Genomic DNA, 534,234 nt, shown 5'->3' on the forward strand with positions numbered 1-534,234 from the left:
ATGCTTTGGGTTTTAATTACCATCTTACTAAGTAGATTATATTCATTTACCTATTTTATTCATTTTATTTCTTTCTTGACTTCATCAAGATTGATAGAAATTTTTTTATTATCTCATATCCTTCGTATCTTCATATACTTGCATGGACATTATATACTGTTTTATAGGTATTTCAGTAGTTACTCTAGTGATCACAATATGCACCCTTGATTTATCTAACTCTAATATTACCCATTTCCTAGCCAATGCAAAATTCTTAGAACACTGTAACATCTTCCTAACTTATAAGCCATTGCTACTGTGTATTTTATTTTATTATTTACTTATGGCTGTGCTGGGTCTCTGCTGTGGCACATGGACTTCCTCAGGTTGCGGTGACCAGAGTTACTCTCTAGTTGCGACGTTCACGGTTCTCTCTCCAGTGGCTTCTCTTACTGTGGAACATGGGCTCAAGAGCATAGGCTCAGTAGTTGTGGTGAATGGGCTTAGGTGACATGCAGCATGTGGGATATTAGTCCCTCTGAGCTGGCAGGCAGACTCTCAACAAATGGACCACCAGTCCCTGTTATTGTTTATTTTAAATATGTATGTGTGTGTATATAATTTTAATTAATCATAGTAGGGGTAATTTTCCTTCTATCTGAAGAATACTCTTTCATATTTCTTTTAGTATGAATATTACATTCTCTCAATTTTTCTGAAAATGTCTCTATTTTGCCTCCATTGTTAAAAGATATTTTTCACCGGCATAGTACTTTGGTTGGAAGATTGATTTTTATATTTTCAGCACTTTAAAACTATTGTTCTTTAGTGTCTAGCATCCAGTGTTTCTGTTTTGTCTAGCTTCCTTTGATTTAATCTTTGATTTTATTGTTGTCACCATTAATACAAGATATCTAGGTATGTTTTTCTTTATAGCTATCCTATTTATGTTTTGTAGGGCTTCTTGATTTTGTGGTTTGATGTCTCATAAATTTTGAAATATCTGTCATTGTTTCTTCAAATATCACTCCCCATTCTCTGGTTCTATTTAGGCTATAATTTATTATAAATGAAGCCTTCACACAGTTTGATGTATAGCTCTTAATCTTAATCTTTTCATCCTTTGCTTCCCCTTGCTTCATTCAATATTTTCTTCTGAGGTACCTTCCAGTTTACTATTTCTCTTACTGTCTGAGCTACCAGGGAAGCCCAAAAATACTGGAGGGGGTAGCCTATCTCTTCCCCAGGGGAACTTTCTGGCCCAGGAATCAAACCAGGGTCTCCTGCATTGCAGGCAGATTCTTTACCAGCTGAGCTACCAGGGAAGCATTTCTTTCTCTCTTTAATTGTCCAGATTCCTTCCATGTAGGTCTTAATTTTATTTGTTGAATTTTTCAGTTTTGGAATTTCAATTTGGTTCCTTCTTGATCTCTGCATTTGATAATTATCTTTGTATCAGTAACACAGGACTAAGCCTAGTACACAACAAGTGCCAATGAATATATGTTACATGACTGTCTGAACGATGCTTGACACAAAAATGTTAAATCCTTTCCTGCTTTTATAAAAGTTGTTTTTTTATCCTAATGGCTTGTTTAATCACCATAATCTCCCCAGCCTTAAGCACATTCCCTGCTACATAAAAGATGGCATTCAGTGAAGTTGGGAATCACTGAGGAAATGTCCATGTTCCCTTTGGGTTTCCTAGATAGCTCAATTTATGAAGATGTTAGTAATTAAGTTAAGGAGGATTTGTGGAGTGGGGTTTGTTTGCTTGTTTGTTTTGGCCTTTTTCTTTCCTTTTGTTACAAAGTCTCAATAAGAAATTACAGGGGTCCTCTGTAGGCATTCCCAGACTTGAAGCTGTAATTATAGTTTTCGAAGGAAAACTCTCACACCAAAAAACTGAACTGATGAAAGCTGCAACTAGAAAATATTTCTCAAATAAGAAAGTTACTTTCTCAAGATGAGGGGTTGATTAACGCCACTAACGCTCATGGGGCTATGCAGTCGTTAGTATATAGAGGTGGAGAGTGGAAGAGGACAGCCTTCAACCCTGATCTGCTTGCTCCAGGTTCATGGAAGGAAACAGCATAACTTAATGCATTTATGTGGTTCTACCTAACTCAGCCTTTAATCACCAAGTGCCTTGTGCCTTTGCTGAACTATCGCCTGCGAGTGTGCTTGTCTCCCAGGCTGGATGGTAAGCTGGTGTGTGCAGAGGTGCAAGGACTGACATGGCTTTTGCATCCCTTGCTAATAACTAGCACAGCACTGCCATCTATCAATGTGTCCCTCCCTCTATGTCCATCTATCCATCCAGTTCATCCATCAGTTGCTTTAACCTGCCACTCTATTTAATCATTTCAATGACATCTACTATTTGCTAAGCATTGAAGACGGAATATTGAAAAAGATTTGGGAAGCTCTTAGTAGAGCATTTTAAGTTCCTCTTCACTTTCTGCCATAAGGGTGGTGTCATCTGCATATCTGAGGTTCTTGATATTTTTCCCGGCAATCTTGATTCCAGCTTGTGTTTCTTCCAGTCCAGCATTTCTCAAGATGTACTCTGCATAGAAGTTAAATAAGCAGGGTGACAATATACAGCCTTGATGTACTCCTTTTCCTATTTGGAACCAGTCTATTGTTCCTTGTCCAGTTCTAACTGCTGCTTCCTGACCTGCATACACATTTCTCAACAGGCAGGTCAGATGGTCTGGTATTCCCATCTCTTTCAGAATTTTCCACAGTTTATTGTGATCCACACAGTCAAAGGCTTTGGCATAGTCAATAAAGCAGAAATAGATGTTTTTCTGGAACTCTCTTGCTTTTTCCATGATCCAGCGGATGTTGGCAATTTGATCTCTGGTTCCTCTGCCTTTCCTAAAACCAGCTTGAACATCAGGAAGTTCACAGTTCATGTATTGCTGAAGTCTGGCTTGGAGAATTTTGAGCATTACTTTGCTAGCATGTGAGATGAGTGCAATTGTGCGGTAGTTTGAGCATTCTTTGGCATTGCCTTTCTTTGGGATTGGAATGAAAACTGACTTTTCCAGTCCTGTGGCCACTGCTGAGTTTTCCAAACTTGCTGGCATATTGAGTGCAGCACTTTCATAGCATCATCATTCAGGATTTGAAATAGCTCAACTGGAAGTCCATCACCTCCACTAGCTTTGTTCATAGTGATGCTTTCTCAGGCCCACTTGACTTCACATTCCAGGATGTCTGGCTCTAGGTGAGTGATCACACCATCATGATTATCTGGGTCATGAAGATCTTTTTTTGTACAGTTCTTCTATGTATTCTTGCCACTTCTTCTTAATATCTTCTGCTCTATTAGGTCCATACCATTTCTGTCCTTTATCAAGCCCATCTTTGCATGAAATGTTCCCTTGGTATCTCTAATTTTCTTGAAGAGATCTCTAGTCTTTCCCATTCTGTTGTTTTCCTCTATTTCTTTGCATTGATCGCTGAAGAAGGCTTTCTTATCTCTTCTTGCTATTCTCTGGAACTCTGCATTCAGATGCTTATATCTTTCCTTTTCTCCTTTGCTTTTCACCTCTCTTTTCACAGCTATTTGTAAGGCCTCCCCAGACAGCCATTTTGCTTTTTTGCATTTCTTTTCCATGGGGATGGTCTTGATCCCTGTCTCCTGTACAATGTCACGAACCTCCGTCCATCGTTCATCAGGCACTGTATCTATCAGATCTAGGCCTTTATATCTATTTCTCACTTCCACTGTATAATCATAAGGGATTTGATCGAGGTCATACCTGAATGGTCTAGCAGTTTTCCCTACTTTCTTCAATTTAATTCTGAATTTGGCAATAAGGCGTTCATGATCTGAGCCACAGTCAGCTCCTGGTCTTGTTTGTGTTGACTGTATAGAGCTTCTCCATCTTTGGCTGCAAAGAATATAATCAGTCTGATTTTGGTGTTGACCATCTGGTGATGTCCCTGTATAGAGTCTTCTCTTGTGTTGTTGGAAGAGGGTGTTTGCTATGACCAGTGCATTTTCTTGGCAAAACTCTATTAGTCTTTGCCCTGCTTCATTCTGTATTCCAAGGCCAAATTTGCCTGTTACTCCAGGTGTTTCTTGACTTCCTACTTTTGCATTCCAGTCCCCTATAATGAAAAGGCATCTTTTTGGGGTGTTAGTTCTAAAAGGTCTTGTAGGTCTTCATAAAACCATTCAACTTCAGCTTCTTCAGCGTTACTGGAATGCTGGAACCAAGCTGGAATCAAGATTGCCAGGAGAAATATCAATAACCTCAGATATGCAGATGACACCACCCTTATGGCAGAAAGTGAAGAGGAACTAAAAAGCCTCTTGATGAAAGGGAAAGAGGAGAGTAAAAAAGTTGGCTTAAAGCTCAGCATTCAGAAAATGAAGATCATGGCATCGGGTCCCATCACTTCATAGCAAATAGATGGGGAAACAGTAGAAACAGTGTCAGACTTTATTTTTCTGGGCTCCAAAATCACAGCAGATGGTGACTGCAGCCATGAAATTAAAAGACGCTTACTCCTTCGAAGAAAAGTTATGACCAACCTATATAGCATATTCAAAAGCAGAGACATTACTTTGCTGACTAAGGTCTGTCTAGTCAAGGCTATGGTTTTTCCTGTGGTCATGTATGGATGTGAGAGTTGGACTGTGAAGAAGGCTGAGTGCCGAAGAATTGATGCTTTTGAACTGTGGTGTTCAAAAGACCCTTGAGAGTCCCTTGGACTGCAAGGAGATCCAGCCAGTCCATTCTGAAGGAGATCAACCCTGGGATTTCTTTGGAAGGAGTGATGCTAAAGCTGAAACTCCAGTACTTTGGCCACCTCATGTGAAGAGTTGACTCATTGGAAAAGACTCTGATGCTGGGAGGGATTGAGGGCAGGAGGAGAAGGGGACGACAGAGGATGAGATGGCTGGATGGCATCACCGACTCGATGGACGTGAGTCTGAGTGAACTCCGGGAGTTGGTGATGGACAGGGAGGCCTGGTGTGCTGTGATTCATGGGGTCGCAAAGAGTCAGCCACGACTGAGCGACTGAACTGAACTGAACTAGTAAAGCATTTTATTTTGTGTGTGTGCTCAGTCATGTCTGACTCTTTGTGACTCCATGGATATAGACCGCCAGGCTCCTCTGCCCATGGGGTTCTCCAGGCAAGAATACTGGAGTGGGTTGCCATTTCCTGCTCCAAGGAATCTTCCCAACCCAGGAATTAAACCCAGTTTCTTGAGTCTCCTGCATTGGCAAGTAGATTCTTTACCCTCTGAGCCATCTGGGAATCCCTTAGTAGGGCCCAGCAGGTTCCAAATTTTCTTGTGTACAGGAAAAAATATGTATGTTTGAACAGGCAGCTTCAATACATGTATTTTTATTTCTATTATATATAAGTTATGAATAAGTTAGCTTTACTTCTTATTAGGGCTTCCCTGGTGGCTCAGAGGGTAAAGTGTCTACCTGCAACGTGGGAGACCTGGGTTCAATCCCTTGGTTGGGAAGATCCCCTGGAAAAGGGAATGGCAACCCACTCCAGTATTCTTGTCTGGAGAACCCCACAGACACAGGAGCCTTGTAGGCTACAGTCCATGGGGTCACAGTTTCACTTTCACTTCTTATTAATGATACAAAGATTTCAATCTCATCAAAATAGTGAATAATAATAATAATAATTCATTTTTAGTTAGAGGAATGTGATTGAACATACTTTCTTGCTTTTAAAATGCTGCTTCCGTTTTGTAGCGTGGCACATATTGGTTTTAAGTTCAAAGATTTCAACCCTTACAACTAAGCAAGATACCTCCTGAAGACTCATTAGTCCAATTAAAGGACTGCAGTGTTTTCTATGCTGACTATTATGAGATTCATTTTCAATTCTGCCTCCAATTTTGCAAAGATTTTTGAGCTAGTAAAATCTGACTAGTAAAATTTCATCTTTCTTGATCAACCAGAGGTTCCTGCAGCAAACTAACTAGAAGATATTCTATTAATATCATTATTTCATATTGAGGGCAAAAATTGATTCAAAAGTCCATGAGGCTCAGCAATAAGGAATCCACCTGCAAAGCAGGAGACCCGGGTTAGATCCCTGGGTTGGGAAGATCCTTTTCTGGAGAAGGAAATGGCAACCCACTTTATTATTCTTGCCTCAGAAATCCTGTGGATAGAGGAGCCTGGCAGGCTACAGTCCATGGGGTTGCAAAGAGTCATACACAACTTAGTGACTAAATCAACACCACCACCAAACCTCTTTATATTTAAGATTATTAAACAGATTATAAAATATTGTTTCTAAGCTTAAATACATAGATAAGGGGTTTTTAAAAATAAGTATCACACTTTATACACAGTGACCAAAAAAATCAAGTACTGATGGCATTGTCTCTAAATACCATTTTCAAAATATTTCCCTGAAAGCATGAGTTCTTTTGAAAACGGGAAAAAAGCATGAGTTCTTTTGAAAAATTATTTTCTCAATCATTGTTAAATCTTCCTCCTTTTTATTTAACAAAGTTTTATTTTTCAAAATGTACAGCTGGTAGGACCTGTTCATGCATCTCCACCCTGTGTGTCTGGTGTAAATTACTTAAGCTCCATGCTTTGAAACTAGTTTAATAAATCCTTTACTAAGGAGTTCCTGAAGGGCTGCCCTAGCCAGGGAACCACGGATCTCCAGTCTCTCAGAGACAATAGCTGGAGTTATAAGCTTATAGCTGGGAACCTCTTTACAGAGTTTGTAATACATTGCTTTGTCAAACAAGACTAGATTATTGAGCTTGTCCCGAACTCTGCCTTTGGACCACTTCTTCATTTTGGCCTCGCCCCCAGATTTGCTTACTGGATCTTTGTCTTCCTTGGCCAACTTTCCAGCATCTTTCTTCTTGTCATCCTTGGGCGGCATAGCAAAGCTGGGATAGGATCTGCAACTAATGCCACCTCACTAAAATGCTGGACAAAAATGCAAATTTCCCCCTTTTAATCAAAGGGTAGACTGAACAGCTTTTGGTTTTTGTTTTTTAATATTGGGTGCGCAGTATGCTGCTGACAGACATGTTATCCCAGGAACATCAGTAAACACAGAACACTTGCTTTTCATAAAGGAAAAACACAAGGCTCTTCTTTGATTTGACTGTTCATGATTTGCCATCAGATGACTGGTGAACCACCATGTCACTGTCACACTATGCAACATTGGAGAGATTCTCATTCTAGTTTAATATAATCTATAGACCCACTTAAGGAGATCAAACCAGTCAATCCTAAAGGAAATCAATCCTGAATATTCATTGGAAGGACTGATGCTGAAGCTGAAGCTCCAATACTTTGGCCACCAGATGCAAAGAGCCTACTCATTGGAAAAGACCCTGATGTGGGGGAATTTTTAAGGCAGAAGGAAAAGAGGGTGACACAGGATGAGATGGCTGGATGGCATCACCGATTCAATGCACATGAACTTCAGCAAACTCCAGGAGATGGTGAGGGACAAACGGGCCTAGCGTGCTGCAGTTCACAGGGTCACAAAGAGTTAGACACAACTCAGTGACTACACAACAATAGAGTTATTTACCTGGGCACATATTCATAGCAAAAGGTCCCAGGATGCTAAAAGTGAAAAAGCACCAATCTGTTTTGGCAACTCCCATTCTCCAGATATAAACATATAAATAGAAGTTCTCATTTCTCCTTTGGTCTCCGACAGGTTACTGTGTACATTGCCTGAGGACATACTTTCTACTTGGGGAAACCTTAGTCTAGTGGGTAAAGCAACTCAGGATCAATACCCATGGAGACAGTGATGACAACGCATGAGACAAAAGGCCAATGTTGTTTCCAGAGTTCTCAGCCAACCTCATGGGGAAATCTGGGGTCAGGAAAGACCATGAGAGCTACCCCAAGTGGAGGCCATAGAGCCAGACCTCTCGCTCCTACTTTACGACACTTGCAACGACCAGTCACTGGGAATGAGTTGCCCCACCCCAGGGAGGGGGAATGGGTTTGAGCAGCTCTCTTCAGCTGAGGGTGATGCCTGGGAAGGAACCCAGCTGTGAGCCATCAGCAGACATCAGCACCTGCTGGAGGAATGAATGCATTGGTCCCAAAGGGAGATGAGGCAACACCCCAGAGCATCCACCATATACACTCAACCTCCAATTCAAGTTGCAGTGTGAACACTAGCAGGTATTTCTATACTTAGGTGAAAGGAAGAATTCCATAAATGCAGCCCTTTAAGAAAGTAAATAGGTTAAGTTGGTGGGACTCTTTTCTCCCCGAGGTATCAAAGAATACGACATTAATACTTGATGGTGACTTCCCTGGTGGCTCAGTGGGTAAAAATCTGCCTAACAACGTAAAAGACACCATTTTGATCCTTCATCCAGGAAAATTCCACATGACGCAGAGCAACCAAGCCCATATACCACAACTACTGAGCCCGAGCTCTAGAGTCCACAGGCCACAACTACTAAGCCTGCGTGCTACAGCTACTGAAGCCTGCACACCCAAAGCCAGTGCTCCACTTCAAGAGAAGCCCCCATAATGAGAAGCCTGCACACTGCAAAAAAGAGCAGCCCCCGCTCACTGCAACTAGAGAAAGACCCAGCACAGCCAAAAATAAATAAATTATTTTTTAAAAAATCCTTGATGGGAGATTTCTCCTGGGCAGCTTACACAGACTGACAAGCATGCTCATTATCTTGACACTCAGGCTTTCCAGAGTCCCTGTTATCCTCTTTGTCAATTAACTACTGGAATAAAATTTATCCTGGATTAAAAAAATATTGCAGTGTAAACATACAGATACTCACAAGAGAGGTATGTGATAGTTGGATCTGCTTCCTATAACCAAAACCCCAAAATATGTTGAATCAGGAAAGGGTATCGCCACTTTGATTCTGAGAATCTTTGAGCTGGAAGGCATCTCGGAGGTTCTGGAACCCACCCTCCTCATTTTTACAAATGAGGAAACTGAAGTCAATTCACTCGTGTAGTCAACTTACTTTCCCAGGGTCACAGACACGTTCTGTGGCTCTGGAAGCGCTAGATTCAGAAGTTTGCTCTTTTGACTCATAATTCATCGTATGACTCCAGCCCTGCATTTATTTGGCAGGCATCTGTGGCTGGCAGGATATTATGCAAAAGTCATATAATCTATATTTATGATGTCTTAAATAATTCTGAAAAAGTACTCTCAAGAGTCTCTTAGTTGTCAAGATTTTCGCATATACATTTCCCATTAGCATAATTGATTAAACTATAAATGTCTCTATAAAATTACACATACTGTTTTGTTTTCCAAGTGTATTTAAGCCCCTGACAACAGAAAGATCAGAAATTTATGCAACTCAACATTTGTTCACTTCCAAGGAAGATAACTAGTTCTAATAAAAGCTTCATCTGGGTAATCAATTTATGTTCATTAGTACATCATAATCTCCTAGCTATAGCTTCTGAACATTATCTCATTTAATCTTCCCAGAAAGTGTGACATGTCAGTTCAGTTGCTCAGTCATGTCCGACTCTTTCCAACCTGGACTGCAGCATGCCAGGCCTCCCTGTCTATCACCAACTCCTGGAGCCTACTCAAACTCATGTCCATCACCTCAGTGATGCCATCCAACCATTTCATCAGCTGTCGTCCCCTTCTCCTCCCACCTTCAATCTTTCCCAGCATCAGAGTCTTTTCACATGATTCAGTTCTTCGCATCAGTTGGACAAAGTATTGGAGTTTCAGCTTCAGCATCAGTCCTTCTAATGAACTCTCAGGAGTGATCTCTTTTAGGATGGACTGATCTCCTTTAGGAGAGTCCAAGGGACTCTCAAGAGTCTTCTCCAACACCACAGTTCTAAAGCATCAATTCTTTGGCGCTCAGCTTTCTTTATAGTCCAACTCTCACATCCATACATGACTACTGGAAAACCATAGCTTTGACCAGACAGACCTTTGTTGGCAAAGTAATGTCTCTGCTTTTTAATATGCTGTCTAGGTTGGTCATAGCTTTTCTTCCAAGGAGCAAGCATCTTTTAACTTCATGGCTACAATCACCATCTGCAGTGATTTTGGAGCCCCCCAAAATAAAATCTCTCACGGTTTCCATTGTTTCCCCATCTATTTCCCATGAAGTGATGGGACTGGATGCCATGATTTTAGTTTTCTGAATGTTGAGTTTTAAGACAGCTTTTTTACTCTCCTCTATCACTTTCATCAAGAGGCTCTTTAGTTCTTTGCTTTCTGCCACAAGGGTGGTGTCATCTGCATATCTGAGGTTATTGATATTTCTCCTGGCAATCTTGATTCAAGCTTGTGCTTCATCCAGCCCAACATTTCTCATGATGTATTCTGCATAGAAGTTAAATAAGCAGGGTGACAATATACAGCCTTGACATACTCCTTTCCTGATTTGGAACCAGTCTGTTGTTCCATGTCCAATTCTAACTGTTGCTTCTTGACCTGCACACAGATTTCTCAGGAGGCAGGTCAGGTGGTCTGGTATTCCCATCTCTTTCAGAATTTTCCACAGTTTGTTGACAGTTTGTCATGGTTTGTCACAGTTTGTTGACAGTGTGACATGAGCAGGGAGCAAATGATTAGCTCCAATTCAAAGATGAAATGACATATCAAGTAAAGGGAAATGGCTCACTGAAAGATACACAACCAGTAAATTGTGGAGTCAAAGAAAAATTCAGGTTTGTTGTTGTTCAGTTGCTCAGTCGTGTCCAACTCTTTGCCACCCCATGGACGGCAGCATGCCCCACTTCCCTGTCCTTCACTATCTCCCAGAGTTTGCTTAAACTCATGCCCGTTGAATCAGTGATGCCATCCAACCATCTCACCCTCTGTGGCCCCCTTCTCCTCCTGCCTTCAATCTTTCCTGGCATCAGGGTCTTTTCCAATGAGCCAGCTCTTTATCAATCTCATAACCCAGTATGGTAAATATGCCCTAAGGTGACAATCCCCTCCCCCTTGAGTTCTTGTACAATCTTCTCCCCTATGACTTGCTTAAAACATGGCAAAGAGGATGAGATGTGATGACCTTTTATTTATTTTTGGCTGCACTGGGTCTTCCCTGTGGCACACGGGCTCTTCATTGCTGTGTGGGCTTTCTCTAGTTGTGGCAAGCAGGGGCTACTCTCAAGTGGCGATGCACAGGCTTCTCATCAGAACACAGGCTCTAGAGTGTGGGCTCAGTAAATGTGACCCATGGGATTAGTTGCTCTGAGGCATGTGTGATCTTAGTTCCTGGACCAGGGATCAAACCCATGTCACCCTGCATTTGCAGGCAGATTCTTAACCACTGGACCACCAGGGAAGTCCCATAACTATCTTTATTTAAATTTTACTTTATTGAAATACAGTTGATCTACCACATTGTGTTAATTTCTGCTGTGAGCATTCACTTGTGAGCCAGCTCCTTATTCAGAAGTCCTTCATGTACGTCATCTCCTGGCTGGAGGCCTGGGTTGGTATTGAGTCCAGTGTGGTCTTGGCAGCTCACACTTGGGATGAAAAGGAATTGGACTAGACATGTGTCTTGGACAAAGACAGTAATACATCCTCCAAGGGTTGGAGCCATCACAAGCTGTCCCCTGATGGTGTCATCTGGTTTGCAGGCCCACAGTCCTTTGAATTGTAGCCCTCATAATCATCCTGACAATTAGAAGGGCCCCAGGCTGCTTGAGGCCTGTTTCATTGTTGCAGTTGATTTCACCTACTAATAGAGATGTGGAACAGAGCAAGCTGCTGAGATTCTTGTTGTGACCTTCTTTATAAATGTTAGTATCATTTCTTCTTCTTTTTTTGGCTGCACCACAGAGCGTATGAGATCTTAGTCCCCCAGTGTTTGAACCCATATCCTTAGCTGTGAGAGCACAGACTCCTAGCTACTAGATCACAAGGGAATCTCCATAAATGTTAATATATCATTTCTTCCATAACTTCAGCAGGAGAGCAATCAGTTAGCCCACATTCTTGGGGGGATCACTCTGTGTGTGTGTGTGTGTGTTAGTAGCTCATCTGTGTCCGACTTCATGACCCCATGGATTGTAGCCCACTAGGCTCCTCTGTCCCTGGAATTTTCCAGGCAAGAATGATAGAGTGGGTTGCCATTTCCTTCTCCCGAGGATCACCCTGACCCACAGACTGAACCCGTGTCTCCTGCATTGAGGGCAGATTCTTTACCATCTGAGTCACCATTACCTAATTCTTTTACTACAAAAGTATGAGGCTCCACCATAGTAGATAAACTCCCCAATGTAAAAATGTCTTTCTTCCTACAGACTAAGATTTTTTTTAATCAGTGATTGTTTTGATCTGAATATTTGTGTACCCCCCCAAATCCATTAGCTGAATGCCTAATGCCCAACGTGACAGGGCAGGCCAGTGTATTAGGAGGCAGACCTTTGGGAGGTGATTAGGTCATGAGGGCAGGGCCCTGATGGCTGGGATTAGTGCTTTTATCAAAGAGAAGCCAGAGGACTCCCTCACCCCTTCCACCATGTAAAGATGTAAGAAGTCTACAACCCTCACCCAACAATGCTGGAACTCTGATCTTGGACTTCCAACCACTAGAACTGTAAGAAATAAATGTCTGTTGTTTAAAAGTGACTCAGAGGGGCTGCCCTGGCTGTCCAGTGGTTGAGACTTCACCTTCCAATGCAGGGGTTGTGGATTCAATCCCATTTGGTGAGCTCAGATCCCACGTGCCTTGTGGCCAAAAACCAAAATGTAGAACAGAAGCAATACTGTAACAAATTCAACAGACTTTAGAAATGGTCCACATCAAAAAAATCTTTTTTAAAAAGTGACCCAGATATTTTGTTATGGCTGCCCAAATGATAGCCTAAGAAATGTAATTTCTAAAACTTTGAGATTGAATGGAATTTTTCATTCTTTCGTATTCTTAGGAATATAACCCTTAGAAGATACTTGATATTACACCCAATTGAGTTTTTGATGTTTTATGTGGATTCATCAAACTTGTACCCTCAATGCACAGAGTCCTTCTTATATATATCTTGTGCCCAAAAAAAAAAAAAATGCTGTCAAATCCATGATTTCCACACCCAGATACATCATAAACTGCCCAAAGAAAAGTCTTGAAAAATGACGGCCAGAGAAAAATGACACGGTAGTTATATGTCTATTTTCCTCTTCTCAGGCTCTTTAAAATATGTATGATAGTTGAAAGCAAAAATGATAAAATTGTCTGGCAGGATTTTCAGAATATGTACTTGAAATACATACAACAACTACAAAATAAAGTCGTTGTTGTTGTTCAGTCATAAGGGTAAAAGACAATGTTCTAGTTTGGCTCTGCCCAGGCCCCCAAATCCACCCTTTTCGGACACTCTAAGCTTCAAAAGTCTCACCACACCTCCAAGAAGTCATTAGCCACTGGCCTCAGCATGAAAGACACTGGTGCCCTTCATCAGAAGGCAGGGGCAGAAACCAGATTGCCAACAGACTTACTGCTCCCAACATCCAAACCCCTGAGCTTCTGTACCCTAGCTCACACCCCAGTTCTTAACTGGGAAGAAAAACACCCCTAAAGGCTAGCCTTTGGAAGGGAGAGAGGGCAGACTCAGTTCAAGAAGCATGTTGTAGATGGAGCAGCCCCTAAAAGTCTCAGGCCAGAGCCAAAATGCCATCAGCTCAGCTGAGCCGCCTGGCAGTTCTAATGCTTGTCATCAACGTTTGTCTGCAAGGTCTCAATAGAACTTCACAGACATGGTGTTTTCCAAGCACAAAGTTTTCTTTTAAACACTCTCACTCCATCTCTTGCAATCCCAAATGCTGTCCTGGGCTGTCTTTGCATCTCTTTGAGCTTCCAGAAGAAAAGATCCCCAAGCTCCTGCATAAAGGCTTCTGCAGAGCACCATGCTGCGCTTTGCCCAAAAGAAGCGAGCTGCCCCAAGAATGTTCCTAACCTTTAAAGGACTCCTTTTCAACGCTCTGCCTCTCCTAGATGGCACAGCAGTAAAGAATCCGCCTGCCAATGCAGGAGACTCAGGAGACGCGGCTTTGATCATGGGTCGTGAAGATCACCTGAAGTAGGAAGTCAACCCTTTCCAGTATTCTTGCTGGGATAACCCCATGAACAGAGGAGCCTGGTGGGCTACAGTCTGTGGAGTTGCGAAGAGCTGGACACAGCTGAGCAACTGAGCAGACATGCACAGTTTCAATGTTCTCCCAGGCTGAGTCCAACCAGAACTGTCCACTTAAATGTCTCCCACCAGAAAACCCGAGAAAGAACCTTCCCAGCAACAGCTCCCGCTTCCCTGCATCCTCAGAAAGCAGCTTCCTGCCAACCCCTCCCAGAGTCATCACAATAAAACCACAAACATTCCTTCATCATAATACTAATATTAATACAGCTTCCATCTGTCAAGCATCTCATTGCCAATCAAGACAGTTTTTACTATCCTCGTGGTAATGCAAATAATGGCTAACATTTAGAAAATACTTATTTTGTGCCAGGTCCTACACTAAGTCCTTTTCATGCATTATTTCATTCTCTCCTCACATTAAGCCTGTGAGCAGAAAATATTATTCCCATTTCCCAGAATTTGAGACTCAAAGAGGATCATCATTACAGTCAGGATGGAGAGTAGCCTGCACTGGAAACTATTTCTGTCTCACTCCAAAGATCAACATTCTTCTCGGGATACAAATTTAAAAGAGAAATAATATGTTGTAAAAATTTCTTAAGTATTTTAAAAAAAATTGGGGGGGAGCCATGCCATGCAGCATGTGGGGTCTTAGCTCCCCAACCAGGGACCAATCCCATGCCCCTTGCATTGGAAGCATGGAGTCCTAACCACTGCTGACTGCCAGGGAAGTCTTGTAATGTTTAACATTAGTAAATAACATTATAACATTGTCACCGGGATCTCTCTGTAAAGTCGGGTCATAAGGAGGACCAACCACAGTGAGGAAATTCTATCTTCTAGTAATATGAATATCCTAGTCAAGTTATATCATCTGCAGTCATTACAATACTGTGTTGGACACAGTTTTCATTTTCCACTCCTGTATTAAGCAAGCATCTATTGTCTCAGGTATTAGCAACTAGCACAGTGAGTAAAACAAGTTCCACACCCTTGCAATCTAGTGGCAGAAACAAACAAAGGGATAATAACTTAAGGCAGAGGATGATAATTAATGAGATAAAGGATGTATACACCTGAGACAGCCCTGGAGGGTGTGGGAGAGAGGACTTCCTAGAATGAGCAATGCCTAGGTCAAGATCTAAGATTTGCTGAAAAGCCCGACATATGTCAAGAAGAACATTCTCAGCAAAGAGGAAAGCACATGGGACGGCCCAGCAGCAAGAGAGCATGTGGTACTTTCGAGAAACAGAGAGGAGTTCGTAGAGCACAGGGTGAGAAATGAGAGGGAACAGGGACCAGCTTGTGGAGGGCTTTATTAAGGATTCTGGCCTCCATCCTGTGAGCAGTGGGGAGCCATCAAAGGCATTTGGTATGACCTTTCAACTCTGCCCCTTACCAGCTCTGTGGCTGTGGTCATGTCAGGGGTCACAGTGGGGCTAGGTCTTTGCAGGGGCAGAGCCAAGATGGAGATGTATCATTTTGTCAGGATGTTTGGCTCCAGGATGCGGCGAGCAAGGCAAGGTCGCCCAGGACCTGGTAGATGGGGCAAGAACAAAATAACGGACAGACCCAAACAGCAGATCTTGAGCACGTCACACAAGCCTGCAAGTCTGGGCAGAGGAGACTGTTGGCACAGGAGTCTGAGAACCCCAGGGGCACAGAAAGACAGAGAGATAAGAGGCTCGACACAAGGAAGTGAAAGTGTTTAGTCATTCAGTGGCGTCCGACTCTTTGCGAGCCCACGGACTATAGCCCACCAGGCTCCTCTGTCCATGGGATTTCTTGGGCAAGAATACTGGAGCAGGTTGTCAGTTCCTCCTCCAGGGGATCTTCCCAACCCAGGGGTCAAACCCAGGTCTCCTGTATTGCTGGCAGATTCTTTACCATCTGAGCCACCAGGAAGCCCAGAGCTAAGGAGGAACCTGTGAAAACAGGAAGGAAGGCAGAACAGCATTAGAGGACGACCTGTTACAAGGTTTGAGGAACTAAATATGGACAGCATGGGGAAAGGTGGTTAATCCAAAAACGGCTCCAAGGCACAAGAACTTTCTGCAGTCAAGCCACCAACACCTCTCTCTTGCGTTCTGTATTTTTATAACACCTTTATTGAGACACGATTCACATACCATACAATTCACCCACTTAAGAGTATACAACTCCGTGATGTTTAGTATATTCACAGAGCTGCACAACAACCACTACAGTAAACGGAAGAATGTTTTTTCAGCTCCCCAAAAGAAAGGCCATACCTCAAGCCCCCATCTCACCCAGTCCCAGGCAACTACTAATCTACCCTCCGTATCTCTGGATGGCTCGCCTGTTGTGGACATCTCATATAAACGGAATCACAGCATGCGGTCACGTGTGACTGGCCTCTTTCACTCAGCATGTTTTCAAGGTTCACCCACTTCGTAGCACGGACCAGTAAGCCATTTCTTTTTACTGATGAATAATATTCCCACGTGCCAACTCAGGAGATGAAAACAGGTTCTATCCCTGGATGGGGTAGAGTCCTTGGACAAGGAAATGGCAACCCACTCCAGTATTCTTGCCTGGAAAATCCCATGGGCAGAGGATCCTGGTGGGCTACAGTCCATGGGGTGGCAAAGAGTCAGACACACAGAGCAAGTGAGCACACACATGCACATGGATGTACACATTCATGGATACATCATGTTTTGTCAGGCAGCCTAAGCTTTCCAAGAAAACAAAAGCAACTGAAGAGCAACCAAGTATTCCAGATATCTCTGAGGATGTCTCTAGGGCTTTCAGACAGCCGCAGACAATCACGACACAGACCCTGGGTGGTGGCTCTGGTGGCGGGCACTGGGCTCCTCAAGACTGAGATGATCCAGCCCCAAACATGCCTGGTCACCACGTACCCAGGGAAGCTGCCACCCATGCATCCTTTGTCCTCTTCCATCCTCAGCTTGGGCCCTCAGAGGTGACCGCATTCACTCTCCAGTTTGAGGGACTGGCACGCAACCCAAAAGGGATGGCAGGCAGGCCAGCCTCTGAGCTGCTCCCCAGAATACAGAAGAACCAAATTCCCTCCTCCCGACCTCAGGTCCGTTCCGTGTTCCTGCTGGTAGCAAAAGGGCAAACCAGGGGGGGCCTGGGTGTATAAGACAGATACAGTCAGGCAAAGGCTAATAATGGGAAAAGGGGAGGCTCATAGCAGAGGTGGGGGCGGGCAGGCGGGCAGGGAGCGTGAAGTGGGAGGAACCAGAAGGCTTTTCTCCTGATCTAACCTGGATTTCTGGAAAGCAGATTTTAATATCTCGTTGGATTCAAATCCAGATTGCATGACTTCACCTGACCAAGTCTGGGTTTCCTTATGCGTAATGTGAGGACAAGGGCTCCTCCCTTGCTGGGAGGACTAAATTAGATATTGTGGATAGGGTGCTTGACAGAGCAGCAGGCACGTAGTAACCTACCAAAGCACAGTAGCTATTATTGGTTATTGTTGCATGTTCTTTGCGACCGTGTGCCAGCAGAGATAATTACAATGATATTCCATATTGGAGTAGTATTTTATAATTTCCATCCCAGGTCATACACATTTTCTCCCTAAGTTCTGAGCCCTCTGAGGGAGATTTTATTGCTATTACTGTTTCCACTTTATTAAAGAAAAAACTGAGAGGAGAGAGAGGAGAGACAGGCAGGGATGAGAAAAGGGATGGGACGAAATGGCTAACTGGTTGTTACCTCCTCAGGGATGGGCCAGGGAGAGTGAACAACATCCTCAAAGAATTCAGGCTGTGTGTGCCAACGTCTGTCTGATCCCAGGAAAAACAAGCCAGAAAAACATACCCAGAGAGGGTAGGCTATGAAAAAGGAATAACAGACACTGGAATCAGAAGCTCTAGACTCACATACCAGTTTTGCTTCTTTTTCTTCAGACCTCAGTTTTCTCATCTGCAAAATGGGAGGAACATTCAAACAGATGATAGTTTTCTGATGATCAAATGGGACACTAGAGGTGAAAGGACCTTCTAACCACAGAACAGTATCTATTTTTATTATTATTGAAAGCTTCTCTCCAGCTTCTATTCCCATCTTGCAAACACCCAGATCACGGATTTCTCTGTTCTTATGATTTCCACAGCATTCCATACTTCTGCCAAATAGCTGAACACATTGCACTGTTATTATCTATTTACATAACAGCTTCAATCCCCAGGTCAGGAAGATCTCATAGAGAAGGAAATGGCAACCCACTCCAGTATTCTTGCCTGGAGAATCCCATGACAGAGGAGACTGGTGGGTTACAGTCCTCAGGGTTGCAAAGAGTCAGACATGACTGAGCACTAACACTTTCACTTTGGGGGTCCTTAATTTCTTAATGCAAACTCTGAATCGCCAGCGGGATAATACTCCACGGTTTCCAAAATTATCTGACCATGAAAACCTTTCCATGGGGCATGACACAGGACTAGAGTTCATCCAAGAGTTTTGAAGATGCACAGAACTGGGCTGGAGGCCTCACCCCACCCTAGCTAGGAGACTAGGGCAAGCTCCTTTCATCTGCAAGAAATGGGGGAAACAAGAAGAATTCTCAGCGGCATGGAGCAGGTTACATAAGACCACACCAGGCGCCTTTTTCATTTTTCCCTTTCTCCTCTCTCTGATCACCCTCTCTTTCCTTCCCTCCTTTCCTCCAACACTCCCATCTTCTCCCTTGCTGCAGCCAGCTTCCAAAATGAACCCCAGTTAGGACTCTGCGGAAAGAACAAATGAGCAGGCCAACCCACCTGAAAGCAATTAGCTTTGCGGAACTCTGTGGCCTTTTCTTTCCTCCTAAAACTGGTTCTGTCTGGGCCCAGCACCTGGGTGACAAGTTGGGTTTGATTTTAAGAAGCCAAAAGAAAAGGAAAAAAAAGAAAAAAGAAAGAAATGGAAAGCAACTAGCTTGAAAAAAATGATAAGCTCTTATTCTGATCTTAAGAAGGTAGGCGACGTGGCAGGGAGCAGGCAGGAGCACCCACCCCTCCCTGATGCTGTTTCCCTCTCTGGGGCAAAAAGCTTCTCCTTCTTGGTTGAGCTTAGACTCAGCTGGAGGGATCTGGGTCATACTGAGCAGGCGGCTCGGATTAGTTGGAAAACACCCAACCAATTTGAAATGAATTTAAAGTGAGTCAGACCCAGAGGAGCCCATGCATTCTGAGAGGTGGTGGCATAGCTGGAAAACGGAGGGTGGACATGAGTCCACTGTGATTTCTGATCATTTTATGGTCCCGCCTGCAGGCTCAGGCTCCAAGGCCAGGGATTTCCCACGTGGGGATGAGAAATCACTGGTCGGTCCCTTGACAGCAGGACAAACGGAAAATGAACAGATTCACCCAAGGGGTCAGGCAGAGCAGTTTTCGTAATGAAGGACAATTCCATCAGCTCTCCCACAAGCTATTCCTCACAATGGTAATTATAAGTATAATAATGGATATTAATGCTAATAGCAAGTAATAATGGTAATAATAAATAATAATGGTAAAAACAAGGGCAATCATCTGTTGATGCCTTCTGTATGTCAGACACTGTTCTGAGAACTACTGTGTATTGATATATATTTATTATATTGTCCCATTTTAATCCACATAACAACCATGCAAAAAAAAATTCATTTACTTAACAAGTATTTCACCTATCAAATGCACTCTATGTACCACAAACTGTGCTATAAGTGCTGGTAATATAATAATGAATTTATAACCGTGGAGGAGTTTCTGCCCCATTCTACAGATAAGGAAACTGAGGCTTAGAGAGGTAAAGTAAGTATGCTCCCATAAACAGCGGCAGTTACTGAGGGCACAGCACAGATCCTCACCCCAAACCTTAAGGCCGCATACTGAAAAGTGGAAACGTTCAACAGCAAACAGACAGCACTGCAAATATGAGCCTTTACTGGAAGTTCTCTTCTTTTGGCAAGAAATTAAATGTCTTTTCTATCTTCAGGACATGTTCTCTTGTTAAACAAACAACGATGTGTCTTGCTACTTCATGAGTAAGCTGGTCTGCAAGTTTTCTGAGCCGGAGTTTTATAGAGCAGATGCAAGCAGTCCACCTCAGCACCGAGGGGAAGCCCAGCAGATGTGGGAAGAAAAGACAAGAGAGGCACAAATGCATTAAGTAAGTATCCTCTTTGATCAGAATCACGTCTAGGATTTCATCCATCCAGAATCACAAAGTGTTAGAACCAGAAGGGGAACCATACACCCCTAAAGTGCACCATATGGGTGCCTTGCCTGCATTCACCGCTTCTTTTATTAAGAAATCTCGAGACTTTCCTGGGGGTCCAGTGGCTAAGACTCTGTGCTCCTGATGCAGGGGGCATGGGTTCAGTCCCTGGTCAGAGAACTAGATCCCACATGCTGCAACTAAAGATCACATATGCCACAACTAAGACCTGACACAGCCAAATAAATAAATAATTTTTTTTCATTTTATAGAAATCTCTGCTTTCAAATGGATGGCCACTCCTCCCTCTCACAGCCCCTTTACTACAGAAAAGCTGCTGCTGTGCCAGCTCCGATCAGGCATTCCATTCCCTGGCCCCAGGTACCAGTGCAGAGATGGGATGTTGTCGATGGACCAGTGCTGTTCGATGAGGGGCAGGCAGAGATTCCTTGAGCTTCTGGGAAAAAAGCATCTTCACTCTTCAGCGACAACATCTGCCCTCTGCTTTGAAGCTGAAGCTATGCAGAAGGTAAAGCAGATAGCCTGGAAGAAACTGAGTCTCAGGCCCATCCCTGAGCCACTGAGTCACACCAACGGGAAGTTTACACTGACTATGGACTTTCCAATAAATCTGCCCACTCTGTTATGAGTTAATTCTAGGTAAGTGGGGTTAATGCTACAGAGGAACCGTAGCCAATAGGAAGCCAAACTTGTCCTCTCACAGGTAGAGAAACTAAAGCCCAGAAAGGTCCAATGATATGCTCAAGGTCACACTTCCGGGGGAAAGAAGGGGTCAGACTCTTTCTGGAAATCTCCAGAAGAAAGGCTAAGAAGATTCCAGTTTGGAATTCCTAGTTTGAAAATGGACTTCAACCCTTGATTTTCTACAGGGAATGAAGTTCCCCAATAGAAGCTACTAAGTTACTAAAGTGTCAGTCGCTCAGTCGTGTTGTACTCTTTGTGACCCCATGGACTATAGCCAGCCAAGCTCCTCTGTCCATGGGATTTCCCCAGCAAGAACATTGGAATGGGTTGCCATGTCCCTCTCCAAGGGATCTTCCAACTGAAGGTATCCAGTAACAAAACAGAGTGCCAGTGAGGAGGCTGGGCTCCCTGTCAGGAAGTATTCAAGCAGAAAGACACAAAGACTCAGAGGGAGACTGCAGAGGGAGATTGCGTCTCCTGGATGGTGGATGTAAACACCCCCAACTGCACAGCTGGAAGGGACCCAAGAAGCCACCGTGTTAGGGCCTAAGAGTCTTTCATTCTGGAGACTTTTAAGAATGAGGATCAGAACCCTCAAACTGGTCCAGAGCTCTGCCTACCATGTCACCCTCATGCCCCTAAGGAAGCCTGGTGTAGGGGTGTCAAGGTAATGGGAGGCAGCCTGGTGTCACGGCTAAGAGGACTGGCATGGGAAAAGGGATGGAACCTTAAACACACGAAAAGATGCTCAATCTCATGCATAAGAAGAAAAATGCATATTGAAATGCAGTTAGATACCACTTTAAAAAAATCTATCAGATAAGGAAAACCCTCAAGTTGACAAGCTGTTCAGTTGATGAGGCTGAGTAGAAAGAGACACTCTGAACCTTGCTGGTGGAGTGTCTTACTGGTATAAGCACTATGGAAGATGGTTCAAGAGCATCTGTCAAAATTACAAACCCATATAGCCTCTAACTTAGCAATCCCACTTCATCCTACAGATGTACTGGCATGTGTATAAAATGAGCTATATACAAATATAATCAATGTATTGGAGTAACAAAAGATACAACAATTCTAAATATCCACAATAGAGAACTGGGAAAATACCATGAATCATCAATATGATGGAATACTAGGCAACCATGATGGGGAAAAATGAGGACACTCTATGATTTACTCTGGAGAGAACTTATGTTGTTAAGGTGAGAAATTCCTGGAAAAAGGAAAAATGCATAATAGGATGTAACATACATTAGCTTTCAGTCTTAAAAAACAAGGGTACAAAAAAACTTATCTACAAAACAAAAAAAGTTTCTACAGATTTAGAAAATGAACTTATGTTTACCAAGGATAAGGGCAAGGGGAGGGGTGCATGGGGAGATTGGGACTGATATATACACACTACTGTACATAAAATGGGCTTCCCAGGTGGCTCAGTGGTAAAAAATCCACCTGCCAATGCAGGAGCCACAGGTGCGATCCCTGGGTCTGGAATATTCCCTGGACAAGGAAATGGCAACCCACTCCAGTATTCATGCCTGGGAAATCCCATGGACAGAGGAGCCTGGCACGGCTACAGTGCATAGGGTCAAAAAGAGTCAGACATGACTGAGCGACTGAAACAACAACAATATATAAAGTAGAAAAATAATAAGGACCTAAGATATAGCACAGGGAAATCTACTCAATACTCTGTAATGGCCTATATGAGAAAAGAATCTAAAAAAGAGTGGATATGTGGATAAGCATAATTGAGTTACACTGCTATACAGAAGAAATTAATACAACATTATAAATCAACTATACTTCAATAAAAATTTTAATAAATATATTAATTAAACATATTAGCTTTTAGTAAAAGGGAATAAAATATTATATATTCATATTTCTTATATTTGCATAAACTTTAAAAGGAAACCAATAAAAGTGATGATGGCTGTTTGGAGATGGGCCTGCTGGGTGGCTGAGGGATGGGGTGGGTGGGCACAGAACTTTACACTATTTACTCTTTCATATTCTTTGAAAATATATTCATAAAGGAAAATCTGTAGTGCTTGAAGCCTGAAGGACCTAGATTTAACTCTAACTACACAGACTGTTACATGTAAGGTTCAGTTCAGTTCAATTTAGTCGCGCAGTCGTGTCCAACTCTTTGCGACCCCATGAATTGCAGCACACCAGGCCTCCCTGTCCATCACCAACTTAAGGAGTTTCCCAAACTCATGTCCATCGAGTTGGTGATGCCATTCAGCCATCTCATACTCTGTCATCCCCTTCTCCTCCTCCTGCCCCCAATCCCTCTCAGCATCACAGTCTTTTCCAATGAGTCAAATCTTCGCATGAGGTGACCAAAGTTTTGGAGTTTCACCTTCAGCATCAGTCTTTCCAATGAACACCCAGGACTGATCTCCTTCAGGATGGACTGGTTGGATCTCCTTGCAGTCCAAGGGACTCTCAAGAGTCTTCTCCAACACCACAGTTCAAAGCATCCATTCTTCGGTGCTCAGCTTTCTTCACAGTCCAACTCTCACATCCATACAAGACCACAGGAAAAACCATAGCCTTGACTAGATGGACCTTCATTGGCAAAGTAATATCTCTGCTTTTTAACATGCTATCTAGGTTGGTCATAACTTTCCTTTCAAGGAGTAAGTGTCTTTTAATTTCATGGCTGCAATCACCATCCGCAGTGATTTTGGAGCCCAAAAAAATAAAGTCTGACACTGTTTCTACTGTTTACCCATCTTTTTCCCAGGAAGTGATGGGACTGGATGCCATCATCTTCGTTTTCTGAATGTTGAGCTTTAAGCCAACTTTTTCACTCTCCTCTTTCACTTTCATCAAGAGGCTTTTTAGTTCCTCTTCACTTTCTGCCATAAGGGTGGTGTCATCTGCATATCTGAGGTTCTTGATATTTCTCCCAGCAATCTTGATTTCAGCTTGTGTTTCTTCCAGTCCAGCGTTTCTCATGATGTACTCTGCATAGAAGTTAAATAAGCAGGGTGACAATATACAGACTTGATGTACTCCTTTTCCTAATTGGAACCAGTCTGTTGGTCCATGTCCAGTTCTAACTGTTGTTTCCTGACCTGCACATAGGTTTCTCAAGAGGTAGGTTAGGTGGTCTGGTATTCCCATCTCTTTCAGAATCTTCCACAGTTTATTGTGACCCACACAGTCAAAGGCTTTGGCATAGTCAATAAAGCAGAAATAGATGTTTTTCTGGCACTCTCTTGCTTTTTCCATGATCCAGTGGATGTTGGCAATTTGATCTCTGGTTCCTCTGCCTTTTCTAAAACCAGCTTGAACATCTGGAAGTTCACGGTTCACATATTGCTGAAGCCTGGCTTGGAGAATTTTGAGCATTACTTTACTAGCGTGTGAGATGAGTGCAATTGTGTGGTAGTTTGAGCATTCTTTGGCATTGCCTTTCTTTGGGATTAAGGGGCTTCCCTGGTGGCTCAGAGGGTAAAGCATCTGCCTACACTGCAGGAGACCTGGGTTTGATCCCTGGGTCAGGAAGATCCCCTGGAGAAGGAAATGTCAACCCACTCCAGTACTCTTGCCTGGAAAATCCCATAGACAGAGAAGCCTGGTTGACTACAGTCCATGGGATTGCAAAGAGTCACACACGACTGAGTGACTTCACTTCACTTTTCTTTGAGACTGGAATGAAAACTGACCTTTTCCAGTCCCATGGCCACTGCTGAGTTTTCCAAATTTGCTGGCATACTGAGTGCAGCACTCTCACAGCATCATCTTTCAGGATTTGAAATAGCTCAACTGGAATTCCCTCACCTCCAGCTTTGTTCATAGTGATGCTTTCTAAGGCCCACTTGACTTCACATTCCAGGATGTCTGGCTCTAGGTGAGTGATCACACCATCGTGATTATCTGGGTCATGAAGATCTTTTTTGTACAGTTCTTCTCTGTATTCTTGCCACCTCTTCTTAATATCTTCTGCTCTGTTAGGTCCATACAATTTCTGTCCTTTATCAAGCCCATCTTTGCATGAAATATTCCCTTAGTATCTCTAATTTTCTTGAAGAGATCTCTAGTCTTTCCCATTCTGTTGTTTTCCTCTATTTCTTTGCATTGATCGCTGAAGAAGTCTTTCTTATCTCTCCTTGCTATTCTTTGGAACTCTGCATTCAGATGCTTATATCTTTCCTTTTCTCCTTTGCTTTTCACTTCCCTTCTTTTCACAGCTATCTGTAAGTCCTCCTCAGACAGCCATTTTGCTTTTTTGCATTTCTTTTCCATGGGGATGGTCTTGATCCCTGTCTCCTGTGCAATGTTACGAACCTCCGTCCATCATTCATCAGGCACTCTGTCTGTCAGATCTAGTCCCTTAAATCTATTTCTCACTTCCACTGTATAATCATAAGGAATTTGATTTAGGTCATACCTGAATGATCTAGTGGTTTTCCCTACTTTCTTCAATTTAAGTCTGAATTTGGCAATAAGGAGTTCATGATCTGAGCCACAGTCAACTCCTGGTCTTGTTTTTGTTGACTGTATAGAGCTTCTCCATCTTTGGCTGCAAAGAATATAATCAATCTGATTTTGGTGTTGACCATCTGATGATGTCCATGTGTAGAGTCTTCTCTTGTGTTGTTGGAAGAGGGTGTTTGCTATGACCAGTGTGTTCTCTTGGCAAAACTCTATTAGCCTTTGCCCTGCTTCACTCCGCATTCCAAGGCCAAATTTGCCTGTTACTCCAGGTGTTTCTTGACGTCCTACTTTTGCATTCCACTGCCCTATAATGAAAAGGACATCTTTTGGGGGTGTTAGTCCTAAAATGTCTTGTAGGTCTTCATAGAACCATTCAACTTCAGCTTCTTCAGCGTTACTGGTTGGGGCATAGGCTTGGATAACTGTGATATTGAATGGTTTGCCTTGGGAACAAACAGAGATCATTCTGTCATTTTTGAGATTGCATCCAAGTACTGCATTTTGGACTCTTTTGTTGACCATGATGGCTACTCCATTTCTTCTAAGGGATTCCTGCCCACAGTAGTAGATATAATGGTCATCTGAGTTAAATTCACCCATTCCAGTCCATTTTAGTTTGCTGATTCCTAGAATGTTGATGTTCACTCTTGCCATCTCATGTTTGATCACTTCCAATTTGCCTTGATTCATGGACCTACCATTCCAGGTTCCTATGCAATATTGCTCTTTACAGCATCAGACCTTGCTTCTATCACCAGTCACATCCACAGCTGGGTATTGTTTTTGCTTTGGCTCCATCCCTTCATTCTTTCTGGAGTTATTTCTCCACTGATCTCCAGTAGCATATTGGGCACCTACCAGCCTGGGGAGTTCCTCTTTCAGTATCCTATCGTTTTGCCTTTTCATACTGTTCATGGGGTTCTCAAGGCAAGAATCCTGAAGTGGGCTGCCATTACCTTCTCCAGTGGACCACATTCTGTCAGACCTCTCCGCCCATGACCCGTCCATCTTGGGTGGCCCTACACGGCATGGCTTAGTTTCATTGAGTTAGACAAGGCTGTCGTCCATGTGATCAGATTGGCTAGTTTTCTGTGATTATGGTTTCTGCCCTCCGATGCCCTCTTGCAACACCCATCGTCTTACTCGGGTTTCTCTTACCTAGGATGTGGGGCGTGTAAGGTAAGTAATGCTTATTTCATATATTTTCCTTAAATTATGAATAAAAGTTTTCATCTTAAAAGGTCACAGATAAACCATATCAGGTTCACCCAGATTTTTTTTTTAATGTGGTGGCAAAAACAGAGGTGAATCTTGGCTTGACTTATTCCTCTAAATGTCAGTTTTCTCAAAGGAACATAATGAGACCATTTGGAAGATGTTGTGAAAGTTAAGTGAGGTAATGCTGGAAGCACTTAGCACAGGACCTGGTGCATATAAATGGTTAATAAATGCAGATTTTAATACTCCTAAAATAGACAACTTTTAAACAAAACCATAGAGGAAAGCATTTTGAGACTAAATAATAATGCCATTGTATCTGCCTCCATCTGTCAGTTATACCCAATAGCACAAGCAAACCACACAGGAAAAAGGAACAGCTTACTAAGGTAAGAAACACCAAAACATTGATGAGATTCTCCTCCTTGCACGAGTAGATCAGGAAGGATGGACTAACAAAGACCCAGCACAACCAAAAAATAAAAAAATAAATAAAACTATATATATATAAGACATGATTTTTGCCTGCTCATCACTTCTTTGGGAAACTACTTCCCCCAGCCTTCAGTCCTTGGATCCAGGGAGACATCTGATCTACCCCTGTCTAATCAGACAATTTTAATTCCCTGGCCAAAGGGATTATTCAGGATGGGTATCAGACCCAAACATGGACAAGGAGAGGCAATTCTGGGAGTCAGGCCCAAGTTACCAGAAAGTCAACAATATATTCCCAATGAGTTTATCTCACTGGAAACTATAAGTTTGGAATGGCTAGTAGCCATCACCACTACTTCATGGGCAAGGCTGTGCTGGATGGTTCCATGAGGGCTCTGCTGTAGCCCAAAGCATTGGTCCCCAGAGCTTCTCTGATGCCCATAAACACCAACAGGAACCTTCTCATCAAAATCGCATGACAGCTCAGAAACTGCCAAGGAGGTAACACTCCCAGGCGCAGCCTCAACCTGGGGGCTGAAGCCAGGGATAAACATCAATACTTCTGGGGTAAATTCTCAGCAGACAAATGTGAGAGGCTTTCTGATGATGAGCCAGAGTTGCCTACAGCAGTGACTTCAACAGCATGCCTGTATTAGTCAGGGTTCCCTAGAGAAACAGAACCAACAGAATATATACAAAGGGAGGTTTCACTTAAGAAACTGGCTCCTGCAGTTGTAGGGGCTGGCAAGTCCAAAATCTAAAGAGCAAGCCAGCAGGCTAGAGATTGAGATAAGAGCTGATGTTGCAGTCTTGAGTCTGAAATTCACAGACTGAAACCCAGCCAGGGGTTCTGTGTTGCATTCTGGAGGTAGAGTTGCTCCTGCTTTGGAAAACTTCAGTCTTTATTCTTAAGACCTTAAGACCTTATTTTTAAAGTCTTCAACTGATTGCATGAGGCCCACACACACAATGGAGGGTAATCTGCTTTACTGATTTAAATGTTAATCACACCTAAAGAATACTTTTACAGCAATATCTAGACTGGTGTTTGAACAAGCAATTGGGCATGACAGCCTAGCCAAGTTTATTAGTAAAACTAACCATAACAATGCTCTTAAATCAGCTTTTCTTCCTTCATTCTCCACATCCCTTACTTCTACTCTGTGAAACCACTTCCCAAATACACATGTGGCCTTCTGGCAGGTTCTGCTTTCAGGGGAGCCCAGCATTCACCGTGTAGAACATAAGTGGTCATTTCCCCCATCTCCAACTCCTCATAGATCTCACTATTTTAATCATTTCACACCTCTTTCCAATGGCTTTCAAAAGCACTTTGGTTATATACATGTAGCATAACTATTTGTAATATACAATACAAATTAGTATTAAATGAGTGCTATAGTCAAAATACTATGACTGTTTCGAGAAGAGGAAGGTCAGAAAAGGTTTTAATAAGGAGAGAAATTTCCATCTGGGACTTATAAGATGTGGACAGTTCAGACAGGTAGAGAAGAGAAGGCAGGTGCTTCCAGGAGGAGGGGGTCCACATAGCTGACATTTAGTGAACACCTACTACATACCAACCATTCTTCTAAACACTGTATGTGGATTAACTCATTTAATACAACAACTTTGTGAAATATGTATATTATATATACTTTACAGACAAGGAAACAGACATAGAGAAGTTTAAGGAACTTGGCCAAGCTTCCATAGAGCTGGGATTAAAACTCAACAGTGCAACACCAGGTCCCAGGTAAGCACTCCACTCCACCCCTCTCCCTAAGCTAGGGTGTGTCTCTTTTGAGCTGCTGAGATCAGAAGCCAGGGTTTAGATTGGCTGCTTAGGTTTTGGTTTTGGTGTTTTTTTTTTTTTTGGGGGGGCGGGGCGGGGGTGGTGGGCAGTGCTATACATGCAACATCTGGGATCTTAGTTCCCCAACCAGGGAGTGAAACCTCACACACTTCAGTGGAAGCACACAGTCTCAACCTCTGGACTGCCAAGGAAGTCCCTTCTTTCCTTCATAAGGCTGAATGATATTCTGTTGTATGCAAATATTACAGCTTATTTATCCTTCATCAGCCAATGGACATTTGAGTTGCTTCCACCTTTTGACTATTGTGAATAACCCTGCAGTGAATATGGTTGTGCCAATATCTCTTCAAGTTCAGTTCAGTTCAGTCGCTCAGTTATGTCTGACTCTTTGCAACCCCATGAATTGCAGCACGCCAGGCCTCCCTGTCCATCAACAACTTCCGGAGTTCACTCAGACTCGTGTGCATCGAGTCAGTGATGCCATCCAGCCATCTCATCCTCTGTCGTCCCCTTCTCCTCCTGCCCCCAATCCCTCCCAGCATCAGAGTCTTTTCCAATGAGTCAACTCTTTGCATGAGGTGGCCAAAGTACTGGAGTTTCAGCCTCAGCCTCAGTCCTTCCAATGAATACCCAAGACTAATCTCCTTTAGAATGGACTGGTTGGATCTCCTTGCAGTTCAAGGAACTCACAAGAGTCTTCTCCAACACCACAGTTCAAAAGCATCAATTCTTCAGTGCTCAGCTTTCTTCACAGTCCAACTCTCACATCCATACATGACCACAAGAAAAACCATAGCCCTAACTAAATGGACCTTTGTTGGCAAAGTAATATCTCTGCTTTTTAATATGCTGTCTAGGTTGGTCATAACTTTCCTTTCAAGGAGTAAGCATCTTTTAATTTCATGGCTGCAGTCACTATCTACAGTAATTTTGGAGCCCAAAAAAATAAAGTCTGACACTGTTTCTACTGTTTCCCCATCTATTTCCCATGAAGTGATGGGACCAGATGCCATGATCTTCGCTTTCTGAATGTTGAGCTTTAAGCCAACTTTTTCACTCTCCTCTTTCACTTTCATCAAGAGGCTTTTTAGTTCCTCTTCACTTTCTGCCATAAGGGTGGTGTCATCTGCATATCTGAGGTTCTTGATATTTCTCCCAGCAATCTTGATTCCAGCCTGTACTTCCTGCAGTCCACCGTTTCTCATGATGTACTCTGCATAGAAGTTAAATAAGCAGGGTGACAATATACAGCCTTGACGTACTCCTTTTCCTATTTGGAACCAGTCTGTTGTTCCATGTCCAGTTCTAACTGTTGCTTCCTGACCTGCACATAGGTTTCTCAAGAGGCAGGTTAGGTGGTCTGGTATTCCCATCTCTTTCAGAATTTTCCACAGTTTATTGTGACCCACACAGTCAAAGCTTTTGGCATAGTCAAGAAAGCAGAAATAGATGTTTTTCTGGAACTCTCTTGCTTTTTCCATGATCTAGCGGATGTTGGCAATTTGATCTCTGGTTCCTCTGCCTTTTCTAAAACCAGCTTGAACATCTGGAAGTTCACGGTTCACATATTGCTGAAGCCTGGCTTGGAGAATTTTGAGCATCACTTTACTAGCATGTGAGATGAGTGCAATTGTACGGTAGTTTGAGCATTCTTTGGCATTGCCTTTCTTTGGGTCTCTTCAAGACCCTCTTTCAACTCTGTGGATGTATGCCCAGGTGTGGAATTGCTGGATCATATGGTAACTCTATTTTTAATTCTTTGAGGAACTGTCACACTCTTTGCCATAGTAGCTGCAATATTCTACATTCCCATCAAAAACACACCAGTGTTTCCATTTCTCTACATCCTCAAAGGAGCTTACCTTTCTGAATTTGATGTGAAGTTGGGACATTGAGTGGAACTCTCCAAGAAACAGTCAAAGATACTGACCAGAACTCAGGTGACAGGATAGTATTGCAAACAGATTTGGAATTTATCCAACAAGAAATGGGAGAAGCCATGAAAGATAAATGCATTTGCTGATGACAGAGCAAGAGAATAGGAGGTAAGGACTAAGCCTGGGGGAATAGCCCAGTTGCGTGGCACATTATTTCACAAACGGCAGCTGCTAACTGTTTTTCAAAAGCTCATTCTCTGAGTTAAACATTCCCCTGCAGTCCCTACATTTGCTTAGCAAACCCTTTTGCATATTAAAATAAATACTAACTTCTCTCTGATGGAGTTACCCCAAGTCAAAATTAGAGATGGCAGTGATGGTTAACATCTGGAGAGGTTTTTAGTTTTCACATATGTAATCCTTAACACAACCCTGTAGGGTCAACACCTGTCATTCTACTATAGCCTTATAATGAGGAGGCCAACCAATGAATGGCCCTGAGACAAGAACAAACTCTCCTGACCTTACTGTGCATTCTCACCCAGGGTGGGAGGCTTAAAAGCAAAAATCAAATTTCCAGCATCCAAAACAATGCATTTGCTAGTTGGCAGGCACATTGTACACTTAAAAGTGTATGCACGGGACTTTGCTGGTGGCCCAGGGGTTAAGAATCTGCCTGCCAATGCAGAGGATACAGGTTTCATCCCTGATTCAGGAAGATCCCACATGCCTTGGAGCACCTAAGCCCCTGCACCACAACCACTGAGCCCTTGCTCCAGAGCCCATGCTCTGCAACAGGAGAAGCCATCACAATGAGATGCCCTTGCACCTCAACTGGAAAGTAGCTCCCATTTGCTGTAACTACAGAAAGCCCTCACACAGCAATGAAGACCCAGTGCAACCAAAAATAAATAAATAATACAAAATTTTTAAGTGTATGCACAAAGATCAGAGATTGTCAGGGGTTTGCAGGAGAGATGGGGATGAACAGGCAGAGAATCGGTGGTTTTTAGGGCTGAGTAATTATTCTGTTGGTCAATACAAGTCATTAACATTTGTCAAAACCCACAGAACACACAACACAAAAAGTGGACACTCATGTAAACAATTCATTTTAGCTAGTAAGTAATAACTAACTTACACTTCTAAGTAGTGGAGCCTGGACCCAAACTCAGATTTTCTGATGCTAGAGTCTGTATTCTTTCTATTACTCTACCCCACTTCTCTAGAAGAATAAGGTTTTCTTTGATATTTAAATGTTTTTCTACCTTCTATGGGCTTCCCAGGTGGCGCTAGTGGTAAAAAAGTCACCTGCCAATGCATGACACATAAGAGACACAGGTTCGATCCCTGGGTTGGGAAGATCCTCTGGAGAAGGAAATGGTAACCCACTCCAGTATTCTTGCCTGAAGAATTCCATGGACAGAGGAGCCTGGTGGGATATACAGTTCATGGGGTTGCAAAGAGTCAGACACAACTAAGCATCTAACACTTTCACACTTTCACTAGCTGCTAAAGCTTATAGATCTCTCATCGTTACACAGAAGTTGATTACAATGCACACAGCGTAGGCACCTGCATGCGGGATAACATCTGAGTTTCCTTCATCCATATTCTGTGACTTTTCAGCTCCTCAGGTCATTTTTTCAAGGTGGGGAAGGACCCTCTTCCTAGGGCGAGCCCTACCCAGAATCATCCCAAGAAACACACCCAGAAAATCAAGGCAAGGATGAGGACAGGGATATTAAATCACAAAGGGATACCAGGGCTTTATATCCTTCAAGAGAATGATCTTTTTGTTTGTGGAGGAAAAATAAGATGGCTTTAGTCATTCAATGAACATTTACTAGAGCCTTGGGAAACACAGATGAGTAAGACACAGTTCTTGCCCTCAAAGAGATCAATGTCACAGGGGTGGGGTGAATAAGGGGAGTTAGCATATAATTACATGCAGGGGTAATACTCAAAATATTTTATACCTGGAAGAGCATGGAAGCCAACCAATCAGAATTGATGCTCAACTATTCGGAATACACCCCAACTTATAAATAAGCCACCTGGACATACCCATGTGTATTAGTCAGCTCTGGCTGCCATAACAAAACATCATAGATTGAGTGGCTTAAACAACAGCAATTCAGAGAGAGAACTGGGTAGGAGATACAGATTATGAGAAAATGGAGAACTTAATCGTAAGAACAGGAGCTCTGTAGACAGACTCAGTTCAGTTCAGTTCAGTTCAGTCACTCAGTCATGTCCGACTCTTTGTGACCCCTCTTTGTGGCAGCACGCCAGGCCTCCCTGTCCATCACCAACTCCCGGAGTTCACTCAGACTCACGTCCATCGAGTCAGTGATGCCATCCAGCCATCTCATCCTCAGTCGTCCCCTTCTCCTCCTGCCCCCAATCCCTCCCACCATCAGAGTCTTTTCCAATGAGTCAACTCTTCGCATGAGGTGGCCAAAGTACTGGAGTTTCAGCTTTAGCATCATTCCTTCCAAAGAAATCCCAGGGCTGATCTCCTTCAGAATGGATTGGTTGGATCTCCTTGCAGACAGACTGCCTGACTTTAAATCCCAGCTCCCACCTGCTTCTTATAAAGAGTTTAAGAGGTTTTTTCAGTTGAAGTATATTTGATATACTATTTTATGTAACTTACAGGTGTACAATATAGTGATTGACAATATTTAAAGATTATGCTCATTTACAGTTATAAAATATTGGCTAGATTCCTTCTGTTGTACAATATATCTTTGTAGCTTTTTTTTTTTTCTCTTTCTCTTTTTATTTTTTTAAATTATGAAAGTATGATAACACATTTACGGACTTGGAAAATACAGAGCAAAGTTACATATAGTTCCACTATATATTACAATTATTTTTTAAGTAGATAAATTAATATATTTAGTTGGAGTTTCAATATCAAACTCTCAAAAATTAATAGAATGCATATACAAAAAAGTGAAGGATAGAGTAGACCTGAAAAGCACCATGAACCAATTCAACATAGTTAAGATTTATACAATTTTCACACAACTCTGTAGCTTATTTGATACATCATAGTTTGTACCTCTTACTCGCCTACCTCCATATTGCCCCCTCACTCCTTCCCTTTCCCCACTGGTACCAGTGTATGATACCAGTCCTCTGTATCTGTGAATCTGCTTCTTTTCTGTTATGTTCACAAGTTCATTGTATTTTTCAGATTCCTCATGTGCTATCATACAGCATTTGTCTTTCTATGTCTGATTTACTTCATTTAGCATAATGCCCTCCAAGTCCAATCACGTTGCTGCAAATGACAATATTTCATTTTTATGCCCAAGTAGCACTCCATTTTATATATAGGGTGTGCACATATCTTTTCAAATTATAGTGATTTTCGTTTTTTTCAGATATATACCCAGCAGTGGAATTGCTGGGTCATACGGTAGCTCTACTTTTAGTTTTTTGAGAAACCTCCATACTGTTTTCCACAGTGACTACACTAATTTATATTCCGACCAACAGAGTATTAGCGTTCCCTTTACTCCACACCCTCTCCAGCATTTGTTATTTGTCTTCTTTTTGATGATGGCCATTCTGACAAGTTGAAGAAGGCGATGGCACCCCACTCCAGTACTCTGCCTGGAAAATCTCATGGACGGAGAAGCCTGGTGGGCTGCAGTCCATGGGGTCGCGAAGAGTCGGACACAACTGAGCGACTTCACTTTCACTTTTCACTTTCATGCATTGGAGAAGGAAATGGCAACCCACTCCAGTGTTCTTGCCTGGAGAATCCAGGGGACAGGGGAGCCTGGTGGGCTGCCGTCTATGGGGTCACACAGAGTCGGACACGACTGAAGCGACTTAGCAGCAGCAGCAGCAGCATTCTGACAAGTGTGAGGCAATATCTCATTGTTGTTTTGATTTGCATTTGCTTGATGATTAGTGATGCTGAGCACCTTTACATGTGCCTGTTGGTCATCTGCATGTCTTTGGAAAAGACGTCTGCTCCAGGCTTCTGGCCGTTTTTAAAATCAGGGGGTTTTTTTGACACTGAGTTGTATGTCCTGGCTTCTACTTTCAAGCTATGTGACTCGGAGCAACTGACCTAATCAAGCTGTGCCTCAGTTTCCTCGTATGTAAAAGAGGGTAGTGGAAGTGGAAGTATTAGTCACTCAGTCATGTCTGACTCTTTGCAACCCCATGGACTGTAGCCTAGCAGGCTCCTCTGCCCACTGGGTTTTCCAGACAAGAATACTGGAGTGGGTTGCCATTCCCTTCTCCAGAGGATCTTCCTGACCCAGGGAGAGAACACACATCTCTTGCATCTCCTGCATTGGCAGGTAGATTCTTTACTGTCTTTGCTACGAGGGAAGCCCAAAAGAGGGTAATAATGATACTAAATTCATCGGGAAAAAAACAGGAGGAAAAGACAAAGAGGCAGAAACCACAAAGAAACAGACAAAACCACATTTCATTATTCTGATCTGCAGCAATGATTTCTACTACTACGTCTTCCAGCTCACTTATTCGTTCCTCTATCTCATTTACTCCACTATTGATTTCTCCTAATGCATTTTTCACTTCAATTATTCTACTGTTCATCTCTCTATGTTCATTATTTAAGTCTTCCAATTCTTTGTTAAATATTCCTTGTATCTTCTCCACCTGTGCCTCCATTCTTTTTCCAAGATCTTGTATCATCTTTATCATCATTACTCTGAATTCTTTTTCAGGCAGATTGCCTATCTCCACTTCACTTAGGTGTTCTTCTGGGAGTTTATCTTGTTCCTTCATCTGGAACATATTTCTCTGCTATCTCATGTTGTCTGACTTTCTGTGTTTGCGGTCTCTGTTTGTCAGGCTGCAGGTATGTGGTCCCTCTTGCTTCTAGTGTCTGTCCCCTGGTGGGTGAGGTTGGTCCAGGGGTTTGTGCAGACTTCCTGGTGGGAGAGACTGGTGCCTGCGCACTGGTGGGTGGAGCTGAATCTTACCCCAGTGGTGGGCAGAGCCATGTCATGGGGTATGTTTAGAGGCAGCTATGCACTCAGGACAACTTTAGGCAGCTGTGCTGCTGATGGGTGGGGCTGTGTTCCCACCCTGTTGGCTATCTGGTCTGAGGCATTCCAGCACTGGAGGCTGCAGACTATTGGGTGAGACCAGGTCTGAATGCAAAGATGGCAACCTCTGGAAGAGCTCACACCAAAGAATATTCTCTGGGGCCTCCACCAGCAATGTCCTTGCCCCCACAGTGAGCCACAACTGACCCCCACCTCCCCAGAAGACCCTCCAAGATCTGCAGGTATGTCTGGCCCAGGGTCCTATGGAGTCACTAGGTCCCAGGGCACACAAAACCTTGTGTGTGCCCTCCAAGAGTGGAGTTTCTGTTTCCTCTGTAGCGCCTGCACTCAAGCCCTTCTGGTCTTCAAAATTAAATGCTTTGGGGCTCTTTCTCCCAGTGCCAGACCCTCAGGCTGAAGAGCCTGATGTGGGGCTTAGAACTCTCACTCCTGTGGGAGAACTTCTGCAATAAAATTATTTTCTAGTTTGCGGGTCACCTACCTGGTGGGTATGGGATTTGATTATATCACAAAAGCACCCCTCCTACTGTTTCACTGTGGCTTCTTCTATGTCTTTGGACGTAGAGTATCTTTTTCAGTAGGTTCCAGTCTATTTAGTCGATGGTTGCTCAGAACTCAGTTGTGGTTTTTGGTGTATTCAGGAGAGGAGGTGAGCTCAAGTCCTACTCCACCACTTTGTCTCTAAGGACAAGAAACCACATTTCAAAAGAAGGCAGTGCTCAGAGATATCTGTGCACCCATGTTCATAGCAGCGCCATTCACAATAGCCAAAAAGAGGAAGCAAGCCAAGCACCATCCATCAGTGAACAGAGGGATAAACAAAATGCAATGTATACACACATAGGAATAATGTTCAGTGTTACAAAGGAAGAAAATTCTGACACAGGCTGCTACATAGATGATCCCTGAGGATATTATGCTCAGTGAAATAAGCCAGTCACAAAAAGATGACCATTGCACGATTCCACTTATATGAGGTCGCTAGAGTAGCAGTCAAATTCTAGAGAGAGCAAAAGCAGAATGATGGCTGCCTGCGGTGGTGGAGGAGGAGGAGGAGCTGTTGTTTCACGGGTATAGAGTTTCAGTTCTGCAAGATGAAGAAAGCTCTGGAGACTCGTTATCCAACAGAGAATATATGTGACACTACTGAATTATACACTTGTCAATGGTTAATATGGTATATTTTGTTATGTGTATTTTGCCACAATTAATTTTGCTTTGATTTTAATAATGGATAGTCAACAGTAGTGAACTCTGCTAAGTCAAGAAACCAGGACCAGAAAAGGGGCCCCGGGTCTAATCAAAAGGAAGTCGCTGGTAAGGCTTCAAGAGCAGCAATGGGACTGAGAAACACAAGGGAGGTGGGTTTTGGAGAAAGTAGAGGATGAGGAAGAGAAAGACTGCCAAGAAGCTTACCTGTAAAGGGACCCAAGACATGTGTCTACAGCCACATTTCAATTCAAATTCCTCTTTAAAAACTCTGACTTTAAGGCACACTCACCAAAACCACTCACACAGCATGTTGACCCACAGAGAGTCTGTGCTAACTCCGGTCAGAATTGCACTGAACTAGAGGGCACCCGGCTGGTGTCAGAGAATTGCTGGGGGTGGAAAACCCACACATCTGGTGACAAAAGTTTCGTGAGTGTGAGAGTAATGGAGAAAAACAGAGGTGGTTTTTCCTCTTCATCATGCTTCCTCCCTTGCTGTGAGTAGATGACTTAGTATTTTAAAAAAGTGCTTAAAATAGTACCTGGCACAGAGGAAACACTTTATAAATGTTAGCCATGGTTACTGTGGAGGTCAAGCTCTTAATTATCAGCTGTTGGGCCTCAGTTTTCACTTCCCATCCTGATGATGCAAATTAGTGGCACCCTTTCTTCCTTTGTTCAACCAAACTGAGAAAACAATGGGGTCCAATGGCAATGGACTCTGTAGACATCAGAGGTTATTAATAATAGTAATAATAGTAATAAACATTGATATCCATAAATTAGAAAAATTACCATATGGCAATTAATTAGAAAAAAAAAAAAGTCATATGTATGCCTCAGCATACATGTGCATTGAAACAGAATGATCAAAGATAGGCCCCAAAATGATGACACTGCTTGGTAGGGCTGTGATGGCACAAAGGGTAATACTTGATTTCTTTTTTTCTTTGAGTTTTTTTTTTTTTTTTAAGTTCTCCATAATGAGACTGGATTCATTTCCTAACCATACAGGTTACTTTTTAAAGTGATATCTGGGCAAAGGATCTGTAAAGCCCAAAGGAAACGGGAATGCACCTACGTCCCTTCCCTTCGCTTTCATCTCAGGATGTGCTCCAAAACAAGAAAAGATACCAACTGTTCCCTATTGTCCCAAGGTGAGATCACAGACGGTGACTCAGAACCGGCTTCTGACATCAGGTTGCTCTGCTCCTGAGCAGGAAAGAACAAGAGAGTGGGCAGCAGCCAGCCGGCTCCACAGAGACTCCTCACTCTCTGAAGGAACTGGGTATGCGGGGCAGCAGGGTCGCTGGCAGCTTGTTCTCACTCTAAACCATACAAGGCCAGACTTGCTTAATTAATTGTGTGAATTGCAAAGAGGGAGCTTTAAGCCAACAGGCAGACCCCAAACACTGTAGAATCCAAGTCCAGAAACCCCCAGCTGGCTCCCTCCACCTTCAATAAAAATCAAAAACTCAGCATCAGGGCTTGTTTTGATTCAGCTCCCCATGCAGCCTTGCACTAGACCAAGGAGCAGGAAATGCTGTGCTCTGGTTATTTTAATCAGTGTCTCTTATTTTCCCTACCCAACACCTATGGCTCCTTTTCCTGGTAAAATGTTTCCACTTGAGGAAATGTCCCTACCTCTCCCCACCTTGGTGGACCTGTCAATCAAGGAGATCTTCCTCACCCAGCCCAGGAGGTGGGCAATGAGCCCAAGCCAAGCCAGTGAGAAGCTCATTTCCATGAATAGAGGCGGAGTGGATTCCCGCAACAAGCCTTCTGCGGTTTGCCATTCCCTTCTCCAGGGGTTCTTCCCAACCCAGGGATCGAACCCTGTCTCCTGAATTGCAGGCAGATTCTTTACAGTCTGAGCCAGCAGAGAAGCTCTGTTTCATGGTCCCAACTGTACCCAAATCCCTGGAGCTGAGAGAGTCTGTATCCTTTGAGAGACTGGTTCTGCAGCTTTTCGCCACTTCTGAAAACTCCTCAGTATCCTTGCCACAAAACACTTTTTAAATTAAGGAAGCCAGAGTTCTGTTTCTGTTACTTGCACCCAAAGAACCCAAACTCTGCCATTTAGCATCAAGAAGAAACTAAGATAAAAAACAATGAAAATAATTAGCGGTGATCTGCTTACTATTAACAAATTATTTGCACAACCATCGTCTCTTTGGGACTTACAGGAACCGGCAGCTCAGAGAGGGTTAATGTCTGTCTTCTAGGCCACACAGCTGGCAAGTGACCGAAATGTAGCCTAGCCCGGCTCGTTAGCTTCCTGGACCAGGAGCGCTGCAGCCTGGATGGGAGTCTCTGTTGCATCACCCCTCCCACCCGAGTCAGTCCTTCTCCAGCTTTGAATTTTTCTCTACTTGCATGTTGCTCGTGTGTAGCTAGTTTACAAATTCCTTCCATGGGATGGGAAGAAGCTCTTTCTCCTGTTTTTCCTTTTCAGAGCCAGGCCTCCACAAGGAATCTAAGTGTCCAGGCCCCAGGCACATTTTCCATCCCAGGACCTCTCATGAAAAACGGGGTCAGCAAATGAACAAACCTCAGACCTTGGCAGTATTCATGCCAGAAATATCTATTCTAAGTCCTCAGGGCACAGTGGTGTAGAACGCAGAACAAAAGCTTCCATTCTAGTGAAAAAGATATTCAACAGAGGAAGAAACAATATAATAATTACTATAGCTACAATATACAGTCATATGTATTTATTTATCCAGTTGACCCTCAAACAACATGGGCTTGAACTGCACAAGGCTCTTATACACTGATTTTTTTTTCACTAAATAAAGTTGGCCTTCTGTATCTGCTGATGCCAAATCTACCAATTCGGAGGGCCAATGATGGGACTTCAGACTGTTGTGGATTTCGGTGTCTGCAACTTGTCCTATGAATGAAATCATTCGTTGGGGAACCAATCCTCAGTGATAGCTAAAACCGATGGTAACATAATACCAGGTTGTGATAGATGCTCTGAAGAGATAAAGCAGAATAAAGAACTGGAGGTAGAGTTTTATAATACATGGTAGGTGGGGACATGCATTTTAGTAGAAATTGGAGCAGGGGAATATCTGGGGAAGAGTATAAACCAAGCAAGCACAAAGGTGCAGAAAGGGCTTCTGGTGTGCACAAGGAGCTTCCCAGAGGCCAGTGCTGCCCTGATGGGGGTGGCAGGGATCGAGGGGGTGGGGCGGGGGGAGGCAAGCAGAGGCCAGACATGTATTTGGTCACAAGTATGATCAGGAGCTGTGGGGAGCTGAGAAGACAATAACATCCTCTGATAAGTCATTGTGGCTATGGCAACCACCCAAATGTCCACCACGGCGTGATGGAGAAACAAATGGCATATCCATGCAATGGAACACTGTTTGGCCGTAAACAGGAAAGAAGTACTGATACACACATGACACACACCAAAAAAGACAGTGAGTGATTTCATTCGTAGGAAAGACCTTGAACAGGCAAGTCCATAGAGACAGGAAGCAGGTTAGTGGTTGCCAGGGTCTGAGGGGAGCGGGGAGTGGGAGTGACTGGGGATTCAGGACTTCCTTTTAGGGTGATGAAAACGTTCTGGGACTATAGAGTGAAGATGGTCGCACAACACTGTGAATGGACTAAATACCCCTAAATTAGACACTTTCAAATTAGTATGGGGGGGAGGTGGGTGGGAGGGAGGCTCAAAAGGGAGGGGATATATATATATATTTACACACTTGTGGCTGATTTGTATAGTTGTACAGTAGAAACCAACACAATACTGTAAAGCAATTATTCTCCAATTAAAAATGTTTTTAAAATAAAATTATTAAAATGAAGGCTTTCACATTCTATCCATTTAAATAATTTAAACAATCTAAAAATCATTTAAAGGGACTTCCCTGGTGGTCCAGTAGTGAAGATTTCGTGCTCCCAATGCAGGGGGCCTGGGTTCAATCCCTGGTCAGGGAATGAGATCCCACATGTCATAACTACGAGTCCACATGCCGCAACAAAGACCTGGTGAAGCCAAATAAATGAATATTGTTTAAAAATAAAAATCTCATTCTCACTCATGTATGCAGAGAAGGGATGGGGAAAGAAGGAAACAGAGACCAATAGGAAAGTTCATCCAGCTCGGCCCCAGGCTTCGGCACATTTCTTCGCTTCTCCAAGCCTCAAATCCTCCATCCATGAAAGTGGAAATGCTCACAGACCCCAACTCTTGGGTTTACTGAGAAGACTAAAGGGACCCAGGGTGCAGCCCATGGATCTTTCCTCTTTCTGACTCAGACGCACTCCCTGGAGATCTCACCAAGGCTCGTGGCTTTGAATTCTGTCTCCCAACTTAACTCCAGCCAGATGTCTCATGTATACTCCCACTGGCTGACTCAGTAACTCCATTTGAGTTTCCAACAGGCATCTCCAAACTTACCGCGTCTAAAACAGACTGTTGAGCTCTGCCTCTCCCCTAATGTTCAACCATGCTCCCTATCTCTGTGCATAAAAACTCCATCCTTTGAAGTGGAGGGTAAATATCTAGGAGTCCTGGACTTACCTCTCTCACTCCTATCCAATCAGTAAACGCAGCCGACTCTGCCTTCAAAATACATCCAGAATCCAGCCCCTTCTGGTCCAAGCCACCATCACTTCTAGCCTAGATTACTACAACAGCTTCTGCTGTTGGCCCCTTCAATCCATCCCCAATGTGGAAGCTCTGAGATCCTGTTCAAATACAAGTGACATCAAGTCAATCCTCTGCTCAACCAAAAATGTTCGCACTGAAGACACTTGCATTTGTCCCTTCCACCTGCTCTCCCAGATACCCATGTGACTAACACCCTCACCTCCCCCAGGTCTGCATTCAAAGAGACTTTCTCAGTGAAGTCTCTGCTGGTCACCTATTTAGACACACCCAGTTAAGTGTGCATCTCAGATAAACAAGGAATAACTTCTTAGTAAAAGAATGCCCCCTGCAACATTTGGGACATTTTAGCATAGGGCAGACTTACACTTTACAATGTTCTGTTGCTAGATGAACAGATAAAGAAGATGTGGGAGGGACTTCCCTGGTGGTCCAGTGGTTAAGATTCCACCTTCCAAGGCAGCGGTCATGGGTTCAGTCCCTAGTAGGGGAGCTAAGATCCCATCTACTGCAGAGTATGGCCAAAAAATTAAGTAAACCTTGTTTTTAAAAAAAGACATGGGGTGTGTGTGTGTGTGTGTGTGTGTGTGTGTGTGTGTGTGTAATGGAATATTACTCAGTCATAAAAAAGAATGTTATTTTGCATTTACAACAACATGGATGAGTCTGGAGAGTATTTACACTTAGCGAAGTAAGTCAGATAGAGAAGGACAAATATATATGTTATCACTTACATGTGGAATCTAAAGAAATAAAACTAGTGAGTATAACAAAACAAACAGACTCAGATACAGAGAACAAACTAGTGGCTACCAGTGAGGACACAAGAAGGAGAGAAGCAATATAGGAGTAGGGACTTAAAAAGGTATGAACCACCATGTATAAAATAAATAAGCTACAAGGACGTATTGTAAAGCATGGGGAATATAGCCATTACTTTATAATACTTACTTTAAATGGATTATAATTTATAAAAGTATTGAATATGTTGTACACCTGAAAATAATATAATAGTTTAAATCAACTATACTTCAATTAAAAATAATAATAAAATAATATTATCTGCAATGCTAATCTAATCAGATGTCCTGTATTTTTATTTGCTAAGTCTGACAACCCTAACTAAAGATGATAACCATCACTCCAATACTAGTAAGCACCCTTCCCAGAATTTATTTTTCTCCCTAGCACTTATCCGGAGAAGGCGATGGCACCCCCTCCAGCGTTCTTGCTTGGAGAATCCCAGGGACGGGGGAGCCTGGTGGGCTGCCGTCTATGGGGTCACACAGAGTTGGACACGACTGAAGTGACTTAGCAGCAGTAGCAGTAGCACTTATCACTATATCATGTGTTACTCATTTATTTTGTTTATTGTCTGTCTATATAGTAGCCACATGTGGCCACTGAGCGTTTAAAATGAGGTTAGTACTACTGAGGATCTGAATATTTTATTTCAGTCAATTTCAATTTAGAAATGGAAACTTAATTTAGTTATTGGAAAACTTTGTGTATTTAGAAAAACTTGCATAAGGGAAATACTTTTCAACTATAAATTTTATGAAACCAAAATAGATCATGTATTTCCAATGAAACTTTAGCATTCAAATTGAGATGCACCATAAGTGTAAATTACACATGGAATTTTAAAGATTTACTACAGAAAAAAAGAATGCACAGTATCTCAATAGTAAATATAATTTTTATATTGTTACATATTGAAATTTATTGCTAGTATATTGGATTAAATATAATAGACTATTAGAATCAACTTCACCTGGTTCTCTTTACCTTTATTAATGTGGCCACTAGAAGTGTTTTGATTATGCATGTGGCTCACATTATGTTTTTTTTGGACAGCACTGCCATAGAATGTAAGCTCCTTCATGGCTCGGTTCCCCCGAAAGCAGAGCTAAGACCAGGGTGGCAAGCCTATTTTTTATTCTAGAACGTGATACCAGGAAGCAAAAGCAAGGGGCTGGGGATACTGATAAAGAAAAATAAGTTGATATAAGCATGCATTATAGAGGTGTCTTGGTAGCAAAGACTGCTTCACAGGGACTTCCTGAAAAATTACAAGAAGGCCTCCCAGAACCACCTCCTGAGAGACAGGAAGCTACAGATTTTATCTACCAGCTCCCACCTCACTGTTGAGGGCTGCTCCCAGGGGTGTTAACACTTCTGGCTGCTTTTGTTCATGGGGGCAAAGAAGCTCCCACAGCATTGGGGAAAAAAAACAAAACAGAAACCCCACGGTTGGAGCCATAGGAAAGACACTGGCAGTCTGAGGAGCCCGAACTTGCAAGAGACTGTCCACCACACATACAGCTGAAGTCAGAGGTGGACCAAGGGGATGCGATGGTGCAGTGCTTCATCCCATTCAGCTTTCCATCCCCAAAACCTAGAACAGTGCTTGGAACATAGTAGATGTTCAATAAGTAATTCTGAAGAAGAAAAAAAAAAGAAAATATCTGCACTCAAAAAACACACTCAGTAGCTACTATGGGCTCAGTTTACAAATGTTCAATTAAATAACAGAATCCCTGCCCTCAAATTTCACTGGTTTTCCTGATCAGAAATCGTTCTTCTTAATAAACAGTTGTATCAAGCACCTTCTTTTGCATGTCATGGAGACAAGTCTTTTCTGAACCTCCCGCCACAAGACACAGGACGGCCAACAGGGTTGAGAATGTGGAATATAGGTCTGGCAAACAAGAAACCTGGTCTTCTCCTTCAGTCTATGGTCCTCAGTGGGAACAAGACAGCTTAGGGTGTTTATTCACAGCCTGTAAAACGTGCTCTGGTAAATGTAGTTTTCTCTTTCATCCTATTTCATTGTGCACACAGCAAGGGCTAATAAATGCTTGACCAGCACGTTCCAAGCTCCATGGAAAGGATCCAGGACTGTCCACTGCCACTGCAGCACCCATGAAGGACCAGCCCCTGGGAAAATGCTTCCAGGCAATGGCACCCCACTCCAGTACTCTTGCCTGGAAAATCCCATGGACGGGGGAGCCTGGTAGGCTGCAGTCCATGGGGTCGCGAATAGTCGGACACAACTGAGCGACTTCACTTTCACTTTTCACTTTCATGCATTGGAGAAGGAAATGGCAACCCACTCCAGTGTTCTTGCCTGGAGAATCCCCGGGACAGGGGAGCCTGGTGGGCTGCTGTCTATGGGGTCACAGAGTCGGACACGACTGAAGCGACTTAGCAGCAGCAGCCACGTTCCCTGAAACACCAATGCGACTGCACTTGCTTAGAGGCATAAAAAGAGTAATATGCTACTTGTATCCACAAGGTTTCCTTAATTTATCTCTCTGAGGCAATAGGTGTCCACCCATAATCAAGACCCTTAATTATCCACACCTTACGACAGTTCACAGCATTCATCTCTGCAAGACTGTGGTCTAGCTGTAATTTCAAAAAAGCAATTCCTTTGGCTGCATCGGGAGGCAGAACCTTTCATCTCCTGGACTTCTCAGGCCTCCTGTCTCACATCCGGGGAAACCCAAGGGTAAAGAGTGATTCTGACTTTCCAAACCAGAAGCAGGGGTGTAGGGAGAAGGAAGGAGGAGGGAACACGATTAAAGAAGAAAAACAAAAACCAAGTGTGAAAAGCAAGTTCACAATGGTGACTTGTAAAAGCAAAATTACCTCAGAAAATAAGGCTTGAACGCCTAGAGGCTGTGGCCAAGCCAAAGCAAAACGTCCTCCCAACCCTAGGCTCCTTTTTCACTTCCTAGACACGGAACTGTGGAAAGACTACAGTTCCCAGCAGCCTTTGCGGTTTAAGCGGCTGCCCATGTGACCAACTCAGGCCAATGGTCTGTGAGTAGAAATTATAGCGGCATCTTGCTCTCCTCCCACCCTATCCTGCACCCTTACCTCCCCACCACCCCCCACCCCCCACCTACCCCCACCCCGCATTGGAAAGCGTGGGTTGAGATGGTGGCACGCCTAGGTGGGGCAGCCTGGATCAGAGCATCACTGCAGGATAGCTGCTCTGGAGAGTGGCCAGACATGGTGTGAAACCCAGACTGAGATACTGGGTCAGCAGCATAAGCCTGGCCCATCCTGAACAAGACACAGACTTTCTGTCACTTCCCCACCCATATATAAAGCGTGTCAGAAAATGTTTAAGGAGACTTACTTGACTGAGACATTTTAAAATTACCTAGCCTAGGACATCCCTGGTGCCACAGTGGATAAAATCCGTCTGCCAATGCAGGGGACACAGGTGCAATCGCTGGTGTCCCTGAGCAACAAACCCTGTGGGCCACTGCTACTGAGTCCCTGTGCTGCAGCTACTGAAGCCTGGGGACCCGAGAGCCTGCACACTGCAACTGGAGAGTAGACCCCCCGACCCCATGCCCCCACAACTAGAGAAAGCCAGGTGTGCATCCGGAAGATCCAGCATAGCCAAAATTAAATGATGCAGTGTGTACCTGTCAAAAAAAATCTATTTAAAAAATTATATAGCCCAAAAAATGGGGAAAAGGAGATACTGAACTGGGAGCTGACTTTATTCATTTACATGCTTGAGCTAAAACCTCAGTTTTCTCCTGTTAGATGCGAATAAAAATAACACCTGCTTTAGGGAATTGCCATGAGGTCTTTAAACAATAACTCATTTATACAACATTGTAAATCAACTATACATCAATTAAAAAATGATAATAATAGGACTTCCCTTGGCAGGCCAGTGGTTAAGACTCCACCCTTTCTATGCAGGGAGTGCAGGTTTGATCCTGAGTTCCTTGGTTGAGGAACTCAGATCCCACCTGCTGTGTAATTTGGTCAGGAAAAAAAGAAAAAAATGTAATGATAATAAATTTTTTAATAAAATTTAAAATAGCTTAGCAAACACATGTAATATTTGTTATGGCCAGGCACTGTACTTTATCAATGTTAATATAGTCAATTCTTGAACTGGTTTCTGAGGGTTCTATAACAAATTACCACAACTCGGGTACTTAGGACCTGAGCCTTAAGACAACTTTCTATTCTTAAGCCAATAGAAATTTATTTTTTCACAGTTCTAGAAGCTAAAAGTCTGAAATCAAAGCGTCACAAAGGCCAGGCTACCTCCAAAGACTCTTTAAGGAAGAATGTTGGAATTAATAAATAGGGATCTGGGCTAGGAAGGAGACTTATTTTTCCTTGAATCCCTCTGTGCTATTTGAATTTTTTTTTACAAGGAACACGTATTACTTTACCAAAAAAAAAAAAAAAAAGCAACGCTAGTTTAAAAAATAAACTAATAGTGAAAAGATAGACTATGTTTCAGGGAAAGGGAAGTTCAGGAATTAGTGAGTAGTTGGGTGGGTGTATTTATTTACTTTGCTTTCATTTAATTGAGGGAGAGAAAGCAACCCAGGGTTCCTCGCCCCTGAGTTATTAACGCCTACCCAAAAGGTCATCCCAGCAAAGTCTGTCTGACTGGATGGACATCAAGGACCATTTTCTTCTCTTCTTTTCTCTGTTTCTTTATTGTGTGTTGTTTTTACAGATTTTAGAAATGATACATAATTCAGTTCAGTTCAGTTCAGTCACTCAGTCGTGTCCGACTCTTTGCGACCCCATGAATCACAGCACACCAGGCCTCCCTGTTCATCACCATCTCCCGGAGTTCACTCAGACTCACATCCATCGAGTCCGTGATGCCATCCAGCCATCTCATCCTCTGTCGTCCCCTTCTCCTCCTGCCCGCAATGCCTCCCAGCATCAGAGGTTTTTCCAATGAGTCAACTCTTCACATGAGGTGGCCAAAGTACTAGAGCTTCAGCTTTAGCATCATTCCTTCCAAAGAAATCCCAGGGTTGATCTCCTTCAGAGTGGACTGGTTGGATCTCCTTGCAGTCCAAGGGACTCTCAAGAGTCTTCTCCAACACCACAGTTCAAAAGCATCAATTCTTCGGCGCTCAGCCTTCTTCACAGTCCAACTCTCACATCCATACATGACCACAGGAAAAACCATAGCCTTGACTAGACGGACCTTAGTCAGCAAAGTAATGTCTCTGCTTTTGAATGTGCTGTCTAGGTTGATCATAACTTTTCTTCCAAGGAGTAAGCGTCTTTTAATTTCATGGCTTCAGTCACCATCTGCAGTGATTCCAGAGCCCAAAAAAGTAAAGTCTGACACTGTTTCCACTGTTTCCCCATCTATTTCCCATGAAGTCATGGGACTGGATGCCATGATCTTCGTTTTCTGAATGTTGAGCTTTAGGCCAACTTTTTCACTCTCCTCTTTCACTTTCACCAAGAGGCTTTTTAGCTCCTCTTCACTTTCTGCCATAAGGTGGTATCATCTGCATATCTGAGGTTATTGATAGTTCTCTCGGCAATCTTGATTCCAGCTTGTGTTTTTTCCAGTCCAGCGTTTCTCATGATGTACTCTGCATAGAAGTTAAAGAAGCAGGGTGACAATATACAGCCTTGATGTACTCCTTTTCCTATTTGGAACCAGTCTGTTGTTCCATGTCCAGTTCTAACTGTTGCTTCCTGACCTGCATACAGATTTCTCAAGAGGCAGGCCAGGTGGTCTGGTATTCCCATCTTTTTCAGAATTTTCCACAGTTTATTGTGATCCACACAGTCAAAGGCTTTGGCATAGTCAGTAAAGCAGAAATAGATGTTTTTCTGGAACTCTCCTGCTTTTTCAATGATCCAGCGGATGTTTGCAATTTGATCTCTGGTTCCTCTGCCTTTTCTAAAACCAGCTTGAACATCAGGGAGTTCACGGTTCACGTATTGCTGAAGCCTGGCTTGGAGAATTTTGAGCATTACTTTACTAGCATGTGAGATGAGTGCAATTGTGCGGTAGTTTGAGCATTCTTTGGCATTGCCTTTCTTTGGAATTGGAATGAAAACTGACCTTTTCCAGTCCTGTGGCTACTGCTGAGTTTTCCAAATTTGCTGGCATATTGAGTGCAGCACTTTCACAGCATCATCTTTCAGGATCTGAAACAGCTCAACTGGAATTCCATCACCTCCACTAGCTTTGTTCGTAGTGATGCTTTCTAAGGCCCACTTGACTTTACATTCCAAGATGTCTGGTTCTAGATTAGTGATCACATCATCATGACTATCTGGGTTGTGAAGATCTTTTTTGTACAGTTCTTCCATGTATTCTTACCATCTCTTCTTAATATCTTCTGCTTCTGTTAGGTCCATACCATTTCTGTCCTTTATCAAGCCCATCCTTCCATGAAATGTTCCCTTGGTATCTCTAATTTTCTTGAAGAGATCTCTAGTCTTTCCCAATCTGTTGTTTGCTTCTATTTCTTTGCATTGATCGCTGAAGAAGGCTTTCTTATCTCTTCTTGCTATTCTTCGGAACTCTGCATTTAGATGCCTATATCTTTCCTTTTCTCCTTTGCTTTTTGCCTCTCTTCTCTTCACAGCTATTTGTAAGGCCTCCCCAGACAGCCATTTTTCTTTTTTGCATTTCTTTTCCATGGGGATGGTCTTGATCCCTGTCTCCTGTACAATGTCATGAACCTCATTCCATAGTTCATCAGGCACTCTATCTATCAGATCTAGGCCCTTAAATCTATTCCTCACTTCCACTGTATAATCATAAGGGATTTGATCGAGGTCACACCTGAATGGTCTAGCAGTTTTCCCTACTTTCTTCAATTTAAGTCTGAACTTGGCAATAAGGAGTTCATGATCTGAGCCACAGTCAGCTCCTGGTCTTGTTTTTGTTGACTGTATAGAGCTTCTCCATCTTTGGCTGCAAAGAATAGAATCAATCTGATTTTGGTGTTGACCATCTGGTGATGTCCATGTGTAGAGTCTTCTCTTGTGTTGTTGGAAGAGGGTGTTTGCTATGACCAGTGCATTTTCTTGGCAAAACTCTAATACTCTTTGCCCTGCTTCATTCCACATTCCAAGGCCAAATTTGCTTGTTACTCCAGGTGTTTCTTGACTTCCTACTTTTGCATTCCAGTCCCCTATAATGAAAAGGACATCTTTTTTGGGTGTTAGTTCTAAAAGGTCTTGTAGATTAGAGATTGCTAATTATCTGTCTCCTAATCGTCCCCTCTCCCTACTGTCCAAGTAGCTCGCTGGCCAAAAAAGACCCATGTGCTGTCACTCCTTATCCACCGATGTCAAGTTTTGTCTCCATAAAGTGCTTTTGATGGATCCAAAGCAATGGCAGTGCCCTCTTGAATCATCACTCTCTATAGGGTCGGACACGACTAAGCGACTTCACTTTCACTTTTCACTTTCATGCATTGGAGAAGGAAATGGCAACCCACTCCAGTACTCCTGCCTGGAGAATGCCAGGGATGAGAGAGCCTGGTGGGCTGCCATCTATGGGGTCACACAGAGTCAGACACAACTGAAGTGACCTAGCAGCAGCAGCAGCAGCATAGTTCCTTAGGAGAACCAAGGCCAGTCACTAAGGCAACAGCTGGCCAAGTGTTTCTCCTTTCAACATGACTCCCTGGTTGCGGAGTAGGGTAGATAAAGTGGGAGATTGGGATTGACATATATGCACTACTACTACAGCTCAGTTCAGTTCAGTTGCTCAGTCGTGTCTGACTCTTTGCAACCCCATGAAACGTAGCACGCCAGGCCTCCCTGTCCATCACCAACTCCCAGAGTCCACCAAAACCCATGTCCATTGTGTCGGTAATGCTATCCAACCATCTCATCCTCTGTCATCCCCTTCTTCTCCGGCCCTCAATCTTTCCCAGCATCAGGGTTTTTTCGAATGAGTCAGCTCTCTTCATCAGGTGGCCAAAGCATTGGAGTTTCAGCTTCAACATCAGTCCTTCCAATGGACACCCAGGACTGATCTCCTTTAGGATGAACTGGTTTTATCTCCTTGCAGTCCAAGGGACTCTCAAGAGTCTTCTCCAACACCACAGTTCAAAAGCATCAATTCTTCAGCACTCAGGTTTCTTTATAGTCCGACTCTCACATCCATACATGACTACTGGAAAAACCATAGCCTTGACTAAATGGACTTTTGTTGGCAAAGTAATGTCTCTGTTTTTGAATATGCTGTCTAGGTTGGTCATAACTTTCCTTCCAAGGAGTAAGCATCTTTTAATTTCATGGCTGCAATCACCATCTGCAGTGATTTTGGAGACCAGAAAAATAAAGTCTGACACTGTTTCCACTGTTTCCCCATCTATTTCCCATGAAGTCATGGGACTGGATGCCATGATCTTCGTTTTCTGAATGTTGAGCGTTAAGCCAGCTTTTTCACTCTCCTCTTTCACCTTCATCAAGAGGCTTTTTAGTTCTTCTTCACTTTCTGCCATAAGGGTGGTGTCATCTGCATATCTGAGGTTATTGAGATTTCTCCCGGCAATCTTGATGTCAGCTTGTGCTTCGTCCAGCCCCACGTTTCTCGTGATGTACTCTGCATAGAAGTTAAATAAGCAGGGTGACAATATACAGCCTTGACGTACTCCTTTTCCTATTTGGAACCAGTCTGTTGTTCCATGTCCAGTTCTAACTGTTGTTTCCTGACCTGCATATAGGTTTCTCAAGAGGCAGGTCAGGTGGTCTGGTATTCCCATCTCTTTCAGAATTTTCCACAGTTTGTTGTGATCCACACAGTCAAAGGCTTTGGCATAGTCAATAAAGCAGAAATAGATGTTTTTCTGGAACTCTTGCTTTTTCAATGATCCAGACCCAGGTTCAACTCCTGGGCAGGGAATTAAGATCTCACTTCACTCTATGGCTCACGGCTATGTGAGATCAGGGAGCCGAGTGAGTTGATGTGAGTTGACGTCCCTACAGCCCCAGGAGAGGCAGGGAAGGACTTTACCAGGGCGACAGCAGAGAGTGGAGAGAAGCCCTTTGGATCACCTGCCCAGTGAGCTCTGCCCCTGGAGGCACCTGTGCTTGCCAGGTACCAGAGTGCATCGTCATCTTCCTCCCTTCTTGTCCCCTTCCAGTGCCTCCCTTTCCTCCCCTCCCACACCTCCTCACCCCTTCCCTCGCCACCCTATCCCTGTTTCTTTCTTCTCTCTCTCACTTAGAACTTCACTTGGGGCAGGGAACTGAAAACCCCAGTTCTGGTTTGATCCTCATGTGCTCCATTTCAGAAAGCTGGAGCAGGAGAAAGGGAAAATAGAGGACCTGAAAATTCTCTCCAGTTTCAGTACTTCTAAAATTAAAAAAAAAAAAAAAAAACCCTTTTGGCACCAGGGCAAACCTCATGGGAAAGTTTAGCAGCCCTCATTTCTGTAGCCAAAGAGCTGATAGCTGCTAGGTCTCCATCTTCCAGCATGAGTGAGTGAGTGCTAGTTACTCAGTTGTGTCTGACTCTTTGTGACCCCATGGACTGTAGCCAGCCAGGCTCTTCTGTCCACTGATTTTTCCCAGGCAAGAATATTGGAGTGTGTTGCCATTTTCTTCTCCAGGGGATCTCCAACATTGCAGACAGATTCTTTTACCTTCTGAACTACCAGGGAAGCCCTATCTTCCATCATACCTTCTGGCAATAAAACATAATGGGAAGCTTATAGCAAGTCAGGAATTGGGCAGACACTGGATATAAAGAGCCAAAAATGACACTGGACCCACATGAGCATGCTCATAGCCTGTGCAGAAAAAGCCACGTACAGAAAGAAAGCCAAGACAGTGCAATAAATCTTAGAGCAGAGGTCCATACAAAATCTTGCAGGACCACCCTTATAAAAATTGATTGTGTTCTTACTAAGTTCCAGGAAAAGGGCTAAGTTCTTTATGTAAGTAACTGCATCAAAGCCTCAGATGTTTGCAACTGTGTCCTTGGTACTTAGCACAGCTCTTGGTACACAGAAGTATTCATTCGAGATAAAAACAGCCATGAGACAGGTCTCAGTATTGGCTCCAGAGCACAGATGAGGAGACTGAGGTTCAGAGAACCGGGGCCCTTGGTCCAAGGTCACAGAATAAGTGGCAGAGCTGGGGATCACACCAGGTCTGGCTCAGCCCATGATCTTGACTGCAGTGCCCTAGGGCTGGTCCTAGCAAGGGAAGCAATCAATTGTCTTGGGGCGGGATGCAGTTGAGGAAAGAGATAGGTGGCTCTTGAGCAAGCCCTGGAAAAATGAGCCTGCCAGGTGGACCAGCAGAGCAAGAAAGTCTGGAGGGTGAGGTGGGGGATGGGGAGGCAGCTCGGTGGCTGAACATCAGATACATCTGGACGTGTGGGGGCAGATAAGACTGGAAATGCAGCGGGAGGCCAGATGAAGGGGGAGGGGATGGGTGGAAGGAGGCATTGAGATGTCCATCTTCCCCCTCCGCTTCCCTTCTGTGGCTCTGATCTGGGAGTTTCCTCTGAACCATGCCGGCGGTTCTCACGCCTGTTTTTGATTTCTTTTATAGCTGGGGTTCCAGAGCTTTTTGTGTTCGCTGCAACCTATAATACGCAATTTCCCTCCCAAGCAATTCTTCATCTTTGGCAACCCACCGGAGCATGATTTTGGCACCCCTATGTAACGTTGCAGGGGCTCAGCTGGTGCCAGCCTGGGACACCCCGTGGCTGCCGTACCAGCTGCTTGGCCAAGGTTTGGGGGTCCTGCCAGAGGGGCCAAGTTCATCATCCTCACTCAGTGACGGGTCCTCTACGTTTCCCCCATTTGGGGGAAATGGCTTGTGGTCTCTTCGGTGCAGAGGAGGGAAAGAGCAGCGACAGCCATGTTCTTGTGTCTCTTTTCATCATTCCTGGTGTGGCTTCATCTCCCTCGGGACACATAACACCTTCTACGTCGAGGTCACCAAAACGTCACAAGCTTCTGAATCAAAACTCAGCTGGGATTCAGTCCCAGAGCTCGCAGACTGTCTTACTGTAGGACCTTGTGGAGGGAAGCATTTTAATCCCTCCCGAGTATCAAGTGCCTCATCCGCAAAATGAAAATAGCAGTGATGTGTACCTCAGAGTGACATCACGAGGTGTTAACAATAGCCTGTGTAAAGCACCAGGGATAACCCCTGGGCACATGGCAGCTGCTGTGGACTGAATGTCTGTCCCCTCCAAATTCCTCTGTTGAAGCCTTAACCCCCAATGTGGTATTTGGAGTTGGGGCCTTTGAGAGGGAGGATTAGGGTTAGATGAGGTCATGAGGGTGGGGTCCCCAGGATAGGATCAGTACCCTTGTTAGTCCAGACACCAGAGAGCTTGCCCACTCTCTCACTCTGCCATGCAAGCACACAACAAGAAGGCAGACTTCTGCAAGAGAGGAGGCTCTTCACCAGAAACTGAATCAGCTGGCACCTTGATCTTGGACTTCCCAGCCTCCAGGACTGTGAGAAATAAATTTCTGCTGTTTGCCCACCCGGTCTGTGAAATTCTGTTGCAGCAGCCTGGGCTGCCTAAGACAGCAGTGTAGTGTTAGTCGCTCAGTCTTGTCTGCCTCTGTGACCCTGTGGACCGCAGCCCACCAGGCTCCTTTGTCCCTGGAATTCTCCAGGCAAGAACACTGGAATGGGTTGCCATTTCCTTCTCCAGGGGATCAGGTACTCAATAAATACCAGATCATCTTACACATGTCTTACTGTCTTACACAGGCTATTGTAACACCTTGGGACATCTCTCCAAGGTATACATTACTACCATTTTCATTTTGTAGACGAGCACTTGGTACTAAGAAGAGGTTAAAATGCCGCCCTCCCCAAGGTCTTATAGTAAGTCAGTGTAAATAAGTCAGTCCTTGCAGGCAAGGACCCATCATAAACCTTTTTTGTTTCTCCCATCATGCCAAGCAGAGTGCCTTGTGCAGATTAGATGTTCCATAAATAGCTGAAGAATTAGCGAGTGAGGAGAAAGTGCAGGTGAGTAAATGCGTGAAAAGGTGAGTGAGTGAACGGGAAGCGAAGAAGCAGCACGTGGAATCCCCTGATTGAAGCAGCAGATTCTCTTTCCCCCATGTTTTCTCAGAGCACAAATACGGATCTCCTGGATGCGCTGACTGTTACAAGCCCCTTCTGGCTCTTAGCAGCCTTGCAGGATGGCCTGGCCTCAGCAGTGCCATGGTCCCTTGCCCTGGCATCAACTGCAAGGCTCTGAAACTGCCAGCCTGCAGAGAGGACCCCCACCCCAGGTGTGAGTAGAAGTGTATGTACCCCCAGGCTCTCACTAGAAAACAACTACTTAAAGGAGAGCCCAGAGATTTTAGTTCTTACAAAGGCTCCCAGTTGCCCACCCCACCTCACACCCTGTCATTCAGAACAATGACAACATCAGGTTATTGAAAAGATGCCTTAACTTATAAAAGCCTTTGTTTCCCTGGCCTTAGATAGCACCTCCTTAACCCCCTCTTCCTCACCTCCCCTTCCTTGAGTGTGCACAAAAACACCATTTGGAAGAGCAAGACTCCCAGTCCTGGCATGGAGCCACAAAGTGAAGTAATTGCGCAATTAGAACTTAATTGCTAGATTTAATTTCTTTTTCCCTACCCCCCCCTTTTGCATCTCAATTGTTGAAAATGTACAGTTCCCGCCTGCAAACGTCTGATGAGTTCCCCATGTCTGCCCCAGGAAGGGATGGGTTGGGGGAGGGAGACCCAAAGACCTCTGGGTGGATTTTGAATCTCAAAGAGAATTTGCAAATTTAACCTTCCCCGGTGACTGGAGGCTAAGAAGGAGGGAGAGATTTAACTCGGATATTTGGTAGCAAAAGATTTTTTCTTTGAGGACAGATTTTCAGAGACATTCAGCAAAAGCTGTGCCTGAACTTGGCAGTGTGTGACATACTACTGCATTAACCACCATTCACAGAAACCTATGATGTGCAAAGCAGGTTACATCATCCATCTAAACCCCCTCAACAACCCTACCATCAGAGGGTATCTATGGTTTAAAACGTTAGGAAACGGAGGCTCAGAGAGGTTCAGCAACGTGTCCAAGGTCACACAGCTAGTTAATGCTCAAGATGGAATGTGAAGGCAGGAGCTAGCTTTTCCCTCCCTCCTCTCAACAGAGGGCCTCGCAAAGTGTCCACCATCCAGGGAGTCACTCCAGAAAAGATGGTGATTTGCATGGATCTGGAAAATGAAGATCTCTCTTCCTGCTTACGAGCAGGATGACTCTTACCCACACCCTCCACACCCACTCACTCACAAGGCCACACCACAGGCTTCTCTCATCTACCTAAATGGCACTAGGTCCCGCCTTCCCTCAGCTTCTCAACAGCTGCTGCCGCTAACACTCCTTCTAGGCCCTGGGCATGTAAGACTGGGTTCTAGCACCTTCCCAGGCCATCTTCTGAGAACTGATGGTATGAACAGTTGCAGGAAGGGGGACTCCTTCCAGGGTCTGAGAGTGGACTCTTGTCTAACACTCAGAAATTAATTGTCTGAGGAGACACACATGCTGACAAAGCAAGAGACTTTATTGGGAAGGGGCGCCTGAGAGAAGAGCAGCAGCAGGTTAAGGGAACCCGGGAGAACTGCTGTGCCAGTTGTCCCGGGGTTTATGGTCATGACGTTAATTTCCGGGTTGTCTCTGGCCAATCATTCTGACCCAAGGCCCTTCTGGGACACACATTGTGTGTGTGGCACACACATTGCTCAACCAAGATGGATTCCAGCCAGAAGGATTCTGGGAGGTGGTAGGACATATGGACTGGAGTCTCTTCTCTCCTTTTGACCTTTCCCAAATTCTTCCCCTTGGTGATAGCTTGTTATCTCCACGTTCCTTACCAGGACCTCCTGTTGTAAGATAACTCATCACCAAGTGGTTACTGCGGACCCTGGCCATGGCGGGCGGTTTCAGTCAGCGGTTCTAACAAAGAGGGTGCCCCATTCTTGTCCCAGGTAGAGGTTGCCTTCACCAGGCACTGCAGCCGGACACTGAGGAGGTACCGGAACTTGGCTGCTGAGCAAAGCAGCCCTGGGAAGGGGTGTTTTTGTCTATACACCTGGCCCAGGGTTGCTAAGTTAGAACGCTTTGTCTTGTCCTTTTCATGTTTATGGGGCAATCGTGAATGCTAGAACTTCAGGGGATTCATTAGGTAGAACGCCTGTCTCAGAAATCATGGTGCTATATTCGTCCCCTTCTGCTCTCATCACTGTTTTAAACAGAAAGTTTTGTGCTCTGACCTCATTCTCTCATATCCTTGAACGGATCAGCAAACAAGCAGCAGCTGGAGTCTATACCGGGCATGGGGGTCAGCGCATCCAGCCTGCCTCCTGGTTTTGAACAGCCTCCAGGCTAAGGGATGGCTTTTGCATTTTTCAAAAATGGAAAGAAGGAGAGGGGGAGGAGGAAAAGAAAACGGGATTTGTGACATGTGAAAAACATATGAAATTCAAATTTCAGCGTCAATAAAGTTTTATTGAAACACAGCTTCCCTCACTGATTTGCATATTACACGAGGAATAGTTGTGACGGATTATACAAGCCCTGCTAAGCCTGAAATATTTACCATCTGGCACTGAGCAGCAAGAGTTTGTTAATCCCTGGTCTATAACATGTGATCTCCCCCTTACAGCAACTGTGTACCCCATTCTACCCTTCTTTCATCACCCACTTCTCCAAACCCTCTGACGGTTACCTCCAGGCCAGTCAGCTCCCCCTGCATCGGAAGGTGAAGTCTTAACCACTTCAATGCCAGGGAAGTCCTGGAAATAAGGTCTTTATGCATGTAATCAAGTTTCAGAGGAGTTCATACTAGATTAGGGTGGCCCCTCATACAAGGACTGGGGTCCTTCTAAGAAGAGAGAAATCTGGACTCTGGGATGGAGAAGAATGCCACATGACCGAGGGCGCAGAGGCTGGAGTGATGCGGCCTCTAGCCAAGTAACACTGAGGATCGCCAGCAAACAGCTGAAGCTGGGAGGAGACGAGGAATTCTCCTGTCCAGGGTGCTCGGTGGGAGTGTGATCCTGCTGACACCTTCATTTTCAGACTTTTAGCTTCCAGAGCTAAGAGAATAAGTATTTGTGGTCTTAAACCACCAAGTTGTGGTTATTCACTATGACCACCCCAGGGAGCCAGCACACAGTGCAAGTGAAGTCTTATGGTTAAGCCTCCTGAGCACCCACAGTGGTCACAGGCTCGTTTGTTCTGATAAGGCCACCTCTTTGCTGGCTTCCTCATCACCTGAACCCCCAGACCACACTCTGCCATCTGCATAAGAAGTGTGAGTCACTCAGTCGTGTCCAGCTCTTTGCGACCCCGTGGACTGTAGTCCACCAAACCCCTCTGTCCAGGCAAGAATACTGGAGTGGGTTTCCATTCCTTTCTCCAGGGGATCTTGCCAACCCAGAGGCTGGAACCCAGGTCTCCTGCATTGTAGGCAGATTCTTTACCCACCAGGGAAGCCCCTGCCTCCTGCACACCCAGGTCGTATTTGCCTTCCACTCAGTACTGTATCTGTCACACCAACAGGTAATCCTGCAGCCCAGGACTCACCACGGATGTGTGCAAGCACACACCAGCCACTCTCCTCTGGACACACGCCCTCTGCTCCATGCCATGCCACCATGTTCTAAGAGGAGTCGTCCATTGGAGGGTCTGCTCAAGAAAGTTTTGCCCTGGGGGTCTCATTCACAGACGCCAAAAGAAAGAATTAGGAAAACACCTCCTGATGCAATTCCAGCGCCTAGAAGTACACAGTACACGTGTGCAGTGTGTGAGAGCAAGCCAACTGTTCCTGGAACTCAGCGGGGAGAACCTGGAACAGGCAGGGAGAACCTGATCCCACACACGGCTGCCTGTCAGCACGCATGCGGAAGCGTGCACAAGTAACCCCCTCCAGTGTTGTCTGTACATGTGTGTGACTCCCACCCAAGTCAGCGTGAACCTCAAGGCCTGCAGAGACAGGGGATGTAACAGAGAAGATTGAAAATACACAAGATTTCCAAAGGTGAATCTAATGGAGAATCAGAAACAGTGTAGAACAGAGCAATAGACTCCTGCTTTCTGATCCACTCCCAAAACAAGTGGAACCAGGAAGTGGGTGGAAACCGTGGAGACAGGTTTTAGCTCAATCTGAGGGCAGTGATGGGACATCCAAGGAGGTAACCACACCCAGGATGCCAAAGGCTTCAGGGAGTTCTCACAGTGGAGTTTCAGGATTGAGCAGAGAAACTGGATTCTAGTGAAGTTCTATGATATTAATATGCATATCCCAGATATGTGCTAAGTCGCTCAGTCGTGTCCTACTCTTCTGCGACCCTGTGGGCTGTAGTCCACCAGGCTCCTCTGTCCATGGGATTGATTCTCCAGGCAAGAATACTGGAGTGGGTTGCCACTTCCTCCTCCAATAATCCAAATATACTCAGCCTTATTATATAAGTTATATTAGTTCTTCACTTATGATAATAAATTGTTAAATATTAACAGACATCAGCCACAAGGAGAATTTCTATGTACTAGGAACCAACATACACCTGTTACATATGTCACCTTGTTTAAAATTTTATCATAATCTGTAGAGTATTTTAGCCTCCTTTTATAGATGAGACATTGAAACTTAAAGAGAATATCAATGAGAACTTTTTTGATGTAAGGAACAGGACACCCAATTCAAACTTGAAAGAAAGAGGAAATTATTGGGTTTCATGACTGAAAAGACCAGAGATGAGGGAGAGGGGTTTCAGGCTCTCTGTGATCCAGGAGCTAATAACATGATAACATGTCATGAGGATCCTAGCTCCATTTCTCTCTGCCTTTCCAGGCCCTTCTTTCTGTGTGTTGCCTTTATCTCCAGTTGGCTCTCCTTGGGAGCCAAAATGGCCAAAGAAGTTCTTGATTGTGAATCTTCACTCCTTACTATTTTCTAGAAAACACACACACACACACAGAGTATTTGCCATGAGGCACAACAATGGTCTGTCTGCATCTCATTGGACCAGACTGTGATTAAGGATCCTGAGAAGAGATTTTCCTGGATTATCTGGGTGAGCCCTGCACACTATGACAAGTATTTTCATGAGAGAGCAGCAGAGAGAGATTAGGCTCACCCATAACAGGGGGAGGCAATGTGACCAGGAGGCAGAGACTGGAGTTAAGCAGCCGCAAGCCAAAGAATGCCAGCAACCACTAGAAGCCCAAAGAAGAAACAGATTCTCCCCTCAGTCAGCTCAGCAGCTCAGTCGCATCCGACTCTTCCCAACCCCATGGACTGCAGCATGCCATGCTTCCCTGTCCATCACCAACTCCCAGAGTTTACTCATGTCCATCCAGTCGGTGATGCCATCCAACCATCCCATCCTCTGTCGGCCCCTTCTTCTCTCACCTTCAATCTTTCTCAGCATCAGGGTCTTTTCCAATGAATCAGTTCTTTGCATCAGGTGAACAAAGTATTAGTTTCAGGTTCAGCATCAGTCCTTCCAATGAAGAATCAGGACTGATTTCCTTTAGGATGGACTGCTTGGATCTCCTTGCAGTCCAAGGGACTCTCAAGAGTCTTCTCTAGCATCACAGTTCAAAAGCATCGGTTCTTCAGCGCTCAGCTTTCTTTATAGTCCAACTCTCACATCCATAGATGACTACTGGAAAACCATAGCTTTGACTAGAGGGACCTTTGCCAGCAATTTGGATTCTCCCCTAGAGCCTCCAAAAGAAGTTGGACCCTGCTGAGACCTTGACTTTGGCCCAATAATACTGATTTCAAACTTCTTTGCCTCCAAAATAATGAGAGAATACATTTCTGTTGTTTTAAGCCACCGATATTGTGGTCCTTCGTTACAGCACCCACAGGAAACCAGGCTAGCATCTAATACCCACATACGACTGGGGCTGGGCACCTGGGACATGCTCCTGTCACCATTCAACCTCTATTTTAGCTCGGGGATGTAAAGAGTCTTCATAAAAGTCATGCCTACACTGAGACATATATTTGGAAGTTACTGTGAACCACATAAATATACCCCAGCAAACAAAAATGCATGCCCAGCTCATAGATGCCCAAGTCTTTGTGAGTTTCTCCAGATTCTCCCAGTCACTCCAATATTATCCATCAGGAGGAAAATGCCAGGGAAAGCAATCAGATTGGAAAGAGACAGCAATCTTAGCTAACTACTTTCGAAAGCTTGCTTTTACAGATGTTACAAAAACATACCAAGGGCTTCCCTGGGGTCTCAGTGCTAAAGTATCTGCCTGTCAATGCAAGGAACACCAGTTTGATCCCTGGTCCGGAAAGATTCTACATGCCAAGGGTAACTAAGTGTGTGTGCCACAACCACTGAAGCCCACACGCCCTAGAAACTGTGCTCTGCAGCAAGGAAAGCCACCCCAATGAGAGGCCAGTGCACCGCAACTGTAATAGCCCTGCTCGCCGCAACTAGAGAAACAGGGACCCAGCACAACCTAAATTAAGATTTTTTTAAAAAATACCTAGCAGTGAGGATGTTGATTGGGTCCCTCCCAGAACTCTGCCCGAGGCTGTTGCAAGTGAAGGAATCCTGAAGCTTAGTTCACAGGTCCGGGGGGTCACCTCCACCTGATATAGCTCTTTGTGGGTCCCTCTGGCCATGTGTTGAGATCAGACTACAGAGAAACAAGGGCAGAAACGGGGGACCTTCAAGGAGAGCCTTTAACTAACCCTGGTGAGAGGCTATGCAGTGCGGTGGGGAGTGCTCTGGTCGGGTTCTGGATGTATTCTGAAGGTCCAGCCGACTAGATTTCCTGACGGAGCGGGTGTGGGACGTGAAACCACGGCAAAAGCCAACGAGGACACAGAGTTTTGGTCTGAGCAGCTGGAAGGATGGTGTTGCTATGAACTGAGATGTAGAAGACTTTTTAAAGAACCAATGCCATACACTGTTCTAGCACCTAAACAACACAGAAAAGCCCTCTAAATTCTGCGGGCATTCTTTCCTCTGCTTCTTGTTTCCCCCAGAAACACCTGTTTCGCTTCACTCCACAAGTGATGCTCTCAACCTCCCACACGATTCCTTGGCTTGGTGTCTGTGCTACCTTAAAGAACCCAGTCTTGGCTGCAAAATGTTCCCTTGTCTCCCCGGAGGAACTGCGCAGAGGAACTCGGAGGAGGCTTCCCGCGCGGAGCAGACTATGCTAATCAAGCGGCTCGGTCCCCACCCACAGCCTCGCCCCCCTCCTTCTGTGCCGCTGACAGCTGGCTCCTCCCACAGACTGTGGGGAAAGGGAGCCGAAAGATTGCCTGAAGCCTGAAATGCCAAAATCTGTATTCTCTCTGCACTGAAGATGAGGAGCTGAAATCCTACAGTCACAGCCAAAATCCCATATGAGTACGGTGTGTGTGTGTGTGTGTGTGTGTGTGTGTTTCTGTGTGTCTGTGTGTCTGTGTGTCTGTGTGTGTCTGTGTGTGTCTGTGTGTGTGTGTCTGTGTGTTACGAGGCCAGTGCCGTACCAATTCTAGGGTCTAAATTGTATCCTCCACTGAAAATCACAACATATAATTAACTAATCTGTTTCCCAGACTAGCTGAAAGCATCTGCTTTGTTGAAGCTACTCCTGAGCTAAAGAAAAATCATATCTTGACAATAATAACCACACCCCCTGCTGTTGGTAGGCATCACTGTCACCATTTTACAGATGGGAAAACTGAGTCTTAGGTTGTCTTCTCCAAGTCACCAGCTGGCTCTTTTCAAGCTCTGGTTCTTTGCACTTGGCTGTTTCTTCTGCCTGGAATTGTTCTCCCCAGACTCTTTTGCAGTGAGTCCTCATCCTTCTCATCCTTCACAGCTTGGCACAAATGTCACCTTCTCCAGGAAGCTTCCCTGACCGTCCTGAACAGTGGCTTCCCCATCACCCCCCGAGTCTCTCTATCAGACCACTCTATTTTCTTCTCATAATTGGACACATTTGGCACTGCTGTTTGCTCATTCATCTCCCTGATTAGAGCATGTCTTTTGCTGCCAGGAAATAAAATCTGTAAAAGCAGGGGTCTCCCCTGTCTTGTTCATTCCCACACCCCAGGGTCTAGATGAGAGCTCAGTAAATGAAGCTCTTGACCAGGTCCTCAATTTTATTCTGCTGGTCTCAGCACTTTCCACCTTCCTCTGCATCCCTGTTGACTGTGTTAGCGTGATTCTTATCCACACGGTAGGCCGTGCTGGGAATATTTGTGTGACCCTTTACTGCCATCGAGCGCCAGGTGTTTGAAGAGTCACACGTGAGCAAAATGGTCTCTGTAGGATGGATATGAACCAGAAACTGTGAGTTGCTCAGTCATGTCTGGCTTTGAGACCCCACGGACTGTAGCCCGCCAGGCTCCTCTGTCCAAGGGATTCTCCAGGCAAGAATACTGGAGTGGGTTGCCATTTCCTTCTCCACGGAATCTTCCCAAACCAGGGACTGAACCTGGGTCTCCTGCACTGCAGGCAGATTCTTTACTGTCTGAGCCACCAGGGAAATCCTATGAACCAGATCCCCCAGATAATAAATGAGACTCTCGGACCCAGTGTGTCTGCAAAGAGAAGCCATTATGTGTAAATTAACACTGTCAAATCATTACAAAACAGAAAGAGGAGATATGCAGCGGAGCAAACCATGTTGAATATAAAAAGTCCCACCTATCAACTCAATTCTCATTTTAATTCTTCAACAATAATGATTGTCGTACCCCTGGTATGCGCTACCATTATGTGCTGGGAATATGCGGTGAGTGACGCCAAAAACACATAGAATCAGAAACGAAGCAAGAAGGAAACAAACATGGTTCCGCTGGAGGATGAAAGGAGAGACTGGTGGCCCCAGAGGTGATCAGCGAGGGCTTCCCTGGGAAAGGGACCTGAAGGATGAGTAGAAGTTGGGACCAAAAGTATCCTTTGACTGGAGGGGGTGTGGAAAAGTTACACGGAAAGTACGGCACATGCCAAGCGAGGGGGGTTGCCAGGATGTGAACCATTTTATCTTCCCAGGCAGTGACACCCTCTCTCGCCTCTTGCATGTCCCATCTGTGTGTCTGGAACACCCTGCAAAGGCAGGGAGAGGGTCACGAACAGAACTCAGGCATGAGATTAAACAAACACAGTAAACAGTTGCAAAAACAAGATTCCATCCCATGGAACTTAACGAGGACATCCTTCAAACTGTCACCTTTCTCTGCAATGGTCTGTAAGGACTAATTAGAGGACTGATTAATACTTCGCAGAGGCCAAATATGAGTGACTTAAACAAGACAAGAGCTTGTTTATTTATCCCTTGACAGGAGGTGTTCAGGGAAGGTGATTTTCTCTGCTCCATGATCTGATCCAGGTAGGTCACCTACCAGGTGTAAAGCTCCATTGGATAAAAGCTTTTTCTAAGTCCTGCATTAAGGGGACACAGCTGTTTGGGAACCCTCCATTTCTGCTCACTGATGGATCTCAGGATCTAGCATATGGCAATCATCCTGGCAAACCCCCACACCTGGGATGTGCTGTGTTTTGCACATAATCAAGACTCAATAAATATTATTTAATTGGTTTAAACATATGTGCCTACAAATATATGTGTGTATATATGTTGGAACGTCTTTATGTGGCGATTCCTACCAAAACAGCAGATGGGGAACTGTGTAATTCACGTAAGAATATAAAACAAGGGAAGAGCAATAGAAAGCTACTCCATTGTTAGGGTAATGCTACCTCCAATTAAACTTGGAAATTAATCTGTCCTCATCTCAAGAGGATGTTAGCAGGATTTCCATTTGCAGTCACCATAGAATAGTTCTCACACTCCCCATTCTCTTCCTAGCTCTCCGATCATCTTTTTTTTTTTTTTTTTAGCTCCACTGAGTGGCACGTAGTGTCTTAGTTCCCCGACCAGGGATTGAACACACATTGGAACCGTGGAATCCTAACCACTGGACCACCAGGGAAGTCTCCCAGGAGTGTTTGTAAAGCAAACAGGGCTTAGTTGCTCTGTTGCACGTGGGATCTTCCCGTATTAGGAATCAAACCCGTGTCTCCTGCACTGGCAGATGGATTTTCTTACCATTGAGCCACCAGGGAAGCTCCTAAAATTTACTCTTATTAAGTGTAAAATTTGATGTGTTTTAACAAATGCATTGTTGTGTAATCGAGTCACAATCAAGAAATATGGCATTTCTACCACCCCAGAAAGGCCCCCTGTGTTTCTCTAAATTCAGTCTCTTCCCCCATCATCAGCCCTGCCAACCACTCATTTGCCTTCTGTCATGAGAGTTTTGTTTGTTTCCACATTAAACAGTTTGTGTTTTTATATATAGCTGTAAACATGATGGCATAATTTTTTTTAATCTGTTTTACTCATTACTGTTCTTTCAATGCCTATTTCAGTGTCTGAAAATGTAGTAGTTAATATTAATAAATATTTATTGAAAGAAAAATGTATGAACAAACAATGAATGAATGAAAGAACAAACCAGTTTGAAATGTAAAGTATAGTTCGGGTTTGATCCTTGGGTCAGGAATATCCCGTGGGGGAGGACTTGGCAATCCACCCCAGTATTTTTGTCTGGAGAATCCCATGGACTGAGAGGCTACAGTCTGTGGAGTTGGAAGAGTCAGACACAACAGTGCGACTAAACAACAACAATGATGGGTTATGGTCAAAAGGTTTAGAAGTCTCAGCTGTAGATGATGCCGTAGAGTCAGTACATTTGGGGACTTGCTCCATACCATTTTGGGGCTTCCCTTGTGGCTCAGACTGTAAAGAATCTGCCTATAATGCAGGTGAGTTGGGTTCAATCCCTGCGTCAGGAAGTCCCCCTGAAGAAGGAAATGGCTACCCACTCCAGTATGCTTACCTGGAGAATCCCATGGACAGAGGAGTCTGGCTGGCTACAGTCCATGGGGTCACAAAGAGTGGGACATGACTGAGCAACTAACACTTTCACTTTTCCATACCATTTTAAAGTTGTCACATAGCTTTTAAAGGCTGCAGAGTATTTCACTGTAAGACCACATGGTACTTCTTTAACTGGCCCCTTGTTGATATACACTGCAGTTATCTCCAGTCCTTTCATACTAATAATATCCTTAGACATATGTCACTAAGTGAATGTGTGCATGTCTGTGTAGGATAAGCTCTGGGACATGATTTTGCTAGGTCAGGACTGAGGGCCTTTTTCGTTTAGAGAGAAGTCGCTACACGGTCCCACAAAGAGGTTATCTATATTATACCACCCCTCCCCAACAGCGCTGCAAAAGCAGAGTGCTTGTTCCTCATCCTTAATGTGTGAGCAAACAATCTTCTTTTTTTTTGCCAGATTAATATAACAGGTGTACAGGCTATCTCATAGGAGTTTTAGTTTACATTTTTTTTCAGCAATGAGAGTAAGCCCCTTTCTTGTGTTTAAAGGCCACCGTTACCCATTTCTCTATGAACTTAGAACTTTCTGCACATGTCCTTTGCTTTTCCTTTTGGATTGTTGGTCCTTTCCTTTCTCATCTGTGGGCATTTACATGGGCCTTAAGGAAATGAGCTGTCTGAGTCTCACACGTTGGAAACATTTTTTTCCCCAACCAAATGTGTTGCTTATCTTTTGAGTTCATAGTCATTTTTTGCAAGGCAGAAATTTGTAATTTGATGATATCATCTATGCCAATCCTTTTTCTTATATGGATTCTGGATTTTGTGTCCTGTTTAAAAAGACAAAGTCCTTCCCCATTTGGATATTATTTAAATAAAATCTCCATGTTTTCTTTTAATACTTTTATGGTGAGTTGTTTTCCGTTTAAATCTTTGCTCCATCTGGAATTTATTTGGGTATAGGAATCTAAGAAGGGATCTAAACTTTGTTTTAGATGGCTACCATTTGTCTAAACATGACACCATTTATTGAATAATCTCCTTTTCTCCCACTGATTTAAAATGTCCTCTCAATCATAAACTAAATTTCTATGAATACTTGAATTTATTTCTGTACTTTTCACACTGTTTTATTGGTCTATTCATGTACCGTTACCAAACTGCTTAATTTATTTTAGAATTATAATATTACTATTTTTAAATGTCTTTCAGGACCAGACTACCTTTTATTTTTCAGAATTTGATGATTCTCATCTGTTTCTTTTTCCATATAAACTTTAACATGTTTAATTTGATTAAAAAAAAAACAAAAAACCTTTTTTTCAACTGTTGGACTGAGCGACTTCACTTTCACTTTTCACTTTCATGCATTGGAGAAGGAAATGGCAACCCACTCCAGTGTTCTTGCCTGGAGAATCCTAGGGACAGGGGAGCCTGGTGTGCTGCTGTCTATGGGGTCGCACAGAGTCGGACACGACTGAAGTGACTTAGTAGCTGTAGTATGTTAAATTTAAACGTTGATTTAGAGACAGTTGCCCAGTGTCTATATCCAGCTTCCTCTCTTATTTATTCATGTTTGTATATTTTTCTTAGCAGCATCTTCAAATTTTATTCACTGACATCTTACACGTAACCTAATAACTATTTTCCTGGATATGCAATCTCTTTGTAGCTAAATGGGCTTCTTTCTTCCATTATACTTTTCTGTCTGTTTCTTATTTTGGAAGATACCAACTCTGTTACCCAGACATCTTACCAAATTCTATCACTAGCAGTGTTCTTTAGTAGAATATCCTGGGTGTTGTAAGTATAAAGTCATATCAGCCGCCCCTTTAATGTTTCCTGATCTCTTTCTCCTTTCTGATCATGTCAGCTGTGCCTTGTGACCGCTGTCTGCTAGTGACAGAGATCATGAACTTGTCGTGTTCCTAGCTAATGGGCCTGCTTCTGAGGTTTGGTGGTTAAGCATGTGATACGTGTGTCCCCACTCCCCCGCATCGTCCTGTGTCTGCACCATTGTTTTTACAGCTGGGACTTAGGGAAGGGTGGCCCTAGGGAACAGAGGGGGAGCAGAAGTGATGCAGAAAATGAGCAAAGTAGGTGGAGTCCATGTCTCCAGCCTGGGGACCCACAGAGATGCTTCTGTCTCCTCGCTCTCCTGAGCTCTCAGATCACCCCCCCACCCCGCCCTCCTGAGCTCTCAGATCACCGCCCCCCCACCCCGCTCAAAAGGCCCCCCGGGATCTCATCCCTCATCACGAAAGCTCACTGGAGCTCAGACTTCAGTCTCAGCCCTGGTGCTATCCCCCTGAGCCTCGGTCTTCCTTATCTGCAAGGTAAACTCCTCCCTGCCTGTTCAGCCCACTTCCTACGGTGAGCATGAAATCTCAAGGCAACTGTGAGGAATTTAGGAAGCTGGTGGCCGTCCAGCCACAGAAATCATCCTCATCACAATGACTGCAGCTCTCCAGCCATTGGAACCAGATGGAGCCACATGCATGGAGAGAGACACTGCAGGACAATTTCCTTTCAACTCCATCCAGGGCTTACACAACAGACTCCCAGGACCAGAATGAACCTCCAGGTTCTGTAGTCTTGGCTCTCGGCCCCCAAGCACAGCCCTGCCCTTCTCAGGAAAGGATAATAAATGGCGACGGCATTGCTGACTGGCTCATGGGGGTCTCCGAGGGCGAGACTGCTTTCTCCAGGTCAAGCTGATCGAGAAGAGCCTTTACGGCTCTGAGAGAACACTCGCCATGGCCAATGTCCCTGCCAGTCAGGCGGCTCCCACACCAGAAATGGGTCTCTGCAGGACGAGGTCCCAGCCCAGGCAACCACTTCCAACTTCCACAAACATTGTTCAAAGTGCCCTGAGAAACAACAAATTGGAAAGGGGGAAAAAAGATGTTGGCCACAACTGTGAGAACATGGTTCTTGAGCAAACTGATGAGAAAATCATTAAGATCATCAGTGGATAAATGGACAATTTCCAGAAGAAACAGCTGGGAAACGTATGAGTTGGCTTTTTTTTCTCCCCCTACCTTCTTTTTCCTTACTCATACTTTCTTGGCCTTTCGTAAAGAGCATTGATATTCCTCAGGCAATCACAAAATAATTATTTTATTAATCTGGACAGCCATTTCGAAAAGGGCCTAAGGCTTCTCGCTGGCTGTCACGTTCTTCAACAAAACGGCATCTAATGTGCACTTGAACGTCAGAAGCTGACAGATACTTGGCACATGGATGAGGACCCACCCCGGGCATAGAAAGGGAGGCTGGTCAGTGGACGCCCAGAGGGAGACAGACGACCCAGAACTATGAAGGAAAATGGTAGCAGTTATGTCCCAGGGGTCTACTGTCAGATGCCCTAGGTGGACTTACCAGCTTGTTTACTTAGCAGCTTGGTGACCTTGACTGGCATATTCAGGCCCTCTAAGACTCATCACCTTGTCTGTAAACAGGGAACAGTGGTATGTGCCTTTCAACCTTGTGAAAAGTCACTGAGATGATGTGTGGAAGGGACTTTAGTCCTCATCTATACTACTTAATGTGTGATTTTGGGCAAGTCACATCTCTCCTGGGTCCTGGAGGATCTCTGAAGCATCTTCCAATCCGGACACCCTGAATCCTGTTCCTAGACCATCCCCATTGGTCTGCTCTGGGCTCAGCCGGGTCACAGCCCATTTTCCTGGTCTCTGCCCTCACCTAGATGGGATCCCAGTACTGTGGCATCTGGTGGAGATAAAGTACAGAGCCAAGACTTTGATGGTGGGAAGTTCGGCCCTCCCTTCCCCAAGGAAGCCAACTTCTTGTTTGGGTCTCGCTGCCATTTCCATGGAGACCAGAGCAGCAGGGTATTGAAAAGTCCTTCCTTCAGGAAAAGGTTCCTCCCGTCCCCTGGGAGCCCGCTTTGCAGTGACGCACTTTCCTGCATCCACTAAAACCAAAAGGGTTTCCCATCTCATAGGCCTCTGGGCTATTCTGGGGCAAGGAAACTGGGCCAGGTGGCCCACAGAGGTGACGCCCTGGGGAGCCAGTCCAACCTAAAGCAGATCTGCCTGCACCTGGGAGCTTTCTTGCGAATGGCTATGATCCCTCTGCTCCTGCAGGTACCTGCTTGCTCTTTGGATACAGGAGGAATTTTCCACAATCCCTGCTCTGGGAGCCAAGGCCTCAAGCACCAGAGGACAAAAACCCCACATAACAGGCCTGGAACAGATGTCTCTTTTTTTGGCGGAGCTCAGACTACTAGGCCTACACGCCCACTGGCAGAGGCAGGACTCACACCTGTGGCAGTGTTCCCAAAGCTCCCACCTCAAGCACTGCTCACCTCTTTTAGGAGACCCCCACCCAGGTCAGCACCGTCAGCTGGTTGATGCCCTTCTTGCTTCTCCTGCCTGCACTGCTGGGCCCTCAGGTGCACAGGATCACTGTCTTCCCATCAGTGTAGCAGGGGTATTGGATTCTTGCTTCAAATACCAGTGCTGCCATTTAAAACCTAATGGTGTTAGGCAAGTCATTTACTCATTTGAGCCTCTATTTTCTCATCTGTAAAATGGGAATAATAAGAACTACAACATAGAGTTTTATATACTCAACAAATGCTTCCTAAGGACTTACTCAAAGGCTAAGCATTAGTCCAGGTGCTGGAGGTACAAAAGTGATACAAAAATTACCCAAATTCTTGAGAATTAACGGAGGCAACCTCCATACTGTTTTTCATAATGGGTGGACCAGTTTACATTCTCACCAACAGTGTAAGAGGGTTCCCTTTTCTCCACACCCTCTCCAGTATTTTTTATTTGTAGACTTTTTAATGATGGCTGTTCTGATTGATATGAGATGATACCTCATTATTTTGATTTGCATTTCTCTAATATTTAGTGATGACGAGCATCTTTTCACGTGACTATTTGCCATCTGTATGCCTTCTTTGGGCTTCCCTGGTAGCTCAGATGGTAAAGAATCTGCCTGCAATGCGGGAGACCTGGGTTAGATCCCTGGGTTGGAAAGATCCACTGGAGGAGGGCATGGCAACCCACTCCAGTATTCTTGCCTGGAGAATCCTCATGGACAGAGGAGCCTGGCCGGCTACAGTCCATGGGGTCGCAAAGAGTCGGACGCGACTGAACAACAAAGCACTTGCCTTCTTTGGAGAAATATCTATCTAGATCTTCTGCCCACTTTTCAACTGGGTTGTTTGTTTTGTTATTGAATTCTGGGAGCTGCTTGTACATTTTGGAAATTAGGTGCTTGTCAGTCACATCATTTGCAAATATTTTCTTCCAGTCTATAGGTTGTCTTTTAGTTTTGTCTATGGTTTCCTTTGCTGTGCAAAAGCTTTTAAGTTTGATTACGTCCCATTTGTTTATTTTCGCTTTTACTTCTATTGCCGTAGGAGACTGACCAGAGCAAACATTGGTACAATTTATGTCAGAGGATGTTTTGCCAGTGTTTTCTTCTAGGAGTTTTATGGTGTCTTTTTTTATATTTAAGTCTTTAAGTTTATTTTGAGTTTATTTTTGTGTATGCTGTGAGGCTGTGTTCTAGCTTCATTGATTTACACCTGTCTGTCCAACTTTTCCAGCACCATTTGCTTAAGAGACTGTCTTCCCCATTGTGTGTTTTTGCCCCTTTTGTCAAAGATTAATTGTAAGCATCTGCTGATTTTTAAGCCCGATGGATCTGACAGACTCAGTAGAACACAGCCAATGAGTTTTCACCAGTGTCATGGCACTTGGGAGGCAAAAAAAATTGCAGTGCAGGGCGACCAAGGTAAACAGGGTTCAAGGAGCTAATACTCTGGAGAAACAATAACTGCAGAGAGGTGGCCCCCATATTCCGGACACCTTTTCCTTGAAGACACGTTCCAATTCCAGTTCCCTCCAACCCAGGCCATGTGCCTCTTGCCTCTGATCCTGTTAGATCTGTGTGTGGATCCACTCACTCGGGGTTCCTATCCACAGGGGCACCACACTGGAGTATGGTGGAGTTAGTGCCCCATCGGGTGCAACTTCAGCCAATGCAAGATTAAGCCCCTGGATAAAGTATGGGGAGTGTGGCTCAAGAATGTCACTTCCCTGATAGTCCAGTGGTTTAGAGTCTGCCTTGCAATACATGGGACTCGGGTTGGTTCCTTGGTCAGGAAACTGAAATCCAACATACCCTGGGTAACTAAACCTGGACACCACCACTACTGAGCCCTTCAACTCTGGAGCCCGTGCTCCACATCTGAGAGAGCCCATACGTGGCACAGGGAAGCTCACAGGACTCAGCAAAGACTCCACATGCTGCAGCTAAGACCTCAACACAGCCAAATAAATAATTTCAAAAAGAATAACGTCTCCTGCCATATCAGTAAACAAAGGACGCTGTTTGTTTGTTGATGACTGTTGCAAGTCATCAGGTCATCAGCCACTGCAACCACCCAACTGCGCACCCTGAGGGGACTCAGGATGGAGAAAAAGAGCATTCTGGCCCAAGGTAGCTAAGATGCACATCAAAGGAATGATTTCAATGAGCCCTGACTCTTCCATCTTCCCATACATACAAAGTGCTAAAATCATTACATTGAGATGTCTGGTTTTCTTTAATTAACAGTAATCTTTCGATGTTCTGACCACCTAGTTTTTGTTGCAAAAACTCCTGTCTATCCTGGCTCCTCCCTTGCCTCCAGGTAGTCCCTCAGCTATCTGAGAGGCTGTGTCCCAGGTTCAAGTCTGGATGAAAAATAACTCTCAACTTTTAGGTTGCACATTTTTGTCCTGCAGTACAGCCTGCATGGCTTCTTTGGGGGCGTTGTCCTGAATTAAGCAAATAGTTTTACTTTGCAGTGGCGAGTGCAGTATCACCTTTTGTGTTCTGTCCATAATGCCAGCTGGTTTCTGGTGTATTTCATGAAAAAGTGAGAGTTTTCCTCTATCAACATCAAAATGCGCCTATTCCTTGTAATAATAATAGCAAATATTTACTGACTGCTTAGTCTGTTCTAATGAAAGTTCTTAGTGCTTTGCACATTTTAACCCATGGAATTTGCACAGTAATCCCATAAGGTAGGCACAGGTATAACCCCCATTTACAAATAAAGCTAAGGCACAAAGAAATTTAAGAATTCACCCAAGGGTCTTCCCCATTGGACCATCTTTCACACTCTGGTGATCTAGTGGTTAAGAACCTGCCTTGCAGTGCAGGGGACGTGGGTTCAAGCCTGACACAGGATCTGCAGAATCTAAAGAACTGATTCCTTTACGGTTCTATTTTCAGGACCAAAGGCCGAACTGCAGTCATTCAAGAGTCTGCTTGATCTGGCTCCCAGTGTTTCTCTAAAATGGCCTCTTCACAGCTTCCCAATTGTGACTGGCCCCCTGCCTAGACGGCTTTCCGAGTAGTTCAAATGATAAAAAATCTTCTTACAATGCGGGAGACCAGGGTTCGATCCCTGGGTTGGGAAGATCCACTAGAAAAGGGCATGACAACCCACTCCAGTATTCTTGCCTGGAGAATTCCATGGACAGAGGAGCCTGGTGGGCTACAGTCCATGGGGTTGCAAAGAGCTGGACATGACTAAGCGACTATCACATACACCCTGGCTAGAAAGAGATCCCTCTCATCTTCACAAAACTAACCGGCCCATCCCCTGACTAAGCCCTTCCCCAGTTTCCCATCGCACTTGCAGTAAAACCTAAATTCCTACTGGTAGCCAGCTTGCCTCTCCAACCTCATCTCCGCCCACTCTGCCTTCTCTGCCCTCCAGTCATACCCAACACTCATTCCTGCCTCGGGGTCTTTGCACTTACAGTTTCCTTGGTAGCAACCTCTGTTCCTCCAAATCCTTGCAACCTTGATTCTTTCTGAACCTTCAGGCCTGTCCTGATCACACAATTTAAAGTGGCCCCATCTGCTATAGGCATGATCGAGTGTATCCGTCTGTTTGACTTTCTTTGTAGCACTCGTTTTATTCAAATTTTCCTCATTCACTACTGGTAGGTTGAGTTGTCTTTTTATCTGTCCCCCTTCACACTAGTAGAATGACTACTCAGTAACGAAGCTGTCTGCAGTGAAGAAGATGCAGGTTCAATCCTTGGGTCAGAAAGATCCCCTGGAGAAAGAAATGGCAAGCCACTTCAGTATTCTTGCCAGGAAAAATCCCATGGACAGAGGAGCCTGGCAAGCTACAGTCCACAGAGTCCCAAAGGAGTTGGACATGACTGAGCATGCACGCACACACATACCTATAACACAACCCACCAGGGCAGCCTTATTTCCTTATCCAGCGTTAAGTGTCTCTGGCACCTGGCAGTATTCACATCCCCAGAGCAAGCAGAGCAAATGACCAACACAGAGGCTCCAGTTAGCTGGAACCCTCCAGGAGCCTCTGCTGATTCCCTGAACTGGAAATAATCTTCTTCCTCTGAACAGCAAAGCCACCTTCCCTGCCTCTCTTAAGGTCCTGGGCACCATCTGCCTGTGCCGCCATGACTTACAGTTTCTCCCTCCCCTTCCAGACTTTAGGCTTCTTGATCTGACCCTGTACTTAATTCATCTTGGTGTCCCCTGCTTCCTCCCAGCCCTCAGCAAAGATCCTTGTATATTGCCAGTGCTGCATCAGTTCCCCATCTGCACTCAGTGATGTTGACTGTCATCACCGATACATAAGAATAACTTGGAATTCTGTGTCCCTGCACACCAAGCACCATGCTCGTCACTCTGTCCTAGATTACCATGAGTGTATGAGAATATGAGTTCCAAAGATGAATGTGGCTGGGGAGAGAGAATTGAGGAAACACAGGGCTATGCTGGCAGGTTGTTCTGGTGGTTATTTTCTCCCCTATATTCAGCATAATTGAATGGCTGCAGCCATGTTGTTTTGCAGCAACCCTCTTCAAAGGAGAGTGATTAAGGGCAGAGAAAGTGAAGTCACTCAGTCGTGTCCGACTCTTTGTGACCCCATGGACTGTAGCCTACCAAGTTCCCCCATCCATGGGATTTTCAAGGCAACAGGACTGGAGTGAGAAGGAGAAAACAAAATGCAACTATCTTATTAGGGGAATGGAAAAATGACAGATGTTGTCACGGGGTCTCTGCAAGAAATCTATGCAGAGAGGTGGTTTTTTTCAGAGCTGATGGGAACTTGAGTTTAAGGGGCTTTAAGGGCTGTGACTTTGTTTCCAGGTTTCCATCACCAGCCTCCAGGTTTTCTTAGCTGGTCTGCATTTTGCTGGAGTGTTCCATGATGCTTCCGTAGGAACACAGGATCTCACCTGTTGTTACCTAGTGATGGATGGGTTTGGGAGATGTTTGCGTTTTACCAGATGTTGCAAACAAATCTCCTGCTGGCAGCCACTCTGAAGTGTCCGTTCCCACTCTTCTGACCCTCACAGGCATGCTCCTGCTGGACCTTATTACAGTTCCCCAAACTTTCATCTTGCTTTGCAGCCGTGTGTACGCGTGGCTACTTCCGCCTGGACGTGCCCTCCGCACACCACCACTTCCCTCATTTATCCACGGGGAGACTTCACCAGTAAAGTAAACTCCAACCATCCCAGCTCAGCGAGAACTTTCCTGAGTGATCAATCAGCCCCTCCTTTGTGGTTCCTCTAGATCTTGTTCTTGCCTTCATCACAGCAATTTGTCATATGAAGTTGTCTGTGTCTGTCTGCCTCCTCCTTCAGACTCGGAGTTCCCAAAGGCAGGCTCTGAGCCTCAGTTATCTGAATAGTCCTTGCGCCAAGCTCGGTGCCTGGAACACAGGAGGTGCTCGATAAATGTCAGTAGAACACAGGATATAGCGAGTGTGTGTGCGTGCTCCTTTGCTTAGTCGTGTCTTTGTGACTGCATGGATTGGAGCCCACCAGGCTTCTCTGCCCATGGGATTTCCCAGGCAAGAACACTGGGGCAGGTTGCCATTTCCTCCTCCAGGGGATCTTCCTGACTCAGGGACTGAACCCACGTCTCCTGTATCTCCTGCATTGGCAGGCAGATTCTTTTACCACTCACTGCACCATCTGGGAAGCCCCACAGGATTAGGACTCAGGTTAACTCTCAACTGTCGCCTGAGGGTGCAGAGTCGTTCAGTGCATGGACTCTTTCTCCAGACTGCCTGGGTTCAGATCCTGGATCTTGACTTGCTAGATGTGCGACATTGACCAAGTTACAGGAAGTCCTTTCCTCCTCCGTAAATTAGAGACGGTGACAGAGATAGGTCCCCGCCTCATGGGGAGGAGATGTTAACAGGCCACGTGGTGCTCAGGCAGTTCCTAATCCACGATGCCTGCTGCTGTTACTGATCATAAGTCATTTGCCCAGTCTCAATTGTTTCTGCTTATCTCCTCAGTAACAAACTCACATTTGCTGAGAGGCTCCAAACAGATGGTATGTGTGACATTGCTGGTAAGAAGGAAAATATTATACAAGTACAGCGAATCCCGACGTCCCAGTAAATCACGCCTGTGCTTCTCCCCCTCTTCCTGCTCTGCTGCTCGCCTTTCTTTGTAAACTGATGTGACTAGGTTACTCTCCCCAAGTAAATAAGAGAACATGGAAACATGAGCTTATTTGAGTGAAAAATAAAATGACGATTTCTAAAGTAGACCAAGTACAACAGGAATAATTGTTCACCTAATCCCTTGATATAAGGCTGGAATGATCTGCATTTGGTACCCAGTGGTGCTATTGCTAATACTGTGCTCCATTCTCGTCCCTTTTGAACCATCTCTCCAGACACTCTTTTTATCACAGCAGCAGGGGAGGAGGCACTGGGTGTGTGTTCCTTCAACCTTTGAGTCAATGAACTCCTGCGCAGTTGTGGCCAGATCTGCTCAAGGTTTTTCCTTTACACTGACTCACTTTTAAAATTTAAATAAATGTATTGGAAAAGAGAACTTGATCTCCAAAATGGAAAGTGTTTTCCATAAATAAAAAGTAGCTCCAAAAAGGACTGTAGTGAAAACAAAAAGCATTGTTATCGAATTTCAGCTAAATATCATTGCCCAATCAGAGCTCTTTGCCTAATATTCTCCTTACGCATTATTCAAGAGGAAGATTAGGGAAAATCCTAAAAGCGTTTTAACTACTAACCCTGAACTGAATCTGTCTCCATCTTGTTACAAGAAGGAATGCAAGGGGGTTGGGGGCGGGAATTATATCTTTCTCACTTTGTGTTTTCAGGTCATTTAATTCCATGTAGGTGACCATCTAAAATCAGCCTCTAAAGCACTTTATAGGCATGTTTTATTGATAGAATCCAGGCAGTCCTGCAGGAACAGTGTCCATCTCCTGGGAAACCATTCTCATGGACTAAATGGCAGGAACACTGCCGACAGCACAGTCCAGCCTCAGCACAGGCTGGACCCCAACTTCTGCATTGCTCGGCACTCATCCACATCAGGTCCTGTGGAGTCCTCCCCCACCCCACATCTCTTGAATCCTCTCTCGTCTCCATCAGCGGCACTGTCTTCTTGGTTCAGGTCCCCATCAGCTCCCCCTGGGCCCGTGCAATACCCTCTCTACATCTTTCTTCCTCTCTCTCTGGGTCCATCCACCATGTGCCTGCCTCAGAAGTGTCCTCTGAATGAATGAACCTGTGTCTTTAAAGACCCCAATAATACATCACCATGCTAGGCATGGCTGGCATTTCTCAGAGCCAAGTTGGAATGAGGTTGAGGTCTGAAAGTCCAGAGAAAGGGAGAAACGCACTGATCAGTGAAGTGAATCTGGGAGGTCTGTGGAGCTCTGTAGTCTCTAGGAAAAGTTTGGAATATTCCCTCCTAACCAGAGGAAGCCCGCCTGCCTCCTTGGCCTCCGTGGACTTCATTAATTGAGCAAACCTATACTGAGGATCTTTAATGTGCAGAGCTGTTCTGGGGGCTAGGGAGGTAGCTACAAACAAGCTAGTCAGAACCCAAGGGGTTCCTGCCCCAGTGTCCTTGTGTGTGTTATGTTCTTCCTGGCTTTGAAGTGTATCTGTACCTTCCCCCCACCAGACTGTAAGCTCCTTATTTAAAAAGCGTTTTAAAAAATTACTTTAGGGGCTTCCCTGGTGGCTCAGTGGCAAAGAATCTGCCTGCCGCTGCAGGAGACACGGTTCAGTCCCGGGGTCGGGAAGATCCCACATGCTGCGAAGCAGCTAAGCACATGGGCCACAGCTATTGAGCCTGTGCTCTAGAGCTGGGGGCCGGAATTACTGACCCCATGAGCCCGTGCTCTGCAACAGGAGAAGCCACTGCGATGAGAAGGCCACACACCGCAACCAGAGCATAGCCCCAAACTAGAGCATAGCTTGCCAAACTAGAGAAAAGCCCTCGCAGCAGCAAAGACACAGCATAGCTAAAATTAAAAAAAAAAAAAAATCACTTCATTATTCTTATTGTGATTTTATTTTTTTATTTTTTGGCTGCACTGTGCCACATGCGGGATCTTAGCTCCCCAACCAGGGGTTGAACCTGCGCCCCCTGCATAGAAGCACGAAGTTCTGACCACTGGACCGCCAGGGAAGTCCCCATCGACTGTGAGCTCCTTGGGAGCAGGGACCATGTGGTCGTCAGTCTCTACATGCCCAGTGCTTAGCGCACTGCAGAGATGCCAAGAGATGGCTGAGCTGAATTGCTGAAGTCAGATGCCTCATAATTGCACCTCACCTGTCCCCAGTCAGGGCTTTCTCTGCCAAAGCCAACAGTATCCTTGTCACACATCCAAGGCTTGAACGTATCCCTGGATGGGTTGCAAGCAGAACAATTTGTTTCTTGTTGGGAGATCTTGTCAGCCTTTTTCCATGGAAGCGCAGTTTGAGAAAAAAAAAAAAAAACCTTGGCAGTAAACAAATCCAACAGGAAAGCAACTTGTAGGAAGGTTAAGCAGGAGTGTTAAAAGGATCTCTTTCCAAAATCTCTTACCTCTGTCTCGAAGAATTCAGCGTAACAATGACTGCAGGTCACTACCATCTTCCCCTGCCAACCGTAAAATTAAATCACTTTTGTCAGTGATTGCTGTCCCCCGGGGACCTTGCCGAGGGAAAGCCATTATTTAAAAGTAAGTTCAGCACAGGGCTTGTCTTTAGCTGCCTCCCAAGCATTTTTTCACTACTATCTCATGAGTACTCTGTGCCAAGGCCACAAAGTGGATGCTTTAGTAATCCTCATTTTGCAGCTGCACGATTGAGGCTCAGAGAAGTCAAATAACTTGCCCAAGGTCACACAGCAATCAGTACAGCATACAAAACCAGTGTGCCTAACCATTACACACAGTGCCCACGTTCCACCCTAGCCACCAGCCCTTTCCAGCCGCCATCCCCTTCTTCCTGGTAAGAGGTCAATATGACAACTCTCAGGCTATGGTCTTCAGAGGGAGAGGGGTTCTAACATGCGATAGTGAAACATTTCCCAAGTCCATGAAGATGTAACAGAGCAGATGTAAAGTTTTCCAATCAGACACTTCCCACAAATAATAAGAAAAGGCAGGGATAATAAAAACAGGGGGCATTTATTGAATCAGGCTCTATTTTATTATCATCAGTAATTCAGTGAGGCATTTTACAGATGAGGAAACTGGGACACAGAGAGGTTAAGAAGTCTCTGAAGTGATGAGTGGAGGAGCTGGGACTTCATTAACTGAGCAAACCTATACTGAGGATCTTTAATGTGCAGAGCTGTTCTGGGGGCTAGGGAGGTAGCTACAAACAAGCTAGTCAGAACCTCCTCCATCCATACGTTTTATCTTATCTTCATCCTTTCATTTTATCCCAGTGCCTGGAATGATGATAGCTATGACTTACTACTATTTACTGAGTACCTGCTATGTGCCAGCCTTCAGTCTGCTCAACTATAAAATGGAGCTACTATTGCCTACCTAATGACAGAGAGTAGCAGCATACTGTCTCATTAAATCCTTACACAAAATTGGTAAAATATTAACAATATGACAATGCCCATTTTATAGTAGACCAAAGCAAGGCTGGGTCAAGTCCCTTACCCCTCCCTAGCCCATGAATCCAAATGCTCCCCAATCACAGGGCCCAACTCAAATCACATTTCACCTAAGAGGTCCTTCTTAGAGGACCTAAGAGGTCCCAGCCTGGCCACCTTCGGCTTCTCTGGACTCTGACAATGACAGTTGTCTGAACAATCATGAGATAGGGATCTGAAACTAGAGAAACACAGAAATGTATTAGGCAATTCTTAGAAATGCTGGCACAAGGTCTGGGCCAAAGCTGCGGCTCCTTATTACAGACCTTCTCACCCCCACCAACTGGAAGAGGCTTTAGGGTTTCAGACCTGCCGTTTCCCTAAACTTCTGGGCCTTCATTCTTTGAAAGAATGTGTGTGTGTGTGTGTGTGTGTGTGTGTTTGAGAATAGAGGAACTGGTGATGACAAGATCAATCCTTTATCTGGGCGGGTGTGCAGAGTCTAACTCAGATAGTGCTGTGTGCTGTTGTATAGTTGGTCAGTTGTGTCTGATTCTTTTGTGACCCCATAGTTTGTAGCCCACCAGGCTCCTCTGTCCATGGGATTCTCCAGGCAAGAATACTGGAGTGGGTTGCCATGCCCTCCTGCAGAGGATCTTCCCAACCCAGGGACTGAAGCCTCATCTTTCACGTCTCCTACATTGGCAAACAGGTTCTTTACCACTAGCGCCACCTGGAAAGCCCTCTATCCACTAAGCATGAGCTATATGCCAGGCACAGTGCCATACCCCTTACAATGCACGATCTCATTTAATTCTTTGAACAGCCCTGTGAGACAGATATCACAGATCAGGAGACTGAAACTTCAGAGAGATTAAGTAACTTGTCCAGATCACGTAGGGTCAGAGCCAGGGTGAAGATTCAGATAGGCCCGTGGGATCCAAACTGCCGTGTTCTTGGCCACAAAGATCAACAGTGTCCATCACCCAAGATCCCCAGGGCCACTCAAGCTCGTCTCCATGTTGCTGTGAACCAGGGCGATCTTTCTGGCCCATGTTTTGCTCCCTTCTCTACCCCTTGTCATCACCAGTTCCTCTACTCTCAAACACACACACACACACACACACACACACCCCTGTAAAGGCAGTGAGAGCGAGGTAGCTGGTGGTAAAGAACAGATGATCTACCAGCTAGTAATTAAGAAGCCACAGAGGAAAAGAATTTAAAAAATTAAATAAATGTTTTTAAATAAAGAAGCCACAGGGGGACTTATCTGGCAGTCCACTACAGGGGACACAGCTTCGGTCCCTAAGATCCCACAAGCCATGCCACATGGCCAAAAAACAATAATAATAATAGCACGTTTTTTTTTAATGCAGGAAGATAGATGTGGTCTAATAGCCTCAGCACCCTGAATAGCTCCTTCCCACCCCTGGGACATCTCCGGGTCCCTGTAACCTGTGTGCCCCCAGAGCTCCAGACTCTGGGGGCATCTCCAGCCTCCCACCCCGCCCCCACCCCTCCATTCCGAACTGGCCTGCTCTGCTCTGGTGACGTCTGCATTCTCTCCTCCAGTTTCCACTAGCCTCTGCGCTGACGCATCTTCATCCACACAGCCTGCGTTGGCTGTTGCTTTTGAATGCTGCCTTTCAGGCAGAGATGGATAGAAACAAGAAGGGGCCAGAAGCAGGCAAACCACTTCATGCTCCTTCCACAGATATTCATTCAGCATTTATTTAAAAGAAAGGGGTGGTATGGCAAGAAAGCTTGCTGGTGGCCACCCCAGCCTGTCCTCTGTGATCACAGCAATTTGACAGGCAGGTCCGGCTTTGCAAACCAGAGCACCTCCCCTCCACTGACCCAGGCAGACCTCCTTGGAGGGAAGTTAGCAATCTGAGCAGCTTTTGGGAGCTCATCCCATATAAGCATCTTGTTAAAACATTTCTGGCAACCCTGAGCTGTATTCTTCTTGGGAGGAGTGATGGAATAATTCTTTCCTCCATCATCTTCCATCTCCAGCATTGGCTTTTGCTGTTTTAGTGCCTGGGTTGTGGATCCCTCCTACATCAGATCTCTCAGGTCTGAACTGGCCCCTAAGCTAGCCCTGCTCCCTCTGGGCTGAGGACAGACTTTCAGACTCTCCATCCAGGTGTGGGGATCCTGGGTTTAGCAGAAAGGGAGTTCAAACAGCCTTATTTTCCCAATGTTACCATTTCTATAATGCATCTAATAATCGATGTGACCATTTAATGTTGTAGTACTTCCGATTGTGTACCCAAAAGCTGTCATTAAATTAGAGACAATCAGTGGTGTCTTGGGAACATTCATAGCCTTAATTTGAGACACTGCCCCATAACACACATACCCAAACAGAATCGTTTTGTCTTTACCGTTTTCCTACAGAAATTTATGTCTGCCTCTTTGATAACCCTTGTCAGGGCGTATCATCACTGTTTGTTTGAGTGTCTCACCCATCAGACAGCAAACTCCTTAAGGGCAAAGTCTGTCTAATTCACTTTTACACTCTAATTCCAACACTGTGTCGAGCGCCTAGTAGGCACTAAATTTGATTTGGTTGAATTGGAAGGCAAATGAATTCAGATGACTCCTCCAGGGAAGACATTTCAGTCCTGGTATGTAGAGGGTTCTTTTCTTCACTGATCAGTAGAGGTGGCATGTCTCTCTCCATGTGTGTGCAAGCTCAGCCGCTGAATCGTGTCTGACTCTCTGTGGCCCCATGGACTGTAGCCCGCTAGGCTCCCCTGTCACTGGGACTTCCCAGGCAAGAATACTGCAGTGGGTTGCTGTTTTCTCCTTCGGGGATCTTCCCAAACCAGGGATCAAACACTTATCTCCTTTGTCACCTAAATTGGCAGGTGGATTCTTTACCACTGAGCCATCTGGGAAGCCCAACAAAGGGAAACGAGCCCTGTAATTATGCATGAAAGCGTATCACCCCCATGTTCCCTAATGAATTGGGCCAAGGATGAGATGCTGTAGTTACCATTTTGGAAAGAAAAATAGGTAGATATGACAAAATTCACCTGCCAACCTGTTTGTTTTAATAATCATGATAATCATCAATATGTGTTTGTGTTTCTATGTGTTAGATGCCATCAGCGCCATTTAGTAGGCACTCGATAAATTTTTGTGGACAGAATAAATGAGTAAATGTTCTTCTGCATATGTTACCTCTTTTAAAACACACAGCTCTTGAGGTACATAACAATGAATCCATCTGCTAGGGCTGCCACAACAAACTACCACAGATTTGGTAACACGGAAATTTACTTCTTCGCAATACTGGAGGCTAGAAATCTGAAATCAGGTGTCCACAGGGTGGTTTCATCTGAGGCCACTTTCCTTGGCTTAGAGATGACTATCCTCTGGGTCTTCACATCCTCTGGGTCTTGCCTCTGTGTGTGCTTGTGTGCTAATCTCTTCTCATAAGGGCACCAGTCTGATTGGATTATAGCCATACTTTAAATTAAACACCTCTTCAAAGACCCTGTCTCCAAATACAGTCACATTCTGAGGTTCTGTGGCTTAGGGCTTCAACCTGTGGATGTGGGAGGCACACAGTTCAGCTCATAAAATCATTATTATTCAGATGAAGAAACTGATGCTTACAGAGGCAGGAGGAGAAGGGGATGGCAGAGGATGAGATGGCTGGTTGGTATCACTGACTCAATGGACATGAGTTTGGGTAAACTCTGGGAGTTGGTGATGGACAGGGAGGCCTGGTGTGCTGCGGTTCATGGAGTCACAAAGAGTCGGACACGACTGAGAGACTGAACTGAACTGAACTGAGGCAATGTAGCTTGCCAAAGCTTTGCCAGGATAGAAGAAGCATGTCCGCATTCCAGTGATCAGGACCTCTTCTCCTTCAGCAAGCCAGGGTCTTACAGAGGCCTACAAGACCCTGTACAACCAGGTCTTTTCCCAAATGTCACTTTTTCTCTGAGGCTTTCCCTAACCTTCCTGCTTTAACAATAATGCTTCTCAACATGTCTTATCCTCACTTCCCTGATATAGCTTTCTTCATAGTTGCCACCCAGGATAATAGGTATTTTGCTTTTGGGGGTTGTTTATTGCCTTCTTCTCCCTTTTTTCCATATCCAAAGAGAGCTGAGTTTCAAAGAGCAGCTGCACCCAGAGATTAGTTTATTTGAAAATAGAACACTTTAGTTTAAACACGAAAGTGGCAAATCACTGATCTACGTGAAACATGGTAAGTGTGTGGACTAAACGTGTGAATCGCTCAGTCATGTGTGACTCTTTGCAACCTCCTGGACTGGCGCCCACCAGGATCCTCTGTCCATGGAATTCTCCAGGCAAGAATACTGGAGCGGGTTGCCATTCCCTTTTCCAGGCGGATTCTTTACTGTTTGAGCCACCAGGGAAGCCCGCATGAAACATGATGAGACTGTAAATGAGATGGAAGAAGAGAAAGAGGAAGGGGAGGAGGAGAGAGATAAGGGAGACTGGGGGCTGGGGGGGTGGGGGGAGAGGAACCGCCCACAGGGAGGCAGTCAACCTGTCATTGCAAGTTTCACCTGGGACGGATCTGCCTCCAAGCTCATCCAGGAGCCTGTTGACAGGATTCAATTCCCTGGAGGCTGTTGAGATGAGAGTCCCAACTCCCTGCTGGTCACTGAAGGAAGCTCGCCTCAGTTTCTTGTTCTATGGGCCTCTCCATAACACAGCAGCTGGCTTTACTGGAGCAATCAAAAGAGAGAGAGAGAGAAGTCACAATTGGTAACCTAACCATGGCAGGGACATCCCATGACTTCTGTTCCTCGGAAGCCAGTCACTAAGTCCAGCCCACACTCAGCGTAAGGGGATAAAACAGAGGTGTGAATAACAAGAGGCCAGGTCTTTGAGCTAAATCATCCAATTGTAGCGACAAAGCTTCAGTCCGAGTTTCTGACATTGGAAGCTAGTTGGTCCTAAAGCCAAAGGCTCTTCCCATGTAATTCCAGCAATTCTGTGAGCAGTGCCCACAGTGAACTGTGAATGCAACCACTCAGGAACCTCCCGGTTCAAGGGCCACCATGGGACAGAAGCCCTCTAGGAAACCCAGACCTCAGGGAAGCGTGAGCAGATACAGGAGAACTGGAATCCTGAGTTCATGTCCCAAACGAAGAGGAGGAAGTGTTTGCAAGCATCAGGCTATCAACTAATCACCAATGGTCTGAGGAAGAAACCCCATTGTCAGGGTCTCATTAAATCTTTCATTGAGAAATACCAGGGAGAGAGGCTTTGTTTGCTGTTTGAGTAATTTACTGTATTTCATGTTTAAACTGAAATATCTAATTATAAAATTGTGAATCATCCTGATTCAAATAAAGTTCACCAAAATGATTTCCTTACATAACATTATCTTCCAAATACCTGCTCTCTTCATTTCATTATGTGCTTGATTCTGCCAAAGTCTAAAGATTTAATTGTATTTTTTATGTATAAATTTATTTATTTATTTTAGGCTGTGCTAGGTCTTTTGTTGCTCATGGGCTTCCTCTAGATATGGCTAGCAGGGACTGCTCTCTAGATTTGGTGCATGGGCTTCTCATTGCCGTGGCTCCTCTTGTTGCGGAGCGCAGGCTACAGGGCACGTGGGCTTCAGTAGTTGGGGCACCCAGGCTCAGCAGTGTGCTTCCCGGACTCTAGAGGACAGGCTCAATAGTTGTGGCATACAGGCTTAGTTGCTCCGAGGCATGTGGGATCTTCCCGGATCAGGGATCAAACCAGTGTCTCTTGCATTGGCAGGCAGATTCTTTACCACTGAGCCACCAGAGAAGCCCCCTAATTGTATTTTTAAGTGTCCCATTAAATGAAAACAACAATTGGGCTACAATAACCATCATGAGCTAGTGCGTCTTGACTGGTATTATGTTCTGAAATGTCATGCTTTTTTTAATGGTTGTTTTCCCAAGAGAGTTTATAGCTTTTGCAATTAGGCAGCCTTGTAAAGCATGGTTTTAAATGATTCTCAGATTTCAAACTAACTGAGCATTTCAGAAACCAATTTCCTTTGCTTAAAAAAAAAAAAAATAGTAATGTCTTTCCTGTATCTTGGCTCCTTACAGTTGACAAAATACAATCCTATTTAGCATTTTATTGGTTCCTCTTTTCCAGACCCAAGTTACGTGCTAAGAGAGGACTCAGCTGCCAACAAAGTGAGAGACTCAGGCTAACACGAAGGCAAAAGGCTTTATTGGCAGGAGAGCAGACTGTTCTAGGAGACACAGGCAGGCGAGGGAACCTGGCCAGAGGCAGGGACCAAGGGAGGCTGGGCAGCTGAGAACACAGCCAAGAGCCTGTCACGGCCATCACCTAATTAGAGTAGATCTGCCAGCACTGGCAACCCCGGATACTCCTCGGGCTACTGGCTTTTGTTTTCTTTTTAACTGAAACACAACTTAGAGTTAAATGCACAATTCTTAAAAATTTATTTATGAGGGGGGGATGTGGTGTGCCACATGGCATGTGGGATCTTAGTTCTCCACCCCGGATTGAATGTCTGTGCCCCCTGTAGTGGAAGCACAAAGTCTTAGCCACTGGACCACCAGGGAAGTCCCTAAATGCAAAATTTTTTCAAGTTTTTTTTCCTCATATATACTGTTTAAAAATTGGAGTGCCAGTTGCTTTACAATGCCGTGATAGTTTCTGCTGTACAGCAAAGTGAATCAGCTATACGTATACATGAAAAGAGAAAGTGAAAGTTGCTCAGTCATGTCTGACTCTGTGCAACCCCATGGAGTATACAGACCATGGAATTCTGCAGGCCAGAATACTGGAATGGGGAGCCTTTCCCTTCTCCAGAGGATCTTCCCAACCCAGGGATTGAACCCAGGTATCCCACGTTGCAGGTGGATTCTTTACCAGCTGAGCCACAAGGGAAGCCCAAGAATACTGGAGTGGGTAGCCTATCCCTTCTCCAGCAGATCTTTCCAACCCATGAATCAAACCGGGGTCTCCTGTATTACAGGTGGATTCTTTACCAACTGAGCTATCAGGGAAGCCCATATGCATACATATGTCCCCTCTTTTGTGCATTTCCTTCCCATTAGTTCACTGTAGAGCACTGAGTTCCCTGTGCTATATAGTATGTTCTCATCAGTTACATATTTTATACATAGCAGTGTATATATGTCAATCCCAGCTTCCCAATTCATCTCCCCCTTCCCTTCTTGGTATACATATGTTTGTTCTCTAATCTGTGTCTGTATTTCTGCCTTGCAAATAAGTTCATCTACACTATTTTTCTAGATTCCCCATATGCCCAAATGCACAATCTTTAACATGCATGTCCCTCAAATGTCTACACCCATGTAATCACCATCTTATTAAACACACAGAATGTTTCTAACAACTCAGAAGGCTTCCTCGTGTGCCCTTCCAACCCACCCATCATTCTCTCTAAAAGGAAATCACTTTCATGACTTCTACAATATTGCTGTAGATTAGTTCTGCCTGTTTTAGAACTTCTTATGGGTGGAAACATACAGTATTTACTCCTTTGTGTTTGAGGGTTTTTTTTTTGTTTTTTTTTTGCTTCATCTCTTACTTTATCTCAGATGTCTCCATGTGGTTTCTTGCAGTAATAGTTCTTGGGAGGTTTTTGTTTTTTTGGTTTAGTTTCGTTTGGTTATTGTAAACACTCTGTTGAATGATTTTTCTATGTTGTTTCATCTATTCTGCTTGGCAGGTACATGTGGGTTATTTCTAGTTTGGGGCTATGATGAATGATGCCTATATCTGTCTTTTCATGGACACATGCACTGACTTGTTTTGAGTGTTCTGAATTGTCATGAAGTTGGTATAGATTTCACAATAGTATATATTCATTGATGGATTTTGTGCGTGTTTCAAAGCACATCACCAGATACATGGTCTGCTGGCACTTTTTTTCTTTATTTTTTTAATTGAAGGATAATTGCTTTATAGAATTTCGTTGTTTTCTGCCAAACGCCAACATGAATCAGCCATGGGTATACATATATCCCCTCCCTTTTGAACCTCCCTCCCATCTCCCTCCCCATCCCACCCCTCTAGGTTGATACAGAGCCCCTGTTTGAGTTTCCTGAGCCACAGAGCAAATTCCCATTGGCTATCTATTTTACATATGGTAATGTAAGTTTCCATGTGACTCTTTCCATACATCTCACCTTCTCCTCCCCTCTACCCATATCCATAAATCTATTCTCCATGCCTCTTTCTCCATTGCTGCCCTGTAAATAAGTTCCTTAGTACCATTCTTCTAGATTCCATATATATGTGTTAGAATATGATATTTATCCTTCTCTTTCTGGCTCACTTCACTCTGCATAATAGGTTCTAGGTTCATCCACCTCATCAGAACTCACTCAAATGCATTCCTTTTTATGGCTGAGTAATATTCCATTGTGTATATATACCAAAACTTCCTTATCCATTCATCTGTCAATGGATATTCGGTTGCTTCCATGTTCTAACTATTGTAAATAGTGCTGCATCGAACAATGGGATATATGTGTCTTTTTCAATTTTGGTTTCCTCAGGGTATATGTCTAGGAGTGGGATTGCTGGGTCATATGGTGGTTTTATCCCTAGTTTTTTAAGGAATCCCCATACCATCTTCAATAGTGGAGATATCAATTTACATTCCCACCAACAGGGAAAGAGTGTTCCCTTTTCTCCACACCCTCTCCAGCATTTATTGCTTGTAGACTTTTTGATGATGGCCATCCTAACAGGTGTGAGGTGATATCTCATTGTGGTTTTGATTTGCATTTCTCTAATAATGAGCAATGTTGAGCATCTTTTCATGTGTTTGTTAGCCACCTGCATATCTTCTTTGGAGAAATGTCGTTTAGGTCTTTTTCCCACTTTTTGATTGGGTTGTTTGTTTTTCTGGCATTGAGTTGTATGAACTTCTTGTATATTTTGGAAATTAATCCTTTGTCAGTTGTTTCATTTGCTATTATTTTCTCCCATTCTGAGGGTTGTCTTTTCACCTTGCTTATAGTTTCCTTTGCTGTGCAAAAGCTTTTAAGCTTAATCAGGTCCCACTTGTTTATTTTTGTTTTTATTTCCATTACTCTAGGAGGTGGGTCATAGAGGAGCTTGCTTTGATTTATGTCATCAAGTGTGCTGCCTATGTTTTCCTCTAAGAGTTTTATAGTTTCTGGTCTTACATTTAAGTCGTTAATCCATTCTGAGTTTATCTTTGTGTATGGTGTAGGAAGTGTTCTAATTTCATTCTTTTACATGTAGCTGTCCAGTTTTCCCAGAACCATTTATTGAAGAAGCTGTCCTTACCCCATTGTATATTCTTGCCTCCTTTGTCAAAAATAAGGTAACCACAGGTGCATGGGTTTATTTCCGGGCTTTCTATCTTATTCCATTGGTCTATAGTTCTGTTTTTGTGCCAGTACCATACTGTCTTGATGACTGTAGCTTTGTAGTATAATCTGAGGTCAGAAAAGTTGATTCCTCCAGGTCCATTCTTCTGTCTCAAGACTGCTTTGGGCTATTCTGGGTCTTTTGTGTTTCCATATGAATTGTAAAATTTTTGTTCTAGTTGTGTGAAAAATGTCATTGGTAATTAGATAGGGATTGCATTGAAATTGTAGATTGCATTTGGTAGTACAGTCATTTTCACTATATTGATTCTTTCTACCCAGGAACATGGAACGTCTCTCCATCTGTTTATGTCATCTTTAATTTCTTTCATTAGTGTCTAATAATTTTCTGTGTACAGTTCTTTTGTCTCCTTAAGTAAGTTTATTCCTAGATATTTAATTCTTTTTGTTGCAATGGTGAATGGGATCGACTTGTTAATTTCTCTTTTTGATCTTTCATTGTTAGTATATAGAAACGCAAGTGATTTCTGTGTGTTGACTTTGTATCTTGCGACTTTGTTAAATTCACTGATTAGCTCTAGTAATTTTCTGATACTATCTTTAGGGTTTTCTATGTACAGTATCATGTCATCTACAAACAGTGAGAGCTTTACTTCTTCTTTTCCGATCTGAATCCTTTTATTTCTTTTTCTTCTCTGATTGCTGTAGCTAGGACTTCCAGAACTATATTGAATAATAGTGGGGAAAGTGGACACCCTTGTCTTGTTCCTGATTTTAGGGGGAATGCTTTCAGTTTTTCACCATTGAGAATAATGTTTGCTGTAAGCTTATCATATATTACCTGTACTATATTGAGATTTCTTCTATGCCCATTTTTGGAAGAGTTTTAATCATAAATGGGTGCTGAATTTTGTTAAAGGCTTTTTCTGCATCTATTGAGACAGAGTCAATAGATGAGTCATTATCATATGACTTTTATCTTTCAATTTGTTAGTATGATGTATCACATTGATTTATGTATATTGAAGAATCCTTTCATTCCTGGAATAAACCCGACTTGATCATGGTGTATGAGCTTTTTGATGTGCTGCTGAATTCTGTTTGTAAAATTTTGTTGACGATTTTTGCATGTATGTTCATCCGTGATATTGGCCTTTATGTCATCTTTGAAAAAAAGATAGTTTTCTTTTTTTGTGCTGTCTTTGTCTGGTTTTGATATCAGGGTGATGGTGGCCTCATAGAATGAATTTGGAAGTGTTCCTTCCTCTGTAAATTTTTGAAACACTTTTAGAAGGATAGGCATTAGCTCTTCTTTAAATGTTTGATAGAATTCTCCTGTGAACCCATTTGGTCCTGGGCTTTTGTTTTTTGGGAGATTTTTAATCACAGCTTCAATTTCAGTGCTTGTAATTGGGTTATTCATAATTTCTATTTCTTCCTGGTTCAGTCTTGGAAGATTAAACTTCCATAAGAATCTGTCCATTTCTTCCAGGTTATCCATTTTATTGCCATACAGTTGCTCATAATAGTCTCTTATAATCCTTTGTATTTCTATGTTGTCTGTCGTAACCTTTCCTTTTTCATTTCTAATTTTGTTGATTCGATTCTTCTCTTTTTTTTTCTTGATGAGTCTGGCTAAAGGTTTGTCAATTTTGTTTATCTTCTCAAATAACCAGCTTTTAGTTTTATTAATCTTTACTAATGTTTTCTTCATTTCTTTTTCATTTATTTCTGCTCAGGTCTTTATGATTTCTTTCCTTCTACTAATTTTGGGGGTTTCTTTGTTCTTCTTTTTCCAGTCATTTTAGGTGTAGAGTTAGGTTGTCTAGTCAATTTTTTTTATTGTTTCTTGAGGTAGGATTGTATTGCTATAAACTGCCAAAGCCTTTGACTGTGTGGATCACAATAAACTGTGGAAAATTCTGAAAGAGATGGGAATACCAGACCACCTGACCTGACTCTTGAGAAATCTGTATGCAGGCCAGGAAGCAACAGTTAGATCTGGACATGGAACAACAGACTGATTCCAAATAGGAAAAGGAGTACATCAAGGCTGTATATTGTCACCCTGCTTATTTAACTTCTATGCAGAGTACATCATGAGAAACGCTGGACTGGAAGAAACACAAGCTGGAATCAAGATTGCTGGGAGAAATATCAAGAACCTCAGATATGCAGATGACACCACCCTTATGGCGGAAAGTGAAAAGGAACTAAAAAGCCTCTTGATGAAAGTGAAAGAGGAGAGTGAAAAAGTTGGCTTAAAGCTCAACATTCGGAAAATGAAGATCATGGCACCCAGTCCCATCACTTCATGGGAAATAGATGGGGAAACCGTAGAAACAGTGTCAGAGTTTATTTTGGGGGGCTCCAAAATCACTGCAGATGGTGATTGCAGCCATGAAATTAAAAGATGCATACTCCTTGGAAGAAAGGTTATGAGCAACTTAGATAGTATATTCAAAAGCAGAGACATTACTTTGCCGACTAAATTCATCTAGTCAAGGCTATGGTTTTTCCAGTAGTCATGTATGGATGTGAGAGTTGGACTGTGGAGAAGGCTGAGTGCCGAAGAATTGATGCTTTTGAACTGTGGTGTTGGAGAAGACTCTTGAGGGTCCCTTGGACTGCAAGGAGATGCAACCAGTCCATTCTGAAGGAGATCAGCCCTGGGATTTCTTTGGAAGGGATGATGCTAAAGCTGAAACTCCAGTACTTTGGCCACCTCATGCGAAGAGTTGACTCATTGGAGAAGACTTTGATGCTGGGAGGGATTGGGGGCAGGAGAAGAAGGGGACGACCCAGGATGAGATGGCTGGATGGCATCACAGACTCGATGGACATGAATCTGAGTGAACTCCGGGAGTTGGTGGTGGACAGGGAGGCCTGGCTTGCTGTATTCATGGGGTCGCAAAGAGTTGGACACGACTGAGTGACTGAACTGAACTGAACTCCCTCTTAGAACTGCTTTTACTGCATCCCACAGGTTTTGAGTTGTTGTGTTTTCATTGTCATTTGTTTCAAGAAATTTTTTTATTTCCCTTTCGATTTCTTCAGTAACCTGTTGGTTATTTAGAAATGTGTTGTTTAATCTCCATGTTTTAGTGGTTCTTATGGTTTTTTCCTTGTAATTGATATCTAGTCTCATAGCATTGTGGTAAGACAAGATGCTTGATACGATTTCAATTTTCTTAAATTTACTGAGGTTTGATTTGTGACCCAAGATGTGGTCTATCCTGGAGAATATTCCATGTGCACTTGAGAAAAAGGTTCTTCTGCAATTGGATGGAATGTCCTGAAAATATCAATGAGATCCATCTCATCTAATGTATCATTTAAGACTTGTGTTTCCTTATTAATTTTCTGTTTTGATGATCTGTCCATTGGTGTGAATGGGATGTTAAAGTCTCCTACTATTATTGTGTTACCGTCAATTTCTCCTTTTATGTCTGTTAGTGTTTGTCTTATGTATTGAGGTGCTCCTGTGTTGGGTACATAGATATTTACAATTGTTACATCTTCCTCTTGGATTGATCCCTTGATCATTATGTAGTGTCTTTCCTTACCTCTTGTAATCTTTAAGGTCTATTTTGTCTGATATGAGGATTGCTACTCCAGCTTTCTTTTGCTTCCCATTTGCATGGAATATGTTTTTCCATGCTCTCACTTTCAGTCTGTATGTGTCTTGAGGTCTGAAGTGGGTTTCTTGTAGACAGCATATATATGGGTCTTGTTTTTGTATCCATTCAGCCAGTCTGTGTCTTTTGGTTGGAGTATTTAATCCATTTATATTTAAAGTAATTATTGATATATATGTTCTTATTGCCATTTTCTTAGATGTTTGGGGTTGATTTTATAGATCTTTTTTTTTTTCTCTTGTATTTCTTGACTATATACATCCTTTTAACATAGTTTGGTGGTACTGAATTCTCTTAACTTTGGCTTGTCTGAAAAGCTCTTTATTTCTCCATCAATTTTGAATGAGATCCTTGCCAGGTACAGTAAACTTGGTTGTAGATTTTTCCCTTTCAGTGCTTTAAATATATCCTGCCATTCCCTTCTGGCCTGCAGAGTTTCTGCTGAAAGATCAGCTGCTAAGCATATGGGGTTTCCCTTGTATGTTACTTGTTGCCTCTCCCTTGCTGCTTTTAATATTCTTTCTTTGTGTTTAGTCTTTGTTAGTTTGATTAGTATGTGACTTGTTGTGTTTCTTCTTGGGTTTATCCTGTATGGGACTTTTTGTGCCTCTTGGACTTGATTGACTATTTTCTTTTCCATGTTGGGGGAATTTTCAACTATAATCTCTTCAAAATTTTTCTCATACCCTTTCTATTTCCCTTCTTCTGGGATCCCTATAATTCAAATGTTGGTGTGTTTTATATTGTCCCAGAGGTCTCTGAGACTATCCTCACTTTTTATCATTCTTTTTATTTTATTTTTGCTCTTCAGAAGTTATCTCCACCATTTTATCATCCATCTAACCTATTCATTCTGCTTCAGATATTCTGCTACTAATTCCTTCTGGAGTATTTTTAATTTCAGTAAGTGTGTTGTTTGTCTCTGTATGTTTATTCTTTAATTCTTTTAGGTCTTCGTTAATTGATTCTTTCATTTTCTCCATTTTGTTGTCAAGGTTTTTGATCATCTTTACTATCATTATTCTGAATTCTTTTTCAGGTAGTTTGCCTACTTCCTCTTCATTTACTTGGACTTCTGTGTTTCCAGTTTATTCCTTCATTTGTGTAGTATCTCTCTGCCTTTTCATTACTTTTTAAAACTTATTGTGTTTGAGGTCTCCTTTTCTCAGGCTTCAAGGTTGAATTCTTTCTTCCTTTTGGTTTCTGCCCTCCTAGGGTTGGTCCAGTGGTTTGTGTAAGCTATGTATAGGATGAGATTTGTGCTGAGGTTTGTTTGTTTGTTTGTTTTTCCTCTGATGGGCAAGGCTGAGTGAGGGGGCAATCCTGTCTGCTGATGACTGGGTTTGTACTTTTGTTTTGTTTGCTGTTTAGATGAGGTGTCCCGCACAGGGTGCTACTGGTGGTTGGGTGATGCAGGTCTTGTATTCAAGTGGTTTCCTTTGTGTGAGTCCCCACCATTTGATCCTCCCTAGGGTTAGTTCTCTGGTAGTCTAGGGTCTTTCTGTCAGTGCTCTCCCTCTGAAGGCTCAGGGCTTGATTGCTGGTCAGGAACAAAGATTCCACAAGTGGTCTGTTATGGCATTAAGTAAGATTAAAACAAATATCCAAAAACAAGAAACCACAAGTGAACCCCAGACAAATGGCAGTTACAAAATCAGGCAAATAATAATTAAAATAATGGAATATACACACATACATATACACCCATGAGCAAAGTCAAAACAGTCCAACAAAAATAAAGTACAGTAGATTGACCTGGTGAACAAAAGAAAACAAAAATTATATTTATCAGTTAAGGACAAAACTAACTAAAGCACAAACTGGAAAACAAAACTAAAGCAAGGTGCCACATGGGTAATAAAGCAATGAAAATAAAACTAACAAATATGTTAAGAGGAAAGGAAAGAAAGAAAAAGAAAGAAAGAATAGATATGCAAAGTTAAACAGAGGTAGATGAAGAAGATTTATATACATTAAAGATTAACTGCAAGGGGAAAAGAACAGTGCTAAAAGCAAACAAAGGAATAAATGTAGAAATAATAATAATAGGTTTTAAAAATTAAAATTAAAAAAAGAGAAAAGAAAAAAAGGAAAACGCCACAGAACTGCAAAAGCCCAATGTAAAGGCAGAGGTTTATAACAACAATAAAAAATGTGACTGAGAAAAATTAAAAAAGCTCAAAAGCTTAATTGGATTTCATAGTGCTGATAAAATCAACAGCTACAACAGAGAGGGGTGGAGAGGGAAAAAAAGATCCAAAAGAATCTACAGAACAAGTCAAAACATAAGAATAATAAATGTTTTTCTTGAGTCACTGCTGTCAGAATCCTTTCCCTTGCTGGGAGTTACAGTCCACCTAACTTCCCTAGGATGCCCTCCAACACTGTGCTGATCTCTGGACCTGCTGTGGGGGCAGCTCAGATTCTAATCTGGTCCTACTCCTATGTGTTCCTGCCTCCAATATCCACAGCTATCAAAACTCATGCATTTTCTTTTGTGGGAGCTCTCAATGGCCTTTTATATATTCCACAGACACAGAGTCTGCCTAGTTGATTGTATGGATTTAATCTGCAGTTTGTACAGCTGGTGGGAAGGTTTTGGGTCTTCTTTCTTAGCCATAGTGCCCCTGGGTTTCGATTGTGGCTTTATTTCCCCCTCTGCGTGTGGGTCGTCCACTGGGGTTTGCTCCTGAGGCTGCCCTGGAGGACTTGGGCTTGCCCCTGTGAGGGCCAGGTGTGGAGGCGGTGCAGCTGCTCAGGTCGCAGGGTTTCTGGCAGCACCAGGTACTCAGGGGGTGGTTGGCAGCTAGGGCAGCAGGAAATATAGTGCTCTAGAAGGGTATGGCGACTAGTATTGGCCAATATGCACTAGTATTCTTGCCTGGAGACCGCCCCCTCCCTGACAGAGAAGCCTGGCGGGCCACAGTCTATGGGGCCGCAGAGTCGGACACTACTGAAGTGACCCTGTTGGCATAGACATAAGACTTTTTTGCCTGTGGCAGCTCTGCCCCAGTGAGAGTTGAACGTGAAGGTGGTGCAGCTGCTTGGCTTGTGGGGACCCTGGTAGTGCCAACTGTGCAGAGATGTGGACTGTCTCCACCACAGGAGTTATGGCCCTATCAGAGTCTTCTTTTGAACCTCTTGTAGCTGGAGATCAGAAGGCCTCTTTGGCCAGTCTTTCTCCATAGCTCCTCCTGTTCACACACTTAGAGGGCTCCCTTGCCTGGGGTCCTTCTCTCTCGTTCAGCGTGTCAGGCATATAGGACCAACTCTGGCTGGGGTCCTACTCTGTAGATCAGCGCATCAGGCACTTAAAGGGGCACCCTGGGTGGGGTCCTGCTCTGTAGTTCAGTGCGACAGGCGTTTGATGGGCCAGCCTCTCTATTGTTCAGCTGTGGATGCTGGCAACGTGGGGAGAGACGCTATGCTGATGGCTCCACACCCTAAGGGTGATTCAGCAGTATCGCCTTGCTTCCACGGCTGCCCAGCTTTCCTCCACAAGCATTTCCACCACAGTCTCCTCCCTCACATCCCCTCGATCTGTCTCTCTGCAGTCAACAGCAGTCCTCGCCCTGGGATTGCTCCACGATCCCTAAACTCCAGCTCTTGCACCTTCCCAGGGACCTGTGTCCCCGTCCGGGGTATGTATGGCTGCAGCCAGGTCTGTCTGATTCTCATTCCATGTAGGCTGCCACAGATCAGCTGTTACACTCTCAGCCTTAAGTGTTTCTCCTCTGATTCAGACAATTGCCCCGATGTGGGGATCGGACCCCTGCTTCGTTTTCCCCACCCACCAGGAGCAGGTCCAGTCCTACTAACACTCCATTTCTTCCCCCTGGTTCCTTCCTCCTACCGAGTTTTGCATGGTTCTGTATATTCTTTTCCTCTGGTCAGGCACTCCTGCCCACTCTCAGCTGGTGTTCTGCATGCAGTTCTCTGTCTGAAGGTGTATTCCTGATGTATCCGTGGAGAGAGATGTACTCCACATCCACCTACTCCTCCTCCATCTTGTTTTCTCCTCTGCTGGCACTTTTAAAAAGTAATTTTAAGTTTTTTTTTTTTTTTTTTGGCTGTGCCACACAGTATGCAGGATCTTAGCTCCCTAACCAGGGATCGAACCTGTGCCCCCTGCAGAGGAAGCTCAGGCTGAAGGGCAGAGGCAGGCTTGGAGCCCTGAAAAGTTACCCCTCTCCCTTGTCCTTCCCACTGTGGTTCCAAAGTCACCTTTTCAGAATGCAGGAAAGGCCTTTTGTAAAGGAATTTCCATTGGCATAAAGGAAGACACATATGTTTTGGAACAGGCAGCCCTCTGGCCTGGAGCAAGTAGCTTCACCTCTGAGCTTTTGTTTTCTGAATAATGAAATGTACTTATTATGAGGATACAAATGAGGTCATTAAAGTACCCAGCACAATGCCCAGCCTGTCTTAGGCAAGAGGGGAAATGTTTCTTCTCTTCCATTTCTGGACTCCGGTTTGGTTAACCATCAGTTGGATGAAGCATATGTGGATAATCAGAAGTAAGGTGAGGACTTCTCTGGTGGTCCAGTGGTTAAGACTGTGCTTTCAGTGTAGGGGACACAGGTTCAATCCCTGGTTGGAGAAGATCGTGCGTGCTGCTTGAAGGAAAAAAACAAAAATGAGGTTGGCAGTGCAGGGGAAGAAGAAGCAAGAGAAGCCTTTATCTATTTCCCATTCATGACTGAGACCAGCTGCTGAGGTCTTAGGGAGTCAGGAAATAATAACCCTTTTCTTCTCTCTGGACCATGGAACCAGTAGAGAAATGAGGTACACAGAGAGAGGGAAATCAGAATATCATCTTGATGACTGATAAAACAGATGGCAGATCAGGGCTTTAGACTTCTGACCATAAAGATCTGCTAACACTCTTTGCCCCTTTAGACCTAAGGACAGTCCAGCCCAGGGACATTTTGGGGTGTACAGCAGGCCTGCCAGCCAGGCACATGCTCTATGAAGCTCAACCTGACTACTTTTATTTGAAATGGCAGCATCCCACAGAATGGGAGAAAATATTTGCAAAAAAACATATTTGATAAGGGATTAATTGAGAATATACAAAAATCTCCTAAGACTTGTCACCACCACCAAAAACAACAATAAAAGCCCAATTCAAAAATGGGCAAAGGACTTGAAAACATTCCTCCAAAGAAGTGACACTTTTAAAGAAGATCTATAGACGGCCAAAATCCACATGAAAATATGCTCATCATCTCTAAACATTAGGGAAATACAAATCATAGCCTCAATATCACTTCACACCCATTAGAATAGCTATTATAAACAACAAAACAGAAAACAGTAAGTCATGGTGAAGATATGGATAAATTGGAATCTGGTGCACTGCTGATGGGAATATAAAAAGTTACAGTTGCTGTGGGAAAGAGTATGGTTTAGTCCTCAAAAGATTAAATGTATAATCACCATATGATCCGACAATTCCATTTTGGGTATATATACAAAAGAATTGACAGCAGGGCCTCACCCAGATATTTGTACACCCATGTTCATAGCAGCATGATTCACAAAAACCAAAGAGGAAAACAACCCAAAAGTCCATTGACAGATACAATGGAGTATTATTCAGCTTTAAAAAGTAACGAAATTTTGACACATGTTACAGTATGGATGAACTTTAAAGACATGTTGCTAAGTGAAATAAACCAGTCACAAAGGAACAATTTCTATGTGATTCCACTTACATTAGTAACTAAGAGTAACTTCTAGAGATAGAAAGTAGAATGGTGGTTCTCAGGGGCTGAAGATGGTGAGAAAACGGGGAGTTTCATGGACTTCCCTAGAGGCTCAGACAGTAAAGAATCTACCTGCAATGCAGGTGGATCCCAGGTTCGATTCCAGGGTCAGGAAGATCCCTTGGAGGTGGGGAATGGCTACCCACTCCAGTATTCTTGCCTGGAGAATTCCAAGGACAGAGGAGCCTGGCAGGCCACAGTCAATGGGGTCACAAAGAGTTGGACATGACTGAGCAACTAACACTTTCACTTTTCAGTTTTTAACGGGTATAGAGTTCCAGTTTGTTGGGATGGAAAAGTTCTGGAGATGGATGATGGTGATGGCTGCACAACAACATGAGTATACTTAAATTCCAGTGAACGTACACTTAATAATTTACTAAAATTACGTTTTGTTGTGTATGCACGCATGCCTGCTAAGTTGCTTCAGTCGTGTCCGATTGTGCGACACTGTGGACTACAGCCTGCCAGGCTCCTTTGTCCACTTGTTGTCTATATTTTACACACACACACACAGATGTCAGCCTTGGTTCCACCCCATGCCACTCCTGATCTCCCTTCCTCTGGCTTGTTGGCTTTTTTTTTTTTTTTTTTGCTCCATGGACCTCATTACCTACAATATATTATGTAATTTACTAATTTTCTACATTTATTTTTCCCTTTGTAAGCTTCACAAGGACAGAGACATTTGTCTCTTTTCTTTATTTCTTTGGTTCACTGAGATAGTCTAAGCACCAAGAACAGTGCCTGCATATAGCTGGTTGCTTAGTAAACATTTGTTGAATGAATGAATCTCAATAAGTCCTTGATGAATACGTGAGTCAACCGAAGGCGGGAGGGACAGATGGGACAATGCTGTCAGCTGACTTCCTGGTACCATTTCCCATGCAGAGGTCGTTAGAGGTACCACAGAAGCCCATTCTACATTTGAGTTCAGTTAGGCACGGATGACAGCGATGATTTTTCCAGTCTAAGAAGAAGCCTGGCTCAGAGCCACAGTCAGAGAAAATAGCAAATCCAACAGGAGAGGAACCTTAGCTCGCCATCTCAGAAAAATGTGAGCTTCACCTGCTTCATCTTTTTTTAGTATTTACCCTCAAGGAAAAACTTGTTCAACTTACAGTTTTAAGAAAGAAAGTCTTTGTGTTTTCTAGCAATATCACTACTGGATTTCATCAATCTTTTCCCAGCTGATACCTAGTTGTATCCACTGGGAAACAACAGTAAAGTATTGAGGTGAAGAGAGGGCCATGGATTGAATGACCTATTGGATTTAACACAAAACATACCTTCTGAATCACATTTAAAGAAATATCTTGAAGGTTCTAGATAAATATCATCAAGGTACTTAACTTTGTTGGGAGATTTTTTTGGATGGGGTGAGTATGATTTCCGGAGGTGGGGAGGTCTTGGGGGATCAGGATTTATTCCTAGCCTTAGCATTTTAACACTGTCTCTCTGCTAAAATAACCTTTCCTGTCAGATCTCAGTTTTATCATCTGAACAGAAAGGGGACTAGGGACCCAGGGAAAGTGTGAGACCATCTCTAGGGTTTCAGAGCTATGTTTGCACAGTGATCACACTGTTTTTGCTTAGTGTGTGGGTTGGAGACCAGAATGGCAAAGAATTCTAAAGATGCTTCTATTTGCAGTTTACATCCTGCGTTTGGATTTGGGGTGACTGATGGAAAGCGAGGGTACAGGAGTTCCCTCAAAGGCACTCCTGTGGACACCCCTGCAGAGGGGGGACCTCGGAAAAAGCCATGGGGAAATGAAGGGGGCTCAAGTCTGCAGCACTGGGGCCTCTGGAAGATATCAGTCTGGGTGCCTGTTTTGTGCCAAGTGGGAGGGCTTCAAGGGCAGAAGACAACCTCAGAGAGCTTGGAGGAGATGAAGCTGAGAAGTCTGTTCAGAGCCCACGTGAGACCCCCTTGAGGATCCCCCCAAAATAACTGCATCAGATTCTGAGGAGAAAGAGGTAAGATTTGCTTGGGCAAGTGAAGACAACCAGCCCGTGAAATCTGAGAGCTGACTGTAAATGTAAATGGGGTGAGGGCTAGAGAATTCATTTCCGGGTGCAAATTGATGAACTTTTAAACCAAACAAACAAAATGATATTACAACTGTTGAAATAGCTCAATGGCCACTCCATGTGTAGTGCATGTAGACATTTCAGGCAATCGTTTGATTGCGGTTTGGGCCACGTAGGAAGTGTGTGGTTAAACAGGCTGACTTTGGGTTTATAGCTGAGTTAAAAAACATAATGGATATTTGGATGCATTTCAGGATTCTGCAAATTTGGGTCCACATCCTAGAAATAATAATCCTGTTCTCTTCTGCACTGGTCAGGTGCCACCTGGAGAATTTATATACTTCTAAGAGCCTTATTTTAGAAGGATGTGAATAAACAGCCACTGGGTCAGACGAGAGCAAAGGAGTGGAGGGAAGGATCTAGAAATCTGTTATTTGTAGACTTTCCTAATGGTCCAATGGTTAAGACTCCATGCTTCATGTGCAGGGGGCACTGGGTTTGGTCCCTGGTTGGGGAACTAAGATCCCACATGCCCCAAGGTGCAGCCAAAAAAAAAAATCTGCTATTTGAGAAATTGGGAATATTTGGGGATACTATGTTTGAGTGTTTAAAGAGCTGTTGGATTGTGAAAAGAGTCGGGCTTGTCCTGTATTGTTCCAGAAGGTAGAATCGAATCACAGGAAGAAAAGCTCTAAGGACAGAGACCTTGGCTCTATTTAAGGAAGAACTTTTGATCTGATTCCATCTTCCAAGGAGGCTGGCCTGATTTGGGAGCGGAGTCCTTCAGGTCAATCTGGGGCGGAGTCTGTTAGCTGTGGGAGTCATGGGCAGAGACAGCCACAGGGGCAGAGACACGCCGATTCCGAGTCTGTGAGAGAGAGCAGTACCCAGACCACAGGCAGGAGTGGAGAAGAAAAACGGGAGCAGAGCCAAGCCTCAGGAGCCAGGCGGAGATAGACGGGGAGCTAGAAGGGCTGGCGGAGCCTCAGCTGGCCGTCACCCATCGGTGGCTTTATGGAATATGTGCAGAGCCATTATTTTAAAGACTCCAAGTTATAATAGAGGCCATGAGTTGGTCTCTGGCAAAGTCATCGTGTCAGGAAATGCTCTGATTCCGCAAGCGTTCAACAGATGCCTGGTGACCGTCCATACTTTCATTGGTTCAACTCTTTAAATTTTTAATCATGGTATGAATAAAATATATATGACATACGATTTACCATCTTAAATACGGTGCCATATTAAAGTGTACATTTCAGTGGTACTAAGTATATTCACTTTGTTGTACAATCCCCATCCATCTCACCATCATCCATCTCCAGAACTCTTTCTATCTTGTATACTGGAGACTCTGGGCCCATTAAACTATAATTTCCCATTACCCCCTCTCCCAGTCCCTGGCAACCCCCATTTGACTTTCTGTCTCTATGAACTTGGCTCCTCTAGGTACTTCTGTAAGTGGAATTAGACAGCATTTGTCTTCACATGACCGTCTTATTTCACTTGGAATGTCCAAGGTTCTTCCACATTGTGTGGCATGTACTAGAATTTCCTTTCTCTTTACACCTGAATAATATATGTACAATGGCTTTCCCGGTGACACAGATGGTAAAGAACCTGCCTGCAGTGCAGGAGATCTGGGTTCGATCCCTGTCAGGAAGATCCGCTGGAGAAGGAAATGGCAACCCACTCCAATATTCTTGCCTGGAGAATCCCATCGACAGAGGAGCTTGGCGGGCTACAGTCCATGATGTTGCAAAAAGTCAGACACGACTGAGTGACTAAGCGCACAAGATATACGTACCAACCATGTTTCATTTATTCATTCAGCCGTCAATGTACACTTGGATCAACTGGATTAGATCAGTTGATCCCAAATTAGATCGATTTTGTACCAGGCCCTCTGGTAGGCACTGAAGTTAGCTAATACGATGATGACAACTTTCAGGGACCTCACAGGATCCATGAGAGTGGAGGGAAAGGCTGGGGAGGGGGAAAATTGGCAGATATGTTAACCAATTTTAACGCTTTTTGAATAATAATAGTATGATACATCTGAGGCACAAGGGAAGCCCAAGAATATTGGAGTGGGTAGCCAGTCCCTTCTTCAGCAGATCTTCCTGACCTAGGAATCGAAGCAGGGTCTCCTGCATTGCTGGCAATACAAACCCTATATCAGATATCATAGGAACACCATGAAGGAAGACATTGGTCCCAGGGATTATGGGAAGGGAAGGGAGAAAATGTTTTTTAAAGAAGGCAGTGTCTGAGCTGATGAGATCAATATGGCTAAAGAACATTTGAATCTGGACAACCTTGTAGCCAGCAGCTCTCCTGAAAGGTGGACTGGTTGCATCTAATTCCTTGGGATAGCTTTCAAAAAATAGTGATCCTAGGTTCCAAGCCTCAAAATTCTGATTCAGTGAATCTAGAGTGGAGGGTACAAGTCTCTTTTCAACAGCCCCTCCTGGTGATCTTAATGTACCAATCATGTTGGCAGGCACTGGGGAAACACTAAAAATTCAAGTTTACATTTTAGCTAAAACCCTCTGACCTCACTGTGGAGGGGGCAAGAACAAGAAGTTAAAAAAAAAAAAACCCAAGGCAGAGAAACTAGTTCCAGACCATGAGTACAATATTGCATGGGCTGGAGATGCTGATGATGATCATATATTGGGTATTCATCCTTCCATTCATTCAAATGATTTTTGGTACACAGCTACTTTTGGTTACCTGCACTGGACTCACTTTCCATTTCTAAGATCCTACAGGAGACAGGGATCAAGACCATCCCCATGGAAAAGAAATGCAAAAAAGAAAAATGGCTGTCTGGGGAGGCCTTACAAATAGCTGTGAAAAGAAGAGAAACAAAAAGCAAAGGAGAAAAGGAAAGATATAAGCATCTGAATGCAGAGTTCCAAAGAATAGCAAGAAGAGATAAGAAAGCCTTCTTCAGCGATCAGTGCAAAGAAACAGAGGAAAACAACAGAATGGGAAAGACTAGAGATCTCTTCAAGAAAATTAGAGATACCAAGGGAACATTTCATGCAAAGATGGGCTTGATAAAGGACAGAAATAGTCCGGACCTAACAGAAGCAGAAGATATTAAGAAGAGGTGGCAAGAAAACACAGAAGAACTATACAAAAAAGATCTTCACGACCCAGATAATCATGATGATGTGATCACTAATCTAGAGCCAGACATCTTGGAATGTGAAGTCAAGTGGGCCTTAGAAAGCATCACTACGAACAAAGCTAGTGGAGGTGATGGACTTCCAGTTGAGCTGTTTCAAATCCTGAAAGATGATGCTGTGAATGTGCTGCACTCAATATGCCAGCAAGTTTGGAAAACTCAGCAGTGGCCACAGGACTGGAAAAGGTCAGTTTTCATCCCAGTTCCAAAGAAAGGCAATGCCAAAGAATGCTCAAACTACTGCACAATTGTACTCATCTCACATGCTAGTAAAGTAATGCTCAAAATTCTCCAAGCCAGACTTCAGCAAGACGTGAACTGTGAACTTCCTGATGTTCAAGCTGGTTTTAGAAAAGGCAGAGGAACTAGAGATCAAATTGCCAACATCCTCTGGATCATGGAAAAAGCAAGAGAGTTCCAGAAAAACATCTATTTCTGCTTTATTGACTATGCCAAAGCCTTTGACTGTGTGGATCACAATAAACTGTGGAAAATTCTGAAAGAGATGGGAATACCAGACCACCTAACCTGCCTCTTGAGAAATCTGTATGCAGGTCAGGAAGCAAAAGTTAGAACTGGACATGGAACAACAGACTGGTTCCAAATAGGAAAAGGAGTACATCAAGGCTGTATATTGTCACCCTGCTTATTTAACTTCTATGCAGAGTACATCATGAGAAATGCTGGACTGGAAGAAACACAAGCTGGAATCAAGATTGCCAGGAGAAATATCAGTAACCTCAGATATGCAGATGACACTACCCTTATGGCAGAAAGTGAAGAGGAGCTAAAAAGCCTCTTGATGAAAGGGAAAGAGGAGAGTGAAAAAGTTGGCTTAAAGCTCAACATTCAGAAAACGAAGATCATGGCATCCAGTCCCATGACTTCATGGGAAATAGATGGGGAAACAGTAGAAACAGTGTCAGACTTTATTTTGGGGGGGCTCCAAAATCACTGCAGATGGTGACTGCAGCCATGAAATTAAAAGACGCTTACTCCTTGGAAGAAAAGTTATGACCAACCTAGATAGTATATTCAAAAGCAGAGACATTACTTAGCCGACTAAGGTCTGTCTAGTCAAGGCCATTGTTTTTCCTGTGGTCATGTATGGATGTGAGAGTTGGACTGTGGAGAAGGCTGAGCGCCGAAGAATTGATGCTTTTGAACTGTGGTGTTGGAGAAGACTCTTGAGGGTCCCTTGGACTGCAAGGAGATCCAACCAGTCCATTCTGAAGGAGATCAACCCTGCGATTTCTTTGGAAGGAATGATACTAAAGCTGAAACTCCAGTACTTTGGCCACCTCATGCAAAGAGTTGACTCATTGGAAAAGACTCTGATGCTGGGAGGGATTGGGGGCAGGAGGAGAAGGGGATGACCCAGGATGAGATGGCTGGATGGCATCATGGACTCGATGGACATGAGTCTGAGTGAACTCTGGGAGTTGGTGGTGGACAGGGAGGCCTGGCGTGCTGCGATTCATGGGGTCGCAAAGAGTCGGACACGACTGAGCGACTGAACTGAACTGATATCTTATTAATCATATTTGAAGGTGCTTTGGCCAATAGAATGTGGCAGAAATAAGGTTGTGTGAGTTCTGAACCTAGGGCATAAGAGTTCTTGAAGCTTCTTGCAGAACCCTGCTGCTCTGTCAACAAACCTGGCCTCACCTGCTAGAGAAGGAACAACTATATAAAATAGAGATGAGCCATTCATTGACCTGGAAGTTGACCACAAGGTATGAATGAGTGAACCAAACCGAGATCAGAGGAAAACAACCTACCTGATTCTAGCCATGTTGCCAACCCACAGAATTATTTAGCTCATTATGAGCTAAATGATGGTTTTAAAGCCACTAAGTTTTGGGGGTGTTTTTTAATGCAGCAGAAGCTAACTGATACACTCTCCTGGGCCCTGGGGCCTTTATACATGCTGTTCCCCCTGTTTAGAACACACTTTCCTCTTTCTTGTCTCATTGATTCCTACCCATCACAGCTTGGCAAAATTTACCCTCATCTTGATTAGGTTAAATATCTTCATTTTAAGCTCACATTGTACTTTTTGCCTCTCTGGTAGCACTGCAATTGCTATAATTTTACATATATCTGTTCATAATATTTGATCATGGCCTTTCTTCCCTATTAGACTATAAGCTTCATGAGTCCAGGGACAATGTCTGTTTTATTCATCATTACATTTCAGCACCTAGTATAGTTCCTAGCACATAGTAAGTGCTCACTAAATATTTGTGGAATGAAACAGTGTGCTATTGGCAGGGCAAGGGGGGCGGGGTGGGGTGGGGTGGTTCTTCTTTAAAATAATAACCCTCATAGCAGTCTTCTCCTCCCACTATCCCAAGAATTAAAAACTAGGCAAGTCACTGAATAAGAACGTGTCTTATAATTTTTAAAGGACTGTACAAATGTTAGTTCTTAATTGTTAGTGTTATTATTCTGGGCTGGCAACAGCTGGCTTTGGGGGAATCCTCTAGCTGTCTCATTCCCCTAAAATGGCCCCAGGCAGTTTCCTAGCAGCTACAATTGTGGCTGGAAGAGCAATTTACATGCTGAAAGTCTCGCCTAGAGTTATAACACAGATACATAAATATCTCTGTAGCAGCAACCTAGCAAAGCATCTCCAGGCTGTTTAATTACAGAACTTGGTGGTAATGATACCAATGCTGAGTTCAATTAAGGACTATTTACAAAACCAATGAGGGAGGATTTTTCTGCCTTTTCTGAAACAGTAGGAACTGACTAGAGGGACCTATTATTTTATAACATAAATCTACAGCTCAGATACACAATAAACTCCATAGATTTGGAGTGTGCAAACTCCATGCCCTATTTTGATCTGGAGCTCAAAGAGCACAAATCTAAGCAGAGAGCAGAGCAGTCAGAGCAGAGAACACAAGTCTAATTAATGAATCATTCCAAAGACAGATCCTCTCTGTGCAACTTTTCCAAGTCTTGGTTTCTCTGTACATATGATAGCCTTATACTGCCTGTTTATTTTGAGACTGAGATAATCATTGGAAAGCACCATTAGAATCAGGAGAACAGTGCCAGGCATCCAGTAATCATTCAATATATTTTAACTATTATTGGTTATTATCATCACCGTTAATCATCATTGGAAAAAAACCCTGATGCTGGGAAAGATTCAGGACAGGTAGAGAAGGGGGCAATAGAATATGAAATGGTTGGATGGCATTATCAACTCAATGTACATGAGTTGGAGCAAATTCCAGGAGATAGCGAAGAAGAGGGGATCCTGGGGTGCTGCAGTCCATGGGGTCACAAAGAGTCAGACACATCTGAGTAACTGAACAACAAAAAAATCACAGTTACTGCTATTAACACACGTAGCTGTTTCAACCTGGACAATGTATTCTGCCAGCTTGAGAAGCCTGCTGGGAAACCTTCTCGACTGATTTTACTTACTTAGGAAGTGAGTGGGTTTTCTCACATAGCTGATGAGCAGCAATGTTTCGTAAAGTATTCAAGCAGTCATTCATGAGACATGGGTTGAGCACACACTATGTGTGGCATTGGGAGTGTAGAGGCGAGTGAGAGCACCCCTGCCCTAGGTCTACAGGGGAGCGGTGAGGTTCACTGCAGTTAAGTCTCCTTCCATGTTGATCCCCATATGCTGCGGGCATAGAGAGAAAAGTCAACCCCACCCCAAAAGGTCAAGGAAGGTTTGCTCTGGGCCACCTGGGATTCTCAGGTGGAGGAGAGGGTGAAGCCCATATTGTTGTTGCTTATTCGCTAAGTCGTGTCTGACTCTTTGCAAAACCATGGACTGCCTGCAGCCCACCAGGCTCCTCTGTCCATGGGATCATCCTGGCAAGAACACGAGAGTGGGTTGCCATTTCCTCCTTCAGGGGATCTTTCCAACCCAGGGATCAAACCCAAGTCTCCTGCATTGGCAGCAGGATTCTATACCACTGAACCACTAGGGAAGCCTGAAGCCCTTCTTAACTTCACTCAAAACAGAAGAGGACATTCCTTCCTTCCTTAAGAGATTGTGGCAACGACCTATTCGTCTGAAACTTTTGTCACAAAGCTCCATTATAACTGGAAACGAAGCTTTCAAAATTAATCATCTAAGGACACAAAGCATTTCCCCTGATGTTCAGCATCTCCGGAGGGAGTGCCCTCGGGTGTTCATCTTACCGGACCCTTTCAGGTTCTGCTTTGGCAAAGAGGAGTTTTGTTAGCTGTGTGATGAGGAAGACATCGTCACGTCTCACATTCTTGTGACCTGGAATCAAGGGGAGGCTCCAGGACTGACAAAGACTAGATACAGTACAGGGACCAGGTTTTCAGGAGAAATAGCTCCCTGGGCATCAGGAAACCTGGATTCTATCTCTGATGATGCTAACCGGACATATGCAACTGTGCTCCAGCCATTAACCTTTCTGCGAATTGGTGAGTCCAACTTGAGAAGGTTTAACAGCTCTTCCCATCTTGGGGAGGGGACTTAACTGCTCACCACATGCTTCTGTCTGTTCCTCTGTTCTGCTCTCTGCAAGAGCTCTCCCAGCTGGAAAAACAAAGAAATGAACAAAAATCCTCCCTGGAGTCCCTCTAAGCTTCATGTTAATATTCTGTCTCTCCCCTTCATTACTCTGGAGCTTGAAAAATAATAATTTTTAAGACACTGATATCACAATATTAAAAAAGGAAAAAACACTGAATATTTATCATGTGCAAGAATTTGGTGTGGCTTAATCCATTTAATCTTCCTAATTACTTTATGATATGGGTACTTTTATTATCCCCATTTTATAGCCAGGAAACAGGCTTAACACTTGAAGCGAGTAGCAAAATCACACTACTAGTAGCTGAGCCAGAATTTAAACCCAGGCTACTGACTGCAGTGCAGTTCTTTTAAAAAAAATTTTTTTTTGAATTATTTTAACTGTTTATCTGGGGAGTTTTTTGGTCGAGCTGAGCAGCATGTGGGATGTTAGTTCCCCTACCAGGGATTGAACCCAAGCCCTCTGCATTGGAAGTGCAGAGCCTTAACCACTGGACCTGGGAAGTCCCTGCAATGCAGCTCTTGCACTATATGTTCAGTCGCTTCAGCCGTATCCAACTCTTTGTGACCCTATGGATTGTAGACCGCCAGGCTCCTCTGTCCATGCGGTTCTCCAGGCAATAATACTGGTGTAGGTTGCCGTGTCCTCCTCCAGGGGATCTTCCCGACCCAGGGATTGAACCCATGTCTGTTATGTCTCCTGCACTGGCAGCGGGTTCTTTACTACTAGTGCCACCTGGGAAGCCCCAGTGCAGTTTTTAAGCAGTTGATTCAGCATGTCAATTTCCATTCTTTCCTTACCTCCTCTCTGCACGTCCCCACACCCTAGAATGTTTTCTTCTCACACCAAGGATCTCCAGCTCGCCCCAAAGGGAACCTCTTGTAAGGGATATTTGTTAGATTTTGGTGCATAGTGTCCATTTCCTCTTCCAAAAAGCATTTGTTTCCTGTAGAATGACCTCCTCCCCATTGGCTGAAATCAAGACTCTTGCTTCCTCCTCCCCATTGGCTGAAATCAAGACTCTTGCTTCCTCCTCCCTCAGGAACAGGGGAGTGACACAGGCTGGAATTAGACTTGTAAGCAGCAAGGTCAAGGAGCCTGGAAGACTCTGGCATTCTGTTCAATCCATCTGAACAGGTGCCAACAAATTCAGTGATCAAGATAAAAAATATTTTAATGCAGTCCTCTTTTTTTTTTTGCAATCCTTTTAAAAAGAAAAATTAATGTAAAAATTCCAAGATGAACAACATTTCAAAATGTTGCATAAAGACAAGGTCAATATGGCTGAATTTTTTTTTCCCTTTTGCCTTGGGCTCCAGTGTGGCTGGACATGGCAGAGCTGACCATTCACCATCGTGAGGGCCCCCTGCGTCTTGCCCTCCAGCCTGTTGCACCTGCCTCACACTTGGTTTCCTGACACTGATGGATGCACAGGGTTCATGGAGCCCCGCTTTGGCTCCCGTGGTTTCTGCACTGAGGCCCTTCTCCTCCCCTCTTACCTTTCTGATAAATTCACCTTCCTTCACCTCCTGCTCTATATGTCAGTTTCTTCATCTAGAAAATGGGGATAATAAGTGGTACCTGTGAGCATTGTTGCTGTTCAGTCACTAAGTCGTGTCCAACTCTTTGCAACCCCATGGACTGCAGCACGCCAGGCTTCCCTGTCCTTCACTATCTTCCAGAGTTTGCTCAAACTTATCTCTATTGAATGGATGATGGCATCCAACCATCTCATCCTCTGTCATTCCCTTCTCCTCCTGCCTTCAATCTTTCCCAACATCAGAGTCTTTTCTAGTTGAGTTGGCTCTTCACATCAGGTGGCCAAAGTATTGGAGCTTCAGCTTCAGCAGCAGTCCTTCCGATGAATATTCAGGGTTGAGAGCACTAAATGAGCTTTATATCTGCATAGCACCTGACACATGAGCACTCAATGGGCACATCAACATCACTGTCATCCTCCCCAAATACAGTAATCTGCTGTCATGCCTCTCATCACCCAAAGTTCAGGGCAGTTGCTCAATGCTGGCTGGCTGAAAAACTCACACCTCTTTCCTGTCTACATTTCTGATCACCCAAATGTGAAATACAGATGCCTTATCCTCCAGCTGCTCAGTAGGGGTTTTGGCTTTCCGCTCCCTTCTTCCTTTCAGTCTCTCCAGGCCATTTGATAGCTGACCATGGCTTCAAGGCTGACCTCTTATCTGTGATATGGGGTTGGCCAAAAAGTGTGTGCAGGTATTTCCCTAACATGTTATGGAAAAACCCAAATGAACTTTTGGCCCAACCCAATCCATCTGTGATGTCCATTTCTCCAAGCCCAGATTTCCAAATGCTCAGTAGAGATCTCACCTGTGCCTACACCCCACTGCGAGCATTACTAATAATAGCATGTGACCGTGTAAGCCAAATGCTTTACCTGGATTATTTCCTTTCAACCTCTCAAAAACCTCATTCTACAGAGGAAAAATAAAATAAAATGTTAAACAACAACAATGAAACCAGTGGGGTCTTGAGACCAGGATTTGAACCCAGACAATCTGACTCTGCAGCTGGGAATAGGGGGTTCTGCTAAAAAGATAATCCAAAGTTGCAACTTTTTAAAGAGTGAGTTTTAAGTTAACTGAGGACAAGAGCAGTGGTTCTCAATGAGGGGCAATCTTGCAATGTCTGGAGGCATTTTTGGTCGTCCGAGCTGGAAGGATGCTATGCATTTGGTGGGTGCTGCTAAAGATCCTATAACGCATGAGATGTGCCCACAGCAAAGAACTGTTGGGTCCAATGTATCGATAGCACCAAGGATGAGAAACCCTGCTTTATGACTACAAAGCAAGGCTGAGAGAAGCTCATAAAGAGGGTTAACTTTTTAGGAGCTTCCTCCCCAACACACCAACTGTGCAGAGCCCTCCTCCTCCTCTTCCTTGCTTCCCACCACCTTCAAGCCCACGCCCCTACCCCCCACCTCCCAGCCCAGCAAAGCCAAACTCTTAGCACCACCCACTCAGCCTTCCTGGCACAATGCACAAACAGGAACTCATTATCTTCCTCCTCAAAACCTTCCCTCCCCTGCTCTTTATCACGGTTAAAAATACCACCCTCCTCCTCCTCCTCCCAGGTGAGCATCATTGTCCCCCACCTTGCCGTTCTCACGACTGCCCCCCCCCCCCCCAATCCAACCATCAGTCACCGAGCTGTGTCTCTTCCGGCTCTCCAAAGCTCCTCCTGCGCTCCATCTCCTTCCCATCCTCACTCACCTACTTTGGGCCAAAATAGCTTCTTATGCTATTTCTTTTCCAGTTATGAGACTGAAGTCACTTTTTATTCATCTACACGGGGATGCATTCATTTCACCCAGAGCAGGAATGTCATGTGGAATTACCTGTGTGAGCCCACCCAAGTCCTAGCCTGGGAATCCAGGAGAAGTTCCTGATGGAATCTGAGCAATCCGTTCCCTTCCTTCTGGCCGTCTACTCCAGCGGGCGAGGTGGTCCCTGGGGGCCAGGGCTCATCCCCTCCCACCCGCTCACCCTCAGGACCTGTTCCATGAGGGACCCTGCTGCTCCCCTCCAACCTCTCCCTCCTTGCTGGGACCTTCCCATCAAGCACAGATGCTCACTCACCCACCCCCCTTAAAGAATCCTCCACCCTTGCCTCCCACGAGCTAGACTGCCATGTCTCTGAAAAGAATTGTCTATACTTGCTGTCTCCCACTCAGTCTTCAACCCACTGCAATCTGGCTTCCAATCCCTCTACTCCATTGAGGCAGTTCTGGCAAAAGTTACCAGCCTTCTAACTGTCAAATAAAACAGGCACTTGCTTTCCTCCTGTGGTTGGATCTTCTGTGATATTTGAGAGGGTTGGCCATCGCTTTCTTTTAGAAGCAATTTCTTCCCTTGACCTCAGGTACTCCTTCCATTTCTGTTCCTGGACCACTCCCTTCCCTCCTGGCCTCAGTCTGCTTTGTGGGTATCCCGTCCTCTGCAGCCTACAGTGTCCCTTAGGGTTCAGTCTTGATCCCAGTGCCTTCTCACTCTACATATTCCCCATGGGTGAATTCATCTGCAGCTTGCACCCACAGTTTTAACCACCAGGCGAGAAAGTAGAGGACGGTAGTTAGAGCCTAGACTCCAAAACTCCTCTGTGAACCAAGTGTTTGACTTGAGCCAGCTAGTCAACATTTCTGTGCCTCAGTTTCCTCAACTGTAAAATGGTGCAAAGCTTTCATGTCTTATTGCTTTTCATGACCAAACATGCACAGTTTCCTCAGACCATGCTGAACCTTGTAGAGCTACCAGGTTCAGTCTTTGCTCAGACACAGACAGAAATCTTGAGACAAGGAACTGGGTGCAGCTAGCTCCAATACTTTGGCCACCTGATGCGAAGAGCTGACTCATTGGAAAAGACCCTGGTGTTGGGAAAGATTGAGGGCAGGAGGAGAAGTGGATGGCAGAGGATGAGAGGGCTGGATGGCATCATTGACTTAAGGTACATAAGTTGGAGCAAACTCCGGGAGACAGTAAAGGACTGGTAATCCTGATGTGCAGCAGTCCATGGGGTCAGTGGCAAGAGTTGGACACAACTTAGTGACTGAACAACAAGTTTATTTGGAAGGTGATTGATTCCAGGCAGAACAAATGAGGGAGTGAGAGAGTAAGGCCGGGAAGAGACAAAAGGCACAGTGAACTGATGAAAGTTACGCCTGGGGGCAATGGGACTCAACTCTACTGGGGGGTCCTCTGTTGAAAGCACTTGAGGACTGTCCCTGTTAGGGATAGAAGACTGGGACATTTATCCACTGATAGGTTGGAGGCTGCCCCAGGGCTGTTAGGCACTTCTGGTCTGGGCAAGATTCTGCAGCCTTGGAGAAAAGCCCGGGCAGAGAGGAGGAGACAGGCAACAAAATGCAGCTGCGGGTGAACTCACAGCGGGGTCCAGGGAACTGAGAACTGAGCATCACCAGCTCTGTGCCTTTTGCTCTGGCTCCCAGGCCTGTGTTCCCTTATCTACCTAGATAAGTTCCACCTCTTCTTAGAAAGTTAGTTTCCGAGCACCCACTTCTTGGAAGTGGTTTCTAACCCCCTCCAAAATTCATAACTACCAATGTGATGCTGTTTGGAGGTGGGGCCTTTAGGGGGTGATTAGGTTATGAGAGCAGGTGGGGCTCTCATGAATGGGATTAGTGAATTTATAACAGAAAGACAGACCCCTTGCCCCGGAAGAAGATGGTCATTTGTGAACCAGGACGAGGGGTCTCACCAGACACAGAATCTGTCAGCATCAGACTTCTTAACTTCTAGAACTGTGAGAAATAAAGGTGAGCATATAAGTCACTGAGTTTATGATATTCTGTTATAGAAGCCTGAACTAAGATACCGCTCCCTACTGATTTAGGAAGACTTCCCTGTGACACCCTGAGCATACCTCTATAAGAATAATAATTTCTCTGCTTTCTAAATATAACCTGGAGGGCAAGAACAGCGCATCTTTGCAAATCTATTGCCCAGAAGATTTTTGAGCATTTAACTAGTGACTTTTTTTTCAGTTGGTTGTGCTGCACAGGCTTTTTTCTCTAGTTTCAGTGAGCTGAGCTCACTGAGCTGAGCTCAGTCTCTAGCTGTGGTGTGCGGGCTTCTCATTGCAGTGGCTTCTCTTGTTTCGGGAGCAAGGGCTTTAGGGCATGCGGGCTCAGTAGCTGTGGTGCACCGGTTTAGTTACTCTGAGGCGTGTGGAATCTTCCTAGATCAAACCTGTGTCTCCTGTATCGGCAGGCAGATTCTTTACCACTGAGCCACAGGGAAGCCCTTAACTAGTGATGGCTTTAATTAATTCAAATTCACCCTGCTCAGGGTCCTGGCCAGAGTAAGTGGTCAATAAATGCAGTCCTTTCCTTTCCCTCCAACTCAGTTTGCCTTCTAACTTAGGAGGGGACTCACTGAGCAAGTGTAGAATGTGATATATTCTTTAAATGAATGGAAGTGCTACAGGAGCACAAAGGAGGGTGCAATTAACTAGGACTGTATCAATGAGATTGCAGTTAACTTGTCTGACAGTCTTAATTACTTAGAGTTTTAACTTTCCTGAACCATTAATAGAGGTGTCTGACACTTCTTCCATTACACTGGACTTTCCTATTTGAAAGCCTCCTGGTGGCTCAGAGGGTAAGGAATCTGCCTGCAATGGAGGAGATTCGGGTTAGATCCCTGGGTTGGGAAGGTTCCCTGGAGAAGGGAATGGCTACCCATTCCAATATTCATACCTGGAGAACTCCATGGACTGAGAAGCCTGGTGGGCTACGGTATATGAGGTTGCAAAGAGTTGTACATGACTGAGACTAACGCGCCCTTTTTCAAGGGCTATAAAGCAATGAAACAGGGCATGTGATGTGCAGGAGAGGTAGGGGTGGGAGAGGTGAGTGTCAAAGTCAAGTAGATCCAATGGTTGGGGAAAGCTCCCTTTGAGGACTTGACTTCTGAACTATGAGCTGAGTGCCACGAACAGTCAAGCAGAGATTCTTCCAGGCAGAAGGAAAAGCAGATGCAAAGGGCTGGGGGCAGGACCCTGGACTCCCAGGGCCAAACCAAGAGCTTGTCCCACTGCTTCTGGCCACTGATACAGGATTTGCAGAAAAGAGACAAAATGGGTCTAAAACTGATGTCTGGTCCTTACTTGAGGTTTGAGGAGCTGATACCCAACTTCCAGTCCCTGGCAGACTCATTTCAAGTTTGGTTTTCACTCACGGGTATGTTGATCCCTCTTCAAAGTCAGACTGGGTTTCAAAGGAATTTGAAACACTTACAGCAAAACCACCAAGCTGCATCCTCCAGGTAGAAAAACCCCGAATGTGGCATTTCCGTGGGAAACCACAATGAATCACTCCCACTGGCCCACCTAGTCCAGGCCCGGCTGCATGGAGATTTACTTTGGTTTTCTCAAACTTCCTAATACCTCTTCAGACTTTGTAACAAACCCCCACAGTGTCCTGAGTCTCAGGTTAAGAGCAAAATACCAAATTCTGTAGTGTTTGTGGAGTTTCAGATTTCACCAGAAGGGATTCATAGCTGCTAACCTTTTCCTCTGCAGACAGCAGTTGCTGAAATGCTGCAAAGAAAAAAAAATCAGTAGGTGACAAGGATGGAAATGAAGTTTGGAGGCTTTTTAAGTAGGTATAGATAATGCACAGCACACACTCCATCAATTAAAACCCTCACCTCTCTGATGTCTGTTGTAGTAAAGACAATCATTGTTATCATTTATTCGAGCATTTACAATGTGTCAGTCCTGGTCTAAACGTTTGGTTTCCAAATCAAACCTATGAGGGCAGTATGACCACCTCATTTCACATTTCAGCAATCCGAGGCTCAGTGAAGTAAAGTGACTTACCCAAGGTAACCCAGTTGGAAAAAAGACAAAGCGTGGATTCCAACCCAGGTCAGGGTCCAAAGTTCATACTACGACTGTCCATACTATTTGTATACTATCCTGACCTGGAAAGGTCCTGTCCCCCTGGCACTGGAAGAAACATGAGGAAATTAGCAACGCGGAAGCAGTGAAAGAGGTGGGAGGGTGGCAGTCAGGTAAAGTCATTTATTTTACGAAAAATAGGGGAAACGGCCAGGAGATTTCAAGTTCATTCTCTGTAGGATGGGAGAGAGGCCAAGGTCCTTTCCTGGTGTTGGGGGACTTAGAAAGGCACCAAGGTTTTATGGGGACAAATCCGACCCCTTCTACATCTGAGCATGGAGGAGGCAGGCCACCGCGAGTGTGGGGCCGAAGAGGCAGGAGGCCCGACACTGGCCCAGCTCGCACGCCGGAGTCGTGGGGTCGGAGACCCCGCTGGTCGGCTGCCGGGTGTCCAGCCGCCGTGCTCTCCGCGCGATGTCGGGGAGCCCGCCGGCCCCCCACTCCCCTCCTGCGTGCCGGCGGGCCAAGGGTTAAGCGAGGCGGGAGCCCCCTGCGCGGGGCGGCCCCGGGACCGGGAATGCTTGGTCAGGATTCCGATTTCCTGTCGAAGTGTTTGGATTTCCTGGAGCCCGCGCCCTCCGCCGCCGAGCGGGATCGTCCGAGCCGCGCGCGTCGCTGCGGCCTCCTCCCCTCGGCACATGGTCGCCCGCCCCTTCCTGCGCCGCGCTCGGCTCCCGCGCCTCGCCGCCGTCGCCGCCGCCGCGGGCGGGCTCTCTGCGCTCGGGCAGCCCCCGGCCCGCGCCTCCCGCCCCGCCGGCTGCCCCCGCCGCCGCCGCCGCCTCCTGCTTTCTGCTGCGACAGCCGCGATCGGCCGGCCGAAGAGAGCCGGGGCGCAGGCGTCTGCGCCGCCGCCAGGGAGCCGCTGCCGAACCCGCGATGGAATAATGCCCAGCGGCCCGCCCGGTCCCGGTGAGTTGCGGGGCGCTCGGGCTGGCTCGGCGGGGCCGCGCGGGGGTCTCGTCGGCGCCCCCCTTGCTCGGCTCCCGCGCGGAGAGGCGCCGGCACGGGGGCGGCGGGCGGGTCCCGGCTCTGTTCGCGCTGGGGAGCTGGCCTTGGGCTTCACAGGGCCGGGCTCGGCCGTCTGGGGGGCTGAGGGTCTGCACCCCCGAGGCGCGGGGGTGGGGAGGGTGGGACCGCCCGTGGGGGTTTGGCGCGCCCTCCCGGAGAGGGGTCCGGGCCCCGCCGATCGGGCGCCCTTCCGAAAGACCGCGGCATTGTCTCGGGCGCGGCGGAGGAAAGTTCCCCGCCGTTTCTGGAGCCGGCGGCCCGGCCCCCGGCCCCCGGCCCCCGGCCCCCGGCTGGGACTCGGCGCTGCCAGGCAGGCCCTAGACCACTTGGCTTACAGCGAACGAAACTAAAGAGAAAAATTTAAAAAATCCATTCGGGGCTTGGGGTTTGTTCCCGGGAAGCCAGGAAAGTGGCTTGTGTTTTTCTCCTTGTACCATTTGGAGACCTGCTGCATTTTCTGAGAGCGACGTGAAGTTTCAAAGAAAAAAAAAAAGAAAGAAACTCTCTGGCGTCTGGTATTCTGCGGTTTCATACATCCCGAGTGTTCTTCCCCGGGCATTCCTAAAGCGGTTTCCTTCAATAATTAATTTTTCCACTAGCGCAGGCGGATGGAGGGCTAACTTAAGACCATCCTCAGCGTGACCTCAGCTTTACCCTCACTAATCAGAGAGAGCAGGAACTTTCTCCCACTCTTCCCCGTAGACTCGGTCAGGTTGTCTTGGCACATTGGATCCTGGAATGACAGCCGGGCACGGATTGCTGAGTAATGTTCGGGATTGTAAAACATAGTTCAGTGTTGAGGCCAATTTTGTCTGTCCATCAGAGTGTAGCCCAGGGCTTTCCCGTTTTGCAGTTGGAGAGTCACCTTGTAACAGTTAGATCTTAGGTGCAGATCTTCTGCAAGCGTCAAATCTCAACAGTTTAGGAAGAAACAGGACGTTTGAGAGCAGTTGTTGCTGCCCCTTCTTATTATTCCTGCAGCAGAAGAAGTGACTGGGACTTACGGAAAGTCACATGGCCAGGGCTCAGACTCCCTGACCACTGCTCCTTACACTGTCAATTTCTGGTCTGTGTCAGCCATTAAGTTTGGAAATATGTCTTCTTGGCATTGTAACTTTTATCATTTTTAGTGCCTTCTCTTGTTTTGTCTTATGTTATTGCTTGCTATTTCTGAGATATGCAGTTACCTCAGACTGCTTATTTTGAGATAAGAGTTAGAGATGAAATTCCCTAACCCCTACTATTCAGTCACTAAATGTGTTTGGAGTTTCAGTCACCAAATGGATTTTTTTCTCCCCAGCAAATGGATTTGAAATATAAAATGGGTGGCTTATTCTATGGGGGACTTTTCTCTATTCTGTTCTTTTGTACGAAGTAGAAACTCCCAGGTCCAGAAAAGGGCAGTATCTTAGCACAAAATATACTCTGTGATGTTCTCTAGGCTTGACTTCCAGCCCCCCTGTATCTTGTGAGCTCGGCAGCCCATCTATTTTTCTCCCTATGAGAGCTCCAAAGGGCTGGTTTTTCATTTTTAGTGTGTGATAATGTTGGAGAGAAAGGACTTTTTCGAAAGCTTGCCATTTGGTGAAGGAAATTGAAATTCACTCCCTCCTCCCCACTCCTCACCAGCCACAGTGAGCCAGATTTTGCAACTCAGTCACAGTCTTGCAGGCCCCCACATGAATGTGTACTTTCAAATAGGACCCTCCCTCGCCCTCCCTGAGGATGCACCTCCCTGCGGGCCTCTCCACACTGCACCCAGGTGGCTGAAGTCTAGAGCAGGTGTGTTCACACCCTCCCAGGCCATGTACCTGTCCCTGGCCTGTTAGAAGCCAGGCCCCACAGCAGGAGGTGAGTTTCAGGGTAGAAGTTCTACACCTGTGTTAACAGCCACTCCGCCTTGCTCGCATGACCACCTGAGTTCTGCCTGTCAGATCAGCAGCAACATTAGATTCTCATAGGACCCCAAACCATCTATACTGCGCTTGAATCATTCTGAACTCCGCCCCCCTGCTCTGATCTGTGGAAAGATTATCTTCCATAAAACCAGTCCCTCGTGCCAAAAGGGGTGGGGACCGCAGGTCTAGAGGAAAGGCAGGAGCCTGTGTTACCTGGAACCTCATTGTTACTGTATCTTCCCTCCAAGTTCTCAGTGTCTTGCCTGGATCCCATGTCCCCGTTCTCGTTTTTCCCTCCTGTGTATCTCCTTCCCACTTCTCTCCCAGCCACTCAGTGTGCGTGGGCTGGAGCAAGTCTTTTCTGCGGGCTGTGTGACTGAGGCCCCATGTCAGCGATAGTGACAGTGACACTGGCATTTATTAAGCAACTGCTCTGTGCCCTGGGTCCGCCCCCTCCTAAGAAGTCCCAAGGAGGAGAGGGAGCTGCTGCTTCGGGAACCTTGCCGAGAAAGGACAGCACTTTTCAGATTCATCTGGAACCTGAGTCATTCTTTCATTCATTTCGTGCACATTTGCTAAGTGGCTCCCCTGTGAGAGATGCCAGGAGCTCAGAGATGGATAGGATCCTGTGTTCAAGGCCTTCTATTTCCAGCCTCATCTCTCAGGGTCAGCCTTGCGCTTTCTCTTTTAATTAGTTGATTCAGCAAGGCTGTACTGAGTGCTTCATGCTAAGCACTGGGTGCAGTCCCAACAATACAGTGATGAATAAGATAGACCCAGCCTCACCCTCCTGGGGCTCGCATTCCAGAACAAAGGAGAAAGCAATTTCTAATGAATGGAAGATGCTAGCGCTTGTTATTAAAGAAACACCAGGGATCGAAATGATGACTGAAGTGAAGGGGAATGGGGTGTAGGGACGGCCCTAGTTTTGCCAGGGAAAGGCCTCTCGGAGTCTCAAGAATCGAGAAAAAACTGGCCCGGGTAGAGAGGTTGCTGGAGAGGGGGCATTCCACCCAGGGAGATCAGCGAATGCACGAAGGAGCTTGATGTGATCCCAGAAGTGAGGAAAGTGGGGCGATGAGCAGGACAGAGTGTAAGGGAGCGACGGGGAGGATGCTCGGGGGTGAGGGTGAGATTTCAGAGGGAGGCAGGGGCATCACGCTGGGGACGATCACCTCACCAAGTACGAAGAGGAACTGATGAATGTAGGCTCAGGAGTGGGGTCTGATTGACATTTTAAGGAGATTACTTTTATAAGAGTGAATCACAGGGGGCGAAGAGCAGAAGCGGAGAGATAGGCATATAAATAAAATTGCAGGCAGATTCTTCACCGTCTGAGCCACCAGAGAAGCCCATGTTAGTGTATGCGTGTGTATTTATTATATAATGATAAATAGTGTATTAGTTTCTTCTTGCTGCCATAACAAATTGCCACAAACTTGGCAACACCTTAAACAACACCAGTCTATTCTCCTTTAGTGCTGGAGGTCAGAAGTCTGAAGTGGGTCTGATGTCAAGGTGTGGGCAGAACACTTTTTTTTCTGGAGGCTCTAGAGAATGATCTATTCCCTAGCCTTTTCCAGTTTCTAGAGGCTTCCTGCTTTCCTGGGCTTCTGACCCCTTCCTCCATCTTCAAAGCCAGCAATGCTGGTCCTAGTCCTTCTCACGCTGCCATCTTTGGTTCTTTCTTCTTTTCCACTTTTGAGGACCCTTTTGATGACAGCAGCCATCCTGTATAATCTAGGATGAAAGTGTTAGTTGCTTAGTTGTATCTGACTCTTTGCAACCCCAAGGACTGAAGCCCACCATGCTCCTCTGTCCATAGAATTCTCCAGGCAAGAATACTGGAATGGGTTGCCATTTCCTCCTCCAGGGGATCTTCTCGACCCAGGGATCAAACCCAGGTCTTCTGTATTGCAAGCAGATTCTTTACAACTGAGCCACCTGGGAAGCCCTAGAATAATCTCCCTATTTTAAGGTCAACTGATTAGTGACCTTATTTCCATCTTCAGCCTTAGTTCCCCACTGCCGGGTGACCTGTGTAGCCTAACACATTCACAGTTCCTGGGGATTTGGACATGGACATCTTCTCAGGCTGGTAGGGGAAGATGTTATGGGGGCTGTGGGGCAAGGCCCCTAACCCAGTGAGGGAGGGGAAGCCAGGGACATCTTTCTGGAGGTAGTGGTACCTGGATGGAAGTCAGTCTCTACTTGTATCTTCACTGCCCTTCCAAGTATTTCAGTGTCTCATTGAGATTTATTCATTCCTTCATTCAAAGTCTTGTCGATGCCCGGCTTTATGTGGGGAGTCAGAGTTGAGGGTTCACTTCACTGCACATCCTTCAGGCTGCAGGCCAGATTGTTCACTTGCAACTCAGGACATTCACTTTTTTTTTTTACCCCATTTCATGAATCAGTTAAACTAACCAACCCATGAACACCCTCCCCCAGCCCCCCTACCTGGCATCCACTCCCAAAAAGAAGTGGAGACTGAGGGGAGTCGGTCCTCTCTTTAAAATTGCCTGGGGTTGATCTCCCAGGATGGCGGGAACCCCAACACGTGTGCCTTTTGTGCAGTTAAAACCTCAGTTCCTGAGCTACGGTTACTGTCCCTAGCCTTAGCCATTCCTGTTCCCAAAGCAGGCCATTGACATCAGGAGAGGGCGTGTGGTTTGATCAGGACAAATCTGTCTGAACCGAAAGGGGAAAAGGCATCCCAAGGCCCGGCCTCCTCGTGGCCTGTGGCAGGCGACCCCATCTTCCGAGAGTAAAGGAAACGCACCATGATGGGACGTGTAGCCGCGTCGCTGCGAGGGGCTGATTAAGACCAGATTGCGAACATCTTCCCTGTTATTTGGAAGAAAATGGGCTCTTGTCCCAGCTACTCTCCAGATGGTGTCCGGAGACCTTCAGTGCCAGGGGGCCCCCATCAGCTGTGCCAGCCAGCACCATGGCGAGTGCAGGGAGACCGAGGTCCCTCACTGCCTGCGCTTCCCCTGCCGACCCCCATCCCTTCGAAGTGCCACCAGCTAGCTGGTCTTGTAGTATTTTTGGCGTTTCCCCTTCCTTTACCGGTCTAAGTCAGGAAATGCAAAAAGTGCACAGCGTTAGAAAAACAGAAATGAGCAACGGAGGGATACCAGGTGGAAGTCTGGTTAGGCTTGGAGTAAAGAAGCGTGACCGTCAGCGCGTCCCCCAGATGTCGCGGGGCTTCCCGAGAACCAGGCCCACACCAGGCATCCATGGGCAGGACAAGAAGGAGAGGGTCTGGCCTGTTTGTGGTTTCTGCGGACTGGCTCGTCTTTCCCTCATCAAGACTCATCATGCGTTTTTCCAGCAAGGCATCTGCCTTTATAAAACTCTTGCTTATGGGATGATACTGGGTGCCTGTTTCATTGTAGTTTTGTAATAAAATAATTATCCTTTTGAGTGGGAGGGATATCTAAACGAGAGGGAAACCTAAAAGGGGGGGATATATGTTTATAAGTGTGGCTGATTCATTTTCCTATGCAGTAGAATCTTAACATTTTAATGCAACTACCTGCAATAAAAATTAATTAAAGAAAATAGGCCATTTGTCCCTCTTACAGCTACAGTCTTCTTTTAATTGTTAAAAAATTAAAATACAAATAATATTTCTTTTTGAAATATAGTTGCTTTAAAATGTGTTAATTTCTGACTCAGTTATTATATATATATATATCTTTTCATATTCTTTTCCATTTTGGTTTATCACAGGATATTAAATATAGTTCCCTGTGCTATACAGTAGGACTTTTATTGTTTATCTATTCTATATCTACCAGTTTTCATCTGCTAATTCCAACTGCCTAGTCCGTCAGAAATGCAGAAAGGCACTTCAGTAAAAGACCATCATATAGGCAACTTGCCCTCAAATGGTTCAGAAAATAATTATATGTATTTTCTGAATACATAAAAATTACATGGGAGGAAAAAGAAAGGAAAAAAAGCAAGAGGAGTAAAATATTAACCATCGATGAAGGTGGGTAAAGGGCATGTGTGTTCCTTGTACTATTCGTATTGACATTTCCAAATAGGATTTTTACAGACTGAAGGGGGGAAGTAGAAGAGGGCTCAACATTCCATGGTGATTGTGACCTTGATTCAGGATGGCCCAGAGGAAGCCAGAAGATGCTGGGGTCTGCTACGGACCCCACCTTCCTGGCATCCTCGCAGTTTTCTGTACCGAACCGAAATCATGGAGGAAAAGCATCCCGCACGGGGAGTGCAGAAATGCAAGATCATCACAGCCGTCCTGTATGGAAATGCACTTGCTGGTCTGGTTGCCTCCCCTTCAGACTGAGCATCTGGAGGGGCGCGGGTGGGGGCTCGGGCTTACTCCTCTTGTCCCCTCGTGCTGGGCGCAGGCCAAGGGCAGGCACTGGGCAGGGAGGAGGAATCAAGAGCCTTGGCTTCTACGTCACCACGTTTCTTCAGTTTTCTCGTCACTGAGTTTCTATTTCTGATGACTCTCCATTTTACTTCTGGAAATTCCCTCTGGTTCTCTTTCCAATCCATTGGTTTTGAATCCTTGGGTCTTATTCTTCCATGAGAATTCTTCATTCTTATTTCATATCTTTACTTTAAAATGTACTGATACTCTTTTTCAGACTGCTCTGTTATGTTAATTCTGGAGGAGCCTATTCTCCCATTTCCTGCATCTTCCGATTTGGAGGGCAAGGTGGTTCATACCCCACCTTTCCTGGGTAGCAGAAGAGGATTTACAGAGCTGGTTTTGTGCTTCAGCCAAGGATCTGAGGGTTTCCTAGGTCCTGGAAATGCTGCTGTGCTAACTGCTGAACCGGAGACTTTTAACCCCAGTCCATGCTTTTAACCCCAGTATCTTTGAGCTCTGCGTCCATACTTAGGGCCTCAGAGTTTGCACAGAAGCCTTTTTCTCCCCCATCCAGACCCAGAGGCAGAATGTGCTTTCTTGTCATTTCTCTGCACTGGAGAGAGGAATCGTTTTGGCCCACTTTCAAAGGAGGCTGGGACCTCTGTGGGGTTGTGGCTTTATGGAGGGTTCTCAGCTGTCCTGTCCTGCAGGCACCAAGCAGAGACCAGCCAGCTTAATACTCTGAGTCTTCTTTTGCAAACGAGGAAAAGAAAGAACACTTACAAAAATGTAAAAACTGCCATTTTCAGAAAAGAAAACCAGAATCCTTATCAGACCAGTAGCAAAGATGTGATTCAGAGCAGCAAGCACTTTGAACACTTTCTGCGTGTTCACCCTGCAGAGCAGTGGTTTGGGGAGGCAGGAATGAGCTGGGCCTTAAAATGTCTTGTTCATCTTTGTAACTCCCAGTGCAGAGAAGACAAGTATTTAAGAAGAGAGGGAAAGAGAAAGGAATTGTATGTATCGAAAAAGACAAATGACTGATGTGGGAGACAGATTAATGGAAAGGAGCACTGAATTGAGACTCAGAAGTCCAGAGTTCTAGTCTGGAAATTGACTAGATATTGACTGTGATGTGACTGTTACAAGTAGTCACTTACCTTCTCGGAAGCGCCCTACCTCACCCGAGTCAAAAGGTGGTGATAATTCTGTCCTGACCCTGACTCCTTGCTGGGTTGCGTGAGGTCACAAATGTGGGAGGAGGGAGCCTCAGAGGGTACGAGGGCTTTCTTGTCCTCAAGGTGGAAGGGGCCCCGTGTCCTCCAGCTGCACCTTGTTTTGAAGACTCCCCTCCCCACCCGCCTCCACCTTGTCTCACCACCGGGGGCCCTGGGTTTTCCAGGGAAGAGCTGCAGGCATTTCGGGGTTCTCAAAGCTTGTGCAGACTAAGGGGCTATCCCCTGGCATATGGGCAATAGTTGGGCACTGGGGTGGCCGAATGGCTCCTGTCTCTTTCCCCTGGGAGGTCCCCCCCAGATCCCACAAATGAGGGCAGAGCTGCAGCTGGGAGCCCTTATGGGATGGAATCTGTACATTGTGTTGCCTTCGTGCTGTTTTCTGAGACAGTCCTCTGGATGATGGAAATCAAGATTTCTGTGGGGTCTATCCTTTGGTCAGGTCACTCTCATGCCTGGGTTGATTTGGTAGATGTAAGTAGTAGCATTTGTTATGATACAATGGGAAAACCGCTGGACTCGGGATCAATAACAACAGCTAATATTTACCCCATGGACTGTAGCCCACCAGGCTCCTCTGTCCGTGGGATTTCCCAGGCAAGAATACTGGAGTTGGTTGCTATTTCCTCCTCCAAGGGATCTTCCCAACCCAGGGATCAAACCCGTGTCTTTTATGTCTCCTGCATTGGCAGGCAGGTTCTTTATCACTAGCGCCATCTGGAAAGCCCTATCATACATTAATACACATCAAACATTGCTTTAAGCAGCTTTCTTATGAATTTGTTTAATGCTTGTAACAACCCTGTGAAACAGGTACTCTTTCTCTCCTCATTTTATGTGGGAGGAAACAGACACACAGGGACTAATTTCTCCGAGGTCATACACCTCACAAGTGGCAAGATTTTAAGCGAGGCTGTCTGTGTTCACGGCCCACACTCAACCATTGCCTCTGAAGACTTGAACTTGAATTCCATGCCCTAATTCCTCATGTGGCCTTGGGAGAATCTGCCTTTCACTTTTCTCTTAGCTTTTCTGATCGTCAGTGTCTTCCTCTGTAAATTTTGAAAAAGCTTGCAGGTTTTTTTTAAAAGGTGTTAAACCAAGCCATATATTAATATACAGAAAGTAGTGCCAGGCACGTAATCAGTTCTAAACAAAAGTGAGTGGGTTCCATTTGCAGGATCAACAGGGGAAGGAAAAATGAGTTCTCATTTGCAGGATCAACAAGGGAAGGAATAAAGAGAGGACCAATTCAACTTAGAGAGTCTTCCCTGCACACACTTTTACTGCATATCCCGCTGTGTGCCAGGCACCCAGGAGACAAAGGTGAAAACTCAGGGTCCGTGGGCTAGAGCCTCTTATAGCTGATTAGAAGAGAAAGATGTGGAACTGTTTGCAGTTTTGGACTGATGTCCGTCCTCACCACAGCAAAGCTACACAGACATGGATGGCCGTGAGTGTGCAGGGAAGGGGTTGGGAAGATCCCTTGGAGGAGGAAATAGCAACCAACTCCAGTATTCTTGCCTGGGAAATCCCATGGACAGAGGAGCCTGGTGGGCTACAGTCCATGGGGTAAATATTAGCTGTTGTTATTGATCCCGAGTCCAGCGGTTTTCCCATTGTATCATAACAAATGCTACTGGGGCAGAAAGGGGAACCTTTGGGGAGAACGTGCTCTAAGAATTTATGATCCAGGGTGGGCAGGCTCTTAGTATGTGGAGGCTGTGAGGAAGGAGTCACTTCTGATCACAGTCCTTCTGATAGGAATGTGTGGGGTATTTTTAATCAATCAATTACTTTTTATTTATTTCTTTTTGGCTGAGCTGGGTCTTCATTGCTGTGTTGGCTTTTCTGTAGTGGCGAGCAGGGGCTATTGTCTAGGTGCGGCTCGTGGCCTTCTCTTTGCAGTGGTTCCTCTTGTCGCTGAGCGCAGGCTCTGGGTGTGAGGGTGTCAGTAGTTGCCCCATGTGGGCTCAGTAGGTGGGGCACATGGGCTTAGTTGCTCCACAGCATGTGGGACCTTCCTGGACCAGGGATCGAACCCGTGACTCCTGCATTGGCAGGTGGATTCTTTACCACTGAGCCACGAGGGAAGCCTCTGTGCTGGTTATTTTTTTTTATCATTGAGGCCTGTTGTTCAGTCACACAATCGTGTCTGACTCTTTGCGACCCCATGGACTGCAGCACGCCAGGCCTTTTTGTCCCTAAGGAAAGAGAGGCCTAAGGAAAATATTTGTTCAAATATTTGTTCAAGGAGACAGGCAAAACTCTCAGGTAAAATACCACAGCGTCCGGGGTCTCTATCTGGAACTCAGGCATCCCTGCTATTTCCTACCCCCGACCGTCACAGAAGTCCGGATCCAGAAAAGCAGACTGCAGTGTTTATAGACCTTCCCGTCATAACTCTGAGCCAGTTTCCTCTCCTAGGACAGTTACTTCCTCAGACCTAAAATAGAACCGCTGAAGGGTGGAGGTGCCGGATGTTTGCAGGTTGCACTCAGTTTAATGGTGTACTTCGGGGGCAGGCAGGTAAGAAGTTATAGAAGACATTGTTGACTGTTTATCCTATGTCTTTGCCCTTTTGCTTTGCTGACAGAACACAGATCTTCAGGAGCCCAACCTTCCAGGGACATTGAGAGAGACCAGTCCCAGCCCCAGTGGTGAACCTCTGTGGTCTTGTCCTCCTTGGCAGTGATTGGTTTAGGCATGGGCACGTGACACAGCTCTGGCTGTAAAATATACAGGGAAATTTTCAGGGGGGTGGAGGAAGGTTTTTGCCGTCTTAAGCGGAGGCATTTAGAAACAGCCTCTCTTCTGTGCTTGTCGTTCAGTCGTTGAGTCGTGCCCGACTCTCTGTGATCGCGTGGACTGCAGCACGCCAGGCCTCCCTGTCCTTCACCATCTCCCGGAGTTTATGCCAACTCATGTCCATTGAGTCAGTGATACCATCCAACCATCTCATCCTCTGTCGCCCGCTTTTCCTTCTGCCCTCAATATTTCCCAGCATCAAGGTCTTTTCCAATTTTTGAATCAAGTGGCTGAAGTATTGGAGCTCCAGCTTCAGCATCAGTCCTCCCAGTGAATATTCAGGGTTGATATCCTTTAGGATTGACTGGTTGGATCTCCTTGCAGTCTAAGGGACTCTCAAGAGTCTTCTCTAGCACCACAGTTCAAAAGCATCAATTCTTCGGTACTCAGTCTTATTTATGGTCCAACTCTCACATCCATACATGACCACTGGAAAAACCATGGCTTAGACTACACCATGGGACCTTTGCTATGGGATGTAGTAGGGCTGGCATGTGATACTTGGCACTATGGCAGCCATCTTGGGGCCATGAGGGGGCCTTGCTTAGGGAGAACATGTTTGAGTGTGTTTGAACAGAAAGATGGGAGGAACAAGATGCTGAACACCCTAGTTTTGTTAGCCCCTATACCCAATCTTAACACAAGGGTCTGGCCATGTCACATAACATTTGAGTGATTCTGGGTCCACTATACCGTCCTCTAATAACCCTGTGCTTAGCCCAGCACCCTATTTGAAATCACCACCAATTTGTACATGTTTATACCTTGGCAGTCTTGCTATTTTTTTCACCTACCAAATACACAGCTCTTTAAAGAATGGCTCAAATGTCCCTTCTCTGTGAAGCCTTTCCTGATCCTGCCTGTTGTGAGTCATTATTTTAGTCATTGAGCACCATAAGATTTGTTGCCCCGCCCATTGTCCCTGCCTATCCCCACTCTCCTTCTTTAGTAGGTGCCTACTATGTGCCAGCTGTGATGGTGTACAGTGGCATTGTCCTTCACGACTGGGGGCAGACGTGTGCAGTAAATTGTGAGCCAGCGTGGTTTGTGTGATCCCAGGGGAAATAAGGTATCACTGAGTCCTTACGAAGGGGATGCCTGACCCCACCCTGCACAGAGGGTCAAGAAGACTTGCTCCAGGATGGAATCCTTGAGCTGAGTCTTAAATAATGAATAAAAAATAGCCAGAAAAAGAGGGGTGGGAAGAGAAGGAAGTTCCAGGTGTAGGGAGCCACTTCAGTGAGGGGTGGATGGTGCAAACCGCACGGTTTATGCTGGGAACCGAGTGATTCAGCCTTGGTGAATCCACTGTGTGCGGAGGGATGCACTGAGCCTGCAGGGGACATCAGGAGCCGCATCCAGAAGCTGGGACTTTATCTTGGAAGCTGTTGAGGAGCCATTGAAAGCTTACGGCGGGGCAGTGATGTGACCCTTGGTCTTTGGGGAAGCTGACTCTGGGTACCTTGGACCGAATGGACCGGGCGGGTGAGGCCTAGGACTGGAGGCGGGCAGGCCATTCAGGATGCTCTTGTAGGAGTCTGGCGGCGAGTGGCCCGGGAGAAGGAGACGGGAGGTACTAGGCAGTCGCACCGGCTGGCTTGGGGATGGATTGGGGCAGGGCAGAGGGAGAGCCATTGAGGATGCTGAGCCTTCTGGCTTGTTTACGAGGCCGAGTCACGTTTGCGTCTCTCAAGACCACAGCCTCCCCGGACTCCTGGTCCTTCTGGTCTCTGCATCCCTAGGTGCTCAGTGCTGGGCTTCAGTGGCGCATGCGTGAGAAAGAAGCAAGTCTGGACCTCTCTTCCGCCTTCTCTTCCCCTCCCACAACTTCAGCTCTTCGGTTTTCGTTTATGTGGAAGGGGAAGGGGAGCTGTGATGTGGTTTCTTGGTGTCCTGGCTTCCCTAGATCTGAGCCTCGAGAAGAGGGAAGAGGTTCTTACTGCCCATCGCTCACTCCCTTTCCTTCTTACGCCTCCTCTAAGCCAAATGGATCCTGCAGAAGTCTGTCCCCACATCTCCAGTCCAGCCCTTCTGTGTGTCCCCACAGTTTCTGCCACAGGCCAGGTTTCTGCGGGATCTCCCCTGAGCCATCCAGCCTTTTCCCAACTCTCTGCCCTTCGCTTCATCTGTCCTCCAAGCTGCTGCCAGGGGAGTCTCCTCAAGACTTCACATCGGGGTCACCCCCTGCTTAGTAGGAGATGACCTACTCCTACTAAGTAGGTCACCAGCTCCGGTCCCTGGCTCCGTTGCCTGAGTGGTCAGATGAGGAAGCAGGCAGCCTGGTCTTTTCAGCTGCTCTGACCTAGGGGGTCAGCCCTCGTTCTCACCTTATCTTATCCTCAGGGATGTTGCTGGTTTGGTTCCAGGCCACCACCATAGCTGGTAAAGAATCTGCCTGCAATGCAGGAGACCCCAGTTGGATTTCTGGGTTGTGAATATATCCTGGAAAAGGGATAGGCTACCCATTCCAGTATTCTGGCCTACAGAATTCCATGGACTGTATAGTCCATGGGATCGCAAAGAGTTGGACATGACTGAGTAACTTTCACTCACTACCATAGAGTGAATATTGGTATAAATCGAGTCATGCAATTTGTTTGGTTTCCCAGTGCGAATAAAAGGTATGTTTACACTATAGTCTATTAAGGGTGCAGTGGCATTATGTCTAAAAGAAGCCAATGTAGATACCTTAACTACAAAATACATTATTACTAAAAAGCGCTAACCATCATCTGAGCCTTCAGCAAGTCATAATCTTTTGCCATAGTAACATCAGAGATCACTGATCTCAGTGATACCAGGGTTCTTGGCCTTCGTAATCAATAGAAATTGATAAGAGACCAGACAAGAAATTCAGGCACGGCTTTATTTATTGTTTATTTATTATTCTTTATTTATTCTTGCCTGGAGAATTCCATGAACTATATATAGTCCATGGGGTCGTTAAGAGTCGACTGAGTGACTTTCACTTTCACTGGAGCTAGAACAAGGAATAGTTTCCCCTTCTCACTTGCTCGTGGTGGAGTGAGCTGGTTCCTTATATGTGGTGAGGGTAGGGTAAGTGGAATTGTACAATATATGACCCTTTGTGTCTGGCTTTTTTCCCTTAGCGTAATGTGTCTAAATTTTTCTCTTCAGTTCAGTTCGGTTGCTCAGTCATGTCTGACTCTTTGCGACCCCATGGACTGCAGCATGCCAGGCTTTCCCATCCATCACTGACTCCCAGTGCTTGGGCAAACTCCTGTCCATCGAGTCAGTGATGCCATCCAACCATCTCATTCTCTGTCATCCCTTTCTCCTCCTGCCTTCAGTCTTTGCCAGCATCAGGGTCTTTTCTCATAAGTCACTTCTTCACATCAGGTGGCCAAAGTATTGGAGCTTCACCTTCAGTATCAGTCCTTCCAATGAATATTCAAGACTGATTTCCTTTTAGGATTGACTGGTTTGATCTCCTTGCAGTCCAAGGGACTCTCAAGAGTCTTCTGCTGCTGCTGTTGCTGCTGCTAAGTCGCTTCAGTCGTGTCCGACTCTGCGACCCCATAGATGGCAGCCCACCAGGGTCCCCCGTCCCCGGGATTCTCCAGGCAAGAACACTGGAGTGGGTTGCCATTTCCTTCGCCAATGCATGAAAGTGAAAAGTGAAAGTGAAGTCGCTCAGTCGTGTCCGACTGTTCGCAACCCCATGGACTGCGGCCTACCAGGCTCCTCCATCCATGGGATTTTCCAGGCAAGAGTACTGGAGTGGGTTCTCCAACACCACAATTCAAAAGCATCAATTCTTCAGTGATCAGCTTTCTTTGTGGTCCAACTGTCACATCCATACGTGACTACTGGAAAAACCATAGCTTTGACTATACAGACCTTTGTCAACAAAGTAATGTTTCTGCTTTTTTCCCTTAGCATAATGATTTTGAAGTTCATCCATGGTAAAGCATATTTCAGTCCTTCATTCCTTTTTATGACAGAACAATATTCCAGCGTATGAACAAGCCACATTTTATTTGTCTATTCATTGGTTGATAGACATTTGGGTTATTTCAAATTTACGATTATTGTGAGTAGTGCCTCTGAACATTCACCTGTAAATGTTTGTTTGAAAACCTTTTTTCAACTCTGGGAAATATATCTAGAATGGAATTGATGAGTCATCTGTTAACTCAGTATTTAAATTTATTGAGGACCTGCCAAGCTTTTCCAAAGTGGATGAATCATTTTACATCCCCCTAGCAATATAAGAGGATTCCAGTTCTCCACATCCTTGCCAAGACTTGTTATTTATGGGTTTTGGTATGATAGCCGATCTAGTGGGTATGACATGGTGTGTCACTGTGGTTTTGATTTGCATTTTTCTTTCTTTTTTTTTTTTAAGAAAATGTTTTATTATTTATTTACCTGGCTGCGTTGGGTCTTAGTTACGACACGCAGGATCTTCACTGCTGTGTGTGGGCTCCTCCCTAGTTGTGGCTTGTGGGTGCTCTTGCCCCATGGCATGGCATGTGGGATTCTAGTTCACCGACCAGGGATTGAACTTGTGTCCCCTGCATTGGAAGGCAGACTCTCACCCATTGGACCACCAGAGAAGTCCCTGATTTGCATTTTGTAATGACTGATGCCTTTGAGCATCTTTGCTGTGCTTGTGGGTCATGTGAAGGGATCTTTAGGGAGGTGTGGGCAGGTGCAGGGAAGCTCCAGGAATAGTGTGGTGCCCGGGTCACGTGGCCCTGGGGCTCCTGTGTCATGCCCAGTTCGAGGGGTGGGGAGGGAACAGATTCTGGGACCTGGAGACAGGGAGGGCGTGAGGAGGGTTTCTGACCAGAGCTCAGACTTGGGTCAAAGGTGGCAGCCAGTTCACAGTGGCCCCCAGAGAAGGAGCAGTGGTGGGTCCAGAGAGGGGCAGAAGGGGGAGCGGATGCCTCACTCTCCCTTCCCTCCTGTCTCCTGCTGGGGGCTCCCTGTTGGCCAAAAGCATCCTGCAGCAGAGGGAAGGGGGCCTTGCATTATTAGTCCCTAAAGGCCAATCTGGGGCTTGGGAAAGGGGATGGTGGGGCATGAGGGACGTGTAGCACAGAGCTCGTGTCCGTTCCAGGAGGCCCCGCTCCGTTTTCCTGTAGGTCTTCAGATCCGTCCTTCATCTTGCACTGACTTCTGCTTGAGGCTGGTAATGAGACGGGCTGCCTCCACCTCGCACATCTTTATTATAACATCCAGAAGAAGGGAGGAAACACCGTTCCCAAAACCTCTTCTAGGAGATGCAGAAAGAGCCTCCGACTCCAGGTCTCCTTGATCCAAGTTGGGTCACGTGCCCTTTAGATTAATCACTAGCAAAGTACTGGGAAGGTGTTCTTTTTAAGGTTTTGTAGAGTCCACACTTTGTTTTATTTTTGTTTGAAAGGTGTTATTTTTCTTTAATTAATTTTTATTGCAGCAAAGTCACCTTACAGTGACCAGGAAGGTTTTGAACCAGCAGAGCCCGTTCCTGGGAGCTGCAGGAACACGCACCTCCTGGGAGAAGGGGGATCCTGAATGAAGTCAGGAATGAGGAAGGGTGCTGGGTGGAGCCCCATGGTGCCCTTCCCTGGGGATTCTTTGGAACATCTGATAAGCTGGAGCCCACGATTTTCCCACTCCACCCCATACTGTGCCAGGGGCGAGACGAGAAGCTTGGACCAGGCTTCTGGGAGGGTTTACGCCCTGGCTGCTGAGTCATCTCCAGTCATACCAACCACCTCAGGCTTCAGGGTCTCCCAGGCCCGGTCACCCCTGCTCTGGTCCACATCCTTAATAGTGATTCCAGGGAGTAAGTCCAGACTCAGTTCAACTAGGAGTCCAGGAAATGGATTTTTTTTTTTTTTTTGCAGATTTTAGGACAAAAGACAGAATTCTTAAAATCCACCCACTGGGCTTCCCTGGTGGCTCAGTGGTAGAGAAACCACCTGCCAACGCCAGAGACACGGGTTCCATCCCTGGTCCGGGAACATCCCACCTGCCCTGGAGCAACTAAGCTCAGGTACCACCACTGTTGAGCCTGTGCTCTAGAGCCTGGGAGCTGCAACTGTTGAGCCCACCTGTGGCAGCTGCTGAAGCCCATGCGTGTCCTCGAGCCCACACTCAGCAATAAGAGAGGGCACAGCAGTGAGGAGCCCACACACTGCAATTAGGGAGTTGCTCCCGCTCGTTGCAACTAGCGGAAAAACTCGAGCAGCAGTGAGGACCTATCACAGCCAATAAGTAAATAAAAGTATTAAAGCAAAAAGCCAAACCACCCCCCAACACCTTTTGTATGATTCTGTGTATGTGAAATCGCCAGAATAGGCAAATCTATAGAAACAGAAAGTTACACTGTTCTTTTGCCAGGAGTGGGTGGAGGTGGAATTGGAGGGGAGTAACTGCTGATGGGTATGAGGTTTCTTTTGGGGGCAACAGAAATGTTCTAAAATCGATTAGAGTGGTGGTCCCACAACTCTGTGAGTTATGTTTTAGACCGTGGAAAGTGAAAGTGAAGTTGCTCAGTCATGTCCGACTCTTTGTGACCCCATGGACTGTAGCCTACCTGGCTCCTCTGTCCATGGGATTTTCCAGGCAATAGTACTGGAGTGGATTGCCATTTCCTTCTCCAGGGGATCTTCCCAACCCAGGAATCGAACCCAGGTCTCCCGCATTGTAGACAGACGCTTTACCGTCTGAGCCACCAGGGAAGTCCGACTGTGTCCTTTAAATTGCTATATTGTATGGTATGTGAATTATATCTCATCAAAGCTGTTACAGAAGACAAAAGACACAAAAGCTCGGTCGGCTGCTGTTCTTCTTGTTTTCTTTAAAGCTGAGGTTGATTGCTGTTTTATTCCTTAATAATAAAAATTATTTGTGGCTTATACCATGTGTTTTTTTAAAATTTCATTTATTTATTTGGCTGTGCTGGGTCGTTTTTTTGTTGCCTGGGCTTTTCTCTAGTTGTGGCCAGCGGGGCCTGCTCTCTAGTTTTGGTGTGTGGACTTCTCTTGCTGCAGAGCACGGGCTCTGGAGCACTCGGGCTTCAGTAGTTCCAACAAGTGGGCTCAGTAGTTGCGGCTCCCAGACCGTAGAGCGCAGGCTCAGCAGTTGTGGCGCACGGGCTTGGTTGGCCCACAGCGTGTGGGGTCTTAGTTCCCTGACCAGGGATCGAACCCATGTCCCCTGCATTGGCCCTGCCACTGAGCCACCAGGGAAGCCCCCTGTTTTCTTTATCCTCCCTCTTTCCTTCATTCTCTTTCTCTCTCTCTTCCCTACTTTCCTCCAGATGAGTACCTACGTCCCCTTAGTCTATGTGGGTCCTGTGGACGTGACCTAGCCGTTCACCTGCATGGACCTGTGAGCAACAGCCAGCCCGTGGAGTCTTCCAGCCCCTGGCCACAGGGCCGAGTTCAGGGCTGCATACAGTCAGAGTCAGCCCTGAGACTTATTAGAACCACGGGGAAAGAGATCTGGCCTTCCGCAGGGGTTGCTGAGCTCTGACTGCACATAAACCTGAAGGCCAGTGGCCCCCTGGGGGCAGAGCTGCCTGAAACACCCCCCATCACCCCTCCCGGAAGACAGAACCAGCAGATGGAGACCAGCCTTGCCCTGACCACACGTGAGCCCCTGGATCTAGCCGTGCCTGAAGTTACAGCCATGCCTGGACTTCTCAGTTTGGTCAGCCCAGCATCTCCCGCTTCCCTTTTTTTTTTTTTAAAGCCAGTAAGTGTTGAGTTTTCTGTCTCAGAAAATCAGTCTAGATGTGGCTTCTGCACACGTGGGCCCTCCAGGCTTACACTATTCTGAGGCCTCCTTTCCACAGCAGTCCCGGTGCTGTGTGAGGGAACTGATCCTTCCGCCCATCTCTCGTATCAGAGCAGGCCAGGAGGACCGCTTCCACAGAGGAAACAGGCTGCTGCTGGAACGTCCTGTGGCCTGGCACACAGAGTCCTTTGTGAGGCCCCGGACGGTATCTGGGTCCGCCCTGCGGCCTCTTGTGCCCACACAGGTCAGTCTGCGTGCATTCTTCGGTTGCAGGTCAGTGTGTGTGTGCCTGTGTGTGTGTGAGAGAGTGTGTGTGTGTCTGTGTGTGCGTGTGCGCAGCTGGGCATGGATGTGTCCTGGAGTATGGCCTTCATTCATGGCCTGTGGTTCCTTTTCTTCTCTCTCTCCTTGTTGGTTATAACTTTTAAACCATTGGAGTCACACTCAAGATTTTCGGCATGACAAGGGGGAAGGGTGCCCACGTCCACTCAGCTGCCATGTCACCAGAGTGAGAAACGTCTGATATTCTTTCTGCTCTGTCTCCCTGGTTCCTGGGAAACACAGCTGTTTTGAGACGTGGGCCTTATCCTTCTCATTTTGCTTCTGAGGCTTTGAGGAGCCAATGGACTTTCCATTAGAGGGTTTTATCCCCAAAGCAGGTAGAAGGGGCCAAATCCCCAGCTACTTTGGGCTGCAAACATTCCTGCTTCAGACTCAGGTCCTCATGGTTCTTTGTCATTTAAGGGAAATAGAGTTGGGGAAGGTGAGGAGCCTTGATTCTAAGAGAAGTTGAGTTCATACCAGGCCCCAGAAGATGATGCTTAAGGGTGACCTACGTTTATTGTTGTTTAGTCCCTAAAGTCGTGTCTGACTCTTTTGTGACCCCATGGCCAGTAGCCCCAGCCAGACTCTGCTGTCCATGGGATTTCCCAGGCAAGAATACTGGAGGCAAGAAATGTATTGCTCAGTTGCTAAGTCGTTTCTGACTCTTTGCAACTCCATGGATTGTAGCATGTCAGGCTTCCCTGTCCTTCTCTGTCTCCTGGAGTTTGTTCAAATTCATGTCCACTGAGTCAGTGATACTATCTAACCATCTCATCCTCTGCCACCCCCTTCGCCTTTTGCCTTCAATCTTTCCCAGCATCAGGGTCTTTTCCAATGAGTTGGCTCTTCACATCAGGTGGACAAAGTATTGGAGCTTCAGTTTCAGCATCAGTCCTTCCTATGAATATTCAGGGTTTCCTTTAGGATTGACTAGTTTGATCTTCTTTCAAGAATACTGGAGTGCCATTTCCTTCTCTAGGGGATCTTCCCCGACCCAGGGATCGAACCCACGTCTTCTGCATCGGCAGGCAGATTCTTCAGCAGCCATCAGAGAGGCTGACTTATGTTTGAGACAGAGGCAAAGCAGGAGGCTTGCAGGACCCCATGACACTTTTAGCTGATGTTGACCGGTTGGCAGCTGTACTCTGGTGGGAAATTAAAGTGTGCTTGCAGGTCTTGGTGTGAGGGTGTTTGTTTAGGTGGTCATTCACTCATTCAATGAACATTGACTAAGCCAGACACTGTGCTAGCCACAGGGTCTCCTGGTTTCCCTGAAGTCTTCTTTGGAAGAGTAATGGTAGAGGTGGGACTCTTTGCTCACAGCTCTGTTGTGCCTACCTGGGTGATTTTTCCAGGGCCTTCCAGTCTGGTGGGCATCCTGGATTCAGTGACTCCACTGGTGGGGACCTCAGGGGCGCGGGGAGTGGACTCAAGCCTGCCGTGAGTCACTTGCATCCAAATGCAGCATCCTGCTGTGTCACTTGCCATACCTCGGAGACAAATAGCTATGGAATAGAGAAGACTTACATCCTCAGGAGAAGGAAAGAGTCTTGACTCTGGAGAAACTTCATTTTGAAATGAAGTCTTATAAACATTGGCTGATCCTTCTAGGTTTTGCAGGCAGTAAACTTCCTAAGATGGATTTCCAGAAAGAAGTTTGAGGATTGGGGTTTTCTTGCTCATGAGGTTTCCTCAGAGTAGGGCTGGGAGGTAGTTCCTTCTTGGGCTTCCTGTTCGACTGGAGGTGGTGGAGTGCCAGGGAAAGCTGGTGTCAGTCACATGACTATTTCCCTGTAGTTTAAGGGAACCCCTGGTTTCTCATTTTGACAGCTCATACAGAAGTCTTTCTGATGTTTCTCCTGTTTGTTTTACTCTCATTCTGATCATGCGTTCGGTCAACAGGTGTTCGCTGAGCACCTATGAAGCATATTGTGTTACCCTGTCATGACAGCATTATTGAGTTGACAAATCACCTCTGCCTTCAAGAATGAGATGAAACCAATCAGCCAGGTCCCTCTTTGCAGTCACCCCTGCTCATCCTTCTCTCTGCCAGACTGTCCTTTTTCTCTTGCAATGCCACCTCCTTCCAGGAAGCCTTCCTTGATTGACTCTGCCCCTCTGTTACCATTCAACAAATGCCGCCATATGCCTGCTGCATGTCAGCCCCTGGACAGTGGCTTTGGGGGTCAAGATCAGAGATTTAGAGGAGAGTTTAAGTCATGGTTCCTGTCCCAGAGGAACTTCTCGTATTGAACACAATCATGGGAGCGATGTTAGCCTTTGGATGAGGAGGTTTCCAGGATGTACCTGCAGTATTGTGTTAGGCTTCCCTGCTGTCTCAGTGGTAAAGAATCTGTTTGTCAATACAGGAGACACAAGTTCAATTCCTGATCCGGGAAAATCCCACGTGCCACAGAACGTCTCAGCCCGTGTACCACAACTACTGAGCCTGTGCTCTGGAGCCGGGGGGTGTAGCCCCTGCTCGATGAAGCCAGAGAAAAACCCGTGTAGCAGTGGAGGTGCAGCACAGCCGAAAGTAAAATAAGCCAGTAGATTGTAGGAAAGCACTGTATTGTTGGGGGCTTTCCTTGTGGCTCAGCTGCTAAAGAATCCACCTGCGATGCAGGAGACTTGGGTGCAATCCCTGGGTCGGGAAGATCCCCTGGAGAAGGGAAAGGCTACCCACTCCAGTATTCATGCCTGGAGAATCCCATGGACAGAAGAGCCTGGTAGGCTACAGTCCACGAGGTCGCAAAGAGTCAGACACGACTGAGCGACTTCACTTACACTCACTTACCCACTCCAGTATTCTGGCCTGGATGATTCCATGGACTGTATAGTCCATGGGGTGCAAAGAGTCGGCCACGACTGAGCGACTTTCACTCCTCTTCAACTTCATTGTATTATTGGGACTTCCCTGGGGTCCAGTGGTTAAGACGACGTGCTGTCAATGCAGCGGGTGTGGGTTTGATCCCTGGTCAGGAAACGAAGATGCCACATGCTGTGTGGCACTGCTGAAAGATTTTTTTAAAGGTACTGTGTTACTATGCTGTGTCTATTATTCATTTGGCTTTCCAGTGGTGAAGAATCCACCTGCCAATGCAGGAGGTGCAGGCTTGATCCCTGGGTGAGGAAGATGCCCTGGAGAAGGAAATGACACCCCACTCCAGTATTCTTGCCTGGGAAATCTCATGGACAGAGGAGCCTGGCGGGCTCCAGTCCATGGGGTCGCAAAGAGTTGGACACGACTGAGTGACTGAGCACACACGCATATTTTTCATTCACTAAATACATCGCCCGTTTACTCTTCTACCGTGTATCCAGCTCTAGAAACTGGAACCCTTGTGCACTGTTGGTGGGTTTGTAAGATGGTTCAGTCTCTGTGGAAATCAGTGTGGCAGTTCTTCAGAAATTAAAACTAGAATTACTGTCTGACCCAGCAGATCCACCTCTGGGTGTGTATATATATCCAAAAGAATCGAGGTCTCAAAGAGATGCTTGAACATCCATGTTCACGGCGGCCTTATTCACTCTTATTCAGCCATCAATAGCTGAATGGATAAACAAAATGTCATATGTACATATAATGGAATATTATCCAACCTTAAAAAGGAAGGAAATTCTGATACAGGCTGTAACATGGATGAATCTTGAGGACGTCATGCTAAGTGAAATAAACCAGTCTCAAAAAGACAAATGCTATATGGTTCCACTCATGTGAGCTATCTAAAGTAGTCAGATTCATAGAAATAGAATGTAGAATGGTGGTTGCCCAGGGCTGGAGGGAGGAAGTGTGTGGAGTTATTGATAAATGGTGTAGTTTCATTTTTATAGAATGAGATAGTTCTGGCATCTGCTGTTATAGCAATGTGAATATATTTAACACTTCTGAACTATATACTTGAAGATGGCTAAAGTGGTAAATTCTATGTCATGCGTTTTGTTTTTCTTTAACCACATAAAATAATAATAAAATAAACGTATCCAGTCTTTTTTCCCTTTCTTGTATGTGCAGTCGTGTCAAACTCTTTGTGATCCTATGGACTGTAGCCCTCCAGGCTTCTCTGCCCATTGGATTTCCCAGGCAAGAATACTGGAGTTGATGGCCATTTCCACCTCTAGGAGATCTTCCTGACCCAGGGATCAAACCCGTGTCTCCTGCATTATGCTAGCTGTTGTTATTATTTTTTTCAGGTATTATTTAACCTGTCAAAGCTGTTGTCTCCTCTCAAAGATGGGGCTCATAATCGCAGCTGTGCTTCTCACTGTGGGAAATGGGGTGACGCGTGAGCACAGTCGAAGGTGGCAGAGTGCCTGGTGCCCACGCAAGCCCTGCATGGTGCCCACGCAAGCCCTTCATGGTGCCCACGCAAGCCCTTCATGGTGCCCTATGGGCACTGGGCAGTGGGGCTTCCTGCAGGGGGATGAACACCTTTCCATGCAAAATCCTTTCCATCCCAGTTCCCTTTTCCTTGGGCAGGACGGAGGCCAGGCCTTGGTCGTGGCCCCCCTGCCTGTCGCCTGCAGCAGGATGACCAGCTGCAGGAGCCACGTCTATGGCACTGGCCTTGCTGAGAAGCCACCTAGTTGGGACCCTGGGCTGCTGACGTCCTTTCTACTTGTGGGTTGTCACTGGAGGGGAGTTTTTCCATCACACACCTGCTGTGTGCTAGTGTTCCTCACATCTGAGAGTATTAGTTCTCTGGCACTTGTCCAGTCGCTCAGTCGTGTCTGACTCTTTGTGACCCCGTGGACTGCAGCGTGCCGGGCTTCCGTGTCCTTCAGCATCTCCCAAAGTTTGCTCAAACTCACGTCCATCAAGTCGGAATTGCTATCCAACCATCTCATCCTCTGTTGTCCCCTTCTGTTCCCGCCTTCAGTCTTTCCCAGTGTCCAGCTTTTTCTATTGAGAGCACATTCTTCGGCAGGAGGTCCCAGTGCTGCTTGCCATAAGATGCACTTGGACGTTCATGAACTTGTGGGCACCCTGGCAGTGTGTAGGGCACCATCAGTGTCTGCTGCCATCCGCATTTTCCAGAAGAAGACACAGACTCGCTGAAGTGAAGCTCATGGCCTGGGGTTGCGCAGCAGTTAGCGGGGAGAACCAGTGCTGCAATGGAAGCTTTCCTGCTCCAAAGACTGTCCTCTTTCCAGCGCTTGGGAAATTCCCCCAGCGCAGGGCTGCCTGCCGCTCCTTCTCCTACGCAGCGAGCCCCGGGGGGCAGCCACACAGATGGCTCTGCGCTCAGTGTGCTTGCTGATGGTAAACATGCAATTGTTTGCAGGGACCTGCGTCGTGCTGTTAAAACAGTTGGTAGCACAACAGACCCTAGGCACCCGCAGACTTCACACGCCGCGCTTGCAGTTCTTCCCAGGAGACCCCAGGAAATGTGTAAATTTTGAGGTGGCACAGACTGAGTTGGACCTGCTTCTGCGTTGTGTGAGGAGCAGGCACTGTGGTGAGTGAGGCCCCCCTGCACATAGTTCTGAAGGTCACTCGGTGGTTCTCCTCTCAGCTCCCTGAGCTTGTTTGCCTGGCATTCACGTATGTTAAGATTCACACAGTTCTCAGGATGCAACTTTTTAAGATGCTGAGAAGTTATTATTCACCTGCAGTGCATAGGTTCCTATGGCACCCAGCACTTTTTCTCATTGCCCAGGAGGCAGTTTGGTTAAGGTCTGATTCTCTTAACCACGAGCTCTAAGCAGAGCCTGGGTCTGTTTTGTGTGTGTGTGTGTGTGTGTGCCCTCAGTTGCTCAGTCATGCCCAACTCTTTTGCAACCCCATGGACTTTATAGCCCACTAGGCTCCTCTGTCCATGGACTTTTCCAGGCAAGAATGCTGGAGTGGGTTGCCGTTTCCTCCTGCAGGAGATCGTCCTGACTTAGGGATCATACCCTCATCTCTTTTGTCTCCTGCATTGGTAGGCGGATTCTTTACCACTCTGCCACCTTTGCTGACCATTATACATCCTTGGCACTTAGCTTAACAAACACTTTTCCAGTAATTGAATGGAGGGATTTTCCAACAGGTGACTCTCATTTACAGGAAGCTCTTGCCAATGGGACATGGCATGCAGTAGGTACTTGCTCATTGTTTGTGAGGCAGGTCCTATGTTTTGTTCACACTCAGACTAGGTCACTTGTGAGAGTTTATTCTGTCATCTGTATCCCTGCCCCCCTGCACCCGCTTGACTGCGGTCTTAGGCTACCCAACTTGGCCTCCTGACTGTAGCCTAATGTGCAGTCCACCCAGGAAACATGATCTAAGACACGAACACAGTCATCATTAGTTTATAATCCAGCCAGCCAGTGTACTGAGTAGATTTCCCTGTGCTATACAGTAGGTTCTTAGTTATCTGTTTTATTTATAGTCATGTGTATATGTCAATCCCAATCTCTCCGTTTATTCCTCCCTCCCCTGTTAACCCCTGGTAACCATAAGTTTGTTTTCTATATCTGTGATTCTATTTCTGTTTTGTAGATAAGTTCATTTGTACCCTTTTTTTTTTTCAGATTCCACCATAAGTGATGTCATATGATAGTTGCCTTTCTCTGTCTGACTGACTTTTCTCAATATGAAAATTTCTAGGTCCATCCATGTTGCTGAAAATGGCATTATTTCTTTCTTCTTTATGGCTGAGTAATATTCCATTGTATATATGCACCACATCTTCTTTATCCATTCCTCTGTTGATGGACATGGAAGATTGCTTCCGTGTCCTGGCTATTGTAAATAGTGCTGCTTTGAACATTGGGGTGCATGTATCTTTTTGAACTATGGTTTTCCCCAGATATATGCCCAGGAGTGGGAGTGCTGGTTCAGACAGTAGCTCTAATTTTAGTTTTTTAAGGAACCTCCACAGTGTCCTCCATAGTGACTGTACCAATTTGCATGCCCACCAACAGTGTAGGAGGGTTCCCTTTTCTGGAGAAAGCTGCTTGAAGGAGAAGGCATTTTGAGTGGGGATAGACAAGCTAGGCTTCCAGTAGATAAGAGGAAGATTGGTAGAAATATGTACTCAGGCTATTTCCTTTCCATCCCTGGTTTTCTAACTATGATTGCTACAAAACAGGAAAGAGTCTCATCAGTAAATAGGATAAGTGTTTGCTGAATGTTATGGGAACAAAGGAAACTGTCCAAACTGCAGTCAGCTGCAGGTGACTCCAGTTCACAACGTCCTCCATAAAAGGATATGAATCTCCACATTGGTGAAGTCACTTCTGTTGAATAAAACTCAACACCTATTTGGAGATTGGCAGTAAAGAAGGGCTGAGGTGCCCAGTGATTTATGTCCCTGTTTCTGCCTGGCATGCAGTAATCGCTGTCTGGAATGACAAACTGTAGGACACAAAATAGAATTTCAATGGAAAAAGCAGAAACGTGGGTGGATAAAAATTAAGATGCTTGATGGTAATGAGTTCTGGTTCACTCTGGCAGGTACTTGCTCTAAATCTTCCTTCGCTGGTGGCAGGGGGAAAGGAGAGGTTATGGAGAAGAGCAAGGGTGTTGATAACACACGTTCATTCACTCCTCTGGTGTGTATTTATCGAGCATCTAGTTACGGATGCTGTGTGTTCCCTGCCTGTATCCTTGAGCCCACCCTGGAAGGTCTTGCAGACAGTGCCTGTTTCATGGAACGGCTTCCTGCATCTCTCTCTCAGGCCATTCCCTGGCTGTACTCGGCCAGGGAGGCATGGAGTTTGTGCATAAATATCCCAGCTTCCTTACCCCCCGGGAGGCAATTTTGAGGTGTGTTCCCATCTCTCATGGGGTCCCCAGTGGGCTTGGGCTCCAGGTGCTAAAGTAGTAAGCACCTGACTTCTTGAAAAGTTCCCTAACCTGTGAGTTTCCGATTCTTGTAGGATGGTTGTGTGAATTAAACAAGATGATACTATTACTACCGCCACTACTAGTTACGGTTTGGCTTGGTGCTTGAACTTCAATTATCCCAGTTTTAAAGATGAAGAAACTGAAGTACGAAAGAATAAATAACAGAGGCACTATCTGATTTCTAACCCAGATGCATTTGTTCTAAGGGGCCAACTTTTAGTTATAAACCAAACTGTTAGAGTACAAGGTCTAGCAAGGAAATTGCCATTATTATTATTACTAGCAAGTGCCCAGCGTATATAGTTGGTGCTCCATTTATTTGTGGAGTTAAAAAGAATGTCAATAAAAAAAAGAAAAGAAAAAAAAGTGAGCACCAGTCTTTGAATGGAGTCAGAATTCTGGATCAAAAAATATTTGTGATTAGATGAAAAATAAAAGGGAGGGTGGGGATTCTCCAGCAGGTCAGGGATTAGGACTTCGCACTTTCACTGCCGTGGCCCAAGTTCAGTCCCTGGTTATAGAACTAAGATCTTGCAAGCTGTTCGTTGTGGAAAAAAAAAAAAAAGAATGAATGAATGAATATTAGTTCCTTGAGATTATGAATTTTTTTATTTTTGGCTTTGTCTTCCCTGCCAAAGAGTGGTAGGTCCAAAACAAATATTCCTTGAATGAATGAATATGGATTTTTTTTTAAAAAGTTGCTGGTAGTTCCCTAGTTATTTGACTTACAAAAACCAGTCCCAGAAAGGAAACAGCCTTAAAAATCCTGTGAATATTTCTCTCTAGGTGTTGGGATACTGAAATATTTTATTTTCATGCCTTATTATTTTTCACTGATGGACTTGGATTACTTTATAACTGGAAAGGAATAATCTCTGTTTGAAGAAACAATCAGTCTCAAAGCATAAATGGTTTCAGAGCACTGTACACTGACCTACACGTAGATGCTAACCTAATTCAAGCGAGCTCAGAGTCGAGGAAGCAGGATGTGAACTGACTTTGGTGTCAAAGCAGTTTCACACACCATCTCTCTGGGGGTTCATGCCAGTCTAGTGACGTAGGTCAGGCCAGGATGCATGTGAGTGCTAAGGCGCTTCAGTCGTGTCTGACTCTTTGCGACCCTATGGACTGTAGCCCACCAGGCTCCTCTGTCCAGGGCAATCTGCAGGCAAGAATACTGGAGTAGGTCACTATGCCCTCCTCCAGGGGATCTTCCTGACCCCGGTATCAAACCCATGTCTCCTTCTGCATTGCAGGTGGATTCTTTACTGCTGAACCAGGCTAGGATAGTGACCTCATTTCACAAACAAGGGACCCGGCAGCCAAAGAAGCTCACTGACCAGGACAAGGCTCTGTCTTGGGGCCTAGTTGGCTTGGGGCTCAAGGCATTTGAGTTTAATTCCAGTGACCTTTCACCGTGTCCCTGCAGCCCTTTGTGAAGACCCATTCAAGAAAGCGGGACAAGGACAGAGGTGGATTGGTGGGCCATGTGACATGCTCAGGGACTCATGTGACAGTGGTCTCTGAGCATCTTTGAATTCTTTTAAGGAGAAAAAGTCTGGCTTAGACTTTGTGAGTCAGACAACCACCTGGGTTGGAATCCCAGTTCTGCCACACACTGACCTGGACACACTGTTGCGTATCTCTGAGCCCCTGTGTTTCCATCTATAAAGCTGGCCTGATGTCTGCCCAACAGGATTGTTGTCAGGGTCAAATTGGCACCAAGTAGGTGTGTTTTCTTCAAGAGGCGGCTTGCTGATTGTTATCACACCTGTGCTGTCTGTGTGTGTCTTTTTTTCCAGTCACGTTGATACTCATTGGTGTCCATGAATTAGTGTTCCCATGTGAATCAGTCAGGTTTTGCTGAGTAACAAAAACTGCAGAACTGCAGTGACTTGCTTGACAGCCAATGTTTATTTTCACACTCATGGGTCTGTGGGTCGGTCGTGATTTGGCTGATCTAGGTGGGGCTTGGCTAGCTCGGGCTGGACTTCAGATTGGGTTCCCTGCAGGATCAAGACTGAAAGGCAGCAGTTGAAAGAGACTAGTGGCACCACCTCGCCTCGTGGCACACCACAGAGGGCAAGGGATAGACTTGGGAGCAGTACATTGTCGCTTCCGTCCGAATTCTGTTGTAAATGAGTCATCAGTGGGCCAGTCTAGAATCCAGTGAGAAAGAACGAAAAGAACCACCAACCACCACGGTGGGAAGGACTGCAGAGTCACATGCTGAAGGGCAGGGATGTATAATTGAAATTCAGATTGAGAGTGAAGAATGGGAGAAATGATCCAGCCTAGACACTGCCTTAATTGTTTGCTTGAGTGGAGCAGGGAAAGCAAAGGGAAGGTAAGATGAGAGGTGGGCCGGGAGAGGCCAGTACAGGGTCTTGTTTTCCATGTACATAGAGCATGTTAAGTTGTGGTCAGGAGGTGAATGTTATGGAAAGATCATGCTCTGTGATGCTGGGGGACAGTATATGTTGATGCTATGCCTGTGCCTCGCTGCCTTGATTATTCCCGCTTTGTAGTAGGTTTTATTTAATTCCTTATTTTTGGCTGTCCTAGGTCTTTGTTGCTGCACATGGACTTTTTCTAGTTTCATAGCGGGGTCCACTCTCTGTTTTGGTGCTTGGGCTTCTCATTGCAGTGGATTCTCTTGTTGCAGAATACAGACTCTTGTGAGCTCAGTAGTTGTGGCTCACGGGCTTATTTGCCCTACAACCTGTGAAATCTTCCTGGACCAGGGATCGAACCCATGTCCCCTGCATTGGCAAGGGGATTCTTAACCACTGGGCCACCAGGGAGGCCTGTAGGAGACTTTGAAATTGGGAAATGTGAGTCCTCCAGATGGTTTTGGCTCTCCTGAGTTCATTGCTTTTCCATATCAATTTTAGGATAAGACTGTCAATTCCCCATCTAATTTAAATGCATGACTCAAAGTTCAGGAAGTCAATCACTGTTGGCATCTAAGGTTGAAAAAAGTAGTTTGATCATTTATCCAACAAATATTTATTAATACTGTGCTGGACACCACTGTGTGGTCTGGCGATGCAACCAGAAAATCCAAACATTGTCTTTGTGTACTCACATGACTTATTATCAAAGCAGATGTTAATCAGTTCTCATGTGAATCACGTAGAGTTACAGACTGAGATAAATCCTGTGATCGAATCTAGAGGAGTAGGAAGAGTTTCCCTGAGGAAGTAAGATTTAAAGAAGCACAGGAATTAACTAGGCGGAGTCAGTGAGGAAGCCTTACAGGCAGAGGGAACAGCAGGCACAAAAGACCTGAGGTAGGAGGACTGTGGGAAGTTGCAGGGTTTGAAAGAAGGTTGGGTGGTTGCAGCAGTGAGCCAGCTGCCTGGGTGGACAAGGTGAGGTCAGGGAGGAGGTGGGTAGGAGTCTGAGTATGTTAAATGATATATATATATATATGTTAAAAAAAATTTTTTTAGGGAGCTCTTTTTGCTTTTATTTATTAAAAAAAAATTTTTGGCTGTACCACATGTCATGTGGGATCTTAGTTTCCCAACCAGGGACAGAACCCATGCTCCCTGCCCTGGAAGTGCAGATTCTTAACCACTGGACCTCCAGGGGAGTTCCTGCTGATGGATGTTTATCTGGAAGCACTGAGAAGCCACTGAAGAATGTTAAGCTGTAAATGAAGAGATGACACGATCAGATTTGTATTTTAAATTGTTTTTAATATTGCGTTAAGTTGCTTCAGTCGTGTCCAACTCTTTGCGAGCCTATGGACTGTAGTAGCCCACCAGGCTCCTCTGCCCGTGGGATTCTCCAGGCAAGAATAATGGAGTGGGTTGCCATGCCCTCCTCCAGGGGATCGTCCCTACACAGGGATCAAATCTGCATCTCCGGAGTCTCCTGTATTGGCAAGCAGGTTCTTCACCACTAGCGCCACCTGCTATTAGCCAGTTGTATTCGGATCTGGGATTTTTTTGTTGTTGTTAAAAAACATATTAAACATTTATGAGACTATTGGGTGATATCAAGGAATTATCATCTTTATAGGTGTGGTAAAGGTATTGCTGTTACATTTTTGTAAAAGACATATAGCAACACATGCTGTAATGTTAATGACTGAAATAAGATGTCTGGAGCTTGCTTCTAAATAACAGTGTGGAGAGCGGAGGGGTTAGGGTATGGATGGAGTAGGACTGATTATAAGTCGATGGTGATTGGGGCTGGGCAGTGGGGATCTCTATTGTTGTGTCTGTATAAAATTCTGCACACTAAAACATAAAAAGGAAAAGATTGTCCTGGCTTTAGTGTAGGGGATCAGATTTCAGAGGAGAAATGGTGACGAGGGGAGACCAGTTTGGAGGTAGTGGTGGGTGTAGTCGTCCAGTTTGAGAATGATGGATTCTGGTCCAGGGCTGTGCCGGTGGAGATGGAGAGAGAGAGGGACAGGCTGAGAAATACCTAGGAAGAGACATGTGACTTAGGGCTGGGTTGGATACAGGAGTAATGGAGATGGTGCTTCAAGTGTGTTCTGGGTTTCTGGCCCCAGGTGAAGTTACCACTCTGAACTAGGGATCACTGGAGAAGAATCAAGCAGGTCCTTTGACTTCTCTTGTTTTCACACCCACCACCTCTGTTTCCCCTCCATTCCAAAAATATTGAAGCTGTTCACTTATGTAACACTTTTAATCCCAGACTTCCTGTGCTCTGTGCACTCAGCAATTAATTAAGCTTTGGTATGCATGAATTAATTAAAATCCTGTCTCCGGTTCAGAGGGGCTGTCCTGAAATATAGAGATTCATGTATATATCTGCCTCCTTCTTGGGGTTGATTGCCTTGGCTGGGGAGCTTTTCTGCTTCCCTGTGGGCATACAGCTGTGGCTGTCTGTCTGTCTGTCTGCTGTACCTGTCAGCACAATTTAATTTCATGTTTCGGAGCCCAGGTCTGGAGATGTTAATGACTTGTAAATTGCTCTCCAACGTAGAGCTAGAAATAGAATGCAAGAAGGATTCCAGAGCACTTGCGCACATTTACTGATGGAGATGTCAGCCCCAAAGTGGATTGCTGAAACAGTGGTTTCCCAGCTGTCTTCCTTCCCATTCCTGGATGGCCACTGTGGAGTGGGAATATTCCTAACAGGGGTGCTGGCCTCCAGATGAAATCACATGTTGGTCTGAGACGATGTCTTCTGTCTAAGCCCTGCTGTATGACTCTTGTCACCTTTTTTCTTGCCCCCCCATCCAGGTAATTTTCTGATGTGACGGCTGAGACATGAGATCTTCAGCCTCCAGGCTCTCCAGTTTTTCATCAAGAGATTCGCTATGGAATCGGTGAGTGGTCCAAAGAGCCCAGCCTGGGAAATGTGGAGGGCTGCTTTTGGGAGGTTGAAATGCAGAATTTGACCAGACTCAAGCCCTGAAACCTGGAAGAGACACCACGAGCATGGATGTTAGTGGCGACCAGATCTTCGGCATTTGTAGAACGGCAGGCTTTTTGATGTGTCTCCTGTGGGCCGTGGGAAAGGCGGTGGGGCCCCTGAATGAAGTCAGGAATGATAACAGAACAGCACTGTCAACAGTAATAAGTGCTGGTGTAGCCGAGTGGCTCTTTAAAGATACGATTTCATCCAGTCCACCTGATAATCCTACCAGGAAGGGTTTACCGCATTCACTTCACAGATAGACAGCTTGCCCGACTGGATTTTTCCTTTTTGATTGGAGTATAATTGCTTTACAATATTGTGTTAGTTTCTGTTGTACAACGAAGTGAATCATTTCTGCGTACACGTGTGTCCCCTGCCTCCCGGCACTCCCTCCGGCCCTGCTGGGGCGTCGCGGAGCACTGAGCTGTGCTCTCTGTGCTGTGCAGCAGGCCCCACTGGCTGTACGCGTATCTGCCAGGGCCACTCTCAGTGTGTCCCCCCTCCTCGCCCCGCCTCCGACCCCCCACCCCTCCTGTCCATGCCCACATGTCTCTTCTCTACCCCTGCCTCTCTATTCCTGTCCTGGAAATAAGTCCATTTTTCTAGATTCCACGTATATGTGTTAATATATGATGTTTGTTTTCCTCTTTCTGCTTGACTTTACTCTGTATGACAGACTCTAGGTCCATTGACATCTCAGCAGATGACTCGATTTCGTTCCTTTTTATGGCCGAGTAATATTCCATTGTGCATATATGCCATATCTTGCCTGGTTGGATTTGAAACCAATGTTCCTGATTCCAAGTCTCTTGTCTTTTTCCTCCCACAGTGTTGGCTGTTGTAGAGGTATGATTGGCCCCATTTTGCAGCTGGGACTACTGGGACCTGGCATAGAGCCACATGATAGAATCTTAAGGCATCTAACCTCAGTGGGTGGAGCTTTGTGTTGGTGGATGATAAAAAAAAAATTGGACTGGACAGTCTGTGAAGAACCATGAAGAGTAAGCAGAGAAAACGGAGAGTCCAGGAATCTTTAAGTTGCCAGGGTGAATCAACATGGGGTCCACCTGCTATGATTGGCATATCCCAGAAGTCAGCTTAGTGGTGGAAAGACTATGGGTGCTGGACAGGTGGTTGAATCTTGCTCTGCCTCCATCTTGCTGTGATCTCAGACAAGTCACTGACTTTCTCTGTTCTTTTTTCTTATCTATGAAATCTGGGCAATAATATTTATGTTTCAGGTTTTTGTGAGATTAGGAAAAAAGGTCTACAAGAAAGTGTCTCATGTAATGTAAGGGCATAGAGCATTGTAATTATTCCAGTTTTTAAGATGAAAGTCATATTTAAAGATAGTTAGACAAGAACGCCCTGAGTGTGGAGAAGAAGTTAGAGGCTGGAGGCAGAGAGGCCAACCTAAGAGGCGTTCATGTGACCCAGACGTGAAGTAATGGGAGACTGTTGTTACAGTTGTATCTTCTACTGTTGTTATCTTCTAGGATAAATGAGACTTTGCCTGCTCATTTTCATAGTTTGACTATTACAGAATTATGTTTTATTCTGTTTTGTTTTATAAATCAAGAATCCAACACGAAAGTGACATTAGTTTTGGAGATATCTGTTTAGGTGATATTATTACCAAACCAAACAGTCTGCTCGCCCAACACACAGCAAAGTCAATCTGCTCACACCAGGTTGTGGCGAAGGAAAGTACAGCTTTTATTGCAGAGCACCAAGCAAGGAGAATGGGCTTGAGATCTAAACTCGTGAGGAGAGGGTCACAGGGTGTGTGATCAGTTTGTGCATGGTTCTCTGATTGGCTGCTGGTGAGGTAACAGGGTGGTGTTTGGGGAATCTCATCTATCAACCTTTCGCTTCCAGCCCCAGTCTGGGGTACACATGTAGTGGTCAGCCTGCAGTTAATGTCTTCCACCTGGTGGAGGTTTCAGTATCTGCAAAACAGCTCAAGGATATGGCTCAGGATGTTACCTGTAGCCCTTGAGGAAGAACTTATGGCTAAATTATTACTATTTTGTCTTACTTCACTGCTTTCTTTGTGCATATTCTCATTTTTCTGATTAAATTTGCTCTTTGAATCTTGGGGAAGGCCTTGGAGGCTAAAGCCTTTATAGAAACAAGTGGTAGGGAACATGGTAGGGTGTGTGTGTGTGTTTTGTGTGTGTGTGTCTGTCTTGTCTGTCCCTGGGAACATCCTGCAGAGTCTTCTTCAGTTTCAGTATTAATTATAATTGTTATAAGAGTGCATTATTTAAGATTAGGTTTTGTTATGAATGATGTAAAATCTAAAAGAACATTGGCTTAAATAGAAAACAGAAGTAGTATATTTATCTCTTACCTAAAAGTTCAGTTACAGGGCTGCTACAGCAACCTGTGAAAGACCCACACTTTTCCTCTCTTGTTTTTCTGCCGTGTGGGCCTCCATTCCCCCCAAGGTCACCTCATGGCCCATTCTGACTGCTTCTGTCCCAGCTATAACATCTACCAACAGGAAGAAGGGAAGAAGAAAGGCAGGCCCTCTTTTTTTTTTTTTAATCACAAATAATGCTTTTTAATTATTTAACTTCTTACAGTACTTACATAACAGAAACTGACAAATCCATGTTGTTGTTTAGTCTCTAAGTCATGTCTTGCGACCCCATGGACTGCAGCCTGCCAGACTCCTCTGTCCATGGGATTTCCCAGGTAAGAATACTGAAGTGGGCAGGCAGGCCTCTTCTTTTAAGGATGCTTCTGGGTATCACATCTACTGCTTCTGCTTATATTCTGTTGGCCAGAATTTAGTCCTTCAGCTGTACTTAACTGAAAGGAAGGCTGGGAAATGTGATCTTTCTTCTGCAAGACTACCTGCTTATGAAAATGGAAGATGATGATGAGACCAAAGAAAGAGAACAGATATTGGAGGACAGATCTTTCTTTGCTATGCAAGTATTTATTAAAAAGAAAGTTCTGTTGAGAGGACAGACTCTGTGGCCAGACTGCTGGTATTAAAATCCTGGATTTAGGACACTCTCTGTGACCTTGAGAAAGCTACTTAACTGCTGTGCTTTTATCTGTACTTATCTTCTGTGCCTTTAAGTTCAGTTTCTTTATCTGTAAAATCCTATTTTATCTGTGTTTATAAGGATTGCTTTGAGCATTAGATGAGTTAGGGTACAGCCCCTGGACCAGTATCTAGAACATCCTGTGTGGTATGAGTGTTAGCTGTTCCTGTTGCTGCTGCTTCTACTCGTAACAACACTACCTCTGTTACCACTATTACTGCTTCTGCTGTTGCCATTGCTGCTGCTCCTATTCTTGCAACTCCTGCTCCTCCTATCACATCTGCTGTCACTGGTCCTGTTACTACTACTATTACTACTGTTCAAACCGTGACTGCTGCTGCCAAGTATTGCCCATACGTATATGAAATGTTACGCTCATGGCATGGTAAGTGTTACTCACATGCCCCGTGTGAAGATGAGAGTCAGGGAGGATAGTAACATGTCAGATGCATGCGTCTTGCAGGATAGTGGTTCACCTTTGAGTGGGTTGGTGAAGAGTGAGTGGCCTGTAGGGAGCATAAGGCAGCTTCTGAGATTCTGCGAGTGCTCTGGGTGCTGATTACCTGGATGTCACAATTCTTCGACTGGTACTTTGATGACATAGACCATGTTATGCGTTTGTTGTATATTTCAATCAACATCTCATGGAGCAGATAAGTGATAGACCGTGAGTGAAACAAAACCCAACCTGATTCTAAACCACCACTCTTTTTAATAATAATGTAAAGCCCAACACCATTACTTCTTTTCATTTATTTGCTTGTTTGTTGGCTCTTTCATGTAACATATATAGATTCTTATTACTTAGGGGCCAGGAACTGTGCTCAGCGTAAGCAGCAGTGTAACTCAGCCCTAGGCTCATGGGGCTTTCTGTCTAGAGGAAAAGGGAAGATGAACATTATACAGACTGGAACTTCCCTGGTGGTCCAGTAGCTAAGACTCCATGCTCCCAGTGCAGGGGCCCAGGTTCCATCCCTAGTCCGGAAGCTAGATCCTATGTGCCGCAACTAAGCACTGGTGCAGCCTAAATAAATAAATATTTTTTAAATATCATTCATATGGACAGCTACTGGCTTAGGCTCAGCGTGAGATGCCCTGGGGCCACAGGAAGGTCACAGAAACTAATCCAACCACACAGTCCTGTGTCTGATAAAATAACAGTGATCTCCGTCTCAACTGACTGCTTTGATAGAGTGGAAAGTCCCCATGTCCGTGCTTAAGCTGACCAAGTCAGGGCTACATCAAAACACATAAAGCAGTTCTTTGCCTTTCCTGCTAACCGGCTCTGAGAAGGGGTCAGCCTTTCTTTTCCTTGTTTGTCACTGTGACAGTCGTTGACCTACACCTGGCGTCTCATGGAGCAGACAAGTGCTGGAGCTCTGGAGTTCAGTATACAGAGGGAAAATGCCCAGGAGCAGAGATTCTCTATAGGCTTCCCCAGTGATTCAGTGGTAAAAAAAAATCTGCCTGCAGCGCAGGAGCTGTAGGTTCGATCCCTGGGTCGGAAGAGTCCCCTGGAGGAGGGCATGGCAACCCACTCCAGCATTCTTACCTGGAGAATCCCATGGACAGAGGAGCCTGGTGGGCTACAGCCCACAGGGTCACAAAGATGATTCATTCAGAGATGCCTGAAGCGACTTAGCATGCACACATGCAGAGTCTCTCTATATGTACCAGGACTTGAGTCCAGGGGCCTCTTATATATTATGTATATTCATACAGAATAAAAAATAAATGAAGTGAAACTTCCCCGGTGATCCAGTGACTAAGGCTGTGCACTTCCAATACAGGAAGACTGCTCACTTCCAATACAGGGGGTCTGGGTTCCATCCCTGGTCAGGAAACTACATCCCACTTGGCTCAGCTGAGACCCAGTGTACCCAAATACAGAAATAATTTTAAAAAAATAAATGAAGGAATGAATGAATAAAATCATGCTCCACAACTGAGCAGTTGTCATCCCTGGGAAAGTTCAAGTCCAGAGGAATGAAGAACAAGACGTTCCTTTTTTTCACCCCAAATAGCACCAGGAGGGCGGGAGTAGCAAATCGCAGTGTCACTGAATTCTGAGCCAGCAGTGGGAATCACTTGGCCTTATTTTCAGGATTTTTCTCCATGTGTAGAAATGAACTGACCTAAACGTTAGACCCTTCCAAGCCAAGCCCAGGAGGAACCTCTGCGTCTCTCCCTCCCTCCCCGCCTTTGCCTTTGCAGAGGTCGAGGCAGACGCCCTGTCCTCCTCAGGCCGCGGGCTGTCAGCCCGAATTGAATTTCCCTGAGCCCAGCTGATGTCCCTTTTTGGCCGCAGGGTAGGGGTCAGGCTGAATCCAGCACAGAGACGGGAAATGTGTCCTCGGAGCTGGACGCAGAAGCGCTGACCTCTCAACTCAGAGGTGCATTTCTGACATTGTTGGAAGGGTTGGGAAGCCTTATGATTTCTGGATGTGAAAGAAAAGGAAGCGCGTTTCAGAAAAACAATGTTCAAGTTCATGCAAAAGACAAAGCAATGTGTTTTAGAATAACAATATTCAAGTGTTTAGAAAAAAACATATTCAAGGAGGGGGAGGTGAATTATATTCAAAGGACTGTGAAAGCCCTTTCTGTATAATTGAAGCTGTTTAAAATCCAGCTGCTTATTTCATGACCTTGGCCATTCCTCAGTTAGATGCATGCAGGAAGGAAATTCCTACCTAGACCCAGAGTTGGGAAAGTATGATCTTGGTCTGCTTTCCTTCGCTCCCATCTTTCTCTTCATTTTTTTTTTCCCCTTCGCTCCAAAATTTATTAAGGAGCTGCTGTATTCCACACTCTCTGCCAAGTCCTGGGGAAATAGATGAGTAGGACTCATTGCAGAGCCTTCCTGGGCTTATCATTTATTTATTTAAAGACACTCATTCTTCAAACATTTATTGAGCACCTCATTTGCTCTGATGTGTTCGTAGAGATAAAAGACTTAGTTCCTCCTCCTCCTGAGTTTATACTTTATTAATTTTTTCTCTGGCTCGCCCAACAAACACTTTCTGAGTACCTTCTACTAGCCGGGGACTGTTTCCGTGATTGGGGTTCCAAGATGAACAAAGTATAGCCTTTTTTAAAAAAAGATTTCTTGATGTCGACCATCAAAAAGACTTTAAAAAGTCTTTATTGACTTTGTCATGGTATTGCTTGTTTCGTGCTTTTGGTTTTTTGGCCATGAGGCATGTGGGTTCTTAACTCCCTGACCAGGGATCGAACCCACACCCTCTGCATTGGACGGTCTTTATTTTTAAAAAGTAAGTGTATGTATTTATTTTTATTTGGGGCTGTATGAGAGTTTTTCTCTAGTTGTGGGGGCTACTCTAGTTGCAGTGTGTGGGCTTCTCGCTGTCGTGCCTTCTCTTGGTATGGAGCTCGGGCTCTGGGACATGAGGCTTCAGTAGTTGCCGCGCCCCAGCTCTAGAGCATGGATTCAGTAGTCCCCCTGGGCTTAGTTGCTCAGGTCCCATGCCCTGGCAGGTGGATTCTTTACCACTGAGCCACCAGGGAAGCCCTGGAAGGTGAAAGCTTAACTGCTGGACTGCCAGAGAAGTCCCTAGTTTCTGTCTTGATGGAGTTAACAGACCAGGCAATATTGTGTTCATTGGACTTCCTGGGTAGTCCAGTGGATAAGAATCTGCCTGCCAGTGTAGGGGACACCGGTTCGATCCCTGGTCCGGGAAGGTCCCACATGCCACAGGGCAGATAAGCCTGTGAGCCACAACTACTGAGCCTGCGCGCCCTAGAGCCTGTGCTCCACAGTAAGAAGAGCCACCTCGACGAGAACTGCAACTAGAATGGTCCTGCTCACCATGAGTAGAGAAAGCCCATGTGCAGCAGGGAAGGCCCATGTGCAGCAGGGAAGACCCAGTGCAGCCATAAATAAATGAATACATTTTTAAAAATATTGTATTCATCTCCTAGGGCTGCCATAACAAAAGTACCACAAACTTGATGGCTCAAAAAATAGTGGAAACGTGTTGTCTCACACTTCCAGAGTCCCGAAGTCCAAAACCAAGGGTATTGAAGCCTCTGGGGGAGACTTCTTCTTGCCTCTTTCCAGCGTCTGGGCTTGGCCGGCAGTCTTTGGTGTTCGTTGTCTTGCAGCTGCGTTGCTTCCGTCTCTGCCTGGGTTGTTCCATGTGCCTCTCCCTCTGTGTCTGTCTTCCTCTCTCTTACAAGGACACCAGTCTTATGGGAATAAGAGCCCGCTGTGCTCCAGTATGACTTCATCTTTAATTTATTAATACATCTTAGTTACATCTGCAAAGATCCTGTTTCCAAATAAACCCACTTCCATTGGTTCCCTGGTATGGGACATTAACAAATATCAACCCATAACACACACACACACACACACACACACACACACATAAAACAATGTAGCAGTCACCAACATTTTTGGGACTAGGGACAGGTTTTGTGGGTGACAGTTTTTCCATGTCCCGGGTGCGGGGGTGGGGGATGGTTTGGGGGATGGTTCAAGCACATTACATTTCTTGTACACTTTTATTACTGTTATTACATCAGTTCCACCTGAGAGCATGAGGTTGGGGACCCCTGAATTGTAAAGCAGCTACAAAGGTTCCGAGTGGGTCCTGGGTCAAGGTTAATTGGCCTCTTTTTTCCACTTTCTCTCTGCATCTGAAGGGTCTATGCCTTTAGGGCAGGAACCCTGTGTTGCTCTGAGTAACTGTGTGTGGATTTTGGCCTGGGAGGTGAGACATCTCCTGTGTGGTCGAGTTGATGGACAGGGCTCATTCCTATCACTCTCGTTAGCTGTAGTTTCTCGGGGTGGTCATGGAGCACCTGCGTTGCCTGTGAAGCCCAGCCTGGTGGTAGGAGCTGTGGATTCCTGTCCTGGCTTTGCTTTGGCTGGTCCTGTGAGCCTGGATTCATTTCTTGGCGTTTCTCTGCCTCAGGCATCTCACTGTGCCTCCCTCCCGGGTCTTGTGAGGACCAGGTGGATCAGATCTGTAAAGCGTTCACAAGCCCCTGGCCCGCAGTATGTGTTTGGTGTGAGCCGGTAGGAGTTAGGCCAGACATGTAACACGTCTCTGGAGATGGCCTTGACCCAGCTCATTCAGCACAATTGCCTTAATAAAGACTTTTGTTCAGTGTTTAATGCCATTTACCGTCAGAACATTCTTTCCATAATTTTTCCTAAGGAAAGTTTTGTGAAATATAGCAAATACCTTCAGCACAAAAATATCCACTGCAGTATAGTTTAAAATGTCTGACTCTTTCATGACCCCATGGACTGTAGCCCGCCAGGCTCCTCTGTCCGTGGGATTCCCCCAGCAAGGCTACTGGAGTGGGTTGCCATTTCCTCCTCCAGGGGATCTTTCCAACCCAGAGATTGAACCCGCATCTCCTGCACTGGCAATTGGGTTCTTTACCACTGAGCCGTCAGGGAAGCCATTAAAATGGTAACCAGTGGCAACCAAGACAAAGACCTGCCTTACTGTGAGAAATGAGTTACCAAATTAGGGCAAAATGATTAAAAAAATAATAATAGGGTAAAACAATGAAAACCAGTGATACAGCCATTAAGAAGAAGATAATGGTCACTTGTTAAAGGTTATGAGAATGCTCATGATGTAAATGCCATGTAAATAAAAGAAAATTTTATTTTTGAGGAAGTGGCTGAATTTCCCTGTGCCTCAGTTTCCTCATCCGTAAAATGGAGATAATAACAGTACCTTCTTTAGATATAAGATTGAGAATTAAATGGAATAATAATACATGGGAAACAAACGATTGGCACCTGGCATATATGAGGTGCTGATTGTTATTATTATGGATCACGTGATCTAAATTATGTAGAAAATAGCCACAGAAAAATATTTAGAATAAGTAACAAGTGAAGCACCACAGATTTTCCCTTTTGATGTCTTATGCAAAGGACTTGATTCTATGAGTCACTCAGCAAACACTAAGCCTCTCCCTGAAGCACTGTTAGCCACAGAGCAGGAGGTGTCAATATAGGAGAATGCATCAGAGTCCCTTCTGAGAGCTTTTGGAAAATCACAAGATGTCTGGAGATGCTGATTTAATTGATGTGTGGTAGGTCCCAGGCATCCACAGTCTGGGAAAAAAAAAATTCCACAAGTGATTTAGATTCTCACGGTAGATGTAAGGCACAGTCACTCCACTTAAGTTTGCAAACCAGATGAGAAGATGGGAACAACAGCATAATATAAAATGAATCCTAAAGAGAAGGCAGTGGCAACCCGCTCCAGTACTCTTGCCTGGAAACTCCCATGGACGGAGGAGACTGCTAGGCTGCAGCCCATGGGGTTGCGAAGAGTCGGACATGACTGAGCGACTTCACTTTCACTTTTCACCTTCATGCATTGGAGAAGGCAATGGCAACCCACTCCAGTGTTCTTGCCTGGAGAATCCCAGGGATGGGGGAGCCTGGTGGGCTGCCGTCTATGGGATCGCACAGAGTCAAACATGACTGAATCGACTTAGCAGCAGCAGCAAAGGAAATCAACCAAGAATATTCACTGAAAGGACTGAAGCTGATGCTCCAATACTTTGGCTGCCTGATGTGAAGAGCTGACTTACTGGAAAAGACCCTGATGCTGGGAAAGATTGAGGGCAGGAGGAGAATGGGGTGACAGAGGACGAGATGGCTGGATGGCATCACCAACTCAATGAATGTGAATTTGAGCAAACTCTGGGAGATAGTGAAGGACAGGGGGGCCCAGCGTGCTGTAGTCCATGGGGTTGGAAAGAGTTGGACACGACTTAGTGACTGAACAACAAGTGCTTTGGCTTGGGGCTCCTGAGTCTGGGTCCCGTTCAGAACTCTGTAATATTAAAGATCCCCTTGACTCCACCCCCAGATGTATAAAATCAGACCCTCAAGGAGGTTCTTTTTTTTTTTCTTCTTTTTTTTTTTTGACTGCACCACACATCTTGTGGGATATGGGCTCTTAGTTCCTCGACCAGGGATTGAACCTATGCCCCCTGCTCTGGAAGCGTGGAGTCTTAACCACTGGACTTCCAGGCAAGTCCCCCTCCAGGAGGCTCTGATGATCAGCTAGATGGAGTTTCTGCGGCTCCCTCCTCCTGCCACCAGATGCCTTCTACCCAGTTTGCAACAACATAGATAGAGAACCAGAGTTTTTCCAAAGCCATGAGGCTGATATATTTCCTCTGGTTGGTACCTGTGAATGCTTTTTAAAACATTATTTGTTTATGTATTTTAAAATGTTTTTAATTGTGCTGAAATACACATAAACATAAAACTTAGTGTCTTAAAGATTATTAAGTATATCATTCAGTGGTATTAAGTATTCTTATTGTTGTGCAACGGTCACCACCATCCGTCTCCAGAACTCTTTTCATCTTGCAAAACAGAAACCGTACCCAGTAAACAACAGCTCCCTGCCCCCCGTCCCCACCCACCCACACCGTTTATGTTCTTCCTCCAGCCCCGGGCACCCAGCATTCTACTTTCTGTTTCTGTGACTTTGACTCTATGTATCTCACTGAGGTAAATCCACAGTTTTTGTCGTTTTGTGACTAGCTTCTTTCACTTAGTGTATGTCCTCAAGCTTCATCCATTTTGTACCATGTGTCAGAATTTCCTTCCTTTTAAAGGCTGCATCTATTCCATTGTATTTAATATGTGTATATACCCCATTTTGCTTATCCAGTCGTCCATTGCTGGGTGCTTAGGCGGTTTCTGTCTTTTGACTGTTATGAAGAATGCTGCTGTGGACGTGGCTGCTCAGATGCCTTGAGACCATGCTTGGTGTCTTTTGGTTGAAGAAATTCCACCCAAAGGTGGATTTGCTGGGTCCTGTGGTGATTCTCTGTGTAATTTTTTTTGAGGACCCACCATACCACAGCAACTGTCCCATTTTATTTTCCCATCAAGAGTGCCCAGGGGTGTCTGGTTCTCCACGTCTTTGCCAACACTTATGACTGATTCTCTCCAGTCTCTCAATGGCGCTTTCTTCCTCCAGCCAGCCTCAGAGCGTTCATGAAGACCATCTGTATGCTGACTGCTTCCAAATTATGCCTCCAGCTGAGTCTGTCCTCTCTCTTCCAGACTTGAGTATCCCAGATGCCGAACTCAAGTCTCCATTTGAAGATCTAGCAGGCACCTCAAACCTGGGATGTCCAACGTGGCTTATTCTCCACACACCTCCCGGATGAGAACTTGCTGTGCCCCTGCTTAAAACCCATCTGTGGGGCTTCCCTGGTGGCTCAGTGGTAAGGAATCCATCTGCCAGGGCAGGAGTCATGGGTTTGATCCTTGATCCGCAAAGATCCCAGATACCAAGGGGCAGCTAAGCCCGTGAGCCACAACTGCTGCAGGCCGTGTGCCCTAGAGCCTGTGCTCCTCAGCAAGAGAAGCCCATAGAGGACAGCCCCACTCGCTGCAGCTGGAGAGAAGCCCTGGCAGCAATGAAGACCCAGCATAGCCAAAAATGAATAAATAGATAGAATTATTGTGAAAAAAATGCATCTGTGGCCCCAGTGCCTTCCCCGCCCATTATTTTGAATGGAATTCAGGTTCCTTACCATGGCCTGTAATGACCAGCATGATCCAGCCCCTGCCTAGCCTGCATGTCTCATCTGCCCTCACCCCATCCGCTCAGCAGGCTTCAGCTGCCGACCTCTTTCTGTTCTCACACTCAGCAAGTGCTGTCCAGCCTCAGGCCTCTGACTCATGCTGTCTGTCTGCCTGCAGGACCCCTCTCCCTGCACCTCCAAGCCCTCAGCTTCTGCTCCTCCATGGGGTGACGACTTCTCATCCTGCAGTCTCAGCCCGGATGCTATTTCCTTGGACAGACCTTTCCTCACCACCCTACTCTTCTAGTTACACCTTGTAGCTTTTCTCCCCTGGACTGTGACACTCTGGAACTATTTGTTCACTTGTGCGTGTCTGAGGTCCCCACCGGACCACAAGGCACGATGCTGATGGCTGCTTATCCACAAATGTTACCCCAGTGCCTGGCATAAAGCCTGGTACATAGTAGATGCTCAGTAAATACATATGATTGTTTAAAAACACATTAAAAAAAATTTTTTTTAAGTTTAATTTATTTAAAAGATTGTTGGCCGTTCTGGGTTTTTGTTGCTGCACATCCGTTTTCTCTGGTTGTGGTGAGCAGGGGCTGCTCTTCGTTGCACTGTATAGGCTTCTCATTGCAGTGGTTTCTCTTATTGCGGAGCACAGGCTCTAGAATACGGGCTCAGTAGTCGTGGCTCACAGGCTTAGTTGCCCCTCGGCATGTGGAATCTTCCCAGACCAGGAATCAAACCCGTGACCCCTTGGGTTGGCAAGCGGATTCTCATCTAGTGTACCACCAGGGAAGTGCTGAATATATATGATTGTTGAAATCAAACCACTGGTCCCTGTCGAGCCGATCATGGGAGACTTCCCTGGTGGTCCAGTGGTTGGGACTCCGTGCTCCCAGCGCAGGGCATAGAGGTTCAGTCCTTGCTTGGGGGAACTATTAATAGGATCCCATGTGCCGCATGGTGTGGCCAAAAGAAAAAAAAAAACCAACCCGATCGTGAACATAAAATACCAGTTCTAGGCCTGTTATTTGCGGAGTCCTTTCACAGGCGAGGTGGTACTTGAATGTGTATACAGGTGATTGAACGTTGGATGGGACCTGGGCTTTTCTGATGGATCTCAGTCTCTGTTTTCATGTTTCTCCTTGCTGGGCCCTCCAAAATGTTAGGACTTACAAATGTAATCTTTGGGAAAACAGCAGCCTCAGATACCCAGTCCATATTAAAGTTGATTTGATTTGGGTTTAAAATGGAAACTATGAGCTAATGCATTTTACAGATTTGAGTAGAGAACAATTCTCTCTGTTTAAAGAAAAAAAGAAGTCTGAGATGTAGAACATTTTGTGTGGGTTATCGTAGTGCCAAAAGCTCCTGAAAGGGGTTCTCTGCAAATATTTGGGGTTTGATGCTCATAAACAACTACACAGGTTTTCCTCGGAATCGATAACCACGGCAACAGCAGCATAGCTTCCAAAGTGAAAAATGTGCTTGCCAAGCGACTGTTTCTGGCTGAGCCACGAAAGTAAAGGTTTACAGAGCGACGGCAGACAGGTCATTAACAAGCCTGGCTGCAGGCTACTTGCCCTGCTCTCCCTTGCCGCTGCCTCTTCATCAGCGGAAAGGTAATTGACTGTTAGATTCCTGAGCCACAGACCAGGTTCTCACATTGCAGCTTCCAGAAGCACCTGTCTGACAGCTACCAGTCTATCTGAGATCCAAAGCTTGTCTTTCGAGAAATGCTAGCAAAATCCCTGGCTTGGTGTCCATTGGTTCAACCTGGGTCCCTTGTCCCAATCACTGTGGACAAGGTGTTGGGATATTCGGACCATACAGGCCTATGTCACGTGACCACCTGCAGACCTGGAGAGGGGTCATCACCATGGAAACCGAAGGACAGTGCTGGATGCTGGGAGGCCAGAATGCAAGGGCCACCCCACTAACCAGGTCACTGGAGGTGGGGACAGCCAGTAGCTTAAGCTCAAACCATCTTTCTTAGCAGGTGTTCTAGAGTCTTTGTTCTGCTTTGGCTTTTAACATGAACCTCAGGCACACTCCCAGCAGCCAGCTACATCCCGACTTGCTTCTGGGATGACTCCAGGCCATATTCATCAGCTGTGTCTGTGTGTGTGCACGTGTGTGCTCAGTTGCTCAATAGTGTCCAGCTCTTTGCAAACCTATGGACTGTAACCCACCAGGCCCCTCTGTCCGTGGGAGTCTCCAGGCCAGAATACTGAAGTGAGTTGCCATTTCCTCCTCCAGCAGATCTTTCTGGCTCAGGGATCGGACCCACATCTCTTACGTCTCATACATTGGCAGGTGGGTTCTTTACCACTAGCCTCACTTGGGAAGCCCATAAGGGGCTCAGATTTTAGTCTCAGTGCCTTGGCAAGCCATTGTTGCAATTTGTAGTCCAGCCTGCAGTTGGTGCTTTTTATTTTTGCTTCAAACACTGTGACGTCCAGTAGGGTGGCCACTAGTCACATGTGGGCTACTAAGCACTGGAAATGTGGCTGGTCTGAATTGAGATATCCCGAAGTATGAAATATACCAGTTTTCAAAGACTTTGTAGGAAAAAAAAAAAGGGTACCAACTACATCATTAATAATTTCTATTGTTTACATGTTGCAGTGATATTTTGGATGTATTAGACTAAGTAACATTATTAAAATGAATTTACTTTTAAAATTCAGTAATCTAAAATTTTAAACTTTTTCTTTTTGGTTGTGACATTTGACTTTCAGGATCTTATTTCCCTGACCAGGGATCAAACTTGGGTCCCCTGCAGTAGAAGCACAGAGTCCTAACTACTGGACTGCCAGCAAAGTCCCCTAAAATTTAAAACTACATGCAGTCCTGTTATGTTCCATTATGTCTCTGCTGGTCAGCACTGCTCTAGAAGCGACTTTAGCCTTTGCTTTTACCTGCCTGGGTTATGGCTACCTCTGGCCTTGCGTGCGTCCCCACTTGAGGACTGACCTCCTTTGGTTGGTGGTCTTCTCCCTGGGCAGAGTGTACTGGAGTGGTATTAGTGCACCTGTCTTCTTGGAACATACAGGTTCCCCTTGGCACATACGGGTTCCGAGGGTGCTTTAGGACCCGAGGTTTCTCTGCCAGCCCAGGCTGCGTATGGGTCAGGCCAGCAAAGCTGGGAGTTAACTCCACAGGAGCAATCAAAGTGTTAGTCGCTCAGTCATGTCTGACTCTTTGCGACCCCATGGACGTCACCCGCCAGGCTCCTCTGTCCATGGGATTCTCCAGGCAAGAATACTGGAGTGGGTGGCCATGCCCTTCTCCAGGGGATCTTCCCAAACCAGGGATCGAACCCGGGTCTCCCACGGGAGCAGCCCCCTGCCAAGTAAGGAAAAGAGTTTGGGAATAATTGCCTTAGCCCCCTGGCCGCGGGCGCACCATCTGAGCTATGTTCCAGCCTCTCTCTGGCGTCCCTACTGGAACTGGAGCCCCATTGCCCTCGGCTGGAGGCTGCTCTTCCATGCACCCCTGTTGGCTTCCTTTCCATTTGTGTCCTAGTTCCCTGGGATCGTTGCCTTAAATCCTTGTTTCAGGCTCTGCTTCTGAGGAAACCCAGCCTGAGATGTGGGGTGCCCAGCACACAGGAGCTCAGTGGAAGGAAGAAGGGGACCGTCTGTCTGGCACCCCACTGGGTGCAGCAGTGGGGGCGGGGTGCAGGTGGCAGGGGTACAGGCTTCCTGGCCAGTCTTCTCCAGCCCTTGGACTTCCTTTTTTTTAAAAAAAAAATTTATTTGGCTGCATCGGGTCTTAGTTGCAACACGTGAAATCTTTAGTTGCAACATGTGAACTCTTAGTTGCGCGGGATCTACCAGGGATCGAACCGGGCACCCTGTTTGGAGTCTTAGCCACTGGACCTCCAGGGAAGTCCCTCCAGCCCCTGGACTTCTGAGCCAGAGGGCTAAGAGCGAGGACATAGGGCCAGGCATGGGGCGTGCTATCTGGCTGGTCCTGAGCACCTCCAGCAGCCACACCCAGCGGGACAGTTGAGTCAGCAGGTGAGTCAACTGCTGCCCAGATGAGGGCTGACCTTCTGTGGTCAGTCTGGCTGTGGGATCCGGGTGTGGCTCCCAGCCGAAAGGGCAGCGGGAAGTGTCCAGCACATGCCACGAAGCAGAGTCGATGGGTGTGGTCTTTTTTCCTAGCACAACTTCTGGCTGAAGGCAGCTTTCCAGTTCTCCATCATCCACTGGTGTGTCTAACAATTCAATTCAATTCTGACACTATGTACCTGGAATTAAGCAGAGACCCCACAGGACAGCCCCCACTTCAGATGCCAGTCACAAGTCCCAGAGGCTACTTATTTATCTTATTTTTCTGTTTTTGTCTCTGCTGGGTCTTTACTGCTGTGAGAGCTTTTCTCTAGCTGTGGCGAGTGGCTTTTCCCTACCCTTAGCTGCGGGGCTCAGGCTTCTCACTTCCGTGGCTTCTCCATCCTGGAGCACGGGCTGTAGGCATGTGGCCTTCGGTAGTCACAGCACGTGGACCTAGTCGCTCCACGTGTGTGCTCTTCTCTGACCAGGGGTGGAGCCCGTGTCCCTTGCGCTGGCCGGCGGATTCTTGATTGAGCCACTATACATCCCGAGGTTTCCATGAGCCCTCCTCAAGTTCTGTAATTCCATGAAATGACTCACTGAACTCAGGAAAGCACTTTACTCACTGTTACCAGCTTATTATACAGGCCGTAACTCAGAAAGCGTTGAATGGAAGAGATGCAGAGGGCGAGGTGTGGGGGAGGCAAGGAAGCCAGCACACTGATGTGCCCACCTACCTGCAAGCCCCCAGTCTGGAAATTGTTTCATTGCACAGGCATGACTGATTTAATAATCATTGGCCGTTGGTGACAGAACCCTGTCCCCAGCCCCTGTCCCTTCCGCGGAGGTCTTTCTGGTAACTGTCGCGAAGCCGTTTTGCCCCACCTGTGAGTCGTCTCATTAGTATACGAAGACACACTTAGGGACTTCCCTACTGGCACAGTGGATAAGAATCCACCTGCCAATGCAGGGAACACGGGTTCAATCCCTGGTCCGGGAAGATTCCATGTGCCGCAGAGCAACGAAGCCTGTGCACCACAACTACTGAAGCCCGTGCACCCAAAACCCCCTGCCCTGCAACAAGAGAAGCCACCGCAATGAGATGCCGACTCACTGCAATGAAGAGTGGCCCTCGCTTGCTGCAACTGGAGAAAGCCCACGTGCAGCAATGAAGACCCAGCACAGGCAAAAATAAATAAATGAAGAATTTTAAAAAGAACACTGTTAGCCCTCTGGATATCCCAAGGGCCTTCAGAGCTCTGTGCCAGGAACCAAGGGCAAAGATCAAATATATCTTTCATCCTGCCACAGCGGAGCCAGTGAGATCCCTGGGAAGACCTGTGACTGGCGAGTTGCCTGGAGTGTGTTGCATGTGTATTGGAAGGAGGAGGGAGGTTCCAGATTTTGCCTTACACAACTGCTGCTGTGCATCCATTCTTCAACAAGCACGCAGATCACCTACTGTGTGCTCCTGCCATGCGCAGGTCAGGGCCAATGGTGTTGCCAGATTGAACATTCTCAGCTTCTAACCCATCGGCCCCTGCCAGCTTAGAAACTCTGACTTGCTTTGAGGACAAAAACCGACTCCTTGGCATGACATCCAGAGTCCTCTTCGGTGACCCCCGCCAAACCGCTCTTACTCTGCCCACACGTGTCCTTCACAGTCACTGCACTCAGCTGTTTGCACCACCCCTCATCTGATGTGTCAGGCCTCCACACACTTGTATCTGCTGTTCCGTCTGCCTGCCATCCTACTAGCTAACTGTTTACTTCTCTGCATCACCTCCTCCAGGCAGTCCTTCCAGATTCCCTCCTTACCGTTGATGCCCTATTGTTTCTTGATGTTTCCCATGTCTACTTACCCTGGAACTTCAGCCTTTTAGTGGTTACATATTGGGCACTTACTGTGTTGACGGGACTCTACAGTTAACTCAGAATCTCTGCTGTATCTGTCAGCAGTGGTGAAGAGCGAGACGGTGAGCTCCTACCTCTACTTGTACTGTGTCGTTCGATCTTCACTGCCACCCTATGTAGTTGGTAGGCGCTAGTATTAACCCCGTTTTTCAGAGGTGGATTCTGAGGATGAAACAGGTTTAACAGAGATAGGCAGTGGGGGAACCAGGATGCGCATCAAACCTCAGAGCACTTGCCCCTCCCCAAAGACAGTACTGTCTTCCTGGCGCTGCTGCGTTCCAGTGCAGCCCTCTTTACTCTGCCTCCCTGGGTCCATCGGGGTTCCCAGCAGGAAGCACATGGTGAACCCAGAATAGGATAATTCGAGCAGAGTTTAATAGAATGCTCGTTTGAGAAGTGGGGGTGAGGGGCAGAGAAACCATAAAGGCTGGTGGGGCCTCCAGGCTCCCCTGAAGGTCTGAAGAGGGGAGCGAGGGCTGTCTCTGGACCGCGGAGCCGGAGAGGCCGTGTGCCCACGGTCCCCGCTCCGACAGCAGCAGGAGGGCAGGAACCTGGAGGGTAGGGACACCCGCTTCCCCACGCCTTCTCCTGTTCCAGCGGCCGAACCCAGCTGGAAGCCAGAGGGCCAAGGACCCCGAGGTGTGTTCAGAGCGTATCAGGCCCCAGGGGTCCAGGGCAGGGCAGGGCAGGGTAATGAGTGGGCCTGGAGGGCCTCCCTCACCCCCAGGTTAACTGTAGGCTTCTTGATCCATCAAGAAGGGCTTCCTGGCTGCTCCTTACACCTGGGGCACCTCACGCTGAAGCCAGCAGGCTGCCTTCACTTCACGTGTGTGTGTGTGTGTCTGTCTGATGAATGATCTTTGGCAAAAAAAGGTTCCTTCCGCCATTGTATAGCACTGGAACTCTGCTCAGTGTTATGTGGCAGCCTGGATGGGAGTTTGGGGGAGAATGCATACATGTATATGTATAGCTGAGTCCCTTTGCTATTCTCCTGAAATTATCACAACATTGTTAGTTGACTGTATCCCAAGACAAAATAAAAAGTTCAAAAAAGAAAAAGCATGACTCCTTACACAGTACCTGCTTGTTGATCATGTGTGGACTCAAGATTCTGAGTGTGAGAGTGTGTCTGTGTGTCTGTGTATCTATCTGTGTTATCTCTGAAGTTTGCAGTGAGGAAGAGGATGGTAACAATTCTGAAACATTTGATTTTTTTAAAAGTCTGTTTTAAATTGAAGTATGGTTGATTTACAATATTGTGTTTCAGGTATACAGCAGTGATTTAGTTATATATATGAATTAGATTCTTTTTCATTATGGATTAATACAAGATATTGAATATAGTTCCCTGTGCTGCACAGTAAACCTTTGTTGTTTATTTTGTGGTGTGGTGTGTATCTGTTAATCCCATACTCCTAATCTATCCCTTCCCCACCCGCTTTCCCCTTTGGTAATCAAGAGTTTGTTTTCTATGTCTATGATTCTGTTTTATAAATAAGTTCATTTGTATTGTATTTTAGATTCTACACATAAGTGATAGCATATGACATTTGTTTTTCTCTGATTTACTTCACTTAGTACAATAATTTCTCGGTGCATCTATGTTGCTGTAAGTGGTGGTATTTCATTTACTCTTTTTTATGGCTGACTAATATTCCATTGTGTATATAGCTGTCCATCTATTTATCTGTCTATCTATCTACCTATCCATCACATCTTCTTTGTCCATTTCTCTGTCAATGGACGCTTAGATTACTTCCATGTCTTGGCTATTGTGAATTATGCTGCTGTGAATTGGGGTGCACCTATCTTTTTGAATTAGTTTTCATCTTTTCTAGATATATGTCCAGGAGTGGAATTGCAGGATCATATGGTAGCTCTACTTTTAGTTTTTAAGGACCCTCCATACTGTTTTCCATAGTAGCTGCACCAATTTATCTTCCAACTAACGGTGTAGGAGGGTTCCTTTTTCTCAACACCTTCATTATGTGTAGTTTTTAATGATGGCCATTCTGACTGGTGTGAGGTGATACCTCGTTGTAGTTTTGACTTGTGTTCTGACTTCATTCTTTTCAGTGCTTCTCAGAAGACTTTTCATGTCTCTTGCCCCGTTTGAACTTGGATATGAAGGTAGAAGACAAGACCTTTTTAAAAAATTTAATAAACAAGTAAATGCCACACTGATCTCACACTACAGAGAGACAGGGGTAGGGGGCAGGTTATCTACCCTCTCCAAGGATGTTGGATAAAGTGAAAATTTCTGTCTTCCCCATTTATTTATTTGTTTCTCAGCTTATATCAGCAGGGGTGAAGCTGTAGGCAGCCTATATTAAAAAAAAAAAAGCAAACAAAAGCACTGGCTTTGAAATCACACAGACCTGCTTTTAGAACCTGGGCCAAGTATTCAACTTCTCTGCGCCTCAGTTTCCTTATCTGTGAAATGGGTATAATACGTCACGAGGTTGTGGAAGAACTGAAGGAGATACAATAGGGGCATAGCTCTGAGGGTGGTGGCTAGGCAGTAATGGGCGTTCCCTTCCTTTTCTCTCCACCTTTTGCTGGCAGCACTCCACTTGCCTGCTCTTCCAATTACACCTTTCAGAATCTTCTCCAGTGAAACCAAAGGGAAGAGACCTCATTTCTTTTTTTTTTTTCAATTGCATTGTCTATTTCCTTCTTTCTCTGTTCCTCCTGCTCCCACCCCCAGCTGTAGTCAGAACCTACTGGGGCCGTTCTTTCCAGTTAATCCTCCAGGGCTTCCCTGTGTGTGGTCCTTCCTATAGGGGCCAACAGAATGTTAACCAGGGAAGGTGCAGTACAGCCTGAGGACCACAGAGTCCGAGGGATGAGAGCCCTGAGTCTAGACTCTCGTCAGTAATCAGAAAGCCTCCCTGACATTGGCCCCCGTCTTTTCCACCTGTGGACCCTAAGTGCCCACCAGAGAAGGCCTGTAGCTGAAACCAGTAATTTGGAGCTTATTTAAATTTGCAGCAACCTCAGACGTTGCTGTCTGTAACCCCATTGTAGGGATGAGGAAGTTTGAGTCTTCTGCCCAGTGTCCTACAAGCTTGTATGCAACAGCGTCAGGATTTGATCTCATGTCTTTTGACTCCTAATCTGTATTCACATTGGCTGTGATACTTCCCTTGAGGAACTGGCATTTTCTGCAAAGCCTTTGAGCACCAAATACGTTTTGTTTTATGTTATTTTTGCTGGTCTGATTGAAAACCCTCCTAAAAGACCTGCACCTGGCATGCTGCCTAGACTATAGCATCATGTCTCAAACCTCTTGATTGCAAAGGTTCATCATTTTGAATATCACCTCTTATTGAGGTTGGCGTCGGTTGAGCGGAATGGTGTGCCTTCATTAGCAAGCACATGTATTTAGAATTTCTTTCTGGTGGGGGTGAATGCTGGCAAATATCTACAGTTTTCTTTTTTTTTTTTTGCCTTCTTTGTAGTCCCTTCTCACTATTTCCAGCATAATTGCTCCCTTCAGTTTGCTGAGGGCTTAGGAACCAGCTTACCAAACCTGTAGGAATTGAGTGTAAAGTAAGAGACACAGGGTGAAGTGAGAGCTGTGGAGTGGGGGTAGGGGAATTCCTGTGATTAAAAAGCATGAGTTTTGGTTCATGGACTTTGTGGAAATGAATTTGGCTCTCTGGGGAATCTGTGTACTTTATTTCCTGATGCCTATGTTCTAGAAGAGATGGTGTGTGTGTGTTCACATGCATACATGTACATTCTTATTTTAGTTTATTTTTTGGCCGTACTACTCAGCTTAAAGGATCTTAGTTCCCCTACCAGAGATCAAACCTGAAACCCGGCAGTGGAAGTTCAGAGTCCTAAACCACTGGACCTCCAGGGAATCCCTACATGTATACTCATAGAAAAGGAAAAAGGGTAAAAAAAAAATCCCACCCAATCTGGAGAAAGGGTTGCAATAAATTTTAATCTGAATTCTGTCTCTTCTTACTTGCACACATATACAGACACATAGCCTATGATACAAAGTAACAAAATAAAATCAAAACTTTTTACCCTCATCAAGAGTATGTGGGTTACCAGCTCTAGCTGGTAGGGTGTAAAAAAAATCAGATATATTAAGCTACAGAAAAAAACAGTGTGGAAAAATCTTTCCTTCCTCCAAATGTTTTATCTGCACTTGCGTCATTGTGGTTTGAATTCTTAAGAACCCTAATGAGAAGGAAGGAGAATCAAAGAAAACCCATTCTTGACCCAAAAACACTGTACCAACCTGCTGTTGGGTTATAAATAATACACTGACTGATGCGAAACACATCTGTGTTTTGTAAATAAAATAAACAACAAAACTGCTATTCTTTGTCAACTGTGAAAGACCACTACCATTTGTCTTTCTGGAAGGGAAAATAATTTTAGAATTTTAAATGAATGCTCTGGAAAGACTGGGCAGAACATTGATTTTAAAGCAAAGAAGTCTTTGATCTTTATCATCTTATTTCCTGTTTAGAATCTGTTCTGTCTCTTCTCTCTTAACTAAATTGTGCAAAGGTTGTGTAAATAAATTTGCTTCTTCAGAAATCCAGTCTGTGGAAGCCTGTTGGCTCCCATGTGGCTGTGTTTCTAAAGCAATTCCTAAGATGCGTTTAAGTACTTATAATATGTAATGCCTGTACTTGGTAAATTGAGACTGGTCTCTTCACTGATTCTATAATTCCACAAAATAGGCCTTGGTGCCTGTCTTCAGAATAATTCAGTAGAATCTTTATGCCTCTGAATATAGAGTCTAATATACAGGACAAAATGACTCTGGTAGATTGTTTCAAATTTGACCACCTCTAAGCTTAGCTGTTTTTATACATTCTTAGTTGGTTAAGTATGTTCATAGGTTCAATATATAAGCTCGGATTATATTTCAGCTGCATATGAAGAAAAATACAAATAATATTAGCAGTTAGGGTCCCCTCACCTCTTTCTCCAAGACCAAAGAAGGCTGGAGATAGTCCAAAGACAGATGGTGCTTCCATGATTATCAGGCACCCAACCTGATTTTGTCTCACTGGTTAAACCATCCCTAGCATATTATCTCATGATTCAGAATGGCTGCTGGAGTGTCAATCATCACATCTGCATTCCAGGCAGCAGTATGGAAGAAGAGGGGTAGCAGGGGTCCTCCTCTAGCAGAAGTAACTCCCTTCAAAGCATTTCCTCAAAGGCCTACATAGTACTTCAGCTTACATCTTACTGGTTAGACTTAGGCACACAGCCAACCATACCAGCTATAGCAGAGGCTGAAAGATGAGTCTTTTGGCTGAATATATTTCTCCCCTGAATCAAATGGGGCTCTGTTACTGAAGAAAGGATAGAGGTGGACTGGATAGAGGTGACAAACCAGTAGTCCCTGCCACATCCAGCAAGGTACTGTCTGTATAAAGAACGCAGTGGAAAGAGCTTGAACTTCGAATTCAGACAGACTTGTGTTTGAACCTTAGTTCCTCTACTTACTGGCTGCAGCACCGCTTCTTTGAGCCTCAGTTTCCTACCCATGAAACACGTGGAGAGTAATAGCTACTTTTTAGAGTTGTCATAAGGTTTAAACAAAACCATTGCCTAAATTGCCTTGTACGTGTGTGTGTGTGTGTGTGTGCTCAGTCATGTCCAGCTCTTTCCGACCCCATGAACTGTAGGCTGCCAGGCTCCTCTGTCCATGGAATTTTCCAGGCTAGGATTCTGGAGTGGGTTGCCATTTCCTACTCCAGGGGATCTTCCTGACCCAGGGGTTGAACTCGCATCTCTTGTATCTCCTGCATTGGCAAGTGGATTCTTTACCACCTTTGCCACCTGGGAAGCCCTGTACATAGTAGGTACTGAATGGTTATAGTTGTTATTATTATAAATGAGTAAGTTGTACCTTCTTCCTGCATCAGAATAGTATCTTAAAAATTGCCATAGCATAAAATTTACCCTTTTAAAATGTCCAATTCAGTGGGTTTAGTGTATTCACAAAGTTATATAACCCTCACCGTGATCTAACTCCAAAACATTTTCATCACTCCCCCAGTCTTATATCCGCTGAGTCACTCCTTCTTCTCTTCCCCTAGACCCTGGCAACCATTAGTAAGCTTTCTAGTTCTATGGATTTGCCTTTTCTGAACATTTTGTGTAAATGGAATCATATATTGTGAATATGAATCAATAATTGTGATCCTTTGTGTCTTTCACTTAGCATAATGTATTTTCACATTTAATCCATGTGATAGCATGAGTATCAGTACTTCTTTCCCTTTTTGTGGCTGAGTAATATCCCATTGCATGAATGTACCACAATTTGTTTACCCAGTTATCTGCTGGAAATTTCGGTTGTTTCCACTATTTGACTATTATGACTGATGCCGCTGTGACAGATGTAAGTCTTTGCATGAATGTGCATTTTCATTCCTCTTTGATATATACTGAAGAATGGGATTGGCAGGTCATATAGTGGTGGTGGTCACATTCTGTTTAACCTTTCGAGGAACTGCCAGGTTGTTCCCCAAAGATATTTTACATTCCCACTAACAATGTATGTTGAACTGGGGTCTCCCGCTTTGCAAGCAGATTCTTCACGGTCTGAGCCACCTTTTAATAGCTGACAGTGTATGAGGGTTCCAATTTCTCCACATCCTCTCCAACTCTTGTTACCTTCCAGCTTTTTTTTTTTTTAATAGCCACACCTAGTGGCTGTGAAAGGGTGTCTCGTGGTTTTGATTTGCATTTCCCCAATGACTAGTGATACTGAGCATCTTTTTCATGTGCATATTATCCATTTTTATATCTTTTTCAGAGAAATGTTCATTTGAGTCCTTTGCCCATTTAAAAAATAGTTATCTGTCTTTTCATTGTTGAACTTCTAGAGCTTATATATTTGGGGGAACTTCCCTGGTGTTTCAGTGGTTACAAATCTGTCTTCCAGTGCAGGGGATGCAGGTTTGACCCTGGTAGGGGATCTAAGATGCCACATGGCGTAGGGGAACTAAGCCCATGTGCTGCAAATAAAGAAAGCCCTTGCAACGCAATAAAGGCTCAGTGTAGCCAAAATTTTTTTTAGAGTTTATATATTTTGGATGCTTGACTCTTATCAGATATATGATTTGCAAGTATTTTCTCCCATTCTGTTATGTAAGTCACTAAGTGATAGTCACTTAGTTGTGTCCAGCTGTTTGCGATCCCATGAATGGTAGCCTGCAAGGCTCCTCTGTCCATGGAATTCTCCAGGCAAGAATACTGAAGTGGATAGTCTTTCCTTTCTCCAAGGGATCTTCCCATCTCAGGGATCGAACCTGAGTCTCCTGCATTGCAGGCAGATTCATGTGTATTACCTAATTTGTTCTTTTTAATAATCTTTTGAAGTGGACATCAGTATTCCCTTTGTACAGATGAGGAAGCTGAGGCTCTGAGGCAGTGAAGAGCTTCCCCAGGGTAACACATCTACTAACTGTGAAGGTGGTGCTAGAAACCAGGAAAAGACTAACCAGAGCTCTTTTGGTTTTATTGGTAGAAACCCATCTCAGACAACTTAGGCTGAAAAAAAGAAGTATCAGTTCAGTTCAGTTCAGTTCAGTCGCTCAGTCATGTCCAACTCTTTGTGACCCCATGGACTGCAGCACACCAGGCCTCCCTGTCCATCACCAACTCCCGGAGTTTACTCAAACTCATGTCCATTGGATTGGTGATGCCATCCAACCATCTCATCCTCTGTTATCCCCTTCTCCTCCCGCCTTCAATCTTTCCCAGCATCAGGGTCTTTTCCAATGAGTCAGTTCTTCGCATCAAGTAGCCAAAGTATTGGAGTTTCAGCTTCAGCATCAGTCCTTCCAATGAATATTCCGGACTGATTTCCTTTAGGATGGACTGGTTGGATCTCCTTGCAGTCCAAGGGTCTCTCAAGAGCCTTCTCCAACACCACAGTTCAAAAGCATCAATTCTTCAGGGCTCAGCTTTCTTCCTAGTCCAACTCTCACATACATGACCACTGGAAAAACTGTAGCTGCTCACATACCTGGAAAGTCCAGGACTGGCAGCAGGCATGGGAGCGATTCTGGGGTCCATTGATTCAAGCGATCTCACCAGGTTCTTCCTCCCTCCCCCGCCTCCCTCCCTCCATCTCTTGCCATCTTTGGTTAGCATCATTCTTAGGCACGCTCTCTCATGTATGGCAAAGATGCATGTGTGCTAAGTCGCTTCAGTCATGTCCGACTCTTTGCTCCCCTATGAACTGTAGCTCACCAGGCTCCTCTGTCCATGGGATTCTCCAGGCAAGAATACTGGAGGGGGTTGCCATGCTCTCCTCCAGGGGATCTTCCCGACCCAGGGATCTAACCCGCATCTCTTGTCTCCTGCATTGGCAGGTGGATTCTTTACAACTAGTGCCACCTGGGAAGCCCTGGCAAAGATAGTCACCAGTAACTAAAGGCTTCCTAAGTCCGTTGAGACCTGGAGAAGAGGCACATTGTTCTTGACTCTAGCTTCCATAACAGACCTTCATATGCTCCCTGACTGACCTTGCTCGAGTGTAATCCCTATCAGAATACACATCGATGCTGTGCTCAGAACGCTGGGATATTCTGGACAGCTTGGTCCAGCCCTTTGGTTGGGAATATGGCAACACTGTCTGGAAAATCATGTGGAGTTATGAGGATGTGTAGGGCAGACAAAAATTATAGTCAGTGTTCTTCAAGGTCTGTATAGAACTGCAGAGTTCAAGATGCATGAATTTCTTAGGGTTAAATGAAGGTTAATTCCCAAATCCAAAGAACAGGGAAAAAGTCAGTTTACTCACAAAAGAAAAACAAAAGATAATTGAAAATAATCATCTCCACATCTAATCAACAGTGAATTCTCTGCTGTCCGCTTAAACGTAGCAATTTTATAAATTAGTTTGTATAATACCTCTGAGTCTCTTAAGACCTGAGCAAAGAGACTAATTTTTCAAAAACAATACACAAAATAAAAGACAGGAAACAGAAGCTAGATGTTTGTGTCAGAAGCTTAGCTAGCGATTGTAGAGTTGTTTGTTTGTTTGTTTTTTAAATTAGAGCCCCTAGTGTGATTTGGAATGTTCACATTTGAGAAAGACTTTAACCAAATAGCATATGCTAGGAACAAAACTCTGCAGTGGGTGGGCAATTTTCTTTTTTCAAATAGAGCAATGCCCTACATTTGACAAAATTACAGGAAAATTCTGTGATAATACAGCTCATTGTTATGTGGGTTCAAATACATTGCAGGTGAAATCATATTTTTGAAAAGCAACAACTGAGTACTGTGATAGATTCATATAATGTAGGGTGCTCATAACAGAGGCCCCCAACACAGAAGTAATGACCTCCAGACTGTTCTTGGCTTACAAGTAGATCTTGAGGCAGAGCTGGTGTTTGGGGTTGGTTATAACACTGATATAAGAAGAGAATTCATCAAATTGTAGGATGTTATTGCCCTAGGACCTCAGAGAGCATCCGCCCTGGGTTCCTGGGAAATGAGACGAAAGGAGGTGAGCTGATTTGGCTGAGGAAGGGAGGCTGAACTCCCTGGCAATGCCATGTTCTCTCTCAGTGCTAAAGTTGCAAACAGCTGTCATTTATCAAATGTTTCTTCTTGAGTAGTGTTTCAGATGATAGGCAGCTTTGAACAACCACTTGTAACAGTGGGTCTAACTGGGCTTTGGGCAAATCAGAGATACACGAAAGGACCTTTTTTTGGACTCCACATGCATAGGTCACATAGCTGAAAGACACATTTATTTCCTGTTTGAGTTCTTTGAGCATTTTGGCAGTTGTGCTGCAGACCTGTATCTCTGCCTACATGTGAGCACAGGGGCTATATCTTATGTGTCCTTTTGGCTCCTCAAGAGTCTAGCATAGGACCTGTCTCAAAGACAAATATCATTTACTGTATACCAATACATCTTGCATGGATTATCTCATTTATATCTCACAACAGCCTTAGAAGAGAGAGAGAGATCACCTTTTAAAGGACACCTTCCTTTGAAACCACATTAAGTAGCTGACATTACGTAGGCCTACGGTTAACCATCCCTATTAAGTGGCAGGGCTGGGATTTGAACCCAGGCTATCTGGATCCAGATTACACATTCTTAACCTCTGGAAGGATTATTAGTGCTGCTCAGTAACTGCAAATGGAATTGAACCAATGGGTTCCAACCTAAATACCTCTGCATCTATTGAGGAATGTCCTCAGGGACTCAGGGACAATGGTCTTATCTCTGAAAATGTCCCACAAGGAATGAGTCAGTCCCAGAGAGTAAAGTGGGTTTGGGAGGAGAAACCTCACTTATCCTGGGATTATCCTATAGGGCTGCCCTGGGTTGGGCAAGGGAAAGGTTGTTTACTGAAACAACACTGACTCCCAGTGTTCTGGTCACCGAAACATCTCCTCATCTCTTGTGACTTCTAACCTTTTAAAAAGGGTCGCTTAAGAAAGGAATTAGTAACTCACTCCAGTATTGTTGCCTGGAGAATCCCATGGACAGAGGAGCCTGGTGGGTTACAGTCCATGGGGTCGCAAAGAGTCGGACACGACTGAGTGACTAACATACAAGGAAGGGCACAGGGGTGGGAGGGGCGGACTTAGAAGGTTCTTGATTGCTGTGAAGTTTCTAGCTTAGTTTTTGGAGAGCAAGAAAGAAGAGAAAGAGGCAAGACAGTGATGAAAAGGGGGTGGGTATCACTCCAGTCTTCGACTGTACTCACAGTCTCCTTGCTCAAAATTAGGAGTGTTAGTTAAGTAATCTTATGCCAAATTTTATGTAGTTAGAATTTTAGAAGTTTTAAATGGTAGGCAAATGTCTGCAGGGATTCCTTGACACTGCGACACAAAGACCATTATAATCCATTCTTAAATGGCAGTTTCATATATTTTTTCTTAAAGTAAGTGTAAGTGAAGTCGCTCAGTCATGTCCAACTGTTTGTGACCCCATGGACTGTAGCCTACCAGGCTTTTCTGTCCATGGGATTCTCCAGGCATGAATACTGGAGTGGGTTGCCATTTCCTTCTCCAGGGGGTCCCGACCCAGGGATCACCCAGGTCTCCCGCATTGGAGGCAGACACTTTAACCTCTGAGCCACCAGGGAAGCCTTATTAAGGCAAGGTCTTTTAAGCCCTTCTTTGAAATGAAGGGGGAGGAGTCAGGCAACCCTTGGGAACCAGGATACTTGGGATCTCAGAATTCCCCACAATTCTGCCAGGGGATACTGAGCAAATTCATTGAACCAGTGAAGAATCTGTTTCCTCATCTGAAAAGTGAAAGGGTTGGTAAGCATATTATCCCTGAAATTCTTTCCAACTCTGGTAGCTTTATGATGATGTCAGAAACTCTTTTTTTTGGTATCCACTCTTTTTATTTATTTATTTTAATTGGAGGCTAATTACTTTACAATATTGTAGTGGTTTTTGCCATACACTGACATGAATCAGCCATGGGTGTACATGTGTTCCCCATCTTGAACCCCCCTCCCACCTCCCTCCCCATCCCAATCCCTCAGGGTCATTCCAGTGCACCGGCCCTGAGTGCCCTGTCTCATGCATCGAACCTGGACTGGAGGTCTATTTCACATATGATAATATACATGGAGAAACTCTTAAGAACCAGGATTCCTCATTCCAGTTGCTGCTCTCCCAATTCCTCTCACACCCCTCCCCCATCTTAAATATTCATCCATTCATTCCTCCTTCCATCTGTTCAAGAAGCATCTCTTGAGCACCTGGGTCTCTGAGACTAACAGCAAATGGAAAACCCTCGAGTCTCAAGGACCTCACAGTCTTGTTGGAGAAACAGAAATATTTGGAAAACGGTGCCATGAGAAAGGGTCATTAAAAAAAAAGACATGTTGTCAGCCTTGAGATAGCGCAGAAGTGGGCACGAGTAAGTGTAAGCCACCAAACTGAACTAAGACAAATGCATCAGAAAAAAAGAAAAGAGACCTGAAGGTTTTCTAAATGTTTCTCTTTTTTCAGGTGACGATTTCTTTTTCAGAAACAAACTAAGGTTTAAAATCCCTCACTCCTATAGGTGGCAAGGTTTTAGGAACCCCATATAACACCACCATTTTTCTTCACTGGATGTTGTTTTACTTATATTAGGAAACATGTAGCTCATAAAAAAGAGCTGGCTTAATCCAAAACACGTTTATCAGGGATAAACATTCCCACAGGGAATGTGTACGAGGCAGCACCTTCTGTGGGGAAGAAAAAGCCTGCAGGGTTTGGATTCAGACTGGCTGTGCATAGCGATTCTCTGTTTATTACCTGGAGTCCTGTGCATGTATTGTGAGGAGATTGTGCATGTATCTGAGTTCTCAACAGACAGCATGGCCCCTCACTAGGCCACTGGGGGGGATTTCAGAAGATGGTGCTTATAAAATGCCAAGCCTGGAGCTCTAGGAATCTCTTGTCCCTCTCTTAGATCTTCAGGAACGTTGGTAATACCAAGAAGGATACAATGTACCACCCTCCTTCCCCCAGGGATGGCCAGTCTGGGAGTTCTTCTGTGCAGGAAACTCATTCAGTTCAGTTCAGTCGCTCAGTCGTGTCCGACTCTTTGCGACCCCATGAATCACAGGACACCAGGCCTCCCTGTCCACCACCAACTCCCGGAGTTCACCCAGACTCACGTCCATCGAGTCAGTGATGCCATCCAGCCATCTCATTCTCGGTCGTCCCCTTCTCCTCCTGCCCCCAATCCCTCCCAGTATCAGAGTCTTTTCCAATGAGTCAACTCTTTGCATGAGGTGGCCAAAGTACTGGAGTTTCAGCTTTAGCATCATTCCTTGAAAGGAAATCCTAGGGCTGGTCTCCTTCAGAATGGACTGGTTGGATCTCCTTGCAGTCCAAGGGGCTCTCAAGAGTCTTCTCCAACACCACAGTTCAAAAGCATCAGTTCTTTGGCACTCAGCCTTCTTCACAGTCCAACTCTCACATCCATACATGACTACTGGAAAAACCATAGCCTTGACTAGACAGACCTTAGTTGGCAAAGTAATGTCTCTGCTTTTGAATATGCTATCTAGGTTGGTCATAACTTTTCTTCCAAGGAGTAAGCTTCTTTTAATTTCATGGCTGCAGTTACCATCTGCAGTGATTTTGGAGCCCCCAAAAGCAGGAAACTCATTAGGAAGACGAAATTCTGAGCCACGCCCTGCCACTAGCAGAGCTGTTTGTCACTGGGGAAGTTCTCATCTCTCCACGTGAAGGGAGTACTTAGGTCCTTCCCAATGGTGCCAACAGTCTTCATACAAAATAAGAGAGAGGCTGTATTGTGGAATTCCCTAGTGGCTCAGTGGATAAGAATCTGCCTGCCAATGCAGGGGTCATGGGTTCAACCCCTGGTATGGGAAGATCCCACGTGCCTCAGAGCAACTAAGCCTGTATGCCCCAAGTAGAGAGTAGCCTCTGCAACTAGAAAAAGCCTGTGTGTAGCAACAACGACCCAGCACAGCCAAAAATAAATAAAATTATATATATATGAATAAAATTATATGTGCTGCTGCTGCTAAGTCACTTCAGTCGTGTCCGACTCTGTGCGACCCCATAGACGGCAGCCCACCAGGCTCCCCCGTCCCTGGGATTCTGCCGGCAAGAACACTGGACTGGGTTGCCATTTCCTTCTCCAATGCAGGAAAGTGAAAGTGAAGCCGCTCAGTCGTGTCCTACCCTCAGCGACCCCATGTACTGCAGCCTTCCAGGCTCCTCTGTCCATGGGATTTTTCAGGCAAGAGTACTGGAGTGGGGTGCCATTGCCTTCTCTGAAAATTATATGTATATATAGAGAAATAAAGGGAGGCTTTACTGTAAATATCACTGTGAAGATTAATTCCAACTGCAGTAATGGAGCAATGGGAGTGCTCTCCACTTGGAAATCAACCCTGATTTTCATTGGAAGGACTAATGCTGAAACTGCAATACTTTGGCCACCTGATGTGAAGAGCTGACTCACTGGAAAAGACCCTGATGCTGGGAAAGATTGAGGGCCGGAGGGGAAGGGGACGGGATTGAGGAAGGAGGGGGAAGAGGATGAGATGGCTGGATGGCATCACTGACTCAATGGACATGAGTCTGAGAAAACTCTGGGAGATAGTGAAGGACAGGGAAGCCTGGCGTGCTGAAGTCCATGGGGGTCTCAGAGAGCCTGACACGATTCATCGATTGAACAACAACTCCACTCCAGCCATTACTTCACCTTTGAGTTGGGCTTGTAACAAGTTCCCCTGGAGGGAAAAAGATGACACACAGGCTCTAACAAAAGACCATCCAAGGGCTGTGGACCCATTGTCAGGAGACTAATCACACAGGCTGTGAAATCAGACCAGTCAGTCTCCTCTACTTGCTAAGGTGACCTCTAAGCTCCAGGTTCCTCCCAGGTATAAAATGGGGATAATACCAGTGCCTGCTCTATGTGGTGGCTGTTGAGTATGAAATGAGGGTATGCCTGCAGCAATGCAGAATCATGCAGGGCATATAACAAGCCCAGCATTTACTAATTGATGTTATTATTATTCCTTTATAGAACAGAAATACATTCCTGAGTCCTTTCAGTTGATAAGGAGAACAAACCATGTTCTCCTCCTTACTCACTGGGAACACTCTAGTGGTTTTTACTTGGAGTATTTACATTAAGTTCATTGGAGACTAGAATAGGCTTTTTGTTTGTTTGTTTCTTACTTGAGAGAATATAAATGTACTTGGGAAGCACTCAGACAAGGCACATGAGTGAAGCAGTCTGCTGCTGGGGTCGAATATGGCAACATGAGCCCGACAGTAAAACACGTGGAATCCAGTGTGTCTTTCCCTCTTCCTGCTCCCCCAGCCCCATCCCCCGCCCACCGCTTTCCTTTCTTCTAGCTCTTTGTTAAGATGATAGAAAACAAACACATAAGGTGAAATAAGCAACAAACAATACTTATTTTGATTGACCGATGAGAAGGACATCTAATGGAGTAGTACTCTGTGAATTATTATTGAGAACTTTATTTTTGCAGGCAGTAGAACAAGCCCAGGATTTCATCTCCTTGGCGCTGGGACATTAACTTGCAGTGAGCTCTCATTGTGTTTTGGTTTCCTTTATTGGGTCTTTTTTTTTTTCCCGGCCATGCCCTATGGCATGTGGGATCTTAGTTCCCCCAACCAGGGATCAGATCCAAGTTTGATGCATTGGAAGCACGGAGTCTTAACCACTGGACCGCCAGGGAAGTCCCTTGGTTTCCATTATTGTAATACTCCCACATCAGAACTGTTACCCACGTAACAGTGAATTCAGACACTGCCTATATAACCAGGGCAGTGCCTGGCTCAGAACAAAAGCTCAGAAAGTACTATCGCACACCTCACTAGCCTCGGGTTTCTCTCCAGTAAGTTTAGGATAATCATACCTGGGACTTGCCTGGAAGTCCAGTGGTTAAGACGTAACTCTCCAATGCAGGTTCGATTCCTGGTGGGGGAGGAAAAAGAGGAAAGAGGGGCTATGATCTTATATGCCTCAAGGCCAAAAACCAAAGCATAAAACAAGCAGTATTGTAACAAATTCAATAAAGACTTTAAAAATCATCCATATTAAAAAATCTTTATTAAAAAAAAGATAATCATACCTACCTTATGAAGTTGTCATGAAGTTTAAAGAAGGATGCTACTGCTGCTGCTGCTAAGTCGCTTCAGTTGTGTCCGACTCTGTGCGACCCCATAGACGGCAGCCCACCAGGCTACCCCGTCCCTGGGATTCTCCAGGCAAGAACACTGGAGTGGGTTGCCATTTCCTTCTCCAATGCATGAAAGTGAAAAGTGAAAGTGAAGTCGCTCAGTTGTGTCCAACTCTTAGCAACCCCATGGGCTGCAGCCTACCAGGCTCCTCCATCCATGGGATTTTCCAGGCAAGAGTACTGGAGTGGGGTGCCACTGCCTTCTCCGTTAAAGAAGGATATGTATGTCCAAGATGCTATACTTGGCAAGGTGTCAGGTACATTGTAGGTTTCAGTAAATTTTAGGGGGGAAGGAATATCCGAATTTTTATCTCCAGATCAAGCTTTCAATATTCCCATAATACCTGAGAAGTATCATCTACTTATGATCCCTCAGCCCCTGCTAAGCACCTTATATGCCATAGCTTATGAAATCCTCAGAGCGCTAAGACATAGTTACTAACATTGCCCCCAGTTTGCAGATGGGAAAACGGAGACTCAGAGAAGTGAATTACTTCAGTGAGAACTAATAGCTGCTACATGGTAGAGATGTGAGGCCAAGTCTTTCTCATGAGAATCATGCTATAACTCATGCTCTTATGAAACAAATGCCTATTCTACCCTCTAGAAGTTGCCTTGGTTAGAATATCCTTCTTTACAGGAACAGTGTTCCACGAAAACCAGGCTTTTACGGTCTCAGCTCTCTTCTGATCCCCATTAGTATTCATTCTGTTTGACTCTAGATACTGTTTCTTTACTTCCAAAATCCATCGTTGATGGATCTGACCTCACAAGGGATACTTATAAGAATAAGCAAAGTTTCTAAAGACGATCCCCAAATCTGAAATCCCAGACTTTGGGAATTACTGAGCAGCTTCCCCTTCTCTTTAGTCTTTCCTCTGCCAGGTGACTAATTTAGGGAGAGATCTGAGTCCTGGAATGAAAAGAGATGTATTCATGGTCATAGTTGACATAAAAAGGGAGTTCAAAGGGAATTGACATTGGTTGATTATTCGCTATACATCAACTGCTTTATCCGCAGCTTCTCAATTTATTTCACTTAACAACCTGTAACATGGTCATTTTATTACTATACTAATTTCACAGATGAGACAACAATGCATTATTATAAGTGACAAAGTGGAGATTCAAACCCAGATCCAAGTAACACAAAGCATATTCTCTTCCCACACTATCTATGGCCCTGCCCCATGAAGGCACTGGGAGCCTTTGATGAATGCTGTAATTCCATCCTGTCAGCCTGGGCCACTTTCTAGGCATGTGAATCAGAGCACTGATAGCTCTTCTTGGCTTCTTTTTTCCCCCTTCTGTTTTTTTGGCTGTGCGCAGCATGTGGGTTCTTAGTTCCCTGAACAGGGATCAAACCCGTGTTCCCAGCAGTGGAAGCTCTGTGTCTTAATAACTGCACCAGCAGGAAAGTTCCTGGTTTCTTGTGTCCAGAAAGGACCCCACACTTCCTCTGTACTCTCCCACCCCTGGTACATTGTCAGCTATCTTGCAAATGCACCACCTTGGTTGTTAGGCAGATAGATGAGTGAAGCCTGCCACTGGGAATCTAATTCAGCCAATTCCCTGATGCCTGTGGGGTCACTAGTGCCCTTGCTGACCAGGAGAATAAGCCACCACTATTTTTATTCCTGCTTTTCTAGAGGAAGAAAAGCATTCTGTAAGGACCATTCTTATCTCGTCAGCAGTGCTCAGAGTAACAAACAGGCTTGAGGAGTGCAAGGGCGCAGAACAGCATTGGATGGGGGTGATGTTGATGACGAAAGAGATGATGTACGCTTTAGACAAAACTGGGTGTGTACGAGTAAGTGTGTGTGTTTTTCCTGGCTCCAGAAAGGATGATGTGTATTTCTGAGCGGGCTTCCCTAGTGGCTCAGTGGTAAAGAATCCGCCTGCCAATGCAGAAGACACGAGTTCAATCCCTGGGTTGGGAAGATCCCCTGGAGAAAGAATTGGCAACCCACTCCAGTATTCTTGCCTGGCAAATCCCATGGACAGAGGAGCCTGGTGGGCTACAGTCCATGGGGTTGCAAAAGAGTTGGACACAACTTAGCAACTAAATAACAAATATTTCTGAGCAGTTCTGCACAAAGAAATCAAGTTTAAGTTTTGCCTGCATCAGGCTCTATCCACAGAAGATAGCCAGGAATGGTTTTCAGGGTGTTTTGAGAAAATGAGAGGTGCAGATGGTTTGCACTGGGGCATGGTTTCAAATTTTAAAGGGATTATGGTTCATGAACCCTAGGAATGGTGGATGGAGGTGTGAACCTTTGAAATTCTAATTGCACACCAGTCTAAGGAGGTATATACTTACCTGGGCACAATATCTCATTGTTCACATATTCCTTTCTTGGCTAGGGGAGACAGGGAGGAGGAGCGGATATATAACATAATCTTCAAATGAAACTGAAACAACAATTGGTGGCAGCAGTTTGGACTCTGGTGAATTCCATCAAGAAAGCAATCCCCATTGTTTACCATCGCAGTTAGCTTAGCTTGTTGTAATAATCTTTATTCCTTGCATCTGTAGAGCTGAGGGCAGACACAGACTCAGCTCCTGCTGGGAAGGATCTCTGTGGTCATTTTGACATGCGCATCCCTTTATTTTATCCAAGTGAGGGCACTAAGGCCCAAGCTGACAGCATCAGTTATTAGGAGAGAAAGCTCTGGAATCCAGGCCTCCTGGAATTGAGGCAATTATTCACTGACTCCAGGCTTTTTAATAACAGCTCATATTTATCAAGTGTTTGCTCTAAGCCATACATATGGGATAGAAGGTGCTACCAGCCCAGCAGGGATGACAGGTATTCGATGACAACTTGGAAGAGAGAGAAAAGTGGAAATAATGCAAAATCAGAGTCTCAGTTGATTTCCAGCCTAGAGGATGGCCTTCTTGGAGTGGTTGGAAGGCTAAGTGCTGGGTGTTAGAGTCTCAGCTGCTGCATGGGGATGCATGCATGCATGCATGCATGCTAAGTCGCTTCAGTCGTGTCCGACTCTGTGCGACCCCATAGACGGCAGCCCACCAGACTCCTCTGTCCCTGGGATTCTCCAGGCAAGAATACTGGAGTGGGTTGCCATTTCCTTCTCCAATGCATGAAAGCGAAAAGTGAAAGTGAAGTCGCTCAGTCGTGTCAGACTCTTAGCGACCCCATGGACTGCAGCCCTCCAGGCTCCTCCGTCTGTGGGACTCTCCGGGCAAGAGTACTGGAGTGGGGTGCCGTTGCCTTCTCCAGCTGCATGGGGATAAACATGGGGTTACTTGAGGCTCTTGGAGCTTGATGAGCACAAGCTAGTAGTGGCCATATTTGCTCCCAAGTCACAGAACCTTCTAGATATAGGATGACCCAGTTAGTATATGGGAGAAGAGGTAGGGTTTTTTCTGGTGTCTCATATTCTGTCAGTAACAGCATGTGAACAAGTGACCTCCAGGTACGGGTCTTAAATGCCATCTGGCAGTTTCCCCAAAACCTCAACCTTGGTGTGTCCCAATGCAGACTTTTAATGTAGAAGGAGGAGAAAGTGTGTACCTGTTTGTTTCTTTGTTTTTTAGGATGCCCTCAAAGCTGATGTCTCAACATTTTGCCAGAGCAGAGTCTTTATTCCTGTATGCTGCCTTACCAAGGCCTTCCTCGTGAGCTGCACTGCTTGCCTTCCTGACATTAATGAGCGCTTCCCCAGAGACACAGTGCAGGTTCAGGACAGCCAGCACAGGCAGACAAAACACCTTGAACTTGTACAATGGCTCTCCGGTGCACAGAGCACCTTCTCATCTGTTATCATTTACCAGCCTCATGGGGCTGGCACCCTCTTCTTTCATCTTCGTGGGAGGCAACTGAAGGCCAAGATCCCATAGCTACCAGGATACCTGCAGAGACAGCCAGCCCCTCATTCTCTGTTCTTCTTCTTATTATTTGGCTGCTTCGGATCTTAGTTACAGCACACAGGACCTTTGATCTTTGTTGCCACTGCAACATCTTTCTAGCTGCGTCCCAGGAACTCTTTTGTTTGCGTCATGTGGATCTAGTTCCTTGACCAGGTATGAAACCCAGGTCCCCTGCACTGGAGCAGGGATGTCTTGATCCTCCAGCGAAGTCCCTTCATTCTCTCTTCTGCTCTAGATGTCACTTTTGTCAAGGAGGTTTTCTCTGCTCATTCCTTAAACCATAGCTCCTGCATCACTTGCTTACTCTGTATGTACTTCACTTTATATTACATGTATATTGCTTGTCTGTTTCCCTTACTACTGTTGATGGAAGAGTAGCTGCATTGTCTGTTTACGAATCTCCAGCGGCAGGAGAAGGGCATTAGTAAATAGTTGTCAGCGGTGAGCGAGAAGTTCTCCTTTGACAATCACTCCCGGGTCCAATGTCCCTCCCTGCCAGTGGGCACTCTATTGCGGTTTGGGGAAGGACCAGAGGACAGATAACCGTACAAGATCGCAAAACTCAATCCCAGAGGAGGCCTGGGGGCTAGCCTTCTGCCCAGGTTGGTGAATTTGGGACTTTATGAGCCGGCTCCAGTTGGCTCCAATTATAGGAGCCAATCGTCAGGCGCTTCCTAAGGGCCTAGTTTTGTTTTTTTAAAACCAATTTGATCCGCAATCAATGGTGAGAAGTTAAATGGATTCTTTGGGCTAAGTAGACTGAGCAAAATAGCCATCTGCCAGAGCCGAGGAATGAGCAATCTGTTGGTAATTTTTCCGCTGAAATTTGGCATCTACTTAGCATTGTACACCATTTGCACCTCGGGAAATGCCTTTTACACCCCTTCCCCTCCTCTGTCCTTCGGGTTAAAAACAACAACAAAAACCAGTGTAAATGAAAGATTAGAAAATTGTGGTATAAAAAAAAAAAAAGAAAACCCTTCCTATATCCTATATCTTCACTTAGCACTTTAGCGGCTTCAGCAAACGACACAAAACTAGCCTTCGGGAGGCTCGTGAGCGCCCTGCTAAGAGAGTGAGGAGCCGGAGCCAGAGGGCGGGCAAGCTGCAAGCCGGGCCCGGGAGGCCGCCGCCGCGCTCCCCTCTCGCCGGGCCCGCGGCCCGCGCAGTCGGAGGCGGCTCTCCGGGCCTCGCTTCCTGCTCCCACACGGGGCTAAAAAAGAACGCGCACAACTTTTTATTTTTTTGGTCCCCCTTCTTGCGAAAAGCTCGCGTAACGAGCTCGCCCGAGTAACCGCTCCGGGGGCGGCCCGGGGGACGCGGGCATCCGCCGCCCCGAGAACCGCGCGGCCCGGGCCGCCTGACGGGGGCACTCAGTCGGAGCGCCGCGCGCGGGGCTGGAGGGGTTGGGCCGGGGATGGCGGGGGCGGCGAGTGGGCGGGGGAGGTCCGGGGCGGGGCTGGGGGCCGGCGTGGGCGGGCCGGGTGGCGTGGGCGGGCCCGGTGGCGTGGGCGGGCCGGGCGGCGTGGGCGGGCCCGGTGGCGTGGGCGGGCCCGGTGGCGTGGGCGGGGGCGGGGCGGCGTGGGTGGGGCCGGGCCCCGCGGGGAAGGGGGCGCGGCGGCGCGTGCGCAGAGCACTTCCTTGTTTGTCCCCGTGACCGTCGCGGCAGCGCCGCCCGGCCGCCCGCCCGCGGGAGCGTGTGCTCAGTCAGTCGGTGTCCGCGCTGCCGCCTGTCAGAGCGTGTGAGCAGGCAGCGCCGGCCAGCCGCGACTTGCCCGGCCCCGGGCGCCCCCTTCCCGGTCCCCCGCGAAGCGCCCCGCCGGGTCTCCTCCCCCGTGGCCGGGCATGAGCAGAGGGAGGCGGGTCGCCGAGAGCCCCGAGCCTCGCGCGCCGCTCGGAGTTTGAAGGGCCCCGCGCAGATCGCTGATCGGGGCCGCCGCCGCCTCCTTTCTCGCCCGCCAGAGCTTTCCTCCCGCTGCCGCCGGGATCGCAGCCGCGCCAAGCCGGGCGGCGGGTGGCGGGCTGCGCGCGGGGGTCGTTCATGAGCCGCCGGCCGGCCCGCGGCCCCGGGAGCCTGCGCCGTGACTCACCCCCCGCCCTCGCTTGTGTCTCGCCCCCTCCCCCGGCAGGATGCCGGACCAGATCTCCGTCTCCGAGTTCATCGCCGAGACCACCGAAGACTACAACTCGCCCACCACGTCCAGCTTCACTACGCGGCTGCACAACTGCAGGAACACCGTCACGCTGCTGGAGGAGGTAGGTCGGGGCCGGTGCCCTCCGCGCGCAGCCCTTCGGGGACCCGGGCCCGCCCGCCGGGACGCCTCGCTGCCTCAGCTCGCGGCCGCTGCCTCGCCGTTGGATTGCGTCGATTTCCGAGCCGGGGAGGAAGGGGATGTATGGGGCTTGGGGGAGCCACACCCCCCTGCGGGACCCCCTCCAGCCCACCCGCGGCCAGGTGATGGGCGGGGGACATCGGATGCGCAGCCCCCAGCTCCGTCCCCACCCCCACCCCCCACCCCCCACGCCGCGAGGCTGGAGGTGGGGAGAGGATTGAACAGGCTGTGGACAGCCCTAAGAAGAGGGAAGTCCTCTCCCTGGCTTGAGCCGTTTTAGGCGCTTTCCACATCACCCTGACCCTCTTGTAACCCGCCAAGCAGATGGTGTCAGGCATCTGAGGGCAGAGGGAGGCAAAGCAACGTGGCCAAGGTCACCAGCAAGGGACTGGGAGATGGTCAGTTAGTTAATGCACCTCTCCACGGCCCGGCTTGGCTGGGCAGAATGAGCTGCATCGGCTAGGACTGGTGGAAAAACCCCAGAGGAATGAGAGGGAGCTCTGGCTGGGACTGCCTCCACCCCAGGATTCCTCCTCCTCTCTCGTCCTAAAGCCCTGGGTGGAAAGAGCTATCTCTGCAGACTGGTCCCCACCCGGCTCCCCTGGGCGGCTGGTTTGGTAGAGTCAGGCTGCTGCGCCAGCAGGACCTGCCCGCAGGGCACTCATAAGCTGTGAATGGAGCCCCGAGGCCGATGCTGCCCTAAGGACCTGGCCAGACAGGAAGAAGGGAGGACTGAGATGCAGAAGGAATCGCTCCTCTTATCTAGGTCTCCAGGGAAAGCTTGTTGGTGCCTCCGACAGCGTCAAGAACTTAGCAATTTCCTTTACAATTTTAGGTGCATTAGTGATAGGGCCGAGTGGGTACATAAGGAGGAATCCGCAAGCCTGGGAGCTGGGAAGCCTCTGAACCTCCTCAAAAACGGGATATTTGCCCTGGAACTCTGCCCCATATATAAGTGCCATAAAGTGCCACTCCCTTCTCAACCCCAAAAAAGATAGCACTGGAGGAAGTTAGGAAGGCAGATCGTTTTCCCTGGGTGGATTCTTCTGTGGTTGGTTTATATGAGGTTTAGGGGAGCTCTTTCTGATGTAAGCTCCCCAAGGTTCCTCCTCTGTAATACTAAGAAGCTTGGGCTTCTGTGAGCAGACTACTCTTGATGCAGGCTGTGATGCTTGTTCCTGGGCCAGGTTACACGCAGAACTATGCGTGTACTCAGAAGCACCGGGGTCCTACATTTTAGGAGGGGAGAGGTTTCTGCTAGTGCTGGGTCCTGTTTTGCCAATCTGATGCTGCAAATGAGTCTGAATGTTTTATGCCAGTTGAGGTTGCTTCTGGATTCTCTCTGAAGTTAATGTTGGGTTATTGAACTGAATTTTGAAATTCAGTTGGAGAAGCACCATCTGACTAGGTTTGTTTGAAAGCCAGAGGTAGATGACTTTTTTCTTTGTTGTGGTTTTGTTTCTGTCAACTATCTTGTCTGTTGAACCAGCCTGATGCTTGGTGTCTGGGATTAAGTGGACTTGCCAGGCATTCAACCCTATGACCAGTCTGTCCTTCACTTAATTGTGATGAATTGAAACATGCTGATATGGCAGCACTTTGCATCCTTTTTCTGTACCTACTATACATGCTCCTAAAGGATGTGACATTGGTTAGACTGAGGGGCTATTTTCCTTCTAGATAAGTCCTTCAGGGCCTGCTGATGGAGCTGTCAGTTATTTTAACTTTTCCTTTCTGCGCATTCAGATAATGTTACTGTATTCTGTTTGTGTGGAGTGTGATAAGGGTAAGTGTATAGTTGGTGATGCTGTTTGTAGGTGTATGTGCCCATACTATGTGGCCACACTGGAGGATAGGGTTAGTGTTTTTAAATTATATGCAGCTGCTCTGGATCTTTGTTTGAGGTTACTAAATTTAAAAGCAAAGGCAGCTGATGTATTTTTTTGGTGGGCCATGCTGTTTTGCAAGGTTGAGTAGAAAAACAGACCCAGTCTTATTACCAACCTGGTCACCTATGAACTTGAGAAGGAATTGGAACCAGGCTAGAAGTTCAAAAGTGTCGTGTTAGAGTACGTTGGTAATAAATACTCAGGTTCTCAAAAATACAATAGTGATTCATCAAGAGCAGCACAATCATTTTGTAACTTTTTTCTGACTTTAGTACAGTCCTAGCCAAGAAGTCATTGTCCCCAGTCTCCATCTTTTAACTCCTTTTTAAAAATTTTTTAAATTTTATTTTATTACTATTATTTTTATTTTTTTGGCTGTGAATAGGCTTTCTTACTTGTGGCGAGTGAGGGCTACTCTTTGTTGTGGTCTTCAGGACGGGGTTCTCATTGTGGTGGCTTCTCTTGTTGTGGAGCATGGGCTCGAGAGTGCTCGGGCTTCAGTAGTTGTGGCACTCGGGCTTAGTAGCTCCACGGCATATGGGCTCCTCCTGGACCAGGGATTGAACCTGTGTTCTCTGCGTTGGCAGACGGATTCTTAACCACTGGACCACCAGGGAAGTCCATCTTTTAACTCTCGAACTGAATTCCATGAGGTTGGATTCAGAGTGATTGCCTTTAGCCTTAAAGTGCAATATGCCCTTTAGTTTCTCAATTGATAGATAACTACCACGGTTGAACTTTTAATCCCACCCCCCCAAAGCTTGTATGTATGAAGGAGGTACATTTATAAATATCTTACGTGGATCAACATTCAGTTCTCAAAAATTATGGGGCTTAAGGTTATTACCCTCAAAATATAAGGAAAAGTTTTGGGGCAAACCACAAATTCTTGTTGGCATAGGCTTCACAAGTGAAATAGGTGGAAACTTGAAGACTGCTGTTTGGGTTATCTTGTGGTTATTCTTAGGAAGAGAAATTTTGGGTACTTTTTTGGTGATGTGGAAACTCAAGAATAGGAATTAATTTGGGCAGCTTGGAATTTTTTAAAAAATATTTTTCTAGTTCTAGCAATTGTCTTCCTATTTATTTACGGACTGTTTTGCTCTTTGAATTCCAAAGTAGCATGCCTTAATGTCACGTAAAAAATTGTGTTAGATCTCCTAATTTGGAACCCCAAATTAACCCACACTCTCCCTTTTGGTTTGTCCTCTTGGCAAAGAGTTCTGTGCTTTGCAGATGTTGCTGCTTTTATTTTAACCTATCACTGATGAGCACTTTAGGAACTGGGTCAGACACACGTGGTTAAAAAAAAAAAAGAAAAGAATTTACTTCCAGGCTTCAACTTTGGGGGCAAAGGGTCCCCCATGATTTTGGAAGTCATGGCGGGGCTGGCACAGAATGAGTGGCTGCTTTTGAGAGGCAAGAGTGGATGGGCTGCCAAGGTTTCATGCTGGTGTGTGAGTGTTTTCCAAGCAAAAAGCCAGTGTTTTGCTTATTCAGCAACCAAAGCACACTGACGTGTGCCATTTTACTCGTGACCGTTTGGAAATTATGAGTAAATGAGTAGGAGAAGGCTGAGCTTTCCCAGGAAGGGAGCAAGCACCATCGAGGGAGACAAAAGGAGAGGCTCTTCGTTTAGAGGCTTAGGTTGGTGCATACATAGTGTTGGCTGAAAGGGCGAGTCCAGTATGATATGTGAAGGTCAGCTCAGTTATTGATTCAGTAGTATTGGCCCAGCACTTTTATCTTTGGTGATGATGGAGGAGGCATGCTCTGCCCATTCATTAAGCAGCTAGCTGCTTGGTACCAGGACTTCGAAGACACACAGCATGCCTGAGAACACTCCACCCTTACAGAGGCTTTATGGAGGAGAAACAATTGTTAGCCCCATTTTACAGGGAAGAAAACTGAGGCCTAGTGAGATGAAGTGATTTGTCTCCAAGATCAGATGGCTAGTAAGTGAGTGGTGTTAACGATGAACTCTGCTGCGGCTCAGTTGCTTCAGTCATATCTGAATCTTTTCAACACTATGGACTGCAGCCCACCAGGCTCCTCTGTCCATGGGATTCTGCAGGCAAGAATACTGGAGTGGATTGTCGTGCCCTCCTCCAGGGAATTTTCCCAGTTCAGGGATTGAACCTGCCTCTCCTGCATTGGCAGGCGGGTTCTTCACCACTAGCGCCACCTGAGAAACCCCTAAGTGGAGTTAGGAAGCCCCTAAATAGTTAAGACTTAAAGTAGATGTTCTAAATGTCTACAAAGACAGACTTCAGTGGCTAGTGTTTTGTAGAAGTGTAGGAGGCTTCACTCTTATTGTCTGTTCTCATTTTGGTACCATAAATCAGGTGCGTAAGTTCATAGGTGGTTTGGTTTATCTTCACGTTCAAGTTCCAAGGAGTTCTTCATGTGGTTGCTGTTGTTCAGTTGCTAAGTCATGTCTGACTCTTTGCAACCCCGTGAGCTGTGGCACAGCAGGCTCCCCTGTTCTTCACTGTCGCCTGGAGTTTGCTCAAATTCATGTCTGTTGAGTCAGTAATGCTATCTAACCATCTCATCCTCTGCTGCCCCCTTCTTCTCCTCCCCTCAATCATATCCAGCATCAAGGTCTTTTCCAGTGAGTCAGCTCTTCACGTTAGGTGGCCAGAGTATTGCAGCTTTAGCGTCAACATCAGCCCCTCCAGTGAATGTTCAGGATTGATTTCCTTTAGGACTGACTGGTTTGATCTCCTTGCTGTCCAAGGGACTTGGTAGAGTCTTCTTCAGCACAAAACATCAACTCTTTAGCACTCAGCCTTCTTTTTGGTCCAACTTTCACATCTGTTCATGACTACTGGAATAAAATCATAGCTTTGACTACACAGACCTTCATCAGCAAAGTGATGATATGCTGTTTAGGTTTGTCATAGCTTTCCTTCCAAGGAGCAAGCATCTTTTAATTTCATGGCTACAGTCACTGTCTGCAGTGATTTTGGTGCCCAAGAAAATAACTCTTACTTCCACTTTCCCCCCTTCTATTTGCCATCTAGTAATGGGACTGGATGCCATTATCTTGCTTAGTTTTTATTAATGTTGAGTTTCACATCAGCTTTTTCACTCTCCTCTTTCACCCTCATCAAGAGGCTGTTTAGTTCCTCTTCAGCTTCAGCCATTAGAATGGTATCATCTGCATATCTGAGGTTATCGATACTTCTGGCAATCTTGATTTCAACTTGTGCTTCATCCAACCCGGCATTTCTCATGATGTACTCTGCATAGACGTTAAACCAACAGAGTGATAATATACAGCCTTGATGTACTCCTTTCCCAATTTGGAACCAGTGTGTTGTTTCATGTCTGGTTCTAACTGTTGCTTCTTGACCTGCATACAGGTTTCTCAGGAGGCAGGTAAGATCAGTTGTGATCTTAAAGGAAAAATAAGTCTCAGGAAAGGTTTAGATAAAACCAAGAGTCTCTGTGCATTGCTTAAGTTCAAGAAAATGTGCTTTCTTTGTCCCTGAGCTCTTGAAGACGAAACAACAAAAGGTGAACAAGTCTCCTGAAGCCACCGTCCCATGCAGAATTCTGGGCTCTGTGGCTCCCCACTCAGTGCGGAGGGACGTAGGGTGAGTTTTCTCTGGACTTTACCAGATAAGGCCAGTGAATGAAGAATACATTTGCCTGCAGAAGCAAAGAGAGAAGGCTACTTCCTTTCTGTAACAGAACTCACACTCTTTCTAAAACAGGGCTCAGACCCGTTAGTGAGCTAGTCTAAGCTAATGCTGTTTGCCTTTTTTATGCATAAATAAAGAAACATTTTTACCATCTAATAAAACCCCTGTCTGATAGCATTCTTATTATTCTTTTACATATGAATAAACCTCAGCGCAGGCTTCCCAGGTGGCTCAGCTGTGAAGAATACGCCTGCCAATGCAGGAGACACAAGAGGCATGGGTTAGATCCCTGGGTTGGGAAGATCCCACGGAGAAGGAATTGGGAACCCACACCAGTATGCTTGCCTGGAAAATTCTGTGGACAGAAGGTCCTGGTGGGCTACAGCCCATGGGGTTGCAAAGAGTCGGACACGACTTAGCGGCTAAACCACAAACCACCGCTCAGAGAGGTAAAATGCCTTATCCAGAGTTGCACAGTAGTGAATGCTCTGAATGTAAGATCTCAGGATCTGAAAGCCTTTGTGTTTCACCTGTAGCTCACTCTGTGTTTCCTGCCTGCTGTGGGTTTTCTTTTTTTTTCTGTCTCATAGATATCTACGGATTACTTTTCTTATCTTCACTTGATGTCTAGTGCCAGGGAGGAGACAGTTTTGGGTAGAGAAGAAAAGGGGGAACTCTGTGTCCCTCTTCTTCTGAGACCTCTTGTTGGACGTCTCTCGAAGTCTCTGCCTTTGGTCCTCAGAGATGGCGCTGCCAGCCACCCTGCCTGGGCTGAGCGGAAGTGGACAAGGCCCTGTGGTTTCCAGCTTCACCCTGGCATACTTACGGGACTGTCGCCCAACCTGTCCTTGCCCGTGAGCTGCCCACAGCCCTGGCTGAAGAACCTGCAGCTCTGGGTGGAGTTTCTGCAGGGCCCCATGGCCAGCTGCCTTCTGGCTTCCTGCCCGTCCCAGCCCTGCCTTTGGGGTGGCTGCTGGCAACTCAGGGCATCAGAGCTGACAGGGCCTGGGAGAGAATGGAGGCTGGTGCTCACCAGCTCAGGAACCTGGTCTCTGAGGGGCCCGTGAAAGTCACGATGTAGGTCCAGTAGCCAGTGGCCCAGAAGAATGAGTGGACACCACCTCTCACAGCGTGGTTCAGCATCTTTTTCATGCCAGTCATCTTTGATTTTGGCTGAAATAGGTCAGGTCGGTGGTGTCACACTGATATCTCCTGCTGATCAGATACTTGGATCACCAGTTATAGATTTCTAAAATTGGAAAGCAAAAGGTTCTCTCATTCTCATGATTGGTTTGCTTGCAGAACCTTCGAGTTCTGTATTCCTGTGGGAGAAAGCTCATGAAGGAAAAGGACCCACACACATCTGGTTCAGTCCTGCTGTTTTCAGAGGTGGGGACCGAGGCCTGAAGATGGGAAGGAAATGGGGTGAGGATTTGGGTTCCCGTCTCCAGACTCCCAGTCCAGGCTCTCTGTACTCTGCTCTCCCAGAGGTCTATGGAGACTGTTTATTCACGGGGTGGAGGGGTAGGGGTGGTGAGCCTGGGGCTCGTCCAGTGCCCTTCCCTAGAACGTGCTTAAGGCAGGAGGTGGAGAGTGAGCCTGAGTTAAGGAGCCTCGATCTTGCTGGCCAGTCTGCTGGTAAGTCCTGGTCTCACATCACGTGCCCAGTGAGGCCATGGCGGCCGTCCTTGATGTGGGGCTCAGAAGCTCTCATTAGATGCCTTTGTGGTGTTGGATGTTCAGACGCTACGCAGACCTTTGCATTTGTGTCTGGGCGTCAAAAGAAGCCTCAGAGAGGTGGTTTCCATTTATGTAACCTAGTCATTTGAGGACTGGAGGTAGACCTTGGCCTTGGCCTTTCCTTCGTGTATTATCTAAACATGAGTAAGCGATGGGCTCGATGGGGATCACTTGGCAGCTGAGCCTCGGTCTCCTCGTTTGATGAATAAAAGAAGTATCAAAGGGGAGAATGCACGTGCGACACCCATCCGGTGACTTCACTCCTGGTAAAATGTGCACACCAGGGGCTGCCCTGCCACGTTAGTCAGCCTTCCTCCCGTGGGGCGGGGCTCAAGGAGGTGAGAGGCATTCCTTGGTAGGGAGCTGGGCAGAGTTCTCGCCACTGTGGACCAGCAGGTGACACTTGGGTCAACAGGAGGACAAAGTTCCCTTGCCAGGGTTAATTGCAGCCCTGTGATCTTCTCGTGTGTGTTGGGCGAGTCCCTGAACCTTTTTACATCTTTGTGTGCTGCCTCTTAACCTGTCGGTGTATGCAAAGCGCTCGGAGCCCTGCTGGTGTGGCGAGTACTCTGTGAATGATTGTTCTCACCGCCTCACCATCCTCGCTGTTTAGTATTATTGGGTTGGACCCTTGAACCTGTAGGAGGAGAGGACGAGAGGACGAGACCCCTTTCCGCAGAGGATGGGTGAGGAGGTCAGTGACGGGGCCGGCTGTGTGCCTTAGAGGACCCTGATGGTGGAGGTGCAGACTGCCACTGGGCGGTCACGGTCAGAGCCAGCTTGATCTGAAATAGAGTGCCTGCTCAGTTTTACTAATAGTCCGCCTTTGGCGGCACTGCTCTGAAGTAAGGGGACCGGTGACCAGCGCTGCCTCCTCGGACCCGGGCCAGCCTCCCGGGCTCTGCGGGTGCTGCCTCGCTGTCCGGGCTTCCTTGGGTCGCTGCTGTTTCTTTATTTCCTTCTCCCGACCTTGTCCTGCCACATGCCCTCCATCAGTGCATCAAAGCTGGGGCAGTTGTCCCTTTTGATTTTCACTGGGGCTTTGTAGTAACCAGTCGCTTTCTCTGTTCCATAATAAATGCAGGTATTGGGTTTGGGTCGTTTGTGGGGAGGCGCTAGGGGAACCATTTCTGCCCTGGCCCCAGGAGGACAGAGCGTGGCAGCTCGGTTGTTTGCTTTCCTGATTACAGCTTGAAGCACTGAGACCACAAGGAATTCTATTTTGGTTTGGAGGCAGGCGCCTTCAAAGGAAAGGATCTGTCCTTGAATTTGCATTTCTGTGTGCCTCATAACTTCTTTTCAGCCTCAGTAAGATGCATTTTCATGATCTCTGGGGCAGCGCTTAGGTCAGACCTGGACGCCCTTGACCCTGCCTGGTCTTAACAGAATAACAGCTCACACTGGGCTCTCCCCACCCAGAGCTCATTCTGAGCAGCCCAGGGTCTCCGTGTGCTTAGAGTTCGCTTACATAAGAACTGAATTTTAATGTTAAGGCCATGGTATGATTTTCCCCCAAGAACTGGAATATGTGTGCCTTTGTTAAGACAGCACCCAGTTTAGCCACCCAGAAGCTAGGAAAACAAAGTCAGAGCCACCTGTCCCAGGGAGGTAAAGCCCTAAAGATGATTGCATTGCACGTAGCAACTATTCTAAAAAGCAGAGTTGGCCAAGTCCAGCCAGACCATCTCTTTCCCCGCCAGATGTGATTTGGATGGAGAAAAATACAGGTTCTTCCAAGTTCGTTCTGTTATCAGTAGAGCCTGGGTACCTTGCCTCTGTGTAGCATTGTGCTCAGGGACTCGGGGGAGGACAGCCATGTCCCCCCAGTGTCCCGTATTACTATATCACACCTTTGACAGACCTGGTAAAGTTCTTGGAGACCATCTATTCAGCTCCTGCTTTCCATGGACGAAAAAACGGAGGCCTAGAAAAACCCAGCCATGTTAGGCGTTTTTGTTGGAAGTAACAGGCTCCACCTTCCCCCAACAAAACAGAATACAGCCTGTCCAGACAAAGTGAGCGTTGATTGTAAGGACTCGTAGGGGTATTTTATAGAACACGAGGGTCCAGAATGGTGGGAAATGAAATATTCTCCTGAGCAAATGATAGAGAGGGGACATCCCTGTCTCCAGTGCCCTCACCAGCTAAGTCTCTGTGCCTGGTGGGGACACCTGGGGTTGGGGTGGATCAGATTGGCGCAGCGGGGGTCAGGAGACCACTGCTAGTGCAGTCAGCTTTGTTGGGAGGGTGGGGCTACCTGATGGAGTGCAGGCATGATGGTGGTTCTCAGAGCAGCGTTAGGGACTTGGGAAGCACCTTCTCCATACCGGATCCACAGGGGGATGGGACTGGGATCCCATCTTCTGGTCCCATCACCCTCCATTGGAGCGAGAGCCGGTTGGAGACGTCGGTACCTCGCAGGGTGGTCCTGAGAACCGGTGCGGGAGGTAAGGCAGCCACGTGCCTTGCACCGCGCCCTGGGGATGTTAGTTCTCTGCCCTTGCTTCTGCAAGTCTCGCCCCCCCCATGACCCCTCCGCTCTGTATTCACTTGGGACACTCTGAAGGGCTGTGGTCAGGGCACCGCGCTGCCTGGTTGTAGTTTTCCTGATGTGGTCAAGAAAGACCAACATTCCACACAGGGTGTGGGCAGAGTAGGAACACCCTACCGCCGTTTCAACCCGCAGTGATGACATGGTGCTCAGAAGTCACCTCCCATGGCTACCCAGGACGTTTGGGAGACACTGGGCCGCTGGGGAGTGTCCTGGTCTGACTGCTTCCTTCCAGTGTTGGATAACAAACCACTTAAAGGTCTGACGAGGACCACAGCTTTCCTTCCATCCAGTGGCTTCACTGACCAGTTTACACACCAACTAAAATTCGAGTGTCTTTGCTGTTTTGAAATGTGGGGAGTCTTCCTTTATGTTTCATTAATCACTTTTTTATAAAAAAATAAATGCAACCCATTTCCTTTTCCCTATGATGTTTATTCACATTAATAGCGCTTAACATAAAATTAGATACTCCTTATTTCCAGGAGGTGCAAATCAAAATAAGCGTTCACGGCTGGCCCAGCAGCTGCTGCTGCTTTAATAATAGTAAAATTTTTCATAGCAATGCAAGTGAAGGCTCTGCCTCCCAGTAAATAAATTGATGCCAAGGCAAAGAGTGCTGTCACTGTCTCAAGGCTTGCGTGTTTTGAGTGAAAGAGTTTGAACAAATCCCGAATCTGCCAGCACTACAATTAAGCACCTGCTCTATGCTGGGCTCTATGCTGGGCGCCTTACACACATCATGTCACTTAATCCCTTCAACAGCTCTGTGGGTTGGGTGCTGTTGCCCCAATTTACAGATGATGAGCTTGGCCGAGAAGGGATTCAGGTCAGTCCATCCTCTTCTCCCTCAGACTTATCCTCAAGACAAAATGCTTTATATTGTGAATGGGTTGCTAATGAAATAGAACCATCAGGAAATAGGCTTCAGCTGAAGCGTGTGATATTTAGGTTAGAGTTGAATAATAACTCCCTGGGCTTTCCTGGTGGCTCAATGGTAAAGAATCCGCCTGTCAGTGCAGGAGACACGGGTTGGGTCCCAGGACTGGGAAGATCCCACATGCAACCAAGTGGATGTGCCACAACTATTGAGCCTGTGCTCTAGAGCCTGGGAGCCTCAACTGCTAAAGCCTGTGTGCCCTAGAGCCCGTGCTCCATGACAAGAGAAGCCACCGCGGTGAGAAGCCGGTGCACTACAGCGAAGAGTAGCCCTAGAGCAGCAAGGAAGACCCAGCGCAGCCAGAAATAAGTAAATAAAATTATATGTGTATAAACACGAAGAGCTTCCTGACAAGGTATTACGTATCAACTGCATGGCCCCGGAAGTCACATTTTCATCCTCCAGTTGGCTAATTGAATTATATACTTACTCATGGTCACACATGTATTCCCTTTTAGTAGATTATAAGTACCTTGAGGCCAGGGATGATACCCTTCTACTCCTCCCGCCGCCCTTTCTTTTTTCACCTACTAGGCACTCAGAAATTAGATGAAATTGCATTTGATTTTTAATTGTTGAGGGCTGATCCGGTAAAAGTTTTCCAAGTACTTCTGTTCATCTCTCTGGACTTCAGTTGTATGCCCACCAGCTGCATAGAGCAATTGGGAAAAACCCTCAGTTGCTAAATTTCCTGGAGGTCTTGCCACAGATACATGGCCGAACTGGATGCCATGCTGAATTTTTGTTTCCTGGCCTCTTGGTGTCTGGAACCTGCGGTCTTTCAGTAGGTAAGCAATTTCATGAACATTGGTAACTCTCACTCTTTGAGTCGCAGCTCTGTGCTCAGTACAGAAATAATTGTAGGTGCAATTTCTAAGCCTCACGCCACCCAGCTAATAAAAAATGGAGCCTGGAATCACAGCCAGGTCTGCAGGGCTGCAGAGCCCACACCGTCCCCACCTCCAGCCAGCCTTACTTTGTGGTGATTTAGCTGCGCAGTGCCAGGAAACAGAAGACAGGTTAGTGTTGACTTCCTTAGTGGAAACAAACACAAACAAGACCTGCATCCTCCACTGGAAAAGAAAGCTTTTCCTGACTCTGGGTTTGTTTTCCTTAAGTAGAATGGGGGGGCATTTAAATTCAGGTAATTTACATCCATCTTTGGGGGCAGCCAGTTTGTGGTGTGGCATCGGAGGGATTGCCAAGAGGATTGGTATTTTCAAGAAGAGTTGACCTCTCTGATTTTCCTTTACAAATGGTGAAAGTCGTGATGTGAGGCAGTTGTGCTGTGTGCTTACTGTCCAGCGTTTCTGTGCCCCGTTATGACCGCTCACACCGGGCTTTCACATACATTGTCTCGTTTCATCCACAGTACTTGGTAGGGCAACAAGCCACCATTTCCTCTTTGGCAGTTGAGGAAACGGAGGCTCAAAAAGTTGAAGTGGCTTGTCAGGGGCTGCAGGACTGAAGAGGTAGTGTGCTGAAGCTCGAGGTCAGTTCTGCCTTCTGGTCTCATGTTGTGTCCACTCCCCCTCCCCCCCGTGCCCCCCAAATAGCTCCCAGCTTAAACAGATCGATCAGTGGGATGTTTTGTCAAATGCTTTTTAACGTAAATAATACTCTTTGACTTCAAGCACAGTTTTATTGGACAGTCACATAATACTTTGCATTACTAGATTCCTCCCCATATGTAGTCTCTCTTTCGTAGTCTCTTTTTTCCTTAGTAGCTCAGTCCTTCGAATGGCTTTTTACTTTGGGCATGTTTCTGTTTTAGGGTGTTGGTTTGTGACTTCTACACAAATGCGCAAGTAGGCAGAACAGTAGGAGCCTGCATGTACCTGTCACCCAGATTCAGCAGATCTGCTTTGGCCAGTCTTGTTTTTATCTCTATCTCCTGCCCCCCTGATTTTTTTTTCTAAGCAGTCCCAGATATTCTTTCATTTCTTCCATAAATATTTTAGTATGTGTCTCAAAAAGATATGGACAAACAGCAACAGCTTCAATGAACCACAGTAAATACAAGGATCATATCAAAAAATGAACATTTTCTCAATATAGCGTTAAATGGTGTTCTGATTCCTCCAGCTGTCTGTTTTTGTTTCTGTTAATGATTTGTTCAAATCAGGATTCAAATGCAATCCATATGTTCAATTTGACTGACATATATTTAAAATGTCTTTGTGGGTAGTCCCTCTTTTTTCCCCCTCTAATTTATTTGTGGGAGAAATGAGTTGTTCGTCCCATTGAGTTTCCCATAATCTGGATAGTGTTGCTTGCGTCTATCTTTCTGGTGTCATTTAACATGTACTACAATCTGTTCTTAACATATTTTGTTCCCAGTAGTTTTTGAGAATAAAAGAAATTAAACTCCCCTTGTAGAGAACTATTAGGGAGAGCACAAAAGAATTGAAAAGTCACCCATAACCCCAGAAGTTAGGGAATCGCCTCTCTTGTCCCTTCAGGCTTTTCTTCAGATTCACCTGCATCCTGCTCACCTTCATTTAACACATTGAGAGCCTTTCCCCATATCATCAAGAGGTTTTCAGTAACAGTTTATGAGGTGCATCATTTTATTAATGACCTTTCCCTCCTCCCCTTAAGTTACCCCCCACCCCCACCCCACCCCCACCAAACTGAGGACTTTGTGTTTTTAAATAGTTGGCTCAGCAGTTGCCCAAGAAGACTAGTCAGCCCTCTGAGGCAACTGCTTGGGCTCCAAGGAGATCAAACCAAGTCAGCCCTAAAGGAAATTAACCCTGAATACTCATTGGAAGGACTGATGCTGAAGCTGAAGCTTTGGCCACCTGATGTGAGGAACCGACTCGTTGGAAAAGATTGGGAAAGGTTGAGGGCAGGGGGAGAAGGGGGCAATAGAGGATGAGATTGCTGGATGGCATCACTGACTCAGTGGGCATGAGTTTGAGTAAATTCTGGGAGATAGTAAAGGACGGGGAGCCTGGCGTGCTGCAGTCCCTGGGGTCGCACAGTCAGACACAGCTTAGCAACTGAGCAACAGCGACAGCTGGGCAGAGACAGAGCGGTGCGCGTGGGACTGCACCTGTCTGTCTGCACTGGTGCTCGCAGAGTCCCAGGAGGAGAGCGATGGGGTCCAAGGCCGGTGTGCTCATCAGTTCCTGATATGGTCGTCATGGAGCCAGACCCTCCTTCTGCCCCCCCACCAGAAGGATGGCCCGTGTCGCACAACCCCGGAGCCCCAGGCAGCCTGTGAACGAGCTTGTCTCCTCGCAGAGACAAGCCTTGAGTCAGGCCTTTACTTAAAAGTTTCTGCAGAGGGAAAGGCATGCTGTCGCCCTGCCCTGCGTGCTGATGCTCCAGAAGGGACTGTGAGTCTGAAGAGGAGAAGGAGCAAGCGGGGGTGTTTCCAGGCCGTCTGCAGAGCTGAGTGGGCGGCGAGCTGAGAGCCCGTGTCCTTGGGGTCACAGGAAGTGGCAGCTCTGCCCTGTCAGCCCTCGGTGACTTCTGTGCCTTCTGGAGCCTTCCTGCCCAAGTCCCCGCTTACCCTGGAGATAACGTTTGCGGAGGCTGGTGCCTCGTGCCTTCAGGGATAAGGAAAGCGATTTCGCTATGAAGAGGGCGGACATGTAGAGGATGGACATGGAGTCCGTTGGACTCCTCGCCAGCCCTGGTGGTTCTCCTTCCTGCCTTGTTGCCTGGACGGTCGCACTTTCCCTGTTAGCGTCACAGGCTGTTCTCCAGCTGAGAAACGCCTTAGGATAAGTGAGTATCTTTTGCACACCTAAGTACTGCCACACATGGTTGTACTTCATACATGGTTGCGAATTTGCTAGTTGGATTGTTTCCAACTCACCACTTGGCCAAGAGATAGCTTGCAGGGGGTAGGAGGGGAGGGTGTTTTGGAGAGAGGGACCGCTTCTCAAAGTCACGTGGGGCTCATGGGGCACCTGGGCCTTTGGAATAACCCGAGGGGAAGAAGGTGCCAAAAATAACTTAACTTGTTCTCTCTGAGAGTTGGCACATGGTTTTTTATTTTCAGAAGCTTAGTTGTATTTTAGAGTCCTTGAGTTGTCTCTGGGCTGGGAGCCCCATAACTTTGTCACGTGAATTGTTACATGACGGGTCCATAAGGTTTTCCTGGTTGACCTGGAAACTCAACCAGGACTGTCCCTTGGCTGGTGTGTTCCCAGCGCCAGAGGTTTCAGAGAGGCCCCTTCTTAAGTCTGAGCGTGCCTCTGGACGTTTTGGGACCCCATTTCCCCAGGGAATCTAGGCAGTGGCTTTCTGGGGCATTTTTTTGCAGTGGGATTTCCGCTTAGTGGAGACTACTTCAAGTCAGGGTTGACTCTGGGTACGGTGTTCTGGGTTCCATGCTGGTACTCCGCTGGTGGTGTCTTCAGGGTCCTCAGAGCATCTGGAACCTGAGAGGTAGGAACTTCATTTTACAGATGAGAAGACCGAGCACAGAGAATTGCAGGGCTTGGCCCCGACGTGCAGGCAGAGGGGGAGGCTGGAGTTTGTGTGTTTTGTGGCTGGTGTGGTCCTCACCCATTCGGGTCCCTTCTCTATCCTTCTTGCTTCCCCTGGGGGTCCCAGGACATCCCCCTCCCCACCCTGCACCGTCCCTGTGCTGGCTCAGGACCTGGGTCTTCTGCACTGAGGTCTGCTGGACCAAAGTCCGACTCTTCTGGAAGCCAGTCTTGCTGAGGATCCCTTTCAGTGTTAAAGCCTGACGAGGCAGCTGCCGGCTTTTCCTGGAGCTGTGTGTGCCCCCCGCAGTGCGTGATGCCCTGACCTGGCATCACCAGGAGGCGGCTAGGAGGCAGCTTTAGGTGTTGGGCACGGGGATACCCTCGCACTGTACGGTGTAGCTGCCTTTCTCTTCCTGTGTGTCAGTTCAGTGAACTCTAAGAAAAAAATGCCAAGTTGCCTCAGTTTCTTAAATGGTTTCTCGCTGCCCCCTTTTCTCCTGTTTGTTAGTAAATGATAACACGCGTGCCTGTGTGCTCAGTCACGCAGTCCTGTCTGGCTCTTTGCAACCCCATGGACCATATAGCCCTCCAGGCTCCTCTGTCTTTGAGATTCTCCAGGCAGGAATACTGGAGTGGGTTGCCATGCCCATCCCTCTCCAGAGGATCTTCCTAATCCAAGAATCGAACCTGCGCTGCACTGGTCGGTGGGTTCTTCACCACTAGTATCACCTGGGAAGCCCAGATTATTACATAAATAAATGCTATTCCTGTTTCCCTTTCTGTCTCCCAAGAATCTCCTAAAGCCTGTTCATGAACCCTTGGTGCCTCAACCCTGGTTACCAGGTATATGTCCAGTATTGGGCTGGGCAGTCAGGTTAAACGTGTTGCATGATTTAATCTTCGTATCAACCTCAGAATATGGATTCTCAGCTCACCCATGTTACAGATCGTGGAACCATTGGCTCGGAGAGGTGGCAGGCTCTTAACGTGTATTTTATCATTCAGTTCTTACAACAAATCCATCATGTAGTTAATACTTGGATATTCCAATGAGGAGCCTGAGGCTGGGCAGTGGGCAGTTCCCTGGCTCTGGTTATACCACTAAAGGGAAAGAGCCGCATTCAGACTGAGCTCTGTCTAGCCCCAAGGTCTCTGCCCTTCCCCTCTGTGCGCTGCAGTTCTTACCCAGGATCCCACGACCGCTGCCTGGTTACACCTCCTCTTGGCTCGGACACTGGGCGCTTCCCCACACTTATTCTCTCAAGCGTGAGTAATGGAGACAGGAGCTCAACATTGTGACCCAGAGTCACGCATCCATCTGGGGTGCCCTGCGCCTTCCTGGGCACCCTGTGGGTGGTGTGCGTGCTGTGCTCTGGAGCCTAGGGTTGGGGGCTTAGTGTTGCTTCCTGCAATGATGCGTTGTGTCCCATGACTTACTGACTTAATTTGATCTGTTAGCACCCCCACAAACATGTGGCATCGCTGCACTAAATACTGGTTAAAGCAAAACAAAGCAAAATAAAACACCCACTCCATAACACCCCCATTAAAAAAAAAATATACTAGGAATTTACTAGGTAGCCTCCTGAAGGTGTTTCCACATCCCGTCACCATGACGCAAGCCGCCTTTGGGAGTCACTGTAATCTTATAACAGCCACCATTTATTAAGCTTTTCTTTGGACCTAGTACTGTGCTAAGTTCTTCACAGGTTTCTGATCCTTAAGACAGCTCTGCAAGAGTTTCAGCACTTGATAGGAAAGAAAGAGATGCTAAGAGAAGATCAATAAATTCTCAGGTTACACAGCTGGTTTATGGCAGAACTGCACTTCAGAGGAGGTCTGTTTAGCTTCTCAGTGTCACACCACTTTACAGCTTGTTACAAAAAATAGATGTGGGATGAAAATTTGTAAATTTGTAGTTTAAATATATATGTTATGTAGTGCATGTGTATAATATATATTTTCTACATTGAGAAGGAGAATATGAATACGGCAGATATTATTCATCAGATACTCAACTTCTGCTCGTGCTTTTCCCCTAGAAAGGTTATAGGAAGAAGGGAGCTGGAGGGATTTTCACCGCATCCAGCGTAAATGGTTCCCTGGGGAGAGGTAATTTGTGCTTATTTCTGGAGCAGCAGCGGATGCTCCCTGAGGGCCCAGCCCTGTTTGACTCTCCTAGGATAAATCTCTCTCTCAGTGTGTTTCCTACTTTTCATTCCCTGGGAAGTTCCCCCTTTGCGTTGCAGGCACCCTCATCTCATGACCGCGTGGGACGCTCAGAAAAGAGGGAATTATTTGGGGTCATTCCCTTCTCCATCTGCTCAGCCCAGCCTTTTCTCCTCGTGTTACTGTTTCAAGGACAGGACGTGGTCTTCTTGACTTCCTAACCTCCAAAGCCTGGGAACCAGGAGGATGAACACTAGCTGAAAATGAACAGATGACCACACGCACATGTCTATGCTTTGAGGGGCCTTGAGGCATTTAGGCAAAAGTGACCCTTGCTCTGTGACAGGCAGAGGCAGGGGAGGGTACTGTGTGTAGGATTGACCAGACAGTGGGGAGGAAGTTTTGGACTCATAGGAGGTCAAGGGACATCATGTAATCTTGGCATTTCGGAGGCGGAAGGAGCCTTGGAGATCCCAGAGATCAACGTTTTCCGGGTCACTGAGATCTCTCACCGGCCCTAAATTTGCAGCCACTGCCCACTTCAGGGCCCAGAACCGGACAGATCTCTTTAAATTAGTGCTTTTATTGATTTTAGCAGTTAACCGTTCATCGTGTTGTGTTTTATGTTTGAAGTAATTGATTTTGTTTTTTGTTGGAGCCCTGAGGTGGTTTGGGTAGGAAGGAAAAACAACTCTAAAAATTCTAGAAACTAATCAAATAGCACACTGCCTTCAGGTGAGAGAGAACTGGATCTTAGGCCAGCCCCGCTGGCCACCTCTGCCCTGGCCTCTTTTCCACCCCCTGACTCTTGTTACGTTGCCGATGCCCGCCTGCTCTGTTTGAGAGGACCTGTGCATTTGCTGATTCTTAAAACTTACTCTCTGTCAGGACCTAGACTATCTGTCCCCGTCTGTTCCACAGCACGATCCTTTAACCACCGAGAAGGTTCCCAGCGTCTTATATTTGTGTAGCACTTGACGGTTTACAAAGAATTTCTGTGTCTGTTGTCTTACTTTGAGAGGTACTGATAGGAAAGCAGGCAGATTTTCCACCACCCCTCTTTGCAGCCTTTTAATAGCAGGAACAAGGAAGTTCTGCGCCCTTGTGCACGGCCAGGTTGAATCGGCAGAGACACTGCCGAAGGTTAGCCGGGGTGGCTGCGGACTCTACAGCTGTTTGGGGTAATGTTCTTGGAGGAGAGCCCCTCTTTATCCACCTGACATCCATCTCCAGTTGCTATTGTTGGCTCCTCTTTGGGAACACTTCCCATATGAGGGTGCTTTCACTGTAGCCACTTGTTTTTATTAAGTGCTTGCTGTATTAGATACGACTGACTGCGTCCGTTCATCGAAACCCCACAGCAACCATTAAGGTAGGCACTGTTCATTGCCCCTTCCTAACTGTGCTATTTTGGGAAAGTGACTTGACTTCTCTGTGCCCTGGCACAAACTCCCTGAATCACTGGAGTATTAATGCTGCCCTACTGCATGCGGCTGTCATGTAGTGAGTGAGTGGCTGCGAGTGAAGCGTCATAAACTCCTTGGAGAGACTTATCCCTCAGTGCCTTGCCCCTCTTTTTTCACCCATTAAATGTGCACAGTAGGTTTTGAGAGGGTTGCTATGATGCTGGATGAGATAATGGCTATTAGGCATCTCATGGTCTGCATCGGTACGTAGTAAGTACTAGATGCAAGTGGTAGTTATAAACGCCATTCCTGTGGGGAGTTGTTTCTCACCCTCTTATGTGCAGAGTAGATTACAGGTCAGAGGGTCTTGTTAGCAAGGCTGGCCCCTGGCCACTCTCTGTAGAAGACAGAATGTCTTGGTGCAAGGGAACGATGTCAGGTTGAGGGTAGGAGAAAGTTCAAAGACTGTGATAAAACCAAGGCAAATACAAGAACATAGCTCCTTGAGGAGCCGGAAGATTCCGCCAGCCTTTAGTACTTTTAATTTTCATGAGATGGAAGGAAAGCTCTCCACTGCCACCTACCTGCCCACCCAGCTCTCATTTCCTGAGAGGATTATATTAATATATCTTAGTTCAGGCTGCTAACACTACCCTAAACACGTTGCCTTATCAACAACAGAAGCTTGTTTCTTACAATTATGGAGCCTGGAAGTCTGAGGTCAGGTGTCGTCATGGTCGGCTTCTGGTGAGAACCCTCTTCTCGGTTGTGGACAGCTGTCTTTCTGCTGTGTCCTCGTGGGGGACGGGGTGAGGGGTCTCTTTTGTAAAGGCACTCAACCCATTCATAAAGGCTCCGCCCCCTGATACTGTCTCAATAGAAGGCTAGGCGTTCATCATCTGAAGTTTGAGAGCATGCAAACAGTCAGTGCATTGCAATAACATCTATTTTCTGTTAATTATCATGGACATGTTAGGACTTGACTGTTTGGGAAGGACCAGCACGCTTAATTAGCATTCAGAACTTAGCATTTCTAACAGGGGTCCTCTTGGGAGTGGATTCATTTTTGTTGCCCTTGGAGACCTAACTTCTGAAAAGCCAGGGTGCTGTATAGGTTATCATTGGAGAATCAGAGGCAAGTGGTTAGTGGGACAGATCTGGAGAACCACCGCCCTCCACAGCAGGTTACCTCCTGGGTCGCTGGCCGGCACGTGGAAGAACCTCAGAGGGAGGTGTGTGCCCCGGACTGAGGGGGCCCGCCCTGGGGTCTTTGACATTGGACGTGACTTGTGTGTCCAGTACAGACCACCAAGCCTGCTCCCTTTCCTTTACCCCAGGGACCCTGTGTTTCTGTAAATGCAGTGATTTCAGCTTTTCTGTTTGAGTCACAGCATCCCTTTTGTGATCCATGTAATTTCAACGAGCATATAAAGAATGTGAAAACAAAAGGACAAGGGTGTAGCGGAGTTGGGTCCCTTCTGGCAGCCGCCTTGCAACGGTGGCTTTCAGAATGGAAATAAACAAGGAATTGTGGAGTTAGCACTTGCCTTCAGAAACTCAGCGCCACATCGCTGAGGTGTCGGGCACTGCAGTTTTTCTGGCTATTTTCATCTCAGAACTTCAGAGTCCTTGGGAAGAATTCTGTAACTGGCACCAGCGACTCTTTCAGAGCCTCTTCCCTTTTCCCCCGCCTTCCTCTTGGTGGTTTGCTGTGAGACCGTCTCGATGCTTTTTCCCCTGGCCCAAAGTTCTCCTTCCTCTGACAGGTGTTGGAGGTGTAGACCACGGAGGAGGGCAGCGTTAGGGAAAGGCCTCCATCTGATAAGAAGAGGTGCGTCAGCATCTGTCTCTGCAGCGCGCCCAAGCCCATGCCCAAGGCAGACATCAAGGGCCCAGCACCTTCCATTTTTGTTACTGATTGACACGCCTGTCTGTGTCTAGGCTAGAACTAGACTGAAAATCTCCATAATGACTGTCTTGCTTCTTTAAATTTATACTGAGTGCTCAGTGCCTGTTTGTTTTTTCTTTATTCTGAGTTCTTTCAGATTTTTTAATTGAAGTATAGTTGATTTACAACATTTCTGCTGGACAGCAAAGTGGTTCAGTTATACACGTATATATACACACACACACATCCTTTTTTAAAATACTCTTCCTCATTATGGTTTATCGCAGGCTCTAGAGCGCTTGGGCTTCAGTGGTTGTGGCGCATGGACTCCGTTAATTGCAGCTCCCAAGCTCTAGAACACAGGCTCAGTAGTTGCGGTGCATGGACCCAGCTGCCCCACGGCACGTGGGATCTTCCCAGATCAGGGATCGAACAAACCTGTGTCTCCTGCACTGGCGGGCGGATTCTTTGCCGCTGAACCACCAGGGAAGCCCTGTCATTGTTACTTGATGAGTAAATTCTGGGCCCTGCGCAGTCAGATAGCTTTAGTGTAAGTGGTAGAGCTGGAACTTATTTAGCTCTCTTCTCCTGACTCTGAACTTTGTTTTCCTTCCATTGCCCCTGGACAAGGCAGCCAGAAGGGCGAGCAGACAGCCGTGGCGCCCCCTGACCTCCCAGCGCAAGGAGTCCCTCTTGAGGGGAGGGGCAGCACTCTGACCACTGAACCACTTCCCTGGAGCTGGCCTGGTCAGTTACAGTTTGCAGCCAGTATGTTTAGTTGCTGGTGGCTTCTGTGTGGGTGATTCCCAACCACCCCTCCCCTGCTGCCCCAGAAGAAGATAACTGTTTTTGTTTGTTTTTAAGAGCCAGTGGTTTCTTATTAGAAACATTGTGGACTTTTTCCTGTCCTGGTGCCAAATTGTGGACGTTGATAAACACAAAAGCTGTGTATCTTGTGTCTGCATCAGCTGCTTAAAAATACTAGCATCTTTGGTAACATTTTTCAAGCTCCCCACTGGGCTTTTTTCAAGCCCCTTACAGTAAGAGGGAAGCTCCCCATAATAGCCCATTTATTGCATTATTAATTTCGGTCGAGTGCTATTTAATTATTGATGTTGCACTGAAGGCTGGTTTGGCCAACATAAGTAAGCAGCTTGACTGGGGAGAGATCCTTTTGTCCCCGTGGCTGGACTAGAATCCTCAGTGCCCGGTATCCTGCAGGCTCCGCTGCCAGCCCTGAGAGTCACTTGTCGGCTTGGGTCTTGCTGAAGCCCTCCCTGTTTGCTTATGGGGAGATGGGAGGAGATGCTTGCCTCTACCTGGAGCTGTTTGATGGAGCAATAGTTCCTCTCAAATTGTCCTCATCTTAACATTGTTCCACCTATTCTCCTGGGTCTGATGTCTGCTTCTGGTGCAGAATAAAATTTCGCTTTCTGCCTCTCTACCTCCCTAGCATTGCTAACTCAGGATACACATAGGTTCTTTTTTTGGTTTACTAACTAATTGAAATGAGGACTGTCCGAAAATGGTTGTTTCCCCTTGGTTGGCTTTACCACGCACCTCCCAAAGTCGTAAGAGTTTGCAGCGTTTCTGAATCCTTCTGTTACATCACATGATGAGCGTGGACACCGTTCATCCAGCCTCGCTCTTTGCTGTTTGGTACCGAGGAGGCGGGGGCCACATTCATGGCTCAAGCGGTTAAGAATCCACGTGCAATGCAAGGGCCACAGGAGACGAGGGTTCAGTCCTTGTGTCAGGAAGACCCCCTGGAGGAGGGCATGGCAGCCCACTCCAGTGTTCCTGCCTGGAGAATCCCGCAGACAGAGGAGCCTGGTGGTCTACAGTCGTTGGGGTCGAGAAGAGTCGGACAGGACTAAAGTGACTGAAATACCTTGGAAGCATTCTTTTAGTTTATTGCCTTGTCTTTATACATTTTGCTTTGAATGTGTTTCCTAGATGTAGGCCAGTGTCTCTCAAAGTTTCCTGTGCATGCAGGTTACCTGGGAAGTTTGTTAAAATGCTGACTTTCATTTAGCTGGTGTTGGGAAAGGCCCAGTAATTTGCATTTCTAACAAGCTGTCAAGTGATCCTGCCGTGGCTGGTCCAGAGGCCACACCATGAGTAGCAAGGAGGAAAACCACTGATACACACACACACACATACATGAAGACACATACACGTGCACGTGTGCACACACCTTTGTTTACCTTTGCCTTCTTGTCCATTGCTGTGATTAAGTGTAAGGCAAGACTTTTCCTTGGAGCGACTAATCATTCATCCTTTCAGTAAACATTTATCTTGGGTCACAGCCGTGGAAGACCTGACTGTTTGGAAAGGGCTGTTTTTGAGGCTTCTTTTTGTCGTGTGTACATCCCAGGTGCCCACCCCTGCTGGGCAGTGACTCAGCAGCACTTGGTGGTCTCTGAGGCATGTAGCCTGCCCCCACCCTGGGCCTCCGTTCCCCTATCTCACGTGGAAACCTCGTATCCTGGTAGTCAGACTTCTGAGTCATGCAGGTGCCTGCAGTTGGCTTTTTTTTTTTTTTTTAACATCCTGAAAATGTATTGCAAACCGTGGGACTGACTCAGCGGTGTTATAAAAGAAGTGACGGTTGCCCTAACAGGCTTGCGGATCTCTTGTTGCGGCTCACATGCACTGTGCTCACTCCTGGCTTGCTGGCGGGGCTTTCCCAAGAGCTGCATTTCCCAGATGACCTCTGACGTCTCTCACTGACCAGAGCGCCCCGGGTTTCGCGAGGGGGAGGGGGTGGGCAGCACAGCCTCAGCAGAAGGAAGGGCTCTGCACCCTCTATCTCCACAAGAGGCCAAGTCACGCCCAGAATCTGACTTCCGGCTCTTTCCATCTCTTTCTCCCCTTGGGTGACTCTGTACTCTCCAGACACTGTTGGTTCCTGGCTGTGGGTCACAGTCCCCCCATATCCCAATGTACACGGATAGGGCGGTTCACCCTGCCAGTTCTCAGCAGGAGTGAGTGTGACCATGCAGGGAATGCGTCTGGTGGACGCGGGTTTGGATCCTGGCTGTGTCACTCAGTGTTGTCAGTTTATCAGTATCATACCCCTCTCTGCCTCAGTTGCTTTGGACCTTAGTTTCTTCACCTGTGAAAACAGAACTCATGTTCTGTGAAAGCTGAACGATAGTGAGAAGGAAGTGAGTTAGTCTCTTTCAGTGCCTGGTGGAGGAGGGTCTGCTCCATGATAGGTGTCCAATCAGTGGTCATTCTGGTGATAAAGATGGTCAGGGGCATCAAATGAGAAGGAAGGGAGTATGGGTACTCTCTCAGTACCCAGGCTGAGAGCATTAATAGTTTGGAGGAGATGATGCTCACAGTGGGATAGGAAGTAAGGGCAGGAAGCCTCCGTTAGTTCACTCTGCAGGGAGGAGAGAATAAATCAGCCGTCTTGAGGCTTCTTGTGTCAGTGACAGAGCAGTGCGATCAGAGAATTTTGGGAGTGAGCACGGCCCCAGGAAGGTAGCAGTGAAACGGAGAGAGGCTTAATGTGCTGCCAGGTCTGAGGTGTGACGGTCTGGGGATGTATTTGTATCATCTAAAGGGAAGGTCTGTTTGTGATAAAAGTACTTTGTTAATGAGATGACTTTTCTCAATCCCCCTGCTATTTTATCTTGGTAAATGGTGAGCTGTTGCCATGTGAGAGGATGCCCAATTTTTCACCAAGTCTGAAAGAAGATCTGTGTTGATGTCTTAGTATAAAAAGCACACTGTGATACGGTACAGGGCTGCCCAAAGAGGGAAAAGAACAGGAAGTCGCCACGCACAAAACAGAACAGAGCTTTCATTCATTTTGTGTTTTGTATCCCGCCGCCCCCCCCGCCCCCCCCCCACCGAGGTGTTAAATAAAAGTTTATTTTGGTCACATTCTACAACTGGAAGTAATTTGTAAGCCGTCAGAGTGGTTTTTGAGGAACTGTGGAATAATCTAAAGATAATTGTCTTTGCTTTATGGCATGAACTGTTGGTCGAACTTGGTTCCCCATCTTCTAGTTTAAAAGTGAAAGAGCCCATGTACCTGGTCTCCTGAACTCTAGCTGGTTTTGATGAAGAGCAAGTGGGGCTCTTGGGAGCAGAGGCTTCTAGGAGACGTCAGTAATTACTAGATGAATGAAGGGCTGCAGTTTTGTGATAGCATTTCATCACATGCTTTTCCTTTTCCATTACCTGAGAAGCGTACTTGATACACCAGATATTTGTTACCTGGAAATGCAGGTGTAACTCCTTGTCTGTGGGGCCTCGGTAGCTCCCCGTGGCTTCCGGGACAATGTTCGTTCTCTTTGGCCACCAAGCCTAGAGTCCGGTGCCCCTCTGCCCTCCTCCTGCGTTGCTGAGTTTCCTTGGCTTCTCCCTGAGTCTCTTTCCCTTGGACCAGATATCACCTTTCCCAACTGTTGTTCCCTGATCTTGTCCTTGTCCCCATTTGGCCTGGTGCCTGTGGGGCTTCCTAGGACTGCTGGTAGTGGTGGATGCCTTCTGTGGGACAGTATAATATTGTTGTTGTTCAGTTGCTAAGTCCTGTCTGACTCTTTGTGATCCCATGGACTGTAGCACACCAGGCTCCTCTGTCCTCCACTGTTCTGGAGTTTGCCCAGACTCATCATGTCCGTTGAGTCGATGATGCCCTCCAGCCATCTCATCCTCTGCTGCTCCCTTCCCCTTTTGCTTTCAGTCTTTCCCGGCATCAGGGTCATCTCCAATGAGTCGGCTCTTTGCATCAGGTGGCCAAATTGGAGCTTCAGCATCAGTTCTTCCAGTGAATATTTAAGGTTGATTTCCTTTAGTTTGATTTGACTTTGGTTTGACCTCCTTGCAGTCTAAAGGACTCTCAAGAGTCTTCTCCAGCACCACAATTCGAAACTGTCAATTCTTCCGTGCTCAGTCTTCTTTATGGTCCAGCTTCCACATCCATACATGACTGCTGGAAAAACCATGGCTCTGACTATACAGACCTTTGTCAGCAAAGTGATGTCTCTGTCTTTTTAATGTGCTGTCTGGGTTTGTCATACTTTTCCTTCAAGGAGCCAGCCTCTGTTAAAATACATCTGATAGTCTGTGACAGAGTTTATTTATTTATTATCTTTTTAGGTTTTATTTTGGCTGTGCAGACTCTTCATTCACGTTGGCAGGCTTTCTCTAGCTGTGGTGCACGGGCTTCGTTGCTCTGTGGCACAGGGGAGTCTTGGTTCCCCAACCAGGGATCGAACTCGCATCCCCTGTGTTGGAAGGCAGATTCTTAACCACTGGACCACCAGGAAGTTGCAGTGTGGCTTCATTTTATCAACACAATCAGCAAAAATAGGATTTTTTTTTAAATTTTTGTGACCATTTGACATAAACCATTCTGCTTCAGGATGGGGAATGTCCTGCCATATCTTTATATTGTTAGAGCCATGCCTATTTATTGTAGAAAGAAAGGAGAATGTGAAAGTTGCCTATAATCCCATCACCTGAAGATTATCAAAGTTAGTATTTGGGGTTATAATTCTTTTTAAAATCACCTTTTAAGTGATCCAGTGGGTTTGGATGGGGGAGAGCGTTTAGAAGACATGAGGGGTAGATAGAGAGAGAGTCTATAGTAGATGTATGGTTGTAATTTCCCCATGATGTTTGAGAGCACGATCTGGTTAGAGCGCCTAACAAAAGTTATCATAAAAGGTTGAATGGTTTTATGCTTATAGAATCTTTGCATATGTTTTTATTTCTAGTTCATTCTGTAATGTGAAGACACTTTCACTTTATTTTCCTTTTTTAAAAGATATTTCTTTCTAGCCACTATAAATTTGTTAGATTTTTATTTTTAACAAATGTTTTCTGAAAAAAAATTTTTTTTTCCAATGAAAATTGTGTCTTCACCTTAAGGGCAGCCACTGGCCAGTTGGTGGGCTTCTCCTTCCTGGTGGGGGAGTGAGTAAAGATCACCCTTTGACTTTGAAAGAAGTGATAAGGGAAGTAGAAAGTAAATTGGCATGAGATTAACTAGAGAGGGAAGCTTTTTTTTCTATTCTCAGCTATTTAGGAGAAAGAAAAACTTTTTTTTTTATACGAGAAAGAAAAGTCCTTTTGCATTCTGGAATACTTGCAAAAGCATTGCTATTGGTGTTAAATTCCATTTGGATTTGGAATTATGAAATTTTTAAAGTGTTGAAGTAAAATTAGTTCTCTGTGTTATTTTTTGACAGTGTACAAACAACAGTAACTTGAACTAAGCTACCGTTACATCATCACAGAAACCAGTATAAAAGTAGTTATTTAATTTGAAATGGAATTGAATATTCAAAGGTGTAGACGTGGTGGATGGGTTTATGGGCAAATGCGGTTTCCTTTCTCAGTGAGATATGAGGGAGTGAGAGTGTTTCCATTGGAGCCACTGCCAGTGGTGATGGGTGTGGAGACCTGGGATGGCCCAGGCAGTGTCTTCAGCGAAAGCATCATAAAAGCACAGAGCAGAAGCAAGCAGTTTCACTGGAAACTCCAGTAAATCAGATCATTTGATCAATAGTTGCACAAAAAATTCCAGATAGAGGTCCTGAAATAATATGACCCAATCAAAAATATGATCCCCCAAACCAAACCAAACAAACAATAAATTGGGTTCAACATATTCTTCATGGCTTCATGTTTAATTTTCTATTTGAGTCAGTTTATAGGCTCAGGGAAGCCTGGCATGCTGTGATTCATGGCGTCGCAAAGTCGGACACGACTGAGCAACTGAACTGAACTGAACTGATAGGCTCAAGAAGGGTGGTATATAAAGACAGGCTGGATTCTCACATGATAAAAAATACACTGTTAGATTTATTGGCTAGAATCCTGTACTCTCTCCCACCTCACATGCAGGCATAAATACTCATTTAATATGGGATGGAGACAGAGATCCATCGTAAAGCTTACCCATAGGACAGATACCTTATGGCTGTAAAAATCTCAACTGCTCAAGAAGGCTTCCCATCAGACTGTGTGCGTGCTCAGTCGTGTCCAACTCTTTGCAACCTTGTGGACTGTAGCCCACCAGGCTCCTCTGTCCATGGGATTATCCCAGGAAGAATACTGGAGTGGGTTGTCATTTCCTGCTCCAGTGGATCTTCCTGATCAAACCCTCATTCTGCATTGGCAGGTAGATTCCTTACCACTGAGCCACCTGGGAAGCTGCACTCCCCCGCCCCTCCCGCCAATATCAGACTAAGTTCAGTTTAATTTGCTTCTCCCATTGTTTGAGCACCTGCTGTGTGCCCATTCTGTGTTGGATGCTGAGGGGGGTTGGGTAACAGAATGAATTAGACATATGATTTCTGCCCCAGAGGTGTTCGCAGGCGAATGAGGTCTAGGGAGAGGGTGCAGAGTTACGTGTAACGGACAGTGCTGTGAAGCTGCGTCTCATGGCTCGGGAAGTGCAAGTGGAGCCACAGCTGGTTCCAGCCGGAGAGAGCTTACAGCGTCCCTTCTCACCTGGACCATGAAGGGCAGATGAGTACAGCATTCCAGGCAGAGGACACCCTTTGCACAAAGGCCCAGGGTGGGATGGACTTCGGTGAGGCGGGGAGGCGGCCGGCAGCACACCCATGGTGATGGTGTTGGCTTTATTTCATCCTGTTCCATTTGATTAGATGAAGCCATCAATCTCCTGCTCTGTCTTTCTCCATCTTTTTTGTTTTATGTTTTGTTGGGGGTGTATGTGTGTGTGTGGAAGGGAGTCATTTCCAGCTGGGTCAGGCTGCAGTGAAAATGTCGTGCTTGACAAATTAGGAATTAGATTACAACCATCTCTCATTGCAAGCTGGGACAGTAGCTGCAGCATCAGACACCCCTCACTGTGGGGGCAGGACAGGAGGGAAGTGTGGATTTAGGGCTGCTGGGTGTGTTGACTTAAAAATTATTTGAGAAACTAGGGCTGTGTGGTCCCAGTTGGTTAATAAATATGGCTGCTAGTCCCGCCCTGGGGCTTTTCTCCGGGGAAAACTTGGGATGGCGCTATCAGAGGCTGCCTCAGCAGAGAGGTACACATATCGTAGGTGGGTGGACATTTTTTTATTGAAAGAATTAGTGCATTTATGTGCTTGACTATTTAGTTCCTGTTTCAGAGCCCTTCTTAAAATGTAAAAGATGCTCAATTTTAAACTTTTGGAAACACCTGGAGTTTTGGGTCTGCATTAAATGAGGCAGGAATATGTTTGCACAGTAGGTCCAGACTCAGGCCCCCAGTGTCACGGGGGGCTCTGTGCCAGTTTTGCAGCCACCCGCCCCAGCTACTTTCTACGTCTGTAAGGTGATGGCTTTGGAGCAGCTGGCCTCCGGGGGCGCCTGACACAGGAGCCCCTCAGAAGTGGGAGGAAGGAACCCCAGGTCCTGGATCCTAGCTCTGCTCTGGATAGTGTAGCAGCCGTGTAAGGAGGAAGTGAGTGCTGGGGAGCTCGGTGGTGTCCCCCACAGGGAGACTCCCTGCCACGTCTGCACCGCAGCTGGGGGCCACATCTTGAAAGGAGTGATGGAAGCCAAGTAGGGACAGAGCTGGAAGTCTTTCCAGAATTGACTCGGGGAACGATTGTGGTGTGACCCAGAGAAGGGGCAGCGTGGGCGGGAGTGGGGGCAGTGCCAGCCCAGAGAGCTCTCCTGCCCTCGATCCTGAGCTTGGGTTGAGGAAAGACGTACCACCCTGAATTGAAACTGGGGGCCTCAGAGAGCCCCAGGGGCCTCAAGGGGACGGTTTAAGCAGACGCCGTTTTCCAGCTAGGAGAAATCTGGTCAGGGAACCTAGTGCCCCAAATCCCCAGCTAGTGTAGGCGGCCTCTCCTCTTCCAACTGTTAACAATGTATACTGAGCCGTAACTGATTACTAGTGTTTTTACATCTTTTTGTATTAACTGTACATCTCCCTCTTGAAAATAATTTGCTGTGATATTATCTGGTCAAGGTGCTATGTGCCCATGGCCTATTATAGACAGCAGGTGCTTAGAACCTCTTACTTATTTGGCGGGGGGGGGGGGGGCGGGGGCGGGGGGGGTTCACACCGTGTGGCATGCAGGACCTTAATTTCTTGACCAGGGATTGAACCCACACCTCCTGTACTGGGAGTGAGGAGTCTTAACCACTGAACTGCCAGGGAAGTCCAGGAACCCCTTGGTTTTTTCTTGTCAAAATTATATCTATTTCTTGTCTTTCCTTAGTCTGAAAATTAATGTGGAATTTTCATAACAGGAATAATATCGAGGTTAAGTCACCTGTGCTTTCACTACTCTGAAGACTGTTGGCCACTGTATAATTTGGCACAGAGGTCGAGAGCGTCCAGGCTTCGGTCTGATGGTCCTGGTCTTGGATCTCCTCTGTACCACCGTGTACCGACTGCATGGACTTGGTCAAAGTCTTCTGTGTCCATACTTTGTGACCGTTTCCTCATCTACCACAGAACCAATTTCACCTGCCTGTTGTGACGATAGGTGAGAAATGCATGGAAAATACCTAATCAGTGCGGGTCCATGGTTTGCACACTCATTAAATGTTAGGCAGTTGCAGTAGTGATGGCAGAAGTAGAATTAGTAGATGGCAGTAAGCCTGTGAATGTGTGTGTGTGTTGTTTTTTAAAGTTTTTGCAAAAGTGGAATCTTATTAAATAATCTGCTTTAAAACCTACCTTTTCCCCTTAACATTATATTGAGCATTTCTCTACATTGTTAGTCTCCCCAACCATAATTTTTTTATGACAGCTTCATTGAGATGAAATTCACATACCATAGTGCTTCCATTGAAAATAAACAGTTCAATATTTTTTTTAGCATTTTCAGAGTTGTACAATCAATTTTAGAACATCTGTATCACTGCCTCCCCCACCACCCCTTGTGCCCAGAGTAGGAAATGGCAACCCACTCCATTGCTCTTGCCTGCAAATTCCATGGAGAGAGGAGCCTGGCAGGCTAGAGCCCATGGGGTCATGAAGAGTCAGACATGACTGAACACATCACACCACCCCCAACAAAAGCCCTGGACCCCATTAACAATCACTCCCCATTTTCCTCCAAAGCCCGCTAGTCCCTCAACTAATCTGTTTTCTCTCTTTATGGATTTGCTTATTCTGGACATTTCAGGTATTTAAAGGCCGCACAGTTTTCTGTTATGTGAATGTCCACTGATTGAGCAACCATCCCTCTGCTGGTAGGCATTTAAGTTACTTTCATTATTGTAGGTAACACCCACGGTGGGCTTCTTTGCCATCTCAGTAGAGTCGCCTGGGAGTCATGTAATTAAGGTGATGTCTTCAGCTGTGTGGGCCACACCCCTTCGCTGGGAGATGCCCCTGGAGCCACCGAGGAAGACCCCGGCCTGAGCCATGAGGTCCCTGGTGTTTTTCAGGGGGCAGCAGCCTGCCAGGGGCAGGGTGACGATCGGCTTTCTGAGCAAAGTTGTTAGAAGACAGACCAAGCACAGGGCCATAATCATCACCAACTCTTTCAATAGTGCTACGGTTTCAAGTCCAAGGACAAATCCTGGTGGAAACAGAACACAGGGAGAATTACTCATTACATCTGAGCAGAGAGAGCTATTCAGGGCCGCCTGCCGGGCATCCGTCCACGGTGAATGGTGCTTCCTGTTGGTGGTGCAGAGACCGCTGGGGTCGGAGAGAATCAGCCACAGTGCATCTGATGAGCCTGCATCTAAAAGGCTCTAGTTCAGGTGCCTTGGGAAGGAAAGAGATCTTGAAGAAACAGACCACTCTTCCTCTCTGAATCTCTCCCTCGGGATCGTGTTCCAAGTCCCAGGGCTGGATAACGTGCTGTAGGGAGGTGCATTCAGCTCACGCTCTGCTTTGAAATGTCGGGATTACTATGGGAGAATTGGCTTCTGCGTGTTTGCCGTCTGGCTGTTGTGAGCGCATTCAAGTTTGGAACATTTACATTCGTTGGGTGTTTTCTCTCCCCTCTGCCGGGCCCCCAGGTGAACACCGCTGATGCAATTTGATTAGGGCCAGTAGGCTGGCCCAGCCTCTTTTGGGGGAGACAGAGGTGGTTGCCACAGGAGCTCAGCAGGGTTGCGCTGACCACCATTCAGACATGCCAGTCCATTCGTGCTCTGCATCAGATTTGTGTTAATTTGGGGTGGGAAGTGGCTGCAGGCGTTCCAGCTTCTTTGTGCTTAAACTGAGGACCCTGGTGCAGTTGACTGTTATATAAAATGAAAGAACGGGAGGAGAGAAGCAAGGACCTTGCAGGCCGCTGAGGTCTCAGGTTTTGTAGGCGGGCCCGTAGTCCTCCCATTAGGATGGCAGACCTGTAAAAGCGAGCCCCTTGCGTTTTCCATCATGCATGGGCGTGCCAGGGCTCTGCTCATTCCTCAGTCCCCAGCAGGAAGGGATGGGCCCTGGGAGGTAGGCAGGGAGCCACGGCATCGGTGTCACATGCCACCTCCTCCCTAAGCCTTCTGATATCACAGGGCGCCCCGCCTCATCGACGCGGGGGTGGCAGTGACGGGTACTTGCTACTGAGTCAGAAAGCCCTAGGCTCCTAACCCAGCTTTGCTGAGGCTCCTTACAAAAATTCTGTGCATTTTCTCATTGGTGAATTGGTGTCAGTGATACTACTTAACTTAGAGGGTTGTTGTGAGGTTGGAATGAGAAAATTCCATGTGAGCTGTGTTCATGTAGCACAGTTTTCCACATTTTTAGTGCCCTGTAACAGCCATGGTTACTGTTACTAATTGTCTCAAATTTTTGTTTATTTCAGAAATTTGAATTTTATTATTTATTTTTGGCCATGCCAGCAAATGTGGGATCTTAGTTCCCGGAACAGGACTCGAACCGTTGCCCCCTTAATTGGAAGTGCAGAGTCTTAACTCACTGGACCTCCAGCGTAAGCAGGGGAGTCCCTGTTTCCAGTTGTCTGATTTGGAGTCAGATGTCTCTGAGCCTCAATCGTGTCACCTACAATATGAGAACAGAAATATCGAAGTCAGCAGCAGCTTTGTAAGGAGTGGGTGAGACGGTGTGGAGAAGCATCGGCGTAGCTCCTGGCACTTGTCCCGGCTCTTGGTGTATCAGGATGCGGCAGTCAGTACAGTTACAACAGTTCGATCTGCTTTGTGGTCTGTAGTTGTTTATGAATTGCATCCCCACACCATGAACCTGTAAGCAGAGGCTGTGCTTTCATCTCTGCCCCCCAAATACTCAGCCCAATAGTTAATCAACGAATGGTCATTCAGACAAGGTGTGCTTGAGCTTACAGAGCATATAGACTAAGAACAGGTGCCTCTTACCATGCTCACGTTGCTGTTTAGTTGCTCACATTGCTGTTTGTTTGCTCACGTTGCCGTTTAGTTGCTCAGTCGTGTCCGACTCTTTGCAACCACATGGACGGTATAGCCCTCCAGGCTCCTCTGTCCATGGGATTCCCCAGGCAAGAATACTGGAATGGGTTGCTATTTCCTACTCCAGGGGATCTTCCCGACCCAGGGACCGAACCTGCATCTCTTGTGTCTCCTGCATTGGCAGGCCCTTCTTTACCCCCGAGCCACCCAGTAAGCCACCTGCATCTACGCGAGGGGAGCGTCGTGCCTTTCCTCGCTGTGTGCCCTGTGAAGTTGTCCTCAGCACTAGACACCTGTATTCCCTGAGTCAATGTCTAGATATTTCTGCTTGCCTTCAGATACAGTGAAAGAAAAGAATTCTCTCATGTGTCAAAGTCTCCTCACAGTTAAAAAGAAACCACCAGTTGTGGCCCCCTAGAAAGAGCCGGCTGTAAGCTTGTCTGAGTTTTTGGAAAAGGAAGTGTTGAAAGCCCGCACGTTCATCACTGCGCTGCTGGCCTCCCCCTCCCTCCCCATTCCCGCATGTCAGGGGAATTCTGGTCCCTAAGATGCTGAGAAGGCCCAGGTTAGGAAAAGATGCCATCACCTCTGAAGGGCTTGAGAGCAGGGCCACCAGTGACAGCAGCTGAGGCTCAGGCTTTTGGAGGTTTGAGGTCTCAGCTGTTCACCTATGTTTTCCAAGTTTTCAGTCGCCTTTGCTTGGCTGTTGCAGAACTCAGGGTTACCGAGCCGACTGCCTGGAAGCTGTTCATGCTTCTTGCTTAGATGCCCACGTTCTCCTACCACCAGTCAAGGAAGCAAGTTGCCACTAGCCAGGGGCTTTATGTTTTTTCAAAAGGATATTGAGCAGTTAAGATGTTAGCCATGCGAACATTTGTTCTGTGAGTCTTTGTTCCTCTGGATAAAACTGATGAAGTCATAAGTTCCACTGAAGTTTCATAGCCCTGTTTGGGTATCCATAAAATCTGAGGCCTATGTTTTAACTGGTTTTATGAATTATGCTTCCTAAATTGATGTAGTAGAGTTAAATAGGATGTAATTAACTCTCCTGAACACACCGGAGTCACTGGGTGCACGCACAAGTGCCCCTGGTTATCTGAGGTCCATGCTCCAGCCAGGCGACTCCCCAGTTCACATCTCACCCTGCCTCTGTTTCCTCTTCCTCAGACAGAGGGGTCAGACTTAGATTAATCTTTAAAGACCTTCAGCTTTCTATTTTGTAAGATGATTTTTGTTTTTGATGTGGACTTGTTTTTAAAGTCTTTCTTGAATTTGTTGCAGTGTTGCTTCTGTTTTATGTTGTGATTTTTTGGGGGGATGTGAGGTGTGTGGGAGTCTTAGCTCCCCGGCCCAGGATCGAACTAGCAACCCCAGCGTTGGAAGGTGAAGTCTTAACCACTGGACCACCAGGGAAGTTCTTACTTTAGCTTTTAAAAAATCACTTTTCTGCAGATGAAGCCAGCCCTCCAGTTGGGTATGGCTTCATCCTTTGATCCTTCATCCTGCCTGTTTCTGCGACAGTCCGAGGTCTTGCTGGTCTCTGATGCTTACCTTCCGTTCTGGAAAAAAAAAGCCAGCCTGACGTTCCTGGAAGCACAGAAGTTGACAGACAGCTGGAGGAGAAGTGGGACTGAGTCAAGATCTCTGCAGAACCGGGAGGGCCCTGCCCACATGGGCCCGGTCTTCTGATTAAGAGCTCCCAGCTCTTTACACAAAGCTGGATTCTACTTCTGCAGGGATGGAGCCAGAGCATTTTGTTAGTTTGCATCCAAAAGAGCTGGCTGGCAGGGCAGGAGGGGGATGCCACTGGGGGAATAGGGGTGCAGTCTTATAAGGAAACCACGGGCAGCTCTAGGCAAGAAGGGAGAAGTTCTCCTGCACCCAGTCCCCTGTGTTTCTGGGTTTTTATCCAGGTGAGTCGTTTTCATGCCTGGTACTTTGTTAGGCTGTGGGGTATAAAGGCAAGAGTGTGCCCTTAAGGGCCTCAGAGGCTAGAGGGGAGACACTTACTGCCGTTATCACACATCTGCTGTGCTTTCCCTGTGGATGACCACATAATTCTTCTCCTTTTTTTAAGAATTATATATGTATATATGTGTGTGTGTTAGTCACTCAGTCACGTCTGACTCTTTGTGACCCCATGGACTGTAGCCTGCCAGGCTTCTCTGTCTGTGGAATTCTCCAGGCAAGAATACTGGAGTGGGTGGCCATTCCCTTCTCCCGGGGATCTTCCCCACCCAGGGATCGACCCCGGGTCTCCGGCACTGCAGGCAGGTTCTTGACTATCTGAGTCACCAGGGAAGCTTATCTATATGTGAGGGATCTTAGTTCCCCAAGCAGGACTCAAACCTGCACCCCCTGCAGAGGAAGCGCAGAGCCTTAGCCACTGGCCCACTAGGAAAGCCCCTGTCCACATATTTCTGATACAGAGATCAAGTTCACAGGCAGTGTCTGCAAACGGCTGAGGGCACATGGAGGAGAGAGGAAAGTCCTGGCTGGAGCTGGGGAGTCAGAAAGGGGTCATGGACGGCAGAGGGAACGAGGAGAGGTCAAACATGGGCGTTTTCAATGAGGCAGGAATCTCAGATCTGCTACACATGGCATTGGAATGTGTTCACTTTCTTACCCAGCAGTACAGGGATTGGTAAGTAGGAATCTCTGCCTTGAGAAGGCATATATTTATCTGCAAGAGCAAGGACAAATGAGTACTGCCTTTCTCCATGTCTTGTAGGTTAGTTATAGCCTCTAAAGGCTTATTAGTTGGTTTCTGGAAAGTGGAACAAGAGAAGTATGTTCCTCTTGCTTCTCCTGACCAGTATTTAAAAGCCCCAAGCGTCTCCACCCCTCTTTCTCAACCCACATCCCTGAATGAAGTGTCTAAAGGGTGGTATTCATGCTTCTGTTTGCATCAACCTTGGGTGGCCTGCCCTCCAAGCACATGAGCCAGAAGAACATCTGGTCTTACCAGGCCCTCGTTAGGGGTGGTTGACTCCGGTGCTTCAGGAGACACCGGTTCCTGCATCTCTGTGTGGTACTCGTCTTTAACCACCGGGGCACTCTCTTCTTTGCAGCAAATGCATTGATACTTTCTTTGCGTTGCTCATTCTGCTCTGAGTCTTTCTCATCCAGCTGGACCCCACAAACGCCCACAGTAACACAAAGTCTGGGTGGAACTGGTCCTATGGGTGTGTGCTGTGTCCTCCCTGAAACTTTCTCAGACTCCCTGGCCTGGAAATGATCTTTCCTTACACACTAGTCTTTGTATCGCTCTTCTTGCCCGATGACATCCTGCCCTTCATTAGTTATTTATATGTGTGTCCTCTATCTCTCCTCGCAGGTTGTAAACTCACCTTGGCAAGGACTGTGTGTTCTGTGCATTCTTCATAGTCGCTAATGTAAGGCTTTGACCATAATAAGCACTCAATAAATATTTATTGAACTGAATCCAGATAGCATTATTTATTTTGAGCGGAGTCCTCATCAAGTACAAAAGGAATTGTTTTTAGAAAGGTCAATATTTACTTTCACCTGTCCAGTCCCTTGCCCCCAGATCTATATTAGTTAGTTATTTAAGACAGGTATGTCTTCTATAGCCTGAAGGATGTGGCAGACTCAAGATGAGAATGCAAGATTAAAAGAAGGCAGTTTGGTAGAAGATTCACTAGAAAACTTCTGTGGGAGGCAACAGACTCCTGAGTTCAGCAGATTGTAGTAACTCCATAATCTTTTGTATCTAAGACAAAGAAGGAATCATGGGTAGATACAGCATTTTCTTTTTTTTTTTAACCACAGATGGCACAACCTTCATCTGTAGAAAGACTTCGTGGTCATAAACTTGAGTAGGAATTTTTAATCTCTCAGGTCCTATGCAACTTGTCATTGCACATACCTACCTAGTAAGTCTTCCTTTGTGAGTTGTCTTACTGAATTTTTGTTATTGTTGTTTTTCTGTTTCACTTGCTGCTTCTCTTGTCTTCTCCATGGCTCATTTTTCTGAACAAGAAACTCTAGAGATATGAAGAACCGTGTCAGCAGCGGCGTCCTTAGTGCAATTTATGACTTGGGTCTCCCGGGTGAGGATACTCAGCTGCATGTTTTCAAGCAAGTTTAGTTTGATAAAGAAGTCAGATCCGTTAGATTCAGATGTAGCTGCTGTCTTTTGACCGTCTGCTGTGAACTTGGCACTTGCACAAACGTCATTGCATCTTATCACAGACAATTAAAACAGGAAGGAAAATCTGTGATTATTAAGAACCTTGCATCTCATACTAGGAAATGCCTTCTTGGGGGATTTATGTGATGTCCTGGGAGGAGAGAGGTGAGGTTACAGGACACCCGTGGTATAGCTTCTGGGAGCATCAGCTTTACTCAAAGACCAGGTTGTGGTAGGTAATGCATGAACTCAGGCCATTTAAGTGACCAATGGTCATTTTATATTTAAACCATCATATTTAAATTAGAGGTATATGGAAATATGGAGGAGATGTAGAGAAGAATGCAAAACATACATGAGTCTTGGTGATAAAATAGAGACTTTATTAGGATTATGTACTTAGAGTAAGTGCTTTAGGACATGCCCTGTCTCAGCTCAGGGGGACCTTGTGGAAGAGTTGGAGAGACACACCCCCTCCCCCCCCCACCTACTAGGTTCATCGCTCTTTGTCTTGTAGACACTGGAGTCCCAGAGTTTCCATCCCAGTTGGCTGATGTGGGGCTTGAACTTCCAGTTCATTGATTGCCTTTTCTGTCATGTTGCCTCTTGCAGTTGTCTGTCTCTGTGGCCCCCGAGTCCTCACTCCCTTCCACTCTGAGATTCATACACTTTCACAGGAAAGTGATTGCCCTTTGGAAGATTTGGAGCTTCCCTGGTGGCTCAGCTGGTAAAAAATCTGCCTGCAATGCAGGAGACCTGGGTTCGATCCCTGGGTTGGGAAGATCCCCTGGAGAAGGGAACAGCTCCCTACTCCAGTATTCTGGAGAATTCCGTGGGGTTGCAAAGAGTCAGACAGGACTGAGCGACTTTGACTTTCACTCACTCTCTTAAGACCATACTCTGTCTGGGAGTGCCAGGGATCTTTCTCAACATACTTTTCCTTCCTTCCTTCCTTCTTCTTTTTTTTTTTTAAGGACAGAAATGGTTCTCTGAAAATTAGCAGCAACTGGGGGCTGCTTCTGGCTCCGTGATCCCACATGACAGTGACTTAGACGAGCAAACAGCTCTTTCTGGCTGCAGAGCTTCCTTGGCGGAGCCTAGGCATCCTTCACTAGGGTTCTGGACTCCTGTGCCGTTGCTTCCTCATGCAACCGTGGCCGTTGCCACAGAGGAAATGAAATTGTAAAACCGCTTCGGAAGATTGACAGCCGAGCTGATTGTAGGAGTGACTGCTCTTAAGTCCTAATAAATTGTGTTCATTTTCTTAGAATTTTCATTCAGATACATCGGAAGCCTCAGTTTTTTAATTCCCCTTTTAGGTTTGAGAGTGGCTTGGTGTGTTCCCTTCCCGATTTCCTGGCCTGTGTTGCCCCAGAGAGACCAGGAAACTCGGATGGCCCACCTGTTCTGACCTGCTCATCTGTTCTTTTTTCTATTAACCTTTCTCCCTCTAGTTGGTTTGACTTAGTGTCTTATTTCCACGATGGAGAAAAAAGGTTTCTTTTTTTTTTTTTTTTTTTTTGGTGTTTGGTCCTTATTTGAAGTTTAACAAACATGGGCTGAACCTCAACTCTATCACCAGTTTGTTTTTTTTTTAATTGAAGGTGTATTTAACTTGTGGCCTTATATTGGTCTCAGGTATACAGCGTACTGATTCAAGACTGTGTGCATTGCAGAATGATCACCACAGTAAGGTTTGCTAACATTGTCCCCCTTGGATAATTACCAAAAAAGAAAATTTTTTCCCCCTTGTGATCACGTGTCAGTTTGAAGGCTTTGGGAGACCACTTGCCGTGTCTGTAAGAGGAGATGACAGCCCCCCTTCCCCAGGCTGTTGGGAGGATTAACCTGGATGGATGTCACTTGCAGAGGGAGCGCTGAGCCTTTTTGTCCTGTCAGCGACCCTCAGCTGGGCTCCCGGTGTTGCTGTGAGGATGGAAAGGGCGGCGTGGGAGATGCTTGCCCTGGTGCCCACACACTTCTCCTCGAAGCATCCTAACCCCCCACCCCCACCTCCCGTCACCGCCGATGCTCCTCGTCGGGAAAACACCGCCTGTTCCACGATCCCATGAGGCCCCTCAGCGCTCTCTCTTTACGTCCTGTCAGAGGGTGCTTTCTGCACACGCATTTGCAAACCGTTTCCTGTTCCTGATTTTCAGCCGCTTCTGTGAAAGTAATCGCGCAGCGACTGCTTCTTCACCAGCTCTTCCGGGTTCGCCCCTCCACCCCGCCCCCATCCCACGCTCGTCTCTGCCGCCGTGGCCCGGGTCAGCAGCTTCCGTGGGAGACTGAGGGGCCATGTGTGCAGGATGCTGGGCTAGGGTTTCAGGAGCAGGCGACAGCTCCCTGTCTGGCTCACCGAGTCGCTTTATTTTTATCCATTGATTCAGTGACCGTTTGTTGAACTTGTGCCGTGCTCCTGGCACTCTCAGCTCCAGTGACACTAACAGGCCGGGCCACAGAGCCCCAGGCCTCAGATGCTCACAGTGAGGTTAGCTGGTGTCCAGGTAAAGTGCTGGAAACTGTGGCGGTGTTAGGCTAGGGCTCCAGCGGGTTCTGGAGGAGGCACGGGTGATGGACATTTCCGTTTGGCGGAGGAGACTCTGAAAAGCCTTCGGGTAGGGTGGGGGGTGTTCTGGTTCACAGAATCTGTCCAAGCCCTTCACTCCTTCCTCTGAATTACTCCCTGGTGGAATCCCGGAAACTCAGGAGCAGAAAATCCGAGTTCAGCCCTTTTCCTACAGTAGCTGAAACCCTCAGTTCAGTTCATTCGCTCAGTTGTGTCCGACTCTTGGCTGAAGCCCTGAGGGTCCATTATGGCATTTGGGTTTATCATGGAGATATTTTCCCTTCCCTGGTGGCTCAGATGGTAAAGAATGTGCCTACAAGGCAGGAGACCCAGGTTCGATTCCTGGGTCAGGAAGATCCCCTGGAGAGGGAAATGGCAACCCACTCCAGTATTGTTGCCTGGAGAAGCCCATGAAAAGAGGAGCCTGTTCATGGGGTCGCAAAGAGTTGGACACAATTGAGCGACTAACACTTTCGCTTTCTTTTTCTTTGGAGATATTTTTCCCTCTGCTCGGGTCATCCCCTCTTGCCAGATTCTCGCTGAGAAGTGGGGGTTTATCACGACCGTTTTGCGTATATGGGGGTTGTTGTTCAGTCACTAAGTTGTGTCTGACTCTTTTCGACCCCATAGACTGCAGCACACCAAGCCTCCCTGTCCATCACCATCTCCCAGAGTTTGCTCAAGCTCATGTCCATTGATTCAGGGATGCCATCCAGCTATCTCTTCCTCTCTTGTCCCCTTCTCCTCCTGCCTTCAATCTTTCCCAGCATCAGGGTCTTTTCCAGTGAGTCAGCTCTTCACATCAGGTGGCCAAAGTGTTGGAGCTTCAGCTTCAGCATCAGTCCTTCCAATGAATATTCACAGTTTGTTTCCTTTAAGGTTGACTGGTTTGATCTCCTTGATGTCCACGAGACCCTCAAGAGTCTTCTCAAGCCTGTAATGATGTGGTATGAGTGAAGAATAAAACCGACTCTTATTTGTTACTCTTTTGAAAAAAAATTTTTTTGAGATGTATTTTTTCTTTTTAACACATTTGTGATACTTTCTACAAAGGTTATATTATAGACAAAATGAATGAAGTCTGAAGGTATAGTATAATGTACCACATCATAGTGGGGACAGGAACATTCAGTAGGGCATCCTATACTGATAAAAAGCCTAGGAAACATTGACCTTCACTCTCTGGACCCCTCTTCGTTTTGGAGACCCTGCCCTCAGCTGGTTCATTGTTGCCATTATTTGATCATTGGCTTGTAATAGTAAGGATTTGGTTGAGCTGTATGTAATAGGAAAAAAGCAAAAACAAGAGAGGCTTAAGTATGGTAGTTTCTTTCTCACCTGTAAGGAGTCTGGACGTGAGCCCGTGGTGCCGTCAGGGGTTCCGGGCTCCCTTTCTCTACTCCACCTTCTTCCATCCTTAAGTCCACCTCCTGGCTCGCGATAGATGCTGGTGCTCCAGCTCTCCTTTCTGAGATGAGATGCTAAAGAAGAAAGGAAAAGTTGCCTCTCCACCCCACGGAGTCATTTGTCTTCCAGAACCCACATACCAGTACAGCTTAATGGGCTGCAGCTTGCTGCAAGAAAGACTGGGAACTGGAAGTCTTTTATTTCCAATGGCAAAATACCTGCTGAAAACTGGGTTTCTGGTGCTAAGGCAAAGAGGAGAATGGGAGTCAGCCATGTCTGTCCCACAGCCAGGATTTGGGGTGGAGAGAAGATGAAGCTGAGTGTAGCATCGCAGGGAAGAAGTCAGGGTTGAGCGTCACCCTCGTGGGTCCTGACGTGGCTGAGAGTGACGTTGGGGTGTTGTTACTAAAGTGTTAGTGTCCTGGAGCTCAGGGGAGGGAGATGGTGGGCATGAACCCCCAAAGAGGAGATCATGGGGTGGCGCTGGTGTGACAGTGGCCGCAGGTGGACTTGTGGATGGGAACATGGTCGTAAAAGGACTGGTGTGCCTGAAGAATAGATCTTAAGGAAGGGAAGTGAAAAGGCAGAAGTGCCTTCTCTCCAGCCGTGGAAAAGATGTAGAATTGATGCACTCAGCAAGGAAGAGACCCTGGGGGCGCTTGGAATCAATTGATTAAAGACGGTGGGGAGGTGAGGCGTTAAACCAGATAAGAACGAAAAGGAGGCGAGGGGGGTTTATGTCTTGGGCTTGGGTGGTAGCTGAATTGCCAAGAAAGGGAAGCTGGCAGGTGGACGTTAGGGAGAATGAGAATGGTGGCTAGGCAGAAAGTGAAAGTGAAAGTCGCTCAGCTGTGTCCCGTCTCTTTGCGACCCCATGGACTGTACAGTCCATGGAATTCTCCAGGCCAGAATACTGGAGTGGGTAGCCTTTCCCTTCTCCAGGGGATCTTCCCAACCCAGGGATCGAACCCAGGTCTCCCACTTTGCAGGCGGATTCTTTACCAGCTGAGCCACCAGGGAAGCCTGGATAGGCGAAAGTGTGAGTGAAATCATTTTGGTCTCTGTATCGCGTTTCTGAGGTTTTCAAGTGTCCACATGCAGTAATGGGTGGCCCACTGAAAGTTCCAGTTAGGTAGGCCACCTGCTGGCGGGAGGCACGTCTGTCCCATTGAGTTTGGGAGGTGGAGGTGGGTGTCCTGCTAAGGAAGGTGCTCCGCGGCAGGCTGCCCACGCACAGGGCAACCCATTTTCTTGGCTCGCCTTGACCTTGAGGGCCTTCATCGCCCATAAGAGAGGAAGACGAGCTTCCACTTCATGCTCTGCTCACCTTGTAGGACTTCTTCCTTCCCCTTGTTTGCAGCTCTGTCTTCACTATAGACAGGATTTGTGGGGAGTCCTGCCTTTGAGACTTGGCCCTGCCGTGGCCCGCAATTCTGAGCTCTTGCCTCATGGGACCCAGCTTCACCTTTCTGTTCCCAGGTCTTAGCTCTGATCCCGGATGGAGCCTGAGACTGACTTCACACTATCTCTCTTGCTTATGTGCCAAAGGAGTAGCCGTTCTGTGGAGTGGGCCCATTTTTTGGTTTTGTTTCTTTTTGTCTTTTTTTAAAGGCTAGCATGACCACTGTCTGTCATTAGCATCATTAGGGACTGCGCAGTACTTTCCTGGTGAAAGTCTTACCGCCCCGCTGGTATGTCACGTTAATTCTTTCCATTTCTGTACCACTTTATGGTTTACAAAGTTCCTTAACACAGTTTCTCCTCTGATCCTCATAATAAAGAAAGCTGTGACGGAGCAGACATGACTTGTCAGTTGTTTACCGTCAGAAAACCTAGGCTCTGAGGTCACCCAGTTATGACACTTGTGGAAGACCTGAGGTTGGAAGCCAGGTTGTCCACCTTCCTTTTCAAGCGTTCAGCTTCAGAGGAAGCAAGCGAATGCCAATTCTCAGCCTGAGCAGAGTCTGGTTAGTCGATCTGCTGTGGCTGAAACCGTTGTCTGCACATCCCGACCGCATCTAAACGAGTCTCTCCAACTGGTAAAGTTTGGTATCTTCTGTGGCTCAGCCCCTTCCTTGCACACTGGTGGGGCCAGGTTGATGACCTAGCAGCTCCATCCTGGCTGGGCCGTGCAGGTTTTGGCACGTCCCAGGTTCACAGGTGCCTGTGGGTGGCAGCTCGCTGTCGTGCAGAGAGCTGGCCCAGGCGTTGGGACCGGGTAGGCCTGGATGTGTGTGGTTCCCGGCGTGGGTACCAGCCCTGCATCCTGGGCTCACCACTTCCTATCTCTGAGCCTCGACCTTGCCATTGTACAATTAGGGTCAAAAACATACTGTTCTGAAACGCTTTTGTTACCTGTGCAGAGTTTCTTGCTCTCTCATCTGTGAAATGGCGCCAGCGTAGCATGTAGCCACACCAGGAACTCAGCACCAGGCCTGGCGACGTAGCTGGCGCCCAGCATGCATTCTGCCTTCTTCTCCTTGCTCTTCATCTTTTCAGAGTGTTGTGAGAGCCTCCTAAAAAGTGATGATAACAAAAATGAAAGCTAACTGGCACTGATGAACCTATTTGCAGGGCAGGAATAGAGACAGACGTAAAGAACCAGACTTGTGGACCCAGCGTGGGGAGAAGAGGGTGGGACGAATTGAGAGTAGCTTTGACGTATATACATTATCATATGTCAGATTGATAGCTAATGGGTAGCTGCTGTGTAGCCCAGGGAGCGCCCAGGGTGCTCTGTGACAGCCTCAAGGGGTAGGATGGGGTGAGAGGGAGGTTGTAGAGGGAGGGGACACATTAATACTTACAGCCGAGTCACGTTGTTGTATGGCAGAAGGCAGCACAACATCGTAAAGCGGCTATTCTCCAGTTAAAATTAAAGGCAAGAATATCGCGGCCTGGCTGCCCTGCCCACTCAATAGAGTGGATCTATGGTATGTTGAGTGTGGGGAGTAAACCCACCTTTCTGACCAGGGTGAGAGAGCCTTGCTCACAACTCTTCTCTGAACAGTGGCCTTTTCCACCCAGAGCATTCACTGCGGATGGGGGTGGCTCCACGTGCGAAGGTTCCTGTCCTTCCCTCTGCACATTCCACAGCCGATAGCATCCAGCCACGAGTGTTCGGTCTACTCAGAGTGAGGACATTGTTCAAGATAAAAGTTCATAAGCCTTGAAGATTCTGGGGTTGGTAGTTTCAAGCAGTGAAATTTTTTTTTTTCTTTAGCTGAAACCTCTGGTTTTCTGTGAGGACGTTGATTTTGCCATCTGCCACCTAAGCAGAGTTTCCCATTTTCGAACTGTAGCTCCCCCATTGGGCAGTTTGGCTGTCGATGGAGAATACCACCACTCCGGTGTTCTTGCCTGGAAAATCCTATGGACGGAGGAGCCTGGCAGGTTACAGTTCATGGGGTTGCAAAGAGGCGGACACGACTGAGTGACTAACACTAATAAGAAGCGTAATTCTGCAGTTAACCTACAGCCAGTTTGCTTGAGGCAGGGCTTCCCTCGTGGCTCAGATGGTAAGGAATCCACCTCCAATGCAGGAGACCCAGCTTCGATCCCTGGGTCGGGAAGATCTCCTGGAGAAGGGAACGGCAACCTTCTCCAGTATTCTTGCCTGGAGAATTCCATGGACAAAGGAGCCTGGCAGGCTACAGTTCATGGGGTCGCAAAGAGTCAGACACAACAGAGTGACTGACACTTTTACTTTTCACTGCTTTATAATGGCTTTCTTCTCTGATCAATAATTACAAAGCAAAACAGCAGTTTCCTTTCTAAAAGGATGAGATTTGGAAAGAGGGTTAAGTTTGTATGTGATCTCATTGAGACTGAGGGTCCCAAAGGTGACAATAGGAAGTAGACCTTTACAATTTTTTTACGTTTTTTTTGTTTTGATGAAGGTGGTAGTGGATGGGTGTAGAGGCTATATTTTATTTAGGGACCCACCAGAATTACTTAAACATGCCCTGTAGGCTCTAGGGTATTTTTACTGACCAGTCATCAGCTTGGCACTTAAGTGGTTACTACTCAGTCCTCCTCTTTCCCTTCTTGTCTGGTTTGTTAACTCAATTACTCTGATGTCAGGTCAGACTTGACTGTTCATCAGAATTGCCTAGAAGGCTTGTTGGGACACCTTGTGGGCCTCACCCCCCAGAGTTCGTGCGTCTCAGGAGGTCTGAAGTAGGGCCTGGGAACTTGTATTTCTAACCAGGTGCTACCGAGGCTCCAGGCACCACTCTCTGGAGTCAGCAAAGCAGAACTTACAGGGAGCTTATTTAGCGCTGAAACAGTCGCTTCACGGCTCAGCTGACCGTTTAGAAGGACTGAGTCCCAAAGTCCTGAAACAGCAAACAGCTGAGTGTTTAAAAGAGAGAATGGGGTTAGGGAGACTTACTGATGGCCTGTGACTTTCATTTCCTTTGTAATTTTGACGGAACTCGCATATCTGCACCTATGTCTGTCATTTTTTTTCTTGAACATTTTATGCTGGAAAATGTCAGGAAACCCAGAAAAGGCAGAGGGGTTAATGAGTTCCCTCGTACTCAACATCCAGCTTCAACAAGGGTCAGCTTATGGCCTCTTCACTGCTGCCTTCCCTGCCATGGCCTCCCCCAACCATGGCCCTTTGTTGTGAGCAGTTCAGTACACGCTCTTAAAAAATAATAATAAAAATAATAACCACAATACTATTATCTCGCTTAAAAAAATTAACCGTAGGGAATTGGCTGGTGGTTCGGTGGTTAGGACTCGGCGTTTTTCACTGCCTTGGCCCGGGTTCAGTCCCTGGTTGGGGAACTAAGATCCCACATGACAAGTGGGAAAACAAAGAAACACAGTAGTTCCTCAGTATCAGTAGGGCTTCAGTCAGTGTTTACATTTCCTCGGAGGTCTCAAATGTTGGTTTGTTTAAATCTGCATTCAAATAAGAATCAGACAGTCGTTTTGGCTGGGCTCCCCCACCCACCTTTTTTCCCTTAATGATTAATTTGTTAAAGCAATGGTTCATTTGTCCTGTAGAACTCGCCACATTCTTTGCTGGGGTTTTGCTAATTGCAATCCCTGTGGTGTTTAATGTGTTCCACTGATGTAGCAGGCTAATCAGATTCAATTCTGATTTTTTTTTTCCCCCTTTTTTGGGGGAGTGGAGTGGGATCAGAGTCCTCTGGAGTGATGCTGTCAACTTGCATCAGGAGGCGTGTCACGCCTGCCCTGTTCTTTCTCCCTGTCTCTGTCTCTCATATGTTGAGACCGACCAGCTGGCTCAGGTGTCGTCAGCTTTTTAATCTACTGTGTCTTTTGGTTTAGCAGCTTTCAGGGGAACAGAGCGCAGGCGAGTGAGGCGCCTCCGTGCTGGCTGCTCTCATGCACTGTTCTCACCCCGGGTGTTAGCTTTGCCGCCTGGGCTATTTCGTTTCGTTAACCAAGCCTTTATTCTTTCTTTCGATTCACATTAGTATTCCAGCCTTGTGAGAGCTGCTGTCTTTGAGTGAAATAAACTTTCTTGGAGTTTATTTCAGGTGCATTGGTCCAGAACCGCCGACTATTTATCTCCGTGATATGTGTGTCTAACATAGTGCTTTGGGGAGGCAGTGGAGGGAGCAGAAATTGGGCACCTACAGATTGAGTTACCGGCTAATCACACACACAGCACATGCACAGTTGAGGCAATATTCAGCTGTGTGGCTGTCTAAGACCAAACTCATTTAGTATCTTTATATTTTCTGAAAGAAAGGTGAAAACAGACCTGTTCAAACCAGAAGCAGAAGACGAGGTCATGTTTCCGTGCAGAATTCAAGTTAGACACCGGTGTACGAAGGTCACGTTGTACTCAAGTGCCTGTCCTTGCTTTCACAACATAATAAAGCATTTTCATTTCAGAAAGGAGCTTTAACGATCATCTAATTGAGGGCCTCAGAGAAGGAGGGTCTTCCTCAAGCTCACACGTTGAACTATTGTGCCCTGCTATGCCCCGGCAACTCCAGAGTGACCCCGAAGGTGCCTCCAGTAATGAACACCTGTTTGTTCCTGGCAAGGAAAAGGCCACCCCCTTTTTCACAGGGACCAACAAGGCACTGGTACTTCCTCGGAGCCCCAGAGGCCTAGCAGCAGAGGGCAGCCTCCTTTAGTCATCTGAACTTGATGCTGCCATTGGTGGGATGAGCCGTTTGCAAGCGAGCTCCAGGGTTGTTGGCCTCCCAGAACGTCTAAAGACAGACTAGCTCTCTCTTCTAGCCCCTGAAAGTCCAGGGAGATGCGTCAGGGCGTTTGCAGGATGAGGTGCCGTGTCACTGTGTCCGCTTCTCAAGCAAGACCGAGAAGAGCTAGAAAGACAGAGTGATGTGCTGGACTCAAGAATCTACAGCCTGCACTTACTGCTGTGTTGTCCACTTTGCTGGGCCTTAGTCTCTTCATCTGGAGAAGGCGATGGCACCCCACTCCAGCACTCTTGCCTGGAAAATCCCATGGACGGAGGAACCTGGTGGGCCACAGTCCATGGGATCACGAAGAGTCAGACACAACTGAGCGACTTCACTTTTCACTTTCATGCATTGGAGAAGGAAATGGCAACCCACTCCAGTGTTCTTGCCCGGGAGAGCCTGGTGGGCTGCCGTCTATGGAGTCGGACATGACTGAAGCAACTTAGCAGCAGCAGCAGCACCAGTCTCTTCATCCGTAAAACTGGTGGATCGAACAGATTGTGGTGTAAGCTTTTCTGTTTTGACAAAAGCTCTGTGTAACCCTAGTGGCTCAGACAGTAAAGAATCCACCAACCATGCAGGAGACCCGGGTTCCATCCCTGGGTCAGGAAGATCTCTGGAGAAGGGAGGGAATGGCTACCCACTCCTGTATTCTTGCCTGGAGAATTCCATGGTCAGAGGAGCCTGGTGGTCCACAGTCCATGGAACTGAGCGACTGACACTTTTCACTGTGACCTCTGACACATTAATGTTTCTGAAACAGTTTTCTCATGAGTGTTGAATTGGGGAACTGGACTGGCTGATTCTGAGCTAACTTTCTGAAGCTCTGTTTATTTCATACACACACACACACATACATATACATACACACACCCACATACATGCACACATATATACATACACATTCACACACATACATGCACACACATATACACACATTCACACCCACATACACCTACATACATACACATACATGTACATACACTCATATATTCACAGACATACACACAGACCAAGATATAAGGTAAAAGTGTTTTATATACTGAATGTTTGTACCTCATGCTGCTTCTTAATTCATTCTCCTCCTTTGGCTCCAGACTTCCTTATAACTGATACTCAGTTTAGAGATTAAAAATTAAAACTGCCAACATGGCTGTCAGCTAGAGCATTTGTTTTTATTGTGATTTTCCAGAATGAGTGTGAGCAATAATCTTGCAAACGATGAGGAAGGGATGACACATTTGTTGAGACAGGAGGAGGCCCAGTAAGTGGGTCCTCTGCTACAAAAGTTTTGGGCTAAATTGTTAGTAAAGTGAACGGGGACCGAATAGACCATCTTTACGCTGGGCAAGGCTTGTGTTCGGTGTCCTGGCTTCTCTTGTGACGGAGGCTTCCTGACGCAGCTTGGGCATGGGCGCATCTTGCCAGAAGTGCTGGAGTAGCAGAGCAGAGGAGCGTGGTTCCTCACCAGGCCTGCACCTGCAGCTTCAGCCCCCTCTGCCGTGGGAGAAGGGCCAGGGGTGTCAGAGCAGTGGGCTGCCCTCATGGGCATGGTGACGTCTGGCTGGAAGAAGCATCGCCCCCGGCAGCACGTGTGCCAAAAGCTGTGGCCGCCGGTCTCTCACGGGTGTTCCTTGGTAGCTTGGCAGATGACTGTGGTTTTTCTCTATCCTGTTAGCGAGCCTGTGTTTCCTAGCATACTTGCATGCTCGGTCGTGTCCGACTCTTTACAATCTCATGGACTGTAGCCCACCAGGCTCCTCTGTCTGTGGTATTCTCCCGGCAAGAATACTGGAGTGGGTTGCCAAGCCCTCCTCCAGGGGATCTTCCCGACCCAGGGATCAAATTCGCATCTCTTGCGTCTCCTGCATTGGCAGGCTTTCCTAGCATGTGGCTGTGAATTCCTAGGGAACAAGGTTAGTTAAGGAGGCTGTCTGTGCTGGAGCAACCCCTCACTGTTTGGGGGCACTATCTTCGTGCCTGCCCCTGTGCAAAGCGTTTTGGACTTGTGTTTTTTTATTGAGTAGTGTAGTGTTAGTCGCTAGTTGTGTATGACTCTTTGCAACCTCACGTACCTGCCAGGGTCCTCTTGTCCATGGAATTCTCCCGGCAAGAATACTGGAGTGGGTTGCCATTCCCTTTTCCAGAGGATCTTCCTGACCTAGGGATCAAACCTGGGTCTGCTGTGTTGCAGGCAGTTTCTTTACCGTCTGAGCTACAGGGAAGTCCTGAAGTGAGTAAATAGGTGCCATTTATCCCCATTTTGTAGATGAGGAAACTGAGGCTTAGTGAAGTTAAACAGATGCCCAAGGATCACTGGTGTAAAGTAAGAAATGACAAGTAGTCATTGTATTCCATCCTGAGTCTGTACTACACGCTGGTGGTGTTTTGCTCTCTAAATCTGGTGTTGAGTGGCTCCAGGTAGGTAGCTGGACTTGCAGCATGGTTAAGCGAAACCTTCAGCACCACAGCTGAGAAGAAGCAATCAGAAGAGATGGTCTGATGTGATCACTAGTATCAACCTCACGTGAGCAACTGACAGTCATTTTAGAAAATGTTGGGTTCGTCTGTAAGATACGAGTTGAGGTACAGATCGATACATCAATACCTGCTTCCACTTACTGGTGGCGTTGCTGGGTGCCAGGACTTGGGCCAGGTGTTTTATGGGTGCTGGTCTCTTTGAAACATTAACATGTGAAAAGGACTGGTGAGAGCCCCCTGGTCCTTTTATAAGCCATTTACCTGCCCTTCAGCCCTCTAAGTGTGTATACATTGGACCTCCTGGACCAAAACACTGTTCAGTGTGATCAACCAGGACAAATGTCTCTATGCAGAGGATGTTCTTGAACAGACAGGGGAGCCCCTGGGAATTGGTGCAGGTGGCGGTATTTCTTTTTAAGCTAGAACCCCAGGTGTGTTCCTCTGCCTCCTTTTAACCATGTCATATTCTGTTCGGGTGTGTGAGATGAAGTTTTGTTCTGGTCTGGGTCATGTTCAACCTCCTTTTCAAAGGCGCCATCAAGTCCAAGGTGAGGGGCTGAGCTGCAGGGACCTATAGACACATCCCTTCCAGCTTTAACAGTGGGTGGTGGTCATTTAAAATTTTATGAGGTCAGTAAGCAAAAATGTACTTGCTCATACATATTCCAGGCTGAGTTCAGATCTCCTCTTTCAGAGGGAAGGAGTACACGTAATAAGGTGGCTTATTACGTGTACTAAGGTGGCTCAGTGTGGCTCAGCTGTAAAGAATCCGCCTGCCAGTGCAGGAGACATGGGAGATGTGGGTTCCATCCCTGGCTCGGGAAGATCCCCTGGAGAAGGAAATGCAGCCCACTCCAGTATTCTTGCCCAGGAAATCCCATGGAGAGAGGAGACTGGCGGGCTACAGTCTGTGGAGTCAGAAAGAGTCGGACACAACTGAGCATGCATGCCTTTAGGTTTTTGTTTGTTTGTTTGTTTTTAGTATAATTAACAGCAATTTTTAATTAGTCATATGTAAATTACCATGGTTTCAAAATATTGCCATTGTTAGCTGGAGTAATTGTTTCTTTGAATGTTTCTAAGAGAATTTTAACTGTCTAACATGGTTTATGATTATCTGGCTTAACAACTGTGCTTTTTGTGTTTATTTTTTTTTATTGATGTGTAGTTGACTTACAATGTTGTGTTAATTTGCTTTCTGTAATTATAAGTAACATTATATATATATATAGTTTATTTTGCCCTCCCTTTTAAAATAATGGTGTAACATATGAAAAAAATAAAGCATATTCATTGAAAGAAGACTAGAGAGACATATAAAGCAGATGGATGGTGGAATTGGCCATTGCTGTTCTAGTCTTTTTCTGTATTTTGCAAAATCTCCATCTAAGTGGCTGCTGCTGCTAAGTTGCTTCAGTCGTGTCCGACTCTGTGCTACCCCATAGACAGCAGCCGACTAGGCTCCGCCGTCCCTGGGATTCTCCAGGCAAGAACACTAGAGTGGGTTGCCATTTTCTTCTCCAGTGCATGAAAGTGAGAAGTGAAAGTGAAGTCACTGAGTCGTGTCCAACTCTCAGCAACCCCATGGACTGCAGCCTACCAGGCTCCTCCATCCATGGGATTTTCCAGGCAAGAGTACTGGAGTGGGGTGCCATTGCTATTTCTTGTTAATTTTTAAAAATATGGCCATTGGTAAAACTTGAAAATAGAGCAAAATAAGGGGAACAGAATTTAAACATCCTCCCACCGCCTCCACCACTCAGATCACTCACTGCAGCTGGCATTTCAGCAAATCGCACTTGTCACTTGTCTGAACAGTTAAGAGGCTGCGTTTCCCAGGCTTGCAGTTCTCTCCCCTCGTACAGTTTCTGACAGCCTGCCCTAGACAGTATTTTCACAGAATGACTGTCGTCCCCACAATAGGAGCACCTACTGAGTCTAGCAAAACTGCCTCCTTCACGATGGATTTTAGCAGCAACCTGTTCAAGGAAACAGGATCCCGCTGAGTTTGGTCTCAGCCCCAAACTAGTACGGTGTGTTCCCCAGGAGAGCGTAATCTACGCGCTCTGCTGGCATCATGTGAAGCCTGTTTATTTACAGTTTAAACAGATCATTGCCTTATTTCCTTCAGTAGGCATGGAGCTGCCCTGTTTAACATACCTATTCAAGATATTTTTCAGAGGCTGGTTTTTTTTTTTTTTTTTTTTGAGGATATATGATTTGGTTATGGAATCTATAAATAAAGTGACCCATTTTTAGCTAGATTGCTGGTGTGCTTTTCAGTAGGACTTTGTGGTTTAGCTAATGAAATCTTTCAGAGATGCTCCTCTGAACCCTCTGTCTGGTTGTATCACCGCTTTCATGACTTAATTGGCTTTGTGGTTTAATTCTGTTCGTGACACATCCATCACTGTGAAGTTTACACTGTTCACCCCTGTCTGGCCTAGAATTTGTTTGATGACTCCTGGGGTCAAGGAGAGGTTGAGAGGTGGTTTTATGCTATCAAAAATAAGTGGTTCCTTTGTATGGGCTAATCTGTCTTTTTTAATTAAAACAGTCCTCTTCATTTTAATTAATACATTAAAGCTTCTTCTCCCTTTTGATAATTTAATGTTCTGTAGTACTGTCAGCTGAGCCTGCAATAAGTTCTTTCTTTCATTTGTGGAGAATTAGATTTTATAAGGTCCTTTCATATTTCTTCTATCATTTAATCATTCCCACATTCCCTTCTAGAAAACTCCACGATGGTAGATAACATTGTCCTCATTTTGCAGATGAAGAATCTGAGGCAAAGAACTTAAAAGGTCATTATAGCCAGTGGTGTAGAATTGGGACCCTCCACCGTGGAAACTGGGCAGTTGAGGTTGGTCACATCTTCTGTTTTTGTGGACTTGGCCATGCATCCATGAGGTAGTTTGGCTTCAGATTCACTGGCCTTAAAAGTCTACTTTTGAAGAAACCTAAATCTGTTCTTATGGGGTCTTTCCAAGTGGTGCACTGGTAAAGAATCCACCTGCCATTGTAGGAGACACAGGAGATGCAGGTTCGATCCCTGGGTTGTGCAGATCCCCTGGAGAAGGAAATGGCAACCCACTCCAGTATTCTTGCCTGAAAAATCCCATGGACAGAGGAGTCGGGCAGATTACGGTCCGTAGGGTTGCACAGAGTCAGACACAGCTGAGCAGCTGAGCACAAATCTATTCTTAAAGAGTCAGACACGACTGAGCGACTTCACTTTCTCTTTTTCTTTCGTTTAGCGCCAAAGTCGGTTTGGCTTGAGTTTTCCCACTTTCTCCAAGTCATCGGCGAGGTGTCTGTTATTGCCACAAGCACCCAGTGTCTGTCTTCCTGACCTTGGCTCTGTCCACATAGAGTGGCCCCTTGGGCTCACATGGTGAGAGCGCAGCCCTCAGGCCCTCCTGGCTGAGCCCCGTCCCCCCAGACCTGCCCCTGTCCCCTCATCCGCAGCAGTGGGTACACACACACCTGTGCTTTCCGGGCTGTGTTCATTCCTGCCAGCCCTCTCACCCTGTGCTCCCGATCAGGTCTCCTGACTGTGAGGAGCCAGGCTGAGAGTCAACCCCTCACGCTTCACTGGCCACCCCCATGCCTCTGCTGAACTGGGCTGGGTTGACACTACCCTCTCATTCCTAGCACTCCTGCACTTGTGAATCAGGGTGTATTCTGCTGAAATGATACTTGTCTCTCTCTGTACCTACCACTCTACCCCCTCAAGACTGAACAACTTCAAAGTAAGGACCGTACCCCAAAGAAGCCCTATGTTTATTAAACAGTGGCACTCCTCAACTGGATAATCCCAGAGCTTTAGCACACTGTCAAAAAACAGTGCATGTTGAAAAAACTAAATCTGTTGCTGAAAAGATTCCAAAAAGGACTTCTGAATTATCCATGTTTAGGGTTTTCTTCCTTCCCTGATGCTAATGTTCACAAATAAACTTGACTGTGTAGCTTTGTTTTATTGAAAGATCTTACACTCAGTGGATTTTTGATTAATGTCCTACAGTAATTTTTAAAAGAATATCTTACACTGAAGGGTGGAATTATTTTTGTATGCAGACCCATCCAGCATCATAAATGTACAGCTTGATTTTAGCCTGTTTGATTTACATTTTGTTTATTGAATAGTGCATTTCATGCTTTGGGTTTGCCTATATTCACACTTCTCGTTTTGATCGTAACATGGACTAGGTTATTTTTGAGTTCAGAATGGACTTGAGAATCGATTTTTCATAATCCAGTTGGAGAATACACTCTAATATCTTACATTTTGAATTGGGCAACTGGGAAAATCTTAGCTTGGGAATATATTTTAAGTTTGCAGTAAAATTTTGAAGCTATGACTTACAAAACTTATCCTTAAGATGGGTAGTTTAATACATATATAAAATCCAGGTATTTTATATGTGTATAAAATATTTCTGTAATTATTAATGGAACTTGGGATAGTGTTATATAAATTCAAGACTGTATTGCCAGGAGCAAATTGAGTTACAGATTTAAAATGTGAACATTTCCTAAATTAATTCTGTGTCAGGAAATGGAGACAACTTTTGAGAGAGGAAGCTACTCACTGAAGCTGTGCAAATGTTATTCCTCTCAAGTGTATTTGAATATTGATGTTAAAAAATCCACGTTATGTATTTGGAAAGGCAGCTTACTGTAGTAGGAAGAAGGAGTGAGCGTTTTAGAGCCAGAAACACCAGGTTTCATGTCCATCTTCCTCACTCCTTTGTGCCTTTGGGCTAGTGCAGCCAGTTTGACTCAGTGCAGCCAGTTAATTAACTTTTAGAAAAAGATTAAAAATGAGAGGGAAACATTTAAGCTGTCGAACACTGTACACATGTGTGTGTGTGGATGTGTGCTAAGTCACTTCAGCTGTGTCCAACTCTGCGAACCTAGGGACAGTAGCCCACCAGGCTCCTTTGTCCCTGGGATTCTCTAGACAGGAATACTGGAGTGAGTTGCCATTCCATCCTCCAGGAGATCTTCCTGACCCAGGGATTGAACTCTCATCTCTTACATCTTCTGCCCACTGGTGCCACCTGGGAAGCCCACACATGTGTATATGTATTTCTTTCTCATGGAGAGAAAGTTGGGTACTGGGGGGAAAAAGGAAGTAAGAGAAAAACCAGAGGCAGGTGACAGATAAGACTTTTATGAGTTTGCACAGGACTTCTAGGCCCCTTTGAACCACTGAAGGCAGGAGCTGACATCCCTGGTCTATTTGGCATGGCTTATACCTGAGTCTGCTGGGCCATTGCTGTGGGTTGTACATGCCATTGGTCAGTAGCCCCCATTTGGGGAGTGTCTACTTTTTGTCAAGGGATCAGATAAAATTTGTGACCTTCAATTAGTTAAATACTTTTTCTTGAGAATATTCACTATATTTGTGTAATCAAGGAATATGAAATTAAGCACTTACCAAGTGAGTGTTAGCCGTTCAGTTGTCTCCAACTCTTTGTGGCCCCACGGACTGTAGTCCAGGCCCTCTGTCCATGGGATTTCCCAGGCAAGAATTCTGGAGTGGGTAGCCATTCTCTTCTCCAGAGGCTCTTCCCAGCAAAGGGATTGCACCCCTGTCTCCCTCACTGCAGGCAGATTCTTTACCGTCTGAGCCACCAGGGAAGCAGGCAAGCAGTTACTGCTGTGTGATAGTAATTGTCCTAGGTGCTGGGGACTAGAGCAGTGGAAAAACGAAAGCAAAAGCCCTGTCTTCTCAGAGTGTGTTTCATGGGCAGGCAGACGAAGCAAACAGATGTAAAGATAAGTTCAGCTGGTGATCACAGCCTTAAAGAAAGCAAGTCAGGTGTCTTTGATAGAGAGCAGGTGTGGAAAGGCTTAGTAGGATCACCCAGGGATGCGCTGAGGAAACGACCTTTGAGCTGCAACCGTGGTGTGAGAAGTAGCTAACCTGAAAAGAGCTGGCCGGACCTCAGAGCTCGAGGCCGTGGGAACAGCTCCGGCAGAGGCTCTGGACGAGGGAGGCTGGATGTAGCGAATTCCACGTTTCTCCTGTTCGGCTCAGTGCTCTCTGCCCTGAAAGAATCACATTTTTAATTGGAGGAGAAGAAGTACTGTAGAGGCGAAACACAGAGGTGAAAAACAGAGCTAAGTCCTAATCTGAATGGTCGGTGCCTTGTGAGTGCCAACAGATTTACTTCGGGAGTGTACCCTAAACATAAGGATGAACTAGCTTCCCAGCCGCTTCCCTTCATTCTCACGTCTGCTAATTTAATCTTGTGCCAAGAGCTGGGTTTGCTCCTCCTCATGCCCTGAGGTTACCCCTGGCCGCCATCCCCTGGTCTCACATGCAAAAAGAGATGAAGGACCAGCTCAGCTCAGACCTTTGACCAATTGATCACGTGAATCCTTGGGGATTTTGTGCTAATGACAATGGATATGGTTTTCTCTTTGCTTCAGAATTGATTTTGTGGCTAAAAAAAAAAAAGATTTATCAAAAGCTAAAGGGATTGTCAATGTGGGGAGAGGGCATTTTTAAAAAAAAAAGCCATTAACCAAATGACTGCTCGAAAGGAGTCACTTAGGATTTATAGTGACTTGCATTAGTAGAAGTCAACAAATCTCTGAGTGAATTACTTGCTAAATAATACTTAAAAGCTTAAAGGAAAAAAAGAAAGTTAACACATAGGAAGTGATTGCTGCTTGCTAGACTCCCTGCAGTTTCTATACCTAATTCTGAGTCCTCCCAAAGTCCCCATAAGGTTGGTATTAACATTGCTGTTCTTCAAGGGAGACACCTCAGGCTTAACCAGGCTAACCTTGTTGGAGTTCTCATAGTCAGTCCGTCGATGGCCGAATGGATCTTGGCACCAGGTTTTTCTGACCTCAGAGTCCTGCTTAATCATGACAAGTCACGGCTTCCCCTGGCAGGATTACTGCTGTAGGCATAGGGCCTTGCAGAAAGGTCATCTGGGAAGAAATGATAAATAGATGGAGGAGACCCACGTAACTATGAGGAGCTCAAATAGCCAGTAAAATGCTTTGGAATAGCTACAAAGGGGAGCAACTGGATACAGAGTTCTCGGCACTGACCCCTGTGTTTCCTCTCTTAGGGTGACGTGGGGACCTCTGAAACAGGTCACAGTGAAGTTCGTTTGCACGGTGGAGTCTTGATGTCACTCAAGGCTCACTTGCTAATGGTGACTTAAAGCTAGTGTAATTTGTCTGGCCTTTAGTTTCTCACTTATACAGTGGGGATGGTTAATTAACTGGTTCATTATAAGAATGAGTGACTGACTCCCTTGTGAAGTGCCTACAATGTGGCAGGAGTATCACTGTGGATAGAACAAGGAAAAGCAGGCCAACAGTGTGCTCGATGAGCTTACCTTCTCTCTCTCTTTCTCTTTTTTAATATATTTTAATGAAATACAGTTGATTTGCAACCAGCATACATGTTTAGTTTTGTTTTAGCCCGTACTTTGAGAATCTCAGGCCTATAGCATCCCCAGGAGCCAGATGTGCCGTAAAACTGGCTAAGAGACATCAGTGCCTCTGGTCACTCTGCCAGTGAGTGAGCTGAAGCCGGGATTCTGACCCGCAGCTTCTAACTCAGTCGGAGTCTGACACTGGCACCAGCGTATTAGGTATCTTTGGGATCTTCCTTCTGCATTATGCGTGGATTCTTCTGTTTTTAACCCAAATACTCTTCCTTTGTTTCCTTGGTGACTTAAGTTTCTTGTCGCCTTTTCACTTCAGTTCAGTGGAAGTCTTTTAAGTGCATACTTGGTTTCTCAGTGGCCTGCCCTGGTGGCTCAGATGGTAGAGTATCTGCCTGGGATACAGGAGACCCAGGTTGCATCCCCAGGTCATGAAGATCCCCTGGAGAAGGGAATGGCTACCCACTCCAGTATTCTTGCCTGGAGAATCCCATAGACAGAGGAGCCTGGCGGGCTACAGTGCACGAGGTCACAAAGACTTGGACACTTCACTCAGTGTTGTAGAAGCAACAAAGATGAAGACGCCGTGGCCTCTGGCCTCCAAGAAGTTTCTATGCAGTTGTGTCTGGCCCCTTCTTTCTTCCTGTTTTTCTCCCCTTTGATGTGGTTGCCCCAGAAGATAAAGGCACAGTGATGGTGTCCTCCAGTGACTCAGCGCTTCCTAGTCCCGGGACCCAAGCCCTGTCTTCTCCCGAGAACCATCGCTGAATGAAGAGATGAGGCATCAGACCCCCGCCCCCACCTCCCAGGTGGTGTCTGTCTCCGGGCTTGGCTGCCGTCTCCCAGCTTCTTCCTGTGGCCGCGGGTCTGGTCCCCGTGGCCGCGGGTCTGGTCCCCGTGGCAGATGGCAGCGGATCTGGATAAAGAAGTTGGTTGTTCTTTTCAGTGCCCAGTAGAGGCCTGCCCTCCCGACCTGCTCTTCCTGTTTGCGTGAAGAACAGCTGGCAGTGTTGGTCTTAAAGCCAGCATTTTCATTTGTTTGGGATTGCTGTCTGTTTATTTTTCAGCATTTCTCTTTCATCCGGGGAGATGGCTGTTCATAGTGGTGCATGTCCAGTGTCTGGGGAAAGTGAGCCCTCTCCTGCCCACCCCCAACACACAGAGACACATCCCACCCCACCCCCTCTCTAAACTATACATTTCTAGCATCCCTGGTTGTTTTCCATCATTTAGAGAATTTTCCTCCAAAATTGAGAGAATTTTCTTAAATAAGGTTGGTATAGGGTCTTGGAACTGGTTAACGTGAAAAGGTACACGTGGTTTTTCACATCTTTGGTGCCTGTGTCAGTTTGTGCGTGCAGGCACCTCGTACATCATGTTAGACTGCCACGGCCGGCTTGTTTGTTTACATGCCTTTCTCTCCTTTTAGAATATCAACTCCTGGAGCTTGGAGATTGATCAGTCAGTATTTGAATACTTACTGAGAAGCAGACTCTGGGTTTTGGGTAACCTCTGCCTTCATGAACGTCTTCTTGCAACTCTGACCCAGACATCCTACTTGGTGAATTTTATCCCATATGCAGGCTTTGTTTAGAATGGCAAAAACAGAGACTTGTACATGTCAGCTTTAGTGAAATCTGTCAATGGAATGAGATCCCCAAGGTGGCGCAAGTGGCAAAGAGTCCACTTGCTACTGCAGGAGACACAAGAGACGCAGGTCTGATCCCTGGGTTGGGAAGATCCCCCTGGAGAAGGAAATGGCAACCCACTCCAGTATTCTTGCCTGGAGAATCCCATGGACAGAGGAGCCTGGTGGGCTACAGTCCATGGAGTGACAAAGAGTCAGGCACAACTGTGCGCACACACACACACACAACAACATCAGTGGAATACAGGGAACAACAGTACATATGTATACCTACTGATACGGGAAAATAGTCACCATATGTTAAGTGGAAAATAGCAGGTTATAAAACAACACAGGAAGGAGGGATCTTTTCATTTTATCTAAAAAGAAAACTTTGGAAAGATGCACTAAAAGTTGCATGTTAGTTATCTCTGGATGCTGGAGTTTTAAAGATGATTTTTTCATAATGCACATGCAGTATCGATTTAATCAAATAAAGAAAGAAACAGGGCAAGAAAAAACACTGTAGGCTGCTCCTGTCCTGGAGTTGGGGGGCAAGAGGGGTGACTCATGTCAATTTCAGTGACCACTCAGTATAGCAAATGCTTTTTCCTCCATCCAACAACTCTCTATCGAGTGCCAACTATACTCTGGGCACATTTATAGGAACTCAGACTATAGCAGTGAACACAATAGAAAGAAGTCCTGGGTTTCTTAGAGAATCACTTCTAAAACACAGTTCATCATTCATTTCTATTTAATAATGGAAATGTGTATAAAATGCTACTTAGATAAGAGGGAAGGAGAAGCAAGGTATGTGGCTTAAAGTCACACTGGAATTTCCATGGTTGTGCAGAAAACAGTATTTTGTTTGTGGGTGGAATAAAGGAAGGCGCCATGCTTGGTATACATATTGAAAGACTGGGATTTTCTCCAAGAGCCGGCATTGGTACATGTCACTCCATAGTTATTATAGGAGGTGGAGTAAGGTAGCTTCATTAATTACTTGAGCCACTTACCATTAGGAGGATCTGGGTAAGATGTAAATGGTTCTTTCTTGTCATGTCCTGTGTTTATGCTGGTTCCCTCATCTGGTCCCCTCATCTGAACTAATGGGCTTTTTGGCATCATCTCCTTAGATGCATCACAGGGAATGAATTTCTCCACTTAGAAGCCCCGTTATAGATTTGTCAGACAGGGTTTTGATTTAGTGATAGCACAACGTGCTTTCCAGACATAGGACGGCAAGGAGGGAGGGCCCCTGCCAGCCCCTAAGTGCAGGCAGTCCCCTTCTTAGACGTGAAACATCACTTTCTGAGAGATGCTCTCCTGCTGAAACCTGGACCAGACGGCATAAAGGACTGGACGTTGTCTCCTCGTCCCTGTCGTGGCCAAAGGAGCCGGCCCAGTGGTGGGCTTTGGTTTTAGGAATCCAGTTGTTGAGAAAGGGGATAGTAAAACAGGAAAAGATGTTTTCTTTTTAGGAATTAAGAGACTTTCTGATAGAATAGTTGAGTTTGAATTCCTTCCACTTGATTATCTATTCCAGAAATTGAGAAGTTGCCATGTGAATCTGGGAAATACTAAGAAGGTGGTTCTCATGTAATAGTGCTGGGAACTATTAAACATCCCAGGCCACACCCTGGACCAGTTAAATCCGAACCTCCAGGGGAGGGTGCCAGGCAGCAGGAGTGTAAAGCTCCCAGGTGCTGCTAAGGTGCTGCTAAAGCTGAGCACTTCTGCAGTGTTTTCATGCCAGCTGCTTCCAAAAACTGGGCCAAAAGTAATTATGAAAATTAGGAAATGACGTGAAAATTTTATCCTTTCCTAAAAGGAGAAACATACAATGGGATGAATTTACTTAGATGTCCTAACTTGGCTTGATTTTCAATTCCCACAATTAATTAAAGCCAAAGCCACATCTGTTGTTTGCCTGTTTGCAGGATCTGATCACAGATTTTTCTGGGAATTTGTAGCCCTACTGTATTGGGGAGGGTGTGTGTGTGTGTGTGTGTGTGTGTGTGTGTGTGTGTGAATTTTTTAGAACTTGTAGCCATCATGTATTGATATGTGTGTGTGTGAATTGTTTAGAACTTGTAGCCCTTCCGTATTGACATGTGTTTGTGTGTGTGTGTGTGTGTGTGTGTGTGTGTGTGAATTATCTCTTTATTTGGCCAAGATATTGTATGTGCTTGTCTGTTTTTCATTCTTTGTTTTGGTTACATTGTTTTTCAAGGGACTGCCTGACTCCTCCTTTAATTAACTTCCACCTCCTGCTTATGTGGCCCGTTTCCCAGTCCACCCTGTCTTTTGGTGGTTTTCTGTTCCCCCAGGAAAGATTTGTATGAAAGCTCTTTCTCCTGCTTATTTCTTTGAAGCGCGTCATTTCTGGTCTTGAAATGTGATGTTTCTAAATGTGTTTTTAAAATAGGAGCTTGTTCTCCTCTGAACTCTGTCCTTGCTGCTGCAGTTGTTCCTGCCCATCTTGAACTTCTTCGGCTCAGCTCTGGAAGTTCCCCCAGTTCCAGCTTCTTGATTGCTGTCTCTTTAAATCCCGAGTCATTTTGCATTTTCCCTTCGCTCATGAAGTGCCACATTGAGTCTGCCTTTCTATCTTGTCACAATTCCTGGGGAGTGCCCGCAGTGTCTGTTTAAATAGTACAGTAGCCAAACCCCATCCATCAATTGTTTTCTAGCCATGTCCTGTCTGGATCAGCATCTTTTAAAAAGGAGAGGGAGGGGGGCAGTCATGCCAGACAGAGCTGGCGCACAGCAGAGAGGGCAGTAGACACGTTTGCTCCTGCTGTCTAGTGACTAGCATGGCTGAGTTTACTCGTGACCCACTCTTACATCCTCAGTCCTCCACGCAGACGTGCAGCCCTGAAACAGCATTCTCACTGCCGGCACGTCCAAATGCCGGAAACACAACTGACAGCGTCCCTGGGCTCCGTGGAGTGCAGCCTGGGCACAGCTGACAGAGCACAGCGCGCGGCTTGCCCTTGCAGGGGTCACTGCCGCTACCCTCGCTCACAACCTCACCCAGCCTCTGGGCAGACGTGCAGAGGCACAGACGTCCCCTCTTGGGCTCCCGGCCGGCCCCTACCCCCCTTTCAGCCTCTCCTCTCCATTTAGCCTGCCCTCGTTCTCCACCTTCCACAGCACACCATTACGAGACCCTTCATTTCACCAGCAGATTTCTGTGTATTTGTTTCTAAAGTTTGCACTGTGTGCCAGGCACTCTGCCAGGTGCTGATTGCAAGACAGATGTGGTTTCTGCCCCCTTAACACCGATAGTTTGGTGGGGGTGGGGTGCGAATGAGTAAACAGGAATTCACAGTGAAATGTTGTCAGTGCCGTGATGGGGAGCAGGCAGGTAGTCCGGAGTCCAGGGCAGGACCCACCTGGTCCACAGAGGGTCACCGGAGGTTTTCCAGAGAAGTGATCCCTCAGCTGGGACCTGAAGCGTAGGGGTACAAGGCAGTGGCTTTTGAGAAATCACGCCTGTTACAGCTGGAGCTTGATGGGAGAGAGGGTGGTAATGGGCATGGGAAGACAGTAGAAAGGCTCTAGGTTGGCAGCAGGGCATTGGCGCGCTCGCTCTGCCTTTTAGAGGGACGACTCCTACCAGAGGGTGGGGAGTGGACTGGAGAAGGCAGGCCTAGATGAAGGGCCATCATCACGTCTACTCAGTCACATTCAACTCTTTGTGACGCTTGGGACTCTACTCCTCCAGGCTCCTCTGTCCACGGGACTTTTCCGGCAAGAAATACTGGAATGGGTTGTCATTTCCTCCTCCAAGAGATCTTCCCAACTCGGGTCAAACCCCCATCTCTTGCCTCTCCTGCATTGTAGGAAGATCCTTTACTTCGCACTGAGCCACTGGGGAAAAGAAAATGAAGGGTAATAAGTGTTTATAGACTGCTAGCAATGACCCAGCAAGAGCTGTTGGTGGCCTGACCTGGAACATGAAATGGGATAGACAGGGCCGGAGAGAGAGAGCCCCAAGCAATATTTAATCCATGATTTCCTTCTGGGCACAAAGATGGTGTCTGGCTCCTGAACAGGGGGCTTGTCCTGCCTGCCTGTTATCATGCGATTTCATCAGGGTTCTACATTATGTCGAAAAGATGCTCATAAGCTTCCTACTGATGGAAGCGTCTTCGTGGACGCAGCCATGTTTACAGATTCCCTGCCCTTCTCTTGGTCTCTCGATCCTCGAGCTAAAGCGTCGGGTGACCTGTGCAGTAGACATACTCATCAACTAGGTCTTTGTCACTTATTTAGAATCCCAGAATCCAGGAATGTTAGAGGAGAATGAATCCTTGAAGCCTAGTGCATCCCACCCCCTGGCCCCACGCACATGGTTTACCTGTGAAAATGTGGCACCCAGAGAAGAAAATTGACTTGCTTAAACTCCCAGAGAGAACTGGGACTAACACCCAGGTGTCTTAGCTCCCAGTCAGGTGATTTGGGGTGCTGACAGCTGTCCCCCTAGTTTAACTGCAGGAATGTGCCTCACTGCCAGTGTTCCTCTCACTCACTCTCAGCTGAGTGGACTGCAGTGTGTGACAGGTGGATAAATCAAGGTTGGTCTTGGGTGTCACCTTCTTTTAAGAGCACGGGCTCTTTGTAAAGAACAGTGTGAATGTTATCCTCCAGCCCTGCTTTTCTCTTTCATTTTCACTCCGTGATTTCTTCATTTCTGACTGCAGAACTTAGATCCTGGATTCCCCTTTCTGAAGCCACCTGAAGGGCGGCGGGGGGCGGAGCGGGGCGGGGCAGGCCCCTGGGCTTCTCTTGGGCTTTGTTGTGCTGAGAGGTGGTCCCACTGCATTTCTGTCACAGACAGCCCGGGTTTGGGAGTCAGACTGGCTGGAATCCCGCCTCTGCCACTTGTCTGCTAGGCAGGTTTTTTGGGGGTGAAATAGGGACAGTGATATTTAATTAATTGGGCTTCCCCAATGTAACTGGTGGTAAACAGTCCTCCTGCCAGTGCAGGAGACACCGGAGTCATAGGGTTCAATCCCTGGGTCAGGAAGACCCCCTGGAGGAGGGCATGGCGACCCACTCCAGTACTCTTGCCTGGAGAGTCCCATGAACAGAGGAGCCTGGCAGGCTGCAGTCCATGGGGTCGCAAAGAGTCAGAGACACCGGAGTCATAGGGTTCGATCCCTGGGTCAGGAAGAGCCCTGGAGGAGGGCATGGAGACCCACTCCAGTACTCTTGCCTGGAGAGTCCCATGAATGGAGGAGCCTGGCAGGCTGCAGTCCATGGGGTCGCAGAGTCAGACTGATCATGCGCTAGGATACTTAGCTAATGAGAACACAGACTCGAAAAGACAGTAGATGTGAAGAAAGCCAGCACCGTGCCTGCGACACAGCTGATGCTCAGTAAGTGGTGACTGTGTTGACACTAGATTATCTTCACTGCATTTGCCCAAACTGTAATCCATCCAGCACACGCCTGTTTACCACCAGCTGCCCTCGAGTCATTACCCTGATGGACTCCTGTTTCCACCCTTCCAGAAGGTCGATCTGAGCTCTGTCTTCTCCCTGAGGAGGGTGTCCTTCTCACCCTCCCTGAACCGCGTCACTTAACCTTCAAAGCTATGTGACTGTGGAGACTAAATAAGACCCCTGGCCTGGGAGGGGGCTCCAGCCTTAGTCACAAGGGCCCAAAGCAGAGGAGCAGATAGAGCATACGTGGGAGCTAGTTGTTGCTGCTTTGGAAGCTAGCTCAAATTTTATTTTATTTTTTTTAAGTGTTTGTATGGTCACTCTTGTGCTCAGAAGAGACACGTGACTGATTACAATGAAAGGTTATAAAGGAAGAAGGAGAGGACTGGACTTGGTGATACAGAGCCTTGAATCCTTCCTAGATGCGGGATCTTAGAACGGCAGGTGGAAAATGCAGTGCAGGCTGTGATCAGTCTAGCTTCTGCTCAGCTAGAGTGACAACAAGGACTTGGCAGAAGGAAAAAAGGGGAAAGTGAGGGTGGAAATACCAAGTTTAAATAATGCAGAGGATTCGTGCTAGAATTTCACCCTGGAGGGAGCGTGAGAATGACACAGTGTTGAGCGAGGCGCTCCCAGAGCTGAGGGTGCCTCTCGGGAACAAAGACACCTGGTTTTCAAGCAGAGGAGCATCCAGGTGCAAAACCTGTTTTATCTGGCATCCCTGGGTTGTGAAGATACTTCTAAGGAGAGAGGAGGCCCCCCCTCCTCCAAACGGAACTCCTCTGGGCTGGGGTTGCGGGGTCAGCAGGGGTCCCTGTTGCTCATTCCAGGAGAATCCAGCAGTATCTTTTTTAAAATAATAATAATTATTTATTTATTTTTGGTTGCGCTGGGTCCCGTTGCTGTGCGGGCTTTTCCCTAGTTGCAGGGAGTAGGGGCTCCTCTGCAGTTGCAGTGTTCTGACTTCTCACCACGGTGTCTTCTCGTGTTTCAGAGCCCAAGCTCAGTTGTTCTGGTGCACAGGCTTAGTTGCTCCGCAGCATGTGCTATCTTCCCAGATCAGGAATCGAACTTGAGTCTCCTACACGGGCAGGCAAACTCTTCCCCACTGAGCCCTCCAAGGGAAGCCCCCAGCAGGGCCTTTGGGGAACTAAGAGGAACGGCTTTGGGAGTTGAAGGTAGGACAGGAGGAGGGAAAAAGTCTTTTTTTCTTTTTCTTTTTATTTGATAGGGCCTAGCTCTTAAACTTCGGAGAAGGCAATGACACCCCACTCCAGTACTCTTGCCTGGAAGATCCCATGGACGGAGGAGCCTGGTGGGCTACAGTCTATGGGGTCGCTAAGAGTCAGACACAACTGAGTGACTTCACTTTCACTTTTCACTTCCATGCATTGGAGAAGGAAATGGCAACCCACTCCAGTGTTCTTGCCTGGAGAATCTCAGGGATGGAGGAGCCTGGTGGGCTGCCGTCTATGGGGTCGCACAGAGTCGGACACCACTGAAGCAACTTAGCAGCAACGGCAGTAGCTCTTAAACTTAATATATTTAACTTTGAAATGTAGCACAGCTGGGACTTGGTCCAAAATGTTCCTGAAATCTCCATGACACCTAGTTAAGGGCTGATTTTAAATTTAAAAAAAAAAAAAAATTCTTCTTGGGTCACAGCTTCAGGATATTTCTAGGAACCTTCTGAAACCAGTGGCAGCACAAATGATAGCCCAGCATCAAGCGCACCTGATGTACATCCGCCAGTTTACAGTTTGTTAGGAAAGCCTTTTCTGCTCCCAGGAATCAGTCACAGTAACTGACAGCTGCATCCATTGTGTGCTTGCTTTTTGCCAGATGCTTTGAATACCTTTGTTGGTGGTGGTGGTGGTGGTGTTTAGTTACTCAGTCGTGTCCGGCTCTTTTGTGACCGCATGGACGCCCAGGCTCCTCTGTCCGTGGGATTTCCCAGGCAAGAATGTTAGAATGGGTTGCCATTTCCTGCTACAAGGGATAGAACCTGCATCTCCTGCATTGGCCGGTGGATTCTGAGCCACCTGGGAAGCCCTTTGTAGACTTTAATCTCTCAGTGACTACAGGGCAAATATTGTTATTTTGTTTATTTATTTATTTTAGCTGAGGGAGGTGAGGCTAAGGATTTTTGTGTAGCTTGTCCAGGGTCACAAGTCTAGTATATGCCAGAACATAATCAGACAGAATTCAGTTCTATCTGATTTGGGAACCACTTCTTTTTCCACAGTCCTTCTTGGGTAATAACTGTAGTACAGTATTTGCAGCAACAACAACAAAAGTTACCTTCAGGACTTTAAATCCATTTGGGAGAAAATTTAGGACATTATTAATATTCCCCTCACTGTTATATGCTAGGCCCTGTCCACATGCCTTTAAATTGGATTTGATCATCTTTCTGACTTCCAGATATGTTAACAAAGAAGGCATCTCATCATCTTTTTAATGGCTTCCATTCTCCTCCAAGTTAAACCAGAGAGTCACTTGTAATTTGCCTTGGTAATTGGACTGTGACTTTCAATGGCGGCTGGAGTTGGCATTTTGCTGACTTGAGTCGTGTTCAAGTAATTCTCTGTTCTCATTAGCCAAGTAGGACATGTAACTCTTAACGCTGTTCCCCCTGAAGCAGCAAGAAGGCGGCCCTTATATGGGAGAAGAGAGGTTGGATTTGTGGACGTCCACGGTGCCTTTAAACACATTCAACTCACTTTAAACACGCTGTCTCGTGTCTTCCTTTCAACCTCACAGGAAGCTGCAGTTGCTACCCCCCTGGTGGAGGTGCAGAAAGGGTTAGCGGCACCACCCAGCTGACACATGGTGTGGGCTTGGGATGCAAACCCAGCTCTGTCCAGCTCTTGCATGTTTCTCTCTGTGTGAGGGATGCCCAGGTGGGTCAGGGAGATGACAGAGGCCCCAGGAGGAATGGCGCTGCCTTTCTGGGCTCTAGTTCCAGGTCATAGAACTCTTGCAGTGGGCAGTAGGCCGTTGGGTTTTGGTCGTTGGATGGAAATACTCTCTGTAATTGGGGGCTTCCCAGGTGGTGCTCGTGGTTAAAGAATCTGCCTGCCAACGCAGGATGCAGGAAACTTAAGACACTCCTGTTCGATCTCTGGGTTGGGAAGATCCCCTGGAGGAGGGCGAGGCAACACACTCCAGAGTTCTTGCCTGGAGAATCCGATGGACAGAGGAGCCTGGTGGGCTGCAGTGCCTGGGGTTGCAAAGCGCTGAACCCTGAGCATGCACGCACACTCTAAGACTAGCAAAGACTAGCCGCAGCTTTTCTTTGTGTGGAATGCATCTTGTGTTGTGCTTCTCCTGTTTCCTCACCTGCAGCATGTGGGTGTTCATACGTGCTTCTTGTGGCTACCACGAGGATTGAGATGTGAGATGGTGACGGGCAGCATGATCAGAGGGCACCTGGCACTTCCTCGGGGGTTCCAGTCTCAGGGGTGGGTGGGCGAAGCTGTCTCCTTTGCCCTCCTCAGCCCCTGGGCCACTCAGGCACAGATGTGGTGCGTGTCCACTAAATGCTGGACGTTCCCACTTCACTCACTGCACAGGTGTTCGAGCACCTAGCCCTGTGCCAGGTGAGGGAAGACGTGGGGCATTTATCATCCCTGGGGTGCTTATAGTCTCAGGAGATACATGCTCCTCTACCAAGACAAAAAATCAGAGAAAGTAACCCAGTGGTAAGTGGTGGTCAGGTGGTGACCTTTGAGGTAGCGGAGTACAGAGCTGACTTGGAAAGCCTCCCAGCTCCATGGCTGACTGTGCTGGGGTGGGGGTGGAGTCCTTACCACTATGGGCTCTGCTGTCAGAATTGGACCTCATGCTGCTGCAGAAATCCAACGTCTTGTCACCACTCTGTGACTGGAGGGTGATTTACTGTGTCATGAGGCCGTTTGGTTTCAGGAAGTGATGGTTTACTGGAGCGTAGGAATTGGTACTTGGCCGCCTGACGCCAAGAGCCAGCTCATCGGAAAAGAGCCCGACCCTGGAAAAGATTGAAGGCAACAGGAGAAAGGGAGACACAGGATGAGATGGTTGGGCGGCATCACCGACTCAATGGACATGACTTTGAGTCACTCCAGGAGGTTGTGAAGGACAGGGAAGCCTGGCATGCTACAGCTCATGGTCTTGCAGAGAGTCAGACGCGACCTAGCAACTGAACGACAACAGGAATGGTTGTTCACAGTTGGGAAAGAGCTAGCAATTAAAGAGCTGCTTCAGCTGGGTGACTGAATCCACTCTTAGCCAATGGGGCAGCCACACATTGATTTTTTAAAGCACCTGGGGGCCAGCAGCGTCGTCACCAGGGAGCTTCTTAGAAACACTCAACTCGAGTCTCCACTCTAGACCTCGTGAATTAGAGTTTGGAGTTTAATAAGATCTCCAGGTGTTTGTATGCAGTCTGGGGAGCAAACTTTGGGAAAGATGGAGCAATCCTATAGACCGAAAGCCTAGGAACGAGAGTGTTGTTTGTGGAATGTCAGTCATTGTGCAGGGCTGCCAGTCAGAGCCACCTTTCTCACTTTTTAGTACTTGCCAAGTATTTTAAGCAACAGAATTCCAGACTGAGCTGCATAAATATGGATTACTGATGCAAACAATGGTATCTTAGCATTAAAAACCCATTTATATCCATCCTCTTCTCTGATCACATAGCCTTCTTGTGAGATACTCAATTCTCTGCTTTGTAGATAATAAAACCGAAAGCACAGAGAGGTTATGTGACATACCCAGAGCCACACAGTAAAATCAGTAGCAGTATTTGAACTGTGGTCTTAAAACAACAGGTTCAGACCTTGCTTTTCTTTTGAATCATCTAATGTTTTAATAGTGAGATACAGGAAATCCTCCATCGGGGCCATGGCTTTGTGTAAGTGCACTTGTGCAGAAGGAACGTGGAAAAGTTCTAAGTGGAAAACAGTCTGGGCCAGGGACGGAATTCTGTAGGAATCGACTTCTAGAACGTTTCATGATCCCCTGGCTTAGAGCCGGGAGCAGTAAGACACTTTCCCTCTTCCCTTGGCTTACCATTCACCTCCAGCTCTTCAGTGAAGCCCAGCCCAGGGGAGTCCTGCTCTGTAGAACCTTCCCTCCGGGGAGGGACGGATTGCTGGTTCCTCCATTAGTGTTCTGGGCTTCCCTCACAGCTCAGCTGGTAAAGAATCTGCCTGCAATGCGGGAGACACAGGTTCAATCCCTAGATCGGGAAGATCCCCTGGAGAAGGAAATGGCCACCCACTCCAGTATTCTTGCCTGGAGAATCCCATGAACAGAGGAGCCTGGCGGGCTACAATCCATGGGTTTACACAAATCGGACACGACTTAGCGGCTAAACCACCGCCACCATTCATGTTTCATTCATGCTTCTGTTACAAAAAGGATCACTGCGTCTTAACTACTTGTCTTATTACCCACCTACCCAGATAGTCTATATAAGCTCCTTAGGAACCAAGAGACGTCCCAGTTCACCATTATAGCCCCAGAACCTGGCTTATTTTGGCCCTCCCTGCATCCTTGGTGGCTCAGATGGTAAAGAAGCTATTTGCAATTCTGGAGACCCGGGTTCAACCCTTGGGTCGAGAAGATCCCCTGAAAGAGGGCATGGCTGTCCACTGCAGTATTCTTCCCTGGGAAATCCTGTGAACCGAGAAGCCTGGCAGGCGATAACCCACAGGGTCGCAAAGAGGCGGACACGGCTGAGCAGCTAACACTGTACTTTTCGCATGTTGACTGTACGACGCGTGCATGCATAGTCTAGATGCGGTTTTCGTCCACCCCGCCCCATCCCACCCCCGCTGTCTGCTTTTTAAGAGCATCTGGTGGGTTGGGGGCAGGAAGTGTATGGGTGGGAGATAACACTCAAATTTTTAGTTTGGCTCCTCTTCAGTGGCTTTTGGGAAAGCATTTTAAGGAAGGGAGGGGGATTCACTTGGGCTTGAGGGTGATCTGGTCCATTACAGTGAATAAACAGGCAGGGACTTCAGCTGCACTTACGTGAAATGCTTGCACATTGTCTTCTCAGGGTCCTCTTGTAAGCAGTGGAATGTAACAAGTGATTCTGGGAAGTTCAGGAGTTGCTAGGCTTTTCCATTGTTTGGGGGACTCTGACTATAGGGCCTTGGGATCTCATGTCTGAAAATATAAGTCAGGGTGAATTTTACCTCCTAATAAGTAAAATGGCAGGGAGGAGGCTCTGACTGCTTTTTCAAAGAGTGTATGCAACATACTCATTTGTTCACTCCACTGATTGACAGCATTCATTTATTTATTCCTTCACTGTGTATCTCATTTGTCAGCCTTACCTCCCCTCTCCCCTTTCAGAGAGGGAGAATCAAATCCCACCGACTACGAGGTTCCTCTGTCGGTGGGATTTTCCAGGCAGGAATATTGGAGTGGGTTGCCATTTCTGCCTTCGGGGGACCTTCCCAACCTAGGGATCAAACCCACGTCTCTTGTGTCTCCTGTATTGGCAGGCGAATTCTTTACCACTGAGCCAGGTGGGAAGCTCTGTGTATTTGATTTCCCTCCCCTCATCTCTGTAATCCCTGGGAGCCTGAGGGCACCTGGAAGCTAATCAGCATTTTTGCCCTGTGGGCATTGCCATCTCACATCTTCCATTTTTCTTTCTCGAGGACATCGAGGGGAAGTGGCAGAAGGTGACGTCTGCAGCCCCTTTCTCTTAATGAGGACAGTCGGCTCCTCAGTGGGGACAGGCGCAGGCATGAGGGGCTGATGAACCAGAAACTGTTGGCTGAGGTCTTAGCAAATTATTTTCTCTGGAATTCATCCACTTGGAATATATACGCTAGCAATTGTCTATTTCTGGCTCCAGGATTTGCCTTTGAGTGTCAATCCTGGTTTCATCTCTTGAGTTTTTTTAACAGGAGAATTTGATATTCACATTCTGAGAGCACTCTGTAATGTTACCACTTACATCCCAGTCTGCCTCGTTTTTTTGGCTGGAAGGGTATGTGAATATATCCAAGAACCCGAGGTTCATTTTTAGTTGCAGCAGAAGCAAGCCCCAGGGGAAAAGTCAGGATAACTGGATTCCTGAACTGGTAGCTTGGCAACTCTTCTTTTCTCTTCCTCAGCCTGCCCAGCAGTTCACTGGTTTTAGAAGATAAGTGGCTCCTACTTGTGAAGGTCTTCTGTAGAAGGATGCCTTGAATGTGTCAAGAGCCCTTGTAGTCTTTATTCCCTTTACCCCAGGCCAGATGTCATCAGCCTAGAAGCGCATCACAGCAAAGAATAGTGTATTTGATGTGTGTGTACGCACATGCGCTTTATCATATCCAGCTCTTTAGTGGCCCCATGGACTATAGACTACGAGGTTCCTCTGTCGGTGGGATTTTCCAGGCAGGAATACTGGGGTGGGTTGCCATTTCTGCCTTCGGGGTATCTTCCCAACCTAGGGATCAAACCCACGTCTCTTGTGTCTCCTGTATTGGCAGGCGAATTCTTTACCACTGAGCCACCTGGGAAGCTCTGTGTATTTGATTCCACTAAAATTGTTCATGTCTTCTTGGTACAAGGAAAGGAAGAAGTAACGTCCTGTGTGTTCATATGAAAGTTTGGTGGTTCAAAGCACCTGCAAGGAAGTTGTCCCAAGGCACAGACCAGCAAGAGGTTTGGGATTGAAAAGTCTTGTACACGTTACTGTAGCCTGGGAGAAAGGACCACCATTGGAATGAGGAATGTTTGGAAAGACTTAGGGGGTTCTTTATGAAATCAGGCTCACACCCTGTAGAGGATGAGGCTATACAAAGGCCTCCCCCAGCCCCGACTCAGGCAAACTCCTGTTTCCAGGAAGGCTTCCGCAGCTGTCCCATGAAATCCTACAAAACCTGGGTTGAAAGGGCAACCTGGGATCTCTAGATGAAGGTGGTTAATGCATATCTGTTTGGTCGATGCACAGAGCAGACTTCAGAATGTCAGGGTGCGTAGTGTGTAAAAGCCGGCCGAGCTGATAAGTGTAGGGCTACAGGTGAGACTGCAGCTGCAGGCAGTGTTTCCTGTTAAGCATGGGCAGAGAGGTCAGACCTGTCAGAGGGGCTCTGTGTCCTCTTAAAAACATCCCCTTTTATTAACAGCTGTATAAATGAGGGGTGCTTTTTTATAGCAGCTGTTGCAAAAGAAGGGCACTATTTCTGAGGAGTCAGTTCTGGGGAAACGAGGTAAGGAATGGTACTCTTGCGGTCAGATACTAGAACCAGAAAGATTAGAAATAGATGAAAAGTCCCAGTTTAATCAGAAACAAAGCCACTGATCAAATGTCTCAGTTTCCAGCTTGGTTGAGGAGGTAAGTTTACTATATTTTCATTAATTAGCAGGAGAGCCATTTAGCATCAACGGAGCCATCTGGATGGTGAGATTTGCCCACAGATCTGGGCTTCCAGTCTCTGGTCCTCGGAGTTTATGTCTCCATCGGATTGTTTCCCCTGGGGTGGGAGAATTAGCCCAATGAGCCCTCCCCGCCAAATCATTTGGCCTCCCTTCTCAAAGACAGATATGCAGACGGATGGATTAGATAAGATTCATCAAAGGGTATGCCTGAATGAGTGTGTTTATGTCACCCACTCCACTGGCACTCATTCTGTTTGTTCAAGCTCCTGCTCATCGGAAGTGCCCTCACCAGCCCCATCTTGTGGATTATTCCCCAGCATCCTTCAACTGGTCATTCCATCCCTCTATACTTTTCATCCACCAGCCAATATTTCCCTGCCAAACACTAGGCCTCAGGCAAGGAATAGATAAGAAACGATCTATGGGTCAGTCTCTGACCTCTGAGTGCCTATGCAATCGAGCTTTGTTCAGTTGGAATCAAATAATTCTGCTCATCAGCCTCTGATTTCCCTCAGGCTGCACTCATCTCTGTTTCTGTCTGGTTCCTCGGGGTCCCCTCGCCCGGAACGCACTCGCGGCCCTTCTCTGAGCAGCACCTGTCAGGGGCTCCCTCCAGGCACCCTCTCCCCTCCCCACCTCCCCAGCCCTTCCTCCTCTGTTGCCCACGCCTTCAGCTTGAAGGCTCACGCTCTCCTGAGCTGTGTCTTCCCTCTGTCAGTCTGTCTCATCTTGCTTCTACGCTGGTGCCAGGGTTAACGTTCCCCAAGGGCATGGACTTCTGCTTCCCTGTTGTTTCATGACAGTGAGCACGCAGACATTAAGGCTGTCTGCTCGTTTGTGCATTTGCTTAGATAGCTCTCAGCAGGTTTTCAAGTTCAGGAAGTCTGATGGATGCTCTCAGTGCGATCACCTGCTCAGTTCACTTGTAAATAGGAGCCTGAACGTACGAGAAGCTGACCTGTGCACGTACTTACTGTGTATCAAGCAAGCCTTCTTCGTGCTCTGCGGGCTTTGACTCAAGTCCGCACAGCAAGCTTCATTTTCCGGAGGAAGGAAACGCAGCATGAAGTGATAAGTGTCTTGTTCAAGCAGGATTAAAACCTCAGGAATTCTGGCCTCCAGACACCATCAGTACGTGGAAGAGTTGCCTGCCATGACTCTCAGATTTTGTGAACGCTTTTTTTTTTTTTAATATGAAACAAAGTGATGGGCTTCGACTGTGAACAGAAATAGAATCTGACATACACGGTGAGATAGACATCAGTGAAATGAAACCTCAGCCAGCTTTGTTTTTAGTTAATTGAGAATAGCTTTGTCAACCGCTTTGTAGTAACTTTTGATTACTGTCCCATTTTCACTCAACTATAGTTCAGTTTATAGAAAAAAAGAAAAAGAACAAAACCATTTTCACGAAAGCTCACGGTTAGTGTCCCAGGACAGGTAGGGTGCTGTACCTCGGGTGTCCTGGTTAAGGAGCCTGCTCTGCCCTTTGATACGTGAGACCTGTGCTTCTCTGAGTTTATTTTTCTCCTCTGGAAAATCAAGATGGTAATTGACCTGGCAGATTTTTTGTGAGCATTCAGAGAGGTAACACACGTCGCCTGCCAGGTCCATGCTTAGCACATAGTAGGTCCTCAGAAATGATGGCTACAAAGAGCAGAATTTTCAGAATCCTGTCATTCGCAGGCAGTTATCTTCTGATTTCCAATAGTTATTGAGTTCATTATTACATCTGTGCCTCTAAGGCCTTGACTGCCTGTTTTGTTTTTGTTTATTTGTAATCAATATATGGATCATTGTACGGCTGAAAAACACCATGAAGTTACAGCAGAGACTAAAAGCAGCAAGCCTTCCACTGTGATCTGCATAAACATTTCATGTTTTTAAAGAAAGTCTGGCTATTGCCTATGGAACACAAAAACTGCTATCAGCTTTATTCCAACTGTATTTGAATGCCAGAGTGACACTAATCATGGATGCCTTCCCAGAACTTTCAGAAAAATAAAACCAACCTTTTGTGTTTGTTTAGTTTGCCATGGATGTCAGGGTTGCGATTGGTTGGGTATTTTAGCTGCTACACACACGATGACTGTCTCTGATTCAGCAACTAAAAATTTTTTTTTAGAAGATGACTCTCAAATAGGCAGATATGATTATAATTACATTTTTCTTCATCTTATTTAGACCACCAAACATGATTCTAGTGATAAGATCATTTTGTTTGGGCCAGTGTACATAAAATTCTCTTCATTCATGAAAGTCTGTCCTGGCTAGTGCTGGCACCGAAACAGTTTTTTTTTTTTCCCCCAGACTTAATGGTTCAAAACTCTGAGTATTCTGTCTCCTTGTGTGTGTTTCTGAAAGCTGCATAAGGAGGGTAGGCTATTCAGTGTCATTAATGGTATGTCCTAGTTTTTATTCTGCTAATCCTTTCCCATCTTGCTTCCTGTAGGAAAGTGAGTGTGGATCGCCAAACCCTCCTTTTCTTTTCGATCTAGTGTTCCCTGAAGTAACCCCCTCCAAATCTTATAGTCAAGGAAGGCTCAACTGTTAGGGAACCACTAGGACCATCATTGTTAGAGACTGGTCTGTACTTTGATGGGTCATGAGAAGAGTGTGGGGTGGGAGGTTTTCCCATTCCTCTTTCACAGGCATTAGGACCATTCTCCGTGGATACCCCCCCACACAGGACAGGTGGGTAAAGGGAGAAAGGATTGATCAGTTTCAATACCTTCTAGGAGGTCACATCTTTTGTATGGGGGGAGGGGACACCAGGAAAGATGCCTTATCCCTTGCAGAGCGGTCACGCACTGCCGGTGGTTGCTGAGATACTTAAAACTACGTTGCTCCATTATCCCTCCCTCCCTCCCTCCTTCCCTCCCAGGACCACAACTTAACTCTCAGTCTTCATGGGGTCACCATGATTCATTGTCACTGGTTCCCAGACATAACCAAAGGAAGTCATTCATCTTGTCTAGAGGTGACGCTTATCTTCACAGATCCCAGCTACGCCTTGGCTCATCTCCTCTGGTTTATTGCTCTTCATAAAACACATAAGATAACTTTATCCACCTGCTGCGAAAGGCTGACTCATTGGAAAAGGCCCTGGTCCTGTGAAAGATTGAAGGCAAAATGAGAAGGGGATGACAGAGGATGAGATGATTAGACAGCATCACCAACTCAGTGGACATGAATTTTTGAGCAAACTCCAGGAGATAATGGAGGATAGAAGAGACTGGTCTGCTGCAGCCCATAGGGTTGCACAGAGTCAGACGCAATTTAGCGGCTGAACAACAATAATGTAAAATACAGGTCATCTTACCTCACCTGGGCTCCCCATCACCTTTACTGAAAAATTTGGCTCCTGTTTCTGTCTTTCTGGCCTTCAGTTGAGCCTCATGCCCTGTGGACTGAATTACTGTATAATCACTTGAATCCAATTATAGATACAATTTTGGGGGGTCTGGCTATTTTTAGAATGCTTATTTGCCCAATTTTCCTTTTTCTACTCTCATTGCTCCAGTGTTTTGAGATCTTGGAGTATGATCACTACATTTCTGAAGAAAAAACAAACGTTTTTTTAAAGGCATTCTTTAGGGCCCCCAAACTCTTAAGAAACCCTGCACATACAACTGGCCACTGCAGTCGTTTTCTGGGGAGGGATCCTGTCCATGAGACCCTTTGCCTTCCATGTCAGTGAACTGGGAGTTAGGGAGGGTGTGATGGAGGTGGGTCTAACAGAGCCATCCTGATCACACTCGGTTCTCCACAAGGTTGCTGTCGATATAGCCAGTGAAATATTCATCCCTCGGGGCTGTCCAGACCAGTGCCCTGCAGTTTCTGGGGACTTCCTACATCACTCAAGTCTCTGATTGCCTAACCTGAAGCTCCTAACACTAATGTGTTCATGAAAACTTTTGCCTTTTGTCCAAACATGGGTTTCTCCTGAGACGTGACGCCATTTTTTTTAAGGCCTTTTGTCTTTGTGGGAGTTTATCACGCTCTTCTGTTGAGGCAGCTACTGGCAATAATTCTGCTTTGCCCACTAGAGTAGATCTGAATTCCTCTGCCTGGCTTTAAAGGCCTTACCATCCCAGTGTTCCTCCTGTGCCCGGTCGCCCCCGGGACTGTCTGTCCTTACCAGGCCAGTGGCCTCCAGCACTGTCCCCACACCTCCGTGCCTTGACGCGGCCTCTCCACTCCTCCCCGGCGTCTGCATCTTTTAAAGCTAATCCCAGACCCCATGTTCTCTGCACAGAGGTCTTTACGATCCAGCCTGCCTGGGTGTGGTTGTCTTCTCGCCAACTGTAGTTCCTGCAGGGCTCACGAACTGGTGGCGCTCTTGCCGCCTCCAGCCCACAGATGTTTTGTGTTTCCACCAAATTTGACTTAGTTGCTAACTTTTAAGTGTCGGGAAATTTCACATAAGTATTGAATTTCTGGCTCGTTTTGAAAAACCAGAGAATCTTATAATACTGAACTCTCCCATATGGCAAAAGCCAGCTAAAGCTGCTTAATTAGTGGCTGCTTTTTTTTTTTTTTAACTGGCAAATGTTACTGGTTTGCCATAGTCATGCCCTCTCCCTATAAAACTAACCAAACTTGCTTCTCTTATTAACATTATTACCTTGGCTCTGGTAAGCATTTGTATTTGTGGTCCTTTGGTTTCTAGCCTGTATCATCCCTACCCCTCTCCTCTTTGTACCTTCAAGTTGTTATTTGTGTGATTTTCATGAGAGTAGGATGCATGGCCTTTTTTCCCACCAAATCTAATTTCTCCAAGAGTGTCCATACTCTGATGGGTAACTGTTCTTCCTGATCAGTAATTGGTTTTGATATTTTAGCTTGAATGCCATGGTTGATGTACACAGGACAGAATATTCTTCTTATTTAATCTACCCTACCTGGCTTTTGCAGCATCACAAATCCTCGATACACTAATGTGATCATACACAGGTTCCATGCAGTACATCTCAGCACCTCTGGGACGAGGCAGAGCAAAGAGCCATGTAGGGTGAACCCTAGTTAGAGAGAAAGAGGGGAAGGGACGTGTCTTTTTTCTAGGCTTTAAGCATTGGTTGTGGCATCAGCTTCCATAGCAAGTTCCCTGGTCCAATTTAGATATATCTCTGTTGGATTTATTGAGCACATCCCTTTCTGTCTGTGGGCTTCCTGAGGTCAGGGAGTGTGCTTACTTATTTTTTCTATTCTTAGCACCTAAAACAAGACAGACAACTAAGGAAATAATTGGTAAAGGGAGCATATGTGAATGTGTTTCATTTTTTCCCAACTTGTTTGTAGGTCTTTTTTGCCTCTTTCTGTAAGTTCTCATGTGATCCCTTTTGGGAGTAGGCTTTTTTCTCTTTGATAACCATTTGTATTACAGAAAATGGAAAGACACTTGAAGTATTTAGCCTTTCAATTTGCCAAATAGGGATCTTATTAAGTGTTCCTATAATTACATTCACAAGTCAGGATTGATAATAGATATCCATGAAGTGTGCCTAAGACACCAGTTTTATTGCACTGGATAGACCTTAAGCAGTTTCCGATGAGATTTTTTAAAGATTTTAATTCCGTTGTTTTTGCAAATAGAGTGAAAATAATTAAGCCTTTTTTTTTCAAAAGGGAAGGATTAATATACAAATACAAATGAAATGTATAATTTTGACTAAGATATCTAAAAATTATGGAGTCACATAATCCTTTTGTTTGTGTTTCTCCTTTTTCCCCTATTTGGTGAATTAAGTAAAGAAATGATTATTTGTCAGATACATTATTGAATCCCTGGAACACTGTAATTGCAGGGACTCAGATACTTTGACAACATGATCAAATCAGATTGGACTGTAATTAAGCTATACTGCAAAATGGAGAACACACACGTGTGATGCAGAATGAGTTGATGTTTGCCAGGACTGTGTATCTTGATTGCTGGGTTCCCTACGTGTCATCATACAGTTGAATCTCAGAACAGAATAAATCAGGTTGCTTTAAAAAAAAACAAAACTCTATTTTTAAACTTACGCTACATCTTCCAGCCTGAAAAACTAAACCAGTACGTTGGTTGTAGACCCATAGTCACCACCCCGAGATAGAAGCCCCTCTTCTCAGAAGGGTCTGGCATAATTAAGAAATCAAGAACCAGACAAGTAAGTCCCCAACCCCGTAGTAAATTTTTTACTTCAGTTAATAAGCATGTATCTGTCTTTCTATGGGGGTGGGGGCGGGAACCAACCCATAAACAGTAATGGGATTGACCATAAAAAGATTTGTAAAAACTTGAAGCAGAGAGAAAAGCCATAATTAGTAGAGAAATGCGGTTTCTCTTGACTTGTAGATCCCTAAGACTGGTCGCTTCCTTTTATTGAGTGGTGGGCTTGCTTATGTGACCTCTTGAAGTACATATCGTTTCTGGTTTTACAAATGAGGTTATTGAGTCCATCAAGATGAATTAACCTAGACAAAATCTTAGCGACCCAGATTGTCTGAACCTAAGTCTCTGTTCTCTTCTACTGACCAACACTGCTGCCAAATATGAGGTATTTTCATGTGTGTATATATATACATACACAGACATAGTCTAAACCTTTTTGTTATTTAAAAAAGCAACGTGTTGTTTTATGTTGGGAAGATCCCCTGGGCGAGGAAATGGCAACCCATTCCAGTATTACTGCCTGGGAAATGCCATAGACAGAGGAGCCTGTTGGGCTACAGTCCATGGGGTCGCAGGAGTTGGACGTGACTTAGCAGCTAAGCCTCCACCACCATATGTTACTTGGAAAAAGTGATTCTCTAAATGCAAGTACTCATTCACTCATTCTTAGACACACCAGTGGCTGTTAGAGCACATGTGTACTGGCAGCAGGGGACTGACCGACAAACCCGCATTTCCTCATTTCTTTTTAAATTTCAGTGGCAATCGAAAAGTCGTTGAATTCTAATGTAGAAAGTTAAATACACTTTTGGTATTCTTCCCAGCTCTGAATAAATAACCCTTCTGAATTTTAAGTAACTGAATCATTTCTGTTATTTTATTCAAGCAGAATCTCTGATGAGTATTTATGTACCTCTTCGCTCGCTTTTCTGCTGCCATTAATTGGCTTGGATAAATATCTCTGGCCCAAAGCTGGACGAGTTTATTAGTGTGACAGAATTACATTGCATGGATCATGCTCTGAGAAAAGTTTCAGTCCAGCTGCTGAAAGTGCTGGCATGATTGATTCCCGTCTATCATGGTTGACTAGATGCCCAAAACTCCTTCCAGGAGCAGTGCTGACTTGTGAAGACTTAGTTGTCAAAAGAAGCCAGTACCATTATCTCAGTTAGACTATTTGCACACAGTGCTCACAGTTCGGTGGCGGGGCGGGGTGAGGGGGGGTGGGGGGGGTGGGGGTGGGGGTGGGGTAATACAGTCACAGTTGATTATACAGCATACCACTTTCCTAATCTTGTTTTCCGGGCCGGAGGTCAGTTACCAGTTCTATGCTGGATTCTTCTGACATCCATAGATGAGTAAAGAAGGTAGAAAGGGAGCATTAAGGAGTGTTAGAAAGGGCACAGATGAAATCATCTTTTTCCAAGTCTATCTGTGGTACTCACTGGCCTGATGGTTTTTTTTTTTAAGGCCCGTTGATCTCTTTGATTCTTGGTTTTCTCCTGAGCAAAACAAAGGCAAAAGCATCAGCTCTTCCTCTCTCTCTTTTTTTTTTTTTTTCTCTTTTAATGTGGACCATTTTAAAAGCTGTTGAATTTGTTACAGTATTGTTTCTGTTCTGTGTTGTTTTGGGAGGGGTGAGGAATGTAGGATCTTAGTTCCCCGACCTAAGGGACCGAACCTGCATGGCTTGCCTTGGACAGCGAAGTCCTAACCCCTGGACCGCCAGGCAAGTCTCTGCATGTCTCTTTTTAATGACCAAGGCACACAAAAGTAACGGTGGAAAGTTACTGAACTGAGACACTCAGGTTACTGAACTTTAGAAACTCAGGTTTCTAAATCTGGTACATAGTTGATGTTCGTTCACTGATAAGTTATTTCCCATCTCCTCTTTTTTAGCCTTGGATTTTATGTTGGTTATTGGTTCACGGGGGCATTGGATTCCACACAAAGTAGGGTCCCTCTTAGGGGAGGATGCCCCAGACAGCTCAGGGGATCAGCTCCCCACTTCCCACCATACGCTCTTTCTTCTCTGCTCTCACTTCTGTTTTTTTCCTTTCTCTCTCTCCTACTTCATGTCTTCCTCCATCCGATCTCTCTTACAGAAATGACAGAATATTTTTAGAGTTGAGCACCATCTAGGAGGGCTTCCCTGGTGGTGCAGAGGTTAAAGCGTCTGCCTCCAACGCGGGAGACCCAGGTTCGATCCCTGGGTTGGGAAGATCCCCTGGAGAAGGAAGTGGCAACTCACTCCAGTATTCTTGCCTGGAGAATCCCATGGAGAAGAGCCCATGGGAAGAGCTTGGTAGGCTACAGTCCAGGGGTCACAAAGAATCAGATACAACTGAGCAACTTCACTTTTCACCATCTAGGAATCATCTGGTCAAATCTATTTGTTTTACAGATGAAGGAGCTAAAATCAAGAGGTCAGTTCCCTGCCCAAGAGCACACAACTGGCAAGCAGCCAGGCTGGTGAAGCCCATAGGTGCAGTTTCAAAAGCAGCTCTGTTTTCACCACACCATGCTGCTTTGAAAATTTTGTCCCCATGGAAGGGGCTCCCTAGCCCCCACTTTAAAACATGGTTAAATATTTCCGCAGAAGTGGATTTCTGACACCTGCCATTCACATTCTGTGCAGTGTCAGCCAGGTTCTCAAGGCCCCGGTTGTCGTGTCCATGGCTCCGAGAAGCAGCTTGTGGCAGAAGGTGTGGGTAACTTCAAAACCCCTAACACTGGATGTATGATTCAGACCTTACATGAGAAAAGAATAATTTCCTCTGCCTCCCCCATGTATTTCTGAGCTAAAAATGCAACCACAGAGTTCAGAGGAAGGTGTAGGATTTATGCTTTTCTGTTAACTTTCTTTTCTCTCTCAGTCTCACTGGGGATCGAGTGCTGAAGTTTTGGGGGTTTTGTTTTTACTTGACAAGCAGGTAGACTGAGTCAGAAACCTGTATCTGTTCCACTCCTTAAGAGCTGGGTGACCTTTTAGAACTCCGCTCACTTCAGCTGTCTCATCTGTGAGAAGGGTTTGCAGGTTTCTGTCTTGAGGGTTGTTTTGAATCAACTAATGGGCGAGGAAGGGCTTTTGTAAACATGCCAAAGGCTGATTGTGGGGGCTTTTATGAAGAGACTTTAAAGTATGAGATAAAAGAGCCTGGTGAAAAGAGCTGACTCATTGGAAAAGACTCCGATGCTGGGAAAGATTGAGGGCAAGAGGAGAAGGGGGCAACAGAGGATGAAGTGGTTGGATGGCATCACCGACTCAAAGGACATGAGTTTGGGCAAGGTCCAGGAGATAGTGAAGGACAGGGAAGCCTGGTGTGCTGCAGTCCACGGGGTGGTAAAGAGTTGGACACAACTTAGTGCCTAAACAACAGCAATAAAAGACGTGGGTTTGAGTTCTGGTGCTGTCCCCAGCTTGGGACTGAGCTAAGTGAGAGGATGCTGGCGGACCCAAAAGCAATGGCTGACTCTCTTGCGTTCCCACCCTGTGTAGTTTAACACAGATATTTGATACATATGGATCAAATATCCTAGGAATTGTTGGGGATATTTTTGTCCTTTATCACTCATCTCTTCTGTCATGTGTCTTGATCTGATAAGTGTGTTCCCTGGCTACAAGACCGGATGGTACGTATTCAAGAAAAGAGAAAGAAAAAACAAAAGAAGGAAAAAGAAACATTGATTTGCATGGAAGACTTGCAAAGAAAGAGGAATATTTTCTCATTGGCAGATACCGTCTTCATGTGTTTCTAATGAAACAGAAGCCAACAAGTGTCTGGTTTATTTCTTTGTTTGTCCCCTCACATTGTTGATGTCAGCAAAAAAATTCAGTTTGTTTTTTGGCGAGGGCCCTGTTTTCCTTTTCCATTTAGCACAGGAATGGTGGCTTCTATCTGCCACACCCTCTAAAATAATAAAATACGTATAGAATGTGGGATGTGACTACAGCTCTCTGTGGTTAGATCCGTCCTAAAGACCTGGGTTGAGAAAATGCTCTTGGAAATGCCTGTGTGAGCGCAGTGCCCAACATGCGTCACTCTGCCTAGTAATTACTTAACTGTGCTTCTTCCCTAAGGACCCTCTCCTTCAAACCCTGCGGGCATGCAGTCTTAGGACGTTGGTGCTGATTTACACGTGATAACATGGCCCTTTTATTTGTGTGTGTGGGGGTGGGGTTTCCCACACACTCTCGCATTCTCTTTTGGCACCTCTCTGAGAAGCAGTCTGCTCAAGATTTCTCGCTCTTGTTGCTAAGAGCACGTTTCTTTGCCTTTCTGAGCTCCGCCCAGCGGGGCAGGCTTCCCACCTGTCCTTCCCTGTCTCTGCCTGTTGGTTCCGGGCAGTCTGGGTACCGCCCTGCCCACGGGCCCACTCAGGTCTCAGGCAGCAGACACGACGATTGCCTGATGTGGAGACACATGCAGAAACTCCTGTGAGAAATCTCACAGAACTCATTCCCAAATTGGAGCTAATGGCTGCCTGTTTGCGATGTTCGCTGAAGCATTTGCTGTTCAGATACAGATACAGAACTGTTTCTGTATCTGTCCTTCCTGCATGCTCACCCTTCAGACTCTCTGTCTTGGCCGGTGGATTCTGAGCGCTGTGACCCTCATCTCAGATATCTGTCATGAGAACACCGAGTGTCATGCTGCTTACTTCCTGTTTGTGCCTTTTTTTGTTGTTGTTGTTGGACTAACAAGATGGGGTTGTCCAAACATTTTTTTTCCATGTGGCAAAAATGGAATTGATATTTTGAACTTGTTTTTGTTGCATTGTAATGAGTTTTCTGGTTCTTTCACTTCAACTCAGCTGTAGCTGTTGGATCTTTTTTGTTTTAAACTCATTGGACATGGAGAGTTGGCGTGGCTTAGGGTCATTGGCGGGTTATTTTTTTTATTTGGGGGAGTTTTTTGGGGGGAGGGGCAGTGAGGAGCCACGCCAGGCAGCCTGTGGGATCTTAGTTCCCTGATCAAGGGTCGAGCCCACACCCTGGCAGTGAAAGCATCGGGTCCTAACCCCTGGACCGCCAAGGAGTTCCCTGGTGTTTTTCTGTTGCCTCTGGAAGTCGTCTCACTCATTTCTTGCATCCTTGTGGCAAAGCGGTTATCGCAAGGGAGTGCCGAGGAGGTGAACGGCCAGACCAGGTGAGGCCCTCCTGCCCCCAGCCCTGTTTCACCCCTGCTTTCTCCTCCTCAGCCTTTGTTTCTGGCTGTGCTGGGTCTTCACTGCTAAGCGGGCTTTTCCTCCAGTGCTGGTCCACAGGCCTCTCACCGCAGTGGCTTCTCCTGGCGCCGGCGCCGGCTCCGGGGCAGGGGCTTCTGGCTCTAGAGAACAGGCTCAGTGGTCGTGGCACTCCGGGCTCAGCTGCTCCTGGTCCTCTGGAATCTTCTCGGACCAGGGATGCCACCTGTGTGTCCTGCATTGGCAAGTGGATTCTTTACCACCGAGCCCCCAGGGAAGCCCCCTCCTCAGTGTTATTCCAGACACTATGGCCTAGTGTGGAGGGCTTCCCTGGTAGCTCAGCTGGTAAAAGAATCCGCCTGCAAAGCAGGAGACCCCGGTTCAGTTCTTGGGTCAGGAAGATCCCCTGGAGAAGGGATAGGCTACGCACTCCAGTATGCTTGGGCTTCCCTTGTGGCTCAGCTGGTGAAGAATCTGCCCGCAATGTGGGAGACATGGGTTCTATCCCTGGGTTGGGAAGATCCCCTGGAGAAGGGAACGGCTACCCACTCCAGTGGTCCGGCCTGGAGAATTCCCTGGACTGTATAGTCCATGGGGTCGCAAAGAGTCAGACACGACTGAGTGACTTTCACTTTCATGGCCTGTGGCCCTTTGCTGGAGCACCTGTTGTAACCTTCCCTCTCAAAGAGATTCTGGAAGGTCCGACCCAGGGCCCAGGTGTGTGTGATTAAAAGCACTCACCGGGGATTCGCATGTGGGCGGGGCCGGGCCTAGGATGCAGGGCGGGGTCTCGCAGAGGGAGCCAAGGTGCCCTTGCAGAAACTGGGAGGGCGCGCCTCCGCCTGGCACTCGCCTCCTCTGGCAGCAGGCAGGGCCCGCGGGCCCTCAGGTTCCCTCCCTGCCTCGGAAGCTCCCGGCATCGTCGGGGAACCGCCCGCCGCATTCTCTGCTCCAGCCAGTGCCTCCTGGCTCTTCTGGTCTCCTGGTCTTCTGCCTCCTGCAGCCGCAGAGCTTCTTTGTGAGTGTGTGTGTTTCCTATTTCAGGTCACATGACTGGGTGCCGTATTCTTTATTTTTCTCAGTTCAGGCTGAGCCTGCAATTCACAGCTCTCCCTGTTTGGTGAGAATTTAGGTCGGGTGTTCACAGCAGAGATTCAGAGCCGCAGCCGGGCTCCTGTTCACGGAGGACCCATACGGCCACTCCTGCGGCTCCTTCTTCCTCGGAGGACCTGCTGGTTACACAGACCGTGGATGTCCTAGCAGACTTGCCTTTGTAAGGCATGATTGGGTGTAAGACAAAAATAAAAAATTGGAATTTGAATCAAGAGTTATGAGTTCCAGCCCCAGCCCAGCCACCTGTCAGCAGTGTGATTGGGGGCGAGTCATTGAACCTTACTGGGGCTCACCTTCCTCCTTTATAAAACGGGCTAGTAAAGTGGAATGTACATGGAATCACTTTTTAAACTAACACAAATATTGTTAAAACTGGAGCAGTAATGTGCCACACACACCCCTCTCGTCTATGACTTTTTTGTCCTCCGCTTTATTGAGATGGAATTGACTTATAACATTATTTAAGTTTAGGTGGACAGCATAGTGATTTTGTATATGTATGTATTTCAAGGGGCTTACCTCAGTAAGGTTCGCTGGTACATTCACCATCTCACAGAATTATAGTTGTGTGGTGAGAGTCCCTTGGACTGCAAGGAGATCCAACCAGTCCATTCTGAAGGAGATCAACCCTGGGATTTCTTTGGAGGGAGTGATGCTGAAGCTGAAACTCCAGTACTTTGGCCACCTCATGCAAAGAGTTGACTCATTGGAAAAGACTCTGATGCTGGGAGGAATTGGGGGCAGGAGGAGAAGGGGAGGACAGAGGATGAGATGGCTGGATGGCATCACTGACTCGATGGACGTGAGTCTGAGTGAACTCCGGGAGTTGGTGATGGACAGGGAGGCCTGGCGTGCTGCGATTCATGGGGTCGCAGAGTCTGACACGACTGAGCGACTGAACTGAACTGAGAACCTTTAAAGTCTATCTACTCTCTTAGAAACTTTCAGATAGACAGTACAGTGTTATCAACTGTAGACACCTTGCTGGACCTTAAATCTCCAGAACCTGTCTTAAACTGGACGTTGGTACTCTTTCATCCCCTCCCTCCCATAGTTTTTTCTTTTTTAAATTTAAACAAATGAGCTGGCTCTAGGGGTTTGCTGTGCCTGGGGGCACCATACCTTGTTAATCTCGGCAACACCAGACCTGGAAGCCAGGCCCTCGGGGTTCTTTCTGTATCTTTTTTTCAGTGCAGAGCATCCATTGGTTCATGGAAGGTCCTGGGTCTGAGTTTTCCTCACGTGCTTTCCTTCAGAGAAGCTCGCCTCTCTTCCCTTGATCACCCTGTCTTCGCATCTCGTGTCCTTGGCGGCTTCTGCCGAGGCCCAGACATTGTCAGGACATTTACTTCTGCAGTGAGGCTTCTGTTGCTTCCGGCTTGTTGGTTAGTGCCTGTGTCCTTTTCCAGGTCTGCTGTTCTAGTCTTCGTGAGGAATATAAACCGTTTCCAGGGGCCCTTTCCATTGCAAAGTTAGAACAAAAAGAGCAAACAAAATAGGTCCCTTTGGTTTCTGATAAGGCTGCTTTAGTAAGCCTTTTACTTCTGAGAGCAAGCTCTCAGCTCTGTGCATTCCCCTGTTTGGAAGTGCTTTTCAGCTTCTGTGCTGGCCAGGAGGAGAGCTTGCGCAGGCCGGGAGGTTCTCAGGGGGCTGTAACTGAGAGAGCGGTATTGACCCTGTGGTCATCAGTCTGAATGTGCCTAAGTGGGTAGCCGCCCAAAGCCATTACTGCCGCCTTCCAGGAATCTTTGATAAGTGAGTTAGTGGGCTTTCTGCAGCCATGGATGACCTGCAGAAAGCCTTCCACGGCCCTGAATTGTTCACCCATTTATTTCCTTCTGCTGGAGCCAGGAAGATAACCCCTTCCTTGGAAACCTCCTGGCGGTGGTTTCAGAGCTCTTGGGAAAGAGGGAGCAGCCATCCGTTGCCTGTCTTGTGAGTGCTCTGTGTGCCCTCTGATTTCTCTCTAAAGCCTCAAGGTGATAAGGATGGATGTCCCTTCCTGCTTCACAGACCCGGGTAGGGGAGGCGGACAGAAACCTGCCTCACCCACCAGCTCCACAGTCACAGGCTGTGAGTAGTCTTACGAGCCTGTGCTCCCTCACCCAGCGGTCTCTGTCCCAGGTTATGGGTAGTGAGCCAGACTCATTCTTCAGTTCCCCCTGCAAGTGTGGGTGGAGGGGGTTAGCATGACAGGAGTGGTCGCTCCAACCAGTCAGGTCCTGTGCTGGCAGCATTGAAGAAGCTTGAGGAAGCACGTGGCTCCTACGGTCACGTCAGTGCACGTGTCTGCTCTGTGCCCAGTACTCTGCTGCGGAAAGGAGGTGCAGTCGCCCCTCAGTACTCGGCACAGGGGTGGTGGTTCCCAGACAGCCCCCACCAGGATCCCCAAACCCACAGATGCTCGAGTAGCAGTCTCAGACCCCTGTGTCCTCTGATGCAGAGCCTGCAGATACCGAGGCCCAGCTATACCTTGCCATTCACTCCGCTTGTTCCCGAGGAGGTGGGCTTTTATTGATCAGACTTGAATGAAATCATATCTCCTCAGGTCTTAATGCCTAAGGTACATCCCTGACAATGAATGCTAGAAAGTAGAATAAAGAGACGTTGCCCTATCAAATTATACTCTTGGGCACAGGTTGGGGGATTAAGCGTCCCTTTTTCTCTTTTCCATTTAGGGTATTTGGGTAAATGACGGTCCAGGATAGATTGAGAGATGGATGCAGTTCAAGGGTTCAGACCAGAAACCTCGGCTCCCTACTCTTCAGCCTGGTTCTCTATCAGCCAGCTATTATCTTCTCTCTAGCAATGAAAAGAATATAACCTCTCCATTTCTGCATGACTGCCCCCCAGAATAAAATGCTCCCATGTACAGTATAAGTGAAGACTTGGCCTCTCTGAAAAGTACTCAGAAGATACCAGCCAGGCCCCCCTTCCCTGCTGTGGTCGCCCTCCTCCTGGTAACACAGTCTGTCATCCTGGGATCATCTCGAGCCCTGCCGTTTGGTGTGGTTCTTCCCGCAGGGGAAGCGGTACAAACATGCAGGTGCTCATTAGCGTGAGAAGAAAAAAAACAGTTGATCATGCTTAAGGTATTGCGAATTACAGAATTTTGTACCCTCAAGGGATCTTACTGCAAACATTTCCCTTTTATAGATGGGGAAACTGAGGACCAAAATAGATCAAAGCCTGTGATGAGGCTATTAAGTGGGTTTGATACAGTAGTGGTCCTGTAAGAGACAACTCGGAGGCCTCAGAGCCAGCTAGTGGCTGAGCCAAGATTAGAACTCAAAGCGCTTCACTCTAAGGCCTGGGCTCTGGGGGGCGTCCCCCAACTCCTTCATCCTCTGCAGGGTTCTGGGGATTTTGAGCAAGTCTTGGGGGTGAGAATAATGAGCTTTGTGGTCACAGCAGGCAGGATCAATAGGTTTCATCCACACGCCTCCTGCTCAACCCTAGCTGGGTACTGGAATCATGTGGGAATCTTTAACAGTGCACCTGAGGACCACCACAGCCCAGTGAAAACCACTCTCTCGTCCTCCTGAGATTGATGTCTCAGGTGTGACTGCAGAGTTTTCTCGAGGTGTGGTCATGGACAGCCTCCATCAGGATCCCCAGGGTGCTGGCGAGGAAGCACACTCCGAGGTCCTGTCTGCTCCTCCTTGGTCCAAGCGCCTGGTGCCAAGAGCCAGGCTTCCCGTTTGCAGCCCGTTTCCCCAGGTGATGCGGATGCTAAACCAGTGTTCTGGACATGGGCAGTCCTCCCCCTGAAGTCCCCTGCCCTACTCTCCCCTACTCTGTCCCTGCTTCTTCTGGGGTGCCAAATCTGGAGAGGCAGGTGCCTTTGAATTTCAAGGTTTAAAATCACTTTTGATGTTTCCCCCCTTCTTCAAAAAGGAAGGAGATTTAAAATATAGACCTCTGTATTAATTTTAAATAGATGCATGGAGGTTACAGGAGTTAAGTGAACTTCCCTCTTTTCAAGAAACTAGATACTGATCCGGCTGGTGAGTCAGTGGTAGGATTGTATCTTTCTCCTTTAGCTCATCCTTTTTTTGAGCTTAATTTCAGAAGTGACCCTTTGCATGCCTTTTGCTCGGCACCAGCACTGAGCTCAGCATATTAAAAAAAAAAAAAAAAGCGTTTCTCACTTTCCACTTACATATGCAGGGATCCAGCAAAACAAAGATCTTAGAAAAAACATGCCATCAGTTATTTACAAGAGAAATGATAGTATTTCTCCCTTGTGAGTTTTTTTGACTTCCAGCACATTTTAAAACTTCACTGTAATGAGTTTTTCTTTCTGGCTCTAGGATTTTTTATCCTGCTTATTACAAAAGAAACAAAACTGGGTCCACTCTAGCTGTGTGTAATAATATTCCTCAGGTAGAAAACAATTTGAAGGAACAGACCCAAAGCGTGCCTCGGGAACATGCAATAAATGCATTTTCATCTGATATCTCTCAAAACTTGAAAATTGCACATTTTCAAAGAAAAGGCTGCTCAGTTCCCTCTCTTCTAATTTATCCTTTTAGAGTATGGGGATTCCTTTAGTGTTTGTGCAAATCTCTTTTGCTTGCTTACTGTTTTTTGCCTTGACATCATTCATTTCTTGTAAGGTAGTAAGATCAGAGATGTGCTAAAATGTTTCAGTTTGGGGAACCAGTTTTTAGAACTCTGGCCTAGGAATGTTTTCTCCCCTTCCCGACCCTGCCACCCTGTCTGTGTTCATGATTTTAAGTAATGCCATGATGTAGTACCATTATTTCAGTTCTGTCTTTACATCCCTCTGGTATCAAAGGTTTCACGACGCGCCTTCTAAAATGTGTGCATTGTTGAAACACAAGCTGATTTGCTATATTATAGAAGTGGGCACCATAATTTAGTTGCAGTTTCTGAATGCTGGAGAAAAAAAAAAAAAAATAGGCCAAGAAAACAAGTGGAAAAGTGGTATTTTAATTTAAGATGACTTTTACCACATTAATTCTTTAATTCCATTTCTTTACCGTAAAACAAATTGAGCGTGAATACTTCATAGGAGGGACTATTTAGGGATTGAATGTTCACGTAGAGCGCTTGTCATAGGATTGAGGGTAAGAAGAGGGTGGTGAGTTTAACAGATCTTGGCTGAATATGAATCCCTGTGTGGAAATCAACTCTAAGGCTTTCTAACACGGACCATTGTGTGACCAAAGGTCTGAATCTGTGCCTTGGGAGGAGAAGTCTTTGTTTTTATTGTTGTCTTTTTCTGAAATAAATCAAGTAGTTGCATAATAAACCATATGAGAATAAGGCCATTCCAAAACACTCAAGCATGTACCTACTGCAGGCCAATCAAAACAAGCCATGGACGACATGAGAAACAATGAAAAGTTAGACCTCAAATAATTGGATAATTAAGGATCAACTCATCTGCTGCTGCTAAGTCGCTTCAGTCGTGTCTGACTCTTTGTGACCCCATAGACCCGCCAGGCTCCTCTGTCCATGAGATTCTCCAGGCAAGAATACTGGAGTGGGTTGCTGTGTCCTCCTCCAGGGGTCTTCCTGACCCAGGAATTGAACCCGCATCTCCTGAGTCTCCTGCATTGGCAGACGGGTTCTTTATCACTAGTGCCACCTGGGAAGCCTCTTACTCCTCTGATGCATTAGTAACTTAGTAATTCTTAACTTTTTCCCCTCTTCCTATCTAAAGTCATGCAGTGTTTATTCCCACCAAGGTTTTATACATGTATAAATAAGAAAGTGGGAAAAGCCTGGAACTCAAAAGTAGCACAGATTTGTAAACAGGAGGCCGGAGAATGATAACTTTAACTTAGTAATTCAGGAGTGGATATAATCACGTGAAAATGAGACCCTGGGGGCTCATTCCCTAAGAACATGAAATCTTAATAATGAGCAAGTTTAGCTCAACGAGTGATCAACCTAATAGTGTATAGCTTGTTCAGTTCCATTTTTAAAGCTTGTGGCTCTTATATTTATGAAGGATTCAAAAAGAGACGAGCAAGAAATATGCAGATGTGGGTGGGTAGATGGGTTGGAAGCTAAAATCTGAAGTTAGGTGGATAACATCTGAGCTCTGCACATAGCAATGGAAGGAATGTTACTGGTTTGGGTTCCCTTTACTTCTCCTTGAGGTGGTTAAGTATTCTTTTGACCAAAATGCTGTGGGGTAAAATTTCCTGGCAAAGACGAACAAATACCTTGGAGTTCTGTGCCATACAAGAGAACAGTGTCTTCAAAGCACATTGTGATAACTTGTATTTTTTTGAAAAGAGCAGAGTGAGTCTGAAGTTGCATCCCGGATGAACTGCCCCCCTTAGCACTGGGTATGCTGGCAGTGGATACTCCTGAATAAGTCTTCAGAGCAGCCCCACCCTGACCGGACAAATGAGAAGCTGGGGAATGAGGGAGATATGTTAACCGCACAGGGCAAGAGTAAGCTGCCCACAGCTGACTCTGCTGACCGGCAAGGGTGCCTCTGGGACGAGAAAGAGCAGATCCTCCCGGCGGTCAGCGTGATTCCCAAACCGCTGCCCAGGGGTGGGTGTCTATGGAGGAGACAGCGATTTGTTTGACCAAGCACATTGTTGAGCACTTGCTTTCTGTGTTGGTGACTCATCTGAAACCATGAGATAAATGACTCCTAGGCAAAGGTTATAGGAGAAGCTAATTTGAGCAGACCAGGGAAATGGATTTTAAAGGTAGAGACACTGGAGAAAAGTCTGTAGCCCCTCTTTAAGCGTTATTTTCTTCCCTAGCAAGTAGGACAAAAATTACCTCCCTAAGGTACCTCTATGTTTTGAAAAGTGGTTGTTTTGTGTCCCCCCCCCAAAAAAAATTCAGATTGTTAGGAGATTAGAACCAAATTTTCTTCTCCCAAGACAATATGAGGGTGAAGATCTGGCCAGTCTGTTTAATTTTTATGTCATCGTCTGTGTTTGAGTTGAAAGAATATTTTTACCCACATTAAGCAAACATTCATCACAATGAAAAGCACTCAGTGTTTAAGAACTTTGTACAACGAGTTACCCAGTTAACATTTTTAACGAGAGAATTTATTTCCTTCCTTTTTACGTACAGAGCCGATTCTGTTAGAAAGCAAAGATGGGACTGAGTGAATGTGTGAATTAGGCCCATCGAGAATGCGAGGAACTTTATAGAAATACGCTAGTCAAACTGCAGAACACAATGCATTCTGTGTTATGAAATGAATTTAGTTTGATCCTTAGATTAAAAAAAAGTTTGTTATTGGAGGGGAAACGTAGGTCCAAATAGCAGAGTGACTTAATTTAGGCCTTTTGTTCTAGATTTCTGATAGCTTCTTTTACTTTGCAGTAATGCCTGCCAAATATGGTGATTCTTAGGTACTTGAAACTCACACTTGGCCTACTTACTAATCTGGAGACCAGATGAGGGCAGCAATTAAAACTAGCCCTTCCCCCACACGGATGCAGAGGTCTTAGAGCCAGCAGCCCCTACCTCTAGTATCAAGACGGTTGACTTAGCTGACGGTGACCCTGAGGCTGCCACACACCCTCTGGGTGGAGACCTGGCTTCTGCCAGGAAGTAGGTTTCCCTGGTGTACGAGGAGGAGAGAGCCAGTCATGCACAGTTGTCAAAAACTTATACGTTCTACACGAAGCCAACATCTTGCCGTAATAGGGGATGGCACGTATTACCTAAGCTGCAGTGTGGCGTGTCTGACATTTCTATCTTTCCTGCTGTTGACCCTCCGAGCAAGTGTAAACAGCCTGTGGAACTTGTCACTACCTGTATTCCCAGGACATACTGTTAACAGTTTGTTGTCCACTTCCTTGCAGCTAGAGGTATACTCGGGTCACACAATGGCTGGTTTACTGGGGAGCCATATCGCAGAAATCTGCACCGAGCTTTCTAACTCCTGTTGTGTGGGTAATTCTGAAAACCTCAGATCTTACTTTCAAATCGTCCACAGCTAAACCCAATTCTGCCTCTTTCCCGAGTCTGAAGAATGCATCCCAGACAAAAGTTCAGCTGACCTTAATTCTCCCTCTGTGGCATTCCTTTAGTTCTGTGTGTTTGAAATTCAAGGCCTGCTCTGGTTTCAAGTACACTTTTTTAAACAGTCTGAAACAGAAATGTATTATTGGACCGATAATGCCTCACGGAGGCCAATAATGGTGTTATGTATGAGCCACAGTGCTTTTTTTGTTAGCAGTCTGAGTGCCTCTGACCGTCCCTTCTCCGTGCCGTCCCCCTCCCTCAGGTTTCCTGAATCATAAGCACTAACCCTATATTGCTCTTGTCCTGTGTAACGGAAGCTAACATTGGCAAAACCGTGGGGAGTAGGGGTGCCTCAGTGGAAAGTCTTTAGTTTAACGAACGGTAGTATAATTTTGTGGAGAGTGCAAAGGATTGTTGACTTGGAACATTATCAAGACACCTGAACGCCTCCCCCAAATAGTATACGCTGGAACAATGGCACATTAAAAAATATTTGGAGAGTAATGATCCCCCACCATTCCACCACCCTAACCTAACAGTTTTTGGTTATTGCTATTCAGTCTTTGTTGCTTCATACATTGTTTTAAGGGCTTCCCAGGTGGCTCAGCGGTAAGAGTATCTGCCTGCAAAGCAGGAGATCTGGGTTCGATCCCTGGGTTGGGAAGATCTCATAGAGAAGGGAATGGCAACCCACTCCAGTATTCTTGCCTGGAGAATCCCGTGGACAGAGGAGCCTGGCGGGCTACAGTCCCCGGGATCACAAGAGCCGGACACGACTTAGTGACTGCACACCCACTGCCACGTTGCTTCAAACACTTGCAGCTTTGAATCTTGCTGTTTTACTTATGAAACTGTAATGGCACACACACTGTTCTGAAGTGTTGCCATCTCTTTTAGTTTAAGGGCCCCATAATAGTACCATCATATTTGTTGTCATTGTTTAGTCGCTCAGTTGTGTCCGACCCTTAGCGACTCCGTGGACTACCCGACCACCAGGCTTCCCTGTCCTTCACCATCTCCCAAAGTTTGCTCAACTCTCCCAGGGTTTGTCCATTGAGTCAGCGAAGCCATCCAACCATCTCATCCTCTGTCTTTCATCTGTGGCATCATATGCTGCTGCTGCTGCTAAGTCGCTTCAGTCGTGTCCAACTCTGTGTGACCCCATGGACTGCAGCCCACCAGGCTCCTCCGTCCATGGGGTTTTCCAGGCAAGAGTACTGGAGTGGGGTGCCATTGCCTTCTCCGATGGCATCATAGAGATGTTCCTTAATTTACTAAAATCTCTGTGCCTGCCTTTGGGCAGAGACCATGTATGCAGTGGTCCACTCGAGTCGTTAGCCTCTTTTCCCCATTGAGTGAGCTCCTTGGGGAGCTTTCCCAGAAGTGAGATCCTTGGGCAGAAGGCACGGGCACCGTCTTTGGGATCTTGCACTGCCATGTTGCTTTGTCAAACTGTCATATAGCTACAAAGATGCGTTATGGTTTTTGGAAAAAAGACTCCATCAGCTTCTTCCCAAGTTTCTCCCTAGAGAGAAGGCCTCTCCCACCCTCCCCTCTAGCTGACCCCTTAGGAGGAGGCTTTCCCAAGGAAAAAATGTACTGGTCATCGCTAATATCACTGCTCTTATGAAGGAAATGTGTCCTATCCAAAGGGCATAGGCGGTTCCAGCCTGACCTCACTGTTTTTGTAAGGATGGGGTAGGGGAGTACCTTCAACATGTTATTCATTTAACAGTTGCAGATGAGATCTTTTATCAAAGGAGAGGGGGTTCTGCCTAGACGTGAGAACAGTTCATCACCCAGCTCTGGAATTAGACGGTCTGGGTTTGACTTCCAGCTCCCCTTTAGCTGCAGTGTGACTCTGGGCAGGGCGCTCAGCCTTGCTCATCTGTAAACCGTTGTCATCATCTAAGCATCCCCATCCCGTAGGTTATCATGGGAGTTTAATCAGGTCCTCCATCGAAAGTGCTCAGCACAGTGTCTTGTATAGACTAAGTGCTCAGTAAGTCTTAGCTGTTAGTATCATGTAACACACCTTTTATTTCCCAGTTCTTCAAGGTCCATGAATTACTTCAACACTGTTGCTCTTATTAACTCTTTTTCTCACTGAATTCCAGTGAGCCCTAGGAGCTGATACTAGGGTTAACGTAGGCGTTGGTTTAGCAATAGGTTCTGTGGTCTCCACTGGCTTAACAACGGCTTAGTCAAACAGAATATGTGCAGGCGGCTGGCTGTACTTGTTTTGTGTCCTAATAGTGGCTCCCTTTGTTCTTGGTACCTGCAGGATGTGCTTAAGCAATGGTTGATAAGAGATGATGTTTCGGAAAGCTAACAACCGTATTTCTTTGAGCTTTTCAGAATATCACATTGATCTCTCCACTCTTTCCCACTGTTCTCTCCTTCTGGAACTTTATTAGATTAGCATTGGGCCTTCCATTCTATCTTCCATGTCTCTTAATATCCTATTAATACATTGTCTTTTTAAAAATTAATATCCTATTAATACGTTTTTGTGCGTACCTTCTTAGGATAATTTCATCAGACGTATCTTCCAGTTCACTAATTCTCTTACTGGTATATGTTTAATCATTCCCTTGTTAAATTTTTTTTTAATTTTTGGAGGATCTGTTTAGTATTTTTTCACATCTGTCTATTGTTCGTAACATCTTTTTTTTTCTCTCTCTCTCATTTTTACTATAGGCTGTCAAAAGGCCTCCTTTGCTTTCCTATTTTGCATTGGGGAGAGTCAGGGGATCTCCCTCCCAAATTCGGATGCCTTACTTGATCGTTCACTTCCAGAAATGTTTAGGGTCATCTCCTGTCAGTCACCCAGTGCTGGGTGCTCTGGGGTGCCCTGAAGGAAACAAGACTCGGCCCCGTCACAGCTCGTACTGAAAGCCGCCTGTGGCTTTATGTGGCCTTGAGAAAGGGTCAGCTCTTTGGCCCCAGTCACAATTTTCCTTGAAGTGTGTTAAGTCACTCAGTCCTGTCTGACTCTTTGGGACCCCATGGACTGTAGCCCGCCAGGCTCCTCTGTCCATAGACTTCTCCAGGCAAGAATCCCGGAGTGGGTTGCCATTCCCTTCTCCAGGAAATCTTCCAGACCCTGGGATTGAACCCGGGTCTCCTGCATTGCAAGTGGATTCTTTACCATCTGAGCCACCAGAGAAGCCGTCATACTCTTTGAAAGAGCCCCTCGTCTTTTAATACTCCCCTTGCACACCAGGGATTCTGGTCCATGTCACTTCTCCTTGCCTCTGCTCACCCCCCTTGTTGAAACATCTTTCCCCTGATGCCTGGAGAACACTGGCTCTTCAAAGCCAGGAGACACCGCCCTGTCCGGGACCTCCCTCCCGACCTCCCTGCAGGGCTTCTGGAGCCCTTTGAGCACGGCGACCACCTCACACCGCTTACGGCTCACTCCTGCTGCTCCGGCATTGTCACCGCCCGGTGTGTTTCTACCCTTTCTTTTAAAAAAAAATTTTTTTTTCATTTCAATAGAATATTTCCCTGCATATACATTTCTGTCTAAGTCTAATTGGTGCACAGTACTACATAAGCTTCAGACAAACAAGGATTTTCCCTCTCATTTGTACTCACAGGGAGGCCCAAGCACATGGCTTAGCACATACTAAGCGCTTAATCAGTTCCTGCATGAAAGGAAATACTGGTGTGTATGAATAGCTGATAGCAATTCAGGAATACAGTTATTATAGTTCTTTTTTAAAGTGGTTTAGACAACCATTGTTTGCCAGCTCTACAAAGAGAGACACTGGGGACTTCCCTGGAGGTCCAGGACTTCACGCTCCCACGCAGGGGGCACAGGTTTGATCCCTGGTCGGGGAACTAAAATACCACATGCCCTGGCCAAAAAAAGAATAGGGAGCCACTGCGTAGGCAGGGAGATCAAAGGGGATTTTCTGCCCATTTCACCGCGTCTTGCTGGTCTTTCACCAGCCAGTGCAGGGGCCCCGGGCAGCATTGCTTTGCCCACTGAGGAGCTGAGAGGGCCTGGCTGGCTTGAGAACTGTGTCTCCCTGGCGGGGCGGGGCGATCACGAGTTTGGTAGACCCTGCAGCGTCTCCTGCCAGGTGAAAGGTAGGAGAAGCCAGCCTGTGAGATGAAGCATCAGCAGTTTGCTCTCACCGTTTGGTAAGAGCTTCTGTCATTTAATCATGCAGCTTGGCCAGCATCCCTGATTCGGTTTGCCTTGAGGGTCAGCCCAGCCCCGTCGCCCTCCTGTCTCATCGTCTCCTCTCCCCACAGCTGGGGGAGCCCTTGAGCGTGTTTGTCCATCTGTTCACCTCTACACCTGTCACGTCGTGACTAAGAGCCCTCTGCTTTTTGCAGTCATGGCTGGTTTTCCTCTTCTCACCAGTTTCAGCAAGGCCCAGAATCTCCCAGTTGTCAGTGTCTGCAACACGAGTGGGATCACGGGACTGCTCTTTCTGGCCTGTGTGACTGCAGACAAGGCGCTTGGCCTCTCTGAACCTCAGCTTCCTCACCTGTGAGATAATGACGAATGCCTGTTTTCCTAGGCTGTTTAAAAAAAAAAAAAAAAGATTGATGATTTTTACCTAGTGTCTCTATGTGCCTGGTTCCTAGCACTCAAAATGGATAATTATTCTTCCAGGATGCCTAGAGCTTGGGGAATATACTCAAGGAACTGGAGCAAAACACTGCTAAACTTGATTCTCTGATCTTGCAGTTTAACCACTCCGTGGCCTATAGAGGTTAATACTCCTCACTTAGTGGGGTTGTTCCGAGAGAAAGAACAGAGAGCTTCATTTCCATTGGGCTCTCGAAAGAGCAGAGGCTCAAACTTACTCAGAAGTAGTGATGGGGGGCAGCGTTAGTTCCAGACCACCTCTCGATCTCTCTGCGATGTCTCCTTTATTGCGTCTGTGCTTTCCTTCTCCTCCTGGTCTGGACTTGCTCCTGCTTTCTGTATCTTTGTATCTCTGTTACCTGCTGCTTAGTTGGAGTCTGTGTGTCTTCATTAAGATGCCTGTGCCCTGTCCACCATGGCTTCTCTTCTGTCACCTTTTCCCTTTTGCAAGTTCCTTAGGGGGTCAGCTCTGACTAGTCCAGCTCATCTGTCTTCTCTCCAGCCACATCGTCAGTTCCTGGGAAGCCCTTGGTCAAGCTACCTTCCCTGGCCTAGTTAGTGCTGGCTAGAAGAAAAGTGTGGTCCCTTGCCATGGAACCTGGCTGTGTCTTTGCTGATCTTTGAGTTGGGGCTCTTTGAAGGTAGTTGTGATCACGTGTAATCAGACGCTATATACCAACTCAGTGCCATGTTAATAAACGTGTTCAGTATTTTTGAGAATCATTTTCTGTGTTTCCATGTTACACAAAAACGGAAATATTTTCAAGGCAAAGGTTAACGATAACTTTTGGTTTCAGGAGCTATTTCTTCCCTCTTGACACAAGACAGGCCTTTGGTTGGAATGTAACAGACTCTACAATGAGTCAAGACTCCCACTGGTTTGCATTTTTCATTAACGTGTCATTCAAGGAAATCCTGGCTTTTTGGGTCATGGAACAGACCTCTCTGTTTATCATTCTGCAAAAGTTAAAAATGTGAAGTATTTAATAATACATCTGAAGATAGACTTGTATTTTGAGGTCTGTTCTCCTAGAGCTATTTGGGGGAATTGCAGTGGAGCCTTTTGTATATTTTCAAAATTTTGTGATTGTCTTTATCTCAACAAGGATCATGGGAAAAGAGGCGTTCTTACAGTCTAAATATCAGTTGAAAGGATTTAAGAAGCTCAGAATTCCAACGGACATTCAAAGACTACTTTCTTCATATTTAATAAAGTATTAATTTTCATCCCAAATGTTTACTGAAGTGGACAGTGAATAAACCTTCTGTACCCTATCTATGATCCTACATGGACTTTTTTTCATTTAAAGCAACACTGGGAACATGACAGTCTATGACATGCATTTTGTTTTAATCACATGGTGATTGTTAGCTAATGAAGAAGTATGCAAAGTTTATATTGTCCATATCTAACAGTTACTTTTATTTTTGGAGTATACAGTCTTTTATGTTTTTGCAGTAACTGTCAGATGCGTTTGTCTTTTCCTGTTATGCCTGGTAACCATATTTATTTATTCATTCCGCAGTTGTTTGCTATATGTACACAATAGTAAGAATTGTGATAGTTGCTGGGAGTCAACTATGAGTAGTCCTGGAACTAAGAAAGAATGGAAAAAATATGAAAGCAGAAGAGAAGGCAATGCCCTGACTATAATCATGCCCACTCCAGCGTCTCCCCACCCAAGGTCCCCTGGCCACCTCCGCATAACACCATTTACGTGAACCTTTGAGATTTTATTGTGTATCAGAGAGTCTTACTCCACATCAACTATTAATATATGGGCACCTTAGGTACTTCTGCCTGAGGAGTTACCAGCCTCTGATTCAGACCAAAGTAAAGGTTTTCTTGGCAGTTTTTTCCCATACAATCAGAGATGCTCCAGGATCCTCCAAAGCTACCCCAGCCCCCACTGCTGGCATAGAACCCCATCCCAGGATTTCTCAGGCATCTCGCCCGTCTACGCCTCTTTCTCAAGCTTACTTCCTGGAAGAAGGGTTGAATTTTATGCTGGTTTGTCATTAACTAGGAGAAAGAGGCATAAAGGCAGGATTATACTCTTGAGAATTTCTTAGGAAGATTCTATGTTTGTGGCCAACACGTCGACAGTCACACATTTTCCTTTCAGTATACTCTGTTCATTCAAGCACCAGATAACGTGGTTGGCTTACATTTATGGGCTATGATGTCATGAGCACACTTATGCCTACACACACACACACACACACACACACACACACACACACAGATTTTATAAATGCCAGACTCTGTTGTGAGCTGCTGAGATCTTGGAATAAGCAAGGCTGCAGGATCTGAGGGATTAGCAGATTCTTTAATATCTTCCTTGGTTTCCATGGCCTGGCCTCCTCACAGTGGGTTGATGAGGGTAGAAGCAGGCACACACATGTTTTTTGGGCCATGCCACGTGGTGTGTGGCATCTTAGTTCCCTGACCAGCAATCAAACCTGTGCCCCATGCAGTGGAAGCGCAGAGTGCTACCCACTGGACCTCCAGGCAAGTCATGACGCTCTGATACTTCTAACTAGTATTTCCTCTGCTACTCCTGCACTTTCTGAATGCATGTAATTGAGTCATTGTGGAGTATGTTTCTGCTGAGGTTCCTTGAGGAGTGGGAGACCCTACAAGATCTGGACGTTTCCTGGAAGTGCTGTTTTATCTTGAGGGAGGAAAAGCAAATTTGCCCTTGTGCTCCATGATATAACTTGTTTTAATGTAAAAGTCTGTTTCCCCCCCACAAATCTTCAGTGCCCTGGAAAGAGACTCCGTGTTCATCCAGTTTGGGGCGGGCGGGGGCCGGGTTGCCCTGGCATACCTCTACTTATGGTCCAGTCCATTGGCTGGAGGAGACGGGGGGGTTTAGCACACAGAGACCCAGTGCGACCCCTCAGAGGCCTGTTTGGCCTAAGTTTCCTACAACCATGGGGTCATCCCAGTGACTCCTCTCACACCCACCAGGTTTCCCAGCTGAGGACCACGAGTGCCATCCTCGGGCCAGTCTGGAACTCCAGTTGCATCTTGGTAGAGGGAAAAGCCACAGGAGTGGGAGACAGGCGTGGGCTTATTCCTGGCACTAAACTGTCCTCCGTGAACTTGGGCAAGCCGTTTAACATCTCAGGATTACAGGGTTTGCCTTTGTTTTAAAATAAAATGTGGCGGTGCTGTGCTTAGTTGCTCCGTCGTGTCCGACTCTTTTCGACCCCCATGGACTGTAGCCCACCGGCTCCTCTGTCCATGGGATTCTCCAGGCAAAAATACTAGAGTGGGTTTGGAGATAAATTAAGAGTTTGGGACAAACATATACACACTACTCTAGATAAAATAGGTGAACAACCAGAACCTACTGAATAGCAGAGGGAATTATACTCCCTATCATATAATAACCTATTATGGGAAAGCATCTGAAAAAAGAATATATGTACATATACATGTATAGCTGAATCCCTTTGCTATACTCTTGAAACTAACACAACATTGTAAATTAACTATCCTTCAATTTAAAAAATAAAACTTTGGCAGTACAGAAAATACGTAATCTCTTAAGGTCTTCCCAGCTCTACAGTTCTGTGAAATGGGGTGAGCTTTTTTGACTGTTAGAAATAGAGAAAAATGGCGGAAACATTTCTAGCACAGAGTTTAGCTGAACCCCGGGGCCTCCCTGGTGGCTCAGATGGTGAAGAGTCCACCTGCAACGCAGGAGAACCGGTTCGATCTCTGGGTCGGAAAGATCCCCTGGAGAAGGACATGGCAGCTGTCTCCAGTATCCTTGCCTGGAGGATTCGTTGGGTAGAGGAGTCTGGCGGGCCCCAGTCCAGGGGATCGCGAAGAGTCCGGCGAGGCCGAGTAACTGGCACACCTAACTGGGCTGCCGCGAACGCGCAGGAAGTAGACTAGCGCCTGCCCACCCTGCGCCCCTGCCCTAGTAGCCTGGCGAGAGGGACAGCCCGTTTGGAACAGAGTGGTCAGTGAGTTCGCAGGAAGAGACTGTTACTACGGGACCTATTCCTGTGGCAGAGGGCACGCACTCCCCGATTTTACTGAGGTAATTAAGTCATCGTTACACGTGAGTGTAAAGACCTTTTTGTGTCACAGAAATAACAAGAAACATTCGGAACACCTACTGACTGAGAAGGAAAATAGAGATTCTTGGGTTTTTTCCTATAACTGGACAACATATAAATGAACAATGTTGGTTGGCCTTTTTTCTTCCCTTTCAGAAAAGGAATTGTAACATACCCATTATTCATTATCCCAAAAATGTTTTGAGAAGAGCAGAATCACTAGTTAAGGTGTTTTTTATAGTAGAGCCGATGGCTAAGAGATAAATGCAATTAATTTGAAAGCCTTAATATTTCTTAAGCCTCACCCAAGAAGTAGCCGAATACATGCAATTCACTTATCTTGGAACTCTTGCCCTGCATGAGGTCTGCTGCACTCAGCTCTAATCCAGCCTTCCATATGTTTCTCAGGTGAAGACGTGGTAATGCAAATACGTCCCAGCCCGCTTCCCCGTCCCTGTCCATTGTAAGAAACTAAAATGTGATGTGAGGCGATGTGGCATCACTAATTAGCAAGCGAGCATGACAAGATAATGATGGTTCGTTAGGTTCGACTTTAAAAACAGCACTTCTAATTTATGCTAATTTTGCTTGAAAATTTTTGTATAGTCATAGCCAGCCCAAAAGAGGCACTTTCTGGATCTGAGCCCTGCTCTCTTTCGTTTTGCTTTGCCCCGTCTGCTGCTTGAATATTAGTGTCAGACTCGAAAAGTCCAGAGGGCAGGGGAGGCCTTGCATCCAGGGCAATCCCCGTGTTGTCTCACAAAAGAGGTCTGGCAAGGGCTGAAAATGAATTTTAAACATTTAAGTGTCCGCTTTGAGATTTTCTTTCCATGGTGAGAACTCGTGAGAAATGGCTTCAGTTATTAGCTGGATTGAAAGGAGACAAATTCAAAAGGAGTGGAAAACAGGAGAATGTTTGAAGCTCTTTGGGAACAAATAAAGACTTGGGGGAAAATCCCCAGGGAAAGTTTTCTGATATTTAGTAATCCCAAGGCATAGAGGAGAAAAAAAAAGAAAAAGCCAGTTCATCTTAGTGCATGAGTCATCACTTCATTTCTCTAAATTACAGGCAGATTGTTAGTTCTTAAATCACCTCAGGTCATGAATTTTGTGAACCATACTCTGTGGGGAGAATTTTTTTCTCTCTTCTTCTTCCTCCTAGCCTTCAAAACATTTTTAAAAAAAATTTTTTCCATAAGTAAATGGACAGATGCCCTTCCGGAATTTATTTTTTAAATTGATGGGGACAAATAAGGAAAGTGTTCCCGTATCAGTTAACCCCAAATTGGCAAAATTAAAGAAACATGAGAATTGACAAAATGGCAGTTCTTGATGCTTTTTCTTTTTTTGAGGAAAAAATCAGATCAGTCAGCAATCATGTATTATGTATAGTATCTGCCATGAAAACCCAAAACCACTGGATTTGAATGACATAATTCCAGGGAGTTATATTCTCAGAACTAAAAGTACTAGTTATTGAACCCCTGCTGTTTATCAAGCACGTGCTGCACCCCTGATGTTCCTGTGGACTCTGAAATAGGGTGATGCGGGTCTGAATCGAGAGGCATTAGAGGACTTGTCTATATGCAACAAAGCCATTCAGCGGCAGGGCCCGGAATCAGACCCAACTCACCTGGCCTCTGATGTCAGTCTGATTTCTCTAAGGCTCACATGAAGCAATTGGGAAGTACTGAAAGGCAGACTCAAGTGGTAAAATGCATCTGTGGGACTTGAGGACGTGGAGGTGAGTGTCTGGGAGGACTTCACAGCTCCGGTGGCTGTGTCCTTATGCAGAACGAGACGAGGGTGAGGGTGGCTCTGTTACTTGTTATGCCAAGGCAGTGGGTATAAACAGGCATCGTCCTTGGCAAGCCTTCGTAAGGGAGGTGGACTGGCGGGATGGGCAGGTCAGCAGTGACCTTCTCTTCCTGCATCCCAAGCGTGCCCTGATGCCTTCATCATGGAGCCATCGCCCAGAACAGAACAGGGGTCGGATTCATAGGACCCTTTGTGAAACTGGGGCCAGGCCTGCGTGACTGGCACAGACCTGGTGATTCAGTGGCAGCTGGAGACTGTAGACTGGCCCTCTTCCTGATGGGCATTCCTGGGGAAAAGGGCCTTCAGCTCCACCGAGGCATTTTATAGGGAAGGTTGGACTTCTGAATTTTTATCTTAAATCTCCCAGGTTTTAAAACCAATTCTGTGGCATCACTGGCTCGATGGACATGAGTTTGAGTAAGTTCCAGGAGTTGGTGATGAACAGGGAAGCCTGGCGTGCTGCAGTCCATGGGGTCACAGAGTCAGACATGACTGAGCGACTGAACTGAACTTTTAAAAATGTGTGGAAGCTATATTCAGAAGTTTACAAATGATATTTTGCAAGTTGAATTTAGACTCTGAGCTACCTATTTGCTTTCTCTGATATAAATTAGAACAGATTTTTTTTTTCCTTGAAATATTATGGTCCAAGTGTGTGTAGCCCAAAGTGTATCATGTGGAGAGCTAATTCTGAAAGGACAGTGGCAGGAAGTGTGTTTTTGTGAGGTCAGTGAGTTTGGGGAATCCTGTATTAACCAAAGTTAAAGAAACAGGAAGCTCACAAACATATAATAGATCCATGCTCTTTGGATCTTCAAAAGAGGGTATAGTGTGGAGCATTTCCCAGACCTGCTGGCTGTTGTTGTTGTGTCTCAAAGTCATGCCCAACTCTGTGACCCCATGAATACAGCCCATTAGGCTCCCCTGTCCTCCACTATCTCTCGGAGTTTGCTCAAATTCATGTCCATCGCATTGGTGATACTACCTAACCATCTCATCCTCTGCCGCCCCCTTCTCCTTTTGCCTTCAAATTTTCCCCAGCATCAGGGTCTTTTTCCAGTGAGTCGGCTCTTTGCATCAGGTGGCCAAAGTATTGGAGCTTCAGCGTCAGTCCTTCCAATGAATATTAAGAGTGGATTTCCATTAGGATTGATTGGTTTGAGCTCCTTGCAGTCCAGGGGACTCTCAAGAGTCTTCTCCAACACCACAGTTGGAAAGCTTCAATTCTTTGACACTCAGCCATCTTTATGGTCCAGTTCTCACATCTGCACATGACTACTGGAAAAAAACCATAACTTTGACTAGATAGACCTTTTCTCAGCAAAGTGATGTCTCTGCTTTTTAATGTACTGTTTAGGTTTGTCATAGCTGTCTTTCCAAGGAGCAAGTGTCTTTTAATTCCATGGCTGCAGTCACTGTCCACAGTGATTTTGGATCCTAAAAAAATAAAATCTGTCACTGTTTGCATTATTTCCATCTACTTGCTATGAAGTGATGGGACTGGATGCCATGATGTTAGTTTTTTTAATGTTGAGCTTCAAGCCGGCTTTATCACTCTCTTTCACCCTCATCAAGAGGCGCTTTAGTTCCTCTTCACTTTCTGCAGTTAGAGTGGTATCATCTGAGGTTTTTTATATTTCTCCCAGCAGTCTTGATTCCAGCTTATGATTCATCCAGCCCAGCATTTTGCATGATGTACTCTGCATATAAGTTAAATAAGTAGGATGGCGATATATAGCCTTGACATACTCCTTTCCCAGTTTTGAACCAGTCTCCCCCTTTCTCAGAGCATTGGTTGGACTAGTTGGGCATGACTTTTGGGAAATGCTGATCTAAGTGAGTAGTTCTCTGATTTAAGCATATTCTAACTATGTGAAAGCTCTAAAACCATGTGTTTCTCCACACTTCTACCCAGCAAACAAAAGCTCGTGGAATGAAATAAATATTCGTCCTGAAGTACTGTTCCCCCAAAGCTGTTCTGTGTGAGACGCCAGCTGAGCTGTTTGTCAGTGTTGTGGTGTGAGGGGGCCTGGGCTGGACCACTTGTGAGTTGATGGCGCACCTCGTCATTGGATAAGAAGGGCACTGTTTGTTCAGTTTCGAGAAGTGAAGTCATTTGGAGGATCTCTAGAGCACCTAGATGGTAAAACGCCCCTCTGCACTGTACTAAGGGTCACGATCGCAGCCAGAATGTATTTAAAAGGGATTGAGGGGGCCCATTATAGTTACTGCCCTGGGATCACTCAGGCTCCCCAAGAAATGGCCTTTGAACATGTTGCTTTCCCAAACAATCAGCACAGACATTTGGAAAACATCTTCGTTTTTATGAAATTACTGATGATAAGCTGATGCTTTCTTAGAGCCTTAGCACTCCAGTTTCTTGTGTGGTTTTTTTTTTTTTAATGTTGGTATTTGAAATGGAAACCACTTCTTAAACCATTAGTATCCCTCTAAGTTGATTCCCAGCAGCATATTAAAGAATCATTCAAGGGAAGTTGTCCTCTCCTTTTACAAGATAACTCAGTCCGCAAAATGGGATTTAATAAAAGCTTCGATATGTATTTATCAAGGAGAGTGAATTTTTTTTTTTCATTCCTGGCTTCAAGCTATATTTTTTCCTTAAACATTTTCTAAAATTTACTACATACTTCGCTTCTGGGTAAATACATTTTTTTTGCGGTGGCGTACTTATCCCCAAATGTTATATTATAGGGAAGCATTCATGGTTCAAAACATTTTACATCCAGCTACCTAATCAACATGATTGGAGTAATCCTTCACAATCCCTGAGGTCAGGGACCGTCTCTGTATTCCCCGACTCTGGGATTTTGTTCCCACCAGATGTTTGTCAAGCTAACGCATTCGCATTCGTAGCCTGGAGATTGAAGTTGTTTTCCAAATGTTCCAAGATGCTTCTTCATTTCAGATAAGCTGGTTGTGAGTGTGGGAGGGTGTCATTTACATTACAAAAGGACTCTCTGATGAAGGTAACAAGAAGACTGGAGGCCTGTTGAGGAAAGCGTCTCTGAAATGTTAATGTGTACATCTTTGAGGGAGTAAGGTTTAATATCAAAGGTTTGATTTATAGAAAACTTCAACTCCCATAAACAGAAAGATTTACCTTTATGGAAACAGCTGCCAGTGGAGCATAATATTCATTTATAGTTCAGAGCAAATTATGTTACCTCAGCCCTGTTTTCCTCAAAGGGTATTGAATCAGCGGGTCCTGGAATCTGTGCACATTCTCCTTATAATAAGACTTCCATCCGAACTGGCCATTCGGAGGGAGCTTTATTTGAAAGGGTGACTTAAACAGTTACTGGTGGCAGCGTGGGGGGGGGGGGGGGGGGGGCGAGGGTGTTTAGAATGGGGAGCATTCCACATTAGCCACTGCCCCCTTTTAAGAGGCCTGTGCTTTTTGAGTTAACCACTATCCTAAATTGCACTCATTTATAATTTGCAAGAGGATTAGTTAGATCTTTATGACATTTCTGGTATGTGACAGCTTTTTAGAAGTCAGAAACTTAAAGACCTTTTCTGAGTGTTGTGCCTTGGGGGCATGAGAATTACTCAGATACTAAAAGATATCATTAGTGCCTGCTAGTACTTCATGAGCGTGTTTAAAACATACACAACTTAAAATTATCCTTATTAAAAACAACTTAATTATTTGACAGCCATGCTGGAACATTAAGTCTTAAATACCTTTATTTACAAAAAGTGAAAAAGCCAGCCATTAAGTTGGCTTTCAGCAAGAGCAATGCGTAGATGATATGTGATATGTAGATGATATGTGAGAGTGATGGAATGCCGAAGTAGTAATGGCTGTGCTCGTGCAGGAAAAATAAGCAGCAGTATTTGCAGTATAGTATTAAGTGAGAAAAGCAGAATACAGGTTGTATGCAATGTCGATTAGTTACATAGAAATCATAAAACGTGAATAACGATGGCAAGTCAAGAAAACAGAAAATAGTGTTTTAGAGTTGCAGAATTAAAGTTTTGAATTTGTATTTCCAATTTACTCAGTATTACATTAAAAACAAAAGCAGATTTTTCTGATGGTTTGTTATTTTTTTGCCAGTAAACCTTTTTCCTGAGTGCCTTGTGGTAGGAAGCAAAAGACCAAGAAGCAGCATCCACTTTTGAACACTTTTGGCAGTAAATATACAGAACACTTGTGAACAGAATCATTTTTTAACACTGTATTCTGATTTGAGAGACTTGAGTTTTAAGACTCCTTTTATTACCCAGGTGAGTTTAGAAAAATTGCCCTAGTCTATCTAGGCTCTCCCTGAGCCTTCATTCATTCCCTTAGGAGAGACTGTGATAATATTTGGGCAGCTGGAGAAATCAGATGCAAGATAGTAAAAGTGACAAGAAACTAGGTAAAAGGGTATTCTTTTATTTTGAAATCAAACTAGTACCCATTGCTGCCCCTCCGAGTTCTAAGCTAAGTTATTAGATTGATTGACCCTACTTGTGAGAAACCCACCGGCATTTCTGGCAACGTCCTTTTAAGCATTGAACAGCGCTGTCTTCTCTCCGTGTGCAGACAGCAGACAGCCCTGGGCCACACGGTCGTCCTAACTCCTTGTTTCCCCACAGTTCCTACTTAAGAGAAGTAAAATCTTCATGTCCGTTAACAGAGCAGCGTTTTCCAAACTTCTGTGCATCTCATTTGTAAAACGTTTTAATGCGTGCATGCCATATGCATGTATGTATATACATCTGTACATACTCTTTTGTACTAATACTGTATAATTATCTAACATAAAATAGTACAAGAGTTCTGTTTTTCCTCCCATACCAAAGTGAACTCTCCTGTGTGCACTGTAGGGAGGTCACCGATCTAAAGAAATGGCCTGCGTGGAAGGTTTTATATCAGCTTCTCCCTTTTCTTTTCCTCCTTTTTTTAAAAATAAAGTTTATTTTTGGCTGTGCTGGATCTTTGTTGCTGCTTGGGCTCTTCTCAAGTGGCGGCAAGCAGGGGCTCGCTCTAGGTGCAGAACATGGGCTTCTCATTGCGGTGGTTTCTCTCGTTGCGGCTCTAGAGCACAGGCTCAGTAGTGTGGCACACGAGCTTAGTTGCACCTTGGCATGTGGGATCTTCCCGGATCAGGGATTGTAACCGTGTCTCCTGCATTGACAGGAAGATTCTTTACCACTGAACACCAGGGAAGTTTCTATAGTAGCACCACCAGCAGTGTAAAAATTACGCTTGCTAACTACATATCTCTTAGGAACCTTAGAAAAAATAAACCCAAGTATCCACACTTGCAAATTCTAGCTAACATTTGTTGATATTGCTTCTGCTCCAAGCACCATTCTGAACACTTCATCTACATGGTTACTCACTCCTCGTAACTCTGCAAGGTGGATCACCGGTGGAGACACTGAGGCACAGCTGGATTGAGTAACTGGCCCAGATCATATAGTCAGTAAGTACTCAATCCACGTAACTGTGCAAGGTGGATCACCAGTGGGGAAAATGAGGCACACCTGGATTGAGTAACTGGCCCAGATCATAGTCAGTAAGTAGTGGAGCTAGAATTTGACTCCAGGCCGTCTGGCTTGAAATTCTGTCCTCTTAACCACCATGTTTCCAAGCATCTAGTCAGCAGTCTCCACTTTAGATAAAATTATGTAATTAAGCCTAAAAGACCCTGATGCTGGGAAAGATTGAAGGCAGGAGGAGAAGGGGACAACAGAGGCTGAGATGGTTGGATAGCATCACTGACTCAATGGACATGAGTCTGAGCAAGCTCTGGGAGATGGTGAAGGACAGGGAATCCTGGAATGCTGCAGTCCATGGGGTCGCGAAGAGTCGGACACGACTGAGCGACTGAACAACAACAGTCTATATGACTAAATCAGCACCAGCGTATCTTGAATCATTGGGTCAAGACCCAGGCCCATGGTTTAGTAGGTCATTATAGAACCTCAGAACTGGTAGGAATTTTAAAGGCTCAGTAACTCCGTGGTTCTTAATCTGTTCACCAGTGAAAACTCTTGTTCTTTTATGAGGTAGGTTCCTGATAAATTCTCAGGATCCTGAAAAGACATGACTCAGGAAACTCGTTTGCAGTCTAAGTTTTAAGTCTTTTAATGAACTCTCATTATGTTATAACATGGAAAATGGTGTTTTCATGACTCTTTTTTTTTTTTTTTTTTTGGTCTTTAAATACCTTGTTGTACCTATAATTATTATTTTCTTAAGAATGGAGCTGAAATTGCTTCAAGATGAAAGAGCCATGGTGCTTGTGGGTGGGTATGCTCCTCCGAACTTTAGAACTACAACAGAAATTAGAGGTTCACAAGGTAATTGCTATGATTACAGTTTTCTTTTTGGCCCCAGACAGGAGCTCTTGGAACACAATATTCTACTAATTTTTTAAATGTACAGTTTTCAAGGCAACAAGGAAATTACTGAGAGTGTGTACTGTTTCTCCCTCGTTTTCGATGAAAGTTAGCATCTTGCTGGATCTCTTGCAATTGCTGACGGAGAAGCAGACATTGAACGTATTACAAGACTGTTAAAAGGCTTAGAAGAATTTGAAGTACTACATCAGCCTTAAGATATTGCACAACTAAACTTATTTTAAAAGAAAGCTCCTAATCATAGCAGTCCAAGGTAACAACAGCTTTTAAACCTCTCTATGCACCCTTCTAAACTTTATATTTCTAGATAATTCACTTCTTCGTAATATCTGCAATTTTACATTGTAAAATATGGAATTCCTTATTATTTGCACATCTCACACAATAGGCATCAATAAATGGTAGACCTTATCCTTTATTCTTTCTAATTGTTACAGACATACTTTTCAGTGACCATATAAGCCCTTCTCTTTGTTTCATATTTTACTTTGTCATTTCCTTATTGTTAAACTTAGGTTATTTCTAGTTTCTTATACTGTAAAACTTGGTGATGAGTTTTATACTATCTTCTCTTTATTCGTTCTTGAGGGGATGGTGGTCGTTTTGATAGGAATTGTCAGGAATGGAGTTGCTATGTCAAGTGTAAGAGCAGTTTTGTGACTTGGAATAATACACTTTGTCCTGGCTATCAGTTGGGACTGTTTCTCTGAAGCCTGTCCTTTCATTGTTTTTTATTATTGTTTCTTTCTTTTTTTTTTTAACATCTTTATAAGGATAGAAAAACCCTTCACTTTTACTTGGAATTTAAAAGTTATCAGTGTGATTGAAGTCCTTTGCATAGGTTTACTGTTTTCAATTTCTTATGTTAATATCTTTTGTCCTCATTCTTCTGGATCACAATAGCAGCAAAATAAGAATTCCACATAGTAATTATGTCTTACGGATGTCAACGTTTTTTCCTCTTCTTGTTGTTGGGATTATTTTTACTTCTTAGTTCTTTTATCGTGGGTTTTCTGTTTTAGTCTGGTTTTAATCTTTTTTTTTTTTTTTTTCTTGGCTTTTCCCTAATAGCATCTGTCTGTTTTTAGACCTCTTACTTCATATACATAGTGTATTTTTTGAGGCTTAACTTTTGTTAGTTTTTTTTTTTAATATGGAGTTTTCTGTATTGATGTCCCAATAAGTACTCTGTAAGTGTGCACAAAAATTTCTGATTTTAATTATTTAAGTTATTTTAATGGAGAATTGCTGGGTTATAAAGTTAACCATGTTCCTTAAAGTGTCCCAGTCTTCCACTCCAGGGTTGACCTGGCAAGTCCCGAAAGATGTGTCTTTAACTCAGTTTCAGTCCACTGTGGCCATCCGCTACATTTGTGGCGTGTTGGTGAGTAGACTGCTGCATGGTTCAAAGCACTGTGTCGTGTGGTACGTTTCTAATAAGGACAGTGTTCTCCTGTACTTAAGCACTAAAGCTCTACTCTATCCCAAGATGTTTTTCTTCACACAGTTTTGTGTTGTTGTATAACTATCATTGTTAATAATTTCAAATTTTGAAGTGAATTTTTATAATAAAATGGGTTTACTAATAAGACCCACACAAACAAAGTATCCCAGCCTTTGATATTCTTGTGTGCCTTGGGGATCCAAAAGAAAGGTATAGTTAATTAGCACATGGTAATTAGCACATAGTGTTTTCCAAATTTGCAGCCTCTTTTTTCCCCCAGAATACTTTCCAGCATCTCAGGAACAGTTATCTACGGACCTCAGTCTGGGAAATGCCGCTTGAATCCATTTCATAGTTTGTTCGCAAGAAGTGGTCCTTCATTTCCAGTGTCATCTTCACACAGGTGTGGAGTTGGGGTTTCTTGATCTCCACTGTCAAATCAGGCCAGTCTTTCTTTGTAAAAACCATTCCTTAACAATGACCCGATCTACGGTCAGCAGCTCTGAGGTTTCTTTTGGAGAGGACACGAGAGTTCTAAACTCGGCTGAGCTGGGGACATCACCAGTGGCTTAGAGCTTGTCTCCCCTTAGAACTTCTTTTCTCAGAAGCTGGGCCCTTGAGCCACCTATAGAAAGCTTAGTGTGTGAAATAGCTGAGCATAATAAGAAGCAGAATAAAACATGTCTTTTAACTGGAGAGGCAGTCTGATGTGGCAGAAAGAACACAGACATTGAGGGTTAGACTTTCCACGGTGAAAAGCCTGGTTTTGCCATTTCCCAGACTTTTGGCCCTGGACACTTGCTCTGAATCAGTTCCTTCATCTTTAAAAAGTCACAATGAGAGAAGCCACCACAAGGAGAAGCCTGTTCACCGCAACTTGAGAGAAGTCCCCGCAGCAGTGAAGGCCCAGCACAGCCAATAATTAAGTAAATTATTTTTTTAACAGGCACTAAGTATGCTTATTTTATATGATCAATAGAGTCTTTGAACACAGAATTCAGAATGAACTTTTCTAAACATTTCTTGGAGGACAGAGAACACAAAAAAGTGACACAGAAATGACTGGAATTGGAATCTGAGACCAAAGCCACAGTTGAGCTTTTTAATCGCATAAAGGTCTTAAATGTACGGTCCTTCCTAGGGTTACTTCCTTTTTAAAAATTAAGGTGTCAAAAAAAATTAAGGTGTTTTCCCTTTAAAACAAAACCTAATACGCTAAGTGAGTTGAAGCAGTAGGATATGGTCCCTAGGACTTGAAAATGGTTTGTTTTCAGAAAACTAGAGCCAAGAGAAGCTATGTAGTGGCCAGTCTTCCAGGTTTACAGGTCAGGAAGCTGGGAGCCCGAGAGGTCTGAGAGTGGGGTCAGAGTTAGCCTCCAGGTAACCCTTCCTGGATCCTGGGTGGGGTTCCATCTGTGCCCTGTGAACATCTTGGTCTCCAGGTCCCATGCATCCCTAGGGCAGGAAGCTGGCTCTGCAGTGGGGAAAGGCAGTGAGTATGTGTGTAGCATCTTGAAAGATTCATAGCTCCATTTGTTGGAGATGGAAATGTAAGGAAGAAGTCCTTATGATAAGTGCTCTCACAGCACTGCAGAGAGATTCGTTCTCAGCAGGAAGGGGCAGGTTTCAAAGAAGAGATGATAAAACTCAAGCGTAAAGGTTGAGCCTGTGTTTGTAGCATGTTAAGATGGAGAAGAAAAGGCAAAAGTGTTATTGAGGACGAGAGCTGTAGCTAGTGGAGTTGGCATCTCCAGAGTCAAACAGAGGCCAGACAAGTGCTGTGTATGACTGGGCACCATGGACCTGGACTGCCAGGAACATCTGGTGAGAGATTGGAGAGAGCAGGTCATCGTGCTGCAGAAGAGAGCCTGCGGTAGCCCTTGGAGTAAGGCAAAGAGGGTTTTCAAAGTCAATGAAAGAGTCAGCCTGCTCATTATTCTAAGTTTTAAGGCGAGAGAGTGCCATGATCGGATTCATAGTTTAGAAGAACTCCTCCCTCTGCCTGGGACGTGGTGCAGTCCTGAAGTCAGGCTGGCGCCAAGGGGATGGGTTTAAGGACTGCTGCAGAGGTGGGCCTGGCGGGGTGTGGTCTCCTGAGTCCAACTGGGCATCTCAGTGCCCTCCACCAAGGTCGTGAGTGGGTGTGGAGCAGGGAGAAGAAAAAGAGGAAGCCTTAAATACAAGTTCCTGAGTGGGTGTCAACAGGGGAAAGCTACTTCTGGAGGAAGCTTTAAATACGAAGTGTGATCCTAGAGGAGGAAGTAGATCCAGCCACATGAGAAATACTTAGAAGTTCTGTCTGTGTGAGACCCAGCCGACTGGCTCTTTCCTTTCCAATCTTGCTCCTGTCCCTCCCATTCCCAGCACATCAGCCGTAGTCATTTTTCCAAAGTTCAGGAGTAATTGCCACCTTCTTTCTTGTAAAACCCCTGCAGCCCCACTCTTGACTTACCTTTGCCGTGAGAATAAAACCGAACTCTTCCCGCGGCCTCTCCTCCCAGCGTGATCTGGCCCCCGACCATCTCTTTATCCTCCACGTGGTCCAGCCACCTGGCCTCCTTGGTGCTTCTAGACCCCAGCATCTCTCCTCTGAGGAACGTTGGTTTGCACCTTGCTGTTCCCTTTCTCTCCCTCTTTGAAGAAGAGCACTGTCTGGTCTTTGCCTGGTGTTCCCACGTTGAGTGTGGACGTTGGCTGTTGAGAGGGGTAGGTGCTTGTGGATGGATGCGCCCAATCTCTGGATAGTCCTCTCTGTCCCTCTCACACTGCACAGCAGGGACCAAAGCGACCTCTCCGCAGACCAGAGCCGAATTAGAAGTACCAGGTGGAGAAACTGTCCCTCTTCTTAAAATAGGCTCCTGATTCCCTCACTGACCCCAAGGATAAGCGCACCAATTCTTTCCGAGGGTTTTTCTGCCAGTCACTCTTAGGAATGTTGTTCAGCCTCTGATATTTTAAGGTGCACCTGGACGCTTTCACAAGCCTGTGGATTTCCATGTGCTGTTGTGATTAGTTACTGCTCTTTAACCTGTTTTCCTCCTTGGGGGCACACACGTCAGTGATCAGTTTTAGTGCAAGTCATGCCCAGTATCCAGCATGGCTCTCGGTGAAGTCCACGAAGGCTGTACTGCAGTCCTCCGGGTGCCCCTGAAGCCACGTGGAAACCCTCTCTGTGGCTGACTCATCACCACCACACCCAGCACAGTGCTTGGTTAGCAGATGGGCCCACGTGAAGTGGCGGGGGGGGGGGGGTGTGTGGGGACAGCCAGGTGACTCGGCGCCAACGAGCTGCAGGCTGACCTCCTCCCACTTTGCTTTTGTCCCCTCCCCCCTGTAAAGAGCAACTTCAGGTTCTCAAGCTAAGCGTTGGTCTCAATTCCTCTTTGGCTTCTTGCGAGAGTGTCCCTCACATGGAAAGGAGAAGGTTTCAGAAGTTGTTTGTCTCGTGGGCTGCTTACCGAATCCTTGGCTGATCTGGTCTTTTAAAGTTTCCTTTGGACCCAGTTTGTCAGGCTGGCAGCTTGGAGAACACAGAGCTTACTAATATGGGCTCGCAGGTCAGGAAGACCCGGGCTCGAACCTTGACTGCGTCTCTGACTTAATGCAGGATCTCAGGCCATCCTGCGCTTTAGTCTCCTTGGTAAAATATGGGTGACAGAGACGTCCTGATCGGTTACTGTGAGGGTTAAATCAGAACACGTTCCAGTTGTTTTTATCACCCTCATCATCAGTGTTGGGAGAAGGAAGGTGAGACTGGGCCGATGTAAGCCTCTAAGGAAGACTTCCCTCATGACTCAGTGGTTAAGAATCCAGCTGCCCACGCAGGGGACACAGGTTTGATCCTTAGTCCAGGAAGATCCCACACACGGAGCGGCAACTAAGCCCATGTGCCACAACTACTGAGCATGTGCTCTGGAGCCTCCTTGCCACAGCTACTGAAGCCCGAGCACCCTGGAGCCCCTGCTCCCCAGCAAGAGACGCCACCGCAGGGAGAAGCCCATTCACCGCAGCTGGAGAATGGCCTCCACGCACTACAACTAGAGAAAGCCCACGTGCAGCAGCAAAGACGCAGCACAGCCAGAAATAAATAAATAATTTTGTAAAAAAAAAAAAAAATCTCTTTAAAAGAAAAACGTCTCTAAGGACAGTTAGAGGCCGAGGAGGCGAGAAGGAAACACTCCCTGTGGTGGCGGCGTGGGAGGAGGGCAGGGGCACTTCAGGACAACTTGCTTGAGCAGGTCCCAACGGAGCCAGCAGAAGTCGTCAAGGGCTGGGCCCTCCGAGCTCTCCACCGCAGCATCCGTTTCTTGATGGCACCGCAGCCAGGCCCTGCTTCTTTCAGGGCCCAGATACGCACCAGAGGCAAAGGCTGCACTCACCAACGAGGGCTTGAATGCTGGAATATCAGTGACCCCATGGAACTGGGGGGCCCCCATGGTAACAGTGCCACATGGTTGCAGACCAGCGGGAGTTGAACCATTAGGTATAGAGACCCAGCCTCACGGGGCAAAGCAAGACTCGGCTTAGCGCTTTGAGTCCAGCGGGTCTTATTATATGGCTTTAAGGGTCTTAAAGGGGCCGTTCACTCCGCTGGTCCCCACAGCAGTGCAAGAGTCGGTTTAGTGGTTCAGCGAAGGGAGTCTTGACTATGACAGTACGAGGTTGTATGAAACACTTAGCTTTTTAAAATAAATAGCGCTTGAGAAATAAATAGCATTCTGTGAGTCCCAGTGCTGTTCTGTATACCTTTACTTTCAGATGCTCTTAGTACAGAGGCAGATTCAGCTGACTCACGTTTATTGAGCCCTCGCTCTGGGCCTTGCGTAGTCCCCTTCCTCGAGATGTGTACACAGGAAAGAGGACTTTGGTGAGCCGCAGTTTTATGCAGTGTCTTTTCTTCGACCTGGAAAGTTGATAGGTTGGTGCTGTTTTCCTGCATGGCATAGATCCTTAGAATCAATCAGGAGGTATTGCTGAAGGTATATGGCATCACCAACTCAACAGACATGAGTTTCAGCAAACTCCAGGAGATAGAGGAGGTCAGAGGAGCCTGGCAGGCTGCAGTCCATGGGGTCGCAAAGAGTCGGACACGACTTAGTGACTGAACAACAGCATTGCTTAGGGTGATACATTGATCTTTGCTGCATATCTGAGCTGTGAAGTCTGAAGCTTCCGTGTGAAGTGGGGTCCAAACCCTTAGTCCTCAGCACCCGCAACTCTCTGCTGCCTGTGAGTCTGATTCCCTTTGGTTCAGCCGTTCAGCTATAGGTAGAGTAGAGGACAGAAGTTTTTGATTGAAATCTGTATAAACAAAGGAGAATCTGAATCTTAAGGACACTTTTATAGTCTAAAATAGCACAAAGAGCTTAAAACCTATGTGGATGACCTGTCAACTTTCCCTTTTTGAGATGCATTATGCAAATCACGTTTTATTTTAGGTTGATCATTTCCCCTTGTGTAGCAGCCTCATTCAACTCGTGTTAATCTTGAAACTAAGAAATGATAACATCTCTCCCTCTTCCTTTCATGTGAGCTGCTCTTGGCCTCCTGTGCTGATGTGTAGCTGAACCACAGGGTGCCTCTCAGCGCCCCCATAACTTCCAATCCTCAGGTTAATAGGGGCTGTGCTTCCAGCATTTGAGGTGAATGCATAAGAAAAAAGGAGAGAGCGAGCAGGCCACGCCCCTTTACATCTGGGGAAGAGTTTGGAGAAAAGGATTTCAGCAGAGATGCTAGCAGTTGCAGAAGCTCTTGGGTGGATTCAAGCTTATGGGTTCCGAAAGACTGCGGATGTGGCTTACACATGAGTGGAGAGTGTGGGAACAGAGTCAGAGGCCACCAGCCCTGGACCTCACAGGGCCTGACTGGCAGTGATGAACATAGGTTTTACTCTTGGTTCAGTTCAGTTCAGTCACTCGGTCGTGTCTGACTCCTTGCGACCCCGTGGACTGCAGTGCACCAGGCTTCCGTGTCCATCGCCAACTCCTGGAGCTTGCTCAAGCGTGTGTCCTTCGAGTCAGTGATGCCATCCAGCCATCTCATCCTCTGTCGTCCCCTTCTCCTCCTGCCATCAATCTTGCCCTGCATCAGGGTCATTTCCAATGAGTCAGTTCTTTTCATCAGGTGGCCATAGTATTGGACCAGTGGGTTCATCCTTTCTTCCTTCCGTGTGTATTTTCCTTTCATTCAGCTGAGCAAGTTCTTACTCAGCGTCTTCTGTGCAAAGAAAGAAACAAATACAAGTATTATTATTGGAGTGCTTTCAGTTGACAAGTAGAGGAAGAAACAGAGGTACTAAACCCCTAAAATTCAAGGTGAAGTATAGTACAGTTTGGGAAGTGCGGCCAAAATCCCAGGGTAGGGAGGATTCCTACTTTATGAATAACTTCCTTTATGTCTTATCTAACGCAGTCCCAAGCATCCCACCTGGCCTAGTGAAGGGTTTTGTTGTTCTTATGCAGCAGGTAGAGGTGGGGGACATGCAGCTGGGGAAGCAGAGGCAGAGGCAGTGCCTGGCCCAGAGGAGGGACCACTCTGAGCCAGCCACAGCTAATGGATGAACAAGTGAGCCAGTGCCATAAAAACCCAGGATTGATCAGAACAGAGACTCAGCCTCATTAACCTGAGACTGTCCACCAGAGGCCTGGGTGAACCCTCGCCTGAAGAGCTTTGGGAGGAGAGTTCCAGGCAGACAGATCAGCTGGTGCAAATGCCCTGAGTGGGGCAAACGGGCGTGGCTAGACTCCTGTGCATCTCTGAGAGCACCTGTTGGCACTCCGCTGTGACCCAGGAGTGCCCCTTGGCCCAGAGGGGTACAAAAGGTTCCGTGTCCTACTCCGAGTGGCCTCTTCATTCTTAACGAATTTTTTTCTTTTCGTTCTCATGTGCAGTTTGAATAATCTTTCCGAACCCTCGGGTTCCCGGCTTCTGTCGGTGCGGTCTCTCCAGCAGGCAGTCTCTCACTTGCCACAGCCTGTGCCTTCTCTGTGTGTTCAGATGCCCCAGCCCTTTCATGAGGAAATGGCATGGTCACTCTCCCTTCATCCCACTGGCTCGCTTTCTGGGCCCACGCCTGGTCCACGCTACAGTTACACACATGCATGCTAGGGTGTGGGGTCTTGTGACAGATAATGAATGTATTGACTTGGCTAGGAGGCTGCACGCGAGCCTCCATCACTGTTTCATTCTCAGAGAGTTTATGAGAATTAATTAGGCATCTCCCTCCTCCCAGAAAGGCAGTGGGGTTGCTCAGCAAGGTGAAGGATGAAGCATCTGGGCTTTGAACCAAAATCGGGCCAGCATCGTCTCCCTTTGATTTCCCTATTAAGCCAGTTGCACAGAAGAAGAGCTCTTACCTTGCGGTGATTATGGGACAAATGCATCTATTGAAATGCATTTCTGAAATTACCTCCCTGAATAGGACTATTAAAATAATAAAACAGAAGCGCTCCTTTTTTCCCCCAACTGAGTAAAAATTCTTTTCATTGAAGAAACCACTTTGCTAGTGGGAGTGCTTGTTTCAGAGACGCTGTGCTGTCACTGCTCCAGGTGTTTCAGAAACTCGTCTCTTGGAAGCACCTCCAGAGGTGAGCGTAATGATGCTAGCAATTTTTGAGCACCTGCTCCATGCAAGGCTTTGTGCCAGCCACATCCAGGTACTTTAATCTATTTAATGTTCAGCATCCCTAGAGGGTGGGAGGTGTGATTGATGTCTTCCCAGGCATGTCTGTAAGAAATCTGTGCGATTATTTGTTATCCACTGTTTGCTTTCTCTGTAAGTATACGCATAAGACTTAGCACCAAAGACTTGTGCTTTGTTTTCAAAAATCACATCTACCTAAAATAAGACACATTTTTTCCCACTTGGAGTATATTGAAAAGAAGGTGCCCTGGACTTAGAAAGTAATTCTGAAAGAGAAAATCTTAATGAGTATTAGCAGTCATATTGGCATTGCTCATTTAACGTAGGTGTACTGTATTCCAATAAAATGTTTTTAACAGTTGCCAGAATAACCATCTTGAGACACAAAACTAACTGAAAATGTGTAAGCTCTGTCTGTCGTTTTAAACCGTTACTCGAGGTACTGAGTGGTCATATTCTTTATACATATATGTGTGACATACACGAATCTCCACACACAAACACACATACACACACGCATTTAACACATACATACTTTTAGACCTCAGCTGTTCAAAACCATCAGGGGAAGAATTGCAGAGGGCCATGTTTTCTCAATTCAAAATTCTGTTTGGCCATTTTCAAGGCAAGCTTTGCATTGCGTAGGTTGCTATTTGGGGAGCTGAGAATAATGAGGGGTTCGTTGATTCATTATTTGTAACTTTGTTTCATAAGCATTTTTGAGCTTCCGCTCAGCTGGACGCCAGAACTGGGAAGTCGGCCATGAAGAGGTTCCACAGGGCCCACATCCATAGTGCTTTCCTTCTCCCGGTGAAGGGAGAGAAATTCCTTACAGGTCACGACCAGGACCATTTCAGGGATGTGTAGCGCTGTTGAGTATCCAGTGTGAAGTGTATGAGAGAGTGAATGGTGGGGGAGAGCGGATAAGCTGCTTTAGGTGATCATAGAAGGTCTCCTGGAGGAAGGAGCTTTTTTTTCTTTTTTTTTAATTTGGCTGTGCCAGGTCTTAGTTGCGGCATGTGACATCTAGTTCCCTGACCAGGGATGGAACCCAGTCCCCTACATAGGGAGCATGCAGTCTTAGCCACTGGACCACTAGGGAGGTCACAGGAGGGGCTGATAACCTGAGGCCTGGGTAAACAAGAACCCTCACCTGAAGAGCTCAGGGAGGAGAGTTCCAGACAGACAGATCAGCCAGTACAAATGCCCTAAATGGAGGGGAACAGGCATGGCTGGATTCCTGTGCATCTTCAAGAGCATCTGTTGTGACCCAGGGATGTGGCTTGGCCCAGAGGGCTATGAAAGGCTCCATGTCCTACCCCAAATAACCCCTTGATTCTTACAGAATTCTTTTTCATTCTCATATCCAGTTTGTAGACTCCTTCTGAGCCCTCAGGTTGCCAGCTTCTGTGGTATGGTTTCTCCAGCAGCCTCTCGCTTGTTTGCACAGCCTGTGCCTTGTCTGTGTGTTCAGATGCCCACACTTGTTAGGACTGTACATGAAATAAGATGTCTCCATATAAAGATGAGAGTACTTTCTGAGGTTAATGCCCCTGCTCTTCGGTAATGCAGAGAAGGCGAAGTTGCTGTCTTGCAGAATTCTTAGATGGGGAAGGTGTTATTGCATCATTAGAGATCAGCCTGTTCTCCTGGATTCCTGCCTTGGCTCATTCATCCTTCTCCCCTCTCCCTCTCTCCTTCTCTCACAAACACATAGGCCTTTTCTAGTGATTCACCTTCAGATGCATACTTGGAACACAGGCACGAATTTTAACATACTTTTAATGGGTTGAGAGAGAGGACAGTTGTGAAGCCCATTCATCTGCCACCTTTCTCTCCACTTTATTTAGTTTTACACACAGGACATTTTAAAAGATGTCACTGCCGAGTGTTGCTTGTCTGGCGGTCGAGGGGATGGCACTCTCTAGCACATTCAGACGTGTTATTTCTGGAGGGAGCCTTGTTTGATTGAAGGACAGCGTTCCCTAGCTCTCTTCAACACGGAGCTCTTAAAAGTGCATTTTACTTGGCTGCCTTTTGCCAGTGGCCAAATAGGAGAGTGTAAAAAGAGAAGTGTCACCTAGATGTAATGGTGGCTGTGGATGTCATTAATAACCTTTAAAAGTAAGTATGTAAACTTTACATCCTATTAGTTTATAGACAGGTTGGTAAGAATCCAACATAAATTTCTGAGACTCCCTCCTGCAGAAAGGAAGCAGATAACTGGCCTCATAAAATGTTACGGCTGAAATCTTCCCCAGCCCTTTGCTTATTGGGAGTCATTAACTCTGTGCGTGGACATTAAAGTCCACTCATTAATTTCTCTATGAGTAGAATCATTCTTCAGTGGTTATCACTCCCCAAAGCTAAGCCAATAGTCTGTTTTCTTCCAGAAGAAGATCTTTTGTTCTTTCTCTAAAGTTATTAAAAAATCAGGAGAAATACGAGCATGCCATCTACAGTGGGTTTTTAGGTGGCTTGTTTGAAAAAGCATCAGCTGCTTTTTCTTTTACCTGGTATGTGACACCTGCCAAGCCGTTTGACTTCTCCAAAATAAAGCAGCAGTTTTCATCAGGAAAAAAAGATGGCAGTAATAATGGATATAAAGGCTTCCCTGGAGCCACAGGAGACTTGGGTTCTATCCTTGGGTCAGGAAGATCCCCTGGAGGACAGCTTGGCATCCACTCCAGCATTCTTGCCTGCAAAATCCCATGGTTGGAGGGGCCTGGTGGGCTACAGTCCTGAGGGTTGCAAAGAGTCAGACACGAGTGAAGCAGCCTAGCAGGCATGCTCAATATGTATGTAAAAAAATAAATGGTAGCTGTTATTAGAATTATTTTTTAAAATATCCTCACCACAAAAGCAGTTCATCAAATGATAAACCCTTTGGATCCCATCTCTTAAAATGAGTGCTTATTTGCACTTATTTTCACTAATGTCTTCCCTTCCCACTCTTACCAGTAACCTAACTATCTTAACTCAGATTTGCCTCTGCAAACTGGTGGACATTCCCCACTCAAGATGAGATTGCTTTCAGTTTCAGTTCCTCAGGGATCTCATTGGAATACAGTACTGGTAGTGATTAGGGGGTGGCGTTTTACTGTGAAGACCTGGATTCAAATCCCTACTCTGCCACCTGGGCAAGTTCCACTTTCTAAGCCTCTGTTGACTCATCTATAAAATGAGTCCAGTACTAACACTTACCTCAGAGGGTTTTTGTAAGAATTCAGTGGAATAATCTGTGTAAACCTCAGCTCCCTGTGTGACTAAACATTTATTAAAATGTTAGTTATTTTCCCTTTTTAAAGTACAAACCTCAGATCTTTGAAATAACTCAAGCTTTGTCTCTTCTCTGCAACTATGTCGTGAAACATGGTTTCTTAAGTGTGATGTGCGGTGTCCCTGGTGTTAGATGAGATGGTTCGAGGTAGTAAGGTGAGCATTTTGTGTAGTTAGAGGTACTACGTCATTTTTAGGGTATCTTCTGTTAATGATGAATGATCCAGCTCTTTACAATGTCCATTTATTTTTTTGAAAAGAAGATGTGAATGGGGAAAAAAGGCGGGGAATGGACCTGAAGAAAAACATTGATTTAAAAAGAATACAAAAAAAGGAGTACAGGTGGGATGTGGTTGTGACAAAGTTATGGAGGTGGGAAGTAAATGATGGGTGTGGCAGAAATAGCCTTTGACCTGCAGTCTTATTTTTATCCCAGTATCCCGTTAGATTTGGGATTCAAGAGCCATTTGTGTGAAATGTGACCTTTAGCACTTTCTGACTCTATGACTTCGAGCAAGTTAATATTTTCCTCCCTTCTTAAAAATATTTAGTGATGGCCTATCACATTTCCTTATCTGAAAAATACAGATACTGCTTTCTTTTTTGTTGAAGATGCAACTCAGAGAGTCTTATCTGCTGGGTGTGTCTTCTCCACCAAGCTTACATCTGGGTAGTAAGTCCTCGGTCTAGTCAAGACTATGGTTTTTCCAGTGGTCATGTAAGGATGTGAGAGTTGGACTGTGAAGAAGGCTGAGTGCCGAAGAAATGATGCTTTTGAACTGTGGTGTTGGAGAAGACTCTTGAGAGTCCCTTGGACTGCAAGGAGATCCAACCAGTCCATTCTGAAGGAGATCAACCCTGGGATTTCTTTGGAAGGAATGATGCCAACGCTGAAACTCCAGTACTTTGGCCACCTCATGCGAAGAGTTGATTCATTGGAGAAGACTTTGATGCTGGGAGGGGTTGGGGGCAAGAGGAGAAGGGGACGACAGAGGATGAGATGGCTGGATGGCATCACTGACTAGATGGACATGAATCTGAGTGAACTCCGGGAGCTGGTGATGGACAGGGAGGCCTGGCGTGCTGTGATTCATGGGGTTGCAAAGAGTCGGACACGACTGAGCGACTGAACTGAACTGAAACTTCAGTTCTTGTGTTACTTAGGACTCGTGGTTGCAAGTGACAGTCTCAGGTTCAGCTGGCTGAGGACTGAAGGGAGTCCTCAGTCTGCAGGAAGGCTAGTGGTGACACAGCCTTGAGGACAGCTGGACGCAAGGACTGCCTCCTCCGCCTCTTGTTTCTGGTGCTTGTCTCTGTTAGCATCATCCTGTCTGGCCAGATTCTTCCACCACAAAAGCCGCGGCAGCCCCCAGGTGTGCATCATCAGAAAGGGGCTGAATGTTAGAATCTCTGTTCCCAAGTCCAGAAATCCTAGGCAGGACTGAGGCTAGCATTCACCATGTTCACCCAGAGAGCAGGAGCCAGAGGAAGGCAGCAGGGCCCCTTGAACCCCACGTTCAGAGCAGCAGGAAAACCCATCTTGCAGAAGGGGAATAGTAGGTGCCTGCTGCCGTCACCGGGCGCCTTCCTGCAGTGAGGAAGGTCCTGTCCTCTGTGGGCTTCCATTCACTCCTCTGGTGTCTTGAGGTTTAGCCGACGTAATAGGCGTGAGTGCACATTTAATGTTCCTAAACTATACAAATGAGTTTATGACGATGGCTGCTGTTGGTCCTGCCCTCCACATGTTCACATAACCATCCAGGGGTTCCCAGCCTGTGAATGGATCCTAGACCCTTGGGAGAGCAGAGAGGGGCTTGAAGTTGTTCTAAGAATTTTAAGTCAGCATGCATAAGAGTGTTATCTTATACTGACTTGCTTTTGAAGTGTAATGCGCACGTAGAAAAGAGTGCACACCCTACGTGCACGGTGTGATGAATTTTCAAATGAAACACAACTGTGTATCCAGCACTTGGGTTAAGAATCAGGAGTGACAGTCCCCCAGTATACCCCACCCCCACCCCCCTCCGTAATATAGGCAGATGGCTGGAGATGTGTTCATTCATCACCTAAGAAATCATGTGTAAGCATTACCAGCATCATGGTAGCATTTTCCATGTTGTGATTTTTAATAAGTGGAATATTTGAAATATCAGCCTTATGTCATCAAAAAAATTTTTAACACTGAAAATAATCTTCAAGTTAAAAGTTTGAGAAGCACTTCGGGGCCACTCTTATTTATTACACCCCCTTAAATGTTTTCTTTCTGGCTGAAGTTACCATTTGATGATGTGCTTTATCCTCTGGGAACATGTCACATGTTTGCCTTTTTCCTTTCCCAAGTTATAAGCTTTCCAAGTGAAGGAATCAAATCTTAAGATTTATTAGGTGTTCTCTATTTTCTTTCCTGTGCATAACTTAGCACAGTTACCAACTGACTACCACGTTATCCACTTCACCCAATGTTGAGCCTTATAGAATAACTGCATTTATCTCAAAACTACTCAAATCCTGGGCAAATCATGTCTCTGAAATGGTTCGCCATTAGATAAATGTGCCAGTTTGCTGTTGCTGCAGTGCTTAGCACAACAAATGCGATTATGAATGAGTTTTTCTTTTTCTTTTCTTTTTTAAACTTACCAAGTTTTCCAACACTTTCTCTCCCCGTTTTTCTCTTTTAGGCTCTAGACCAAGATAGAACAGCCTTACAGAAAGTTAAGAAGTCTGTAAAAGCAATATATAATTCCGGTCAAGGTAAGTACTTACCAACACGGACGGCACCAATCATATATATTTATAGATATAGTCTTGGACTTCCCTGATGGCCCAGATGGTCAAGGATCCACTTGCAATGCAGGAGACCCAAGGTTTTCTGTTATTTGTCAGGTGCTAAGTTTATGAAAGACTTTCTACAAATGGAAAACCAAGTAAGTCAAAGAAATTTAGTTCTTCTGTCAGTCCAAGCCTGTTACTGGTTCCCAAGAAAAAAGAAGAAAAAACATTAATTGCAGTGGTAAGTTGCTTCAGTCATGTCCAACTCTTTTCGACCCTATGCACTGTAGTCCACCAGGCTCCTCTGTCCAGGGGATTCTCCAGGCAAGGATATTGCAGTGGGGTGCCATGCCCTCCTCTGGGGATCCTCCTGACCCAGGAATAGAACCCATGTCTCTTACGTTTCCTGCATTGGAGGCGGGTTCTTTACCACTAGCGCCACCTGGGAAGCCCATTAATTGCAGTAGGTTTTATTATACATTGAAAAACTTAGTAACGTTATAGGTAATTTTGCCACAAGTGACATGTAAAATCTCTTTGTGTGGTTGGTCAGGCTGTAATTCACTTAAACGAGGATCTTTTCCATCTGAAGCGTACTTGTACACATTTGAAAATTAATATTGGTGACAGGCTTCCCAGGTGGCTCAGTGGTAAAGAATCCATCTGCAATGCAGGAGATTCGGGCTCAACCCCTGGGTTGGGAAGATCCCCTGGAAAAGGAAATGGCAGCCCCCTCCAGTATTCTTGCTTGGGAAATCCCATGGGCAGAGGAGCCTGGTGGGCTACACAATCCATGGGGTCACAAAAGAGTCAGACACGAGTTAGTGACTGAACGCCACCACCACCACCACCAATTGCTGACAGACGTGGGGTGAAAGTTAGAGGGGATGTGGGGTACAAGGCTAAGTGGACACCTGGACACAGCCTGCCACAACCTGCTTTGCTTGTGGCTCAGGGCAGGCCAGGTAACCTGTGTCAGCAAATGGGCTTCCCTTGTGGCTCAGCTGGTAAAGAATCCACCTGCAATGCGGGAGAGCTGGGTTCAATCCCTGGGTTGGGAAGAGTCCCTGGAGAAAGGAAAGGCTACCCACTCTAGTATCCTTGCTTGTAGAATCTCATGGACGGGGGAGCCCAGTGGGCTGCAGTCCATGGGGTCGCAAAGAATTGTTGTCAGTGGATAAGAAGAAACAAACCGAATGAAGATAAACAGTAGGTGTCCACTTGAAACAGTAGGTTCTGGCGCCCCCCCGGGGAGAGAGCCTTGGAAACATGAAAGGAGTTTCCAGGTCTGTGACTCACATCTTTTGTTATTGTTACTGCAGTCATCAGCTGACTTTCCCAGAGGTCATGTCTCTAAGAAGTCAGTTGTCTGTTACAGAAGAGAACACCTGGGAGGGGAAGACAGCAGGGTGTTTGGACAGAGCAGGGCTCCGAGGTCCGGTGGGGGTGGGTTTGCATCCTTGCTATAACCCTGACGGGCCTCGTGACCTCCAGGTGCTCCACTTTTTGAACTTCCGTCATCTTCTCTGTAAAGTGGGGATGGTGCTATTACAGGACTATTGAAGGGATTTAAGTAGTTCACATCTGTAAAAGGTCTGCCACTTCCTGGGAGTTAAGTATGATACATTCATATTTTATTCATTTTATGTTTTATTTAAGTTTATGCTCCCTATTTTGGTAAAATCATGGAACTGAAAGGAACGTGGAACCAGGCAGAGCTCAGCCCTCAGATACTTCCTGGTCCTCCTCACCTTATCAGAGCTGAGAATCAGTCACTTGTCACCCTTAAAGCCCCAAGCCTAGGGCACTCTATAATCCTAATTAATAGATTTTGTACCGTGGTTCTTTGAGACCCGTCTCTAATTTCTTTATGTCCAATAAAACACTAACTTCTAATTAAAGTAGATAAATGGTATTTGTCCAGTTATCTAGTGACCAAGTGGTACTTTAAGTCTTGGGCTAGATTATACACATAATTTGTAACTTCTCTCTTAGCTTGCATCTGATGAACTCCCATGAGGTGGTAGGCCGTTTACAGATATTAGCTCTTTTGTGGAGGATGGGATAAATTACTAGCAGGTTGCCCAAGGGGCTTCTGAGGTGCTGGCATTCCCCTGTTTCTTGATTTGGAGTGTATTATTGGGTTGGCCAATAAGGTCATTTGGGTTTTTCTGTAAGAAACTATGGATTGGTCGATCAAATCCATAGTTAAGTCTACTTTTTGATAATTCATGAAATGCTCACGTAGGATATATGTACTTTTCTACATGTATGTGTGTGTGTTATGCTTTATATATAAGTAGGTTCATTGAAGCATTGACTATGATTTGATAAAATAGAAAATAAATGGAGGTTTGTTGGACAGTATCATATCTATTGAATATATAGTAGAATATGAGACAAACTTTATAAAAAAACAATCTTAGGTGTAATGTAGATCTAAGTTTGAATTATAGCTTTATTCCTGTTTGTCAAAGTCAAGTAAATTATTTAACTTCTGTGAGTTTTAAATTACCTCACCATAACATGAGAAAATAATGTCTAATTTACAGAGTCTAATACGGACAAAATGAGGGAATATTTAAGGTCCCTAACATACTGCCTGCCATGTAGTGCCTGGCTAACATACAATAGGTGAGGGAAAATGACAGGTAGGTCAATAGCGTGGATGCCTTCTCTGTATTAATTCAGCCTTTCTACCAGTAATGTGGAAGCAGTCTGATTTTATAACGAATGTAATGAGCCATTGTCTGCCTCAGGAATGCATGTCAGTTCTCCGTAATGTTAATGGCTTACGCTGTGACTCATAAAGGAAAACTTCTGATTTACATATCTGAGATGTGCCATGTCAGTTCTTTGCTGGGGGCTCCTTGCCAGTCTTTCCTTTCCAAGAGTCCTTACTCAAGACACATCGCCTCGTTTTGAACAGTGACCACACCATTCAGCAGCTCACACAGCGGCTCTTGTGCTTGGTCCCAGCCGTCCTGGGCATGGCAGTGGGAGAGATTGTCCTGCGTGTGCGGAAGGTGTGGGGTTGCGGGGTGAGTGCAGAGTCTGGCCTGGTCTCCGCTGCCCAGTGATGCTCTCCTGTGGGTGAGACCACAGCCCACGGAGCTTTGAGTCCTGTCACCTGGATTCCGGGCTCTCATATGTCTTCTGCCCTGGCTAATAAAAGAGCTCCTGGTCACACATAACTTTTTCAGTTTAAATTAAAATTCAGTTCAGGCCCTCAATGTCAGTAGCCACACTGAGTCCGCAGTAGTCACGTGTGACAAGCAGCTACAATATGTGCAGAGACAAGACGCCTCCATCATCCCCGGAAGAACATAGCTCACACGGTAGGGTAACTGTCGCTCAGTCTTTCAAGCATTAGACCAGTGAGTGTCAATCCTGTCTTTTCATTAAAATCATCTGAAGAAGGGTTTCCCCCTAGTGGCTCAGTGGTAAAGACTCCACCTGCCAATACAGGAGACCCGGGTTCCATCCCTGGTCTGGGAAGATCCCACATGCCGCAGGGCAGCTAAGCCCGTGCGCCACAACTCCTGAGCCCACGTGCTGTGACTTATTTCCTAGAAGCCATGCTCTGCAACAAGAGAAGCCGCCTCAATGGGAAGCTGGCACATTGCAACCGGGGAGTAGCCCACGCTTGCCAAGACTGGAAAAGCCCTGTGCAGCATCACAGACCCAGCGCAGCCAAAAATAAATAATTTTTTAAAAGATCACCTGAACAACTCTTTTAAAACACAACAGCAGAGATTCCCATAGGTCCAACCTCCAAGAGTTGTTCCACAGTAGGGGCCAAGTATTGGGCTTACAGCAGTATTACTCCCCAGATGACTAAATACAACTGGAATTGAGAACGGCATCGGTGGCCTGGGAACTCCTTGTTAGCGGGCCGGTATTGTGTCTTTCATGTTTGTATTTTGTGAATTTGCCAGCATAGTTTATTAGCTTATCAAATATTTATTGGGCCCCTATTATATGCTACTGTTTGGGATGTTGGGTATATTAGATAAATCAGACAGAATCTCTGCCTTGATGATAATTTGACAGTCCGGTGGGAGAGAGAGAGATGTTAATATCAGATCCTCAAGCTGGAAAGTACTTAGAAACTGGCAAGTACTAAAGGAAAGCTTGCAGGATACAAAAAGGAAACCTGATGTCATTCGAAGAGGGTGGGTGGGGAATACCTCTGGAGCATGCACTGGGTGCTCACGCCATACTAAGTGAAGCCCACCAAGCCTTTGCGGTAGGTCTGCTATTATCTCCTCCTTATAGATGATGGAGCTGAATTGTGAAGGGGCACACCGTCTTGTCCAGGAGGCCACAACTGGCAAGGACTGGGAGGGGAGCCTGGCTGACTCCAGCTTGGCTGTTTGTAGCTACTGTATGCATGTCGTCGACCTGACACTTGGCAGGAGCTCAACAAGCACGGGATGAATTGCTGCTTATCAGCCGGATGGGTCCCCAGGAAATGCTCTGTCAGTGGCCATTAAATATTCACTGGTCGTGAATATTCATGAATGAATCCATCAAATGTTACCTCACAGCAGTGTAACCCATGGGGTGACTTTGGTGTCTCTCAGATAGGGGCCACAATAGCAGTTATCATCATCCCTGTGGCCTAGAAATGTGGGGATAAACTCAGATCTTACCCACTGCAGGGGCCTGATAGGGTTTCTGCAGTCACCAATGATTACAGCGTATTTAGGGGTTTTTTTTTTATCAGTTTATGTGGGCAGCCCTGTGACATTTAATTCTTAAAAAACAACGAGATGAGTAAAACAGTGATGTTGCACATCTTCCCATGAGCTATACTCAGTGGAATCCAGGCCGTTCCTGTCCAAGGGCTTCTGGTCTCTTCCAGAGAAGCCACAAGAGGCTGAGCCCTGATGTCTGTTTCCCAGTGTGTTTTCATAGTTTTCTTGGTTTCTCACAGTGCTTAAGTGACACAAAGCCCATCTGATGTTCTTTGGAACTTTAAGAAGCATTTCTGTATTTCTGGTTTGAGAGTACTCAACCACCCACCTCCCCAAAACGATTTGAAAGATGGTTGAGAATGGTGGAAAGACTTGCTCTATGAGGGTATCTATTATTTTTTGCATGTAAGCTTTATCAGTATTAATTATAAATTAATAAGAGATCTTTCACTGGAAAAACAAATCATCTCCCTTTAAGCAGTTTAGTTTGAAATGGCTTTAGGAATTTGTCTCTCTCTCTCTTACTTGTCCCTGCTGTATATGAGGAGATTTTGAAAAACAAAAAACTGAATTCTGCAAACTACTTGGATCAAGGGGAAAATTTCCAAGCCGTTCAATTCTTCTATATTGGTTCTAAGTTTTGAAGTCTTAACAGTGTTGAACTGTGAAATACATTGTCATTAAGAAAGTTTTACCTGGTGAGTGTGTTCTTTCCCTCTCTCTCCCACTAGTAAATGTTTAAAATAGCTGATATTTTCTTGAACATTGTAGAGGTTTTGAAGGATGTTGCAGTTCTTTGGGGTTTTTTTTCTTTCAAAAGATAGAGTCCGATTCTCTTTGCTTTGAACATATGCCAGACTTAGAAGTGATACCATGTGATTTCCAAGGCCAGTTCATATAAGAGACAGCTTCCACCTAGGTCCCCCACCTTTTCTTTTGTTTGGAGGAAACCAGCTGCCATGCTGTGAGGACACTCAAGCAGCCCTGAGGCCTTTTTTCCCCACCAAAAAGTGCCACTGAAGCACATTGGCTAGCCCCAAACCTTCAGGTGACCGCAGCTCTGACCGACATCCTGCTCTTGGTCTTTGAGTGCGACCTGAGGTCAGAAGAGTTGCAGTGGGGCTGACAGTCACAGGATTTCTGCCCCTTTGAGCACCGGCATGTGTGTGCAGGTGGTGGGTCCAGTGTAAGCCAGTGTGTCTCTAGAGAAAGGAGAGCTTACTACGTCTCATGCTGCTGGAGACGAAAGTGGTACACTGTGCTTGTATAAAGTGGGAGAGTCATGTGGTTCACTGTGAGCGTGGGTGTACCAAATTTGTTTTACTATCACATGACTTAGTTGAGTTGAATTGGTTCTTTTTTTTTTTTTTTTTAACAGATGTGTTATTTAAACACACACACATGTACACTTCTCCTTGGCAGGAAAAACCCAGGATATTCCTGCTACTAGGTCTTTTTCTGTGATTAAAAAATAATGGATCACAAATCAAAATGTGTGTTTTATTGTTATATGGTGGCTTCCTTAAAATTCATGCCAAGATATATTTGGAGTACATTTTAGCTTATTAGTAACACATGGTATCCTAGAAATCTCTGTAACATCGTTAGTCTGAAAATTTGAGTTCTCAAATCCTTTTATTTTAGCAAATAAAAAAGTGACAGTGGTATGTCATTTGATTACAAGCATATGATAGGGAAGTATTATTTCTGAAATAGAGCTGGATGGTCATGAATAGTTCCCAGCTTTTTTCAGTCAGGAAAGGAAACACTGCTTTCTTATTGCTTCCTATTTTATTTCCCCTTTCATTTTCAGTTACAGTTCCATAGTGAGTGGTTTTACAAGAACATTTGTATTTTTAAAAACAAAATTAAAATGTGATGTTCACCCCAGATTTTCATTTTGATAATTTATGTTTTAAGAAATAGCTTGTCGTATATGAGGAAATCTAAGATTTTAAAAGGTAAAGTGCTAAATTCATCAGTGGATAGGAAGTAAATCTTTATATCCAAGTAATTTCCAACTTCATTTCAGCTATTTTTTTTTTAGTTAACATTTTCTCACATTTAAAGGTATAGTGTGAAGTTAATTGTAAGTAGAGTCGATAATTAAGTTTAGAGTCTTAATTGTAATGATATTTTTAATCCTGTGGTTTTCTGTGGGGAGAAAGTTTTCTTAAGAATCAGTTCAGGTCAATCACTTAGTCGTGTCTGACTCTTTGTGACACCATGAATCACAGCACGCCAGGCCTCCCTGTCCATCACCAACTCCCAGAGTTTACTCAGACTCACGTCCATTGAGTCTGTGATGCCATCCAACAATCTCATCCTCTGTCGTCCCCTTCTCCTCCTGCCCCCAATCCCTCCCAGCATCAGGGTCTTTTCCAATGAGTCACCTCTTCGCATGGGGTGGCCAAAGTACTGGAGTTTCAGCTTCAGCATCACTCCCTCCAAAGAAATCCCAGGGCTGATCTTCAGAATGGACTGGTTGGATCTTGCAGTCCAAGGGACTCTCAAGAGTCTTCTCCAACACCACAGTTTAAGAATAGATAGAGATAAAAATAGATTAGAATTTAAATGGAAAGAATGTCAAGAGGTATACAGAGAACATAGTCTGTGTTTAGAATATTTTCTCCTTTTTGCCATTTTCCAAATTGGTGGCTGATAATCTGATTTAAAAAATTTTTTTGAGTGAAAGTGAAGTCTCTCAGTCGTGTCCGACTCTTTGCGACCCCATGGATTGTAGCCTACCAGGCTTCTCAGTCCCTGGGATTTTCCAGGCAAGAGTGCTAGAGTGGGTTGCTATTGCCTTCTCCAGGGTATCTTCCCAACCCAGGGATCGAACCCGGGTCTCCCACATTGTAGGCAGACGCTTTACCCTCTGAGCCCCAGGGAATTAAAGTAAACCTATAAACAAAACTAGGTCCTCAGGAATAGAAGGCCCTAGACAGAAAAACTGCAAATAGCCCTTGGTGGTAGTTGTAGTGATTTGAGCAAAGTTTAACAAATTATTTTGGACCTTCAAGGCATTTAAGTCTCTTTCCAGAATAACCTTACACCTCGAGGCTCTTTGGGAACTGACAGTTTTTTTATTCAAGCCATTGGCTCAAACACTCTTGTTACTTGAAATCAGAAGCTATCTGGGGTATGTATGTGTATGCACTTCCTCCATTTTGCTGATCTGGAATGAGTGGTCTTAACTTTAAAATGAGTTAATATTTTATAATGTTTGCTTACAACTTATGGGAGCATGCTTCATGAAAAATTAACTCATGTTAAGTGAAATTGGGAACACTTACTCTATAACCTGTAGTTCCGGTTTTTTGAAAAGCCTTGAGATGAACAAGAAAAACACTCCGTTAAAGGTGACGATTAAAAAATGTTTCTGTACCTTCGTGGTCCAAGTTTGATAGAAGTGATAAATTATAACTGCCGTTTATTGAGTCCCTGCTACAGGCCAGGTGCCTGCTGTCGCTTAATCATCTCAACAGTCCTGCATGAAAGACATTGTCATCCCCAATTTAGGGGTGAAGGGACCTGGTTTAAATTACTGGCAAAGCTAGTAAGTTTACATTTAAACCTGGCTTAAATTACTCACACAGCTTGTCAGTAGCTACAAGTCTTGAAACTTAGTTCTTTATCATCCCAAAGCTGCAGAGGCAGAATTGCCAAGACTATTAGCTATCAGAGGTGAATGACTGCCGACCCAGGATAGCGCACTGAGGATTCATTCAGTGGGGTGCAGAACTCATGGGCACGCCATCCTGGGGTGCCTCACCTGTGGAGACAGGGAGACAAGAAAAAGAAGCAGTAATCCTGTAACTTGGAAGTGCTAGATGGGTCACTTAAAACGGAGAGCAGGTTTATTCCTTCAAGCTAGAGCTGGAATTGAAGATTACCCACAAAGTATTCCCCAATTTCACTCCTATTACTACTGTGTCCTTTGTAATTAGCCTAATTGGTACATGAACAACAAGGCACTTAGACCAGTATATTCGTATATTCTCTTACATAGATTAAACATGCCTCCTGCACACCATCATTAAAGTACTGTGGGTTAGTTCAGACAAGTTTGGGATCAAATACTGATTTAGCCTCTGATTGTTGGTGAGAAACCTGTGCACAGAGAACACTTTAAGCAATTGGGTCTTCATTTCTGTAAAAGGGAATAATAATTTCTGCCTCACTGGACTGTCGTGAAGAATAACACATATGATTCAGAACCAGTGGTGATGGTGTTGATCACCTTCATCCTTATCAACTCGAGGCTTATAGCCGAGGGAAAGTCTGGACAAACCTAGTTTGTCATTCTAGATCTGCGACCGTGGAGATGTGTCCAAGACCCTTCACCTCGCCCTCCACCCCATTTCAGTCCTCAGTTTTCTTATTCTGAAAACGGGGCATTAATGCCTACTTTGTGAAAATTGGGAAATACATATATAAACTACTTAGTGTTGATGCTAGGACATAGTGCGTGTTAGTTGCTCAGTCAAGTCCAACTCTTCGCGATCCCACGGACTGTAGCCCGCCAGGCTCCTCTGTCCATAGGATTTTCCAGACAAGAATACTGGAGTGGCTTGTCATTCTCCAGGGGATCTTCCCGACCCAGGGATTGAACCCAGGTCTCCTGCATTGCAGGCAGATTCTTTACCCTGTGAGCCACCAGGGAAGCCCGGGACATAATAATCAGTGATAATTATTATAATTGCAGTTAATTGCAAAAAAAATTAATCAAAGCTTTGAAAACTTTTAGCCTGTATGTCTTCAAATTGTTTATTTATTCTTATGTTCTCTTATCTTTCTGGGATTCCAGTTACTTTTATGTTAGATATCGTCCCCACAGGTCATCAAGACTCAGCTTGTTCAGGTTAGGTCTTTATACCTTTCGTGCTTCAGTTTGGATAATGTCTACTTACCTGTCTTCAAGGTGACTGCTTCTGTCTTCTGCAGCGTCTGGTCTGCTAATAATCTCGCCCAATGAATTTTTTTATTTGAATATTGTAGTTTTTAGTTCTTGGATTTCCATTTAGTCCTTCTTTAGAATTTTTATCTCCTCTGTAATTCTTCATCTTCTCACCCATTTTATCCGACTTTTCCTGTACATTCTTGAAGGTATTTGTAACATTTACTTATTTTTGGTTGTGCGGGGTCTTCATTGCTACGTCTGGGCCTTCTCTAGTTGTGGTGAGCGGCGGTTACCCTTGGTTGCAGCGCACGGGCGTCTCACTGCGGCGACTTCCCTTGTTGCGGAGCACAGGCTCTGTACGTGGGCTTCAGTAGTCATAGCGCACAGGCTCAGTAGCTGTGGTTCACAGCGTCTGGAGCACAGGCTCAGTAGTTGCGGTCCGCAGGCTTAGCTGCGCTATGGCCTGTACAATCTTCCTGGACCAGGGGTCGGACCTGTGTCCCCTGCACTGGCAGGTGGATTTTTATCCACTGCACCAGCAGGGAGGTCCTGTACTATTTATTTTTGAACTTATTTCATACTAAACCAACATCCAGGTTGTCTGTGGTTCGGCTTCTCTTGACTTTGTTGACTTTTAGCTGCTTCTCCTGTTTCTTTGCATGTCCAGCAGTTTCTGTTTGCAAGGTAGACATAGTGAAGTACATGTTGTAGAGGCTCTGGATAGTTACCTTTCTAAGAAGTGTGTTTATTTTAGTACACAGTTGAATTGCTGGTGATCACCATCACCTTGACTCAACAGGTATGAGTTTGAGCAAACTCTGGGAGATGGTGAGAGACAGGGAAGCCTGGTGTGCTACAGTCCATGGGGTCACAAAAGTCAGACACGGCTTAGCAACTGAACAACAGCCATCACCTTGACCCTGTGAAAAGCTTTTTGAGGGTGAGTTTGTTTTAGTTTTGCTCACGGTCCTAGGATGCAGCTCTTCGTCCTGCTACATGGTCCATACTCCAAAGGTACAGTCCTCTGGGCCTTCAGCCCACAGTGCTTACCATGCCCTGCTAACTTTGTGGGACTTGAATTCCATACCTTACTCAGTCTAGGGAAACTTGCTGGCTGAATCTGCTCAGCTCTCAGATGATGTCCTCCACAGGGCTTCTTGAAGTATCAGTCATACACGTGCAGTGCAGGGTCAGCCAAGGATTTGAAGGAAGGGTATACACAGACATGCAGGCTCTCCTTTCTCTGACTTCCTCCTTTCTATGATCCCCACCCCCCCTCCCCCGCCCCGCCACTCAATATCCAGCTGCTAACGCAATCCTGAATTCTGACCTCTGACACCTTAGCTCAGTAAAATGCGCTTTCTGCAGAAGTTCTGTTCTTGCCCAGCATGAACTGAGGTCTGTCCTCAGGAGAAAAGCCAGTAACAGATGGTCTTTTCCCAGAGCAGTTCCCTTCCTCAAAGGGTGGCATCCCTGCCTCTTTCTTCATGCCTTTGTGTACTTTGCAGTGACTTCAAACGGTTGTTATTTTTATATTTTGTCCATCGTTTATCGTTGTTAATGAAAGGAGCATTAGCCTGGCAGAAGTCACTCTGTCATGTTAGCAACTGCAGGCCTTTAATTATTAGAATCATATATGAGAAGGTTTCCCTGCTGGCCCAGTGGTGGAGAGTCCACCTGCCAGTGCAGGAGACACACGTTCAATCCCAATCCAGGAGGATCCCACATGCCGTGGAACAGCTGAGCACGTGCCCCACAGCTATTAAGCCTGTAGCTCCAGAGCCCAGGAGCTGCAGCTGCAGCAGCCCATGAGCCTGGAGCCTGTCCTCCACAAGAGAGGCCTCCCTGAGAGGCCTGCGCACTGCAAGTCGAGAGTAGACCCTGCTCGCCACAGCCAGAGAAAAGCCCAGCAGCAGCAAAGATCCAGCATAGCCAAAAATTTTTTAAATATATATGACTAATTCATTTATTATCGTATATGACTAATTCATTTATTAAGCCCTTGTTGAACTAGAGCTAGAAAGAATTGCCAGAACACTCTTGGCTCACAGACGGTTACTATGTTTTAAGGCAATTCGACTTAAATCAATAAATAATAAATGCCAGTGTATGACAGGTGACTTGAGAGGTGTACTTTCAACTGAGGTTAGTGGAGTTGAAAGTTGGCATTTCGTTTGTTCAGTCAGAACTACTAAGTATCAGCCAGATGACTGAGTAATAGGATGAACAGGCTAAGTAGTGATGTCTGCTCTCTTGAACTTAGTTTACTGTAAAGTAAAATATATTTATCTACAGTCACAGTTGATTTGAGGTTAGATTTTAAAGTCTGCCTGGATGGAAAGTGACCCATGGAGTCAAAGCAAGCCTTGAATATGCTTGGATGGCCTATAAAGTACACTTGAAATAGAACTCCTGTGTTTTTACGTAGCATTGGCAGTCCTTTAAGAGCCCTGGTATTTAAAGACACATGGTCTTTAAGCCAGTCACCCTTAGCCCAGGGAGAGAGGCCCTCTGCCAGCAGGTGGAGAGCAGGTTGGCGTGTCTTCCTGCCCCAGGGACATGCGCTCATTGAGTGGAATGGGGGCCCGCTCACTCTCTCTCTCTGTCTCTCTCTCTTGTTTTTTCACATCTGCTAAGTTAAATCTCATCAGTTAAAGACAGAGATATATAACCCCATTCGTGATTTTCTGTCCTTTTCACTGACCCTTCTCACTGTTTAAATATTCAGGTCAGTAGCTATCTATAGTTTTTTTTTTTAACTTTTTGTTTTGTATTGGAATATAGCCGGTTAACAATGTTGTGATAGTTTCAGGTGGACAGCCAGAGGACTCAGCCGTACACATACGTGCATCCATTCTCTGCGCCCCGCCCCCCACCCAACTCCCCTCACATCCAGGCTGCCACATAACACTGAGCAGAGTTCCCTGTGCTCTACAGTAGGTCCTTGTTGATCATCCAGTTTAAATAGAGCTGTGCATACATGTGGATCCCAAACTCCATGACTATCCCCTCGCCCTGTTCTCCCCCACCCCTCACCCCCTTACCCAGTAACCCTAAGTTAGTTCTCTATGATTCTGTTTCTGTTTTGTGAATAAGGTTGTTAGTATCATTTCTGCATGTAAGGGGTGTCACATGGTATCTCTCCTTCTCTGTCTGACTTACTTCACTCAGCAGGAACATCTCTAGGTCTGTAGTTCTTTTCTCAGGACCACCTTTCTCCTTTGAACAGCCCTTGCTGACCACTGCAGCTAAGATTCTGTAGCCTGCCTGTACCTTCCTGCTTGTTTCAAACTGCATTCGACCGTGCTCTTGGATGGTTTATATCTCATCAAATTCGGATTGTTTTTTCCTGTATGAAGATGTTTCACTTCTCTGGAGCAAAGCCAGGGTCTCTGGGTTTGTTTCTGTGTATGTTTCTTTCCCCAGGTGTGCTTAAACCCTCTCTTTTTTCACACACGCTCTCCCGATCACCTGGCGTATCACACGTGAAGCAGCTCCATCGCGGTTCTTCACCTCATACACCATCGTAAGGCAGCCATGCTCTGTGATAACCTCCAGAAAGCAGTCGGCCGTGTGTTGAATGCCATATGTGGTTTGGGAGCAGACAAGAATCGTAAAGTGTCTGTTCCCAGGACTGGAGGGACTTTCCAGTTGAGTCTTTAGCCTGGAAAGATAACTCCACATTGATTTTTCTGATCCTCTGTTTGCGTATGGAAATCAAGCAAGTTGCTATTGATCATGAAGTGTCTTTCACTGATAATCAGTCCCATGGGACAGAATGCTCAGGAGCTGTCAGAGGATGATTTTGTGAGGATGACATCGCTTGCATTCACCGGTGGCAGAATGGTATTCTTCCGTGTCTCAGACAATTCATCTACCATACACGTTCTCTGTGTGGAGAATTGCAGGGGGCTGCTTCTTTGGAATGCCTGGGGCTGACTTTTTTTTTTTTTTTTTTTTTTTTGAGTGACATTTTCTATTTGATTTTTTTCTCCCCATGTGGAAGTGTAATGTGGATTACCATGTTTGCTGTAGAAAATTCAAATTAACTAACAGAAGAAAGTACTACTCAGCCTTGTTTCTTTTTACACTCCATTTTGTTTTGTGTATTCTCAGTCCCAGACAGCACAGTTAGGTGGTACCTAGCTGCAGTTCTACAGCCCTCTTCCTGCTTGTCTGCCCTCAGGGTGATGTCTGTTACGTGAGTCCTGAGATGGAGAGATCTGTCTTGCTGTATTGCTCCTGGGCTGCAGGCACAGTGACGAGTGGAAACAGTGGCCCCAGTGCAGAAGAGCTGGGATGTGCCCGGGCTAGCTGTAGCTGCACATTTCTTAGCAAATCCCTTCATTTCTCAGGACCTCATTTTATTATCTGTGAAACAGAGAAGATGATCCCTACCATGTCTGATTATGAGTTGAAAGTGAAAGTGTTAGTGGCTCAGTTGTGTTCAATTCCTTGCAATCCCATGAACTGTTGCCCACCAGGCTCCTCTGCCCATGGGATTCTCCAGGCAAGAATACTGGAGTGGGTTGCCATGCCCTTCTTCAGGCGGTCTTCCCAACCCAGGGATCGAACCTGGGTCTCCTGCATTGAAGGCGGATTCTTTACCAACTGAACCACCAGAGAAGTGGTTATAAAGTGAGATTAAGATTCTTTTGCCACCTAGAATTCACAGTACCTACCCTAAGGGGAGCCCATGAGGGCCAGTAAGGAATGCCTTTCCCCAGGGACCAAAACCAGAGTCCAGGCTTCCCTGGTGGCTCAGTAGTAAAGAATCCACCTGCCAGTGCAGGAGATACAGGTTTGATCCCTGATCTGGGAAGATCCTATATGCCTTGGAGCAGCTGAACCCATGTGCCACAACTACTGAGCCTGTGCTCTAGAGTCTGGGAGCTGCAACTGCTGAAGCCCACATGCGCTAGAGCCCATGCTCCTCAACAAAAGAAGCCACCACAGGGAGGGGCCTGCACCCGGCAACTGGAGAGCAGCCCTGGTTTGCCACAGCCAGAGAAAAGCCTGCACCGCAGCAAAGACCCAGCACAGCCAAAAAGTAAATTAAGTAACAATCAAGGAATCCAGCCTAGCCCTCTTGACCACTTTCGTGTGTGTGTGCTGACGTCCTCCCCTGAATGCACTGCACTCTGTCCTTGTCGAGGGCAAGAAGATTTGTCTTAGATTCTGCTAACATTTCCATAGAATGGGAAAGACTAGAGATCTCTTCAAGAAAATTAGAGATACCAAGGAACATTTCATGCAAAGATGGGCTCAATAAAGGACAGAAATGGTATGGACCTAACAGAAGCAGAAGATATTGAGAAGAGGTGGCAAGAATACACAGAAGAACTGTACAAAAAAGATGTTCCTGACCCGGATAATCATGATGGTGTGATCACTCACCTAGAGCCAGACATCCTGGAATGTGAAGTCAAGTGGGCCTTAGGAAGCATCACTACAAACAAAGCTAGCAGAGGTGATGGAATTCCAGTGAGGCTATTTCAACTCCTAAAAGATGATGCTGTGAAAATGCTGCAGTCAATATGCCAGCAAATTTGGAAAACTCAGCCGTGGCCACAGGACTGGAAAAGGTCAGTTTTCATTCCAATCCCAAAGAAAGGCAATACCAAAGAATGCTCAAACTACCGCACAGCTGCACGCATCTCATACACTGGTAAAGTAATGCTCAAAATGTTCCAAGCCAGGCTTCAGCAATACGTGAACCGTAACCTTCCAGATGTTCAAGCTGGTTTTAGAAAAGGCAGAGGAACTGGAGATCAAATTGCCAACATCCACTGAATCATCGAAAAAGCAAGAGAGTTCCAGAAAAACACCTATTTCTGCTTTATTGACTATGCCAAAGCCTTTGACTGTGTGGATCACCACAAACTGTGGAAAATTCATCAAGAGATGGGAATACCAGACCACCTGACCTGCCTCTTGAGAAATCTGTATGCAAGTCAGGAAGCAACAGTTAGAACTGGGCATGGAAGGACAGACTGGTTCCAAATAGGAAACGGAGTACGTCAAGGCTGTATATTGCCACCCTGCTTATTTAACTTCTATGGAGAGTACATCATGAGAAATTCTGGGCTTTATGAAGCACAAGCTAGAATCAAGATTGCTGGGAGAAATACCAATAACCTCAGATAAGCAGATGACACCACGTTTATGGCAGAAAGTGAAGAAGAACTAAAGAGCCTCTTGATGAAAGTAAAAGAGGAAAATGAGAAAGTTTACTTAAAGCTTAACATTCAGAAAACGAAGATCATGGCATCCGGTCCCATCACTTCATGGCAAATAGATGGGGAAACAGTGGAAACTGGCTGGCTTTATTTTGGGGGGCTCCAAAATCACTGCAGATGGTGACTGCAGCCATGAAATTAAAAGACACTTATTCCTTGGAAGGAAAGTTATGACCAACCTAGACAGCATTTTAAAAAACAGAGACATTACTTTGTCAACAAAGGTCCATCTAGTCAAGGCTATGGTTTTTCCAGTAGTCATGTATGGGTGTGAGAGTTGGACTATAAAGAAAGCTGAGCACTGAAGATTTGATACTTTTGAACTGTGGTGTTGGAGAAGACTCTTGAGAGTCCCTTGGACTGCAAGGAGATCCAACCAGTCCATCTTAAAGGAGATCAGTCCTGGATGTTCATTGGAAGGACTGATGTTGAAGCTGAAATTCCAGTATTTTGGCCACCTGATGCGAGGAGCTAACTCATTTGAAAAGACCCTGATGCTGGGAAAGATTGAGGGCAGGAGGAGAAGGGGACGACAGAGGATGAGATGGTTGGATGGCATCACCAAATCAATGTACATGAGTTTGGGTAAACTCCAGGAGTTGTTGTTGGACGGGGAGGCATGGTGTGCTGCAGTCCATGGGGTCTCAAAGAGATGGACAAGACTGAGCAACTGAACTGAATATTTCCTCTGTGCTTCTGAAATTCTGAAGTCATAGATCCCTTTATAATGTGACAAAAATGGGTCTTCTCCTGAATTTCTAAAAACTTTTAAAATTTTTATGTATTTAATTGGAGTATGATTTGTTTACAATGATGTTTTAGTTTCTGCTGTACAACAGCGTGAATCAACTCGTAAGTACATATATATCCCCTCCCCCAGGAGCTTCCGTCTCACCCCTCTCCCAGCCCATCCCTCTTGGTCATCACAGAGCACAGAGCAGAAATTCCACATAATTTATTAGCCAGGAAGCTAAAGCTGGGAACCACTAAGGCCACAAGATGCACCCGAGGCCACAGACATAATGACCTAAATAATCTTTGTATCTCAGTGTGGGTGCTTGATGCAGGTTTTTAGTGAAATATGAAACCATATTTTTTTTTAAGCCATATTTTTAAAGTTCATCTTTTTATGAGAAAACTTGGCTCCACTGGGTGATGGGCACTCCTGCTGTGGAAGACTTGAGTAGGAGAGGAATTTGCTCGTCTCCTTTTTAGCTTTTTCAGGGGCCAGATCTAAAATTACCTCAGGAGCCATCAGCAAACCAGGCCATGATGCGTATTTGATCTGGCAGTTAGGAAGCCTGAATAATGGAGCCAGAAGACAGAACATTTCTGCTTCTGCTATAACGGAGTGATGCTCAAGTGCCGTTTAAATGCTGAGTAATAGCCCCGTGGAACTCTGCGGGCATCTTTTCTCGGGGCTCCGTGAGTTAATGGGTCTGTCAGCACTGTGGAAATGGGAGTCTGCACGCTGCGTTTCCAGATAACACCCCTGGGGCTCAGGCAGATTCCTGCAGAAGCTCAGCTAGAACTTGGAAAGAACCGATCCCAATTCAAAATGACCTTGAAAAGGCAGTGAGATGACTCACCCAAAGTGGTATGGAGAAAGACAATTTACAAAAAAAAAAACAAAACGTACACAGGGCTTTTCTGTCTCCAAGGATGTTACCTTTCATCTTAACCAGTGCAGAGAGTGGGAACAGATAGGGAAACGGAGGCCCAGGGACATGAAATAACTGCTCAGAATCAGGTGGATGTTGTATGTCAGAAAATACAGGCTCTTAAGTCCAGAACTCACCCCCCAGTCACATGGCATCTTATGAAATTAAAACAGGTTGTTTTCGGGGTCACAGGGTAGGTTTACTGGCTTCATGGATTGGTATGGCAAAAGAGATCTGAGCCCATGTGATAATGAACGGGAGTGGAAGGCAGTGCTTTTAAACTTAGCATGTCTGATTCTAGACCAGAGACAGTGAGCTCTGGAGAGACCCAAGGCCCCCTGGTAGTCGCTTTCTAACCCCTGGCTACTTGATGGTGCCTTGGCAGTAGGCTGCTACCTCTTACCTGAAGCGTGGTTCACCCTAAATCAGCTTGTTAACTATATATTCTTTAGGTTGCTGCTCAGGTACCATCTCTTATGAAGCCTGATCAGCTCCATTCAAGTTCTGCCATGTGTTCATTTATCAGATATTGAAAGGGTACCTACAACCGGCTATGTTAAACAGTAATATATTTTCATACAACAGAAAGGAAATAAAATTAGAACTCTTCCTTGTGCCATATGAATGCATCCATTGCTGATGAATTGACTGTTTAAATATTAAAAAGAAAACCAAATTAAATACTAGAAGGTTTAGGACATACTTTAAATAATGTTAGAACCCTTCTTCCTGCTGTATGAACAAATAACATTGCACTGGATTAAAGACTTAGATGTTTAGAAAAAGTACTGAACATTAGAAGGGTTAAGGAGTAGAAGCAGTGCAGGAAACTCTTAAGTCTTCTGAGTAAAGCCTGATATATTTGGGACCTCCCTGGTGGTCCAGTGGCCAAGACTGCACTCCCCATGCAGGGTCACCGGATCCGGGAACTAGACCCCACTTGCTGCAACTAAGAGTTTGCATGCCTCAACTAAAGATCCCACGTGCCGCAATGAAGACCCGGTGCAATGAAATAAATATTTTTTAGAAACGGGTGTATTTGACTACATGAAATTTCAAAAGTTCATGGCCATGGGCACCACTGAAAAGTGAAAAGACAAATGGGAAAAAAATATCCGTGACAAGTATTACAAAAAATTGCCACCCCTTAGGCAAAACAGTCTTTTCATAACAGATGTGAATTATGATAGGGTTTATTATAGATGATCACAATTAAAATAATTAGATTTAATTGTATTGAATTTCTCAATCTTTATTCAGGAGAGAAAAAGCAAGCCATGGAGTCTTATGTAATACCTCATTTATTTTTTAAGTGAATTAAGAAAGAGGAGAAAATCTGTATGTGTGTATATATTTTTTATGTGTAAAAAGAGTTTACAGATTATTAACTTGGCTTGTTTCAAGGAGATGATTGAAGAAGAAGAAAGAGATAATTTTTATCTTTGTACATCTGTATAGTACTATATGGATTATATTTGTAATTTTAAAACCAAATGGAATTAATTTTGTGCAAGTATGATTTGTGCCACCAGGTATGTATAGTATAGTATAAAAGAATTTATTGCTTCCCCCTCTATGCCAGCACTATAATTTATGACATGTATTACATGGCCTTTTTTTTTTATTGTTGTTATAGTTCATTGTTTTTTCACCCCTGGCACATGGCCCATGCTGAGTCTTCTTTTGAAGGAAGAAAGAAGACTTGTTCCAGGAGAATTCACTATAGACACTGAGCATTTTACTGAACACTAACTTGTACGTCAGTCTCAGCGCTGGGAACTGGTTGCATAACAACAGATTATACAAGGCTAGGAGCCTGGGTGTTGCAAGAGATTGAGAAGGAATGACAGGCTTGCTTGGGAGATCACAGTTGCATTTGATCTTGAAAGAGGCAGGCTAGGCCTGGAACTGTGATGAAGTTTGGTGGACTGGGAACTTGGGCTAGGTTGTGTAACTATAGTACAATAATACCTCTACTTAAACTGTCCTCCTGAAGATTTTTTCTAATATCATAAGGATAAACTGACAAGCACAAGTTGCTATGGACTCTTGGTGTGGAAGATAACTTGCATAAAGATCTTGGAAGAGAAGCTAGGCTCCCAGGAAAGAGAATACAGCAAACTGAGGAAGTGAGTCTTGCTTTGGAGGGAGGAAGGGGCAAATTCCAGGAGATGGTGAAGGACAGGAAAGCCTGGCGTACTGCAGTCCGTGCGGTCACGAAGAGTCAGACACGACTTACTAACTGAACAACAGCATCAGGGGCTCCAACAGTTAGCCAAGCCTATTAATTAGACTCTAACCAGTCGGAGCCTGTTAAGGGCACAGGCTTGGGAGACTTCCCTGGGGTCTAGTAGTTAGGACTCCGTGCTCTCACTGCTATGACCCTGGTTTGATCCCTAGTTGGGGAAGCTAAGATCTCCATGTTTCATAAACAGCCAGTGTAAACCAGGCAGAGAGAGGCACATTATAGACTCTTTTCATCCATTGTACATAATAACTCTGTTAGGTAGGTATTACTGCAGTTAAGCAGAGTCATCAGAGATGGCACAGAGATTGCCCCAGATCCACAGCTGGTAAAGGGGAAGGCCAGGCTTTGGTCCACAGTTGTCTTACGTACCTTCGTTGTTGTGTTAGTCACTCAAGTCGTGTCCGACTCTTAGCCACCCCATGAACTGTAGCCCGCCAAGCTCCTCTGTCCGTGGAATTCTCCAGGCAAGAATACTAGAGTGGGTTACCATTCCCTTCTCCAGGGGATCTTCCTGACTCAGGGATCAAACCCAGGTCTCCTGCGTTGCAGGCGGCTTCTTTACCGTGTGAGCCACCAGGGGAACTTCTTATGTAACTTGGAGCCCTCCAAAAAAAAAAAAAAAGAAGCCATAAAATTTGGATTCTCTTTGAACGTCCATCACATCAGAACTTCAGCCCTCAATCTCAGGGTGAATAGAAGTAGTAAAAGTAAAGATATTTTTATGGAGAGTTGCTGTGTACTTCCTGGATATCATCCACCACAGTTCACATACAAAGTCAAGACCCAGAAAACTTTGGTTCCTTTTCCCGGATCACACACGGCCAGGCAGGACCAGAGGGAGGTTCACACTCAGGTCACTGCCCCACCCAGAACTGTGTCCCTCCACCAGGTGTGATGCCTCTGTGAGCATTTGATTGCGGTGGTCCAGGTTGGGGCTGCTCTTTAGGAGGGATTTATGATGAGTGCCTTCCAGGCCTGATACTCATTAAATAGAAATAATCCTCTATGATCGTCTAGTGTCCTCTGTTGTTGTTACTGTTGCCGTTGTTTTCCCCCAAAGAGCTTTCACATTAATGATGACATCTTTTACCTCTTGGTAGGCAGCCCCCAGGAGTAGGCTGGGTAGCTTTCATTAGACCTGTTTTCTAGATGAAATTAAAGCCCCCAAGAGCCTTAGTCGCCTGACCAGGGTTGCATATAGGTTGCACTAAGACCTCGATTTTCCAGTCCCTCCATCACTTGACATCTGGCTCAAATTAGGAAGTAACTAGGGGTTCCAACTGCCGACTCATTGGAAAAGACCCTGATGCTGGGAAGGATTGAAGGCAATCTGCAATGAGATGGTTGGAGGGCATCATCATGGACGTGACCTTGGGCAAACTCCAGGAGATAGTGAGGGACAGGGAAGCTTGGCACGCTGTAGTCCCTGCAGTTGCAAAGAGTCGGACACAACTCAGTAACTGAACAACAGCACCAGGGGCTCCCCAGCACTTAGCCAAGCCTGTCAGTTAAGAACGAGGCTAGGGGGACGTCCCTGGGGTCTAGTGGTTTGCATCCAGTGCTCTTACTGCCGTGATCCTGGGTTTGGTCCCTAGTTGGGGAGCTAAGATCTTGTAAGCCGCCCAGTCAGTCAAAAATAACTCAGGCTCTGCAGTCAGCACGTGTCATCACCGCTTGCTAGCTGTGTCACCGGATGTGACTTGTTTAACCTCCCTAAGCCAACTTCTGCATATGTGAAAGGGGGGTAATATTAGCATGTTCTTGTGAGCATTAAATTCTCAGGAAAAATATCTAGCACAGTTCCTGGTATAGTGAGTCATCAAAAAATGTAGCTACAAGGGGACTTCCCTGGTGGTCTAGTGGTTAAGAATCCGCCTGCCGGTGCAAGGGATACGGATTCGCTCGCCGACCAGGGAAGCTCCTACATGCGGTGGAGCAACTGAGCCCGTGCTCCGCAACGAGAGAGGCCACTGCAATGGACTTCTCCCGTGCGGCGATGAAGACCCACGGCCAAAAATAATAAATAAACCTTTTTAAAAATTAGCTATCATTCATTGTTACAATTATTATTGTTATTATAATAATCATATTATTGTCATGGGCCAGGAGGTCCATCTTTCCCCCCCTTTCTTCTTGCTATTCATCATCCAGTCTTTCACATAATAGATTCCACGTAATTATTTGTGACTCGTATCCCCATAGCCGTGACCATCTTTCCTGAGCCTGTCAGTGGAAAAGGATGAGGTCTGGAATCCGACGAAGCTGGGTCCTCACCTGGCTTCACCACTGAGTCTCCCTTTTCTTATCTGTAAAACAGCTGCCTTAGGTTTTAGAATATCATCTGTGTCGTAATTAAATGACAGGGACAGAATCGGAGGTGGGCTTGATGGGCCAGTCAGGGAGGGTTTGGGAACATTTCCCAGGTAGGTAAAGTCTAACAGGGTGACAGTCAGGCAGACACCCCTCAGAGAAAGGCCTGTGTCATCATTGTTGTGCTTCTGAAAATTCTAGGGAAGGCCTCACTGGAGAAATACAAGATATTTTAAAGAACACTGTATTTAATGTATTCCCAAGGCACCTGTTACTGCCAGCCACTAGGAGTGTAAACTCCTGAGTGCAGACATCACTTTCTGAATATTGTTGGAAGCCCCTGCCCCCCAGCCTAGGCCGGGCAGCCTGCTGTTTGTCCCCATCACTGTTGTTGCCCTTGTCGTGGTAGAAATGTATCGAGTCTGCTGTATACCACTCAGTATCTTACTCCATCTCTGCCATGCTCCTGTGAGGTCAGTACCATCATTACCTCCATTTCATAGCATGGGGATGAGGTTTAGAAGAAGGTGAAGTTGCTGGGTCAATGCATCACGAAGTGTCAGTAATAGACCTGAGTGTGTCTCACAGCTCTGAGAGTAAAAAGTGCTAATTTAAGTTCCCTTATGCGTTGTGTGGCCTTGGCCTTTTTTTTTTTTTTTTTCCAGTATCTTCCCAATGAGGATGATAACAGTACTTATCTCATAGGCTTGTTAATAAGCGTGATTGAAGGAATGTATGTAAAGTGCTCAGTGCAGTGAGCGGCGTGCTCAGCAGTGCTCAGTACTGAATGCTCAGCAAACTAGCAGTTGCCACTGTTAAACAGCCGGAGTAAGAGGTCACTACCTAGATACTGCCGTGGTGCTTAAATGTGTGTGTGTGTGCACTGTGCTCAGTCGTGTCCAGCTCTTTGCATTGCATGGACTGTGGCTCACGACTCCTCTGTCCGTGGGATTTTTCAGACAAGAATACTGGAGTGAGTTGGTATTTCCTCCTCCAGGGGATCTTCCTGATCCAGGGATCAAACCCTCGTCTCCTGTGTCTCCTGCATTGGCAGGCTGGTTCTTTACCTGCTGAGCCATTGAGTAAGTATACAAAGGTGATTTCAAGCTGTGTGGGACACATCAGGGGATTAGTGTATCTTCGTCATCTCTCCAAAGTAATGCCAGCAGTTGAAATCCTAACTAAGTGGCCCTTTCTGGTTCAGTTGTTAAAACTGTATTACTTTGTTCTTTCGTCAGAACTGAAAGAAGCAACATAGCACTTGCTGCCTTATATTCTGCAACTATACCCTGAATGGCAGAAGGTGAAGTTGCTCAGTCGTGTCTGACTCTTTGCAACCCCACGGACTGTAGCCTACCAGGCTCTTCCATCCATGGGATTTTCCAGGCAAGAGTACTGGAGTGGGTTGCCATTTCCTTCTCCAGGGGATCTTCCCAACCCAGGGATCGAACACAGGTCTCCCGCATTGTCGGCAGACGCTTTACCATCTGAGCCACCAGGGAATCCCCTATAAATATTAGAAAAACATTGGTCTCCATAAGAGATGGATCAGATTTCTCGCTCACCTTATTTTTTTTTTTCTTTCCTTTTATTCCATCTCTGTCTTCACCTGCTTCTCCCAGCCTCGACTTTGAAGATTTATTTGTTTGACTGGGCCGGGTCTTAGTTGTGGCATGTGGGATCTAGTTCCACGACTAGGGATTGAACCTGGGTCCCATGCATCAGGAACTCGGGAGTCTTAGCCACTGGACCACCGAGGAAGTTCCAACCCCAGCCCCTACTTAACCAGCTTCCAAAAGTCATCAGGCACTTGAGTAAAGTTCTTATAACAGACTGTCCTGCTCTCTGAGATGTCCTGAACCAATTCTCTGCGTCCCAAGTCCCACCCATGCCTACACGGTGCTCCCCTAGCCCAAGGCCTTCATTTCCCTCTCCTTCCCTAAACCCCTGAGTTTACATTCCTCTCAAATTGCTTACTCTACTCTGTAATCTGTCCCTCCCTTCTGCCTCCACCAGGATCCTGCCTCCTTGCCCTCTGTGCCTATTGAAAGCCTGTTTGGTAAACCCTTAATTTTGTACAAAGGGATGTGTGTGGTTATATAATCTTTCGGGTGAATTGTCGCTGTTGGCTTTATAATGCAGTATGTTAAAAAAATACTTGAAACATGGGAGACCTACATTCCTATGTTATTTGATATGAAACACATCTCGATATTGTAATTAATCATGGGTATAGAGGTAGTGGCTGACAATTTAGGGGCATGTGCCGCCTGCCAGGCACTGTTCTAAGCACCTTTTATTTAACTCCCATCACTTAAACCCTCAGTAGAATTAGTGGTAGTATTCTAAGATTTAGCTCACTGAATTAGCTGTTCTATCTTCAGATGTGTAAAATTTCATATACATGTGTATAGATTATAAATGTGGGACTTAAACCAGGTGGTCCTGGTGGTAAAGAACCTGCCTGCCAACGCAGAAGACGTTAAGAAAGACAGGTTCAATCCCTGGGTCGATCCCCTGGGAAGATCCCCTGGAGGAGGGCAGGCAACCTATTCCACTATTCTTGCCTAGAGAATCCCATGGACAGAGGAGCCTGGCGGGCTATGGTTCATAGAGTCACAAAGAGTTGGACACTGAAGCAACTTAGCACGTATGCACATAGAAATGTGGTTATTACATATAGACATACACTCTTGTCAGTGTGTATGTAGATAGATAGATATATATGGCTAATGATTTGAGGCCTCAATGACTCAGTGGACATGAGTTTGAGCAAGCTCCGGGAGTTGGTAATGGACAGGGAAGCCTGGCGTGCTGCAGTCCATGGGATCACAAAAAGTCATACACAACTGAGCCACTGAAGTGATTCATTTGTGGGCTAAACATACGGGACCCATGATCTTGCCTAAACTTATCCAGTCTTACCTTCTGCCTCTCTCATCATATTTTTTATTTTACCTACCTGATAAGCATAATTCTTCCCAGAGTTCTGGTGTGGGTTAAATATAATATTGTGAAAAGCATTTGGGTCAGAGAAGGTTCTCAGCCGACTTCCTGTGACCTCGCTCTCTGCCTTGTCCAAGTCCATCTTATTTTTTGGTGAATCTGTCATCCCTCATAAACTGAGAGCTTCTCATACAACTTCCTAACCCCTCTCTGAAGTCCAAATTCAGGATAATGGCTGTGGCGAGGAAGGGGAGGAAGAGGTGGAATTGGGCAGCGTGAGAGGGAGAGAAGAAGCATCCTGAAATAGTTTATGTCTTAACTGGTTGGTAGGTACCTGGGTATCCTGTAATCTAAAGATTTCAATGTATCCTTTGAAATATGTTCTAATTTCAAGCAGACACAAAGCCTGCCACGTAAAGCTTGCCCCTTAGGTTTTAATTCTGAGACCCTTCCTTTGAAAGCGGTTGAACAGGTGTCTGAACCCCTTTTTTGCTGACCTCCAGAGCAGGAAAGGATGTCGGGCAGAGTGGGCTTCTGAGGGGCGAGGTGAGGCCCTTGGCCTCAGACAGCTTACGAAGGAGGTGCTGGGGTAGCTCCAGCTTACGAAGGAGGCCAGGCGTGGGCATCCTGTCCGCAGCTGATGTAGCCTTTCTTTTGTGTTTCTCAGAGCAGCTTTACGGGAGGTAACTAGAACTGCATTTTATCTTTTTTAATATCTCAACCCGAAATGCTGACATCCACCCTAGGCATCATGCATTTCTAATGTGGTGACAATTAGAAGGCTGCTCGGGCCTCGTTTCATTTCGCTCGATGCTGTGATGCTTGTTACCTTTGTCGTATTTTGACTTCTTTCTGGGGCATCCACCAGTCCAGGCTCACACACACTGTTGCTCCCAGGCAGTTATCAAAGGTGTGTTAGAGAGTGAAATATTTTTAAATTATTTAGTGTTCAATTATCGAACAACCCAGGAGACTTAAGGAGTGAATGCTTCTTAAATTCCCAAAAGGGTAATCGAGGAATCCAAGTCAACACCTCTTTACTGAGCCCTAGCCTCATAAGCTAAGCTCCCTGACACGTGAGTGGTGTGTGTTGGGTGCGAATGCAGAGGTGAGCCACTGGGAAGCCCTGCCTCTCGTGGTCTGGGGGCAGGGAAAGAGCAGTACTTACACGAATATGATGTGACGTGGTGGAAAATACCGCAGTAGCAGTACGGGCAAGGAAAAATCATTGCCAAGTAAGGGGAGTCTTACAAGAGAAAGAGCTGTCATTTGAATTAAGCCTTTAAAGGTATGGTTCTGATAGACGGTTTTGTGTTCATTTATTCTTTTCATAAATATCATGCATCTGCTGTGGACCTCCATATAAATTGATGCATCCCTGCACTCCAGCACAAGGAAAGAGACGTGCAGAGCTGAGCACGGGGAACTGAAACGCTGCCACGTGAGGCTGGCACCACCTGCGCTCACACGTCCTTGGTCGGTGCCGGGTTACTTCAGGGTATGGGGATGTGCAGTACCCCTTTCTGTAAGCCTGCAAGAACTCAGAACATGGGGAGAGACAGTGTCTGCCACGAGACTTACGGGATCAGATGCACAACTCCCCAGGATCACACTGGGTGCCGTGCTGGGAACAGACCAGAGGCTGCAACAAGGAGCTTTTACAGGAAGAGTCGTAGGGATGGAGGCAAGAGATGATGGATGGTGTTGGATGAGGTTGATAGTCATGGGAGCGATGAGATGTTGTCAAATTTTTGTTATATTTTGAAAGGTAGAGGCCAAGGGACTGCATCTGGGGTATGAGAAAGAAAAATCAGGTCTGACTTGTTTCCTGACGATCATGGTTTCTTAAATGCTTGAAAATGGGTTGGTCATTTGACCCCTTAACCTGTGGTGCATCTGTGGATTAATTGGGGGTATAAATGAACTCAATGCTCTGAAACAAAAGAGGGGAGCTGCCTTTGATAGAGTGAGAACACTCAGCACACTGCCAGCCACCTTCTAGATACATTCAGTAAAGAATGGATCCAGCTTCTCTGCTTTCTTTTTGAGAGTGTCTGGTGATCAGCCAGTGTTCAGAGTAACTTGTCACTGTGGCACATAACAGCTCAGACTCCTCTTTCTTCTTCTTTTCAGACCATGTACAAAATGAAGAAAACTATGCACAAGTTCTTGATAAGTTTGGGAGTAATTTTTTAAGTCGAGACAACCCAGATCTTGGCACTGCTTTTGTCAAGTTTTCCACGCTTACAAAGGAACTGTCCACACTGCTGAAAAATCTGGTAAGCCATTTCGCAAGTAACGTTTAAAAATTGCAGCCTGATCAAAGGAAGCAAGATCACAAAGTGAACGAAGTGATAATCCTCTCCCCAGTCCTTGATCCTGGGGTCAAAAAAAGAAAACGAAAAATAAAAAGCTTTTTCAGTCCTTGATATGGAGTCACATTCAAGGAAAATGCCTTTGGGAAATGCCTAGAATTTGTACCACTGGCCCCACTTAGAGCAGGTAGAGAAACTGGTTAACCTGAACTCTCTTCCACATTCCCCCATTGTTTGCTTTTGTGTTTGTTTAGACAAGCATTAGTGACTTTGGCCTTTTAATTTATTGAAAGAATGGGGATTATTTCTGTGTCAAACATACATGTCACCCTTCACTTGTATGAAGACCATCACACATTTCAGCCCTTGATTTACAAATAATTAACTTCTCCCAACTCCCCATATCCTTTTAACATCCTCCCAAGGAAAAAGATTTTAAGGTTTAGAGAATCTATGGTTTCAGAAGTAGATGATGACAAGAAGAATCCCTAAAAATCTAAGATACTGGAGCTGCTGACCCAGGAGCAGACATGAGGATTGTTTAGTCACCAAGTCATGTCCAGCTCTTTGCAACCCCATGGACTGTAGCCGGCCAGGCTCCTCTGTCCATGGGATTTCCCGGGCAAGAACAGTGGAGTGGGTTGCCATTTCCTTTTCCGCTGGATCTTCTGGACCCCAGGTATCAATCCTGTTGTCTCCTGTGTTGCGGGCAGATTCTTTGCCGCTGAGCCATCAGGGGAGCCCAGAGCGTGAGGGTGGGAGACCCGTTTGCCAGGCACTGTGGTCTGGCTGTCCCCAAATCTGCACACCAGCCTCCCTCACCCTCACACTGCGTTCATAGCGAGAAAGCTTCATTCTGTCTAGCACGACCACCACAGCTGTGTACGAGTTAATTTGTAATCAAGCCTCCGTTCCTAAGTCCCAAGAGGTGAGGCAGTGGGAGGTTGAAGGATGCCAAAGGAAAACTATATCATAATTTTGTTGGCTCCTTCCTGAAACGTAGGAGCTGTTTCCTCCTCTTCATCTTCCCAGTCGCTCAGCATTGCATCTTTGCCTCCTTTAAAGACCCAGAACTCAAGCTTAAAATGCCTTGATCCTGAGTTAGTTACCCATATCAAACAGACCTCTGTGGTCTTACATGAGACTCTTGTCGCAAATCTGCTTGGTACAGATGGTTACCTTACAGATGATTACACTTTATTGTAAAATAAAGACAACCTGGATAATTTGACCAATCAAATTCTTCATTTTCCTGTCCCACGAGATGAATATATGTATGTGTCTGTCATCCTGACAACTTAATTTTAATTGATAGTTTCATGCCACTGAATTAGTCTTACACAGTGACAACTAATCATAAAGAAAATAAAGGTTGAAAATAGAAATACGTCTTCAGAAACTGGAGAAAGGATAATTCTGACTGTAGGGCCTTTGTGTTCCTAAACTTCGGAGTTTATTTGACAAACCCATGATGTTTCTGTAATTCTTATATCACTTAAATCTCTCCTATTCAGATAGGGCCTCCTATTTCTTCTTCCTCGGGGCATCGCCTACCTTTTTCCAGGTGGCGTTGCCCAAAGGTACTACGGTGGGAAGAAAGGAAGTGAAACAAGACTGGGACGTTTCCCTTTGGTCATAGCTGGTGAAAGGCTCCCGGCTCGGGAGGAAGTTCTGTTTTCCCTGACATGAGCGTTTTCACCCATGAAATAGAATATCTTGCTAACCTTTCGTCGCCCAGAGACGAAATATGTTTAGTTTAAGTCAGTAGCCATCACGTCCACGTTTCCTGGGCCAGTTCATCTCCACACTTCCCTGTCCCGTAGGTTCCTTCAGTGAAGAGATTCCTGTGTGGATTTAATGCCATCAGTTGCCATTCAGTCATTGTCTTCGTTTGCTTATCTCTGTGCAGAAACAACTGATATACATATATATATATATTTTTTTTTTTTTTTTAAGATCTGTGCATTTTCTGTATCGGCTACTAGGTCTTCATTGCTGCTTATGGGCTTCAGTAATTGCGACTTGCTGGCTCAGTAGCTGTGGCACGTAGGCTTAGCTGCCCTGCAGCGAGTGGGATCTTGCCAAACCAGGGATCAAACCCATGACCCCTGCATTGGCAGGCGGATTCTGAACAACTGCACCCCCGGGGAAGTCCCGCCAGTGATACTTTTTGGGCACTCTGAGGCGCCTAGCAGCGTGCTTCATGTGGATTTTGCACAGAACAGTGTTCGACATAGTGGTGGTGGTTATACCTCGAATCCAGGTGAGGAAACTAAGGCGCATTATGTCAGTGCCTTGTTCAGGCGTGCTGTTAGTTACCAGATGTGAACCCCACACACTGGCTCTGCATCCGTCGTCCTTCCCAGCCTTTCCCCGCCACCTGGCACCTCCTGCTCTGGGCGTCATCTTTCCCTAAACATCCCTCACGGTGCAGGCCTCCTCCTTCCAGAATTCTAAGAAACAAATCAAAAGAAATTGCTGGAAGGTTTCATTCAGTTAGTTTAGAACAAAACAAAGTCATTTTCCCCAAAAAGGTGGTGGTGGCAGGGAGCTCCCTGGTAGCTTGAAGGAAAAGTGAAAGTTGCTCAGTCGTGTCTGACTCTTTGTGACCCCATGGACTATAACAGTCCATGGAATTCTTCAGGCCAGAATACTGGAGTGGGTAGCCTTTCCCTTCTCCAGGGGATATTTCCAACCCTGGGATTGAACCCAGGTCTCCCACATTGCAGGCAGATTCTTTACCAGCTGAGCCACAGGGGAGGCCCCGCTGGTAGCTTAGTGATTAGGATTCTGGGCTTTCTGTGCCATGGCCTGGTTCAGTCCCTGGTTGGGGAACTGAGATCCTTCACGCCTTGCCATGCTGCCAAATAAAAAAAAAAATGGAGAAGGTGGTGGCATTTCCACTGCGGGAGCAGATAGAAGTATCAGTGTGTGCCATAGCCAGTTACTAGGGAAACACTATTCTGATTGAATAAAGTCTGTCCCAGGAGTTTGTACAGCCTGACAAGAGCCAGCAGCTTCTGCTTCTCTTTTTCTGTCTTAAAAGAAAGGGAAGATGGATAGGGCCACGCCCCAGAGCAGGGGGACCAAGGGAAGCCAACCCCCTCAGGGAGGGACGGGTTGGTTGCAGCACCTTCAGTCCCCTCATGAGTTTGGAGGGAGCACCCCTGGGAACCTGTTTTTCTCAGAAGATTGCTGAAAATCCTACTCACTTAGGCTAGTTAAGGTGAGAAGATGGGAAAACTTAAGCAATAATGGATCATGTAGAAAGTAAGATGAAAGAAGATACTTTGGCATTTTTTAGACTTCCTAAATTTATCCTCAGTTCAGCCAGCAAATACCCAAATATCTGTTGTGCTGAGGTCTATAGTCATGTTATTTTCTAATGAAATGTTATTTCATTAGAAATGTTATTTTCTAATTAAGAGATTGCTTTTAATGGATATTTCCATAATTTATATTTAAACAGTTATTTTTATGGGGGGAAAAGGGTTAGATTTTAGGGTCAGGTCTAGCATTCTGCTTTTAACAAACACTAGATCTAGATAGAACTTCCATTAGTTGTGCTAATGACTTTTAAGCAGTCTGTATGACAAGCATATTGTGTTTGGGAGTTTTCTGTGTAGGATTGGTTCTGAAAAACATGAGCTCACTAAGGGCTGGTGACTCTCTGAGTCACCATTTAAATTTTCGTCTCTCCATACTTGCGGCGATTGTGGAAGGTAGGGTGATCAAGTGAAATGTTATTGTGAAAATCTCAGGAGCTGCACAGATGTTGGTGTCAGCATCACATGAGCTGAGGCTGGCTTTTATTAGCTAACAGAAGTCTGAGGACTGCAGAGTAGATGGCAGTTGCAGCTGATGGTCCTGTGACCTCATACCGATCACGCCCCAAGCAGGTTTAAGTAACTTGCTTTTCTTGCAGCTCTTGCCCTCCACGTAAGAGCTTGTTTTGTTTGTTTGTTTTGCGTTTCGCTGCACCACATGGCTTTCAGGATGTCAGTTTGCCAACCAGAGATCAAATAGCAGTGAAAGCACCAAGTCCCAATCCCTCAACCGCCAAGGAATTCTTGAAAAGGGTTTTTATAAAAAGATCTCTTACCTCTGATTATAGGATGGGAGAGGCTGTGCCGTGTTAAGCAGTGGGAAGAACACAGGTTTTGGTCACAATCAGACCTGGAGTCCCAGAGCCCAGCTTTCTAGCCTAAGGCAAATCATTTAACTTTTCTCTAATGCTAGTTTCCTTATCTATAAAAAGAGATGATGGTATCTAATTGTTTCTTGATAGTAATGAGACTTCATTGAGATCCTGGAGGCAAATTACCAAGCACAATACCTGACAGATGGAATTCACTTAACACATACAAGCTTTTATTATTGTTGTTTACATCTTCTCACTTGAGCTTCCCTTGTAGCTCAGTTGGTAAAGAATCTGCCCGCAATGCGGGAGACCCAGGTTCTATTCCCGGGCTGGGAAGACCCCCTGAAGAAGGAAATGGCTACCCACTCCAGTATGCTTGCCTGGAGAATCCCACGGACAGAGGAGCCTGGCGGGCTGCAGCCTGTGGGGTCGCAGAGAGTAGGACGCGACTGACTAAGCAGGAGCACAATAGACGGGATGCCAACGGCCCATCGGACGCCATGGCGGGGCCCTGTGCCAGCTGCCATCCCGCTCCTGTTTCTCTGCAGCTTGCGAAGTGTCGATGCTTTCTTCTCTACCTTCTCCCTCTGGTTTCCCTCACTGCGCTTGTGCTTAGTCGCTCAGTCATGTCCAACTCTTTGCGACCCCGTGGACAGTAGCCCACCGGGCTCCTCTGTCCGTGGGATTCTCCAGGCAAAAATACTGGAGTGGGTAGCCTTCCCCTTCTCCAGGGGATCTTCCCAACCCAGGGATGGAACCCAGGTCTCCTGCATTGCAGGCGATTCTTTATCATCTGAGCCACCAGGGAAGGCCTTCCCTCATTAGTGGATTATATATATATTATATTGGGAGACTCTTAGCTAGCAGTTCTAAAACTTTTGGGTATTAGGATCCTAATGTTAAAAATGATTGAGCCCACCCAAGAGTTTGTGTTTTATGTGGAATATTCCTATCCCTGTTTACTATCTTAGAATTTAAAACTGAGGTTTTTTTTTAATGTATTAATTCCTTTTGTCGTGATATGTTTTTTAGTTGAAGTAGACAAAATTACAGAGAAAAGTACTTTAAGACCCTTTGCAGGTAATTACCAATATTTTTCTTTGATACTATGGCAAAACAAAGAGAAGGCTATGGCACCCCACTCCCATGCCCTTGCCTGGAAAATCCCATGGACGGAGGAGCCTAGTAGGCTGCAGTCCATGGCGTCACAAAGAGTGGGACACAACTGAGCGGCTTCACTTTCACTTTTCATTTTCATGCATTGGAGAAGGAAATGGCAACCCACTCCAGTGTTCTTGCCTGGAGAATCCCAGGGACGGGGGAGCCTGATGGGCTGCCATCTATGGGGTCGCACAGAGTCGGACACGACTGAAGCAACTTAGCAGCAGCAGCAGCAGCAGCAGCAAAACAAAATTATGATTCCTTAAAAAGGTTAGTAGCAGTATGAATTTGAAACCATGAACTTTAAGGATCTGGAAACTGTCCAGTCCATGGTGGCAGAGTTTTTCCAAAATTTTAACCTTTCTCTGGAAGTTCCAGTTCTGTCATGAGCAACAAATGCTGCCACCTGTTTACCTTGTAGTGATGAGTGATTCATTTTAAAAAATGTTTGCCAAATACCCAGGTTTCAATACCACAGTTCATCGGTCACTCTTTTATGGGAAAAAAAGTGGTATTCTACTAGAAAACTGACAAAACCAGCCAGTTCAACTAGCAACTTGAAAACCTGCATTCCTCAAGATCACCGTCACATTTTGGTGCACCTTGGCAGTTCTTTACATCCTATGCATCCTGTTTCATGTTGGTGTTGGTGTGTAGTAAAAATCAAGCATTTCTGCTGTTTCATCGTGGACTTTCTTAAAGGAAAATGGCCTTTGTGCAACTTTTTGTGAATCTATAATTTTTCTTCAATTTAATAAGGTTAATAAAAATGAACAGATGTTAGGGAGAGAAAGTTGGGGAAAGTCTTTAATAATATAGCTATTCTTGGAGAGAATCTTCGATAATATAGCTCTCATTGTATAACTTTAATTTCAGAATTTAAAAAATGCACAGAGCAAAAACCAAACTCTAGCCTCCCTGCTGTTCCTATAGACCAATTCCTACTTCCTTCTGACTCTTATAAATTGTCTAAACCAGCTCCTGTGCCTTCCGAGTTTTTCTTCTCGTTAAAGGCCTCTACAAGGTCACTGCTCTCACAAGGTGAAGGGATTAACTGTGTCCTCCCGGAAGTGAATCCCTTCATCATGTTTGCTGTGTCTCGGGAGTGCTGCCTCCTAGTGGTGAGAGGCCAGAGAACCACGGACATAATCTGTTTTGTTGACGTTTTTAATACCTTTGCAGTGAGGTTTTAAGTGCCTGAGCTTTCCTTCGAAGTATCTTTTGGAGGTTTGGTTCATAGCCTGCTTTGTTGATAGTAGCAGTTTTTAAAAATTACTGGAAATATTAAGAGTTCAGTCTCTCTGAACTCATCCTTCCGACGCCTTCCGGAAAGGACACAGGCATACTTACGGTTGATTCATGTTGATGTATGGCAGAAGCCAACACAACATTGTAAAGCAAGCATCCTCCAATTAAAAACAAATACCTTTCTTAAAAGAAGAAAGTGTAGAGGAAGTGACAAAAAAAGGAAAGAAACCAAAACTTTCCTAATCTAAGTCAGCTCCGGATACAGCAAATTATTTTGCTGTTACCGGGACTTTGGCTGTTCTTTGCTTCCGTGTCTTTACACATTCGATTCCTTCTACTTCAAATGCCCTTCAGCTAATGTATTAATAACTAACGCTTCCTTGTAAGGAAAAGAAGAAGAAGAAAAACTGGGTGCTCTTGCGTTTTTAGTTGTTCCTAGGTTTTCTTTCAGAGAAGGCAATGGCACCCTACTCCAGTACTCCTGCTTGGAAAATCCCATGGACAGTGGGCTGCAGTCCATGGGGTCGCTAAGAGTTGGACACCACTGAGCAACTTCACTTTCACTTTTCACTTTCATGAATTGGAGAAGGAAATGGCAACCCACTCCAGTGTTCTTGCCTGGAGAATCCCGGGGACGGGGGAGCCTGGTGGGCTGCCGTCTATGGGGTCGCACAGAGTCGGACACGACTGAAGTGACTTAGCAGCAGCAGCAGGTTTCTTTATTTTTCATTTGATTAAATATACAGTGCCAGAATTGGGTTCAGTCTTTTTGTGTGCCTTTTTCTTTTTTTCTGTAGTCATCACTTGCTAAACCATGCTGGACGTGCTTATAACCAGCGTCAGGCCATCATCCTGTGATCCTGACAAAGAAGCAAAGGAGTCAACAGAGCCCTGCATCCATTTAATTACCAAACCACAAAAATGGGACAGGAAAGGAGTAATTGGTGGATTGAAATAGATTCTCAGTGGGCAGAGGCAAACCATTTAAACCGTATGCCAAGAGCCCCGATGTAGCAGCAGTTATAGAAATAAATGGAGAAGCTCTTTTGAAATTGTCGGAGGTGCCCAGGAGGATTCCAGTCCAGCCAGGACTGTGTGTGCCTCCTGGACAATTCTGGAGCTTGCATAAGAGCCCAGGCCTCTTTTATCAGTTAGAGGGCAGTTATTGCTTCAGAACTACTGAAGCAAAGCAGAGGTTTCTCCAGCTGCGTAGCATTTCCTGTTTGCAATCTCTGACTGCAGGGCATTGTGGTTTGGGTTAAGGATTTTTTTAATTTTTAATTTTCCTTCTTTTCTTCCCCTTCAAACGAGAATAGTTGGAAATGTGCAGATAGCATCTAGACTCACAGCAAATGGATTATTTCTCAAGTTTTTAAAACGTGGAAAAGCACTGAAAGCCTGGGTATCCTCAATGTAATTGATAGCCTCTGGGTGCTCTGAATTATATGTTTTTAAATTTTTATTTTATTTTGTTTTGGGCCATGCCACACAGCATACGGAATCTTAGTTCCTGACCAGGGATCCAACCCATACCCTCTGCGTTGGAAGCACAGAGTCTTAACCATTGGACTGCCGGGGAAGTCCCAGGATAATACATTTTTCAAACATCATCATTTGGGGAATTGCCTTGTGGGTCAGTGGTTTGAACTCCCCCCTTCCACTGCAAGTGCCACGGGTTTGATCCCTGGTTGGGGAACTAATATCCCACATGTGGCATGGCAAAAAAAAAAACAAAAAACCAAAAAATCATTTGCAAAAATCATTTTGCAAAATGGTAATCCATAATTGAAAGATTTAAGCTTTTGATCTGCCAGGCTTCCCCTCACGTCCTGACATGCCTTGCCACTGACTAGTATTGTGGGACATTTCATGACCTGAGAGCTGTCCATTTGGGGGAGGGTGGGTGAAAGCAGGGAGGTTTTCTTTTTGCTTTCTATTATAAAAGTTGTCTGTGCTTACTATAAAAATGAGGGGAATACAGGAAATTCCAAATAAGCACATAAAGATCATTACATAATTCTTAACTTCTGGGGATACTAATATTATAGTCTGTCCTTTGAAAGTGTTTCACAGATTTGTACACAGAGATACTGATAATTTATACACACATGTGTGTGTGTGTGTGAGAGGGGGAGATGCAGCTCCATGGGCTCTTTTCCAGAACTCTCGGGGCTGGATGTTTTTCCAGATTCAGACCTTTACAGGTTCCAGAAGAGCCGGCAGGGTGCACTTGCTATATGCAGTGTTGTGTAACGCCCCCTGGTGACTCCTCGGGTGAACAGTTACATGAAGTAGGATAAATGAGAATTCCCGCCTCAGTTCAAGTCCAGCCTAACCACCACATGCATTCAGGTCAGGTTTCGCTGCCAACTGTTGGGTTGGCCAGAAAGTTTGTTCGGATAAGGTGTTGGGGGGAAAACTCAAATGAACTTTCTGGCCAACCAAGTTTTGGTTTCTTTAAACCTTGTGTTCCTCATACATTTTGCGTACTTTCTTTTAAAGCTTGTTAGCTCTCCATGACCAGACAAATAAAATGGCAGAATCCACTTCCACAGGCTCCATAGTACTTTACTGTACAACTAAACCATCATTCTGTGTATAGGATTTGAATTATACATTCAGTACAGGTGTACCTTGTCTTAAATATATCCAATATATAGAGATCCTGATATCCTCTGGCCCAATGTAACATGTTTTTCTTTTTTTCAAGATTTACATTAAAAGTGTTTTAGATAAGAATTTCAAAGAATGCATTCGAAACAGTATTGGTTTCCATCTTGTGAATGCTACATGCAGTGAATAACACTTTTCATTTAGAATGTGGGTGCTTGTGGTTATGTGGCTGTCAAGTGTTGACTTGAAAGAGATTCACAGAACAGCATTTTGATGCTGCAAAAGACAGGTTTTTAGAGTTGTGGGTCTATGAGAGAAGGAAGGAAAAGGAGGAAAAGAGAAAGGATGGAGATGGGTGGAACTGGCATTTGTTGAGAGGGGGTTCATTTGCCAGAGCAGAGGGCTGAGCGTGGAACATGGAGTCTCTGCTTGTGCCCCATGCTTTAGGATGTCCCTGACATTTTGCTTCTGATCTTCTCTTTTAAATAAAGATGGATCTGATCTTACCCTCCAAGCTTTCAGGCAGGCAAAGTTTTCATTATTTTTAATGGTTAACTTTTTGTCTATACAAATAGCAGTGACAGCCAGTGTTTTACAGTGTGGGCACTACACGCCAGGCACTGTTTTTCAGTCACTTTGCATGGTGTCAGCTAGGATAGGCAAGGATGTGCTGCAGTAATAAACTTAGCACCCGCATGTGCACCACTTAACACAGCAAAGCGGTGTTATTTCCGCCTCCTGTCCCATGTCTACGGAGGGTTCAGCTGTACAGTAACAGCAATGCGGAGACCAGGGCGGAGAGAGGCTGCTCTGGCTCCTCTGTGCAGAGGAGGAGAGAAACTGGAGACTCACATGGAGCCGTGTCTTTAAACTGTGCTCCTGGCCCCATTTACAGGGGCTCAGAGAGCAGAAAGAGCAAACGGAGGATATGGTGAGCAGTGCTGTTCAGATGTGGTGAGGGTGTTGTGCCTCATCTAGAGCCCACTTCGCTCCTCACATGGACCCCACCAGGTAGCAGCCATAATCATCCTTACTGGACGGCTGAGAAAGTCGAGTCACAGAGCCCCGAGTGGATAGTGGAGTCAGCATGAAACCCAGGCAGTCTGCTCCCCACTCTGCTTTTAAGCAGTTCCCGGGACTCCCTGCCTCTCAGAGGATACAGACATAACTTAATGCAGGAGACCCCAGGTTTGACCCCTGGGTCAGGAAAGATCCTCCGGAAAAGGGAATGCAACCCACTCCAGTATTCTTGCCTGGAGAATCCCATGGACAGAGGAGCCTGGCCTCCATGGGGTCGCAAAGGGTTGGACACGACTGAGCAGCTAACATTTGCACTTCTATTCTTTATAGATTTAAAGACTAGCAAACGAAATAGTGGCAGGGATGTTGCAAGAGTAAGGCAAACACTGTTTTTGAGATAATCAACAGCCCTCTGGCTGCATGACGTTAGTCCCAGCAGCCTCCAGACCGCCTTCTCCAGCCCGAATCTGGAGCTGCTTGGTGAAAAGCAAATGCAGATAACTTTCCTTGGCTCGGAAAATTCTGCCAGTCTCTGCCTTGCACCCACTTCTTTGCTTCTTTCCCCTCTCCCTGGATTCCCATTGCCATCCCAGGCTTGGCCTCCTATCTGCATTCTTCTTGCTTCACATTAAATGTTCTGTCTTGAACTGGTTTGGACTCCTGCTGAACAGTGCCTGCATTCGCCCCTCACCTCCACTTTCTGTGGCCCTCAGATGAGACCACCCTGTCCAGCCCAGACCGGTTGGCAGAGGTGCTGCACAGCCCCACCAGTCTTCTCCCTGATGGATGGGTGAGGGGAGCATGGCTGGGACTTAGGCTCCATGGTACTTGCCAAGTGGGTGCTTTGAGGTGTGCACACCCCATAAGCCCTTCTGCTCAGTGGTCAGGCTGGGCCCAGTGCTTCTGCTTCCGTCTTGCCTGGAAGCGGGCATATCAGAATGTGAAACACCTTTCCTTAAGTTTTCCTTGAAACACGAATCCCATGCCTTGAGTTCTGGATTGAGAAGCACCACATAATTAACACCCTTGCAGAATTTAGTGCGCACACGTATATATCAAAGGCTAGAGGCATCGTGCAATGAAAGAGACCGGTCCAGTGTTTTCCTAACTTCCTTGACCACCAGCTTTCTTGTCCTGTAAGAAGCATTAGCTTCTTTCCATGCACCCGCCCTGAGAAATGCTGCCTGAGATGTTAGGACCAGGCAGGCCCCCAGGCCTCCTGCTGGATCAGGGGGTCCATTTCATCTGTCCTGTTTCTTTGTTTTCGTTTTCTTTTCCATTTCACATCTATTCTTCTAGAATTTCTTTCTTTCTTCCATTTCAGTGAATCATTTTCGAGTATTTTAAGCCTCTTTGTTTATGTGTTGCCTCTTTTTCTTAGAGGATTCCCCTGCCTGTGGTACCTTGAGGTTTAAAGCGGAAGAAACAAGCCTCCTGATTTCGTCTGGAACTAGTAGCTGACTCTGTCTTCCACCCAGAGTGAATGGCCCTTTTATTGACTAATTGCCCGCCTGGGTTGAGAAATTGGAAGTTCAGAGAGCTGGCAGGCGTAACACGACTTTGAAGTCAGTTACAACTGAGTTCAGATCTCTGCTCTGCTGTTTGCCAAGCTAGGTCACCAGAGGCAGATTCCTTTATTCACTCACTCACTCCCTCACCCATTCATCCAGAAAGCACGGAGACGCAGAAAGGCTTCCCAGAAGAGAGACCCTTGACCTGAGCCACAAATAATCAATCAATATTTTGTGAAACTCCTCTCCGGCTTGCAGAGGCTCTTTTCTTTAAATAGAAACATCGTACAACACTAAGCATCGTTTGATACACCTGACATTTCGAGAGATTTAGAAAATACCAACGCTTCAGTAGTTTTAAAAAGAAAGAAAAGACTTTTTCTAAAAGCGTGGCCTCGACTCAGCCAGCATTTACTAAGTGTCCGCTCTGTTCCGGCCTCTGTGCTAAGCTTGACTGTCACCTTCCATTTAAGAGATTGCTTATACAGAATCTTTTAGTATTTGTACTAAAGTGCTACTTCATTCTATAGGGAAAGGTGGATATGGGTTTAGGACCAGATTTTTAAAACTTCCTGTTTTTTGCCCCCCCGCAAGTAGAGAACACTTTTATTTGGTTTCTTAGCAGCACTTAACATCACAGGCATGTGTAGGAAGGTTCTTTTTCTTCACGGGTGGCCTCGAAATACATCAGCTGGGCTGACCAGAGAGAAAGCGGAGCTCAGGTGGTAATGTGAGCAGTGGGGAGCAGCTGTAAACACAGATGAAGCTTCACCTGCTAGCCTGTAGCTCACCTCTTGCCGTGTGGCCTGGTGCCAGTCCATAGCCCAGGTTTTGGAGGACCCCTGAGTTAAGAGAAATTCTTTGAATTCTAAAATACTCATTGAAGATCAAGTGAAGTGAGTCTTAAAACGTAGAAGATGTGGACCAAGCCGAGAGAGTAGGGCGGTCTAGGCAGAGAAGGCAGCAGGTGCCTGGTTTCTGACCAGGGAAATGAAGACAGAACCTGTCTGCTGAGTGGCATCACCTTGTCCTCCCGGTACGTGGTGAGCCCTGTGTGCTTGTACACGTTTATCAGCTTCTTAAATTGCCTTGACAAGGTTCTTCCTAAGTAAAAGTTTGTTGTAAAACATGTCCCCTAATGTATGATAAAGATGTTCAAGGAAGGCAAGGAAAATGTGATTCGATGTCAGTTTCATTGTGGTTTTGTTCTAGCAGATTACAGATGGCATGCATGGAAATGAAAGTAAAGGTCTGAAGGTTGACCACAAACTAACTGATTAATCCTCTCAAGCATATTAAAGAAGCCCTTAGGGTCGGCCTGACTCTTTTAAACCAAGGCATACCTATACAGGCTTTTTTCTTTTGCTTTCTCATTCATCTTGATCTTATAAATCTTAGCTGCCCTCCGCTCCCTTTTCTTATTATTGTCCTCAGATGAAATCACATAATGCAAAGGAAAATCGTGCTTTCAGTTTCACTGTTGATGTAGGAAATGATGTTAAATCTAACCCGTCATTTACTTAAATTGAATTAGACAAAATATAATTGCATTATTTTACATTAAGGTATTCTCTTATTCTCTGACACTCCTACACATACCCAGTTTTCTCTGCAAAAATTTCAGTGAAACTGAACTTTCTGGTTAAATTCAGACTTGCTCGTTCCCAGTCCCTTTAGCTTAAAGTGGGGATTTGGTTCTTCTCACCTCTCGCTCACCTCTGTTCTTTCTTCCTAGGAATTATGCCTCAGGTCTTAGGCGAGTGGGTCCCACTCTCTGTATGTAGGGCTTTCTTCTCCAACAGAGCTTTGGTTTTCCTTCTACTCTGAACAGCTAAGGCCACGGGGCCCAAACTTGCCCTTGCATTGATCTTCCCAAGAAAGCTTGTTTAAAAGCAGGTTGTTGGTCCCCTCTTGCCGCACCTGCCGCCCCCCGCCCGCCCCGAGTCTGATTAATAAGATTGGAGATTTTGTTTCTAACAAGTTCCCACCTGGCCTGACACAGTTGGTCCAAGGACTGCACATTGGGAACCACCAATAAGAATTGCTGTCCTGGGCAGAGAGCCCGAGTTCCCTAGTGTTATGTTGTCGTTTAGTCGCTGAGTCGTGTTCAGCTCTTTGCAACCCCGTGGACTGTAACCTGTGGGACTTCCCAGGCAAGAATACTGGAGTGGGTTGCCATTTCCTCCTCCAGGGGATTTTTGGGACCCATTGCAGGCAGATTCTTTACCACTGACCCATCAGGGAAGCCCTCCCTAGTGTTATAGAGAAGATACAACATTTTTCATCCAAATCCACTGCCTTATTAATTATTTTTACTTTTATACACACCACCTGCTTTGTATCTTATAATAACAAGTAAGTTAAATGAGAAATCAGCTGCTGGGTAATTATATCGCCCTCTTGTGTTTCTGTGTCAAATTTCTTTTTAATAACAGCCTATGTAAACGTACGGAGAAGGCAATGGCACCCTACTCCAGTACTCTTGCCTGGAAAATCCCCTGGACGGAGGAGCCTGGTGGGCTGCAGTCCGTGGGATCGTGAAGATTCGGATACGACTGAGCGACTGCACTTTCACTTTACACTTTCATGCATTGGAGAAGGAAATGGCAACCACTCCAGTGTTCTTGCCTGGAGAATCCCAGGCACGGGGGAGCCTGGTGGGCTGCCGTCTGTGGGGTCGCACAGAGTTGGACACGACTGAAGTGACTTAGCAGCAGCAGTATGTAAAAGTAATAGCCAGTTCATTGTTGACAACCTGGAAGACGCAGGGGGGAAGAGTAAAATAAAAATCACCAATCACTTTACAGTCTTACCATTAAGGGGTTGGGAACTAGCTAGCTAGCTTCTGACGTTCTTTCTGTCTGTACATACGTCTTGTTTTCCTGTGACTAGTTCTTATACAGTTGTTGTCGTTCACTTCCTAGAGTCGTGTCCACCTCTCTGCAACCTCATGGATTGCAGCATTCCAGGCTCCCCTGCCCTTCGCTACTGGAAATTTGCTCAGATTCATACCTGTCGAGTCAGTGCTATCTGATCATCTCATCCTCCGCCGTCCCCTTCTTCCTTTGCCTTTTACATATCATACAATACTTAAACAACACTGGGCTCATACTGCAGTGCTGTTTTATACCTCCAGTCTTCATTTATTTATATACTCTGAAAATGTTTTCCCCGTTTTGTAAAACATGGTAGCCTAAGAACCTTTGTTTCATAAGAAGCTCCCTAAAGCAGAGCTGCCCAGGGACTTCCCTGGTGGCCCAGTGGCTAAGATTCCATGTTCCCAATGCAGGGAGCCTGGGTTCAAGCTCAGTTTTTCATCCATTTACTCAGTCAACAAGCATTTTACTCGGCATATATATATATTGTGCCTATGCTGAGGACTTGATGTAACACAGTGGTCGACAGAACAATCAGAGCCCCCGTCTTCAAGAAGCTTTGCTCCAGAAAGTGAAAAAAACGCAAACCACTGACTCTAAAATGCAGACTCTCCTGAAAGAAAACCTGTTCTGCCTGGCTGAGAGTAATGGGAGATCAGAGAGGAGTGATCAGTCTAGAGCTAGACCAGTCAGGACCTCCCTGAGGAAGCTGCCTGGAGATTGGAAGCCCGCTTTGCCAGCAGCCAGAGGAAGAGAGGTCCTGACAGAAGACCCAGCAGGTGCCCGGAGGAAAGACTGTGATGGGTCAAGACACGGAGGGGGCCTGGAGCGGTCGAAGGCTAGTGGGAACTGGTGGGGGAGCCTAGGACATGGGCGGGGGCCAGACCTGCAGTAGGACGGGGCACGTGAAGCCAATTGATGTGATCTGATAAGCACTTTAAAATCTCAACCTAACAGCATGGCAGAGCACAAGAGTCTTTGGAGTCAGTGAAAACCTTTATTAATACGCTGACCGACTCCTTTACTTACTGTTTGACCTTGGGCAGGTGGCTTAACCTCTCTCAGCCTGTTTCCTCATTAATTGGGTGAGACCAAGACTCATCTTAAGAGAGTTGTTTCAAGCAATAACTTTAGACTGTAGTTGACCAGGCTCCTCTGTCCACGGAATTCTCCAGGCAAGAATACTGGAGTGGGTTGCCATTTCCTCCTGCAGGGGATCTTCCCGACCCAGGGATCGAACCTGGGTCTCTTGTGTCAGGCAGGCAGGTTCTTCACCACTGCACCACCTGGGCAAGCCCCAGTAATTTTAGATAACATGTGTTAAACACAATGCCATCTGTCATTTTAATAACTATTTCAGGCTACCTAGGTTAAAGCAAGGTATAACGGGGTACATTATCCTGCAGTTCTATAGGAGGTTGAGACGGGGAAATCACTCTGAAACTTACCAGAGGAGAGAGTGGTGTAATCTGAAGGACACTTGGGAGTCTCCCCTCCACTCCTCCAGCCTCAGAAGACCTGTTTCAGGATCTGAAATGCTATCATTAGATTTTTTTTTCCCACTATTACTGCTGAGCTTTTCATGTGTAAAGACTCCTAAGAAAATAAACGGGGCTACATTTTATTATTAAGAGTCTGTGTTGTGCCGGGCATTTTGCATGCATTGCGGGCAGTGTCTGCGTGTTGCGGCCCCTTGGCAGCATGTGGCGTGGCGGTGAATGCCTTCCCCAGGCGCAGCCTGGCCGAGTGCACGTCCCCCGGTTGACTGTGCGAGCACAGGGCACTCTGGTGGCTGTGAGGGTTGCACCTACAAAACCCTGAGCAGGGGATGAAGACGCATCCTTATCTCTCACCCCTTGACCTCTGAGCAGAACCTGTTTCCCCTTAATGCATATGCAACCAAAGAAAATAAAGCTTAGCTTTTGTTGTTCAGTCGCCAGGTTGTGTCCAACTCTTCACCACCCCACAGACGGCAGCATGCCAGGCTTCCCTGTCCCTCACCATCTTCCAGAGTTTGCCCAAGTTCATGGCATCGGTGATGCTATCCAGCCCTGCCCTCCTCTCCTTCTGCCCTCAATCTTTCCCTTAGCTTAATAGGTTCGTAATAGCTGATAATGATTGTTCATTCACACATATAGTATATTGTAGTTTTCACAGCATTCTGATACCTCTAGGAAGACAGTGAGGTAAGCAGTTCATTACCTTTAGTGCCAGACCTGGTCTGTGGTTTGATGCCTCCACTTAATAGAGTGTTTGAACACACCTTGCGTGGTTCTCAGGAGCCGCCAGTGAAGCAGGCAACCCTGTGTGTCTGCAGTGAAGCAAGAATTTCGTTGGCATCAGGCCCTGGTCCCTGCATACTGGCTCGGGCTCATAGAGGAAGGCGCCAGGATGCCCATTTTCAAATCAGGGAGCCAAGTCAGCAAGTCAGGCAGTTCTCCCAAAGCCACAGGCCAGGAGTGATGCATGGCCTCATGCCTCGCGGCTCCTGCCAAGAACTCTTTCCTCCGGATCTTAAATGCCCTGGAAGACAGCCTGATGCCCAGGCACCAGAGTAAAACAGCTTCACGGTGGTGAGTCACTCTGCAGGGCAGGAAGGAGTTAACACATGAGCCAGAAGACCTAATTTATACCAGGGAACCTCGGGAGAACGCTGGGAGCTGGCTCATTACTTTAATTGGATTTTCCAATGTGCTGAGCAAGTCAGCAGATTCGCATTAGCTTTCCTTTCAGAGGAACTGTTTCTGTCTGCAGAGGGGAAAGAGAGAGAAAGAGAAACCAGTGGGCAGTGAAGAGGGGTTGTCAGAAGTAACGCAGGATGACAAAGCAAGCAGATTACGTCCTCGTTAGTTGATAGAGTTGCAAGTGCAGGTCGGTGTTGTAGGTGTCCTGGGGGTACCGTCTGCAGAGCTGCGCTGCTGAGTCACTGCCCCACCCCACCGCCAGGCCCGCACCGGCCAGCCAGCAGCTGCCTTGGAGCGTGAAGACCTACAACTGCCGCTTGGCTCCTGTGTTGGGATCTGATCGGTTAGTGAACAAAACAGAGGAGCCGCCTCCCCGTAGGAAGCATACCTTCTAGAAAAGATAGGCGGTAATCAGCAAACAGCTAACAAGATCATTTCCTAGCAAAGCTCTACAGGGGTAAAGAAAAACTAAGGGCATGGAGGTGTGTGTGTTTTTATACCCAGGAAAACGGCTCATGAAGCCTTTTCCAGTGGCTGGAATTACAAGGGCAGTTTGTATGATGTCTGGTAGCGTTTAAGCAGTTGTAGGCAAAATGTTTTTCTCAGAGCCAATAGTAACCATAGTTTATGTGCTTAAACAAATCACTTTTGCATCATTGTGCAGGATGGTAGCCCTCAGCCACTCCCTGTCTGATTTATCCCGGATTCCTTGGTGGGCTTGATATGTGTGCTCACAGGGGAAGTTGCCCTTTTGTAAGGAAGGAAACAAGCAACAGTGTGTTTGGAAAGCACATGCATTTACCACAACTAAACATCACTCCTGAAAGGGGCTTTAGTGTGTTATGTGCTTAATAAAATGGAAAAGATATACCTTTAAAAACATGCCCGTCTACCTTGTGTAATCTTGAATCACATAAAGAGCTTATATTAGTTCAACTCTGTTGATAAAGGAAATGGGTTGGGAGTAAATGGGAGTGGAGTAATCAATATAGGACCTCAGTAAAATAAATAGGAAATGATTATATAATGGATTTGAAAGTCTGCTTTTAAAAAACTGAGGCTTACGAAGGTGATACCAGAAGTCTGTCCACCCGTATTATTACCGTGTCACACTGACCGCATTGCCCATGGGGTGCTTTTGTTATATATCCGTTTGCAATGAAAAGTTTGCCAAGGCCGTGAAAAGGATTCCTGAAAGAGCTGGGAAATTAGCAAAAAAAAAGGGAAATGACAAAATCCTTCAACTGTGAATCGACCTGATCCATCCCTGTCACAGAAGCAATGCCTTAAAATATCTGAGAGTAGGTGTTCTAGGTTGAGATGGCCAAGGAAGGAAATTTTTCTCTTTAAATTTCTGTCATGAGCGTGTTTATTTACTTTAATTTTTCTTTTTTGCTGCAGCAGGTGGCCTGCGGGATCTTAGTTTCCCTTCCAGGGATCGAACCCACACTCACTTGCAGTGGAAATTCAGAATCTTAACCATTAGACTACTAGGGACATCCCAGGAAGGAAGTTTAGTTTTGCCCAAATATGTCCTAAAAGTTTTCTTCTCTTGAGATTGCTCTGCTCTTTGACTTCTCTCCCTGTCTTTATAAAAATAAATAGTTACTATTCTCACAATCTCCTTTGCCAGTTTCTGTAAATGAACCAACTTTTTCCCAGGAAATAAGAGTTTGTGTATGTTATAATTTTTTTTTTCCCCTATGGCCTTTTCATAGGCTCATCACTGGAAAGATTCTGAATTCACAATATGTGGTACTTTTGCCTTCTTGGTTTCTTTATCAGCCCCCAAGAGTATGTATGCGGATAACCACAAAGAAATTCTTAAGTCTTGGGGTTTTCCATCACTGCAGACTACAGTCCACCACGCTTACCCAGTGCCTCCCCACGATGACAAGGCCAAAATGTGGGGCTGTGTGTTCATTGTGTGGTCAGTACCTGGCTTTTAAGGGACTTTTCCTTCCAAACAACCCTCAAATTCAGTACAAACCATGGAGTTTCATGACTATTATTGTTATTTTGTAACACAGCCTTCAGGCCAAAGTGGCAAGGACATTTATGTATTTTTTGTTTTTTCCTGCTTTTATTTCCCGAAGGATAAGAGGCCTTGGTGAAAGCCTTGATGTGGGACTCATGGTTTAAAATGGTTTGTAATCACTGTCTCTTCATGTTCTGTTTTAGAATTTTCACCTGTTTTGGATCAATAGCACAGTCCAGGTTATCCCTCTCCTCACCTCCCCCAAGATGCAGAAGGTGCACAGTAAAGGCTTCTCTTCCAACCAGTGTCCATCCCTGGAAGGGGCCATCAGCGATGTAGTCTGTATCCTCTCTGACATAATTTGAGCGTAGCCATATTTGCTTCCCTCTTTTTGTACAAATCGTTATACACCATGAATACTGTTTTTCACTTTGCTTTTATCACAAAACAGTTTATCTTGGAGGTATGTCCAAAGTCAGACATAATAAACTTTCTCATCTTAATGGCTATTGTGTTGAATTTCCCATAATTTATTAACTGGTCCTCTACTGACAAATACTAAGTGAAGTGAGTAAAGTCGTTCATTCATGTCTGACTCTTTGCCACCTCATGGACTGTAGCCTACCAGGTTCCTCATCCATGGGATTTTCCAGGCAAGAATACTGGAGTGGGTTGCCATTTCCTTCTCCAGGAGATCTTCCCAACCCAGGGATTGAAGCTGGGTCTCCCGCATTGTAGGCAGACGCTTCACCGTCTGAGCCACCAGGGAAGTCCGATAGATACTAAACTCAATCTGAACATTCCTGTAGAGAAGAACCTTGTACGCATGTGACTTTGTGTTTCCTTCATTCTGAAAATATTTAGTGAGTAGCTGCTCTGTGCCAGGCAATGTTCTAAATTCTGGAAACATAGCAGTGAACACGCAGACCACACTCTCAAAGAGTTTGCATTCAAATTGTGCTTAGTCGCTCAGCCATGTCTGACTCTTTGTGACCCCATGGACTATACCCCACCAGGCTCCTCTGTTCATGGGGATTCTCCAGGTAAGGATACTGGAGCGGGTTGCCATGCCCTCCTCCAGGGGAGCTTCCCAACCCAGGGATCAAACCCAGGTTTCCCGCATTACAGGTGGATTCTTTACCATCTGAGCAACCAGGGAAGCCCGCATTCAAGTTGGAAACACAGCAAAACACATAAGGAAACAAATATATGTATAAATGATAAGGGTGGTAAAGGTTGAGAAGTAATGCAAGGATCTTCACAAACAGGGGATAGGTACTTTCTGCCTTGGTTAATGGAGGTCCGTACCTCACTTACCACCGTCCACACAAGGTGAACGTGGCCCCAAGTCCCAAGACCGCAGGGTAGCAGGATGCAGGGGGCTTGTGGCCCAGGAATGAGATTGTTGAGGACTCAGAACAAAATATTATTCTAGCTATCTGTCCAGGACAGAGAGTGAATCCTCTTAATCTTTATTTTTCCCCATCTCAGATCCAAGGCCAGTGGTTTTCACCCTTTCTTTTTTTTCTCATTATTACCTGCAACCCTCCATCCCAGGGAGCATTTTTATTATTTTTTTTAATAATTTTACTACTTATTTTTGGCTGTGCTGGGTCCTTTTGCTGTATGGGCTTTTCTCTAGTTGTGAAGAGTGCCGGGGGCGGGCTACTGTCTAGTTGCGGTGTGCCTGCTTCTCACTGCAGCGGCTTCTCCTGTGGAGCCCAGGCTCTAGGGCTTGTGGGCTTCAAAGTTGCAGCGTGTTGGGCTCAGTAGTTAATAGCACATGGGGCTAGTTCTCTGCAGTGTGTGGAATCCTCCTGGACCAGGGATCAAACCCGTGCATCCTGCATTGACAGGCAGATTCTTACAGACTGTACCACCAGGGAAGCTTACTTCTTTCCTAATAACTTCCCCCATGAAATTCGAATACTGTGGTATTCTGTTTCAGTTTACATACTGTGACCCTTTGGAAAGCCACAGACCGTTATAATATCTGAGGTCGTTTTCACCCCATGCCCTGAGACCAGCACCCCAGACCACCCTGGAAGGAGGACTGTGCATCTGGCCTGCCAGCCCAGCTGGGTGATGGTGAGATGGCAAAGATGAGGTGACCTTGGTAGGAATCTCTTTGTCTTTGAAATAAAAAGAGTTGGTTGTCTCTGGTCTAAGCCCTCTAGTGGTGGGAAACTGTCCTCGTGTGTGTCTCATTGGTGGTCAGGGAGGGCAGGACATGGAGTGACTTAGAGCTGCAGGAAACCTCAGATGAGAACCTCAGGCCAGGGCTAGGGAGGTGTTCTGGGCAGGAGAAAAAACCTCCCCGCCCTGCCCCTCCGCCTCTGCTCCCACATTGCCTTAAGTTCAGTTCAGTCGCTCAGTCATGTCTGACTCTGCAACCCCATGGACTGCAGCATGCCAGGCCTCCCTGTCCATCACCAACTCGCGGAGCTTGCTCAAACTCATGTCCATGGAGTCAGTGATGCCATCCTACCATCTCGTCTTCTGTCGGACCCTTCTCCTGCCTTCAGTCTTTCCCAGCATCAGGGTCTTTTCCATCGAGTCAGTTCTTCACACCAGGTGGCCAAAGTATTGGAGTTTCAGCTTCAGCACCACGTTGCCTTCATTTGTATTTAACATCCCGTAGGATTTTCAAAGTAAACACGTCTTCAGCTTTTCCCGAGTATCAGGAAACACACTAGCACTTTCCTCATACGTGAACACACTGCATCGTCACAGCAGCCACCCGCAACAGACTGTAACATCCTCGCTTTAGAGATGTGGTCCCACACGGAGCCTGTAAACGTCAGCCTTGCTCCTTCACACACCGGTTTCTCCCTCCGCTGCTGATAAACACGTGGCATCATCCTCTGGTAGAGTTGGCTGCATGCTGATTGTGTCTGCCCCCCCTTGTGCAAGCTCTCTGGAGGCAGGCGGTATTTTAGACATCCTGGCACCCCTATCTCAGCCCCGGCATCGCAGGTGTCATGGAATAGGTACTAAGTCAATGATTGATGGAAGGGTGGGTGGGTCACCTGACAGGTGAATACACTTACACGTGAACAAAATGACCTTTCAAATGAGGGAACCCACGGCCTCCGCATGTGGAACCAGTACTGTGGGTCCCTGGCGTCTTGGTTGCACACTGCTGAAACTGACTTCCCCGAGATGCCTGGGTCTCCTTGGAGACAGACTGTATCATAAACTCTCCTCAGCCCTGGCTCTCCTGACTCTGTGCACACTAGACCATCCTCCCCTCGGTTTCCCACCCCCTGCCCCCCTGCTCCCCAGCTGGTTATAGTCCTGCCCCTCTCTGTGGACTTCTCTCTGCTCCATCCTGAAATCAAGGAGACCCAGGCCGCTGCCCCAGAACAGTGAAAACCCCTCCCCCAGCTGTAGGTTGCGCTTGCTAAGTCGTTTTCTTTTTTGTTTACTTGTTTTAAATTTATTTATTTTTGGTTATGCTGGGTCTTCGTGGCAGCACACAGGCTTTCTCTAGTTGTGGCGAGGAGGGGCTACTCTCCAGTTGAGGTGTGCGGGCTTATCGCGGTGGCTTCTCTTGTTGGGGAGCCTAGGCTCCAAGCGCAGGGGTCTAATTAAGTTGTTGCAGCCCGCGGGCTCAGTATTGGGGCTGGTGCGCTCTCGAGCACAGGCTCAGTAGCTGTGGTGCCTGGGCTTAGTTGCTCTGTGGCATATGTGGGAATCTTTCTGGGCCAAGGATCCAACCTGTGTCGCTTGCATCAGCAGGTGGATTAGTAAAAAGTAGTAAATTAGGGTGTCCCTTGTGACTCAGCCGGTAAAGAATCCGCCTGCAATGTGGGGGACCTGTGTTCAATCCTTGGGTTGGAAAGATCTCCTGGAGAAGGGAAAGACTCCCCACTCCAGTATTCTGGCATGGAGAATTCCATGGACTGTATACATGGGGTCGCAAAGAGTCGGACACGACTGAGCAACTTTCACGTCCCTTGAGTAAATTAGATGGCTAGGAGACTACATTATTTCTTTAAAATTGGGATTAAGTTTACCTACCGTGAAACGCACAGATCTGTTTATTTCTTGGCTGTGGTGGGTCTTTGCCGCCGCACGTGGGCTTTCTCTAGTTGCAGTGGGCGGGAGCTACTCTTCCTCTTGCTGTGCGGGCTTCTCATTGCAGTGGATTCGCTTTTCTGGCACAGAGGCTTAAGCTGTTGCAGCTCGTGGGCTCAGTAGTGTGGCTCGTGTGCTCTAGAGCACAGGCTCAGTAGTTGCAGTGAGCAGGCTTAGCTGCTCTGCCCGTGTGGGAATCTTCCCAGACCAGGCATCAAACCGGTGTCCTGTATTCCAAGACAAATTCTTCCCGCTGGGCCACCAGGGAACCCCTGAACAGCTTTCTCTTTCAACAGAACTTGGGCACTGAGGATACAGTTGCGAGCAGGGCGATCAAGGTCTCTGCCCTCACTGCGTCGCGGCTGTACTTGCGTGGGGGCAACGGTGCTCACCGAGCATCAGCTGGTTTTGCGGTTCCCTGTGTGCTCCCTTTTTAACTGTCTCCCGTCTTCGTTTGCTTTTCAGCTCCAGGGCCTGAGCCACAATGTGATCTTCACCTTGGATTCCTTGTTGAAAGGAGACCTGAAGGGAGTCAAAGGCGTGAGTGTTCCAAAATTCAGTTTTCACTTTAGCTTCAAAGGATCGATTTGTTCTTGTCTTTGAAGATCCTAGTGGCGCTGGTATCTGAAAGACACTCTGAACATTTTCAGCATGAAAAGTGTTGTTGGAAGGCGGTCATTAGAAGAAAGACACCGACTCACATAGTGTTATTGGCTGAGAAATAGGATGAGATGCTGTCAGGAAGATCGGCGGGCGGGGGGTGGGCTGTGCTGAGTCTGGGCTCCACCCTGGTGGACCCACCTCTCAGAACCACCAGGTACTGCCTCATGGTTTTGACTGGGAACACGCGTGCTACAACTGTCTTAGCTTTCTTGGGTGTAATAAGTCACATGGTATGCCTGAAAGTGTCCCGTGTAAAGTTTCCAGGGTCCTGTAACAGAAATTGTTTCTGCTAAGATGTGATTTGAAAATTATTCACCTTGAAGCAAAAGCATGTTTAATCTCAATTTTATTTTCTCTTTTCTAAGGATCTCAAGAAGCCATTTGACAAAGCTTGGAAAGATTATGAGACGAAGTTGTAAGTGTGTTTTTTTTTTTTGGTTTCTTTTTGTTGTTGTTACTGTTTTAAGTGTTCTAAGAAAAAGAATAACTAAAAGAAGGACAGAGTCTTGAACTAATTCCTTCAGGAGAAAAACACTGCCGAGTCCATCCTTGTAAGGGCCGTGAGGCTGAGTATGCTGACCTGATTAGAAGTGGTTCCACCTCCCATGCTGGTTGTCTAGAGTGAGATGTACTTTCATTGTCGATTATTTTGGCGTCCGTGGCTGATACTGACGGTCAAGTTATAGGTCGATGAATATTGTAGTTTTTCTTTCATTAAAGTTCATGCATAGCGATAGACCATTTACCCGTTTCTGGATAACACAGCAACTCAGAAATAAAAAATAGCTACTGTTTGTGTTGTGACTCCACGGTGAAGAAGCCCGCCTGCCAATGTAGGGGACATGGGTTCTTTCCCTGGGTCAGGAAGATCCCCCGGAGAAGGAAATGGCAACCCATTCCAGTATTCTTGCCTGGAGAATCCCATGGACAGAGGAGCCCGGCAGCCTACGGTCCACAGGGTTGCAAAGAGTCAGACACGACTTGGCAACAAAACAACTGTAACGTCCATCTGCCCACCGGGGCCTGAGCAAAATGCTTTACATGCATGACCTCCTCACAGCACCCCTCTCAGTGTGCACCTTGGACTGCCTGTTTGTGGATTAGGAAACTGAAGCTTAGAAAGGCTAAGGGGCTTCGGAAGGTCCTAAGGCTAGTAAGTGTGGCTTCCCCTCTGGTCTCTGTGACCCCAGAACAGCATAGCGTGGCTGCAGCCAGAGGCCTGCAAGCTGGAGCGATCCACGTGGGACCAGGGAGACGCTGCCCATCAGACCTCAGCGTGGACCTGGCTCATCCTCATACTATACGGGTCGTTCTTCCACATCCCTTTCTTACTATTTGTTGTTCAGTCGCTCAGTAGTGTCCAACTCTTTGTGACCCCATGGACAGCAACATGCCAGGCTTCCTTGTCCTTCACTGTCTCCCTGAGTTTGCTCAAATTCATGTCCTTTGAGTCGATGATGCCATCCAGCCCTCTCACCCTCTGTTGCCCCTTCTTCTGCCCTCAGTCTTTCCCAGCATCAGGGTCTTTTCCAGTGAGTCAGTTCTTCACATCAGGTGGCCAAAGTATTAAGCCTCAGCATCAGTCTTTCCAGTGAATATTCAGGGTTGATTTCCTTTAGGATTGACTGGTTTGATCTCCTTGCTGTCCAAGGGACTCTCAAGAGTCTTCTCCAGCCCCACATTTCGAAAGCATCAGTTCTTCAGTGCTCAGCTTTCTTTATGGTCCAGCTCTCACATCCAGACATGACTACTGGAAACACCATAGCTTTGACTTGATGGACCTTTCTCGGCAATGATGTCTCTGTTTTTTAATACACTGTCTAGGTTGGTCATAGCTTTTCTTCTAAGGAGCAGTCGTCTTTTAATTTCAAGGCTGCAGTCACCATCCATAGTGATTCTTATTAGTACTCTGAGACATTTATAACACCAGGCAGTGGGGTGGGGCAGGAGGAGAAATGTATTTAAAAGCATTTAATAAATGTCTTGGCTATAAACTTGGATAACTATAAACATGAGAGAATAAAAACATTTCCGTAGGCAGCAATAACAGGAAAGTGAAAACACAAGCCAGAGAAAAACAAATTCAGGATTAAAATGTTTTCCCCGAAACCACTTCTGTAATCGCTTATGTAATACGCACATCGTTGAGGATTTGCTGCCTAAGGAATGCTTCTGATGTGCCGTGACGGTGACAAATGATGCTGAGAACAGAAGGGTTCCTAAAACGGCCAGCCAGGGTAAGCGAAGGCCGTGGGCCATGGCGTCAGGCCCGTGTGTCTTGCCCTGTGCAAGTGGGTCTTGAGTGCTCACAAGACTGCCAGGCCCAAGGGCGTCTGCACACAACAGAAAGGAGCTAGAACTGAGTCCTTACAAGGAGGGTGGGGCTCCTGAGTTCTCCCCACATCCCTCAGGTTCCTCTTGCTGTTCCTTCTTGGTTCATCTGTATTGTATTGCTGTGATAGGTGAGGATTTATCACGCTTGTACAACCATCCCCATCACTTTTCCACCCCACCCCCTCCTCATTCATCCAGTAAGATAAAAACAGTGATTTGTGTTTTAAGCCAGTTGTCAGTGATTACATTTTTGTGAGTATAAATATGCTGAACATGCATTTGTGCTCAGGCTGTCCATGGGATTCTCCAGGCAAGGATCCTGGAGTGAGTCATTTCCTCCTCCAGTGGATCTTCCTGACCCAGGGATGGAACCCACGTCTCCTGCACCTCCTGCATCAGCAGTCTGGTTCTTTACCTCTAGCGCCACCTGGGAAGCCCTGAACATTCACGCATTAGTCTTTTTGTGGATCTGTTCAGTTCAGTCGCTCAGTCGTATCTGACTCTTTGCGACCCCATGAACCGCAGCATGCCAGGCCTCCCTGTCCATCACCAACTCCTGGAGTTCACTCAGACTCACGTCCATCGAGTCCGTGATGCCATCCAGCCATCTCATCCTCTGTCGTCCCCTTCTCCTCCTGCCCCCAATCCCTCCCAGCATCAAAGTCTTTTCCAGTGAGTCCACTCTTCGCATGAGGTGGCCAAAGTACTGGAGTTTCAGCTCTAGCATCACTCTTTCTGAAGAAATCCCAGGGCTGATCTCCTTCAGAATGGACTGGTTGGATCTCCTTGCAGTCCAAGGGACTCTCAAGAGTCTTCTCCAACACCACAGTTCAAAAGCATCAGTTCTTCGGCGCTCAGCCTTCTTCACAGTCCAACTCTCACATCCATACATGACTACTGGAAAAACCATAGCCTTGACTAGACGGACCTTAGTCAGCAGAGTAATGTCTCTGCTGTTGAATATGCTATCTAGGTTGCTTATAACTTTTCTTCCAAGGAGTAAGCGTCTTTTAACTTCATGGCTGCAGTCACCATCTGCAGTGATTTTGAAGCCCCCAAAAAAAGTCTGACACTGTTTCCACTGTTTCCCCATCTAGTTCCCATGAAGTGATGGAACCGGATGCCATGATCTTCGTTTTCTGAATGTTGAGCTTTAGGCCAACTTTTTCACCCTCCACTTTCACTTTCATCAAGAGGCTTTTTAGTTCCTCTTCACTTTCTGCCATAAGGGTGGTGTCATCTGCATATCTGAGGTTCTTGATATTTCTCCTGGCAATCTTGATTCCAGCTTGTGTTTCTTCCAGTCCAGCGTTTCGCATGACATACTCTGCATATAAGTTAAATAAGCAAGGTGACAATATACAGCCTTGACGTACTCCTTTTCGTATTTGGACCCAGTCTGTTGTTCCATGTCCAGTTCTAACTGTTGCTTCCTGACCTGCATACAGATTTCTCAAGAGGCAGGTCAGGTGGTCTGGTATTCCCATCTCTCTCAGAATTTTGCACAGTTTATTGTGATCCACACAGTCAAAGGCTTTGGCAAGTCAATAAAGCAGAAATAGGTGTTTTTCTGGAACTCTCCTGCTTTTTCAATGATCCAGTGGATGTTGGCAATTTAATCTCTGGTTCCTCTGCCTTTTCTAAAACCAGCTTGAACATCAGGAAGTTCACAGTTCACGTATTGCTGAAGCCTGGCTTGGAGAATTTTGAGCATTACTTTACTAGCATGTGAGACGAGTGCAATTGTGTGGTAGTTCGAGCATTCTTTGGCATTGCCTTTCTTTGGGATTGGAATGAAAACTGACCTTTTCCAGTCCTGTGGCCACTGCTGAGTTTTCCAAATTTGCTGGCATATTGAGGTGCAGCACTTTCACAGTATCATCTTTCAGGATTTGAAATAGCTCAACTGGAATTCCATCACCTCCACTAGCTTTGCTCGTAGTGATGCTTTCTAAGGCCCACTTGACTTCACATTCCAGGATGTCTGGCTCTAGATGAGTGATCACACCATCATGATTATCCAGGTCATGAAGATCTTTTTTGTACAGTTCTTCTGTGTATTCTTGCCACCTCTTCTTAATATGTTCTGCTTCTGTTCGGTCCATACCATTTCTGTCCTTTATCGAGCCCATCTTTGCATGAAATGTTCCCTTGGTATCTCTAATTTTCTTGAAGAGATCTCTAGTTTTTCCCATTCTGTTCTTTCCCTCTACTTCTTTGCATTGATCGCTGAAGAAGGCTTTCTTATCTCTTCTTGCTATTCTTAGGAATTCTGCATTCAGATGCTTATATCTTTCCTTTTCTCCTTGGCTTTCTGTTTCTCTTCTTTTCACAGCTATTTGTAAGGCCTCCCAGACAGCCAGTTTGCTTTTTTGCATTTCTTTTCCATGGAGATAGTGTTGATCCCTGTCTCCTGTACAATGTCACGAACCCTTCCATAGTTAATCAGGCACTCTGTCTATCAGATCTAGGCCCTTAAATCTATTTCTCACTTCCACTGTATAATCATAAGGGATTTGACTTAGGTCATAGCTGAATGGTCTAGTGGTTTTCCTTACTTTCTTCAATTTAAGTCTGAATTTGATAATAAGGAGTTCATGATCTGAGCCACAGTCAGCTCCTGGTCTTGTTTTTGCTGACTGTATAGAGCTTCTCCATCTTTGGCTGCAAAGATAAATATGTATTGTCAGTCTGAAGGTATGCTATGATTGAATTCCCAACTCTTTTTTTTTGTTTGTTTTCTTTTTCTTAATGAAGCAATTGCCTCATTTATTCATGTACTTAGTTGTACATGAATCTATTGTGAATTCTTATTATCCCAGCAGATGTCCAATACCTATTAATGTTGCTGCTGAGCAAATACATGATGTATATTATTATGGTGATTATATATCAGTTATCATTAAATTCTCTGTCAGTTCCTTTGCCTTCCTGGAGACATCCTTCCAGGGCCCCGTATGTCAGCAGAGGGGCTTCCTTCATAGCTCAGTTGGTAAAGAATTTGCCTGCAATGAAGGAGACATGGGTTTGATTCCTGGATCGGGAAGATCCCCTGGAGAAGAAAATGGCAACCCACTCCAGTATTCTTGCCTGGAGAATCACATGGGCAGAGGATCATGGTGGGCTACAGGGCATGGGGTCACAAGAGTCGGACACAACTGAGTGACTAAAGAGAGAGATGCCAGCAGAGCGGCTCTCACCCTGGGGCTCCCCCTAGTGGTAGGCCTGTTTCCTTGCCGTGGTAAGCCCAGAATTTGGTGAGCACACCACCTCTTCCCTGAGGGCTTCCCTGATAGCTCAGTTGGTAAAGAATCTGCCTGCAATGCATCAGACCCTGGTTTGACTCTGGGTTGGGAAGATCCGCTGGAGAAGGAATAGGCCACCCACTCCAGTATTCTTGGGATTCCCTTGTGGCTCAGCTGGTGAAGAATCTGCCTGCAATGCAGGAGACTGGGGTTCTACCCCTGGGTTGGGAAGATCCCCTGGAGACAGGAAAGGCTACCCATTCTGGCCTGGAGAATTCCATGGACTGTGTAGTCCAGGGGATTGCAAAGAGTCAGACACAACTTAGCAGCTTTCACTTGCACGACACCTCCAAGCCCTTCCCAGAGAGCAGCTCTAGAGGAGGTAAGATGTTCAGGTTTGGGCATGTCCAGCAATGCCTGCCTTCTGCCATCACACAGAATTGAGAGATGGCCGAATACGAAATTTTAACTTTATAATCATTTTCTCGCAAAATGTTGAAAGCGTTACTCCATTGTTTTGCGACTTCCAGTGTTGCTAGTGGAAAAAAAAAAGTCAGATGTCTCTGATTCCGATTTCTTTGTGTGTGTGACACGTGGAGGTTTTGGGGGGGCGTGGTTGGTCCATTTTCAGTTAGAAAGTATTCAAGTCTTCCCTTTATGAGTGGCCTTGCAGAGCTGCTTCATATGCCGTGGTGTGTGCACTGACCTTCTGTTTGTAGCTTTTTACTCCTTCATGAAAAGTCTGGAAACTTTTCATGTGATTCCTCAGGTGTGGTTTTTTTTTGTTTTTTTTTTTTAACACACCTCATCATACAGTGTTGGACTTCTAGCTTGTCCTTACACTTTTCTCTTTTCTGTCCTATTTATATTTTAGGTTATTTCTTCACCTTTTTTCCCCACTGTTTCCATTTATTTTGTGTGTGTATATTATTTTGGTTATCATGTTTTAAATTTCTAAAAGCTCTTTTTCACAATTAGTTGGGGTTAGGGAAGCTTCTTTTATAGTTTCTTGTTTTGTAGAGGCACTGTTTTAGCTCTCTGAGGATTTGGTTACCTTTTATAAATTTTTTTCTGCTTTCTTACTGCTCCTGGTTCCCTATGCCACCCCAGCCCTGCTGTTTGTCTTTTTTGATCTCTCCGTTTCATTTTGGGGCCTTTGCTCAATTATCCCTATTGTCCCTGACTGCCCATTCATATCTCAGAGCAAGGCACCCCACGTATTCACTGAAAGGTCATGTACGTATCAGGGTTTCTCAAGAGAACTAGAGCTGCCTCTTTAGGTAGTAAGTTAGGGGATGTCAAATCAGTTTTTTAATCGGGATTATTCTACATGTCAGTATCCAGAGGTCTGTCTTCTGGGACCACCCAGCCCCTTGTATCCCCATCTGGTGAGTGTATATTCTGGAAGCTGCAGAAGGCAGGGGACCCTGTCGTTTGGGGTGCAGACTTTTCTCTCTTCAGACCTGCTCTTCCAAATCTTTGTTGAATTCTCTCGGTTTTTTTTTTTTTTCTTTTTGGTCTCCAATTCCTGTCTTTGGGAGATTATACTTTTTTAATGACTTCCCTATCATTTTAGTGAGCTTGGTGAAGGAAGAATAAATAAATGCATGTGGTCATCACCATGTTAACCCAGCGTCTGTCATTGCTCAGTTGTGTCCGACTCTTTGTGACCCCATGGGCTGCAGCACGCCAGGCTCCCCTGTCCTTCACCATCTCCTGGAGTTTGCTCAAACTCATATCCACTAAGTTGGTGATGCCATCCAACCTTCTTATCCTCTGCCACCCCCTTCTCCTTCTGCCTTCATTGTTTCCCAGCACTAGGGTCTCTTCCAGTGAGTCGGGTCTTCACATCAGGTGGCCAAAGTATTGGAGCTTCAGCTTCAGCATCAGTCCTTCCAATGTATATTCAGGGTTATATTTCCTTTAGGATTGACTGGTTTGATCTCCTTGCAGTCTGTCATTACTATTAAGTTTTTCCCTGCTCATGTTCCCTCTCCAGCATCTGTAGCTTCCTGCTTCTCTTCCCACCCACACCAGTGGAGAGAGAGCTGAGGCTTATTCTCCTTCTGGTAAAATCCCTGCCTTCACACCCATTTAACCTGTGAGGTGCGTGATGGAAGAGTTGTTAGGTATGCCAGACACTAGGGTATTACAGTGAATCTCAGCCCAGTTTGTAAGTTTTTCATTGAGTTGATGGCTCGATTTTTCTACTGTGTTTGTGTGTTGGCAAAGATACTGGCTTTCTTAGGATTTGTTTTCCTATCACCGCAATTTAAAAGAAAACTCAAAGGCTAGGTCAGTCTTTGCTTTGACAACTATAAATGATAGGCTCTCTTTGGTGAGAACTTTAATCTTGCTTGTGAGTGAATGTGGGGAAAAAAATTTTGGTGAGAGATAATACTGGTGAATATTAAGTTTTACTGGTTGAGGTATATAGCATTTTTTTTTTCAACCGTGTGTCCAGTTGAATGAATCCTGCAATGCAGGAGGCGCGGGTTTGATTCCTGGATCGGGAAGATCCCCTAGAGAAGGAAATGGCAACCCACTCCAGTATTTTTGCCTGGAGAATCCCAGGGACAGAGGAACCTGGCAGGCTACAATCCATTGGGTCACAAGAGTCAGGCACAACTTAGTGAGTAAACCACCACCAGTTGAATGAAAAATGAAGCTGTCATTAAGAAAGTCTGAGTTAGAAAGAAATTAGAAGTCTGCTTTCAGATTAAATGGATTTTTAGAAAAAGTGCTGTGGCCATTGGTATCGATACCAAAATATTATCTGCCATAGCCAAGGATCCCCCTCAGATACTCTTGGTTTAATGTGCTTTCTCTGCGCTTATTTCCTTGACTCCCTCCTGGCCCTCTCCCAACTGAAGAACATTTTCACAGCATTCCAAAGAAGAGATTTGGATTTCTCCTAAATCTTGACTGTGTACAATCCATTGCCAGGTGGTTAAATGACTAAAATATCATTAGAGAGTGAAAAACAACCTATGTTTAGAGAAATATTGAATATTACCTTTGGCTAACTTTCGTGCATGCCTCCAAAGATCCATTATATACTCTTGAAATACCTCTCAAGTCTTATAGTCTATTAATAATCAAGATATGCCTGAGGCCTCCAACCTCCTGATTTCTTTTGTATCATGAAAGTGCTTTACTGCGGAAAAGGTAAACTGTCACAGTGACTTGATGCCAACCAGCATGGAAGAGAACTTAGGTGAATCCTCTCAAGGGTGAGATCAAAGTTAAAACGTAGGCAGTGTCCTCGGTGAAAATCCATACAACGTGTTGACTCTTCTTTGAACTTTTGATAGAAGCCGTCCGTTTAAGAGTCCCTGCCTCTTCCGGTACTCTTGCCTGGAAAATCCCATGGACGGAGGAGCCTGGTAGGCTGCAGTCCATGGGGTCGCTAAGAATCGCGCACGACTGAGCGACTTTACTTTCACTTTTCACTTTCATGCATTGGAGAACGAAATGGCAACCCACTCCAGTATTCTTGCCTGGAGAATCCCAGGAACAATGGAGCCTAGTGGGCTGCGGTCTGTGGGGTCGCACAGAATCAGACACGACTGAAGCGACTCAGCAGCCTCTTCTAGTAGTGAAGAAAGAGTCGAATGGCTGTCCTTAAAGACAAGAGTGTGGTTTTCTGGTTTTTAAATGCTGGCGTCTGCTTCGGTTACAGTACCAAAATTGAGAAGGAGAAAAGGGAGCACGCTAAGCAGCACGGGATGATCCGCACGGAGATCACCGGCGCCGAGATCGCAGAGGAAATGGAGAAGGAGCGGCGCCTCTTCCAGCTCCAGATGTGCGAGGTAAGGACCCGCCCTGCGCCTCGGCCGCGGTTCCCGCTCGCCTTTCCTGCTGGTCAGCCGTCCTTATGCTTAAACGCGGGCTGTGGTTTGATGATCAGAGGAGGGGACCGTTTCTCAAGGACTCTCTAATCTCCACTTTTCTCCAAGCCTTTTGGGATCCGCCGTCTCACTGTTGTCTCATATTTTGAGCCCGGGTCCTAGGGGGCTCTTTAAGCCAAAACGGGATTCTTTGGTGAGAACTTTAATATCGCTTGTGAGTGAGTGTGGAAAAAAAAACCAAAAAACTGGGAGTGAGAGGTAACACTGGTGAATATTTTTACTAGTACAGGTTGTACAGCATGGTTTTTGTTTTGTTTTGGTTTTAACCCTGTGTCCAGTTTGAATGAAAACTGAAATGAAGTAGTCAAAAAAGTCTGAATTCATGGGGAGAAATGCAATGAAAAGCATGTTACCGTAGCCTTAGAACCGTGGTTCTCAAACTGGGTTCCCATTGAACAGTGGCATTCCGTGACCTAGAGACCAACTCATTCTGATACTAATAGATTTTTTTTTTGGCAGTTTTCAGAAAATATTAAAGTAGATAGAATTTTCTCAGTTTCAAGATTTTCTTCCTTAATTTTTTTTTTTTTAATTTCTGTTCCGACCCCCCTCATCAGCCTTCAGCTCCTTCTGGGAGCTTATCTGTTCATGAACACTTTCACACCATAAACAAGTGAACAAGAAGCAAACAATATCAACAGAAAATCTTGGCCAGTTGTGAAAATCAGAGCCAGTAACGTTTAGCGCATAAATGGCAACCCACTCCTGTGTTCTTGCCTGGAGAATCCCATGGACACAGGAGTCTGGTGGGCCATCATGGCCATGGGGCCACAGAGTCGGACACGACTGAAGCGACTAAGCAAGCAAGTGCATTATTATTTTTTTTTCTTTCCCTTTTTAGTACCTAAAGTACTTTCCAATTTACCTCTTTGGTCTGAATGTTTGAGTATCTTACAGCATTTTCCTTAAAGAGAATGCCATTTGTCTTTCAGTCCATCTTTTAGGTTTTGTCCACATGAACAGTGAGTTTGAGATCCACTGAACTGGGGTGGGGGGTGGGATAATCCATTATTACGGAATGTTTTGCTGTGTTTGGTTTCCGCTTGTCTAGTAAACTAATCTTAAGCATTTCTAAAATGCTAACACGCTAATCAATTTGTGCTGCACACTTGTGACTGTCAGATCAGCGTTCCCTAAGTCAGCTCACACTGTCTGACTGCAGCCCAGCCTCCTACAGACTCATGATTGCTGATCTGGCGCCCAAACCCATGCCAGAGAGCCTTCTCTGTAATGATCGATGTCCAATTCTGTTTTATTTCCACAGTATCTCATTAAAGTTAATGAAATCAAGACCAAAAAAGGTGTGGATCTGCTACAGAACCTGATAAAGTATTATCACGCACAGTGCAAGTAAGTGGACGATTGCCACCGTAATCATCAGCCCACGCAAGTCTCCGCTGAACAGTCGCTTTCTTCCTTCTTTCTTCTCTGTCCTTCATTTGGTCCCTGTGCATGGTTGTTACAGTGACCGTCTGTGGCCAAATGCCGAGAAATGGTTTTGTCTTCCACCTTCCGTGTTTTCTGTAAATCAGTCACTCGAATTAAGGGCAACTGTTCGGCCTCTCTGAATGCCTTCTTACGGATTCTGGCATTGGCCTTGACAGCCCGTGGAGCTACCGGGGCAAATGCATGGTGGCTGTGTCACTCTGTCACTAAAGAGGCCTTTCTAGTAGCTTCCCTCCCCCACTTAACCTGGCGTCTTACGTGTTACTGGGTCATTTGTACAACATATCCCTACATGGGACTGGTTTTGTTTCATTTTTTGCACCATCCAAACTAAGGGCTTCCCTAGTGGCTCAGACCGTAAAGCGTCTGCCTGCACTGCAGGAGACCCGGGTTTGATCCCTGGGTCAGGAAAATCCCCTGGAAAAGGAAATAGCAACCCACTCCAGTATTCTTGCCTGGAGAATGCCATGGACGGACGAGCCTGGTGGGCTACAGTCCATGGGGTCGCAAAGAGTCGGACACGACTGAACAACTTCACTTTTAAATTAAGGGAAACTGAAAACTCTGGACGCTGGCAGCGCTTGGTGTTCGTACTTGAGCTCCTGTGTAGCTGCTGCTGCCTTTTGGGGAGGCACGGTTGGCTCCACGGGCCCCGCTGTGGCTTGTGGTGCACGGCCACCCTTGTATTATGCTTGTGGCACCACGTTGGCTTCGTCACATCTGCTTTACTTTCTGGGTTAGCTTTCTTGGGTTTTATGGTAGAATTTCTGTCTGAAAATGTACCGATTACTATTCAAGTCTGTACTAAATCCGTGGAATTTAGAGAGAAATAGTGCATGGACATTCCAAAATGGTCCAGGCAGCTGTCATACTTATTTATATGTACTCTTGCCTGGAAATCCCATGGACAGAGGAGCATGGTAGGCGGCATACCTATAATGACCGTAGTCTATAAGCAGTAGTCTCTAATTGGACTAAAAGTCCTTAGTATTATACTAGGTGAGATGCTGACTCTCCAAGAACTTAAATTTTGTAATTTCCTTTGGTCGTCTCTTGGATTCTTTTTTATAATATCATACCTAGGAAATCCTTTGTGTTCAACGGAAACATTCAAGGGAGCCAGCATTAACGTGATGGGAAAAGCACCAGGCTTGAGTAGGGCAGATAGGGGATTTCAGATCCAGGCTCTGGTAACCATGTGACCCTTGTCAGGCACTTCTCTAAACTGCAGTATCCTCATCTGTCAGGTGGGGTCAGGTGGGGTTAAGGTTCGTAAGTAGACCCACCTCAGATCTTGGGAAGATGCGAGAATTAACTGAGAAAATGCATATGCCTGCTGCACTGTGCCTGTTTGCTGCTTGGGTGATTCTAAGTGGAATTAAGAATTATTTTTATTATACAGGATTGTTTCTGTTCAAGAAGATCGAACTTTTAATGATCAACTTGTTATTTACATAAATTCGATTTTACTCTTTTCCTCTTTTCAAAGTAAATTCTACTTTCTATGAAAGTTTCAGATATAAGAATAATACAGTGAAATGGAAACAGTTCCATGTTTATAAGATAATTTGACCTGCTGAAGCCTCATCCTGAAGACCCAGACTAACCTTTCCCTTCTTATCACAGAAGGGTGCTTATGAAACCTTGAAATGTGTAGTGGTGGTCCCTGATTTTAGTTTAGGGGGAGTCTTTCATCTTTCATCAGTTTTACTTTTTCTCAACACAGATCTTTCTTTGAAACTTGTACAGAAATCAGTGAATCTCTCTGTCTTCTCAGTCACAATATTTGAGATGCTCCCTGGTGGTCCAGTGGTTAGGCTTTGGTGCTGTCTCTCAATTACAGCAATTGAGCAGCAAGTCTGATTTCACCTGATTTTAGAAATCTCTTTCGGTCTCAAAAATCTGTAAGTCATGTAGAAGGATTTAATGTAAACAAACATGAGTTTTCCAAAAATAAGACGTTATGTAAACTACAGATATATTAGCCTTTGTTGGTAAAGGTGAAAAGGAGAGCATCTTCCCTTGATTCTTGTATTTTTCTCCTTCCATAAATATTTATCAGTCCCCTAGCAGAAGCCAGGGACTTTGCTAGGTTATAGGGTGCAGGGACGTAACAAGGCTTCCGCCCTTGGGAGTTCATTGTGCGATGCAGGAAGTAAGTCGGGTCCATCAAGAATCATCACGCGGCTGGGAAGTGACTGATAACACAGAAAATCAGGAGGACAGACTTCTGGCTACAGAGACTGCTGAGGGCTCCTTGAAGGTGGTGGGGGCTGTTGGGACTGGACTTGGAGGAAGGCTGGCATTTGGACACTGGAGCCTGGTAGAAGCGTCTACCCCAGGGCAGAGAAAGATCAGCAGGAGGAAAGCCTACACACTGAACACCTCCCTGTGGGGAGAGCGATTCAAAGCCATCCAGCAGTAGAACTGGGCTATGTGGTAATCCGACCCTGGCCACCCGAGGCTGAGGCTCACAGATGCCATTACAGCGAGAGGCGAGTGGAGCTTTCTTTCCAGGACTCTTCTTCCTCCTTCCTAATTCAGTCTCCCCAAACCCTTAACAGATGTAGTGTGGACCTGTAATGCATTCTGCTGCTGCTGCTGCTAAGTCGCCTCAGTCGTGTCCGACTCTGTGTGACCCCACAGACGGCCTCCCACCAGGCTCCCCCGTCCCTGGGATTCTCCAGGCAAGAACACTGGAGTGGGTTGCCATTTCCTTCTCCAATGCATGAAACTGAAAAGTGAAAGTAAAGTCGCCCAGTCGAGCCCCCATGGTCTACAGCCCAGCAGGCTCCTCCAACCATGGGATTTTCCAGGCAAGAGTACTGGAGTGGGGTGCCATCGCCTTCTCCGTAAAGCATTCTACTTAGATGTAAAAAGAGAAATTTCATATTCTGAGAACCTGATTCCAGTTCTCAAAATGATTTTTTTTAACATAAAGTCAGGTGGAGCTCCAAAATGAATTTGCTCTGATAATCTCTCATCGTAGTGCTTGTACCTGGCAGGCATACAGCTGCTGCCGTGGAAAAATAAAGGGAGCAGAAAAGAAGAAGTGTCACTCATTTCAGCTCACCCACACCGATTACTCCTCACTTGCCAGCGTGAACATTGTCAGTAACATGCTGTTTCCAAGACAAATGTATTGTTCTACTGCTTAGCCACCCCTTCTAGCGGTGGCAAGCATCATTATGGTCTGCAGACTCAAGAGCACTTACGCACATTACTTTATCATCTTTCATCTTACAGATAATAACAGCTAGAATTTATCAAAAGCAATCAGGAAATTGTAGCTCAGAAAAGATCAGTAACTTGCCCAAAGGCACAGTCGTTCATTTAATAGATGCTCAATTAATATGTGTCAAAACAGACAAAGCACAAGGAACCAAAGGGGAAAAAAATAAAAATGGATTTCGAAGTTAAAAACTTGTGACTGAAAGGATACTGTTAAGAAAGTGAGAAGACAACCCACAGAAGGGGAGAAAATATTTGCAAATTGTTTATCAGATAAGCATCTAGTGTCCAGAATGTATAAAGAACTCTTACAACTCAAGGACAGAGAGCGCAGTTTAAAAATAGACCAAAAATTCAGGTATCCAGTTCTCCAGAAAAGATACACGAATGGCTAGAAAGCCCATGATTAAATGCTCACTCTCATTAGTCATTTGAGAAGGGCAAATCAGAACCCCAGTGCGATGCCTCACCACACTCGGTGGCCAGGACCATAATCAAAAGCAGCAGTGGCAGAGGGGTGTGGCTGCCAATGCAGCGGAGTAAGCCAGGGAGACGGGCTGCAGGACAGCATGTTCTAGAGATGACGTCCAAGCCAGACATAGAAGGGCAGCCCCACTGAGCCACCAGGAGGGTCATCCGTGCCCAAGTGGGTTTCAGCAGCAAGTAGTCTTAGCTGAGACGCCAAGAGAGGCTGCGGTGCTATTGGAACACCCAGCTAGCTGATTGCAAGAGATGACAGCTATATTAGCCCAACTCCTTTTAGCCTGGGTTTGTTTTCATACTGGTTCAGATTACTGAAAGAGGAAGAGTTGAGACACACAAGATTGACTTCTCAGCTTCCAGTATGGCACTGTTAGCTTGTGATGTGTTCAGTTAGACAGTTAGACACAAGTTCAGCCCAGGTGTAAGAAGTAGGGTGCAGGGACTTCCCTAGTGGTCCAGCGGCTAAGGCTCCACACTCCCAATGCAGGGGGCCCGGGGTTCAATCCCTGGTCAGGGAACTAGATCCCACATGCTGCAACTAAGACCTGGTGCAATAAAATAAATAAAAATAAATATTAAAAAAGAGAAGTAGGGTGCAAACTCTATCATGTGATTTAAGGAACTCAGAGTAGATCTGAAAAATATTTTATATGTAAAACTGAATTACTTTGCTGTATGCACGGAAGTAGCAACATTGCAAATCAACTGTACTTCAATTTTCTTTAAAAAATTGTTACTTTAAGTGAAAGAAGCCAGATGCAAAAGATTACATATGATGTGATTCCATTTAAGTGAAATGTCCAGACAAGGCAAGTCCTTTGAGGCAGAAAGCAGATTGTTGTTTGTTAGGGGAAAGAGGAAGATAGAAATTGGGGGTCACTGTTCACAGGTACAGTATCCTTTTTGGAGTGATGGAAATGTTCTGGAATTAGGTAGTGGTTGCACAGTGGTAACTGTACGCTTTAAAATGATGTATCATTTTATGTTACATGAATTTTATCTTACTTTTTTAAATGGGAAAACAAAAAAAAACAACAAACCAGAAACAAAGATTCTTGAAACTTAACAGTTGGAAGATGGCAGAACCAACTCTTGAACCTAGGTCTCTCACTCAGAGTGCATGCTTTCAGTATGCAGAAATTCTGATTTGTAAGCCTGGGATTGGAATTGGACGTCTGTATTTTTAAGAATCTCCACGTGCGAGTCCAGTCTACCACTCTCCACCTCTCTTAGATCTGAACTGTCAAGATGCATTTGCAGTTAATTAGCACTTACACTGCCCCTGTGCTTTCAAGTTTCTTAAATACCACAGGACACACACAGAATATATCTGGGAGAAAATGTCCCCATTACCTAGACAGCTGGGAATCAATACCTGACTTAAGCCAAACCTGAAGCTTGGATCTCAGGCTTTCCTAAGGGACTGGTGGTTGGATTGTGAGAGGGTGCTTTTTAAAAATTTTTGCTGTATAGTTTGTTTTATAGAACCGAACTCTCTGCTATTCCAGGGAGTCGTAACTGATGAAAATAATGCTCTGTGAATCTTTCAGCTTTTGGCCAAGCAATACCAAGCAGTACATGTGATAAAGGGGTATCAGGGAGACCTTCTGCTCTCTTTCTTTTAAATTAAAAGGAAGAACACAACATATTCCTTCCCCGTCACTGCTTAGAGTGACTTAAGACAGAAGCGAGGTACATGGCGACTCTCAGGATCAAGAAGGTTCCAAGTTGTTCTAAGGAGGGTGTGTCTTGCCTGATGGGTGGGTGACGGTGTTGGGCACTCCTGTGCTAGCTCCCAGCCTCTGGAGGTGTGTCTTAGCTCTGCAGTGTAAATGCAGGGGTCATTCCGCCCATCAGTTGGCAGCTTACCTTTTTCTTGCACCCAGTATCTTTAAAATGTGGTCATATTGCTTTCAAGCTACTTATTTTAAAAAATGAACCAGTTCTGCTGTGTCCCTAAGTTCAGAAAAATGAAGAAGCCCGTTTCGCTGGCCTGTGGCCATCAGGCGTTGAGCTGTTTCTCTGTGCCTGGCAATTTATCTTGGTGCTCATGAGAACTCTCCAAGGTCCATGCCATTCTGTTCGTTTCCTGTAAAAGGACATCAAGGCGCAGGGCTCCGGAGATTATGCTGTTATTCAGTGGGAGAGCGAAGATTTGGGCCCAGATCAGCCTTGTGCTTGAATTACCTATGCTCCAGAGATGGGAAAACGGATACTCAGATCCAAACTCTGCACTTAAGGACTTGACCTCTCTGAGCCTATTTCTTTATCTGTCTTACAGGTTAATGATAATAATTGCCTATTTTGTTAGATTGTAAAGAGACCTTTAAAAGGGGATATTTCATGAACTATGCATAATGATGAGTGACTGGCACTGAGTACTCAATTACACATTAGCTGTCATTATTATTATTATTACATCATCACCTATTTTCCACATTATTTCACTAACTTACGGAGAAGTTGGCCAAGGGACAAGTGGGATGTCACTCAGCAGTTTCCGCTTCTGTAGGGAAAGCATCCAAGTCTAGGTTGAGTGATGGGTCATCAGAGCTGACACTGGTCTTTCCCTCTCCAGCCAGCAGAACGCTTTCACCAGTAGTGGCTCATCCGATGCCCCTTGAAGTTCAAAAAGCGTCCACAGGTGGAGCTAAGCATGCTCGTGGTCAGCCAAGGGCAGTAACCCGCCCCAGGTTATTATACATATGGTGAGGTTTGGAGCCAAAATTCGATACGCTTTTTACTCCTAAGGCCAGGCTTTTCCACTGAAAGGGAACCAGGTCAGAGAGAGGGAAGAAGGGCACAGGGAGGCGGGGCCTTGGTGGAGGTTGCAGCTCTGAGCCCCAGCCAGCAGGCAGCAGCGTGGAGCGTGGATAGGCGGGGTGCTTGGGGCTCTGCTGACCGCAGTGCTGGCCCCTGGGTGTCACTAGGACTGTTGGGGGCTGTGTTGTTCCCCTGCAGCCTCTGCCCCCCGCCCCCGGCAACCCCCCTACCCCCCACCCCGACCCCCACTTCCCACCAAAACCCAGAAGTTGGCCCTAAAGTAATCATCTGAGAGGGACTCAGCTCAGCCTCATCCTCCTAGGCTAAGTGTTGATTCTTTGATTTTATTTTGCCTGAGTAATATATGATCTTAAGAAAATATTTAGAAAATGGAGCTAATGGGAAAAAAAATGGGGCGGGGGGAAGGGGACTTGTAATCTCCTTACTCAGAAATTTACTGGATTTACGTATGTGACTTGTTTGGTTTACAAACGTTGGATCGTACTGTAGATTAAAATCATCCCTCCTTAGGTCGATTTTTCCTAGTCTGTGTCACATTCAGAAGAATTTAACTGTAGGCAGATAAACTGCCTGGGTCTTTCTTCAGCCTTTTGACTGGTAGGGATTATCCCTCCTTCCAGCCTGCTTTCACTGTAGGTAAAGAACTTCACGTTTTTATCAATACCATCTCAAACTGAAACCATCCCTCTTTCTCCATAAAAATGTATGTTTTATAACATTCATTGCAGGCTGTTCAAATCTCAGTTTGCTTCTTCTTCACCTGGAGCAGCACTGTCCAGTAGAACTTTCTGAAGTGATGGAAATTTTTTAAAATTTATTTTTAATTGAAAGATAATTGCTTTAGGATATTGTGTTGGTTCCTGCCATACTGAAGTGATGGAAGTGTTGAAATTCTTTCCTGTCTCACCTGGTATCCACCAGCCACATGTGATGACTGAGCACTTGAAATGTGGCTGGTGCATCTTCATGAACTGAAAGCTTTCCAAATTCATTGGTACCACTGATTCGACAGCCTTTGTTTCAAATATGTTGGGACACACAGATCTTGGGAAACAGAAAGAACCCTTGCTGTCCTCTGCCCTTTATTGCTCTCCTTAATGTCCAGTTCAGCTTCATTTACTCCACTGGTTTATGTATCTGTCTCTTTTGAATTCAAATTTGGCACAATCATGAAGAAATGTACTTCGTACAAATCAGAGTGTTGGGACTATAGCTGTTGCTTGCGTATCCATGTGACACCTGCTAGCATATGTCAAATGGTGCCTATAATTTGGGCTCCCCTCATAGCTCAGCCAGTAAAGAATCTGCCTTCCTATAATTTGTCAGTACATCTTTATAAAATACTGAAGTTAGTTTTGTAAGTGTTTTGTATAGATATATGGATAGAGAGTAAATGTGTACCTATGGAAATTTCAGATTTTTCAGGTAACTATGGTTCATATTGTTATTTTAAAACCGCTGGTAAATCTCTGTTGTTTTCCATTGTAGTTTCTTTCAAGATGGTTTGAAAACAGCTGATAAATTGAAACAGTACATTGAAAAACTGGCTGCTGATTTGTATAATGTAAGTTCTTTACAAAATGCATGCACTTTAACTTGGTTTTGTGGATAAATAACAGTAAATTTGTAATCTGTATTCTAAGAGTGCTAAAGAAAAGAAGACAGGGTGAAGTGATGTGTCAGCATAAACCTAAGGCCGATAAACTTTTCTTTCCCCTCCAGTTTAACTCGGAGACATCATCCCTGGTCAGATATTCCAGAGTATGTTTCTGGGACATAGGAAGAGCAGGGTAGGGCAGGGAGCAGGTGGATGGCCATTGGTTCTGAATGACTATCATCACATGAGTGCCCTTTCATCAGCAGTTGCTGAAAGAGAAAAAGAAATTTTTATCCTGGAAGGAAAGCAGCCAAGTGACTGTCTCTGAATGAGGAGATATTTATGATTTTTTTTGCTTGCTTGCTTGTTTTATATTCCTTCTCCTTTCTTTCCCCCTACTGTCTGTGTTTTGCCTTTATAATAAGAAAATCAAGAGGAAAACTTTTTTGAGCAAGAAACTAAATGCCTATGTAGAAATCTCAAAGTTGTTCTTCATGAACCAGTTGGCAATGAATAATATTAAAAGTATATACAAGGACCTAATGTACAGCTCATGGAACTCTACTCAGTGTTATGTGGCAGCCTGGATGGGAGGGGAGTTTGGGGGAGAATGGATACTTGCATACATATGGCTGAGTCCTTTTGCTGTTCACCGCAGCATTGTTAATTGGCTGTACCCCAATACGAAATAAAAAGTTGGAAGTTTGGGGGTGGAAATGAACATTCACTTTCAAATTTAAAAAAGAAAGTATGTATTTAGGAGTGTAACTGCATGTACTCAAATAAAGTTTTAGTGTTACAAATGATACTCTGATAGAACTTCAAAAATACACAGCTGTGAATTTTTTCTGATTTTTCTTGAATAAGCTAACATGGCTCAGGTTGCAGTTAAATTCCAAGTAATTAGAAAAAGCAGCACCAAAGAAAAAGAAAAGAAGAAAGGAAAGCAGCACCAGTCCCTTGCCCTCGTGTAAACTTTGTAAACTTTCGTCTATGCATTAGCTCTGGGATTCCGGTCATTCTGAGGGTTGTCTTCTGGCCATTCAATCACATCATGGTATTTCCGCTACCACCCTTTGAAAAACTCAAATGACTCAGTGTTACTTCTTACCTTTGTTTAAAATAGTCCTTCTGAGTTAATTGTCTAGCCTAGACGTACTATGTAATAAGAAAGCCTGTTGCATTATTCACTAATTTCCAACCTCACTGGTAGTTTAAGAAGATGAGAAAATCATGCCTGTCAAAAATGAGACCATGTGAAGGACTTTAATGAGGAAATCAACTGTATAATTGTTTGATGAGTGGTATTTATTTGGATAAATTAAGCTCTGCTCGTAAATGTATGAGAGATGAGTGATAGAAGAAATGTTTTTCTCTCATAGATCAAACAGACCCAGGATGAAGAAAAGAAACAGCTGACCGCACTCCGAGACCTAATAAAGTCCTCTCTCCAACTCGATCAGAAAGAAGTAGGTGGTCTCTGTGTTTCCAGCAGGGCTCACCTTCTGCGTGGGGCCTCGCATCCGACCTGCAGAACAAGCGTAGAGAGGGCTTCCTGCCAGGGTGGTCATGGTGTTGGTGGGGACAGATGAGACCCAAGATACAGCTGTCATCTAAAACGCAGTAGAAACAGCCTCTGGGTTCCCATTCCCTCCTTGTAAAAGAACAAAAAATGATGTGCCCAGTTCCGTGACCAGATTTGCCATCCTGGCTCTAAGAGGTATGCTTCAGAAGAGCAGCCCCCCACGCTTTGAAGAGTAAGCATTGATGAGCACACCCCCATTCCTCTTAGGTCATCCCGGTCTTTCCAGGCAGCTAAGAGGAGCCTGTCTCATTCTACCAGAAAAATAGAGAACTTATTTGATGCAGAGCATATAGAGCTTTTGCCCCAACAGTTAGAGAAATTAATGTGAGGTTGTCCTTGTGGGCTGAAACGGCCTATATGGTGAATGGTTAAGTGTTAAATGAATGCAGTACACATCCTTAATGACTAGTCTCATCTGTTCGTTTGGTCAAGCATTTAATGAATACTTACCGTGCACCAACAACTGTTCTAGGCACTGAACTTGGGTCCCTTCCGTCAAGGAGCTCATTGCCTAGTAGAAAATAGTCAGCCGTGTGAACCAGCGATCAGACCTACAGCAGTATGGGAGCTGTAAGAGATTGGGAGGGGCCGTGCCAGAAAAGAAAAGAAGCTAGAAACACTCGGTCGGAGTCCGCAGCCCACCTACAGCCTGGGGCAGGGTGGGTGGAGGAGTGAGACATGCTGCTTCTGAGGCAAAAACCCAGACGTGGTTGTGGAGGACCTGGGGTGCAGCTGAAGGGAAGGGACTTCACGTGAAGGCACATGGGGTGGTGCGCACCGTTCATTGCATGGGAGAAGGTAGTGCTTACGTTATGAAATGACGATGGATTCAGTTTAAGTGCAGTACTTAATCAAAATCACACAAAATACAGCACTTTTTAATAGTGCCAGTTCCTCCCTGTATTATCTCACAATTGCAAGCTGATTTTTTTTCTTTTTTTAATTTTTGGCTGCACCGTGCATCATGTGGGAATCTTAGTTCCCCAGCCAAGGATTGGACCCACCCTTCCTGCAGAGAAAGGCAGTCTTAACCACTGGACCTGTGGGGGAAGTGTCCCCCTTGCTTTTTTTTAAAATGTTGCAAACTAACCCTCTGTAAATTCCTAAAGTTTCCCAAAGGGGTTCAATGAGTCCAAAACAGGAACAAAGCAAACCCCCTCAAGCATGTACCAGCACCGTTAATCTTAAAGCAACCTTGAAGGTTCCCTTGACTGAATGACTGTCACCCTCTACCCTCCTGCCTCCTCAAATCCAGTTTTTATATAAATCCTGGGTGTTCATGCAGTGACTGGAGCCTGTAGCCCTGCTCTGAGCTTGTACCCAGCTCACCCAGTCTCTGCAGCGTCTGCACCTGTGCTCTGAGGCTTCAGATAATGCTTATTGCTGGCCCTGGGAGAAGCTGTCTCCTGTAGCTTCTTACTTCTTACTTCTCAGTGTAAGAGCCCTAGAAATACCCAACTGGAGGGGTAAGAGCTAGGTCTCTGTCTGGGGAGAAAACAACACGGTTTTTAACTGGCAGTTGTAACTTAAGCACTTCCTACCTTTGTTTTGTCACACGGGTTTACCTCTTTCCTGTGTGTGGAAGCTTTCTTGGGAGAAAAAAAGATTATTACAGTCCCTTTTTATTTTGCATAAAGACTATTCTGCTCACACTAGTTAAACAGCATAGTTGCATCTAAGCCTCTCATACGCATGAGGGAATCCACATGATTTATTTTAATTCCACCCCAAATTAATAAATAAGTTTTCATTAACACCACGTCCAGAGTATTTTACAAGTAAAGTTGACTTTTCACAACATGCCTGTCCCATTCTCATGGTGTTTATCATCTCTTGTCACAATATATCTTTAGAAGGTAATGATTTTTAATGACTTAGTAAAAGGCTGTCCACTAGAGAGTTCTTGCACTCCAGTTGGGAAGAGTGTAAAATAATCTAAAATAAGGACTTGAGAAATTAAAGTCCCCCATCAAATCATTCAGCCTCCTCACCCCCACCAGCTTCAACCTGACTCCATTAAAGGAAGCTTCAAGAATTTGAACTCTAAGTAGGATCTTTGGATTTTTGGTAGATGCATTTTTTTCCTTGTCACAATTCTTTATTGACTTTTGGCAAATGTTTCAGGAAATTAGTTATCTCAGGTTTTTATAATAGCCTAACTTTGTAAAAGGACTGTTTGCCTTAATACTATTTTCAGGGTTGAAAATATTTTATTTTTAATGATGCTATCCATAAATCGTTCCCCAAACTCCACCTTCTTTTTTTGAGTCTGTCTCAGTAACCCATCTTAGTTTGCAAACTATCTGTATTTTGCTCATCTCTCCTTTCACAGTATCTGGTACGTTGCCTGGCACCCCAGACCAACTCAGTAAATATTTAGTAAGATGAAACGAACTCCTCTGCCCACTCCATTCATACCTTACATTAGAAATTTGAAGCTTCTATAAATAGAGGTTTAGTTATAAATTGGATGCCAGAAACAGTTATAAGCCATTAAGTCAATGAGGGTGTAATTGCTTGCAGTTTTAGAGGATGTGAGATTCTGCTCCTTTGTAATGCATCTTATATGTTAGTAAGGTTTTCTAATAAGAAGGTAAGCTAATTTGTACTGCTAATAGAGAATAGGAAATTGAGCTAAAAAAATACCACCATAGTTTCTCATTCTATGGTTTACATCTCTTGACTCACATCGTGGCATTTATCCGAGGTTTTCTTTTTAAGTGTAAGTCTAGTTTTAAATTGCTTGCCTGACTGAGTTTCATTTGCATCTCCCTTTCCTCGGCACATATTGGTTCCTGTTCTACTGTTAGAGGATTGACAGTCTATTTCATCCCTTCAGCTGTGCTTTGTTTAGTTATTGTGTGTGTGAGAGTCACTCAGTTGTGTCCGATTCTTTGCGCCCCCGTGAACTGCAGCCTGCCAGGCTCCTGTGTCCATGAATTCTTCAGGCCAGAATACTGGAGTGGGTGGCCTTTCCTTTTTCCAGATTGTTTCGTTATTAAGTGTTAACAATTCTCCAAGATTTACTTTCTCGAAAAATAGAATCCTCTTTTTGTTTATCTGGAGTGCCATGCTGAACCATCATTTCTCAATATCATAATCATTTGTGTGACTTTCTTAGGTCATAAAACTCATTAGTAGTTAGTTTAGGATTGTTGATGCTACTTCTGACTCATCACTTCCTTCCTGCTTGGTTTAATGAAACAGACTTCTGGGGTCAAAGCCTAGGCTTCAGCCACTTTATTAACCTTTAAAACTATGTTTGTCTGATATAAAGCAAAGTGAAAGTGAAGTCGCTTAGTCGTGTCCGACTCTTTGCAACCCCATGGACTGTAGCCTGCCAGGTTCTTCGGTCCATGGGATTTTCCAGGCAAGCAAGGAATATTCAATATGCTTGTTATTCAGAATTTAAAGTTAATTTAGGCTAGTAAAAATATATGTAAGGAATGTCTTAGTAGTAAGTTTATAGAATATAATAGTTTTCATCAATTGTCACCATCTGAATCCTTATTTTTTAAAAAAGATAAGTACTTTTACTTTTTTATACTTGGACCTTTATCTTAAATGTTAGCAGGCCAGTTAAGGTGAAAGATGAATAGTTTTAAAGCATTTAGACAGACTAGGAATTATGTGAGCAGATAAAGAGAAGTTCATTGAAAAGGGGTCGAAGGAAGATAGTTATTCTTTTAATAAGAATCTATATCAAGGAAATTTTAGAGTTTGTTTTTAATGTTGTGGGGAGGTATAGATGTGGCAAAGATACTGTTAAGTAATTTTCCGTAGTTAAGTGATTTCCCTGGGATTTCACTGGGTTAAAGGCAGGAACTCTGTGGGTTTCATTTATCCCAGCCTGTTATTTTTGTCTCATGGCTCAAGTCTCTACCACCTGATCTGGTTTTCTGTCCTCATATTTCTTGACTAATATTGTGGACACACTGCTGCCTCCTTGAAAAAAATCGCAGGTGTCCCCACCGTTGTATTGGGGTGTCCCTGGAGGCACTGGAGGAGGCAGACTCCTGCCTGTTTGGTATGAGGTCGGTCCCTCAGTCACAGCACCTGAGTCCAAGGCTGTAGACCCTGGTTAAAAGTAAACCTGGAGGGGAATTTTTCAGCATTCCTAAGCTCCCCCCTTCCTCGGATGATTAAAACTGTCCAATGATATATTTCAGCTGGAGGGAACCTGGCCAGTTAAAGAAATGACTCAGATTAAGAAAACAAGCAGGGACTTCCCTGGTGGCCCAGTGGTTAAGACTCTGAGCTCCCAATGGAGGGGGCACAGGTTCGATCCCTGGTTGGGGAACTAAACTCCACAAGCTGCATGTCCAATAAATAAATAAAACAGACAAAAAAAGAAACCAAGCAGAGTTTGTAACCTCTTTAGTCTGAGTCACTGAGCCCAGTACAGCATGCAGTCAGCTCTCAGTTACCCACACTAGTGAGCAGGACAGCGGGGGCCAAGGGTGAGCGTCCAATTCCGGGACAGGTTGTGTCCCAGCCAGCGTCCTCAGCACGTTTGCAGCACCCGGTTTTTAGGGAGCATCCGGGGCATGCTTTTGAACAGTGAGCTCATGGTGTGTGCGGTAGCCCTACGGATTTCCCTGCAGCTGTTACTGACATTCACCGAGCACTCACCCAGCACACGCTGTTGGTCCAGGGGATCTGGAAGGCTAGGGAGAGGCCGTCCTGGCCTGGGAGGCAGGCCGTGGGCAGTGATCAGTAAATGTGCCTCAGCCTCCTGCCTCTTTACCATCATGCTTCAGGGGTTGCTTCTGAGCTGTTTGTTTTTATTTTTATTAAATTCTCTTCACTTCACATAAATCGTAGGAAAACAAAGGGTCTTCCTACCATTTGTTGTTTTCTTTAGACTTTATAAGTAAAGAACTGGTTTTTTTTTTACACATAAACATGGTGAGGTTTGTCAGCCCTTTAATCTTGGTGAAGTGTGTGCTTCCTCTTCCATTCAGCTTTCTTTTCCCTCTGTTCTCAAATGACCTGAAATGAAACTTGATAAAGATGTTTTCTTATCCTATCACCCAAAGTTTATCATGACTCAGAAGTGTGAGTGAGAGAGAGATACCTAATGTTAATTATCCTTACAGTGATGTTTTCTCTGTGTGTTGTAAAAAGTGCTTAGCCTATAAACAATAAGACTATCAATGAAATTAACTGTATTTTCAAATGTTCTGCCTTTTTTTCCCTCTTGCTTTTGCCCTTCCTGATCGAAGTCTAGGAGAGTAAGTCAATGCGTTTTGTCAGACCGTATTGTCTGTGTCTAACGCCCCGTGTTCTCGTTCTACAGTTCAGCGTCGTCAGTTCTTTTTTACATTTCCACAGTGCAGTCTTTAGAAACGAGGGGAAAGCTTTCATGGATGTTACATCGAGCTTGTCTGCATCTGTGTTGTCCTGTCACCATGTCATACACTTTTCCCTGCCACCATGTCATACACTTTTCCCTGCCACCGAGTCATCTTTTTAAATGCAAAGCATGGGTATAGGTGTATTTTTACAGAGTACTCATTAGTTGCAAAACAAGAGTTTTATTGCAGTTCTTCATCCCTCACTGAGAAGAGGTACTTTTTGTTGGGGGTATTTTAGCAGAAAAGGTGAGGGACAGGCAGCGTGCCCGGAGGAGGAACTCTCAGGGTGCATGAGCTTTGCTGGGTGCCCACCTCACTTCCCCTAGCCCTCTCTGCGCTCGCCTCTGCTGCCAGCGTAGACTAGTTTGAGTCCTAGAATAGCTTGCTGCTGCAGTGTCTCTGAAGTAGAGCTGGCTTCCAGACTAGAAATAGGAGACCCGGACCCCAACCCTCAGCTCAGGCTTGTCTGGCAATTGCTTACCTGCCCAGTTTCCTCCGCTAGTATATGATCAAGGACCCGGCAGCTCTCAAAAGTCCACAGTTCTCTTAGCTCCAGACCAACAGGCCAAGGCTCCATGGCAGACTAGAGTCAAGGAGTGAATTGTCTCGGCGTGAGTCTTATCCACGGCGTCTCCTTTCTAGGATTCCCAGAGCCGGCAAGGAGGCTACAGCATGCACCAGCTGCAAGGCAACAAGGAGTACGGCAGCGAGAAGAAGGGCTACCTGCTGAAGAAGAGTGACGGGTATGTCCGCAGCCAGCCTGGGGTCCCCTATGTGCTCAACATCCTTCCAGGGGCCAGTAGCCTAGGGACCTGCCCCAGCCGCTCAGGCAGGGAGACGCACTTACAGTCTCGCGTGCACCAGCTTCGAACGATGCTTCCCTCAGGCAAGGCTGAGAGTTAACCTGCTGTCTTTAGAAGCAGTGGTAACTGGCCTGTGTCCACAGATGGCACCTGTGACTTGTAATGTGTGGTTTGAGGAAGGCAGGGACTGTCCCCACGCGTTCAGCAGATACCTTCTGGGAGTCCTGCGTGCTACGCACTGTTGTAGACGCTGGGGATACAACTCTGAACCAAAGAAAGTCCTTATCGTTACAGAGCTTACATGCTCACCAGGGAGGCAGCCAATCAAGAAGGAAATGCATTTATACATATATGTATAGAAAATGTAGAATGCCGTTTCATAGGTCTGAAATTTTAACTTTTCTAGATGATACCCAAAGTATCTTAAAACAGCTTGCTTTTTCAACCAACAGTATGCTTCAAAAGTCTACGTAGGTGGCCCATATTGTAGCTGTTATTCTTTGTAAATGCCTGCATGGTACCCTGTAGTATGAATGTAACAGGAATCATTTACGTATTCTCCTGCTCTCAGATTTCTGTTGTCTCCCGTTTTCACTGTGAACAACAGTGCTGTGGGCTTCCCTGGTGGCCCAGTGGTTAGGACTCAGCTTCCACTGCAGGGGACACAGGTTCAGTCCCTGCTGAAGGAAGTTCCACGTGCGGTGAAAAGCGGCCAGAGGGGGAAGAAGCCCAGTGCTCTGGTGCCTCCTTGTGTGCCCGCTAGTCTGCATTCCCCTCCCCCTGGGGTGATAAACGGCAGCCCAGGCCCTGGCTTGTGTGGGGTCTGCTTGCGGGCTTTTGTGATGGTGGTCAAGCATGACACCGTGCAGCTGCGTGAAGCAGGTACTATATCAGGTTGTGTTTGGCTCCATCCTTAGGATCCGGAAAGTGTGGCAGAGAAGGAAGTGCTCCGTCAAGAACGGGATCCTGACCATCTCCCACGCCACAGTAAGTGTATCCGCTCGTTCACCACCCTTGTGTCCATGATGCCTCTGGCCACATGGCCCGGAAAGCAAGTGCATGATGTAACCAGCCTGAAAATCTCCCCGCGTGTGTTTAACGTGTGGGATTCAGTCCGAGGGTTTAGGAGATTCCTTCACAAAAGAAGTCTGTCCCTCTTTGTCCTGCCTGGTTCTCCTGTTTCACCAGAACTTTGCCTTCTGCTCCCTCGAAACCGAATCAGGCGTTCCTTTACTTTTTTCATCTCATCTCTGGGAAAATATTATTGGCTGTTCTGAAGTTTTAACACATCTAGATGCTACCCAAATTATCTCAACAGCTGGCTCTTTCTTTAGAAATCTGTGTAACTTCACACGTACGTGGAAAACCTGAAGTTCTCTGAATCCCAGGTTCACCATTTGCCTGGAGAAAAGCATTTAACTGCCAGAGGTGCTGGTGATGATTGAATGAGGCACCATGCTGTGTGGGGGCCACAGTTAATAGCAGTTGGTATTTGTGTTACCAGCTAGTACCAAACAGCAGTTGCTATTTGTGCTGCCTCCTCCTCGGACGTCCCTGCAGGTGCTGAAATCTATTGACAGGCAGCCTGCCCTGCCACACACGCTGGAAATTGTGAGTCCACCTCAGCTGCCCCCAGAGCAGACCAGGGCAAGTGGGTCCTCTCCACCTAACCTCTGGCCACCTCCCACTGGTTTCTGTTAACCTGGTCCCTACTTTTCATTGGCTTCAAGCCACACTTTACCACCAGTTACATCGCTTTGTAATCACATAACCTGCCCCCACAGAATGATCTCTGTGGCCAGTTTTAGCTGGCTTCTCCAGACATTGCAAACACCTCTGATTCCTTAGAAACAGATTGAAAATCAGGGCCAGCAGTTTCCTGGGAAAACATGCCGAATTCAGTGATCTTTTGAAAAGTGGATAAAAGAGCTTTTTTCGGTCAGGAAATACAGGGTCTTTGTTTGGGACCCCTTTATTAAGACAGGGGAATTCCTCATGCTGGAAGGGCCCAGTCACTTTGGCAGGTTCTTCTTACCAGGTTGACTTGGGAGAGGGTCAAGTATGTGTTTAGATTGGTGAGCCATGGCCTGTTGGCTTGACCACACACTTGCGTTCTGCTCCAGGGACCATTCGTCTCTCTAGCTGACTGTTTTGGAAGAAATCCATTTTCTGTTTACCTGCACACATCCCCAGAGATTTCTTCTATAATTTCACTGCTTCACACATACCTGTTAAAAGACTTTTTTTTTTTTAATTTACTATTCAAAGTAATGCAGTACTTGGGGAATCAAATTCAGTGAGACCCTCTGAATCTGCTGTCACAGTAATATTGATCGAGTCTAGTATCTGTTCAGTGCAGCATGAGATGTTTTCATTTAAAAAGCCAATTCTGACAAATCTGTGGCAAACATTAGCGTAAAGCTTAAGGATAAAAGTGTTTATGTTAAGCCACTAGACCATTATAAATAGATTTCTGTATCTTTGTGTTGTTTGCTTTTACTTTGGTTTTTTAGCATCAACATATAATACAATAGAACAAGCGTTCCAAGAAAGAAAATACAAGGATTCTATGTGACGTACCGCTTGACCGTCATGATCCTGAGAAACTAATTTCAAAAGTGTAAGAAGCTAGTGTCCTGCTTGCCTCTGAGTTCCCAGTGCCTGTGTTCTTTCTACTACATAATAGTCCTTTCCTCTGATGCCAGCTTTTGTTAAGATACTTTACTCCTCACCTGTCAACTGGGATATTAACAGTTCCTGCCTTTCAGTGCCATGAGAGTTAGATGATTCATTTAAAGCTTTATAGAGCCTGGACTACAGTAAGTTCCCTCAGTCGTGTCCAGCTCTTCACGATTGAGTGGACTCTACCCTGCCAGGCTATATCCATGGGGTTCTCCAGGCAGGAATACTGGAATGGGTTGCCATTCCCTTCTCCAGGGATCTTCCCAATCCTGGGATTGAACCCACATCTCCCACATTTCCGGCAGATTTATTTTTACCATCTGAGTCACCAGGGAAGCCAAGTGTCTGGTAAACTTAAATGATTACTCATCTTCGCTGGTGGTTAAGGCTCCGAGCTTCCAGTGCAAGGGGCATGGGTTTGATTCCTGGTCAGGGAACTAACATCCCACATGCCACGTGGTGTGACAAAAAAAAAAAAAGTTTAAAAAAATCTGATTGGGATGACGTCACCCATCACCGTGGGCCCAGACTGCCATGATTTGAGTCAAAATAACACTGAATTCCTCATGCTGCTGCTAAGTCGCTTCACTCGTGTCTGACTCTGCAACCCCACAGACTGGCAGCCCACCAGGCTTCCCCATCCCTGGGATTCTCCAGGCAAGAACACTGGACTGGGTTACCATTGCCTTCTCCAATGCAGGAAAGTGAAAAATGAAAGTGAAGTCGCTCAGTCGTGTCCAACTCTTAGCGACCCCATGGACTGCAGCCCACCAGGCTCCTCCATCCATGGGATTTTCCAGGCAAGAGTACTGGAGTGGGGTGCCATTGCCTTCTCCGTAAATCCCTCATAGTAGTGCCCAATTCATAGGTACATGTAAAGATTAAATGAGTTCATTTGATTACAAGTAATTAGAACACAATGCAAGTTGGAAGTAGCACTCAATAAATGTCAGCTGTCCTTATTGCTGTTACTATCACCTTCTTCCCTCATGTGTTAACATCTCATATTTAATCTCACTTATTGGAATTCCTTTGTACTGCTGTTTCTTCCTGGAGGGACTTGATGAAGCTCATCTGGAGCACCTGACCTCTCATAGGAATTTCATTTCTTCCTGTTAGAAGTGGACAACACTTCTGGCACCTCCAGGCATCACACTAGAGCAAGACTTTGATTCTCTCTCCCTATCCTTGGGCTCTTTAGACCCACAGACGTTTCCCAGGGAATCTTGTTCTCCATCTTGTCCAGAGCCTGGAAGACAACATTCAGCTTCAGGACTTTAACAGATGCTCTGAAAGCCCGCTCACAGCAGGCTGCTCCCCATCTTGCAGTGTGTTCAATAACCTGGTTTCTGTGATTGACCTCTGTTGAGGCTAACCTGGACTCTGCCCAGTTCCACATCTTTGTCCAAGTTGTCACTGCAAGAAGAGACTATTTTCCCCTCTGCCACGAGATTAGATGCAGCACTGTGAATTATAAAAGGACAAATCCTGGAGTTGATTAGACCTGGGCTCCAGCTCCTGAAACAAGCTGTAGGACCTTGGATAAGTTACTCAAGCCTTTGGAGCCTCCTTTTTCTCTGATGTCAAATTTGTATAATTTGCTTATTAAGATATCTTATTCCCTTCTAGCTTCCCAAGTGACTCAGCGGTAAAGAATGCACCTGCAAATGCAGGAGATAAGGTTTAGGTGCTCAATAAATGAAAACCGCTACCTTGCCCCCAAAGAAACCAAAATACTTTGCAAAAGCCAGAAGTTTTAATGTACTAAATTTTGGGAGATAAGATCTCTCTTCAGTGGTAGATGTTCAGTGCATGCCTAACTTCTAATCCAGGAGTTGTGTGGTTGTTGATGGTGTACCAAACATAGGTGTCCCTCTAAGGCATGGTAGGTGTCTAAATAAATATTGAACGAAAAATTGAAATGAGTGTAAGGATCTAAACAGCTGTGTTAGCAAGCATTCGCCTAGGAAATGAAGAGCGCTTTATTATTTTATTTTTATCTCTTTCTACCCAGCAGCCTGAGCCTGGCTGGGTCAGCCTTGTTTTCCAAGTAATTAATAATGTTCACTTGTTTGCGCAGCGAGCAATCCAGCTGAATGATGGGGGTAAATAATTTCATTTCTGGATACTAATTCCAGTAGCAGCTGTTTTCTGCTAGCAGAAATAGCCTGCACTAACGACTTCACACTTCCAGCGAAAACACTTCACCACAGTGCATGCCGAGCTGTGGTGGACAAATGTGTGGTGTTTGTTTTCTTTCAGGAAATGCAGAAACGTTCATCAGAATCGAGTCATTCTGTTTCTACACACATTTGTGATGACTTTCCTAGCTGAAGGGCATCTTCTGTTTAGGGTGGCAGAGCCTTTTTGTCAGAGGGGTGATGTCTTCACTTCTGTGCAGGGAACGTGTCAAGAGCTTACCGAGTGGAAACATGTTCAGAGTCCTGCGAGTAGCTTTGCCATGTGTGCGTGTGTATGTGTGCATGTGCGTGTATGCAAACACACATGCAAAAATGAACACTAACGTGAATACTGTTAACTGGAAAAAGCAGTTTGCAAAACAATATATACAGATGGAACCAACCCATGTTTTTCTAAAAACAGACATTTCACACACACGCATATCTTGTTAAAATCAGGTATTAGCCATGAGTGTCCCTGGGTGTAAGTAAGTAGGATTAACAAGTAATGTTCAGTTTCTGCTTTGCACTATCTCTGTCTCCTAGTGTTTCTTCCAGAAATATGCGTTCTTTTAAGGAACAGTAAAACCTGTAAAAGGACAGGCCTCAAAGATTTTCAGGGAACAGAGCTGGAACAGTCTTCATTTTTGAAAGACATCATAACGATGTTGGGGTGGGGGCACTTGGAGCTTTTTAAACTTGCTGTTCAGCAGAGCCTACAAGGGTGCAGACCCCCCCCCCCCCGCCCCCTCCCCCTCCCCCTCCCCCTCCACCTCCACCCATCAAATGCGGAGCTTGGGAGAGCCACCTGCTACATAGAAGTATCTTTGGGAATAATTGAAACGACTTTTTTCAGCAGTATCTTGAGTCCCCAGCGGTCAGCGCCACAACCATCGCTTTGATTCAGGCCCTGTCATCGCTCACCAGTCTTTCTCGACTCCTTCCCCAGCCATCTCCCTGAATGTCGGTGGGCTGGTCGGTTCTGGGAGGGGGTCCAATCAGTGTAACTGCCGCGCTCCCGGGAAGGGGCGCGAGTCCTCCGCGCCAGCCGCAGTGCCCTCCGTGTTAACTACTTCATCATCTTTTGCCTTGTCCCTCTCACTCCCAGGGGTCTGCACCCACGCCTCCTCGCCTCGGTCCTCGCCCAGGGACGAGGCCGCCCTTGGAACCTTGAGGAAGTCCCGATGCCCTCCTGAGCTCAGGCTCCGGGCACCAGGCGTATCCTCGGTCCTTGGTCGGGTCTGTTTCCTGTATCTTATGGGTGGCACAGACCGCCTGCCCTTCGTATGTGCTTAGATGGACTTGAGGCTTCTGCAGTATTTTGTCAAACGCATTAAGTAAAGAGGTGTTTCAAATAGGCTTCTAAAATTTCTGTTTGCATCAATTATAGAAGCTAAATGACCTGAGAAGATACCAGAATAGAAGTTCATATTTGGCACCATTGCTCTGTTTATTTCTAGCCCTTACTCTTCTCAGAGGAGGTGTTCTCGTGGGTTGCGGCTTTGGGCTTCCCCCTGGGCGGATTGGGGTCACGTGGCTGGTTCCGTGGCTCTCCTTCCCGTGGAAGCGGAAGGGATGAACGCCAGACTCTGTGCTGCTTGTCTACCGGGAGATTTTAGGGACGCCAGTTAAGCTCTCTGTGCCTGTTTCTTCATCTTAGTAAAAGAAACTAAAAATAGTCCCCTCGCAGGTCGGTACATGAGATAGGTATGCGTAAGGCTGAGAAATGCGTTCATTCATTTGGTAAATATATATTGAGTACTTGCTGCAGGCCAGACATAATTTAGTGAACAAATCAGAAAGATGTTTGCTCTTTGTGGGAAGAAAGACAAGCGGTAAAGGGGAGTGAGAAGAGCCTGGAAGGCAGTACAACGGAGTGTGAAGGAGTAGGAAGTCCAGGGAGGGAGGTCAGGACAGGACCACCCCTCCCTCCGGGGACTTGCTGGACTTGCTGGCTGAAGGGGCTGAAGGGAGCGAGCCCAGAGGTGTAGGGGGGAGGCCAGTGCCACTCGCCGCCAGCAGGGGGAGCCGCAGGCCAAGTGGCAGGAACCGAAATCAGAAGGAGCCTGAAGGTGGTCCGTGGGGGTCCTGACCCAGACTGGGGCTTTTATTCCAAGCATGGTAGGAATCATCAATGGTGAGGACTCAATAAATAAACATTTTCTTTGTGTTCTTTCCTTTTTTTTTTTTTTTTTGCTTTCCTGTAACATGATGGACGTGAGTTTGAGTGAACTCCCGGAGTTGGTGATGGACAGGGAGGCCTGGCGTGCTGCAGTTCATGGGGTCGCAAAGAGTCGGACATGACTGAGCGACTGAACTGAACATAAACAGTATGAAAGCATTTCCTAAACTGTTCATCAACGATGTAGCCCAGGGCAGGTCATTTAGTCTGTGATTTTAGTCTGCTGAACTGGCAGGAGAGATTATACCTTCCCTAATCACTATAGTTGTCAGTTCAGTTCAGTTCAGTTCAGTCCAGTCGCTCAGTCGTGTCCAACTCTTTGCAACCCCATGAACTGCAGCACACCAGGCCTCCCTGTCCATCACCAACTCCCGAAGTTCACTCTGAGTTGCGTCCATCGAGTCAATGATGCCATCCAGCCATCTCATCCTCGGTCGTCCCCTTCTCCTCCTGCCCCCAATCCCTCCCAGCATCAGAGTCTCTTCCAATGAGTCAGCTCTTCGCATGAGGTGGCCAAAGTACTGGAGTTTCAGCTTTAGCATCAGTCCTTCCAAAGAACACCCAGGACTGATCTCCTTCAGAATGGACTGGTTGGATCTCCTTGCAGTCCAAGGGACTCTCAAGAGTCTTCTCGAACACCACAGTTCAAAAGCATCAATTCTTTGGCGCTCAGCCTTCTTCACAGTCCAACTCTCACATCCATACATGACCACTGGGAAAATCATAGCCTTGACTAGATGGACCTTTGTTGGCAAAGTAATGTCTCTGCTTTTTAATATGCTGTCTAGGTTGGTCATAGCTTTCCTTCCAAGCTGTACATTAGTGCTGAAGGTCTAGAAAGGACTTTGAAATTTGAGGAAGTTACACAAACCTGGAGTTCCAGTGATGACTGTCGTGATTCCAAGCCTTCTGGTCCCTTGGTCCATAGACTCTGGTTCAGCGTCTCACTCCACTTCCTGGTGTTCCTGGGCTCATGACTGGTCACATCCAAAAAATTGTGTCCTCTGCTCTCCAGAGTCGCCTTTGGAGTGGTAGGCTGTTTGTCCCACTAGCATTTAGAGGAAGAACGCTGTGCAGGCATGACCTGTCTGCCAGGTGAAGTTCATGTCGACATGGCAGCTGTCAGTTCAGCAGACTGGACAGGCTTCCACGGGAATGAGGATCACGTGTCATCTTGTCATTCAAGTTGTGGGTCGGTCATGGAATGATGTAAACTGCACGAAGCCCTCGTCCTCAGAAGCTTCCAGATAACATACTTCGAGGTAGCCCATGCTTTGAATGAAAGAATGGTGCTGTTTAATTTTCCAGAATCAGTTGACACTTAACTATGTTTTCCTTTTTAAAAATTTTGTCTGTGTTGCTTCATTGTGTCTGCTGGTGAGGTGGTTCATAAACAGTAGAGTCACGAAGATTTAGGAAGGAAAAAGAAACCCAGTTAACCCTCTGCCACATTCAAAAATGAATGGTGTCTCAAAAATTCTTAAGGTCTTTGAAGAGCTTTCTCTACTTAGGTTAAGAAACTTGCAACCCCTTATTAAGCATGATCAGTGTAAACCTGGAAAGTTCTTCCTCGTGTCTGGCTCAGACCTGCTACAATTGGAGGGCCTTTCTCCTCCGTCTGTACAAATGGAAAACAGCTGCCCAGCCTTCCCCAGTGACAACCCTTCACGTCGGCAGACGGTTAAGTCACGCCCCAGCCTCTTTGCTCCAACTAAAAGATGCCTTTAAACCCACCTCAAAGTCCCCGTTTTCCACTCCTTTAATCATCCCTTGATCTTCCCTAAGCTTTTCTGTATCCTCTTTCAGAATGTGGATGCCACATTGGAACGTGGTAGTCTGCAGTCTCACCATTAACTGGGCTCACTACCTTTTCAGCCTGTCAGATGTCTTTGTCATTCATACAGGAAATCCAGCGATCTTATCAACACGCAAAAGGATGAGGACTAGCAATTCCTTTTACAGTGGACCCAGCCAAAGTTTGTGGTTGTAGCTGCCGGTTTTGGAGACTTGAGGCCTTTAGCAACCCAAACCCTAGGTCTGTTCTAAGAAAAAATTGCAGACCCACAACCTCCTTGCCTCCCTATTTTGGGTTTGGCAGTCAGTCTGTAGTACAGGACACTGTTTCTTCTTAGGCAAAACCATCCTGTACAGGACTTGACTTCTGGTTTCTATGCCTAAGTCACATGTACATGCAAAGAACATTAAATCCCTGGATTGTCTTCTCACTTCCTGCCCACAGAGAGCTTGTTTTGGAACAGATAACTCAGGACATAGGGTATCTAATATCCTTTCTGTGTCTGATATCCTTGAAACCACAGGGGAAGATCTCAGAAGTTGTTGAAACGGAAATTAAGTGTCTGGTAGCCATCATTGAGAATGAGAGGCACAGTGTACGTCTGAAGTGTTCTTGATCATAATACGCCACCGAGGGGCCCCCTTTCTACTTCCTCCCCCTCTGTTTTCCCTAAAAACTCAAGTTGGTTGGGTGGTCGTGCTCCTGGCATGGAGGTTGTCAGCATGATGACCTTCAGCTGGGGTGGGCTTGCAGGCCTGACTTTCGTAGGCTTCTGTTGAAGCACAGCCAGGCCTGGGCACTCAGGCCTTTCACCCCTTGGTCGGCTCCTTCCAGAAACTGGCATTCATCATTGACCAGAGTGTGACCGTGGGCAGACGCGGGCAGGAGGGCCGGAAGGAGCTCTGAGCAGAGTGATCATGTGGCGAGACTCTCTTAAGGCAAAGCCTACATTAGCATGACTGTCTAGACGCTACAGAGTCTGTGTGAATTATTAATACATGCGTGACCAAGAGACTGGCTGTGAAGTGATAGGAAATCGTTATATTTTCCTCTCTCCAGATTTTGGAGTTGGTTAAGCAATGTCTCACAGGTGGTAACTGTTCTTGTACTTTTGGGGAGAAGTAACATGAATTTTGTGTGGCAGCTAAAATTTGTGGCTCCCTGGGACATGGTATTTGCAGTGACTGGTTACTGGGGTCATTTTGAGTGGATAAAGAAACTACACTCAGCTGTGTTTCACAGTAAGTGATTAAAGTGTCAACTCTTTGCGCTTGTATACGTGTAGATTCCAGAAAGTCACAGTTCCGTGGGTTATACCCACTGGTCATTGAAAGTGAGATGAATTATCTTGGTTCCATCCTCATTAACAACTGGGACACTTATGCACAGTTAAAAGACATTGAGTGGGCCGCCTAACTTTTTTTTTCCCCTCTTGTTTAATGAGATTAAGTATTCCAGTAGGGTGAATTAGACCTTATCGAATGTATGATGAACCCACCCACCTGGCCCACGGGGCACTGGGCCGGCGGGTGGCAGTCTGTTACATTTAACTTCTCTGTTTTCTCTCGTGTCCAGTCCAACAGGCAACCAGCCAAGCTGAACCTTCTCACCTGCCAGGTGAAGCCGAATGCCGAGGACAAGAAGTCTTTTGACCTGATATCACGTGAGTCCTTTTTCTGCCGGGTCGGTTACTGTGGATCCTGCCACCTGCCCATTCTTCGGGTCGGAAGCCACGTGTTTCCCAAGCAGGGCTCCTTGAGAGGAGGTGTATGCTGCACACACTGCTCTAGGAAGAGCCTGGGTCTCTCTACACGGAACTCACCTGTGGCAGGAAGGCATAAGCGACCTGCAGTGGAGGAGAATCTAGATTTGTACAGTAAACCAGGCCAGTTCTTGACCATGAGCTTTATCCCCTGGGAGGGATTTCCCTGAGCACGTTCCCATTGTGCTCCTATGTCTGCTGAATCGGTCTTTGATGTGATGCCCAGACATAGGTATCTTTTAAGAAGTCGCTGGATGACTCTGATGTATACCTATGGTTAAGTGCAGATGGGGGACTTCCCTGGTGGTCCAGTGGGTAAGACTCTGCACTTCCAAATCACGGGGTGCAGGTTCATTCCCTCATCAGGGAACTAAGATCCCACATGCTATGCAACGTGGTCAAAAAATAAAATTTCAGTTAAAAAAAAGAAAACAGAAGCATGGACATGGTCTTGACAGTGAGGCGTGCCGCTATCTCTGCCCAGCTCCAAAGTTTTACCCCTGCAGAATCAAGCTCTGAAAGGAGAAGTCATTTCCCTGCTGCCAAGAGCTGCCTTCTGACGTCCTAAATCAGTGACACTGCGCTCTGTCCTCCATGGGTCGGGCGTGCTTTTGGCCCATCCACCCCCTCAGCTGATAGCCTGTGTCCTCATAGTCTTTGGAGTGAAAGGAGATTGTTTCCCTCTAGGCTGGCTCCCTGTGCTTTCATGGGTGCCACGGGCACTTTAGTACTTCGGCCACCGGATGCAAAGAGCCAACTCATTGGAAAAGACCCCGATGCTGGGAAAGACCGAGGGCAGGAGAAGGGGGCAGCAGAGGATGCGATGGTTGGATGACATCACCGACTCAATGGACATGAGTTTGCGTAAACTCCCGGAAATAGTGGAGGACAGGGAAGCCTGGCATGCTGCAGTCCACGGGGTTGCAAAGAGTCAGACACAACTTAGTGACTCCAACCACAATATGTGCCGGGTGCTTTATGTCCATGATGGGTAATCCTCTCAAAAGCCTTGTCATTTTCCTATTTCACAGAAGGAAAAACTGAGACTCAGGAGGGTCCAGCGACTTAACATAAAGTCTCAGCAGTAAAGCCGAGATTCAGCCGGGGTGCTTGGGTTCCAGTATCTGTGTTGTGTCCTTGGGCACACGCACGACCTCTCTTGCAGGGGGCAGGGGGTTCCTGGCAGAGCAGTCACAGAGTGAGTGACTGCCTAGAAAGTGAAGTTGTAAGACAGTGGTAGTTGGACTTCAGTGTATGGAAGCATCCCAGTAAATCCCACATTCTTAGGAAGAGTTTCCTTCATGCACACCTGCCCACACTGCCCAGGTCCAGCTACCCCCTCCTTATGTGGGTCACACGTTGGAGGATGACCCTCCAGCAGGGCTTGAACCCTCCCTTCCTGAAGTCTGATTTAACCAGAGAGCAACCTCGGGCAGGACTTGTCTGATCATCAGGGCTGCCCTGTGAGTTATGAATTCTTATGAAAAGAAATTCTTTAAAAAGAAAAACCAGTGGAAGGCAAATTGGAAAAGGAAAGTGAAATATTAATACTGTGGCACCTAGCACTCTGATTTCTAAGATCTACTTGAGGGACTTCCCCACAAGTCCAGTGGTTAAGACTCCACCTGTCCAATGCAGGGGGCTCGGGTTTGATCCCAGGTAGGGAAACTAAGATCCCACGTGCCGGGTGGCGCGGCCCAAAAAAAAAAAATGATCTGCTTGACCAGGTGGGACCCCTCCCCCTTCCCACTTGTTTTTCAAAAGAAATGCGTAGGCACTGGCGTGGTGTTTGCAGTTATCTTCTTGTATTCCTGTTTCTCTTCAGAAAAGCACTATTGACAAAGTGAATCGTGTAACTGCTAAAACAAAAGGGTGCAAAAATAATAACAGAATCCTACTTTCAATGTGTTCTCCTCAGGAGCTTTTAAAATCTATATTAATACGTGAAGCATTCTGCTTTCTAAGATTTTGCTTTTTTTTCTCTCTCTCTCTTTTTTTGTATTTCAGATAACAGGACGTATCACTTTCAAGCTGAAGATGAGCAGGATTACGTAGCGTAAGTAGTTTTGAAATCATGGCATAAGGCCTTAAACTGAAAAAAGCGCCTCTCTCTTCTGTATAGTATACTTAAAAGTGTTCTTGTTATTACTAAGAACCAGTCCTGGTGGGTTTCCCCTGCTTAGCTGTCCACCCGGGGCTTTCCCATGGGTCTCTTCTTTAGTCTGGGGAGCTCAGTCAACTCAGGTGCCCCCGTCAAGGTTCTGCTCAAGCCTCGCTGCCCGGGGGGTTTTGCTCCCTCCCCACAGGCCTCTTCACACCCCTCTGGGTCCCCTGGCTCAGTCTGAGCCCTCTGGAGACCTGGAGCTTCTGAGGACAAGGACTGCGCCTTCTTCATTTCTAATCCCACCATCTGCGCTTGGGAGGGCTTTACTCAGCGCTGGAGTAATTCACGTTTGGGGGAGTGGCTCCCTTTGGGATTCTCTCTGGGTACCGGCGGTGGTGATGGGAGACTTGATTTTGATGGAGGAGATTCTGGCATCCTTCAAGGAGAGATGTTCATTTTTCTCCAAGTCACACGGAGGAAGTTTCACTGCCTCATTGAGCTGTTGTCTCATGTGAAAGCATCCAGTGAATTAACAGAGAAGTCCTTTCTCGGCTGAATGTTTGAGGTCCGGCAAACTCGGTTTCTAGTCCACAGTCTGCCTGATAGTGGCTTTTGGATCTTGGAAAGGTCATCCCACGGCTTTCTTGTCCGTGAGAGGGTTACAGGCCTCGCTTGCAGAATTTTGAGACTTGAGATGAAGTGTGTGGTGGTGGTGGTGGTTTGGTCGCTAAGTTGTGTCCGACTCATTGTGACCCCATGAACTGTAGCCCACCAGGCTCCTCTGTCCATGGGATTTCCCAGGCAAGAATACCGGAGTGGGTTGCCATTTCCTAAAGCCTCTCATACAGTGCCAATTTTTTTTTTTCACTCCTATAAACTCAGAGTGGCTTTTAAAGTATTAAAACACAGTTATGCACTATTTTATTTCTTAAAACTTTTTTATGTATTTACTTTAAAACAATTTTAAATGTTTTTAAAGAATTTTCAGAAATAGTTGCTTTGATTCTCAACCCTTTTGAAATGTAGCTTTTCTACCATATTTGCATTATTCTTCCAAAAAATGAATTGTCCTTTAAATGTATATTTTTGGATCATCATAACAAACTTTTTTATTTAGTTAATTTGTCATGAATTGTCAAGTAAAGAGAACATGGCATAACAGGAGGAACTCTGAAAAAAGGGGGTCAGCAGAGCTGTTTTCTCATCCCAGTCTGACATCAGTCCCATTATAGGGCTCTGGGGCAAGTCACTGAATCTCTCTAGGCCTCTGTCTCTTTAAAGCATTGTAAACCCTAACTCAGAGGCTTATTTGGAGGATTATATTTCAAAAATTATAAGTACTTGGCACATAGTAGATACTGGAAATATCAGATAGCCAAAATATCAGAATGCCTAAGGAAAGCAGTATAGAGACTGCAGTCAAGTGAAAACTCCGGCATCATCAACATGACTGCTAATGAATGCACAGTGACCTGCCCTGTGGAACCCAGATCCTTACAGAGTTTAACAGAAGAATTTCTAGTCTCTAACTTTAGACTACATGATAGAAAAAGTATTTTTTAACTTACACGGTAGTAATTACCTACCCCGTCCCTGGACTGTTGGTTTTATCTGAACAGTTGGGTTTTCTGCATCGCAGAGGAAAAGCTGAGCTACACAATCCTGTTTCTCAGAACATGGTGAGGGTGAGCACCACCTAGAGTCAAAGTTGTGACTCGCAGTTCACCTGCACCAGGTGCTTTGATTTTTAATTCTCACTGCAATGGCACCCCGCTCCAGTACTCTTGCCTGGAGAATCCCATGGACGGAGGAGCCTGGTGGGCTGCAGTCCACGGGGTCGCTAAGAGTCGGGCACGACTGAGCGACTTCACTTTCACTTTTCACTTTCATGCATTGGAGAAGGAAATGGCAACCCACTCCAGTGTTCTTGCCTGGAGAATCCCAGGGACGGGGGAGCCTGGTGGGCTGCCGTCTCTGGGGTTGCACAGAGTCGGACACGACTGAAGTGATTTAGCAGCAGCAGCTGTCTCTGTCACTCATTCCAAACCTCTTGTAGACAGACTTTGTTTCAAGACACAGTTCTGGATCTCTGTGTTCTTTATCAAGAGTGGTTATTAGCTGTCTGTGCAATAGGTGAGAAGTGACTGTAGTTTAGAAATGTCTTTCATTTTCTTCCCCCAAAAAATTAATTTGGCTTTTTTCCCCTCTCATTCCTGAAAGAAACACAACTCCTTATAGATTTGGACAGTTACTGAAAAGTACAGGGTGAAGGCATTCCATCTGTTTTTTTTTTTCCTACAGAAAATCACTTAAGAGACATCCAGTATTCACATTTTGGTGAATTTTTTTTCTAGCCTTTTCCCCACAAAACATATAATTCATGAATACATTTCAATCTGAGATTATTTGAGGGGTTTTTTTTCCTGTTTATTTCACAAAGCATTATATTGCGAGCATTTCCCCCAATGTCATCCAAAAATTAGTTGGAAACTTAAATTTTAGTACTTGAGTAACTAGTCCACTTTGTGGTTATTTCATACTCTGCTAATCAACCTCTGTTGTTGGGTATTCAGGCTGTTTTATGCATAGACTAGTAGTGAAGAGTTGTTTTGTTGGGTCCACATTATGGTCATGCTGTATATATATTTTAATAGCTTGTACTTTTCATTTCATATAACAAACATCAGCATGTTTCCATGTTAATGTACCTTTTTTGTAAGCATGAATTTTCATGGAAAATGAAATATCTCTTCATTTTCATTTGTAAGTGCCCCTGCTGATATGGACTTCCAGAAAACACTGCCTTTTGCTAAGCCCCCTTTCCTGCCTCCTGTTCCCTTCTCACCTGTTCTTTCTCATCCTTTCCCTGGGTTGATCCCATGCCGAGTCCTCTTCCTCCCTTTACTGTGGCTGCATGTAAATACAGATAATCATGGGTTTCCCGGGTGCTGTTAGTGGTGAAGAATCTGCCTGCCAACACAGGAAGTACAAGAGATGCGTCTTCAGTCCCTGGGTTGGGAAGATCCCCTGGAGAAGGAAGTAGCAACACACTCCAGTATTCTTGCCTTGAAAATCCCATGGTCAGAGGAACCTGGTGGGCTACAGTCCCTGGGGTCGCAGAGAGCCGGACATGACTCAGCACAGCACACGTGTGTTCACACAAGCCTCTGGTTACTGATGTTCACCATCTCATCTCACGTTGCGTGCTCTTCTCCTGTGTGTTGTTTTCCAATCTCTGACTCTTTTTTCCAGGTTTAATTTCTTTCATTTTCCTTCCTGTTACTGCTCGAGTTCTAGATGAAGATAACGAGTTTTTTGCAGGGGAAGGAGAACACAGCGGCCAGCCAGGCGCTCACGTCTCCTTCCTCCTGGTCTGGCGGCAGGTGGATCTCGGTGCTGACGAACAGCAAAGAGGAGGCCCTCACCATGGCCTTCCGGGGGGAGCAGAGCGCCGAGGAGAGCAGCCTGGAGGAGCTGACGAAGGCCATCATTGAGGACGTGCAGCGGCTCCCGGGCAACGACATCTGCTGCGACTGCGGCTCGGCAGGTATTCTGGCTAGGGGTGTAAGTGAGCATGTTGTTTGCACACCCAGCACATACTCCCAACCTGAGTGGTTCCCACCTCCGAGTGTGGTCACCTGTGCTGTCCGCTCCATCTGGGACATCCCCCCCGCTCTACCACCTTGTTCTCCCTAAACAGCACCTGCCAAAATACCCCCTGTCCTGCAAGGCCCAGTTAGGTCAGCATTGTGGACCTGGAGTCCGTCACCCTGAGTTCGAATCACCAGCCCGCTCCTCACGTCTGGACCTCCTCCAGACCAGTCCCCAGCTAGTCTGATGTTCAGTTTGCTGAACTGAAAAGTCTGAAAAGTTAGATAATGAACTTCAGCTGCTGCAAGGATGCAATAGAATGGTGTCCCCAAAACTGGCTGGCACATGCTGCCTCTCTTTCCTTCCTTTCTGTTCGGTAAAACGTGCCCAACCTCTGTATCACACGGGTGTCACCTTCCTCCAGATTTCTGTTCTCAGATGGCATCTGTGTTGTTTTCCTATTGACACTGTGTGCGTGCTTAGTCGCTCAGTCATGTCCAACTCTGTGACACTATGAACTGTAGCCCACCAGGCTCCTTGTCCATGGGATCCTCCAGGCAAGAATACTGGAGTGGGTTGCCATGCCCTCCTCCAGGGGATCTTCCTGACCCAGGGATCGAACTCACATCTCTTATGTCTCCTGCATTGGCAGGTGGGTTCTTTAACACTGGCACCACCTGGAAAGCATATTAACATTAGCTAACATGTATCCAGTGCTTACATTATAGTAAGGATTGTGGCAGTTGTTTTGCTGGTCTTTTCTTATTCAGTCTTCACAGGAGGTCTCTGGGCAGGATAACTGATCTTATCCCTATTTCACAGATGACAAAACTGAGGGACTGGAGAACTTTGAGTGACTCCCCTGAGGTCACACATCTGGTAGGGCTCAGAACATCAGCCTGCAAACCCGTTCTTAGGCGTTATGGCTGACTTTTAAAATCGTTTTACTAGTGCAAATGGATTCTTCTATACAACAGTCTGTAAGCCCCTCAGAGGCAGGCCCCAGACTTTCTACTTTCGTGCACATGTGTGACACTGCTTCACACAGTGTCAGGATGGCAGAGGAGCAGTAAATAGAAGCTCGCCGCAGACAGAGAGCCCTGAAGATTTGGGTAACAGAAGTATTCGTTCCGTTGCTCTAGGGCCCTTGGGGGTTGTAGGAGAAGCTATCTTATACCAAGAGGTGCTTGCGAAGAAGCCATAACCAGGATAACAGTTAACCAAGTGTGCAGGTTAACGATGGCTGCAGAACCCAGCCCCTTGTGAGCTGTACTGATAAGTCTTTTATCAGGGTGTTTCATAGGCCCCACATTTTCACAAAAACCAGGCACTGAATTTTGTTTTCAGCTCAGTATTGAGGAGTTATTTTTCAAATTTGTCTTAAAGAAGATTTGCTCTCTGACAAGCTGTTAGTTTTAAAAATAGCTGCTACCTTCCATCTAAATCTTTCCCTCATAAATTTTAAAAATTTTACTACTGTTGCAGCTTCCTCTGTAATTGGCACACTAAAATTAGATATCATGTCTTTAAAATCCTTTCCACAGAACCCACCTGGCTGTCCACCAACTTGGGTATCTTGACCTGTATAGAATGTTCTGGCATCCATAGAGAAATGGGGGTTCATATTTCTCGCATCCAGTCTTTGGAACTAGACAAATTAGGAACTTCTGAACTCTTGGTAAGTAGCAACCTGTCATGAATACATTTAATACATTGCTTTGGGGTGTTTCGGTTTCTGCTGAGTACAAAGAATTCTAATTCCTGAGTTCAGTGAGTTTGCATAGATATTTAAAACGTAAATTTTGAGGTATGTAACACTGACTGTTTCTGTTTCCTGAAGAACTGGCGAATCATACATATCTATAATTAGCTTGACAGAAACCAGCTCTTTTCTTCTGGGATAGCCTATTTCAAAGTTGCTTTTTCTTTTTTTTTTTTCTTTTAAAATTAGTGTTTATATGATTCACTATCCTAACGATAAAGGGAGTTAGATGTCAGACTCATGTGTTCACTTTATCTAGTGGCTTACATTATTAAAAATAAAGGCTAAAGAGTTCTTCTCTGGTTTTCTTCTGTTTGTAAAAGTACTTGTGAATTAGGAGTGGCCTATTAGCCACTGTCCTAAACCAACCACTCCTTAACCCATAACTTCTTCAGGTAGTCAGAGGAAAAATTGTGTGCAGTTGTGGTGCTTAACTTCATGGTACAGAAAGGACACCCTCATCAGGTCCAAGTTAAATTGGTCCCACAGTTCACCAAATAATAGGGGGGAAAGGCCCATTCAGAGTCTCCTATAATGCCTTTTGGTCATCAGCATCGTCTTGCCTATTTGGAAGCTGGTGCCTATGAGAGAATCTTTATACTAAGGATGTGAGGGTTTGAAGTGAAACAGGGCTTCTTCTCAGACAGAAGAGACTCTTGAGCAGAACGTGAGGGAGCCTGGGGCCCAGAAAACCTAAAGTCTAAGCAGTCAGTAAGCAGCAGTGGTCTCTCTCGTGTTGCATGAGCCCCTTGATTTAGAAGATATGGTACTTATTATACACAGCTCCCTATTCACTTCAGCATTATGGAGAAGAGACTCAGACCCAACACCTGCAACATCCTTTAATATGAAAGTGCTGTCAGTCCCTCTGCTTGAGTTGGGTAAATGAAACTCAGTTTGACAACTCGAAGTAGGAAGAGTCCAAATCCTAAACACTTAAATACGGTAAACCCCAGAGACCTGATCACCTGGATATTTCTTCTCATCGATCCCCAGGTTATCCGAGTGACCAAAGGACCACATTTGTCCTGAAGAACACATTTTCTTGGAAGCGTCGTGAAAAGTTAAAGTGTTAGTTGCTCAGTCATGTCCGCCTCTTTGTGACACCATGGACTGTAGCCCACCAGACTCCTCAGTCCATGGGAATTCTCCAGGCAAGAATACTGGAGTGGTAGCCATTCCTGTCTCCAGGGGATCTTCCTGACCCAGGGATCAAACCTGGATATCTTGCATTGCAGGCAGATTCTTTACCTTATGAGCCACCAGGGAAGCCCAAAAGACTGATTGCATGAATGTTTCTTCGCATCGATCCCTAAATTATCTGAATGACCAAAAGCCCTTCAGGACAGATTTTCTTGGAATGGTCTTAAACCTAGAAGCAATATTTTTCCTGTGGCCTCTTCATTAATTACCTATAGCATCTTAATTTGTACCCCAAACATAAAGGAATCCTACACTCTTCTCTGGCTAATAAGAGTAAATCTGCTTTATTTAAAAATGAGTCATGATGGTAATTGAAAAGTTTTTGCTTTAAGCAATAGCATTTAACCTCGTTCATATGAGATTCAAATATGGAACCTGTTGTTTAATCTCAGACTCTGTGTGTGTGTGTGTGTAGGACCACATCATATTCTAGTCAAACATTTATCACATTGTGTTTGTGAAAATCATTAGTTTTCTTATCCATGGTTCCACCAGTCCATCATCTCCCTTGAGAGAGAACACTGTTGACCCATCTCTGTATTCCAGAACTGCACTCAGAAGCTCACTGTCTGGCACGTAGTATATGCCCAGTAAATTATCTCTTGACCAGATGGATGAATGGTCTGTATTCTGAATCAATTGAGGGAAAATAATATATTCAGAAATCTCAAAAGCAAGTAATAGTAGACTCCTAAACCAGTAGTAATACGTTCACTCTGCTGTGTTTTGTTTATGTTACAGCTGGCCAAGAATGTAGGAAACAATAGTTTTAATGATATTATGGAAGCAAATTTACCCAGTCCCTCACCAAAACCCACCCCTTCAAGTGATATGTAAGTATTTCTAATATCCTGAGTTCTTTGCTGTTCTATAATTGTTCTTCTCCCCATCCCCAAACTTCTTCGTGGCTGTGGCATTCTTCCCCACCAGAGGAAGCCTCATTATGAGGAAAAGGCAGAGCAAAGTACTTCTGAAATTGTTGTTCAGTTGCTTCAATCGTGTCTGACTCTTTGCGACCCCATGGACTGTAGCCTGCCCGGCTCCTTTGTCCATGGGATTCTCCAGGCAAGGGTACTGGAGTGGGTTGCCATTTCCTCCTACAGGGGAATCTTCGCAACCCAGGACTGAACCCACGTCTCCTGCATTGGCAGGCGGGTTCTTTACCTCTGAGCCACCTGGGAAGCCCGTTTCTGGAATGCACCGACTATTTTTGCCATCACCTTTCCCTGAGTAATGGTAGCTGCTCTGTGGAGGATAAATCTTCATAAGGACAATTAATGCTTAATCATCACATATTGTAAATAAGAGACATACTAAAGCAATGCGAGATTCCTATCAGATTGGCAACAATCCAGGTGGTTAACGGCCTGCTCAGCCAGACTGTGGGAAAACAGGCATCTCTGCTTGTGTGTTGTTGGTGGGAGTACAAATGGAACACCAGCCACAAGGGGCAAATTAGACATGTTTATCATAATTACAGATTTATTTACCCTGACTCAGCACCTGCCGTTCTGGGAAGTTGTTCCCGTTCTGTATTAGAGAAAGATTAGGAACAAAGCAGATGTCTACCTAAGAATCCCTTGGACTGCAGGAAGATCAGGTCAGTCCATCCTAAAGGAAATCAACCCTGAATATTCATTGGAAGGGCTGACACTGAAGCTGGAGCTCCAATACTGTGGCCACCTGATGGGAAGAGCTGACTCATTGGAAAAGACCCTGATGCTGGGAAAGACTGAGGGCCGGAGAATGGGGCAACAGAGAATGAGATGGTTGGATGGCATCGCTAACTCAATGGACATGAATTTGAGTAAGCTCCGGGAAATAGTGAAGGACAGGGAAGCCTGGCGTGCTGCAGTCCATGGGGTCACAAACAGTCGGATATGGCCAAACAGCAGACAGACATAGTCTATAGTGTGGCCAAAAAGTGGAACACCTTGTAAATGTAAAAAGGAATAAAGGAGCCTCTCCTGTCCTGTTCCGGGATGATCTCCAGAATGACTGTCAAGTGAAACCATCAGGGTACAGAGCAGCCTTCACAGCATGCTGCCTTTGGAGCAGGGAAGGGTAGAGGGCATGGGAGGAAGTGCGTATAGGCACATCTTAAACCCCAACCCAGAATCACTCTCCAAACTCAGGAACTGAATTTTGGGTACATCTCCCGATTAATCCCTCACTTTTGAACTCTCGCTATTCTATCTGGACTCAGGCACCAAATTGATTTACATATACATTTATTTTAACTTGGGTCTGCTTAAAGAAACACTGGCAAATACCCAGGAAACTAATAAAAGTCCTTCCTCTGGGGTGGGCATAGAGACGAGACCCCCTGAGTCACGAGTCATAAGACCCCCTAACTCATTATTGTTGAGTCATGTGACTCTTTAAACCTATTCAAAAGGGTTTACGTTGACTTTAAACTTTAAAATTCTAAATCCTATGGCTAAATAGGAGAAAAGAGATTTAATTCCAACTCAAGTGATCAGAGATGCAGACACCAGCCTCAGTGTTTTGCCAGCCCTTCCCGGGTGGTTGGTTATTCAGGCACCAAATTTCCAAAGCACTAAAATTATTATGGTACGCATTCGATGAACATGCTTTTTCAGTCTGAAATTATGAAATGCAATCTTCCAGAAGGCCTTTTGGCAGTTGTCTTTTCTTTGAATTCAACAAATGCATATCGTATGTTTAGTCTGCGCCTCGAATTATGTTAGATGCTGCAGATCTGGCAAAGCAAAACTAGGTATAAATCCTGTCCTTGGGACACCTGGGTACTAACCAGAAAATTAAACAACAGATTGTTTGCTCATAGTTGTGGTTTAAATGTCAGAGAAGAGAAGTCGAGGATGTTGGGGGCATGTATAATAATACCCTAAGCTAATCTGAGGGGCGTGTGGTTTAACCGACCGTCATCCTACCACAAAAACTGCTTGCATGTCTTTTTGTCACACTAATGAGCTCAAATTGCACTGAGAAACAGGGCTTTCAGAAGCTAGTTTGATTACAAGACAACCACAACCAAATACAGTCCAGGATCACTTCACAAATGTGGTAACAGTAAATGCTCAGCTCATACATGGCCCAGTCTTGCTCGCACCAGCGTTTTTTAAGTGTTTACATGACCCAGACCTTGAAGGCGTTACTTTAGGATAAACTTTGTAAGAGCATGGATTTTTGTTTCCTACTGCTCACATGAGAGGCAGCATTCGCCCTGCCTTCCCCTTATGAGCGCTCGTGATTCTCTGAATCTCTGATGTAGACTTGGGAGCCAGACTCCGTGAATTAGAGCCCTTTTGGAAAGCAGAAAGCACCTATTAGGTACTGTGTGTTCTTTAATTCAAAATATACTGGTGAGTTACTAGCCTCATTTTCAGATGAAATAAACAAAAACTGAAGATTAAGTAGTTTGACCAAAGTTACGGACTAAGATTGGAACTCCAAATCCATTCATTGTGTTTTAATTAATGGGCTCACATAACAGGGAAATTCAAAGGGTGAGTTCAGGCACTTCTGTATCCAGGATGTTAGACAGCATCACCTGGACCCTAGCTCACTCTCCTGACTCTTGTCTCTCCTCTGAGCCAATGTCAACATCAGCCTTTCCCCACAGGTGGCCATCTGGGCACTTAGGTCATAGACTCACCCCTGCAGCTGGGGAGGCAGGCCCAGAACCATTTGAACTGAAGCAGAGGAGGGATGGGTCCTGATGAGATGGAGAAATGCTGCCAGGCCCACCCAGGCTCTGGGCATGTTATCCACAGCAGGAAGGACCACCATCTGTCTCCCTGGAACTCCGCGCATGGCCTGTGGGAGGGGCTTCAGCAACAGCCACGTGGAGCCTCAGTTTCCTATCAGTTTCTTCATTCTGTCTCTGCTGCAGTCAACTTGAGTTAAACCTAGTCAGCTGGAATGTTGAAGAGAAGAGTGTCCTAATTAAAATAACTCTTCACGGAACTGTTTGTCAGAAAAAATTTAAATCTTTTCTTAGCTCTTGAAAAATAAAGTTTCAGTTCATTTTGTTTTGGTCTATTTTAGGACTGTACGGAAGGAATATATCACTGCCAAGTATGTAGATCATAGATTTTCACGGAAGACCTGCTCATCTTCATCAGCTAAACTGAATGAATTGCTCGAGGCCATCAAATCTAGGGATTTACTTGCACTAATTCAAGTCTATGCAGAGGGGGTGGAGTTAATGGAACCGCTGCTGGAACCCGGACAGGTAACAGCCTCCCCAAAATCAGGATGAGGAGGGATGTGGAAAGCCAGTTTAAAAGGGGATGTCGTAACAACACAGAGTGAGGAGACACATTAAGTGACCATGTTTAAATCAGGACGATCTGAGAGTGAAAGGGGCTGCTATTAATAACTACTTAGGGGTAACTGGATGTAAATGAAGCCTGTCTAGGCAAATGAGGACATCTGGTCACCCTATTTATACTTGTTCTTTCCTTTTAGGAGCTTGGGGAGACAGCCCTTCATCTTGCAGTCCGAACCGCAGACCAGACATCTCTCCATTTGGTGGACTTCCTTGTACAAAACTGGTACAGTTTTAGTTTTCCCTGAATGTGCTTTGTGAGTTGACACAAACAGCCCTCTTGATGGCCTGGATCAGGACTCGGCAATTTTTTTCTATAAAGAGCCAGATACTCTTATAGGCTTTGCAGGCCATTTGGTGTCTATCACAGCCATTCAATGTTGCCACCATAGTGTGAAAACTGCCATGATCAGTATGTAAACAAGTGAGCATGGCCATGTTCTAATAAAACTTTATTTACAAAAACAAGCAGAGGGCCAGATATGGCGCTTGGCCTAGATAACTGTAAAATCCTTTCTCTGTGTCCAAAAACCTGCTACTTAAGGGAGGCTGAAAGAGCAGAGACTTAACAGCACAAGTGAAACAGCTGTGAGTTTTTATTGTTCGTAATTTCAGCATGTGTGGCTGACTCAATTGCTAATTCAAATTTAGGACGTACTAAGGAGAACAATATTGAGCGCGGGGGAGGTTTGGGTTTGTTGAATTCTTTTTTGGGTAGTTCTGTAATCCACAGATTAGGAAGAGGAACTGGAGCTCATTCAAAGAAAAGTGATCAAAATAGGGGATTTGAACCCACATTTAAAGAATGGTGTCTTTGTTCTTCACGGCAGATTGTAACTCCCAGCCTCTTCCGTAGAGGTGGTTCAGTGTAGTGGTTCATACCATTGGCTCCAGACACACTGCCTGTGTTCAGATCCCTACTCCATCATCTGTGTCTTGGTAATCTCGAGGACTTTGTCCTCTGTAACTGTTTTTGTCTGAAAAATAAAGGTGATAATATACGCACCCCATAAGGTGGTTGTGAAGATTAAGTGAGCTGGTATGTATAAGCGACGTGTGTCTGCCCTAAACACAGTAGGCACTCTGAAAGTGCTGGCTGTTGTTGTCATTACGCTGCTTATAAATTCAGGTGTCATGCTAGAAACATCATCGTCTTCCCTGCCTCTAAGAAGTAGGTCTCAAATTTGATTCAGTCTTTAGCATGGGTAAAAGTGGTTCATCTGTAGTTCTAAGTTACAGAGCAAGTCATCTGTTTTCCGAATGCTTTCATTTTTCAGTGGGAACCTGGATAAGCAGACGGCCCTGGGGAACACGGCTCTGCACTACTGTAGTATGTACAGTAAACCAGAGTGTTTGAAGCTGCTGCTCAGGAGCAAGCCCACTGTGGATGTTGGTAAGTATGGCCAAGCGTCTCTTTACAGCCACAGTGAGGGGCTTCACTGGAGGTGCAGCGGGTAAGACTCCATGCTTCCAATGCAGGGGGTGAAGTTTCCATCCTTGGTTGGGAATTAAGATCCCACGTGCTATGCAGTACAGCCAAAAAATAAAATACATTTTTTTTTAAAGGCAAAAGAATAACCACTGTAAGAGCATTCAGTCTGCTGAAACTGAGACATGCCCCTTCCGTTGTACTCTGAGTCTTGTTCTTTGCCTTGTCAAGATGCATCTTAGATAATCGTGCAAATGTATTCCCCCTGTTTCAGTTAATCAGGCTGGAGAGACCGCCCTGGACATAGCAAAGAGACTGAAAGCCACTCAGTGTGAAGACCTGGTAAGCAGAGTGGGAAACGGGTTAGACCCTCTGCCTTAAAAGGGCATTCTCAAAAACCGAGACTGGAGGTGAGAGAAGCAGATTTTTTGAGGAGGAGGTGAGGTGGGGGACATAGGGTAAAGAAACTCAGACCAGCACTAAGGCTAGATTTTAAAAACCAGTGAAGTGATAAATTCTTCATCCACATGTTTTCCATGCAGTTACAGTGTAGCAGCTAAAAGGCATCTGAGGGGTCTTGTTACCAGCCAGAGTTGTGGACTGAGGTGCTGGGGATATTTTTGTTGTTTTGGGGTTTTTATGGGGGAAACCTCAAGTTGTCCCAAAGTGCTGCTTTTTCTTATTTGCCAGGCCATTAGTCTTTCTCTGTAGCTTAATACTAAATAATTATTTGAGGACTTCCTTTGCAGTCCAGCAGTTAAGACGCCACACTTCCACTGCAGGGGGCCTGGGTGCAGTTCCCGGTTGGGGAACTAAGATTACGCAGGCTGTCCCCAAAAATAAAATGAAATAAGATAATTTTTTTTTAAGTTGAATTATTTGGGAAGCCAGTTCCAAAAATAGGGCAAATAAAGCTCAGAGTGTAATGATTTTCAGCATGTTCAGTGCCCTGCCCTGCCCATTCTGTGTACACGCTCACCCCTAGCCCCACTAGTTCTTGCTTAGACCTCTGGGCCTTTGCATAGAGCTTGAGTCTCTTAGCCACAGAAAAGGGTAAGACAGGAAGGATAAGTGATGCTCCCTGGAGTTTCTGCCAAGTGCCCAGGCCCAGAAGTTGTCCTTCTTTATTTTTTGTAAGAATCCTTTGAGGAAGTTGAGTCACCCCTGCCTTATTTTATGACTGAGAAAGTGTATCCTGCCTGGAACCGGGGCCATCTGACTTTAGAGGCAGACCTCTCAAACTTTTCTAACTCCAGTTTTGCCCTCCAGCCAAGAATTTATGGTTGTAAATTCTTGAGATGCATGTTCATAATGTTAAGAAAACTTCTTGGCAGAAGTTTTCGGTCTGTCCTGTGGCAGTTTGTCCCATTTGGATAATCAGAGTTTTGCCTTCATCGCAGCTACTGGTGATTAATCTGAAACCAGGAATGAGGTGGAAGCTACTTGACGTTTATATAATGTCAGGGTGTCTCGCCTTTACATTAAAACGGTTATGCCTGCTGTCATTTTCAGCTTTCCCAGGCTAAATCTGGAAAGTTTAATCCACATGTCCACGTGGAATATGAGTGGAATCTTCGACAGGAGGAGATGGATGAAAGCGATGACGACCTGGATGACAAAGTGAGTGGAAATGATGCCTCAGGATTCCTAAGCGCTGCTCCCAGGTTCTGTCCCCTGTGCAGATAAGAGCCATTCTTTGTGAGGCTGATTTTGGTCTCATGACCTGATTTACCCATGCGGGACCAGGTGACTCTGCGCCACTGAGGTTCTATATCTGGAGGTTGCAGGGCTGCCGTTGCTGTCACCGGGGGTTGGAGGTATCTGGAATCCTAGAGGTTGGGCTTAGGTGAGCAGGCCTGAGTCATCAACGTTTGTCGTTCAGTTGCCTGATCGTATCCGACCCTTTGCGACCCCATGGACTGCACCATGCCAGGCTTCCCTGTCCTTCACCATCTCCTGGAGCTTGCTCAAACTCCTGTCCACCAAGTCAGTGATGCCATCCAACCATCTCATCCTCTGTCACCCTCTTCTCTTCCTGCCTTCAATTTTTCCCAGCATCAGAGTCTTTTCTAATGAGTTGGCTCTTCACATCAGGTGGCCAAAGCATTGGAGCTTCAGCATCAGTCCTTCAATGAATATTCAGGATTGATTTCCTTTAGAATTGACTCATTTGCTCTCCTTGCAGTCCAAGGGACTCTCAAGAATCTTCTCCAGCACCACAGTTCAAAAGCATTAATTTTTTAAATTGATGTTAATGAGTCATCAACATTAGCTGGCAGTTACGGCCACAGGCATGGGTGAGGCTCCCTCCCAAGAGGATGCAGAAGGAGGAGGGGAAGGTGGTGGAGAGCTTGGACATCAAAGGGCTGAGTGGGAACAAACAGTGTAGATTACAGATGGGGCCTCACCATCCAGACACTGGGGAACGTGTCCTGCACAGGGGCAGTATCTGTTCTGTTCAGTTCTGTTCAGTTCAGTCGCTCAGTCTTGTCCGACTCTTTGCGACCCCATGAATTGCAGCACGCCAGGCCTCCCTGTCCGTCACCAACTCCCGGAGTTCACTCAGACTCAGCATCCATCGAGTCAGTGACACCATCCAGCCATCTCATCCTCGGTCGTCCCCTTCTCCTCCTGCCCTCAACCCCTCCCAGCATCAGAGTCTTTTCCAATGAGTCAGCTCTTCGCATGAGGTGTCCAAAGTACTGGAGTTTCAGCTTTAGCATCATCCTTCCTAAGAAAACCCAGGGCTGATCTCTTTCAGAATGGACTGGTTGGATCTCCTTGCAGTCCAAGGGACTCTCAAGAGTCTTTTCCAACACCACAGTTCAAAAGCATCAATTCTTCAGCACTCAGCCTTCTTCACAGTCCAACACTCACATCCATACATGACCACAGGAAAAACCACAGCCTTGACTAGACGGACCTTAGTTGGCAAAGTAATGTCTCTGCTTTTGAATATGCTATCTAGGTTGATCATAACTTTTCTTCCAAGGAGTAAGTGTCTTTTAATTTCATGGCTGCAGTCACCATCTGCAGTGATTTTGGAGCCCCCAAAAATAAAGTTTGACACTGTTTCCACTGTTTCCCCATCTATTTGCCATGAAGTGATGGGACCAAATGCCATGATCTTCGTTTTCTGAATGTTGAGCTTTAAGCCAACTTTTTCACTCTCCACTTTCACTTTCATCAAGAGGCTTTTTAGTTCCTCTTCACTTTCTGCCATAAGGGTGGTGTCATCTGCATATCTGAGGTTATTGATATTTCTCCCGGCAATCTTGATTCCAGCTTGTGTTTCTTCCAGTCCAGCGTTTTGCATGATGTACTCTGCATATAAGTTAAATAAGCAGGGTGACAATATACAGCCTTGACATACTCCTTTTCCTATTTGAAACCAGTCTGTTGGTCCATGTCCAGTTCTAACTGTTGCTTCCTGACCTACATACAGATTTCTCAAGAGGCAAGGTGGTCTGGTATTCCCATCTCTTTCAGAATTTTCGGTGAGACTTAGCGAATTTATGGTCGTTAACAGAAAGGGATGAGGGAAGGGACAGTTAGTGAGTTTGGAATGGACATGCACACGCTGCTGTATTTAAAACTGATTACCAACAAGGACCTACTGTAGAGCACAGGGAACTCTGCTCAGTGTTATGTGACAGCCTGGATGGGAGGGAGTTTAAGGGAGAATGGATACATGTATATATGTGAATCCCTCTGCTCTTTTCCCAAAACTATCTCAAGGTTGTTAATCGAGTATACCCCAATACAAAATTAAAAGTTGCTTCTGAATACTGTGACCCCCTCACAGCCATGTCCGTAGGGGACCCTGGTGATGACAGGAGAGTCAGACGCGAACTCTCCAGATGTTTTGCTTGTGCTGTGTCACTACTCTAAGTTTTCCTGTGGCTAACTCCTGATGTGCCGAGCCACGGGAGCCCCACCCCCTCCCAAGCCTGCACTGCCCACGTCCCCCCACCCTTCCCGAGCGTGCCCTGCCCACGTCCCCCCACCCCCTCCCGAGCCTGCCCTGCCCACGTCCCCCCACCCCCTCCCGAGCCTGCCCTGCCCACGTCCCCCGGGGACCCTGATTACTGGCTGACCCCGCCCCCCGCACTGTTGTTTCGCTTGCCAGCCGAGCCCCATCAAGAAGGAGCGCTCCCCCCGACCCCAGAGCTTCTGCCACTCCTCCAGCATCTCCCCCCAGGACAAGCTCTCACTGCCAGGCTTCAGCACGCCGAGGGACAAGCAGCGACTCTCCTACGGCGCCTTCACCAACCAGATCTTTGTCTCCACAAGCACAGACTCACCCACGTCACCGATCTCGGAGGCGCCCCCGCTGCCTCCCAGAAACGCCACGAAAGGTAGGAGCCTTGGGAAGGGCCGCATGACTCCACCCTCAGAGCTGGGAACCCACCCACCCCGCTTTGAGGTCAGAATCGCGGGGTGAGTGTGAGCACCAGGGCTGTGACGTCATTGCGGCTTGAAACGGCCCCTGCCCTCTGCTGCATTACAGCCGAGAAATAGTGTTACCGGCACACCTTGTGCCTCCTCTTGTGTGAACCTCACAACCTCCCATGAGGTGCGTGCTTTTGTGCCAATTGTACAGACGAGGAAACTGAGCTAGAGTGACTCACCCAAGGTCGTGCAGCCAGTAAGTGGTGGAGCTGAGGTTCCATTCAGGGTCACTTGGCTCCAAAACCAGTGCTCTTTCCTGTGTAGTATGGGGTGGGATTTCCGTTCTTTGAGAAGTTTCTTTCCTCGACACTAAAATGTAATAACAGTGATAGTTAATACTTATGAAGCTCTTGCTTTATGAGTGGCCCTAAACCCAGAACTTCTTTTTCCACACTCACAGAATGAGATGCAAAGGACAGTTGGTGGCAATAGGCAGACAGGGGTCCATGGTTCAAGGAGGCTGAGTCATTGTTCTGAGGTTCTTGGTGGTTGGAATCCTTACCCAGGTGCTGTGTGACCCCAACCCACATTCCCATGCTCTCTGATAAGGAGTGGTTTTTCCGTGAGACACCAACCGGGGCAGGATTTTACCAGAGGAAGGTTATTGTGCTGGGAGTGACAGTCCACAGACCCCCCCTCTAATCCATAGAACACCCTGCCCAGAAAGCCCACGTATTCCCACCTACACGGGGACAAGTTGAGAAGCAGAAATGGTCACATTAAGGAGTCACCCTGCCCAGTGCCAGGGAGCTTCCCAGGTGGCTCGGTAGTAAAAGAATCCACCTGCCAGTGCAGGAGACCCAGATTCAATCCCTGGGTCGGGAAGATCCACTGGAGAAGGAAACAGCAACGCACTGCAGTATTCTTGCCTCGGACATCCCGTGGACTGAGGAGCCTGGCAGGCCTACAGTCCATGGAGTCACAAGGAGTTGGACGCGACTAAGCACTGCCCAGGGGAAATCCGAGAGGTACCCAGAGCTGGAGCTTCAGGTCTGGCCTCAGCCAGTAAATCCAAGTGCAGGATCCTCGCTGTGTGCTCGGCTTGTGCTCACGCAGGTTCGGGGGCTCCCCGGGCACAATGGCATGCCTGTTGGAGTCACACTGGGGCTATTTTCTGGGGAATGTGAGCTTTATTCAAAACAGTGTTTTTTCAGAGCTTATTCTCCATTGAAATAGTGTTATAAATGGGAGCAGTGTTCTTAGACCCCAAATGGCCTCTGAGATTATAAAATAGCAGAGGAAGTTAAAATAAGACTTGGGCACGAACGGTACCCATCAGAGATAACCCGTGACCAGAGCAGCAACAGCACGTGGAAGCCAGAGGCTTCTTCACCCGCCGGCGCAGTTCTTGCCACCCCACTCATTACGCTGGAACGCACCTTTTACATCACTAGCAGGTCAGGGTGCACGTGTTCTGTAAGAACGCTGTATTGCCGCTCACCTCTGCGTGATGGTGTTTCCCATCAGGGTAGCAGTCTGCTCAGAGCGGCATTCCTCTCTTCATCCTAAAGAGGACCTAATTGTGCTTACGAAAGAAAAAGTGATGATAGCCTCTCAGATCCTCCAGGTCACTGAGAATCTTGGAGAGGTCTACAGGAGGAAATGACACCAGAGTCCTAGGAGCCAGGAGCCCCCCCTCATCTCCCTGTACCCCTTTCTGTAATTTTGTCTCAAGGGGATGCAGAAATCCATAAAATACACTGACTGAACGCCGGAGTATGTATCTGTTGCTGCCTTGAATAAATTTCTCATTAGCTCTTTACCAAAGGCCCGGAAGACAAAGACCAGACTTACTTAGTGATCCAGCTCCTGAAACAAGTGCTGAGAGACAGCCACAGCAGCCGTGCTCAGCTGAGGATAGACCACCCCCCTGCCCCCCGAAAATCCCATATTTGAACGTAGACCTCCCTCCCTGCTAAAATCAGGAGTGTTCTTCCAGGCCGTTCACAGCAGGACATCAGATTCCGAGCTGATGAGAGACAAGCCCGGCCCACCCGTGACTTGTAGAAGGGATTTGAAACAGGAGACGCTTCCTGCGGTCAGCTTGGCTCACGTGCCCTTACGCGTGGGAAGGAAAGCAGTTGTGTTTGCATGGCGTTCTCAGGTGCTAACCCTGTCCCGCCCTGTTCCTTCTGACATTCAGCTCACCTTGCCGAGTTTCAGACTCTTCATCTGAAAAATCAGGATTGGGCTTCTGGCAGGTCCTTGCTTAGAGCGTGAAGTCAGATCTGCAAAGTGACTGGCACGGCATGAGCATTCAATACGTAGCATGGCAGCCTGTTTGGTCCTGCTGCAGGTGTTCGGTTCTGCGAGTGTCCTGGGTCCTGGGAAGGTAGCAAAGGGTGGAGCTCGGGCTCCAGTGGACTAGAGAGGGGTGAGCTGGCCATCGGGGGCAGCTGCGGGTGCCACTGCAGGTATGAAGAAAGGGTGAAAGAAGTCTCCCTTCCACTCTCCCCTCCGCTCCTGCAGAGATGCTGTGAGTGAGTCGTCCCTGCATCCCCGGCACAGGTGTGCTCCATCAGCACTTGTTGTATGAATAAACAACAGCGGAATCAATGAGAGCACATCCCAGAAATGTGTGACCAGAGCAAGGAGGGGATACTCAGAAAACTAACCCAGATGTCCTGGAGGCGTAATAGACAGTTGACCTGCTGAATGTGATAGATAGTTGGCCTGCAGAATGTTTATGCCCACACTCGGTTGTGTAAGCCTTTTATATACCATTTCTCTGACTCTCTTTTGAGGTCTGTGGCAACAGAGAGGGGTGGCCAGGGAGGAGACCCTCAGAGTGTGAGTCAGGGAGCCTAGGAGATGTTTTCCCCGAGAGGGACATGATTCATACGCGGATGACTCTTAAATTTCCTGGGATTTTTTTTTTTTTAATCTCATAGGAAGATAGCAACTTGAACGGCTTGATTTTAATACTTCCCAGGGACCATTGTCGTTCATTCCAGTTGAATTTTCTAGGTTTGGGTTGGGGGTGGGCATTGTGGGATGGGAGATTTGGGGGCCTGTTTTTTTTTCAGTCTCTGTCACTCCTCTTTAAACATCACATGTGTCACCTTGCACTAACCAAGAACACCGCTGTCATTTCCGCCCTTGGCCGTGGTCACTGGCTCAGGCTGGCCAGCCCAGCCGCCTGACTTCAGGGCATGGAAAGGAAGTCCTTGCTCTGTGTCTTGCATAGAAGTATGTATGAGTAAGCATTAAGGAGCCAACCCTGAGCCCCTTGAGTTTGGCTCTTTTCTCTTAGTATTCCCAGAAGGATACTGAAGGACACGTGAACAGCTCTCATGTGTTCTGTGATGCTGGGTCCTTCACAGGGTCACACCGCCGTGTTGGGACCCCGCTGGCTCCATGGCTGACCCACCATGGTTTCTCCACACGCTCCCTCCACCGCACTGTGCCTCTGTTTCCCCTTCTGAGCGAGGAGGTGTTTGTAGCTTCTTCCTTGTACACACACAGTTCTTCTCTAAATAAAGTTACTACATCTTTACCTATGTTTTAAGTGATGTAGTCTCTCCTCTCTCTCAGGCTCTGTACTGTGAAAACCATTCAGTTCAGTTGCTCAGTCGTGTCCAACTCTTTGCGACCCCATGAACTGCAGCACACCAGGCCTCCCTGTCCGTCACCAACTCCGAGAGTTCACTCAGATTCATGTCCATCGAGTCGGTGATGCCATCCAGCCGTCTCATCCTCTGTCGCCCCCTTCTCCTCCTGCCCCAGTCCCTCCCAGCATCAGAGTCTTTTCCAGTGAGTCAGCTCTTCGCATGAGGTGTCCAAAGTACTGGAGTTTCAGCTTTAGTATCATTCCTTCCAAAGAACACCCAGGGCTGATCTCTTTCAGAATGGACTGGTTGGATCTCCTTGCAGTCCAAGGGACTCTGAAGAGTCTTCTCCAACACCACAGTTCAAAAGCATCAATTCTTTGATGCTCAGCCTTCTTCACAGTCCAACTCTCACATCCATACATGACCACAGGAAAAACCACAGCCTTGACTAGACGGACCTTAGTCGGCAAAGTAATGTCTCTGCTTTTGAATATGCTATCTAGGTTGGTCATAACTTTTCTTCCAAGGAGTAAGCGTCTTTTAATTTCATGGCTGCAGTCACCATCTGCAGTGATTTTGGAGCCCAAAAAAATAAAGTCTGGCACTTAGACAATGCTAAATTTAAAAAGAAGAAAATGCTAAATTTTTCATTCGTGTTGTCCAGAGTTGTCTGCATGACTCTGTCCTTGGCCCCTGTCATTAACACTTACTATGGCATGTTAGAATGTATACATTATACTTCTACAGACAGTTTTCTGCCCCAGACTGACAGGGTAATTTTTAAAGTCAACTTCTGGGTTTTTCTTTAAATTGAAGTTTCAGAGGTGTACCTTTGGTCTCCCAGCATGGCAGGCCTCTGGGTCCTCTGTTTTATTAAGAACCAAAGGTACAAGGGCTTCACTGATAGCTCAGTTGGTAAAGAATCTGCCTGTCATGCAGGAGAACCTCAGTTTTATTCCTGGGTCGGGAGGATCCCCTGGAGAAAGGATAGGCTACCCATTGCAGTATCCTTGGGCTTCCCTTGTGGCTCAGCTGGTAAGGAATCCACCTGCAATGCAGGAGACCTGGGTTCTATCCGTGGGTTGGGAAGATCCCCCAGAGAAAGGGCTACCCACTCCAGTATTCTGGCCTAGAGAATTCCATGGACTGTATAGTCCGTGGGGTCACAAAGAGTTGGACACAACTGAGCGACTTTCACGTTCTTTTCAAAGATACAAGGACACTGAAGAAGGATCCTCCCATCTTACACCATGAATTATGTCCATAGGCTGTGCCCAGAACGTGCTGGGTGTTGAGAGAGAGGACAGTATGGCCCTTGCCCTGAGGACGTGTCCAGCCTGGGAAGGCGGAGACAGTGTGGGTTTGATGCTGGGTGGAGAGTGCGTGTGCAGAAATATTCATAGCTGCAGTTGCTCCAGGTCAAAGGAGGGTTAGAGCAGGCTTCTGGATAAGGTTACGCTGGAGCTGACCCTTGACAGATACTGAGGCGGAGGGACCATGGCTTTTGAGATGTACAGCATCTCAGAATGTGTACAGCATCATCAGGCTCGTGAGCTTCCCAAGCCTTGGCCACGTGTCGGACTCTGTGAGGGGCCTCCACGAGCTGATGACCGGGAGATGCTTTCAGCAGCACAGCCCAAGGGATGTCCAGTGGGGCCGCTCGAGTTGAAGGCACAGGAGGAGTGTCCCAACAGATGAGTGACCCAAGAGGCTGTTGGCAGTGCAGGACCTCAGCCCAGCCACGCGAACCCCCAGTAAGAGCTGAAGTACACCCTGCCTCCTCGTAGAAAGCCTTTCTAATAATGTAACCTCAACGTTATTTATAGCAACTTTGTAAGCCTAGACCCATATTTTTAAGAAAAGTGTTGGTGGATAATTTGACATAATAGCCGATATTAGTGGGCACTGTGGTTTAGGGTGTTTTCTGCCTATTCCCACAGGCCCCGGCAGAGTTCAGGGGAGGAACTTGGCTGTCCAAGTCCCTCCCCTCCCCACCTGTTAATTGTGCCTCCCTTTTAAGTATGTTTGATGCTGTGTCTACTCTTTCCTCTTCTCTTTTGTTTTAGCTTTCTTTCTTTTTTAATATATATTTCATTTATTTATTTGGCTGAACTGGGTCTTAGTTGTGGCATGTGGGATCTAGTTCCCTGACCAGGGATCAAACCCAGGCCTCCTGCATTGGGAGTGTGGAGTCTTAGCCACTAGACCACCAGGGGAAGTCCCTGTTTTAGCTTTCTTTACCCAGCAAGAATTGCTTCTTCCCTGACTGAGCCAGTCCTCAGGTTTATTTCACTTGAAACATCATTTTCAGTGCCTATAGACGAGTTACTCATTTTGGAAATCTTTTGAGCTCTTTACAACTTAAAAAAATTTTGTCTGCTTCCCTGGGGTCTGATACAGTGTTTTTCACCCTTTTTTAACTCATGACCTACCAGTCAGGAGATTCAGTGGAACCTTCCTTTCTGTGGCTTCTGTTCCAGAACGGTAGGTGGGTCTGGGTGTGTGTAAAATTTTCTATGAAGGTAGATTACAGTACTGAATGTTTCTCTTTGAACTTCTCTCACTAGGTTCCCTCTCTCCCTAAGGGAGATATTCTATCTCCCTTAAGGATCACTAGCCTTAAAACAAGAGAAGTAGCGGTTTACTCATCCATTTATTCGACACTGCATTATTAAATTCAGCTTACCAGGCCAAAGAAAAGCCTGACCTCGATAGAACCTGCAGCGTGGTGGGGAGGGAGGCCGTGACAAGTAAGCAGAAAAGGAATAAATAGAGACTGCGGCAGCTGACGTGAAGAAAGTAAGGCAAGGCTGTGTTGACGTGATGAAGGGAACACGAACCCCTACATTTTTAACATGATGATTCAGAAAGCTTGATTTTGCTTGGTTTGTGGTTGGTTGCAGGACTGCTCTGGTTTGCTCTCTCCTAAAATCACGTACACAGACTGCTCTGCCCAGAGACATGGTCCCATTGGCCGTCTGTGTTTCCAGGCAGGATTTGGAGTTTCCAGGCAGGATTTGGAACCCATTGAATGGCCTTTCCGATGCAGTACATCGAGAAGTCCCTAGGTGGCGCTAAAGACGAACCTGCCAGAGAATCTCATCATTGTCTATTATCTATCCTCTTATTTCCAAGAGGAAAGTTACACTTCCTAGTACCGAGCTTTGTTGTTGCCGTTTGCATCAACGTGTGCGGAGCCCAGAAAATGCTGGCCTTGCTTTTAGGACAGGGTGAGCCCTCGCCAGCCCCAGAGACCTGCATCTTGGTCCAGCCCAGCTCCTCTTGGCTACCTAACCTTTATCACATCATTCCCAGCTCCACTTTCCTGGCTGCAAAATGGGGCCAGTAATACCTGACCCCAAGCTTCCCAGGTGGTTCAGTGGTAAAGAATCCACCTGTCAGTGCAGGAAACGCGAGTTCAATCCCGGGATTGGGAAGATCCCCTGGAGAAGGAAATGGCAACACACTCCAGTATTCTCGCCTGGAGAGTCCCATGGACAGAGGAGCCTGGTGGGCTACAGTCCATGGGGTCACAAAAGAGTCAGATACAACTTAGCAACAAGAACAATACCTGACCCACATGCCTCACAGAGTTGTTATGAAAATTGAGGGGAACACCATGTAGGAACATACTTCAAAAACTAAGAAGCCCTCTGCAAACGCAAGGCTAAAGTAACAATGCCTTTATTGTTGCAGAAATAAAATCGCTTCTGAAACGGCAGTGACTGGTGTCATAATTAGGCATTGCTCTGGGGTAACAGGCTTCCGTCACATATCTGTCAGTAGGACTGAGAATAAATGCTACGGCCAGGGCCATGTCATCCTAAAGCAAATGACTGTTTTCCTGAGCTGAGCAGTATTTACTTCAAGACAAGACTATCTCTGAGAAGCAGAGGTTTAAGTCTGTCTTGGTACTGACCATAATTGATCACGGGATACGGCAGAGCTTGTTTTCCAAGGAAGGAGGCCAGCAGTAATTAAGCTTCTCTTTTAATACACGGAATGTAGAAGGCTCTTTTGGAGCCTTTCTGGGGCACCAGGTACCCACCCTCCTGCCTTAAACATTTGGGGTAGCAGTGTCCCTAGCTTTTTTCATTTCTTCCTTTTCTTCTTCTTTCAATGTTTGCGGAAACTGTTGTCTAGTTAAATCATATATCTGGTAATAATCACGAAGAGAGGTTTGTCAAGGTGCCCAGCGTCACCCAGGTCCCCAGGCACACACCAGCCACTTCAGTGTCACTTGAAATAAATTTAACAGCATATATACTTAAAACTCCCCTTTTTTTTTCCTAAAAACATTAGAAATGGTAGTAATGGTTTATGTGTGTCTGTGTCTGTGTGTGTGTGTGTCTGTGTGTAATATTAGTATCATTATTGCTATCCTGTCATTACCTCTAGAGAAAACAGAATCTTACTTATTGACTCAAGAGGGAGGGGTATATGTATACATATAGGTGATTCACGTTGTATAGCAGAAACTAACACAACAGTGTGAAACAATTATACTCCAATTTAAAAAACAAAATTAGGGTGTTTAAAAAAATTTAAAACCCTTTAGAAATCAGTGAAGCTTATATCATTTATTCAAGCTTCCAGTATAATAGATGGTTTATGATTTCTGGGGTTTCCCTGGTGGCTCAGATGATAATGAATCTGCCTGCAATGAAGGAGACCTGGCTTCAATTCCTGGGACAGGAAGATCCCCTGGAGAAAGAAATGGCAACCCACTCCAGTATTCTTGCCTAGAGAATCCCATGGACAGAGGAGCCTTGGTGGGCTACAGTCCACAGGGTCGCAGAGGACACAGCTGAGCGAATAACACTTCCACCTTTGTGATTTCTAGAACAGGTCAGAGTTGGAGGGGAAAAAAACGTTTTTGGATTTCCCTTCTTTCTAAGTAACCCTTTACATTAGAGCCTTCATTATTTATAAAAGTCATCAGAAAAGAGAAAAAAAAAAAACCCTTCTGGCGAAGTTTGCTGACTAGAAGAAAAAGTTGCAGTGGAGAGGAAACCCTGGTCTGAGGCCCTTGGCGGTTGCGTCTGTTCTTTGCTCTCCTCTCCGTTGAAGTTGCTGGCAGTGCGGGGTATCTTCTTCCTCAGCAGGTTTCGCAGTGGTTCCAGTGAGCTTACTGGTGTGAAATGTGTGTTTTTCCCATTGCACCCAAATGAAGGTATAAACCCAGTTAGTATTCTGTGTTGACTGACATTTTGTTTCTTAACAGCACGCGTTCTCCTTTTTAATTTTTTTTACCAGCAATTTTTTAAAACCCTTTTTGTGGGTTACTGGGTGGATGGACTGGGCCGTCCCCAGCCTCCTGCTTCCGTCTCCATGTCATACCCCATTCTGTGCTCGGGAGTAACCGCATATGGGCTGTTCTGTCTGCGAGACCGGAATTAACCTTCCTGCCCCGTTCGATTCCTTTCCAGGTCCGCCTGGCCCACCTTCAACACTCCCTCTAAGCACCCAGACCTCTAGTGGCAGCTCCACCCTGTCCAAGAAGCGGCCTCCTCCCCCACCACCCGGACACAAGAGAACCCTGTCTGACCCTCCCAGCCCACTACCTCACGGGCCCCCAAACAAAGGCGCAGTTCCTTGGGGTAAGTCATCCTCAAGTCAGGGCCCACGCTGCCCAGGGTCGGGCCGCGCATGGGGCTCGGGGGGCAGTGGGCACTTACCACACTGAGCAGCCGGAGGAGACCGCAGCCATGCTGGGCCAGGGCTTAGACACGTATGATCGTGCAGCCTCTGATGGCCAGGAAACGTTTGGGACGATATTTCTATCACCACTTAGAAAGCTTAGTAATGATAAGGTGCTGAGCGTTTCTTGTGCACCAGACACCCACCAGGGCCTCTGTGATCAGGTCGTGGCTCTCCCAGCGCCCTTTTCCCCGCTCTCAGCCTCACTGATCTGCTTTCACTTCTGGGTCCTCCAGGCTCTTTGCCTCCTGGGGCCGCCTCCTCCCTGCAGCTCTGTTGTGGGCTTGAAAGCCTGGCTCCCTTTCGTCTGTCTGTTCTCTCTAAGGGAGCCCCCATCCCCCTGTTGCCCTCCAGGCCCCGGATCTCCGCTGACACAAGAGTGTTTTATTTGTGTTTGGTGTTTTGGTCTCCATAAAAGCAGGGCCCTTGTGTGTCTTGTTCTCTTCTGTGTTCACGGAGCCTAGAATCGAGCCAGGATGCAGTAGGTGCTCAATAATCGCTGGAGAATAAAGAAACCCACACAGAGTCAGTCGGTAGTTTACCATTTCTGTGACAGCTGATGGTGGATAGCACACTTCCATCCACGAGGAGCGCCGTTTCCAGCTCCATCTGCCTTTTTAGTTTGCCAGCCTGCCACCAACTTCAGTCAAGAGCCAGGGGTCCCCTGGGGCCCTGGCTCTGCTGGTTTACAGGTCCCACCTTCCCCTTCTAGCATGCCGCCCTGTGGCTTTTTTGTTTGTTTGCCATTGCAGCTGATAGGGAACTCAGCTGAATGCTTTTAAAGGCATTGGTGATTTGGTAGTTAGTCTCCAAGCTGTGTTCGACTCTTTATGACCCCATGGGCTGTAGCCCAACAGGCTCCTCTGTCCGTGGAATTTTCCAGGCAAGAATACTGGAGTGGGTTGCCGTTTCCTCCTCAGAGGATCTTCCCGACCCAGGGATCAAACCCAGGTCTCCCACATTGCAGGCGGTCTCCTTACCGACTGAACCCCCAGGAAAGGCCGTCGCTAAAGGCATTAGGTGTTCCGAACTTGGGGAGCTTTGGGGAACGGCCATGCTGCCATCTGCACACTGGCACACGCATGAGCCTCACGTGGCTCGGAGCGCCGCATCGCAGGTGGGCTGTCCTGTCTGTGCTCAGCCTTCCACTCTGCTCTCTTCATGCCTGGGGTTCGGGCCTCTGCACACGAGTGCTCCAGGAGGGAGATGAGTAGGAAAGCGTGTGCAGTGTGTTCTTCACCTCCAGGCTGCCCTGTGAGCAAATACTGTGGAAATGCTGGACCGAGGCGTCCAGCTGCACAGGGAGGCTTTTCGGGGACTTCACAGCAGGTGTTGAGTAATCAGTTCTCAGTGAGACGAGCCGGAGGAGCCTTGGAGGGCACAGCCCAGGCACCCATCAGCTCCACACAGGTCCCTGAGGCTGCCCGAGACCCCACCCAAGGCTTTTGGGAGTCCCCAGGGTTCGTTCAAAAGGACTTCGCCCAGACAGTGTCGCACTGACGGTCACGAGTCTCCTGCAGGTGTTCCTACCACGAATCTCCGATTCCCTCCTTGCGAATCCCGTCAAGCTTTGATCCTGCTGTTCATTCAGGTTTTCTTTTATTTCTCCGTGAAGTTTATCATGCCTTACTCCACTGGTCTGTACCTTTCTGTTTTCTGGCTGAAGAATCATCTCTTTCTTAGGTTCCTTCCACCTGACTGAGCAGCGGGACTCGCAGCTGCCGTTCATCTTGTTTGGTTTTGGTTTTGGTGGTTTTGTTGGGGACGAGGGGCATTTTTCACTAGGAAGCAAAGCTCCCCCTCTGTGAGACAGAGTCAGTGTCCCGGATGGTCAGCGGGAGCCTTCGAGCTTTGAAAACTTCAGGCCGCGAGCAGTCGTCTGCCCTCCCCACCCACCACCACCAGCCAGAGCCACTCACCTACCACCCGCCTCCAGGCACAAAGGCAGAACCTGTCCATGCAAAAGTGGCGACTGTCCACGTCGCAGACAACCCCAGGTGGTCATTCTGTGACTGTCAGCTCTCTGAGGTGGTGGGTGTGCACGTAGGGAAGACCTTCTTGCAGACCCATATAGACGCAGGTCAGTGCCAGGCCTCTCCCCAGGCGCGCTGTAGACGCAGGTCAGCGCCAGGCCTCTCCCCAGGCGCGCTGTAGACGCAGGTCAGCGCCAGGCCTCTCACCAGGCGCGCTGAAGACGCAGGTCAGCGCCAGGCCTCTCCCCAGGCGCGCTGTAGACGCAGGTCAGCGCCAGGCCTCTCACCAGGCGCGCTGAAGACGCAGGTCAGCGCCAGGCCTCTCCCCAGGCGCGCTGTAGACGCAGGTCAGCGCCAGGCCTCTCACCAGGCGCGCTGAAGCGGCTTTTAACTCTAGCCCACCATGTGCTTAATGTTGGCGTCCCCACAGGCTTCATCTCTGCCTGCCTCCCGCTGACACCACGGTCCGGAAGCTGAAGGCAGAGGCCAGACTCTTGTTAATAAAGCACATGGGGTGCCAGATTCCCAGGGCGCGTTCACAGTGCCTGCAGTCTCCCTCGAGGAACCCGTCTTTCCAGTGCTCTTTGTGGCTGTCGTAGTTCAGTTGTGTCTGACTCGGTGACTCCAGGGACTGCAGCACGCCAGGCTTCCCTGTCCTTCACTGTCTCCCAGAGTTCACTCAGACTCTTGTCCATTGAGTCGGTGATGCCATCCCAGCCATGTCACAGTTGGAAAGCATCAATTTCCAGTGCACTTACGTTCCCCTAAAGGCCCCTTCTCCCAGCCCCCGAGGGTGAGGGCTTCTGGACTCTGCGAGATCTGGACAGGGCTGGGGGAGGTGGGCGTGAGGAGTGGGCAGCACAGCCCCTGAGCCCTCGCCAGGCCCCACCTGCCCACCCTCGGCCCCTCTGGCATAGGGATTATTACAGAGCGGTTGTATTTGCTGCTCTGCCTTTCTTAGCACCGTATGAGCGCTTTATGCAGGCACGAGCTTTTTCTGTCTCTGGAGCTCCAGTGTGGACCTGTGTCACACTGCCTGTGTTCTAATCCATCTCTACCACCTGTAGCCCTGTGGCTTTCAGCAGTTATATTTGGTTCATTTCCTGCCTCAGTTTCTCCAGCTGTAAAACAGGGCCAGTTAATAGCCCTCATTGGATTCTTTGCCACAGTTTCACAGAGTAGGACATGGGGAGCTTGACTGTAAGGACACTGAGATTCAGAAAGGTTCAGTGCACGGCCCAGGTCCTCTCGGCTGCTAAGAGGGGATCCCCTGTGGCTGGAAGAGCCCGTACCCCTCGCCCCCTCGGTGCTCTGCTGAGTTCTGCTCGTAACGGCTCGCTGATCCCTGTGGCCATTCTCCTGTCTCAGCAGTTGTTCCTTTAGCTGTGAATGAGTTAGGGAGAAGGTACCCTAGCAGGTGGACACCTTCCACCAGGCTGTGCTGCCCCGTCCCTGCAGCACGGTGCCCTGATCTTTGGGGAGGTCGCCCCAGGCTTTCTCCCCATTAGATCCACAGCATCCACAGCACCCAGATAGCCCAGACGTCACGTGACTACCGTCCCACCACAGTGATGAGTTCAGCCATCACCGGGGAGATGGTGAAGGCAGGATTTTGATCAGAAGACAGCCAGGCCTGTGGGCGAATTGGGTTTTTGCAGGGACTGTTGATTTTTAAGGTGGCTTGTTGTTAAACCTCACCTTTGGAGATAAAATAAGTTGCTTATAACCTACTCTCTAAGAGACCAACACATTTTAACACACAAATTAGTAAGGAAATGAGGACAAAGGGAAAATAAAGGTAGCAAAGTAAAATGAAGTCCAGGAGTGTGGTGTCTTCACTAAAAGCATAGCATAGGGTCACATGCAGTGGCTGGAAATAGACCAAGAATTTGACACTGAGGTTCTTACAGGCAAGAGCAGAGAAGACAGCGCGGCCGGTTATCCAGTTGGTGGTGGCCATAGTATTAAACCTCGTCTCAAACTTGAGATCCTTGTAATTGCTACCCACGATCAGCCTCCCCTGGGACCGCTATCCAGTACTCACAGAAGTGTTTACAGGGCCACAACCTGGGGAACCATAACATGAACTGAGTGAACTTTTCAGAAGCCCACGTTCTGATCCGTGTTCCACTGGTTCTTGCCTAAGTGACCTCTGGGAATTACTTTAATTAATTCCTTGTCTTTGGCTTCTGGGACTTAAAATATTCTATACACTTCCTTTTTTCCCTACTTTCTGGGCCCCTATCCTCCCCAAGCTTCCTTTTTTTTTTTTTTCTTCTTTTTAATGGAGAATAGATAATGGATAGATAATGAATGAAAAGCTATACCAAAAATCGATTCACTTCTCCTATTTCAAGGCCAGAACTTCCAGGTGATAGAGTCAGTATTTGAAATGTCTGATCTGAGGCGCCCACATCTACTTATTGGAAGTAGCATTGACTTGTAAAAGAGCCTTTGCGTAGATACTTCCCGATTCTTTCTTTTTCTTGGATTTCCCGATATAGTCTCAAGTCAGCTGCCCCTGCCCCCCAACCCCATTTTACATGCAGTTCTATAAATAATAGTGGCTACTGCCATGTATAGATTATTTGCCAGGTATCCGGTCTTGTACATTTGTTCATACATTATTGTATTAAGTCATCATTTGTTGTTCATTTGCTCAGTTGTGTCCGACTCCTTGTGACCCCATAAATAGCAGCATACCAGGCTTCCCTGTCCTTCACTATCTCCTAGAGTTTGCTTAAACTCATGTCCATTGAGTCAGTGACGCCATCCAACCATCTCATCCTCTGTTGCCCTCTTCGCCTCCTGCCTTCAGTCTTTCCCAGTCTTTTCCAATGAGTCGGCTCTTTGCATCAGGTGGCCAAAGTATTGGAGCTTCAGCATCAGTCCTTCCAATGAATATTCAGGATTGATTTCTTTTAGGATTTATTGGAGAGTCCCTTGGACAGCAAGGAGATCAAACCAGTCAATCCTAATTAAGTCATAACAACTGTCCTATAAAATAGGGACTGTCATTGTCCTGGGTTAGTTGATTAGATCGAAGCACAGAGGTCTAGTGACTTGCCTAAGATCACAGGTCCAGTAACTTCAGAGCTGGGATCTGAACCAATTTCTGACTCCAAGGCTCATACAAGTGTCCACTCTTCTAGAAGACTGCTGGAGCCCGTGTGCCAGGCCCTGCTAGGCAGCGCCTCCTCTCATTCTACACTCTTGGCCCACAGCTGCCGAGCCATACCAAGGGACCTCGAGTCTCGGCCACAGCATTTGTTGTTGTTTGTTTATTTACTTCTGGCTGTGCTGGGTCTTGGTTGCTGTGTGTTGTTGCGGTGAGTGGGGGCTGCTTTCTAGGTGTGGTGTGCAGTCTTCTCGTTGCAGTGGCCTCTCTCGTCACAGAGCACAGGCTGTGGGGTGCAAGGGCTTCAGTAGTTGTGGCTCGAAAGCTTAGTTGCCCAGAGGCATGTGGGATCTTCCCGGCCCAGGGATAGAACCCATTGTCCCCTGCATCAACAGGCAGATTCTAAACCACTGGACCACCAGGGACGTCCCTGGCCACAGCTTCTTTAATTGCCTGTCCTGCGTCTGTCTGCCGCCGTCCCTTCTTGCGCATCTGTGTGTGCAGCACAGCCCTCCCCAGATGGCACAGAGAGAGGAAGAGGACTGAGCTGCTTCCATGCTCATGCTCCTCCCCCTCCCTCCAACCTTGTTCTCCTGTTTCTGGAAATTGTGCTAAGCCACGTTTCTCTTCCCAGGCATGGCAGGTGGCCTTTGCCTGGCTCTGAGAAAGGCAGAATTCCTGTCTGCCCAACCTCACATGCCTTCCCCAGGCCCACCCTCGCCCCCAAGGAGTGGGAGAAGCCAGACTGGGGGTGGAAAAGTGGTGGCGGCGGCTCTGTGGGCCACGATTTCCTTCAGTAGCACCCGGAGGCGGCTCTGGGCAGAGAGCGGGCTGGAGAGCAGGGCCACGGAACCAGAAAAGGCAGAGCCCCTGTCAGCGAAGCGCTCACCTGTTGAGGAAGTAAATCATCACCATTTTCGTTACATCACATCAGAGAGCTCGGAACAGCGATCCCCCCTTCTTGTCTCGCCCCCGTGGTCCAGCCCCGTGCACCACACTCCGTGGTTTCTCCCCCGAGGTGCTCACGCCGTCTAGTGGAGGAGTAACTGTTATCCCTCTTTCATACAGGCAGGAACTGAGACTTGGTAGGAAAAGCAGTGTCATCAGAATTCATGCCTGCTGGGCAGAGGGCACACCTGGACTCCAGAGCCAGGCTCGTCTGGCTCTAGAATCTGCACCCTGACCGTCCTCTGTGATTAACAGTTGTAGGCTCTCCCGGGAGATGAAGGGACAGAGTCCAACTTTTGAGAGACTCTTTTCTAAGGTGGCAGAGGAATTTACCACAAGTGGGAGGGGACAGGTGCTGCAGGGAATGAGGACAGAAGGGCCAAGGTCACAGAGGCGTAAAAACACGTAGCGTCTTTGGAAAGTGGCCAGAGGAGAGGGTGAAGTGAGGATGCCGGCCGTTTGAGCTGCAGTGTCACGCCCCAGCCCCTGACGTGTTGGCTTGTCTGTGAGTCAGCGGAGTGGGTGGCCCCGAGCAGAGCTGGGGCTCCTGCAGCCCTGGTGGTCTCGTGCGCATGCATAATAGGGTGAGAATCACTGGTTTGGGGTGTTTTCTACCTGGAGCAGGAATGAGCAGATGCAGCAGCGTATTCCCCTCATCTAGAACTTTCTTTGACATTTTGATTGTTATGACCCATTTAAGTCTGAAAGTGTGAGATGTGAGCACCATGCTGAAAAGAAACACCTGCCTTAAAGGAAGTCTCAGCTCAGAGGATGCCGTGAGAGGCTGCCAAGGAAGACCTTCAGGGTTAAGCTGCAGACTCATGGAAATAGAGTGATGGTTAGAAGGAGTGTCTCATTAAACTAGATCTGTATTTGAAAGTCTGGCCCTATTCTTCATGCATCAATGACCTGGTGTTACAGTCCAATCCAGGAGGTTCTGTCTGAGCACTTAACCAGCCTCTCCCTCCTGTAGGTTATGGGGCTGGGGTGGGAGGGGTGAGGGTAGGGGTTCATTACAGACCCTGGAGGAGGGCTGCCTAGCTTTGCATCCCAGCTCTGACCCTTACCAGCTGCTTGACCCTGGCCTCTGCTTTACTTCATTGTTTCTTATGGAAACCGTAAGGCAAATGGTATGTCTGGGCTTCCCCACTGACTCAGCGGGTAAAGAATCCACCTGCAGTGCAGTAGACACAGGAGATGCGAGTTCAATCCCTGGGAAGATCCCCTGGAGGAGGAAATGGCACCCCACTCCAGTATTCTTGCCAGAAAAATCCCATGGACAGAGGAGCCTGGTGGGCTACAGTCCATGGGGTCGCAAAGAGTCGAACATGACTGAGCGCACCCACATGATAATATGTATCTCACAGATGTAATGACTGTGAGGTACCTAACACAGTACCTCACTGGTAGTCAGTGCTGAGTACACAGCAGTTGCTGTTATTAACGTGGCTCTCAGGGCATCTCCAAGGAGTAATGAAACTTGAGTGCGTTTGTGTGTGGGACCTCTTGCAGCCCTGTGACCTGCGGCGTTGGTCCATTTAATCCTGTCTCCCCCAGGTAACGATGTGGGTCCGTCGTCATCCAGTAAGACTGCGAACAAGTTCGAGGGCCTGTCCCAGCAGTCAAGGTGAGCCATCTCCACGCGGACTCCCCCGAGGGGGGCCGCTTAGGGTCGCCATGGACAGTTATACAAGTGGACTTCAGGGGCTGTCTGCTCAAGGTGGGGCCCGCCAGCTGATGCTGACCGTGATGGGAACCTGAAAGCCTCCATCACTTTGCATGGCCCCCCTCAGCACACAGTTCTAGGGCCCGGACAGGGTCTGCAGACGGTGTTTCAGGGGATCAGCACCTCCCTGTCCAGATTCCAGGCGGGAACGGACCTCACTCTTCTAAGGATTGCACAGTCTGTGCTGGAATGAGTTCTTATTTTCAATTTTTTAATGAAGTCATTTTGTTTTGTTACTTTCTCTTTTAGCTCCATTCTGCAGACCTGAGAATAAAAAGATAATCCTCAAGGAGATCCAACAGCCTAGAGATTTTCAAACATAAAAATAGGACTCTTTCCAAGCCTCCTGTTTGTAAGATTTCTTTAAGCTAGGCTAACGGAGGGGCATCCCTTTCTGCTCTCCTCTCACCGAAATGAGATGCTTCAGAAGAGTTTCTATGGACAGTGTATACCCGGTCCCAGCACAGAGGGTTTTCCCCAGAGACTCGATCCCAGATGAGGACACAGGGAGCCGCTTCCTGACCCAAAAGCTCAGGCAGGAGGAGTCAGCTGGTGCGTGGGGGTTGCCTTCCAGAGTTTGTCGAGGCTAAAAGCCAAAATCCTCATTTCTTCTAATGCCACCGCCCTGTTTTAGCCTTTACGAGCCCGTGAGGCAGCCCAGTCGCTACTGCCCTCAGGTTTACAGATGAGGACGCGGGGCCCCGGGACTCAATCCGGGGGGTTCTCAGACACCACAGTCAACACTGCCTGCCGCTCACGCTCAGCAACTCCCCGACACACTGCCTGGGGGTCTCTCAACCCCAGGGCCAGTGGGGGTCTTCCAGGGGAGGGAATCTGACGTGGAGGAAGTGCCCACTAATGGTTTTTACAGGGAATCGAGCCCCCACATGTGCACGCACGCTTGCATACATGTGCACACGGCACCCCCCACAGCACGCGAAGCAGCCCAGATCCACGCACAGCATCCACCCCAGGTCGCCCGTGTGAGATGCTTCCAAGCATCTGGCCTCAGTACCCAGGCTGGGAAAGCATCGAGCTCACGTCTGTGATGGGCAGACATGCGTCCCTGCAAAGATGCTGAGGCCAGGACACGCACCAGACGTGTTCAGGGCAAAACCCTTTAGTCCAGTGGTGGCTTGATCTCACCAGCCTTAGCCTTGAGTAGCCCAGAAGCCTTAAAATTTCGAGGGAGCCAAGGAGAGAGCCACTGAGACAAGAAGTGGTTTGTGGGCCAGGATGAAAGACACGTGCATTTCATCTTCTTTATTGAGCTCTTTGTTTTCTTTTTGGCTGGTTTGGCTTTTCCTGTCCTTTTAAATGCAATTAAGATAGACGAGGGGTGGAGTCGGTTCTTAGGCCATCAGAGGACAGCAGAGGATAAACGAGGTAATAAAGGGGGCTCTTGGCAGATACGAGTCTGGCACTGGGATGCTGTGCTGTTTGGGTCCTCAGGGCCCCCGGTGTTCCCTGAGCACAGTCACAGCCTCTTATTAAAGGGAAAGAGCGGGTTCCCACCGAGAGTAGTCTCCTGCAGCGCTGGCATTTCAGTGGTGGCAGGGGCGTTGGGGAGTCCCTGATACCAGATGACATGGGGCAGTTTCTGTGCCTAGGGCCTGCTTTCCGGGGCTCTTCTCCTCTGCTCATTTACAAATTGTTCAAGAAGAGGAACAACTCAGGGAAAGCCTGGAGGCCTGAGACCCAAGCTGTTTGCTCTGGTGCAAGGAAAAAGTGAGGGCTCTGGAGTCCAATGGAGCTGGGCCTGAATGTCCAGCTCCGCCACTGACCAGCCTTGGAAGCGTCCACAGGTCACTGGAGGTGCACAGGCTCTGGTTTCCTGTGCTGCAGGTGGAGGTGACATGCATAACATCATGGGGCCGCATGAGAAGAGCTGCCTCGGAGCAGCACGCTTGGCCCAGGACCTGCAGGGTGCCCCGCGCTTTCATCAGCGCTGTTCCTTCAGGGAAAGGTGTCAAGAAGAGGAGGGATTAGGCTTTTTCACTCAGTGGGTTGGTGGTGGTTTTGTTGCTTTCCCTCTTGACTCCATTCTGCAGACTTGGGAATAAAAAGAAAATCCTCAGGGAAATGCAGGCCAGCTTCAAATCTGGGCAACTGGACTATAATCTTTTGTTTGGGAAATGTTGAAAGCAATTTTAGATAGATAATTCTGTGAATTTCTATGATTTCCTTGAATACTATTTCACTATTGATTTTATAGCACTCTGAGATCATAAACGATTCTTATTTATTCATTAGCACCGGTTCTGCAAAGACTGCCCTTGGCCCAAGAGTTCTTCCTAAACTACCTCAGAAAGGTAAGATTTCTCTTTTTCATCCTGTTTGTTCTCTTGACTCTTTCTGACACCAGAGACAGCAGCTCACCAGGCTTCCCTGTCCTTCACTGGATATCTACCAGCGTTTGCTTAAATTCATGTCCATTTAGTCAGTGATGCTGTCTAACCATCTCATCCTCTCTTTCATACTTACATGTAATTATACTGTCACTGTACCCTCCAAGGGGTCGGGGTGTCTGTCTTTTTTGGCCCCTGCTTTATCTCAGATGGCCTTGAGCAGCAGCTGACATGTAAGAGATGTGTAATTAATATTTGTTCAGTGAAGAAAAATATTTATAAGCTCAAGTTTTATAATTAACAAACACCAAACTTTTCCTTAAAAAGCAATGCTTTTTCAGAAGATCCATCATTAGTATCCCCAGATATCATTTCTTCTATTGCAAACAAAGTGAGAGAGACCTCAGAACCAGGACTGGCTCTCCTTCTTACTAGCTGTGAGGCCTGGGCAGGGCACTCAGAAGCTTCACTGAGCCTGAGATTCCTCACCTGTCAGCAGGGCCAGGACACCTACTCCACCAGGTTTTGTGAGGACGAAGTGAGATCATACTTCAGAAAGGCTGGATTTTGCTGATCGGCACCCCCATGTAGTCATTTAACATGTTCCTCTGTCCTCTAATATGTCCTATCAATTGAAAGTTGGATCACGAGACCCAATCAGATGCTGCTAGTTCAGGCTTTGGCAAAACTCCTTCCCAGGCAGCAGTGCGCTCTTCTGTCGAGAGGGACATGCCATCTGACTGCCTCTCTCTATGTCAAGTTTGCGGCTACCAGTTCTCCAGGCCGAGATCCATTCATGTGTCTCTGTTAAAACCCCTCCACGAGGCCGTCAGCGGTGATCAGCTTGGCCCGTCTGCAGCCTTTGACCCAGCTGGTCTCTGCACTTGACCTGTGGACACCATCCTGTTCTTAGGCACTGACAGTCCCTCCCCGCATGTGCAGGCCCCTCATGTCCGCAGCCCCCAGAGATTGGCTCGGTTGCAGTCACTTCTCTTCTGAATCTGCCCTCATTCCCTGGGGTACCCACCTCGGCATCTCTGTATCATGTACGTAGTCCAAGTGTCCCTCCGTAATCTAACCTGCCACTGTCCTGTCTCTGCTCAGACGTCTGACAGCTTCTCAACCTAAGATTTTGAAGACCCTTTACTCACACACACACACACACACACACCCTCCAGCCAAACCTGTTCCTCGCACAGTGTCCCTGTCTGTTATAGGCAATGTTGTCCAGGTACACACACACAAACACACACGCACGCACACACAGCACACACACCCCTCCAGCCAAACCTGTTCCTTGCACAGCGTCCCTGATTGTAACAGGTTATATTGTCCAGGTACACACAGACACACACACCCCCTCCAGCCAAACCTGTTCCTTGCACAGCATCCCTGACTGTTACAGGTGATATTGTCCAGGTCTAGGAGATTGGATCTTAAACCTAGGAGAGAAGCCCAGCTCCTCCCTTCCTCCCATGCCCCTCATCCTCCACACACACTGTTGATTCCCGTGTCTCCACTCTCACCATGGTCTCCCAGACCATGCTCTCCTGTCTAGACTCTGCAGCCTCTTCCCTGGTCTGGCTGCTTCCACCCCGGCCCTGCAGCCTTTCCCCAGCAGAAGAGCTAGGGTGCTCCGTGTTGTATCAGTGGCTCCTGCGCCATCTTTCCAGTGTGTCCTTGTCTCACTCAGAAAACAAGCAGGGTCTGGGTGTATTTCTGAGCCTTCTCAGCCAGAGGCAGAGGGCGTCTGTGACGCTGAGAGGGACCGGGCGCAGCTCCTTCTGCCCGCCTGTCCTCCCCAGCACCTGCCGCCACTTCCACGTGGACTATCCTGACCACACCTCACTGTTTTTCCCTCCAAAACATCACTTGTTTTTTAAATTCTTTGAAAGTGTTAGTTGCTCAGTCGTGTCCGACTCTTTGCAACCCCATGGACTGTAGCCCTCCAGGCTCCTCTGTCCATGGGATTCTCCAGGCAAGAATACTGGAGTGGGTTGCCATTCCCTTCTCCAGGGGATCTGCCCGACCCAGGGATCGAACCCAGATCTCCTGCTTTGCAGGTGGATTCTTTACCATCTGAGCCACCAGGTAATCCTTTGGGCTTCTTCTAAAGGGCTTAGTGAAAACCTCAGCTGGGGATTGACTGCTGCATGGAGCCATTTGTTTAATGAGTTTTAAAGGGCAGAAGTAGAGAAACTTCAGGGGCCTCTACAACCTGAACAGAGTCACCGTAGTGTTGGGCTGTGACACAGCTCTTGGTCCCTTACATTCTTCCCTAGCTGTCATCACAGTGAAAGTCCAGCCCTGCATCCTGGGTTTTTCCACTTAGGATTCTGTCATCAAGCGGCTGCCATCCTCTGCTTGACACCCCCTTTTGTTGGAAACATGAGCTGAGAGCACGCGGGCTCTTTCTTCATCTTCCTCCTCCTCCTCAGTTATGTCCTTAGAGCCTTTTCTCAGTAACAGAACCGTCACAGCCCAGGGCAGAGTGTTTCAGCACCTGAGCTCTGTGTCTTACTGCTGTCCAAAGGGCCAAATCTGTTTGTTTCCAACCAACCTTGCCTGCATGAACCAGCCGCACCATAACCCCCCGGGTCTTTTTCTTATTTTTCAGCTGTGCCATGCAGCATGTGGAATTCTAGTTCCCCAACCAGGGATCGAACCCACATCCCCTGCAGTGGAAGTGTGGATTCTTAACCACTGGCCCACCAAGGAAGTCCCAGGGATGGGGTGGAATTCTCACTCCTTTCTTGTCCTTGATGTCCTCATTCGAGCAGAGTACTCTGTGTCATCCAACTTCGGGCGGAAATTTGCTGGTCTGCCCGTCAGTTAAGAATGCAGCTCAGGCACTTCGCTAATAGTCCAGTGGCTAACGCTTCACACTCCTAACGCAGGGGGCCCAAGTTCGATCTTTGGTCAGGGAAAATCTCAAATGCCACAACTAAGGTCAAGTGACGAAACTTAAGACCTGGTACAGACAAATAAATAATTTTTTCTTTTTTTTTTTAAATGAAGCTCACAAAGGACTTTGAATTAGAGAGGGGAAAACACAAAATCATCTTGGAAATAAAATAGTCAGAGAGACTTCTTTAGAGGGGAGACTCTTTTCATATTTCTTCGTAGTATAAAATGAACCTATATTCATTCTAGATTTAAAAAATGCAAAGAAGTATAAAGAAAATACAAACCACCCAAAGTCTCGCCACCCAGGGTAAAGCAATTTAGTCGGTCCTCTCGGTCTTTTTCCTATGATTTTTTCATGTCACTGTTTAAGCTGGTTTTTGTCATACAGTGAATCAAGAGCCCTTTCCATGAGATTAATTGTACTCTTACTGGCTGTGTAGTGCTCCGTTATCTGATACCAGGCCATATTAAGTAGTCTGTCCTCTTCCACATTCACCTGGTTCACAGGTGGTTTTTTTTTGTTTGTTTGTTTGTTTTTTTCACTATAAACAGTGTCATGCTGAACACCCTGGCACAGGCATGTGCCCTGGCTTTGATCCACTTTTTGGATAAATTCCTAGAACCGGAGTTGCCTGTTTGGGCAGCCCAGCACTTCCTCACGGTTTCTGTTCCCCCGTAAGTGTGGCTCAGAGCTAGGCTTTTCAGCCCCGCTGCCTCAGGGGATTCCCCCAGCTGTTCCCCCCATCACCGCCTGCCTCAGTGTCTTGCTTGTTTTGTTTACCCCAGTGTCTTGCTTCCAAGAGAGGAATCTGATGGGCCTGTTGCCACTTTCTGAACTGTGCCACGTTGGCCGAAGCTCACCGGCCGGCCCGTGAAGTCTGAGTTCCTTAGGAAGGGGTGTGGCCAGCAGCCCCCGAGCAGGAGCAGCTGCAGTGTAGCTTGTGACTTTACAACACTCGGGTTTGTCGTTATTTTTTTAAAAAACAAAACATTTGAAGAGTCTCTCTCTGAGTGTCGTGTCTTTAGAATACAGTTCTTAGTTGGGCTCCTTCAGTGTGCTTTATTCCGCTGTGTCCTCGCTGAGCACACACTTTGTGCTTGGGGAATCCTGGCCTCAAGGAACCTTGTCTCAGCAACAGTGACAATGCTCCGTAATATTCTGATACTGAACCTAGAGTCTGCCTCGTCCTGTTGGCAAATTCATTATGTCAGCTCGTGTTTTAGAGATGAGGAATGTGAAGGGTTTTGCAGCCTGCTCAAGGTCACACAGCTAGTAACTAAGTTGTGGAGCCCAATTTGGAGACATGTCTTAAGTTTCATTGGTTAGAGCTGTGCAAAGGTTCAGACCGCAGACTCTCCAAGCGATGGAGTACTGCACAGCCTTTACAGAGAAGGAGGAGGAAGTGATTTATTAATAGAAATTCTCCCAAGCATTTTAAGTGGGGAAAAACCAAAGTTGTACACACTGTATGTTGTGTGTGTGTGTGTATATGAGTGAGTGAGAGTGAGTCGTTCAGTCATATCCGATTCTGCGACCCCATGGACTGTAGCAAGCAAGAATATTTGAGTGGGTTGCCATTTCCTTCTCCAATGTATGTGTCCCATGTTAATAGAAATTCTCCCAAATATATTAAATGGGAAACCAAGTTGCAAGCAATGTAGGTATTGTAGTCCCATTTAATGTATTTGCTGTAGTCCCAGGTTTTTAAAGATAATTCATATATACACATTCATAGATACACATATTCACATTTACACATATGGGCATCACTAAAAAGGAATGGAGTTGACCTCAAAGGGGTGGTAGGCGGGAGTGGTAAGAGGAGAAACTTTTTCCCTCTTACACAGTGTGTACATCATATAAAACATGAGAAATTAGAATAACACCACTATAGAACGGAATAGGATGCAGCATTAAAAGTATAGGCTTAGTATTAATGAACAATTTTTATAAACGTGGTGAATAGTCTTGCTAAATCAGTATATAGATAAGAGCAGATAGATGTTTTATCTATGAAAAATGCATAGAAAACTCCAGAAGGAAATTGCACCAGAGCGTTTTAAGTGGCTGATTTACGCCGTGGACTTACGGGAAGCTTCCCCTCTTAACTCTGCACCTTTCAGTTTGCCGTATCTGTATTATGTGTATGAAAGGGTGAGAGTGTTAGTCGCTCAGTCACATCTAACTCTTTGCGACCCCGTGGACTGTAGCCCACCAGCATCCTCTGTCCATGGAATTTTCGAGGCAAGAATGCTGGAGTAGGTTGCCATTCCCTTCTCCAGAGGATTTATTATGTGTATAGTTGTGGTCTTTTGTATTTCTTTTTTTACTTCTGGGTGAGTTTGGATGTCTTATTCTTACATAACTGAGGCATAAGATCATCCATTTGTAAGGTGGATGCCTCCAGGCTTCCAACTTTCTTAAAAGCAGGCCAGTCATGGGGGGTCTGGGCCTGCGACTGTCTGGGGCACGCACTCAGGGTCGGTCCTGCCCGTGAACCCTCTCTGTGGTCGCCTCCCGCAGTGGCACTAAGGAAAACAGAGACCAGCCATCATCTGTCCCTCGACAAAGCCAACGTCCTGCCTGAGATCTTCCAGAAGTCATCCCAGTTGGCAGAGTTACCGCAAAAGCCGCCACCTGGGGACCTGCCCCCGAAGCCCACGGAACTGGCTCCCAAACCCCCCATTGGAGACTTGCCACCTAAGCCAGGAGAGCTGCCCCCGAAGCCACAGCTGGGCGACCTGCCTCCCAAGCCCCAGCTCGCAGACTTGCCCCCCAAGCCCCAGGTGAAGGACCTGCCTCCCAAGCCACAACTGGGGGAGCTGCTGGCAAAACCCCAGACGGGAGATGCCTCGCCCAAGGCCCAGCCACCCCCGGAGCTCACCCCCAAGTCACACCCGGCGGACCTGTCCCCGAACATCCCCAAGCAGGCGTCCGAGGACACCAACGACCTCACGCCCACCCTGCCAGAGACACCCGTGCCGCTGCCCAGGAAGATCAACACGGTGAGTGGTGCTCGGAAACCCAGGCACGTGCTCACCCGGCCCACCCGGGGTCGGGTGTCGTGGGGGGTGCAGGGCCTGGGGGTTGGGGCTGGGCTGTGGACCCCAGCAGATAGGCGTCAGGACCTGCCTGCCCTGTGACCACGGGGCCGTGGCCACCTCCTCACGGCCCTGAACCTCTGTCTCCTCCTTCACAGAAAGGGGTTAGAACACTGCCTGGCTTCATGGGCAGTGAAATGCAGGGAAGTGCGAGCAGCGCCCAGCAAGTGGTCGCCCTTGTCTGTGGTCCTTGAGCAGGAGACCGTTCCTTTCCCAAGGTCCCGGGAAAGCAGCCTCACACCTCAGCTTCTCTTTGCACCTTTTGGAGGAATTGGACATAAAGCCCAAAGAGACTTGTACCAACCAACGTAGAGTTTGGTTTGAAGTCTCCCACCCCTTCATTTTCACAGAATGCCTTCTGCTCTATAGTATGTCCTTTCTGCTTTAAACATGCCTTTCCCTCCCCACCCCCTAAAAAAAATCTTCTTTTGGAAAAATGAAGCTCTGGGAAGATGCACACGTACTGCCTGTCCTGCCCACACCGCACCCTGACCGGGGTGGGAGCACCCTGGGTTAAGGAACACAGGTAGCGGGGGGACCAAAAGCCTTGCTCACATCTTCCCATGGAAAAACAACATTGTGATAGAAGTGTGTCCCTTCAGTACTAAAGGAAAGGTGAGAATAGTGAAACAGAGCCTCTCCCGGGTGGGAGGCCACAGGCATGTTCATCGATGGATGCTTGCTCTTCACGGTGCTCGAGAAGCCTGAGCACCACCCTTGGCCTTGATGTACACAATTCACCGTTTAATTATCTCATTTAACCCTCCCTGTTATAAATGGTCACACATAGGTCTTCCAGTTTGCTCACAGAGTCAGAGCGGAAAAGACTTAAGACCTCGACTGGCCGTAGCCCTCGGCTTCTCAGACTCCACCAGCTCTGGCTTAGCCCGGGGAGGGGAATTGTAGAAGCAAGTGGGTCATCAGGGAGAGTGAGGGAGAAACCAACAGACCAAGAGGAAAAGCACTTGACCCCAGACTTTGAGCGGGACAGCTTGCTTTTTTAAAATTCCTAATTATTTAATAAGCCAGGTGCCAGAAACATCCTTTGGGAGGTCAGTTCTCTATTTCCATCTTCCTGTTTGCAGAGAACTGGAAATCTAACAACCAAAAGCTCGAATCAACATGGGTCAGAAACTAAAACGTTTTGGGGAACTGCCTGGAGTCCCCCGCCCCCGCCCCGGGCTCCCCTGCTCTGTGTCAGCAGCGTGTGCTGACACGGCGCTTTGCATGAGGGGCTGAGAAATGTGTTTATGCTGCATGTGTTTGGTCTGCTTTACATCATGTTTCCCCAAACCATTTTTAGAATCTGCTGTCATCTTTGCAGGCCGCTGCGGGGCGGGGCGGGGCGGGGTGTGGTCCGGCACATCGCTTATTTCTGGTGAAGCTGGATTTTGATCCCTTCCCCGTGATGTTTGCTCTCAGATGGAAGTCATCAGTGGCTACCGGCCCCCCTCCACTCTCCCTGGGCCCCTCTGTTGTCTTGGGCAGAGGGCCCTTCTATCTGGAGAGCACCCAGGGCTGGGGGCGCTCCCCCCTTTCATCAGGGAGAAACTGAGGCTCGGCGAGGTGAAGCCACTCGCCCTGGGTCATCGTGTCCTCCTTTCCCTTCAGCCTGTCCTGTGAGCTAAAACCCTGCTGCTTTCTTGAAGGGGAAGAGCAAGGTGAGGCGAGTGAAGACCATCTATGACTGCCAGGCGGACAACGATGATGAGCTGACTTTCATGGAGGGCGAGGTGATCGTGGTCACCGGGGAGGAGGACCAGGAGTGGTGGGTATGTACCAGCCACGTGGCGCTGTCTGTGGTCAGCCCGCACACGCCCCCCAGGACACAGTGCCTTGTCCTGCCTCTTAGCCGGGAGCTTCGAAACCAGCTCAGGAGAGTACCCTCATCACACAGGCCGCAGGTACTTTCTGGCTTTTCAGATGTAAAACTGAAGCTCATTCAACACTGGCCCAGCCAGCTCTGCTCAGGCCTCACCCTTCAACACCACTGCCACCACCACCACACAAACACACACACCTGCCAAATGTTCTCAGGCTCCGTCACCACACACACACATACACACACACATACATACTTGTGTGCACATACATCCCCGCCACACATCCTCAGGCTCCATCTTCGTCCAGCCTGAAGTTCTATCAGGAGGATCCCTGCCTCACGTGACTTCAGGGGGGATTCAAGGGGAGGATTCAAGGAGACCATCTGTGACAGCTCCTTTTCCATGAAAACCTGCTGCCCAGGTGTCAGGAAGGAGAGGCAGCCCTGTCTCCCTACCACGGCCTGGGAGCTGCCTGGGTCCTAGGTGGCTGCAGGGGACCCGACGTGCCCACAGCTGTCCAGGCTATCAGGGGAGGAAGCCTCTGGTGGGCCCTGCCGGACAGAGGGGCAGCGGGTGGATGCCTCCAAGGCGATCACTCCCCACCCCCGGCGTGGAAATTCTGCGTCCTTGGCAGCTGGAGCCCTGTCCTTCCCAGAGCGCCCGACCCTCTGTGCCGAGAAAGGGACCTGTGGTTCACTGCTAAGCCCAGGACCTGCTGACGCCCAGAAACACACACACATGGGCACACTCGTGGCTCTTCGCCTTTCCTCCCCCTGGGCCCAGACCATGACTCCAGAATCCCAGTCACAGCCATCGGGATGCTCCTTGGGCCGCAGCAGTGGTTCAGCCAGGGCAGTCTCACTCTCCAGGCACGTGTGGCAATATCTGGAAACATTCTGCTCGTCAGGGCCTGGCCAGGGTGTGTGCTGCTGGCCTCTGCTGAACGTCCTGTGATGTGTGGGGGAGCCCCCACCACAAAGAACCCTCTGCCCCAAATGTCAGAAGCACCGGGGCTGACAAACCAGAGGCCCCCTTCCTCCCTCTCTCTGTCGTGAAGTCTGGTGGGTTAGATCCCTGACAAGAAGACGGGCGCTGAAACCCCGGCGTGACTCACCCTCTGGCCCTGGGTGCAGCCTTCTGTGAGACTCAGTTTCCCCCTCTGAAAAGGGAGGCACGAGTCACCCTCCCTCACAGGGATGTCCGAGGACTCACGTGCATGACGCCAACTAAGACCCGATGACGTGGGTCATCCTGGCCTTGCTATTAACCCCTCTGTCCAGATGGAAACCGGTGCACAGAGGCCCGGCTGACCGCCCAAGGCCCCAGGCCTGGTGAGCAAAGGAGGCCGCCCATCTTTCTCTGTGATGGTCATCTGAAGCCAGCATGCGTGTCGCTGGTCTTTTTCCTGATAGGGTTCTCTTCGAAGCAGTTAATCCTCATGTAACAGGTTATTCGGAGCCTTGGGAGGTAACGATGGCTGACAGGTTTAGGCAGCAGACAAGAAAACAGCTGCCCTCATCACTCAGACTTTCACAGCATCCTCTCCTCCACCACAACCAGAAAGCAAGTTCTTGGTGCCTAGTAGCCCTTTTTATGTATAGAATCGTTGGTGTAGCTTCCCTACAGGCCTGAGAAGCAGGGGTTTTTCAGCCCCGTTTTACAGACAAGGGAGGCTTAGCACGCTTTGCAAGGTCACCCAGCAGGAGAGGCAGCCGAGCGGCCTGGTTAAGCGCGTGGTTGAGGCTGCAGCCCAGGAGAGACCAAGGCAGGACCCCACCCCTCGGGGCCCCTGTCCCTTCCTGTAGAAAGTGAGGGCTCCAGGACCGTCCACCTCCCGGGGCTGCCTGCTAGCGAAGCGATCCCTGTGAAAGCGGTTTCGCCATGCGTGGCGCCTTCATTATGTCTGCCCGGGGCCTGCATCAGTATCAGCTCTGGGGGTGCTCGGACCCACCGGCTGCCTCCTGCCTGATGCCTCTCCTTTCTCCCTGCAGATTGGCCACATCGAGGGGCAGCCCGAGAGGAAGGGCGTCTTCCCAGTGTCTTTTGTCCATATCCTGTCCGACTAGCAGAAAAGCAGAGCCTTCAGACTGTCCACGCCCGTCATACCAGACCGCTGCCTCCCCAGGACCCTGTGCACACCGTGTAAATAGCTGCTGTTACCGAGTGGAAGCTCCCGGAGGGGCCGCCTCAGGAGAGGAACGGAACGCGTGTTGTAAATATCCTGCGGTCTCTGCCTTCGCCAGTATTCGGGTAGCCTTGGGGCCCGGCGCGCCTTACTGGCTTGCCAAAGCCATCCTTGGTATCTAGCACTTACATCTCTGTCTATGCTGTTTTCCAAGCAAACAAACAAGCAGGAATATAGGAACTGCTGGCTTTGCAAATAGAAATGGTCTCCAGCAACCGTTGAAGGGCACAGAATTGCTTCTCTGTTCCTAACCTGACAGTATTCTCCATTGTGTTACTGAGAAATGCAACATTAGCAAAGAGGTGGGTACTGTCTTCCAGGTGAATCTTTCCACTCCGTGACAGACCAGCCTGTTGTTATCTGTGTACACAGTTTACAGCTACAAAAACCGACTTTGGTATTTATTACAGAAAAGTGCTCAGTTCTGTGTAAGTGTTATTCCTTCAGCAAAACATCCACTGACCCAGAACGCTGGGTGGCATTTTACAATGCCCACAGCCTCACGCAGGTTTAGACACGTGGGTTTATGCTGTCTTAAGAAGATGAGTGCCCGCCCCTGATATTACCTCATTATGCAAAAATAACATATCCTTCATGACTATTTTCACAGAAGTTTAAGACACATCTGATGAAGTTCAACTTTCAGGAACCAAGGACTGCCAGAAAATATTAGCCTCTACATTATGCATGCATTTAGAAGCTTACCTGAAATCTGCCTTTTATAAAGGAATAGTATGGATACGTTGAACTGTACATTTTTTTTAAACTTGATTGCCATTAAAGCAGAAATTATAAGGTTGCAACAAATATTTGTTTCCAGTCAGTCATTTGGCTTCCTCTAGAGTATGAATGCACATATCACATTATGAATTAGCATCCTTCAACTATGTTAACACCCCTAACATGTCCGTCTTAAATTCTTTTCTTAGTTTTCATTCTGGATAAATTTAAACTTTCAAAAGAGTGTTCAAGAAGACAACGAATTCAGAAATCAGTTCTGCCCACCATTTTCCCCCGCCCGCTCCCCCCTAGAATCCAGGTGCTGAAACCAGCCTTCTTTTTTTTCCCCCATTTTCTTTACTAAACCCCAATCATAGAGAAGTTTCCCAGCTCTGTTGAACAGACACGTCATCTTCAAGTCAATTCATAACCAAGTTTCTGAACGCTGCTATGAATTGCACTGTGAAACATGCTTTTCTGCCAGGGGTCCCTGCCCCTCCCGGTTTTTTTCTCATCCCAGCCGCGTTCATGAGGCCATTAAGACCATCCTAAGTTTTCCAGTCTTTTATATCAGCCTGAATCTGGGGAAGGAATACAGCAGCTCCGCTCCCCAGTCCATGGGACTGCTCTCAGATTCCGAGGCCCGTGTGTCGTCCTGGCAGTGCACTTGCTTAAACAGCTACATTGGCAGCAGTGCAGGAAACTAATATTTTTAAGCAGATCATCCTGGCAACAAGTGAGAAATGTTCATTTCACAGAAGCACAGCTCCCAACCAAACCCTTAGGGGAGCCCTCTGTAATCGAGTCGCAGTGCTTGGCGAGCATTAACTTAGCTCTGCTCACGTGATCACTGAACCAATAAACCTTGCATGACAAACCTGCAACATATCTCACCAGCTATTATCGGAAAGTGATTTTAAGCAATTGCTTCCTCAGCGTCACAGCACACGGGAACTCCACACAGATACGAGGAACCAGCCGACGTGCTGGTGTGCGTGGTACACAGTGTTAGCAGGCTCAGTAGTGTAGCGACCGGGTGTCTGGACAGGAAGTCACCTCCCGAAGTTATTTAGTGTTCCAATTCATTCACTTACACTTAAGTTGCATTCAAGCACTGTTCATTTTTGTGGCCTACAGTATTTTCAACTGATCTCAAAATAAACTGGCTTTAAAAAAAAAAAACACAAAAGCACGATGCCTAAAATTACATGGAATTAATTCCTTTTCTTTTTTCCTCTTTTAGAGCAACTTTTACACAGATGCTTTTTAACACTTGTTTGTTTTTTTCCTGGTTTTGTTTTTGTTTTCCATCAGGAATCTGAGTTTTCTCTAACCCAGCTTACTGTGGGACATAGGAAAAATAGATATAAATAAATATCTTTGGCGACCTTGGTTGAGTTTGAATCTGGTATTGTTCTTAAACTCAGTGAGCCGCTATCTGCAATTTTGTACATGATAGAGAGTATTTTGAAGGTATGGGACCTTATGGGAAAAATAGCTAATTCTTCTTTGCCCCCCCGCAGCGGGGAAAGTTATGTTCTGCAAATAGTGTGTGTCTTATTTTACTGTTGAACAGCGATTGCTATTTATTTTTTTATTGCCTAGAACTTCAACATGTTGTATAGGGATCCCACAGCGCCACAAGTTAAATTCCGAATTCCCATCTGGATGTTATGCTTAGACATCAGTATACTCGTCATTTCACATGTATTTAATGTGACTGTTTTTCAGTACTGTATGTGTTCATTTCTACTTTTTTTAATATTTAAAATTGCTTTTAAATAAACATATTCTCAGTTGATCCCAAACATCTGACATAAGGTCGTTTTGTGAGTTGTCCACGGCTCTTCTGGTTGGAGGAAATTAGAACTTGACTTGGCTGTGCTTTAGGTGGGGCAGGAGGCAGGTACAGATAACACAAGTCACGCAACTTCTACGTTCAGATTCACTTCAGATAAAGAATGTGCATTACTTTCCTCGGCTTAACAAACCATGGACCTTTAGCATTTCAGTTCTTTCTCCTCCCTGACCCCGCTACCCCCAACCCACCCCCACCTATAGGCACCCAGCCTGCACATCTTGGAACATCATGAATGTTACATTTTTTTATCATAACTTTTAAAAAATACATATTTCTGTACTTATTTGGCTGCACCAGGCCTTAGTTGCAGCACATGGGATCTGTGATCTTCGTTGTGGCGGGCAGGATCTGTAGTTGTGGCTTGTGGGATCCAGTTCCCTGACCAAAGCTCAACCTGCATTTGGAGTGCAGAGTCTTAGCCACTGGACCACCAGGGAAGTCCCCAAAGGTTACATTTGGATACACTGAAAGTTCTTGGGCCCTGCTCAGTGCTGTGTGTGCGCTTCTGTTGTGGAGCTGTCAGCACTGATACTGCTGTGCTGTGAGCACATTCCGGTCTAAGCACCGAACGTGTGTGGTCTCATCTCTCCCTCAGGAAACCAGGGGAAGCTGCGAGCCCACCAGGAGGCTCAGGGAGACGCAGGCCCCTGCAGCAGCCGTCATGGTTACTCACCGACCACTTCAGGGTCCAGGTGAGTGGTCCTGGCTCCAGGGCCGTCCTCAGGATTTCCACGAGGTGGGAGATGGTCTCCATCACGAAATTGTAGCCAGAGAAATGCCGCGGTGGAAAGCTGATAGAGACCATGGCTTTGGTCCCAGCACCTGTTTTGTTTCCTTTCATGAAATTTGGTAGCTCTCAATGCCTGTTCACTCACCTCAACAAGATAAACCCTTCAAGCCAAGCTGTTGGGGAAGATGGTGTTCGCCACGAAAGCCAGAGACTTTTCATCAGGATGGATCTGGGAGAGGCTTGCATGGTTATCTGGCTGTTTCAGGCCAAGGGGCAGCCAACTTTGCAATTACAAAATGCTGCAATGATTCCATTGGTTATGTATTATTTTAAACCTGGAGCAGCCTCTGAGGTCATCGGACTGGCCCCCATTGAAAGCTGCCCCTCCAGTACTCTGTGAGCCCTCGGTGGCCCAGAGATCCTGGAAACAGGCAAGCTCCCTGAGCTCTCTCCCTCAGGTCCTTCCAGCACCAGTGGATGCAACATTGTTCCCTGTATGTGGAGTCTGTCGTCTGTGAGGCAGAAATCCTCCTCTGTCCATGTTCAAATGAGAAAATCCGCTTGTAGGCTGCAGTGACTTGCCCAAGCTCACAGTAAGTCATGGCAGCAGTGTGAGCCTGAGGCTTCCTGGCTTCATTCCCGGCCTCCCCACCTTCCCTCCCCAGCCCTGCTGTTTTCTTCTCTCCCCTGACCCTGTGCCCTCCACTGTTATTTTTTGAGTCTTCCTCCTCCCAGAATGTGGCTGTATGTGTGGCAGTGGTGGGGTGGGAGGGATGATAATTATTGGGTTATTCAACCCATTCTTTGCCTCCCAGATGTTCTCATCCATCCCAAATGGAAATCTTTGATTTCCCCAAATCCGCAGCATGTGGGGTCATTTAAAGCCAGTGGGCTTCCTGGAGGAAGGAAGTCTGTGCCCATCGTAGGGGCCTGCGACGATTGCAGGGGGCGGGCGTGGGGGTGGGGGGCAGCAGAGGAGGCAAAAAACTGGGGCAGAGGCTGGTGGGATGGTGTGTTGTGAGCCTGCAGCAGCTCAGAAAGGGACCAGTGCTGAAGGTACAGGCAGGGATGCTCCACCCCAGCAGTCGTGCCTCTCTGCTTCCCGGGAGGCCCCTCTGCACGCTAACTGCTAAACCAGCATTGTGGCCACGGCGCTGGGTCCAGTACCTTATCAGTACAACCATGCTCATCCCAGCCCCACTGAAGAGGAACTATTCTCCTCGTTTTACAGTTTAGGAAGACTGATGCTCAGAGGCAAAGATATAACTTGCCAAAAGTTGGTTTGCTTGAGAGGTGGGCAGGGGCCATATCTAAACCCAGAGGCCCAGGCCCGTGTAGCTCCCAGCTGTGACCTTGTGCTGCCTCTGCTGCTTCTGTCCCCTGGCTGCCTTTGCCCAAGAGAGGCTGGGTTGGAGCCCGCCCGCCCAGCCTTGCAGGACAGGTCAGCTTCAGGGAGGTGTAAATCAGGAAGCGCAACGAAGTTTGCAGCTCAGAGAAGTGGCCTTGGCAGGAGGGGCCTCAGGGTTGGTGGGGGGAGGGGATGTATCTTACTCCTTGGACAGCTGCTCTGCAGAAGTCAGGCTGGCACCCAACGTGTCGGTGCCTGCAGTGTGTGACTGAGAAGAAAGCGGTGGGTACGCAAGTGTGTCTTGTCTGAACACAGCAGCTCCGTGTGCAAACACCGAAACACTTAAGCTCCTGGAAACAGGAATTAGAGCTCCGATAAACACAGCTGTTTTGCAAAACTCTTACTACACGGCAAACCCTAGTCAGAGGGAAGGCCAAAACGATGACCTTCTGCAAAATCTTCAGGGAAGATGCCTGCTTGGCTTCACGCTCCTTCGGACAGGATTTGAACTTTTGCTTTATAAGTCTAAGCTGATTTGAGGACGAGAAATGGCAAATGTGTCATCTGCACACAGGCCTGAGAATCCAGCAAGCCCAGGTTTTGAGATCTGGGCCAGCATCACCTGGACCTCAGCATTTAAATCAGACTCCTGGGCCCTGTCCCTGGAGATTGGGCGTCTCTGAAGGGGGCCCTGGAATCGGCATTTAACCAGCATCCTCAGGTGGCCCCCATGTACCGCGGGGGGTACAGAGCCCTCTCACCTCCCAACAAGGACTTTGAACCTCTCCTTCCTCAGAGATAAGTGAGAAACTACACAGATCTACTCATTGTTGACATGTGACCCCGTAGGCTATAGCCAGTCAGGCTCCTCTGGCCATGGGATTCTCCAGGCAAGAATACTGGAGCGTGTTGCCATTCCCTTCTCTAGGGGAATCTTTGTGACCCAGGCATAGAACCCCGGTCTCTTGCAATGCAGGCAGAATTTTTACTGTCTAAGCTACCAGGGAAGCCCACTGACATGCAGTTGATGACCTCCAACTATTCCTTGCATGAGCAGGCCCATGGAACCTCCCAGCAAAATTAAGTAAAAGAGCACCCGCTGTTGAAAACGGGTCGTGTTTGGTAGGCAGAGCTTCCCATCCCGGGGTCAGAGCAGGGAGGGGGGCTCCGGTCCACATTTGCTCTGCCCACTTGCACTGCATATTGCCGACTCCCACCCAGTAAACAGGAGGCTTGACAATGGGCCTCTTTCTATGGTGTACTAAGCTGCAGAACAAAGATGCACAAGAATACATTGTCTGAATGTGCAAGCTTAGTTCCTGCTCAGCTGGAACCACTTAGGAAGCCCAGACACCAGGACTCCCCTGGCCTGCTCCACCTCCGGAGAGCAGTTGACTGCTTCCCTATCTGGGTCCCCTTCTACGGCTGTGCTTTAGAACGTTCTAGAGCTGGTGAGCTGCAAGTGCACCCAGGCTGTCTTGCGTTCCCTTCCAGGCCAGTCCAGTCTGCAGCCTAGAAATGAGACCGAGTCTGGTCTGTGCCCAAGGTCTGCGATGCAGGTGGTGAGCAGCTCACAAGGAGAGGGGCCGGGAAGGGAGTCAGGAGGCAGAGAATGGGAGCAGAGTCAAAGTGAAGCTGGCTGAACGTCTCGTCTACTACAGCTGGACAGAACTTATTTGCCCCAAGACTTCCAGGTAGAAATTGTGCATGTGCCAGGCAAAAGAACGCGCTAGAGTGTTCATAGCAGGACTATTTATAATAGTTAAAGCCTATAAACTACCCTCATGTCCCTCCTAGGAAGGGTGGTTTAGTCGCTCAGTTATGTCCGACTCTTAAAACCCCATGGACAGTAGCCCGCCAGACTCCTCTGTACGTGGAATTTCCCAGGCAAGAATACTGGAGTGGGTTGCCATTTCCTTCTCCAGGGGATCTTAGAATGGTTCTGTAAGTTGACTAGCTCCACACAATGTGTAGAGCAACGAGAGTGAACCAACCACACAGAACAATAGGGATGAATGTCACAGATGATGAGGCAAAAAAGCCACTTTTGAGACTACATAACGTACAAAAATAGGTCATCTGTGTGCAAGTCAAATCATGGTTACCCAAAGGGAAACTTGGAAGGGAGGCCTGGGGGAGGGACTTTGGGGGTACAGATACTATTCTTTCTTCTTGGTGCAAGCCATTTTTTTGTTGTTGTTTGTGAAATTCATTGAGCTATTTGCCTCTGATATGTGCACTTTTATGGGTGTGTGTTATTCTTGGTGTAATGCTGATAAATACATAAACAGCTCTCAAAACATTATATATATATATGTATATACATATACATATATGTACATACATATATATGTACATATATATGGGAGAAGGCAATGGTATCCCACTCCAGTACTCTTGCCTGGAAAATCCCATGGATGGAGGAGCCTGGTAGGCTGCAGTCTGCAGGGTTGCTAAGAGTCGGACATGACTGAGCAACTTCACTTTCACTTTTCACTTTCATGCATTGGAGAAGGAAATGGCAACCCACTCCAGTGTTCTTGCCTGGAGAATCCCAGGGACGGCAGAGCCTGGTGGGCTGCTGTCTATGGGGTCTCACAGAGTTGGACACGACTAAAGTGACTTAACAGCATAGCAGCATATATATATATATATATATATAAAGGCCCTTATTTGTAGCATTTGCCAATTCCCATGGTGTAAATATTTCTGCCAAGTCTGATTCCAAGCTACCAATTTTATGTCGCTGAATGCCAACTTAACAAAAGTTTTTTAAAAAAATAAATTCTGCTAAAATGCAGAGATGAAATAAACGCTGGGGAGGGCCCCACGCTAGCAACACCATCATCTACCTCCCCACCACCCTATGCATTTTTTTTAAAACAACTTTATTTCAATATAATCCATGTACCATACAGTTCACTCATTAAGTGTACATTTCAGAATTGTGCAACCATCATCACAAATTTAGAACCTTTTCCTCACCACCCATAAAGAAACCTCATACTTGTTAGTGATCACTCCCATTTTCCTCCAACCCCTGCTGCTGCTACTGCTGCTAAGTCACTTCAGTGGTGTCTGACTCTGTGCGACCCCAGAGACGGCAGCCCACCAGGCTCCCCTGTCCCTGGGATTCTCCAGGCAAGAACACTGGAGTGGGTCGCCATTTCCTTCTCCAATGCATGAAAGTGAAAAGTGAAAGTGAAGTTGCTCAGTCGTGTCCAACCCTCAGCGACCCCATGGACTGCAGCCTTCCAGGCTCCTCCGTCCATGGGATTTTCCAGGCAAGAGTACTGGAGTGGGGTGCCATTGCCTTCTCCGCCTCCAACCCCTAACACCCACTAAATTACTTCCTGTCTCTATAGAGATTTGTCTCTATAGGAAATTTCATATAAACAGAGTCATAGCTGGTCTACTGTGACTGGCTTCCTTTACTCAATATAATGTTTCCAAGGTTTACCCATGCTGCAGCATGTGTTGCTATTTCATGCTTTCTCACCGTAATACTCTACTCTGTGGCTATCACTCATTTTGTTTCTCCATTGCTGCACAGTTGGGTTGTTCCCACTGCTTTGACTATGATGAATGATGCTGTTATGAACATTCACGTCTAAGTTTTTGTGTGGACGGATGTTTTCATTTCTCTAGTAGGTTTCATTTCTCTAGACCTAGGAGTTGAATTTCTGGGTCACAGAGTAACTCTGTGTGTAACCACCTGAGGAACTGCCAGACTGCTTTCCAAAGTAACCACACCGTTTTGCATTCCTACCAGCAGTATATGAGGGCTCCAATTTCTCCACATCCTTGACAACACTTGTTATGATCCATCTTTTTTATTACAGCCAGCCAAGTGGGTGTGGAATGGTATCTCATTGTGGTTTTGATTTGCGCTGTCCTGATGACTAATGATGTTGAACATCTTTTCATGCGCTGACTGGCCACGTGTATGTCTTCTTTGGCTATATAGAATCTTTGTCTTTTTAATAGGACTTCCCCGGTCATCTAGTGGTTAAGATGCTGTGCTTCCACTGCACGGGGCACGGGTTCGATCCCTGGTGCAGGAACTAACATCCCACATGCTGCTCAGCACAGCCAAAGCATAGGGGAAAAAAAGAAAAGAAAGGAAGAAAGAAATTTTGTCTGTGTTAAGATTGGATCATGTGTCTATTTCTCACTGAGTTGTAGGAGTTCTTTATATACTCTAAAGTCTCTTATCTCTTATCAGATAGGTGGTTTGCAAAGCTTTTCTCTCATTCTGCATGCTGTCCTTCCCTTCTCTTTTGAACCTGGATGTTGTCCTCATGAAGATGGAACTTTCAGGAATCACAAACTCCAAAGCCTTTCAAAAGCCAGGCCAGTCACCTGAATGTGTGAGGTGGCCTTGGGTTTTTCTCCAGTAATACACTTGTGCAGGCCAAAGTATGTGCCTCTGTGGCCTCCAGGAGCACAGATGTGGGCAGTGGGTTCTCTGGCCCCGGGGTTGATAGTGCCTGCCCCCACCCCACCCCCGTAGCCGAGTGAAGGTGGTCTGGTTAGTGGGCCCCTCTGAGCCCGAGGCTTTGTCCATGGAATGTGGATGCTACTGCTGCCCTCACGAGAAGGCCTGAGAGCAGACAACTGGAAACACTCTGGAATAGGCCCTCCTGTATGATGTGCACATTTTACTTTGATACAGTTTTTAATACAGTGTAAGACCTACACCTGGTCTGCTGTCAGTTAGGGGCTCTGTACATGGTAACTCCCTCCCTCACCCTGCTGTTGATGCCGAAAAGCCCGGCTCAGCCCCCTTTCCCCTCTCCCCCCAAGCCTTCCTGATGGCTCACAGCTGCCCTTAGCAGAAGAAGCTGGAACCTGCCACCTCTTCATGCAGTGGGGAGGGCGAAAGGGCTAATATCCCTACTTTTCCTTTTATTATTATTAAATCAGAGACAAACAAGTGTTTCTCAGCTCCTTGGGCCAGTAAGAACTTGACCAATAATTGAAACCAAAGAAAGTGCCGTTTTGCTCTTCTTTCTAGAGGAAATAGCCCTTTGGCCCCACAGAGGTTTCTCAGTCTCCCCTACAGCAGCCGCCACCCCACGCCTGAAAGCGAAGCCTACCTGGGTGTTCGTACCCCTAGAGCCTGGAACCTGGTCTGCTCCGATGATGCCTGCAGCCCGCTCTCTGCAGAGGGGCCAGGGTGAAGGGCAGGGTTTCAGATCCCAGAGGGGCAGATTGGAAGGTTCTGCAGCCAAACTTCCTTTACCAGTCAGGTGTACTCAGGGGTCACGGACACACCACCCCCAGGTTGAGCTGTGGGTTTCAAAACAAAAATGAAACTTGAGAAGTTCCTCATCTCTGCCCCCCTGGCCCTTAACGGTAAAGTCACTCCCTGCATGAGTCAGGCTGGAAGTGCTGATTTCAAGATAACACATCACCTCAGCTCGGAGAACCCTCCCTGCCAGGCAGGATTCTTGTGGCTCTAACACACCCAGATCCACACCGAGGAAGCCCGTGGGGCCAGGAGGTCCTCGGGGAGCCAAGCCCAGAGCAGGTACCCAACACTCCCGTTGCCTCTGCCAACCCGCCCATTATTCTCTATCCCATCTCTGTGTCCATCTGTCTTCCCATCTGCTTACCCTGTGGGTCTCACACTTCAGTGTTAGAAAGGCAAACCCTATACCCCAACCCCTGTGATTCTGAGTCAGCGGGTCGGTCCTGGCGTAGCAGGTAGGGCCCAGGTTCTGTACTTTTAGCAAATCCACCTAGGTGACTTTCATGTGGGTGGTCACGGACTGTCCTTTGAAAAATAATCGTCACGCATTTCAACTTTTTTTTTTTTTAACCAAAATAACATGTGGCTCTTAAAGCAAAAAGGAGCATTTCTCTGGGTGCTGGCCCGGCCTCTGAGGCTTCACTTGGCCAAGCGAGAAGTGTACTTCTCGTGTCCTCAGTCCCTTTTCGCCCTCGCCAGGGCCCTGCTCCATTGCAAGTACCCATAGTCTCCTCCGGCCAGTTCGAGGACTCAGCCCGCTGGCCAGACATAACGCTTCTAACAGGCACCACCTCTGTCTGCCTTTCATGCTCCCTGCAGCCTTGAGCTCACAGGGGGTCCTCAGACAACATCTGTAAGTAAGGGGGCCACTAAAACCCGACCCCAACCCACCAAAGTTATCCTGAGAGAAGAATGACATCAGAATTGCAGGACGTGGTCGTCTTTCCTTCTGGCCTGGTAGAGGGTATTCAAACACAAGAGCCTGCTCTCGAAGTGGAGTCCAGCTGGACTTTGTTGCTGTTGTTTTCAGTCCCTAAGTCGTGTCGGACTCTGCCACCCCATGGACTGCAGCATGCCAGGCCCCTGTGTCCTCCACTTTCTCCTGCAGTTTGCTGAAATTCATGTCCATTGTGTCGGTAATGCCATCCAATCATCTCATCCTCTGTTGCCCCCTTCTCCCCCGGCCCTCAATCTTTCCCAGTGTCAGGGTCTTTTCTAATGAGTCAGCTCTTCGCATCAGGTGCCCAAAGTATTGAAACTTCAGTGTCAGTACCTGATGCTTCACCACTGAGCTGCTGACCTATGCTATGCTGCTGCTGCTGCTAAGTCACTTCAGTCATGTCCGACTCTGTGCGACCCCATAGATGGCAGCCCACCAGGCTCCCCCGTCCCTGGGATTCTCCAGGCAAGAACACTGGAGTGGGTTGCCATTTCCTTCTCCAATGCATGAAAGTGAAAAGTGAAAGTGAAGTCGCTCAGTCGTGTCCGACTCTTCGTGACCCCATGGACTGCAGCCTACCTAGGCTCCTCTGTCCATGGGATTTTCCAGGCGAGAGTACTGGAGTGGGGTGCCATTGCCTTCTCCAGATCTATGCTATGCTGCTTTAAAAGATCTATGTTATGCTGCTTTAAAAAAATTTTTTTTAATACACACTTCTAGTTAATTACCCAATAAAATACAGGCTTCCCAGGTGGTGCAGTGGTAAAGAATCTGCCTGCCCGTTCAGGAGACACAAGAAACATGGAGTCAATCTCTGGATCAGGAAGATTCCTTGGAGGAAGAAATGGCAATCCACTCCAGTATTTTCACCTGGGAAATCCCACAGACAGAGGAGCTTGGCGGGCTACAGTCCGTGGGTTTGCAAAGAATCAGATACAACGGAGTGACAAAGCAGACACCCACCCAATAAAATAATATGTAGCCACAAAACACAGCTACAGAACATGCAAACACGCTTAATACATGATGTTTCAGGGCATAACCAACAGGGAACTGATTCACAAAGGCGAGGTTCTTTCTGATAATGGGATGCTAACAGCTGTTCCTGGAAGACCTCAGAGCACAGGAGACCTTCCCCAGCCCCAGGAAACACCTGGAGGGCACCCACTGGGCACCAGGCCCTGCTCTAATGCTCCTGATACCACAGGGAAAAGGATACACGCGATCCCCATTTTCCTGAAGCGTCCACTCAGTGGGAGGAAACAGAAAATAAATAATACCTGATACTAAGTGCCGTGGAGAATTTGAAATAAGGTGATCTGATAATGAGTAGTGTTGCTTGATAATCCCAGAGTAATTAGAGCCACCTTTCCACCTCTACCCCACCAGCCCTGAACAGGGTTTAAAATGATCTTTTGTCAAGCAAAAAAAAAAAAAATTGTTTTAGGCTTATGATCAAAAGAAGAGGGAATTCAGGTTAAAACAGTATCATTTTTCCCAACTGCTAACTGTTAAAAAGAATCATTTTGCTCTTTCTTGTCCTTCTGAAATACCTTTGGTGTGCCAAGAATGTGACTTTTATGAGCTATATTTCTCTGATGTTAGTGTCTGTTCTTTCCCTGTTCTCACCACAAACAGCAACAAGCATTGCAGGGAAAAAAGCAGTTCTTCTTGGTACTGATCAGGTGGTATAGCCAAAGATTAACTTTTTTAAGCTGTAAAACAATTATATCAAGGTAAAGTATGGTGATTATGAGTTTATCTTACTCTTACTTTTTTTATTGTTTAAAGTATAGCTGTGTTAATTAAACTAAGAATGTTGTATTCATTTCAGGTGTACGAATCACCCAAAGTGATTCAGTTGTATACAGCTGTATACATGTATACTTTTTCAGATATAGATATATATTCTTTTATCTATATATATAGATTCTTTTCCACTGTAAGTTATTGCAAGATACTGAATGGTGTTCCCTGTGCTATATTGTAGGTCCTTGTTGGTTATCTGTTTTTTGTGTCACAGTGTGTATATGTTAATCCCAAACTCCTAATGTATCCCATCCCTTCCTTTCCCCTTCAGTAACCATAAGTTTGTTTTCTGTGTCCCTGAGTCTGTTTCTATTTTGTAAGTTCGTTTGTATCATTTTTCAGATCCCACGTGTAAGTGATATCATATGGTACCTTTCTCTGCCTGACTTCACTTAGTAACGATCATCTCTAGATCCATCCATGTTGCTGCAAATTGCATTTTTCTATTTTATGGCTGAGTAATATTCCACCGTATATATGTACACACTTTTATCCATTTGTCTGCCAACAAACATTTAGGATGCTTCCATGTCTTGGCTATAGCAAATTCACTCTTTCTTCTAAAGGCTTTTTTTTTTCTTTTAAGGGTAAATGGCACAGGAAGAATCATTTGTTCTTCCTTGCATAAATGTTTCGTGAACACCGTCCTGTGAAGGCCATAGTGCTTGGAGCTGGGATGCAGGTGTGGAAGGTCAGAGTCTCACGGCCGTCATGTTCTTGGGCAGCCTTAGCACAAGGTAGAAAAGTGATAAACGCCGCAGAGACGCATTGTCATAGAAATTCAGGGCAGAGCAGGGTCTCCTTCCAGCAGGGACACACCCAATGGAGCTGGTGGCAATGGGGCTGGACTTTACTTATTTACTTATATGTATTTACTCATATAAGTAACGAGGAAATACATGTAAGGAGATGATGGAATTCCAGTTGAGCTATTTCAAATCCTAAAAGATGATGCTGTGAAAGTGCTGCACTCAATATGCCAGCAAATTTGAAAACCTCAGCAGTGGCCACAGGACTGGAAAAGGTCAGTTTTCATTCTAATCCCAAAGAAAGGCAATGCCAAAGAATGCTCAAACTACTGCACAATTGCACTCATCTCACATGCTCCTTGGAAAAAAAGTTATGACCAACCTAGACAGCATATTAAAAAGCAGAGATATTACTTTGCCAACAAAGGTCCGTCTAGTCAAGGCTATGGTTTTTCCAGTAGTCATGTATGGATGTGAGAGTTGGACTATAAAGAAAGCTGAGTGCTGAAGAATTGATGCTTTTGAGCTGTGGTGTTGGAGAAGACGCTTGAGAGTCCCTTGGACTGCAAGGAGATCCAACCAGTCCATCCTAAAGGAAATCAGTCCCGAATATTCATTGGAAGGACTGATGCTGAAGCTGAAACTCCAATAGTTTGGCCACTTAATGCAAAGAACTGATTCATTTGGAAAGACCCTGATGCTGGGAAAGATCGAAGGCAGGAGGAGAAGGGGACAACAGAGGATGAGATGGTTGGATGGCATCACCGACTCAATGGACATGAGTTTGAGTAAACTCCAGGAGTTGGTGATGGACAGGGAGGCCTGGCGTGCTGCAGTGCATGGGGCTGCGAAGAGTCGGACACGACTGAGCGACTGGACTGAACTGAACTGAACTGATTGACTCATTTATGGCTGCATCTAGTCTTAGTTGCAGCCCGCAGGGTCTTTGGAGCAGCCCAAGGGCTTCTCTCTAGTTGTGGCACACGGGCTTAGCTCTCTGACCAGGGATCGAACCTGAGTACCTACCTTGGAAGGTATACTCTTAACCACTGAACTTGGAAGGATACAAAAGACCCCCCAAGCGAGGCACGGAGGCTAGAGTCATAACCCTCTTCTCTTTCAGGGATCACTGTCCTTGTTGGCTGTTGTCCACTGTCTGAAACAATATTTTTTCCTCTTTTTTTTTCCAGTTAAGGCTGGAGAATAAATCCAGTCCTTGTTACCCTACCTTGGCAAGAAGTCCTCCCAACCTGTTTTTCTATTCTGTGGGTGATCCTTACTTTTCATATTAATGAATAATATTAATTACTAATAGTGTTAATTATATTAATTCATATTAATACTATTCATATTAATTACCCAGTGACTCAGTTCCTAGGTATCCCAGGACACATTTAAATTCTAGAGTGGGTTCCTGTGATGGAGCGGACCACAGGCATGGGCTCTGGAGACCAGGTTCAAATCCAGCTTCTGGTATAAAAAGATGACGTTGGGCATATCACTTTGACATTGAGGCTGCCATTTCCTTTTCTGTCAGATGGCAGGAGCAGTATCTGCCTCACTTCAAGGGACAGGGTTTAAGGATTAAAGACAGTGTGTGTAAAATCCCTCTGTAAACTCAAAAGGCCCACGTATTGTAAGATCTCTTTATTAGTCAATTTCACAGCCCCACTTCTATCATCCAGCAAAGCTGGTGCTCTAGGAATCCTTTGATGTTCACTTATCATCATAAATGGGCATGGGAAGCAATGACAATGTATTAAAAAGAAATGTGTGTCAAAAGCAAATGTCAGTGGGACAAATACTTGTGATGTTCACCTTTCGAGGAGTCTCTGTGCCATTTGCTACCTCCCTGTCTTCATTTGTGTACGTGACCACAACTATTGCTACAGACCTTTCTTAGAACCCTTTGGGGGCTTTTCCTTTTGCATGAATGTGACAGAAGAATGATTCTTACCGGCTCACTTTTCCCCCCAAAAGAGCAATAATGAAAGAGCAACAACCACTAACATCCTCGGTCAGCTCCTCGTGGGTCCCATGCAGCACTAAGCACCTGAGCTGCGTTTCCTCATTGAATCCTCACCACATCCCCAGGGCTGGGCTGTGATTGCCCCCATTTTCCTGATGAGTAAACTGAGGCCTAGAGAATTCCAGGAGTGAGTGCCAGAGCCTGTCTCTAAAACTGTTCTCTATTAAAGCAAATCGAGTCAGAGTCTCAATAGCCAGAATGCTTCCCATTAACTGTGTGTGCACATGTGTACGTTCTTTCTGGCTCAGTCAACTTCAAGAAAAAAGATAAAGGACTGTATAAGCTCATTTTTAAAATGCCTGCTCTTTTAAGAAAAGAAGTACAGCTTGGGTTTGCTACAGTCAGTTTATACTAGTGAACTATAATGTCTGTTTCATTCATTCATTCATTCAGTCTACTCAATTATTTAGCACTGACAGTCCCAGGCACTTTGCCAGGAACACAGGGACGTAAAAAATAATGACTTGAAGGTGTGTTGAATTGTGGTTAAGAGAACGGATGCAGGCATCCGTGTGCTTACTGCGTGGCCTTGGGCGAGTCATTTAGACTCCTGAGCCTCAGCTTCTTCCTGTGACAAATGGAGATGACAACAGTGCCTACCACAAGGTGAGGCCACGTATGCCAAGCACTGCACCGGGTGTGTGCCTGGCGTGCAGTAAACGCTCCATGAATATTTCCTATTGCCACCAGGCTGAGACACAGCCGATGGACAGGAGCCACTGGGCTCCCAGCAACCACACCTCTAATAACCATGATCCTGGGACTCCCCGGAGCAGCTCTCCTGCCCCTGGGGCCCTGTCCGCGTGGCCGGCTCTGGGCTGAGCACCCATGTGGGTAGGTGCATTGCAGATGCCCCCTCTGCCCCTGCACTGGGTCTGGCATCTTGCTCTGCTTCACAGCCTTTGACCTCTGCCATCCTGGCCTTCATGGTCGACACATCCACCTCAGAGCTGGCAGCTGCTGGGGACTCGACCCAGATGCTTGGAAGCTGCCTGCCACAGTGAGTGATGGGTCAAAGAAAGCGCAACGCTTCTTCTAGACTCCAGTGTTCCCCAAACTTGATTGAGTGTGAGCCACTCAGCAGTGGCCACAAAAATGCAGGTTCCTCAGCCCGCCCAGACCTACTAAGCAAGAATATGTAGCCTGGGAATCTGTACTTTTAGCAAGGACCCTAGGGGAATCCCAATGCGGGTGGCTCTGGGACCCTGCTGTTGGAAAACTTAGTTTTCTCATCTTCTAATTGGGAATACTAAGAAAACTCCAAATTGTTATAAATATTAAGTGCAATTGTTTTCATAACAAATTTGGCAAAAAACATAAGATTGGGAGTTTGGAGAGCTGGGCTGAGACGTAACTGTGTCTCTAACTCCCTGTGTGACCTTCTGTGAGTCACTCAACCTTTCTGTGACTCAGTTTCCTCATGTGCAAAGGGAAGGGAACAACACTGCCTTCTGTTCATCACAGGGCTGTTAAGTGACAGCCCTCCCAGGAGATCTTGGCTATGGAAATCCTTTGAAATGGAAGAAGTGCTGGGTTTCTAAAACCCAGGCACAGGGGAAATGAAACTAGAGCAGGAAGGTGTGAGGGCAGGCTCAGAGGCAGCCTGGGCCTCAGGGGGAGAGTGGAGGCGAGGTCTTGACTAAGGGCAGCCGGGCCCCATCCCTGGGGAGACAGGGAATGTCCCATGTGTAGGTGAAAAGAGGCCAGGATGAGAGAGGCAGCTCCCCGGGTGAGGCAGTGAGAGTGGGGAGACTACAGCCCTTAAATGGGGGTGAAAGAGAGCCTGTATTCACATGCAGCCATGGCCAAAAGTGCCACTGGCACTCAAACAAAAAACCCAAGTTACAGAGTATGTGTACAGGAGACCGTTTATGTAAGCCTAAAAAAATGTGTAAAGAATATTCCATGCATATTATAGGTGCATACATGTTTATGTAGTCAAAGTGTGGCTCTGTTTAACAAGCATGTGTATGTCACTCTTAATGTGCCAGACACTATCCTGTTGTTGCTCAGTCGCTCAGCCGTGTCTGATTCTTTGCGACACCATGGACTGCAACGCGCCAGGCTTCCCTGTTCTTCGCTGTCTCCCGGAGTTTACCCAAACTCAAGTCATTGAGTCGGTGATGCCATCCAACCATCTCATCCTCTGTCATCCCCTTCTCCTGCCTTCAATCTTTCCAAGCTTCAGGGTCTTTTCAAGTGAGTCGGCCCTTTGCATCCAGTGGCCAAAATATTGGAGCTTCAGCTTCAGCATCAGTCCTTCCAGTGAATATTCAGGGTTGATTTTCTTTAGGATGGACTGGTTTGATCTCCTTGCAGTCCAAGGGATGTTCAAGAGTCTTCTCCAGCCCCACAGATAGAAGGCATCAGTTCTTCAGCACTCACTGTCCTAGGTGTTTTGTAAATAGTAGTCGATTTAACCCTCCAAACAGCATGCAGAGGTGGTGGTACTATTCATATTTCCAGTTTGCAGATGAGGACCCTTCAGCCCCAGAGAGGGTGATTGTGTGTCCAAGTCATGTAGCCGAACCAATATTCCCACCCAGTTGTTCTGGCTCCAGAATCCTTGTACCTAACATTGTTCCAAGATCCTGGTGAGAAAGGTAAAGACTAAGGTTAGGACACGTTACCCCTGGAGGAGGGGGAAGCAGAGAAATGAGGAATAGGGGAGGGACTAGGTGGAGCTCCAAATCTGTTGTGTTTCATTTTTTTCCCCCCAGAAAATCTGAGAAAATATGGCTGTATTTGTTTCCCAGGGCTCACATAACAGAGTACCATAGACTGGGTAGTTAAACAACAAAAATTTATTTTCTCACAGTTCAAGATCAAGCTGTTAGCAGGGTTGGACCTCATCTGAGGTCTCTCCCCTTGGCTGGTAGATGACTTCCTTCGTCTGCATGTGTCTGTGTCCTAATTCCCTCTTCTTCTAAGGACTCCAGTCATCGTGGGTTAGGGCCCACCCGAATGGCCTCATTTTAACTGTAGTATGGCGTCCCTGATAGCTCAGTTGGTTAAGAATCTGCCTGCAATACAGCAGACTCCAGTTTGATTCCTGGGTCAGGAAGATCACACTGGAAAAGGGATAGGCTACCCACTGCAGCATTCTTGGGTTTCCCTTGTGGCTCAGCTGATAAAGTATCCACCTGCAATGCAGGAGACCTGGGTTCAATCCCTGGGTAGGGAAGATCCCCTGGAGAAGGACAAGGCTACCCACTCCAGTATTGTGACCTGGAGAATTCCATGGACTGTGTAGTCCACGGAATTGCAAAGAGTTGGACACGACTGAGCAACTTTCACTTTTCACTTTCACCTTTTTAAAGGCCCTAACACATACATGCAGTGACATTCTAAGGTCCTGGGGGTTAGGACTTTTCAACACAGGAATTTGAAGGGGACACAGTCAGCCCACAACAATGACCAAATGATAAGATATGACAGAGCTAACGGTGTTGTATTGATCTCTATGCAGCTTTGTATGAATGAACTATTTCATGATAATAATTTTTAAAAAAGTCAGTGTGGTTGATCACAGTACTGAGTAATGATGAAAACACATCAGGTGAGAAGGCGCAAGAATCTGAGAGGAATAAAAGAGCTACCTGCTGCCTCTCTGCCATTCCAGATCAGGCTCCTCAGCCCTGGCTGCACATTAAAAGCCTCTGAAGACCTCTGAGAACATTCTAAAGTCTGAGCCCCAACCAAGATCAATTAAATCAGAGTCTCGGGCTGGGGCTCAGGTATTGGAGGGTAAACAGGTTGCCTGGGTGATTCTAATATGCACCAGGCCCATGAACCACTACTCTGAGTCCATGGCTCTCAAATATTAGCTACTGTGGAGTCACCTGGAGGGCTCGTTAAACCCCTGGATGCTGGACCCCATCCCCAGGTTCCTGAGTGGGTGACTCCGGGATGGAAGGGGCGGAGACTTTTCTCCTTATCAGTTCCCAGCTGCTGCTGCTGCTATTATCCAAGGACCGCCCTTGGAGAACAGTGCTCTGAGAGGCTGCCCACTGCAGACAGCAGAGGGGCTTTTTTTGTAAACACTGGAATGCAAATGCCGAGGATGGATGTACATCCCCCTCACTACAATCCCCACCACGCCCTGTTGCTCAGATGGGCAGGCGGCAGTGGCTGGACCTGTCAGGTAAGGTGTTTCCCCCAGGCATCCATCCATTTATTATTCAGCGTGTCTTTATTTAGCACCCATAATGTTTTGGGTACCGTTCTAAGGGCTGGGACCTCAGTGCTGAACAAGACATAGTGTCTGCCCTGGAGGAGATGGCAGTGAAGGGATGGCAGTGCTTGCTCTCTCACGTGCTCCTTCCCTTCTCGCCTGTGTGGCATTCAGGGCAGCAGTGGCCACCCGGTCTGTTCAAACCTATGTGGGATGAACAGCCTTAGGTAGAAGTGAACAAAGAAAGATTATGCATATAGTGGGACTGCAACTGTATTAAAATGCGTTTTTCAAAGACTGAAAGATAATACATCAAAATGTTAAAGAATGGACAAGTTTATGGATAAATTTTGCTTTCCTTACAGTTTCTCTGTTTTTCTATGGTGAACAGCTATTACTTTCATAACTTAAAAATAACTCATATAAATACACTCTTGCCTTCCGGGGTACACGCCCGTGTGTGGGCACGTGTATGTGCTCACACCTATGCTTGTCGACCAGAGTAGAGAGACGTTTTATGCTCTGAGAAATGAGTCATTTAGAGAGTGGTTTTACTTCAGTATGACCAGAGGGGAAGATTTCTGTTTCCTCTCACATAGGGCCATTTGATTTCCCAGGGAATATGTCACTGATACAAGATCACACCTCCAAGTAATTGAGTTTTTCTGCATAATGAAAGCTGACCCATTTACACAGCAATTCCCTGGTAAGTAACTGTGCAGCGCTGGCTCTTTAATCACTCCCAGCCTTTCTCCAGGATTCAGGCTCTTCCAGTGTTACGGCTAGCTTCCGTTGGCCAGCACCCTCACAACACGATCCCAGAGAGTATGCAGTGTTTTCACTTCGCTCTCTTGCGCTTCGTGGTAATTGTCATTTTGCACTGGACCAGTGACAAGCCATGCGTGTCCACGGATTCCGGGAGGGGCGCAGAGGGAGCAGAGCAAGCTGCGCATGCGTCAGTCCCTCATCGCCGCCTGCACGTGCTGTGCAGGGGCACGTGTGAGATCGGTCGCGGAGGTGCGCTTTGGTTTGTGCATTTCCAGGACTGTGGAACCTAGGCAGTGCATCGTAAAGTAGCCCCCCCGCCCCGCCCCACCCCGTGAAATTCTTAGCTTCATGCTCTGGAAAATATGAATATGTCACATAGTAAGAGCCATTTATCAATATTAAGTATCTTCCAGGTGAAATTATACCTGTGTCCCCCGCTGGTCCCCACAACGACCCTATGGGGTAAATGCCGTCCTTATCCCATTTTAAGAGACAAAGAAACAGGAGAGGCTGAGTGCTTTGCCCAAGGCCCTATGACTGATGAGAACTAAAGTCAGGGAAAATACCCTGAGCTTTTCTACTATGCCACTATGCCAGGCTCTTTACTTAGAAACACAAATTAACGTATAATAATAATAATAAAAATGTTCATACCCAGACTTCATTATTCCATACTAATTCCTGATGGCTCACAAGGAGTTTCAATGCCCAGTTGCCCAGATTCTGACACTTTGGCTCATTTGTCAGCTCTATCATGGCGATGTTGAAATGTTGAAAATATATTAAAGGTGCTGCTCACTAGCCTTCTCCATCCCCCAACTAAGTTTTCTTCCCATATATATATTTTTTTTTGATTCAGGTAAAACTCTTATACTGTTTTAATTCTTATTTAATTTTTTAATTGAGATATAGTTTGGACATACAACATACAGTAAACCATTTTAAAGTGAACAATTCAGTGGTGTTTAGCACATTCGCTCTTGCACAACTACCACCTTATTTTAGTTCCAGAATGTGTTACCCCTAAAGGAAACCCCGTACCTATTAAGCAGTTACCCCCATTCTCCTGGCCCCTGGAAACCATCCCTCACTAGCCCTGGGTCTGCATGCCAGGGGGTAGAACCCCTGTTCCATTCTGAAGGCCAGTTCTCTCTCCTCCTGCTGAGGGGGATTGTCCAGCCTGAAAGTGGCAGCCTGAGCCACCTGCAAGCCCGCTTCCAAGTAACCCTCTCACCCTTCCAGGAAGGCAGCCTCTAGAGGGTTCAGGCTTTGAATTCTCCTTAAGTTTGTTGGTTCTGAGTGGCTGCAAGTGAGGAGACCCTCACAACCAGTAGCAGTATGTCACTGAGTTTGCTTTAATGCCCAGTGGTATTAAACAGCAAGAGGAATCTGCGTAACATAGTACTGACCTGGGGTGCACGTTGCAGAAACTAACTCCTGTGGCCCGGGGTTGGTTATGCTAGTGAATATCAAAACACCCTGGTCAATAACGTTAGGGTAACAAAGGATGTATTAATATGTCTCTGGTCCCTAAGTTGTTAATTGTAAAATACTAACCAGCAGGACAAAAACGGAGTCCCTGTGCCTCCCGACTTCTGCCTTCTGTTACCGTCTACACATAAGAGCATTCACTCGTGGGAAAAAGCAGATGCTCAATGGGGAAGCATATTTTTGAGGGGCTTTTGCATACATGATGGAAAGAGCAAGCTATTAATACTTTGCTTGAAAGATGAGTGGATAGCATGCACGATGGGAGGACAGGACTCGAAGACTGAAACTAAAATGTGCGTGCTGTTTGAGTTTATAGAGCATTCAGAATTCATTCTCATGTAACCTTCTCAACAACAGAAAATGAATGTCATTTTTCCCATTTTACAGACAAGGAAATTATTGGAGTTGAGTTAAATGACTTGCCTACGTTACACAGCTGGAAATGGTAGTCAGGCCTTCCTGACTCCAAAATCAGCACTATTTTCAGGATGCTGGGTGTTACAGACTGAATGTTTGTGTCCCTCCAAAATTCCTATGTTGAAACCTAACCTCTCATGTGATGGCATTGGGAGGTGGGGCCTTTGGGAGGTAATTAGGTCATGAGAACAGAACCTCCATAAATAGGATTAGTGTCCTTATAAAAGAGACCCCAGAGAGCTCCCTCCCCTCTTCTGTCATGTGAGGACATAGTGATGAAGGCCCCCAATGAACCAGGCCCTCACCAGACACCAAATCTGCCAGAATCTTTATCTTGAACTTTACAGCCTCTGAAACCCTGAGAAGGCTGTGGTTTTTGGTTACTACAGCCCAGACAGACATAGGCTTCTATCTGCCGTTGTCAAGGGTGATACTCCAGGGAAACAGAGCAGGTCACTGCAGTGTGGCTTGCCACAGCTTTTCCCAGGCATTATCCCCAGGTTTCCATTTGCTTGAATTTGTCATATCTATCAGGACCTGGTTGAATGAGCCAAGGTCAAAGGTGAGAATCATCCTCTCAGCCTCCCTGCATCCAGTGACACATGCATATAAGTTGGATCTCTCATCTCAGGTACTCTCAATTCAGTGGAGTGCAGGCGAAGTGTGATCCAGCCGCTCCCCAGGCCCTTATCTACTCTTCCTAGCTTCCTAACCTCTCCCCCAACCCCGACCCTGCCCTGGCCACATTTACATTCTGTGTTACAATCATGCTGAGCTTTTTGCAGTTCCCAAGTGTGCCAGAAAGTTCCTACCCCCATGCCTTTAACAATTGTTATGATGACAACTACAATGGTGATAGCTTTGTCCTGGATCCTATTAATCTGCTAGGTTCATAGTACACATGTACTGTGTCATTTAACCACTGCCCCCTCCCCAGCCCTAATGAAGTAATTATGGTCAATCCCATTTCACAGAGGAGCAAACTGAGGCTCAGAGTGGCTAAGTGCGGGCTTTGAGCCAAGCAATCTGGGTTCATGCCCAGCTCCACCACTATTCAATTAGTCTGACCTTGAGCTAATTCCCTCTCTCTTTCGGCTCCGGTATCTTGCAAACCATTGAGCGTGATGAATCTACCTCATGGGGCTGTTGTGAGAATTTGATGGGCACAGCCTTTGGCACCTGCTCAGCATTTCCAAAATGTTCAGCATAATTGATGCCCACTTTGTAGGCAGCCAAGAAAGAAACTAAACTCAGCTCAGCTGTGTAAGTCCAAACCCTTCCCCTGCTGCTTCTCACTTTCATAGTTCAAGACCCAGGGTTCCACCCCTCCCCACGCCACCCTCCAGCACCTCGGGCGAGGCATCTGTTCCCCTCTTGTAAGCATGAGAGTGCGGGTGCTCAGGCAATCTTCCAGGGATTTCTAATGCCTCTCACAGCTTCTAGGAAGGGCTTTCTGATCTCCTCTTGCTGTCCTCTTTGGTTCCCTCCCTTCCAAGCTGGGTAAACATCCCTGCCCCCTGTCTCCTCTATACACTGTCATGCTTTCCTGAAGCTGCAGATTCACAGGGCCCTCCATCTCACCCCAGGACCAGGAGTCTCTAGGAAGTCCTGCTGAAATCCTAACATCTCAGCACACGCCCCCCACCCCACCTCCGACCCAGATCCAGGCACAGGGCTTTAGAAGGGTTGCCATAAATAAACGCGTGATAATCAGGTAAGTCAGCTCTATTACTATCTGGTGACTGGTCACATCCCCCTGCCTGCAGCACATCCAAGACAACCGGAGGTGGAAAAGACAGTGGAAGCTTTTGAAGTGACTCCTGGTGTCCTGCTAGAGGTAAGAGGAAAGAGACTTTGAAGAATATTGTCTGTATTCCTAGGAAATGTGGCTGAATTTCAAGACCGTGATAGGGTTTGAGGGCTGGGGGAGCAGAGAAGCATTTGTTTCCTAGGCATGTCCTGCTGCGTGGAGAAAAATCACTCTATGCCATTACAGAGGAGGGAAAGACGGGGTCTCTCATAAGACCCCAAACTAGGATTTCAGTGAGGAGCACTTTGTCTAGGAGTTTCTGTGCTGGAAGTCCTTGGAGAGCCTCTTAGGAGAGCACCAGAGGCGCCCACTCTCGAGCCCCTGGCCCGCTTTATCTTTCCTCCTAGCACTGGCACCCCGCTCCAGCACTCTTGCCTGGAAAATCCCACGGACGGAAGAGCCTGGTAGGCTGCAGTCCATGGGGCCGCGAAGAGCTGGACACGACTGAGCGACTTAACTTTCCCCTTTCACTTTCACGCACTGGAGAAGGAAATGGCGACCTACTCCAGTGTTCTTGCCTGGAGAATCCCAGGGACCGGGGAGCCTGCTGGGCTGCTGTCTGTGGGGTCGCACAGAGTCGGACACGACTGAAGCGACTTAGCAGCAGCAGCAGCACTTAGATATGCACCAGACACATCAGATATGTATTGCCGGACACTCCCCAGGCAGGTATTCTGCTTGGATTCCTAGCTGCACATAGTAGGCCCTCAGTGAACATGCCTTGTGGGCTGAATGAGTGTACTGAATGCACCAGCTTTCACTGCCCCAATGCCAGGTGGGCCGGGGAGGCCAGCATCCTTCCCCACGGACAGGTGAGGGGGGAGCGGACCCTGGGCTAGGAACCGGGCTGGCCCGCAGGTCGGGGGCACTCAAGGTTCGAACGGGAGCCCTGCCGCCCTGGCTGTGACCTTGGGCCATCCCCAAGGAGCAGGAGTTTCCGCGTCTACGCCGCCGGGAGGGCGCCGAGCGCCCCCCACCCCCGGCCCCCAGCGCCCCCCACGCGGCCGCTCGGCCGCCTGCCGCGACATGCCCAAAGTCACCCCGGGCCCCGGCCCGGACCCCCGCCCCCGCCGCCGGGTTTTGGGGTGGGGGCCGCGCGGGGCGGTCCCGGGGCGCCGCGCGCGCTGACGCCCGGCCCCGCGATGCGGCGGGGACGGGGCGGCGTCGGCGGGCGTCCTCCTTTTGTGCGAGCGCCGGCGGCTCGGCTTCTCGAAGGTAAACGGCGTTTCCTCTTCCTCCTCGACGCGTCTCTTCCTTTTATAGTTATTTCTCGCCTGACGCTCGCCGGGGCCGCCGCTGCTGCTGCTGTGCCGGCGCGGCGGGGGCCGCTCGCAAACCTGCGGCGGTGACGTGAGACCCGCCAACCCGGAAACGGCGGCGGCGGCGCCCGAGGCTCCTGCGCGCCCGCGCCCGCGCTCCCCTCGCCGCTCGCCCGGGCCGCCAGGTACGTGCCCCGGGCTCCGCCGGCGCCGCCGCCCGGGCCGCCCGGCTGGTCCGCGCGCGCCCTGCGAGCCGACCTGCCCCGGGGGAGGGCGTGGGGAGCGGGGCGCGCGCGTGATGGCTGCGGGGAGGGAAAGGGATGCGATCCGGGCCGCGCCGGGCGTCCTGCGGTTTGGAGTAGGGGCGCCGCGAGGGTGGGGGGCTCGGCGCGGGGCGGGGACGGGGCTCCCGGAGGATGCGCCTCGGGTGGGCTGCGGAGGGCGGACGCGAGGGGCGCACGCCGCGGGGCCGCCGCCCGGGTCCACCCAGCTGCGGGGAGCGCGCGGCGGCGCCCGGAGGGAGGGGGTACCCGGGGTGACTGCTACCCGGGGGGCCCCTTCTTAGAGCCAGGTGAGGGCGCAGGGTCTGACCCCGGGCGCCTTGCACCCCCTCCCTCAGCTAACTTCCACTGGGGGCTTGGAAGGCCAGTCTTTTAGAATTGAGGAACTGGAGGGGGTGAACAAAATCTCCATTGGCTTCAAGACTTCCTCCTGGGATAACCACCCGCCGGTGTTTAAAGAGGGCTGCTTCTGTGCTCTTTATCTTTTAATCACCTTTTTTTTTTTTTTTTTAAATGGAAGTTAACGGGTGGATGCCCTTGCAGCCTACAGGGCTTTCCTGGGGCTGCGCACACACACCTTGGGTCTCGAACTTGTATGTCCTGTGTGGCGGGGAAGTGGGGGCGGGGGGCGGGGAGGAAAGAGGAACCGAGGACTTCCCTTACTGGAGCCCAGGGGGGCGGGCTTTGATCCTCACCCTGCCGCAGAAATGGATCTGGTGGGGGAGGGCTTGAGCGGGAAGGAGGCCCCGCCGGGGAGTGTCAGGAGGACTTTGTACCTGGGTTTAATTCCTTGCTGGACCTCTTGCTAGCTGTGTGACCTTGGGCAAGTCGCTTGCCCTCTCTGAGTTTAGGCGGCTGTTCCTAAAACGGGTTGCTCTTGAGTTGGGCCTCCAGCAAGTGAGCGTGGATTTCTTGGCCTGGCGAGGGCGCAGGGCTGGGAAGTGTCGTTGTCAGTCCCCTTTCATTCTTGCATCCCCACCGCCTGGAAGTGGGGCCTGGGGCACATAGGTATCTGTGCAGTGAATAGGTGGATGGTGAATTTTGAGAAGTGAGTGAGTGGCCAGGTGTGGTTCCACGTTTTGGCCTCCTTGCCCTGTAACGGCCTCTCCACAGTCCCCAGAGAGCCACGTTTTGCCACCTGGGATATTTGTAATCCACCCCGTACCCAAGAGGGATTATCCTGTGAAAATATTGACTCCTTATGAAAAGGAGCTTAAACTCTGACTTTGAGCCTCTCCTCTTCTTGGAAGATTGCATTTGGTGGAAATGAAAAGGAATCATCATTTTGATTGCCGCTGCCAGATGACTGGCTGGGGCTGGCTGCCAGGGCTGACAGCTGGGCTGACTTCCCAGGCCTGGGGGTTCCTGTAAACGTGGTGGGTTTTCTCCTAGGTGGGGCATACAGAAGTGGTCAGCTGGCATGAGTTTTCTTGGCGAGGCAGGTTGTAATTTACATTATCTGGATGCTTGCTAAACTTTAGGCATGGGGAAGGGCAAAGCATGTGTGCTGAAGGAGGCTAGGTTGTTCTTATCCACAGGGGTACTTGGAAGTGGCCTTCAGATAAAGATTCAGGATGTGTTTCTGCATGTCCTTCGGGAGATTTTCAGATAATTTTGCTTTCTCTGACAGCCATTCCTTCTCTTCTTTTCTCAGATCCCGCAGGCCTGTGTGCACCTCTCTCAGGATCCTTAGCTGTGCTTTTTTTTTTTTCTTTTTCCCAACTTCTGGAGGGCAGGAGACGAACTCGAGTGCGGCTATTATTTTAAGAGGCAGGAGCAGGCACCTCTGTGCAGTGGCCAGCTACAGTTTAAGCTTGCACAGGTTCCTTTTGAAGACGTAGAGTGGCCATAGTTACCTGTGAAGTAGAGATTTTATTTTCATCTTACGACTCAGAAAAAGTATAGGACTTGGCCCGAGACCCTCAGCCAATGAGGCCACAGATTCAAGGTCATCACTCCAGTCTTCCATCCGCTGAGCTCTCCCTCTCTTTCCCGTGGACCGTGCTCCCACCTGAAGGGCCTTTGTGGTTCCCCTGGCGCCTGGCAGGCTGTCTGGCATATGCTAGTGTCCAGTATTTTTTTGTTTCTGTTTTTGACAGAATGAACAAAAGAGTGATGGTTTCTCCTTTGCTCTTTGTGGAAGTTCAATCTGTCTCTAACTTAAGGTCAACACACTGGCATGTAGGTGACCTTGACATTGTTCTTTGGCCGTTCCTCCCCAGGGCGTCTTGGTTCCCCATCATGGAATCCCAGTCTCTGTTCTTACTTCAGGACCTAGAGCCTGTGACAGGAGGGACTCCTGAAGGTACCACTGTCCTGTGACTTCAGCAGTCTGGGACTTGGCTGTCTCCAGCAAAACCATCTTCCAACGAGCACTGTGGAGACGGTGTTGTGTCAGTGAAAAATTCAGCTTTAGAACTGACCCACTTTAGCTAGGCGGTGGCTTGAAGCCTTAGACAGATCATGTCCTTCTTGGTACTGTCTTTTTTCCTCCTCTCTGCCCCATCTCATCTAGTTCACTGGCCTCCTGAACAGGATCCAGAGTCACACCTCAGTGTCCCCTCTTACTGCCCCTGTGCATGTCACCACGTTTCTTTCCTGCTCAGAGCCTCAGTGTTCTCATCTGTAGCTCTCAGCCCAGGCCCCCAGTAAATGGCCATCGTCATTAATGATTGTTGTTATCAACAGCAGCAGTAACGATCTTTCACTAGAGGGAGCATAAGCATCTCAAAGGCCAGACCCATCTCTCTTTTTTAACTTGAATTGGAGCTTCTGGAGAGAAGGAAATTGAGGGAGAGGTGGGAGAAGGGTAGATTTTATTCTTTTCCTCCTCCTCTGGGGCGCTTAGTAAAGGCTTCTCTTTTTTATCCATCCCTGAGGGTAAAGTTCTTTTGTCCTCTCTTTCTCATAAAGTGAGCTTTCTGTGTGTCTATGACTCTCATTTCATATCTCTTATAACCTTTGCATCCACCCCTTCCAGATTTCATCTGAGACTTGATCCTCCTGGATTCTCAATGGAACTTTGGGAGTTAAGTCTTTGACAGTCTTAAAAGGGGTAATTGGCCTCACCAGGTTGAAAGGAAGATAATAACTTTGTAACCAAGGATGCATGATGTTAACTCCATTTTTTATTCTCTCTCATCCTTTTCTACTTCAAAGGCAGTGTGGGTTTGGGTTTGAAGGCCTGAGTGTCTTGCTGTCCATCCTGGTTCTTCTGCTGCTTGCTAGTGCTGTGACCTTGGGCAAGATACTTCCTCTTTCTCTGGGCCTTCTTCATCTTTCAAATGAGGAATTATAATCGCTGCCTGGAAAGGTGGTTGTGATGATCAATGCAGAAGTGGTCTGGGGAGTCTCCCAGCTCATAGTAGGTGTTCAGTATATATTAATTACTTTCCCACCATCCCTGGGCTCTTTCTGTCTGGGCCCCGGTCCCATCGTCCTCTCCCTCTGTTAACAGGGCTTCCGTTCCCACTGGGGATCAAGTCCTTGGCTTACAGCTTCTTCCTAGATTCAAGTCTCCATGCTCTCCCAAACCACTTGTTGACTGGCCACAGTATGGTGTTTCCCCTGAATGAAGAGATGCTTGTACCAGAGCTGGTCAAGGAGAGTAAACTGAGGACTCATTGAGTTTACGTTCTGTCCCATTGATTTTTCCTCCCTCCACCCCCCACTCCTTTTCAAAGGCTTACACGTTACCGTCTGTCCCAGGGAAGGGAGACGTTGTGTTCATAAATTCATAAATAATCGAAGTCGATGAGGAGATTTGTTTAAAGAAGTGATGCTGAGAATGATTTTTTAAAAATAAATATTTAGGATAATCTGAAGCCATTAGAGGAATCGCAGGGTTTATTAAAAATAAAACCTGAAAGCGTGTTCTGGAAGGATTCCTTTTCTTTTGAAGTTGAGTAAATGTCAAGAGTAGAAAATAAAGGAAGAACATTTTCTGAGCATGGATGCAGGGCCCTTGAGGGGGCCGGTGGGCTGCTGGTCTGTTTGTTTCTGCTGTTAAATATCGGCTGCTATGCAGTCATCTGCTTTTGGGAGTTGTAGGGGGAGGGGAGCGTGGGGGTAGCCTCAGCCACAGAACTGAGGGAGGGGCTGCAACATTTTGAAGCCGCTCAGCTTCCTTGAGACTCAGAGGGCCAGTGGGTCACACCTGGCAGGAGTCACCCTGGGGGGCTGCAGGTTTCAGATCCTCCTTATGAGTCAGCGGCAGGCTTCTCGAAGGCTCCTAAGGTCAGTGTCCTTCGGTAACTGTGTGTGTGCTTAGTCGCTCAGTCATGTCCAACTCTTTGTGACCCTATAGATTGTGGCTGCCAGGCTTCTTTCTGTCTATGAGATTTTCCAGGCAAGAATGCTGGAGTGGGTTTCCATTTCCTCCTCCAGGGGACCTTCTCGACCCAGGGGTGGAACCTGGATCTCCTGCATTGGCAGGCGGGTTCTTTATCCCTGGCCCTACCAGGGAAACCCTTGGTATATTTAGTGAGCTACATTTTAGAGATCCCTGCTAAGGAGAAGGCAATGGCACCCCACTCCAGTACTCTTGCCTGGAAAATCCCATGGACGGAGGAGCCTGGTAGGCTGCAGTCCATGGGGTTGCTAAGAGTCGGACTTAACTGAGCGACTTCACTTTCACTTTTCACTTTCATGCACTGGAGAAGGAAATGGCAACCCAGTCCAGTGTTCTTGCCTGGAGAATCCCAGGGATGGGGGAGCCTGGTGGGCTGCCATCTGTGGGGTCACACAGAGTCGGACACGACTGAAGCGACTTAACAGCAGCAGCAGCAGCAGCAGCAGCGGCCCACACATCTGGAGGCGTCTAGGTGGTCAAATCAAGGGCTGTGGGGAGGGGCCATGTCGGAGCTGGGGGAACCTTGCAACATGTCCCATACTGGCATGTATGAGTCCCCCAAATCCACTGAGGATTCCCTTGCAGAGTCAGAGGCTGGGACTGGCAGAGAGCCTGCATTTCTGACACTTCCCCATATGAGGCTCAGTGTTGTGGACCACGCCTTGAGTAGGGAGAGCTTAGAGGTCCCTACCTCTCATTTACTTGGGACCCAACTGACACTGAGAACGCGAATTGGAATATGACCCTGGAGGCTCCCGGCAGCTGATGGCTTAGTTAGTGGAGGAAGCAGACGTGCCCCAAGTCACACGATAAGAAGACGGTGGGGACCTGAAGGGAGTGTGGAGAAGAGCCCTCCTTTTCCCACCCGGAGGTACTCTGCGGCCCAGCAGGAAGTTGGGGAGGGAAGAGAGGGAGGTAGGGTGAGTGTGGCAGCCTTCACACGTGATGCTGTTGGGAAGAACTGAGCAGGAACCGCATGCTCAGAGTTGCAGGCGCCCTGTACTCTTAATTAAACCGATGAGGGAACTGGGATCCGGAAGGAGAAGTGTCTTGCCCAAGAGGCAAACGCAGGACTGGAACCCAGGTCTCCTGGCTCCCAAGCATCTGCCCGTGAGTACCCTGGGGCTGCCTTAGTGCTGGGCTCTGAGGCCAAGGTGGGTGGTGGCTGGACATCTTTCCCCGGCAAGAAAGATATCTCTGCTCCTGACCTTCCTTGGGCAGGGGAGCAAGCCCTTAAACCCACAGTGGAAAAGAAGACCCAACAAGGGAAAAGTTAAGGCTTTGAAGTCGCACAGCCTGTCAGAGACACGTGGCCTCCTCTCCCCTCCTCGGTCAGCATCCCCAGACCAGGATGGGGAGGAACAGTGCCACGGTCCTGCAGAGGAGGTGAGGGGAAGTCATGAAGAGGAGGTGAGGATGGGAAGAGGCTTGGGCAGCGAGAGCAGAAAAGCTCCATCCTCGGCTCACTCGCTCAAGGAGTCTACTGGGATGGGCCCTGTCTGGCCACTTGGAGTTCTCTGGAATTTAAACCCAGCGCCCACTCAGCAAATACTGTTGGACTGTGGAGCTGAGGTGCCCTGGTCCTGCTGCACAGTAGCTGTGTGACCTTGGGCAAATCAGAGCACCTTGCTGGGCCAGAACCGCCTGGAACAGAGCTGGGCTGGTAACATCTCTCTGGGTTGTTTGGAGGGCTAAACGATGATGTCTGGACAAGCTGTTAGCCTAGTGCCTCGTATCAATAGAAACACTCCAAAAAGACACCCCCTCCCTGCAAGGACGTAGTCGCAGCTGGGCCGGAACTGCTTTGTCCAGTGCTGATTTCAGGTCAGGACGATAACCTTCTGGCGTATCCATGGGATATGGATTTGATAGGAGGGCAAGTATTTCTGTTTTGTTTAATCTTTTGGCTGTACTGTGCAGCATGTGGGATCTTATTCCCTGACTAGGGATTGAAGCAAGGAGCCTTAGCCACTAGGCTTGCCACTGGACCAAGTCCCAAGGGCAGGTATTTTGTAAGGTATGTTCAAACTGCTGTAGTGCCTTAATGCAAAACCGAGAGGCTTGGCACCTCTGGGGTTCTCCTTTGAAAGGGGGAAGAGCCATGGACCTTGCGACTTGGTACCTCGTGGTTCACTCACGACTCCCTGAGTGTGCAGTCGTTTGCAAACTGCCTCACGTGCCCCGGCACCCCAGTGCCGGTTGTGCAGCTTGTTGTGGCTCTTCAGTGCGAGCCTGGCTGCCTCTGCCTGGCGTAGGGCCTGGCACCTCACAGGTGCTTAGGAATAGAGTCCCCGTCTGCTCTCAGCCTCAGGGACCGTCATCTGCTGGGACTCAGGGAGGAGGAGCGAGCAGCCCAGCAGAGGCCTCCACTGCCAGTTTGTGTGCTGGCCTGGCCCCAGCTTTGCTCAAAACCAGAGGTGAAGTAAAATACAGAAGACAGCGAGGAAGTGAAACTCGGCCAATAACATCCTAAAATGTCTGCCCTGCTCCCCTGAACCCTAGTTCTGCGCACGTCCCTGAGCTCTGAGGGGCCCCAGGGACAACCAGCGGGTGCCTGTAGATCCAGCAGGCCGGGAACCAAAGCGGAGGGGTATTTCATAGTCTTTTCCGAACATGTCTTCATAGCTATTGGGTGTTCAGTTCACTGCGGAGAAAGCAGATCCATCCTTCTCTTCAATAGGGGTCACTAAGTGAGTACCCACTATGTGCTGGGCCCCGGGATGGGTCCACGGGGGGAATAAATGCTCCGTGTCCCCCGGCCACCCCACACAGGTCCCTAAGGGCCTGAGCAGCTTGAGAAGGCAGGGTTCGGATTGTTTCCTTGGGCTCACCAGAACCCAGCCCCTCCAAGCCCACCCTGTCCTTCAGGAATCGGAGAGGCTCTCTGGATGGGTTTGGGGGTGGGCACCAGAGGACGGAGTAGTGCGGTGATTGCAGGGGCGGGGAGGGAAGCGGGAGGTGGGGAGCGAGACAGCATCTCCGACACTTTGTGTGGCATTTATGGCCCAGGCAAGGGCCTCCCTGATGACAGGGCTCCCGTAAATGTCACATGGTGGGGTTTTGTGATTTTGGGCTTTTGGGATCTTTTGGTCTCCCTTGTAATGACATTGAGCATGGACAATGTGTACATTCCAGGTGGTGGTTCTTACTTTCACAGTAACTGTGGGAGTTAGGTCATATTATCTCTACCTTCTAGAGGAGGAAACAGAACACTTAGAGGTTAATCAAAGCAGAGCTGGAATTCAAAGTACTGTCTCTGCCAGTTTCAATGTCACCTACTATTCTTGTTGTTGTTGTTTTAAGTTTTATTTGTTTATTAGTTTTGGCTGTGCTGGGTCTTCATTGCTGTGTGAGGGCTTTCTCTGGTTGCAGCGAGTGGGGCTGTGCTTTAGTCCCCGTGCGCAGGCTTCTCGTTGCGCTGGCTTCTCTTGTGGGGCACAGGCTCTAGGGCGAGCAGGCTTCAGTAGCTGTAGTGGGTGGGCTCAGTAGTCGTGGCACACAGCCTTAGTTGTCGCTCGGCATGTGAAATCTTCCCGGACCTGGGATTGAACCTATGTCCCCTGCATTGGCAGGGGGATTCTTAACCACTGGACCACCAGGGAAGTCCCCACCCACTGTTTTTACTACCTCTTCTGAGTGTACCTCGAGCATAACGGAAGTCCTACAAAGGGAGTTGTCTTCTAGGGAGCAGACTGCTGTGGCTGGATGCTGTTTGGTGTTGTTGGAAGACAGAGGTGGTTTTCTAAGGGAACGTCCCCTTGTGCTAGGCACCCTGCCAACCATCACTGGTGAGAGCTACCTTCCGTGAACTTGTCAGCCCAGGAAGTTGAGGATTTATAAATTACTCTTGCAGGTAGATTACTTGGGCTAATTTGAGTAGTGAGATTTTTGGTAAATTTCAGTGTCAAATTGACTTGTGCTATTAACACACTTCTTGTTGCATTTGCTGTTGGGACGTGTAGCACCTTCCTCTGTCCACACGCACCCCCACAAGACAAAGATCTGGGAGAAGGAAGTGTGCTGTGGGTTCAGGCTCTGGGGTGGATGGTTGAATAGGAAAGGAAAGCCCCGGTTTTGGAGCCTGGGTCACTGTAGACTTGAGACAATAAGGTGGATACAGGATGAATTGCCTGCTCATGGTAGTCCCACACTCTCATCCATCTTCAGTGTGTGAATTTGCCAGAATATTCTATGCCTGTGTTTCCTCTTCCCCAGTATTTCTTTTATCTGACTATAAATTGGGTATGTTTAAGCTTCCTAGGTGGGAGAATCAAGAGTCCACGTTTTCTTTTTTAAGAAATTATTTGTTTATTTATTTTTGGTTGTTCCGGGTCTTTGTTGCTGCCTGTGGGCTTTCTCTACTTGCAGCGAGTGAGGGCTACTCTTCAATGCAGCGGCTGGGCTTCTTGTTGAGGTGGCATCTGTTGTTGCAGAGCATAGGCTTTAGGCATGCGGGCTTCAGTACTTTCGGCACGCGAGCTCAGTAGTTGTGGTGCGTGGGCTCAGTTGCCCCGAGGCATGTGGAATCTTCCCAGACGAGGGCTCGAACCCACGTCTCCTGCATTGGCAGGCGGATTCTTATCTCCTGTACCACCAGGGAAGTCCAGGAATCCACGTTTTCAACACGCACTCTCAGATAATTCTGATGCCTTGCCACCCAGTTAGAGGAACCCCCAAGTAGCGGAATCTTTTGCCTGAATACCACCTGATTCTAACTGCTGGGCATGGGGCAGTTGGCTTAAGATGGAAAGGACCTTGGAGATCACCTAGTCCCATCCTTCTCAGGCTTTTTCAGGCCACCACCCATGCAGGAAAACAGAATTTGTAAGCCTGGGTTGGGCAGTGAAAGAGGAAGCATCTCTTGGCTGGAGGTGGCTGACCCCAGGGCCGCCCGCCCGAAGTGCTGAGGAGGTCACTATCTCAACACAGTGTAACCTCATCTAGGAAGCTCTGATTCTCATCCAAGGTGGGAACTTGTTCAGACGGCCCATGAAGGCCCAGAGAGATGATATGAGTTGCCCAGAGTCACACAGGAACTTGGAAGTCATCTACACCACTCACTGAAAGAATGAGCCATCAGACCAGGGAGGTGAAAGCCCCACATGGCCAGGTCGTGGCCCAGCATGGAGTTCTTGTGACCAGACAGCCCAGCTCATGGTCCAGCAAGGAGTTCTTGTGACCAGACAGCCTGTCCTTGGCAAGTGGCCATGGTGCAGAGCCACGGTGGCCTTCCCAGTGCTTACCAGCCTTGGAGGCCCAGTTTCCTGTTCTAACCCGAAACTGACTTTCTGCTAGTTCCCATCAGACAGACACACCCTTCAAGACTCAAAAGCACCAAAGGAGAAAAAAACATAAGAGTCACATCTCAGTCATGAAGTCCAGGAGTCAACCCAGCAGGCAGAACTGCGTGGGGAATTAGGAGACAGTCTCAGGAGAATTTGCCCCTGATTGTTTGCACACTTGTGATTTTGTATATATGATGCTGTGCAGTAACCCGTGTATGTGAACGTATCATGCAAACAGTAGTGTACAGTGGTACAGTTGTACACAGTGTACAGTATCCCAAAAAATAAATACCCAAAAATTAAAGAGGCAAAGTACACTTTCATTCAAGTTTCTTAAAAAGAATGTGGCCCTTTGAGCATAGTTGAGTATACTATTGAGTATAGTTGAATATGGCTACATTAAATGAACATGAGATATACTTCCATTACACCTTGTGATAGATTGAGAACATCATGAGAATGTGTAGTTGTCCTGACCCAGTGGCACTCCACGTATTACACGTATATGTTAATAATTATTCCAGGGGGTCTCGCCAGCTTGAGTGCTGTTGACTTTGGAGAGTTTTAGGGGGTCCAGCTGCAGTGTGGGAGACCCAGTAGATGGGAAGGACACAACTTCTGGCCTAGTGGAGACTGAATCAGTGTTTTTTTGTTGTTGTTACTGTGAGGCCTGTTCTCTGTTTGCAGTGAGCAGGGGGTACCCTTCTACTTGCGGTGCATGGCCTTCTTATTGCGGTGGCTTCTCTTGTTGCTGAGCACAGCCTCTAGGCACTCGGACTTCAGTAGCTGTGGCTTGTAGGCTTAGTTGCTTCACGGCATGTGGAATCTTCCTGGGGCAGGGATCGAACCTGTGTCCCCTGCACTGGCAGGTGAGTTCTGATCTACTGAGCCACCAGGGAAGCCCACGTCTGTGGTTGAGCACCCCGTCCTGGAGTTGATCTGACAGGGTGTCCTGGGCCCTAGGGGGCTCCAACCTTCGGAGATGACCCCGCAACCTTGAGGCCCTTCTCCCTTCCCCCCAGTGGAACTCTCTCTTTCCCAAGTGGTGTTTCTCAAAGTTTCAGTGGTGAAATGCAGAGGAAGTGTAGAAAAGCGAATTTGCATACTTCTGACTTCACCCTTGCCCTCTCCCTCTTAGAAGTAAATGAGGAATCGTTGAGGCATATGACCTTTTGAATATCCCGCCACCCCCTTCCCCCAGGGACCCTCCCCGCGTCCAGGATCATGGCTGGGGATGGGATTGGAAAATACTTCTCTCCAGCTAAACTGATCTTCGTCTCAAGATCTCAGACATTTAAAATGCAAAGAAAAGGAATCTGATCTCTTGTTCCCGATCATATTAAGTGGGGCAGGAGGGAGGGAGGGTTTGATTCCACCTTCGAGCTTATTCTCCTGTGTGTTATGGGGCTGCCACTCAGTCAGAGCGGGGGTGGGGAGGTCGAATAGCACCTGAGATGCACCTGTTCCTAAGAGCTCGCTCGGGAGGAAACCCAGTGGGTGCCCTGTCACCCAGCCTGGATGCCTGGGAGCCGTGTCATCCTGCGGAGGCAGGTGTGTCTTCTTGCTAGTGGCCAGCTGGGTCCTTCCTTTATCAACCTTTCTGGGCAATCGTGGCAGTTTATTTTTATGTTTTACATAATTTTATTTATTGGTTTGCTGAGTCTTCGTTGCTGCGTGGCCTTTTCTCTACTTGCGGCGATCGGGGGCTGCTCTCTAGGTACAGTGCTTGGTCTTCTCAACGTTGTGGCTTCTCTTGTTGTGGCTCACGGGCTTGGTTGCTCCATGGCATGTGGGATCTTCCCAGATCAGGGATCAAACCCATGTACCCCGTATTGGCAGGCGGATTCTTTATCACTGAGCCACCAGGGAAGCCCAACAGCTGTTTGTTGAGTGTCCAGAAAAGCCCTTGTTTTTTCCATTCCCTTCCTCCTCCCTTCTATTGGGCCCGGTACCTTCCAGAGGAAGCGACAGGTGAGTCAGGCTGTTGTGCCACTGTCCAGATGAAAGGAGCTCCAGCTGCTCGCCGAGCCCTGAGCCGCGGAGCTGAGTCATGCCGGTTCCTCACCCTCGCCCTTTTGAGAGTCAGAACTAGAACATAACAGCTAAAAAGCTGGTGGTGGGAGAGGTTTCTGCCTGGGCCCGTCATCTCATTTAATCCTCATCAGCCAGGAGATGTAGTTCAGCTCCTAACGGGTGGCCTGTCGGGTGTTCAGTTCAGTCGTGTCTGACTCTTTGCGACCCCATGGACCGCAGCATGCCAGGCCTCCCTGTCCATCACCAACTCCCGGAGTCTATCCAAACTCAGGTTTAGTCAAAGGTTTCGTCCTTGGGTAAAGCTGAAGCTCACGGCCACACCAAGGTTTTCGTTCCCTGAGGGTGTGGGTGTCGTCTGCCGCCCGGAGGGCTGAAGGCACTGGGAACCTGCTGCTGGGCGCAGGGCTCTGCCTTTCTGTGTGAGCAGCCCTGGCAGTTGCTTCATGCCACTTCCCTTCTCTGTGGCGGAGGTGTCATGGAGCATCCTTCTAGAAGGGGGAGGCCGGGAGTGTGACAGGCTGCCACCTCCCTGTGTCCCTTTCCTGAGGGCCACACTCTGGGGGTGCTCCTGGCTGCCCTCTGGACTGCGGGGAGGGGTCTGTCCGAGGTCTGCCCTGCTCTCCCTGCCCATCTCCCTTTCCTGTCCACACCCCACGCCCCCTGCAAGCCTCCCAGCCTGGGTCGAGCCCTCCCTGGGAGAATAGTTGAGAGCTGACTGGAGAACAGGCCTCTGTGAGTAGATGCACTGGGGAAAAAGCCTTTGTCCAAGCTTGAGCCCAGCTGAGTGTTGTTGGCGCTGAATTAAAGATGAGCCTCCTGGCTGGCTGTTCTACTTCGCATTGACCAAACACTGTATCTTGAACCTTAAAAATAAAAAAAAAAAGAAAGGCAGGGAAAGAAGTCAGAAAGGGGCTGTTATGACAGAAAATAGAGGCTAAAGTCTAATAACAGTGCCTTATAGCGGTGGAGTGCTTTGAGTTCATGTTGTGGCCGCTAAGGCCCAAGAACTGGGCCTTTTCCTCTTTGAGGTCTGCAGGTCAGGCTTCACACTGTAGCCCTCAATCCAAGAGTGTTTGTAGGATGAGTGCATAATTTTTTTTCCTCCCAGAGAATTGAAGCCCAGGGAGGCCGAGTGATTTGCCTGGGGCTGCACAGCTGGGAAGGGCCAGAGTTGGAACTCAGTCTTAGTCCTGGCTCTTAAGCTCCAGTTGGTGGCCTCCTCACAGATGTACTTCAGGCTAGCAGGGAATTCAGAAGTCAGAAGACACACCTAATGAATGAAAAGGGCATTTACTGAGGGCTCATCCCTCCATTAGGGCTTCCCAGGTGCCCTAGTGGTAAAGAATCTGACTGCCAGTTCAGGAGATGCAGGAGACATGAGTTCGATCCCTGGGTCGGAAAGATCCCCTGAAGGAGGAAATAGCAACCCACCCTAGTATTCTTGCCTGAAGAATTCCATGGACAGAGGAGACTGGCGGGCTACAGGCCATGGGGTCACAAAGAATCAGAAACGACTGAGCGACTAACACTTTCACTTTCACCGAGGAACTGGGAAGATGAATAATTTGGGGGTGGGGTACCTTGTAGTCACTCTATTTTGTTCCTTAGGGCTTACCAGGTGGTGCAGTGGTAAAGAACCCACCTGCCAATGCAGGAGATGTGAGAAACACAAGCTCGAACCCTGGGTTGGGAAAGATCCCCTGGAGAAGGAAATGGTACTCCAGTACTCCAGTATTCTTGCCTGGGAAATTCCATAGACAGAGGAGCTGGCAGGCTACGGTCCATGGAGTTGCAAAGAGTCGGACACGACTGAGTGTGTGTGTGTGCACGCGTGCACACACACACATTTTGCTCCTTAAGCTGAGTGGTGGGCACAAGAGGTGGTTTTATTCTTTTTTTTTAATGTCTGAAATAATGCAGATTAAAGCTTTTAAAATAAAGTTTCAAGCCAGAGGTGATTTGAAGATGCTATCTTGGGAGGGTCTGCAGCCAGTTGAGGGGAAGTTCCTCTTCTCTGTGCATCTAGCCATATAAGGACCAGGCTCGCATGCTCAGGACATGCTGAACTGAACTGCCTGGACGGTCTGAGCCAGGCTTTATAGACAAGGTGACAGTTTGAATTTTAAAGGCCACTGCCCAGAAAAGCATTTCAGACAAAGGGAACAGCATGTGCAGAAGGCAGCGGCAGTCAAGGAGCTATAGGCAAATGGGTGGATTGGCTTAGCTTAGGAGCCATCCTTCAGTGTGTTTTCCTCTTGATCATTTATACTCAGAGTGGCTCAAACTGCTGATGCTGGGAAAGATAGAAGGTAAGAGGAGAAGGGGGCAACAGAGAATGAGATGGTTGGATGGCATCACTGACTCAGTGGATGTGAGTTTGAAGATAGTGACGGGCACGGAAGCCTGGCGTGCTGCAGTTCGTGAGGTCACAAAGTGTCAGACATGACTTAGCAACTAAACAGTAAATTTATACTCAGAATGGCTGAGAATCCAGGTTGGTGGTAGAGCTGACTCGGGATAGACTCTGCTCTGGTATGGAAACAAGTCAGTTTGCTAAGAGCACTTTGATGTTTATCAGGACCTTAACTTTCAGAGAGGTTGGTCCCAGCCCAAGGAGGTTCACACCAGCTTCAAATGCACAAAGTCATTGATAAACTGAGACTCTGATAGAGGAGCTGGACCAGCAGAGAGTAAACGCTGGTAAGAAAGATCATCTTTTATAGAAAAAGAGCCAAGGTTGCCATTGTCTGACACTAAGGACTCATCTGGGAAACTGCTGCGTGCCCTGGGGAAGGGGTGGAGGCAGAAGGGCCCATCTTTCTGTTTAGTAGCTTGGGGAATCATGTATTAATATATTCAAGATCGTTTTCTTTGAAAACATCTCAAAGCCAATGAAACTCCCTGGGGAGCCAGATTAAAGCAGTGATGGGGAATTTCATCAGCACTTAATCAAAGACATTGACTGTTTTCTGGGCCTGACTGGTGACTCTCCCATTGTTGACTTTAATTGTGGAAATGTGTTCATTAGCATTCTATTCGGGCTGGCCCAGGGTGTCAGCCTTAGTTTGCCCACTTTGATCTCCGGGATGTCATTGACTTTCTAGGGGGATCCTTGGGGCTCCTGGCCATCTCTGCCACTCATGTTCAAATTCAGGCCAGACTTGCACCCAGATTTCAGAAGAGAGGTCCTTCTCCACACCCCTGGCTCCTGCCTGGGTTGAGGAGAACGGTTTGTGGGCAGCTGTCATTGGCAGGGACCTTAGCCAGTGTCTGGTGTAGTGGTTAGATGAGGAGACTGAAGCTTCCTGATGACAGTGAACGTTCTGATGGTCTCAGCTTCTGAGCTTCATTCAGTTCAGTTGCTCAGTTCTGTCCAACTCTTTGCGACCCCATGGACTGTAGCATGCCCGGCTTCCCTGTCCATCACTAACTCCCAGAACTTGCTCAAACTCATGTCCGTCGAGGCAGTGATGCCATCCAACCATCTCATTCTCTGTCGTCCCCTTCTCCTGCCTTCAATCTTTCCCAGCGTCAGGGTCTTTTTCAATGAGTCAGTTCTTCTCATCAGGTGGCCAAAGTATTGGAGCTTCAGCTTCAGCATCAGTCCTTCCAATGAACACTCAGGACTGATTTCCTTTAGAATGGACTGGTTGGATCTCCTTGCAGAGCTTCATTAAGTGCCTCTTAATCTACCAGAGACTGGGGCTTCCCAGGTGCCTCAGTGATAAAAGAATCCTGCCAATGCTGGAGATGCAAGAGACGCAGGTTTGATCCCTGGGTCGGGAATATCCCTTGGAGAAAGAAATGGCACCCACTCCAGTATTCGTGCCTGGAGAATTCCATGGACAGAGCAGCCTGGCGGGCTGCAGTCCATGGGGTTGCAGAGAGTCAGACACGATTGAGCGCACACACAGTCCCCAGCGAAGCTGCAAGTCCACAGGATTTTTAAATGCAGTCTTGACGAGCTGTGTGACAACCTAGTGGTAGAAGACGGGGAGGGGTGAGGCAGGAGGAGCTGTGTGGTCCAGAGCAACTTAGCCTGACTCTCCCACTGGGGACCAATTAATTCAGCAGGAAGTTATGGTTTACATTTTGCCCTGGAAACTCAGGCTCTGCACACATTTCTGGACCTTGGCCCTCAGAGCATCCTCCCCGCAAGTTTTGTTTAATCATGGTCATGGTTGAAAACTCCCAGCATTTTTCCCCCTGATTTTATTAGCTAGTCCTTACCCACATTTCATCTGCTTTCTCTTAAACACTTTTTTGGGGTCTGTGTTTATAGACCTTGAGTAAACACACATCCTTGACTTTAATTAGGAAGCCAGCAATGGCCAGAAAAGGGGGCTCATTCTATTTGTCTTGTATTGGGACTGTTGAAAGAGTAAGACAGGGGATCCCCTAGTAGCTAGCAGAGACACCTGGGGATGAAGAATTATGTGGTCTCCCTGCCCCACAGCAGATCAGGTACTCTGAGTCAGCTTACATCACATCGACATTACCTGCGATAGATCACCTGAGATTACCTTTGATTCATTCATTCATTCACCAGAGGGATACCGCCTTTCTGTAACACTGTCAGACCTTAGCGGGCAGCAGCGATTTTTGCCTGTGTTCACTCCTGCTTCTTCACCTCTAGAATAGAGCATCCCGTGGGTGTTCAGTAAATATTTGTGTCATGAATAAGTGAGTACCCGACATTCCATCATTAGGATCCGTTGCTTTGTTTAAATCACAGGCTCCTATCTCGTGCATCTTAGAACGGTGCTCTGGGGGAGGGTGAAGAATACAGTAGGTGCCAACAGCAAGCTGGTCACAGGAGGGCAGATGGAACTCTGTGACTGCTGGGGAGAAAGTGAGCCAGCAGCTGGCTCAGGAGTCCAGTCTGTCTGGAAACTGATATGAAGAGAGTAGGATTAGAGGCTCTGCTAGTTGTATGAACAGGAATCCTGGGCAGGTCACCCAGGCCCTCTGAGACAGACTTCCTGATCTAGAAACCAACGGGCGGAAGGATAATGCCAGACTCTTACCTAGAGAGTCAACTTGCCCTGCCCCCTGGGTTTCAGCTTCTCCTCTATCGTCTCAGCTCTTCCCACTGGGGCTTCCTCAAGGCATTTATTCTGCCTCCACTGTGTCAGGCACCATATGAGGCCCTGGGTGAGGACGGTGGTGTCGGAGGTAGATGAGTCCTCTTTTCATCTAAGCCAGGGAACTGAAATGGAGCGAGAGCCAGCAGTGATACAGGGAGCTGGGGTGGGGGATGTGCAACCCGGCCAAAGAGATCAAGGAGGGCTTCCTGGAGGAAGTGGCATTCTAAAGAGTAGGGGCTATGTTTTCTTACTCTTTAGATTCCTAGCTCTAAGCAGAGTAGCTCACATATAATAGGTATTTGGGGAATGAATGATGGATGAGCAAGTAAGTGTAACAGTGCTTTATAACCAGAAAGTGTAAAACAAGGGGCAGGTGTTGGTGTTATGGTTTGTGGAGGGTAAAGCAGGGGCACTTAGGGCAACCTTTATCTCCCAGCTTCCTGAGGACCACCTGTCGCCAAGAGCTAGGATCTCCCTTAGAGCACAGCCATCTGGGTAATGGAGTCTGCCTCTGCCTTTTGTCCCACCATTCAGGGATGGAGACTGTCCCAGGATGGACATTTATAGCCAACTCAGTGGCCAGCAGCCCTTCCTAATGGGATCTAAAGTTGGACATACAGATCTTGTTCTTGGGCTAGGTCCTAGGGCTAGTGGCTGACTCAGGAAGTAGCTCGTTTTTTGTGTGTGGTGTGTGTTTATAAATGGAGTGATGCCCAGCAATTGCTAAAAAAAATGTCTGTAGCTTAGCTTATATTCAGATCACTAATTCTGCATTGTATTTGCCATCCCCAATGCAGAACTTGCTTGCTTTTTATCCTTTCCTTTAGCCAGCTGAACTTCTGGAAGCCAAGGATGATAACTGATTCATCTCTGTAACCCTAGAACCCAGCAGGAGGCCTGGCACATCTGGATCTTGAAACAGTTCGCTGAATAAATGAACAAACAAGTGAATGAATGAACCTCAGTTTATGCCAATGAAATTACCCGGGATGTAGGTGAAGCCAAACGTCTTTACGGGGTAGAGAGAAAGGGGTGTTTTTGGAAGTGACCTTATGCTGCTCTGTTAGGTGTTTTGCAATAGCAGATGCTTGAAATTCTGCTTGACACTTGCTCTCTCTGGTGAGAGATGAAGTAACACTTCCTTTGTTCACACTTGGCTCTGAGGCTGGGTAGACAGCGGCCTCTCTCACTTCCTCCACCCTGGGAGCCCCTGGGTCCAGTCTGTGGACCAGTTATGGTGAGACAGGACTCGTGGGTCTGCAGTAGTTCGGTGAATTGGTGTGTCTTACGGGCATTTTCTCTATTTTCTATATCTCAGCATCCTTCCCACCTTCCTGTCTGGGGGAACCCCCAAAAAGTAAATCTTGCAGGGGAGCAGAGCTTTGACTCCCAGTACAGAAACCAAGGGGGACCAGTTGTTCTTTTTTCCCACATTGGGCTGTGGCATGTGGCCTGCGAGCGGCCACGTGGCTTAGATTCCAGGTTGAGTGCAGCAGTGATGCAGGTGAGTTAGAGGTTCCTCGAAGTCAGGAATACCCTAAGCAGACATCCATTGGCATGTCCTTGGCCCAGTCTCCCCTGCTCCTTTATCCCAGACTGGTTCTCCGGCCTGCCTGGAGTTCTGGGAGCTTCCCCTAATTTTCTCATCAAATTCCTTTTTTTTTTCTTTGCTGTTGTCTGTAACCAGTGACCCTGACTGACAGATACCACCGAGGCAGAGTGGGGCACCCCACCCCTGTTATGGGAGGTGGGTGAGCTTGCTGCGGAGGCTTCCTGTCTCCTGCCTTCCTTTTTGTGGTGTCGACACCACCCGGCCCGATCCCATTCCTCGAAGACCCAGTCTGCTGCAGGTCAGGTGTGTAAACATTGGGCCACCTACTGTGTGTCAGGCGTTGTGCTCGCAGACACAGGAGTGCAGAGACCAGGAGTCCCTAATCTTGGCGACCAGGGGCTTGCTGGCCATTCATCCCTTTAGCTGGTATTTACTGAGTGCCAGCAGGCACTGTGCTGGGGCGCGGGGGTGCAGAACCAAAGAGAGGAAATGTTTGTCCTTTGGAGTTTTCATTTCAGCTCTTGAGCCTGTTGTTTCTTTAAACATGCCTTATTCTTTGACTGTTTTTTCATTTGTGTATTGTGTGTGTGTTTGTGTGTGTGTGTGTGCGTGCACGTGCCCACACGACAGCACACAGCCTAGTAGAAGAGACAGGGAAGAAAAAGCCATTTTCAAATGCTGGGAAGGGCCATAACCTTGATGAAGACTAGGCAGAGAGGTGACCACTGTAAGGCATGAAGGATGAGAAGGCTTCAGCCTGCCACGTGCTTCCACAGGGTCCGTCCTGGTCGCTGCCCTCTGTTACCTTGATAAGGACAGTCTGGTCCAGATATTTGCTGAGGGCGCAACTCCGATGGCTCCGTATGTATTGATTCAAGTGCTTATCAAAATCAGAGATTATCTGGGGACTATCTTAATTTAGGTTCTCTTAAAATAATCAGCGAGATGGAAATTTCAGAACACCAAAACGCCTCACATCTGTGCAGACATGAAACTTTTTCTTTAGAATCAACAGTGAGTGGGGAGGACCAGGGCAGGGGTCAACTCAGTGGAAACTGCAGGCGTTTCTCCCACTCTCCCCTCTTCATCCTCTCGTTCATCTAGAACTTGACCGATGATCCGGGTCTTCTCGCCAGGCTTTCTTGGTCTCTTAGATTTGAAGCCAAAGTGAGGACCCTTTCAGTTCCTATGCGGTCCCTAGGACAGGGCCCTCGAGGGCTTCTGCAGCAGTGGGGTTTCTAGGAAGGTCACCTGTACGAGCCCTACACGCTGGCCACATCCTGCATGGGCTATTTTTGTTTGTTTGTTTTCGTGACAGCTCCACTGAGGTATGTGGTAGACAGAATCATGTCCTCCCAGAGATGGCCAGGTCCCAGTCTGCAGGACCTGTGAATACTTACCTTTCAAAGGGACTTTGCTGACGGGACCGAGGATCTTGAGATGGGAAGCTTTTTCCGGATTATCCAGGTGGGGCTTATTACAGGAGAATGGAGGGTGAGGGTCAGAGAAGGAGGTTTGATGATGGAAACAGAGGGTCAGAATCAGAGATTTGAAGATGCTGACACTGCTGGCTTTGAAGCTGGTTTGAAGCTACAAATCACAAGGTACTTGCAGCCACCAGGAAAGGGAGAACAGACAATCCCCTGGAACTTCTGGAGAAAGCTTGGTTCTGATTGCAGCTTGGCGAAGCCCATTCTGGATTTCTGGTCTCCAGAATTATAAGACAGTACATCTGTATTTTAAGCCACTACATTTGTGGTAATTTGTTAGAGCAGCCACAGGAAACCAATGCTTGGTATATTTTATGTATCTAAAGTCTACCCATTTCAGTGATTTTTTAGTTATTTTACTGAAGGGTGCAGCCATGGCCATAATATAGTTTTTAGAACACTTTCATCACCCTGATGAGATCCTTCACGTCCCTTTACAAATAATCTTTGTCCTCAACCCCAGGTAACCAATAATCTACTTTTGTACCTGTGGAAGTCGTTCAGTCGTGTCCGACTCTTTGCAACCCCATGGACTGTATAGTCCATAGAATTCTCCAGGCCAGAATACTGGAGTGGGTAGCCGTTCCCTTCTCTAGGGGATCTTCCCAACTGAGGGATCGAACCCAGGTCTCCCACATTGCAGGCAGATTCTTTACCGTCTGAGCCACCAGGGAAACCCAAGAATACTGGAGTGGGTAGCCTATCCCTTCTCCAGCAGATCTTCCCAACCCAGGAATTGAATTGGGGTCTCCTGCATTGCAGGCGGATTTTGTACCTGTACTCCGATATAAATGTCTATAAACTTGCCTTTGGGACATTTATGTAAGTGGAAGAGCCGACTCATTGGAAAAGGCCCTGATGCTGGGAAAGATTGAAGGCAAAAGAAGGGAGCGGCAGAGGATGACATGGTCAGAGCACCACCAACTCAATGGACATGAATTTGAGCAAGCTTTAAGAGATGGTGAAGGACAGGAAAGCCTGGCCTGCTGCAGTCCACGGGGTTGCAGAGTCAGACATGATTTAGTGAGTGAACAACAGCAACAACAGGTGTAAGTAGAAGATATGATGTCTTGTGTCTGGCTTCTTTTACTGGGTATAAAGTTTCTGAGGTTCATCCACATTGATGATGCTAGTACTTCGGACCTCTTGATTATAGAAAAAATATGCTGTTGTGCAGTATATCACATCATTTCTCCACTCACCGGCTGATGAACATTTGCGTTGTTTTCACTTTGGGGCTGTTAGGATTAATGCTACTATGAACATTGGTGTGCTAGCCTTTGTGAATGTGGGTCTTCATTTCTCCTGGGTAGATGCCTAGGAGTGGAATTTGGTGGGTTGTGTGGATTTCTGTATTTAACTTTTTGAGAAGCTGACAAACAGGTTTCCGAAGGGATTTCACTATTTTTCATTCCCACCAGCAGTTCATGATGACTCTCCTCCACCCACTCCCAGTATAAGCCCCACTACTCAAGAAATTATTATTAATAGTCTGTTGAGGTTCTAGATTCCTGATCCGTGATCCATCCTACATTCTCGTATCACCAGGTGTGTTTTGGGCATTTGTAAAAATTTGGGGATTTGGCATTGGATGAGACCTGATGATATTTATATTTTAATATAACCAATGAGGCAGAAAGTTCAGGCAGAAAATACACTGAGTGAATTAACTGGATATCCTTTCTTCTTCTTTTATCATTATTATTTTTAAAATTGAAGTATAGTTGATTTACAGTGTTGTGTTAGTTTCAAGGATACAGCAGTGGTTCAGTTATATATATTCGTTTTCAGATTCTTTCTCCTTATAGCTTATTACAAAATATTGAATCTAGTTCCCTGTGCTATATAGTAGGTCCTTGTTGGTTATCTGTTTTGTATATAGCAGTGTATATATGTTAATCTCAAACACCTAATTTATTCCTCCCCTGCTTTCCCCTTTGGTAACCATAAGCTTGTTTTCTGTGTGTGTGGGTCTATTTCTGTATCACTGTTTGCTGCTGCTGCTGCTGCTCAGTCGCTTCAGTCGTGTCCGACTGTTTTAGATAAGCAATACCATGTGATATTTGTGTTTCTCTGGCCTCTTTCACTTGGTATAATAATCGCTAGGTCCATCCAGGTTGCTGCAGGTCCCTTTCTTCTTTGTTTGTTTATTTTTGGCTGTGCTGGGTCTTCATTGCTGCACACGGACTTTCTCTAGTTGTAGCAAGAGGGGCTGCCCTTTGTCGCTACACGCGGGCCTCTCATCTCAGTGGCTTCTCTTGCTCGGAGCCCTGGCTCTAGGGCGTGTGGGCTTCAGTAGCTGTGGCTCCTGGGCTCTGGAGCATGGGCTCAAATGGCGGCGGCACATGGGCTTAGTCGCCCTGCAGCATGTGTGATATTCCCGGACCAGGGATCTAACCTGTGTCCCCTGCACTGGCAGGTGGATCCGTGCCTTTCTTTTTTACCCCAAGCAGATCGGCCACACATCAGCATATGCTTGCCCCCATCTCCCCACCAACTCCGTTCCACCTTCTGCTTGGAAGTTCTGCTTCCCCCCATCGGAGCCTCTCTAGACTCCCCAGACTCAGTGGATGGAATTGGGGGCTGGGGAGCAGACACAGGGTTCCGTCTATAGATAAATGTCTGCCCAGAGGGAGTTGGGGGGTGAGAGGCCCTGACTCTGTCATGGGGGACGGCAGGACTGACCGTCGAGAGCCAGATAGAAAGCCTGATCGTTCAGTCTGGGCTTGCTGGCAGGTGGATCCCTCCCGCTTCCTCAGTGACAGCAGTGAATAGAACACTGGCTTGATTTGGGGGCAGAGATGGGGAGGAAATCTCGCAGGCATTACATGTTCTGTGCGGGAAGGGCTGTATAGACTTCAGTGACTTAAATTCCATCTGATCCCACAAGGGAAAAATTGAGTAATTGTATGGCAACTGGGAGAGGTTTTCAGGCCTTCAAGGAGAAACTTGACAGTGGGGCTTCTTGGCCAGTTTGGGGTGACCAGGTTGTCGAGTTTGGGCCCTGGAGCCAGCCGACCGTGGGGGGGCGTCGGACCAAGAAGTGGTTGGTCCCCAGGCAGGAAGGCAGACCCTTAGGGCCTGACCCTGCATGAGGGGCAGGTGCGGATGCTGTGGTGTTGGCAGGGCTGAGTTAGAGGATGATCGTGGCCTATGTGTTGAGCAGTTGATGGGCAGCGGGAGGAGAAAGGCTCTGGGAATCCAGGATGATGACCCGGGTCTGCCAGGTAGCCACGGCCTCAAGTAGAGCTCAAGGGATTCCAACTCTGTTCCATGGATGATGTTTCTGCCATTTTTTGAAGACGACGCAACTGAGGCCCAGAGAGGTAAAGTGACCTGCCTACAGGCCACACAGTGAGTGAAACGAGCTGCCAGAAATTCGAGCTCCAGGCTGTTTCTGAAATCTCTGTTACCCTGCAAGAGGCATTTTCTTTAGAGATGCATGGGATGTACAGAGAACAAAACAAACCACACTGAGTGATGAACAGATGTCCTCAGGACACGTTGCTGGGTCCAGGGGAGGGGAGACGCTTTCACAGAGCCCACCCCCTACCTCCTCGCCCAGGCCCACATTAGGAAGTAGAGGTCGCCTCTTATTGCACAACCAGCAGCTGTTACTGTCTGTGTTGCCCCTGTTGGTGTTGTTTACGGGCAGTGGAGAGGGTGAGAAACCGCACCAAGTCTCAGGCCTGGAGGGCTCCGGCCCCTCTGCCAGGAAACAGAGACCCTGTTTTGAGACACTCAGTGAGATGCGGTGCAAAGAGCAGAAAATATCACAACATACAGCACTTCTCCATGGCTCACATTTTTAAGTGAGTGTATATGAATTAGTATTGTAACAGAGTAAATGGGGATAAGGTTATTATTTATAAACTGTTGGAGGGGAAAAAAAGCAGAGGACCTGGTGTTTTGTCTTGGCTCCTCTGCTTCCTGTCTGTGTGACCCCGGGTTGTCATTTCACTTCTTGGAATCTCAGTTTCTACTTCTGTAAAATGGGAAGATTGCACTGGAAGGCCTCTGAAATCTTTCTTGCAGTGAACTCTGTGTAATTATAAATGCTGTCAGTTTGTGTTCCATGCCAAGAGAAGCTTTATCTACAGATTTTTTCCGGTGACTTTGGATGAAATGTACACAGCTGGCCGATTTTTCAACGAAAACTTGGGGTGGTGATGGGGAGTTTTAATTTACATGACAAAGACTTGACTCAGAGCCACTTTATGGCCTTGGTGGGTGTTAGAAAGCTCTTGGGAGAGTCCTGATCTTCTGTGGGGACGAGGCTGTGTTGATGAGGTTCTTTCAACATTGCCTTCACCCCTGTGAGGAGTGGGGGCTGTGACCTCAGTGGGCAGGATGTGGGTTACAGAACACGAGGGGTCACCTTTGTACTGCAAGAGCTTTTGGAATCAGCTGGCATGGGTTGGAGACACTTCCTATCTTGGGGTTGGGAACCTGGAGTTGAGAGCGATCTTGGCATAGATGTGCGAGGCTGGGCTGGAGGAGAGTTCTCCATTCTTGGAGAACTCATGTCGTCACATACTGGGATGGCAGCTTTATGAGCTGCATTAGAGGGACTTGCATCGTGATCTTCGGGCCATATAGGGCCGCTGAAAGATCCATGTATTAGAACAGGTAACCGGTGGTGTTCATAGCTTGTGAGATGGAGGGCAAGAGACCAGAGTCTGGGGGTTCAGTGGGAGAGAGATGCCCTCTTTGCATGAAATGGAGGGCGTGGGGCCCAGAGCCAACCTCCCAGATGCCATCAGTAAGCCATCGAGTCACATGAACTGGCAGCCAGGGCAGGAAGCGGGGTCTGGTAGCAACCAGCATCTTCTTGTGCACCCACTGAGAAATGTATCAGACCGTGCTCTGGGTTCCAAGTGACAGAAACCAAACTCAAGCTGGCTTAGGTTTGAGAAAGATCATTTGTTGTGAAACAGTCAGGGGTGGCTGATAGGGCCCAGACCACGCTGGCCGGGTTTTGTCTCCCGCTGTTTCTTTGCCTTGCCTTCTTTGCACCTTGTTTCTCAAGGGGTCTCTCCCTGTGAGATAGATTCAGGCTTTCAACCTTTCATGTGAATAGTCCTGTGTGATGGGAGAAGGATACTCTTTTCTGATGACGTCAGCCAAAGTGCTCGAGAACTTCCTTATTGGCCAGTTAGGGTCACATGAGCATTCTTGAGCCTTGAGAGGACTCTTACTGGCCAGTTTTAGTCATATGCTTGTTCTTGAAGCAGCATCGGTTCTGGAAGACTCCATGCTTTGACACGCCAGCCCCTGGGGCACATGGTGGGAGGGTCAGGGGGTGCCCCCGAGGACACTGATACCATCCCAGAGGGGCTGGAGGCTGGGTAGGGCGGAGCCCAAAGTTCCCTTTTGCCTGGTGAGGGTTAGGGTGGGTTAGGGTGGGAGGTCAGGGCAGACTTTCCTTTCGTTTGACCAGGGTGGCTTCTGAGGCTCTAATGCCTGAGCTTGGATGGAGTGAGTGGCCCAGAGGGAGGGAGGCGCTGTGGGTCCGTGGCCTGTCCCAGGTGCTGCTGCCCCGTGAGTCAGTCTTTCCTTCTCTTCCTCCAGCAGACGTGTATTGAAGGCTTGTTCTTCTGAATCTCTCAGAGTGTCATTTGCATTCTTCATGCCTCTGAACTGTGCCCAGGGTTGATGCTCAGAATGTTTAACATTGGGCAGCCACCAGAGTCCTTTCTGGAAGTTTCCACAGTGCTTGACATTCATTCTTTCCTAGCTGGGGCCCGTCTAGGGGCTCTGGGTGGGGGGTGTGGCAGCGGGGGGGAGGGGCTCCGGACAGTACCTCTTTCCCAGCCTGTGTCAAGTCCTTCGGGATTTTAACAACTGGGCAGCCACGCTGGTGTGAAGCAGCCCAACACTTCCTGTTTGAGCTTTCTCAGGGTGGCACTGGGGAGCTGGTGCTCACTTGCCCGCCTCCCCCAGCCCTCCTCACACTCACCGCCCCCTGCCCCACTCCCACCCTCAGCCCCAGGGCTTCCATGGACCGCCCACAGAGGGAATGCACCATTGATTTTTGTGCAGGTCGCCGGAGAGAGGCCAGGAAGCTGGCCCTGTAAACGGCAGCTTTCTCCTGCACACCCTGCTCCCTCAGCTGGGCTGTGTGGTTATTCAGATCAAATGCCCTTTCCTGTGAGGTTCGTTGAGGCCACAACCGCCCACACTTACTCTCTTTGCACCTAAGTTTTCTTTTTTTCTTTTCCTGTGAGCATTTCAGGTTTATAGGCTTTGGAGAGTGTGCAAATATTTGATTTAAATTCAGGAAGTCTGGAATGAGGAATAGAAAGAGTTACTTCTTGTTTATTTTTTTCCGGGGGACTCGGGGGGGATGGGGAGGGGATGATATGATGAATCCAGCCACTTGATCCTCCAGGACGGTGCTCCCAAGAGGACAGGCCAGGCCCAGGGCAGTGGGCTGGGTCCACCGGCCCAGGGTGGCCTGTGCGAAGAGAAGGGTCACAAGAGGGTGCATAGTTTGGAGGCTTCTGTGGGTCTGAAATGGAGCGTGGAGCAGATGATAAGAAGGGTAGTGCCTGCCACCTGAATAATAGCTACCAGCTGTTGGTACTTCCTGCTGGCCGGCCATGGAGCCCATCTGATCCCTTTGATCTCAGTAAGCCTCTCCACAAACCTGAGTGGTAAATACCATCATCCCTATTTACAGCTGAAGAAGCCAAGCCCCGAGAGGTTAAGAAATGTGTCCAGGATCACCCAGCTACTCTGGCAATTCGAGTATGTCAGGCTCCAAGGCTGTGCTAAAAACCAGTGCCCTGTATACTGCCCAAGGTGTGTTCATAGACTCCATGGACTGTTTGGGGGATAATTTGTTGTTTAGTAGGTAAGTCGTGTCCGACTCTCTGTGACGCCATGGACTGTAGCCCGCCAGGCTCCTCTGTCCGTGGATTCTCCAGGCAAGAATTCTGGAGTGGGTTGCCATTTCCTTCTCCAGGGGAATCTTCTCGTCCCCGGAAGAACCCACATCTCCTGCCTTGGCAGGCGGATTCTTTACCGCTGAGCCACCAGGGAAACCTTTGAGGATAAGTGGCATCCTATAAATCAGAGCCCGAGGCTACTGATAAGCATTTATTCTGATGGTCAGAGCCTGCGTACTGACTCATAAGAGGGAGGAGAAAAAGTGTGGGTGAGGGTGGACACAATGGCAGTGAGCCCCAGCCTGGGGTATCAGGGAGGGAATGAACCCAGGCACCCAGAGTTCCTGTCCCGGCTCTGCCCCAGCATCGTGGGGCCGTGGGTGAGTCATACTGTCGCTAGCTTCTGGTTTCCTTTTCAGTGAAATGAGAGTAACAACCACAATAATAGCATCTGTCGTGGCTTCCTTGGTGCTGGGTGCAGCCATGGGACGCCAGGACGGAGAGGTGTACAGATTAGGGCTTCTGCTTGGGGTGCTTGGGGATAGTGAGGAAGGAGGGCCCTCCCCACCGAGGCTGCACGTGAGACACGGGACAGCTCAGGCCTGGTGAACCGGAAGTGTCTCTGCCAGTTGGGGCGGGAGGGAGGCGAGCAACTTGTGGCCTAGCTGTGGTGTCAGGGTCCCCCGACCATCTATTGTCCCTGCAGCCAGAGGGAGGGACTTGTTAACAAGGGGACTTCTCTCCCCAGCCCTAGTTCTGCCTCGTGCTCATGTGCGCACAGTCACGTCCGACTCTTTGCAACCCCATAGTCTGTAGTCCACCAGGCTCCTCTGTCCATGGGCTCCTCCAAACAAGAATACTCAAGTGGGTTGCCATTTCCTTCTCCAGGGGGTCTTGCCGACCCAGGGATCAAACCCACGTCTACTGCTTGGCAGGCCGATTCTTTATCACCGAACCACCTAGGAAGCCCTCTAGTGCTGCCTAGATAGTCCCCATCAGCCATGCCGCTGGGACTCACAGTCACCTGGGAGCTTTCTGCAAAGACCGGTGCCCAATCTGGGGAACAGTGTTGCTGTAAAGCTCCCCAGGTGATTGTGATCCGCAGCCTGCTCCTCCCGGGACCTGCCACCCGTTCCTGCCGAGGGGGTGGATTCATTAGGGCTGGGGACAGGTTCCAGAAACCAGATGCTTCCAGGGTTTCACAGCTGTTCCTGGTTGCCAGCTCATTACTGTGTCCTGGCCCTTGGGAGAGGCAGTGGGGGTGGTGGTCTCCTTACATGTGCCGGATGCAGGCTGGACCCGGTGTGTCTTGTGCCCCTGGGCACTAGGTAGCCGGCCCGGGGTGCGCCTGAGCCCTGTGGGGCACCTGGGCTTCCTCCGGGTGCTGCCCTCTCACTGCTCTGGGCAGGGCCCGGATCCCTGCCCCTGGACTGTGTAGGGTCATCCTCAGATGGCCTCAGAGTCTCAGCATCTCCCAGGACCCAGTGCCTGCTGCCCCAGTGGGACTCAGTGACAATCAGTCACAGGCCTGGGACCAGTCAAGCAGCACAGCCCCGGCAGTTTAGAATCTGAACTTGAACCTGCCAGGAATGCTGGAAGTCTGGTCATGATGATGCCCTTGCACTCTTTTGGGTTCAGAATCATATTTTTCTAGCATTTTTACATAGCATTTTACATTTTTTACATTTTACATGGTTCATTGGCTTCCAGAGAAATCCTTTTGCATAAGTTCTCCCGGGAACCAACCACTTTCTGAACACTGTCTCGTAGTCAACTTGTCAGGATCGCAGAGGGAGAAACAAGCTTCCCCAGGGGCTTGTGACATTTGCACGTGACTGAGCCAGGATTCGAACCATGGTCATTCTGACTCCAAAGCTCGTTCCGTGCACAGAGGTGGACCGTAGATCCAATTATGTAAAACCAAAGACAAACTGTTCTATGTGGTGGCTCCTAGCCACACGGGGCTATTTAAATAGAAATTAATAAAAATTAAATATGATTAAAAACTCGGTTGCACCAGCCAGAGTTCAGCTGGTCCGTAGTCCCCTGGGTCTGGTACTCCCTTATTGGACTGTATAGATAAGGATCTCCAGCAGCTCAGAAGGTTCTGTCAGTGCTGAGCTAGAGGGACCACATGGCGGAGGCATGGCTCTGGGCCCGGCGTATACAGTGGCTGAGGACAGTTAGAGGCGGGGACATGCTGAACCAGCGGTCTCACTTTGTTGCATGCGTGCTAAGTCACTTCACCTGTATCCAACCCTTTGCGACCCTGTGGACTGTAGTCCACCAGGCTCCTTTGTCTGTGGGATTCTCCAGGCGAGAATACTAGAGTGGGTTGCCATGCCCTCCTCCAGGGGATCTTCCCAATGCGAGGATCAAACATTCGTCTCCTCCATTGGCAGGCAGGCTCTTTACCTCTAGCACCACCTGGGGAGCCCCATGTCACTTTGTTAGTGTCCACTAATAGAGCGACCAGCTGTCCTGGTTTGCCAAGGGATTTTCAGGGACTTGGGACTTGCTTGGTTAATGCTGGGAAATTCCCAAGAACCTGAGACATTGGTCACTTTGTTCACTGCACTGTGTCCACGTAGACCTCCTGCTTGTGCTCAGGTCCAGGACACAAGACTCGAACAAAGAGTTGCTCCAAGGTCAAGGGTGGGGGGAAGCTAGCTGATGAAGTGGCAGCATAATCTGGGAGGAATGCTCAGAGAAAGGGGAGTACCAGGTAGGATGTCCCCAGAAGCCTTTCCCTAAAGGGCATGCGCCTGAGCTGAGAACAGACACCTGGATGCAGTTAGTTAATTAGGTGAAGGAGTTTGGAAGTGGGTGGAAACTCAGTAGTCAGCCCTGGGTAATTAGGAGTCAGAAATCTTGAGAGCTGGTTCTGACTCTGCTGTGATCCTGCTGTCTTCACTGCAGGCAAGTTCCTTTCCTTCTATGTGTCAGATTCTCCCATCTATAAAACCAAGCATTTAGACCAGACACCCCCAGTAACATTCTCTACCTTCACCCATGTCATGCTTTCAAGGAAACTGTGATATGTCTTTAATGGTGGCACAGTTTGAAAAGGATAGGACTAGGGCTGACCCACAGGAGAAGGCAATGGAACCCCACTCCAGTACTCTTGCCTGGAAAATCCCACGGACAGAGGAGCCTGGTGGGCTGCAGTCCATGGGGTTGCTAAGAGTTGGACATGACTGAGCAACTTCACTTTCACTTTTCCCTTTCATGCATTGGAGAAGGAAATGGCAACCCACTCCAGTGTTCTTGCCTGGAGAATCCCAGGGACGGGGGAGCCTGGTGGGCTGCCGTCTATGGGGTCGCACAGAGTCGGCCACGACTGAAGTGACTTAGCAGCAGCAGCAGCAGCAGCAGCAGGGCTGACCCACAGGGTTGCGGTTTTGCTGAGATGGTACTGAGTCTGGCTGTTCAGTCTCCAGGAAGTCTTCTTTTCCCCCTTTACCTCCTTTTAAATTTATTTTTTTAATTGAAGTATAGTTGGTTTACAATGTTGTGTTAATTTCTTCTGTACAGCAAAGTAATTATATATATTCTTTATACATATACATATTCTTTTTCTATTATGGTTTATCACAGGATAGACATGTACATATGTTTAATATTTGTTGATTTATTTAGCTGTGCTGAGTCTTAGCTGCAGCACACAGGATCTTTAGCTGTGGCATATGGAATCTAGTTCCCTGACTAGGGGTCAAACACGCACCTCCATGCTTTAGAAGCATGGAGTCTTAGCCACTGGACCACCAGGGAGGTCCCCAAAGTGGCATCTGATTGTTGAGATTAGGTGATGGGAGTTGAGAGGGCAGTGCAATTGATGAAAGCTGCAGTAGCTATCTTAACGTTGTTATCCACAACTGTTTATCTCCTATGTGCTTATTCATTTTCATTTCCTAATTTCTGATTCTAAGTATTTAGGGTTGCCCCTGCGACCCTATCCTTTGCATTTCCTTGTCATCCCTGGTCGGAGTCGCATTGTGTCACAGTAGCCAGTTCATACACTGTCCTGGAGCCTGAGATCCTTGAAGATGGAAACTCTGCCCTCGCCCCCATCTCCCCGTGCCTCTGGAGCTGCCTGGCATGGGAGAGTCAATCGCGATGTTCTTATTGAGCAAACCAAGCTATCACTTGTTTGTGCGGTCACTTTTGACTTTGTTATGGTTGTCAGAGCTACTATTATAAAATGCTACAGACTGGGTGCTTATAAACAGCAGCCGTGTAGTCCTCACTGTTCTGGAGGCTGAAAATCTGAGCTCCGGGCACCAGCATGCCTGGGCAAGGGCTCTCCTCTCATTGTGTGCTCACGTGATGGGGTGAGTGAGGGAGCTCTCTGGGGTCTCACTTACAAGGGCACTAATCCCGTTCATGAGGGCTCCACCCTCATGACCTCTCAAAGGCCCGACCTCCTAAAGCCATCACACTGGGGAGTTAGGATTCCAACATGGGAATCTGGACAGGACAGGACAGAGTCGCTCAGTCGTGTCCGACTCTTTGCGACCCCGTGGATTGTAGCCTGACCCAATGGATTGTAGCCTGACCCCATGGATTGTAGCCTGACCATCAGACTCCTCCGTCCATGGGAATTTCCAGGCAAGAGTGCTGGAGTGGATTGCCATTTCCTTCTCCAGGGGATCTTCCTGACCCAGGAATTGAACCCAGGTCTCCTGCATTGCGGGCAGATGCTTTACTATCTGAGCCACCAGGGAAGGCCAGAGGGGGGACACAAACATTCAGACCAGTAATACTTGTTATGATATGTATAATAGTTATTATATGTATAATATGCATATAAATAAAGCTGAAGCTCCAGTACTTTGACCACCTGATGCCAAGAGCTGACTCATGGAAAAGTCCCTGATGATGGAAAGGTTGATGGCAGGAGGAGAAGGGGACAACAAAGGATGAGATGGTTGGATGGTGTCACCAACCCAATGGACATGAATTTGAGCAAACTCCAGGAGATAGTGGACAGGGCAGCCTAGCCTGCTGCAGTCCATGGGGTCACAAAGAGTCAGACATGATTTAGTGACTGAACAGCAACAGTGCATTTAGAAAAGCGCACATCACGATTATTTTTGCGTGTGTACTGATTTGAAACATGAAATGGCAGATGTTTGGAGTCAGAAGGCGAAAGGAAGCAAACAGTGGCATGCTCAGGTGTAAACCATAGAAGGGTCTCCTGCTAACAATGTGGTCCTGGACCAAACGCAGTAGATCTTCCAGTCTGGCTGTTGAATGCCTCCTCTGCTTAGTGCAACAGGAGACAGATGCCGACTGGCTTAATTCATCCAAGCAGGGCAACAGGAGGTTTGGAAATGTTCTTAATAAAACTTTCTCATCTTGATTAAGAAATTACATATATATATATATATTTAAACAGATTTTTGTTCTCTTAGTTAAACTGAGGGGGTAATGTGAACATATAGAAAAATCACCTTCCTAATACAGGCTCAGGGAGGCAGTGGTAGGGAAAAGTTGGATTAAGAGAGCACTTTGAACTAATTGCAATGTTAGCTTTTCCAAGTGACTGTGGAAACTGCTGAGTGTTCACAAGTAGCTTTTGCCGGGCCCCCTTGAATGTGCAAGATAAGCTAGTTACCTGTGCAGTGATCACATTTAATATTTTTTCACAAATTTATAAAAAGAATGAATGTGCTTAAAAAATTTTTTTTAAGTTTGTTAAATATTGCCCTGGGGAATTTGGGATCCATATGTATATACTGCTATATTTAAAATGGATAAGCAACAAGGTCCTATTGTATAGCACAGGAACTCTGCTCAGTGTTATGTGGTGGCCTGGATGGGAGGGGAGTTTGGGAGAGTATATATATATATATGGCTGAGTCCTTTTTCTGTCCACCTGAAACTATCACAACATTGTTAATTGGCTATTCTCCAATATAAAAAAGAAAGCTGAAAAAATATTGCCCTGCTAATATTTTTACATTCTCACTAAGTCCTTTGAATAGTATAAATAAAACTTCAGCCTAAGTTATGCAGATTATCATGAATCCTGAATAATAATACTTATTATAAATAACATTTATTGAGTATTTAGTACATATAAGCCACTGTTCTAGGGGAAAGTTTTATTAAATAAGTGATTAAGAGTTATTGGAAATAGTACAGAGCTCTTATGATTGAACAGGATTATGGGTATATGTTTATAATTTTGTTAACATATAGATATTTTTATTATTATTAACATAGGGATAGAATGAATCAAGACTAAGGAAAAACAGCAAGTGATAAACAAGCCAATAAAATTACAAGGTGAATTCACTGAGGAGAAGGAGTAATTACTGGAATTATTATTTTTTTGTTTAATTAACATTTATTAAGTGTCTTCTGGGTAACAGGCCCTGTTAGGTGCTTTTACATCTGCCGTTTTATTTAATTACAATGCCTTCATCACTTGCAGATAAGATTTCCCATGGGCTTTCTTTGACTAATGAGTTAACCTAGCCCGTGGTTTGCAGTCCTTGTGCCGTACAGTCACCTAGGGATCTTGGGAAAACTATAGTGCTAAGGTTTCATCCTTAGAGATTCTGTTTTAATTGTGCAGTCTGGAGACCCAGCAACAGTATTTTTAAAGATTTTCCTCCTGCTTTTGTGAATTTTGGTTGAGCTGGAGTGAGAACCACTGTGCTAGGCCATTTGAGATGTTATTTCATTGGCACAAAAATATTGCTTTAAACTCTTCAGCGATAAGCAGCTATTGCAAGCTTTGGGAGTTTGCTGTGCCAGGTGGATACAAGTAAAGCATCTGTTTTCCTTTGTCTGTTTCCTATTAAATGGGATATGGAAAGTGTCAGAATAATGATTGAATGAAGCAGGCTAGAAAATGTTACCCTCAATGTCCCAGACCCAGAATTTCCAGGTGCACTTCATTTGTCACCTGGGTTTTGCTCTGTGGTGGTTTCAGAAACATCATGCCAGTGACTTGCATAATCAGTTTGTTCGTTTGTATTTTGTTTTTGTTTTGTTTAAGTAACTTCTACTCTAAAAGGTATGTGCGTGTTAAGTCACTTCAGTCGTGTCAGTTGTGACCCCATGGACTGTGTAGCCCACTAGGCTCCTCTGTCCATGGGATTCTCCAGGCAAGACTAGTGGAGTGGGTTGCCATGCCCTCCTCCAGGGGGGTCTTCCCAATCCGGGATCAAACCCACGTCTCTTATGTCTCCTGCATTAGCAGGCGGACCCTTTCCCACTAGTGCCACCTGGGTTCCTTTAAATGAAGTACATACATTGGTACCGAGTATTGATCTCTGAATAAAAACTTTAATAAGAGGACACAGGAACGATAAGGAATTCTTTTGGTGAAAGGGTTATATAGGTCAAAATGGCCTTCTTAAAAATTGTGTTTGCTGTCACAGTAAAGTTAATATCAAAACATTTTTTTTAAAAAAGAGTGTTCAGGGATCTCAGCTTTCCTTTAAAACTTGTTATAGCCTGAGATCACATTATAGAGAATTAAAAAGTGATCCGTAATCCAAGAACATACCCAGACCCTAAAAAAGTTTATTTAGTCATCTTCAAAAATAGGTCGATGCTTCAATGGGAGCTTTAGTCCTGCCTAGAGAATCCCAGGGGTTGCGAAAGTGTGATATAATTGGTGGTCAGGTAAAGGGAAGATTCCATTAGACCTGCTAAGTATTTTCACCTAAAATAAGCAACGTTTCTGGTAGGGGCAACTAGATAGCCTTCCGTTTAAGACTGTTGTCCCACTTTTTTTTTTTTTTAAATATTTATTTAATTGGCCATGCTGGGTCTTAGTTATGGCATGTGGGATCTTTAGTAGTGGCATGCAGGATCTAGTTCCCTGATCAGGGATCGAACCCAGACCCCCTGCATTGGGAGTTCAGAGTCTTATCCACTGGACCACCAGGAAAGTCCCTGAAGTCCCCCTTTTAAAAACATTGCGTTAGCTAAGAGTCCTTGGACAAGTCGTATCATCCTTTTGGACCTGAGGTTCTTCACTGGTATCACGAGTGGTGGGGGGTGTTAGTTTTCCAATGGGGCTTTGCTGAGCGTCTGCAGTGGCTTAGGGAGCCCTGGGGGAGGGGTGTTGAGCTGACACCTCTCTGGGTTTTCCACACTGGTCTCAGAGCTGCGTCTGAGGGCAGCTCTGGGTGGGTGCTCCTTTGCAGAGACATTAAACCCATTCATGTCTGCCTGCACTTTTGAGGGCCTGGTATGAATCAGGGGTCAATGCCAGGGGCGGGGGGCAGCAGAATGACCAAAACGAGTGTCCAACCTCAGGTAGCTTCAAGTGTCCTGGAGGCGACAGTCTACACAGATAATTCAGCATTTCTTCAGCTAGGTCAGGGGCTGGGTGGGAGAAGGAGGTTGGGCAAATGACTGTGTGAGTGAGTCCTGGGTGCTTTTTTTTTTTTAAGAAACAAATGACAAGTAAGGGACAACTCTGTCCTTGAGTCACTGGCTAGTCTCTCCCGAAGGGAAAGGAAAGAGGAAGGACAGGGCCCACGTGGGAGGCTTGGCATTTCCCTGAGTGGACTCAGGGACATGGCTGTGCTGGTGCAAGGGTTATCAGGCCAAGAGGAAGATCTGGGGTCTCAGAAGACCATAGGGTCAGCCCTTAGAACTGGGAGAGACCCTGAATGTGTTTGAATGTGTTAGTCGCTCAGTTGTGTCTGACTCTTTGCCATCCCATGGACTGTAGCCCACCAGGCTCTTGTGTCCGTGGGATTTTCTGGGCACAAATGCTGGATTGGGTTGCCATTTCCCTCTCCAAACCCTAGGTCAAGGTCCTGGAATTTGGTCCAAGGGTCTTGTGATTGGTGTGGCTGGGATTCTGTGAATGCTTGACCCTCCTAGTCCAGGCAAATTGCCCTGGCAAGCCCACCTGCTTGCATGTCCAGGTTGACATACCCAGTGTCTCTCTTCCTGCCTCTTGTGCTTGACATTGTGAACCAGCCATCCTGCCTATGGGCCTTCCCATATGCTGCCAGTTTTGCTTGGATCCCCCTCGGCTGGGCAAATTCTAACTTGTCTTTTTGTTCGCAGCTTAGATAACACCTCCTTGAGGGAAGTCTTCCTTATACCTAGCACTTTCCCTCCCCTGTGGAATTAATTAAATACCCTTTTCTGTGATTGCCCAGCACCTGTACTCATCGGAAGCACAGCATCTTAACCATTGAACTGCCAGGGAAGCCTTTATTCCACTAATCAATGAGAGCTCTTTGTGGCTGGGACAGTTTAATTACTGGAATTAATCCCATGGCCACATGCTTGGCATATTGTAGGTGCTCAGCAGATAGGTCTTGAGTGAATGAGTGTCCTCCCTTGACAGCAGCAGCTACAGAAGCTCAGAAAGTTTCAGTGACTTACCCAAAGTCACACAGCTCTGAAAGACCAAGAATGGACTGGAGCCCATGCTGTAAGTCTAAAGACGAAAGAAGATCAGATCCAGTTTCTAGAGTCTCCCATCCAAGTACTAACCAGCCCCGACCCTGCTCAGTTTCTGAGATCAGATGAGATCAGGCATATTCAGAATGGTATGGCGGTAGACCGGTTTCTAGAGTCATAGTCCAGCTTTTCTCTGTCCACTGAGAGGAAGTGAGAGAAAGTCACCCTTGTTTTGAGATGACTTTCCTTCTAGGGGAGACATACTCTCTTTCCTGGTTTGTCTCTAAGTGATGGAAAGACCAGCTTAATCTTCATGTTCTTAAAGAGTTTCGTGAGAGCAAGTTAGTATACTTTTTTCTAATTTCTAGGACTTTCGCCCAGGACCTTAAAAAAAATTGTTCCCAAGTAAACAGCTTGTCTTATTTTCTGCTTTGTAAATCTGGTCAAAGAATCAGAAAGAAAGAAAGAAAATGAAATTTTTATGTAATGGGAAAACATAGTGAGTAGAGTCAAGAGGACTGTCACCGTGTTTCTGGGCGTCTGTGTGTAAGTGCATACACACAACACACACACAGAGTGTGGCCCTTGTGCTTACCCGTGAGGTCTTAACTTGTGAGTATGCTTTGTTGTTCAATCGGTAAGTCACGTATGCCTCTCGCGGCCCAATGGACTGCAGCCCGCCAGGCTCCTCTGTCCATGGGATTTCTCAGGTGAGGATTACTGGAGTGGGTTGCCATGCCCTCCTCTAGGGGATCTTCATGACCCAGGGATTGAACCTGCGTCTCCTGCACTGGCAGGTGGGTTCTTTACACTGAGCCACCAGGGAAACTTGGTATGCCTGTGTTGTTTTAAATGAAATGGCTCTTTTCTTTGGCCACTGAGCAGTTTTGTGATTATTCTTGAAAAGGGAATTTTAAACCACACGCAGACAACAGCAGAAAGGAAACCTGTACTGGCGAACGAGAGGATTGCTGGCAACGCAGCCAGAGTGGTTGACATGATCGGCTGATAACATTCCCCCAGGACAATTAGGCAGGGCCTCCAAATCTTTTGTGAATAAAGGGAGGCTGGTTAAGTGGCTTCCGGTAGTCTCAGACCCCGATGACAAGCCAAGAGAAAACACCTTAGGCAGCTAAAGATTTAATCAAAATGAAAGCCAGAGAAAAAGCAATCTCTTTCTCTTGCAGGCAATAATGAGTGTCTAGACATTGCAGGCCTTGCTCTGATCTTCACACTTGATGCTGGTGAATGGGTTCGAGTGGGATATTGTTTACCTTGGGTTTTATGAAAACTCCCTTTGATTCATAAGTTTTTGTGAATCTCTTTTGTAAGAGTTTTGAGGGTGACAAGGATGGTGTAATGTACATTTGTTTTCCTTTCTCTGTGGTGTAGATACCTAGAGCAGGAAGCAAGTCAGGGGTGGAATGACTGAGAACAGTTCAAATTCAAGTTGAGCTGAGTGTTTTTCTGAAAGCCGGACTTGCTGACGTAGCCCAGAGTCCCAGCATCCTTTATCATAGAATTGTGAGTCTGAAGGACAGCCAGGCTCCGCCCTCTGTCCCTGGGACAATGCAGTCCAGCCAAACTGTGCCCCTCCATCAGAGGAGTTTGATTTGGGGTTTCTCTTTATTTTCTGTGCAACCTTGAGCAAGTTTACTTGACTTGAATATATTAAGAACTCTTACAACTTGACATCTCTGAATCTCCGTTTCCTTTTTTTTTTTTTAATATCTTCATTTCTTTATTTGTCATATACCAGACTGTTTTGAGTGTTAAATGAGAAAAAAAATTTGTGAAACATCTTCTGTAAAATATAATGGTCTGGAGAAATATTATTTGGCTTGAAATACTACTGGACAGAAGGGTTACATGGAGTTGTTATTCTTGGTACAGGAAAAAAAACAGTAGTGATTAGGATTTACTGGAGGCTTTTTGTATGCTGGGGACTTGTGACTTGCCTAATCCTTGCTATATCTCTGTTTTTTCAGGAGAAGAAGCTGAGCCCTGGAGTTTGAGTAATTTGTTCAAGGTTACCAAGTTGGTAAGTAGCAGAACCGGATTTGATTGTGGCCACCTGGTTTCAGAACTAAGCGCTTCATTTGAATTGTCTTGAGCCTCACAATAGCCCTCAGGAGCTGAGGTTCAGAGAAGTGACTTTCCCTAGTTCTTTTCACTGGTAACGGGTTGTCTGAGTCTGTTCAGGCTGCTGTAGCAGAGTACCGTAGATAGGGTTGCATATTAACAACAGAAATTTAATTCTCACAGTTCTGGAGGTTGGCAAGTTCAAGATCAAGATGCTGGCAGATTTAGTGTCTGGTGAAGGCCCACATCCTGTTTCTTTGTGCTAAAACCTCACATGGTTGAAGAGGCAAGAGAACTTTCTGAGGTCTCTTTTCTACGGGCACTAATCCCATCCATGAAGGCCCTACCCTCATGTTGGGGGTTAGGTTCCAACCTACAAATTTGGAAAGGGGATGCCAGCAGTCCCTTTCAGAGTTGACTGAAAAATAATAACTATATCTAGGGGAGCTCATCAGAAAGGGAAGTCCCCAAGTGTCAAAAATGGAGAGAAATTCAAGCCGAATGGTTATATGAGCTGAAGGCACAATAACTTATGGGGCTTTTGCACCCACAAAGCAGCTGTAGAGTTTGGGGTTAAGGTTTTGAGACCACAGTAGGCCTAGAAATGAGACTTGGGCCCAAGGTAGACATGAATTTCCAGGAGCTTTAAACATTACATGTCTTCATGAAAAAGGACTGCAAAAGCCCCACTGTTGGGAGAAACAAAGAGGAAGATTTTTTGAGTGGAAAGAAAGTCACCAGGAAGAAATGAAAAATCTGGGTCTATACCATATGTGGTTGTGGAATCTATATTGTTATTATCACAAGATATGAGAACTTGAGTTGAGAAATTAACATGAAAACTGGCTGTCTACTGTGGGACTCTCTAGCACAACACTAGGGATTGTGTTGTGTGTTTACACAGTCACTCCATTGGGTTATTTCAACAACCCAGACCTGACAGACTCCCACAGAAAGAACTCTGAAGATCAGTGCATAATTAAATCATATGGACTATTTAGGAAAGGAGTGACTCTTGAGTTGAAAGTTAAAAAAACATCTAAAAGAGACTATAGACAGTATATTTTTAAATGATTAAAAACTAAAGAGGATACAAAAATGCAATGAAAGGTGGAAAAAGAATAAGTTGATTTGAAAAGCTGCCACATAGAAGTGAAAAATAGTCATTGAAATTAAAATCCAACAAAAGTGTTAACTGACAGCCTAGATTGTCGTGAAAGATACTTAGTGAACTGGAAGACAGTAATAATAGTTTGCGTCTGTTTAGTCCTTAGTGTGTGCCAGCCACTGTCCTGTGTCTTTGTATTAACTCGTTGAATCCTCAGAACAAACATCTAAGGAAGGCATTATCGTTATCATCTGTGCTTTACAGAGAAGCTAAGGTGTAGTAGTTTAAGCCACTTGCCCAAGGTCACAGAGCTGCTAATGACGGAGCTGGGATTTGACCCCTGGCTGTCTTTCAGTGTAGCCTAGAGTCTGTGTGTGCAGTTACTACACTGTAGAGTGTCGTTAAGAATAAGCACTAAGCAATAAGGAGATGAGAATATGGTGGAGAGGCATAGAGGAGTGGAGGAGAGCATCTGCTTATGTCTCAGCACAGGGGCCGGGGGAGAGGCAGCGTGAGAAGACCGAATGATCGGCTGCCCCTTCAGAGCTCCTCCAGTTCTGAGGTCCCAAGAATTTGTGATCCTGCCGAGAGCAGACATCGTCCAAAGGGGCAGCAGAGCCTCAGTTTCCACTGTAGTATGCATCAGTGGCTGATGTGTGACAGAGGTCTCTGGGGGAAGAAAGAGAAGCCCTGACTAGCATTTGCCTGTCTCTGTGGTATCAATACTTCCACCATGAACAATTTCAAGCTAGCAACATGATGTCACTGAACACGGGCTTGGGAAGAGATGTGCACAGTCGGCTCTTTCGAGCCAGCCCGAGCCAGCTCAGCGCACCAGTGCTGACGTTCATTCTGGTTTAAGCTCTGATCTCCGGGTTGTGCATCCAAGGGGCAGAATTTTCAGGCAGTAGTAGGATCATATGTGGTATCACAGGGGCGGGAAGAGACCGTGGGACAAGAGTGAAGCTCTGCCCCCCTGTCTTCCGTTGAATTTGATAAACAAACTATTCTGTGAATGTAGTTGGACAGACTGGCATCCTTATGACCCTGTTCGTGAGAGTGAAAGTGAGTCCAAACTCTTTGAAGGCCATTCCAGCATTTTAAGCGTTTGTACCTTTTGACTCTTGCAACTTCAAGGATTTTATCTTATAAACCCCATCTTTTCTATATATAAATACACACACACACACACACACACACACACGAAAGTGAAAGTTGCTCAGTCGTGTCCACCTCTTTGTGACTCCATACAGTCCATACAGTCCACGGAATTCTCAGGTCAGAATACTGGAGTGGGTAGCCTTTCCTTTCTCCAGGGGATCCTCTCAACCCGGGGGTTGAACTGGGGTCTCCTGTACCGCAGGCAGATTCTTTACCAGCTGAGCCACAAGGGAAGCCCATATATATATATATATATAGTTTCCAAGGATTTTATCTTATAAATCCCACCTTTCTTCTAGTAACACATCTAACCTATATGTGTGTAATGTAAGCTCCTTGCAGCATTGTTTGAAATAGCAAGACCCTGGAAGCAACTGAAATAAATGTATGTCAGAAAAGGATTGATGGAAGAGATTAAGGTATATCCTTACAGGAGAATACTGGGCCACTGTTTAAAATAAGACGTCATATATACCAAGAAGGAATCAGCTCCAGGATGCATTCCTTTTTTTTTTTTAATTGTTTTTCTTTTTATAGTTGGCATATAACATTATGAGCTTCAGGGGTACAATATAATGATTCCATATTTGGGTACATTGCAACATGGTCACCACATGAAATTTGGTTAATATGCATTGTCATGCACAGCTACATATTTTTTTCTTGTGATAAAAACTTTGAAGATGTACTGTCTTAGCAACTTTCAAATATGGAATTTCATTTTTTTTTTTAAGATTGTATGTGTCTGTTTAATGGCTGTGCTGGGTCTTTGTTGCTGCTCACTGGCTTTGTCCAGCTGTGGGAGCTGCTCTCTTGTTTCCGTGCCTGGGCTTCTTGTTGCGGTGGCTTCTCTTGTTGCAGAGCCCGGGCTCAGTAGTTGTGACTCACAGGCTTAGTTACCCCGTGGCACGTGGAATCTTCCTGGACCAGGGATCGAACCCATATCCCCTGCGTGGGGAGGTGGATTCTTAACCATGGGACCACCAAGGAAGTCCCAGAATACAGTATTATTAACTATAGTCACCACGCTGTAGATTACGTTCTCATGACTTATCTATTTTAGAACCAGAAGTGTGTACGTTTGACTCACTTTACCTATATTTCCCAATCCCCAACCTGGTGGCTCAGAGGTTAAAGCATCTGCCCACAATGCGGGAGACCTGGGTTTGATCCCTAGGTCGGGAAGATCCCCTGGGGAAGGAAATGGCAACCCACTCCAATATTCTTGTTTGGAGAATCCCATGGACAGAGGAGCCTGGTAGGCTACAGTCCACAGGGTTGCAGAGAGTCGGACACGACGGAGCGACTTCACTTTCCCAACTCTGGCAACCCCCAGTCTGTTCTCTGCATCTATGCCTAGGGATTCTTTTGTTGGTGTTTTTTAGATTCCACGTAAAAGTGAGATAATACAGTGTTTTTCTTTCTCTGACTTATTTCACTTAGCGTCCTGCCCTCCGGGTCCATCTCTATTGTGGCAGATGGCAAGATTTCCTTCTTTTTTTTACTGCTGAGTAATAGTCCATTTTATATGTATAATAGATAACACTTTCTTTATCCATTCTTTCCAGGATACATTCTTAGGTTAAAAAAAGCTGTGTGCAGAAAAGTGTGTGTGGTATGCTCCCTCCCATGTTTGGGGGTGGGGAAAAAGGGATTAGTGCTTATGCAAACCCACCCCACACTTACAAAAGCTTGATGATTTTGCATAGACTTTGCTGGAAGCACACCAAAAAAGAAGGTGGCTGTGGGCAGTACCATTTAATTCTTGAGAAGAAGTCCAGGTGATGGTGGGTTTGGGGTGGATGAACGATATCTTATTGTATATCCTTTTTCAAAAAAAATTTTTTTAAGCATAAACGTATGTTGTTGTTGTTAAAAACAAACTCGTTAACAAAAAACTTCCCTTTGTGAGCTTTCGGCATGGATCCCCTCTTAGTTTTAGAGGAAATTGGCAGGTCTCCATGGGGTTGCTGACCCCCAGCATTTATGGAACACATGCCAAGCACCAGGCACTTGCCTGCATTGTCATACACTGTGGGTCTCTCCATTGCCTGACTCTGCCTGGACTCCAGTAGTGGCTTGGTCAGTGTGTGAAAAATAGTAATCCCATTTTCAGGAAGAGGGGCGGCTAAGTCTTTGTAGGAAGTCACGTGGCAAGCAAGAAGGGGAAGTGGAATTCACGTGGCACTTGAAATCTTCTAAGTGCTTTGGAAACAGAGAGAACCCAGCTGCTTCTTAGCAATCCCCGTTATCTGGTAGGCATCCGTCCCTCCTGCCACATCCCCAGCACCTCTCTTGAGATCACGTGGACGTGTTCCATCAGTATTAATTTTTCCACCTCTAAGATTCTTTGCTCTGGAAAGTTGGAACTGTGTTCCCGGACCAGATGAATCGCTGATGTGTTTGGAAACCACAAAGGCAAGGAGAATTTGTCCTGCGATGTCCTCCTTTTCTGACTTATCTGCACAACTCTCCTGTTGAGTTTTGCATCATCAAAGATATAAAAGACACTAGCTCTGTTCACTTAAAAAGAGCAACCTTCAGGGCCTTTCTTAGCAAATTAGATGTTCCCAGAGGTGCTTCTGTAGTCGCCCTTGTTGTTTTCCGAGATCAGTCACATTTCTAACTCATCATGAAATGTCTTATGGAACCAGAGGCTTACTCTTGCCCTCTCTCTTTTATCATTTGGTAGTAAATAGGTTATTCATCTTCAGCGGGCTGTCGTGATGTTTTTGTGATTATATCAACAGTAGTCCAAATGGGCAGTAAAACTGGAGTGAAGACTTAAGTTCGTGGACTCAAAATAAAAAAAACCAACCTGGGTATTATTTAAGAGTGTAGCAGCATCTGTAACATTGGGGTGAAATTCTTGCATGGGAGGGCTGCTTGCTGGTGGCTGTTTCTGTTTTGTGGGCTCAACCAGAGAGCACCCTTCAGAGCTTGTAAGTATCATTTCCCGTCGTGCAACGTGGGCTGTAGTGGTTTTAGTTTACTGTGAGATGACTGTATGTCAACAGTGTTATCTTGACTCTCCCAACCAGTAATTCTATCTTCACTGCCTGAATGCAGGTACAGAGGAGGTTGAAATGCTATTTCTTAGCTGACGCCTGTCCTGACTCCACCTCCCTGTGCTCTCCTTGCTCTGCGTAGTGTTTAATTAAAGCGATTATCTTACTGGCTTTAAATAATTGTAGTTGTTCGTAGCTATCTCCACATCAGACCAAGTGCCAAGAAAGATGGTGTGGATCATCTTGCTTCATCTGTGCATAGCTGGCATGCAGCTGATGTCAGAACACTTCCAATTTCATGAGTTAGGTTTCTTTTGAGCCCCATGTGAGTTTTTTTTGGCTTCCACAGAAAAGGGATTCGCTGGTTTATGTAGCTGCAAAGTACAGGGATGGAACCAAAGGCACGAAGCCTTAGACTGTGTTGCTAAGGCTTACACAGGATTTCCTCATCTTGCAGTGCTGCCTCTGATTTCTTTTTGGATTGTGGTGGCAAAGTATGTCAGCAGTTCTAGCAGCAGGGAAAAAAAAAATGCCCCTTTCCAACAGTTCAGCAGAAATCTCAGGAAAGAGAGATTTCTTCTTCAATGTCTCTGATTGGCCTTCTCTGGGTAACATGCCTGTTCCTAACCTATCGCAGTGGCCAGGTGAATGTGGTGCTCTGATTGGCCACCTTGGATCAAATGCCAGCCCCCAAAGAAGCTGGGATAGGGTCTGGTCTCCCCAGAGCCCAGGAACTGAGAATGAAGGCAGGCAGATGTTCCTCGGGGAAATCTGGAAACCATTTGTGAATGGGGGGTAGGCAGAAGCAAGATGTCCAATATAGTACATTTTTAATCAGTGTTTACTCAGTGAATGAATTAACAGATGAATGAGCAAACAAGTTCTGCGGCTGATTCTGTGAGCGGGTTCTATGATATCCGGAGTGGGGTTTTAACAGATGGAGCCTTTGCAGAGAGCCTTGAAATCAAGTCATGTAAGGATGACATTAAGTTAGCTGAGATATTTAACAAAAAATAGACATATGATAGCTGTTCCCAAAAGTCTGAAGGGTGTTCATAGGGACAGAACATTTGCTGGCTTCCTACTTTGTGTCATGGTGCTGGGCTAGATGCTTTAATTGCCATCGTCCTGCTTTTATTTTCATTTTATCTTTATTAGACCACCGATTTATGTTCATTATAGAAAATCCAACACTGTACACACACAAAAAAGAGAAAAAGTCATGAACTACCTAGGGCTAATTGCTATTAATAGTTTGGGGTATATTCTCTCAATCTTTTCTCCCTATTAATAGATGCATTAAAAAACGCTTATTTAATTGTGATAGTAGTGTTTGTCAGAGAGAAATTGTGGCTTAGACAGAAACTGTGGCTTAGGAAGTTGCCTGAGGTCCTAGGCTTAGGCACTAGAATTCTAGGACCAGAATTTGGTCCACATCTGTCAGCCTCGGAAGCCCTCTCTCATTCCCTGGTCTTTTGATTTACCTGCTGCATAACCAGCAGTCTGTGTACTAATAGGGTTTTACTACAGTTCTGTTCTGAGAATCTTGATTTCATCGCTCTTTGTTTATCCACAGACTAATCTTTATTCATATACTCGGAAATATTTCATTGGGTGCTTTGTGGGTGCTGGAGGTAGCCCAGTGGATAGCTTGTTCACATTCAGGGAAGAATGCGGTCCTATCTCTTCCCAGAGACATTGAACAAAATTTCTGAGCTTCCCTCTGATTGGATCATCGCAGGACACACCTCTGTCTCTCAACCAATCATGGTGACAGAGGAACACTGATTGGCTTAGACCATTCTGGACCCTCCCCTGGAACTGCAGATGAGGTCTGAATGAATGAGGGATGCTGCTTAGCGGGAGAGAAATGGAATAGATACTGAAGAGGCAACTGCTATCTCTAAGTGTTTAGGATCTGGCTGTAGAAAGATAAGTAAGGCATTGCACCTACTTTTTAAAAGTACACATTCTAGTGGGTTCCTGAGAGTTTGATAGTGATCAGAGGAAGGGGTATTTACATTGTTGAATGTAAAAATGCATTACATAATTTTTTTCATTCTTAGAGTGTCCTTGTCACATAGGTGTTTCCATTTTACAGAGAGGAAACAAGTTCAGAGAGATTAAGTGGCTTGCTGCACCCAGGAGCGGAGCAAGGTGTTTTGAGGCTGTGGATTCCGTATTTCTTCCTCTCCCTATTGTGATAGTCATGGAGAAAATAGATCACTAACAGAGACCGTTCAAAGTTTTGCCTAATAACTCCTCCACAATAAGCAGGGCCTTGGGAGTAGTTACTGCTTTTCATTTCAGGCTTTTGTTAGAGGATCATGCCTCCTTTTTTTTTTTCTTTAACTCTAGATGGGAGGAAAATGCCTCTCCCTGGTCCAGATAAGAGATAATTGAATGAGCTTTTGAGAAAAGCAGAACCATTGACAGCTCACAATGCATCAGGAGAGATGGTTGCATTCAGATACTCTTACGAAAATGATTTCTCTCTTTTTTTGACTTTGCTGCCTGAGGCTTCCATTTGGTTTTAAAATAGTAGAGTAACTATTATGGAATCATACACAAAGCTTCCTCCTCCTGGGCCCCAAGTTAACTCGCGTGTTCACAACACAGGATACATTTTTTGGTAAAGTGTTTATGGAAAGCCCAGTGTGATTCCTAAATTAAGCTGCCAAAACTAGGGCAAACAAGCTGGATTTTCTGGTTTTCTCCAGATTCTGCCAAGACTTAGCATTCCACTGAGCAAGAGATGATTTGCTGGAAATCACTTGTGTGCTGGTGGTAAGATGTCTATATTCTTCCTGTTTTGCCTGCACCCAACCTACAGGTACTTTGCTGCCAGGTGGAAGGCCCCCCATTTTTTTGTATACATTCTTTTAAATTAATTGATTATGGATTTGGCCACGTCGGAGTCTTGATTGTGGCATGCAGGATCTTTTCCATGGTTCACATGGATTCTCTAATTATGATGTGTGGGCTCAGTAGTTGAGGCATGCGGGCTTAGTTGCTCTGCAGTATGTGGGGTCTTAGTTGTCTGACTAGGGATCATACTCGAGTCCCCTGCATTGCAAGGTAGATTCTTTACTACTCAAGGTCCTTGTTTTTGTTCATAGATCCCCTGATCTCATTTATTTCCATCTCTGCAGATGTAATTTCAACCTGAGAGAAATGAACGAAAAGAAAGAAATCAACATGATGGTTGGTGATAAGCTGACCCATAAGGTTTTCAACTTATGTGCTGTATTTTTGAGATCCTGTGTCTGCTTTTCACTTCTTTTTCAGGTTATTAGTGGTGATAATTCATTTATTAATACCTATTCACGTTTTTATTAAGTTGGCTATTGTGTTTTGGATCTTGGGGATGGAGAGCTGAACAAAGAAATAGTCTCAGTTACTAGTAGGCTTTGGTGGCTCTCCTCTGACCAAATCTCCTCCCAATCTGTTCACACTAGTATCATATTTTTGGTTCTGATTTACTGTGGGCCTGGCAAACTTATGAAAGAGGAAGTGAGGTCTGAGGGTAAAATGCATAGCCTTTAACATCAGGTAAAGACCAGAAAAACCAGATTGCTGGGCTCATCTAGTTGACCCTGGAGGGGGCCCACTGTGGTTGTTATTAGGGCTGATATTTAGGGGTTGTTTGTTGCCTCATATAACCTCGCTCACCTGAATGATATGAACCCCACTGTCATAAAGGTGGCAGGATTCATGGAACCTGGGAGCAGACCAGCTTGTATATGTGTGGGTGAGTGTGTGTACATCTGGACATATGTGTCTGTATAGACGTGCATCTTGCTGCCTCTGTGACAGTGGTTCTCAAACTTGTCTATATGTTAGAATCATCTGGGGATCTTTTAAAATTTCAAAGCCAGGGCTACACACAAGATGAGTTAATTCACTGATTCTGGGCTGGGACACAAGCACTGGTAGTTATAAAGATCTCCAGGTGATTCCAATTTGCAGACAAGTTTAGGAACCCTTGGCGTGTAAGAATTATACTAACAATATCATTATTATCATTTGAAGATGAGTAGGGATAATGGTGGGCTTCCCTGGTGGCTCAGTGGGAAAGAGTCTGCCTGCCAGTGTAGGAGACACAGGTTGGATCCCTGGATCAGGAGGATCCCCTGAAGAAGGAAATGGCAACTCATCAAATATTCTTGCCTGGAAAATCCCATGGACAGAGAGGTAAGGAGCCTGGCGGCCTACAGTTCATGGGGTCACAAAAGAATTGGATCAGACTTAGCAACTGAACAGTCAGAACAAGAGATAATGGTAATGACAGTGTTCCTAGCCACCATTTATCAGTTACCAACTGCTGCCTATAAGGCAGGCAGTGTCCTGAGTATCTAAAAAGCAGGATCACATCTAATCTGCATGGCAACCCTGCAAGATAGCTTTATAGGTGGTTGAATAAGGAAAGGAGGAAGTCATGTGTTTGTAACTGATATCAGCTACAGAGTTGCTTAATCCAAAGTGTCAGGTGAAGTCTAGAAAGATGGAGTTGTTGGGCTCCTTTTCTTGACCCCAGAGTGACCACTGTGGTCATTGTTGGGGCTGAGATTTAGGGCTTGTTTGTTACCGCAGCATAACACAGCCCATCCTGACGGATGCAATCATCCTTTTTAATAACCACAGTTTGATTTAGAAGTCAATATGCAAAAGAACGTGTTGCAAGGTTATAAACTGAGGGTGAGTTTATTTTGGCTTGTGGCTTGGAAAGAGAAATGAGTGTAGTAAGCCAGGCTATTAATCTTGGGCTGGTTGATTCATCCATCAAAATCCAAGGAATCAGGTGTAATAAATTAATAAAACATAACCTTGTGTTTGCACAGCACTTTTCTCAATGGAATACATGGTGCTAATGCAAACCTCATGCCACAGCTGGTCTTTCTGACACATCCTAGGAGGACTGTCAGGTTAGGTAGGGCTATGTCTTACTGTGAGGTAAAACCAGAAGCTAATTCACATGGGAATCCGTATGCAATATCTATAGAGATGCCTGACCGGAGTCTTGGTGAGTAGTTTGGACAGGAAACATGAGAGGAGGGGGAAGGATGTTTGTGGCGGAGGGAACAGCGTGGGCAAAGGCACAAGGAACAGTACCTACAGGAACTCTGAGGAAGTAGTTCAGTATTACTACCAGGAGCCATACCATCCCCTTACTCAAGGGAAATTGGGAAGTCCCATGAAATCTTCATTTCCACTTACTTCTTCATCCTTTGGTACACATCTCTTAACATTTTTCCCCCCTGCCTTGCAGGAGATTTATGAGTAATGAAGGGTCAAATAAGGATAATGTTGTGTGCTTTTTAAAATTTTTATCCATTTATTTTTGGTTGTGCTAGGTCTTCACTGCTACACATGGGCTCTCTCTAGTTGTGTTGAGTGGGGGCTTCTCATTGCTACGGCTTCTCTTGTGGGACTTGGGCTCCAGGCTCGTGGGCTTCAGTAATTGTGGTGCATGGGCTTCGTTACCCCATGGCATGTGGGATCTTCCCAGACCAGGGATTGAAAACCCATGTCCCCTGCATTGACAGGTGGATTCTTAACTACTGGACCACCAGGAAAGTCAAAGGATAATGTTTCAGTTGATCTCATTTATCCTGGAAGATCACACCAGACACCACATCAAATGTTGCACACTGCTTATTAGTAGAGATTTTTTTGCAGGATTTTGTTGACACTTCAGTGATCTAGTCTAACCTTTGGAAACCAACTCAGCAGTTCTCTGATTGTAGATGGGAACCTGTGTGATCCTCACTCTGGACCCAGAGTCCAGGCCTAGGGGATTGTGCTCTGTGAACCCCCCTGGACCTGTCTTGGACTCCACCATTTAGTTAAGAGTATGATGTTGGATTAAAAATGAATTTCAAGGTTCTGTCCTTGTCTAAAATTAGGTGATTCATTCAGAAACTCGGATGCAGGCCCTCATGAATAACAAGTGGCCTATTAAAAAACAATGTTAAATAAATGCTGAAATGAGAACCACATATATTTCTCCGAGTCTGTGGGTTCAGACAAGACCAGAGTTCAGGCAAGGTGGCATTCTCCTCTTCTCGGCATTAAAACTAAGGATGGATGCTTTCTCATTAAACCTGTGTTCTTTTTTTTTCCTTTTTTTGTCCGGTGAATACTAAATTTTTCTTTTTAATTTATTTTTAATTGGAGAATAATTGCTTTACAATGTTGTGTAGGTTTCTGCTGTTCAACAACCGTGAATCAGCTCTAAGTATACATATAGCCTGTCCCTCTTGAGCCTCCCTCCCACTCCTCAACCTGTGTTCTAGTGTGAAATAAGCCCCAGGATTTTAGAGGAAGCTAGCTAAACCAGTTAAACTTCTTTTTAACTTGGACTTTAATGATTCTCTCCTGGAAGATTTATTTATTTTTTTCCTTTTTTACCCTTATACAGTATCTCTTCTTCTGTGGCCTTGAAACTGTGAGAATCTAAACTCTTGCCATGCTCTTAGCTCCTGTTTGGCATATTCACATCATACTGTCTAAAGCTCTGTATTTCAACTGTTGTGTCACACAGCTGGTGACCTCATCATTTTGGCTAATGTGAGAAGAGGGGGGCAGTTTACATCTCACCTCCTTGTGCTGCTGCTGATCCATTCCCTGGTTCCAGGGCTGTGGCCATGCTGGGGGTTCAGAGTAGGGTAAAGGCCCTAGGACTGGGTTAACTCAGGCTGGACCCCTGTCATCTGTGTGACCAGCAGCCATGGTTTGAGTGCATGCCTTGTGCCAGGCATGGTGCCCGGCTCTGTGCTAGCACTGCAGATGCAGGGTTGACATGATAGGCATGCTCCTGCCCTGGTGAACCTCACAGTGTTCAAGGAAGTACACAAATCACCATGCAATTTACAATAATGATATGTCCTTGAAATATGTAACACCGGTCCCGAGAACTCTCACAGCAGGGCCTCTGACCTGCTTTGCTCAAAGTTCAGATGCCTGGTGGTGATGAAGAGCTCAGGCGAGCATTGGAGGCTGGAGGCATTCAGAATAGCATGTGATCACAAAAGCAAGGTAGGACCAGGTGAAAGGTTCAGGATGAAGCCCACAAACAGCACTAGGGTCCTGGTGATTTGATCAAGTTCAGCGTAAGGGGTGGACATCTCCTCCGTATCTCTCCCCAGGCCCCCAACCGCCGACTCCCCCACACCAAAAGGAATGGTCCTTTCCCTTTACTTTCCAGGCTGTTTGTCTGTATCAGTTTCTTTGGCAATTGTGTGCTGCTTTGTATGATAATAAGGTGTGTCTTTCATCCCCTGGAAGGGAAGGCCGTTTCCTGTACTGTTTGTGTTTTCCCCACTGTGTGACCCTGGTTGATCAGTTGGGTCATGAAAAGACCTACATTTTACCAGGTAACTTCGGTTTGTGGGCCTCTTGCATGCTTCTTGCATCCACAGCAGCAGATCAAGAAGAGTAACAGATAGCCCCTCCAAAGGCCTCCGAATATCAGACTGACCAAAGCTTCTGTTGATTGAGGCAGTGAATGGGGAAATACTATCAACTTGGGAACAGTTTAATAGAAATTAGCTTGTAATTAAAAGTTCAAAATAAGTTGGCTTTTCTTTTCTGAATCATATGACCTAGTTTTCTTTCTACCCCTGTGATTGTTTCCATTCACAGAATAACTAACCTCCAAAAGCCTCCTATTTGCTTAAGCCCTTCTGGCCCCTTCCTTCAGGTCTGCTGCCGTCTTCCTTGGACATGTCTTCCATCGCGCCTTCATTTTTCTCCTCTTTACATGCTTCTCTGTTCTAATGACATCTTTTTGAACAGATAAATTTATTCAGAACATTGAAGGAAAATAAAATTCTTTCATCCCAAACTCTCATGTTGTCATTGAGTTTTAATTTCTCTGATCCCATCTGCCATTTCCCCATGAGGGTAGATATTTTATATGAGTGGCATTCTATTTTATGTATACACTTCTGTGCTTTGCTCTTTTGTTTTTCTTTTAATTTTTTTGGTGACTCCACACAGCTTGCCGGATCTCAGTTTCTCTATCAGGGATGGAACCTTCCCCCGCTGCGTTGGAAGCACAGGGTCTTAACCCCTGGACCATCAGGGAAGTCTCTGTACTTTGCTCTTTAAACTTAATATTCACAGTTTTTCAGTCAACAGATGTTAATTGAGCTCCTAGTATGTGCCAGGCGTTGCTCTAGTGGCTGGGAATAAAGAGATCAGTGAAATGACCAGTCTACATCCCTGTTGTCCTGGTGCTTCTGCCTTATTCAGAGAGATTCATGATAAACACAGTACAAATTCTGTTAGGAGGTAATTAACGTCATAGAACAAAAGTAGGGTTAAAGAACATTGGGATTGTTAATTTACAAAATATTGTCTCATGTCGCTACTGTCTTTATGTGTACATATGGGCTGTGTACTAAGTCGCTTCAGTCATGTCCGACTCTTTGAGACCCCATGGACTAAAGCCCGCCAGGCTCCTCTGTCTATGGGATTTTCCAGTCAATAATATTGGAATGGGTTGCCACGCCCTTTTCCAGATCTTCCTGACCCAGGGATTGAACCCCCATCTCTTACATTTCCTGTGTTGGCAGGCGTATTCTTTACCACTATCACTCTATGTACCTAGGGGTTGGTTATTATCCTTGATATTGATGGATTATAATTTATTGAAAACCTTAGAAATATAAACTTCAAATCTGGAGAGGGCTTATAAGTCATTGAGAGTAGACCCTTCATTTTCAAAGAGAGGAAACAAATTCAGAGAAATGAAATGACTTGTTCAAAATTATCCAGCCCCTAAGTGGCAACGCAGAAGCTTTTAAATTGTAATTAAATTGGTTTTCATTAATTCTAAAGACAATTCTTTCAAATTCAACTATGCTGTTTCCCTGTTGCGGGAAATTTATTTCTGGTTTTTATTATACATAATGCTAGTATGGGCAGCTTTATGCAAATACTACCTTAATGAAGGTAGTACGTTAATTAATAATTAGAAATAATAACAAACAAGACTTCCTTGGTGGCTCAATCAATAAAGAATCTGCCTGCAATGCAGGAGACATGGGTTCAATCCCTGGGTCGGAAAGATCCCCTGGAGAAGGAAATGGCAGCCTGCTCCAGTATTCTTGCCTGGGAAATCCCATGGACAGAGGAACCTGGTGGGCTATAGTTCATGGGGTCGCAAAGCCAGACATGACTTGACAACTAAGCCATCGCCACCTTTGCCAGGCAGTGCCCTAACTGCCTTACTTGCGATAATATCATTCTGACAGTGGATACCATTACTTTCCTAGTGTTTACAGATGAGAGAATGAAGGGAGGAATTCAGACTCTGAGTACAGGGTCTGAGCCCTCAGCCACTGTGACATACAGCCTTCTGAGTCTGAATACTAAAACCGCAAATTTCAAAACTCAAAATAAATAATCTGTAACATATAATTGTTTTAACCACTTAAGAGTTCACCAAGACCAGGGATGTCTTAGATTTAGTTGTATGTCACTGCTGTTTTTAGAGTAAAAAGTGGTGGACTATGGAGGATTTCCTGTTCCATCTATTATTGTAGTTAACCCTGACAATAGCAGTGAATTAGGTGGTTATTGTGCCTGTTAAAGATGAGTAGTTTAGGCACTTCCTTGGCTGTCCAGTGGTTAAGCCTTTACCTGCCAACGCAGGGGGTACAGGCGTGATCTCTGGTCAAGCAGCTAAGATCTCACGTGCCTCATGGCCAAAAAACAAAAACATAGAACAGAAGCAATGTTGTGACAAATTCCATAAAAACTTTAAAGAAAGAATGGCCCACATAAAAAAAGAAATCTTAAAAAAAAAGTTGAGTCATCTAGTATTTTAGATGAAGCCTGGACATTGAGAGATTAAGTTAATATTTGTAGAAAGAAAGGGGCAAGTAGGAAGCAAGGAAGTTTGAGTGACTCATGCATGTCAAGAGCTTTAGGACCTGGGGTCTAATCTTGGCTTCGTCTCTTAGTAATTTTGTGACCTCCAGCAAAATACTTAACCTTTTTTTTTGTACCTCACCGGAATTTTGTTATCTGGAAACTGGAAGCAATAAAATCTTTCTCTTGATGTTGTTATAAGGATTGAATTAGAAAATGAGTGGAAATGAGCCAAAATGAAACCATTGATCAGAGGTATTGGTTGCTTTTGTCATTACTGTATTTCAATCCAAACTGTTTTCTCTTTCCTCTAACCATGATATTTCTGGAAAACACATACAAAAATCTCTCTCTCTTTTTAAAATGGAGGTATTCTTGCCTGGAAAATTCCATGGACAGAGGGGCCTGGCGGGTTAGTCTGTGGGGTTGCAGAGAGCTGGACACGACTGAGCATGCACATGAACAGTAGTTGCTTTGCAATGCTGTGTTAGTTTCAGGTGCATAGTACAGTGATTCAGTTATGTGTGTGTGTTGTTTTTTAGATTCTTTTCCATTATAGGTTATTACAAGAAAGTGAATATAGTTCCTTGTGAAAGTGAAAGTTGCTCAGTCGTGTCTGACTCTTTGTGACCCCATGGACTATATACAGTCCATGGAATTCTCCAGGCCAAAATATTGGAGTGGGTAGCCTTTCCCTTCTCCAGAGGATCTTCCCAACCCAGGGATCGAATCTAGGTCTCCCACATTGCAGGCAGATTCTTTACCAGCTGAGCCACCAGAGAAGCCCAAGAATACTGGATTGGGTAGCCTATCCCTTTTCCAGCAGATCTTCCCAACCCAGATCAAACCGGGGATCAAACCGGGGTCTCCTGCATTGCAGGTGGATTCTTTACCAACTGAGCTATCAGGGAATCCCATAGTTCCTTATAGTTCCTACTTATAGGTAGGTCTGTGTTGTTTATATATTGTATCTATAGTAGTGCATATCTGTTAATCCCAAACTCCTAATTTATCCCACCCGCCTTCTCTTTTGGTAACTGTAAGTTCACACAAAATCTTATTTAAATGGCATTGATAAATTAGTGACCCTTGACACAATTAGGGATTCTCTTTTTTTTAATTTTTAAAAAACTTTTTATTTTATATTAGAGTATAGCGGATTAACAGTGTTGTGATAGTTGTAACCAACAAGGGATTCTCTTCCTTTGTAGTTTTGTCTGCCTCTGTTGGGGTGCCATAAAAGGTGGGGGAACAGCAGATCAACCTCTCTTTGGGTCTCTGGGTCATAGTGGGGTGAGGCCTGGGAATGGATGGCTCACCCAGCCCTTCCTCTCCCTTCCATCCCTCTGGATCTGACTTTCAAACATCTCAGTCCCACCTTCCGTGACCCCTTCCTGTGCCTTCACAAGGTGACCTGGCCGCTGTGGGGGTGGGCAGGTGGGTCAGGCCATGGGTGCACTGGAACACTGAGGGGTCCTTTTGTAGGGGGGTCTGCTTCTCCAGGTGGGCAGGGGGAGATCTTTTCTTGTGGAGGGTGTGACTTTTGAGCTGAAAATGCAGAGGTTCTTGAGCCACACAAGGGGACTGAGAGAACTGTTTGTGGGAAAGGCCAGCATCCGCTTCCATGCCCTCATAGACTTTTCTGTAGCCAGCTCTTCTCTAAGTGGGGCACAGGCTTTGGCCTGCAGACTGCTTACGACATCAGTCAACTCCATGGACCAGCCCATCCCTCTTGGGAAAAACCTAGCCATAGAACAGGGTTTGGGAAGGAGACATGAAGACATACAGTCTCTGCTTTCTTCTTTTTACGTTCAAGTCTTGGCAAGAAGACACACTCTTTATTTCTGTCACATGTATCAGCTGCACATTCCTGAAATGAACTCCTCGACATTGTCCTGGCTTCGTCATACTCGAGCTTTTCCGGTTGCAAACAATTTTGCTTCTAGTTGATGGGGACTCTAATGACTCCAGGTGGTGAATGGATGGTGGGGAATAGAGTTCTGTAGAAATACAACTCAAAAGCAATACAAACACAGAGCGGAAAAGGGGAAACTGGTCAAGAGGGGAGGGCTGTATTAACAGCATGTTACCTTTGTTGACATTGAAGAAACCAACCCTTTACCTTAACACTGGGAAACTTGTTAAATGCTTTGTGGAGTGGCACAGGTTCCCACATGTATGTATCATGGAGCCTTTAACAACAAGGTGCTGAAGTACCTTTGTTAAGGAAAGATGACCAAGATAGATCATGAGATGAAACACAGCAGATGATAATTCAAAATATGAACCATTTTTATATAAATCAATGCATTATCTTTACGTAGATATAGACATAGTAAAAACATTTGGAAGCATGTCCACATGGTATAGGAGGTTAGCTCATGGGGTATTTATATTTTCTTCCTTTTGCTCCTCTGAATTTTCAAATTTTTTCTGCAATCAACATGTAAATATTATTCATATAGTCAGAGTGAAAGAAAGGTAGAGGAGGCCAGAAACCTCTTTTTTTTTTTTTTAACTCAAATTTTAACCTCATTCCACGTATTTATCAAGGTCTCCGAGGAGCTGGGTGGGCACACCCAGATGTAGGGACAGGTGTAGGAGTGGGCAGGGTAGCCTTGGCCTCCGCCTTCACTGAGCTGACATTGTGTTGAAAGTCTTTTTTTTTTTTTAATTTAAAATATTTTTTAAAGCTTAAAAAAAAAAAAAAATTACAGGTTGTGGTAAGTGCTAGAAGGGGGGGAAAAAAAAGCCAGTGACATACGAGGGAATATGGAAGGGAAGGTCCCCTTCAGGAAGGAATGGAGGGGCCACTTTGAGGAGTGACCCTAGAGGAGGCTGAGACGCAGCTGCACGGCAAGTGTATTCAGGGCGGAGGGAGGGGCCAGCAGATGCTGCCTTCCTACCGGTCACCCAGAGGGCTGGTGGAACTTGAACTGCAGCTGCCCAGAATGAGCACTGTGTTGCACTTGGAAATGTGAGGAGGCTCAGGGATACACCTTGTAACTCTGGGGGCATATGGCCATCCGGACAACTTGATGGCCTCTGAGAGATTGTTTAATGTTTTGCTAAATCACAGGAATGTATTGGGATTGAACTGTTGAGTCTGTTCTTTGGTTCTTTCTGAGGAGCAGCTCTGATGTCATCCTTCACGCTGGATAGGCTTTGAACCCTGCTCAGGGAGTCCCAGGCCTCCTTCCCCATCCTCTTCTGCATTCATTAAACTCACACATTGGGTGGATGCTTGTCTCTGTAAGGCATGACCCTTGGGTCTTCATCCTCAGCCTGGGCTGTGGTGGAAATATCTGGGAAGGTGCCTCTTTGTTCAGGGATTCAGTATTCACTGATTCCTCAAAGAGGAGGAGGAGAGCAGTTGAGAGAAGTCCCTGAAAGTTAGATTAAGGACAAAGACTCGATACAGAGTCAACAAAAGCTATAATTTTGGTGCTTAAACATACTGGATGGTGTATTTGAGTTAACAGTGGCAGCAGCTATTCACGGAATCCTCTCTAAGAGCCATTGGACCGTACAAACCAAGAACCATAGCAATGTTCAGATCCTTTGAGCCATCGATTAAAATCCATGGAACTTATGCTAAGGTCATCATTTTTTTTTTTAGTGGGGAGAAACCAAGAAAACAGTGATGTCTATTCTATAATAGCAGTAATAGTAATGACAGAGTACTTTGGGGTTTTGAACTCATTTTCCGGTTGTTGATCAGTCCCTCAGTCGTGCCCAACTCTTTGTGACCCCATGCACTGCAGCACGCCAGGCTTCCCTGTCCTTCACCATCTTCTGGAGCTTGCTCAAATTCATGCCCATTGAGTCAGTGATGCCATCCAACCATCTCGTTCTCTGTCATCCACTTCTCCTCTTGCCTTCAATCTTTCCCAGCATCAGGGTCTTTTCCAGTGAGTCGGCTCTTGGCATCAGGTGGCCGAAGTATTGGAACTTCAGCTTCAGCATCAGTCCTTCCAGTGAATATTCAGGGTTGGTTTCCTTTAGGATGGACGGGTTTGGTCTTTCAGTCCAAGGAGATTTCCCTATACAGCATTTATAAGAGCATGGAAACATTCCTGTGAGTACATTTTCATGTCCATTTCACAGAAGGGAAATAGAAGGTTAGAGAGGGGAAGTGGGTGCCCTGCTTCACTCTGGCAGCTTCAGGCTCTGAGCTCTAGCACATGCACTGCCCCCTCTAGGTGTGCTCAGAAACTGGGGAAATTGCTGGGTGTCCAGGAGAGGAGGAGGAGGAACCAAGACTGAAAATAATTATTGAATTTAATATAGGCTTAATTCTGTCCCAAGTACTGAGCAAATTTTGTCTAAACTAATTTTTAGAACAAACTGGGGGGAAACTGAAGTTCTGAGATTAACCTGTGGAGGTTGTAGGACAGGCGTCCAAACCCTGGCGGGGCTAAATCCACGGCTCCCTGGTGCTTTTAGCTCTGCTTTATTGCCTAGTGGTTCACAAGAATGCATTGCTCCAAGAGGGAATAATGAATGAAGGAGTGAATGGATGAGATGGATTAGGCCATAGAGAACTGTTGTTGTTATTCAGTCACCAAGTCATGTCCAACTCTTTGCAGCTCCATGAAATTGCAGCACGCCAGGCTTCCCTGTCCTTCACTGTCTGCTGGAATTTGCTCAGACTTATGTCCGTTGAGTCCGTGATGCCACCCAACCATCTCATTGTCACCCCCTTCTCCTCCTGTCCTCAATCTTTCCCAGCATCAGCGTCTTTTCCAGTGAGTCTGCTCTTGCATCAGGTGGCCAGAGTATTGGAGCTTCAGCTTCAGCATCAGTCCTTCCAATGAATATTCAGGGTTGATTTCCTTTAGGATTGACTGGTTTCATTTCCTTGTTGTCCAAGGGACTCTCAAGAGTCTTCTCCACATCACATTTCGAAAACATCAGTTCTTTGATGCCAGCCTTCTTTATGGTCCAACTCTCACATCCATACGTGACTACTGGAAAAATCATAGCTTTGACTATACAGACCTTGTCAACAAAGTAATGTCTCTGTTTTTTAATACACTGTTTCAGTTTGCCATAGAGAGTAGACATTAGAATTCCCATGGTCAATAAATTCTTTTCGATAGCTTTGTAATTTCTGCCTGCAATAGGGTTGCCCAAGTGTCTCCCATGAGAGTTGCAGCTTTCCTGGCCCTTGAGGCTACACTTTTCCAATACCCTTCACCTAAAGGATCCCTTTCCTCGCTCAACTCATCCCTTGCAAATTGCCCAGAGTCAAATGAGTCCAGGGTGAACCAGGCGTGCAGGGTGTGGACCTTTAGCAACTGAAAGGAAAGAGAGCTATTTCAACATGATGAAATATTCTGCAGCCTTAAAGTGATAAATGTGCCTGGAAAAATAGGAATAGATATTAGGAGGTAGTTGAACATATCTGAAGATACCAAGTGAAGCAGTGTTCATTTACATGGATAAAGGTTGGAAGAGAATAGGAATGAGAACGGGAAAGGTTTTGGGATTGGATGGTGTCACTGTCAGATTAATCTGTGAAGCTAGGAACCGCAGGGTCATGACCCACAGTTTCTGCTTTTTCTTCCCCTAAATTCCACTAGTCACAAACGTGTGTAAATTATATAATACATCAGTAGATATCTCAATTCTGTTGTCCACTCTTTCTCTCCACTGCCAGTTTCCTAGAACAGGCTCTTACTGTGTCTCGCCTGGACCTCACAACAGCTTCTCTGGTCTGCTGGTCTCCTCTCTCTCCCACTGTAGTCCACGTTGGACACTGTGGTCAGAGTGATCTTGATATAAAACACATCTGATTATGTCTCTCCCTTGCTTAGAAGCTTTTATTTACTGGTGGTTGCCTTCCGGAGGCA

The 534,234-nt window shown here is 46.4% G+C and overlaps 1 protein-coding gene and 1 non-coding gene across 3 annotated transcripts; both read left to right on the plus strand.

Moving 5' to 3' along the window:
- Positions 1-116,032: 116,032 nt before the first annotated feature.
- Positions 116,033-451,835, plus strand: ASAP1 (ArfGAP with SH3 domain, ankyrin repeat and PH domain 1). Of its 2 annotated transcripts, XM_052651849.1 has the most exons (30): positions 116,033-116,119; positions 147,655-147,740; positions 187,175-187,301; positions 312,424-312,496; positions 339,655-339,800; positions 363,614-363,688; positions 364,177-364,226; positions 373,073-373,202; positions 374,566-374,651; positions 382,734-382,809; positions 384,225-384,311; positions 390,427-390,527; positions 391,505-391,574; positions 401,002-401,089; positions 403,196-403,244; positions 406,676-406,839; positions 408,428-408,561; positions 410,590-410,681; positions 413,881-414,067; positions 414,304-414,389; positions 415,441-415,556; positions 415,867-415,934; positions 417,105-417,212; positions 419,722-419,950; positions 429,025-429,195; positions 436,892-436,961; positions 439,314-439,372; positions 444,840-445,321; positions 447,067-447,189; positions 449,232-451,835. In XM_052651849.1, the coding sequence occupies exons 2-30, from the start codon at positions 147,682-147,684 to the stop codon at positions 449,304-449,306; spliced, it is 3,381 nt and encodes a 1,126-aa protein (XP_052507809.1). In that variant the 5' UTR covers positions 116,033-116,119; positions 147,655-147,681; the 3' UTR covers positions 449,307-451,835. The 2 variants fall into 2 exon arrangements, with proteins under 2 accessions (XP_052507809.1, XP_052507810.1); XM_052651850.1 differs by lacking the exon at positions 429,025-429,195.
- TRNAC-GCA (transfer RNA cysteine (anticodon GCA)) lies at positions 281,091-281,162 on the plus strand. Its single transcript has one exon. It is a non-coding gene; the product is annotated as a tRNA-Cys (tRNA).
- Positions 451,836-534,234: the final 82,399 nt, after the last annotated feature.

The sequence above is a fragment of the Budorcas taxicolor genome, chromosome 14 (assembly GCF_023091745.1).
Source record: "Budorcas taxicolor isolate Tak-1 chromosome 14, Takin1.1, whole genome shotgun sequence".
Taxonomy (NCBI): domain Eukaryota; kingdom Metazoa; phylum Chordata; class Mammalia; order Artiodactyla; family Bovidae; genus Budorcas; species Budorcas taxicolor.

Excerpts from the sequence above, each read along its gene's own strand:
- ASAP1 (XM_052651849.1), top strand. The coding sequence starts at position 147,682 with ATGAGATCTTCAGCCTCCAGGCTCTCCAGTTTTTCATCAAGAGATTCG. Across the intron at positions 373,203-374,565 it reads TCCAGCTCCAGATGTGCGAG|TATCTCATTAAAGTTAATGA; the intron begins GTAAGGACCCGC and ends TTATTTCCACAG. Across the intron at positions 403,245-406,675 it reads GATGAGCAGGATTACGTAGC|GTGGATCTCGGTGCTGACGA; the intron begins GTAAGTAGTTTT and ends GTCTGGCGGCAG.